The sequence below is a fragment of the Coccomyxa subellipsoidea genome (assembly GCF_000258705.1).
Source record: "Coccomyxa subellipsoidea C-169, whole genome shotgun sequence".
Taxonomy (NCBI): Eukaryota; Viridiplantae; Chlorophyta; class Trebouxiophyceae; family Coccomyxaceae; genus Coccomyxa; species Coccomyxa subellipsoidea.
In genome coordinates, this window is record NW_005178042.1 from 2,541,544 (window position 1) to 2,948,965 (window position 407,422).

A 407,422-nucleotide genomic window follows, 5' to 3' on the forward strand; every position below is an offset into this window, starting at 1 on the left:
CTCAAGGTCTGTTGTACTAGCACAGAACCCAGCATTCATCGAAAGTGTCCTACCTCCTCTTGTTCCAGTCCTTCGGACAAGGCCTGCACTTCACTGTGATTCTAGATCTTCTGGGTTTTAATAGACTGGCACAGCTCTCCCCCAGCTTGTCTATAGGGGATATGGAACTGGCAATTTTTCTGCAAAGGCGATCTTATTGAAAGGCTATGATAGCTCCTGCTCCCAGAATTGAAGCAGTGATGCTGCTGCTCCTAGTGCAGCTGCCTCCAACTCCTTTGTCATTTTTTCAGCCTCCTTTTCTGCGCCTGTCTTTGTACAAGGTTTAAACTCCACCGTCACTGTGAACCTTTTGGGCTCAGAAGTATTGCTTTTTGTGGACTCAGTCAATCTTGAGCCAAATCGATTTAATCCAAATGCGATGATTCCCACTGACACAAGTTTTGAAGCTGCTGCAAGCAGTGCAGCACCGTCCACCTTCTTCGTCATTAATTCAAGCCTCAACCTGTGTCTCATTAATTCAAGCCTCAACAAGTCCTCCTATAAGAATTTGCTTCGCCATATTCCGTATCATAAGCGTGGGGTGATTGATATTGACAAATATGATATCAACATCACGTGTGGGTTGACCCGGTGCAATTCAGGCACAGGCTCTAATGGACAACCTCTATTACGATCGCGATATCAAATAGCTGCCTCCCTACAATGCGAGACGACACCGTCTTATTGTTGGCCGCCTCAATCCTTTCGGGTGGGATGCTTCTTGGGATATGGGGCCTGTGCTCACAGCTAATTAGCGCTATTAAACAAGTGGGACGACGCATTCTGGGACCCAAATAATTACATTCTCAGAGAAGTAACCATTGAAACTAACAGAGGCAAGAAACCCTGGCAAGTACGGTGCAGTTTCACCAAACTGAAGGCATAATTCGATATCGATCATGGCATAATTCGTTCGTTTCATTCTTCTAGTACAGTACACGTTCTTTCGATGTTTGATGGCTGACAGGCACATCCACATGACGAGCAAATGTTGGAGACAATTATAAAGGAGGCCCTGCTCCTATGATCAGGTCTCAAGTATGTGGCGCCATCACTTGCACTTATCTGGCCATGGCCGGGGGTTACAGTAGGGGGGTATACCCCTGGGTATACTATACCCAGAGTAGTACCCTGTACGTAAAAACTACTCACGAATTCCTGATTTTTTGGCCACAAAGTAGCTTGTCCATTGCCACTCAGCTTCAGAGCCTGTGTTTATTGTCATATACAGTGTAAATACAATCTGTGTTCCTAAGCATGCCATCGTTGTGGCCAGGAACTTTTCCAGTGCATTTAACTTTACAGCCTTGGAAAGTATGCTGCTGTTGTTGACGTACTTCTTTGCACATGATAACATGCCAAGCGCTTGGCTAGCCTTTGCTTGGAATCCTGGGTTTTGTTGTTGGCAAAGCATACCACACTTTTTGGTCCAATTTCAAGACAACCAATTCAATTTCTGTCAAGGGTGCCGTCTGAGGGGTCATCAAGGTAGTCTGACATTGTCAGAAGCAGAACTCAGTCAGCATCTTGAGAGCGTCCAAGGTCCTTACTAAGCAACGCAACATTTCTTTCTGCCATTTCTTCATAAGCGCATGAACTCAATGCTGCATCAGGCTGGGCTGCTGATGGACATCCTGAGGGCGGCCAGTGCCTGGGAGTCCAGGCTGGGCTTGCCCCGCTGCGCTGCGCGGCTGAGCTGGCTGCGCGCAGCATCTTCCTCCCTGCCATCCGCGTGCACCAGCCGCACGAGGCCATCGGCGCTCAATATCTCCTTCAGGCCGCTGGGGTGGTGCGTCTCCGTCTGGCCCGAGGGAAAGTAAAAGACCTCCACGCCGTCTGAGTGTGTGGCATGCCAGGTGTCCACCTCAGCATAGAAGTACTCCACAGTGCCTGCACGGCAACCCAGCCAGAATCACAACCTGGCACACATTCTGTGCATTATCTACACTATTTGGTCCTCCTGACCTTCCTGAAATGACAAGAGGCTCAGGACCTCTTCTGGACCTTTGTGAAGATGCCCACAACTGATGCGTGACCTCTCCACAGATCCCAAGCTTTCACCCTTTCAAAGTTCTGTGGCCAGATCTCACACAGGGTCGATATCGGAATTTGAGCCTGTTTCATCACAGGAGAGGAATGTGAAGAGCGCTCACTGTCGGGGAAGGTGCGTTTGACGTCTCCGTTGGTGAACATGACAATGCTGCGGCCGTCCGGGAAGTGCTCCTTGAGCGTCCCGTTGGCAAAGATCAGCGCTCGGCGGCCGTCGCCGAAGACCCGCTCCACTTTGCCGTCCGGGTGCCTCGTCTCCTGCATTTGTACAACAACCATCAGACAGCAGTGGTGCAGTGGTGACATGGCAGTCACGCCTCAGTGCAGATGACTGTAACGAAATGCATGCATTAGACATCGGCATGAATGGTCTTGCGGAAAAACCACCTGCACAGGGACGCTCCCATGAGCAAGCAGCCCCGGAGCAGCCAAGCCAAGGCCACTCGCCGTCCTTTGTGCGCCCCCTGCCACGCTGGCGAGCTTGGGCTCCAGCGATCTCGAGGGCAGAGCAACCTGCAGTTTGGCCTGCTGTGGCCCAAACGCAGCAGAGCTACTTGGTGGCAAAGTAGAGATGATTAGGTGGTGGAGGGGTCGCAATTCTGTGCTCACTGAAGCCTGCTCTGGCTGGCTGAAGCCCTGATGAGCATTGGCTCCCCTTTGCGGCCGAGAGGCGGCACCTGGCGGGTTCTTGTATGCTGACGCATCATACGCTGCGCTCCTCCGAGTGGCAGCTTCGCTGCATTCACCTGCCTCAGTCTCTGAGCGGACACTGCTGGCACGGCTCAGGCTGACATCAGCGGCCAGATGTGGCTTCTCACGGAGGTTGAGGCGCGCCAGATCAGGCGTTGCCGGCCGGCTGGTCCGCGCGGCGGCCGCGCCGTCGAATCTGCTGCTGCCAAAGAAGGAGTTGCCGGAGGCGCGCATGGATGCGCGCAGGGGAGAGTAGACGGCCTCGCTGCCGATGTCATCCAGGAAGGGGGACAGCACTGCGTGATGGAACGCCGGTGCAGAAGCGGCGCTGCACTCCACTCGTAGCTGCACCGCGGCCCCACCCCGGTCGGCCGCGGCCGGGCCCGCTTCTCTCCTAAAGTCCCACCTGCGCACAGCGCACACCAGCCCTTATACCCTGCTCATAATGATTGCTGGCTTCAGGACCTCATCTTTGTAGCAAGGCGCCTGCGCAAAGGCGTTGGGGACAGGTCTACTGCAGTCCCTGCAGCATCGGGAATGTACACCTCCACAGGGATTCCAAAGGAGAGCAATCTGTCTTCACTTTTTAAAGGGGGGTCTTCAGTGAGGGCGGGGTGCACGCACCGGTCGAAGCGCGGCACCGGCGGAAGAGGCTTGGCCGGCGGCCGCTGAGGCCTGGTCAGGATGGCTGCCAGGTCAGTGCTGCTGCCAGCCGAGCTGCCATCGGGTTGCCCAACTACGACTGCGGCAGGGGCAATTTGCGAGGCCGACTCCGAAAGACTCCTTTCTGGAGGCCGCAGCTGCGAGGCCTCTGCTCTGTGTTCTGCGCTATTTGCTGGCTCGGGCGCGAGCGGAGCAGCTGCTGCTTGGTGCGGCTCCTCGGCTTGAGCATGGCTGCCAGACATGAGGACAGCGCCTGTCTCTTGTGCAGATGGCCGCTGCGCAATCGCCACAGGCGCCTGCTTCTGCTGCTGCTCATTCTGCTGCTGCTGCTGCTGCGGCGGCGGCATGTTAAGTGGCTCCTCTGATGGGGCAGGGGGGTCTGACAGTGCCTCTGCATCCTGGGCCAGCGAGACAGCAAGAGGGGATATGCTGGGCAGCAAGGCTGCGCTGGCTTTCTTGCTGGCAGCCTCTTGCCGCGCCCAGGACTTGAGCCTCTGCTCCTCATACCAGCGCACCTCTTCGCGCAGCTCCGTATTTTTCTCCTACAAAAGCACAAAACAAAGCTGCATTATCAACCAGAGACCCCGATGATTGACAAACATGCGTATATGTCATTTAAAGCCATGGTCTGCACATGGGGTTACTAACTCTGCGGCATGCCTGGCACACCTGCAGCTCGACAATCTGGCGCCGCAGCCGCTCAACGATGAGTTTGTGGCGCGCATCCTTGGCTCTCGCAGTGCGCCTTTCCTCTGCCAACGTTGCCTCCAGCGCCTCCATCTGTGAGTGAATTCCAGACTTCAGCAAATTGAGATTCTCCGGCTACCAAACGATTGAGGGACCCTTGCCATAAAATTGCCACAAAGCTTGCAGAGTGAAGCTTAGCAGCCTCCCATATGGACGGCTTTTTCATCTAGTCTGCTGAGGAGCACCTCAGCGCGGTCCTTCTTGGTCGGCAGCTTGAGCACGGCGCGGCTCTGCTTGTTGAGCACCATGCGCTCCCGCTGCAGCTTCTTCCTCTGCTCGTCCCTCTCCTTCTCCCATGCAGCGGTCTCCTCAGCCTATATCAGAACACCAACAATACATCAGAACTGCGGGTGACATGCAGAGCCACAGGATCTCTGCGCATTTAAGAGCATCACAGGTAGTGAATCCAGAATCTTCCCAAATTTCCCTCTTTGTCTGATTATTCCGCAAATGAGACAGGCTCACCCGCTTGCGTTGGAACTCCTGTTTGTCTTTCTCCAACTGCGCTGCAGCCTGCTCCACCTGTACTTTCAGCTTTAGGATGTGTCCTCGCTGTGAGTGACCCTGCCTGTCTCCAAGCATGCTTTGCTGCGCGTAACCACCTGCTGACGCACATGCTCGCATCAGACATGCATACCGGTATTATGGGGTAGATGACTCAAGAGCAAAGCCGATGACACATCAGCGTCACTTACCACTGTGCACAAGGGCTCTGCTGCCTGCAGCATCCTCCACTTGGAACCCAAAGAGCAGCTGCTGAACAAAGGGTGACAATGCGTTGCTCGACAGCACAACTCCATCCTGGCGCACAAGCATCCAGCAATTAGTGCTGATGTATAGATACCCAGCAGCAGGTCATTCCCAGCTTTTAGCCTTTAGCATGCTGCATGCCACACAGACCATGGCATCCGAAGCGTACTGTGATAGCCAATGCATGTGTCATCAGGTAATCACCTTGACTGATGAGACTGGCACAGCCAGCAGGTCGGCTCCTGAGCCCCTCTCCTTGTCAGGGAGGATGGGAGCATCCTCATCCCAGTCCACTCCAGCCCCAAACTCCTCAGCATCCACCTCGCTCTGTGACAGCCCCTGACTGGGCGGCCCCCTGCTGCTCCCTGCTGCCTCAACTGCCCAGCTTGCTGCCTGTCGCACAGCACCAGATGCCGGGAGGGCCTCTGCGGCAGAGCCGCGCACCCTGCTGTGCGCGGCTGGTTGGGGAGCTGCTGGGGCTGGTGATGAGCCTGCAGCAGGTGGGCCAGGCCTGCGCATGCTGGACCGCGCTGTTTGCTGCCGGCCAGCTGCTGGCCTGGCCGCTTGGTCTGCAAGTCCAGCTGCTAGTGTCGCCCTGCCGGGGGCCTTCTTAGCCCCACTGCCCACATCTGTGGGTCCGTTGCCAGCCTGCCCAGCTGCTGACCGTCCAGCCAGGCCGCTCCTTGCAGCCCCCGAGCTTGGCTTTGTCCTGCTAGAGGCTGGCGATCTCTTTGCTTCCCCATCGAGCAGCGATTTGGACGGTGTGACACTGGCTTGGGACGAAGTCGCGCTCGCTGCTCTGTGTCTGACGTCAGGTTCCCGTTGCCTTGCTGGTTTGGCTGGTGTGCAAGTGAGTTTCTTGCCTCTCTGTCCAGGCTCAGGGGTCTCTGTAAAGTCTAGCACAAACCCGCCCTTGGGTACGTATCGCTTCTCTGAGGTGGAAGCCTCCTGACGCCTCTTGAGGCCGCTACCACTGCGCAGGAAGGGCTTTCTATGCACTGCGGTGGAGTCTGGTGTGCTGTCTGCTAGTGTGCTTGTCTCCTTCTTAGTGCTCATCTGCTGCTTCTTCTCAAAATGCTGCTGGAATGGGCTTCGAGCTCGGCTGTTGTTGGCAAGGTAAGCAATGTTCTCTGACATCACTACGTGGCTGTTGAATCTGAGGATCTGCGTATGGCACGAGCTTTGCCAGGTAAGATGTGTCTCCAGCACTCGCAGCAGCTGTCTGTCTCAGGGAAAGCAGAGCTTCCTGAAAGTTTCTATAAAGAAGGTGGCAAGTGCATCAAGCCAAGCACGTTCTTGCGATCGGAATATTATCCTTTTCACCAAAGTACGTATGAAGGTGCATCTTTACGCCTATCGTCAAGCACTTGTCGGCATCATCTTATAAGATAGATTTTCTGCACAATTCCGGAGGTACGGTACCGATCGCTGCCAGTAGCACTGACACTTTGTAACCTGCTTCACTCGAATGGATTGGAGATGTGTTGCGTTTGATGGGAAGGACAATTTGGAGACATCCGTCATACGTTACGCGCCAAGGGAAGGGCAGGCCATAACATTGCCCAAAACCACTTACAAGCTGTTTATCACACCATAAAGGCGTCTAAAACCTCTTAATTTTTCTTCTCTGCTTATCTTGAATGTTCAAGTTCATCAACTACCACTCTCCATTCAATACTGCTGTCACTGAGACGTATCCCTTGTATTACTAGTACTGCAGCCGCACCTCAAAACCACTGTGACAGGCCTGCCAGCTTCCAGTCGGAGCACTTCTCACATATATTATTCCTCAAGAATCTCTCGATAAGACAAGACGCTCTGTCTCCCAGCAAAAAGGATCTTCCAAGGCTGCAGCCATGGACCCCTCACTCCTGCCACACTAGGCCACGCTGCTGCATCTACTGAGTCCCTGACCTTCGGCCTGCAGCTGACTGCCGCAGGCCTCGTTTCGCAAACTGGCGAGCTCAAGCGTTGGCGCCAGACACAATCTCAATGATCTGGCTGGTGATCATGGCCTGGCGCTTGCGGTTGTACTGCAGCGTCAGCTTCTTCTTCAGTTCCTTGGCGTTGTCGGACGCCGAGTTCATGGCGTTCATACGCGCGGCCAGCTCTGACGCCAGCGCCTCCTGTGCGCACATCAGTCCACAGCAATCTTAGCATGCACCCCATCCGACCAGCAAATGCCAGCATGAAGGTCTCCCTTCCTATGCTTTCTGCAGGCCCAGTTGAAAATCAAATGCTCCAGCTCACCACGCGAGGCAGCTGCACCTCGGTAGGGAAAGTGGTGGGATACTGCCAGAAAAACGCCAGCAGAGGTTCCTCAGTTTCAGATGTTATTATGCAGGCCTGTTTTGACCTACAACGTTCCAGCTCACAGCAGATTGCTGCTCAAGGCAATAGAATCCAAGCAAAGTGTGGTGGGGAATGGGTAGCAATTGATGCTGAGGGAGTGCCAACCTGGAGAGAGCGGAGGAGGGTGGAGTTGAGGTAGAGGGGCAGCAGGGCATCGATGATCTGTACGGGGTCCTGCTCGAAGATGAGCCCGGCGTCAAAGTCGGAGGTGTCCATGGTCACCTTCTCGCGCTCCAGTGTCAGCTTGCCCTCCTTGGTCGTCAGCGTGAACAACTCGTCCTCGGCAGCATCCACGCAGCGGCCCTCAATGTCGCAGATCTCACCCTGCCACACCAGTGCGGCCCATCAGACCCTAGGTCCAGTGCCATCCAGGCCTCATGGGCACAACTGGAGGTGTTGAAGTCCGTGCAGTCTTTCTCAGCAGCTCACTAGCAGTGGAGACATACTATGGTTTAGCATTCATGCAGGCTAAGCTCTGCAGTCAGATAATGCTACCTGTGCTGCTCACTTACTGATGCCACATGCCATGGGCTAGAAACCCCGCCAAGGCATGGACAGCATTATTGGAGTTGTTGGGGTGCTTTGTTTCTGTGTTATCAAGGGAAAGAAAAATTTTAGGATGAGAACGGATGTGTGATGGTCGCGCACCTGGGGGGTGAGGGGGAGGAGGGTCTGCACGACGGGGTCGGAGGAGATGAGGGACACAAACTTTGTGTATATCATCTCCACCTTGTCCACCTCCTCGCTCACAAAGTCTGCGTACAGCTCGTCCGCGATGGCCTGTGCCTCCTTCGTGGTGGGGGTTGCGCCCAGACCGTAGTTGGCTGCGCAGCAAAAGTAATCCATGATGCGCACAGCTGAGGTGGGGTACAGGATATTGCCCAAAAAGCTGTCAATGCCCTCCAGGCACATAGCTTGGTGCTGCCACTGCATGAGGAACTCACCGATGATGTTGAAGCGGTCTGCGCGGCGCTTGAAGTACTTCTCGCCCTTCTTGCCGACAGTCACCAGCTTCACATCCACGCCCATCTGTCTCAACTCCGCGTTCCTCTTCTCTGCCTGTGCAATCAAGCATGGACGTTTATCCGACGCTCTGCAACCTCCATGTTGCAGCACACCGGGCAAGGGTCAAGCCAAGCCAGGACCATTGAGATGGGGCACTGCTGCCCACCTTCTTAATGACAAAGTTGTTGTAACCGCCACAGAGACCACGGTCGCCAGTCACGATGACGAGGAGAACAGTCTTCACTGGTCTAATGTTGACCAAAGGTGAGTCCACATCCTCCACTCTGAGTCTCTGGTTCACACCGTACAACACCTGCACGCAAATTTTTGATAATTAATTGTAGTTATATCCATCAGCCGCATATATAGAGCTCAGTAGCTACGATGATCAATTTGCAAAAATATTCAGCTGAATGTGCTTTTCAGATAAGATGCCAGTCAAGCTCCGCTGGCTGTGCTTAGCACTGAACACCAAGCATGCAGCGCTGGTGAGAATGATTGCTGTCCTATGGGAGCCATTGCTTGCATGAAATGCATCCCTACCTTCACCAAGTTCTCTGCGAAGGGGCGCCCATTCACCACAGCATCCTGTGCTCGCCTAACCTTGGCAGCAGCCACGAGCTTCATGGCATCCGTGATCTTCATGGTGTTTTTGACCGAATTAATACGGTCGCGGGTGTCCTTCAGCCCAGCACACACCTGCACAGATCATCCTTCCTCAGCCACCAAAAAGCTGAGGAGTGTAAAGGAATGGGGGGGCCAATCGAGTTGTGCATCTGAGCGCTCCCAGGCCAACTGAGCATCCCATCCCACCTGCAGAGCTCCTCTCTGCTGCAAAGGGGCTGCACGCCTGGGTGCAACAAAGCTAGCGTCCCCCTGGATTGCCTTGGAGCGGACGCTCCCATTGATTTGTCCGCAACCCATGGCAGCAGAAAAGGACGCCATTGCTGCAGATGACTGTATGCCCCACAACCGTGATTCGTCCTGAATGCGAGCTCAGTGCCGCAAAAGATATTGATGGCCAGGAACTGGTGCGGTGCCCTTAAGTACTGACCATGTGGAAAGGGATCAGATTCCTGATGTTCTATACCCCTAAATGGAGGGGTCCTGACCTAAGCCTTTTGGTGCTACCAGCCATGCTGCATCTTGCATCGAAGAAGAGGATATGTACTGTGTAGCATTGAAGTCAATGTTCGCAATGGTTTAAATAACGCTCGATGCATTTGCCGAGGCGCTGCCTGCGCTAGTGATCTGGGAACCCATCACAAGTGATCTCGCTACTGCCCTGGAACAGAGTCCATATTATCTGGTGAGTCTATCCAGACGTGTTGTGAACAAGGATTGGCAGCGGCATTGGTGCTGGGGCGAATGGATTAGAGCGGTGTCAAGTTCGGTTTGGAGCATGCTGGAGTCCACTCTCCTGAACAAGGCACACTGTTCCAGTGCATGTCAGCTCAGTAGCCGGCACTTGCTAAGGAGTAGAGGGCGCACGCAGTGCATGCAGACATCATGTGCAATAAGCCAGGAGGATCGGCAACACATGCGGCATGCTCTGGAGCTAGCTGCAAGGGGCCTAGGGAAGACACACCCGAACCCTGCTGTAGGATGCGTGATCCTCAAAGACGGTAAGGTGAGGGCCTCTGCAGGTCTATGAAATCACCTCAAGGACGCTTGGGAATGGGTCAATGCCAGCGTCAGGGGCCACATGCCTGATATTTCTTTCGCCACTGATGGACAGGTGATTGGTGAGGGCTTCCACCCCCAGGCAGGCGAGCCGCACGCCGAGGTGTATGCGTTGCGAGCTGCCGGGCAAGCTGCGGCAGGAGCCACGGCGTACGTGACCCTGGAGCCATGCAACCATTTTGGTCGGACTCCTCCGTGCAGCAGCGCCCTCGTTGCCGCCGGTGTCAAGCGGGTGAGCCTGCTGCCTGCAGGGTGTGACTGAGCTGATGTTGACGATGTTGTTGTAACCGCAAATTGTTGCTTGGTCTACAATGCATGAAGGCGTGACATGCATGCAGCGGCAGCAGATGCATGCAGGCATGACAGCATGCTCAAGCTGCAGTGCATGTTGCAGGTTGTCATTGGGGTGGGAGACCCGAATCCTCTTGTGGGTGGCGCTGGGATCAAGACGCTGCAGGCGGCAGGAATTGAGGCTGAGCTGGTGGGCGGAGCAGAAGAGGAGAATGCTTACAGCTTGAATCTGGACTTCATGGAGCAGATGAAGGCGCAGGGGACAGTAGGCAAATGAAGGACCCGATCCGACCTTGCAAGTAGTTTGACCCTTGCAAGCAGTCTGACGTTCAACCCAAATGGGTTTCCATGTGACAGCGGTAACGTGCGTACGATGGTGACACGCCCATCATTTGAGGTGTTGCATTCGAAAGGTTAGCATGTGCTTTACAAAATAAAATGAGAGAACTCGAAGTTGAGTGCCTTATGTTGTAGTAAGTGGTGGATATATATTACATCTACGCTTGGCGTTTTGTCCCATGATGGGCGGTATCACGATAATCTGATTGTTGACTGAGCTGGCTCACATATGTACGTACAGCAAAACTAAGAAACAAGCATCAGAATTTGAGCGTCTGATGCTGTACGAAAAGAACAATGAAAGCCGAAATTTAGATGCACAGTGATTTGACTAGCAGAAACACAAAAATGGACAGGCCGTGACATGCCTTTCAGCGGCCTGAAAGTTTCAGAACTCTCAGTCTCCGTGCGACTTTGGAGTCCTCAGCATGTGATCCATTGCAGTAAGAAGGATTGCTAATGCCAACTGCGACAGCACTTGACACGAACCCCCCACGAGGAGAACTCATTCCACCATCTTAATCTTGCTCATCACTCCATCATTATTCCTTATTTGAGCGAGTGCAGGCATTACATTCTGCCCCGCAAGCTGGCACCCATCGTGGTGGCCCGATGCGGTCTCCACCAATCTCCCTTGCTACTAGAATCCCCAGGCAGAGAGAGGCCTTCTGATGCCTGCCCCTCCCCACTCTGTCCAGCCAAATGCTCTTCCAGCTCGCTGCTGCAGGGTGCACCGTCCAGTAATGGCCCATCGGCTATGGCAACGGCGGGTAAGTGCGCATGCGGCTGTGGCTCACACCGGGTCTGGCCGTTTGCTGCTCATATGAGATCACTCCTGGTCAGCCTGGTGGCGCTCATCGGTGATGTCCTCGAGGTCCACGAACGCGCGCTGCTCGGGCGAGAGGCCGGCCTGCTCCTTCCAGTACTCCAGCTGCTTCCTGACCTTGAGCATCTCCTTGTTCGCCTCGTTCTTGGTCACCTCGTTCTTGATCGTGCGCACACGCGTCGCGTACGCCAGCGAGTTCTGCAGCACAAAAACACATCCCATCAGAATCTCTCACATGCTACAAGATATGCTGCATATCAGGCTGCATCGAAATACACACATGGCTGCTCACACCTGTTACATGCAAGGGATTTGCATGCATATCCAGTTGCCGGTCTAGACGTGCCAGCCAAGATTGTGCTGCAGGAGCAGCATCAGATGGAGAAAGGACACAGTTGCATTGATGCTGCACATTTTCCTGGCATGCAGTAATTTGGTGACCTAGGAAGAGCACCATATCACAGCATGAAATGTGGAAAGCTATCAACTGTAGCAGCATGGGCGCGTGCCTGGGTCTCGTCGAGGTTGGTGTCGGTGGGGGACACATTGACGAACATAAGGGTCTTGGCGGAGCCGCCCAGGGAGTCGCTCATGAGCATGGTGAGCTTGTGGTTGCGGTAGGGGATGTGCGGCTGCTCCGTGGCCAGCGCGCTGATCACGTCGCCCAGCGCGCTCAGGCTCTTGTTGATCGCCTGCGCCTCCTTCAGCTGCTCGCCTGTGGACCCGCTCTTCTTCACCCTGCAACCACGTGGTTCCACGCGTCAGGTCCTGAGAAACACTCCGTTGTAATGCCAAGCCAGGGGAAGCAATCAAAACAGGCATCCAGCAATGCCACAATCTTGGCAGAGGTGCATCATTTGCTTGCGTGCCAAAAGATAACAGATATTCAGAATGCCACAGGGATTCTGACAGATAAATTCCTATTTATATAGGTCAGCATGGCACATCTGAGGTAATAGCTGTGTTTTAGTGATCCAGCAGCAGTGATTTCAGTTTGTCAATTTGGTATGCTCTGTGTCAAGGCAGGGAGTGGGGTGTGGCGCACCTCTCAGAGCCGGCCAGGTCGACGAAGGACAGCTTGCCCTTGGTCACATTCTGGGTCTGCAAGTTGGTGGCCTCGATGATCACTGACATGACCAGGTGCGAGCGCGATGACTCGCGGTTCATCTGCACAAAATCATGTCGATTTAAGCCTGTCAGTTATACTTGTTATAGGGCAGGGCTGGCTGGAAGAGGAGTTCCTAAGCCCTTCTTCTACCGCCACTTGCTGTCAACGAGCCAGTCATGGGCTGCCCCACCCAGAGGACATTTGTAACTTATCATTAGGAAGCGAAACCAAGTCAAATGCTGCTGCCTCAAGAGCAATGAAAGGGAAGGGGGGGGGGGAGATTAGCGCCTGGGTAGATGACACGTGGCGGCGCTGCTGCCCCTTCTCGATGGTGGCCAGGAGCTCCTTGGCAGAGGTGACCTCAATCATGGTGGCGCCCGGCACGCTCACCATGCCCTTGGTGTCCTTCTTGATCTCCAGCTTGGGCGCGCGCACCGCGGCCGACCCAAAGCCCCCTGACTGGCCGCGCGTTGGTGCTGGCTGCTGCGCTCACACAAGCCCACAAAGAGATCAGATGCCAGGTTCTTCAATATTTTTTATTCCAGACTGCCAACCTGACTTGCTCGAAGCAGTGAAGTGCTCTGGACAGGTTCAGGACAAATGCAAGTGTTGCAGCTGCCATTGCACAAGGCATGCAGCATGCCTTGAGAAGCAGAGACAAGCAAGTGATGATGGGAGCCAGCTCCCGGGGTGGCTATTGGAGGTAGTTGCAGTGCAGCGTGAGGAGTACTGACCTTGGGGACGGGCAGCAGCAGGTCGGCGAGGTCGTCCTGGTAGAGCTCGAGCATGTAGCAGGAGACGCTGAAGGTGTACTTGCCGCTGTCTCGGTCCAGGATGTTGAACAGCTCGTGGATGCCGCGTGGGGTCAGGCCCGGCATGTCGGCCGTGCCATAGATGGTGTGCGTCTTGCCGGAGCCGGTCTGGCCGTACGCGAAGATGCACACGTTGTAGCCGTCTACTGCCGACTGCACCAGGTGCCGCGTGTCCTCAAACACCTGCGCAGGAGAGGGCACCCTTGTCAGAAACCAAATGCTGGCACCATAAGATTGATACAAGAGGCACGGTGCTGCTGTGTCTAATGTTTGTATTTATGCGCATTGGGAGGAAGATCGCATTCATTCCACACTGCTTGTGCGGCATTGAAGTGAATGCATGCATTCCAGACTGCCAGTGCTGCGAAGTGCATCAGCAGGGATAGATTCACTCTTTGTTGCTTGCACGGATGATCTGTCTGCCGGGGTGCAGGCGCGGACCTTCTCCTGCGAGGCGACGGGCTCGAAGACGGCGTCGAACTGGTACTCGCGCTTCTTCTCCTTCCAGATGTGGTCCAGGGTGAGCTCGTCGGGGATGTTGAGTGCCACCTTCTGGCCGCGCTCCTTCTCAAAGCTCAGCATCGGCCGCACGCGCGCGTACACGCGGATTTTGCCCTTCATGTCCTCCATCATGTTGAAGAACTTCTTCCGCATGATGCTCTCCTCCTGCGCACCGCATGCCAGCAGTTGAGCCCAGAGAAGCCCAAGGCATGCACACCAGGGACGTATGTCCACCCTCTGCTTCTGCTTGTGGTAGTACCTGTAATCGTGGTCTACAGACTTCCGTAGAGGATCTGCAAGTGCCTGAGGAACCAGACACATGTGGCTTCTGGAGAACTGGCGTTCCTCAGCACTTTCTGGAGGGTCCATGCATGTTATTCACAGGCCTGTAACTTGAAAGTTCAGGGATATGAAAGCGGGCGAGATGCATGGCCTGAGGGCTGCATACATACCTTATAGAGGGTCTCGAGCTCGTCTAGGCGCTTGGCCTGGTTCTCGATGACGGTGGCCTGCGCGCGCTCCCGCCTCTCCACATCCTCCTTCATCTCCCTCAGCTCATCCAGCTCATTTGAGGCTTGCTCCACCTGCCATGCAGAAGCTACGTCAACTATCTGCAGCTATCGTATGAGACTACACATTGGGATGAGATTAACTTGAGCATGGAATCCTGTGACATCATAGATTCCAGATCTGCAAGCCTTGCATGTGCAAATCTTTGGACGAAAGGTTGATTCAAGCATGGAGCCCAAGACTTGCTCTCAGAAGAAAAGGGCAGCCGCACAGAGGCTAGACAGAGGAGCCTCGCAGAAGGACCAATGCTGCACATAATGCAAGCATGCAACACAGTGTTTCGCTCTGTGAAACCAAAACAAGGTGCCAAGTTCAAAGAGAGCTTTGCAGGATGGCCGGGCGCGCACCTCTTCGAGGGCGGCCTCCTTCTCGGAGAGCAGCGCCTGGGTGTTGCCCAGCTCCTCAATGAGGTCGTTGACCTTGGCATCCTTGGCGCTGAGCTGCTCCACGACGCTGTTGCGCGCGCTCTCCAGCTCGGCCGTCAGCTGCGCGATCTCCGCCGCGCGAGCCGCCTCCAGCCGCTGCATCTTCTTCTCCAGCAGCTCCACCTCCTTCTGCGCCTCCCTGTCAGCGGGAGATGTGAGGTGTCAGACAACGCCAGACATCTGTGGGAGAACCCACACAGCAGGGGAGGTGGGGCACCAGACCCCAGACAGGCAGTGTATGTTGATGTTGAAAGTGCACAAGTGCATGGCATGCGAATGTCATGAGGCGTCATACCCCAGACAGGAGGAGTAGGATAAATCGGCGCAGGGCACAAACGCAGTGCATGGCATGTCACTGTCATGAGTCTAGCAGGGAAATGAGTGTGAGGTGGGACTCACTGCAGTGAGGCCTCAGCGGCCAGCTGGGCATCTGTTGTGGTAGCAAGCTGGGCTTGGAGGGCATCCACCTGCATGCACATGTCTGGTAAGTGCCCCAGCATCTGATTAGCAGCAGCAGGCTGACTCCAAGAGAGGTCATTCGGGGCTTGAAAATGTCACATCGAAGCGAGACGAAGGGGAATGTGGCGTCATGACAGGTGATCTTGCCTTGTCCTCAAGCTCGCGCAGCTGCTGCGCCTCTGCCGCGGCCTTCATGGCCACGGAGGCGGCCGCCACCTCCTCCTGCGTCCTCACCTCCACATCCGCCACCGCCGCAGACACCGCCGCCTCCACAGCCTGCAGGTAGGCAGAGTACCTCTGAGCAGTCTTCTCCACATCAGACACAAGTAGAAAAATCCCTCAAGCCAGCTTTTGAGCAAAGAAACTGATGCATCATACGCAAACATATCACCAAGCCAGGCTTGTGTGCACAGCCCTGTCTTTCATATCAGCCTATTTCCTTCACGTGCAACAGGAGCCTCAACATCAGCTTGATTTGGAGTCCCGTCTGGGGTGGCAGGGTCCGACCTAGAGGGCAAAAACCTCTGCACTCCTGACAGGGGTATAGATAGAGATTAAAGCGGGAAGTAGGGACAGGGAGGCGCACCCGGGTCTTGTCGGCCTCGGCCTTGTCGAGGTTCTGCTTGGTGGCCGCCAGGTCAGCGCGCAGAAGCTCCACCTCGCGCGTGGTCGCCTCCACGCGCTCAGACGCCAGTCGCTGTGCCGCGCGCTCCGCGTCCAGCCGCTCCCGGGCCTCCTCCAACTCCTCCAGCACCCGTGCCTTGTCCGAGGAGTGCCCGTTCTCCGCCTTCCTCATCTCCTCAATCCTGCACCAAGGGATGTAAATCTTGTCACGTGTGTTCCTCTGGACCCTGGAGACCTTTGATGATCACTGATTGTTGCGCAGCATTATATGGCATGCAAAAGCAGGGATGCTTGAAGACTTGGTCATGGGCGCACTCAGTTGCTTTAGCTATCAAAGACAAAATATGAGATCAAAGAGGATGAGATGGGCAGAAGTTGAACATGCTACAGAGCAGGACATGCCATCACAGTCAGAGGATGCAGCAATCAAGCAGCATTGCGCTACCAGTTTGGGACATGAGAGCACCAGGGATATGGGTGACAGGGCAATGTCTATGATGGCAATTATGAGCAATGTGGATGTTGGGACAGGGCAATGTGGGCACTTACGTCTTCTTTGCCTCATCCAGCTGCTTCTGTAGAGCGCCCACGTGCTGCTCATACTTTGCGCCGAAGTGTGCGGGCGGCAGGTCTGCCTCAGCGCCGCCGGTGCTTTGCACCTTCCCATCCGCTCCCGCCATTGCCTTGGCCTGCAGACAGTACCCCACAGCAGATTAGTAGACAGCCAGATCAATTGTAGGCCAGGCCAGGGGAACCATGATATTGCCAGCATTGCTTCCTCTATTTCAGTTTCATATGCAAATTCAGTATTAGCATAGGCCTGTGGAGGTATGGAAATGTGCACGTGCCTTAGAGTACCGCTTCATCATGATGTCATTGATGTGCGTCTGCAGCGCCATGCAGATGTCCTCGCCCTGGCGCGTGTCAAACTGGAAGATGTGCAGCACTCCCGCTACGCGCATTTTGAAGAAGACTGCCTGACTGGATGAGCCAAACTGCAGCACAACAGCATTCCAAGGTCTCAGCAGAATAGCTGAAGCAAACTAGTAAATTGCATAACAGTCATGATACATTTCTGCGAACATTTGGGATGAAAGAGAGGGAAAGAAGGCATAGGCAGGAAGTTACCTGCATGATGTCACGGAGCTCGGCACTGTGGAGGTACTCCTTCGGCACTGGCCTGAAGAAGTGCACACCCCTCTGCAGGGCAAGAGCTTTGTCAGGGTCGATTGCGCAGAAGGCAAGACATGACTGATCAATGCAGGGCAAGCTTCTTCAGCATGATGTAGAAATGGGACCAGTACGCTGAGCAGTGGTATACCTTGTTGATGCCAAGAATGAGCTTGGCAGGCAAGAGGCCAATGGGGTCCTCTATCCTCTTGACTGAGAAGAAGATGGAGTTTCCTGCAGACGAAGTGACCCAGCATGTTCAGACTTTGTTGTACGAGAGTCGGGCCACTTACACTTCTGGCACTACAGTGAGGCATGAGCTGGCTGAGTACAAACAGGAGAGGAAGGGAGATCACCATAGGGCAGAGAGCGCAGGATGCGCAGGAATTGCAGCCTGGCATCCTCCTTGGAGAATTTCTCCAGCGCCTTATAGCGCCCCGCGACATCATGCTTCCACTCCTCACGTGGGCGCGTCATCAAGACCTGCATGCACATCAACACAATGCCCATAAAATCCCCTAAAATGAGGCGAGACAGCAATGCACTCTCCCCCTCCAGGTCGTGAGTTTATGAGTGTAGGTTGTAAAGGAATTTATTTCCTTGAAGTGCTTGCTCAGGTGCTGTTAATGTTGGGGCTGGCAAAGCACCTGTTTGTGCACAAACCGCTCTATGGCGGTCTCCAGGGCGTCGGGGTTGTCCAGCATGGCAGGGCCGCACTCCGCCTGCATCTGGAGCGCGCACATCTGTGCCGCATCCTCCCTTACCACCGGGTAGTTGCCTGCCAGGTAGTCATGCTGGGCCTGCGCACATGCAGACCCCATTCCTCAGCCTCCTTCCCACAGACAAGTGAGCAGCAGTCGATGAATGCATATTGCGCAATCTCTTACTTCATGCATGCACCAATATATGTGTTGCTGAACGTACCTAGATCTCTATGACCTGGAGAACGTCTAGTAATAATAATAAGAATGCATGCATGCACAAATACCATTTGCATGTGCGCGCCTGGACATAGGACAGCGTGATGAACTGGGGCTCTGTGATGGTCTCGTCAGTCTCGCGGAACATGCGCTTCTTGAACAGGATCTTGGACTGGTAGTCGCGCGTCTTGACAGACTTGAAGTCTGCCATGATGTCCGCGATGTACTTGTTGTCGTCCATGATGTAGTGTTCATCAGCCAACGGAGCACCCAGCTCAACCGGCTTCACCACCTGTCACAACAATGTTACTCTGTCAGAGTTGTCTGACATTTCTTGATAAGGCACCTAGCCTTTCAACAACTTCGCCAGAAGTCAGCATCCGTCATTTTCCTGCATGCATGCATGGTCAAGTTCTCATGCATGCATGGCTTGCTGTGCCCAATGACACCTGCGATATTTGCAAGCGAAGGGAGGCTGGCACACCTTTCTGCACTCGTACAGGGTGAAGGTCTGGTAGTTCTGCAGCTTGATGACACCGGCCAGGAACTCAACAGCCTCCAGCACTGTGGTGGTGGCGTCATACTCCAGCTCCTCAAAGGTCTCATCAAGGAAGAAGACAATCGCTGTCTGCTTGCGGTCCCCCAGCAGCGCCTCAATCTCCTCCACACTTGGCAGCTGCACTCAGACAGCTTTGCACAATCAGCACATGCTCATCTGTGCCCCCCCCCCCCCCGTACAGATGTCCTTCACTTCAGGGAATGGATCCAGAGCTGCACTTTGTAGGCATGGGCTTCATCTAGCTCCAGCAGAATTTTGTTGTCACGTGCAAGCTGTCTTGGGGTGCATTCCTTCATGGATTAGGTGCAGCTGAGAAGGGGTGAGAAACGCGTCATTTTGTTGGACGCACGCGGATGCACTCACCGTGCGGCGTGTGCCGGCCTTGGCAGAGCGCTTCAGGCCACCCCAGGCGCGGCGTGCCAGTTTCTGCGCCTCCTCATCTCCGTCCGCCTCGCCATGCGCGACCGTGTGCACGTACTCGCTGACCAGGCCCACAAACTCCTTGGAGGGCGGCATTGTGGAGGCCACCAGGAAGAAAAGCTCCCAGGCCTGAATAATTGCATGCCAAGAGATTAGCAGCAGGCCTGTCTTCTTACACACGCAATTCACATGCAAAGCCATGTCCATGTATGTAATGACTCACAGACTCAGATGACGACAGTCAAGTCCCACAAAACTGGTCAGCCTTCAAGGTGTTGGTCGATGGTGGCACGGTGGACAAGATGTGTCCAGCAGCGTGGTGAGATGGAGAAGGGGTGCACCTTCACATTGGAGGGAGTGGTGTTGCCGCGCGACTGCTTGAGCAGCTGCATGTAGAGCTCGTCCTTGAGCTCTGGGCGCTTGATTCCCTGGTGCAGCAGCTTCTGCACCAGCTCTGCGCGCGCGGTGCCGCTCAGCACCTCCCCTCCGTTCTCTGCCATGTACTTTTGGACGCCGGCAAACATCTTCACTGCCCGGCTCGCGTTGTCCGCGCTGAGCTTCAGCAGGGAGGTGGGGATGCAGTCCTGCATGCACCATTGTCATAAGCCAGGAGGAATCATGTCATGCATTTTTTGCCCATGCCCTGCCTGCCGAATGCCTTTGCATTCAGGAGCATTGTCCATGGCATGTAGTGCAAACAAATATGGGGCAAATGCCGGGCGAGTGCCACACCGGCTGGTAGATGAGCATGTCATCCAGGGAAAGGCTAGGCTGTGTAGAAGGGGTGGGCGGGTCGCTCTTGGCAGGGGAGTCTTTGTTGGGAGTCTTTGGCGAGGACTTCCTGCCACTGAAGAGCCGGCCAAACTTGCCGCCCTTTCCACTGGCTGCTCGATTGAAGGAGTCAAGCTGCGCAACATTACTGTGTGTCAGGTAAATGGTTCAGGAAGTGCTCCCTTTGTCCTTCACTGAATAACATACAAAGGCTGTACAGCAAACTTGAAAGGAAGAGATCCCACATTGCTTGTGAAATCAGAATTGAGGCATTGTTCACCTGAAAATTGTTTGTATGACCAGCCAATGCTTCCAAATGCGGAGTGCAGGGTGTGGATGAGTCTCCAGGCGACATAGCCTGCGACAGCATCTCAAATGTAAGGACGGATATCCAAATGTGCTTAAGACTTCGATTACAATCATCAGACAGAAATCTTTGGTCGAATATCTGAATCCTACCTGGCTGTGAGTTGGAGTTCCAGGTTCGCTGCCATAATCCTCCTCCTGCACCAGCATCTCAATATATGTTTCTGCTTTTTTAAGCTGCAACACACACAGAACACATTCTCAAGAAATAAGCTCTTGACATGCACACTTTGCCTTGTAGGCGACCACGTGAATGTCTGTACTTCCTCCTGTCTCCTCTAATCTAAAGATCCTGGACTGTAGGGGTTGCACCATTGTACGAGACCATACGAAAAGGTGTCCTTCACAAGTCTCATACTGTTTCAAAGCATTGCATGCATAATCTGACAAAATTCCACAAAAGGAATGCTTTCTGCTGAAGACCACCTGACAGAAGAGAACCTTTCCCTTATTTTAACAGATTCTCGCCTGTCCCTTACGAAAAGGCGTCTGCCTTGGGCATGGTGGTAGACATACCAACGCAACGTCGAGTTGGAGTCCTCGTGCACCCATAGTCGCTGGCTTGCCCTTCCGGCCAACTAAAGGTAAGGTAGCTTCCCCCTCGCCCTCCGTGTACCGACTCCGGGGCCTCTTAGTACAATGTGATCAGCCCCTGAATACACGAAATTATAGATCCTTGGTGTGTTGCTGCCCTATTCACGTTACTGCAGCACTGGCGACACAGCTTGTCGCAAAGTATAGATCTCCATGAATCAGTTTTTGTCTGCACTGGGCTTGACAGAACTTCAACAAGCATTAATCAGCATGATCTAATTACTCCATGCTCAGGCCTTCTTTTTGATCACCATTTTCCAGGCATGCAATAACTATGATTTTTTCAGTGCACCCACCAGAAGTAGGGGATGACTGGCTTTCGACTGACCTCTCAGGAAATTGTTGGATCCAGTCAGGCACTCGACTGCCTCACTGAGGACTTGACATTCTGCAGAGCATGGACACGGGCAATTTACGCTGCCAGGTTATTGCTAGCATGTCAGAACTGAACGCCAGCATACGCGCCACTATGACTTCAAAGTCCCCGGGCTGCAATTCCATAACGCCCTGCAGGTCTTTCCCTCGTTCTAGAAGCACGAAACCTGCAGGGAAACCGTTCGCCTCAAGAAGATCTCATCCCAGAATCGATCCCAGGCCAGTGTGTTAATCCTGCTGTGTCCATTCTCCAGATTACCGCGAGTGGCTGGCGTGACGATCTCGGGCTCATCGTATCACAAGGAAACCCTCGCCTGGCATCTAACCATCCCTTGGCACACCGGAACAGCTTCAAGTTGCCCAATTGGAGTCCTCTGCGGCGCGAGTTGGTCAGCGGATCTTGCATAGGAAGGCTGGAATGACGGGCAGCTAACCCCAGTCTCGGTGCGAAGAGTGTCTAGTCAGGCACCAACGAGAAATTTTCGTCAAAAGTTGTTGAAATCCAAACGAGACTGCCAGACATCTTTGCATCATTTATCAATAATGGACTACCTTCCCACTAGACGACCTGTCCCAATGCTCTTCGCATTGATCGTCAGCTTGCATACCTGCATTTTCAGGTGTACTGGGGTTGTTGATGGCCCAGCACAAGATGACACCAGACTCCATAGATCTGGAGAGGATTCCATTGCAAGGCTTGCGACGGTTGGAGGAGGGTACTCACGGGACCACTGTTGCCTTCCTCGGGGAATCAGCCCCCACAGTGAGCACCAGCGGCCGCGATGTGCCCAGCATTAACTGGGGAGAGAAACGAATGTCACCTGGAGACTTGGAGGTGATCCACTCCGCTATTTTCACCTTCACCTCTGCAAGACTGTCTGTTTGCTCGCAGCGGAGCCCTTAAGGCCCGATTGGTTGCAGGGGCTGAAGAAGCAAGTAGAATCGCAAGGGCCTTGGGAGATGGCCAGTGGGCTGCTGACTCGCATGTTCCAACAAAACCTACTGGATGACTTCTACAGGCGGCAGAACGACATCATTGACTCGCTCATGGAGGTCAGTTGCATGCATCGCTACATGCCCATGCATCACCTCTTAAGAGCATTCTCTGGCAAGTCTAATTTGATGCGGCACACCAGCTTCCCATGCATGCTGCACCTCTGGGAAATACTTGGAGGGCTTGTGGAGAAATGCAGGAGTGTGTGTGTGTGTGTGTGTTTTGATGAATGTCATCACTGCAGGTGGATACGTTGCACTCGGGAGAGTACGATGGGGATGCAATTGATGAGGCGGATGAACGCAGGAATCGACGCGCGATGTCGCTCTCCTTTGCATCAAACATGTAGGGCCCCCCCGGCTACAGCATCTCAAACTTCCAGTACATCAACCATGTGATGCACCTTTTGGCAACTTGGAAAACGTCCAATGCACCGTGGACACAACCTTGTTACCTGTCAAGTGGTGTTGCAAGACTGTGCTGGGACCGATTCTTTTTGTGTTGCTGTGCAGAGTGTTGCTGTTGGTGCGAGTGGGCATCGCTGCAATCAGTGGCTCACTGTCCATCATTGTCACCACCCTGGATGCGGTCCTTGATGTCATCTCAGGTTTCATCATCTGGTCGACATCCATCGCCAAAAGGCGGAAGAACAAATATAAGTTCCCCATTGGGCAGGTGCTGCCCTTGGTCTGGCACACACACCTGCACTGCTTTTCTCATGTGTGCTTGTTGGACAGTTCTAGGACATGGCATGCAGATAGCCATTCGCAGCAGGGCCAGAGGATTGGGCTGTCTGGTCTGCAGGCCCGTATGGAGCCTCTGGGGATCATTGTCTTCTCATGCATCATGGGGACAGCTGGGTTCTCAGTCATCTTGGAAGCCATCCGGCAGCTGGCGGCTCACACCCGCACAGAGCTGCCTCACGTGGGCTGGGTTGTGGGTGAGCGTTATTCAGTCTGACGATATCATACTGTTGGTGGACTTGCCATCGCACCTGTGCAAGTGTGCCTGCTGCTGGAACCCCCCGGGAGGGGTATGTGTGACTGAAAAGCTTGTACTGGTCCTGTCTCAGGTGGCACTGTTGGCGTGATCATCATGAAGCTGGGCATGTACATTATCTGCCGGAAGAGCTCGGACTCTTCTGTGCAAGCCTTTGCGCTGGACCACATCAATGATGTTCTGGTGAATTCTGTCGGCCTTGCCGGTGAGACACATACTCTCCCTCGCCCTCAATTTCATTCTCAGCATATGTAACCCCAGCATCATGTCATGCCTGCACTGCCCTGCTGGGCCACTCAGATGCATGAACCCTTCAGTCTAGAAATTGGCGCAATCCTTGTGGAGCCTTTTGTTTTCGAATTCCATTAGATTTTGAATTAGGACATACCTGGCGCCCAGGTGCGCTGTTGGGGGACAAGGTGGCGGCCTGGATGGATCCGTTGGTGGCGATGCTGCTATCGGTCTGGCTCATCTATGCTTGGGGCGGCCAGGCCTACCTGAACGTGATGAACCTGGTGGGCCTGTCGGCCTCGCCCCAGTTCCTGCAAAAGCTCACCTATCTCTGCTGGAACCACGACCCGCGCATCCTCCAGATCGACACCGTCAGGTGCGCTGTGCTGCGGCCGCTAATTGTCACTGCTGCCATGCTGACATCCCGCCGCAGCCTTGGATGTCACCATGGATTTCCAGTCTCATCCAAGAGTTGATTCTTCTGGTCAAGCCACCGCAATTGCTAGCATGTAGCAACCGCTTTTGTTGGTATGCGAAGCACAGGGACATGCATGGTGACACACCCAGATTGGGCAATAGTCATGCAGCTGGATAGTGTGCCTAGTGCGGAGGAAAACATTGAAGTCAAAGCGTCTTGCCTTTGATGAACAACATGTAGTTACTGGAAGGCTCAATCCACAACCCTTCATCTCTGTTCCAATCATTTTTCAAGATCAGATCGGTGTTGATGTGGCAAAGTGGTGGTGTGCAGGTCGTATTCGTTTGGCGACTCCTGGTTTGCCGAGGTGGACATAGTGCTCCCAGCAGAGATGACCGTGGCAGAGTCGCATGATATTGCCGAAGAGCTGCAGATCAAACTTGAGCGCCTGCCGGACATTGCCCGTGCCTTTGTGCACATCGATTTTGAGACCACGCACGTGCCCGAGCACAAAATGGCCTGATGGTTTTGCTTTTTCATTTCGAGAGGTCCCGAGTGGCTCTTTGTTTCCAATATCATCATGTGTCAATGTAGTAATAGCAACGTGCTTGAGACTTGTGTTTAATTGGAGGGGATTTCAGGCACTGCCCAGCACTGCTGATGGCATCGAAAGCCATCTTGGAGATATTGGTGTATTCTAGCCTTCAAGGCAAGTTACCGGCAAGTTGTACCTCATGGATATCCTATGTAGCTACAATAATGGCTGCGCAGCCTTCGGTGCCTATGCGGTGCAGTAGGAAAGCAAGAATCTGAAGTTGTCATAAAATACAAGTGGATGATCCGGATGCATGATGTAGCCCCAGCAGCACGATTATCATGCTGACGGCGCGGCGCTGAAATGCACTGCCAGTGCTTTTTTATTGAGGTCACTTGGTACGTTTTTCCTTATAAGTGAACCTCAATCAAAGAGCAAAAATTCCGCCAAAAGGATATCTGTCTGCCTCATTGAATAATTAGGGGAGCTGCAAACAGAGACATTCCTTCTGCCTCCCTCTTGACTTATCAGCAAGGTGCACTTTCTTCAAAAAGCAATTCGCACGGTTTTCAGTGTGCGGCTGGGAGGCGTGCCAGGTAGGTGCCACGTGGAGATATTTTTTTCCATATCCAGATATCTGCTAGCCAGACCGGATTACAAGGAACCAGAAACTTCCCGAGATGTCGCCGCTGAGCTTCAGCGAGATCCCGCTCGTCGTGCTGGAGAAGGTGGTCTGCCTGCTCAACGGCGAAGACAGAGGGCGCGTCCGGCTTGTGTCGAAAGCCTTCCAGAAAGCCTGTGATGGCACGACGAGATTCCTGAGCGTGAAACGCAGCCAATGGAGCGGCTTCCCAGACCTGACACGCTTGGATAAATGCACGGTGGTCCTCTTCCTGGATGACCTGGCCACGCTGCCCAGCTTCAGGTTGAACCGGTTCGAGCAGCCAACGAACGGGAGCTTCCTGCTGGTCTGCGGGGAATGGTGGTGGAAGCGGGCGGATCTGCGGCAATGGATGGGGCAACAAAAGGAGGGGAAAGTGTTCAAGGTGGGCTTGATGCTGTGCATAATGGAGCAGGCCCAGAGCGATTTCGACCTGTGCTCCATGATTGAGGAGGTCCTGGATGAAGAAGCCCCGGTCCTCAGCTACCTGGGCGTGTGGTCCCAGCTGGTGAGCTTTCAGATTTTACGCGAACAGTGATACAATGCGTATACGCCACAATCGTGATGTTTGTTGTCTTGCCAATAACAGCCCAGAAAGCCGCACCCTCCTGATCACCTGTTGTAAGCTGCCATCGAAAAAAAGAGCGCACAGCCCAGCATCGTGCTCGATGCATGCCAGAGTCAAGTTTAGCTGTTGCCTGGTGCAGCTCGACAGCGTCCCCCTGAGCGACGGCCTGAGCTGGACCCGCCGCATCCCCAAGCTGGACGGCCTGGAGGGCCTGTACTTGGAGTTCATCAACCTGGACATGACAGCGCTGCGGAGCATGCAGCACTTGCGCGAGCTGCGCCTCTATTTTGACGAGTGGGACACCTCCAATTTCGCTGCCTTCGCTGGCATGCCACAGCTGCATACGCTCTTCCTGGAGCCCGCCCGCAATGACATCATCAAGCCCAGCATGCTCCTGGGCCTGGGCCAGGATATCAGGCATGTCAGAGCTTCCTGTAGCTCAACAGCATTGCAAGCTCCTGCATCAGTATCCATAATGCAAGCTTTTGCCTGGCCTTTGGCACCAGACTGTGCAAGCAGACTGTGCATTTTTGTATCCACTGGACACTCCATGCCGGCTTGGCCTGCTAAACATGAAACTGGGGTGCGAAAACCGGCCTAGCTGGGTCATTGGACACTTTGATGCCATGCAGCCTCTGCTCTCAGCACGAAACTGCGTCTGTTGCTGGCAGGTGCCTGAAGGTGCTGGGGCGCACGTCGAGCAAGGCCATCAGCGAGCATCCCTTGTGGGCCGATTTCATGCCGCAGCTCTTCAACAAGCTCAGCAGCCTGCAGAGCTTTGAGGCTTCAGCGAATGCAGCGGACCTGGTTGCAGCAGTGCTCATCATCCTGGCCAACAACCCATCTCCCCAGGATGTGGTTGTTGTGTCAACCTGGGTTGTGTGCCACTACAAGGGGCTCTGGGTGGCTCTGGACAGGGACACCAGCGCCTTCAGAGGAGTCTTTCGCAGCGTTGCTGCTGCCACACTGGCTGCCCCACTGCTGGTGACCCCAGGAAGCTTTGTGCTGCTGTTCTAGCTTAAGCCAAGAGAGACATCCCAAGTGCATTAAAGCTTGCCCTTTTGGCGTGCATTACAGCTCTGCGCTGCTAGCATGCAGATATTCGAGAGAGAGATTCGAATGTAATGGAATTCTTGTGGTTTGAACTTGTGTGGTTGGGGGACCTGTGTTCCTGCATTATCACAGCGGACTATAAAAGTCCTCATCTTTTCTTATTCTTTCCAATTCTTGGTGAAAAGTTGAAGCTGGCAGGATTGCGGTGTGAAGCTGGCAAGATTGGGTGAGGCAGGGCGGGATTTATGGCTCAGTTTGGTTGCTTTGCTTTGGCCGATTTTGGAATGTGGCTGGCAACAGTACACCAGAGTGGGAAGTCTGACCTACAGAGACCACTCGACACCGTATGGGTGTGCACATGATGTCTTGCGTACTGTGAGCAACAAGGGTGCCTGTACTAGCTGGCTGAAGTTGCATTTAAATTATGTACGGGTCAATGCCTGTGCTTTCTTTGACATGCTGCCGTTCTGGCGCTTGCAGTGCTGGTTTTCTGCATTACCTCCTGCATAACACTGCAAATGCTATTGATGTGCTGACTGTGCTTGCTGTAACCGCGCTATCAGCATCCCTATGGCTATGTAGGGAATTTATTGGACATGTTGTAATATGCACATGACTCCTTAAAATGAATTCTACAGCAAAAAGCATGGCATCACGACGGCATGAGACACGATGATTGTGCTCACTTTACAGGACAAGATTGTGTTGATTGCCTGGCACCCGCTTGATTGCTATTAGATTTGCAATGGAAAGGAAAGTGAAAATGCATTTCCGCTTAGTGTTCACGCTATGAGGCACCTGTGCAGAGATACAAACAAGCAGGAAGCCAGCCATACCATGCAAAGCAAATCTGATGTTTGCATTGCTTCCTGGAGCTTTCATAGCAGACAAAACATGGGCAGGGGTGATCTTTGTTAAGCTTCCACTTCCTGAACGCATACACACAGCACTTCCATGCGATATACATGGCAGCATCTCGCCAAGTTGCAACCCACCAACTTGCAATGCATAGCCTGCAGCTAGCTTGGGAGTGGCAGCAGACAGAAAAGACACATGCAAGACAACACACCGCCCAAAGCGCAGCAATCACTTGTTCCGGGCCTTCTTATTGCCGCCCTTCTTCCACATGCCGCCCTGGCCGCCGCTCTTGAAGTCGGCCTCCTGGCCCTCCAGGAAGGCAAAATTTGCGCGCAGCTTCGTGCGGCGTTCCTTCTTCTCGGCCGCCGCGTCCGCATCGCGCGCGGCCCCCAGGAAGACGGCGTCCTTGCGCAGCTCGCGCATTGCTCCCCGCTTCTCCTTCTGCACCTGCCGCCGCAGCTTCTTCTGCTCCGCACGCTCCCTGCTCAACGCACCCACTCGGTCCTGTCAGACTCTGGCGGAATTTCTCATCATTATCTCCCGTTCTCCAGATTCTAAAGGACTAGACACCAAGCAACGCCGTGTCATTGCCTTCGACCATTCTCTATCCTTGCACTGGCAGCATTGGGAGACGCAGCAGTTAGCATTAGCCCATCCTGCAGCGCTGGAGAATGCTTTTGACAGTTGCTGGCATGCAGTTCTGGAATAGCTGGTCTCAGGAAGCGGTACAGAGCAAAAAGTCAGATCTCATGGAAAGATTTGATCAAAGGCACTCAGTGGGGCCAAGCAATTGAGGGACAGTGAGGCAGGGCCGCGCCTGTCGGGGTCGTAGTTCTTGCCGGTCACAAAGTCCTCCTCGAAGCGCGGATTGAACAGCTTCACCTCCGCGTTCTTCACGGCACCCTTGCGCACCAGCGGCCGCCTGCTCGCCAGCGCTTCTGCCCTGGCACGCCTGACTACCTCCAAAACCTCGGCCCTCTGCTCCTCAAGCGCCTGCAGTGCAGCACCATCGCTCTATTACTGTAGATTCCAATAGAACAACCTCCACAAGCTGGGAACCGTGTTGGGTCGAGTGCAGGGAACTGCAAGAATGCAGTCTTTCATGATTTTGCCATGCCTAGCACTGGGTCGAGGAAGCAAGAGTACAGCACAGACACAATATCAGGATGATGCAGCTCGGTGAGGAAATGCAGCAAGCAAGAGATAGCAAGCACTGCACCTTGGGCAGCCCTTCAGCGCTGCACAGGTCCTCCAGGGCGCTCTGCGCAGGGGCGAGCATCTCCGGCAGAGCCGAGGCGCCGGTGAACAACTCTGCCGCGCGCCGGACGACGCCGATGGCCGCTGCCAGCGCGCTCGCCTTGAACTCCGGGCTGCTGAAGTACGCATCATCCGCCGGCTTAGTCAGCACCGCGGACAGCTCCAGGGGCTGGATCTCATTTGCAGCGCTCCATTTACGAGGGCCCAGGGCGAGCCACCTCGCGGAGGGGTCCGAGGCAGAGAAGGCTGCAGCCGGAGGCTCTGAGCTGGCCTTGCCCGGGGCTGCTGCGCTGCGCAGCAGCTGCACCGCAAAGTTGAGGGGCTCTGGGACGTAGCGACTGGCGGGTGCGGCCATGTGCAGCGCCAGAGAGCTCAAGAAGAGACCTGTCCACATTCACCACCAACCCAGCGTTCAGCCTCATCCCTCAGGCATTAGGAACTGCATTTTTTACCGAGGCGCCGGCAGCGGCCAGCGTTGTGGTGCCCCACAAGACTAGTGCGGGTGAAGGCACAAAGCATGAGGAGCCAGGGAAAGAGAGATGCTCCCATGATGGCACAGGGAGGAGGGGTGCTCGCTGACCTTGGGGAATGTCCGAGGCTCGTGAAAGCGGGCAGAGGGCGAGGTGCGCGGACACCAGCAGGGCTGCGGGCGTGGCCACCGGGTGGCGCCTGTCGCTGACTGGGAACAGCGTCGCCCACAGCTTCAGCAGCAGCAGCGCACGGGCGCCCGGCCATGCACTCCCGCCCTCGGCAAAGGTGTCCTGCCATCACATCACTCATAATTCAGATTCAAATTTAGAAATGATCCAGCATAAAACTGCATGAGCACCGTGCTGCTGCTGACATCACATGCTCAACTCATCAAGCCAATCCTGTGGCAATGTTGGGGGGGGCACGTGAAGGGCCTTACATCTGCAATATGCCATAGCAAAGCCATTCGGACTCCACAAGTGTGACCACTGTGAGTGACCCTGAAATATTAACAGCCTTGACGCATCACACACCTCTCTCCTCCCATAAAGGGCCAATCAGCAGGAGATTGTGCTCACCGGGTTGGTCAGGGCCGCAGCAAGGCGCTGCTGCAGTCGCGCAAGGCGAGCACGCGCGACAGTGGCAGCATAGAAGGGGACGTCGGAGGTGAGCTCCAGCAGGTGCACAGTCAGCACGTCCAGGTGGGCCATGGGCAGCGGCACTGCGCCCGCCAGCATGGCAAAGTGCTGCACCAGGATCCCATAGAACACCTTGTGCAGCATAACAGACTGTTGATTGGGATCCAACGGGTCCTGCCAGCTAAGGATCCTGCCGTTTTAGGTACCAGTGGAGTGACACCTGCCTGACATGACTCTACAAGACCCAGACAAACTGCCAGCTGAGACACCAGCAAGGCGAGATGATGGGGAGCCATCATAAGTGTAAACACTCAGTGGCAATTGCTGGAAGAGCAGGATGCATGCGAAGTCACCTGCATCTTCTTCCTGTTGCCGGACGCGAGAGCGACGGCGCTGCAGACGCGGATGCGCTGGACGGCCAGGCCCAGCTCGTCTGCCGGCCGGCCACCCACCAGCGCCGCAAACTCCTCGTAGCTGCTTGGCGCCTCCAGCGTGAAAGGCAGCTCCCCGGCAGCTGCCCCCCTTGATGTGCTCGCCGTCAGCCCAGATGCTACGCGGCCGCCGGCCTCCTCCAGTCCACCTCTGCCCTGCTCCAAAGCTCCCGCAGCAGGGACCCCATCGTCCTCCTGCCCCTCGCCGTCTGATTCATCTCCCTCTGCCTCCTCTTCTAACTCCTCCTCTGACTCATCCTCATCGCTGGCTTCTTCAGAAGCGGCAACATCAGCTTCTCCATCTTGCTCCAAGTCACTCTCCTCGCCAGTCCCAGCATCCTCTGAGCCTGAATCCTCCTCATCTTCTTCCTCACTCTCTTCTTCTACGATGCAATGGAAGCGCCAATTAATGTCCATGCTGCTCATGCACACATGCTGCAGAGCATCAGGGATCGGCAGTGCTCGGGTCCTCCAGGCTGATGGCACACAAGAGTACAAATGGTGAAGTCGTATTGGGGTCATTAGGTGTTGTAAGGTCCATTTGAAATGGAAGGTACCAAAATGTGATTCTGTATCTTGACAGAGGAATCACCTGCTTCGGAAGCCTTGATGCCATATTTCTCCAACAGGGCAGCGGACTCTGCCTTAAAGCGTTGCTGCAGCTCGTCGCCGCCACTTGCCCGCTGCTTCCTCCTGGCATCCAGCCTGGACAGCTCTTCCTCCTCTTCTTCGTCTTCCTCCTCTGATCCCTCATCACTGAACTCAAATTCATCGTCCAGCGCATCGCCTGCAACCATAGAAAACAGCAGTTATAGTGTGTCAGTGTCATCCCTCAGGCTGGATAACAAGGACAAACAAGCAGCCTCAGCACCCCTGACTGCCCAAATGAAGCTGCAACCGCCACACACCAAGTAGCCCATGAGTCATATTTGGGTTTAATTCAGCAGCGCTGAGACTCTGCCGCCCACCTGACGGGCCGTGCTGCTCCCGCTGCAGCCCCTTCTGGCGCTTCTGCCGCCGGGCCTTGTAGCCGCCGGCCGGGACCACGTCGCCGCCATCATCGTCCAGAGCATCGCCGGTTTCGTCAGCACCCGCGCGCATGCGCTTCAGCCGCCGCGTCTCCAGCGCCTCCAGCCGCTGCCGCTCCAGCTCCGCCAGCTCCTCTGCTGTCTTTGTGCGCTCGCTCACCTGCCAGCCGTCAACGCATCGTCTCAGCGATCAGATATCTTGACATCTTCTGTGCAGCGCTCTTTCAGCGTCCTGTACCGCACCTGTTGTCTTGCTAGAGCTAACGAGCAGAAAATTTCGTCAACTGTGGGCAGATATTAAGCAGCATCATCTCTGCAGCAATCGGGGGAATGTTGTCTGACACCACAGCTACAGTCTGATTGGTGTTGTAACAGAAATGTGGCACTCAAAAGCAGGATGCAGATCCAGAATCTTGTGGGAATCACACCCCATGCAAAAATGAAAGGCGTAAGGCGAACCTGGCCCTTGGCTTCGAAGATGAGTTCGCGGCGGAAGCGGTCGAACTCGGCGTCGTCGCCCTCCGGTGGCGCGACGTTTTTGTCGGCTACCTTCTTCATATGGCGCGCCCCCTTGGGCTTCACCAGCCTGGCCAGGCCCCCCGCGTCCAGCAGGCTGGTAAAATTGGTGTCCAGAGCCTCAGTCGCTTCCAGATCCTCGTCCCTCTGCTGGGACTTGGCTGCCTTGAACGCCTTGCTCTTTGCCATGACCTCCTCCATGACCTGCCCATAACATCCTTTGCATTTTTGCACTGCACCCAAGTATGATCACACTCCAGCTTTATCAGAATTGCATCGCCAAAGCATTGCGTGAGGAAAAGCATAAAGACATATTGAACATGGTATGTGGGATCTCTTGGCTGCCGCCAAAGGACCCTGGAACCGCATGAAGTTGATGTATTCACTGATATTGAATATGGCGTTTCTGCAGATGTGCTCACCTCCCTCTTGGTTCTGCGTCGCTCTGGCGCCTCTTCGTCCCCTGCCTCAGCCCCTGTGGTCTCCCGTGACTGCTGCTTTGGCACAAAACCACCTCCAAAATGGATGTCGCGCACCACTGCGTCGTCCAAGTTCCCTTCCCCCCCATCTTCTTCCTCATAATCATCGCGTAGCGCCCCTACCTGTTCGAGCATTGGGATTCTTTGAGGTCACCAAGCACAATCGCAATGACCATGCATGAAAGGCTCAAAGAGGTAGCATCGGCAAGGGCAGCCTAGATTGCGACGTACCTTGAGATCTTCATCAGCAAGTGCCCGCCCCATGTGCGTGAGCTCATCTTCCTCATCATGGTCTGGCAGGGAAAATTTGTCGCCTGCAATGCACGACAACATGCCTTATGACGGGCAGATATTCAGCTTGACTCTCCCCAATTCCTGTGGACCATTGACCCCGTGGCATGGGCTCTGCTTGAGCAGCAATTACCTGAGAGCTCTTTCATGCGTTGCTTTTGGAAACGGGCGAGAGCCTTCTCTTCCTCTGTGAGGGTGCTGTCATCCTCTGCAAGGCAAGCCAATCCAAATGAGCCAGTGCAGACAGATCATCCAGGACAGCAAGTCTGCAGAAGACTTGGACTTGCACTGAGAGAAATGCACAAGCCGACAAAGAAGCCTTCAGAGCCTCACCTCCAAAGCGCCTGTCCACAAATGCATTGGACTTCCGAAGCTCCTTGTACTCAACAAGCAGGGTCTTGTTCCTCTGCAAATCGACACAGTATGCGTCAATACGTGATTTGATCTTTAATGGAGAGTACGTTGTGCTAAAGCAATAAGACAGGCTGCTGGACGGTCAAAACATGATATACATACCTTGTCGACTGCATCAGAACGACTTTTCCCATGTTTTCGTTCGCCTTTCTGCTTCTTCCCGAGCACATTGAACTTTTTCCTGTTGTAAATGTGCTCGAAGAGGTTTGGCTTCTCCTCCTGCTTTCTACCGGGTTGCTTGGGCTTCACTGTCTTTTTGCCCATGTCGTGGATAAGGTGAACAAATGACAGCTCTGGAATTTCAGGCCTTGAATATATCAAGGAACTTTAGTTTCAATATATCACATGCAATTTTTGAGCATAAACAAGCTATTGAGATCACACAGATCAAATTTTGAGAGGCCTGTCTGTTTCAAATTAAATATACTCCAAGAGGAATTGACCGATCAACGATTCTATATTTCAAATCTCTGATTTCCCAATCAGGATGATGGGAACTAGGAACCATCACAAAGCGGCTTTCGCCTCCGACAGGTCTCGAATTGCCTGTTCGAGGCGTTCCTGTCGCTTGGGCAGCAGCTACCTTCCTGCCATCTGTCGCCATAATTCCATTCCTAATCTCAATTCTTCCTCCTCAGAAATTCAGTTACAATAGCAGCATCGTGTTCTCTTGAATCCTTGAGGTGACATGCACGCGAGAAAATGAGGAAAGGCAAGGTTTGCTATTTATCAACACGATGTATAGTGATCCGGGACACAAGAGGAGAGGGACAGCAGTAGCCAAGGGACGAGGCTGGGGTGGTGTTGTTTGGAAGATCACTGTGTCTATCGTACTTCTTTTTGCATTGATTGCCGTAGTAAGCCGACGCAAGCCTGCCGCTCCTACAATAGTGTACCGAACAGTTGAAGCAGCGCAGCAGACTGTGAAGAACTGCACCACCCCGGGCACAAATGTCACTTGCAACTGTCCACCGGCAGCTCCCAATATCGATGAAGGAGTTCCTTCAGATGGCGTGCTCCGCCTCGCCAACAAAGTCACCTCTACAACAGTGGACAACATCTTGGACGCTGCCAGCTCGAAGGATCCTGCGGGACAGACAGTGAGGGTGAGCAATATTTCACATAATTGGATTCCTAGTTTTCCCTATGAGCCAAGGATGCTGCTTTAAAATTGTAATGCCATCAGGCACCGATCAGATCAAGCAGTGCAAAAAGGACCAACTTGAGAAGGATCTCAGGCCTCACCAATGTTGTTCAGGTGAATGAGGACACGTTGGAGGACACTCTGCTGTTTGTGGGGATTCTATCAGGGAGGGGTTACCGCCACAGGCGACTGGCCGTGCGGGAGGCATGGGCCAATCAATGCCAGGTGCCGGGGGTGTCGGTGTGCCGGTTCATGCTGTCGGAGGACGAAGTGACACCTCAAGTGTCCAAGGAGGTGGAGCAGCACGGGGACATCGTGCTCGTGCGCGAGAAGACGAATTACAAGTCGATCCTGCTGAAGACCTTCTTCGTGCTGGAGTACGCCATCAAGCACTACGACGTGCGCTTCATCCTGAAGACGGACGATGACGCGTACGTGCACGTGGAGGCGCTGGTGCACCAGCTGCGGCTGCTGTGCATGAGCCCGGACTGCAGGAATGAGCGGCTGTACATGGGGAGGATGTGCACGGAGAGCGAGGTGCTGCTGCAGCCGGGGCACAAGTGGAACAACATAGTGTTTTACAACCACACCGGCCTGAAGACGTACCCCAACTATATGATGGGCGGGGGCTACATTCTCAGCGGCGACGTGGCCAAGATGCTGCTGGACATGAACAGCAAGATGCGGCTCAAGTTCACGCCCATCGAGGATGCCACGCTGGGCTTCTGGCTGATGAGCATGGACCTCCGCCATGTTGACCACCCAAAGTGAGTCACCTTCTCATTTGCCTAGCGAAGAGATCATGATGCTGCCCACCTCAACTTCAAAAGGTGTCCTTTGGCTAATCCTCATTGCGTGCACCCTTTCTGCCCCCTTTGTATGGGGCATGTGACAATACTGGATTTGCCTCCAATGAAATTGTCCAAAACCTGATGCTGTCTATTATCCATGCCATGCGCAGGATGTACACATATGCGGTGCCCTGCTGTTTCAAGGCGCCTGTGAGGAAGGAGGGGCAGCGGATAGTCACGCGATTCCAGCTGCAGGATGACATTGAGCAGCAGATCTGCTCAAATGATCCCTGGATCATTCTGCACAAGATAGACTCACCCACAAAGATGCGCTACATCGGCAGCAAGGTCAACAGCTGCAACAAGACGGTAGACAGCATGTCTGTTGCGCCCAGCATTGCCCACTGGGTCAAGCGGAAAGGTTCGTTGCTGTCCCTTGTTCCGCTTTGTGAAATGAAAATGCCTGTTCATGAGGCCCACAGATCAGCGGTACCACAGAATATTGACCAAGCACTGTGCTCTGTATCCTGAGAGTGGCCATCACACACATGGCTTGGATTAACTCGCAAGTTGCAAAGTGCATCCACCAATATCGCATTCGATAGCTCTGTTCTGACAGTATTTTTTTTGTATTGCAGAGGTCCCTGATGATGATGATGCAACTCCAACAGAAGTCATCCTACAGAGGCGGAGATAGTATCTGGGTTGGGCTGTCAAGACTTTCTTAAAGGATTAGATGTTGGGTGAGATCTAGTCTGAGCCCAGATGAGAGGCCAGGGATATCTTTTGCTATACACTGCTTTAATTGTGAGAGGGCGGGTGATCGCGGCAATTCATGACCAGGCCATCTTGAATGATGCCACTGCGGCATTGATTTTGGGATGCGATTGCCAGAACAGTAGTCTTGCAGGCCAATATTAGGATGTTTTCTTGTGTGTCCGACAAGGGGCCTCCTGATCCATGCACCTGTCCAACCCCTCAACTTGTCTCCAAGAGTCCGAAGAATTTAGCTGAACTAAACTGCAGAGTGCACGTGCACCTGGGAAGAACCATAGATGAGAGCTGGTGCATTAGATATTCTTGTACAAATGTAATCTTTTGACATAGCAGCTCAGCTGGACAACTGGTGTTCACTGAAAAGCTGGCAGCTTTAAGCAGGTTTGAGCAGCACGTGCGCTGAAAAAAATGCACTTGTTGAACAAACTTTGATCTTGATCTTGAAGATTGCCAATGGGTTTAAATTTTAGCTTTTGGCTTTACTTTTCTGGTAGAGCTCGCAGATTGCTAGCAGCGCCACTCAATTGGAGGTAAACCACAGGAATATCTATTTGGCTCCAATCAGACAAACGTAAAATAATGGAAGACTCTTCCAGGAAGAGCTGGTGGATTGCCTGGGTACCAGCCCAGGTTGCATGCATTACAGGTCGAGAGTCTGGATAATCTCACACTGTCGACAAAACGTCCGAGACATCCATAAGAGGAAGAGGGGCGCGCATAACTTTGTCTTGTTGCCTTGTCCTTTGCACGATCGACTGGATGCACTGAAAATGATCCGATCGCCGTGATGTCGCTACCAATCTGCTGCATAGCAATGAAGCTCATCCCTGTGATGCGACAGCAGCCAGTTCGACGACTGCCATGAGGCAATGAAGCCAAACAAAGACTTTAGATTATCATAAGGTCATTGATAGACCGCCTGAAAACAACGCCCATAAAATTGTGGGTTCTTCAGATCAGCAAGGGGCGATGCAGGCCAATCAGGCTCCACGATCTCATTTAATACACGACAGCGTTGCTCGTGACAGCGTTGTCAGCGAAGTGAGTGGATCAATATCAGGATGCGATGCCATAGATCCGGACGCATACTCTGAAGATGACGACACAGGGCCCCTGGGCTTGCAATGCCTGCCAACACTCAGCCGCAGAGTGAGCCGTGCTTACTCTGCTTGGCCACAATGCACGCTTGCATCCCTCCCTTGCGCAGCATAATATCAATGAGCACTTCATCTCAGGTTCCTCATGCACAACACCGAATTGTCTACATGCTCTGCTGCTGACTCAGCGGCTTGCAGCCTCCACCTCATTGACTTTTCATTTGCCTTGCGCAGACGCACAAAGCCTTGGTGCTATTGCTGACTTTCCTCTGCTACACATCTTTCCATGCGTCGCGCAAGCCAATGAGTGTGGTGAAGAGCGTCCTCACCGGGGCAGCAGGCTCTGACAGCGCCAGCCTCGACAGCTACCTTGCTGCCGATGGCTGGCCCTGGCTCCATGAAGGCACGCTTGTCTGCCACTTCCCTTCTCTACATCTTCCTCATACACACATTGCCGGACAGAGTTGTGCCTTGGAGACAACAAAAAATTCATTGATCCTGCACTATTAACACCAGGAAAGCCATGTTAATCGGATCATGCATGGCCTGCAGGATGGTGGATGGATGTGAAGCACCACCATCATCATAAGCATCACCACCATGAAAAGAAGCACCACCATCATTCGCCACCCCCGCCCTCGCCTCCACCGCCTTCTCCACCCCCGCCGCCCTCGCCTTCGCCACCCCTGCCACCAAGGCCCTCACCCTCGCCGCCGCCCCCCAGCCCTCCTCCTCCAGAGCCGCCCAGTCCCAGTCCTAGTCCAAGGCCACACCCGCCTGAGCCTGAGCCTCCCGCGCCAGAGCCGCCGCACCGGCGACCCGGCTGGGTGAGCAAAATTTGGGCAATGGTTGCTTGATGTCAACTCATGGCTGGCAAACTACCTGACATCATTGGGATTTTTCTAGCTGGGTCTAACCCATCATTCGTTCGCGCTCATGAAATGTACAAGCGCAAAGCCACATGGGACTTGCTCTGGATGTTCACCACTAGCAAGGAGTCTTCACAGACTTGTGAAATGTGACGAAATGGCTTGCCATTTCGCGGCAGGAGCCGTTCAACGAGGAGGGAGGCAAGCTGCTGCTGGGCAAGCTTGACCTGGCGTTTCTGGGAGCCTACGCTGCGGGCATGTTTGGGGCAGGCCACCTGGGCGACAGGATCCACCTCAGGAAATTCCTGACCTTCGGCATGCTGGCCAGCGGGGCCATGGTCTGCTCTGTGGGCCTGGCCTACTTCCTGGACATCCACTCCTTCTGGTACTTTGTTGTGGTGCAGATCACTGGAGGTGAGGAATTGCTCCTTTGACTTTCAGGGTACTTCTTTCTAAAAGTCAGAGCTGGTCATCTCCACTGGGCCCCTGTCAAGGTGTCAAGGTACCAGCAATGCATTCAGCCCCACAGAAGTGTCTCTGCTCTACATGCCGAGGTCCTTCTGCAAGCAGGGCAGAGGCATTCTCATGACGTTTGATGGTTTGGGATGGAAAGAATGTGTGTCAACTTTTTAGTGTGATCATGTGGGGGCTGATACATTTCAGAACAAGTACCAACCTTGTTGCTCAAGAACCAGACTTAGGTGTTCTTACTGATCAGCCACCCCTGTCATGCTGCAGGGTTCCTGCAGGCGACGGGCTGGCCGAGCGTGGTCGCGGTGATGGGCAACTGGTACGGCAAGGGCAAACGGGGGGCAGTAATGGGGGCTTGGAATGCGCACACCAGCGTGGGCAACATCCTGGGCTCCGTCGTGGCTGCAGCGTGCCTGTCGTGGGGCTGGGGATGGGCCTTCATCATGCCCGGCGTGGCGCTGATTGCCATGGGCCTGATCATCTGGCTCTTCCTCGTGGTGGAGCCCGAGGAGGCCGGCCTCTTCAAGATGCGCGACAGCATCCTGGTGCGGCTTCCTCCTCTTTCTCGCTGACTGGTGTATTAATCACGCCCTGCAGCATGCATGATTTCGGACCTTTGGACTCACACATGCTGACGCCTGCACGCATGCCGGCTGCAGCCGACACAGGCATTGTCAAGATCATGAAAGTGTCCCAAGTCACATGGAATGAGTATGTCCGGAAGGCAGATGCAGACGGAGACAGAACAGGAGCACAGCTGGTGTCCTTCAATAAGCTATCAATTTTAATTGTGGAAGTTAGAAGCATTCTGGATGTGAAAGGTGGTAGGATCAGATGCAATTAGAGGTGCAGGCGTGAAGGCGTGAGTGAAGAATTACACAAGTGTCTGGCGTGCAGGGCTCGGAGCTGAGCACGCCGGCGACGTCTGTGACATCGCTGTCGGAGGACACGCTGCGCTACCTGGACACCCACCAGCACCTGCTGCCCGGCCTCAAGCGCGCCCCCGCCCCTGGCACCCGCACACGCGTCGCCTCCCTGCGCCGCTCGGTGCGCCTCCCCTGCTCATTTCCCCTGCTCTTGTTACACCACACGAGGTGTCACATTTAATATCCTCCCGCTGCTATTTGAATCACTATGGCAAGCATACACGTCCTCTGTGAGGGCTTAGCCGCCAAGATTGCGGGCGCGCAGACTGGATTTCTTTGGAGGTCCTGGTGTGGGCACGTCTCAAGGGATGGGATTGCTCCCTTCGCTTGAGATGCGTGGACACTTGAGGAGGTAACAGGGCTCAGAGAAGGCAACCCTCCGGGGATTCTGAGCAGTGGTTGCCGTTGCATTGCGCAGGGGTCGGACCCAGCGCTGCGGTCGCGGTCTGCATCGCCGTCGCCGCTGTCGGACGACGCCGCGCGCTACATGGATGTGCACCACGCGCGCCAGATGTTCAGCCGCTCCCCCACCAACATCAGGTGCAGCCCCTTTGCTCTATCTGCATTCCGGCCAATGGTGGGCAGTGCAGCTCTGGCGGCAACTCACCACACAATAAAACATCAGCAGCCCATTGTACTGCACACCTTCAGGGAGATGCTGAGTGCTTTGTACTTGACCCCAGGCCCCTCCCGCGCTCTTGTCCCTTTGCTCATCACCTGGCAACATTGCATCTTGTGATGGCGATTGATGTGTGCGTTTGTGCGCTTTCTCGGGTGTCTCTTCCATCTAGCTAATCTGAAGTTCTGCATGGGGCGCGTGTGTGCAGTGACTCGGGCGCCCGCTACTCATCCTCTCCGCTTGGCGGCGGAACGCACTGGGACGCTCTTGCAGCGCGCGGTATCGGCCAGCCGGGACTGAAGCCCGTCGAGCACGAGCCGCCTGCCCCCGGCTTCTACTCCAACTCACCCTCCAGGCAAGCATATAAATGATGGCTTCAACATTGCAGGGTATCCACCGACAGTGCCACGGTAGCTGTCCTGAAAGCTCGACTGCGGTGATGTCTTGAGGGTGAGGAAAGCATGAGCACAGAGATGTCATGAGCTCTCTTTCTGGGATCATGCATTGCCACCTTCTTAATTGAGAGAAGCACAAGGGGATTAGCCGGCACACTTAAGGCATTCACAGCTCGGATGTGTGCAGCTCAGCGCCTGGTGTGCGAGTCTTAGTTTGCAATATGGCGGAGCAGGTCTGAGCGAGATATCTCCCTTCCTCTCCTGGAGACCCTAAACCCAAAACCCTTACAGAGCTGTTGAGCCACGCAGATTTAGTCTGACTAATCTGTGGTATAATGCAGCACGCTGGACACAGGATTGGCTCCAGAGCCTGGCGCGCTACCGCAACCGCCGCCCACACTCCTGCCGCAGCAAAGCCAACCGCCGCTCAACCCTGCAGGTCTGCCCTTAACATCCCATTGAAGGCCTCTCATCAGTCACAAAGATCTGCAACCCAGGACCTGCATGAGACTCATTGCCAACATGGCACTTCTTGGCGCTGCCCATTGGCCATGCTTCTCATGTAGACCAACACTACAGATGTTGATGACATGTCTTTGGTGCACAATTGCTACGCAAGTAAATGCTACTGGCACCGGTCAGTGGTTGTGCTATTTGCGTAATGATATAATTTACGTGACAATGTCTCATTTCGTATACTTGAAGGGGCAGTCTATGCTGTGCAGGCAGCGTTCAGAGGCAGGGCTGGTCGTGGAATTGGCGGGCCAAGGAGCGCCGCGCGCGCACCAAGCGACAGCTCGTGGGCGTCTCCAGTCAGCTCTGCATCGTGGAGGTCCCCCGTGCCCTGCTGCCACCGCAAGCTGAGCGGGTGAGTCACTATCCCCTCACATTCCACACAATAACTCCAAGCGAGACATTGTCTTGCCTTTTACCTGCTCACCTCGACCCTGTAGCGGCCTCATATCACGATATTCCTGTGATATTCCTGAAGAAGCAAGGTGGCCTCATGCACATCTACATGACTTTGGCCCCCAGCTGTGCATGGGATTGATTGACGGTGTGGTGGTGCAGGCCAAGGGGGTGTCCATGTGGGCGGCGCTGAGGATTCCGGGGGTGGTGTCCTTTGCGTTGACGCTGTTTTTCAGCAAGCTGGTGGCCTACACCTTCCTCTACTGGCTGCCCTTCTACCTCAACAGCGTCGACATCGGCGGCCGCCGCCTGACGCCCAAGGTGGGCTGTGCAGCTCTCACCAGCTTTAGAAATCCTTACATACTTCACAGATGGAGCAATGAAAATTTCACGCCTGTTTTGTCACCCTGTTCCTGTGCGGCTGTCTCATCTTCCTGCTGAATGTATTGCAAGTGCTCAGGTGTGAAGGCTTGATCTCTTTACAAAGCGTGCTGCCCGTGGAAATTTTGCACGAATCTCCCTGTACAAGAGACAGATTGCCTGTCAATCTTCTCACACTTTTGGCGGGTTCGCAGGCTGCGGGAGTGCTGTCTATTCTGTTTGACGTGGGCGGCGTAGCCGGAGGCGCCATCGCCGGAGCGCTGTCCGACAGCACCGGCGCGCCCGCATGCGTGTCGACGGCGTTTGTGTTCGGCTCAGTGCCCTCCATGTGGCTGTACCGCACCTTTGGCGGCTCCTGCCTGTCCTGGAACGTGTGCCTCATGCTGGCGGCTGGGCTGTTTGTCAATGGCCCCTACGCGCTAATCACCACCGCTGTATCTGCCGACCTCGGATCCCACGCATCCGTTGCCGGTGCAACAGCCTTACAGTGATTGTGCACTTCAGTCCTGGAATCTTTCTGGATGTCTGGGCACCCAATCTTAGTGCAGATAGCTTTCCCAGTTTTTGCTGCCTCTTTTGTAAGTGTCACCTGCCCCTGTCCACAAAGAAATACATTTGCCCCGCTTCATTCCCTGACCCTGGACACCTGCTCAGAATGCGCCCCTTCTGGCGGGCCTGCCTGGCTTGCTTTATGGTTCTGGCCACTGTTCCGCTTCATGCCAAATCATATTTTTGCTGTGTACAGAGCACCACCCTCTCGTCAGCAGAGGAAGAGCCACAAAGGTAAGGGCTGACCTCCACATAAAACGGGTTGCAGCATATTCCTCAAGTACCCTTATCAATATGTCTGTGCGGCTGTGTATAGGTAACTCCAAAGCACTGGCGACGGTGACGTCGATCATAGACGGCATGGGCTCCTGCGGCGCGGCGCTAGGCCCGCTGCTGACGGGGTACCTGAGCCAGCGGGCGGGCGGCTTTGACAATGTCTTCCTCATGCTCTACATCGCCTCCCTCGCCGCCGCGCTCCTGCTGCTGCGCCTGGTCTTGCGGGAGGTACGCCCCTGGCCCCCGGTTTATCAATGCTGACAGAGGCATGTCACAGCACACCACTAGGTGTGCCTTCCCAGACCAGCCTCCTCAGCTCGGAACTGCAAGTTGTCAGATAGCCAGATTGAGCAGTGGGCAGCAGTTTTTGCAGCAGTGTTCGGCAGCAATTCTGGTTTGAGTCAACGGGGAGAGAGCATGGAGCTGCAGAAACAGCTCAATCTCTGTCATGGATATGTATCTTTATGGTCTCCCCAAACACAAGGGATATTGAAATCGTGAGAGCAAGTCATTGAATTGGAGATTGCATGCGCTTGGTGATGCCAGTAGGTCACGATTGCGCAATACTGGAGTCAAAGAGAGGGTCCCGGACTGCAGCAATTCCCCCAGGGCAATTTAGAGATTGTACGGCTGCCTGGTGCAGGTGGCAGAGGCTCGTGACAAGCGCAGGCGGCGCAAGAACAGGGCGGCCATGTATTCTATGGCAGACCCAGAGATGCTGGAACGCCTGCTCACGGATGACGCGTTGCTGCACCACAGCAGGCCTGGCATGCCGTCCTGGCCAGACCAGCTGCACTGATCTGTTGCAGGCCCATCCCCTCCTTTGCATGCCAAACTGCGCGCATGCAGGATCGGACAGCTTACCGCAAGATCCGGCAATGAATTGGGACACCAGTTCGCGGTGAGCTACTGCAGGGTTGCTTGAGAGCGCTCAAAGTTTCGTAATTGCTTTCAAGATGTGCTGAATTGTCAGTGAGTGCCTGTGAGTTTGGGATGCTGATGTCAGGTATTGCTGAGGTTGAGTGAGTATTTGACTAAACGTGCATGTTCAAGATCTCTAGAGCAGTGTCTGAGCATACCCGTCAAGTTTATGCTTGTGTGCAATGTACATCATGTACCTGAACAACCATAATTCTGGATGCATCAGGCTCGGGCCGTCTGCACTGAGGTGTTTGCAGGACTTCTGACAAACCCATTTGATTGATAAGACAGTAGATAGGGATAAAGAATTTTTATTGATGCCACTTTATAGCACTGACTTCATTTTGCAATTTCAAAGATTGTAATGATGCTGCTTGGAAAATCTTATCATGCGTCAGAGCTCATTAATGCCAGCTGCATTAGTCAAAGCAATTGCGCAAGCTGACATCATGTTGTCTGCACAACATTATTGTGTATACTTGCAATTGAGTGCAACACATGACCGGTGCTGAGCGCTCAATATTCCAGAGGATCCTTTACAGCTTCTATATGCAGTGCACAGTACAATATTGATTTATATTCTATCGGCTTCAGAAGTCCTGATCAGTGAAGGAATTCCGCTCTGATCAGTCAGTGCCGCTACGGCATTATTCTATTTCTGGTTACTGTGATGCACACCCATTAATAGAAGGTATTGTTCCAGTCAGTCTGGTGACCGGTCAGAAGCCGTAAGAATACACAATCAGACATTGAGACTAGCTGGCATTTCTCTTTAAGGAATGTCCCAGTTGACTCCAGTACAGGAGCCTTTGTCCCCACCCCACCACAGCCACAAGTCCTCTGTGACATGCAACGCTGCCAATGCCAGAGTTCCTCGACCCCAAACAATGGTCACGCTCATGCCCCCAAGTGAATTCCATGAAAAAAGATTTCTACTCTCGAGTAGGAATCTTTCAGCAGCCCCAGATGGTGAACTCCGCAGAGGCCCCTCACTAGGCATGCACACTGGTATGCTCCAGCGCCCGAGCCCTCACTCATCCTTTTTCCTGGCCGCCTCGATCGCCACCAGCTCGGTGCGAGGGTTGACAAAGTTGCGGCCCACAAATTTGAGGACCTCGTCGATGACCACAACAGGGGAAGCGAACAGGAGCACGAGGGCCCACTCGTTGAGAGAGAGGGGCACGATGGAGAAGACCGAGGCGAGCACTGGCACGTAGAGGATGAGGAAGTGCAGGGCAAAGGAGAGCGCCATGGCCACCAGCAGCCAGGGGTTGCACCACGGCGGCATCTGCAGCAGCGAGTTGTCCTGCGCACACCCCACTTGCCGTTAGAAAACCCATTAGTCAATCGGCTGATGTTGCATGCAGCGCCTATGCAGAGGGCCACACTGAGCTGACAATTGCCACCGGCCGCGCATGCAACCAGCTGCAGCAATCCGGTGGCTGACAAGGGAGCAAAAGGACACCCCTACAATCAGTCATCTTTATGGTTGGTGACAAAGGAGAAAAAGGACACCACCGACTGCGTTACATGCACGCAATCACAGCAACGGCCCAATGATTGGTGAAACAACTGTTCCAGGTGTAAGTGTGAGCAGTGGAGGGAGTGGCGTGCCTCTGAGAGGGCATTGAGGGCGTTGAACATTTCGATGGCGACCAGGACGGAGAGCGACAGCGTGCTCGCCTTGGCCTTGCCCTCGCGGAAGTAGTCGCACGGCTCTGCAAAGTTCACCACGCGCCCGCCCGCCAGGTACGGCGTCGCCTGCACCAGCCGACACGCTCACACCACACCCCTTTCATACTGATAAAATCGTCCAAATTTGGCACCTTCATTTCGGAGCACTTTCTCACTCAGCTGGAAGTGTGGCCCGCTGCTGACTGCAGGCCAGACATGGCCTTCTGTGGAGGTGGGCAGGGTGCTGATATGCTGGTCTGGATAAACGATGTAAGACAAGCAGCATGGCATCTTCGAACAATTCAAAAACACAACGTGGCATCTTTAAATATTGCAGAAACAAGAAGCTTGGCATCTTCAGATAATTGAGGACCTGTCAGGGAGCGGGCAGCAGGAGCACCTTGAAGTCTGGCCAGGTGTGGCAGGACTCCCAGTTGCGCAGCTGGTGCCAGGTGACGGTGGAGTGGCCGTCGCCGCTCAGGTCGATGCCCAGGAAGCTGTCGTACATGTACCAGGCGCAGAAGACGCCCACCGTGGCAAAGCCAACATAGGCGCCCACCAGCATCCACCTGCCACAGCAGCCACCACATGAGCACACCCAATGCGCTGCTCTCTATTTTCGTCATGCTGACCCTACCCATTAAGCATGAGGTCCGTCCAACCCAGATCGCATGGTTACGAGAGAGCATCCCATCTGCACCACTTTGCCACACAACTTGATTTGAAAAAGCAGGCCAGGTCAGGAATGAGACGGGTCCACTTGCATTGGTAATGCGTCAGCCCCTTTGCGCTACCAGCAATGAGTTTCCGGCTTTGTGCCTGTGTTGCCATGTCATGCAGAAACAAGCGTCACCTGAAGAAGAGCCAGGGGGTGACGAGCTCCTCGGTGGCCTTGCGCGGCGGCTTCTGCATGATGTCCACGTCCGGCGGGTTGAAGCCGAGCGCGGTGGCGGGCGGGCCGTCGGTCACCAGGTTGACCCACAGCAGCTGCACGGGGATGAGGTTCTCGGGCAGGCCCAGCGCGGCCGTCAGGAAGATGGAGGCCACCTCGCCGATGTTGGAGGATATCATGTAGCGGATGAAGGCCTTCATGTTGTTGTATATCGCGCGCCCCTCCTCCACCGCAGCCACCTGCGCGGCAAGAGATTGCCCGTGTCAGACATTCTGTGCTTCTGTAGGCAATTTCACAAATTTGCCTCTGTGGCTCCCAAAGCTGTTATAACCAAGCCTGCAGGAAAGCTGATGCGGTGGCCTTAGCAAAAGTTAGAGCCGAGCTTGTCTCTATCAGCCCCCATGCATGTCATATCAGCCACCGCTCATCAGCCTCGCCCGCCCTCAGAGGACAACTCTACCAAACCGTCTCAATGCCTGCCATTGAGCCGGTTTTGAAAGCTGTGCCAGCCAACGGCAGAGGAGGCGAGCACAGCCAGTGGGAGACAAAGAGAGCAGAGAGAGGGGGCGGCGCACGATGGTGGAGAAGTTGTCGTCGGCGAGGACCATGTCGGAGGCCTCCTTGGCGACCTCGGTGCCCGCGATGCCCATGGCGACGCCGATATCGGCCAGCTTGAGCGCGGGGGCGTCGTTGACGCCGTCCCCAGTCATGGCCACCACCTGGCCCATCTCCCTCAGCAGCCGCACTATGTCCTGCTTGTGCCGCGGCTCCGCCCGGCTGAAACACCGCCCGCCCTCGCCCTGCACCATGCGAGGTTACACCCTCAGCTGACGAACTCACCGTGATATGCCAAAATCGACGTAGCCAATCCACGGTAGGCAAGTCAGTAAGCCAAGGCCTTGCACTTCTTGCGAATTTTGTCCTGGACACTTCACGGCAGATCTTCTGCGCATCCCACCGCCTGCAGACCTCCCCGGTTTCTAGACAAGGAATGTGGTGCATGCACTTCGCTTGCAAGGGTAGCCTGCCACAAGGAGCGGAAAGGGATAGATAGCAAAGAGAGGGGGTTGGGGCTCACGTCGAGGATGGCGCGTCGCTGGTCGAGGGGCAGCTCCACAAACTGCCTGCCGGTGAGGGACTTGTCGTCCAGGTTGCCCTCCACCCCAAACACGCCGATCTTGCGGCAGATCGCCTCCGCCGTCAGCTTGTTGTCGCCCGTGATCACCACCACCTGCCAAGGCGCAGGGAACTCAGCAGTCAGCAACGCCCAAGACTTTGTTCAAAAGCATGCGCATGGTTCTAGAGCAGCTCGCAACACTATTGGAGAACAGGGGGGACCTGCACATAACTCCTCAACGCTGTTCAAGGCAGTGCAGATAATTCCTGTGGCCAAACACCCCATCCAAGACTGTAAGGACAAGAACAAAATCCCAGATGGGCGCACCCTGATGCCCGCGCGCATGCAGTCCTCTATGGCGCCCTTGACCTCGGGCCTGGGCGGGTCTATGAGGCCGGCCACTCCCAGCCAGGTCAGGCCCGACTCCAGCCCAGCGTAGTTCGCCGGATCCAGCAGCTGGCTGTGCGCCTGCACCACACAGCGCACCGACACCTATTCAGACCTACATCACATTGCTGCACTACCGCACAATCCCAAAAAGAAAATCACATTCCTGCACCATTGCAGAAGCACAAAGCAGTTCACACTGCTGCACCACTGCAGAAGCACGACAAGAATTATGCTGCTGCACCATTGCAGAAGCACAGAGAATTCACTCCTATACGAGCGCAGAGGCATGGAGAAATTGACGGGTGCAGAGCTGCTTGAGACACACAAGTAGCCACGGCGTGGGCACAGCTTCCCAGTTAACAAGCACACATCTCTTAACAAGATAAGCCAGCTTCCCAGCGGAAAAAGCAGAGCAACCAGGGCAGGCGGGAGGGGGGGCTGACCGGGTGGCTGGTTTCGCCGTCGTAGGAGGAGAAGTCGCCCAGGTCGGTCTTCTGCGCAAAGGCGAGGCAACGCAGGGCGCGCGCGGCCATCGCATCCACGGCCGCCATTATCTCCCTCTTGGCCGCCTCTGTCAGCGCCACCACGCTCCCATCCTCCAACAGCACCTATGACAAATAGCCCCCAGCATCAGCAATCCAGGTCTGATAACCACGTTTTCTATTGTTACATGCGTTCCCTGTCAGAGCCGAGATCCACAAGCACGCCAGTGATACATGTATATTGTACAGAATTTGTTCTAATTGATCTAATTTCTAATTACACTTGCTAATATCCTAATATGCAGTCCTGCAGTGGCCTCCTGCAAAGCACGCGATGCGGAGCACAGAAAGCACAACGCACAGAAAGCACAGCGCAGTGTGTGGCGCTCCTGCGTGGGAGGATCTCCAATACAGTATGCTATAAAACTCATGTTGGTGACAGGGAGCAGGGAAGGGGAAAGCAGGTGCTGCACCTGCGTGCTCCTCTCCAGGAGGCTCTCTGCGGCGCCCTTGACCAGGAGCACGTTGCCGCCGGAGGCGCGCAGGGTGCGCCGCGTCTGCACGCCGGAGCTGGCAGGCGTCGCGCTAGGGGGAGCGCAGATCACGCTCATGGATTTCCTATTCCTGTCAAATTCCAGCGTCGCCAGCTTCCTCCACCTGCAGCACCAGCCACTGACAGTCAATATCAATTTCGGAAAACGTGCATGGCTCAAACATGGCATTAAACCAACATTGGACCCACAGCTTACAAGATGTGCCACACCTCTAGCTTCAGGAGAGAGTCATCAGACATGCCAATATGTCGGAACAGCTGCAATAGAAGCCTGTCAGGCAACTGCCACTGGCCGACAAGCATTTTGACACCCAAATTGGGGCAAAGATTGTGGCCCATATCAGAGAGTGGATGGGGAGAGGGGAACTCACTTGATATTGTACCAGCGTTGCACACCGTCGGCGTTGGCATCCGGGTCGGAGCGCCGAGCGGCGGCGATGGCCGCGGACTGCTGCGCGTGTGGAATGCCGAGCTTCTCCGCCAGAACCACCAGCGCCGCCTCTGTGGGCGCGCCCGCCGCCTTGAATACTCCCTCCTTGCACTCCAGCCGCGCCTCGTTGCACACCGCACACACCTCTGCTATCGCCTGCCGGGCACACGACAGGGGGTACTTATAGCGTGCATGGCCAGGCCAGGAAAACAACCACAGACCGAACTGAGGTTTGAGGTGAACATTGGACAGAGAGGACACATATTCAATACTGATTACCGTGAGGGTGATATTGTATCAAATGAACAGCGCCAAGGGACAGTCCACTGTTAAACTGTGTGGCGTTATGAGAAAGGATCCTCTGAGAATGAGAATTGCACAAGGGCTTCCCAGCGCTGGGTGAGGAAGGACCAGCTTGGAGACGTTGAGCTTAGGGAATGTCCTCAGGGGGTGTCAGCACGCACCTCTAGATTGCGATCTAGGGACTTCACTCCTACCACTCCTCCTGCGCCGGGATTGAAGGAGGTTCCCTCCACCGTTATATGCCGCATTTCCGACTCGGAAGATCCTGGTGCAGGCATGCCCAGTCAGCACAGATAGCCTGCCTTGCTCGCCTCATAACGGTGATACACAAATGTTCTCTCCTCCGCTCTCCAGAGGGCTTGCGTCACATAGGGCTTGTAGGCAGGGACTTGAGTCCTGTAATATCTGTAAAATGTTGTGAACCAGCTCCTAATAGTCTTCATCAGGGGGTGCCCCCGCCATCATGTCGACAAAAATCGAATGCCAAGGCGCACTGCACGGCAGTAGTAAGAGACCACTGCCAGCATCACCAAGAGAGGCAACAATGCCATTTGGATAGACTGTGCATTTCAGTGCAGTGTGAATTCAGGAGGAGGATGACTTTACACCTGTTGCAATGAGCTGCACTACGGACATCTGGTTGGTGGTCAGAGTGCCCGTCTTGTCTGAACAGATCACAGTTGTGCACCCAAGCGTCTCCACCGATGGCAGCTTCCTGCAAAGCACACCAGACCTCAGCATGCTCCCATGCCCTTGCGCCAGCGACTGCAAACCGTTGAAGGCATCAAAAGGTTCCGGACAGGCGCGTCGCAAAAAGGTACCGAAATGGGGTCAACGCAGCTACAAGAAAGCACATTTCCCTGGTTGCATGCTGGCACGGCAATTACAGCAAGGAAGTACACAAGGCGGAAGGGGCTCAGAAAGCGTCGAATTGGTAGTTCTTCAGAGGGAGACCTCAGAGATAGAACAATGTTTTCTCATCACTGCCCAACAGGTTCATGACAGGCGCATGGCGACGAACTATTGGGGTCAATGCGTTTGCAAAAAAGCACAATTCCCTGGTTGCAGTCTCGCGCGGCACTCCAAGCAAGGAAGTATACTGGCAGAGGGACGGGGCTCAGAAAGCGTCGAATTGGTAGTTCTTCAGAGGGAGACCTCAGAGATAGAACAATGTTTTCTCATCACCGCCCAGCCCCCCCCGGCCTCCAAGCTCAGTTGAGTAGCACACCTCACGATGGCGTTGCGCTTGGCCATTTTTCGCGTGCCCAGAGCGAGGCAGGTGGTGATGACTGCCGGGAGGCCCTCAGGGATGGCGGCCACGGCGAGCGCGACGGCGATCTTGAAGTAGTAGATGCAGTTGTTGAGGGAGAACTTGACGGTGCTGGGGTCGGGGATCCAGGAGGAGCCCTTGAGGGTGTCCCAGGACAGGAAGTGGTGGTAATTGATCACCCACACCAGCACGCAGATGGCAAAGATGACCTGCGCGCAGCGACGGATGCTGATCAGCACCCAGAAGCACACTTGCACATGCAGCAGCAACGCCATGCATTGCAGGGCCTGCCGCACTGGAGGCTTGCGGATGGTCTCTTAAAGTCAGCAAATGACCCTTGCAATTCATGCTGTCAGGGATGTTCAAGGAACCTGGCATGGGCGTTAGAAACATATTCAGATTTCTGATGAAGTGCCGGCTGTAAAAGCAGCAATGGCTTGCTCTCAAGTTGACAGCTGCACCTGCGCCAGGCGCTCCCCAAATATGTCCAGCTTCTTCTTGAGGGGCGTGTCCTCCTCCTCCGCAGCCGCATCCGTGATCTGCTGCTGGATCGCCCCCACCTCCGTCGACATCCCAATCGCATTCACGATCCCCCGGCATGTCCCGTTCGCCACCGCCGTCCCCGCAAACAGCATGCACTCCTGCAGGACATTTACACTACATCAGTCCCTGCCGCGCCTGCTCATTAGCGTAAACGTACCTGTCTCAGCTAAAGGCAAGGATGCACATGCACGCCTGGAGACCAAACTTAAATAGTGTGTTGAACCCATTTCAATCGTGTGATGAGATGTATAGTCTGAAGCAATGTGAAGGGCCCGCTGAAGACAGAGACTACTAGTGAGGTATCTGACCTTGGCCTGGAGCTCGCAGCCCTCCTCTGAGACGGCGCCCACCGCCTTGAGCACGGCAACAGACTCCCCGGTCAGCGAGGCCTGCTCGGCGCGCAGCGTGGCCGTCTTCAGCGCGATCACGCGGATGTCTGCCGGCACGCGATCCCCCACATGCAGCTCCACCACATCCCCGGGCACCAGCTCTCTGGATGGCAGCTCCGACACCTGCCCGCACATGATCACACTCAAACCGCTATGTTTGACATGCTATAGCTCCCGAGCACATTTGTGCCACTGCAGCACAGCTGCATGGCTGCTCATGACTCAGATCTCCCTTTACCAGGCTAAAACTTGTCCCAAATATCCTCCTAGCAGAAGGAAACATTCTCGCTATCCACTAAGCTGAGATCAAAATTGTAGGTTTCATTGAGCAATTCTACTATCGATTGCTGCGCTGCCAAAGTCAAGTGCAGGCAGATGGAGCAGGGATTACCAGTTGGCCATCACGCAGAACTGTGGCGGTCTCAGACAGGGAATCCTTCAGGGCATCCAATGCGGCCTCTGCATTCGACTCCTGCCAAACGCCGACGATGGCATTCAGGATCAGGATCAGGAGTATCACTGCAGGCTCTATGAAGGCCCTGATCCCCTCCTCACCGCTGCCCTCTTCGAAGAGGGCCAGCAAGAATGAGACTACCGCCGCCAGTAGGAGCACCTGCATAATAGCGAGTCTCTCAAATGAGGCCTCACGCCGTGTTCCAGGCATGCAGAAGCACTTTGACACATCTGGAATAATAAACGTCTCAGTGGTTATGCCGCAGGGCTGCTCACACCTTGACGAGCATGTCGTCAAATTGTTCAAGCACAAGCTTCCACAGAGGCTTGCCGGCCGGCTTTTCCAGCTCATTCGAACCGAATTTGGCCCTCTGCTGCTCCACTTGTTTGGTCGTGAGGCCCCCATCAACATCCACACCATAGTGTGCCGCGGTCTCCTCCGGGCTCCGAACCCACGCTGGGTACTGCCCAACGATCTCCCTGGCCATCTCACGAGCTCTGCCGGATTGCGAGCCTCATTTGTAATGAGATCTCTCCGTGCCCAAAGCTGCAAGGCTTGCCCTAAGCAAACACCCTCCAGAAATTCCACCCTGAAGGAGTTGTATTTCCTATTCAGGCTACTGATGTTGAAGCCGTGGAAAGCGCAAAAAACGCCGCTGAACTGCTCCCGAAGGCTATCGTGTCGCGCACTTTGTCGAGGCTTTCTCTTTACTTTGGATAACATAAAGCGAAAGCAGAAGAGGGAAGAGGTCCAGCAGCAGCAGTTTCCGTGGAACTCAGCGCTGAATATCGCTGACAGTGACGGTGGCTACCAGCTTTAAAGCCGGCGCCCCCACAACCGCCTGCCCGCGGTGGTCAACCAGCCCCCAAACGTCCCAAGCCAGGTGAGGGCGCGCGAGAAGGGTGAGGGGAACTTGTCGTGTGCACATACCATCGTGGAGGGACCCTTGTTTCGATTGCAAGGCCATCCGGAGCCCGTGCAGGGCAGAGACGGGAAAGCCCTCGCTTAACAGCTGGCCTGTTCCCGCAGACATCGTGGACTCATGGACTACTGCCAGATCGAGGACCCCACCATTCGGGACTACTGCGAATGGCAAAGAAGGTGCGCACAGGCTGGCGTGACATACTTCCAAATTTTCTCGGGGGCAGGAAGAGGTCCTTTCTTGGGCGCTTACGAACAGCAGAGTCATTGATGATCGACTCCGGCTACCCGAACCTCACATCGATCCGCTGCCAAATCGAGCATGATGCCTCTCGTTGGCATCCTAGGTATCTTTGCCGGGAACCTAGGCGTTTCTGTGAGGCAACAACCGTTTTGAGGGTGCTGACGGGCGGGCCGAGTCACATGGCTGACTCGCCGAGGTGTGGGCGCAGCTCGTGGTGCATGGACGAGATCCTGGCCATGGACGAGACCTTCAGCGAGGAAGAGGTGACGCTGATGGGCAGGTATCAGCCGTACAACGACGTCGAAGATGCTCACGAAGACCAGAATAACAAGGAGGCCCTCCTGGAGGAGGCCTTGTCCAGCATAGGGATGCGGCAACTGCTCCCCCAGATCTCCATCAGCCACTCCACCGACATATCTGAGGAGCTTCGGACGCTGCACTATCCATCCCTGGGCCACGAGTGCCACATGCCATATTTCAACTCCAGCGCCTCGGTCTTCGTGCCCGTCTCCAACGCGCAGCCTGCACAGGTGCCTGCCCCTTCCTAGTGTCCCATTCAACACTTTGCACTGGCACCGCTTGCCTCCAAAACCGAGATCTGTCATACCTTCCCTAGCACAGTATGCAGTGCAGAAGTGGGTGACCTGCCCTGGAAATCCAACCCCTAGGTTGTGTTGCTCCTGGACCGAACCATCTTCAAGACACTGCCTTGTACGCTGCATGCATTGCATATGAAGTCCAAGGCTGCCCTATCTCACTGCTTGGTCAGCGCACTGCATTGTCCACCTTCCATCCTGTCGCTTTATTTTGTTTCCAGCCAGATTTTAGGGCAGATCCGATGCCGCAATCTGATCTTCACACCCAGCCCCATTCTGTGTTGCTTGAATATGATCGTGCCGGTGCCTGCGCAGGTGACGGTCAAGTCAGAGGCGATCCTGGTCAAGGGCGGGAATGCGGAGGCGCTGCACCCCTCGCACAGCCTGGTGTCCAGCATGGGCAGCTGGCACTCGTCTACAGAGGCGTGCGTGCCTGATCTCAGCCCGCGCGAGCCCCTTATGGGGACCGCCCGCAGCCGCAGCGTCCCCGACTACTTCCGCTCCGGCTTCGCGCCCGACCCCGACTGCCCCGACTCCCAGGCACGCCCTCCCCGCTGACTCACGGCCACCAGCTGGGTCCTTTGTGGGCTCATTGAAAGCCAGCGCTGCTGTGCGTAGGAAAGCATTAGAGCATTCACGCCAGGCAGTTGGCACTGGTGGAGAAGCACATTTCACCAGTCTTGTGCTTAAAGGCAGTTAATCAAAGAAGTACACCTGTTGTCCGGTTTTGCAGGATGCAAGCGGATAGGCAAAAGACGGTGCTGCATTTTCACCCCTCGGAAGTATGCTCAAGAGGCATGGCTGATGATGCAGTACCATAAGGGCTAGCTGGCACGACTGACAGCAAGTGCGGGGTTGCAGGTGCAGGCTGCGGTCCTGTGCAACACGCGCCAGCTGCGCCCGCGCATGCACGTGAAGGCAGAGGACGACTTTGCATCCAGCGACGAGGAGAAGAGGACGATCACAAGCTATGAGTCCCTTGATGACATGCCCAGGATCGTGCCTGGTAAGATACCCTGCTTGTGGCGCCATGAACATGTGACGCGCGCTTTTCACTGCATGTAGGACTAGGTTTGTGAGTGTATCACGTGAGGTTTTAGATAATTCAATGACCTGTGGAGCAGCTCATCTTGTCTGATCTTGTGGCGGTCCAGGAATTGACCTGTACCCGCTAGTGTGATTGGGATGGAAATCGGCAGATACCCAAGGTCGGCAGAGATTGACCGACACGTTCTTGCTGCGCAGATGGCATGTGCTCCCTGAACAGGAGCGAGTGCCTGCAGCGCTACAGGGACAAGAAACAGCGTCGCCACTTCACCCACAAGGTGCACCCTCATACCCTCCTGTCCCACTGCCACCCGGTTCCCATGCCTTCCATGTTGCTCAGTGCGGAAGGCCACGTGGCTTCAGCCAATTCGCTGGTCAGCAAGGGACTACTTGTCAGCATGCCCCCGTGACCTGACATGTGGGAGTGTGTCTCTGGCGCGCAGGTCCGGTACACTGCCCGCAAGCTGAACGCTGACAGGCGCCCGCACATCAAGGGCCGCTTTGTCAAGGCTTGTGACCTGGCTGCGGCAGCCGGGGAGGTGTGAGGCGGGAGGGTGAGCAAGAGAGTGGGTTCAACCAAGACGAGCAGCGATCAGAAAGGCAAATCTGAGGCCACTCTGTGGAGCTCTGGATGATGCAGTGCTCTGTGAAGAGAGGAGGCATAGATCAGATGACGGCCAATGATCTTATTCTTTTGGGGACGTAAACAATTATCGGGCCCTGCATTCGTGCCACCGCAGGAATTCTTTTTCTGAGTCTTTATGCAGGGCGCTTTCAAAGCTGGGCGTGCAAATTGGGCGCAATGTTGCACCCAGCTTTGATATTTTGAGGTTTTACAACTGACTCTGATGTTTAGAGGTCCTACAACTTACTCGTCCTTGGAGAGGGTCAGTTTATTGCGACGTGAGAAGAAAATTTTGGAGCACCGGGAGAGAAATACGGTAGTTCTTAGCATTGCAATTGGGCTGCACTGCCCTCCATTCTGATTATGTACTATAATTCTTATTGTGTGCCGGTGTTGTGGTCCTGAGCTGTTATTCTGCTAGAGGCGCTGACGTCCTGGGGAAATGTGTTAAAAAGCGCACTGAAAGTTCCTGATGAGAGTGTCGTGCTTGGCCCACTGTTCCTCCACAAGCTGTGTGGAAGCACATCTGCCCTTGACGGCCGGAGTGGTCACCTGTGGTGCATTAGGTCTATTGGGAAGTGTCCTATTGGCAAGTTTGCTAGCATTGATTCCTTCATGATGTCCGTGCTACAGTCTGGAGATTTTGTGGTTTGTGCATGTGCTGGAGGGAGGCAAGATGTCTGGGGATTTCTGAGGCACTGCCAGAATTCTTTTATAGCACCCGAAGTGTGTCCAGGATTCTTTGTTGGGTGATATCCTATTTTTGTGGGTTCTTTCGCTACACTGATCAAGAGAGCAAGCTGTCGAGTACTGTGATCGATCTGACCAGTCGGAGTGCAGGCTGTAACATCATCTGCACACCCGATTCAAGCTCTGTAGAAATGCCTTTTCCGGACAGAGATGGGTAAAGAGGTTAGATCCCCCATATCTATGCATGGCAAATCATCATGCTCGTGCACTATAATGTGATGCATTATGGCGTCATGACAGTGCACGCTGCAGCACCCACTTGGATATGATCTGGCCGCTGAGCATTGCAAGTACTTACAACATCGTGATCAGTGCGTATATGGACAACAGCTCAACACCATCAAATCCCCCAGTGCACACTTGCATATTTTCTAGAGGAGCTTCACCTTCAGACACATCAAAGAGTGCTCTCATATTCACGTCATCACAAAATAAAACAAAAAACAGGGAGCATGGCTGGGCCAATAAAACATGTCAGTCAATAAAAATTGGTCAGTGTGGAACACGTCCAAGAGAAGACCACCAATTTGGCGCTGTCATGCGCAAACTCGAAGGCATCGTGCTAACACGCTTTTGCCTTTTCTAGCAATAATTGCAGGAGCAGTTGCTTGTGTTGAGGCGCGCAGTTGGTGAAACAGCCGCCATCCAATTGAAAAGTAAAGAACATGCCGCGGCCGTTAAGAGTGCCTTGGCAACTTTTTGATGCCCCAAGGGGATCCATCAGCATTTATAGTGATGTCAGGGCAGCCAGTCACAAAGGATGACTGCCTTGACACCTGCTGGCTTCCTGCAAAGGTTATGAAGGCCTATTCGTGGGCAACCAACGCACCACTCATTAGAGCAAGAGTCCACAAAGGCACCTGTTCTTCACCAAATCGCAATGTTCACTCAGGACAATATAACTCCCGCCTGCACATGCGGCTTGCATATGGGAAGCTTTTGGCCATCGAAGTGGCCTCAGATTCTTGCTTCTTGCGATATCCACACCGACCCTTGATGTGCCAGCGCTCAATAGCCACCGTAGTCTTTTGCCCAGCACACGCATTCTTCTCTGACAACAAGCATCACAAATGCATTACTAAATTTGAAATTGTCTCTGCCAATCGCATCGATCATCGGGCCGAAACAGGCATTGTTCGGGCAGCTTATATGGCTGCGCAAGCAGCCCCTTTGCACATCGTTGCAAAACAGATGCGCTGCCTTCTGCCTTCCCTGAGAGCCGCAGGCACCCCAGAGCAGTCTACCATAATCTGGCTACCTGAATTGTCAATAAGGATTCCTGCTTCATGCAGACAAGCCAGGTAAATCAGAACAATTTTACTTCGAGAGGGACCGGGCCTGCAAGCACCTGTCATCCAGTCACACATCTGACCCCCCAATCATATAACAATATTGCAGCAGGAACAATGCAAAGTCAAAGCTGCCCTATGCACACAAGCCTCCTGCGTACTGGGACAGACGCCAGCACAGAATAGAGAATCCCAAGCACAGGACCCTTATCACGGCCGCTCCTAGTCCCTGGCAATTCCACAGGACAGGACGGCCAAAAGACACAGCAGCTGCTTTCACCACCATCCAATAAAACTAGAATTCAGCCTAAGCACCAGCCCCACATCACAGCAGCGCCTTCCTACGGCGTTGCATGGCCCCCGGTGAGCCAATTTAAGCGTTCACTTCACACGTGCAGCCCTGATTCAGTCCACCTTCTTCCTGGCAATGCTGCGGTGGCGCGCCAGAGCAGCAGCCTGCTCCATGTGCAGCAGGACCAATGAGGGCAGGACACCGCCCAGAACAGTCTGGGCCACCACCTTCGCAAGTGCCAGCTGAACAGACGTGCGGCCGAGCGCGCAGCCCACGGCATCCGCGGCCGCCAGCACCGTGATACACGTGGCCTGCAGAGGGAGATGAACCCTGGCCGGCACCTGGAGAGACAGAGACACAACCCCTGAATTACTGATGGGCGCCCACACAAACCCACAGACTGGGCTGTGCGCCTGAATACATGCCCAATAGATATTATTGTAGACACAATCATTATTCCATCACTTGTGCCTTTGATGGAATACTGCTTCTCCTTTTCCAGGAGAAGCTGTTGAGCAAGAAGCGAGCAGGAGCCGATAAGTGCGCCCCCTGTTGGGTAAGCCAGAAGCAAGTGCAACGTCAGGATATTTATCTTCACCAAGTAGAGCTTAAATGGGCTGCAAAGCTCACCTGGCCGCTGAAGGAGAGGATGGCGAGCAGGAAGGCCCCAGAATCCATGCAGAGGCCAGCGCATGACAGGGGCTCACTGGGCACAGGCCATGCCATGTTAACAGCAAAGACCAATGTGCGCACAAGCCGCAAACCTGAAAATGCCCCACAGCATCCTGAGTAGCTGACAACCTGACAATTTCACCTCATAAACCCCTCATTACGCAACAACAATCTTGGACGGACTGCCATTCATGCTTTCAGAGGTAAGGAGGGACGAGCGGAAAGTAGCAGCACCTGCCAACAGCGAATTGCGGTGCTTGGCATAAGTCAAGACGCCTCCCATCTGCATGGCAGCCAACGCCACTGCAACCAATGTGGCAACAGGGATGGCCTGCTCAAACGTCCAGCTCCTGCTGGCAACACAAACAACAGTCAATTTTTCAACGCTCACAGACCTGCTCGACATTTAAAACAAGACATACCCAAAGGCATGCCTTGCAACCCAAAAACATCCTACAATGACAGAAAAAAAAATGCTATAGATTTGACACATATCAGCTGTCTGTGGCAGGATTCAAGGTGCAGTGCAGATCTGTTCGCAATGAGTAAAACGCTGCAAAGTGAGCAGTTTGTACCTGGACATGAGCACCAGCAGCGGTGTGAGAGTCAGTAGAAGCGTCGCAAAGTCCATGAACAGGCGAGGCACCACCGGCGCGTCCAGCACACAATGTGCAGCCGCTGCCACCCGCGCTTCCTTGCCCGCCGACGCCTTACAGCAGATGCTCTCACCCTCCATGCTGCCGTCCCAGCATGGCCTGCAGCTCTGGCTTGCAGCAGGTCTATCACTCCGTGCCACAGAGACAGCAGCCGGCTGGCAGGTGCTCCTCTGGGGAGGCAGGGTGCTCGGCCCAGCGCGTGACTTGGCATGCGCGGTTGCCGGTGGGGCGGCAATGCGCGTGGCGGCCGGGGCAGCCGCGGGCGCGCTGCCGCCATTTCTGTCGGTGGCGCGGGCTACTAATGCTTGCGTCACCTCCCTGGGCATGCCTGGGGATACCAGCGGCTGGCGCAGCTCGTGCAGCGAGTCTGCAATGTGCGCGGGCAGGATCCGCCGCAGCAGGTCGTCCACAGCCTGCACGCACAACTCCCTCACATGGCGACACCTTACAATGACACCACTGCCAGAACGCTGCCACAGCGCATCCTCTCATCACAAGCAGTTGATAGCCGACATCCTACCAGGATCACTTGATAATTGCCAACAGGTCCCATGCAGAAGGAAGATTCACGCACCACAAGATCCCTCCTGAGGCGCTGAAGCCCGATCACAGGCGCAAGCACAGCAGCAAAAGCCACCAGCTCATCCACAAGACTGCAGATACCACAATTAATGTGCATCAAAAGCCATATCCCGTATTGTGAGTCACATTCCTCAGCCTGCCGTGCATGAAACGACTGCCATGCAGGACGAGAGTGCAAGGGAGAATGCAGTGACTGTCCTCACCCGCTGAAGGCGTCTGGCTGGACAGAGGCAATGTTAAGCGTCCCCAGCACTTTGTCGGAGACTTTCAGCGGCAGGTATATGCAAGACCCAGCCCCGCACATGTGCTGCAGGTGCTGCCAGTCCAGCCTCCTCAGACCACTGCCCCAGAACAACCCCACACGTCAGATCATGCTCTTCCTGCCCGATCTTACTGAGCTCCCTCGTTACAGATCTAAGAATCTGCAACATGCAAATGACCTAGGAGCTGTACAATTTCGCAAAGACATGCATAAACGGGCGCGCTACCTTCGGCCATTCTTGGAAGTGAGCACAGGCTGCTTCAGGGTGACCGCGACGCCTGACCCTGTGTTCTGCACCGGAAAGGTGCCCAGGTGCCCATGCCTCCTGCCCTTAGCGGAGTGGACCTCAAAATAGTGCAGCTGCGCTTCATTCTCTGAGAGGAGAGAAAAGCTGCACAAAGAAAGACGCAGACGCGCTCAGAACAATTACACAAACATTAAGCCCCTTCAATCAAGAGGTTACACTCTATCAAGAAAACTTCTGCAGCAAGAGTGGGGTCACTTCAGCTGGGCACCCGAGTGGACCATGGCGTGACACTAGGGCAATGCCTCACCTGATGTGACAAGTACCAGGCACCAGGTCCTTGCAAGTGCAGGCAGCGGTGCGGTAGAGTTCGCTGTCCGTGGAACACTGTCCCAGGGACAAGACAAGCTTCGCCACACGCTCCAGCTTGCCCTGACAGGATCCCAAATGAAGTCAGTACATGCAAGCTTGAGGAGATCTGCTGGAACACATCTACCCTATTTGTGAGTCATGTGAGATACAGGCATGTGCTGAGCACTTCTTTCGACTGCTGAAAATTTGCAGTTGAAAGAAACGACGAGTAGCAATTGAGTGCCAACGTGCAGCAACACCCCGTTATATTATGCAACGAAAGATCTGGCATTGAGATCCCAAATGAACATTAGCGTACCTATGGCTCTCAACAGGCTTGGTGCAACATAGAAGTGTTGCCTCTCCTTTCAGTTGGACTGATTTGCGCCCCGGCCCTAGGTCGTATGATGTGACTGTCTGATGATCAATCACGTCAGGATGCCAAAAATAGAATCTCGCAGCAAATCAAGATGTTATGAGGATACCCTAGCTGTAGATTCTCCCAGGAAAACATAGAAGACTCCGCTTTACGATCTGACTGCCCTAGCCGGCACGCTTGACCCACACAGCAAGCGGAGGGAAGTGCATGCGTAGGTGCATCGAGGCACGTCTAATTGAGAATTTACAAATATGGGAGAAAGGGGCTCACTGCTTGACGCGTAATGAGAGCTGATGAGAACACGCAAGACGAGGGTGGACTTTTGGGTGTATTCACTGGGGCTTGGAATTTCATTGCTGGCCTTCTACAAGGGCAGAGTCCGCCAGTAAAACCTCCTCGAGACAGCGCAAGCCAGTTGAGATCAGCCCAAGCCGCTACTGAGTCGCTAGCAGGTGACATTTACAACGCAAAAAGTGCATTTCATAGTGTACTCAGTACAGGCTGCTGCACCTCGCAATGACTGCGGCAGTGTACACATGTGCATATCCAACATTTTGAGTATTCGTAGCGGCGTGAGAGCATGGTACTGGGCCATGCAAGAGGCAGGCAGGAGCTCTTAACTAGATGCATATGCCCCCCTCCGCATTCAACGTCCATCAGCCTGCGTGCGGCGGCTAGCTATTGACCATGGCTCATCCGGCACCGGTTGGATCAGTGCCGGCCGGGGCGCTGCTGCTGCTCGGCGGCTGCGATGAGCAGGGCGGAGGTGGCGAGGCTGGCGGCGCGCGCGGCGGCGGCCTCGAGCCAGGCTGGCAGGCGCGAGAAGGCGCCCTTGCTCAGCTCCACCAGCTCGCGCATGGCCCAGAAGTCCGGCGACTCGAGCAGGTACCGCCGCGGCCCCGCCCCCGCCAACAGCCGCTTCGCCTGCACCACTCCACATCACAATTATGCTCAAACCACATCCCACGTCCGTGCCGTCTGACGCATTGTGCATACAGTTACCACAGGTACACTCCGGAACCGTGCCTGCATCTGACCGCATTGACCTTGGGCATGCCCTGCTCGTCTGAACTCCCTCAAGCAGGAACCTCGACTAGAGCTTTGTGAATGCAACCTAGAAGGATACTGAAAACAGGCTCACAACACGAGGCGGGGTCAGAAGGCTGAGCTGCCAGTCACGCGGGTCAAAGCAGGTGCTGGGGGGACAGCAGCGCTCTGCGCACCTTGTCTGCACCCTCGGGCCCCGACGCGCGTGCAGCGGCCAGCGCCTTGCAGGCCCTCGTGCGTAGGTCTTGTGCGCGCGCCAGCATCGGCACACGGGCATACAGCCCTGCCACAGCACAATCTGCTCGTGCCTTTTGCTGCTCGTCATCCTCTTGTCTCCTTTCTCCTCACATCGGGGATTGTTCTCTACCAGGCTCGACACCCAAACAACGAAAGGCATGAGTTCGTAGGAACCCCCCACCAGCAAAGAAGCTTCACCGGCTGAGGGAAGTTCAGGAGTGTAACTGGACGGGTGAAGAAAATGCCAAGCAGGCGAAAGGGAATGAAAATATAATCACCGGGGTTGACAGCGCCGATGCAGAGCAGGGGCCGGTCGGCGATGGAGGCGAGGTAGTCGGCGGCCATGGTCGAGACCGGGCGCGGGTGGAAGTCCCAGTGGTGGAGCACCAGCGCTGGCAGCTCCGCGAGGTCCCCCCTGTGGCACTCGTGGCAGTACAGCCGCGCATTGTACTCGCACCGCCGCGGCCCCTGCACCCATGCATCAAGTATTTGTGCAGGACTCTTTCTCCAGCAATTCCGGGGAAATAACATAAGCAAGACAAGTAACACCTTGATGTAGTCATTTATTTACTTCCCCTGGCCACTTATGTCCCCACTGACTGAGCCAGGGCTGTCTTTGCATCCCTGCTTTGTATTTCTTGTAACAGATGGCCCCTCGTAAAGGTCATCTGGCATCTGAAGTTCAGAGGATACCACAATTGGGTCTTGACCCCAGGCACACTAAAGCATGCAGACCACACATAAAGATGCTCCTGGGATGTAGCATGAAGGGCTGGGTGCTGGCGCACCGTTGCGGCGGAGCGGCCCCCAAGGAAGCTGGACTGCTTCACGGGCGGCGGCAGCGGCGCGCGGCAGGCGGCGCACTGGCCGCGCTGCATGCGGATGAGGTCGGCTTCCGCCAGCTTCTGCGGCTCCTCCGTCAGCAGCCGCACCAGGCTGCCATACCTGTAGGCGCATGCAATGGCATTATTTCATACCAGAAGATCCCATGCGATGACAACCTTGCAAGCGGAAAAATTCATGGAGGACTTCCTGCTATCACCAGACCTCCTGTCCCGAGCGGGAGCACCCTACAAACATGTGTCCTTGTTAAGCTGGCCATGTCTCTGGGGCTGACAACGGCATTGGACAAGCAAGGGCACACCTATTGCCGGCCTCCGCCGAAGAGGAAGCAGAGGATGCGTGCTCGCTGCCGGCCCTTGCCAGCTGCGCGGCAGCTGCACCGGCGTCCTGGCCGCGCCCCGGCAAGGCGCGCGCAAGCGTCCCCGGCGGCTGCGAGGGGGGGTCCCAGTGGGGGTCTGCCGGGGCCAGGAACGCCAGCAGCGGCGGCGCCTCGCTCAGCGGCGGCCCAGCCGCCACAACCGACACCAGGCACCTGTCCAGCATTGCCTGCCGCGCCGCCACCACCTCTGGCGCTAACCTGCGCTTGAAAACAACACATTCCTGAGATCCTCTCAACCACAAGCTCTCAAATTCAGGCTCTTGGTCATTGTCTTTCTGAAATTATTCACGTGCGTATCAATCTTGGGTCTGGACGGACAGGATCAGTTTCATGTCCATCTGCTTTGAAATGGGAGTCAACACAATAGAATTTATTGGCAAGCAATTGAAGTGACATTCCTACAAGCAGCGCATGAAGTCAGGCAACAGGTGTCCATGCCAGGTCACGTGTCAGAAGGCATGACAGGTGCACAGCGGCCGGCGCACCGGTGGCGGCCGGTGACGGAGCGGGCTTTGCTGACGTCGGCCCAGCACTGGGGCAGGCTGTTGGGGCCCACGAGCGCTGTCAGCGCGGACCGCAGCGCAATGAAGTCCTTGAAGCGGTGGTGCACCGTCCACGCCTCGCCCTCATCCGACGGCGTCACCTCCACGCTGTACCGCGTGTACTCCGCCGTTCCCTCCGCCACTGTCGCCGCCCCCACCACCCGCGCCTGATCAGGCCCTCAAACCTCAAGACCCCCTTGTTATTGAGCGAAAGGGTAGATCGAAGTCCCTCAATTGCATTAAAGCGTTCTCTCTCTCTCTCACTAACCCTGTCTTGAAAGCCTTGCCTTGATAGCACAAAAGCCAGGCTGCCTGGAGGAATGCAGCTGTAGTGGAACCAAATTAACAGCGGAGCGCAGTGGCTGGCATGCAGCGCTCATGTGCAATGCACATTGGTATGTACGATTTGCATGAACAGAACAAAGGGAGCTTTGGTGGGACGCGCCTCGGCGATGCGCCAGGAGGGCGGGAGGGGTTCAAGGTCAGGGGGCCGCGGGGGGTGGTGGGGGTCGTCGAAGGAAAAGTGCGAGCTGCCGGCGCGCGGCGGAGACCCCAGCGGCGAGCGGAAGCCGCCCAGCCCGCCCAAGTCCAGCATCAGGATCTCATTCATGTCCTGCATGTGAATCTGCCATTAGGTAATCTGCCCTTAGGTAATCTGCCCTTGCAAAGACCTCTGCGCTCCTTGTTGAGGAACTCAGAGCAGGCAGATCATCAGGTGCCCATTCAATCAAGCACAGCCTTCAGACTGGATCCGATTCCTCCCCAACCGCACTGACTGCTCCTACTGCAATGCAAAAAAGCCTCCAAGGGAGAGGCAGGGCAGGGCTGCGGACCTCCAGAAGGTTGGCGTCTGTCTGGGAGCCATGCTCGCGAGGGGACAGCTGGTCTGCGATGTCCTCCCCTTGCAACTCCGGCATGTCCATCTGCTGGCCGTCCAGAATGTTGTGCAGCCCCTGGCTCGCCAGAAATTCCCTTATCTCCGCCTGCTGCTGCTCGGTGGGCTGCCTCCCTGGCGTCTGCTCTGCCGTGCCGGCTGCGCCAGCAACGCCCCTCACACCGGTGTGTGGTGTGAGGTGGGCCGGGTCTTGCAGCGGTTCTGAGTGCGCCACCTCTGCTGGTTTCTGAGTGTCCTCTGGCTGGCTGTGAGGCGGAGACACGTCCTGCTCAGGTTGCAGAGAGGGTTTGTCCGCTGCAGTGCTTGCACTGGAGGCTCCTCCCCTGGTTCCCTCCGCTGGCTGGGCCTCCCCGCCGTGTGGCTCTGGAGGGGGATTTGGCTGAGGCAATGGCGGCTGCCGCCCTGCCCCTGAGTCTTCAGCAGCCTCACCTCCTACTTTGCTAGGCCCTGCTTGCCCAAACGCCAGTTGTGCAAGGTCGGCTTTCGGCAGTGGTGCAGGGCTGTCATCCGCGCTGCTGTGTTCTGCTGGCCAGGCCTCTTCTGCACCGCTGCTGGGAGCCTCCACAGGCTGTGCATCACCTTCTGGGGTGCTCAGCAGCGAAGTGAGATCGCTGTAGCTGAGCTCTGCTGAGGGCTCCTGCCGGGCCAGTGCAGGCTGTGCTGCAGCGGGGAGCTCATGTGATGGGATTGCTGCTGTGTGATCCTCTGGGTTCTGCTCTGCTGCTGAAGCAATGGCTTCATCCTCGCTGGGCTGATCTTCCAAGATTTTGTGCACGGATGCATGGTGTACAGGGTCTGCTGTCAGCTGCTGCTCATACTCCCCATGAGCATGCGCCGTCTCAACGAGGTCTTCAGGAGGCGTCTCCGGCTTCAGTGCATTTGGAGCCTCAACAGAGGTGCTTGGTGAAGCATCTGCATCGCTATCCTGAGCATCTCTGTCATGTGGATGGGTTTCTTCCTGTGCAGCAATTTCACTCTCCAGAACAGCTTCCACAGCCTCTGCAGCCTCCTGCTCTGTCACATTGGAAGCCTGCAGGACAATGAGAAATGCCTCAGCTTCGACCTCAGCACAGGTAACGAGCAAAGAGCGTGTGGAGGTATGAAGCCCATCAAAAAGGTTCCTGTGCTTGAAAAATAGAAATACCTGCAGCTGCTCTCCCCTTGCAGCTATGCTGAAGCTTCGTGGCAGCTGCTCATTCTTGTCCAGGTGGAAGCTGCGGCGCGGTGCCGGCTCCTCGGAATCCAGAAGCCGGTAGAAGTCTCCCTGTACAACAGGGAGCTGTGAGCTAGACAGAATTGACAAAGTGCTGAGCAGCCAACAGCAATCCAAGTGCAAGCAAGCACATCACTTTTGCTATCAACCCGCGAAGACATATCTCACCTCTTGCGATCTAGCACCCAGCATGGTGGATGTCGATCCAGCCGTCGATAGTGCGCTCACGTCTTCCTGCTGCCTCCACGGCTCCGCAGCCGGCGGCGTCTGCGGTTCGCTGGCGTCCGACGTCGTCACCCGCCTCCTGGCCAGCCTGCTCCTCACTCTCTCGCTGGCCGCCGCAGCCGCTTCGGAGGCCTTCCTGCGCTCCTCTGCTGAGTTGTAGGAGGCCACCTCTTGCGCGGCCAGCAAGGGGCTGCCGGCGGCGGCTGGGCCGGCATCACGAGATGTTGATGGGGCCTCGGCAATGGTGTTTCCTCGAGACTGGGGCTTCAGCGGCTGCCACGGCGGGGGGTCCTTGCCGGGGTCGCCGGCGAATTGCAGCGGCTCTCCGCCCAGCTGCGGCGCAAACATGCTGTCCTCTGGCGTCGACAGCAGGTCGTCCAGGAACGCAGCAAGATCCGGACGAGGCTCCTCCAACGCCCCTGCCTCCCCTGTGCCATTCAACGAAACCCCCGGCTCCCCCGGATAATCCCGCGAGTGCAAGCCAGCCAGATCTGGCGCCAGAGCTGCTTCAGAAGACAGGCCCGCCTGCTGCAGCAAGTGCGCCAGGAGGTCTGACTCTGCGGCCCGGTCCTCGGGCGAGGCCTGCATGTTCACGCCAGCCAGGTGGCGCGCTCGCAGCGCCTGGAATGCTGCGGTGGTTGTGGGGGAGAGGGGCTCCGCTGAGATGTCTGCGGAGGACATGGGGGACAGCAGCAGCGCTCCCAGGGAGGACGGCAGCAGCTCGGAGGCGGCCGGAGACCGGTCGGCCGCTGCGGCGGCGGCGGCTGCCGCGCTCGGCCGGGGCTCTTGGAGTGCCTCGTCGATCGTCACAGCGCGCGTGCGCTTTCGCATCTGGCCACAACACCCCGTTCAAGTATTTGATGACTTTGAATGATGTAATGATGAATAATGACAATGATGATTCTGATGATCAAGGAATGTGAGTGCCTCCCCAAAAAATGAATTCTTTATGCCGCTCTGGCGACCAGGTGGCACATAATGATCCCTGATTTTCACACGTGGCAGGGGAGATAATAATCTTGGAGAATGTACACAAATTTCCCTCTGCTGGACAGGGGCGATTGTGTATGCAAGACTTCTTGGGAGAAACCATTCACCTTTGGAGAGGAGGTCATGGGAGGCAATGCTGGTCCCTTGACGCTTGGGCTGGCTGCAGCAGTGGAGTAGCGGCCTGGGAGGAAGTTGGTCACGCCGGCCAAGAATCCCACAGGTCCTAGACGCATACACAGCAGTGAGATAAATGTTTCGTGTTAAAGACCAATGGGTGAATCCAAACTACACATTCTCATGGTTGATGAAGGAAGAACTCACCACTCGTGGGCTGTTTTACCGAGTCTGTCTCGACAGGCAGGAGTACTTTGACAGCATCCAGGCCCATCAGCACGCCCAGCAACTGCCCAGCAGCTTCCTCCTGCCTCAGCACAGCGCTCCTGCATGCATGGCGCCCAATCATGAATGCCCACGCCACTGCATCCTTCCTGGCCTGCCCAATGGAACTGAAAGGCAGACAAGCAACAGTCTAAAATCATGTCAAACTGGGAGAACTATGCAACGCAGGTGGGGATAAGGAGAAGGTGGTCACCTGGAGTACCAGGCCTGCAGCAGGGTCGGTGTGCTGCAAAGAGCGCGCAGCCGCGAGCCGAGGGCGCGCTCATTGAGGCTGCTGCGGATCCACATCTGCAGCGCCGCCTCGCTGCCATGCCCTCCTGCCAGCGCTTCCACACCCTCCAGGCCCCAGCCCTTGCCCTCCTCCACTGTGGCCAGCCTCTGGGCCTCCTGTGCCAACCCCAACATAAAATAGGTCATGGAAATGTCAAGGGGTTTGCCATGTTGTGTGCACCCCTGGGCATGTAGATGAAACTCCCATATGCAGCCCCAGCTTGCCGTTTTGCCAAAGCAACATGTGTTTATACAGCCTGAGAGCATATATCCAGTGTTATATTAGATTGCTGAATGAGCAGTTCACAAGGCATGCTACCTGCAGCATGTCCATGGGACCAGTTCGGCGGCCAGGCAGGTACTGCGTCCATTTGTCTCTGGGAGTCGCCGGCCTGAGGCCGTGCTTGAGCAGAGCCTCCACGCCAGAGCACACCCTCTGCAGATCCGTATCCCCAGGGCCCATGATGTCTGCTGCTGGCCCCACACCAGCCTGCTCCAATGCACCACACTCCCCTCAGACACTCTGCCATTCAGAAGATCTCATGCATTTCCACCAATCACCTGTACGAGACATCCTACAGCAGAATTTGTATACACATGCGACTTCCCTGGAGGGAAATCTGCCATGCAACAGCTCCTATGCTGCCTAAATCAGTCTTAATAAAGCAGAAGTTGTATACATATGCGGCATCCTTGAGGCTGCAAAGAAGAGGCGGTAGGATAGGGGCATGCCTGCAGCACAGCTGTGGCAGCAGTCCTCAGGCGCAGTACAAGCTCCTCTGCGGCAGCCGCCTCCTCTTCCTCCTGCTTGGAGGGTGTAGGCAGCGCTCTGGGGCTCCTTGAGCCCTGTGGCTTTGCAGAAGCCCTGCTGCTAGTGCTGGCCTCGGGGCCCCGGTTGCTCGAGGCAGCATGCGCTTCCTTGGAACCCGCCTGTGGTACAGGCAATTTACTATGATGCCCAGCAGACAACGAATTATTATCTGTCCTGTGGGTCGCACATATCTGAGATGTAGGAGGGTGCATGGGGTGCACACCTGTTGGCCAGGCCTCACTGCCGAGTCTGCCGCGTGGCTGACAAAGCCGTACAGAGAGCCAAATGCGCCTGCAACCGCCCACGCCGGGTTCTGACGCTGTCCCGCCAAGGCGGTGTCACTAGTGGTACTGGTCGCTTGGGGATCTGCGCCTGCGAGGCTCTGTGCAGCTGGAATCTCAGGATCCGTTGTCTCTGCGGCCACTTCCCTCAATGGCAATATGCTGCCCGGGTCAGTGACTGGCGTTTGGCTGCCGCCCTTCGATGAGCGGAACAAGCCTGAGAATGCTCCCAGGCGGCCATGTGGGGCGGATCCTGGCGCTGAAGGAATTGGGACTGCAGCTGCTGTGCTTGCATCCCCTAGGATGCGCAGTGTCACCCTGCATGGCTGAATGATTGCTTCGTGCTCTGCTCCAGCCTCCGAAGCAGAAATCTGCACTACCACGAGCTTTGCAGGAGCATCTTCCTGCACTGCTGCATCCGATGCCAGAGATGATGTAATCGCCCGGTCAGCACCCTCTTTGTCCTGGGCTGCCTCTGCTGCACTCTCCTCTTGGCTTGAAGGAGCAGCAGTGGGAATTGGTGGCCCCTGCCTCGTCCACTTCGGACCCTTCAAGAGACCAGCCAGGGACTGCATCCCAGACAGGGCTGCCGCCGATGCTTGGCTCTGCATGACCTGATCAAACTGCTGTGCAAGCCTGGACTGCCTGCTGGGCTGCTGAAGGCCCTTGCCAGCTTGGTCACTTCCCCGGGTATCCAGGTGAAGAGTCACAAAAGCACCGCCCCCATCTGAAGCTTCCTGAATCTCCAATCGCACAGCTACTGAGTCTGGCTGGCTGACATGCTGGCGAGCTGCATTTGCTGCCTCTGGCGCACTCATACTGACGCTAATGTGCCCAGCATCGCCCATGGGGTGTCTTCTGCCTGGTGCATGTGCCTTCATAGGACCTTCCGTTTCCGCCATGTTTGCATCTGCTCCATGTGGGGCTGAGCTGGCTGCCTGTCCCATGGGCAGGCGTGACCATTGTGCCTCCCACAACTGGCCCAATCTCGCGCTCGCTGGCTGTGCCGTGTCAGTGTCTGACCCTGATGCACTTTCCTGGTCCTGCCGAGCTGGGGAGGGCTGCTTAGGGGGTGCCACATGAGGTGCAGCATCTCTGGCCTCTATTGTGGCAGCATCTGTACCAGAAGCTGCGCTGCCCGCTGATGCTTTGCTGCTTGCTATGGCTGCTTGCAGCTCCGCAAAAGTGACTGTCCCCTGCAAGGCGGAGGCAAGTACAGTACATGAGATTCTCGTGACAAGAAGCATGAGGATATCAGGAGTAAGCATGCATGAAGTATTGCTTTCGATACCTTGAGGGGCAAGACTGCAGCTTCGAACTCTGCCGTTGCTTCCTTGCTCCGCATGGGCGCAGAATTGAGGTACGCAGTGTACACTTGCGGCTGTGAGCGGACTTTGCTCACAAGGAAGCCCAAACTCCCATCCTGTGCTCCCTGGGTACAGGCACTTTGCCTGGTCAGCCTCATCACAGTAGGACAATGACGAGCCTACAGATCAACATGTCAGCAGGTCTCTGCAAGCAGAGACGGTGTGAATACCTGCTGGATCCAGAGCCTTGATACAGCTTCCAAGCCAACAGCTTCCTGGGACCTGACTGCGTCCACGCCCGGGCTCATGAGAACAGGAAAGGCGCGTTCCATCGCCAACACCACGCTCCATAGTCCAGTCGATGGGATTGCACGATTCCCTACTAGTCCCGCCTGTGTGGCATGCCCACCCTTGTCCTATATGAAAGTTTACGATAACGACAAGAATGTTACAGATCAAGTTGTTGCTTGATGCCTTAATCTATACAATGTGTCGGGGACTTTTGAATTGTCTCGGAATTCAGTCCTAGAATGTTGCTAGTGCAAATTGGGCAGATGTAAAGTACATGATGCAGGAGTTTGAGGTGAATGGACAACCATGTCTTACCTGTGTCAATTCGAGGACAGCATTCGCAAGTGCCTGACCACAGTGGAGGTCAATCTGCCCGTTTTCTGTCTGATTGTCCAGGCATTGTTGCACAGCAGTCGTTAGATCTGGTGGCCTATCCTCTGTCATATTTGAGCTGCAACAACATGCGTCGACTTTAACCAATCTAAAGGGTCTAAGAATGCTCCAAACAGGGTCTGTGCTACCCCATTTCTGTGATGTGAGTCTTGGGCCCTACCAACTCCCCAAGTTCTCGGAACCCTAGGGATTTCAAAAGCGACAATCCACAGCCAAAATCAGTTGAAGGTCTTTAATGCCCACAAAACCAAGTAGTGGACTATCATTTGAAATTTTACAAGGAGTAATGTCCTAGGCAGAACACCCCAAACGGTGGCTGCTTCTGTCTGTGGTGATTAAGAACCTGCAGAGTGTCTGCTCCTGTTGACATCAAGTTTTTAGATACCAGGTACGAGCCATCTCATCTCTCGTGAATGCCGATGAAGGATAGATGACTGCAAGCGTCGTTTAATGCGGATATCTGGCACTGAAGGCATTACAATGGGGACGTGAACATTTGGTGTCTCAACGGACATTTAACATCAACTTTAAGATGCTCTTCAGATTGTCCTGCCATGCGTGAGAGCCCCAATGAAAAGGGGTGAAACAAAAATATGTTCCTCAATCAAATCAGCAAGAGCACCATGTACTATACACATAAATAATTAGCTGCATTGTCACCTTCACAGGGGGGCGTCCCAGCAAGCATTTTGTCGGAGACCGCTGCAAAGACGTCAAGAAAAGATGCAAGGAAGTCCTACAACGTTCCTGCCAAGGACATTGTTCAGCGAGGACGACGCAGATTCTGGGGCAGAAACAGATGCGCACACAGAAGGAGGCTGGGATGCAGCCAGTGAGGCCATGAGGAAAGCACAGCGGTCACCGCAGTACCCATCAGAAAACAGCTTGAGCTCTGATGATGAGGATGGGCCATTGCACTGGTCAGGTTTCCACGCACAGATTGAGGCCCTCCTCAAAACAGTGCAGAAGCAACCTCCACGTGATGGTGTCGACACTGCACAGACCTATCACAGCCAATTTTCCATGGACGATGGAGACTTCAGCGGCAGCCTTGGCACCAACTCTCAGGCAGGCACAGCTTCAGACGATGGAGAATCCAGTGGTGCCGCTTCGGACAGTTCAGCAGATGAGCTGCTAGCATACATGACAGGCAATACAGCAACCCGCGCAGCAGCAGCAGCAGAACATGCGGCACAGCAGAAGGCGCACTCCGAGGTGTACGGACACCCACTGCCATCGTGGCTGTTTGAGCTGGCCACCACTGTGGATGCCACCAGCGCATCAGGCAGTCAGGAGGCAACAATTGCATCAGGTCCACATGCCAGCACCACACAGCACCCTATGCCCGCATGGGTGCAGGAGGGAACTCCAGGCAGGCTTCAGCCAAAGTCAACACCAGCGGGTGCCAGGAAGGCGCTTCCAGAGTGGCTCACATCTCCAGCGCGGCCAGCGCAGCCTCACATGGACGTCAGCGCCGGCAGCTTCAGTGACGTGGCGCAGCTGCCGGAAGCTGTCGCGCACACACCCTTCAAGTCTCTCATTGAGGAGATCGAGGCCAACCTGGCGGCAGGCTTTGCCAGCCAGGCGTCAACCTCGTTCTTGTACAACGACGAAGCCGCCAGCCAGCCCGGCAACGAGAGCCTGCACTGGTTCACCAACGAGCTGGCCAGGGCCGCAGCCGAGGCGCAGGAGGAGATCCCGCTGGGCGGCCCAGCCAGCAGCGTGGATGGGTTGGCAGGAGACAGTGCGGGGCAGGTGTCAACTGAGGAGGACGGCTGCAGGACGCCTTACCGGCAGCTGCCGGTCTTCCAGGAGGAGCTGGCTGAGCTGGACCCCCTTGCGCACACCACAGAGGCCCTGGAGAGCTTCCCGGCAAATAATGCAGAGCTGGACTGCAGAAGCATCGCAGCCAGCCCGGCAGTGCCATGCGTGGATGCAAAGTTGGCAGTGGACGGCAGCCCAGCAAAGCAGTCGGAGGCAGGCGAGGCATCACCTCTGCCCCAGCAAGGGAGCGGCAGCCCCCTTCCCAGCTACAGAATCCTGCGCCCCTCTGTCAGCCCTCGCTCCTCTGGACAGCTGCCACAGCCGCCGGGCTGGGGCTTTCTGTGGGGTGAGCCTGCCAGCCAGGAAAAGGGCGGCGCAGAGTCAAGTGAGGCAGACAGCTCATCTGATGACGATGTGCCCTCAGAAGCCGTCCACATGCTCAGCGGCAGGCGGGTCCTGGGGGAGCTGAACAGCAACAGCCCCCTGGAGCGCAGCTTCGCAGCAGAAGCCCACAAGCCTTCTCCCCGGATGCAGGTCCGCATTGCACCGCACAAAACTGCTGATACAGTACATCGCAATGCTTACCCTCCTGCTGATGTATCCTCCTTGCAAACCCTGATCCAATCAGACTTTGGGCCAAGCGCTTCAGGCACTGATAAGCCTGCGTATCATGGTGATTTACTCTCGCAGGTGTTTGAGGATGACGCCGTGTTGATCAAGGGAGCCGCCGCCGCGCCGAGGCCAGATGAGGATCGGCTGACAGCGGTGTACGCGCAGATCGATGCGCTGTCTCGGGACCTGCGCGGCACCCACGACGAGCTGGAGCAGCTGCGCCACGCCGAAGCTCAGCTCAAAGTGATTCCCCTGTTTGCATGCATGCATTGGCTGAGCCTCTTGCCCTTCATGTCGTTCCTTGCAAAAATTTCCTCCAAATGCAAGTGCAAATATCTTCTGGCGATTCCTTTGGCTGCTGCTGTCTGTCAGGGCTGGGCTGTACAGACACAGTGTCCAGCTCTATGGCTGCTTCCCCTGCTTCGATGGGACGTTTGGGCAGTACAATTCTGAATTTGGGATGAGTATGTTCTGTGGCATGCAGGGGATCTATGAAGGCATGGCCCAGCAGCAAAGTTCTCCTGGCGTCACGGCCGCCCAGGGTAGCATGAGCCCCATGCTCGGGACAGAGTGGGCAGCACACATCAGCCCCCAGTGCGCCCTCCCATCTTGACTCCTTTAACACATGCACTCCTGTATCACTATGTATCTGTGCTCCTCTTGCTTGATTCCATGCAGAGTTTATGCTTGTTCAGGTGGGGCCTTTTAAAAGGACCCACTTACCTCTGGACCCTTTATAAAGGCCCCACTCACCTCTGGACCCTGCAATCCAGATGAGCTCTATCTTCTGTAGCCTGTCATCAAGACAGGGATGCAAAAACGCATTTTAAAAAAGGAGAGTGCGTGCGATTGCAGGCAAATGGTGGAGCTGGAGGCAGCCAAGCGCGTGCTGGCGCAGCGGCTGGACACGCTCAGTGCTGAGCTGGCAGACAAGGACGCTCGCCTGGCGCACATCACCGCCCAGCTGCACCACGCCAGAGAACAGCTGGCCGCCAAGCAGAGGTGGACACCCTCTTGCTGCACAATTTGCGTGCATTTCCCCCGCCAAGTGTTCACATTTGCGTGCTGCAATGCTTAACTTATCTTATATTGACCCTGTAAATTGATCACCATCACCAGACGCTGTGCCCAGATCCCTTGTGTCAGATAGTATCACAGTATCAGTTCAATATGCTCTGCAAGATGCTGCCCTGAGTTGCGGGTATTTCAGTAATGGTGCCCAGGCCTGTGTAGCACTAAAAACATGTTGCGTGCTGCGCTTTGAACACAGTGCATGGTGTGGCAGGGAGGCGGATGTGCTGCTGGGGGAGACGCTGGGGCTGCAGGACGTCCTAACGGAGGCCGGCGCAGAGGCCGCGGCCACGGCGGCTCAGCTGGCTGCCCTAGGAGTGCAGCTGGAGCGCTCCCAGGCCCGTGTGCAGGAGGTGTGCAAATTTGCTCCAAAGAATCTGGGTTTGCATAGTGTGGAACTATCACGCAATCCACTGGACGCTAAGGCACCAGGTTGATCTTTACATGGCCCTATATGGCTGTTCATGGCCGCCAAAGCTCTGCTGCAGCACCTCCTTTCCTGCACCAGTGGCTGCTCAGATTATAGTAGCTGATGTGCTCTGGGTCAACCTGTGGGGGATATTTTACCTGTGATTAAACATTTGTTATTAATTCACGTTGTGTGGGTGGGCAGGTGGAGGCTCAGTTGGCAGAGCGAGAGGCGGAGCTGGCGCAGTGCCGCGGGCAGCTGCTGCGCACGGAGGAGCTGCTGGAGAAGGCGCGACAGGCAGCCGCCAAGCAGCTTCTTGCCGACGCCGCGAAGCCGGCAGCTGCACTGCCGCAGACCGGCTCGCCTGCTGGCAAACACGCTGCTGAGAAGGACTTCTCACTCGCAGCAGGGTGCGGTCCCCGCCTTGCTCCCGTGCATCCGCTCTGCCAACAGGGAATGCTCCACAGCTGCTACCCTCACCTGAACTGCCCTGCCTCGAAAAATTTACAGCACCCGGCGTTTGCATGCACATCCTGCAGACATCCTTTTTTTTATTGCTCAGTGAAAGGCTGCTGCATCCGGCAGACTTGCTCTGTACTTCATGGCTGACTAAGGGGCTGTTGTGACAATCTTCAGGGATGTGGCTGGGACCGGAGCAGGTCGGGCGAGGCCATCGTCCGCAGAGGAGCTCAGCCGCGCAATGGTGACACCGCCGCTGGCCGAGCGCCGAGCGGCCGACCGCGAAGGCTCCATCGGCCTCACGCCCCCCTTCACACCCTCGCTGGAACCCACACACAGGCAGGCCCCTGCCCCTTTCCCAACAAACCCCTCTTCTGTGCTATCAACAGCTCATTCCCCCGCCGCCCAAATGCATGAAAGCCGACCAAGCCCTCTAGCACTTCCACAGATTCCTTGGATATATGTAGACATGGATAGGCTTGTCTTTGCATTGCTGCTTTTTCCTACCCAGGTGTTCCCATGTTGAGGTCAAGCTGACACCTTGGGATCCAGCTGATCGCAGATACCCAAACAGAGGAATGAGCACATATGCGCCTTTGCAGGTCTGCGCTGGCGTTCCAGAATGGCAAGTCGCCTGCCTGGGCGGCTGGCACGCCCATGCTGAGGCCCGGGCAGCCCTTTGCCGCCCAGCGGCCCAGAGCCACTCCCGGAGGCCGCAGCGCTTGGGACATCCCCTCACCCTCCCCCATGGGTCCCTCCTCTGCTTCCAATGCCGCCCTCGCAAGCGTGCTCGCTGCCATCAGGTGAACAGGCATCCATGTACAGATGAACAATTATGTAAGGACATGCCGCTGTGCTCTGCCATGCTGTCACAGCCTGCATGCGATCTGTGCTGTAGATGAGAAATGAGAAAGTTTCTTGGAAACCCAGGGCTATAGCGATCAGGAGGGACAACATCCTTGGTTGTATCACAGGGCAAGGGAGTGCCGAAATGAGGGAGAGAAGGGCGTGCGCATGCTGCAGGCAAGCCTGCCTGATACACCGCTGGCAAGTGTGCTGCGCCGCATGAACAGCAGGAGCAGCATGGAGGGCGCAGCTGTGGTCTGAGAGTGGCCATTTACTGTAGCCCTCGCCAATCAATCGATCTACTGTTCCAGGTGTTTTAGGTGAAAATTCATTTGCGCATCAGAGGCGCCTAGGCAGGATCTTCTAGAGACATCTTCCTCTTGCAAGGACCTTTCCGCAGCCAGCACAGATGAGGAAAAACAAAGGAATTTCCGATGGAAGCGAAGCCAGTTGCACCGGTGGCACTTGATATCATTAAATACTCCTGACTTTGATCTATTACAATTACAGACAATACTTGCATGCACATGATCTTGAATGCATGTATACATGTGCAGTTTCTCTGTGCACATATTATACTCCCTGTCGAGGAAAGAAGCATTGTGTAGATGTCAATATTTACTGGTGAGGCATGCGAGCTTGCCAGGCGTGCTTAGATGTCAATCTTGAAGCCTGCCACTTGAAGCCTGCCACCGATAAATGTGACTTGACTTGCTTCACTGAATTGGCAACAGAGCGTCATCCCACTGCAATGACCCGTCAGTGGTATGTGTGCAGAGGCAAAACAGATTTTAAATTGTGCCATGCCTTTGAGGAGTTGCGTTGCTGGCAGGCCAGAGGCCCCGGATATAGAGGGGTACTCATCCGGGGCAGGGAGTGCATGCATGTATATGATGAATGAGTGATAGGCTGCAGACTAATGAAGGCCCCGCAGATGTGGCTGCAGACGCCCTGCGTGTATGCCCTATGGCCTCTGGCTTTGGGTTTGCCGACCTGTAATAATAATAATGCCTTTGAGGAGTAAGGTGTATCAAACCTCATGAGGGACCTGCTGATGATCTACAGAGGTTCCTTTGCACGCAAACAGTTGGTTCCTGGATGAGGCAAGGAGCACAATTGTGTCTTGCAAGAAATACTGTCTCAATCAAGAATGAGCAAGTGTACGCATACGGGAAGGATAGACTTGTAGCCAGCGGGGCCATGCGGCATGCTAGTAAATCACACTCGCAGGTCAATTGGATGCCACACAATGCCACCTCAGCGAAAAGGACTTCTCCTGTATATATGGCACCGTATGTAGCCAGCATTTGAGCGAACTCATCAGCAACTTCCTGGCATGTCGTTTTTCTAGCACCGAGGTGTGTGACGTAGTGCAGAACATACTTGTCACCGTACCGGAATCCGATGCATTTGTTGTGGACAATTTCCCGGAGTTGTTCGTCTCTTTCTCCTGTGAGGCTCGTTAGATTTCTCGAAGGTTGTATTGTCGTTGTACCGGAAGCAATGCGAAGAGGCCACTGTCCTTTCATTCGCAAACAAAATACATTCATGCACTGAGTAAACAGATTCTTTACATCAAATTCTGGAAAGACGTCAACAAACAGTGATCAAGTTCAGATTAAGTTGCTCCATATGTACCTGTCGAGATGGTTCTAGCGGTTGTCAGACGAATCACAGCCAAAACTGATGTTGCCAAAGGTATTGTGACGGCCAACATCGACCTCAAGGAGGTTGTCTGGCGAGGGGCTGTTCGGCTCATCAAGGACTTCTGGCACTTTATGTGTGACGTGCTCGAGGCAGTGCGGAGCAGCGCTTCTGTCAAGATATTCTCTTTCCAGAGCTGTTCTTGAACTGGTAGCAACAGTGTCGCCTTCTCTGCTCTTCACCAGCAACAGCGTTACATCCGAGCGCTCCGAGATCAGTCATCGATGACGTTGGATTTTGGTGAGTCAGAACCGGGGACTAACGTAAGGGCTGAGGTGTCTTGAGGCAAGGACAACTCCAGCTCGTTCTTTAGCATAAGGTCGCACTCGTTTCACAGAAGTTGTACGGCAGAACATTGTGAAGAGACAATGGTGAGAGGCATTGCTGCGCGGAAGCTCGTAGAAGCTGTGCGTACCGCCGCCAGCAGGAGTTTTGCCGCATCAGCTCCTGAAGCAGGTTCGGTTACGCTGTCCTTCTCAATTCAATAGAGAGGTTGCAAGCGTGCTTGCAACATTTTCATTTCGCTTTTGTGTGCTTTTATGCATCACGACGCCGTCGAGGACACAGAGAACTGTAGCTGGTTGCTCTGATGGTGGGTTTTCCTCTTGCGCAGTGTTGGAGACGCCGCAGTCCGAGATCGTACGCATTGCAAGCAGCGCTACAGTCCTAGTCAAGTTCCCGGAACGTACCTGGGGAGCATCAGCAGTCCTGCCACAGCACCTTTTACCAGCTCAAGCAGGTGAGGAAGCATCTTGAGCCCCTCTCTCAACGAAGCAGGCTATTTGACACATCTTAGGTCATTATGGCGCCACACAGGTGGCATGGTCTCAGTGCGGGCTGCTTTGTCTTTGTAGGGAATGCCGAGCGGGTATCTGTGGTGCGCCATGCCTTTGCATCTCACGACGCAGCGCACGAGCCCTTGGCGGATCTAGTGGCAGCGCTAGGAGAGGGCCGTGTCGCAGTGGCGCATGAAGCAAGCCAGTCGCAAAGGCGGCTGATTGTAGATGAGTATGCTCTGGCCCCGAGCGGACAATACCTCCTGCAGAAGACTGGCACAGACCTGCTCAGGTGAGCAGCTCTTAGCATTAACACCTTCTTGGGTTGTCTTTATTCTTTCTGACTTGTGATACCTTTAAATTGCACAATGGCTCTGAGCGTTGAATGGGGTGTGCAACAATATATGAGAACATGCGCATGACACAATGGCTGGCCGCTACCTGGCAACATGTGCATGGCACATGACATGGGGAATGCTGTCGCAGGTTTTTGAGCAGGGAGGGCATCCGAGCGGTGCATGTTCCAGACGTGGCAGCTGCGGCGCAGGGTGCTGTGAACAGCGCTCGAGCGGCGGCGCGAGGCGTGCGGCAGTCGACGAACGAGGTCCTCATGGTTGCGCCCACAGCGTTTGGCTTCAATGATCAGGTGGGGGCTTTACCTCAAAACATGAGCTTCTAGCGATTTGTTCGTGCATTATGACCGCTCCTAGAGATGTGTGTAAGGCTCGTGACTTGGCCTGTCTGGCATGGATGTGTGGAGCGTCTATGATTACAAAACTTGATAGGAAGAAGTTGATGGCTCTCGGGCCGATGAAAAATCAAACCGTAGTGGTATTGATGAGACGCTCCCACACCAGCACATTGCCTGCACATTTACTAATTTCAAGTGCCATGTTCTTCAAGGTTTTGTCTTGCTTTGATCAATGTCAACGTTGCCTTTTTATGTAGATGTGTGTCTGTCGCCACTGTGCAGGCAGCGGAGGACAACCACTTCATGCACAGCTCGACGAGCACCTCTTCAGGGAAGCCTGGCGGCTCCATGACTCACAAGGCCCTCGCGGAGTTTGCAGGCCTCCATTACGAGCTGACAGAGGTGTGGTGAATGCTGACCCTTCCTTCTGAGCTTTTCAGCTGCTCATTCCACTAATATGGGTTTCAGCTGTATTATTCAATATGATGATTACAGAACAGGCATTGGAAAGGTTGAGCTTTTGGTGTGGCGTGCTTGATGCTGCATGTCCCAGTCTTGACGCTGTTGTGGAAGCCGTCTGCTGCCCTGCGTATGCGATATGATGCCTGCCGTCTGCCTAGCAACAGGGTTGCAGCAATTGTAGGATGTTCCATTTGCTGGGTATTTCATGCTAAGCTGCAGCATGACGGAGGTTTGGCTGTGCAGGTGGCAGGGGTGCGGGTGTCGCTGTTCCAGCACAGCCTGGAGCATGGCACTCCCGACGCAGTCTTCCCCAACAACTGGTTCACCACGCACCCAGCCGGCGAGGCGGCAGGCGGCGTCAGAGAATCCACCCTCGCACTGTACCCCCTCAAGTGCCCCAACAGGTGCGCAGGACGCTGATCTGCTTCCTGCCGTCTTCATTGCACCTTCAAAATCCACCTCTGCGCAGAATGTAGAGCTACATCTTGGCACGGGTGGGCCATCCAAAAGATACAAGGGTGACTTGTTTGTGTCTGGCGCATCCTTTCATAATGTGCGCACATTGACAGCCTCCCTGAAGGGGTGGACAAGAATGCCCAGCAACTTGTGTATTCCTCTGGACCTCAAGGCTTCAGCCTCGCATCAGCGTGACCAAGCATCCAATTGTGGCCGCGCTGATGCCGGCTGTTGTTAGCTGAAACAAGTGACCTGTGCAGTGCTCTCAGGTTGAGTGGGACAGGATCCAAAGACGGCTCTTAGGCTGACAGGAGGGCTATGGGTTTGCGCGCAGGCAGATGGAGCGGCGGGGTGACATAGTTGAGGTGCTGCGGGCGCGCGGCTACGGCCGGCTGTGGGACATGAGCGCCGCGGAGAAGCAGGGCGCCTTCTTCGAGGGCACGGGCGTCCTCGTGCTGGACCGCGTCAATGGTGTTGCCTATGTCAACCTCAGCGAGCGCGCAGACGCCGACCTCGCCCGCCAATGGGTCGACCGCATGGGCTACAAGGTGCCGCTTGTTCCCTTGTGGATGCTCTTGAGCTGTTGGATTTGTCGCTTTTGGGAAGGGCTCCTTTGTGTGCAGAGTGGCGATCGCCAGATGCTTGAAGCTCAGGGATGTGATGTTGATCTCTTTGTACACAAAATTATTCTTTGACCCAAGCACAGGACATCATTGAGGCTTCATTGTCATCGTGAGCTTTGCTGGATGTTGAGGCAGAAAAGACAAGCCCCTAGAGAGAATTCAGATTTGTAAAGGCGGGATGTGTGGTGCTCTGTAGGAGCTGGTGACCTTTCGCACAGTGGATCCGGCTGGTGCAGACGTGTACCACACCAATGTGATGATGGCCATTGGCTCGGATGTGGCCGTGGTATGCGCACAGGCCGTCCCCGACGCGGCCGAGCGCGCGCACCTGCTCGAGCGCTTGAGGCGGCACCACACGGTTTGATGCCTGGCCACCTGCTCTGCCTCGGTTGTCTTGCTCAATGCTGTGCTCGTGGCGCATGCTCGTTGTCCGTATGGGGCTTTATTCCTCAGGGGTGCAGTGCGGTTACTTTGAGCTGTCCTTTTACCCAGCCTAATGTCACAGTTGAACACTGCTGTAAATCCGACTGCCAGGCGAGTCAAAGCCATAGCAGGTGTGTTGACTGCAACACTAGGCTGGGCAAGAAATGTCTGTCTACCTTCCCTTCCTTGCATGCTTCGGGCAACCACTTCTACTCATGCTCCATCACCAGGAACCAGAGGTTTTGGTGCCAGGGCAGTGTTTCTGATCTGGGGTTCCTGCCCATTCAGGTGGTGGAGATTACTAACGAGCAGATGGGCGCGATGTGCGGCAACATTCTGGAGCTGGAGGACGGCCGGGGCCTGCCGGTGCTGGCCATGTCCACACAGGCGCACAATGCATTCACGCCCGAGCAGCGCGCTGTGCTGCGGCGCCACGTGGCCGGGCTGCACCATGCGCCGCTGGACAACATCGAGTACATCGGCGGCGGCGGCGTGCGCTGCTCCCTCGCCGAGCTCTTCTGACCTTCAGGACGGCCGCACAATGGACATCCAGGACCGTGCTTGTGGCAGGGTGTTGGGCAGGGGGATCTGCATGTAAGACATTTGGTAAAAGTACATCCCCTGTCCCTGGCAGGGCAAGGGTTACTGTGTTTCTAGCCGAGGACTTCCCACTTTGCCCTATCAGGAGGAGCTCTACTGACTTTCTCCTCTCAGGAGGGGCCATCCCTGACCTGAGGGCTGGGCTCGTTGCAGAGTCAATTCTCAAGCGAAGGGTCATGCAAAAGTTGCGCTGCTTGCTTGCCAAGTCGTTCTAGTGTTCAAGAGGGGCAATAGTCGACATCAGCGTCATGTTTGTGGCGGGCTCCCAGCAGGTTTCAAGCACGGGATGCAAGAAGCCGCGTGAACAAGAACTGATACATCAAGAGGGCTTGTCCCATAAGCGCTTGGTCATATACCTGGCAGCCTCTGAGGCATCATGGATGATGGCCGTTGAACGAAAGGAATGTGGCAACCTTAGTAGGTCTACAGCACATGTGGTCTACAAGTCTAGAGAGCTGGGAATATATCTTGTAAACCTGGGACAGAGAAGTTATTGTCCAATGTGGCATTGTTTGTCTGTGGGTTGAACAGCAGCTGTGCGATTTGGAAGTAAAAAGAGAGAATGTGGATCAACTGAGATCTAGCAGCTGTATCGTCCAACAGGGAGTGAGTGCATGTGTCAGGGTACAGTATTGAGAGGGGGCAGTAGCAAAACAAAGCAATGCAATGTCGGTGCATGATAGAATTGCCTTTCAGGTCACATGGGGCAAATAATATGGTGTGTGGCTTTTTAAATTTTAATACTGCTTCTCTTTCTTTGTGGAGTTTTTTTGTGTGGGGGTTTTGTGGGGTTCGAGAGTACTGCATTGTTTTTGTTCTAGATTGCAGATTAGAAGTATTGTCATTTTGTGCCAAACGCATGGTCAGGACGGAGATGTGCACAGGTTGATTTTGGCCCGTAGGTCTCGATCTGGTTAAAGCAACAGATGTATAGAAGAAGCAACGCTGGGTTGCCAGCTAGCTACTGCTGAGCTTGATTTGTTTTTTCACAGAAACCTGTGCTTGAGGCTTTTCTGATCATGACCATGATGAGGATGATCAGCAAAGCAGTCACATTTGCTCGAACCACCAGTGCGCATATGCATGCAGGCATGGCCTCTCCTATAAATAGTATCATGTAAGTGAACCGGAGCGGCTGTAATACTGAAATGAGACAATTTTGGGATGCCGAGCAAGATTGTCCGTCATTCTCATCTTTCAAGGACAATTGACAGATAATTAGCTTCATGATCATGTATGTTGATCACATGCCTGATCGCTGCAGCTTGCGTTGGCAATGGCATGCATGAGCTCGGGCTGCAGATTTGCATGCATGCCGTGTTCATGACCGAGTTCTCTACTTCCACATGGTGCGCCCTAATCAAGACTCCACGTAGAAGACTTATGCACGTTGCAATCACAAATTTGAAACATCTCTTATATATTGGTCTGGAAGGATTTCCGAATAGAGACTTGAGCATTAAAATGTGGCAAGTGCACTGTCATATGATGTGCATGATATACATCCAGTGCACTCACACATCCATGTACAGTACTGTGCCGTTATTGCATTCTTGATGTCAACAGCACCAACATCCCTTCACTCAATTGCAACACGCCTCTCCTGTCTATCATCCCGAGAGTCGCAAAATTCTTAATCTACACGGTAAGCCTACATCGCGCAGATTCTCTGCATTGCTTGCAATGAGTCCTCAACATGCAGCAATAACCAAACCTCGCGTTTCCTATTCCCACAGAGTGCCGCAGATATGCAATAGGTACTATCAACCTAAAGTTAGAAATCGTAGGCAGCAAAAATAGAATGCTTGCACATTCTCAGACCTGTTGGCGCCCCCTAGTGCCTGTGTACAACGTAATGAATTCTTGGTGCCTTCTAGCAGAGAGAATATGTCTTGTTCATGCAGCGCCCAAAAAGATGCTTGTGCATTCTGCTAATCTGCCATTTGCAGGGTCGTGTCACTTAGCGTGTAAAAAGCGCATGCCCCCTTTGCGGCACCATACAATCAACTTGAGATGTGAATTTTTATTTCAAACTACCTGCAGGACAACTGTCATTCTGCCAAATTGCGGTACTTGAAGTACCCCAGGGTCTTTAAAGAGACCTCTCAGAGGGCGGAGTGGGCCTCTACATCAAAGCTGTGGGAGGAGGGGGCGCCCGTGAACAGCTTGGACTTGTCCGGGGAGGCCCTCTTGGGCACGTCCTGGCCGTCTGGGAAGCTGGTGTGCTGCGCTGCGCTGGCGCCTGCACCACCCTCACCATCCAGCTGCTCCTTCCTCCAGTTGCCGCCATGCCGCCTCTGCACAGCCACCAGATTCGTTCCCAATTTATCTCAACCCCAAGGGCCAGCATGCTCAAGGAAAGCCACCATTTTGAGACTAGTTTGATCAGCACCAAATTAATGTTCACTCGGTAGTTGCTCGGGCATGGGAGCGTGATGGGGTTGGCAAGATGGCATGCTCCAACCTTGCTCAAGAGAGGCTGGTGGACTTTTCAATGCCGCGAGCACGCGTAGGCTGATTAGCGGCAGTGGGAGAACACTTGCAAGGTACCAAGCGAACTTGCATGGCAGCATGGTATCTCCTGTGCATCTGACATGCACGGGTCAAGATGATTGAGGGGCTGCTTACCTTCCGAGTCACAAACACCGCCACTCCCGCCAAGATTGCAACCACCACCACAGCCGCCTGAAATAGAGACAACCACCCAGATTAGTATTTTAACTCTGCTGTAACAACTGCATATGACTTGAATTGCAGCAGCGAGTACTTTATGATCAGATTTGTGCAGTGCTGGAGACGATCGGTGTCAGGCTCGCACCACCACGATTCCAACGATGGCCGCAGGCGCCAGCTTGGGGCCGCTGTCAACGGACGCGCTGTTCACGCGCACGCTGCTCTGGTCCGCAGCCGTCCCCGTCACCACTGCACCCACACATCAGTCTTGCTGATACATAATCATTCAGTGCCTCAAGACATGGCCCAGACATGCGCACAGATCAGGGACTCCCCAACAAGAGGCTCTCTGCATGATTGCAGATTTCTACGGTTTCAAGGGTGCAAGAATATAGCAAGCTCTTCACGTTTTCTAATGTGCAGAGAGCTTCATCTAGCAGCAACATAGAAGTGAACCCCACCTGGCCGCTGGTCGGCGGGGTTGGGCACAACGGGGCCGCCCTGCGAGCCGGCCGCCGATCTCAGCGCGGGCTTGGGTGCCGCGGCGTTGCCTCCTCCGCCGCCGCCGCCAGATGCACTGACACCCTGGCTGCCGTCCGTGCTTTGCGTTGAGGAGAGGGTCTCTGTGTCGCGTGTGATGGCTGTCGGCGCCGATCGCGGCACGGCGACGCTCTGCTCAGGGGCGGAAGCTGTCGCGGAAGCTGCTGCGGAAGCCGGCGCGGAAGCTGGCGTCAGCCCTGCGAGGGCCGCCTTCTGCGCGGAGGGGCTCTTGCTGTAGTCGGGCATCGCGCCCGCCACTGCCGCGTACAGCAGCGCGATCTGCACAAGAAATGGTGCACCGAGGCTGATCAGCTGTATCTCTCTACCTTATCTTGGTCAGTTCATTGAGTAACTGCAAAGCTTGTGAGGATGATGCATTTGCCATGTAATCGGCAAGTCCGACACACATATTAGGGTGTCCAAGATGATCACGGATTGAGGAAAACTGCACACGTTGTTCTCGGTGAGGGCGGCGTCGTAGATGGAGAGCTGCGCGATTTTGCCATCGTAGGAGCGACCGGGGAAGTGGTCGGCGCGGTCGCAGAGCACGATGGGGCCGTCCGCGTAGATGGGCCGGCCGCCGTTTATCTGGAAGTAGTCCTGCGGCGCCGTCAGCGCCGCGCGGAAGATGCCGTCCACGTACAGCCGATAGCCCTGGCATTTGCATGTAATGATCAGTCATGAGATGACTCCTCCTGAACATGATGCTTCGCCAATGTGGCAGCTCAAAGTGGGTGCAGCGTAGGCAGCCCCCCTCCTGCTGAGATGGTACTGTTTAGCAAGTCTGGCATGGAAGGCTGTCACTGGGCATTGCAAAAACAATCACCCTTCGACACAATCTGTACCTCTTCCAAAAAATGTTTTCAGCTCAATGGATGTCAGGTGTTTGCATGCAGCAGAGGGTGAGCGGGTTTGCAGTCGAAGGTATGGCGCACCGGGGAGCCGTCCTGCATGGTGGTGACTGTGAGCATGTGCCAGGCGCCCAGCACGGGCGTGCGGATGGAGGTGCGTTCAGTGTTTGAGGCAAGCACGCCGTCTGCAGAACCCAGAAATCAACCTCAGTCATCCCATGCAACCCCTTTCCAGTGCATGCTGCTGCCCCTGCCCCTTGGCAGCCTTGCAAGACTGCACTCCTGTCAACAGTGGTGAGCTTGAGCAGAGGGATACAAGAGACAGCAGTACTTAGTACTTCCCTGGCTCGAGGGAGTCAAGGGTTGCAAGGCAAAAAGAAAAAGTTTGGCGGTCTCACCAGAGTCCACGAAGACTCGGGAGCTGTCGCCGTTGAAGCTGTCGGTGCTATCCTTGACGATGGCGCGCACTGTGTCATGCGCGGGGTGGTCCTCTGAGGGCAGGTACAGGTGCATCTGCAACAACACATTGCAAGGCCCTTTAGGCTCCACACAGACCACCCAACACACCACGAGCTGCTCATCAAGTGCCTCTCTATCCAGTAAACTGCAACTACACCGCTTCTCGTCTTAGTACCTGGTTGGGGTAGAAGATGTTGTCATCGGTGACGTTGCCGAGATCGCGCGAGCGAGTGGAGATGACGTACTGGAACATGGCACCCGCGCGGCTGCCCTGCTTCACCCACACGTTGAACGCAAATGGCCCTGTGGCGCCCCACTTCACCCCCTCGATCGCCATGCTCGACCCTGCGCCCCATATCCCCCCCCTTAGACTCCTATACAACCACCCAGGGGCACCCATGCAAGCGCTGCAGACATGTCTCTAGCAAAGCCGGTGGTGGCATGCACACAACATGCTCCTATCACGGCAGAGCCTTCAGTTTGTGCAGACAACTACACAATCTGGTGCCCATAAAGCTCCCCCGACACTCCTCAGCAACAACTCCATGCAACTGCTGGAGAGGTGCCGTTCAATGAGCTTGATGGCGGCATGCTAGCACTTTGACACTCTGCTCAGTCTGCAAACACTGCCTAATCTTCATTCGCTTACCCTCACAAGAAGCTCCAAACACTGAGCGCCCATGTACAAAGTGAAAACCCAGACAGAGCCCGGAAGAAGTGTGAAAAAGTGCAAAAAGGCGGAAAAAGTGTACAAAAGTGCGCGCACCGAGGGAGGCATTGCAGGAGGCGACAGAGCCGAAGAGGTCGTCCTCGACGAATCTGGTCTGCTTGGCGCGCACGGCGGAGGTGTTGTAGGCCCAGTACTGCGGCACTGGCCACGACATGACCGATCCATTGGTCAGGGGGAAGTACGCTGTTGGCACCGGCATGCTGCCCCCCACCGGCAGTGTCACACCGTCCGGGTTCGCGCACACCCCGATCTCGGTCCCTGCATTTAATTCACAGCCAGCTGGACTTCAGTACTGATCATATTGACTGCAGAACTGCCTTGTTCTGCATCAGAGCGTAATGCAGCTGCGGTTTGAGGTGCGACGCAGTGGCTATTTTGTGCCCAAGCATATTGCACAACATGGTGTTGCATGAGAGGAGAAGGTTTGAATGATCAATGGTTCCTTGCATGGCCCCAGAGGGTCACAAGCGCAATTGCAGGTCTGCGGCACATCGCGAGAGCAAGCCTCAGGAGTTCAACTTGTGGGGATTGGAATGCATGCTTGGGGCTTGTGAGAGGGTAGGGGGGTAACGCGCCTGCCAGGCTGGGCTGGGGGGTGACGGAATTGGCGTTGAAGCTGGCTTCGGCGTCCAGGTCAGCGCGCGACAGCGGCGCGCACACAAAACCCGGCCCGCAGTTTTTCTGACTGCCCGTGCCCGTACCGTTGACGCTGCACAGCACCACCTGCTGCTGCGCGTTGGCGCCGATCTGCCGCCACCACATCACACCAGCTCTCAGAATCCATGCAGCTCTCAGAAATGCAAGCAGCACCGCCGTCAGAACTCTGGCCCTCCTGTACAGAGGCCCCTCTTCCATGCTCCCATGTTATTGCCACAGGCAGTTTGACTTGCCAGCCTTCAAGCAGCTGTCTTCCTGGTGCGGCATCATTGCGGTCTCATTGGAACCAGGACCTCTCTCATAGTTTAAGAAATCTTCTATCTTTCTTGAGATCTTGCACAAAATGCATGCAGTGTGCTTTCCCTCTCTTGGAATTAATGAGGGTGCTCCGGCGGCGAATGCCGGAAAGCAAAGGGGAAGCGTGTTATTCGCGCAGAGGGGCGCGCACCGCGGTCTGGAGCTGGCCCATGCCGGCCCACTGGTCCATCCAGTTGATGAAGGAGGAGTAGTCGCTGGTGAGTGTGGGCGAGCACATGCTGAAGCGCCCGTCCACGTCCAGGCAGAAGGCAGACGAATCAGAGCTGGAATAGGGAACGCACTGCGTACGCGCCTCGCCCTTATAAAAGAATGGGAATTGGCACGGCCGCCCCGCGATCGTCAACTGCGTCGGCTGCGACGCCGCCGGTGCAGCCGCCTGCTCACGCGCACCAGTGTATCAGTCTTATTACATACATTGCTTCCCACCTACAATGCCTCTCTGCTGCACGTGTTCTGGGCAGGCTATCACTCAACTTTACAATGAGGCAGATACCATTTATTTCCTGTGAAGCCCATGCGAGACATTCCGCCTCTAGAGGAAGACACCCCAAGCACTGCTTGCGGCAGCTTGTTGGACCTGTAAGTAGCTTTCAGCAACGCCCCCAGGCAATGTGGTGATGATGAGCTCCGCATTGAGGTCTCATGGAACTCAAGACCGTTTGAGCTCCCAGGGTCCACAGGTGTATGGATGCTGGCACAAAAGGGGGTCGCACCGAGGGCATGAGAAGGTCCAGTGCGCTAATGGGGGCGGTTGCAAGGTCCTGGGGGTCTCCTGAGGGGGCAGGATCCAGGCGCACTCCCGGGGCAGCAAACACCTGTGGTCAAGGAAATACCGTAAGCACTATGGGTCTGGAAATGTTGGGCTTTGGTCTGGTCACTTGAACTTTGCACCTTCCTGAGATGGGCTCTGTGGGCGCGTGCTGGCTATGCACTAAAAAGCTGCAGGTAGCATGCTGTTGAAAGATTCCCGGTGTAGCACTGGTGTCAGCTGGCATCAAGTGATCTACCACATCATCAGAGCGGTAGGGGAAGCTGCTCTGTGACAGCAGGCGGACCTCCAAATTTCACATCAGACATCTGTGGGTTAATAACTTGCTGTGACCTAACATTATAGGTTAAATTGCCTGAGGTGGAGTGTGGCAATCTGTCGCACCTGCGGCACGGCGCCGATCGGCGCGGCGGCCGGGGCAGAGCCGGTGGCGGTTGCCGCCTGGGAGCGGAAGGTATTGAGGGTGTCCACGAGGACGGTGCGGTAGAGATCGCGGATCTGGGCGCCACTGAGTACGGTGGAGAAAAGCGACAGGTGCGAGACTGAGCCGGAGAAGGAGCGGCTGGGGTCGCCGTCCGCGCGGCCGCACAGGTAGATGGCGCCGTTCTGGGCATGCAGCACAGCAATTCTTTAGCTCAGGCAGCTAATTTCCATAGGAGAGGACCAGCAGGAATGTGCATAAGTGTTCACCCCTGAGTTGGGTTTCCAATACCATGCATATCACTGCTAGCGCATTGGTGTGCAGACATCAGGCCTGTGTTCATGCCTCCTTGGGCACCCAAGAGGATCCCCATCCACACCCCCAGCGCGATGACAATTGTCAGGTCACTTTGCAACAGGATATCAATACTCAAGCTCAGGGGAGTATGGGGATGCAAAAACTTGCAAAGCAGGAGGAGGTCAGGGCGTGCAGGCGTGAGGCAAGGGGCACACCTGCAGGAAGATGGGGCGGCCGCCATCCAGGAGCAGGTTGACGTTGTCCAGGGTGGCGTTGAGGGCCTTGGGGTCCGTGGAGGGCAGCGAGGCCGCCTCGTTGCCGTCGATGTACACCAAAAAGCCTGCGCCGCTGTCCTGCTGCGTTGTCACCGTCACCTGCGAGCGCATGCCGCCACATTCCGTCACATGCCTGCAACTGAGTTCTAAACCGCTTGCATGCAAACCCTCGTCTTGCGCTCACATGCCGTCAGATGCGTGCTCCCGCCCACCCAACCACTTGCATGCAACACCTCCTTCAACGACAAGCCCCTCTTTTGGTGCATGCTGCAAACCTCTCTTCGGCTCTCGTCCTCTTCCGGAAAAGTTGGGGTATTTTGACATCCAAGGCATGCTGACCTATGCCAAGGTGCCTGCCAGCGCCCTTTTGGAATACTGTAATGCGCTAGGCGCTCAATCGTGTTAGTGGGCCCGACGTTTTCTGGCGATCCGTTTTCTGGTGCTAGTGGTAAAGCGTTGCGGCACAGCCGGCTGGGCAGCGAACCATGTGCCAGGCGCCGTCGTCGACTGGGTTGGTGTTGAGCTGGTTGCGGGCGGTGTTGTCACCGTAGTGGCCGTCCGAGTCCAGGAAGGAGGAGGTGTCCAGGTTGGTGGAGTCCTTCACTATGGTGCGTACCAGGCCCGTCGCCGGATGGCCGTTCTCCGGCAGGTAGATGTGGATCTGCGCAATAGATAAACAAACCACCTCAGCACATGCAAACTAGGCTGCAGGAGAGCTTCGCCTGCCCCAGGCAAGCCCCATGCAGTCTGTCATTTTGTCTAATGGGGTCCTGGAGTATATACGATATCCCAAGGTGTCAGCGTGACATGCTGAACACTAAAATACAGGTAGGAAAAGGCAGGGGTGCAAAGATAAGCCTGGCTCCTGCAGTAGATGCTTAACCGGAGCTTCCTGCAGCGCAATTTTTTTTGACGGCAGTGGAGAAGATGGGCTGAATAGGTTTTTCTTCACTGCTGCGGGACATTAAAACAATCACAGAGCGCAGTGTAGCACAAGTTGAGGGGCTGAATGATCTCGTTACCTGGTTGGGGTGAAAGGTGTCCACACTGGCATAATTCTGGCGCGTGGCATAGCCGGAGTGCGAGAAGAAATACTGGAACAGGTCCCCGTCAGTGTCGGTGGCATTGGCCTTCATCCACAGATTGATGGAGAATGGGCCCATCGCCGCTGCCACACCACATGCAGCCTCAGTTATTCTGGCCTTGCAAGGTGCACGCTGTCCCCTTTGCGGGTGGAAGCAAGCCTATGCTTCACATGTTCCCGCTTTGCATGCTGAGTCATGCGGTTGCTGAAAGGGCAGGTATTGCGCGCCATAGTGCAGCATGTGGGCCAATGCATGTTGCTGCAGCGAGCACAAAGAGGTGGTAAGCAAGGTTTTGCCGTACCATAATCCACAGGGTCCAAGATGATTTTATCATCATTTGCTCTGCTGCACCTCAACACCGACCCGAAAACGTCATCTTTGACCCACCTGCAGCAGAAATTGCTCTTAGAATTCAGAGAGTAAGAGGAGCTTCTCAGCGCCAAGATGCAGACTTCTGATGATTACCTGACTTTCTTGCAAAACTACATACAAGATGTGTTCAGCTGACACATGAAATTTTATCTATGCATGATCATGACGGACTGTGGAGGTTGTACATTTATTTTTGACGCATATTGTTTTCCTCAATCAGAAATCTGGCACATTAGCAATTTTCCAGGGACACAACAGGGCTATTACTCAACAAATCCAAGCAAACGGTTCAAAGCTTGAGCGTTGTGGGCACGCACGGAATGCTGCCATTGAGTGTCCCCAGGTACGTTGGGTTGGGGAAAGATGAAACGTGATCGCCTGACCCCTCAGTCAATGGGAAGAAGGCCGCAGGCTGAGGGATGTTCTTTGTCAGGGATGGGGGAAACAGTTTGCCTTCCGATGAGATCGCATCTGCAAGACACAATGCACAAGATCTATACTGATCATTGACCCACATCATGATCATGCAACCTGAGCTGAACGCACAACGTAATTTGGCGCAAACGACATTACTCGCACACAGGGCTGCATGTCCCTGGAACATCTTGTCAGAGACTAGCAAAAGATCATAGTGATCAACATCGATGACTGCAGAAGAACACTTATGCCCCATTCATCACTTGGGCTTATGCTGGCAAGAGAGACAGGGGTTCGGGAGGCGTCCGAGACGTCACCTTGAGTAGCTGCAGATGCCCAGCAAGTGAGCCCTGCCAGGACGACAGCAAGGAGATGTTGAATCATCTTATTCCAAACAAATATGGCGCACCAGATCTCACGATCATCACCCACGCCCACGGCGAGATCGATAGCGGCAGCGGTTTTATCTTTCAAACCGACGAGTCAAATGTCCCAGTCTCCTCCGCGTTCCATAGACTGGACTGTTGCCGCCAAAGTCCACAGGCCACGCTGGCCTTCAGCAATCTAGGTATCGGTTAGATCTGCAGGGTGAGCTGTGGATCAAGCCCTTGTGAAGATTACAAGCTTTACCTCGATATCAAGCAAGGAGTTTGCAGGCTGTTGCATTTGCATGTATGCCATATGGTCACTGCATGCATGCACCGTGCGGAGCGCCCCGGCCGGGACGCTGGTTGCCGGTTGCTCTTACCATGACATGTGCACAATCTGTGATGTCACGCCGACGTCGGGAAAGCTTATTTTACAGGAAAGCTGCTTTGTCAAACATCCAGGAAGACTTCCTTCAAAACATTTCGAAATTGGAATTCCCTTGTTCAAGGACCGGTCTTTGAATAAATTTGTAGTGCCATGGCCATGAGCTCAGTGACCGTCGTTCATGTATGACAGTAAAGCGTGCAGAGCCCAACTGCAAGTTGCTTGAAGAACTTCCGATTCATCCAATGGGCTTCTGACCTAATGGTGTACAGACTGTACCATCTGTTCAGTGAGCTACCAATGCCCTGGTTTCCATTTGCGGGAATTACGACAGTCCACATGCATGCATGCTGGCATCTGCTCAGGCGGACTTTGCTGTGGGAGGCCAGGGGCCGCCTGCCATGACGGCTTCAACATCCTCCACCTGGCGAGGGACATTGGTCATGCTTCTGGCCCCATCGCCTGTCACAACCACATTGTCCTCCAGCCGCACACCGCCAAAGCCCTGGGCAGCACACCAGCACGACTCACCCATGCACTTCTGCGTCTTGCATTGGATGTCTGTCATAAGCGATGCATGTCTTCTCTACAAACGCTTGCCAAGTGATGGGAACAAACACTTTGCTACAATAGACAAGAGACCCAAACAGAGGACTGCAAAACAGACAGTTGTGCCACGAAGAGTTGGCGCACCAGCAGTGACTCGATGCGGTCGCGCACAAGGTATCGCGCAGACTTGGGATCGTCCAGGGCCGGCTTCAGCAGGAAGGGATTGAAGTAGCATCCGGGCTCCACTGTCAGCACCATACCCTCCTCTAGTATCCTGCCACGCCGCACATCCGCTTTAATACAACCATGACTTAGGGCAAGATCTGCCGCATGCCCGCATCCTCCCTCCAGTTGTCACAATCGCGATTGCAGGCACAACGAGACATTTAATTGAGTCCTGTCGCAGCAACCCTGAGTATCTGCCGCATCCCATCGGGAGATCAAATTACCATAATGATCTGTTAGGAAATCGGCAAGTGTAAAGACTTACCGGGCTGTGCGGAGGGAGCGCAGGCCCGGCTTGTCAATGCGCGGGGGTAGGCCAGGCAGGTACCCGCCCACATCATGCGTGTCGATGCCCAACAGATGGCCGAGCCCTGTGACGGGCAATTATTGCACATGTTGATCCTTGCCAAACTTGCCTTGCGAGGACATATATGGACAATATAAAGTCCTGGGTGTGGAATACAGTCACTCCTAACAAGCACCAAATGTGAATCGTTGGACATATGGTGTGACAGGAGGTCAGAAAAGGGGTTTCACCATGGGGCATGAAGAGGGCGCCAATGCGCTGATCCACCATCTCTTCCACATTCCCATCCACTATGCCCGCCAGCTTGAGACCCAGCAATATACACCTCTCTGCCACCAGCTGCAGATCCTGATGCATCAAGGCATTGCATCAATGAAGTACATGTACCTCCCGCCCAGCAAGTGCAAACGAATTCAGCAAGCGTTTATGGGCATACAGGTGGAGATGGGTCTCACCGGCCAGGAGACACCTGGCTGCATGCCAGCAATGACCGCTGTGTGCGCTGCCAGCACAGCCTCATAGATGTGCTGCAGGTGCACATCAATTATTTTCAGGTGCATATCAGATACTGTCAGGTGCAGATCAATTACTGTCATTGGTCGAAGATAAGGGAGAGCGGCAAAAGAGCTTTGGTGCTTCGACCATGGTATTTAGAAATTTCATGAGCAGATCTATGAACATATGGGCAGGAAACACACAGAATATAGCGGCTCAAAGAGGACAGGGGTATTTAGTGAGTCACCTTCTGATCAGCAGAAAAGCGGCCGCTGGCCGGGAAGGAACAGGTGATGTCAGAGTCATAGGCATAGTACTCGCAGCCCATGTCCATCAGCAGCATGTCCCCTTCTCCGATTTGCCTATCTGCCAATCACATTTCACATAAACTCAAAGTGATAAAATGACACTTCTGATATGCACTTGTGTGCTGATCAGGTTTCCAGGCATCTTTCCTCACCATTCGGGGCACCAGCGTGTCCGTAATGCAATATGGCACCATTTGGTCCAGATGCGCAGATTGGTGTGTATGGTGCGTGCCTGCAGCCGCCCTGTTGATAGTCACACATGCTGTTAGGACAGGAAATTGTGATAGCCAGCAGCCCAGAGGATGCCAGTGTGAGCTGAAAGAAAAGCACTCTGACCTCACCTCTGCATAGCAGAAATTCAAGAATGTGCTCTCAAGCTGGTACTCCATCATTCCAGGCTTGCACCGCCGCATAACCTGGCACAACACATAGCTGATTAGGGAAGGTTAAATTTGTTCCGAGCATCCTCTGAGACCTCGATGATAATCCAGGGAGCCATGTGTATTCAAGCAATCTAACCCGCAAAGATGATGTCAAGACAAAGCTGTATGGCTGTTACACACTTCTGATATAGCCTGCATCACAGGTTCTGAATCTAAAATTTGCAGTATCAGGAACTGGAGAAGGCTTGCCTCTACATGGGCTGCCGATGCCACATCATTAGCATACTGCATCACCTCCAGCTCCTCTTCTGTTTTTGTCTGCGAGCATCAGTTCAGGAATTGAGAGGCCGGCCCAGGACTTTGGACAAAGCCATTAGATCCTGAAGAGAATGTGCCCTCACCGCTCGGCAGTCTGCAAGGATGTTGAAGAGGACTGCCCGCTCCACCTTGAAGGCCTCCGAGCCGTCAAAGAATGCCTCTTCTGTTTTGGAACCACTGTGGAGACAGTCACATGTCAGTCTTGGGTGGGTTTGCTCACTTGACTAGAGATTTGCAAGGGAACATGCATGGCCTTGCATGGCCTTGGGCCTTATGCTCACGATGCAAGAACAGACAGAAGGGCGTACCTGTCTGAATTGACGCCGCTGAGCAGATGGAGCTGAGGGGCATTCAGTGCAGCCAGACGGTCTGACATTTCATCCGTGTAGAACACTGCATCTACACTGTAGTGCTTGCGATAGTAGTCTGGGCCCTTGATCTCACCCATCCACACCTGCAAGCGCTCCTATGTTGCTATGTGGCAGCCACTACTGGTGCATTCAAAGGGCGTGCTTGCATGCAACAAAGGAAGAGTGTGATACTGAGACAATAAGTGTGCCGTCACACCGCATATGAGTCGGGCAGGCGTGGCATGAATAGTATGGTTTTTCCATCTCTGATGTCCAGGGCTCCGTAGCAGTCCTCATTTTCAACGCCGAAGATGTAGTGAAAGTAGCTTTCCTGCCTGATGGTATTGCACAGTCTCTGAGTCAGCGAGCAGGCAGAGCTCCAGGACGACCAGGTGCGATAGCATGCACGACGTACCTGAATATGCCCTCCATGTCCGTGCTGTATATGTGGAAAGGTCCTCCACCCTGTCCAAGAGGGAGATCAAGTGTTCACACAAATATAAGGAAGAAGTGGACGTGGTGAGGATGCATACGTCCAAAATATTACGAATTTTCAATACCTTCAATATGATGACTCCTTGTTTATCCTTCTCAAAAGTCTTCCTGCAGCGATCTAAGACCTTGGACCGAATGCCACCAAGCAGATTTCCTCTACTGATCCTGCAAAATGATCCCATCTCAGGATCCTCAGCTTGCACGTGATGTTTTCAATAGACCTGATGTTGTAGGATCATTTGGCACTCTACCGACGAGGCAAAGAACACCCAACCACATCGGACGCACTTCATCGTCTTTGCGCCCATCCAGAAGGACCCCTCCATGTTCGCAGGTGCACTCATCAGTCTCATTTCAAGACGCTTTTGTCTGATGATTTCATCCCATCGGTTCTTTTTCAAGATTACTTGAGATCAACAGTCAAGCTAGATGCTTGCATGCATAGCATGGCATCTTTTCCGAATATAAATGTTGTCCCCTTTCAATTTCCCTTCCTTCTGCTAAACCCTATATAGGTTTAAGTGTAAGCATCGCGTCAACTCTTACTCACCTTGACTGCTCCTGCACAATCACGAGCGTACCTTTGCGACAATTTGGCAGGCTTCCTTGGATGATCGTGCTCTGTGTTATTCATAAACTAACTCAAATCGTTTCTTGAGTGAAGCACAGGTGGCAAGCCTGCCCCAAGGTTGTGACAGTTTTCCCATTGCCTAAAACGCACGGCGCAGCAAGTTGTCCATCCTCTGATCGAAGCATTTTCGCCTTCAAGCTTGGCTAGTACAAAGATCTTCCACTTCATGTCAATGTTGTGTTGACAAGTTTTCGACGGCCTGCCTCGAGTTGGCCGTTCCCAGCCTCGGAAAGGGACGACCCTCTTTCACAAGTGGCTGCAACGCCAAACATGTCACCATGTGGGCGTGCAGCTCTTCATTTGTGGAGACGGATTCGTCTGGAGTTTGTCGTCGAGGTCAGCCTCGATGCCTCGAAAAGTTTTGTGTGCCTAGGATTGGACGATTCTGAGTCACCCTAGACGCCCCTTGCCACTATGTTGAGCAGCACCTTCCCTTAAAGGTGTATTCGATCGTCTACTATGCAACAAGGATGGTTCAGGTTCAAGAGGGGCGCAAGCTAGACTTGCATGGAATGGTCGTAGTCAAAGCAGCTTATTACGTCAATGCCTGTTCATGCAAGACAGGTCGCTCATAGGGCATTTTTTCACCATCAGACACAATCATAACAATTTTAGTGTCATAATGGATGTACCGTACCAGTCCAAGGTGCCGATATGTCCTATTCTGTAGCTAGTCCCAGGACACATGCCTGCTCCATCTCCTGATAGAGGAATGAAGGGCCCCTCAACGTCTTGACAATATTAAAGTGGGTATACCTGATTTTTACCTATAGTTTCCCGATGTTGTGATTTGATTGATCTCACTGCTGCAGTTGCCCTTGCTGAGAGAGAGATGGAAGACGATCCTGCTGGGAGCGGTGTTCCAATATGTGCACGCCATGGCCACACAGCTGGCCCACCGGATGCACCGCCCCATGGCGCAGCCTCTGCATGATGTGGGCTTCGACCTCCTTCCGGTGCGTGCCTCTGACTGCCATAATGTCATTTTGTGTGGAACACGGGCAGCTGTGCTGAATCTGAGACAAAGGCCTTCGCTGTACTTGAGTAGCATATCGACTGCAGCGTGGACCTTTTTGTGACAGACAAGCTGAGTACACTGCTCTTGTGTCACAGGAGCTTGGGAAGTCGAACGAGTGGGTCAGCGAACTGATATTCACTTCACTTTTTGTCTCCTTTGTCCTGTGGACGTTCTCGCCGTTCGTCTTCCCGAAGAAACGCTTCTACACTGCAGTACTCTACAGCCGCATTCTCACCGCCCTAGTGGGTGAGTCTCTTGCTTGGTCATCAATTCACATGACACAATGCTTTTTCTACAACACAGTCCTTAAGAGTGCTTGCGCTGCTGTATCCCTTCTCTTGGCTGCCATGCTTTTGTGTCATTCAGAACTCTTGCTGATGATATTGTGTGTCGGGGCAGTTTGCCAGACACTGCGAATACTGTCCTTCACGGTGACGCAGCTGCCAGCGTCGAATTACCACTGCAGAGAGGGGCAGGTCACTGCCATCAGGGAGATGCCCGAGCACTGGTGGGGCCACGTGGCTGTGGACCTCCAGCGCCAGGTATGCTATTTTCTAGTCAGACCTTTTTCTTCCTGTTGCCCATGTAATCCTTGTAAATAGCTGTATTGTGGCATCTGTGGATTGCTGACACCTTCCTTATTTTCTGTGCAGGCAACACATGGGTGTGGCGACTTGATATTCTCATCGCACACCACCTTTGCGCTTGTGGGCGCCCTGACTTATACTGAATTCGGCACGCACAATGCCACAAAGGTGAGCGGCTCTGCTCTGGGCCCCACAAGGGAGCTTCTTGCAAGCCCCTTGCACCTCCTTCCTTCACATTAAATTGTTCTGCGCATGATGGCAGCTGGCAGCTATCCCACATGAGGAGCGGTCATTGCCATGTATGCATAGTCCGGCCCGGGATCTATATTGTCTCGGATTGCTCGAACTGCTCTGAGCATCATGCAGTCAGAGGTGCTTGGAAGGTTCTCAGGGATGGTGTTGCCGTGCGCAGGTGATCACATGGCTGGCTGTGGCGGTGCTGAGCGTGCTGATAGTGGCATCGCGCAAGCACTACAGCGTGGATGTGCTCATTGCCTGGTACGTGGTCCCGCTGGTGTTCTGGACTCTGAGCAGGCGATGGACCACCAAGCGCAACGTCACCGACGGCGTTCTCCTGGGAGAGGGCGCCTACCTTGTCAACAGCGAGTCTGCCGCTGAGCTGCAGGTGCGTACTCTGCGCACTCTGCCCCTGAAACTCACATCATGGATGTGTGACACACACATCTGGATCCTGTGACACAACGATGCATTGTCTTTTTGTCACACGCGTCCTGGGTATGTTCCTCACATGTACCCATGGTCAATACCCCTGAAGCAGACCTGATGATGCCTAACTGCAGATGCTTGCATCAGGAAGTCTATTTTATTTCCCTGGTGTTCACTGAAGGATAATTGGCTGGCCACGTAGGACATTGTGATAGAGGGGGATGCACAGCCGGGCAGCATGCTGGCAGAGGATGTGAAGGGCGGGCAGGGGATGAAGGGCCACGGCAGCCACAGCCCGCCCAACGGCAAGGTCGGCACGGTCATCGGCATCATCGCCAATGGCTTCACCGGCCTGCAGCACAGCGGCGCCAATGGGCACGCCGCAAACGGCGTGCACAACGGCTACGCGCCGCAGGGGTGCGCATCCTCATTCTCACCACTGTGTGCCAGCACACCCTGTAGAATAAGCACTGAAGTCCACGCCCACTTAGAAGCTGTTCACCATTAAAAAAAGCACAACAACAAGCCCCACTCTCCATTGCGATGTCTGGGTGGCCATCATTTGCACAGAGTTGTGCAACATGCAGATGAATGTGTGCAGAGCAATATTTGTCTACTGAGCTAGCGTTGCCGCAATTGAAACTGTGGTCCTGGTGCAGGCTGCTGGCGAACAAGCTGCAAGGGAAGGCGGGCAATGGGGCCGGGACGCCGCCCGGCACGCCCCCGAACGGCCGCAGCTCGAGCGTCGGCAGCGCCGCGGATGAGGGCGGCAGCGTGCGCAAGGGCTCCCCGCTGTCCTCCATGCGCACGCGCCTCACCGCCGCGGGGGATGCGCACTCCGGCAAGGAGTCCTACCAGCCCATGCTGAGGCAAGCTGCTCCCCTCCCAAGACCCAGTCTTGTCCCACTCTTGTTTTGCGCATCCTGCACCTGCCTGCCTGAGAGTGCGAAATGTCCAAGAAATCACTCAAGTAGCTTGCGACTGTCCCATATGGGATGCTCTACACCCCTGCTGAATTCATCCACTGCAAGGTTGTGCATGTGCAAGATGAAGCAATGAAGCGCTTGAGTTGTTGATCTTTGCGGAAGCGGACACTTGTCCTTTCGCGCACGAGAGGACACTTGACAGTGACTAGCGGGTGTGTGCAGGGATGAGGATGCAGAGTGGGGTACACGGGGAGCGCTGGACTCTCGATCGAGCAGCGTCGGCGCCAGTCAAAACGGACAGTCCTGCTCTGTGGCCTCCCCGCTGTGTAGGATCAGCTGACCTGTCTCTGGAGTGCAAGCTGAGTAGTCCAGGGCAGACTGGCATTGCATGCAAAGGTGGCCTTTGCCAATACCCTAAGAGAGTGCGCAGGGCATTGTTAGGCCGGTGAGTGCATACAGGGGAATGCAGTGGGAGGAATGGTTACAATAAGTAGTTGGTCAGTGCAAGAAGTGAACCGAAGCAGAATATCGAAACTCATACTAAGTATATAGCGTCGAGAATTGTCTGCGAACAGCACAAAGCTGTGGAATTTGGCGTTTCCCGTGCCTCAGACGCTCACCACTAAACTGCAGCCCTCTTGGCTCATTCTTGCTCCATTTTTGCCACAGAAAGCTGTGTCTGTCTCGTCAGTCATACTTGACATGCGTGCTAGTGTGCATGGGTGACCGCAGCATTTGAGCACTCATGTGGCAAGCGTCTTATTGAGGATGTTACTGGATTGACAAATGGTGGTCATGACCAGCTTTTCGTGACCAATGCGCGCATTTGGAGTAGAATTTATGGACATTAGGCTGATGATTGACTCATAGTGTCTCAGGGCTCCAGCATCTTCAGATGCCTTTGGGTTTTGTGTTATCTGGCAAGTGCTGTGCAGAAAAGTGTCGGCAGATGTTCAAGGCCTCGCAATCAGGGTAAAGGACTGGCTGTAAAGTATGTATTTGCAATCATCAAGGGTAGGCCCCTACTTATTGCCGTCCTGCATGGCAAAGGCTGGGAGGGGCATCAGTTAAAAGTGTTTTTAGAGGATGCCTATTTTCAGTCTTTTGCTACAGGAAGAAGATGGGGCGACCCGATTCTTGTATTTGAAGTATGCCGCAGCTGAATTGCCCACATGCTCTGCTATTTCAAGCATGTGCTGCAATGGAGTTTGAAGGTATTTAGTGGATATCAAGGAGGACACTTGCAAGTAGCAATTGCCAGTAGCTACTTAAGGGTACCTAAAATGGTCATCGTGATGTTTGTCAATTGCAGAAGTAGGTCTGTTAGTGACATGAAGACTGGGACTGGTGATGTGCAGAGTTCAATGTAATTTCACATGTTTCTGGTGACCGTTTTCCTGCATATTAAAGCATCACCCATTGATGATTTCACAAGTCCCAGGCATAGTTTCAGGCCTCTGTGTTGTGCCCCACTGCTGATCAAAATGCATGCATAAATAAAGCCGCCACACCGAGTATATATATAGGAAAGTTCTGGCAAAGGATATTCCATACTTTACATGCTTCCATCGCGATTCAATTGCAGCCACACATCAGCTAACATGCACATGCATGCTGAGTCGGCCGCAGTAGTGAGGTCTGCTCATCATCACAAGTACTTGTAACCCGATCGCAGAAAATCCGCAGCAGGAAAAGAATTTACCCTGCATGTCTTGCTTGCAAAATGCTAGTGTCTAAAGCATGTCGAGAATTTTCTGGATGAAGTGGTACCATACTTGGGCATTGGTCTAATTGAAGGTGGTCTTGCAGCCCAAGGCTTCTGTAGAAGCTCGTCAGGTCGGCTGAGAATCTGCTCAAGTCCCGGGAGTGGCAGTGCCAGCCTTGGAGGCCAGGATGATCCCAACTGCAACAACCACAAGCGAGTTCAGACAATATTTTCATACACAGCACGGCGAGAAAGCACCAGCAAAAACACTTGCATAGAGTAGCGCACAGCAGAACTACATTTGGTGGCTATCACAGCATTCATGACAAAGATATCTCAAGAGGATGCGAGGAGCGCCGCACCGATGAGGCCGTACAGGGCAAGAGCCTCTGCGAAAATGAGGATCAGGATCATTCCCACAAACAGCTTGGGCTGCTGCGCGTTTGCCCTGCACGAGAAATCCACACATGCACCCGTGATACCCAGATTCTCCAAAACACAGGAACCTCCACAGCACAGGAATCAAGCCATTTCGATTGTCACTGCAAAGACAGGTGTCCCCTGAACTTGACAAATGAGGAGGTGCAGCGATGGCTGCCACACCTGACACCAGCGTCACCAACAATGCCGATGGCCATGCCAGCTGCCAGGCCTGCCAGGCCACAGGAGAGGCCAGCTGCCAGGTGAGCATAGCCATCAAAGAGGTAGTACGGCTTGTCAGCGGTCTGGTTGACTGCACACACACAACACCGCTCAGACAATGCTGTCGAGCCTGGTCCATGCAGATAGACTCACGGATGTAAGGCTCCTCCTTAGAGAAGCACACAAAATATATCCAGGGTTTGTACTATGCTATTGAGGAAGCAATCCAGTGGAACCAGGAGAACACTTAGTCAGAACCACCTAGACCCAACAGCGCCGCTAGGAGCTTTGATGCAAGCTTAATTGTCTTGTAAAAATGACTAACCGTGTACAACGCATTGTTTAAGGCAAAAAGAGAAGCTTACTTCCGGTACTGATGATGACAGCAATAATGAGCCCGTAGATACCCAGAACACCAGCCATGACCACGGGAACGATGGACTTCATGACGAGCTCTGGTCGCATCACACCCATGGATGCGATGCCCACTCCGGACTTTGCTGTTCCATAAGCTGCTCCAAAACCTAAATCGCACACATTCAGGTTCAGTCAACCTAAACACAGACAGGACGGCTGAGCACGCGCAGTAATGGATGCTGGACCTTTGATTGCAGCCAATGAAATAGTGTACAAATCCACAATGGCATCAGACGGGCAGCAATGTCAATATGAAGACAGTTCTTGCAACGAAAACGGTGTCTGATCAAAGGCTCGGACTGGATGAGCGTCTGGTGATGGAGAATAGGACTCACATGCAAACACCAGAGCCGCGGCAGCTCCCATGAACCCGAAGAACGGGCCCACCGAGTCTCCAACCCACTGCTCACCATCTAACAAGTGCCTTGAGATGCCCTCCATAACGCTGAGGAGCTGCAAGCCAGCTGCTAAGCCCTAATTACTCTGTCCTGTTGACGCTACACCCAACTCAAGCAGGCATTCCTTGAGCTGTGTGCGGTCAAGCTGTGCCTGATCAAATAGTGTAGCCCTAGGCCACAATGAGATTATATAATACAATTCCCCTGATGTTAGAAATTTCGGGAGAATCATTTAACCTTTTCAGAAACCCTGTAACTTCTGTGAACTAAAGGAGAAAGGAGGTGGGTACGTATGCACTTTCTGGACTGCAAATGCCAGTGAGAAGGCGTACAAGGACTGTGGAACAAGGTCTCTTTCTATATACGCGGCAGCTGGCATCAATCGTGGACTCCGAGGCCTTTTACAGAAAAACGTCGACTCGTTCCGGAATCTAGGGTAGGGCATATGAGAGCATCTTGTACTGTGCATATCTTGAACAGCTGACTGGTGGCTTAGCAGAGGAGTAACACTGTCTTTTCCCTGTACTGCGTCCCGGTCGATATTGGAGGGCCTCGCCCAGTCAGCACTGCTTGCACCTACACTTGCTTTTGTAGGTCATTGTGTCGGGTGATCGTGACATCAAATATTATCGGAGAAGTTCACCACAATACTGACTTTTCTGCAGTGATGTACTGCCACTCTTTCTGCGATGGACCACTGAGGACGAAGAAGTTTTGATGAAGTCAGCACACAGTCGTTTGAGTTGGAGCTGAGCTTTAAGACGCTTTATTCCTGCGTATATGTGTCCTTAATGCAGAGTTCTGTTTGCATGTAGGCCGTAAGCCCAGGCAGCAGCTCAGGGCGTTTGAGGGCCAGGCAGTTACATGAATGCAGTGGCCCGGGTAGTGGCACTCCGCCAGCTCACAGCTCCGTCCCAAGCGCTCCTCAAGGCCTCTTTGGAGCAGCTGCAGCCCACGCCCTTGTCCAGCTACTTGACAGGGATCCCTTCAGCCAGTCAGCCAGCTTTTGCGCGCGCATATGTGGCCTCGGCGCAACCGCAGCCTCTAGAGGAGGATGACAGCGCCTCACAGCCAGCGCCACAGCCGGCCTCGCACTCAAACGAGCAGCCATTTGTGCCGCTCAACTTTGACGACCCCCGGATTGCATTCCGCACCAAGACCACCGGGGAGCTCTTGCTCGCACATGGCGTGTTCACGGCTTGCCAGGTGCGCACCCAATGGCATGTCTATAATGTTCATCTGCACATCTGATCAGCACCCTTGAGTAAGCCGGGCGATGTGACCTGCATCTGCTCATGTGAAGATATATCCTCGAAGACCCTTTAGAAATATAAGGATCGATCATGCATGGCCTGTGCAGGTAAAGCCGCTTGTGAACAATGCGGATGCGCTGTTGAAGCTGTCCAAGAGGGTGCTCGGCTCCACCCTCGTCAACGGCGTTGTCAAGCGCACCTTCTTCCGCCATTTCTGCGCCGGTGAGGCCTGCTTCGCTCCAACACTCCACTCACAATCATCCCCCTTCTGAATTTTATTTTAGGACAATTCTTCTTGTCATGCTGGCGCCGCGCTGTGGTATGTCTCAGTGGACCCTATCTTTGAGGCGTGAGCCAATGGACAAATCTTGTTATCTTCTTGCTTTCATTATCAGTGATTGTGAAGACGAGAATCTTGTTTGTCCAACCTAGAAGAGCACCTGAGAATTTGGGGCCAACATTGTTATGGCCTGCCCAAATCTAGCTGCTTAAATAGGGGCTGGGGGACCTCGCAATTCCACAGATGATGAAGAATACCACAGATGATGAAGAATAGAGACTAGAATTCCTTTGAGCAAGTGCCTACGTGCTGACCGCTCTATTCATAACGGTGGCGCAGGGGAGAGCCAGGAGGACATCCGGCCGCGTATGGCGGCGCTGTACGAGGCCGGCATCGGGGGGATACTCGACTACGCGGCCGAGGATGACGTGGACGCGGCGGCCGGCCCGGCATCGCGCGCGGAGCCGCACGACACGGTGGTGGCGCGCACGTACGACTACGACACCGAGGCGGCCTGCGACCGGCACACCTCCATCTTCCTGCGCTCCATCGCCGCAGCCGCCGACGGCCGCGGGCAGGGCTTTGCCGCCATCAAGGTACGTTCCCTCCTGATGAAGAATCAGTCAATTTTTGTGATCTTTTGTAAATTCCATCTCTGTGGTTGCAGCGCGCTGGTTGCCTCTCATTACTCAAGATTATCTTGTCTTCGCAAAGTTTGTGGGGATCTGCTCAGTTGTTGCCATAATCTTTCCATGCTATCCCGGTCCTTTCGGTCCAAGTCACAATATGCTAAGATCCTTTTCTATTCACGCAGCTATGGACGTTCCAGTTTGCTGTGTGCTTGCATTTGCCACTGCAGGCCCTAACCCAGTCTGACGCTAATGCATGGTTGCTTGGGTGCAGTTGACGGCGCTGGGCAATCCAAAGCTGCTGGAGCGGGTATCGGCGGGGCTGGTGGCCATTCGCAATCTGTTCAGCCAGTTTGACCTCAACCACGACAACGTTGTGTCCCATGAAGAATTTGAGTCGGTGCGCAACCTCACCCTCTTGATTTCAGCTGACTCCCAGCAAGCTGTCTGTGTACTCTGGAGTCCAAGATGTCTTTTGAGTTCCTTCTTGCTGAGGGATTGTGACGGCGGAATTTCAGGTGGTAATTCCTGATGTGCGTGTGCTGTCCTGGCAGGTGTATGCAGAATTGTTCAACGACGCGTCTCCGCAGCGCATGAATCAGCTGTTCAGGTACCTGGACAAGGATGACACCGGCGTTGTAGACTTCCTCTCCTGGTCCCGCCGCATCCGCCTCCAGGTCAGCTGCCACTCCCTTCAGACAGCATTCACTCTCTGCTTTGTGACTCCACAGTCAGCGCACCTGTCTATGAGCTGACCTCTGTTTCCAAGCCCTTCAAACAACATTTTCATCTCTACCTTGCAACTCCGCGTTCAGTGAACATTATCATGAGCTCACTAGCTGACCTCACAGCGAGCAATATTGCAGCTTCAACTGCTCTGCATTGCAGGTACCTGAGGTGGAAGACTGAAAAATAATCATCCAGGTGTTGCTTGACGTGCCTGGTCCTTAGGACTGGTTGTTGTCAGAGATATTGTAAATATAGAGGTGGAATGGGAAGTACTAGGTGGTATCTGTTCAAGGGTCTCACTTCAAGGGGCTGGCTGGTGCTGCAGGACATTCCCCAGATTATAAAGCATTGCAAGGCGCCGGGACCGCTGTCCTTCACGGCGCTGAGCGAGGAGGAGCTGCGGCTGCTGAACAACCTCATGGGCCGCCTCTACCAGCTGGCCGAGGCCGCCGCCGCAGTGCGTGCCCCACCCCTGAAATACACCCTCGCATGCCCGATTGACCCGTTCCTATGAATCCAGTACCTTCTTGACATGCATCTGTTGTGAGTGATTGTGTTGCGATCTCTTGCAGTCCAAGCATTTCAGAGGTCACAACACAAGCACTCACGACAGAGGCATGACCAAAGGGAAAGGGGGCTGCTAGAACCATTATTACACTGCTAGGACCCTTATTAGGCTCCTTAGCTCCTGTGGCTGATTATGCATAGGTTTCGGAGTCGAGACTGCCTTAAGAGGTGAAAATCGTGTTATCATATGGTAAAATGGAGTTTGTGGGGGCGTAGGCGGGTGTACGGCTGATGGTGGATGCTGAGCACAGCTACTTCCAGCCGGCCATCGACCATGCGGCCATGGAGCTGCAGCGCACCTTCAACAAGCACACCCCCACCATCTTCAACACCTACCAGTGCTACCTCAAGGCACGCGCCGATTTCTCTCCCTTCCCCTCATCCAATCCATGCTGGCAAGCGGCACCTGCTGTATCACTGGCTCTTGCAGAACAGTGCAGCGACTCTGATGTACAGGAGATGAGGGATGGTGTTGGGTGCTTGGAAGTATCAAAGCAGAGCAGTTGTTTTGGTATAACGCGTGCAGCCTGGTTTGTATGATTTGAGAGGTGAAGAAGTCTTTTTGGCCCATGCAGGACTCGCACGACCGCATAATGCTGGACATGGAGCGCGCACGGCAGGAGGGGTTCCTGTTTGGGGCCAAGCTGGTGCGCGGCGCATACCTTTACCTGGAGAGGGGCAGGGCAAAGGAGAAGGGCTACCCCTCCCCAGTTCATGGCAGCATAGAGGCCACACACGCCAACTATGACCAGTGAGCTCTTGCCCCTTGCTCCTGCTGCTTCACCAGGCTGTCAGCAACTCAGCAGCCCTGAGTCGTGGACGTTCGCACCTCACACTCTGTCCATTCCTGACCAAGCCACCATCCCCAGAATCTACCTTGCATTATTTGCGGGGAGAGACAGTCCCGTGAGGATATGGGAGTCAATGCACATGCCTCTGGTGCACCCCTGCCATGCAATTTTGAGGCGCCCATGACAGAACTGGCCACGGCAGTGCGGCTGTGAACTTTTCTTGTTTACTTCTATGATCTATAAGCCAATTATGGCAGCAGCCAAGCCAGCTTGCTTTGCCAGCCTGGTTTTTGACATCATCTTGAGCGTTCCCTCAAATGTATTGCTAAGGTTGAAGGGCGCTGCAGGATTGTGGAGGAGGCCTTGGGGTCGGTGGCGGCGGACGGTGCGGAGATCATGATAGCGTCGCACAATCAGGCGTCGGTGGAGCGCGCGGTGGCGCTGATGCACGAGCGCGGCCTGGACCACCGGGAAGCCGGCGTCTACTTTGGGCAGCTGCTGGGCATGGCCGACCCCCTCACCTTCGTGCTCGGCGCCAGCGGCTACCGGGTGGGTGCCTCTATAATTGTAGATTCCCTAATGATTCATATCATATAGTCAACTAGAACGTCAGGCTCACTTGGAAGCAGAGATTAAATCTTTATCACCTTGTTCCTCGTTTGCCCAGCACATTTGTCTAGCGGTCTGTCGGGGGCCACTCAAGCTCCTTTTGTATTGAGTCAGATGCCTGCACTTGACTGCAAGCTGTTTGCGCTTCTCTCGTGCTGGCTGGCGGAAACACGGCAGGCACCATGCCGCGATATGTACTTGGCAAAGACACCATGAATAATGTGCGGGACGGTGGAATGAGCACAAGCGGGGTGCTGGGGCGCAGGCGTACAAGTACGTGCCATTTGGGCCGGTGGATGAGGTGATACCATATCTGGTGAGGCGCGCGCAGGAGAACAGCACAGTTCTGGGCGGCGTGCAGAAGGAGAAGTCCATGGTCTCCGCAGAGCTGCGCCGGCGGATCTTCAGGCTCGGCCGCACCTGAGGCGTATCCTGCGGGCGCAGGCGTCCGATGTATGTGTCTGCGCACCAGAAAATGGTGTGCCACTGATGCACCAAGTCAAATGCAAATTTCTTATGCAATCTTCATGCGGTTGTTCTCGACTGCAGTCGTTATTGGCCGTCTGCTCATTGGCAAGATTGCCTTGATTTCAAGCCTCAAAAACCCCGAATCCCAAACACCCGTGCGGCACATGTCGTTGCCGATGCGATTTACAAATCTTGGGTGGTTACTGATAAAGGTCCTCTTTGTCTTCTGCGAAGTTATAGGATGATTGGACATAGGTAGCCATAGGTTGCGCTAAAATATGGGAATTGTTCTTCTCCCATGCACTGAGTCGTGGTCCTGAGATAATCCCGTGCATGTGTGACTTCTTCCTTTTGGAGGATGTGCACCCTGCATGCATGTGAGTAATCTCCACGATCTCATCATTTAGGGCTACGGCTGGAAGTTGGCAGACAGAGTCAATTTCATATCACATTTAAGCTCTTGTGGGAAGTGTGTTGATAGAGTATTTTTGGTGGGCCATGGGCTTATGCCGAACTTCCTGGCTGAGATGCTGGCCATGTCAATTTGTAGATTAACAGCAGAGCTATGAGGGTGTTAGCAAGGACATTTGAGCTTGTGTTGGCATTTGCAGCCCCTTTTTCTAGTGGTTGTGGTTGCTGATTTGAGCCCAGATGGCTGGGTGTGTAAGTGCCCTGCTGGCACTATGTAGCGTTCGCCATGGGCTGGAAGATGCACTCCAAATGATGTAATGGCTACTCAGATGTGGGTGTGGGACATGTGTACTAATATATTAGTTTACACCTATGCATTGCTGCAGTACTGTGTGCCTGACAAGGAAGAAAGACACCACAGAGATCACATTGTGGGCAACACGTGATCATGAGTTCTACAAGCCGTAGGGAAAGTAAATGCACTGGGCCTGTGTCGTGCCTGCCTTCATCCAATTCAGAAGCCTTTATGCCATTCAGTTTTATTATAACCAATGGCCATCATAGAGGGCTTGGGGTATGCCTCCAAGACACACGGCCACCTGAATGGCAAGCATGTTCACAAGATCTTTTAAGAGATCAAATCGATTTGATCAGTCCAATCTCCCTTCCTAGATGAATTTTCCGTTGCATGTGCACGTGTCATTTGCTCTTGCCTGAGAATTGGTAACATGCCAATACAGAAAGCTGATGCCCTGTCCCATGTCAATTTGGCAAGAGCTCTGACAAACCTATACTTATACAGGAGAAGGTAGTGATGCAAGCCGGAACTTTGCACAGACAGCAGTTCTATGCTCCTTGCATCTGTTTGATTAAGGAGCACATCTTCTTCACCGGATCCATCTTTCGGAAGGCATTAAACATTTGACGACAACAAGGTGATGCTGATCAAGCGAGAACACCAACGACTAGAGGTCGCCTTTATGCGCACCCCTAAACACGATTCAGCCAAATCGCAGGGCAAATGCCAAGAAGTGGCACCCTGCTCCTTCTAAGTGAAGCACTGCTGCTGAAACACCCCTGCTTCAGTCTTTCTTCTTTGGCGGCGGCATGAGGGACGACAGACTGCTGTTTGACGTACTATGCCGCAACGATCTTGACCTGCACACCGTAGACGTCCTCCTCAAATATCCAGAACATCATATTCAGCATCCAAGCAATCGCCCTCTGCTTTCCTAGCAGGCACATGTCAATACTGCCTGCGTCCCAGTTCTCACCCAGAGGGAGTAGAGCTGGCAGCGGCAGGTGCCTTGGCGGCAGCCGGGGAATCGGCCATGCCGGGGGCCGACGCGGATCCTCGGAGGGCAGCCGGCGCGCCGGCGTTGCCGCCGCTGTCGGAGCGCGCAAGGAGCGCCTCGGCAGCCTTGACTATGCCCTTGGGTACAGATAAGCCGGAGGGGAGGCCGCCTAAGGAGGGCTGGCTGGCCGCGCGCTTTAGCCGGTCCATCAGCGAATGCCGGCGGCTGCCGCCCGGGTCGGGACCCCCCGGCACGGCCCCCACAGCTGCGGCGGGTCCGCCACTGCCGGGGGACCCCCTCGGTGGCATTGGGGGCCTGGCTGCAGGACCTGGAGCACAGTGATGCCACTCGGGATCAGTGCAGTCTACTGATCCAACTGAGTCACCGTCAGCTTTGCCAGATGCAGGAGAGGACAGAGTCGAGCTTGGAAACAGAATGCCTTCCTTGCAGGGTTGGACGAGGCAGGCCAGTCGAGAGGCCTACCTGTCACTGTTTCGCCAGAAGCCTCAACACCACTCGTGCTGGCTTCTGAGTCAGGCAGGCTGTCCAATGCTTTTCGCCGCCGCAACCGCTCACTAAAGCCGGGGCCTGCTGCAGGAAGAATTCACGATGTCAACATTCGCCACCACATCTCTTTTCACACCTTTTCATTCTGACAGGCAGAACAGATTGAAGGCATGCAGACCTCACTCAAGGCAGGTCTATGATGCCACAAGTGCTTGTCTGTGATTAAGTGGCTCACCCTCTCGCGAGCCTGCATACTCTGACGTTCGCAGGAGCCCCGCTGTTGGAGAGTGCGGCGGTTCTCTGTCTCGCTGCCCCTCAAACTCGGTCATTTCAATCTCCACATCCGCTGATCGCCCCTGGTCCAAGACCCCGAGCCGTGCCAGGCGAACCATCCGCTCGAGCCCTGCCGAACTTGAGGAGCCTGCACATGTGCTTTGCTAGCCCTTCAGTTACATGCTTCCTTATCCCCATGCACTCACAAACTACAGCTCCTTGCTTTGTATGTCCTCCCGCCTTGAGCACTCTCCTCCAGCTCTAGATGAGCCAGCCATGCTCGCACCTGCAGTTTGTACTGATGGATGCAGATTTTAGAGGGGGAAAAACATGGGGGAGTGGGAGGTGGGTTTGTGGACCTGGTTTGAAGTCCTCTGGCTCTGAGCAGGTGTCCCCTGTGCCATAGTAGCGCTGCAGCTTGTCCAGCGCTGCGCTCTGCCTTGGCGGCGACCCCCCATGGCTGCCACCATAATGGATCCCGTTGGCTTGCTGATCACCCGGGATGCGGCCATACTGCGTCACTATCATTCCCGCCCATGTCTGGTACTCCACCCTGTGTGCAACCATTCAGCCCAGCAATGATTCGCCAGATCTTCTGAGAAATTCCTGTGGGCTGGGCGCCTACTGACAAGCGCAAAATCCATGGCATTCCATACATGAACAGCAATACCAGAAATAACAGCCTCACTACGCGAGGGCGTACCCAAGGGGTGGCATTGCTCGGGTTGGGATGAGCAGTGTATCTTTTGCATACATTGCTGAATCAGACAGAAGGCCATTTGATCTCTTTATGTCTGACACCTGCACAAGGACATTGCTTGTCCTCAACGTAGAACTCCAGCCTCTGCTGACAGCAGCTCGAATGGGTCAATGCAGAGTGCTTAGTCCAGCAAGTGTGAGTCTTGGCGTACCGAAACATGGTATCGAATAGCCAACCCAGCCAGAGTGTCCAATTTGGTGACCTGCCCAAGGTGCAATAAGTGGCATCACATTCAGGCATGCACTCACAAGGAGGTAGGATGTCGAACAGTAAAGTTATCCGTGATTACGCAATTCTGAACATGCAAAGCGTTTCTAAAATCGAGCTTCAAAGGAGTTGTCTGTTGATGGAAAGCGTTTACACACCTGGTGCGTCACATAAGGGGCTCGAATCTCGCTGCTAGTGTCTGCATTACTAGTCGAGGTAGAGGGGCGGTCGTCTGACATTGTCAAACCCGCCCCACACCCTGCCTGGCTGCAACAAGAACCCCTGCTTCCCTGTAGATGACACCTTCTAATTTCTGCTTCCTAGCAACTGCTGGATCCCAGCGTGGGCTTCAGGTACAATATATGTGACTAATAATTCTCAATATTCACTCTTTATTTAAGACTGTGCGCCCCATGCATGCAAGCAGCCCGAATCAACAAGCGTTTGAGTCAGTAGCTCCATTTTGTGCAAAATTGGCAACCCCAGCCGGTGAAAATCACAAATTCATCAACAAAGCAAGATTAAACCTGCAATTCGTGCTACCCCTTATTCTCAAGACTTTCCAATAATTGGATGGTTCATATATAATTTCAGCTTGGAACCTGAGGAAGAGCCTAGTCAGGCATGTGCATGCAATGGCTTGCCCAAGGCTTGCCAAGTTGGACTTGGCTTGGAAATTGAAGCATATCTGTAGAGTGCTTCTACATTAAGAAGCTGGGGATGGCAGAAATCAGGCTATGCTGGGATCGACTCAGAGAGCCTTGTGTCTGCTACGGCGCTCACATGGCGCTCCACAGATCGCAACAGGGAGTATTATATTCTTAGAACCACGCTCACTCACTAATATGATGAATATGGTAGCTGTGTGAGAGTGTAGAGTAGATCGTAGCATATGTCCGGGTGAGCATTTCATTTGGTCCAAGGTCCATAGAAGATACACCACGGAAAGCTGCCTTTGTTGAGCTCAATTTATAAATCAACGCACAAAATAGCCACTCGCTGACTGAGAGTAAACGTCAGGGAGTAAACACGCAGAAAGGGTATGTGTGCGAAAGAAATCAGGGACGCCTTCAGCAAATTCCCACTTGCAAAGCGCTTGTGGGATGTGGAGGCTCCCACAGTGAAAGGGTCCGCAGTGTCTGATCCTCGATATCCTAAGATGCTTCCGACAAGGACAGACCATGTAAAGGTTGTAGTGAAGGGTCAGCCAGCAAGCAAAGAGTGAGAGCTGTTAAAGCAAACCTGCTATGCCAGACGTGATCCCACCCACCATGCAAAATGAGTGCATGCATGCTTGTCACTTTCCACCTGAGAAGATTGTGCACAATTACATGGAGTCAAGACTGATTGCATCACACCACAACAAGCCAGCACAAAGCCATGACAGGAGCATCATTGCAGCACCAAAAGCCTCCTCAGTCTTCATCCTCTTCGTCCTCAAAATCATCATCCTCATCATCATCGTCGTACACACTGGCAGGTGCAGCAGGAGCAAAGCCCTTCTTCTGTGATGCCGACTGCTGCTTCTGCTTGTCCGCTTCCCTGCGCTTGCGCGCCCTTTCCCGCTCCTGCCATGCACCCACAACCGGAATCAGCTCCTCATCGGAGGATCACATGCATACCTTCTAAAGAGGCCCTGCACATTGCACTGCACATTGTCTATCCTGCTCAGATCTAATCACTTTGCCTCTAACACTTTTGCACCCATGCATTCAATCACGTAATGTACTAATCACGTGTATTCTGCCCAGGGTGTGAGGGGCATGCCCTACAGCATCCCTTCACGCTTTCTGAAGAGGCCTGAGGACTGCACTCACAAACGCAAACAGCACGCAACATGCCCCTTTCTGAACACTTCAATCTCTCATCTCTTAACCCGTCCATAACCAGAAAGTCAGCACTGCTTTGAGTTAGACCCAGAGACAATGCAAGACACACAAGGCACTGCAGCGCCAAGCAGGGACCACACCCTGCCTCAGAATTTAACATGCAGAGCGTGCTTCAAGCGCACGTCAGACCATGTACGGACCCGCACCTTTTCGCGCGCGATGCGCTCGCGCTCTTCCTGGACAAACTCCGGGTCGTAGGGACCGTAAGCGTCGCCCGTAACGCCGTCCTCCTCGAGCACTCTGTCCAGGACCAGCACCTTGAACGCGATCTGGGCCAGTAGCACCAGAGGGATGAGCCAGCGGCACTTCTTGTTGGGATCGTTGCGCCGCACAACCGCGGGGTCGTAGCGGTACGGTGCCCACTCCAAGCTCTTCTGGGTCACCTGCACATCGGGACCTCATGTGCTTACTTTGCATGCGCCTGACATAGCACACAGATGTTGCAAAAAGAGAATGGTAGTTAGGGCTCGGGATTCCAGGAGCGACCTCTTCTGTCCAAGTCCTTACTATCTGTGATACGGAGCGGGCATCAGCGCTGTTCGCTGGCCTATTTGTGGTGATCTAAAACTAGCCGCGCAGCTGGCACCGACTATAGCATGATTGCCCGGACGACATCTGCTTAATGCAATTTTGCATCCCCCCTGCAGGATCACTACCTACCTGCCAAAGCAGTTGCCAAATTAACAGTCCTAGGTGCTGGCTCAGCTGTAAGACAAGGCCACATTGCTGTGGAACTGTGAAGCTTGTGTGCTTGCATCCTCTGCGCAAAGTGTTCCTCAATTCACACAGAACATGCTTGTAAGGCTCCATCCTTCTTCGCATCATCCAGCCTTCCAAGCACCAAAAGCTCATGACAAGCTGCTAGGCAGATGGGCGGATGGGGAGTGGGCCCCCACCTGGCGCATGAGGTCGGGCAGCCAGGGGCGCTTGTTGCCGAGCAGCTTCTCGCCCTCGGGGCTGGTGGCCGCGCGCGACGAGTTCTCTATCAGCACCACCGGCAGCTCAGCTGACTTTGCCCCGCCGTGCTTGCGGATCGCGTCCCTCAGCGCCCCGGCTCGCCGATCCACGTACTCATCTGCCGGCACGCAAGTGTCGCAAGGTCATGGCAATGTCTATGACACCCTCAGAAAGTGCTGACAATTCAAAAAATTGGCCCTTACCCCTTGCATGTACTACCCCTTGAGGCAGCTGAGCCAGTGCCAGAAGTGTCTACAAATTCAGGCATCCAGAATGTGGTCCTACGCTATCATTAGTGCAGGCGACAAGCAGAGGCGACAAGCAGAAGATGTCGAGGAAGGTGCTCTGCTCGTGTGCAGGGAGCAAGGGTGGAGATGCGAAGGGGCCTCACCATATGTGAGGTCGTCTGGGAGGCTGGTGAGTCGCCCGTGTGTGAGGCCGATGAAGGTGTTGTCCCAGATGTTGTCACCCAGCGCCCGCGTGATGCCCTCGATGACCTGCAGCCCATTCACCCATCATCATCTTTGCCCAGTCACAGGAGCACTCACGTTGCCAGTCAGAATTGTGACACAGTGCTGGGATGAAAATGGATTGGCTGGGGCACCTGAACAGTGCTGGCATCCACCCTGAAGTCATCCAGGCGGTTCAGGAAGAGCACTGCGTCCACCGGCCGCCCCTTCACCTCATATACAATCCCTGACAGCGCCTGCTTGAGCATAATCAGTCCAGCTCAGCACACATGCATACAAACAGCATGGTGGACAGTAGGCACAGACTTCACTACGGCTTGAAAATTTTCATGCGCAGAGTCCTTGACAGTGAAAACGCACCGCGCCGTTGATTGCATCGCCTTCGAGCACTCCAGGGGTGTCGATGATGCTGAGGGTGAAGCCGGCAGCCACACGCGAGAAGCACTGCGCCTTGGCTGTGTCTGACTGCAGGGCTGTCACGTTGGCCACCCTTTCTGCAAAGATGGAGTTTGCTGTGGAGCTCTTCCCCACGCCAGACGCCCCTGTGCAGGTACATGGCATGTTTGAGACATTCACAGAAGTAGCGAATTCGATCAAGGCACAGCAACGTGCACTCACATGCACCAGCACTTTGCCAGACCCCCAAACAAAAGCAGTAAGCTGGGATGCTTGCCTATCAGCAGGACTGTCAGCTTGTTCTTCTTTTCATCCCTCAGCTCTCCCAGGAGCTCCAAAAAGGTAGTCTGCGTTGTGCCCTGCATCAATTGTGTGACACAATTAAGAAGGAACCCCAGGGATGGCTTTGCAGAGCGTTCATCATGTGGGAATGGATAGCAGGATTCTTACAGGAAGTTGGCGCAAGCCAGTCCACTCCCTTGGAACATCTTGTGGGGGCGGCCGCCTCGCTCCTGCTCCACTTGGGGCACCTGTCAGAAATGGTCACACAGATTGGGGTGATGTGCGAAACACAAGATATTGTCGGTGCTGAGTGCACATTGGGGTGCTCTCAACACATGGCCACTGTTCAAAGGTACTGCCTTGAGTAAGCAAAAGCTGCGATGCTGCAAGAATGAAGAGAACATACCTTGGCCTCCACGCCCAGCCAAAAGGGGTTCCAGGCCTCTTATGAAACCAGCATTTTGAAGGACTTCCAGCTGGTCCATCTCCTCCATATCGTCTGCAGGCCAGGAGAGATGTAGTGACTTTCAAGCGTATGAGTGACTTTTCAGCTCATCAAAATAATCGACCTCGATCTGGTAAATCAATGTACTCAGAGTATGCAGACAACGAAGCACTGCTACAAGCAGTCAGAACAGCACAGCCTGAAAGATCCACCAGTCGAAGGATTTCTTCAGTACTAGGATCGACAAGTTACACCGAAGGCCCCAGAAATTGCTGACCTTCCTCAACATCCCCATCGTCCTGTTCTTCAACATCGTATTCATCTTCGTCGTCTTCCTCATCGTACTCCTCGTCTTCCACGTACTCTTCTTCCTGAATTGTCATGGTGAGGGCAGCCGCCTGGGTGCAGGCTTTTGCACAAAGTTCCTTCACACGCTTCCGCCCCTTAAACGATAATTTGTCAATAAAGTTGCAGCAGATCTGGACAAACAGACAATAATAGCAGATTCCAGGCGGCTTTGCTGTCCAAAATGACCGGATAGCCCCTGATCTCCTAATTTGGTGACGTGCATGCATCTCAGATGTCTGAATGCCATGCTGGCTGTCACTTTCAGATGATGTTGACATGAAAAGAAAGCTGTATTTTGACCTTGCATGTCGCCCATAGTCATAATGTCACAATATTACTGTGTGAGCATTGCTCGGCGGGCTCCCGGGACCATGATATATCAATATTGCTGCGGTCACAGGAATTTTGAAATTTGGTTAAATCTGCAAAGTTGCATAAGCAGGTGCAGCCGGCTGCAGCCGGCCCTAGGGCCTGGGTACTGAGTAGCTACCTCAGGTCACCTATTGTATATTACAGGTGGCAGTTAGCGGGGCCGCGACCAGGGAACCTGCAGCTGCAAGGGAGCCTGCTATGGACTTACTAAGTGTAGTAGTACAAAGTGTAGTACAAAGTTCTGGAGTCACAAAGGCCATGAGCCCAAGAAAGCTTAAGCAGAATTATTTTGTGCATGCGTCAATCCCTCAGGGCAGCCCACGTTTGTGAGCCCCTGAGCACTTTTGCAAGTTGTTCTGAGAAGGCCAGAGGTGGATTAGAGTAGGGATTGACGAAATTCACCTTACAATCTTTGCCGTATAGCGGGACAGCACAGCTTGAGTTCATTCTTCAATCTCAAGCAGGGCCCCAAGTTTTGGTCATCAACAACAGAGCAAGCAAGATCATCCATAGCCGACTTAGTCTGTAGGCAGAACAAATAAAATTCCTGAAATAATTCGACAGGAGACACCCATGGGTGAATTCAATGGCCATGAGACACCAGGTGACATTCCAGCTGAGTCCAGCGTGAAGCTGAATGGGGTCGCCTACATCATTGCCTATCAAAGCCACCTCGACCTTTCAGAAAAATGCAAATAGACAGATCTGCGATTTCATGCGCAACGGAGCTGACAGGTTTTCTGGTGATAGTACTCGAGCGCTTCGGTGCGCGCATGGCATGCCTTCAGGCACAGCTGCTCAGCACCTGCTTCTGCTGCCGCCACTGCCGCAGCTGATGGCAGTCACAGTGGCAGCTGTGCAACACACACCAGCAAAGCTCAGCTGTCGAGAAGTGTCCCATCACACGTAAGCCCCTCTTGAATCCGCCCAATCTACAGGAGCACCTGAGAAGATAGGGCCAAAAAGATATGGCCTGCTCAAATCCAAATCAAGCTGCAAAATGAGGGGAGCTCGAAACAGTAGCAAATTCACAGATAATGTCGATTAGAGACTAGGAATTCTTTGAGGAAGCACCCACGTGCGGACCGCTCTAGTTCTGTGACTGTGATCATGCCATCCACCATGGGTCACTTGAGAGAAAGCTACAAACATCAAGGCAGAGCAAGCGCCACAAAATAGAGGGAAGTGCTGCCATGCAGGTGAGCGCCATCCAGGAAGATCAGAGAAAGAGGAATGCAGACATCAAGGCAGTTCGAGCGCCAGAAGACAGGAGGAAGGGCTGCCTCGCAAGTGAACACTGTGCAGCAGGCATGTAATCTTCATAAAGGAATGAAGAGCAGTAGAAAGGTGTGTAGCGCATCTGCTCACCTGCGTTAAGGGAGTCATCGGTGAAGCCGTATGAAGGGCTGATCGCTGTGTTGTAGATGAAGCGCGTGTTCAGGCAGTTGGCGCCAAAGAAGGCATTGGCATCATTGCAGCACCTGCAGGTCACACTCGGCATCAGAGGATCCATCGCATACAATGGCTTTATAAACACTCTCTTCCAAGCCTTAAAAACTCTCAAGAACAGCTGTCGGAAGGCCGTTTGGCACTTGTGACTGCACCTGCAAGTCTGTGGGCATGACAAGGCGAGGTATGAGGAGGCAGTCCTCTAAAAAAGTTTTCTGATGGCCCATGCAGGGATTGGATAGCTGACTCACGCGGTTGAAGGGGTGCCATATTGCCCAGAGTTGATGTTGTTGCGGATGCTGCCGCAGTCCAGAGTGTTGATGGCACTGGTCTGAGCCTTGACCGAGCTGATGAACGCAGAGCAGGTATTACGGATCGAGAGCCCCGATGAGATGCAATCCGCATCTGCACGCACACCCCTAATTCAGAAACCTCAAGATACATCAAACACTTGAATGATTCCTGCAGGCTACAAACTGCTGGTCAATTATCTCAAGAGGACAGGTTCCATACCTGCTGGTCTGAAAGCTGCAAGCAGCAGGCAGGCAAGGACTGCAGAGATGGCAAATTTGGTGGCAGCCATCGAGGTATACGTAGGAAACAGGAGCCGAACTTGAGCAGCCTGCGCAGCCAGACAGTGCATGACAGCCCTGTCAAAGCTCCCTGCTGGCGTCTGTGCGATTTCCCACCTGAATCTTCAGGATCGTACATATGTATAAGCAAAATTTTCTGCTCAATGATGTGTTTCTCAGCCCTCCACGGCGACTGATTTCCCAATCGCGACTCTAGCGATCCTGCCCCGGCCAGAGGCACACTTGAAAGCATAAGCGACCGCTTCAGAGCAGGATTGTCCTTGCGGGGCTCGAATTATCAAACCAAGTCTAAATATAAAACAAAGGGGTCCTTGAAATAAGAAGGGACTAGAGACAATGCCGTTCCGTGATCACTCGTGGACCCTTTGCCTTGCCAAAGCTATGTCCCTCCAGTTCCCCTCAATCTTAGTCTGTACCTATCCAAAAAATTTATATTAGCTATTCTACCCCCCGTCAACCATCGAGTCGGTTTCCTCGTGCATCGAGGGCACGTTGTAGGGATCCCGGAACTGCCCTCATCAGAGCCGCTCTTTCTGGCTCTAAGTAAGAACAACCTCGCCTGCGGCGATCTCTGGCCTTACAGACGGATTGAACTCTTTTTCAATAATGATCGCCCAGGGCGAGTAGCAGATCAACTCCAGCTTGTTCCCTAGTGACAGCTCCGCACGTCCGCACGTCTCTGTCAGCTGGCTTTCAACGCTTCTCGAGCACTCTGCCTATGTACTATGGTGCGTCCAAACTCACCTGGGGATCTCCTTGGTGATGCAGCGCTGTGTGGAATTGATTTTCAGTTTGAAGCGAAGAGCTGGCTCATATTCGAACGAAGCTTTCTGTCAGACAGTATACACATTTCCGACGAGGCGGACCTCCTGCCCATTCTTTGGTTTGGATGCTTTCTTCTCGTCTGCATCAGTACTAACGCTAATTTCTGGAGAGTGGATGGCTTCTTGAGTATCAGTATCATCCACTACTGATTCGCGATTTGATCATCCATTGCCTCAGCCTGAAGCGGCGCAAATAAGTTTGGCTGTGAAGTTTTTGTCCAAGAATCTTTAGGATTGCATTTGATGACGGCTTTCAGTGCATCCGTACATGCTTAGGATTGATGACCAATATCCCCTAAATTAATGCGAGGCAGCCAATCACGAAATTGACGTGGAGGCAGCTAGGAGGTTGCAAGTAGCCAAATGGCAGCGGACGCAGGATATGCACGCCCCAGCACGGCCCTCGAGGGCGATGTAATTAGGACATCAGAGGCCTCTGCCGACAGAACGAGGAGATCGACAGTCGCAGACAGCCCTGAAACATCCAGGCAGTGTGCAGACTGCTCTCCAACGTTCAGCAACCGGACCTATGAAGCGACTAAAGTGTATAACACTGAGATTCTGGAGAGCGGAAGGCTACTAGCAGCCGGAGGTGTGGCTGGGGCAGTATCTAAAACATGCACAGCGCCACTAGCCAGGCTCACTATCTTATACCAGGCAAGACGGCTGCCCTTACACTCTGTCCCGCTCCTGGCCTGCGTCTGCCTTTCTGTTGCCATAGCAGACCCTCGGCAGCTTGTCTCTCTGGTGAGCGTGCACCTTGCATGCTTTGCGAGGGCATCCACTGACATGTGGCAGCCAATGTCTATGTGCAGGTGAATGGCCTGGATGCTGTAGTTGGGACGTCAGGGCGCATAGGCCTGATGCAAGCCTTCCGGCAAGTGATCCAGCGAGAGGGAGTGATGGCGCTTTGGAAGGGCAACGGAGTGACTATTGTGCACCGGCTGCCCTACTCTGCAGTGAACTTCTGGGCGTACGAGCGCGCCACGCAGATGTGGCTGCAGCACTATCCTCAGCCTGCCGGCGCGCAGCAGGTGCCCCGAACGCTCCATCCTCACAGTTATGCATGTGGGACACCCAGACTGTGAGGCACTCTGCCTCATGCTGGACTTGGATCCACTGACGGCGCTGCTGGCTGCATGCAGGGGGCAGGCACGGCGGACATGCTGAGGAGGTTGGCGTCTGGCGGAGCAGCAGGCATCTGCGCCTGCACACTGGTGCGCTCTACTGTCTGTGTCCAGTGCTTGTTTGCCCTGCTCCCGAGCTCACGGTAAGACACTGCTCAAGCAATGCACCAGGAAGCTGGAAGGTGATCTGAGGGCGGGGTGTGGTGCCCCACAGGCATATCCGCTGGATCTGGTGCGGACGCGGCTGTCGGCGCAGACAAAGACGCAGTACTACACGGGCATAGTGCATGCGATGAGGACGATTGTGAGGGACGAGGGTGCCAGGGGGCTGTACCGGGGCTTGGGGGCCACGCTGCTGCAAGTGACCCCCAGCCTGGCCATCAACTACACAGCCTACGGCACCCTGCGCTCCCACTGGCTCCAGTCGCATGGTAACAGCTCGCACACGGTGAGTGCTGCGCCGCCTCCAAACGCCAGAGTCCTCTGTAGCCGCGGCCTGCGCTGCTCAACATTTCGTTGCTGAAAGGCAGCTGCCTTTGCGCATGCTGTGACTTGACGTTGTACCAGCGTTTAGAGAAGGTGCCGCGAAAGGGGACAACCCAGCCAGCCTGAAGTCAACCCTGTTGCGCATCTGTTCCTGTCCTCTTCCGTCCCTAAACGTTAAGGAACAGTCAGAGAGTCCTCGACCTGAGGACAGCTGAGAGGCATCATTCAGCTGCGGCTGCGAGAGCATGTTGGAGCGTATGGAGAGGACTGTATTGGGGATCCAGCTTGTGCCAGGGCAGTGTCTGACGGCAGCGCTAAAAACGCAGGTTACCATGAGCCTGCTGTGTGGCGGGGCGGCGGGGCTGATATCATCGACGGCGACATTTCCCCTGGACCTGATCCGGCGGCGCATGCAGCTGGAGGGGCAGGCCGGCACGCGCAGGTACAAGGGCTACGCTGACGTGGCCAGGTCTGTCATGGCCAACGGCGGCCTGCGCGGCTTCTATGCCGGCATCCTTCCTGAGTACTTCAAGGTGGGTCATGCACCCACAATCCTCTAATGGCATGTACCGGTGTACCATGGTCAGCATTGTGCGAATCGGCAAGGATTGGATGCGGCCATGAATGGCACAACGCTAATGGTGACGGGTAGACAATGGCCAGCATGGTGCAAACGCGCTTCCAAGGTGGATGATGCACCAATGCAATACACCCATGCCTGTTGCTTACAGAGGTCACCTTGACACAATAGACGGGTGCTTCACTGGCTCCTTCCTTTTTACAGGGCTCAAGAGACAGGACTAGACAACAACTAATCTGACATATACTGTCCGAGCTTGCTCTGTTCTATGTGTGCCTTCCATTGACTCCTGCATCCGGTTGCTTGTGCAGGTCGTTCCTGGCGTTGCCATTGGCTACTGCACATATGAGTTCATGCGAAATTCTTTGGGAGTGCAGACCAACCCCGGCGCAGAGAGATGAACAAATTTTGGCGCCAGGAGATATATGCAACGAATGTCCTATCAAACACCTGCTTGGCTTTCTGGCCCAGTTGACGGATACATAAGGTAGATGTATAAGTAGATAAAAGATTTCTATGCTTGGAAGCCTCATGTTGTAGGCATTGTTGCCACTTCACATAAATTCAGAGGGCTTCTAAGGGGACTCCAGAAATCCCTGACAAAGAGAACCAACTGACAAAGAGAACCAAAGGCTCAAACTTGATTGGTGACTCTGAGTTAATTTATTGCTTTGGATTTTGAACCTTGCTGTGTTTTGAGGATCCTCAGGGTCACTTGGACATGTGTGTGGACGTTTCTTTCTAGATCTAAAAAGCGAGTAATGCTTCTGATACATTTTGTGACGCACTGTGTGGTGCCACCCACTGCTATTGCAATTGACCTGCATGATATATGTGCTGAGTGATGTGGCAAAGGAATCAAGTGTCACGAATGACAGCAATGAGATTGTTACAATTGATCCTTCCCTGGCCCTGTATCATTCCAGAACAGTTGCGGTCATGACCAAGCCTGGACAAGGCGGCATCTCATTTGCGACATCTAACGCTGCAGCTGCTGTATCACTAATTTAAATCTATCATGACAAAATCAATTGAGCTGCTAGCACTTATCCAAGCCTTAGAGTTTCAGTGAGCATTTTGATACATCCATTTGGTTATGTTGCCTATTTCAGTACATCATGCATTTCATTCCAAGATGCTTCAGGATATCCTGTGGGCAGGGATGGTATCTGCCATGCCAGGTGATTCCATATCCCAGGGAGGGATGGCACCTTCCTTGGTAGAATAGCCGGCCTTGACTGGCTCTCTGCCGGGGCTCTTGTGCGGATGCAGCGGCTTCGTCTTTGCTCCCATGAAGGTCTTACAGTACAGTGCCACAAACACAACCGCCGTCCCAACCCTGGTTACAGCAATACGACGTGTCAACAGTAAGGTACCTTTTTGAATATGCTCTTCCAGTCAAAGATACTTCCTTCAGGACTTCCTACAACAATTTCCTAAGAGAAAGGATTGTGAAGCTTGCACAGTAAATGCAGGAGATGAATCGCACCATTGGCCTGTAGACAGGGGGTTGCCAAATACAGCGCTGGACACCAGGATAGACAAAAACTGCCGGGTGGTCATGACAGCAGCAAAGAGCAAGGCCCCAAACTTCTTGATGGTGTGCAGAATGAACAGCTGCCCTGCTCAACAAACACCCAAGCTCTCGGAGGCACTTTGTAGGGCCCTTCATTCATGACATCGATTCTGCATTGCAGAGCAGAGGGAAGGGAGCAGATGATAACTCACCCACAGTGGCTGACAAGGAAAGGACAAAAATGGAAGAAAGCGCCTCTGGGTGCCTTGCGATGAAGGCAAGGGCAGGCAGCAGCTGCCCTGAAGACACCAGGCCTGCAATCCAGACATACATGCATGGATCGCAATCACGGGGCAAGGATGTCCTTTCTGGAGCATATAGGTGTTCTTAGTGGGCATGGGGCACCCACCGCACAGGCTAACCAGCGAGGAGAACAGATTGACGTAGAGCATCTGGTTGTAGGTGCTCATGTTGTAGCCCTTGAACAGCTTGTCCTGGAAAGTGGACGTGAAGCCATCAAAGCCCAGATAGCCCAGCATGAGCACTGACCCCCACAGAACCGCGTCCGATTTCGCATGCTGCCTCTTTGAGGACACAGGACCAGTCAGAAAGAACAGCATCAGCCCAGTAGTGATTGCCACTGCCAGTACGTAGTCCCTCTTCTTATACCTGCATACAGCACATTCCTCACGATGCAAGCATGTAAATATAGCCAGCATGCAACAATTAGGGAAGATGCGACTGCTTGCATGGCACTGCTGTATTTGGATAGCGGTGCCCACCTCTTATGCAACATGATGCTGCCCCATGCCATCACAGGGATCATCTTGGCGCACTTGCCCAGTGTTTGCAAGGGGAAGGTCACATACTTCAGGGCCTCATACTGGCATGTGGTGGCCAATACATTAGACAGCGAGACGACTGCGTAATTATAGCTCGGGGCCACTGGCTTCATGGTCTCCCCCATCCGCTGCAGTTAGGGGTGCCACATAAGTCTCCCTTGCATTTTGAGCACTTTTTAAGTACGACACTGGCAGAGCAGGTTCGTGCAGCGTGCGCACAGAGCGGCCAATTGGCAGTTACACACCAGTAAGCAGCCGACTGCCAACGTGCACGTCACCAGGCGGTTGCAGAGAACAAGGAACAATGAGAATTTAAAAATGTCTTCATCTTCCCCAAATGGCCTCGTCATAATGCGTTCCTGTGTGAGGGGTAAGTCTCAAGGCAGTGTTCATCAATATGCATGAGGCATGAGATCTGATACTTAAAAGGGATGCTGTTCATCCTGATCATCAAATGCACTCGCCTGGAGCACACTGTAGACCATCAGGCTGAGGACGATGCCTGCTGCGTGCGCAGCAATTTCCATCCTTCCACTGCCAGCAGCATGCAGCGAATTCCATGCCTGGCTCATCTCATCAATCAAGGGTATGCATACAGCCCGCAGGCGTCCAAAAAAGACGCAGTGCTTGTTCAATCTCTATGATGGATGCAAGTATAACAAATAATATTCTGGGGGCTGATAAAGGGGATGCACGAATGGAAGAAATACTTCTCAAGTCCTCAGATATGCCAACAGAGTATCCGAACAAATCAGGAACGAAAGATGGGCTTCAGAAGCGCAAGTCAAGTCAAAGATGATCCACGTGGCTGATGACCTGGCAATGCAACTCGAGGAGAATTGATCTCGATCCCTGCGCTGATCGGAGCCAATCTGTCCGATGGTGTGGTATTTGAACCTTGTCGGATGGAAATTATTGAGGCTTTGGCATGATGTGTGTCGATAAAGAGGCCAGATGACATCATCTTGTTGACTCGACATGACAATCAGAACAAGCTACGGAGCACAGGCAGGATTTTATAAGTGCAAAAGACCTCCTTTTGGCCAGGGATTTCTCAGGTATTCGAAATGCACGGTTTTGAGTGCTGCCTTGAATGGCAATGGCCTCAACCCTCAAGTCTCAGAACGAGTGAGAGTCACAAACGCCCCGATCATCGTGAAGACAAAGCAATTTATCGGCGGTCGAACGGATGTGTTGTCCCTAGCCCAAGGTAGGCATCCAGCATGGCCCAAATCTGACAAATTTCTAGAGCGACCGGTTTGAGGTCACTGGTGAGAGAACATGAAAGTGAATTTAATGCACTACTGTGGTGCTTTTTGCAGGAGTTGTACATTGGACTCCTCCTGACAGCGCTCTTGATCTGGCCAGTGATCTTGTGAGAGACAGGAGCATCAGCGCATATGGCCCATGCGCTGGCCTGCCTGCGCTCGTAGATGCCCTTAAAGAAAAGCTTGCAGCAGAGAACGACTTGCCGGAGGTGTGGTTTTGCGCTCATTGTTGTAGCATTCCCTCCTGCCGTCCTTGGAGGATGGTCAGACCTCATATCAAGAGCCTATCATCCTGAGGCAGCTCATGTGTCATGCAGCATGAAGTCATGGTGACAGCTGGCGCCAATCAGGCCTTTACAAACATCGTCTTGACACTGCTGGACCCCGGCGACCGCATTGTCCTGTTTGTACCGTACTACTTCAACCATCTCATGGCCGTGCAAATGACCGGCGGCGCTGCCGACGTTGTGCATGGGCAATGTGACCCCCAGACGTGGCACCCAGACCTGGACTGGCTAGAACAGGAGCTGTCCCAGCCGGATCCGCCTAAGATGGTCGTTCTTGTCAACCCTTGCAACCCAACAGGTGAGTAATTTGCTGGCCAGGAATGCGCATCCTTCTCAGGCACACAGGCTGCCGGTTGGGGGCTTGACAAGAGAGCTGAATGCGCTTGCGATATAGTGCCCTGCATGCCACACTCCCCATGCTGAGGTATTGCTTAACGCAGGTGACTGACATTAAAAGTGTGCGGGCTGCAGGCGTGCTGTTGAGCAGGGGAGAGGTGGAGCGAGCAGCTCAGCTATGTCAAGATGCTGGTACTTGGCTGATCATGGATAACACGTATGAGCATTTTGTGTATGACGGGCGCCAGCACCATTGTGTTGCAGCCCCGCACATCATCCACATCTTCTCCTTCTCAAAGGTACACCGCCGGCATTTGCTTGAATGGAGCCTTGCAGAGCATGTGCTTCCCTCAAACCTGGTTATAAAACTCTAAGGAGGAACTTGACTATATGTATGCTGTGGTGCAGGCCTTTGGCATGATGGGGTGGCGGATGGGATACATAGCATACATGGACATGCATGGGCTAGCAGACCAGCTGCTGAAAGTGCAGGACACCATTCCCATCTGCCCCTCTCAGCTGAGTCAGTATGTCGCACTCGGAGCAGTTGAGGCGGGGCGGCCCTGGGTGTCTACCCAAATTGAAACTATCATTGCCAACAAGTAGGGACATCCTGATCAAGCCTCTGCCGCTCGCCGTACAGTCTTCACAAATCAGCTTCTGTGGGTTCTCAGGATTTTGCCAAGGTGACACAAGTCTGCTGAGCGTGCTATATGTGCTGTGTTAGGGACATGCTCATCAGTGCTCTGTTGCCTCTGGGCGAGCTTGGCAATGGCATTGCGGGAGGAGAAGGAGCCATCTATCTCTGGGCACGACTGCCAAAAGGTGCAGAACATCTCACCCTTGTACTTGTGCTCGCTGGATGCTATTTGAGGACACCTTGCATTTTATGCACCTGCTCACACGGTATAATTGCACTGTCTTTGGCCGAGGTTGGCCGTGCTGTTTGTTATTACAGCACAGCGGTTGCAGCAATGAAGAGGACATCCATACGTGAATGTAACAATCCTAAGGAGACATTTACTATTGTGCAGGCTGCGAGGATGATGAGGCGGTGGTGGAGTGGCTGGTGCGCGAGCATGCTGTCTGCATAATCCCGGGGTCCTCCTGCGGCGCGCCGGGCTACGTGCGCATCGCCTTTGCCAACCTGGAGCAGGAGGTGTGCCGGGAAGCTGCAGCGCGGCTGCGGCGGGGGCTGGAGCAGCTATGTTTGCAGGGGATGTCAGCTGTCCTGCAGGCGCCCCTTGCCGGCATCGCCAGCCTTCCCGCTGATGCGATCGCCACAGCGAGCTAGTAGAGCGGTGTGGCACGGACTGTTTTCGTGGAAAGCTAACAACGAGGAAAATTGTGCTGCGGTCGAAAGGATTGCTTATAAAAGAGCAGATACTAACGCCAGAAGGAAACGCCTGAGTCGTTTGGCCTTCATTAGCGTCATCTTGAGCCTGAAGCTGCAGTGATGGTGGTCAAGTAAGACTGGTGCCATTGCGCCAGGAATGGTCCTGCCTGCCAAAATGAGCAGGTGAGTAAATATCTCAATATAGCAATTTCATGCATGGTCAGGTGCTCATCTTGTTGCCAGACCGCCCCACTTGCTGATGGCATGTACTGTGCATTGCAATCCTATTGCAGCCTCTCATCAAACAGATTTATATCAACAGCGGTCTAAGAAACGCAATTAAGCTTGCCCAGACATGTGCTTGCTCGAGAATCTGCGTGGAGTGTATTTGTGCTCTGCAATGACCGAACCTGACGTAGAGTCCAAATCTGTGACTGACTTGTGTAACAGGCTTCCTGAATCCTTGTGCAATGCATGCATTTTCTGTTGCATCATGCAATGCAACTTGCAGCGCGAATCCGCCGGATTGCCCCTGAACTTGCCATTCAGTGGTGACATGTGCACAAGCAATGCATGCCATGATGATTGCAATGTGAACGTTATGTCACTCTTGCCTGCCACAGTGTCACCGTGACACCATCGGCTGCACAGTCCTTACCGCCTCCCTGCAGCTGCAGCTGCATGCATGTACATGTGCGCAGAGCGTGCACATGCCTGCTAATGCACCTTTGATCTAGCATCCTTTGAGCCAGAATCTCGCACGTCAAGGTGCATGATCAAGTTCTCGCAATAAGTAATATACTGTGGGGTAGAAAGCCCTCATGGCAGTTGGAAGAGCACCTGCATAGTGCCGGGAGCCAGACTTGGCCCTGAGCTACTAATGGCATGCCTATGATTTTCAGAGATTGATTGCAATTTTGTCGCGAGGCACAGCTCCTGTCATTCCTTTCTGTGTGCAGCGATTGCACCTGTGAACATCTCGCAAGGTGTGTAGCTTTCAAGCACCCATAAAGATACCTGCGTCCTTGAAATGTTGAAGTAGACACTGGAGATACAGATTCGTGTCCCTGTGGCAATCTGACATGCATCGAGCGCTTCTTACACTGCACAGCAGACGCTCTTTACAGCCTTCGGTGCTAGCAGCGGCCAGACATGCACTCGTCAGAGGTCCAAGAGTCGATGGGTCATCACTCTTGTCAACCGTCAGCGAGCCTCGGACTGAACCCATCGGGGCAATACTGCGAGTGAACGGCAGCTTTATATCCTGTTGTGGAGACAGCTACAGGTCACAGGTGACCACGCTGACCTTTTCATCCAGGTCCATCCCGCTGTGTCAGATGCCCTGTCAGCACAGGCACTCTACGATATAATCTTTGCTGTCTGCGGCTCGTATTGTCTAGAGGCCCTTCTTGCGATCAATAGGGATCTTAATGACCATGCTGTGATTTTTCTGTGTGCAAATCGTAGAATGGTCACACCCAAACTCTCCTGTGCTAGAGAAGTCTAGTGGCACACGTCTAGCAGTCCGGCACCATGCTCAGACCTCAATAAACATCGTTTCAATCATTAAATTGAGCATAATGGTGCATGTACTCAAGATCTGACCAAATCCAGCCCTATCTTCAATTTCCAAGGATATCAAGTAATCAAGATGTTGCTTTTATCAGTGTGCCTGTAAACACTCAGCTTGTTGTGTGTGCAGGGAAGAATACCACACAGGTTTTTTCATTCTACTCCAGCATTGAGCGGCGCAGTGGACGTGCTTCTCGCACAGACGGGGGAAGGTATAAAAGAGTGTGAACTCATCCAGTGGTTTGTCAAGGTGCTGAAACCCACATCCAACTTACCTTGGAATTTCACAGTGACGCTGTGTGTCCATGGAGTGCCAAGGACCTGAGTTTCCCAGTGACTGTAACATTCTCCTCGCCAACAAGGCCAGCTATCTCATCTGTCACTTCATAATGTGAGACTGCTGACCTTGTCGGGAGAAGCGTACGTTGTGATCGTGGGAAAATGAGGTCCTCTGCAGTCTTCTCCGGAAGAGGGAAAAATTCTTATTATTGCAAGTGCACCATTCACTGCGAAGCGGTAGGCTCCTGCATGCATTCTCTGCGGCTGCTGACGCATGTCTTTGTTCGCAGGAGGGGGACACAGTTGAAGAATTTGATCAGATCTGCGAGGTGCAGAGTGACAAGGCAGCTGTGGAAATCACAAGTCAGTATGCTGGCGTCATCAGACAGCTGCACCACACACCTGGCAGCATGGTGCAGGTACAAGCCCAGGCATAAATGATGTCAACCTCACTCCTAAAATAAGAATTGTCTCTGCTGAAAGTTCCCAAACTGCCGTATAGTTTGCGCCAGATAGCAGGCCCCTTAGATGTAGAACAACATTCAATGCTGGCGAACTGCAGGTTGGGGAGGCGCTTCTGAGCATAGAGATGGAGGATGAGGTGGGCGCAGCAGAGAGCACTAGCAGCACGCTTGAAAGTGTTGCCGATCAGCCACCGACTGCTTCCACCACAGCTGCTGTTGCCAGCAGTTCCACGGACGCACAGGTGAGCGTGTCGAATTGCATTGCAGTGCCACTCTTCCTTGATTTCTCCCTATGACCTTCTGGCCAGCCGTATGTGCCCTGCTACACAATCATCTGGTGACGCAAGTAACAGAAGCATGAGACCTTGAGCAAGCTTTGTCACGTTGACTGTCATGATCGCTTGCAGGCAACCTTGGCATCGCCAGCGGTCAGACGAGTAGCTCGGGAGCACGGCATCAATCTGGCATCTATACCTGGTTCAGGGCCTGATGGTCGCATCACCAAAGGTGTGGCCTACGCCACAGAAGCAACCACGACACATGGAGCCATGTCAAGTCTGTCAATCTTGCCTCTATTGGTGCCTGGGAAGTCACAGCAGGGTTGGAACCTTTGTTGCTGCCTGGTGGTGCAGGAGATGTGCTGCAAGCTGCTCAGGGGCAGGAGGGCCCATCCAGTGGCCCTTCATCACCTCCTGAAAGCATACTGGCGCGTGCTACTGAGCCCTCAGTCCAGATTTTGACCCCGGGCGCTGCAGAGCAACCCACCAAGAGCTCAGAACATGGAAGCAAGGCTCAGCCCCAGGAGCCTATTGTCATACCCCTCAGGCACATCTCACTTCACTGCGCTGAGAGGGTTGTCATCATCACTCACTACTTTCTTTTTCTTTTTTGCAAAAGGTGCCAATCTAGGTGTTATGGGGGTGTGTGCAGGGGGTATCGGAGGGCCATGGTGCGGAGCATGACAGCGGCTGGTGCCGTGCCGCACTTTCACTATTGCGACGAAATTTCTGTGGGAGCCTTGCTGCGGCTGCGGACGTCTTTGCTAAGCGACCCTGCGCTCAAAGGCCTGAAGCTCACCTTCCTCCCCTTCATGCTCAAGGTAAGCATGCTTCTCCAACTCTTTATCGCTACTTCCCTTCCCAGTTGTTCTTGCGTTGAAAACCCTTGCAGTCTGGTGCACAGGGGGTTCTATATCTACCCCCCTGTTGTGCATGTTTCTCTGCGGGTGACTCATGCAGGGCATGCTGTGTGCTGGTGCTAGGCTGTGTCTGTGGCGATGCGGCAGTGGCCGGACATCAACGGCAGCCTGAGCGCTGACGGCACCTCCCTGCTGCAGCATCACTCACATAACCTCGGCGTTGCTATGGCCACACCTTCTGGCCTGGTGGTGAGCTTCAGAACGGCCCTTGCTATGTCTTTCTGCCCAGAAGCTGCAGTCCAATGTCCACGATTGCAAGCACGGAAATCCTTGCGGGTTGGATTTTGCGTAATCAAATGCACATGTGGCATAGTATTGTAGTTATTGTTATACGCTTGTTCAAACCCACACAGCTTGGTGCGCTGTAGAAATCTTCTCACTGGTATCCTTCCTGGTCTTGGCACTTTCGTCATCAATTGCCCACAAGTGAAGACACTTTTTCACTTGGGCGAGCAGGTGCCCAACATCAAGGGGGTGGAGAGCAGGAGCATAGTGGGCATCGCGCAGGAGCTGGCGCGACTGCAGGGGCTGGCGCAGGCTGGTCGGCTGGGCCAGGAGGACCTGTCCGGGGGAACCCTCACAGTCTCAAACATCGGCGCCATCGGGGGCACCTACGCCACGCCGCTGGTCAATGTCCCAGAGGTCGCCATCGTCGCCCTGGGCAAGTGAGCACCTGATTTTCTTCCGCCCACAAGCTTGTGTTCTTCTGAGGGTCATACCCTGAGTCTCTACCTGTTGCTAACTTCGGAAGGCAAAATGACTGAGTGGCCAGTGATGAAGAGCTTATCTTAAGTATGTATACAAAGAGTGAAGCCGCATAAAAGTTTCATTAAGTTCAAATCACAGGCCATGCAAATGTGGGTTCAGTTGGCAGGGTCATAAAAGCTGTGTTGGCAGGGTGCGAGATGTGGCCCAACAGGGCAAGTACGGCGAGCTGGAGATGGTTCCAATGCTGGCGGCCAGCTGGGGCGCAGATCACAGAGTCATCGATGGGGCCACCCTGGCGCGATTTTCAAACTCCTGGAAGGCGTTTGTTGAGGAGCCAGAACGCCTGCTGCTTCACCTCCACTGATATTCTCTGCCAACGGCGCTGGCTATAGCTTCAGCGCATGCGCAGACTTGTGCATTGTAATGATGTACGATAAGAAGTGTGATGTATGGGATTCAAAGTGGGTGTACACACCTTGTACACTTGCATAATTCTCTTACATGCTATGTTTCTAGTGTACACGTATGGTTGCAGAATTGCGCAAGAGGACTGCTGGACCTAGCAATGATATTCTACAGATGATTGTGGATAGTATGGGTTGAAAAATGTCTGTAAAAAGAGCTATAGTCTACAATGTGTGACCTTCACTTGGCCAGAGTGAGCTTCAGCAGCTGTCACTGCTGGCTTATTAGACATCCACTCTGCTCAAGAGCCCTCTCCTGCCACACGCAGTGCTGCAAGCGCCTGCAGCCTGTTGCGCTGTTCAAGCAGTACTTCCAAAATAAGCTTCAGGCGAGCAGATGTTGTCCGCGCCTCCAGTACTGCCTGCATAGCACAACACACTTTGCCTGTGAAGTGCACAACACCCAAATCCAAAAGTTGAACCTCACCCATTCGCTTTATGTTTCTTGACCAACGTGGCTGATTGCCAGTGAGCCCACCAAATCGGGTATCTATGCACGGAAAGTTAAAGTAGAGATTCTCTAGGAATCTGACTGGAATTTCGAGATGACAGGCTGACAGGCAGAAATGATGCACAGCACACAGATGTACCTGGCGGCCCTCTGCATGATCAAAGCTTTCCTGCAGAACAGTCGCCAGGCTGTACGCAAGCCGCTGCGCTCGTCTCAGCGGTGGATACAACTCATCTGCATGTAGCTGCTGCCCGGCTGCCTCCAAACCCTCGGCACCCTCTGAGCTGCTACTTTCTGCATGCGCATCGCGATCCAGCACTCCGCCAGCGCTGCTGGTGCTCCCAGCTTCCTCTGTGCTGGAAGCTTCTCTGGCAGGGGAAGCTGCTAGCGGGCTTCCTCCCGCAGGCTGGTCCTGAGACAGGCTTCTGGGGCGCAGCTGCAGGATGGGTGGAGGCAGCAGCACCTCTCTGACCACCCTCTTGGCCCTGGCTGCCAACACTACAATGCTGTCCAAAGTCTGCCAGATCAGACGCTCCAGCACCAATACATCCTCTAGTTCTGGTGATGGCTTTGCCGCTGTGGCTGCATGAGACCTCTGCGCCGCCTCAACCGCAGCCTTTGTTGGCTCCGACACGCCCTGCAAGCAACAGGATACAATTGGATACAAGATAAACACAGGACAAGCCCAGAGAGTGATTGATGTGCACACTAAGCGGCACCAAAAGATTAACCGTTGTCAAGACTTTGCTCAAAATGTCAGAGAAGGACTCACTCTTGAGCGTAGGCCTCTCTCACTGGTGGTGTTCATTCTCCTGGGCGCGTCGCTCAGCAAGGGGACATCCCCAGCATTGCCAGTCTGTCCTCCAAATTTTCTGTGGGCCAGGAGCTCCGCAGCCAAAGAAGCAACTTCTGCCGCTCTGTCTGCATAATCCCTCAACAGGTTGTTGACCTCCCGGTGCGCATTGTGACCTGCAAGACCCATACAAAATCATCTGACAGCCCTGCATGACATCTACGACCCCCTGCTTTGCCTACTGACGCTGCATGTGCACTCAGTACCAGGTGTACTTGCAGGTCTACTGCTGCACAGCTCTCCTCGCCTACCTTCTCGTTCAACTCTGGGATGACTAACGGATTGTGCAGCACTGATGACACCCAAGACCCGCAAGGCAATTTGTAAATATTACAAATCTCATTATTGCTGCTGAGGGAGCATCATATCAAAAACTCATTTTCGTGAGGAGGCAGTCACCCTCACACTGGTGTGTCAGTGACACAAATGCGTCCTGGCCGACCGATGGCCCACCCTTCTCCACAGTGAGGCCCTGCAGGGAGGCGAGCACGCTGCGCCAGAGTAGCTTGGGCGGCGCAAACATGCCCTCCTTGCTGCGCGTTCCCTCCCCTGGCTCTGCATTGCTCAGATCCTCGTCCACCACCAGGGCTCGCACCGGCGACAGCTCATACTCATGCCATACCTGCCCGTCCATGCCGGCACATGTCAGCACAGTGGATCACTTTTATCACGTTACGGTGAGCTGCATCGCTCCATGCTGTGCTAGACAATTGGTGAATGTATTGGATGCGCAAGGGATGCCGTGCACCTGAGACCAGCCAATGGCAGCAGCCATGGCCGCAGCATCCACAGTCTGCATGGCAGCAGACATGTCTATGTCTCCACTGCTCATGCATGCGTCCACGGCGTGCATGGCAGCAGTCCTCTGGCCGGCGACCTCTTCCTCATCAGGCCACACCTCCACATCAGCTCGCGAGTACGGCACAGCCTGTTGTGCCTTTACTACCTGCCCAGCATGCAACCAATGATGAGCTAATGGGCACCAAGAAAGGTCAGCTCAGTCAGGAAAAAAGACCTAAAAAATCAGAGATCTTTTGCCTGCTATGAGTTTTGACTCATTGTCCAGAAGTTTATGCTCAAGACAGACTTGATGAATGAAAGGCTCAACTCTCCGGTGTGCTGGCAAGGCAATGGGCAGGGTAGCTACACTCAATGAAAGGTGTGACAGCTTACCCTGATTCTGCAAACGCCCACTGCGAGCACCAGCAGTCGGCCATCCTTCATCCAGAGGAAGCTCAGTATTTCCATGAGCGAGCCCGTGAGAGGAGCTTTGCTTCCCGGTGCCAGCACGTACTCTGGGCTGCCCAGATTTGTTGAGCCACCGGGCAGGTAGATGTGCCCGAATCGCCATGGCCTTGGCCCAGCGAGAAGCTGTTTGAACATGTGGGTGTAGTGAGGGACATGCACATGCAGCACTGCCTGCATCACCATTCAGCAAAATGATCAGCCACAATCAGTCCATGCTAAGTCATTTATCGGCAGTGTTAATGCACACTGCTGCCACAAAATGGCAATGCTGGGGATGGCACCTGTGCACCAGGAAGCGCTGCTGACTGTATTCTCCACAGGGGCAGGTTGGGAATGATTTGCGAAGCGCCAATCGGCTCAGCGTCATCCATGTCTGCAACCGTTTTTCAATCTCAAGCCAAGATAGAGCAGGGCTGTCTCTTTGGTAAACTAATCAGCAAAAAGATGGGAAAGTAATTTACCAGGCTCAGCTGTGTCTGACAGCTTCAAAAGAAATTCCAGCTGCTTCCTTTGCTGCCAGAGGACGTTATCTTCATTGGATCCATCAAATGCCTTGCAGACAGTGCTGCAACACCATGAGGGACTCCTTTGGCTTTGTCCCTTCAAAGCAAGGGCATGGACCTGATGTGGCTTGAGCCCCATTCTGACAGTCGACCAGTCTAGGATTGCTATAGATGCAGTAGGTACACATTTCACTGACATCAGAGGCTTACGCTGACCACAGCCTGTAAATAAGTCTGAGATACACTTGGACATTGGAGGTGAAGCCATGAGGTCACAAGTGAGACTGTGAAGTGCTGCACATGACAAATAAGACTATCGACTTTCTATAATGAATACAGAATAGAGGACATAAGCGGTCGAATTGCTTGCAAAGAGGGCCCTGGTCGGGTGTCCAAGATTTGTTGGGCCATGAGTCATCCACGTCATGGAGCATGACAGGGGAACGTGGTGCTCGGGTTTCATCGGTGTTTAAAACAGGAAAGACAATTCCTTTTGGAGTATCGCAGATGGTTAGAGGAGGCAATGTTAAAGGACAAGAGCAATTTACTCCAACTGGGAAATACTGATCCTTGACCAGATCGCTTCCTTCTGAACTCCATATCAGGCTGTTAGGACTGCAGCATATATCATATACCAGCAGAGTATATTATTATTTTCACATCGAAGCTCAGAAACCAATCGCGGTTTGATCTTGTGCAAAAAACAGTCATGGCATTGGCAGGACGATGTGGTACCTCGGCATGGAAACATGCATTTAGGTCTGCAATGAGATGCACAGCCAGCTTCTCTACTGCCCCACCGACAGCCCAGAGCAATGGCCGAACTGCTCTTGTTCAGGGTGCCTCCAGAGGCTTGGGACTGGAATTTGTGCGTCAGCTCTTGGACCGTCCAGGGCAACGGCAAGATGCCCATAACCTTCAAACTTATTGTTCTATTATGAATACCGCACGACGTGTGCAGCAGCAATTCCCCCCCAATGTCCTCAAGGGCCATGCATGCCAGAGCGTAAATGGTTCAACATGAGCATCACTGTCTTAACGGCACATCCCATAAATAGACTGCCATTTCCTGCTTTACAGGGTCATAGCAGCATGCAGGAACCCCGACCAGGCAACGCAGCTTGCAGAGCTGCAAGCCAGCAGCTCTGGTCGCCTGGATCTTGTGCAGCTGGACTGTACCAACGAGGCATCAATTGCCAGGGCGGCAGCCCAGGTGTCAGCCAAGCACAAGCACCTAGATCTCCTGCTGAACGTGGCTGGCATCCTCCACATCCCAGGGAAAATGTCTCCAGGTGCTGATCTTACCTTCCTGTGCTTCCTGAAGCAGGGTGGCTACCTGATTAACCACCATACGTGTTTGTGTCATCGTCACAACACCACCTACAGGGCGATCATTAAGGATGCGGGCACACTGACACAGTTCGCCTTGTTTGCGCAGAGACTGCGCTGTCACGAGTCACTGCCTCAAATCTGCTAGAAAATTTCCAGATCAATGCTTTAGGCCCCACCCTGGTGTCAAAGGTGCGCCATACCTTTGACTCAGTGCTTAAGAGGTGCAATTTTGGACAGATTTCTCTACGGCTCCCTTTGCAATACTGTATGGCATTGCAAGTGAAGACCACATTGCTGTTGATGTCACTCTGCAGGAGTTTGCACCACTTCTTAGCAAAGCCACTCAGGCCAGTGGAGCTTCCAGGCACGACCCCTCAGAGCAGAAATTGCTTTCGCACTGCATAAGATATGTTAAATGGAGATTGAATGCCCAATGATTGTTGCTGAAAAACTTTCTGTGATTTACAGAGAAAGACCTGCTGTCATTGCAAACCTCAGTGCGCGCGTCGGAAGCATAGGGGACAACAGTTTGGGGGGCTGGTATTCGTACAGGTGAAGCCTGCTCTTTACCATGCATTTACCTGAAAGCTGCTGCCTGTGACTCAAGTCACAATGCCGCGGAGGATCAAGTCACTTGCGCTTTCCCTGCAGAGCGAGCAAGAGCGCTCAGAACCAGCTGTCGAAATGCATGTCGGTGGAGTTTGCACGGCGCAAGCAGAACGTGGCTGTGGTGATGCTGCACCCAGGCACTGTAGACACAGATCTGTCAATGCCATTCCAGAAGGTGAACCTCGCCATCCCTTGTGTTGGCACTTCATTGGAGTCTCTTGCATCGCATGACATTGTCCCCATACCACATACCATGGCAACCAGTGGCTGTGATCAAGGAAGATTACTCGAGGTCTCATGGCAAGTACTGATCGTTTCCATTTGGTGCGCAGAATGTGAAGCCAGAAAAGCTCTTCACCAGAGAGCGGGCTGTGAAGCAGCTGCTTGACATTGTGGACAAGGTTACGATGGACGACAATGGCCGATTTATAGCATGGGATGGACAAGAAATCCCTTTCTAAGGATACATTTGAAATGTCAGAATTCTGCAAGGGGCCTGAAAACCATCCCCTTGAAGGTCGGACGCTTGTCTTTTATTCGTTCAAGACTTCAATACTGTCAATACAATGTTCTGCCAATATTGCTGATAATGATGTCAACTTTCGATGTGAAGTGCCTTGTTGACAAGGGTGAATTGATGAATAAGTCCTCAAAGGATATCACTTGACAAGGAGCTCAGTGCGCCAGTATTGTATAGTGTCATGCTGCCTTGGCTTCCGGACTTTGGAAGCCTTGCGGAAATTTGTTCTCTGCCATTCTTGCAGAAGACACGCTCTGCCAGACAAGGACGCCATTCAAGACTGCTTGCACAACGGCGCCTGCAAGGTTGATGAGATCCTGCAAGCATGCACATGCAAATGAAATGGATGCCACGAAGTACACCACAAACCAATCTCAAGAGGCTCCTGTCATCTGTTGGTGATATTTGCAGCATTCTTGGCCCGGTGCCATTCTATCGGGCCTCTTCATTGTGGCATTTTAATCTTACCTGTGTCAGGATCAGGGTTGTGAATATCCTTGCGAGGTTGCCAGCAAAGTTAAGGCCGCTGGTGACTGGCGACAGCTCTCCAGAATTGCCTCTCCGGATATTGAGCATGATCTGAGGTATTCTCCCTCCCAAGGATATTATGAGGATTGTGGACGCCTGCAACACTGTATGACATGAACAGAACTGGTCAGCCCAAGCCAGGGGTTGTGCATGGGTGAATGAGCAGTAAGGAACACCAGTGTGCTGTGCATGGGCTGTGATAAAGCTTTTATCAAACTTGCCTGCAAGTGCCTGTCTGCTCACTGCTCCAGACATGAGCGCCCAACAGCCAGCACCAATAACAATGCCAGATAAGACCGTCTGTTTCCATAAGCCTGCCCTGCGACGCAGTAGTGGGTTTCTCAGCACGGATGCTGTTCTCAGAGGTGAATCTATTGAAACAGGGAGGACGTATGCCCAACATCTGGCTCAAGCTACCTGTATCTAGCCATCAAAAAAATGAGGACGACGTCCTGAATCCAGCAGGCCGCTGTGTCTCCATATGTGCTAAAAGCATAACCTGTACCAAGCTTTAATATCAGATGATTCAAGCCCCATGATGCATGTAACACCTGTTCAATTTTACTCTGATAAGATGCCTGGGGTGAGAGGGCACACCGTGATCAACATTATATGCTACTGTGATGCTGTATGCCACAAGCTCTGCATACTGAGCTGCCAATGATATTCCTTCCACACTGCAAGATTTGCAGTCTTTAAACCGTTCCCATGTCAGCATAATTGTGAACAAAACTCGGTACAAAGCGCACAGGCACGCACCTCTTATTCCTCAAGATGCGCACAATTTGCGGCACGCTCCTTGTGAATGATCCAGCCACAACGCAGTATCCCTGTTGGAATTGCACTAGACATGGGCTTGGGAAAGAACCCATGCGCCTAGCCTGTTGGCGAACTGATGATATCATGCAGCTGGTGACGTGTGCAAAGATATGGACTCACCAGCAGCCTTGCCAGAAACTGGGTTGCTGTGGGCTGTGTAGCTGCAAGACTGGCCCTGATCAGTGTTGCTCCTCGCCTCCCCTTGCCTGCAGACAACTGCTGCATGCACATAGCTATGATCCACGGCATCAAGACCAACCAAGACTGGCTGAAATTGGCAAAACCGTGAATTTCGACATCAGTTCCTCACCCTCTTTCTCTGTGTAAGGTATTGACTTCTACTATTATTGGGCCATTGGTACATCCGATGCCGAACGGCATTCCGAAGATTGAAGGCTCCAGAGCACCTGCCATATCAGCGCTTGAATGTAAAGATTAATATTCCTCATCAATTTGAGGCGAACATGATCCCAAATGCTTTTTCAATATTGGCAGATCTCGCGTGGGTATGCATGCGAGTGCTTTGCTGCTCACCGTAGTTGCGATACATCAAGCACTGCTGTAAATAATCTCGATGGAATGTGCTTGGATTGATGTCCAGACTGTTTTCGGAATGATCTCTTCAAACCAGTAAATTTGTGAGTGCGCAACATCTTACACACACAATGTGTATTTCACTTTGCACTACTTGATGCTTCTGAGAATCGCAAGCCGTTCAATTCGAACCTGGAGACGTGCTTTTGGTACAGGTGCATACTTGTGAAGGATCAACAGATGCTTCACAGCTGCATCACCGTTATTATCCCAGCCCTTACTGCATGCTTTACAATGCATGCCCTAGAAATCAAGCTCTGAGCGCAGAGCAACACCTGCCCTCAAGTTGTCACGAGCACGAGTACAAATGAGACTTGGTGAGACCATCAAGCCACCACCAGCATTGAACTGCAGCGAAGCCTCCAGCATGAGAGGACCAGCGCTCCCGGGCATGGGGCTCTGTCTGCAGCTTGATGCGCCCCTGCGCAGCCCAAATGGGTGAGAATTTGGAACCTAACATGCATATTCACCGGACGGTGCCTTGTGACAGTACACACACAAGCCGCTGTGTACTTGAAAGACTGATGGTACCAGTCAGCAAGACAGCTGAGGTGCCCACCTTCCAAGAGATAATCCCCAGCCGTCACCGTCAGGTGAGGGAATGGAAGATGCAGTCAGACCCCAGTCCCGCTGCACAAAACTCCTTGCGCCACTCAGGGCCAGCCAGCCGCTCAGAGCAAATTCATCATACTTCGACCTCCAGGCTCCTTCAAACATCACACAGGCTCAATCAAGCATTTGCCACATGACCACTGCATGTATTTCCAGTAAAGATGACCAGACAATCCATTTGGATATGAGAGTTCCTTTATGAAGCACCTGTTATGCCAAGGCTGTTGGCAGCCTGTGGATGCCCTTCCTGTCCGCTGCTGCTGCTGTTCTCTGGCACCTGGGAATCTGTGGCTCTTGATCCGTCGACTCTGGTTGCTTCTCTGCGAGTTGGCGGTGCAGGCGGGCTCATGTGTCTGGCAGCCACCAAGCCCAGCGCAAGCTGCTGTGTCGGAGCACAATCAAGCTGCAGCATTGAGGTGCTTGTCGGCTCTGCATCAAAGTCATCTGCAGAACACCAAACAACAATGTAAAGCCACATGAAAGCTAATGACATTCCACAAAGCAACAGAGCTTCCAGCCCTGTTGCCAAATTTTGTCATGAAGAAAGAGGAGAACTGCCTCACCCAGAAACCCTCTGTAAAAGGGGCTAGAAAATATTGAATACAACAGCAGCACACGTACCTGTGCGTCTGAGATGGCCAGCAGAGAATGTGAACCCATCTCCCTTGTAGCTGCAGCCGACACCCTCACCAGAAGCTTTCTGGTGGATGGTGCACCCACGCCGCATGAGGGTAGTGACACCTCGGTCTGCATTTCAAGAAATGTGATCTTCAGAGGGTTCAAACCTTTAGCTCTGACCATTTCATCACTGGTGCCACCCCACATGCGCTGTCTCTTGCACGAATGTTTTATTAATGCTGTGCTCTTCAATTGGAGCGGCACTGGGCCGCACCTGCCTGGGGGTTCAGGGTTGCTGCCACATCATCCCCTCTGCCGTTGACCACTGCAAAGAGCACTTTGAGACGCTCTGACAGCGCCCATCGACACAACACCTGCACCCAACACTGAACTATCAAGCGGCATGGATTCTAGGCACAAGCTCCTCTGGCTACTTAAACTGGGCGTTTCGAGAGTTGGAGAGATGTCAGACGAGGGACGAATACGTGTTTGTATCTGCTCAATGCTTTCTGCCAGATTGGGTGGGTGCCAGGTGGTTGTCAAGAATGCTTGCCTTGTGAAGGATGGGGTCCACTGCTTCGCCATCTTTGGGTGGCGAGGTGAAGCGGAGCTGCGCACTGAGCGAGTTCCTGCTGTCTTGCGACACAGTGGACAGGCTGATGTGCATTGCAGGTGGCTGGTAGTGGTCGTCGTCAAACGCTGACTCCCCACTTCCGGTCTGCATCATTCCATCGCGCCAAGTGAAGATGGGGATGGCAGCTTGCATTGAGCCAGCAAAGCCTTACTATGCGGTAGCACTTTTAGAATCCAAATGTCGATGTTAATAGAACCATTCATGTTGGCCATCCACGTAACATCCCTGAAGTTGACATTGAGACTGAGTTGTACCAAAGCCAGCTAGAGTTTGTTCTACAGCCTTCACTTGGTTGGCAAGGCTCACCTCCAGGGAGACATACTCCCGTCCATACACCAGCTGCCCGGACACCTGGACTTGCGAGCGGCCTGAGGTGCCTGCAGCTGCTCTGTTGCGCCTGGCAGAGCCACCCAACACTGAGGCCCCAGCTGCTGCTCCCGTGCCAGATGCATCGCTGTCCTGCTCAACAGCGTCCAGCCGTTCGCTGATGCGCAGGAGCTGCTCGAAGGCATCCCTCTGCAAGCGCTTCAGCGCGCATACGTCTTCCCTGTCACAAGCCAAAGAAATGCCCAATCTGGTCACCACACTGTAAAGGATTACGAGCACGACACAGAGCCTTGCAGAAGGCCAGAAAATAGCCCTGCAATCATGCCTAGGTGATATTTGGCACAGCAAAAATTGAAGTCAGGACCACACTCAGGATCCTTCAAGGTGATATACAGTAGTCTAGACCTCACCTAAGCTCTGCCCGGGTAACCCCTGCATTGCCGCCTCTGCTGAAGGGGCTGGCAAGCCATATCCGCAGCCTTTCCAGAGCGCCTGGAGTGCTCTGCTGGAGTTGCTGCGGCTCTGCAGGAGCATGATCTGGGTATTCTTCATCTGGCCATGACTCATGCGCAGAGTCCTCGAACAGCTGCTTTGCAAGCTCATGAATGTCATGTATGCGGCCGTCATTCTCGCTTGCTGCTGCTTCTTCCACTGCCTCTGATTGAGTCTCCACAATTATACCGGACAATTGCCAGGCAAAAAGGAAGGAGACCAGCAACCAGAACTTTGGCCGATTCACTTGATCTATCAGTACACGCATTTCAAACAATATCCATCGCAAGAAAGGTCCTGAGCTCCTCTGGTCATCATGACCACCTCCACCACCATTCCCAGACCCTCCATTCCCTCCACCGCCACCACCGGTGTTGCTGCCAGAGAATCCACCGTTACCACTCCCTGCTGTGCTGGAGTCTTTTACAGATGCAGCTGGTGCATCAAGGCCATCGGAGGTGGAAAAGAATTCTGATGGTTGACCAGTCCCGTTCTGACCCAGTGCGCTGAGGCTGCTCTGCTTGCGACCTTGGAGCGCCTGTTCAAAGCAGCGATGTTTGAGACAAAATGCTCTCACATTTTGCAGCGGGATGTTCTGAGCTTGTCTAACACAGCTTGGAACTGCTATTCCTGTCAAAGTGATGGATCGGTTAAAATTTGGTGGATACATTCGATATCACTGTGGAATTTCTATCAACATCTCTTATGAGATAAGCAACGCCTCTTGACAAAGAGACAACAATTCATCTGCAGCCGATTTGGACTCTCATCGAGGTGAGTTGCATGCCGGGTCAGCTTCCACATGTTGCGAAGCTGCCAATCATGATAAGAAGGCAGGGAAGAAAATAGCTGGCATTTTCACGCCAAAGTGGCGTAATCTAGAAAATAATCCGGGAAAAGTGGCAGATTCAGGCGATGCTTCGCATCGCCATTACATCGCTGCACATCTCCAGAGAGCCCATTATGGGCGCTGACCATGTGAGCTTCGTAATTGCACATCAAAGACATGACTTCCTGGGTGGAAGCATGCTGTGTTGTACACCGATCCAAGAAAATTACACAATCACAGGACGTGGCCAAGTATGATGCCATCACAGCTTCACCACGAGATTGATATGATGAAGCCGGCATAGCACAAGTACACTGGCCATACTGGTGCCAGCAGCTATCTGATAGGAAAGCCTCCACTGGTAAATTCTGTGTTAAACTCAAGAGTGCTCCATTGATGGTAAATCTATCCATGCGCAAAGCTGAGCAGTCCCACTGCGATCACCAGAAAGAGGTCCTTCTTCCTCTATTTGTTTACTGTGCTGTTGACGTCAGTAAAGCACTGCAAGATTGTCAGCTTCTTTCTCTACATCCGTTGGCTGCAATTAGCAGGAAGTATGATGGACAATTCAACGTCCATCTTCAAGCAGCTACAGCTGTAGCCTCCTCCATGTCCTTCTCAAACTGCTCTCTGAGTAGCTGGCGGGGAGGAAACTCTAGCTTGCGCTGTGTCTTCCTGCTGCCGGGCTGCACTCTTTGGCCCTCAGGAATCACGTAAGTCGACGTCGGGATCACACTGACCTGCTCCATAGAAAGTAGCATGTCAGTCAACTGAGCAGGTCTGCCAAACACATCCACGAATGCATGGCAATCTGAAGCACAATAGTGCGATCAAATCTGTGAACACATGCACACAAGAGCGCACCCTCTTGATGTACTTCGTCTTCTTGAAGATGACGATGCCGGAGTCCAGAGCGAACAGGGTGTGGTCCTTGCCAAGCCCTACTCCAGGTCCAGGGTGGAACTGCAGCAGAGCATCATTTGTCAGACATGTCACGCACACAAACGGTAGCTGTACGACCATACACTCAACGACCGGCTTGTCAAGGAGATATACCTTTGTGCCCAGCTGCCTCACGATGATGCCACCCGCCTTCACCGGCTGTCCTCCATAAACCTTCACCCCCCTCATCTGAGGGTTAGAGTCCCTGTCCACATGAGAGAAAGAGTCTGAGAGAAGAATAAGTCCCTCATCTAATGACCTGCTGGCTCCAGTAGAGCTTACTTATTGCCTGAATACAAACAGAGCCCTTCTTTCCACAATAAAAGAATCCATCTTCGAGGTGCACCGATTAAACTTCTACATCTGCGCACACACCTTCCATTCTTTGTGCTTCCACCTCCCTTTTTGTGTGCAGCCTCAATGTTGGGGCATCCTACACTTCTCTGCAGGGGTGGGCATCTGTGAGTGCTCTGAAGCTGACTAGGTTTCCCAGCGAGAAGGCTGCAGCTGGATGTCAGCGACAACCCGGTAAATGCTGTCGCCAGCATCTTGATCTGTCCTTGCAAAATGTCCTCGAGATCTTCAAGTTTCAGAGAACGCAAAAGCAACACGCCACCACAAAATGGATGAGGCCCAGTCGGCGGCGTTGGGCGGAAAGCCATGCTGAAGCGGCGTTCCTGGGCTGCGTTCGTGCTCGGTACATTCATAATTCATCTGTCCTATTTGATTGTGATTCGTATGAAGCACTACTAGTTTGAAATAGAGGTATCATTAAAACGTTGATTGCAACAGGATCAGCATTCGCTTTTCAGTAGACTGAGTAATTCTAATGATGATGAAGAGCAGAAAATTTAGAAAAAAGGTGACAGATGATGCAGCACAAGGAGAGGATGATCAAGCTTCGATTCCAATTCAACCTGCAGTTGCTGCCAGCAAGCGACAGCGCGAAAAGGTCAAAGTGAAGAAGCAATCTGGTACTGGGAAAATATTGCTGAGCTTTGGAGATGATGAGGAGGCACATGGACCCATACTTGAGAAAAAGACAGGAAAACTCAAGGCATCGGGAGTGCAAACCACGACAACTGCGATCGCCGGATCAAAAACCACGCAGATTTCTGGACCAGGTGCTCAAGCTTGACGAGCATTTCTAAAGGCATCGCTCACCATACATGTCGAACGTGCCGTTTGTGCTGGTGACATACTGAAAGTGAATCGATGTGTCACAGGTGAATACAGTGCAGAGCGCCTCAAGGAGCTACAGAAGAACACCGTGCAGTTACCAGCTTCCAAGAAGCCTGACAAGCCATCATCTGAGTCCATTTTCAAGCTCTCTGGCAGCTTCAAGTCTGCAACTGCTCCGAAAGATGACCGTTTTGAGACAACCACGCATGTGGTAAACATGCACCCTGCACAGAGGCTGCACTGGTTCAGAAATGACTTTCACAGGAAGGGATGCAAAGTGCCTGGATGATGAATACTTTCTTCATTGGATGCAGATTCCACACAATGATGAGGAGGAGCAGGACATGCCGCCACCGCCTCCTCGTCCTAAGTCTGCGGCAAATGGCACAGGCAGCCACATCTTGCAGCAGCCTTGCGCTGCAGCCCCTGACGATGACGACGATGATGTGTTTATTCCAGATGCTGACACAATCAGGTGCGTTGTGCCCAGCGGGACAGAATTCCAACAGGCAAAACAAATTGCGTCCTTTAAACTCGCTGGTGGTCTAACAAATTGGGAGAATTGCTAAACTTTGCCGAATATGTTGCTCCGTGCAGGAAAGCCAAGGAAAAGAGGGAACGGTTGCGGTCTGCACATCTGGCGCCAGACTACCTCCCCTTGGGTGGCACCAACGCTTTGATGTCCAAGGATGGCAAGGAGCAAGTTGGTATGCGCGGTGCGTATATCCCCAATTTGCTGCAGGCATGTTGAAGTTCACGAGAATGGAGGTTCTGAGACCTTGTTGGGCATCGCCTTGTGTCACTCAATATCTACTGGCCTGCGGCGGCAGGAGGCAGTGATAGTGAGGAGGAGGCAGAGGAGCAGATGCGTATCAGCTTCTTGGGCGATGTCAAGAAGGGTGGAAGGGCGAGCAAGGGGGTACTGGCAGGTGTAGCAGATGAGGTGTGCCCATACTTCTCACTTAAGCATTATCTTACATTTTACCCTTTTCAAATAAGACTAGGACAATCTGCTCTGTTATGGCGATGTGCTGCTGCAAGAGTCGAGGTGGATGCTACCTTCTGTCAGCGATAATAGCAACGCTGTTGCTTTGTTTCCAGGTGCATCAAGGGGATGAGGAGGATGAAGAGGACTGGGCAAGGGAGCAGCTGCGGAAGGGCGTGGGTCTGTCGGCCGATCAGAGGCCCAGCACATCGGGCCGTGGGGCCATGAATGGGCGCGCACTGGGGGAAACCCCGGCTGCTACAGCGCTGGCGGCTCGGCCGCAGAGCGAGGCGGTCGCATCGGCTGGGGAGGAGGTCCTGAAGGCCCTACGCCAGGGCCTTGCACGGCTGCAGGCAGGGCCCTTCAACATTCAGTCAACTTGATTACCCATGCATGCGATGGGGAGCATCACAGAGAACGTTACAATCAACCGCTGTGTGCTAGTGTCATGAGCGAGACTGTGTTATCTGCGCGGTGCAGGCGACACAAACTGGGACAGAGAAGCAGCTTGCGCGCACAGCGGTCAGCCTGCAGAACAGCATGGCGGCCGTGGCCAGCCTGGAGAAGGATCTCAGCGCAGCCGGGGAGAAGTTCACCTTCCTGCAGGACATGCGGGCATACATCGCCGACCTGTGCGACATGCTGCAGGTGTGCCCCTCCACCTTCTCCTCATTGCAGCCAAGATGCTTCGCCACCGATGGCACTCAATGAATGATGAGTGCTGCACAATGGATAACTACACAGTAAGACTTACAGTGCATGTGAAGCCAATCACTCATCATCTGTCGTTGCCTTCTTGCAATGCAGATTTCTTATGAAGCGTTGCGCTTGCTCAACAAGGCAGCAGGATAACATGGACACGTGGGTGATCATCAAGGCCTTGTGTATTGCCTTCTGCCGCAATGAGTTGTATCCGATGCCAGAACTGCTGTGGTTTTCTGTGGCTCCGAGCGCTGTTGGGGTGTGCTGCAGCAAAAGGCAGCGCTGGTGGAAGTGCTGGAGGACCGGCTGCTGGAGGCGAGGGAGCACCGCGCGGTGTCTGCGGCTGAGCGCAGCGCGGCGGATGAGGAGGAAGAGGAAGGCCCCGCCTCCGCCGCCGTCTCTGCCGCCATGGGCGTCCTCGGCCGCGGCGGCACGCCCATCGGCACGCCCTGAGCCTCCATCTTGCAGAATTTTGCATTGTACCTGTTTGGTTCTGGCATTTTCAGGAGATGCTAGCCTGAGTCGGACATCTTTGGAGATCACTGCGTTGTAGTGACTGCTCCTGAGATACACAGACTCATGCTAGCCTCTGGAGCATGCTGGACTGTTCCCATGTTTGAGAAGGCTAAACATCTGCTTTGAACAGTGGATCTGTCGTGATCACCACATGGGGCATCAAAGCAGGAATTTACTGGTGTGTGTCACAGCGGCGGGGGCCGCGGCTGAGTCAGCGGCCGGGCAGGCCGAGGAGGAGCTGGCGGGCAGGTCGGGGCCAGCTGAGCTGGACGAGTTCGGGCGCGATGTCAACCTTATGAAGCACAAGGAGGCCGAGGCGCGCACACAGCGGCGTCGCGAGCGAGCTCAGCGAGAGCTCGATCGCTTCAGCCGCGAGCAGGTGCGGCTGCCAGGCTCTGTGGAACCCACCATCGCCGCTCAATTTCTTGAACTTGTTCCACTTTTCAGCGTGGCCATGCAGAATAGATTCACCCTGTGCTCCCTTGAAGGAGTGTTTGGGTAGGTTTCTGGTCCTCTCACTCTCACTAAACAATCGCTCAAAATGTTTGCAGTTGTTCCATTGGAAGGCATCGCATGGCCATACTTTAGGATGTTGAGCATGCCTGCTGCATGCAGAAGAGGCCACGGTCAGAGGTAAACTTCCAGGGGTGCGCAGCGGAACGGTTGGCCGAGGTGTGGGTGTGTCGAGCAGGGCGGGGTGGAGCCGAGGTGGGGCGAGGATACGACAGATGAGAGCGAGGGTGAGGTGGCGCACTACAACGGGCGCAGGCGGGAGATAGTGGACAGCGCCGTTACAGTGTTCAACGATGCTGCCGAAGAGTTCGCCTCCCTGCCTGCCTTGAAGGCGCGGCTGGAAGCCTGGAAGACCAGCCACAGCAGTGAGCACCCCGCCCTCCCTTCTGCTTGCTGATCAAAATGTTCAACACAAATATGTGGACCAGCAGGAGAGCCGTGCTAGGAAGGGATTCCTTTGATGCGTACAAGCCCTGCAGAAGTCTGTCCTCTGCCATCCTTCCTGACAGATTGGGTGTCAGACTCCCGTGACTTGCAAGATTCCCTCAATGTGTGGTCAATGATGCTTGCAGGCACGTACAGGGACGCATACATGTCCCTGAGCGCAGCGGCGGTCTTTGCGCCCTTTGTGCGAGCGGAGCTGCTGCAGTGGGACCCCCTGTACGCAGGCCCTGCTGGTGTGCAACTATTCCACATTTCACCGAAGTACTAATAGATGATTGACCAATGAAATTGTTGTTTCAAACATTAAGATACGGGTTGGATCTGGCTGAACGTTCGACTGAACACTGCCATTGTGGAGGAGTTTGGGTGGTGGGGATTCGACTTGGGCGCTGTCGTGTCGCGCAGGCTTTGACGGGCAGCAGTGGTACGGGCAGTTGTTCGATTACGGCATGGCGGCCTCCGCGGGGCCGGGGGATACGGACGAGGAGCTGGTGCCCAAGCTGGTGCGTGAGCTTGTGCTGCCGCTGGCGCATCACGCTCTGCGCTCTGTGTGGAACCCGGCCAGCCGCCGCCAGACGAAGGCTGCTGCCGCGCTGCTTGCCGACCTGCTCGTCTATGTGCCACCCGACGACCCCAAGATGCAGGTGCTGCAGCCAGCCTCTGCGTGCTTGAATCGTCGTCATTAAAATTTTCGGTGTACCGGTTCAGCATCATAAGTGTACGTGTTCAACATCAGAAGTCTTGCATTGTGGCCACTATGCAGTAGCGCAGATGCTGCTTGTGATACCATCATCTTGAATGTTAGGCATCACTTGCAATGCTGAAGCAAAGTGCGTCTCAATCGATGTGTTCTGAGATGTGGAATCTCATTTTGGTGCCAGGATTGCCTGGCGGAGGTTCGGTCGCAGCTGGAGGAGGCGGTGCAGAGGCTGCGGCTGCCCAAGTGGCCGCGCGCAGCTGCCAGCACATGGCGGCCGGCCTCCGTGCTGCTGGCTCGCCGCTTTGGCAAGGCGCTGCGGCTGCTGCGCGCTGTCGCGGCCTTTGAGGGCACCCTCGCTCGCGGCCCCCTCTGCGCGCTCGCCTTTGAGCGCCTGCTGCCTCAGGTACAACTGCGCCACATGTGCGCCAGCACCTGTTCACTTCTTCCTGGTTGGCTTTTTTCAACATCATGCATCTTGACATGCACCTGCAGAGTTGTGCAAGGTGTTCATTGCCCCTTGGAATGGGCCGGCCTCTCCACAAGAGGGAACTGCTGATATTACCAAGAATTGATGAGCTGAACAGGGGCGTGTGTGCTGCAGGTGCTGCCATATCTGCAGACGACGGCGTCTGATCTGCCGGTGGCGCTGGACAGAGCCGAGCGGCTGGCGGCTGCGCTGCCGGCCTCGTGGTTTGAAGCCGGGGCGCCCAAAAGCGCGCAGGGGCTCCTGGACTTCCTGGGCGGCCTCGCTCGTCACCTGGAGTCCCAGCGCACGGACAAGAGGAACGCGCCTCACGCGCAGCGCCTGGTGCAGATGCTCACCAAACTCGGTGACACCGCCCGCGCTGGCCGCCTCGCAGCGGCGTACGGGCCGTGAGCGGGCTGCCAGACAATTAGCTGTATTCTCTGTGAGAATATGTGCACTTCAGATCTTTGTTTAAGCTCATCTTGGCCCTCACCTTGAGGGCTTGAGCTCACTCTTGATCAAGGCATTCGCGGGCTGATTCCGATGAGCCAGTCAGCTCAGCCGGTAGAGTGCACCCTAGCTTTGGCCCCTTGCATGTTGGCAAGGATGGGCCTGAAACAGCAGGACTTGTAAGGAACGGAGTGGGCTTTGATAGGTTTGGGCATAAATTATGAAATAAGGAAGGAAGGAAGGAAGGAAGATTACATCACTCCAGCCGCCTAGGGCTGATTGGATGAACTGGCAGCATCCAAATAATCAAAACAATCCATCACAAAATGTGCAACACCAACAATGTCCAACTGCCACATGAATTGCTGCATCGTCACAATGGCTGCACCAAACAGCCCAGGATATCTGTCCCGAACAGATTGCAAGGCAGGGCACTCAAACACAAGGTGGCGCTCATCCCCAATAACCTGCTGGGCACAACGCATGCACAAACGCTGGGGCCGGGGAATCCTTGCCCAGCGGCCCGAGACATTGGGCAGACTATGACAACCCATCCTGAACTTCAACAGTATACGCAAGCAACGGGCACTCAAAGGCTGCTGTAAGAGCTGGCAAGGGTGGCGCACACAAGCTGGCCTAGCAAACCATCAAACCATCAATAATGGTGGCAATTTGGGAAATTTGCATAATGTCAACATTTTAAGGGACGCCGCCGTACGCGCTGGCAACAATTTCGGGGCTTGAACTTCAAGCCAACAGCTCGTCCTCCTCCAGTTCTCCTCCACCTGTTCATTCACGGAATCCAGAAGCCAGAATCACTCAGGTCCATCACCCCAATCTTTGTATTGCTGCTGAAGACAAGACATCTGCTTCTCGACACAGCAACAGAAGCACGGGAGAGCCTCGCAGGCTGCCCAAAGAGTGCGGACCAGGTGTGTTAACCATGTCTACCTGAACAGGCGCAAAACATGAACTTTGACCGAATGAAAGGCTCTCAGAGCTCTCGGCACGGTTTCTTCAAACGCTTGACAGTGCCTGACTCACCGGCATTGCACTCCGTCAGGGTTGCTCTTTCGAGCCAAAAAGAGACTGATGGTCACCTGGGGCCTCAATTAAACCCTGCCATGTTCTCATGCAGTGCAGTTATCAAGTATGGAGACGTCTGCATGCCGTCCTTCCTCAATTATAGCACCAGCCCCAGCGACCACAACCACATCAGGTTCAGAGTTTGACAAAGCAGAGCCTGAGCGGTGCCGAAGCAAAACTTTCGAAGTTGCACATGAGCACGACAAAGAGAATGGTAAGCTGTGTTTGGTGCTCAAACAGTTGCAATACTCTGCTTTGTATCTAGGTCAAACTCCTTGCAAGTAACAATGGGAAAGCAACACGTGCAGTGTTCCACGCATTTAAGAACGAAAATGCTCTATGCAGATCAATTCACGCATTGGATCCTAACATCCCTTGTGCTGTGTCTCCCTGCAGTGCCCCCTTCACACCAGAGCTTGGGGAGGCTAGGAGCTGCAGCAAGCAAGGGATCGCTGGCAGCTAGTGGCAAGCGCAAGAGGATCCCACTGCAGGACGTCACCAAACTGTATGCCAGCGACAGAAACTTCCACCAGAGCGTGCGTATGTTCAGATGAGACCAATCTGGGGCTGTACAAGTAGAGTCAATCCATGCAGAACTGCGGAGTGTTTACATGTGCTGTTGCATCCCAGATGCTACAGCAGTCGGAATAGGCGAGTCCTGTGCAGCAACCTATCCCTTGTGTCCTAGATGCAGCTGTTGAATGCAGTGCAGTCGCTTCTTGTTGGCCACACGTTGTGATCACATACGGAAAGTATCATGACGCTTCATTGAGAACATTTAAAGAAAATGATGATGCTGTATGGAATGATTAACTTGGTAATTTGCAAGAGTGGCTTGGAGCCAAATGTTGTCCTGCATGTGTTACCAGCAGAAGCTGAAGCTTGCACCAATCAAGATGTCACAGAGGTTTAAAAGTACACCATTTAAAGACACAAGACAGGCAGGTGGATGCATTAATATTATAGCTGTAGTGTCAGTACTGCACTACCTGCATCCCTTGAGCCTGTGCTTTAAAGACAAACCTAGAACAATATACCGATCAGTCATGACAAGAGGTTGCCGCTCTACATTTGATTGGAAAGTAGACATGGCTGATGTATGCCTGGGCAGCAGGGCCCTGGCTCACACCCAATCCAACATCTCAAACCAGAGGCTCCAGGAACGTACATACTCCACTACAATTCCATTCCATCGCCCCACATCCCAGATCCACCTTGACACTCTGCAGCACGAGGCCTGCGCCGTCTGCTCAGGAAAACCGTTAGGTCAAACCACGCCATTGCAATATTAATATTGCAATGGCACCCAGTTGGCCCGTCACCATTGCGGTGGTGCAATATTGCACCACCGCAATGTTTACCATTGCAATGGGCGCCCAGTTGGCCCGTCACCAGCTGCCGCTGGCTCCGGCGCCGCCGCTGCTGGACCCCCCTCCAAAGTCGGTGGATGCCCCGAAGGCACCGCTGGCCGCATGAGCATGGCGTGCGTCGCTGCTGAGCTGCTCTGCGCGCACTTCCACCCAGTCCAGCGTCGATCCGCTGCGCACCTGCGCCGCCCACGCCGCAGCGATGTCCGCTGTGATGATGTACGGGTACAGCCTGCATCCGCACAAACCTAAACTCTGCTTAGCTGTATGTAAGCAGCATGCAGTAAGCCTTTCTTACTGGACATCATGTCGTGCTAGGACATAGCCCAAAGTCGACTTGAAGGGTTCAAGGTGGTGGATAGCCCTTAGTACACAAGGTGCGGAACACCATGTGCAGAATGGTCTGTTTATGTAGGTGCAAACACTACATGCTTCGAGCAGTAGCAGCAGCAAACTGAGGTTGGTACACAGCCACTGGCAGAACGGCGTGTGCTAGCGTCAGGAATGGGGCAATCTGTGCACCTCTGCAGGCTGCCCAGGCGGAAGAGCAGCTCGTTCTCCACAGAGTTGGTGTCCCAGACGCTCCTCTGGCTTTGCTGCTCTGCCGCTGGCTGCTCGCCGCCAGTCAGCGGCGTGCGGCACATCGGGCAGGTGTTGTGATCCTTCAGCCACCTGCACCGTGAGTCATGAGCGTGAGTAGGACACGATCATTCCAGCCAATCGTTAGGCTGCTTACCTTTTGAAATGATGCTAGTCAACATAATTGTCTCGCTAGAAACATGGAAGACATGGGAAGGAGCGCACTTTGATATACAGGTCTCACAAAGAGTGTGGCCGCATGGCAGCACCAGAGGCTTGCAGGATGCTGCTCCTGACGTCCCAGACCTGCAATCCCAAGCGATTGAAAAGATTCGAAAAAGCTGCGAAAAAATAAGCAAGCAAGAAAGGCACAAATAGGGTCCTACCTGTCCACGCTAGCTTCAAGAAGCTTCCTGCTCAGGTCGGCATCCGAGCCACAGCTGTCCTCACTCTCATCGGCTGCCTTCAGGTCAGTTCTTCCCTGCGCAATGCGAAAGCCCCAAATCTCAGAACCTAGCTCATGCATCTCTTCACTTAGAACAGAGCCTGCCAGCACCCAATTCACGTCCCCGGGAAAATGCTAACTCGCAGCATGAGAAGCCCCCACCTTCATGGCACTGAGAGGCGGCGCAGAGGGGGCGACAGCGGCCGCCTCCCTGCGCTCAGAGGAGCCGTCAAAGTCCTCCAGGCAGACGGGGCAGGAGGCGGCCGGGAACTGGTGCGTGGCGGCGGCTATGGCCTGCTCGCGCTTGAGCTTCTCAAGCAGCCGCTGGCACTCGGTCTTCTGCCTGTTGCGCCTGTGGCTCTGCCTGCAACCACACAACACCGCATACCTGTCAGTAACTCCATGTCCATGTGCCTAGAAACCCCACACATCTTGAGGGCCCAACAGCGGGTCAGTCCAGCAAATGGGCAGGATGCATCTGCCTCCCTTGTGAATGGGGAGACTTGGGGCGCAGGCGAATGCAAGGCAAGACCAAGGGTGCATTCACAGGGGGTGGATCGCTGGGCTCACAGGCAGCTGGTGACGAGGACGCTGAGGAAGAGGCCAAAGAAGAGGATGGAGGTTATGTAGCCCCAGATATTGCTGCCGCTCCCGCCGCCGCCGGCCAGCGCTATGCCGATGTCCACCACTGCGCCCTCCACTGCCTGCCCATACCGGCCGCTCTGCAGCAGCGGGCGCATGGACTTGATCACCTCCTGGATGCGCTTTTCATCCAGCGCGCCCCTGGACCCCGCCCCGGCATAAATCGCCACCTGGACAACCACAGCACTTGAAGTTATTGTTCTTATGAGCACATACTTTTCCTGCCAAAAGGCAAGGTACGTCAAAGGCTGCCACTATCCTACAGCTTGCTGGAGCCACCAGATCCAAGCAAGACCCAATCACCCATGGGCACGGTGCTCAGCTCCACTTGGCTTTACCAGCAGGGCGGGCCTTGGCTGTACAAGGAGGGGTGATGGCGGGTGATGCAATGGCATAAGTGTGATGGAGGCTGCAAGGAAAGCAGCAGATGGTACCTTGCGGGGTTCCTGTGACACGAACAGGACCACTCCATCATTGCAGGCCGCATCGCCAACGCCCCACGCATCCATCAGCTTCTGTGCAAATGCCTCAGCTGCCGCACCCTCATCTTCGCCCCGCTTCACCTCCATCTTCTTTGCAAGAGCTACAGCCACCTGTCAAAAGAGGACCGCACTCAGGTATTGCTTGGAAAGCAGGCTAGGAAGCCAAGCGGAAGCTGGCAGAAGCTAAACAGACATTGTCTTCGTGTCGGCGAAGCACTTGGCAAGGGAACTTTGTTTTAAGGCAAGGACGAAATATGCACATATGATCGCTTTGAAAAACAGAAGCCAGGTATCAAGAAGTCAGGTCAAGGTTGTCGAGCTATCCAGAATGCTTGCCTGATATCCCTCGTTTAGCCTCTGCCCTCCTCCACAGTTCTTCGCTGGCACATACGGGTCATTGGCATCTGCTATATCTTTCAGGATGCCTTCGATGACATCTGCGCTCTTCTTCGTGAGAATCTTGTCTGGATCGCAAGCCCAGCTTTTGGCTACTCGGGAGCGCCCACACCTCGCGGGGTCAACCTGAGGATTTGGATATGTGCTGGGGTCCCAGGAAGATGATGCCGCACGTACTGAAGTGCACAAACAGAGCAACAGAATGAGACTGAAACTCGTCCGGCGCCTGATCAGAAGCTGGCCTGACGGCTTCATTGCTCTTCCAACAAGAACTTGGCTAGATTCACAAGCACATGTCTGATTTCTCAAAGGCGCTAGAATGCAATCCTCAGTTAATTGATGGGAAGTTTTGATGATGCCTAGAAAAAGTGCATCGACTGACTCGGAAAGTAGTAAAGCCGCTACTAAAATGACGTCAGCTGCAGCAGGGGTCATCAAATTATAGACGGATATCGGCCGAGTTCAAGTATCTTCTTCACCAGTTGTCTCAAATCGCCATTGGTGTGCTAAAATCAAAATGACAGGCCAAGCAGAAGTCTTGTCGCCTTCAAACAAGAAGCACAAGCCGCTCGCACCTTACTTGGATTTGTTTGCGGCTGAAAGTCCACTTCAGGAATCTCGTCGGCAGTGGGTTCCTCCCAGGCCTCGCGTCTTACGGGGTGCGCGTATAGAATAACACAAGAAGGCAGTTCACGACCACCTAATTGACTTTGGGAATGTGGATCCATGATCCCTCATGCAAAGGACGCATCAGTAGCGACTGCCCTGTGACGGCCAGGACCCGCCACACCCGCCCAAACCAGTGCTTGTGTAGGTTACACAGAACAGAAGTGTCTACTGTCCTGAAACAATCGCAGTGACTGCAGCTGTGCTACCCTCAGGGCCGTTTCAGATCAAGGAGAGCCCTAGTGGAGTACCGGATAAAGGTCCCTCGTCAGCTGTCCACAACGCTTTCAAGCACCTGAAAGGTGATTTTCGAGTGATTTGTGGCTGCATGAACGGCCCCCTACAGAGGACCGTAGCTTTTGAAAGTCGAGCGCTGCAGTTACACAAGGCTCTTCTTGATGGCCATTCTCTCACGCAAGTCTTCACTTCGGACCCATGCCACCCAGCCATGCGCCCTAAGTCAGATCAGACTGCTTGCAGGCAGCTCAGCGGTCCAGCTTGTTGCCAGTGCGGCAAATAGAGCTTCTCATAATGGAGACACCAATGGCGCAACGAATGGAGCAGAGACCAAGGGGGCCACCAATGGGCGTGCAAAAGACTTGGACAGCCTCCGCATTGGCATCGTGCTTTCCGGAGGCCAAGCGGCAGGTATTCTGAAGATCTATCACAAACCTGGCACTTCGTGTTTGCTTCACAGGAGCCCATTAGGCGACTCAAGTCAATGTTCTTGCAGGTGGTCACAATGTGATTGGGGGCCTGCTGGACTACCTGTCGGAGCGCCACCCTGGCAGCCAGCTCATCGGATTCAAGGATGGCCCTGGCGGCATCCTCAAGAAGTCGCGCATGGACATCACCGAGGACATCATGGCAAGTGCCCTGCAGACCTCGACGAGCATCCTCACGCGACATGCCTACATCTTGGACACTCCATGCACACGTTCTGCAGCACATGCAAAAGACTCCTGTTGATGCAGTGCAGAACATATAACAGTGCAGTCTTTAAACATATTCTCATAACTGCATTGAACGACGACTAATGTGGCACGTGTGCTGTGCAGGCGGAGTTCCGCAACACAGGTGGTTTCCATCTGATTGGCAGCGGCCGCGACAAGATCGAGAGCAAGGAGCATCTTGCGGTGGCCGCACAGGTTGTGAAGGACCTTGATGTGGATGGCCTGATTGTCTGCGGTGGCGATGACTCGAACACCAATGCAGCCGTTCTGGCCGAGGAGTTTGCATCCAGGGGTGAGCCGGCCGCTGCTGCGACTGTTTTGAGCCCCTGGCTTGACTGTTGCGCCAGCTGCTATCAATGGCTGGTGTCCTGGGATTGAAAAGGAGTCAGGCATGATGAAAATATATGTGCTGCTGTGGCAGGGTTGAAGACCTGCGTCATTGGCGTGCCCAAGACCATCGATGGGGATTTGAAGAACAGCCAGGTCGCCACATCCTTCGGCTTCGACACCGCCTGCAAGGTGTGGAGCCCTCACCATTGCACACAAACAGCTGGACACGCTATACACTGGGCAGGGATGATGTGCCATGGGCCCTCGTGTGGTGAGGTGTGAGCGGGTGAGGGGCGCTGTGCAGGTCTACGCTGAGCAGATTGGCAATTTGATGATGGATGCGCTGTCGGCGAAGAAGTACTACCACTTTGTGCGGCTGATGGGCCGTGCGGCGAGCCACATAACGCTGGAGTGCGCGCTGCAGACCCACCCCCAGGCCGCCATCATCTGCGAGGAGGTGCACCAGCAGAACAAAACGCTGGCAGACATCGTGGACGAGGTGAGCCGTCCTCTTTGCGCATGGATTGTATATCAGTTGCCATTTACTCCTGCACGATGCAAATTCTGCAGAAGGTTTTTGCAATATCTGGTTGTCTCCCAGAGGACAGACACTGATGACATTGTTGCCTTTGTGTGGTCGCAGATTGCAGACATTGTGGCTGGCCGAGCGGAGGAAGGAAAGAACTACGGCATCGTCCTGATCCCTGAGGGCCTCATTGAGCACGTACCACAGGTGCGAACAACGCGGGCTGTATGACCTACAATATCCTATGTACCACATTGCACAACTGCTTGCACACGGGACCCATGCATACCTCATCGACAGACTATGCTTGCATGTGAAACAGCTACTGGGACTCACACCTAATTCATGCAGCAGATGAGAGCAAGTATGTGGAGTGCAGATCGGCGCTCTGATCTCAGAACTGAACGAGCTGTTGGCGGATGTCACAACGGACGTGCAGATCCATGACGCCGTGATGACTCGCCTGTCCCCTGCCAACCTGGCGGTCTTTGAGTTCCTGCCCGCATCCACACGCCAGCAGCTTCTGCTGGACCGCGACCCCCATGGTAATGTGCAGGTGGGGCAACTATACCTGAACCTCAGAATGCTCATTCCTGCATTGAGGTTGGGAGGATCACACCCCGAGGAACCGCCATTTCACCTAGCCAATGTCATGGAATCTAATGGATATGACAATTATTTTGCTTCACCTGCCATGGCAATGGGCGATGGATAGGCTACTATCATTATCAACTTTTGATGCTCTTAATGTCTCATCTTTGGGAGAGCTTCGATTGAAAAGTCGCCAGGATGTCTGAAGATGGAGAAAAGGCTGTGTAAGAATGCATGCTGACATGGCCTGCCCGTGCCAGGTGTCGCGCATCGAAACGGAGCAGCTGCTGCTGCAGCTGGTGGATGTGGAGCTTGAGAAGCGCAGGAAGGAGGGCAAATTTGCCGGCAAATTTGCCGGCATCACGCACTACTTTGGCTACGAGGGCCGCTGCTCCTTCCCCACCAACTTTGACGCCGCGTACGGCCCTGAATCACCCTGGCACTGCCCTTGCATCACTGCCTCTGTGTAGATCTCCTTGGTGCACATGGCCTCTGTACCTTCGTGACAATACTCTGCAAATCTGTATCGTATACAGTTGCAATCATTTGCTTGTTTTATCGAGCCACAAGTATTGAGTTTCTCAGTATTTTCCACCTGCATGTACATGATGGTGACGTTGGCCTGACGATGCTGGGTGCGTGCAGGTACTGTTCGACTCTGGGCTACGTGGCTGGTGCACTCGTGGCAGGGGGAAAGACCGGCCTCATGGCCACAGCCAGCAGCCTGGACAAGCCCTGCGCTGACTGGACCGTCGGCGGATACCCGCTCATCGACATGATGTGCATCGAGCGGCGGCGCGGCAAGTGAGTGTCCCTCGAGCCATCCCCATCATCAACCCCCTCCACCAGGGGTCACGAGGACTACTGACCATGGAATCCTCATGCCTTAATCTCATGTTTCGTCACCAGACATGACCTTGCCATTGGCAGGTGCCTCCCTATGGATCAGAGGCAGGAGCTGCCTCCACAGCCAGCTTGTTGAGATTGACATAATTGTGGGCGACTGCGTGCACCTGTCACCTGATGCCTTGTGTGACCCACCCGCAGGGACAAACCGGTCATTAAGAAGGCGCTGGTTGAGCTGGAGGGGCCTGTCTTCAAGGCATTCCAGCAGATGCGCAGGAAATGGGCTCAGGGAGACTGCTTCAGGTGGGCACCTTTGCCCCTTCACGGGTGTCCTGCAAGAATTTTTTGGGCCATCCGACCATCTGGCATTCAGTGGACACCTCAGTACACCCCTTGGTATTTTGTGCACAGTGCACAAGTCTTTCATGTGAGCATACTCTTCTGTGGATGCCTGCAGGAGCCCGGGACCCATTCAATTCAGTGGGCCTAACGCGGATGCTGCCAACTTCACTCTTGCGCTGGAATTGGGCACTACCAAGCAAATCAATATTGCTTGAAGGTCCATATATACCAGCCTTGTACAGAATTGAGAGGAGAGAGATTGATCAATGGCTCAGGAACGAGAGAGGGTAGCTTTTATGGCGAGAGCGTGGCGCAGCTGAGTGGATTCTTTGTCAATTGAGAGAGAGCTTTTGTTCATTTGGGTCAGCAGGCACTGATGTGCCCAGTGCCGCAACGCAGCACTTGTGAAGGAGCGAACAAATGAATGGTAATTGGTGAACCATACCGCTTGGCCTCCAATGGAGGCTTGCTCGGTGCTTTGCAGATTGAGTGAGATAGGTACCCTTGGAAAGATCTCTGCCATGATCTGTCTAGCAGATTGTGAATGCTTTACACCAAGCGGCCTACTGTGAGGCTGTGCCCTGTAGTTTGAATTTGAGTGTGCTCTTTGCAAATGTTAGACAAATTGTCTGCTGAGCATCCTACATCATGTATAGGATCTGCCTGTCAACTAGAGGATATTTCCTCGCAAGTGTCTATTTTACATGAAGCATCCTGGAAGAGAGCCCTGCTAGCGACTCTAATACATTACCATCAATCTTGAAATGGACCGACGAAGAATTCTTTACAGAATTCACCGTCCCACATATGCTGGTTCCGCAAAGCAACCAGGATGGTGCTTTTGTGCAGCATGTCGGCTCCCAGAAGCTGTCAGCCCTATAGAGAGAAGTCTTGCTATTGTATTTCTTGCTCAGTCCTCCTTTTCATCTTTTTCCTTGTATGCTGAGACAACATACACTACCAACACCTGCATGAAGAGAAAAGTTAGTATTGGTATCCTATTGTGCCTTCTCAATCACAGATTCAGATACGAGTTTGCCGCATGCAATGTACTTAATCAATGTCACAAGGTACTTCAATGATTCAGGTGCTCACCACATTCACTGCCAGAACAGCCAGTATGGCTCCCACAACCTGTCTGAGTTGCGCGGACACCGTACCAAATATCAAGGCAATCAAAGCTGCAAACAAACATCAGAGGCTTTATAAAGGGCACTACAAGTCAATGCACATCGTAAAGAGCGTCTGGGAGATGAGGCAGGGGGCATCGGATAGGGCACTTGTGCACAGATGTAAAGGAGTCAAAGGAGATGAGCACTCACGATCACAGTAACCATACAGTGCAGCGTAGAGTACACAAAGGGGGATGACAGCAATAGCTATCGAAAAGTAGGCAAGTTTCTCAATCACTCCATTCTGGACTTCGACCATCATGTGAAACCAAGATCATGGAGAAGTCATAAGCACAATGACCTGTTAGCGTTTTGCCTGGACAAAAGACATGAGTATTCTAAAGTTCATGATGAAACTGGAGTGGAAATGATCGATGGGTCACTGGCTCCCTGTTCAGAGGAAGCTGGGTCCACGTGGGCTGATCTTGAATGGATAAAGCTTGCCTGTGAGCATGACTTCCATGAAATTTCGTGACTTTGACCAAATTGTGATCTTGCAAGAGTTCGATCTTTCCGTGTAAACATCCTCAAATCTGCGTAATTTCCCTTGTTATTTGAAGGGCTGCCTTCCAGCAAATGGCTGCGTTCCTGCAAAGGAGTGCGCAGTTGTGCAGCACATCGAACCCCCTGCAGTCAGGAACGACTAGAAGACAAAGAAATATTACCGGTGTCAGAGTTTTCGCAGCGCAGGAAGCTTTCTGCAAAGACAAAGTGAACACCGTCAAGGAAGTGGTCAAAGTTGAAGGAACAGCCACGGTATCCTTCTTGGGGGCTGGTGGTCAGGAGATCACCATCGATTGTCCAAAGGTTCGTGCAAGCCCACCTTGGTTGGTGTGTCGGCCTGATTCAACGTGCAAGACCTGAACCCTCGTACAAGACAAGAACCAAACCAGAAAAGACTCTTGTGCTTCAGGATACATACATCTTGGAGGCTGGGCTCAACAACGACGTTGAGTTGCCGTACACCTGCAGAGGAGGCATTTGTGGGTGCGCACAAAAAATCCCACATGCCATGCATGCTTTCTGCTCAGGACAACTTGAGTCAGGCCTGTGTTATGACACAATCTGAGTGCAGGGCTTGTGTGGGGAGAGTGGCGGAAGGCGAGGTGGACCAGACTGATGTGAGTTGGCGCCCCACACCTGATCGAGCTGTTATCGCTCACTTACCAATATTTGGCGCTCGGGATCCCATTGTTTGGTTTGTTCCTGCATAAGAGAGATCCTGACAATCGTGCCGTGTCATGCAGATCGATGACCTGAGTTTCACTCTTGATGAGGAGGAGATTGCAAAGGTGGGCATGTCAACGAACTTCTCAAGAAGAGAGCTGTCCTCAAGTGGAAATCTGGTCGGGATTGTCTGAGAAATGGCCAGCAGAGCAAGGTTGAGGTGGTGTGTGCAGGGGATGGCGCTGCTTTGCATGGCGCGGCCGGTCAGTGATGTGGTTCGCATAGAGACACAGAGCGACTGGGGCTACAGCTTGGGAGTGGGGGAATGGAAAGGCGCCACAGGCCACATTGCTGGCAAGAACGTGGACCCTTTGACTCCCTGGAAGAAAGAAGAAGTTTGATCGCTGCACCCTGTACACTATCATAATGATAGAGCCGATTTATGGAAAATGCGTAATGCTCTCATCTTGTGAAAAATGGCTTACTGCAAGTGGCCTTGCTGTGCTAGCTCAATGCGTGGCCGGAGCACTAGAAATATGGTAGCAGGTAACCTTGTAGGCATGTCACTCAGTAATCCTTAACGTCCACATCCTTCACATGAAATAGCCATAAAATTAATATGACCAATCGAAATTTTGACCCCTCTGCAGTGTGTATCCGCGCAACGAATGGACACCTGTCAAGCTGCTTGATAAGGGCCTAAGCATTGCCCTGACAAGCTTGTGTGATACACCACTTAATTCTCAAAGCTTGCAATACGGATATTAGTGAGACAGATAGTCACAAGAGCCTACGATACCACTTTTTTGTCAACATAAATTGCTGCCTGCCTTGATATCCCTAGTTGACATATGTACAGTGAGTCTGGAATTCGGTAGTACCTCAGCTGATGACCACCAGACCAAGAGTGCTCAGTATAATGGTTCAATACACTCCCTTTATTTATCTCTCTGCTCTTTCAAATTATTGATACAAATGACATGCAGCACCGAAGCAAGCTGGTGATCGTGCCACCATGCCTTGCAGGGCAAATGCGCAGCCCAAGAATATCATATTCTTGACGGTGATCTGACCTGGAGTCAACTCGCAAGACCCCCTGTCACAATGTCTCGAGGGCCTCTGCAGCATCAAGGCCATCCACATCCTCTCCCAAAGACGTGTTTCCCCGGCCCATTGGGAAGAGGTAGTCATTCCACTCCTGTCAGCCAAACTCAACGATATCAGGCAACTAACAAGGTAAGGAAACGAAGTTGCTAACTGCACGACAGACACACTGCAGAAAAGATTGCAAAAATGGCGTTCCAGCCTCTTGGCTCCCTTAGGTGCAGGTAGCAGGATCACCTTTGGAGGGGTGGTCAGCTCAGCTTCTATGCCCAGTAGCACTCCGAGTTGGTATGGGGAGGGCTCCTGCATTGCACGCAACAAGAATGAATATGCATAGCCCAACCTTGCATGGCCGAACAGAAGCACGCACCATGCCGCAGAGCAGCCTGAGATAAACCTCTGCACAGTGTGCTTTGAAGGCTGCAGGTGTGCATGTCATGCGGAGTGCGCGCCTTGGGTTTGTTCTTCAGCTTCCAGCCGAGCTGCTTCAGGCTCTTGCTGCCCTTCTTGCTGTTGCATTTGGTGCAGGCGGTCACCAGGTTCTCCCACACCCACTTGCCGCCCTTTGACAGCGGCACCACGTGATCAATTGTCAGGCCGGTCGTGGACCCACAGTACCTGCACCAGCACATGACCCCTGTCATTAGATGCCAAGCTCAAGGAAGTCCACCATGGCTGCAGACAATGATTGTGTCCATGGCATTTCTGCCGTAATAGATGTCCCACTTTGCTGCACATGTTCTTGGCAGGAGGTCACTCATTTGGAAAGCAGCTTGTCACATCACATCAAATCACATCATGCAGGTTTGGGCAGCCTGCCGGGATACTAGGCAAGTAATTTCTTATATTCCCCTTGCTGCCAATAATCCAAGGGTTGGGGAGGGGGAGGGAAACGCACTGGCACATGCCCATGTCGCGCATGACGATGTTGCGGCGCGACAGCGACAGGCGGCCGGCCTTGAACTCGCGCTTGGACACGTACATGCGCACGCGCAGCACCGCAGGAATAAAGAATTGCGCTGAGGACGAGCGCACGCACGTGTCGTAGTACTCCAACACATCCACCTGGGCAGACATGCACTCCCGTTGTTTCAAAGACATGCATGCTGCGCGGCCGGCTGGCATCTTCAGATTCAAGCCTCCAATACTGCATGCAATGCTTTGTTTGCATCCAGCCTTTCCCAGGATTTCAACACCAAACAGCCCTTCCTACATATCTCATATAAAGCATTTGACATTGGTATGTGCACCTGAGGTGGTTGAACATGTGTCGAGGATACAGAGGCGCTTGATGGATACATGATGAGAGACTCGCCTTGTCAAAGAGGTCAAGGCAGATGGCGCGCTGCCAATTGATGACATCTATGGGACGGTAACTAGAGTCCAGGACGAGCGCCCTGCATCTTCTGAATGATGGCACAATGTGGCTGTAGAGATTCTGCTGCTGTTGTTGTGTCTCAGTGGCGGGCACGGTGGTGCTGCTCTGATTGGTGCTTGCCAGGGAAACATCCATGGTGGCCGGCCCTGTGAAAGCCAAGGCCTTCATTGCAGGTGGTGCCCACGTACTCAGCGGCCTGCAAGTGAGAGGCACAATGTCAGCTGTGTGATTATTGCTGCCAGACAATGAATTACTCTGTGAAACTCTGGGAGCTAAGAGGGATGAGGTCCTGCGTAAAGGCCTGCGAAACGTTAGAGATGTGGCCATCAACATCACAAGAACATTTCACAGCTAGATGAGGTCGCACAGGGATGATGCCATGAACATCCTGTGCCAACACTCTCTCTCAGAGTGAACCAACCGGTGCAGTAATTTGAAAATTACTTCTGCGAAGGAATCGGACTTCGGTCAAAGAGTGAATATTCCCTTTCTACTAACAATGAAGAGTGCCCGCCTCCTGGTGTGCTGCTGAGAGGGCAATCAGAGATGATGCAGCGTGGAACCACGAGGGGCCATCAGCACCCCACTTCAAGTCTCATTCGACCGGTGGGAAAGGTGACATCTGGAAAGATCAACACTTTAACCCCGTCCATATGCATTGCATGTTGCATTGGGCCGCATGGGATCCGAATGATGGTTATGGTTGTTCTCAATCATCCCAGCAAATCCTAGAATAGGAGTCCCTGGCTAGGGTCACCTGCTGCATAGAAGGGACACCGATGCTCCCTGCTTCTGAAAATGTAGGCAGGTTTGCTTAGATGTGGAGTATAGCTGAGACATCCTCATGCGATCGTTGATCATATCCCTTCAGGGACGCTCGCACACTAGCAGCGACAAGGAATATGTGTGATGCCCTGAGATGTACTAAAGTAGGACTCTACATGTTGTGGCAATCTGTTGGATGGCCTGATGCGTGTCTTGTGAATGCTGAAGTTCAGACGCAACAACAAAGAGCACCTTAGAACTTACGTTCACAAGGAATGTGGGATTTTTTTGGAAGGGTTTTTGGCGCTAGTGTGTGTGTCAGATACGCATGCATGACGAGGCGAACACAGATCATTGGACTTTCTACATTCAAGGCAATTCCGCATGAGATGAGGCGCCTTCGTACGGTCTTTGGTTGCTTTTGTTTCTATCTCACTTCCATCTAGCAGTCGCGTGCGTGCCAGCATTCTGTTTGGTATGGGTGAGGAGGAGATCACGGTTTCAATGCCTGGCACGGCTGTGAAGATGACAGCAATATTAAACCGGGGTGCAGAAGATTCTCGATTTGGTATTATTATATCTCACGGTGCAGGAGGAGATTCTCGATCCGGGCACTTACCGCAGATTACGGAGGCTTTCACAGGAGCTGGTTTCTGGTGCATGAGATTCGATTACAAGCCTCCCAACTTGAAAAATAGAGTGGCACGCTTCGAGGTGAAACTTTATAGTTCCTTCAACCTGACATGTTTGCACCACTTGCCTCAAAATCACCTTGCTCACGAGATATCGTTGTGTCCAAAAGGCTCTGCTGAACCATGCCAAGGAGCAGCAGGCTACCGGCGAATATCCGGTGAAAAAATGGATCATGGCTGGTCACTCCATGGCAAGTTTTCGTAAATTTTAAGGTCAACAAATTGCAAAAGCTTTTGTCCAGCTTCGATAGTGCGAGTCCTAACGAGGATAAATTATGTGGAATTTTACACATTAGAGAAAGGTCAGCAGAAGATGCTCTCTACCAAATATTTCTGTGGCAATGGCAGGGAGGTCGTGTTGCCAGTGCTGTAGCTCACCAAAATCCATATGACGCACTTGGGTGCATCTTTTTCTCCTACCCTTTGCATCCACCCAACAAGACGGTAAGGAGCAAATACCATTTTTGCCAGTACAAGACTCTTCTATAGACCACCCTTGACTGTCAGGACTCCCCAATTTGTCAGAGAAACCAATTCTCTTTCAGCGCTGTGGTTGCAGGATCAGCTGCGAGAGGATCCCTTGACATCTCTGACCGCCCCAATTCTGTTTGTGCGCGGCACCAATGATAACTTCTGCAATACCAAAGAGTTTGAGAGCGTGAAGGCGCGCATGACATCCTCAGATGTACAGGTGTGCCCTTCTGCTAGCATATGCACTGACGCCTGCAACAATCATCCAATATTTGACTGCTCACTCAGCAGTGCTCAGTGGAATCTAGCAATTACGGCTGTCCAAGGAAGAAGCTGTGCATCACAGGTGCATACTGTTGAAACTGGTGATCACTCGCTGAAGGCACGCGGAGGGAAGCAGGCAGCGGCCGCAGCAGTGGATGCAGCAATACAGGCAGCTGTGGCTTTTGCTCAGACGCTGGCAGATGCAGATGCAGATCAGCAGGCAGAAGGGCCCTCAGTGCAAGAAGCAAAGAAGAGAAAGGACGTGGGTGAGAAGACAGACGAGACGGACACTGTCACTCACACACGAAAGCGGCAGAGGAAGACCAGGCCCCGGCACTAGGACTTGATGAAATTTTGCTTGATGAAGAGTGCAGCAACAATGAGAGCTGTTGTTCCAGGAATATGGAGAACAAGGTATGCAGACATCAAAGCAGAGCGAGCAAAATCAATCTTGGTGCATTGTAAGAAGTGTTGCCGTGCAGCAGGGCATGAAAGTCTTTTTGCAGCCTACGTTTGCAGCTTTCGTACACATCGTGCATAATGTGCATTGGTGCCAAATATCCAGAAAGCTTTCCCCTTTACATCCGATACATATGAATCATGTTTCCAGAAGGATGGCACTCTCTCAAATCATTGGATGTCGAAGTAAACGAACCCCTCTGCTCTGCGCCACTGTTGGCCAAGAGTTCGTAGAGTCTCCAGTAAGGACCCCTCCCACAGATCAAGCACCGGGCATCCTAGCATGCCCGCGCCTACGCTGTGTAATAATACACAATTCTCAATGTTGTTGGTACAGAGACGGAAGCTGACACTCACCATCGACCTCGCATTTAATGAATAAAAAGCAATCAGACAGTTTCCAAATATTTAGCGGAACACATCCCTAGCTAATAGATGGATACAATGCACCATACAAATATGCTTTGCCTGCACCGGCTAGACCCAAATGCTCTGCGCAAATGCTCTGCAAGTACTTAATGAGGCACTGCAAAGGATGCGTTTTGTGGTGCTGACAGCGATGCGCGGCGAACTCTTTGCAGCCCCCAAAAACGACAACGAATGCACATTGCAGCCGCGCGACCGCGCTCATTGCCGCCTGTCGTTGAGACCAATGCCGAGCTTGGTGGCGAGTGCCATGCGCGCAGCCTCCAGCCTGACGTGGCTCAAGGCCTGGGCCGGGGCGAGGGACGCGGGGGAGCAGTCCGGAACATGGACCACGTTGTTGGTGTTCCCCTCCGAGTCGCACTCGGCAGGCAGCGCCATGTCGACCACCCACATGCCGTCCACAATGAACTTGTAGCGGTACGGACCCGGCTCCAAGCCCTGGGTGACCAAACATGCAGCCGTCAGCAACCAACACTCACCTTAGCACACCCCATCTCCATCCATGCTCCCTGAGATGGCTGCACTGAGGCATTCGCCTTTTTCTCTCTGAGGTCTGTGCGAAAGTGTCAACATGTTGTACTGCAACGAGTCCCTCTGCGACAACAATGGTTGGCATTCATGCGCATGTGACGGGACTATGACCAACATGCTGCTGCCAGGCAGAGGCATTGGCGGGGTAAGGGCGCACCGCGATCTCGATGGAGGAGCCGGCCTGGTTGGGGCACTGGCGCAGGGGCGTGCGCACATGCCAGCCACCCACAACGTCCCCCGCCACCTCCATGCTGTAGCCGCCATACGGCCACGTCAGCCGCACGCGCTGCCGCCGCTCACACAACCGGTCCAGCAGCAGCTTGGATGCTGCCGCCACCGTGCTCGCGTCCGGCGCGCACCCCAGCGCCTTCTGCGCCTCCTGCAAGCCACTACCCATCTCAGTCACAGTCAATATGTTGGGGTGCGGCTGATCCAGGTTTGTCAAGCCTAACCCCTTATATATTAAATATTTTAATGTTGGTAGGTATCCCTGTTTTGGTGGCAGGCGACAGGATAAAAGCTCATGGATGCCAGGGTCAGAAGGTGTGAAATTGCCTGATTAGTGGTCCCCAACTTGTTGAAAGGGGTACGCCACCTGCTTTCACTTGCAGGGCAGTAAAATGCAATGGGGAAGATAGTGCAGGGGCATGGGCAGACCTGGATGGCTGTCTCCAGGTCCAGGCGGCCATACCAGTGCAGCCAAGCTGTCAGGACAGTCGACAGCTTCGTCTGTGCAGCGGTCTGCGCGGTGTGCACCAGTATGCAGCAGAGCTCCAATGCACTGCAGTCCATGCCAGCGCCACCTCTCCTGTGGCACCAGAATTGCAACTTCTTTCAGCTTCCTTCGCGCAAGCACCAGACAGCTGATTCCACTGTGGACCCGCCAAGCTTGCCTTCACAAACACATCTGGTATGATGACCAGATCTTCGCAGCCAGTCCATCTGCTCCAGATGACACACACCTGACTACAAGGCGTTGCAACGCGGCTGCTGAGCGCGCCAGGGCCAATGGTTCAGCAGCAGCAGCAGCTGCCCCATCGATGGCCCCCGACGAGCTGAGATCTGCGTCCAAGTAGGAGGAGTCCAGATCCAAATCCAGCAGGCGAGTCAGCCCACACGCACTGGCCACCGTCTCAAAATCCTTCGTTCCTGCAACAGCACAGCAGCCCTTTGTGAGCATTCATGCTGCAGTTGTCCAGACATTGCAATATATTTCTAATACGTACAGGTGTAGGACCCATAGTCAAGAGCTCATCTGTCTACAAGGCAGGCTCTGCGTGTAAGTGTCGCACCTAGCTGCCCAGGTGCCATGACGAGCCAAGGGAGCACACAGAAGGCCTGTGTGGACTGCAGCTGCCTCTGCAGCGCGGCACTAGACTGCATCGCGCTCTGCAAGCTCATGTGCCCATGGAAGAATGCTGGCAGGGGCACGATATTGGACGAGGCCTCATTCGTCAGCTGGCTCGATGCAATCGACCATCTGTACACCATCACAATCTGTCAGAACGTGAATGTTGTGCCAGCACACGACCACCTGCTGCAAAAACACCAGCACCATCTTAGGTACTCAAAAAGTGCTATTAAAGCACAAGAATTGGTGCGTACAAGAACAGGCATCATTTATTACCTGCTGTCGGGCATCCTCCGGTACGTCTTGAGGGACTGGCCCTCAAACTCGAGAGCCCAGCGCCGCTGGTATGCAGGCGACAGCGGAATGGGCGGCAGCTCGCTTGCCTCGTCTATGAGATTCCTCAGCAGTGCGGCCTGCTCGCTGTGGTTCCTGGGCCTTGCCACCATCCTCTCCTCTCTCACCTGCTGCAGCATGCGCACCAACTCACGATCTAGCCTTCCTGCCTCTTTTCCTCTCTCTGATACTCCTGAGGCTGCCGCGCACAATTGCGTGCACGCCCACTTCGAAGAGGCCTCCCAATCGTATTACCAGGTCATTGGTAGAGCTCCTGATTACCATGTCCCAATCATGTTCAGCATACCAAACGGCCAAGTCTTCGAGATAGCAGTCAGAGGAGACTGGCACAGGGCGCGCACCTGTCCTGGCCGCCTGAAAGCAATGTACAGACTGCGTCCGGCGTGCCACCCTCCAGCAGCAGTTGAATCCGGCGCAGCAGTCGTGGCTGCGCCCACTCTCGACCCCATGCATGGCACTGAACGCACTTGCCGCCTCAACTCCCACACGCTTGGCCTCTCAAATAAGAACCTCACCTGGCGCAGTATCGAAAGTCAATCCAGGCATTCATGAAATTGGGAGCCCCCAATAAGTAACTATGCAGTAAGCAACCGGTAAAGAACAAGGCAGCCGCAAGGATCAATCCCCCTATGGCTGTGCTGTACATTTGAGGATTTGTGAGGGAGTGGGATCAGATAAACACACCCGCTCTTTGGGCCTTGAGTGCGTTGTGAGATGGCTCTGGAGTGCGGCAGCTCCTCCATCAAAGGCTGAGCTCACCATCCTGAGCCGGTCCCCCACCCTGATCTGGGAGAAGGCCGCTGGGCTGTCCTCGATGATGTCATTCACCGTAAACTGCACGGCACAGGAGGACACTGAATGAAGGAGGACATTAATTGGTGGCTGCTGCAGTGACTAGCTGTCTCAACAACACAGACAGGGATGACACGTGCCAAAAGACTGAGAACACAAGGGGCACCGACACACACGGGGCGGCGTAAGGGAGAGGGAGCAGGCCGCACCTCCCCAGTCTCAGGATCCGGCGCAAAGGTCAAGCCCAGCCCAGTGAAAGGGGCCTTGTGGAAATCCACTGTGTATCGCGTCCTCTGCGATGCATGGCTGACGGTTCTCCTGTCCACTCCAGCCCTGCAGGAAAGACCTTCGTCAACATTGAGCAGAAGCACCCGTACGAACACATCTATATGTCATCACTTCAACAATCTGGTGAATACTAGTAAAGCAGGAACGGCGGGGGATCTTGCCTTCCCAAAATGAATTGAGATACAGGGCACAATCCCAAAAGTAACGTAATGTCAAGATCAGGGCACGGCACCGGCAAAAAGGTGCTGGCACCTCTTCTAAGTCCGACGATACTAGACTCTTTCAAAAGGCATGGAGTGGGATCTCAAAGGACAGAAGCAGAAGCACAGGGGTAGGCTAGAGAACAATCAATGTGACAATTAAGCCCTTACCAGGACAATGTCAAGGAATCTGTCTGCTGGCTGCTGCAAAATAATTTTTGTCTCCTTTGCAGACGCCGTGGGCGCAGGCTGGCGCCAAAGCCTCCTCTGAGGAGCTCCACTCCCTGCTTAAATTCGAGGGCTGCCAACCCCACCATCTTGCTCCAGCTTGGGCAAAGGCAACGATTCACATGCCCAAATCGGTCGCAGAAAGGGCCATAGAAGACTGGTTCTGCAATCAGAGGCCCTGACTTGGAAACCTCGTTGGGTGCCGGGTGATTATCGGGGTCCGTGAGCGACAGGTGTCTCAAGTCTTGGCGGCCCCCTCGCACCCTGACGCGCCGCAGTACCTGAACAATGAGTTATGTCGAATCCAACGCCACAATCTCCGTTGCAAGAAGCAGCTTTCGGCAGCGCAGGCTTTCTGGCCCCTTGCGTTGACCCGCTAAAGAGGCGCGCGAAGCCAAATCTGGACCCGAAATATCTCCACATGGATCTCCTTGGACAAGCATGCCATCTTTGCATCACTGGCAGTGATGTCTGCCTTAACAGCTTCATCTGGCTTTCACTGCAGGCTTCCTGCTAGTGCTTCTGCTGGCCTTCTCCCAGGCAGGCTATCCTCAGCAAGTGCAAGTGCATGGCGGGGCCCTTAATTGTGTTACTTAACCCTCAATCTTGCTAGATATATCATCACGTCTCATGAGATCACATCCTTGACTAAAGATTGCTGTCGACATTCAGGGACACTCACGGGGCAGTGCACTGCAAAAAATATCGCACGTTACAGTGTGCATCTGATGCACTGCATCGATGAACATGCACCATATAGCATAAGCAGTACTCATCCTTGCTTAGGCAGGATGTTGACATCAATAGAGTGCCAGTGGCATTAACGCCCAATATTGTGTGGGCATGGACACAATCAAGCGATCACTGCACGACACTGCGTCTTGTTTGAGAAGTGGCGCCGTCAACGTTATGCAATCGCATCAGTCACGCAGCAACTCTTCATCTGGCGGTTATCCACTCCATGCAGACGGAATGCAGCAGGACACTGGTCTTCTCACCCAAAACAGACAGCAGAAGTCTGCCACGTCGTGTACCGCATCACATTCCTCATGTGCATATTTAGCTCACAGCGGACACAGCTGGCGCTCTACAGAGAGATGGATAATAAAGACTGCCAGGCAACAACCTCACATCCCAACGGCTCACAAACTGCGCTCTCAACTCCAAAAACTGATTCCATTTCATATTTGACGCTCCAAGGAAGTTGCGCAACATGGATAGTCTTGACATTCTTGTAGATCTCACACCTTAATGCAGCAGTATGTACTGCTGCACAGAAGCACTGATTGTGCAATCAGTGCCGCCGCGGCCTAAAAGATCACCCCTCGTTTGCCACCAACCTGTTGGGTGCTCAGACACACCTAAAATGGCATGAACCAAATCGGGACAACAGGGACAGCATTCCCTTGGGCAGATGTCTGGCCGGCAGGGCTCACCAATTTGGGCCCTGGGATTATGTAGTGTTAGGCTCCTCGTGCCAAAACTCCCGAATGAAAAGAATCGCAAAGCAATCCTCTGATGTGCTTGTGCTCGTGTCTGACCAAATGCAGATGTTTCTCACGGCCCAGTAGAGGTAGTAATGAGACAGCACAATACACCAAATACTCTTTCCTTGCCACACGTCCCCTCAGGACAACCATGTCAGCGTGTTCTTCTCTCACTTCTTACAAAGGGGCCCTGTCCTTTAGCAGGTCATTGCCGGCTTCACCAGGGCTGGGCACGTCAGGCGGCGCGGACCATCAATTCCAGGCGGCTGCTGATGTGTTCATTGTTGATGCACGCCGCTCACGCCACACAGAGTCTTGTGTACAGACTTGTTCACTCCTGCAGACAGTCAAGGTCCTCACGCGTCACACCCCACCCCTCTCAAGACAGCAATGCTTCCAAGCAGTGCAGACACAGCAGTAAAAGTGCCCTGATCTGTAACAGGATTGCCCAATCGACTTCCGTGTAGGCACTCCCTACTATGAAGTGGGATCCCCACATCAAATATAACCCTCGAGACAAGAGAAAGAAGTGTAGAGCGCTCACCCGCAAAAACATATTCAGCAGGTCATCCATATTGCCCTCGCTTTTGACATTGGGCAGACTGGGCTGCCCAAGGCAGCCGTTCTGGGGGCTGCCGGGCGGCAGATGCTGCATCGGCTGCTGCTGCTGCAGGGGCGCCGAAGAGGGCATCTGATGGCAGTAAAGCAGGTTGCTGTCGATGTCAGACATCTCAAATCCCTGCGCACAGCAGATATCAGGGTCGCAGTCAGTGTAAGTTCTGTGGTGCGTCCAGAAAAGCCAGGCTACAGCACATGATGCTGTGAGCCATGCTGGTAGTTAGTCAAATTTCCGCAGATGCTTTGAAACCCCAGGATGCTTCATAGATTGCTGGCCCCTAGAACACGCTGCGATCCTGTTTAAGATTGAACCCAGGGGTACTTAAGAGGTCACATTCCTCTCAAAGGGGGCTGGCTCACCTGCCGGGTTGATTGGCTCACATGGGGTTGATGCTGGTGCGGCAGCATGCCAGACATGCTCCGACCATTCTGCAAGCCCTGCTGGTATTTTGCCGGGCCTCCAAACGCGTCCTGCCCATCCATAAAAGGCAGACCTGCAGACATACAGACCCACACGTAATGCGGAAGACATCAACCCCAGATATATTGTCAAGGTCCCCCACGGACACATCTCCACTCTGGCAGAGCAGCGAGATCCTAGCAGCAATTGTGCAGGTGTTTCAAATATAGATCCTAATATATCACGGCTGGCTGAATCACAGCAAAACACTGCCATGTGCCTCGCACCGTCGCCAAATCCCATGGGCGCCTTTTTGACTGCAAGGTGACCATTCAAATCGAGGCCCTGGGAAACAGCCCGCCTTGAGAAGATAGTGTCATCACTCAGACAGGTGCAGGACGCACCCTGCTGGATGGGCATGCTGAAGGTGCCATTGGGGGCCAACCCTGCCGGCGCCGATGCACCGAGAGAGGTGAGGCCCGCGCTGGTGCCGGGGAGCATGCCGGAGGGCATGCTCATTGATGCTGTGCGCCAAGGCTGGGGCTGCTGCTGCGCCTGCGGCTGCTGCGCGCCCAGAGGCAGCGCAGTTGCGTGCTGCGCCTGCACAGGCGGCTGGTGCTGATGCATGCCTCCCATGAAGTCTGCGCGCCCGTTCATGGCCACCCCCGGCATCATGCCCACGCCCGGCATCATCCCCGGCGGCACCAGTCCCCCCAAGCCCATCTGCAGCCACCAGCAGCCGCAAATTAGGATCTCAATTCATGAGCACGCTGCCAGCTTGGTGAGAACAAGTCTAGGCAATTCTTTGTCTGATCACAGTTTACAGTGCACAGTAGACACTTGGCAAACCAGCCCCCTCTTTTGCCAGGCCCCGTTCCTGACGTTTAGATGCCAAGATCAGCATGGGAACAACTGGTTGCGTGCGCGTTGAGCTGCCAGCTGGCAGAAAAGATTCTAGACGGCCAGAGCTTCCTACTGAGTCGTGAGACGGCCACAGGCGGAAGAATAAACTACCTGCTGCATCTGCATCTGGTGCATGAGCTCCCTGGGAGGGCCAGCCGAGGCCAGGTGGGCCATGCCGGGGGCCATGAGGCCCGGCTGCATGCCGGGCGCCATGGGCATCACACCATGTGCCCCCATCAGGGCCTGGAACGCCGCGTCACCCCCGCCCTTGCCGCCCTTGCCGCGCGCCCCACCCGAGGGGTGCACACCTGACACCCTCTTCAGGTACAGCCGGTATTTCTGCGCAGCCACAAGCCCACCGTATCAATGAACTCCGCCCCACTCCACTGCACTGGCGATTCGTCTCCCTCCTTCTGGGTTGGCCTTCTATCAGTCAAAAATCATAAAAGCAGCGCCTGGGCAATGTTGACATGAGCTCAGCAAAAAGAGGAGAAAAGATGGACAGGTGTGGTACCTGCAAGTGGCTGGCAACATTCTCCCTCGTCAACCCATCCACATTCATCAGATCCAATATCCGTTTTGGAACCGCCTCTGCAAGGAAAACCACAGCCAGCGATGAAGCCCGGAGACACTATGCTGCCCTCATTGCTAGGGAAACTCACACAGGAGCCACAAGACATCACAGCAACAGCTGGGGAGCTTCGGGACGTACTGTCAATGCCCAATTGGTTCACTGCTTGCACAAATTGTTGGTGCATCTCCACCGACCACACCACACGAGCTTTCTTGGCTGACACCCCATCATCGCTGTCCCGCCGCTGCATGTCCCACCAAAGCACTTGTCAGAAGCAGGCACAAAGTGTGCTTGCGATGAACAACATGCAGCCGCAGCAAAATTCATGCTGGAGCATGAGATCATGAAGGACCCCATGATCTGCATCAGAAGGAACCCAAGATCACCTCTTTCCGCTTTTTGTCGCGGGGCTTCCCATCATCCGTCCCCTCCTCATCTGAGATATCTCGTGAGTCCCTCGCCTGTGACACTCAAGCGACTAAGCAACACTTCATCAGGGAGTCACCAGCAGGACCAAATGTCTGCAACCCTGTGTACTGTGAAGCGGAAAGACAGTCGACATTCATAAAAGAACAGAGACAACTACATGGAGGGACCTGCCTGGTCCCGTTTTCTCCTCACAACATGCTGCCAGACGTTCCGCAGCTCCTCAACACGTACAGGTTTGATGAGAAAGTCAACTGCTCCATGTGTTACTCCCCGCAGAACAACATTTGTCTCGCCATTGGAGGACATCACTGCAACATAGAAATGTATTTTCAAACACAGCTTCCAGGATGGACAGGTGCACACATGCAGACTGGCTCATAAAACGAAACATAGGGAAGAGTCGGAGGGGGAAACTTACTGATGACAGGCAGGTCCAATTCCAAGCCGATGTGCTCTAAAAGCTTGAAGCCGTCCATATCTGACCCAACAGAAGGTACTCATCAGTTGATGCAATTCTGCACAGGAGACGCAATAGAGATAAAGTGGAGCAAGATCATGTCCACGCACCTGGCATGTAGACATCTGATAGCACCAGATCAAAATGCACCGATCTGTCTCGCAACTTCTCCAGCGCGGCCTTCCCATTGGGGCAAGTCGTCACTGCAAAAACATACGGACGAAAACCTGTCAGGGCTTTATGGTCTTGAACAGGTCCTACATTGCCAAAACGTACTGCCCAGAGGTGCGTCGACCCATCAACAATGAGTCTGTCGCAGAGGCAGACAAGCAACGGTTCCGATCTTCGCTCAACAAGGTAACGTGGCCAGACCTTGATAGTTGCAGCGGCGCAGCATGTGCTCCACCACTTTAAGGCACAGCGGGTCATCGTCCACGACTAGCACTTTCAGACCCGCGGGAAACATTTCCCACGAGTCTGACCGGGCGAGGTCCTCCCCGGACATCTCGCCGGAATGGGGAAAACCTCTACGACCGCTGCTGAGCGGAGAAGCCGTGTTATTTGCTGAACTATGCACACTCACTGAGGCAGCTCTGGCCTTGAGACCCATCCGGAGTATCCACTCTCATTGCTGCATGCATGTGGGCTGCCCCTCTTCGCTTCACCAATAAACATCTGGCTCTGAACAAACTCCTGCATCCTGCGCCAGAGCTAGGAGCACGTTTGCCTGGCTGCGATCAGGGAAACAACATGGCGTGTGCTCCTCATAGAATGACTTGTGAAGCCAGGGATCAGCTCTCTCTGAAAAGACTGCGTGCTCTCTCTGCTTAGCTGGAACAACTATAACAGATAACTAAGACTCTTTGACGGCCAGACGCCACCACTCAACGCTTGATACTGACAGATTGTCTTGGATAATTCCAGTCACGCATAATTGGGCTTCCAGGGCGTGTTTCAACGTTGCAGGTTCGTGGCAGAGGCACAGGGGTGGACGACCAAGAGCTTTCGCTCTCCATGACTGTATTAGGGTTCAGGGGTTTTTGCGAAGTATACACCAAAGCCAGGGATTTGACAGGTTCTGATATCTGTACCATCAAGATCAAGAAAGGTGAGTGGGTGGAAATCGGGGAGGGATGCGTGCGGGGATAGTCACTTGAATTCTGCCGGCTGCCGGCTGCGCAGCTGCCATATGGCCACTGGCAGTGCCACTTGCAGTGGCTGTCTGTTCTGATTAATCTTGGGGAAAGAAGACAGACAGCCACTGCCGGGGTTCGGATCTGATTGGACCCGGAAGGGCAGGCCTGGGGCCCGCATGGTGATGTACAGTACTTTGACAGTAGTTTCAAGTTGGACGTTTGACTGCATGCATGCATCGGCTGCGCATGCGCAGTGCCAGTGGGTCCCTGAGGCTGTGCTGGACACTGGCAGGCAATGACTCATTTGCAATTTGAAATGGGATTTCAAATTTTCACGGGTCACACGCGCCCTCAGATTGCCACAGCATCAAAATTCCCTTTCACAATGAATATGCACTCACTTGAGCTCAATCCTTGAGGCTCGGCCAAATCTCTTGGAATGAAAGTGGCAAGGCAACTCAAGTTAGGAAGTTGCAGTACTCAGTGCTGAAATTACCAATCCCGGATGCTCATGTTCTGGGCCTGCATGTTCATGTGATCACCATAATCACGATAATAACCTCTCTGTCAACTTCTCCCTCGATCCTCTTCATTTCTTTGTCCAACACCTAATTTACCCACAGCTCTGTTCATGCCCGCGGCTGAAACATATCAGCAGAAACACCCGTGCCAGCCCCAATTGGGAGGCTCGGATGCTTCTGAATCACTTGCCCAATCGATTGAAAAGGATAGTAAAAAAAGAAGGACACATATATTCAAGTTCTGTTCAGGTGGTGTCACAGAAGGGCAGGGTGCAGTACAGCAAAGCAAAAAATTGTCATTTGCAGATCTGTTGTCTTGAACAGCAGTGCACACACAAAGCCAAGTGCAGCTCTCCTCTTGCCGCAAATGGTCAACTCCCTATTGGTACATGCCCAGGGTATCAATGCCTGGCTACTCAGACTCAAATTTGGTGCGCAGTACATGATCCGCCACCTCTTCATCAATCATAAGATGGGTACATACATACACTATAGGCACGGCAACTTTTTTCTCACTTACTGATACAGCCAATGTACAGAAATTATCTGACTGCAAGAGCTGATATCACCTCAACTACCACCGAGAAGCAGGGAACCTGCCTTGGCCATAAAGCCTGTCTCAATACATGTGCCACTGCCGCGACATCTTCTCAACAATGCCACCGCCAGACGAAATGGCAGACCTGTTTCCGCAAAATTGCACCGATTGAGCATAGCTGTCATAATCAACAATCACATTCAGTTGGACAGAAGTGAAACGCTGCTTATGAGGTGCTAGGCCGCAACTCTTAAGCGCACCTGAGGTACTCATATTCCGGAGGGATGCCATACAGCAATGGGATTGCAACGGTCATCTTCAACACTTCATGGACGCCGCTGCACAGCCCAGAACAAAGTCAATATCAATAGCCACCATCTTTTTCCAGGTCAGCAGTAGCTTGAATCCAGAACTTATATGACAGCATAATAAATTCGAAGGTTATGTGCATGAACGCTCATCGGTGGCAGTCTGCTCATGCAGCAGTCTGTGTCATGGGTGGGACCACATGCCTTTTGGTTTCAACATGGTGCAGCATGACGGAGCCGCCTCTGCGCAGCACGGCATCTTCCACCACCTCGGAAAGGCTATTCACCGATCTGCAGAAGCCCAGCAAATGGAGGCGGCGCTTGGGGTCTGCACCATTCGTGGCCTGCCGGTACACATCACACTTCAGACAGTGCTGTGACCGATCAAGGACCTCGATCTGAGCAACAGAATTAAGGTTGTCTTGCAAGCTGGCCACATGATGGCCCAACTAGTGCTTTGCAGCATGCAAGGAAGGCATATGAGGGCTCCAGCCTGGCGTGCCAACTGGCGATGCAGACAAGCAAACAAGATTGAACGCTGCTCACCGCTATCCGGAAGGATGCTCCCACACAAAGTCCCTGCTCCTGCTCCGTTGGAAGGGGCTCCATTGTCAGCATCCTTCGAGGGACCTGCAGATTAACGCTCCTCATACGCATACTGCCAGTACAAGGTTTTCTCACGATGATCGCGATGCCACACCATCACAAGACTCCACTTAAAACAAATAAGGGTTGGTCTCCTGCCCCTTACATGCCAGGATGGTCTGCTGGGCAGCTGCACGAACCCTGTCGCTGTCAAAAATGTGATAACCTGCTGCAGTAGGCAAGAACATTGCAGTACAGTCAGTTCATTCCATCAAAGATGCAGTAGGAAGTCGTTGAGCATTCACTGACAGGACAGCAAGTTCAAAATTGTACCTCCTCGCTCTGATTTGTACTTGAACTCAAGTCATCTTCCCCAAAAAACAAGTTCGCTCTCAACTGCGGGGACAGAGGAAAGTTTGAGACATTAGTACCCATCTGGTTTAAAGAAAATAACCTCGTGTTTAGTAAGGAGCACACTACCAAGGAAGGAGCACAGCTCAAACAACTGCTTCATCCCATCCTTGTCATCCTAATGTTCTTTTTGGCCTGACCTTCGTTGTTGAACGAAGACATCTGCGATGGTGTGACAGATGTCTATCATTTGATTGAGAAGGAAGATTCTTTGTGCATCGCCAGGAAGCAGCCATTGAATGGTACTTCTGTCAAGGGATTTCCGAAGTGTTGAGGAAATGAATGTGCGCTCCAAGACTTCAGATGAAGTAGGAACGGTCACTCTGGTGCACAATCATAAAGCTTGCCTCCGACAGTTTGAACTGGCGTGTGAGCACTACACTAATTCAGCAATTTGTAGGGCCACAAAGAATGGAGGGAAAGGTGACGTTACGTGGCCCGTTACGAGCTATTTTTAGCACTTTAAGTATGCCCCTGAACCAAGGGATTGAATGGTTGAAGACACTGCTGCATGGATCATCGAGTTTCAGGTATCCACACCTTGATGCCAAGAGCTCACCACATTGCATTAGCAAATTTGCGAGAGCTCCGAGCTGCTCCGAGCAGCGGCTGCTCACTGAGTGGCACTGGGTCAGTGTTGTTAACACTGACTCAGAGCCAAGCGATATTGGATGTATGCAACAGATTACACTTCACGTTTGTGTCAGGCATTCTTTATCCCTTGACATTGTGAATCCAAAGAACATAAAGGTAGTCTGATTCATATGATGTCAAAAACCCATGCGTGGAGGGGAGGGCGTCCACCCCCGCTCGAGCAAGCCTTGCAAGGTAGCCAGCAATATAACAAGGCATGAGATCACATTGATTGTCTTGTTTGCATCCAGTCGTCAATCTAGATTCTGCACCCGCATAGTAGGACACCCGCACACTGCAAATCTCTCACTCTTTGGCAGTGGCTTGAAGAGTTTGCATGCATGGAATTGGTGGATGGGCCACCAAAGCTTGCTTGTCTTTGCTTGCACCTCTCAGCCACGATCTTTCGGCATTGCCGCGCTTTCTTCAATGGAGAATCTCCATTGGAGATCCTTGCGCTGGTCATTTCCCTGCAAGATCGAAGCCATAGTTGGTATGGCTGCCAAGGGATTACTGATCAATTTACTGATTGACTAATATCATCACTGATATCATCGATGGCATGACACCGTGATGGGCAAGAAGAACCAGAATCCACGATCCTGTCCAAGGCACTGCGTGCCGGGCTCGAAGGCCTAGGACCACTCCTCACACAATTCCTGAGCACATGCTTGCATGGCGCAATCCTGTGCAGCATGACATTTGGCAAGCCAGCATGCTGCGGAACCTCACCAATATTGGTGCCAGTACCCAGCTCTGCTTGAGACACCTCCACGCCGTATGCAAGTCTGCATGAACAGCGATTTCTCAAGCGCTTAAGAGTCAGCATATTGCAGGCTGCATCTGTGGCTGGAGACCACTGCATTTGCACATTGTCTGGCCAGTGACCAGATAGTGAGTACTGAGATGGTCGTTGGGTGTGATGCAGTAAGGAAAAGTGGCAAGAGAGCTGGGGGACAGCTGCAGGCGTTTACCTGCTGGTACCACTTGCTGGCTGCACGCCAGGCACAGGCGTACTGATCTTCTCCACAGGCACAGCAGCAGAGTGCGTTTCAGGGACGATGTTTGTGCCTCCGTGCAGGGCCTGGTCGGCCTTCACGTCCAGCAAATCGTCGCCCTTGTTCTCAACCTTCTGATCACCAGCCTGTGAGCCACAGCCATGCTTCTATCAGATATATCACCCCTCCGAATTCGCCAGTGTCCGAGGTGATTTTGGAGATCGTCTCGGAGTCTTTGCAAGCATCCATCGCACGAGCCTTCCCCGACTTCAGGCGACGATCGAGGTGGCAAACGAGGTAGGACTCCCAAAGCGAGTTCATCACTCCGTACCTGCCCCGTGGCTGGCAGCTTGTCGGCCTCTGTTCCAACCTTGTCTGTCATGGTGACGTTGATGAGCAACACACTTTGGCAGCCTCACTCCAAATCTGAGGGACGCGGCTCAATACGAAGTGCAGTCTTTCCTGAAGATCACAGAGTCGAAGATGGACACCGAAAAGGCATGCATGCTGCGTCAGGTACATGGAAGCTATTTGGTAATTGGACAGGTGTCGTCTGCCCTCCCTTCGTCCTAAAAGGACAGACTTGAAAGAGGAAGAAATTTCATGCATGTACATTAACATGGAGCAATAAAACCAGCTGTGACTCAGTGAAGCTTTAAAGAGGCCTTTCATGAGCAATCTACCGGCCAGTACCGGCCCAGGGAGCTTGCATGCATGCAATGCTAGCAGGCAGCAACTTCAAATTGTACTGATACTGGTTCTCAACATATTTGGAATAGTCTGCAATACCAACATGCTTATGCACTCAGGACTAGATTAAGAGTCGCTCGAGAAATTGAAGGTCACAATTAGGGTCCCAGGTCCTAGATCCTAGTAGACCTGTTATCAGTTCCCTGACTACCAAAATCAGAGGGCCTACCTCAGGCTGGCCTGGGAAGCCAATTGTGGCAACAGCCTTCCGCAAGCACGGCAACAGGACACGACACAGCCAGACAAATCAAACGCAGAGACAAATCAACCAGTCAGGTTGGGGCTGTCCAGCATGGCAAGAGGACAGGACACAGCGAGACGAATTAATGCACAGACAAGTCAGCCGGTCAGGTAGGGGCTGTCCAGGACGGCAAAGCCGGCAGCGACGCCGCCCTCATCTGAAGTGGCCGCCTTGGTCCGCACCAGGTGCCCCGCCTCCCTGTTGAGGATCACTCTGTCCCCCCTCCGGACAAAGGTCCCATAGATGCCCAGCTCTGATAGCGTGTCCACCTCTATCACCTGGCCCTCCCTCACCAGCGTCGACCTGCTCAATCCCACACCACCTCTTGCTCATTCCTCTACCTTTTTAAGCTTTTTAAAGGTTGGCACACCATGTGGTGCACACCACAGGCACCAGCAAGATAAAAAGCTTGCTTGATTAGCTGGCACAAGGCAGTAGGAATACTTACAAAAGGGTGCTACTCAGGGGCCGTGTCAAAAGAGAGAGCTTGGAAGCTGACTAGGCTTCTTGTTACTGCATGTGATGGCCATGAGAGACACCCTCTGCATCAGCACATGACACCAACAGGCTAACAGGAATGCAATGCAATGCTATGCACGCACTCCGCTGCAGGAAGTGTGAAGTGAATTTATCGTGGGAGTCCAATTGTGGGCAGACTCAGAAATAAATTGGAGCTTTCAGAGGCACGCCTGTTGATGGGCGGCCGAATGCGCTGCATGAGGATGTAGGCGGCCAGACCGGTGCGCTGCTGCAGCCTCTGCACGATCTGGGCCCCATAGAGATTGTTGCCGCCGCCCTCGCGCTGCGGCTTGAGCACGTAGTCATCTGGGCTGGCCTCTGCGCGCGCCAGCACCTCCGCTGTGGCCGCCTCTTCCACATCATCCAGGCTCCACAGGCCTTTTGCGCAGCCACAGTATTGCTGTCAGAGCAGCGGTGTTGAGAGAATTGCCTTGCAAGGCAAGACCTAACTCTGCTCAACGGCGTTTTGGGCGACATATGAATGGCATCCTGGGGTTGCAGTCGCAATGCAGGGCCTCTATTTAGCAATATAAAGTATGCTTGGCTGCACACTATGATATAGGGCCCTGCTTCTGAAGTCACAAATTCAGTACCCAGGGCAGGGTCGTTTATGCATGCGTTGTAATGCTGCCTTCCCATGCCCCACAGCCGAACATCTGCTGTGTCGTGCGCTTCATTTGCCCGGACCCTGAACCTCCAAAAGGCAATCGTTGGGTTATTCATTGGTGTGTATATTCAATCTGAAGGGCTTGAGGCAAGCAGGCGCACCGGCAAAGCAGGCGCGGATGAGGGCAGCTTCCTCGGGGCCGTCCACAAAGCGCTCCACAACGCCCGGCCCTGCCAGATCCTGCTGCACCTTCTTGGCACCTGCCAGCTGGTACGGCACCGACGGGCACTGCGCCGCCCGGCTGCTCTCCAGCATCTCCCTGCACCCAGCACCAAAGTGACTGTTTGAGTCCCTGTGTTCAGATGACGGGAGGTAAGTTTTTACCTGTCATGTCTCTCAAGATTCAATAAGCTGTAGTGCCACTTTGCCTGTCTTTCACACGTCCCTGCTATGCATGCTGTCATTGGGTGCCCCACCTAGATGTCACCTGATTGACAATGAACAGAGGGCGAATACACAAAGAGGGACATCCACAATCTAGGTTGATGCCCCTTGCGCCGCCAAAATGAAACCCCCCTTCCAAGTGCCATTTGAAATAGCAGTGCTGTGCTTCATTCTGGCATGTACCGGTGTTAAGGTGGCGGCGGACACAGCTTTTCACTCTGTACCAAGACTAACTGTGTCTGAAGCCTAGGACAAGAATGCAAGGGAGTGCGGAGTCACACCTGGCCTTCCATTCTAAATCTGTGGGGTAGTCATCGGGTGAGTAACCAGCCCTGAAGTATGCCACAGCCACTTCCGCGTCATCCACCCTGAGCTGGCCGTTTGCATCAAGCGCTCCTCGCTCAGCTATTTGTGCCAGTGTCAAGCGAACAGTACGAATCTTGTGTCGCTCCCAGATCGCCTGCTGCAGCCACTGCACAGCCATAGCCAGCTTCCAGTCAGCGGTGACACGTGCGACTGATGGCTGCTCACAAGTGCTGGACGTGCCAGGAATCTGTCTGGGGCCTCCTGGGGTGCAATGAAAAGCATGCACATCTGTACAAATCTGGCCAACACTTGCACTTAGTGCAACGCATGTGCTTGCCCAAGTGAGAAGACAGCTGTCAAACGTGAATTTGAATATGGACTGTGCACCTGCTGGTCATAGCTGTTGCGCTCGTTGGGCTGCACAACAAAGAGAACCACAGATTCCTCCGCGCCATATTCACTCACGGCAGCACCGATGGCGTCCGCGATCTCTTCCGTCGCATGGTTCTCAGGAAGTCTGCCCAGGTCCACCCCGGGCTGCGCAGAGCGCTCTAATATGTGCCGGTGCATACGGCTGACCAGCGTGCTCAGGCACCCAAAGGACGATGCAATGGTGTTCAGCTCCACCTGGGCAGCACAGCCACAGCATCCTTAGGACCACAGGCATAGCTTGGCTGTAGAATCTATGAATGCCCACAATTCCAAGGCTCCGGTGGGAATGTGGCCCAATCAAGCATTTCAAGATTCAGCACAGACCAAAGTCCAGGACGTACATCCAATTGAGTCTCTGCCTAATCTTGAGCAGATGAGTTCCTGGCTTGAAAATGCTAACAAGCAATTTTTGCAAGGACCCAGCCCTGTGTCATGGGGGAGTACAGGTGCTGCTGGCAAGGACAGACCTGCAGGAGGGTGCTGGATGGCTCATCCAGCATGTAGTCAGAACGGTTGATGGCCAGGACTAGTTCATCAGCTGCGCGGGCATTCCTGATACCTTCTGTATGCCTGTACACCTCCAGCAGCTTTGCCTGCGCATGCATGAGCAAAGATTCATGGCCGCTCCAGATTAGGTGCACCCTTCTTCTGCAGACAGGAGGCTGTGCGTCCATGCATGGCAAGATCAGCAGGAATTCACGCACCGTGAAGTCATCAAACTCTGCTGCAGGCTGCAGGGTTCGCTGCAGGTAATCTCCATCGCGGCTGACGCGGTCAATGAGCTTGTTAAAGACCTGCATGGCTGCGCGGGCCTTCTGGAAGCTGTCCCTCGGGAAGGGGACTGGCACGACTGAGATGGGTGCGTGCGTGAGGGCGTAGGGGCGTTGCTCGTCCCCCAGACCCACGAGCTGTGCATAAAGCCACAAGTCAAGTTGTTTCAGCATCGGTAGCTGACTATGTACTATGTACTAGCGACAAATACCTGCCTTGAAGCCAAATGAAGGCACTGCTGCTAATGCGGCAAAGATATAGCAATTCAAAATTATGTAGAGCATCTAACAATTTATTGGATGTAAGCCTTATTTCATAAGGCCGACCCGCACCAGTCCATGGAGACTAGCCCAGATGATGGCGTCATCAGCAAGGGCTTGTGACGATGCTAATCCCTGGCCCTCTGATCTCCTCATCTCATCTACTGCTGCTTCTGAATCTGAGTGCTTTGCCTGGGACATCACTCTCAAATGACGTAAGGTGTTGGCACCTCTGAGGGATCTGCAAGTCACACAGCGACTGTGTTGACGATTGGAGGCAGGGCTCAAATGGGCCTCTAATCGGAGCTGTTTGATCATCTCACCACCTTCCCTACACCTCCATTCGTGCGATTGCTTCTGATCTAAGAGAATTCCTCCGATGCCGCACGTGCGACTGCTCGGCGGAGGATGGTGGCCTAACTTGGCGGGTTTCCCGTTCAAACTCGTTCTCGCCAAGTGGGACAAATTCGGCACGGTCAACCCTGAGGTGCATTCTTGGAATTCACTTCGAAAAGTGTCGTGTGATTCTTCCGTTCCGTGCAAATATTCCATGTATGCGAGTTGCGGACTCCACCTGCAAAACAAGCGTTCAGGGTCTCCAAGAGCCCTTCCACTTGTTGGGGCAGGAGCTAGCCCTGGGGGATGCTGACCAACGCCATCAAGATTGGCAAAGCTGCAGTGGGATTGCCCGTCACAATGGAATTTCCGGAAGATTACATGCAGTTCAGGGGGCCGGAATCTGCCCAACCAGCTGAACAATCTTTGCAGGTGACCATGGATGGATGTTCAACAAAATAACAAGCCTGTTTTGCATTGGCTTCAGCTCACTAAAAGGTCTGTGTTAACTCAAATCTTCTAAGAACTCAGTTGCTCTGTACAGGCAATCTTAAGGCAACGGGATGCTGAACTTGAAGAACGGGGGAGGCTGCTGTACAGAACAAAGGTACATGGCATGTCTACTGCAAGACAACATTCCGCTGATACCAATCTAGCACATCTTGTATGCACTCTCAATCTGCATTGAAGCTCGACTTAGTCTACAGAAGTCTTCTATTGTCTCCGCCCAGTTGAGAGCAACCTGGTGCAACAGGCAGCCATCGAGCAGCTGCAGCAGGAGCTGGCAGCCAGCAGGGAGGAGCAGGAGCTCATCAAAGCAGAGGCACGGCAGGTGAGCACACCCAACCTGCGCACAGAGCCCTGCAGTACCCTTCCATGCTTTTCTCCTTCCCTTGGGAGGCATGGCTTGGCGATGCTGACAAGTGGGGTGTTAACTCAGGCATACGAGGACCAGGTGGCCCTGGTGCGAATGGCGCAGTCCCAGGTGGAGGCATGCGAGGATGAGCTGGCAGCGCGCAATGCAGAAATCGATGCCCTGCAGGTGCGCGCAGCTGCCCTCGAACAAGCCCCTGGTGCAACAGCAACTAGTGACACAAAGGCCGCGCTGTGCTGGCATTGTTTGCAGGTCACACTGGCACTGGTGACAGAGGCGTTACCTGTTGCATTGTCCATCGGTCCAAAGCAACTGGTAACACAAACTCCGCAATGTGCTGCCAATATAATAGATCACACTGGCACTTGTGACAGAGGTTTTGTTGATCACTGCATAACAGGAAAGGATAGCGCAGCTGGAAGACGCCAGGGACGGCGCTGAGGCAAGGGCGGCCGCAGCGGTGCAGGAGGGCCGCCAGAAGCTGGCGGAGGTGCAATCAGAGACCGGCGCCGCACGCGCAGAGGCCACCATTGCGGCCGCGCGCATGCGGCAGGAGTGCGAGGAAACCATCGTCGCCGCCCGGGCTGCGGCCGACGCTCAGGCCGCACGCGCGGCCGACAACGCACAGTCAGCCGCCGCCGAGTGCCGGCGGGAGGCCGAGGCAGCGGCCGCCGCCGCCCATGCCGACTGCATGCAGGCGCGGCGTGAGGCGGAGGCCGCCCGGGCCGAGACGGCCGCGGCGCGGTCGGCCGACGCGGCGGCCATCGCCACGCTGCAGGCTCGGCTGGAAGAGCGGGGGGCCGAGCTGGCCGGCGCGCAGGCTCTGGCAGAGCAGGCAGCTGCGCGGGCCGAGGCGGCTGCGCAGGTGGCGTCCTGTGTCTGCTATACCACTGCTTTGCATTGTGGGAACAGCATGCAAAGCGTCAATGTGTGAGTGCCCATAGCATAAAAGGTGTCTGAGAGTTCTGCTGGTGTCTTCAGGAGCGGGAAAGGAACAAAGAGCAGGTGGCGGAGCTGAGCGCCAAAATTGTTCAACTCCAGGAGCAGACCAGCCGATCTGAGCAGGCGCGGCAGGCCAGCACCAGTGCTTCCGCTGCCGCAGGTGCTCCCCTGTCCAAGCTGTGTTTCATTCAACCTTGTCTTGTACTCGTGCAAAGAGCAGAGCATGCACTAAAACTGAAGAAAGGCAGATGTGAGAAGAAAAAGTGGTGCATTGCAGCTGCGGCCGAGGCCCTGGAGCGAGGCAACCTGGCGAGGGACTATGAGAAGCGGCTGCAGCGCATGGAGCAGGAATGCGCTCACCGGATCAGGGCTGCCGAGCGCAAGATGGCCAAAGGGTGAGCGCTCCAATACCCGACATGATTCTGTACAAGCATAGTGCAAGAGGTCCGTGTTACTACAGGTTGACAGCTATTGCCAATATGCCATTTTATCCAAATCCCTCTGAGATCCTCAGATCCTCAGGTTGTTTGCTTTGTCTTGTATTCCATATATCAAGTTTGCATGGCATCCATTGTAGCATAATGGAGCACCGTAGGCTGACTGCAGGCGGTTGACAATATGCTAACAAATGGCACATTGCAGGTTGGAGGAGGCGCACCAAGAGGCGGCGAGGCAGGCGGGCGAGGTGGCGGGTGAGTGGCGGCTGCGGCTGGCGCAAGCTGAGGAGGCCCACCGTGGTCTGCAGGCTGACCTGGCCGCCCAGCTGGACACCCTGCAGCAACAGCTTCATGCCCAGCAGTGAGCTCACCCTGTCATTGTTGAATATGGACTCTGGTGTATACGAGAGCATTAGGACGGCACCCCTGATACATGCTGGACCGACGCTTGCCCCAGGCACCGGAGCGCTGTGATGCGCAGCTATGAGCTCACACCGCCCAAAACCCATTGTATCGAAACCACTCAGACACCTGGGAATGATAAATTGCTGGGACAACATCGTTTGGGGAATGTTGCACGCGAAATTCTTCGGCACTCATTGACACAGGCGCTGCTTGGAGAGTGGTACAAAGAATAGTCTTCAAGAACAGTCCTAAGCTACAGCTGCTGTGCCCCACAATTGCTCATCAGAGCCGATGGGTTGCGATGAGGGCATTGCTCGTCGGAGTGTGTGTGAGTCACACACTAGAGTGACGGTGGAATGTTTGGCGGCTGCAGGGGGTGGGAGGCGCGGCTGGGGGAGGCGGGCAGCAAGTGGGCTGCGGAGAAGGAGGCGGCTGAGCGGCGGTGGGAGGACGCGCGCGCGACGGCCGGCGCGGCGTGGCAGGCGGCGCTCGACCGCGCGCAGGCATACGGCGCAGAGCAGCTCGCGGCCGCGCAGCGCCGCTGGGACCAGGCACGGCACCTCTCTCTCTCTGGGCCACCTTCTTTTATCAAACTCTAAGAGCTGTCTGTGGTGGCGGGATAGTCGAGGCCCACCGCAACACAATGCATAGCTTTTTCTGTCCCAGATTGATTGCTTCAAGGCTTGAAGTTCCTGGAACAGTGCACCTCGGGAAATCAACCTTCTGCGAGAAACACTTACTATGAGTTGTAAGGCTTCTTTAAGACTCAGAATCCTAGAAATCAGGATACAGTACTTGGGGCTGTCGTAAGCAAATCGCTTTGAGTCTAACAGGCTGGAAGAGTGAATGGCGGGCCAAGGGGAGTAGAACTCCATACTTGCACTTATACTATTCTCCTCTATCTTGTTGCCCCATACTATTCTACTCCCTTGGTAAGGCTCAGGGTGAAATGTTCTGTAACCCAGGAGCGGGCGAGCTTGGAGGCGCAGGCGGCGAAGGCGCTGGCGCAGGCGGAGCTGGATGCTGGCAGGAAGGAGGCGCGATGGAGGGAACGCTGCACGGTTGCCGAGGCTGGTGCCAACGAGACGCGCGCCGACATGGAGAGGCGGCTGGCGGCCCTCGCGCACAAGCTGGCCGCCGCCGCCAAGAAGGACGAGAAGCGCAAGCGCGCCAAAGGTGCTGTCATGTTATTTAGGTTGATCGAGACCCCCTGGTGCACACCAGCATGAAGGGAGAATATGGGGAGGCCGTGGCGGTGCTGTATGGTTGTCCAAGGAAATGGGTTGGTGAGGAGCGCTCAAGAGCCCTTTAAAACATGTCAGGGAATCATTGACGTGCACCTGTCAACTGCACAGACCAGCTCAGTTGATGTCCTGCCAAGATTTGCATGCGTGAAGGGATGTTTATCGACTTACTGACATGCGCTGGCCGCGCTGCAGGCGAGGCGGCGGCCGCGGTGGCGCAGGCGCGCAGGGCGGAGGCGGCTGCGTTGGCGCGGGCTGGGGAGTTGGAGTGCGCGCTGCGGGAGGCGGCCGCCATGTTCAAGGCCGAGCTGGCTGTCAAGGCCGCCGAGATGGACGCCCTGCATGCCGAGCTCGGGTGACACTTCCCAACACCCTCAGGGGGACGCTGCAATGGATCTGCCGGATTTAGAATGTTATGAAGGGTTTGCTGGGTGCAGACATGTATTCCTCTGGACCCTAATGCCTCAGATGACCTCAGACATGAAGTGGCTCTGAGGTGCATCATGCTCTGATGCAGCCCTGCTCTTGACATGGACAATGCACGGGAGTCAAATGTTTGAGTTTTGCAAGTCTAACATCTGTTGCAGGAAGGTATGCACCAAACAGCCGGCACTGCTGCTGCTGTTCTGCTGGCCACACTTCTGAAAGTAGGAGATGGACAATAATTGAGCCTTGTGCGGCCCGTGCAGGAGGCTGAAGGAGCAGCAGGCACGCACGCTGCAGGGAGTCAGCCAGAGGACCTGCTCCTGCTGCTCCAAGGCTGCAGGGCCCCTGGAGGCCGTGCCCAAGCCCCTGCGCAGCCCAGTCAAGATGTGGATCTCGGCCGCCGTCGATGACAGCGAGGTGACTAACCCCATGCACCCTGCCGACCCCGAACTTGTGCGCTGTTCACTGGAATTCATGCTTGAAATTTCTGCGCCTCAGTATTGCCTCTCCAGCTCCATCCTGCTGGAGAGGTCTCCCTTCACCTACTTACCTTACCTCCTCCAAGATGTGAAGGGCTCATCAGATGTGGTCCCACCTAGAGGGATGTCACAACCCATATCTGGGCAGCAAGGCACTTTCCTGCAGGAAAGACAGCAGAAAAGGGCAGAAAGCAATATCCTTGCAGACATGTGGCGAGCGCAATACTGATGCTGTCTGCAGACGGAAGAGGTGGAGATTTATGGGCGGGACAGGAGCCCTGCGCACAGGAGGGCGGCGGCTGATGGGGCTGCTGGGATGGACAGCCCCTGGATAGAGCGCGAGCTGCAGACGCTGCGAGCCATGTGCGAGAGCAACCGGCGGGACCAGGATCAGGAGCAGGTAGGTAAAATTCACAGGACCCTGAGGCCAGTCTGACCTCTAGTTGCGGCATCCTATCAAATGCACAAATCTGACCTGGCTCAGTCTCAGCGGCACGCAGGCTGGTTCAGTGATTGACCACTGGGTTCCCTAGCACAGACGTGGTGCCGGCTGAACAGTGTGTTGTAATCCACCTTTTGTACCAGATCAGGAATTCAAGGGGCTGAGATCAAGAGGGTGTGGTTTGCAGGATCGGAGCAGGAAGCATTGGGGGCCGACAAATCAGAAGCGTTTGCCGGTTCACCGCCAGCCAACCATCACATGAGCAGCTTGCATCACACGTACTGCACCAGACAGAATTGAACCTTGGCACTCAGCATTGAAATTCCTCTGTTGAAAACTTTGAAAAGGGAAGCTGACAGAAGGCATTGCGTTGAGGTTTGACAAAATGTGTAGAAGTGTCTTGACTGAGCTTTCTTACAACCATCTGTACACCAAAAAACTTCCATACAGGGCTACTACATGTTTATTCTCCCTTCAGGAAAAACGGAGTCTGAAAGCAATTGGCAGTGCATCAATGTATGCCTCAGCTTGTAAGTTCCAACCCTCAAAATGGTGTCACCCAGCATCAAACAATGTCATCTGAATATGCCAGGCATGCAATTGGTTGACCCTGTAGAGTGGGGACTTGTGTTGATCCCTCGCCACATCACAAAGCCCCAGAAGCGCATGCATGCAAAATAACTCTGCAAGTTTGCACAAATAACTCGAGCACAGCTGGAAATGAACAGCAAAATAAATCGAATACAATGCTGATTTGAAAGCCCAGGTCTCCTCAGAAGGTGGAATGCAACACCACTTCCTCAAAATATTCATTCTCGCTCTATCCAGAATTATCCACCATCTGCCTCTGCATAGCACTACTGCCCTGACCTTCCTCTCACACTCGATCTGAATAGTAAAGTATTCTTCAAAATTTTAAAATCTTCCGCTCAGTTGCCAACCTTGCTGAGTGCGTCCTTGATCACATCAGATGCTGCCCTGGGCGCGTCCTTCTTCAGGTTGCTCAAGCCCTCTCCAGCACGGCCTGCCCATGCACAAATCCTCAGACTAAATTTCAAATCAAATTTCATTCATCCTCAAGGCTAAGAGAGAGTCCACACATAAAAGGCAGTGCAAGCACCCAAGAATGGACAAAGGGCTGAGGAAATGACCATCACTTTCAGTGGCAAAAACTCAGTGGCACAAACTCTCCTTGATGCGACAACCAGCCTTCTAAACGACAACGCACATAGGGTTTGTGTGATGGCAAGCAGCACGTTCAAAGCAGCACATTTCGTCAACTCAGGTCATGCAGATAAGTGCAACATCTGGGAATGGCCCCACCTGGTGTGGCAGTGTCGAACTTGTTGTTGGCGCCTGGCAGCTGTGCGAGCTCTTTCTTGCCGACCTCATTGGGTCCCAGGTTCTTGTTGTCCGGCGACACAGACAAGTCATAGATGGGCATGTTGCCAAAGGGCAGCAAAGCCCTGAGCTTGTCGAAGAGCGAGGATGCCTTGAGAGCCTGTGAGTGCAATCAAGCTGTCTATCAGACACTCCACTTTGTAAATTTGTAGCCTTTAGTATCAAGGTGATTTTGTTGCGGGGATTGCATGCATAGCAGGCATGTGGAAAAGGCAAGCCTGGCTTGGACCACAGTCATTTTGCTCCTCTGCATTGTGCTCTTTTGCTGTCCGCAGGAGGTCATTTAAGGCTGGACGTGTGAAGGGATGCATTGGCGCATTTGCAGAAGGCTAATATATTAATTCTCGACAAGGGGAACTTGGCTGCACCTTGCCCTTGACCTCTGCGGGATTCACAGCGCCCACATCGCCGCTGCCTGGGCCGCTCTTGCCAAAGGTACCTCCAGAACGGCCTGTGCAAATGCACAGTTCTCAGGGGACCTACAAAATGCATTGAGGAGAGACAAAGTACCTTGTGACAGGGGTCCAATGGAGCTCCAGGACAAATGTACTGGCAGGCCCTCCCTCTTTTGTTCCAAATTCAGCAGACTCTACCAACGGGAGAAGTGTTCCCATTTGCACTGGCAAAGACAAAGTCGTCCCCAGACAATGTCACAGCAACCTATTTCACAACACCGCTGCAGGCAATAACGGACTTTCTGTGAGGCAAGCCTGCCCCGTTAGTTTTACTGCATAGTTCAGTCGTCTCAGGGAATCTCACCTGGGGCGGCGGTGTCAAAAGGGTTGTTCGCATCGAGTGAGATGTCGCCGATGGATTCCTTTGTGACCTCGTTGGGACCGAAGTCCGCGTTCTGGTTCTCCTGGGGAGGAGTCTGGTAGTCCTCAGCCTCTGCCAGCTCAAACACTGGGAGTGTCTGGAACGGCAGCGCAGCCTTGATCTTGTCAAAGACAGAGGAAGCCCCCAGGGCCTGCAGGAGCGCACAGAAGAGGTCAGCGACATGCTCTGCTGTTTGGGGTTCAAATTTTTATGTGTACACAGCTTTCAGCCCAGGGCCTTCCAGCATCATAAGAAAGAGAGAGCAATTTTGGGATTCATGCAAAAGCTCCTATGTTCCACGACAATGTGTAATTCCCAGTGATAGCAGTGGCTCACCTTCTCCTTCACCTTTGACTCATCCACAGCGCCGGTGTCACCGCTGCCGGGGCCATTCTCGCCAAAGGTCTGACCCGAGCGCCCTGGTAATGACATCACCATGATGTCAGCAACAGCTTGCATCTGCACTGCTTAAGCTGGCCCTGATGGCCCGCATATAGCACTTGCCTTACCTAATGCTGGCCTGTTCATCTATCTGTGCATTTGCTGTTGTTTGAAGCTTTTAATTAGGATTTGGGCAGGCCATATCCTGGTGCCCCACTTCTAAGAAGCACCTCTTCAGTGTTGGGCGGAATATTTGTATTTCAGTATGCACCAAGAACACTCAATAACCAGCCTCCAGTACACCGAGGAGAAGTGCTGCAGCTCACCTGGAGCGGCGGTGTCAAAGGGGTTGTTTGCATCAAGCGAGATGTCGCCGATGGATTCCTTTGTGACCTCGTTGGGACCGAGGTCCGCGTTCTGGTTCTCCTGGGGAGGAGTCTGGTAGTCCTCAGCCTCTGCCAGCTCGAAGACCGACAGTGTCTGGAATGGAAGGGCGGACTTGATTTTGTCCACAACATTGGATCCCTGCATCAATCTTTAAATTGAATAGGAAATAGAAATATCTCAAGTAAAAAATGCCTCGACACAGAAAGTAAGTGTAAGCATGCTACCAACAACGACTGCAAGTAACATGGTCTTGTTGGGACAGCATTGCGACTGTCTAGTCCAAATAATGTGGAAACTTCGGGCACAGATTTGAGTCATACCTTCTCCTTCACCTTAGAAGGGTCCACGGCGCCCGGCTCATTCTTGCCAACACTGGCGCCTCCAAAGAGGCCACCGCTGCGCCCTGCAAATGGCAATCAGGGATGAGTCACTATTCACTGCGGCCTGCTGCTGCTGCTGCTACTGCTCCTGCTGCAAGGACAGCAAAATTCTGCAAATAGCTTTGCATTTCAGCGCACCTGGAGCAGCCTGGTCGAAGGCATTGTCCGCTCCCACAGATGTGTCCTTGATGGTCTGCTTGCTGACCTCGTTGGGGCCAAAGTTGGCGTTGTCATCAATCTGAGGTGGCAGGTCAGCCATGGCAGCACCTGTAGACCAATATGCTTATTGATCAGCAGTGGGCGTTTGAGAGTTTGCTGCCCTCCCCTTGAACAAGTGTACAGATTTCAGATGCATGCATGCTGGAATCCCTCCTTTTTTGGACATACAGAAAGCAAGAAGGCACCTGACAGGGCCAGCTGCGCGGCAGCAAGAGACACAGCAAACTTCGCTCCAGCGTTCAGGGCTTTCTGCGCATTTCCACAGGAGTGTTGTCAGTGGCAAGTGACAAAGACTGCAGCACTGTATAAGGTCTAGCAATTCGTTCAACGAGTACAGTCAGTATACACATAATTGGTCAATGCAACCATAGCTTGAACAGCATGCACACATCACCACGTTGTGCTCTAGATGTGAGCTAATTTGCGCTAAAGTTGAGGCTAATATGTTGCGAAGCCAACCAGTCACAAAGGGTGGGCCTCACCTGGACACCGTTTCCAGCGTTGTCCTGCAACAATAAACAATCGCGCGTCAATATTCTGCGATTGTGGTAAAATTGTCTCACCGGTTTCGAAGACCTGTACTCCTGAAAGATAAAAAGTGGCATGCCGCAGAACAGGTGGTTCTCCCTGCAACCTCAAAATGAAGCTGACGGGGATCAGAAGGTACCAATTAGGTATCTAAATATAAGTCAACATTGTACTGTGCATGTCGATCGCTGCAAGGCTCACCCATTGTTTCACAAGGAGGTGCTTTTTGCATATTCATCACCCTATCTTCCGTCAGCACCTCTCGTGTCTTGATCCCCAGCATCACAGCACTCATCGCAATGCACACAGGTCGATGGGAGGAGAAAATTTTAAGTCTCACCTGCTTGGGCAGCGCAGAAACGATTGTGGGCCTGCTCTTCCGAGGAGTGCCGCGCACCGCGCCAATCCGCCTGCCTGCTGTAAATGCCGCTGTGCTCGTTGATGCCATTTGAGTAGACGCCATTGTGTATTGCTTGCTTGGATCAGTAAAGGATGATTTTATAGAATGATATTGAAAGTGAGAGGAAGAAGGAGACCGAGGAATCGAAGCTGGTCGTTCCGGCAGCTGATGGGAATCTGGGTGGCCAATGGAAGCATGTTTCCAGTTTTGGCACTTGTGGGGGTCCAGTCAACCTCCAGTCACTCAAAAACTTCCATCATCTGGAATCTCACCCGCCAGAGCCACGAGCAATCGACCACATCTCCTGTTCTTGTATAGCCCACAGACCTGCAACCACCCCTTCCCAGCGACAGCCTAGGATGGCAATCTCAAGATTCTTCAAGGACGTCCTGATCGACGACCAGGACAGGTCATGGACAACCCTCGCAAAGGTACCTCCCGCTCAAGCCCTGCTTCCCCCTTGTCTGGTACTTTTGCTTCGCACATCATATGCAAGTGCTGGCGTTCCAAAGCCACGAGCGATGTGACATTTGTTGCCAATCGGATCACTAAAGTGGATGCTCCCATCCCATGGGGTCCGGGTGCCCCATCTAACAGTCGCTGTTCATCCCAGGCGGTCGTCGCTGAGTATGCCGTCACGACCATGTTCCTTTTCTTCACCATCGGCACCGTGTCATCCAACTGGTACGCAACCTGATTGAGTCATTGGGGCAGCGTGTTCTCCCTCGTTGCGTCTTGTCCTTGTTGACGCTGGCATCCCTGTCTTGGGCGCTTTTGAAAGCTTCGAAAAAGTTTAAACGTCCTACGCGGCGCATCGGGTCATCGCATTTTCTTGCTGTGCAGCCACACGCTTGACAATGCAAGCCGCTCGGGGGCCGACAAGAGCCTCGATTCAGGTACAGGCAACCACCGACAGACGGATGCGCATGCACAAAGACATTGCTTATGGCGTTGGTGAATGATGAGAGCAAGATGCACGCTTTGTGAAAGCCTCGCAGAAGGATAAGGGTTTTATATTGCTGCCATGCATGTCCGAGTCACAACTTTTCTTTCCCCAAGACCGATCCCATCTGACATCAAGGTCCTGGGTGATGTTGCAGCGGGCTTCGGCACTTGCTTCCTAGGGACGAGCAACGTGCTCAACATTGCAATCGCTTTCGGCTTCAGCATCTTCGTCTTGGTGTACTGCGCCGCCTCGTTTTCTGGTACGTCTTCCGTACCTTCTTGCAATGTTGAAACTAAGAGATCTAACCAACGCCTATGCTCTTTCTTGCACAGCCTGCGCTTTGCATGCCCTGCCGTACAGCTAGGGCTCTCGAGGTCCCCACAGTCGAGCCACGACAAGGCGAACGATGAAGTTCATAGTTGACAAGTACGTCTGCTGCACTATCGCAGGAGGCCACATCAACCCTGCCGTGACCTTCGGCATGTTCGTTGCCAGGTGTGTGTCAAAAACACCTTGCTCCCTCGAATTCTCCTTGTCACCGACAAAATAACGAGCAGCACAGTTCTGTCTAGCGGACACTTCTACCTTAGGTGCAGCAGTCTAATAAATTCCTCAAGACGGTCCCTCTTCCATGCTGCAGGAAGATCTCCGTGCTGAGGGCGGTCCTGTACATGGTTGCCCAGTGCTTAGGCGCGTGCACAGGAGCCGGCCTTGTCAGGGCGGTGCGCATCAACCCTGCTCCTCGCTGCACCCCCCATATAGCACCCGTCCAGCATTTGGATTCAGACAAGTGCTTCCTGAGCCGGTGGATCTTTATATCAGCACAAAGGTCACTTGCAAGGCAGCCCTTCTTCTTGGCTCTGCCGCTCGCCCTGCCTTGATGTCTGCACCTTTCATGTGCATCAGCAGCTGCATCTGTCTGACCCTGTTCAAGCTTTGCTGTATTCAACATTTTGACTCGCAAAGAGGGCTGAAGGGCGAGGTAGTGTAGTCAGGAATTTGACGGAGTCCGCCCAAAACATTCGTAAGAGCCATCTGATTCTGCAGACAAGGCTTCGAGGCTTGAGAAGGTAGTGGCAGTACACTGAGGCCTCGCATGTGCAGATCGACGACGACGGCTGGCGCGCAGCGGGCGGGGGCGCCAACGCGTTGAGCCCCGGCTTTGGTGAAGCGGCGGGGTGGGGCCTGGAGACCATCCTGACGATGGCCCTCGTCTTTACCGTCTTCGCAGCCACCGACTCGGAGCGCGCCACCGACACCGCCCATCTGCCGGTGTGCACTCGATCCTCAATTTTCCTGCTCTACAACAGGGATTTTTGAAAGATCTGCACAATTGCTTTAGTGAACACGCCGTCTGTGTCCGGTCATTAGAACTGGCCGCCATCAAGGAATCTTCACCGCTCTACATTGTGGCAGCCCACTGCTCTGCTGTAGTCACTCAGCCACGAGTAGCGCATGCCTGTTGCAGCTCAATATTGTCCCGTTTTGAGCAGCTCTTGTGCCTGCAGCCTGAAATAGGACACTGAGAATGTAGGCGTGCAGAAATGATGCCTGAGCGGAATGTGCATGCTGCAGGTTTTGGCGCCCTTTGCAATCGGCATGGTGGTCTTCCTGTGCCACCTGGTCGCCATCCCCCTCGACGGCTGCAGGTGCACCCACCGAGTGTCTCCTGCAAATTCATGTGTCACCCTGTCTGAGTCTTAGCCATACTTGAGAGATTAGCTGCGCTGTCGGAGAATATAGATTAGGAGAAGAGATATGCAAGACATGTAAGGCAGTGCTAGCGCCAAGTAGGGAGAAGAGCCTTGTTGTGATACAATAAGATGAAGGCATTGATAAGGGGTGTGAGATTGCTGTGATGCACGAGCAGAAAGGAAAAAAATCCTGATGCAGGGCTGTGAATTGCCATAGCAATTGTGTGTTGTAAGCGAGCAGTGGCTGAGCTGTTGTTGTGTGTGATGCATATTAGCATCAACCCAGCGCGGTCCTTTGGAGCGGCCGCGGTCTCTGGCAGCTGGGACAACCAGTGGGTCTTCTGGGTGGGCCCCCTGTCGGGCGCTGTCCTCGCAGCCGCCATCTACGAGCTCATCTTCCGCACCAAGGCCCACAAGGTGACACCATGACACATCCTTGGGCTACGCAACATGCGTGTACTTCGCGCAAGTCTTGCGCCCGAGAGTCTGTTACTGCTCTCAGACCAGCTGCACATGCAACGGTCCCTCAGCACACCCACATGACTGCAGATGCTTGATTTATGACAGTGTCAGACATGAGGGCACACTTAGCTTGTGATGCACTGCTAACGGGTCCCCACATGCATGCAGGATATGCATGCAGGGAAGACATGCAAGCAGGAACACATTCATAGTCTTTGATTTATTTGCTTGCTGAGATCTGATGTGCTGGTGTGACTGCAGGCGGTGGCACACCCCTCAGAGTTTGATGTGGAGCGTGGAGTGAAGCTGCCGGAAGTCAGCGCGCAACTGCCAGCCTTTAGTGGAGTGGAGGGTCTCCGTGAGACCAGGAATGGCCAAGGCTCCACTTGAGCCCATGATGGGCGACAAGCAAACTAGATCCCAACAGGCAGGGGATCTTAACAAGCAGGATCTCAAGAGGCAGGCAACCGCAGGGTTTTGATTTATTCAAGAGAGCCATATTGGGCCCAGAATCATAGTATTTGCTGGTGTCACCAGTTTTCTTCCTCCCTTAGGAGCAAGAAGAGGAGCTAATGACTACGATGATGGCTGTGCCATGACAGTGACAAGGTGACGTGCAGTAAAATACATGGACAGATGGCGTGCTGACCGTCAGGAAGGTTGTAGCAATTTTTATATTTTGCAATTTCTTGGTCAGGCTCCACCTTGGTCTGTGCATCATGAATTTGGTCGCTGGCGTTGACGACACTGAGCAGTTGCAGTTGAAAAAATTGAGTTTATTGACACTTTTTCTATTCGTTTGCTGGCTGCGACACTGATGAGGGCATGGTCCTTATCTCCTTGGGAGATGAGATGATGAGCATTGTCAAATAGCCGCCTGGCTAAGCTGATGGTGAGCAAATGGAAGAGGGTAGGTTGCTAGATACTTTTAGCGCCTGAAAGGTCCAGCTTTTTAGTCCTAAGCATTTGACTCATATGAAGTTTAGACCAAGCCCAATGTGATTGATGTGGCAGCTCTAAGACTACCGCCGTTTTTAATGAAACTTTTGTATCTTTTGAGGTGATGGCTTGTGGAAAGATTGTGTTGAAATGTGAGGTGATCTGGGATCTGAGCGTCCAGAGGAATCCGTTTGTGTCTCTGTATCGCTTTCAAGTGATTCAAGAGCGTGATGAGCAGAACATGTGCGGCACAGTTTGTGCTAGCTCGATCCATTCAAGTGCAGGGGAAGAAATATTCAAAATGCGCTCCTTCAGTTGGGGCTATGTTGAAGCTGGGTGTGGCCAGGCAGCGGTGTGGCTTGTTTCTGCAAGGTGTTTGTATAACTTGACAAGGCTGATATTATTGAGGAACGACCGATCACGACTTTGATGGCCAATAGAGCAGATTTACTTCATGGAGATCTGGGTGAGCAAGGCGAGTTTAGCCAGCAGTGGTGGTGGCATGCCCGCCTGCGCAGGGCATTCATTCCAGCATTGTATTGTAATTACCATGCTATCTGAAAGTCTTGACCTTCTTGATGTGCACACGCTCTCTCACCATATGCATGCGCATGCCGGATGACCCTACCTTTTCAGATAACTCCATTCTCTCTGCTGTAGCGTAAGTTGCACATGATAAGAAAGATCTCACGAAGCCTTCAAATTGAAGCAAACAATTCCAAGAGGCCCATGACATGGCAAGGTGACGTCAGGGTGGACATCTGCTGTCGCCTCCTCTTTATCATTCGATCCTACCTCCGTGCCCCGCACCCGCGCGACCTCCCCACGCCTGCCACAGCCTCCACTGCCCGTGCTGCCCCCGCGGCGGTCCTTTCGGGTCCGCCGAACACCCACGACCTTCCCTTTTGATGACGGGGGCTAGCCTTGAGGTGATGTCCTCTGCGCGGCCCCCCAGCTGCGCCCGTACGCACAGGGGTCCCCCCCGGGGTCTCCTGTTTTGCGTTCCTTCTTTCTTTCTTTCTTCCTTTCTTTTGAGGGACTGTTGAACAGAAAATTTGTTTGAGATGACCCAGCCTGAAAGGCTATTCTGTTGCCGTTTGTGCGAGACTTGATCCTGTAGATCACACAGATGTCTGTTTTTAACTTGTCTTACGATATCTGGGACAAGATCTTCCTGGAAGTCTTTCCTGGCAACGCTAACGGAAAGATAAAAGATGTGCTGAACGTTTACAAGGTGCCACCTTCAGAATACGATCAGATCCGAAATTCCAAGGGACTGCTGACCTTGCCTTTCATCGATTACATCAGACACATTAATTGTAGATGCTCTTTCTAAAAACAAGGATCGTGTCTTGTAGGTGTCCAAGCACATAAAAGTTGCCGTTGAGAATGCTCACGAGTTCTGGCGGGGGTGCTGCTGTTTTGTTGGCTTCCAAACGCTGTATGATGTTGATGGACAGTTTGTGTGGGAGCCAGAACATCCACCTGAAGGCAGTTGGTGGTTATATTTCAGCTTGCGGATGCGAGAGAGATACATGCTCAGGCAAATTTCTCTCTGCCCTTACTTGACCGGCTTTGCAGCCAGCAAATGATCAAGATACTCCTCCCATCTTTAGCTTCTATTTGGTGTACAGGACACTTCTGGGGAAGTACATTCCCTTCCTCGATCTTTGGAGCAGCAGATCCTTCCAGTGTGGACTGGAGGCCTCTGAACTAGGAGAAATTGAGGAGCAACACAAAATCCGATTGCCACGGCAGGTGATCTGCTTCACATCAAAATGCAGCAGGCTGGTGTATTACATGGCTGTGATGTTTTTTTTTTTTTTTGATATGAATCAACATACACTGCAGATTTGGGAGCTGTATCGATGGAGGAATGGCCAGAACATCAATTATAGGAGGGCACAATTTGCCAATGGAACCCGGCTGCTCAGTTGCGATCCTGCGCTCACCCCAGTCAGAGTTTGTTGACCTGCACAGATGGACTCAGACAATGACAATGCCTGACATCATCTTGTGGGAGAGTGATCTGTAAGCACTATTTGTTGTTGCACCAGGTCTCCAGGAAATGTTGCAAGGCTATGCGGAAGCGTTGAAAGTCCAGAGGCAAACAATGAACAAGGACAAATTTGACGAGGACGACGCATGCTTTCCCCTGACAGAGGACCTTCCAGGAAAGCAATACTGGTTTGATCAGAAGGGCGTCATCTACCTGAAACATGGTACAGTCTCTGCCCTCCATGTGGTGGCTTAAATGTGAAAGAGTTATCTGACTCCTAAATAGGTGTACACAAAAGTGATCTGGTAGATGTCACAGGACGGTCCCAAGCGTATGGTCGGGAATGAAAGTACTGGACGCTTCTCCGTTACAAGACATCTACTGTTAGAGGACACTAGATGTGCTTGCTCTGAACTCTTGAGTAGTGCCAGCATGAGATCAGGCTTGACTTGAAAAGTATTTTTGCAGGGTGGAACTGCATGCGTGTGGCTGACAATCTGGCAGGCTTCCTGCAGCACTTGCTCAGGTCTGCCACTGCCGAGCCCGATGATGCACTGAGACAGCACATGGCTCTAGCGCTGCTTGCCTCAGCGTTCTGCAATGCTAGATGTGAACTGGCACGTGCAAATGAGTGAACAAGCGCAAGCATGTCACATGCCGACGGCTGTGCAGGTAGTACTGCAGCAGCATGCTGAAGCGCACAAAGTCTGGGCTGCTAGCACAGACGACATTTGTGCAAGTCTGTAGGAGCTGTCACTAGGAGATTCCAGATCCCCTGCGATGCTGTGACAGCGCAAGTGCCACAATGTGAGATGATAGTCTCTTGACAAGCTTCCAGATTCAATCCAGTGATGCGGTGATTTAGGGACGGAGAAACACTGTGGCACACAATGATGACAATGTGTTAAATTTTTCTTATGAATGAATTTCTTGCGCACTGCTGCCTGGTCCGACTCGGAGGTGCAAGAGTGTTGAGGCTTACCGAGAGCCTTCCAAGTTCTTGTACGATTGCATCTTACAAACTTCTAAGACGAACTAATCTTTATGCTGGTGTAACACTGCTGCTCATGCACATGTACAGAGCCTTCACTGAGCCTAGCAGCTGTCAGATCCATAGCACTTGAATGAGCATACGTTGCCAGTCTCACTCAAATTACGTATCTGAAGGGCCTGCAACTCCCACAGATTGGCCATCCGCGTGGCTGGGCAATTGGCATGAAGGCTGAACTCCTGGCCAGCCACGGCTAGCAAAGACTGCACATCTAGCATTGCAATGCAATTCAAGTGATTTTGACTGAATGGCAACTTGCAACCTTGAAGGTGCGCCAGATCTGGACCCAGGTCTAGCCTGCCGAGCATTCTGTGATAATTACACTGACATGTCTCATCTCTGCTCCACATGCATGTGCATATTGGAGCGCAATTATTGCCCAATCATGACCATGTATGGCCGAATTGACCTGTCCCCACGTGCAGTCCCCAATCAATTGCACTACAACGCAGGTTGACAGATACTGCAACGTGCCATCTGAAACAATCACAACCCCCGCGGCTTGCTCACTCACCAATCCGTGACGAGACCATTCAATATGTAAGGGTCAGCTTTGACAAACTCCTCAATCTCCTGCGGGTGATCCAGAGCCGAATGTCATGGTTTTTGTTTGCATGATTTCATCACGGGTGACCCAATTGTGCGGCGCTCCTAAGGATTGCAAGCCCCATGAAGTTGCTGTGGAGCTTGCTGCACCCTTGTGCGCACCTCAGTTGTAGAATTCTTCCATACAAATAGAGCACTGTCCACTGGCTCAGCTAATGCCCCACCCAGCACTATGCGGCCCTGAGCTGCCTGCAGGCAGCAGAGTGTTGCATGAGAGGAATGTTTGCAAAGAGGTCAAACTTCTCTCCTGTCAATATACCGCTGACCACAAGCAACTGCCAAAAAAAGTACCTTCTCGCCTGCCTTGGAGAGGTGTGCTTCTCGGAAAGGAGTCCTCTTTTCCAGGATGTCTGGCACGTACTTGTATTGCAAGACGTGGAACGAAGGTGCAGCGCTGGCCTGTGTGGTCTGCAGAGCAAACATCCACCCTCACATTGCACCACCTACCATGATAATTACCTTTAAACGCCAGATCCTAGCGAATATTTCTCAGCTTTAAAGAATAATAAATTCACAGTATACGATGTGACCGCCTTCCCAATTCTGGCAACTGATCAACTGCCAATGCCCCACCATCTGCCTGCGGGAGATGCTGGCTGTGCGCCCGATCCTCGCCAAAAAAAGTCTGCACGACATCAAGCGATGCAACAGGATGGGCAAGAAAGCACTCCCGACCTTTGAATTTCTGCATCGATCGCAATTCCAAGAATCCGTCACCAATGGAATGCTCTTTTCGCATCAGTTCGATGGCGTTGCTTGCCAGTTAGCGTAGAGCTGACTTTGGCACTTCGATTGCAGAAGCATTTACCTCGCAACGGCTTTGGAGGACTCGGAAGCCTGCGGCATATTCGCAGCCGTCACTGGTGAGTGGCTCGCCTGTCTCGTCCGTTGCACACCTTGGCATATAACGCCCGGCAGACATCCGCAAAATTGGGCGCGCGGGAGCCCGTCAGGTTGGGAAGTCTTTGCAGGAGCCTTTGTGGGCGAGCTTTTCCCTCGTAGAGCTGCTTCCTTGTGATCGTGAGGACTGTCATTTGCCCTTTCGGCGCATAGTTTAAATCAGCTGCTGTCGCCTTTGGAGTGGGACGTGGAGCCTCGGGGGAGCTCTCAATCACGATCCTGAGGCAGAGCCCGGCGGGTTTCCTGCCGATCGTTGTGGACTTGTTTGGTTAACGGCACCGTTGGGACCGTGCTCTTGGCGTTGTGCCAGGGCAGACCACGGTGGAGAGGCAGTGTTGACTCTCTCAACTACTGCTTGCAAAGTGGATGGTATCTTTTGCGGTTTGGCGCGGAAGAATCCTTTAACGCAGTAATCATGTGATATTTGGAGTCTATGTTAAGCTGTCGCCCACTTCTCGGGTGACTTTTGTTTGAGTATCTTGAGTATAAGGCGTTAAGAAGGCAAGGGCCAATTGGCTGCCCAGTCGCCATGTATGTCTTGGTGCATGCTACGATCACATTTTTGCAGCAAGGGTGGCAGTGTCTTACTAATTGCAAAGCATTGCTCAATACCTGGTATCTTCAGTTCTGCCCTTTGGTGGAAGTGGAATGCGCGTGCTTTGTGGACGCCGTCTCGGCCTCACCCAGCAGATGAGGTGAATTGCTGGTCTGTGCTCACGTGTCCCATTGCCTTGGTTGCAGGGGAGAAGGAGCAAGGCGCACAGCATTCAGCAGCGGTTGCAGCCAGCAGTGCGGCATACGTGGAGCAGAGGCAGAGAGGCTGCGGCTCAGAGACAGCATTCTGAGGACTGCCACAATTGGATCTCTGAACTTTTATGAAGCGCAAGCGACTCACCAGACTGGACACGTGATAATTAGAGAGGCACTGGTCGAATGCTGGTGCACGGCGAAAGAGTGATATCACAGCAGCACCAGGGGCAGCCTCAGCCTCCTGCACAGGTATGTAGCTAGCACTCATGCTTTTAATTTAACCCTTCATGTTGGGGAATAATGCCATTGACTGGGCAAGGAGGTCTTTACATATAACAGACTGGGCAGTGGGTTCTGGATCGAATTGTGTTCTGGTGCATCCACGCAATTCATGTTTCAACATGAAGGATATGGCTGTAGGCGCAGATGCATGGCGGAGAGCTGTCCGGGATGAATGGAATGAGTAACGGTGACGGCATGATGCAGAGCGAAGTTGAGTCACGCAAGCTGGTGATTCTGGGGCTGCCCTGGGACACCACAGAGGCTTCCTTGGAACAGCATTTCTCGCAGTTCGGTCCGCTTCAGGTAATCATGTCTGTGGCATCGGTCTCCTCTCAGCATGTCTGTCTGTCTGTCTTGCCTCCATATAGTCCATGGCAAGAAGATAAATTCTTCATAATGGTTCCTCCTGGATGTGCAGGAAGTGGTGATCATGAAGGACCGTACCACAGGGAAGTCCAGGGGATTTGGCTTTGTCACCTTCTTTCGGGCAATGGATGCATCCTGCGCAGCGAGCCAGGAGCATGTGGTTGATGGCAGGCGGTGTGAGGTAAATTATCTTCGCATTCATTCCCCGTAGCGCCATCAAATTTTTGTACTTTCGCTGTTAGAAGTGATCTTTGCAAAATGCTGTGACTGAGGGATCTATATGCAAACTCTCATTTATCGATGTGTGTTGCAGGCCAAGTATGCCTTGCCGCGGGGAGGCGGCCCGGCGCCAAGGACAACCAGAATATTCGTTGCAAGGATACCGTTGTCTGTCAACGATGCGCAGTTCCGGCAGTACTTTGAGCAGTACGGCTCTGTGCAGGTAAGATCCTGCGTAGACTCGACTAGCGATGTTGAAAATTCGAGTGAGTACTCACTTTTACTGTCTTGACATGCATGTCTGCATAAAGAGGAACCATTATTCTTCTGTATAGTCCATTTGACTCATCTGTTAACCTGCAGGATGCGTACATGCCCAAGGATGCCACAAAGCAGTCGCACCGAGGCATTGGCTTCGTCACATTTGCCAATGCAGACTCCGTGGAGGCAGTGATGTCCTCGCCCCACAGCATGAATGGGCAGGAGCTGGCCATTGACAGGGCAACTCCCAAGGACAAGGTGCGCCCAATGCTGGGTCTTTGCATCCACCTCTGCTCACCCCACCGCATCGTCAATAGTTCAAAATGCGCCTTTATCAAAGGCAAAGGAATGTTTCCCATGAGTATCTGCATGACTTGACAACCACTCCTAGCTCTTGCAGATGATCTGATACATGCATTTTCCTAACAGCAGGTGGGCCCGCTGCAGCTGAACGGCAACCCGCGGATGCGGGAGATCCAGCAGCTGGCGGCAGCCGCGGCGGCCGCCGCGTACCCGGCCGCAGCCTTTGCCTCGCTGGGCGTGGTGCCCTCGGGCGGCTTCCCCGCAGACCTGTCGGTCAACCACGGCCTGGCCGCGTCCAACTACCCGCAATTCGGCGCGCCCACCACGAGCATGTCCTACAGCGCCGCGGTCAACGGCGGCTTTGGCCCGGCCGGCCGCGGCACCGGCAGCGACGGCCAGCCCTCCGACTCGGCCGGGAACGATTTCAACCCGTATCAGGCCGTGGCGAACGGCAACGGCAGGACGACCGCGTACAGCAGCGGCGGCGGCAGCAGCAGCGTGGTGGCGGCGTTTGAGGGTGCCAACGGTGGGCAGGCGGCCAACAGCGGTGGGTCCGGCTCCGGGGAGCTCTTCCAGCCCATGCGCGGCGACGGCGTCCAGCGCAGCAGCATGGACGAAGATGTGTCCGGCGGCGGCCAGGAGCTCACCAGCAGCCAGCTGCAGGTCCGCTCACTGTCCTCTGCGTGTCTACAACCGCGTTTTTCTTAGTGTCTATGTGTGCCTATTGCCTTGGGCATTGTGCCTGTCCTCTTGGAGTGTCAGATTGACTTTGTAGCAGTCCAATTATGCCTTCACTTTAGTGTCCCGTGGTTTATGGCATGGAGTTGTCCAATTGACGTTTGTACATCATTGACTGATGCATTATTTTCCTTGCGGTGCAGGATCTGCGTGGTCTGGTGCAAAGCGGCGACCACACGGCGCAAGCACTGCAGGGGCTGACGTTTGGGGGCAACAGTGACGGCATCGGCATCGGGCTGGGCATGCTGCAGCAGCAGGCGCACGCCAGCAACCAGCAGATGCCCTTCCAGTTCAACAAGCAGGTGGGCGACCCCCTGGTGAGTCACTGAGGACAGCTGTCACATAACCAGGATGGAAAACTCATGAGGCATTCTTCCAGTACTTGGATAATGGCGCTGTCATGAAGCAGTCATTTCGTTGTATTTTGAGTTGCGAGCAAGGGTCAAGGAGCTCATAGAAACCATCTGTTAGCAGTTATGATTCCTGCAGATCATACAGGCAGCCTATGGAAGTTTGCAAGCAAGCTTGCGTCATCTGATGGGATTTGTGGGTCATGCAGCAGATGGGCGGCGCCAGCATGGCGATGGACATGGATGCGCAGGTTCGCGCGCAGGCCATTCTGCGCTCCCTGGCTGCTCCGCAGGGGCGTGGCGCGGCCGGCAACGGGGCGCTCAGCGACGCGCAGCTGGCGGGCCTGCTGGCCGGCAACGTCGATGCCGCGCAGCTGGTCAACTCCATCGTCAACGGCGCCGTGCTGCCCGGCATCCCCGCCCCGCCGCCCGCTGGCCTGCCTCGCCAGATGAATAGGTGCGGCGGCACCCAGCTATAGACAGTTTAAAACCAGTAGTGTGAAAGCTGCTGGGAGAATCCAGCTTGATTGCGGTCACAGACTGCGTGTGCCAACCCGTTTTATTTCTGCACATGCCAGGGTACTTGCCAGTTGTCGGTTTGTGATGGCTTAGTGGGCGATGTGAGGTTGGTGGGGTTCTCTTAGCTCTGGCATATGCGTGTGGTTGCTCAGTGCTGAGTTACTGCTGTGCAGGCTGGTTGGCGGCCGCATGCAGGGCGCTGGTGCGCAGTTTGGGGGAGGCGGCGTCATGGGCAAGGCCTCCATCGACACGCGCTCTGGGCCCCGCATCTTTGTGGGCAAGCTGAACAAGGAGACAACAGAGAATGACGTGAAGGTGAGGAATCTTTCTAAGTTGCTTGAGTACCTCCATCTTTGAAGAGGTCACTAGTACCCCTTTGCTATTGCCTTTGTGATCTCGGGGCTTGTTTGTGACAGGACTGACTCTGTGCGTGCAGGAGTACTTCACCAGGTTCGGTTATGTGATGGATGTGTATCTGCCGCGCGACAAGGTCAACCGCTCGGAGCACCGCGGCTTTGGCTTTGTGACCTTTGAGACGGATGGTGCAGTGCTGCGCATCCACGCCCACGGCCAGCACCAGATCAAGTGCGCACCCGGTCAAAGCGGACTCTCTTGCCTGATATTCTGGAATGCATCCTCCCCTAAATTTAGGACCTGTCCCCCTTGATCATATGCCAGGGCTTGCACAGGGCTCTGCACCAGGTCGAGAATGGCCTTGTCAACTGCTGCATGCTAATGTGTCCTGACCCACCCCACCCTTCACTGTCCCTACGAAGGTTTTCTGCTGTATTCCTGCTATATATCTGCCATAGGCTCTTGTGCTGCGACAAATGTTGCTGCGACACACATGATCCTCATGGATTTTAATGCTTCTAGTAATGATATCTATTCATGCCATTGCTCAATTCTCGACCCGTGCATGACGTGGGCCTGACAGCGCGTGAGTGGTTGCTTCAGGGGGTCAGTGGTGGCGATAGACAGCGCGGTGCCGCGGCGCGAGGAGGGAACGCGCACGGACGATGACGTGTCCACCTCCAGCATGGTGAGCCTGAGCCGTGGCCTGCCCTCTGTCCCCTCCATCCACACTATGCACAGCCCCAGCCGCCTGCCCTCCCATGCCCCCGTGGGCCACTCCGCCGCCAGCTCAGCGTTTGCCGACGCCCACGAATCACCCACTGTGTCCTTTGAGGTACCGCCTAGCACGCATGCCCCTTCCCGCCCCTTTGGCGGCCGGGGTCCACACCTGCTCTGCCTCTGTTCTGTCGCCGTTTTCTGTGGACTCTACGTTTTGTTCTGATGTCACCATTTTCAGTGGACTCTATGTTCTGTTCTGATTCAGTCTCAGCTTCAGCTGCCGCACGCTTGACCATGCTTCGAGAGGCTTCACCAGGGCGGTACTGACCCTGTTTGCATCATGCTTGATCTAATATTAGAACTAGACTCGGAAAGATCTAGAGGGTAGAGAGGCCCACTACTGGCACAAAGTATGTGGGCTGCTCATTTCCAACTGACAAGTCAATGTGCTTGTGGTGCAGCAAGTGATGGACCTGGGTGGTGATGATCTGAGTCTGGGCCCTGCACGCAACCACCCTCAGGAGCGCATGCGCCATGGCTACAAGCCTTACTGAGCCCCTCTCAACCTGCAGTTGCACTCTGTGTGTAGCTGGCAATGCCAGCACCAAGACACGGCTGAGGTCATCTGACGGCCATCTGCGTGGGCACAAGCCCGCTGGCAACTGCACGAGAGGTTGGGAGAGCAGAGGGCAACCTCGTGAAGCACTAGGATGTTCTCCCCAGGATTCCAACAGGGATGCCAGCAGGGGATCAAGACTCCATGCGGGCTTTCTGCTGTACCACTATGCTTGGGTGTTTGAGGGACGACATCGGGGGCGAGGTACTGCGACTGGCAAGCTGTGAGTTCTGGGCAGTGAGATGCAAGCAAGACTGGACGAGTGGGGAGAGGCGAGATCACATGGAAGTGGCACACCAGGGCAACAAGTGCCCAAGTCTCAAGGCAGGCGACTAGCGCCGCATATTTTATGGGGGACAAGTATGCACTGCTGCGTTGGATGAGCAGAAGTGTGCTGCGCATGGGTTAGTGCATTGGGAAGCCTCTCAAGCCAATGCGAGGGCCAAATGGTGCCCCGAGAAAAGTGCCCCAAGTCAGCTGGCCACAGCTGTTGTGAGGAACTGCACCTGATGGCAGCTCCCAAGTGTGGGGCCGTTTGCTGGTCCTTTCAGGGCCGCTGTGCAGTTGTGAAGTGCTCCTTTTTGAAGCAGCAGGCAAACTCCCATCAAGCGGAAAATGTCCAAAGAGGAATTTGTACAATAGATTTGCTGCATCTCTTCGTGGTATTTGCAGCGCCAGCTGTAGTCGCTGGTGTTTGGGCCTCTGTCCATGCATGGAAGTGGCTCTGGTGTATATATGATGCTGCACTTCTGCGCAGCTCATGCAGCCTTATCATTTATATCCTTCTTCAGCTTCGGCGAGGAGTTCAGGAACGTGAATGTTCAAGTGTTAGGCATTAGGGTGGGGTGTCTCGTGGTAATTTGTGTATCAAGCTATTGAGTGGAGTCATGAGGCCAGACTGGCATTGAAGCGTTATTCCTAGAGGATATTAAATGCATGCCGAAGAGTGGTTTGTGGGGAATTTGAGTAGCAAATAAGGTCAGGATTTTTCGACGGAACTGCCTGCAGTGCACGTTCTCGCTTTGACAGTGCAGGAAGTTCAGGGAGGGGAGAAAGATATGTTGTCGCCGCTTTTTTCACGCAAGAGCCATTGTACATTTTTTGCTGAATGTTGACATTCTCTGTTAAGAGCAGCATGCAGCGCCTTTGTGGCCTTTTGGTGTGTCAGACTCGCGTCATTTGATTGTGTGCGTACCCAAGATTAGAGCAGGTATTGTTCATTGCTAGGTGTGCTTCCAGGTGTCTGTCTAGTGGACTGCCTCAAGAGCAGCCTGTTACCATCAAGAGAAAGCCCTGGTTCAACAAGAGAGGCGTGACCTGGGGGTTGATTGCTGCGGCGCTGTAGGGGTTGCTTTACATAGCGTGGCCTCAAGTCAGCTATGTGAGGTCTGGCCAATAAGGTACTGTGCAGCATGACTGCCTTAGTCAGCACGGCAGGGTTTCACCAATGCGCCCTGCCTTGCCCATGTGGAGGCTGCAGACTGCCAGATTTTCCAGCTGCAAAGGGTGCAAGTATGTGCCCCACTTTTGCAAAGCCCCAATTGCTAGGAGTCTGTCACTGCGAGTGTGCATACGTTGCAAATTGTTTGATAGCCCGCAGGTTCAAGCGCATGGTCAAGGCAGGCAGGGGCATGATGTGTTGATGGGAGAGCGATTATGAGTGGGTGTGTGGATATCCGTAACTTCTATTCAGCATGTGACTTTCAAAGAGTGTGTGCGTACATTGCTAGGTTCAAGGTGAAGCCGAAATTCTTTGGTCTGAGCACTCTGTGCGCTGAAGCACTTGTGATCCTTTTCTAGAGGTAGGTCGGCATTGCGTGTCGGCAGAGCGTGGTGTCAGACAGGCAGCCACGCTGTACATTTGTTAGACGCTAGGTTGCTTAGGGACTATGAGTGTATGTAGCATATTCAGGTGAAGAGGTGGCTGTTATTGAGTGGTTTGAATGCATTCCATTGTATGTAACAATAGCTTCCTTTCTCATCAGTTCTTTACCATCATTGCCGAATTAGAGCCTGAATTGACTTGCCTCGGCTGGCATCACCAACTGGCACCAAAACAAGCTTGAGCGCAGTCGCATTTGCCACAAGCTTGCAAGATACTGCATTACAATAACCCCGCAAACGAAGGACAGTGTCATGGAAAAAATTGAAGCAGGTAGCTGGCGTTCGCACAACATATGCTAGCAAGCAAATGGAATCTCGCAAACCTGCCTAGATCTGTCTATCACAACCAAGCATTGCAACATGTCATCAGCAGCGCTGGAGCCACAGAGCCCAGAAAGAATAGGGGAGGAAAAAACAAATGCCTGGTACATCTACAAAACTACCCGGCCACCCAACTAAAGCACCTTTCATCTATCATGTCAGCAAGCAGAGCAGCGTCCTAGATCATCTCCTTGGGGCCGCAACACAGGATCCAAGGGCCATCAACCTCTCAAAGAAGCACTTTGACTATGTTCTACATTCAGCAATGATGGTTGACGCATCAGCTAAAATGCATGGCCTTGAGCACCTCGTAGCTGGCCAGAACTATAGCGCACGCCGGAGCCGCACGGACCGCGCGAGGCCCCACTCCGGTGAACAGTGCTCGCGTGCCCCCCTCCCTCTGCACCTGCCTCAGCGTCGCCCAGATCGGCATTGTCTTCCCCTCTGCAAGCTGCACCAGAAACACAGAACCACTCAGCCACCCAAATTCTGCAGTCTTGAGCAGCCCAGACAATGTTCCCATCTTCAGGGTCACTGAAATCTCAGTGCTTGCCATCCACCCTGCTGCGTCTTATCTGCCAGCATGTGTTCAGCTGCATGCACAAGCCCCCACCCTGGCCCGCCTTCTTATTGTGCTTGCTGCAGGCCTAAGCCCAATGATAGTGAAGGCATGGTGCAACAGATAAGACACCTGTGTCCGCGTCTTGACGACATCTAGAGGCGTTGTGACGGCAGCGGCCAGCCCGCCACCGACAGTGCCGGCCACGAAATTGGCGGCGACGATCTGCGAGTGGCTGGCGCGCGAACTCTGCGGGAGCAGGGCGTGCCTGATGGGCTCCAGGCTGCTCCAGTAGATGGCCGAAAAGGGAACATCCCTGGCCAGCGTGGCCCCTGCACATGCACACAGCCCCTTCCCTCACTCTAAATTCCTGCATTGCCATCTTCACAATGTGCAATTTACATCAAGACAACTTGCAGAACCTGTTATGATGGAGCCTGAACAGCGGCACCCCCAAAAGACCTTGCCAACACCTGGCCAGAGGCATTTGCTATGGTTGCGAGTGACATCAAGGGGCAAAGAGACTGTGGTGTTACCTACTCCTCTCCACATTGAGCTAATGCGGCCGAACGCGCCCCTTTGAGTGCTAATGGGCAGGTGCGACCACATGTTCCCCGGCCGCGGCTTTGCACCTTTCTGACCACTGCCTGGTGCCTCTAATGGATGCAGATACGCCTGTAAGCCACACGCAGACAGCCTCTTAACCATCTCAACGCCCTGCAACACTTACGACAAGACATTCAGGAGTCAATTTGGGGGAAAGTAAATGAAGCACATTTTTTGGAGTTTTTGAAAGGACTGCCAAAAAACCCACCTGCATCCTGGTGCGCACTAGTTCCAAGGGTGACGTGCACAGAACAGCCACCGTCCGAGCGAGAGAGCCCGCCATGAGGGGGGCATAGAAGCCAGAGGAAGGCGCCAACCGCTCCAACAAGTAGTCATACAGGGGCAGATACACTCCCACCTGCAGCATTCATTCCCAACTCACCCCATGACATCATCATTTCTCCAGCTAAAATGAGCTCACAATGAGCTCATACAAGACAATGCATGCTCAGATAACAAATACTACTGGGGACAGCTGAAGCCATTGAGGTCCACCAAAGCTTCTTTCTTCCTCTCTAACCCGCTTGATAAGGTATTTATAATGGACTTATGGGTGCTCACTGTGGGGATTGCCATGAGCAGGGCCACATCGGTGCCTCGCCACAGCGCGAGAGCGCCCTCCCGGCGCACAATCTTCCTCATCCCATCCAGCGTCCCCGAGTAGATGCCACACTCTGGGTTGCCCAAGTGGGCACACGCCGGTGGGCAACCCGCCAGTGCCATGTTTCTGCAACAAAAAGTGTGCACAGAGGTCTGAAAACAAGTCTGAGAAGAAATTGCTGACTCCTCGCACAAGCATTTGCATGCTGGAGGAGCCATGTCCCTGCAGTGCAACAGCTGGTGCAACGGATGTGATCCACTTGTGCATGTGAGCAGCTGGCAACAGATGTGAGATGAGACGGCTGGGGTCCGAGCAGACTCACCCTACTACTGCAGTGTTCATCCGTGCCACATGAGTTTCAATGACCTGCTGCGCTTGCATCCGTGTCTGCAGGGCATCACGAATTTCAGTATCAAGGTGGGAGTGAGATTTCCAAATGAGTCCCTCTGCTTCGATGGGCATCACAAGTGCACGAGCAGGTGCTGATGAAGTCAATGTCCACCTTGACAACATCCAGAGGGTTGACAACGAGCGCTGATATGATGGATGCCCCTCCTGCTGCCATACACTTGTCCTGCAGCCTCAGAGAGGACTGCTGCCCAAGTGACATGGTGCCACTCGGCGCCCTGTGATCGTGTTATCAAAGCTTCAACGGCACCTCTGCTGCATTGCTGTAAACGAGCTTCTGATCCCCACTGTTGCCTTCCAATAACACAGCACAAGTCCCTCTCAGGAATCAAAGCTAGTAAGTGCTCAGCCCCTCAGACGCAGTGTCCTAATTTGCTGCTGCTTCTGGAATAACAGCACAAAATGTAGCTTGGATCGCAGATCCTGAGGAATTAGAGTAACATTTCGGCTACGGACGTGGCTACCGGATGTGTTTCACAAAGATAAAGTGCTTTTCTTCGCTTTCAGACAGCTTCTATAGATCCAAATGTGCTATTCCACCCTTACTATCTCGATTTTTACTTGGGAGAGGAATTAAAGTGAATAATGAAGGCGGAGAAATGACAATGCTTGAGGCTGACACGCACCGGAAGCTGTCTGGGGGCATTTTCGAGCGGCGTTCCTGGCCTGTAGCCCAGAGAGCGTTACATCCGTGTTACAACCTCGAAGCATTGGATGCCGGAATCTATCCGACTTAATTCACTGGAAAAGGGCATAGAAAACATAAGCGGAGACTAAGATGCCTTTCGACCTAATTGTAAGTGCTGCAGAAGACGTTCACTGAAGGGAGCATTGTGCACAGACTCATCTGGTGTTCTGAGACTCTTTGTGCATGTTCGCAGAGTGGTAAATTCATTCCGGAGAAGTCCAACATCTGGAGAGATTGTGTGGATGGTTTCTATGACTGGGTGAAGCAGCACATCGAGGAGGTGAGTGTCTTCTAAAAAGAAATGCTTGCCATCATCAGACTCCCCTAATAATTCTTGCTGAAGAGCGTAATTAATAAAATGCTGTCAATGTCCTCAGGGTGCCCCCTTAAATGAATCAGACCATTGTGGAGACCCTCCTCTCCTCTTGGCTGCCGGAAATGGTGATCTTCACAAGCCTAATTCCACATCAATCAATGATCAAAGCGTTCAAGCAATTAAGTCAATTGCCACTGGTCGAGCTGAATCACGCGGTCATTTTCATTCAGGTCACAAGGCATGTGTGCAGCTTCTGCTGGATGAGGGCGCTGACATTGAGCAGCGCAATGTGGTACACAATTTGCTTCACCCCTGTTGTCCAAGGCATCCAACTAGCTGTCTATACATGCTGAAGTGCTAAGCAGCTCTGATGCTTCATTCTTGCGGACTTAGTTCTGAGCACGATCTGAAGTGTCATCGGGCCTCAGCATGCTAACGGGTGCAGATGATGGAGACACCACTGATCCGTGCATCCCACAATGGCCACTTCCAGATGGTGAAGTTCCTTGTCGAGCAACACGCTGATGTGAATGCTATCGACTTGGTGAGTGCCCACAGATGAAATGCAATTGCCCTGATTTACCGCAGTCTGTGAAAGAAAATGAAGTTCTCAAGTACCTATGTTGCATCAAATGAAGCCCTCCAGTAATTGAAGGATTGCTAAGGCACTAAGGGCCAACATCGGCATGCAGAATGTCTGGAGCCCACTAAAAATGCAAAAAGAAGATTTGGATGGATTCTCAGAGTTTTGCTGTGCTGCAAATTGGCAGGGCGACAACACAGCGCTGCACTGGGCAGCCATGCGCGGCCATGTGGAGATTGTGAAGCTGTTGCTGCAGAGCGGAGCAGACCGTTCCATCCGCAACAAGCAGGACAAGCTGCCCGTGGACCTGTGCCAGCCATGCTGGAGCAATGCTTACCGCTACACACAGGAAGTGCTGGCATCCTGATTGCTGCCCACTTCTGTACAGCGCAATCAAGGACAGAGTCCCCATACTGTCAGCATGCTTGGGTAAATGCAGTGTGGGAATTGGTCATCCTGATACAATGATCGAGCTTCAAATGCGGCTTTTATCTAGTCTTTCAATAACGCTGTTGTATCATATGCGCGGCGTAGACCATTTAGTCAGCATGGCCAGCAGACCTTACACAGTGACCTTTACATTTTTGAGGGTCTGAGGAACAGCTGACAACTTGGACTGTCCTCTGATAGTCCATAACTCCAGAATGGCTTTGTAAACACTAATGAAGGAGTATTCCTTCAGCATACCATACACTTCAGTTGGACAACTTATTTCCCTTATTATGGGACGTCCAAAAGCAGTGTGATCCTTCCGACCAGAAGACTGCCAATTACAAGTACAAGATGACCTCACGTACAGAAGATTGCACTCTCGTTCATATGTAAGAGCTGCACAGAGAAACACACACGCAGCGGGCCCTACATAAATGCAAATGAATTGAGGCAGTCTGGATGATGGATCTACAGAAGCAGACAAGTTACAGACAGCAAACACCACGTATGCTGGGACTTCCAGTTGTTTCACAATGCCACTGGGGTTGACAAGAATGCACAAGGCTGCACGCGCCAAGGGCAGCACACATCTACAAATCAAAGATGTTTTGAATGGACATACACAAGCTACTGCATGCGCATCAGAAGCGACTGCAGAAGCTCGAATCAAAGCTCTTATTGTATGAACATCACAGGTTTCGCGTGAGCATTCTCTGGACAATAGACAAACTGTGGGGTTTTCAAATGGGAGCCAGATGGCCTCAAACGAAGCCTGTTGTTCCAGTCATTGCTGTTAGAGACTTCAAGCCTTTGTGGAATAGCCAGCCTTCTGGGAGTCACTGAGTGTCTTCCAAGCTGACCCCAGCTCGCGCATGACGTCTGCTGCGCTGGGTTTGGGCTGTTCCTTTGATACCCTGCAAAGACACCCTTCATGACACACTTGCCAACTTGGCAGTTTTGTAACGCTTGCTCAACAATATCATTGGCAATGACTGGCATGCAGCATGTGCTAACCCCCGCAATGCCCTACAGTCGTCCTCACCTGTGGAAATTTTCCTTCACGTACAGTGCAAAGTTGTTTATTGTAGGAGCTTTCTGCCTCTTGGCCCTGGCTGGCGCAATCTTCTTCAGCTCAGCAGCCAACCTGCAGAGCACGATTGCACACCCACTTGTCAGATCACAACCTTTAATGCCATCCCCAGATACAGCAGTTCCTTTGGATAAAAAGAAGCAAGCAATTTTCAAGGGACTGTAGCAGAGCCAACAAATTATTTATTCAGTCTGGATGGGCCAGGCTGTACAAACCTGTCCTTCTCCTCTGCTGGCACCCTTTTCCACTCAGCTGCCAAGACCCTTGAGCGGTCAGCAATGGTCTTCACCTCCGGATGCTTTGCTAGAATCTCTGTGCTAGACTGCCGCACGAAGAGCTGATATGTGTTCCTGGGCAGGGATGATGAAGGTTTGCTGGAGCCAACCACGATCTGCGCAGCATACCTGCACCAAAACCATCGCCTTGATAAGCAAGTGGGCACACATGCACGACCTCCGCGGTTGCCAAAAGCTCAGAAGCCCGTTTGCTGAAGGTTCATCGAGACCTACGTCGCCTTCTCGGCATCTGATAGCTTCTTCCAGGCACCTGCAAGGATCCTGGAACGCTCTGGCAGAGATGTTGGGCCAAGCTTCGCAAGTATGGCCGGACCGGACTGCTTCTGAAACAGCTGATACGCATTTCTGGGTCCCTTCTTCTTCGGCTCCTCGTCTGTTGCCTCAGCTTTGGCATTGATCTGCACAGTAATCCCGAGACTCAAGAAGGCCAAAATGCCTCACCCGCACTGAAGGACCACTTTTGCAACACAATGTGAGAACTGTATTTGTAGTCGTAGAGTGTCAAATCGGCAGCACCTTGATCTTCGCAGTTCCCCTCCCCTTAGTAGAAGCTGCAAAGAATCGCTGTCCGTCCACACCAATGCTGGGCAAGCTTGCTTGTCTATGCAGGAGAATAGGAGCTCCACGCATGCTGTCAGTCCAAGATAGTAATAATCTGTTCGTGAAGAGAGCCATCTTTCGCGCCATGAACGTTTTGTGTCGAGGGATCTAAAACTGCAGGGTCACGTAGCAAAGCTCATTCATGTAAATGTGATACTACCTGAGATCACTCGTGGAAAGTCGCTGCGATTGAGCACCCGTGCTGCAAAAATGGGCTTTTCTTCGCCGCGACAAGAGTTTAACAATTTAGATCGTCGGGTTGCCTAAACTGGTACGTGTGTTGCATGCATTTCCAAGGCAGCTCTCAGGCAGATGAAGCATTCCAAACTTCACCTATCCGACTCCTGCATCATCGTAATAGCTTGTACCATCAATTGCACATCGCCGCTGAGCTCAATCACATTTGTGCCGTCGGAAGATCCACAGACTCGATTAAAATTGGAGGACGTGCATCAACAATATGAGCCAGTCAGAAAGGGATGCCGGAGAGGCTAGTACATCCGCTGCAAAGTTGCACGTGGAAAATGCCAACAGGAGTGTCTGGCTGCTCAAGGTGCACGCCTTCGTCATTGCCTGTCTGCTGGACTGTGTTTTAGAAACAGCAAGTGTGCACATGTCAACGTTGATCTAACCAATTGAGAAGATTTTGTTCAGGTTCCAAATTTTGTAGCCAAGAAATGGAGGGCAGAATGTGAGCGAGCTGCAAAAACAGATGGTGAGCAATGCGTGGAGTTAGGCAAGGTCAGGATTACCAATAGCTCGACAGAGGTATGTCATACTCCAAAAAAGCAAGCAAATTGATACCTCTGAGTTCAGAATACAGAGTATCTTGTGTCAAGCACATATTTCGAGAGCCCTGTGTGACTGCAGCAGGCCCCAGGGATCTCTTTAGACCTGGACGCGTCTGGATTGAGCAACATGCCACAGGCGTTCGACTTGACAGAACAGACCGACAATTTTGCGCCCACCCTAGTCTTTGCAGACTTGCAGGGTCGATTGAGTACGTCCCAGGCCCGCATGGTGCTCTCATGAATCTGCAACAAACGAGAAGTGTATACTGATACCTCGTGGATATGCAGGTGCTGAAGGGCGTGTGAAGAGGAAGTTTGACTTGGTGATGAAGTCTTCTGGCGACCTGGTATGAATGTCCTGCTCTCTGTAACCTCAGCCTAGTCGCAAGTACAAGCTCCCACGGATGCACGATGCACTAGTGATGTTTCAGAATCACCAGACTGCTTGGGCCCTCTGATTCTGGGATGTCATTTGTCATGCCAGATGTCATGATTCTGGGGTGCGTGCAGGATGCGCTAGATCCAGCCTACCGTCAAATAAACAGGGATCGCAGTGCAAAGGCAGCCGCCAAGACGCGCACCATGCAGGTCCTGTCAGAGGCGCCCGACACCCAGATGCGACCAGGGGCCGTGCAGCGGGTCTCCTTTGGGAACAAGGTAAGGGGCAGCATCAGCATGCTGTATTTCATGCTGCTGGCCAGCCACAGAAATGATCAGAGTCCTTTACTGCATCCTTGTCTGGCTGATTGTCTGCTTCCTTGCACCAAGGATAGTTGCAGGAGCAACGCATGCAAGGTGTGGCTGATAAATTTGTAGTCTGACAGTGGCAAGTTTGCGCTGCAGGAGTCAACCAGGAAGAGATTTGAGAAGGGTCAGTTTGAGAGGCGTGCACGCATGGAGAAGGACGACCTGGAAAATCTGCTGTTCCGACTCTTTGAAAGACAGGTGTGCAGCCACCTTGCAATTGCTTGATTCCAGCAGGGTTAATCAAGTCTCTGCTGTCAAGGAGCTTGCAGGGTTCCTTGTGTTGTTTGTGAGATGTACAATGTCTCATGCGCGTGATGATGGTTCTTGCAGAGCCGATGGAACTTCATCCAATTGCAAAAGGAGACCGATCAGCCTGCAGTCTGGCTGAAAGAGGTTCTGGGAGAGGTGGCTGTGCTGAACAAGAGGGGCCCAAATGCCAACTTGTGGGAGCTGAAGAAGGAGTATCGCGCTGCTGGCGGCAGCCATGATGTACACATGGCGGACCCATGATTGAGCCTGGCTGGCACAGTAACGCTTGAACGCAATTTGAAATCTTTGAAGGCAAGCAATACCTCACAGCCCACGCCCCATGAGAGCCTGTGAGCTGTGTTGTGGCAGCACAGAGCAAGACAGTTGTGTAGTACTCGTCATTTGTGAAGACCACCCTGACTGGGATGCTTTGTGCGGATGTATGCGTGAAATGAAGAGAAAATGGTATGCTGACATCAATGCATACTTGAAAATGTTTTCGATGAGAAGCTTGGAGTGCAAAAAGAGCTGTGGTGCACATTCAATTTCTTAAATGCGCGATTGCCGGAGCAATGCTGCATGCAATCTACAAGACACGCACAACCTGTACACATACGCACAAAATAGCGGACCAGTGAGTACTCACAAGAGAAAAGAATCGTTTTCTTTCCAATGTTGGAGAAAAATTAATTTCTTACACCTGAAAAGTATCTGGGAAATAAATTTCAAGTCTGTAAGCCTGGACCCTATAGCTATATATACTGACCTATTCGTATGGTCCCTTGGCAAAGTCAAAAATTCCTGAACGCCTCAAGCATTTGAAGCAAGCTCCACCACACATGCACTCCAACTGCTCAACATCCTTGCTGAGCATGGCGTGAACTGGCTCAACATGTCGCCAAGCAACAACCTCACTTGTACCACGCGATATTTTCTTTACAGCAAAAGCCGCCAACAGCTCTTCAATGCAGAAATGGACCATCGGCACAACTGAGCGAACTGTTCCTTCCACTATGAGAGTGTTCATCTGAACTGTCAGCGCAGACACATCTCTGACTAAAAGCTCGTCAATGTTGCGCGCTTTGATCTTGAGCCGGTGCAGCCGGAGCGAGCTTTCTATCCTCAGGGACAGATCAAGACACTGGATGTCCAGGAGACGCAGAGTTGGCATTGGGCCACTGATCACAATGGAGATCCTGTCGTCAATCCCGTTCCCATTGCTGTAAATCTCCAGGCAGGTCAGAAATGGGCAAGGCACACTCAGGATGGCAGGTGGCTGAGTCATCCATTCCATGCATATGCCAGTGCACACCTGACTGTACTTCTCCCAGCGCTGCATTATGGTCTCATACCTGCCTTCCATTATGAGCCAACACCCCTCTGGCGCCCCCAATAACTCCTCTGGTGCAGCCTCATTGAAGTGTGCCGCTTTCAAGTTCCTGCAGCCCCTCAAATCCAGGGCAGGTATGACCGTTTCTGTCGTCTCAAAAAACCCACAAATGCTAATGGTTTCCAGGCTCTCAAGATTTCCTATTGCTAAGCAAGCCTGCGATCTTATCTCATCCTGGGCATAAAGCACAAGGTGGCGCAAGTGGGAGAACGTAGGGAGTGAGGAAATGGTCCCAGTATGTAGGACCAGCTTTTGCACAGCACAGGCCTTTGAAAGAATCGTTTCTAGCCAGACCATGTCCTCGTCTCCTGTGTCTGCAGTCTCGAGACCTCTTATGCACAGTTCAACAATTCCAGGGTAGAACAAATTTCTCTGACCTCGCTCCAGTACCTGACTCAACTCAGAGCTCCCCAAGTCCAAATGTCCCACGTCCAGATCTATACTGACGGCCTCTTGCCAGACCTTCGTGCACCATCGCAATGCCGCCATGCTTTCAGGTAGGAGACAAATCTGACGCAGCTGGACTTGAGAGAAGCTCCGACAGCAACCTCTTGCTCTTGCCCACTCTGTGTTTGATAAGTGCCCAGCAATACACTGCAGCAGCTCTCCTGGCAGATTTTGTAACATGTTGCAACCACCTGCGCTGCAGAGAGTGATAAGTGCGTCTGGACAAACGACAGACGTGTCTGACCCCATGGAAGAATACAGGACAAATAAAATTGACACTGCGCTGGGAAGGAGCAAGGGCGAGCACGCCACCTGTTTCTGACAGAAATTGAAGTCACACCTTCAAGGGTGCTCCTCCTCAAGCAAGACTTAGGCGAAATGTGGGATTGTTGTCCTCAAGGTTTTGGTAACACGGTGGGTACGCTTAACAATCCGACGGGAAAATCTTGTATGAGAAATTCTCTTGCCTTCCACTCATCTCCTGTTCCTCAGATCTGCTCCTTTCCACCAATCCGTAGAGTGTTTCTCAGACACCGTGTCTTCATGTGAACAGCTTCCGAGCCTGAGGAAGCTAGGGTTCCGTAAGCTGACCTTGACCCCTGACCTTGCTGACCTTGCCCACGTTGGAGCTATAGGTGATTGCGGCACTCATGCAGATGAAGCTTCTAAGACAGCATGCTGGTGCCAGCACCTGCAAAGCAAGTCTGGCCTGCCATGGTGGTAAGGCCGCAGAAGGCCAGGCCTGAGCAGACTCAAGAGGTAAATTGGCTGCCACCGTGGCCGCCACAGCGCGACGCTAGCTATTATCTGATCAGCTTCATGAAGGGCTGAAGGTATAACAACTAGGCCTGTACTTAATTCAATCCCACAAGTTGTGTGACAGACATTTTGTTGAGCGTAATATACTTTTTAAAAAGTGACAACGGTTGTAATTCCTAGGGCATCATGATTACATGACAGACATCAACGTTACACCATGTTGACTCAGAGGCCTCAGAGGCTTTAAATGGTACACCAGAATGTCATTGGTAGATTTAATCTTGCAATTACGTCATGATCACGAGCACTGTCATAGGCAATGTAGCTTGGCCACAGCTGCTGAGCAAAACTGCAATATGCACCACGTGGTGTGCACAGGATTTCCTACAGCTACTTTACGACTGTTTAGCTACCTTGATGTCTAGAGTAGTACACTTACCCCGTTAGCTATCGTAATGTGACTCATATCTATGATTTGAATATACCTGCATCCATGAGACAATCTATGCATGCTCCCCCACCATCGATCAGGCACCTGCACCTAGGATACAGGTCATGCTTGCTGGACTCACTGCAAAAGTACTCGACATCCAGCCATCTTGCATTCTCCTTGGACCTGACCTGAGCTGACTTTGCATCAAGGGCAGCCTTCAGCTGGCTCAGGACAGCGTCACGAGCCATAACCAGCGCGGACCCTGTTGAATTGGTCTTGATGCTCAACCTGAGGCTGGTCATGTCCTTGGTCATCTTGGAGATGTCACTTATAAAGAGCTCATCCAGCATCTCTACATGGATGCTCAAATGGCGCAGCTGAACTGAGGCTTCTATTCTCAGCGCCACATCAAAGCAGTGGACTTTCAACACACGCAAGTTTGGCACTGAATTGCCGATGAGAATGGAGGCAGTGAAGAGGCCGATATGGCCGATGCTAGTCAACTCCATCTGGGTCAGCATTGGACAAGGGAGGTTGAAGATGGCACGTGGCAGGTGCAGATCATTAACGCGTATGCCAGTGCACATCTGACTGTAGCTTTCCCAGCGCGGCATGGCCACTTCAAAGTCACACTCCACCATGAGCCGGCACCCATCTGGCACCCCTACCAGAGTTTCTGGGACGGCATCTCTAAAGTAGGCAGCCCTCAAGTTCCTGCAGCCCCTCAAATCCAACGCTGGTGTGTGGATGGGCAGAAGGGAGGGAGGACTGGTGATGCTGATGGTTTCCAAGCTCTTCAAAGCCTCAATGGACAAGCATGCCTGCTCTGACATCCCATTACTCACATGGATTGCCAGGTGTCGCAGCTGGGACCCAACAGGGAGCGAGTTAATGCGGCCCCCACATGGTGCACTGAGGACCAAGGCTTGTAATCTGGCGGCCCTTGTCAGGATACTGTTGAGCCATGGTAAAGGTTCATCTCCTGTCTCGCCGGTGTACAGGCCTCCTATGCAGAGTTCAGTCAGCTTCTCAGGCGATATGCATCTGGCACCTTCTTCCAGCACCTGGACGGCCAGCACATGCTTAAGAATCTCTCTTGTTGTGTTTTTGAAAGTTTCTGCCAGTCAATCCACAATGAACGCTACAGCAAGGATGCATGAATAATTTTTGATCATGGCTTAGATCAAGAAACAGGTGATTGCTTGTACATAGTATCACATGTAGCAAGGTACTTCCCTTGTGTGAACACTGCAAGTGCTCTCCCTTCTTTGGAGCGCTCACCTGGGACATCTCAGAGCTCGCTTGATCCAACTGCTTTAGGGAGAGTTCTATGCTCTCTGCTTCCTGCCAGAGTCTTGTGCACCAGCGGAGGCTGGCAATGTTTGGTAGAGAGACAGATATACTGCGTAGCTGGACTTGCAAGAAGCTCTGGCAGGTACCTCTCACGCTTGCCCATTCTGCATTTGACATATGCCCAGCGATGCACCGCAACAGCTCTGCTGGCAGCTCTTCTAACATGCTGCCACCACCTGCGCGGCAAAGGGAGATCAGTCCTACTGCAAGCAACGGCAGAGACCTGTTACTGACGAATGAGAGGCACTCGGCACCGGGATGCAAAGGACTGCGTCAGAAAGAAACAAATTGACTGTCAATACGTCCGTTAGATACCACACCTGATTTTCCGCTGCCTGCAAGCGACAGAGAAGGCGATCTCCTGTCGTGACTCTGAACGGAGAAGGCCAACGCGCAAGCCTCGTTTCAAACTTCAAGCGTCCTCCTTGTAGAAGAGCACTTCGGTTCTAATCTCTAAAACCTGTGCTCGAGAGGATACCAAGGCTGTGATTTCCTTCCTCGGAAAACATTACGATGTCTTCCTTGGACGCTGCAGAGTCTACCTTGGACAGCTTCCGCCTGTCGGGGTAGCTGGGGTCTAGGAGCATGCATTCCGACATGAATCACGTCCTAATCACGAGCTGATTTGCTTGTTAGGCTCTATATATTGAATAGGTACAACATATTAAAATTTCTATGCAATTTCATCTAAGACCATCCATACTCGCTGCGGAACACTTTATCACCAAGGCAAAAAGCTCCACGATCTGTTCAGTACGTGCCTCATCCCTCCTTTCTGGCTCCGCATCAATGCGTGATACGCACCTTCCGAACACGTAGTTCATTCATTTCATCTAAGAGTCACCAGGATCACGTTGTTGGTAAGTACAAACGTATGCATCGCTCTCCAGGTCGCCGCGATGGAAGGAAAAACAATATTAATCACTGGGGCAACTGATGGTATCGGGCAGCATACAGCCATCCAGCTAGCAAAAATGGGAGCTTCTGTGTTGGTCCATGGAAGGTCAGCAAGCACGCATGCATGCAAGGCGATAGGACTAGGGGTTGCGGGGATCCTGACCAGTTGTCCTTGGAATGGCAATACAGGAATCAGCACAAAGCAGACGCAGCAGCACAAAGGATTTCCAAGACAGCTGGGCCTCGGGCCAAGGTGCACGCATATGCAGCAGATATGACATCACTCAGGCAAGTGAGGGACCTAGCACAGCGTGTACGGGCAGATCATCCATCCATCGATATCCTTATCAATAACGCAGGCAAGAACCCTGTCTCCCCTCCACTATTCATCTCCTGGCAATTAAAAGAGAGACAAGAGCAGTGACTACGAGTATGGCCTCTGCAGGTATTTTCCCAGAAAAGAAGGTCTTGACGGAGGATGGCTATGAGCAGACCTGGGGTGTCAATGTCTTGGCGCCCTTCTTGCTGACATCTCTCCTCATAGACTCTGTCAAGGAGCGCATCGTGAATGTGAGTTCAATCTCAGCCGGCAGCCGCATCGACTTTGACAACCTCAATCAGGTAAAGGAGCATGTCTCGTCAACTCCTCCTCTCACAATTCAGCATGGTAGCATGCGAGCGCTCGGATCTGCGGTGTCCTAGAAAAGATGTATGTGGCTGAGAAACCCACCATTTGCCTATTCAGGAGAAGGGCTTCAGTGCGCACAATGCATACTCCCTGTCCAAGCTGGCAATGATGATGTTCAACACCGAGCTGGCTGCGCGCGTGTCTCCGCCACCCACAGCCAACTGCTTGGACCCTGGCACAGTAAACACCAAGATGCTGATCCAAGGTGCGCTGCTCCCGACACCTGGGCTTTAATTCCACGAACGCAACTTCTTTTCTTAGATCTTGAGAATTTGCCAGGCTGAGCTCTTGTGATAGCTGGTTGAGTACTGTGCTCTGATGTGTGGTGTGCCAACAGGTTGGGGCCCATGTGGCATCGACATTGAGGATGCAAACCACGAGCTGTACCTGGCAACCAGTCCTGATCTGGCAAATACCACTGGGAAATACTTTGTGAGCGACAGGGCACGCAGCATGCCCAGCATTGTGCAGGATGCCAAGGCCCGGCAGCGTCTCTGGAGTATTCTTGAAGAGCAGACTGGATTGACCTTCCCTGCCTGAAAGATAGGGAACGTTACAGGGGGGAAAACGTATGTGGATACTGTGTCGGTGGCTTGTGCCATTCTGTGCTGTCTGGTTGTTCATTGTACAACAGTGTCGAAACACTTCATTCTTGCTGACAAATGTGACACTTTGCTCTGCTCAGATCAGAGACACATGCACTTATACACACTAATTGAGACTTAGATTGATGCATGACTCATTGGAGGTCCACCCAGCGGGGTGCAGTTGGCCATACAGCAGGATGTGACACATGCAAAGCGCTAGTGTCTCAACTAGCGCTACTTGAGAAGCCTTCACTGAAAGATCATCTGTCACAGATCATCTGTCACGGTGATAGCAAATGTTCTATTGATGTTTATAAGATGATCCTATGCTAGTATACACCAGAGGATGGCAGATCATCCTTCAACTTGATCACCCATCATCATGCATGCTGCCACTGTGACAGGCCGTTCCCATGGCGCCCTTGACGCCAGAGGCCTCCCTGAGCCTCTGAGGGCGGCCGGCGCATGAATTTGGCCGATGGGCGTGCTTTGTTGATCACCCCATGTTCCGTGGAACATTTCTTGGTGTTAATAGTGCTCCATAAACTCGCCTGGAACTACCATGGGAATGAAGTCATGCATTCATCCCTCCACAGAAATACCCAACATGTGGGCCTAATTAAGGCAGTTTCCTCAAACAAGGAAGCTCGTAAACAGGAGAAGCTGGGAAGAGTTCTGGGAACTATTTAGGGTACTAGTGGGCCAAGTAAAGACGCACAAATGTATCTAATGCAATTCATTGTACTTTAAGACAATCTTATATATTATATTTGTATGCAGTTGCCAACTTTGACGCACTATCTCTTCCAATTCCCGATCGGTGCGTAGCCATTGAAGTGGTACTCATCATTATCCTACATGTAGATCACTTTTTATTCTGCTGTTTGAATTTGGACTAACTTTCTCCTCTAAAATTCTGCCATGATCGAGGGAATACATGGCAGCATCTCATGCTCAAGAGACACAGCAGAAGAGCTCAATTTCACGATACAAACGTCTGGTGCTGATCAGCGCGGCAATATCAGTGGTAACGTGGATCTTGGTGCCCCACTCCTGGCCTGGAGAACGGCATGCATACAGAGTGCATACAGAAGCATGGCTGGGGACATGCGGCATCTCCTTGCGCCATGGGAGGCGTGCACAGGTAGCCATGCCCTTTCATACGCAGGCAACACAGTGAGATCGAGGCTGAGAGGATGGTTGGGAAGCTTTATCCTGAGGTACAAATCTTTTCTTGAAGCATAATGTACTATAGAGCAAGGTTGTCTGTCATGCAGATGGAAGACCGGGCCGTCTGTGTAGAGCAGTGGCTTGACAGAGCTCGCACCAGCTCGGGGTTCTATGCTGTCTATGATGGCCACAATGGCAATCTGGCAGCCCAGACCCTCAGCACGCGCCTGCATGAAGCAGTCTTTGATTTTCTGGCAGACCTGCCAAGGTGAGTCCTGGAGATTATATCATAGCACTTGTTTCTGCAGACATACCTTCCATGCATGCGCGCTGTTGCAAGCCTTGTGTATGGGTGGTCACGGTTGCAGGTGGCGGTGTATCAGTCACACAAAGCTGCAAGAGGTGTTGCGCGCTGCATTGTTGGCCGTCAATGAGGAATTCCTGTGTCTCGCCAATCTTTCCGATGATGCGTCTGGCAGCACTGCTGTGGCTGCCTTGCGGGTTGGCCGCCAGTACATTGTTGGTCATGTGGGCGACTCTCGTGCGATGCTCTGTCGGCACAACACTACTACTGGCAACCACACTTTGGGTGAGGTCAAAGTTAGAGCATTGTTGTAACCTATAGAGTTGCAGAATTCAATTACTGTCAATGCACTGCTTGCCTACTCAGAATCTCAAATCCACAATGGCGCCTTTCAGGCAGCACAGCAGAATCCCTTACAAGGGATCACACCCCTGCTCAGAAAGATGAGAGCGCTCGCATCCTGGCTGCTGGGGGCACTGTGACTGTGAAGGGCCCAGGTGCTGCCTGCCCCCTCGACCAAAATGTTTGTCTGCGCCCAGAATGCTACCATGTGAGAGGAGCTTGGCACGATGTAGCTGGCCAGAATTCTTGGGTGCTGCGATGAGATGTCTGAGATGTCTTAAGATATTTGACTGCACCTTGTTTAGGAGATGGGGGCAGATTGCAGGGCGAGCTGGCGGTGTCCAGATCAGTGGGGGATCTGCAGTATAGGCCATTTGGGCTGACAGCAGAGCCGGAGTTCAGCAAGTGGCATGAGGCTGGCCCAGGAGATAAGTGGCTCATCCTGGCATCAGACGGCGTCTTTGAGAGCCTGACCGAGGACCAGATCTGTGACATTGCTGCTGCCACACTGGCGGGTCAGCTTCCAATCTTCCTGAGGCTCCATATCTTTCCACCCTTTTAATGACATGTGCTATATGGACGGCCCCAACTTTTGAGCTCTCCTGCAAAAAGTGAATCATCCTGAATGCGGCCACGTTGCTGCTGCATGCAGGGGAGCAGCATGCATTGACACTTTCAGGCCCGCGCAAGGCTATTCCACTGCCTCCTGTGGTCGCCCCTCCAGTGGTCCCTTCACATGCAGAGCACCCAGTGGCACAGGCACACCACGCATCCGACCAGGGAGTCTGCCTGTGCCAGTCAGACGCATGCCGGGAAGCTCAATCACATGGCTCCTGCGCAGCAGCCCCGGCTGAATATAGCATTATTGAGGACGTGAGCGCGGCAGAGCCTCTCATGAAGCTGCCAGGACTGGTGGCCCGGCCGCTCACGCTGCAGCAGGCTGTAGCTGAAGCAATCACAGAGGCCGCATATAAGCAGGGGTCCAATGACAATCTGGCAGCTGTCGTGATTGATCTTGTGGGACCGCAGCGCTATGCTGTAGAACCTTCAGCTCAGAATGGGAGCAACCCTCCCAATGACAAGAGAGTGACTGGGGATGGCATAGCCCTGGAGCAGGGGCTAGGCGATGCAGCCGATGCAATGATTCCTGTTCCTCGGCGCAGCACAATCGCGGCAACATCCTCCTTGATGGATGTGAAGGGTGCGCCTGGGCCTCTGTTGAGACTTTTATTTATACATGCGCCATGTTAATTATCATTGGTGGGTGAGCCCTGTGTTGCTTACACATCATCATACCTGCCAAATCAGGGTGAAAGCATCAACGCATCATGGAAGAATCTTATTACCACCAGTCATCTATCTATTCATGCGGTTGCGCAGGCGTGCCACAGCACTACGAGCTTAAGGAGCTCCTGGCACTCGTGCCCAGGTACCGAACTCCCAGCGACGACGCTGCAGCGTCTGTTGCGCGTCCCAGTCTGAGCAGTGGCAGTGACCAGCACGGCTTGGCTACAGGACAGCAGACAATTCCCCTGGTGAGTGCCCTGACATCACGCATGGTCCTACAGACTGGGGACAACATGGGTACTATTATTACTACGAATATTCATATTACAGCTCTTCCTGCCAGAGGAAAGGTGCGTCTGCAAACAAGCTGCATGTAAAGGCTGCCACAATCCTACCCCTTGTTGGACTTGCCAGATCCAAGCAAGACCCAATCAACCGTGGGCACGGTACTCAGTATCTGTACCGGCCCCCGCCAGCCGGGGCCAGAGGTTAGTAAGCAGCAATATTATCAATCTGCTGCCATGCAGGCCGGCAGTGATGAGGCGTCATGTGGCCCTGGGGATAAAGAAGCAGCGACCCAGATCCGATGGGCGCTGCACACCGGGCAGCTGCAGCTTGCGCCGGCTGCCGCAGAGCTGGTGCAGGGCCTCGCATCGCTGCCACTGCAGCCAGCGGGGTCAGAACAAAGTGCAGAGATGGGCTGGGCACTGGCAGAGGATGAGAGGCCAAACCAGGGCAGCGGTATGGGCGCCACACATGACTACATGCTGGAGCCCCAAAGATTTGCGCAGGGCGGCTTTGGAGAGGTCTGGAGGGCTGAGCTGCGCACCGACCACAAAGGTGAAGCTGCCTGTTGCATGCTCTGTCCTGAAGCCTTAACTTTGTTTTCTGAACACGTGCGCGCATTTCTGCGTCATTTTGTTTGCTGCGAGACACAAGAATACAGTATGTGGCATCGTCAGCCTCTGAAATGTCATTTCCAACTGTGCAGGGGCGGGCATATGTGATGAGGGTGGTGCATTTGTGCTGAAGCACATCCTGGTGGACAAGGGGAGCGAGGCACACCTCAGTGGCTTGAGGGAAGCCTACTTTGGCCAGCTGCTGCAAGGCCCCCAGCATGTGCAGTCCGTGCAGGGCGCGGACAATGGCCGTGATCACATCACCCGCTATGTCGAGGTTCTGATGGTACGTGCCATCCTCATTTCTGGGAGTTTTTTTACGCCATATATTCACTGTGATGATTGTGGTACTCTGTGAAGGCCGGTTGTTAAGCTTGCAAACTTTATGTGGTGTAGGATGATGCGGATTTGTGGCTGGTCTTCTGTGACGAGGGAATCTCCTTGCACTCCCTGATCTATAGCAGCAGGCAGCCCAACATAGGGGAAGGTGCGCGCAGAAATCTGCCATTTATGCAAGGCAATTCTTCCCTTTGGATTTGCATTTGTATTTTTAGTAGTGAATTTTTTGTGAGGCAAAGTGGCACGCGTGATGACATCAATACCCACTGCTTGGAAAGGTGGGCCAAAGCTGCTGGAGCCCAGCAAGTGGTGGTGGGCCATGCGGACAGAGCCCCACGGAGAATCCATGCTGAGGGACATCCTGAGGCAGACACTGCTGGCTCTAGAGACCCTGCATGCTGCCAATGTCACCCACAGGTGCGTCTTGTGGTCCATCCTGTGTCTTGGCATGCATGTTGGCACTCTTGCACATGGTTTCTCGGAGTGCACTTAGCATCTGGGAAGCATGTCATGCACAGGGGACTCGGGGTTATTATGCCTAAAAATAATAGAAATCCGGCCCCTGTCCATCATGGGGCGAGGGAGGTGCCCATGTTGAGGGTGTGGGGTTTTAATTGCAGGGACGTGAAGCCAGAGAACCTGCTCCTGCAGCCTGGCAGGGAAGGGAGGGAGCCCAGCGTGCACCTGCGCCTGATAGATTTTGGCAGCGCCATTGATGCACACAGCGTGCGGCAGCTGTACGGGGCGCAGGGACCCTCCATCAATGAGCAGACCCAGGAATACGCGCCGCCAGAGGCGCTTCTGGGAAGGTGTGTGCATTTACTAATTACTGACTTCCCTTGCTTGTGGTGTTTATTGCTTTATATGAATGTGTGGGTAGCACACAGCGGACACGTGCGCTGCACAGGTACTGGTCTGGGCAGCCTGTGCTCAAGCGCACGTGGCCGTATGACATGTGGAGCCTGGCAGTCTCCTGGCTGGAGCTAGTTCTTGGCACACGCCATGTGTTCCAGGCAAGCTTTCTTACCCAATAGTCTGGTGCAAGAGCGGGTCCTTCTCAGCATCCTATCTTTCTGTGAGCACCTCTTCAATGTGCACATTGTTTCACTTCACACCAGGAATTTTGCACGAACAGGTTGATGCCAGAACGCGAGCGAGGCTGTACCAGAAAGTCAACCTGGATGCTATGTCTGATGTAGGTACCATTGCTCCTGGTAGCTACTTCATGATTTGGATATTTATTTTTGGACCCCTGTGCTTATCATCTTCGTCACCCCGCTGACTGTAGCAATAATTGCAGGAAGAAAAAAAACTGGCCTTCTGGCTTCGGGGACTGATGGAGCTTTGCATCTACCCTCCACGTCCAACCACACAGGCATCACCAGGTACAACTATCCATGCCAGACAAAACACTGCTCAGGATTTACCATCCACCGCATTGCAACGTTGGGGCAGTGGCGCAGCCTGCAGCCTGATACTTTGCCGGCTGATGCAGGCGGTGGAAAGAGCCTGCCACTGCCTTGGAGTTGCACAGACCAGGCACTGTTGGACGTGGTAAAGCAGCGAGACCCTTCAGGCAAAGGATTGCCAAGTGTTCAGGCACTGCGCCTCCTAATGTCTCTCCTGCACTGGAACCCTGCTTCCCGTCCCACTCCTCAGCAGGCATGTGCCTCCTCTTTTATCTCATACACTTTCGCACTATCTTGCATCTAGACTTTTGTGATTCAGGGTTCAAGACGCTGCAAACTCTGACTGCTGTTGTCTCTTGTGCAGGCACTCAGGCATGCTTTCTTCACCATGCCGCTCATCCAACAGGACGTGGGCGTGCCCACATGCAGCGATGATCGCTTGCAGCCTGGTTGGTGTTGAAGGGTATCTTTCTACCTCGAGCCTTGGCATCGAGAGCTTGACTTCCATGGTCAAGGTCTTTGATTGTGTGGGCGTTGGTTCACTCGGCAAGTTTTACATCATGTACTGTAAGTTGGATGGTGGATGGAGATACAGTCTAATGAAGGATCTTGATGTAAAGAGATGGACTTATGATCTCGGGGCATCTTCTTGGCAAAAATGCTTCAATGATCTTCTTACGCATATGCATTGCGCAACTTGAAGCATCATCATGGTGACTGGGATCCCTGGACGACACCGGGCGATTGAGAAGATCCGGTTGTATAATGAACCCCTTTTGTTCTCAAGAGACCTTACTCAGGTGATATAAATTCGCCGCTGAGACATCCGTACACACAAACAAAACACCCAGCTCAAGTTATCTCAGGCTAAACCAACTGATTGTTGATATTAACAGTACTGCAATGCTCTCTTGTCTTTGCGGCGCAATTCTGCAAACAAACAGTCACTCATGCTCTTCTTATGAGGCTGCCTTGAAGGCGCTAAGGTAACTCCATCTGAGTTTCTCCGCCAGCAGAATACTATCTGGCAGAAGAATGGTCACCAAAGAATTTATGCCTGCATGGCCAGTCTCTCATTGGGAGCGCTGCTGTCTCCGCAGCTTGATCCTCCACAGCTACCATTGCTTGATGCTGCCCCTGCTGAGTACGGCAGGAAGGCGGGCCGGGAGCGGAGGCCGAGCGTCTCGAACATTTGCAGGTCCTCGTTGCGCTCATTGTTGGGCGTGGTGAGCAGCTTGTCTCCATCGAAGATGCTATTGGCACCCGCCATGAAGCAAAATGCCTGTTGACATGAGCAGCCCAAAATGTCAACAGACGATTTGGGTGGGAAAAAACCAAAAAGCAAAGGCTGGTCGCGATGGGGATCGAACCCATGACCTGCTGCGTGTAAGGCAGACGTGATAACCACTACACCACGCAACCAGAGACGACTGACGAATGGTAATTTTCGATTTTCCGGAGGATAATACGCAATGCGGCACAATTCCTTTTCCGTGCATTCGGAATCGAAGTCGATAGGTGAAGCGGTGAACGTATGAAGGCATGAAGTGAATGTCTAGAATTTGCAGAGGACATGACGCCTAGGATTTCCATGCTCAACGACCGCAGGCCGAACACTGACTCCGATCGAGAAGTACAGACTCTGCGAGAAGACCAACCTGATCGCTGAGTGAGAAGTTGAGCCGTCCAGCACTGAGACGCACAACGCTGCGGGGCATTACAATCCGCGCAGTAGCTATGCAGCGGACGACCTCCATTGCAGAGGGTGGTGGCTGGTCCTGCATCGGGAAACAGCCAGAGAGCTTCAGGTGGACGGATCCTGATCCTAAGTGTATCTTTCCCAGCAACACCTTGCCCTTGTACCGATCAAAGATACCAGCAACCCAAGTTCAGGTCACAAGCCCGAATGGTATTTGCTGCTGGCAAGGCACAGGAGAGGAAGTGGGGCACAGATGAGCATGCCTGAAGGGGAGTGCCCTTGACGGCAACGAGGGCATTGATGGGTACAGATTCTGGGTGCTCTGGCAGCGTGGCCAGCTGGTGAAGCAGGCCCACGCGGTCCATGTTGCCCTCCCCCATGCCGATGATGCCCCCCGCACACACTGAGATGCCCGCATCCCGCACATTCGCCAGAGTCTCAAGCCGGTCCTGCACACAGCATCTGCCTTCTTCAGACATGCAGAACCTCCTGTATTTCTCTAGATGCAATGACTGAGCCTACCATCAACTGGGAATCTCCTCTGACAGCACAAGATGGACAAGTCCAACGGTATCCTTGGAGGCATCATATGAGCGCACTTGGCTTGGAAAAAGTGCTCACCTCGTATTTCCGGGAGCTGGTGATCTTGCTGTAGTACTCGGGGCTGGTATCCAGGTTGTGATTGTAGGCAGTGAGGCCGGCCTCTCGCAGCTGCTTCGCCTGCTCGGCCGTCAGCATGCCCAGCGTGGTGCACACCTGCATGCCATAGGGACTACATCATGAGGACTACATCATGGCATTCATACATAAATTTAAAATTGCGAGGCAGTCCTGCCTTTCTACATGGAGCTGAAACTGCCTTGTACTGCCCTTAGTCCCTCTGGGATCACATTCACCTGGTTCAAGAAAGCTAGACTAGCTACACCTGCTGGACAGAGGTCGAGCAACGGGACAACATTGCGTGACAACAGTTTCTGGCGTGTGAATAAATTTCTATTGTCATCCCTGCCTCTGCATGGTAAGTTAAAGCAAGGCACCTCCATGCCGAGGCCCCGGATCCGTGACACCATCTCAAGGACGCGCTCCCATTGGCCCTTGCCCACCTGTGAGGGGCCCCGCCATGCAGCACCCATGCAGAATCGGGTACTGCCAGATTCCCTCGCCCGCAGAGCAGCCTGTCACAAGCGGCCGTGACACATGATCAACGTACCTAATAATGAATGAAAATGATGGATGCATGATGCTAAAGAGCACTGGCAGGGGTCAGGCCTGTTGACAAGTTCCAGACAGAGGACTGAAGCACAAGAGTTCCACTGGGCAAGTGCATGATGCATGCCTGGTAAGTCTCTTCCAGGTCCATTAGCTTCTCTGCTTTGAGGCCTGTTTCCTTCCTCCAAGAGCTGCTCTGCGAGCAATAGGTGCAGGTCTCTGGACAGCCACCTGTCTTTATGCTGAGCAAAGTGCACCGTTGCACCTGTGACCCAACATCGAAATTTGTCAAAACGTCTTCGATGGTGCTGGTATCATTGCAATCTAATACAAGACAATGCAAACGTACCATTTGTGGGTCATTGTAGAGACGGTGAACCGAAGCTGCTTTGTAAACCAGCTCTAGCAGTGGTGTGCTATACACCTCGTTGACTTCCTCACGCCTGCAAGGAGGCAAGAACGCTCTCACATGGAAATTGGTAAGATTGAAAATACTAAATCCAGCGACCTTGTTCGAGAATTGGCCATGATCAGAGCTCAAAGTTCCAGTGCAAGTTAAGACTGAGGATAGGGATCTCACGTCCAATCTGTGCGAATGGCGCCCAGCTCGTGAGTGCGGTTTGAAACTTCCAGATTTTCATTATCTAACGGAAGGGGCTCTGCCTGCTGGCATGCATGTCCTGATACAATGCTTCTGCACTGCAGGGATGTTGCAATGCCTGCTCCATCGCAAAGTGTGCTTCTGATGCACGCGATTCGCGCGATGCGCAGCATCTTGATTCAAAGTGGGGCTCTTGCAACTAGGCAAGACAACAGATCACCGATCGTAAGTCGAGACATAATCTGAAGAGCTGACTCGAGGGCTGACTTTTGAGTAGTTTGACGCCCCTACTTGGTCATGGAAAATTTACGTTTCTTACTGGCAGGCAGATCCACACGCTTTTGATAGTGTTCACATCCTTCAATTGGAAGAATCTCACGACATATACCCCTCAGACCGATGGATAGTCTTCCGGTGTTTGATCTGTTGATGCCCCAGCACATGACCAGTGGTGCTACCTGAATTCTGAAAGTATCGAAGCAAATACTTAGCATTAATTTGCTGGCCTATTTGGTTAGATTACATTGATCAAGCATCAGGCTTCAAGAGAGCAAGTTGTCCCTGGGTAGGGTATGGCAGGAGGTGGATAAAAATTCTTCAGTGCTCTTTGTCCTTCGATGCTATCTTTGTATGGAGAAGGATTTCTGCAAGCAATTGTCCAAGTCAGCATTGTTTACTATGCTGCTTCTATAGCACTGCACTGGATAGGACCTTGGCTGTTGCCGGTCAAGAGCATCCAGGTGCAGCAGAGACAACAGGGCCAAGTGACTCGGGAAGCCCTCTATAGTCTTGGTAAGCTTGTAATCCCAATGGCTTGGCACTGCTGACATGAGATTTGACCTGATGCTGATGCCCATGGATCTCTCTGCAGGGCCAATAGCAGTGAAGGCAGCCGTGCTGACGGTGGTGGAAAAGCTTCATGCAGCGGGCGTCAGCAAGCTTTATAGTGGCTCTATTGACAGCTTTTCCAAGGTCTGATCTGCTGGGACGCTTTCACACACTTTGATCTAGACAATATCTGCACAAGTGACACGACCCTGAATGCTCACGGTCTTGCATGCGCAGGTCCTGTACGTTCTAGTGACAATCATAGTCCTCGATTACCTGCATGACGCGTGGTTCTATTGGACACACCGGGCGCTGCACAGCCGCTTCCTGTACAAACATGTGCACCACCTCCATCACAAGTGAGGCTCCCTGTAGCGCTGAAATTTCTTGAGGATGCATGTCTGATTGACTTTCTGAGAAAGGAAGGCAGAGATTGTTGTTATCTGACCGCCTGGGACGAAGCATGCAGCAGTGAACCTATTATGAGCATGTTTCTGGCAAGAGAGGCCATTGAGATTTGCTGCAATCTGAGTGCCCGACGCATGCATGCAGGTCTGTTGCGCCCACGGCATTCACAGGCTACAGCTTCCATGTGGTGGAGGCAGCCATTGTATTTGCAAATGAGGTCCTCGTCTGCTTCTTGTTCCCCATCCACATTGGAGTCCATCGCATATACCACCTCTTCACCACAGTCATCCATAATGGTGCAATCTTCACCTCCTCTTCAGCGCTGCTCCTTTGAAATATTAGTGTTTTCTGGCCTCCATCAGTCTTGATTCCCAGAAGAAGAACTTGAGGTCTGATGGACATGTGTGAGGTTGCAGGAGGCCATGCAGGCTATGAGATTGCGCCATTCATTCCTTCCATGGAGTCACTGATATTTGGAGTGCTGAGCTGGGTACAACCAGCATGGAATCTGCGCGGGGGCTTGAACACCGTGCGGCATCATGACATGCACCATAGATTTCCAACTAGGCACTTCTCGCTCTACTTCACGCATTGGGACCGCTGGTGTGGCACAGAGCATGTGGACTACAGAACTGCGGTAAGTGTCCATTATGTTCTGTTCTGGAATCGGCTTGCTTGGGGAGGTAGTGCACATGATTCTAGTGTCTGTACTCTGCCGCTCTCCTGGCATTGTGCTCTGATGGTCATACTCCAAGGGGTGGGTGTCTGCAAGTTTTGTCACTGCTGATTGCTGATGTCTGAGGTATATGAAGATTGCTGCCGATCAATTTTCTTCCTCTTTGCAGGTGCAGAGCATGTTCAAACAAGCAATGACTCCCCAACCGCACAGGACAGGGCTACGCAGCATAAATTTAGATGGAACTGAAGAGGACTTGCCATATGGATGGCCACCAAAATACCCATCCAGCTATTTGGCTCCGAAGTACCCAATGCGGACATGTGTCTCACACACTTAGCACTGTAGATTCGTAGTGCCTCAGATTCGTACTTCTTGTAAGCCAGCATGCAATTGCGCAATTGTGTAAACAACATTGTCACCTGAAGCGAAAGTGGATATGTGCATGCCCATTGGGACCTGAGAGCAGTTACATTTTAGTCACTCCAAGTGACTGGGAGTCCCGGGATATTTTAAATAATTGCTTTGGTGGCAATAATTGAGTTCAACATGGATATCCAATTCCGCTAAATGTCCATAGCTAAATGTACGGTCCAATTGAATATATATGAGGGTTCACGCATGCTACAGTACAGGATCAAATTACTATACACCCCACTTCACCATGATGGGCTAAAATATAGTCTGACTGTTCAAGGACCTTATCCTGCATATTGCAAGTGCCTGGTTTCTGTCATGACACACAGGCATAACCAGAACGTATTCAACTAAGGGCAGACATTCAGTGAATATAATCATACGACAACATAAACACTTACAAAGTTGCGGCACATGTGTTTTGCATCGTGCCTCAAAGGGTGACCTCATCGCTCAGCCAGTCAGGGTGCCCAATCTCTGTTGGCAGCCCTCATGAGTCCAAGGATATGGCGGGAATACATCACCCCTGTCTTGAAAAACCACCTCATCAGCGACACCTTGTAGGAATACTAGCCAGTCTCCATCCAGCTCCAAAGGATTGGCTGTAAGGCCCAAGGACCTGCAGCCTGCGATCAGGAAGAGACATTCTCCGGATACCATCGATTGAGGGAACTATTTGCATGCATGCGCGCAGCTCAAGCGTCACAGTCACTCCGCTGTGGTCACCCACCTGTAATGGTGTTTGCCACGATGCAGGCCTCCAGATATGTTCCAAAGGGACTGGGGTGTATGCCGTCTTTTGCATACATGGCAAAAAAGGTGTCCTTCCCTGCGCACCAAAACAATAAATTCAGGAAAGATGCGTCACTCTCCCATGCGCTCATGCCATGAAAGGTAGTTTTTCCTGCATTGCTTACTTGGACAACTGGTATGTTCGTCAGGGCAGGATGGTTCATACCTGCTGGCAGCTTTACAGCATTTCTTCCGTGCTGCAGTGTATGAATGTGCTGCCAAGCAAGTCCTGCTGGGGCGATGGACGATGAAATGTTGTGCTCCTCATGTATCCTTGCTGCCAGTGACAGATAGCCATTTGCTAGTCTTTCCTGCTTGGCAGACAAACCAGTCTCAGTTCCCCCTGCCAGATCACTGGACTGCTGCCTGATGGATTGACAAAGACAACTTTCATTCATGAGGAAATTGGACATCTGACGAGGAGTCAAGCAGAAGATATCACCTGCATGGCATGGTAGTCTGGAAAGATTGCTGGGTGTGCCCGCCTGTCGCCTTCCAAGTAGCCCCAAGTCATCAGCAGCACAGTGTGTGCATTGCGCTCCTTGGCAAATTGCACCAGCCCCGACAGCGCCTCGTAGCTTTCCAGTGTGTCCTTCCCTCCCAGTGCAGGCGCTTGACTTTGCTCCTGCAAGCACACATGCCGCCACGTCATTGTGCGGCCTTTTAAAGTCATTGCAGCACATTTGCTTGGGTGTTGTGATGGCACACAATGTCTATGGTGCTGACTAAAATGTGAAGGGTGCTTGCCTGGAATATGATGTAATCCCAAGGCTTGGTGCCGCCTGGTCCCAGCAGCTTGTAAAGGGAACTTGAGGGGTCCTTTGTGTCCGCCAGGTGCTGCGGCCATGTGTAGCCACCTGTATCCCATTTTTCTGCTCACTTTACTAATACTGAGCGATGTATACTTGATGATTTATGTGAAGGGGTGTATCATCTACGTCCCCATGGTCCCCTCACACACAATAACTAATGAGAAAGATGAGTTTCGTGCCTGGAGCGTATCTTCTGGCATAGACCTTTGCTCCCAAGTGCTCCTCCAGCAATTTGGCCACCACCTGCAATGCAAGACGGCTCAAGATATGAGATACGGCTGTTGAGACCAGAAGGCGATCCAGTTGACCAGCAGGTCTTGCTGTTTGCCCCTTGCAATTGAGAGAACATCATTCCAGGGGCACTGTGCACTGCTTGTGTAACTACTCGGCTGCTGCAGGAAGACAAATGACTGCACCTTTTCTGCTCCACCGTTGTAGTGTATAAAGCTGTTGCCCACAAATAGTATCCTCATGACAGCACCCTTGTCCGTGGGCTGATCAGTGCCCTCTGCAAGTGTCCAGTACTCAACCCTTTTGGCCACCAAGTGGCTGCGTAAGAGGAACACGAAAGCTAATAAGACTGGAGCGCAAAAAATGACCTTTGTAACCCACGTAGTAGGCATCAGCCACAAGTGTGATCCTCTTCGTTATGACATGTCATGGCTCCATTTTTTCGGCTGGACTTTCGGAGGTAACTAAGTCTTCAACGTGTTGCTCGTACGTGAAAAGGACAGATTCTGATGGTCTTCTCTTGGTTTGCTTAGCAGTAAAAACAAAGAAATATCATTACAGCACTATCAAGCACCAGGAAATTTCTAATATGCACAGGCACGTTCAGATCTCGAAAGACCAGGCTGTGATCTTGGTATATACCAGGGACTTCTGTGGCCGGGACATTCAGCTAAGGTGTGGGATAATGACTTTGCAATATCTATGAACATTTGATGTGTGCGGATGTGCGGACTGGCTTCAAACATTTGATCGCTTTCCTCCGAAACGAGCTTTCGGAAGCTCCTTAAGGGTGAATCCACTGAGGTAAGCTGATTAACCTCGATTGGCGCGCCAAGACTCCTGGCCCGAAAGCAGCCTACATTTGCACAATCGTAGGGCATAAAACCTTCTCTTTCACAGTAGGGATCGTTTAAAGTGTAATCAGTTGTGCTATTTGGGCGAGTCTTTTCAAATTTCTGCACTGCTTACTTAGGATGTGCTGACTATGGTGGATTGACCGTTATCAGTATCTTCGATCCGATGCGATCTTCACTGGGTGTCGAGATGCATTGTCTGAAAGGCATTAAAATGGGGGGAAGAAAGTTCCTGCCGATTACTGTTACGTGTGGTTCAAAACCGGTTTTGGGACGTCCAGGCACTTTCTCCGCACCTCCTGCAGTCAGAGTAGACCTCAGTGAGCACAGAAGGGGTGTAGGCATCACTCTAGTTAATAATGAGGGCCTAGTGTTCGCTGCAAGGTGAGCAAAGACCACAAATTTTGCACCTCTGGCAAGTTTCACAACATCCCTAGTTCAATCCATTGTCAGTGTCCTGATGGTCCTTTGATCCTGTAAGGAGGCCTTGCGCTAATCGAGTTGGAGGTCAGGCTTTGCATTAGCAGTGATTTGATTGCTGCAGGCGAGTGGACGACAAATTTGGGACTTGGCAGATGCCCCAGGTGAGCACTCTTACATAGACTCGTTGCCATTCAAGATCAAGTGTAGATCTGGAACATTCTGATGCCCTTCAGCCCTCGTGAGCTTTCCTGCCTGTGCAAGCAGGGAGGAATTGATGGCGGTGGCCTGGAGAACCCCATGAGCGCTGCTGTCAGGGAGCTGAAGGAGGAGACAGGGATCAGTAGCGCGCGCATCGTCGCCATTGTGAGCTTTTTCTGCCTTAATGGCCTCTTTTTTGCCTAAGAAACTGCACGCAATCGTGCACAGGCTATCTGTTCGCCGATTTGACAAGCTGTTCTGTGGCTCAGCTGGACGAGTGGCTGGACTATGACTTTCCCACAGACATCAGGTCAGGCATGACGGGCTCGTGGGTGAGGTATCGCGGCCAGACACAGAAATGGTGCGTGATAGATTCTGGGAGGACGTGCTGCAGTAGACTGTGTTGGAGTCCTATGCGTGATTCAACCTCTAAGGCTTTCTTATTCCGACACAAAGAGCAGAGAAACCAGGCTGCTGGAGACCTTCAAAGCAAAAAAGGATGCTTTGCAGGTGTCTGATGTACTTCTACGGAGATGAGTCAGAGATTGACTTGGAAAAGTTTGGCGAGAGGGAGTTCTCGGAATGGAAGTGGATGCCTTTGGAAGAACTACCTCTTGAGGTGATTTGACACCCAACACCCAATGTCGACGTGTGTTTCCTTTATGGGCCAAACCTGCACAATCGAGAGCGTGATTGTAATCATTTCTGCTTGTAAGCGTCACTTCCAGGAACCATGAAAAACTTGAATTTCGAATTTATTGTTCATGCAGGTGGTGGACTTCAAGAGGCAGGTGTACAAGAAGGTGGCAGAGCGGTTTGGGCCCATCATCAAGAGGAGGAGAGGGCAGGAACAGCTGAGTTGGTGGGGTGGCAAATAATTTACTGTACAATATATTCATCCATCATTTTTCAGCATTGCAAACCCTCCGCATACTGGGGCGGCCCCAGTGTCACTGGCGCAGCTTAGGATTGGTCATGAAAACTGCCATTTTTGCCTAGCCTGTGTGAATGCAGATCACTTTTTAGAGTCTCAAGTTCATTCTTCTTCTACATATTTTCGTACTGCTGAAAAATGCGGACTGTGCGTGGTCGCTCCTTGTATTTGTCTTCTGAGGCAGATGAATACACAGGGATGTTGTCAGCAAAATATTACTGTTGCAGCATTGTGCTAGATCTAGAACATTGTACAGACGAGGAGACCCCAACAACTTGGTCAAGGCTTACGAAGAATTAGGCTCAGAATACTGATTTGCTGGTTCTGAACTTCTTTCAGTAATTTTCCAAATTCTTCGGCTGCAGGATCTTTGTAATTTTGCAAGTCTTGAGCAATTTGCAGCACTGTTTAGTCATCATTGATATGTATCAGTATACTATAATTATCTCCGTAAGCCTATATTCTTCCATCTGTTCAAGCTTCTGCTGCTACTGAGTGCGGGCCTCCACTTGCATCAGCAGCATTGGGCCCGCCAGAGGCAAGGACTGCAGAGTCAGCGCTGTCACTGCTGGCATAGACATCTATGGCACGGATGAGTGTCTCCAGCAGCTGCCTTGACTGGCTGGGGTGCGTGGTGGGTGTGACCATGAGATACACCACGTTCCCCAATGGCCGTGCATACACCCCATGCCGCCTGAGCCACATGACTACAGACTTGGCCTCGTGAGAGCCGTAGCCAGCAGCCTGGCCTGCCTGCGGCTGGATCTCAGCTGCCACTACCGTGCCTGCACCACACATGTTGCACTATAATGACTGGCAGGCTTTAATGACTGTGGTTCACGTTGGCACACATGCTCCTCCTGGGACCTGTGCACTTTCTCCTCACAAGGGGTTACAGAGAGGTAACTGCAGGGGAATTAATTCCACCATTCCCCAAATCACGTCCTGATGGCCGAGGCCTTCCTGGGTAGCACATGCGCAAGATGGACAAGGAAGGACATGCGCAAGTGCAGGAGGAAGGAGATGAGATGCGCACCAAGAGCCACCACTCGCGCCACTCGTTCATGCATGGACAGCTCCTTCAGCAGCTGCTCATCCCACAGCTCCACCAGGCGACCACATGGCTCAGAACACGCCGGGCTGTTCCGACACCTGTTCATGCACGCTCTCTGTCAAGTGCCTCTCTGCATAAAGGTGGCTGCTGCCTTTCACATTCCTGGTCAAAACATCTAGTCCTTCCCCAGGACAAATCCAAGATTTGGATGCCAGACACTAGACTGCACTGTGACCCTACCTGCCCGCCTTGTCTGGGGTGCAGAGTGCGGGGTTGCACTCGGCATCAGTGTACAGCTTCAGGGCTTCGACGGCGACAGCGCATCCGATGGGATACCCCGAGTAGCTGTGCCCATGCAGCAGGGCATCAATTTTGTTGGGGCCCAGGAAGGCTTCAAACACTCGCTTGCTCGCCAGAGTTGCCGCGAGTGGCACCATCCCCCCTGCAAGCAGTTGGTCAGAGCACCGCTCCCAAAACAACAACAATAGCTGAGGCAACCTGGCATTGTGCAGAAGAGTGCTTAACAGCCCCGTGAGAACATGCAAGAGCTTGCAATGACCGCACAACATGTGGCAAAGTGTGAAATTGGACCCAATATTCCGTCCAGAGAAGCCAGAGATTTTCAAAGATGGACTGCAAAGGGCCGACCTGTGAGGAGCTTGGCGTAGCAGGAGATGTCGGGCATGACACCCAGGCGGGTCCAAGCGGCGGCGGTGCCGAGGCGCCAGAGGCCGGCGAAGATCTCGTCGAAGATGAGCAGCATGCCACGATCGCGACAGCGCCGGGCCAGCACCGACTGGAACAGCGGGTCGACCATCTGCATGCAGTTGGCGCCCTGCACCAGCGGCTCCACTATGCACGCCGTCAGCCGCGCCCCCGGGCCGCGCTCGGCCTCGTACCTGACAATGCAGCATTGCCTAGACTCTCACGTCTTCCATCACCTAAACATTGCATGAGATTGCGAGGCAGCCCTTTCCGGGGCCGCGCTCGGCCTCGAAGCTGGCTTGGCACCAGGTGGAAATGTCTTGGTGGCTCTTCTCTTCCCTAATGATGCTGCCGCCTTAATCCCTCCTGGGCCTCTTCCTGGGGGCTAGAGAGGGGGTTGCATTGCAAGGCAATGCACGGGCAGATGCCTTGCAGCATTGCTCAGACTCTCACGTCTTCGATCACTGCAAAAACACTGCAAAATTGTAAAGCAGCCCCTTTCTCCTTAAAATGGCGCTCGCACTGCCTTGTTCGCTTTGGCATGTTAAACAGTCCAGCGTTCTACAGGGGGGCATGATTTTTCCATGCCGATTATGCGAGAAACAGCTGAGGCTCGTCATTTGGGCAAGATGCCAGGGGATTCTTCAGCATGCAGAGCAGCAACAGCATGCCATTGTTTTGTCCAGATTTCTCCTGGTGGCTGAGGAGTGATGATTGAAAGGGTAATCACCTGTCAAGCTCCCCATCAATCAAATGCTCATAGTGGGTCGCCAAGTCACCGTCATCAGACCACCTCTTGCGGTCAAAGAGGTCCTCCAGGGAGTCAAACTCGCGGCTGAGGCCGGGTGCCTCCCCCAAGGAATGCACTTCACCGGAGGTGTGCTCGTCATAATTCACCCGCCACTTACCCCGAACCAGCGCTGCTCTCGCTGGGCACAGAAAGAGGCCCCTCCCCTTGTACCTGTGCAAATGTGCATCACCCTAAGGCCTCTACTACACAAAGTTGCTGCATTGTATCCAGAGTGCCACACAGTGGGAGAAGAAGCATCAAAGTTCATAATCCAGTAGCGGGTGGCATTGGGATCTGTACCAGGGTGTTTGGCGAGGGCCGTTATAGACAGAAGGGGCAACAGCATCCATGCAGCCGAGGGTGTCTCCATGATAACCATCCGTCAAGCCGACCACTTCCAGTGAGCATTCCTCGCTCCCCGGGTTATCGTGCATGTACGCTCGGAACGCCATCTTCAGGGCAATCTCCACAGCAGACGACCTGGAATGGGAATGGCACAGTTTCCTCAGCGCATGCATGGCTGCAGCCTATCACATCATGTCACCAAGCAAATGCTTCCCTTCTTTCCAGATCATTGTCGTACAATCATGTTTCAGCCTCCTTATTGACAGTATGGTTGGACGGGAGCCCAGGGCCTAGAGGTGTTCTACAGCAAAGTTCCCACAGGTTAGCGGCACAGCTGGAGAGGGGAGGCGCACCCATCGGCAGAAAAGAACACGCGATCAGCCCAGCCGTGGCCTACGCCGCCAAGGAGGGCCTCTGCGCACGCCACGGCCGGCTCATGCGCGTTCTCCGGGTGCATCACGTGCCCATAGCGCGCTGCTGCGTACGCCAGTGCCTGTGTCAGCCGCGGCTGCAGCTCCTTGTTCACGCCCTGAAAGACCCCAAAGCAGGTATACATAGGTCTGCTACGGCTGGCATTATACAGCTTGATTTGCTTCCTGACGAGATCCTTACCCAATTTGTCAGAACCCTCCCTAAATTTTGCAGCTCCTCCGGACCCAGTTGTTCCATCCACGTGGACGGCTTCAATGCAATGCCTCTTGGTGTGTCGGCGTACGTTGCTAACTGCGAAAATCCAGCAGGCATATCCACCTTCACTCTCCTATGACCGCTTGATGCGTGCGCAAGGCAATGGTGACAAGTCAGCGCTTACTGACCTGGGTCCACCAGCTGGCGCAGCCGTCGTAGCGCGCCTCAATGGAGCTTGCGCCGCTGCCGTCACTTGACAGGACGTGAAAGTGCTCGCCGCTGCGCGCATCGATGGTCTGCACGTCCTGGGACCGCACCAGTCCGTGCTGCGTGGTGGGCCACCATATTGCGGCCTCTGCCTTTGGACCAAGCTCCAGCAATCGAGCCACTGCACACACATCACACCCAATCAGGTCTCGAGATCATGCAACTCGGGGACATGCATTTCGACGCGCATTTCGACAGCATGCATGAACTGCGCACACCAAGGCTGAATGGTGTGAAGGATTGCAGACGTACCCCTGTTGTCGTGGTGCTGCTGCAAGAGTCCCCGGAGCTCGCTCATTGGCTGCCGGGTTTTATGAAGCCACTCTTGCAATGCTTCATCGATGCCATCCTCCCTTCTCCTGTGCACCATTTGCAGCAGACCGCTTGGATCTCAAACATCCGCAAGTTGACTTTATGTTTTTGTGTGTGTGTGTGGGTGCTGTGACTGTACAAACAAAAGCTTAAGGGAGCCCATGCATGACAGAGGATGGCGAGCTGGAGTGACCCACGATGGCTCAGGTGGTTGGCTGCAGGGGGGCAGGCCAATGACCGGCACCCTGCCCCCAAAGTGCTCCCTGAGGTATTTCCAGTTGGCCAATCCGCTGTCCATCAAAACGATGGCTGCGAGATCGTATCCCCGCAGCAGCAGACACTCCTGTGCCGCAATGGTAGTGGAAATGCCTCCCAGACGACCGTCCCCCACCAAAACCCCCGGCAGCCGCAAGGGTCTCCAAACATCACACTGCAGTGCAGCACAGCCACATGCATTATTGATTGTCACGTTCAACGAGACATGCGAGGCCTGTTGAGGTTATCAAGCCGAGAATAGCTGGCTATTGGGACAGTCTGTGACTTTCTAACATCTCAGAGCAAGCATGGCCATTTCTTATGTTACACGTGCCAAGAGCATGCGGGTGTGAGCACCTGCAATCGCCCTGAAGGAGAGGGGCTGGCGGGACCTCCAGCAGTCTCCAAGAGAGCCATTGCTGGTCGGTTGCAGCGGCCCTGATAGTCCAGCAGCTCCTTATAGACTGCTCCTCTTAATTGATCATCGCTGATGTGCCTGCCTGCACTACCATAAAAGCTGGCTGTCATCCTTGCTTTGCACCTGGTCACCTGAAGTCAAGCTAAGGGAATAGAATATCCAAGCTGTGGATCAGCCTCAGAGGCATCTCTAAAGAATCTCTCGCCTTCAGCAGCAGCTGCCAGGTGAGGGCTGGCAGGCATCTTCCAGGCATGCAACAGGCGTGCCTCCACGCTGCTGCTCTGGCCGTTGCTCGATGCGGCGCTTGCATGGACTCCTGAGATCTCGGCTGCATGCCTGCCATATGACACGGACGCGCCGCTGACAGAGGCCTGCGAAATGGGCATCTCATATATCACATCAGACCGAGCGGGAGGCATGAGCAAGCATTTGGATCTCTGAGTAAAACCAATGAAGGTATGTGCAAAGGCGCACCACAAGCGCTGTATCGCTGTCTTCAGGGAAGCCTGTCTGTACAGGCTTTAGATACAGCAACGGCTCCTGCACACAGCATTACTTGAGCCAAGCAAATTGACTACTGTCCAGCCAGCTGCCGGTCACTGATCTATCATTACAGCACTCACCTGGGCATCACTCGAAGATTTGGCTAGTCCTGCGCTCACAAGAGTCTTTCCAACCCCTGTATTTGAGCCCCATACTGTGTACGTTGGCAATGCCAAGCTCAACCCATGGGCTCCTGGTGTACTGTCAAGCGACGCTTCGCTTGAAGCATCGAAAGTACTAACACAACTAGAAAATGCTGCACATTCTGATTTCAGCAAGCCTCGGCGGTACAAGAAGGCGCATCCTCGGCTCAACGCTTGAGTTTGAATGGGCATGGTGTACTTTTATACCATTTCAAGAGAATTCAGGCGTGATGCAGATCTGAGAAATAGAATGCAGTCAGATCATCATCTGACTCACAGAGAGATTCGCAATTTACTGCACAAAATCTTCTCCGAGCAATCGCCATTCCACGTGCGTTTCAGAGTCATGGAACTCAGTTTCGTAATGACGACCTTCTCCGATCCTAACCATCACTAGACAATTGCACATTTAATGAAAGCTATCAAATAAAGTAGAAAGATTGAAAAATTGTATTGGTGTAGTTGGAACGTTAATATTTTGAAAGTCAGATCTGTGCATCTAGTCGGTGATCTGCAACATTAAAAGAAGTCCTCGAGGGCTTGTAGTCGAAGAGTGATCTTGAAATAACTTTTCTTTATCAAATGTCCTCGAGCGCAACCTCCACAGAGCTCTGGGAAGCATGGTTGATCTCATCTCTCGGCCATTTGAGGCAGGCAGACCTCTTGAGGACCCTCAGACCCATGCTGCCCACCCTTTCAGCAGTCGAGGTACAAGTAGAACAATGTCTTCAGTCATTTGCTGGTGATAGCAGTCGAAGTGCTGCAAAATCCTCAGACTGTACAAGAGGGGTACACCAAGCTTGCTTCAAATATTGGCAGGTTCTTGTTCCTGGGGATGTGCTGGCACCATGGATAGAAGATGGAGGCGGACACGCCTGTCAGGACGTCATCCAGCATGGTGGAGCTCTGAAACTGTTCAGCACAAACGACTATCTGGGCTTGTCCACCCATGTGGCTCTGCGACGCGCAGCAGCGGATGCTGCCATGCTGTATGGGCTGGGTGTGACACAGAATCCACTCCATCTTCTGCAAATTAGAGGCTCACAGTACGCTCCTCTCTACATGCATGCATTACCTGCTGTGATCAATCACTGAATCCGTGATCTGCTTGTCCGCTTCAGGGCCGAGGTCATCAGCACTGGTTGGGGGCTACACGCTTCTGCATCAGGAGCTTGAGAGGCGGCTGGCTGCTCTGAAAGGCACAGAAGAGTGTCTGCTGTTCCCCACGGGCTTTGCTGCGAATCTGGCGATTGTGTCTGCTCTGGGCAGCGGCGAGGATGCGGCGATCTTCTCAGATGAGCTCAATCATGCATCCATTGTGGACGGCGCTCGCTTGGCCTCCAGAAATAAGGTGTCTACATTGTAGAGGACCTAGAGCCTGCGTTCTGAGCATTTAGTTGTCATGCAATATCAAAATAAAGAAAATTGAATTGCAGAGCTCATCCACTGATGCCTCTATGTCTGGCAGGGGCGGTTGCACATTTACCGGCACAACGACATGAGACATTTAGAGGAACTCTTGAGCGCGTGCCCCTCCCACCACCGGAAGCTGGTGGTAGCAGACAGCCTCTTCAGCATGGACGGTGGGCAGTAGGAGCCTCTACCAGCAGAAATTCTCCTACACGCACCTAGTGTTTGCAGCTTCATCAAACACTTGCAGGTGCTGACCTGCAGTGCTGTTGCAAAAACAGGTGACTTCGCAGATTTCCAGGGGCTAACTAGTCTGCGAAGAAAGCACGGCTTCCTGTTGGCTGTGGACGAGGCCCATGCAACTCTTGTCTGCGGCTCGAGGTGCGCTCCCACAGTCTTCCCAACCCTCTGCCAGCAATCTGTTCATTGTATCTTGGAGCTTTGAATCCTTGGAAAGAAAGTAGGAACTGTGGTGCTGGCGTCCAGGGGTGGCGGTGCAGCGGAGGCCTTTGGGGTGGCCGGGGAGGTCGATGTGCACATTGGCACGCTTAGTAAGGCGGTTGGAGCTCATGGGGGATTCGTGGCCTGCCGAGCCGAGCTGAAGACCCTGCTACTTAACAAGGGCCGCCCTTATGTGTTTTCTACCGCTCTCCCCGCCCCTGTGGTGGCAGCTGCCATCGCTGCACTGCAGGTCAACGAACAGGTGAACATCTGACCCTCCCCTTGAAGATCCGCCATTTTTGTCGGTGTTGCAGCCGTGCATGCCATTCTGTGAGGTTGCCAGGTAGCACTACAAGGTGCCCTACAGCAAATGATGTAGTGGGGCATGTGCAGGAGCCTGACAGGCGGGAGCATCTTTGGAGGCTGGTGAGGCAACTTGGAGAGGGGTTGGGGGTGGATGCATGCAGCCCCATCGTGCCCCTCATAGTTGGCAGCGAAGCCGCTGCCGTGGCCGCCTCGGCCGCGCTGCTGGAGAAGGGCTTCTATGTGCCAGCCATCCGGCCGCCCACAGTTGCTCCTGGCACTTCCAGGTCAGAGCTTCAGACTTTCCAATAACCTGTGTGTCACCATGCTTTCATGCTGGCCAACGTACCTTTATGATGTGTTTGCGTTTAACAGTGTCTGACTTTTTAACCGCAGGCTGCGCATCAGCCTCTCAGCAGCACACACAACCGAGGACGTGGATGCTTTGCTTGTGGCCCTCAAGGAGTGCGGAATTCTTTCTGCAGCAGGATCGCCTTTGGCTGCTGCTGGCAGTATTGTAGAGCAGGATGTCGTGTACTTGGCTAAGCTCTGAGGAAATAATGTTGATAGGGGATCCTTTCGGGACAATATTCTGCATGGTAGGAGCATTAAACATCCATGCAAGATGCCAACTTTGGCAACAGCAACGTGGAGCTGTAAGATAAGCAATCTGCAAGGCCTGAATACTTCTAAAATCTGCAAATTTTGTGAAGATTAAGCAAGAAGAGTAGTTTCAAGGGCTTCGTTGGGGATATATGCAGCACCTTGTGCACGGTGGGGCCATGCTTTTGGACACATCCGTCACGAGTCTCAGTAGCTTTCGTCCTACATTCAGCCAGCAAGTCACATCTTTGCATTGCTGCTGGCATCCCAACTCTCGGATACAAACGCACAGGAATTCTAGTATCGTTCGGATCGAAGGACGTCTCAAAAGGCATGCAGTGGGGACCGAGGAACATAAGCAGCTCAGCTCAAGAATAGGCAGGAAATTTCTAGTATGCACTTCCGCATCAAATGGGAGTCCTTCAGGTAGCGCTCTACCTGGCCTTGTCATTTGGGCCATTTCTAGTCCCAGTAGTGAAGGCATGATTGGAGAGACAAGCACCCTTGTAAACCAGCCAATCTTGATGTGTGCGAGCTTTCTCACAGAATGTAGATCCCCCCACCACACTGGAGCTTTCCTAGATGGGGCATCTTGGGCATCAAGGGCAGAGTTCTGATTGTGAGCATGCCTTGCAGCAGAGGCAGATACCAGAGGAGGTGACAGGAAGCGGGTGATCATCCTTGGAGGCACTGGTCGTGTGGGCTCCTCCACAGCATCTGCTTTGCTGCGCAGCGATCCACGCCTGGACATAGCCCTGGCCAGCCGCAGCAGGCGCACTTATGAAGCTGCTGTGAAGAAGCGCCCCGAGCTGGCCAACACACGGGTAGGACTTCACAGCCACCTCATTTGCGCTGCATACCACAGAAACTACGTCACCTGGGCAGTGCAGGCTGCTTGCCCGACGACAGATTGACACCCAACCATGCATGTGCTAACAAGATGTCCCTTCCTTGGCATTGGGTCTGTGCATTGTTGGCGGAGGGGGTGTGCCATGATCTGTCACATAAGCTGTGCCTGGACAAGGAGGCTTCCATGCAATGGCCGGACAGACCAAGATTGAAAGGTTTCAGGAGAATTTGTTATCCTGATTGTTACTGCAATGAAGTTTGAACGGAATCCCAACGGTTTCTGCAGTTTGTGTCGGTGGACATTGAGGATGCAGCCTCGCTGGAGGCTGCGCTGCGAGGGGCGGATCTGGTGGTGCACACGGCGGGGCCATTCCAGCGCAAGATGACCTGCGATGTGTTGGAAGCAGCCATCGCCGCTCGTACACCTTACATGGACATCTGCGATGACGCCGATTACTCGCAGCGGGCCAGGGGTTACCATGAACGCGCTCAGGCCGCTGGCGTCCCCGCCATTACCACAGCAGGTCAGCATGGGCGCACCTGTTCTGGTGTGGATGGGAATGGTCATCCATGGCCTGCCCAGCTGTGCGGTTAAGAGGCATGCTTTGCACGAGCAAGCTCCGCCATGATAGATGCGCATCTCGCAGGCGCCCAGTGTAAGAGGGTACCTCGGGAGTTACAACTTGTGTGATTGAGCAGGGTGGGAAAGGGGGGAATTGATTTGATGGTGGAGGCTGGGTGCAGGTATTTATCCGGGAGTGTCCAATGTGATGGCAGCGCACATGATCTCCATCGCACGGCGAGAGTACACAGCAGACTGGAGCTACGCCACTGCACAAAGTGGCAGTGCCCAGAATGGCAGGCTTTCCAGCCCTGCAGGCAGCTCGAGCAGCAGCAGCAGCAGCAGCAGCGAAGCTGCCCAAGAGCTGCAAGCTGTGACGCTGCGCTCTGGCGTGGCCACAATGGAGCCAAATGAAGGTGTGGACCCTGTTGCACCCGCAATTGGTTATGTCCCTAAGAGAGTTGAAGATGAGAACTGCATGCAGGATACTCATAGTCACCCAGCTCTGTTTCTGTTTGTTTGAACATGCTGACAGGAGGTGATGGTATGGGGTGCAGGCAAGCCAGGAGCGACAATCAGTTACACAGAGAGCAACTCTATTGAGCCAGTGGAGCCGAGGAGAGTTCTGTATTCGTACTACACAGCAGGCAGCGGCGGAGTGGGGCCCACAATCCTCGAGACGAGCCTGCTCCTAGCTGGAGAGCCTGTCGTCGTCTACGCAAACGGGGAGAAGGTCCGATCATCATGCTCTGGCAGCAATCCAGCAATCCGGACTGTCAGCATGTTAGACCTGATTAAGTTCAAGGTTTACCTGCCAGGTGTTCTTTGTTTCAGCTGCGGAAAGGGTCAATTGGCATGCTTCTTTCAGAGAGCATGCACGATGCGCCTGTGGCAGTTTGCATTGTATAGTGTGCAAGCTTGTTGCTGCATAATTCAATTATGAGAAAGCCCTTCCTCTATATCTTGTGGCGCTCGCTCTGACTTTCCATTTGCAGGGTCCCTTTCTGTATTATGTATTAAGTATTAATACGATGATCATCTCGTTATAAATTTCTGGGTGTGGGGGTGAGTACAGTTGGTGGTGCCGCCGCTGAGCAGCCCGCGCTACGTGGACTTTGGGCCGCCCATCCGGGGGGTGACGACCTACCTGTACAACCTGCCCGAGGTGGCGTCCACGCATGAGTGCATGCGCGTCCCCACCGTCTCCGCGCGCTTTGCCACGGCGCCCGTCTTCTGGAACTGGGCCATGCTTGCCGTCGCCCGCCTCGCGCCCAAGGGCTTCCTTGAAGACCGCGCTAAGTGCGCCCCTCTGCCTCCTCATGTGTTTGGCGGCTCAAACTTATCATGAAAGCCGTGTGGCATCGACAGCTGCACCTCCCAGAAGAACGTGACAAGTGAACCTTTGCCCTCCCCACGCTCTGGGGGCTCCTGGTGGTCCCTAAATTGGCCGGCAAAGGCAAGAATACTTTGTTGAGGCTGTGAGAAATTGTGGATGCGCTTGCATCTCAATCTCTCCCAAGAGCATCATGGCGTCAGCCTGATGCAAGACCGACAATTTAAGCTGGGACAATCATTGGCCACACGATTGCCTATGGTTCCTCTGTCGATCTTCCGTCTGCTGACAACCACTGTGTGGGAGTCCTCAAAGGATCAAGTAGGCAGCCTGGTACGCAGGTCAAAGTGGCTTGCAACGCTGGCGGACCCTTGGGTGCGGCTGGTGGATCCATTCATAGGGGAGGCAGTGGGCATGCGGGTGGATGTGGACTTGGAAGATGGCACAACCGCTTCCGGCATCTTCGTGCACAAGCTTCTGTCCGACAGCGTGGGGTACGCCCTTGAGAAAGCTTGCAGGCATTGGTCTCGACCAAAGACTGTAGTACTTTGATTGGTATCTCTGAAACTAGGTTCTTCCAAATAGCGTGGTAATCAGAGCACAGATGGCAGGAACGTTGGCGTCTTTAAATGGGCCCTGGAAGTGTATTGATGAGGTGATCTTGTTGTGATGCAGAATCAGCACAGCAGCATTTGCACAGGCCATTCTAGCGGGTCAGACGCAGCCTGGTGTGTGGTTTCCAGAAGAGCGAGGCGCGGTCTCAGATCGCAGGAAGCTGTTGCAGGATGCTGCAGAGGGGACTGTCCGCTTTGAGCTCAACAGGCCTCCTTGGGCGCTGGAGTCCAACCCAATCCGAGTGGGGATGGGCATGTACTGGTAGATATGTGATTTGGAATAAAGCCAAACAATTAACCAATGAGAAGACCTTTTCTGCCAGTGAGACATGCAGGAAGTACTGGATGGTGACTCAAAATGATGGTTGTAGATGACGGCCGTTCAAGCTGCTCTTGACTGTACGCATAATTGTTTAAGAACAAGCGGCTTCTAGAAGATTGAAGGGAGCCGCTGTGGATATGTGTCCATGTTCCCAAATTTTATGTTCATCGGCCGCAGTGGCACCATAGACAGGCTTTTAGACTACAGCATGCAAGGCCCCTCAATCTGACCGTGATGTCACTGTGATCCATGCACATGCAGCATCATTCAGCCCAAAAACCTGAAGACTCTGCCTCGCTGTGAATCTTTAGACATCAAGGGTCTGGCAAGATACATTGACCATGGTGACAAAGGTGTCTTATGTCGATGAAGCTCAGCAACCTGTGCAAGACTCTTTTGGAAGTTCATATCACATATACACGATGTGTCCGCTCACACCCTTGCTTCAAGTCATGCTGCAGCCGCTACAAGTCAACACACGGCGGGCAGCTCAGGTGCGCTCTGCACGGGGAGCAGCAAACTCCACGCGCAGGATGAGGTTGTCGTAACCATGGCCATCCAGCTTCTGCACGGCGCGCGCGGCGTCCTCCCGGTGCACAAAGTTGACGAAGGCAAAGCCGCGGCTCTCGCCGGTCTCGCGGTCATACGCGATGTAGATGCGGGAAATGGGGCCAAAGGGGCTGAACAGCTCCTGCACGCAAAAACGATGCTGGTGGGTCAGAAAATAGTTCGGCAGGCGGGGAGTCGCAGCATTGTTGGACCAATACATTATAAGCTCTCCTTATGAGCAGAATGCTTGCAAAGTGCGCAGCCGCTCTGCCACCCAACACTAGGCTGGACAACTTAAGTCCATCTTGACATAGCGGCTGCAGCGCATGCCAACCACACACACACCGGCATGCTGTAATTCGCTTGCTTTAGGCAAGTAAGGGCTACAGCGCACAAAGAGAAGGGAAGAGCGGAGTAGCTCACCCTGAGATCGTCCTCGCGCGTGTCCTCTGACAGGTTTGTGACGCGCACAGAGTTTTCCTCGCGCCGCCGCATGCTGTCGCCGTCCGCCATAGTGGCACCCGCGCGCCTGCTGGGAGGCACGTAGCCCCCGGGCTTGCTGCCTGCCTGTGGCAAACCGCCAGCCTCCGACTGCATGCCACAGCCAGCGTTCAGATGCCAGCAATGCCCCCAAACCAAGCTGATGAGAATGACCTCAGACAGTCCTAAAAAATGGCAGAGCACGGGTCCTCAAAACAGAATTCTGTTAAATAACGGCAGTGCAAAGAGCTATGATTGTCAAATGGCATGTTGTCCTCTTGTCCTCGAGCAGCAAGGGTAAGAATATGTGCAACATCTTAGAGCTGAGAGCAGGAACATACGTCCTCATCAGGCGGCCTCTCTGGGGCAGCGATCTGGCCTCGGGCCAGCGCCAGCTGCCTCTCCATTCTCCTCCGGTACAGCATGTCCCTCAAACTGCAGCACAGCACAATTCCTCAGATGATGGAAGGATGAATATTTTGCCCACCAAGAATGCATGCACCAGCAACAAGTGACAAATGGGACGGTTGAGCAGAAATGGATCAACCAAGGGGCCTGCTGGGCGGGACGATGATCAGGAGCTTGCACCTGCCCACAACAGCGCTCTTGTCTGAGCCTTGGAGAGCTGACTTGAGGTCCTCCTTCTCTGCCCTCTTCTCCTCGGTCGTTTGCCTTGCCTTCTGCACCCTCTCAAAGGGGATGTCCTCAGCCTGCTGCACTGTCACACTGTCTCCAGCCTGCTCCTTGGTTGCCTCCCCAAAGCGTTTCAAGCGACTCCTCCGCTCTGCCGCTACCTGCAAACAGCCTCACCAATTTCAAATAAGAACTGTCTGTTGATTGGCAAGGCTGTCAATGAAACCCTGTGAATTCTGAGAACTCATCAACTCTCAACAGCTGATTTTTGTCAGGCTTGATGCCTGCACACTAAGTAACAGACAAGGAGAGGACTTCGTTGTTGAGTAAAATCCATTTCATAAGGATACCACATCCCCATGATATCAGCTCACCTCATAGATCTTCCTCTCCACTCGCGACACCCTGGTCTTTGTCACCACCTTTACGGTCTCGCCCTTGTCATTTTTCTTGTAGGTTGTGATAGTCTTGATTCCTTGCTTGTCTGGGCCAACCACTGTGTTGGTGGGCAACGAATCGTCCTCATCAAGAGTATCTCCCCATCTGATTTTCATCGCTGTCATTTTGCTGATCTTCTTCAAAATATATTTACTGATCCGTGATGAATCAACAAGTACCAATGCTTTGCCTGAATGATTAATCCACACCTTTCCTCAGAAAGAGGGAAGGCCAGAGAAGCAGACGGCGCTTTGCAGGAACGCCGCTTGTGCTCTGCAAAGTTCCATGCTGCAGGCACGTGCGAATGATCTTTTAATTGCAAAGCCTTCCCCAGTCGATCCTGCGCACCAGTGGGCAATACAGGCCAACTCAGCAAGAGATCTCTAAAGAGTTCATACCAAAACCCATGGCAACGATGACGGGAGCGTCGTGCATATCAGGCAGTGCTCACTGCCGGATTGCCCCTGTGCAGGCGTCCTATGTATCTGTCCGGATGCGACCTTCGCAAGCTTTCAGGACAAAGGCACCCATGCTTGAAAGGTGAGTGATATCCATTCCTCTGTGCTTTAAATGCTGGCAATCACATCCTGCACGAAATTGCAACTGCCTGCATGCCACAGAAGCTTGGATCTGCTTTTCAGATCATCCTTGATGCAGAATTGTCTGGTGTAGGTCTGGACGACGAGCTGTCCTGGAAGTGCAAAATTTCAAGTTCATGAAAGAGCTGGGGCTGAAAAAGCCTGCATTCCTTCCAGACTTTGGCAAGGTGCCCCCAAACAGCCCCTGCAGGATGTGATCCATCCATCGCGTCTTTGCAGTCTGATCCCACATGTGCCTCGAAGAACTTTTAGAAGGCACTGCTGCAGCGTTTGAGCAGGACATGCAATAACGCAGGACAAGAGGAAGGCTCTCCTGGACCGCTTCTACTCCAATTTTGACGTGCAGGTGAACATGCAGATTCTCGACTCCATATTTCTGTATCTGTCTATGTGCTCAAGCTGTATCTATTTCACTCTAAAGGTGGAATTTCTTATATGCAGACCTACGACGAGCTCCTGGCAGATGATTTTGAGATTGTGGAGGCTGGCGAGAGCCGAAAGTCATACAGCAAGAGCGGTGTGTTGCGTCTTCTTCACCCGTGTGAAGAACACCTCTCCTAAAATCCTGCTGAAGATGTTCAACAGTTGTGTATTTGCATGCATGCAATGAGATAACAAGCAATGATCCTGGTCTGTCGCAGAATGGATCACACTGGTGCTGGATCACACCATCCCAGCCATCCCAGACTTTGCATGGGGCCATGCAACAGGTACCCAGGCCCTTTTACATACCTTTTCACTGTGAAACACTTGTTAGCATATATTGAATTGGCCTGCCAGTCACCTTCAATTGTGGTGTGCTCGCTCCTCAAGAGCATTTTATGGGGAAGGCGATAAGCTACCGTGGCTGCAGATGGCGCAAAGGATGACGATGGATACAGCATTGTCATTGTACAGGCAACTGGCCACCACACAGGGACACCCTTCACTCTGGGTGGCACTCTCCCGCCGGTGTGGCCACATCCCTCATATATTTGCTGAGTGTGAGCCACCAAAATATTGCTGATGAGACGGCATGCTTTGCTCGATATTCATAGAAGCAATAATGCGAGCCCAACAGACCGGCTTCGTGGCTCTGTGCAGGTTGAGGCCAGCGGCAAACGCTTTGTTCTTGCGGAGGAAAAGGTCCGCGTGAAGGTGGGATCCTCTTGCTGTTGGTACTTAAAGCACTTTATTCTGTTAGCGCTTGCTGGGACGGCCTTAAGTGCATTTCTGTGATGGGGACGACAGGTGGAGGATGGACAGATCAAGCGGATGGAAGTGCTGCCGGTCAAGGGAGCAGGACCGCTTGCCCTGTACAAGGCCCTTGGTGGCAAGGCCTGATCCAAGGGTGCTGGTGACTTGCAGGGTTCCTACAGCTCTTTAATCAAGATCGCGCCCACTTATCTGTGCTTTTCTGTTTGGCTTTGAAATTAGAGAATTAGATGTGTGTCATGCTGGCCGTTATGGTGGGGTATCCCACCTGCAGTGCTACCATGCAGTATTTGTTCCGTCAAGGTATTCAACCCGTCTGGGTCCCAGGCAAGGTGTTGTTGGTTGCAATGCTTGAATGTGCAGCTGAAGACTGCGCAGTGAGTTCCAGCACTAGTGGGAACAAGATCAATGATCGTGATAATTATTATCCGGACTGTGTTTTTCATGTATACAGCTTTGTTTGCTATTGCCATATGCCTATACTCTAATGGACTTCATGGTAATCTTTCGGTTCAAGTTGAGGCCTGCAAGCTTGTCAGAATATACGCGGGCTGGCTGGCCCACCGTGGGTGCCACCAGTGGTGACCAGGCTGCCAGCCAGTGGCCCAGCAGCCGCTGGCAGCGCGGCAGTGTAATCTCATCATGCGGCCACTGGCACCTTTCATGGAAGACCATTTTGTGAAATAGCCTACTCACAATAATGACAATGAGAATTCCTGTGTAGGATGCCCAGTGCGCAGTTAAGCATGCTTCTTCTGGGAACGCCGAGGTGTTTAATGGGAAGCTGCAGGAATCTGGAAGATACGCCACGTCAATGCTCGAAACACAATAATTTTCCCTCAATTTGCTCCATTCCTCACATTCATCCTTGAAGAGCGAAAATAGAATACCTCGTATCATGCTCGTTGTGAGAGATCTTTGATCGGTTGAGAACAGCCTGAATATAGGAGAAATGTCTGAACCTTCTGCTGACGATCTGCTGAATAAACTAGGAGGTGTTACTGCTGTTGACACTTCCGAAGTTGAAAAGAATCTCTGGAGTGAGGTAGGGCCCTGAATTGGCTCTTATGTATGAGGGGTCCAAAATTGGGCACTTGAGATCTGCCATTTTAATATTATGGTGTTCACCTTCGTCTATTTCAATGTTGCTTCGAACAAATTCGCGATGTGCTGTATTATGTCTTGCAGGTCGAGGCAGCAACAGGGACATCCTCCAAAGGTGTTCCGCTGCTGCCTTGCTTGTGGTGTACAGAATACGAGAATTAAGGCAGGACAAAAAGCTCGACATTCTAAGTGGTACATGAGCTGTTCATTGCTTGAGTTCGCCATGCTGTTGCAGATGCCACCAAGCAAGAGAGGCTGGAAGGGAGTCTCCGAGCTGTTGCTCGTGAGATAACTGCAGTCGAGGCAGCCCTCAGTAGCCTGGATGCAGACGCAGAGGAGCAGCAGGCTGAAGAGGCCAATGATGGAGACGTCCTTGGGGTCAGGACAAATGAAGAAGGTGCAGCAATGCAGGACAGACCAGAGGATACTCCAGACTTGAAGCTCCAGCGGGCGGGACTCAACCAGCGACTCTATGACTTGCAAGCAACACAGCATCGTCTGCAGGTTTGCTTGCCTGCTTAACATCCAGCGAGAAAACTACAGCTGGTTGGCGCCGCTCTCAATTTGCTAAGCTGATTATTGCTTTCAGAGCCTGCGGCTCTCAGGTTGAGTGGGATGAAATATGCAGGAGGCATTGGAAGCGACACTGTCCTCTGCTGAGGACACCACTGCAGTGGCACCTGAAGAAGTCAGGGCCGCTGACGGGCCCGGGGCAGTGTTGCAAGAGGACAACACTCTTGATGAGGAGCTGGATGCAGCCAGCGGCAACCCCCTTGTGGAGACAGAGCGGGACAGGCTCATACGCTTGGTATGCTTCTTCTCGTGGACAGCTACGGAGCAAATTGGCAGGATGTCTAGCCTTGGCCGCCCAGTATCTACAGGGCACGCTCTGAGATGCAGAGGGTGTACTGTGCAGGGTGTCCTGACTCCCTTTGACCGCCTGGATGGGTTTGAGAGGAGGGTGCAGCCCCAGAGTGCTGCAGCACGCTCTGCCGGTCAAGCTTCCACATCTGGTGACTCCGTTCTCCTCAACTTTCCTTTCAAACAGGAAAGCTTTCCCTGACAGGCTTGTGCTATTGGCGCCTGCGCGTTAATTGACAACGGGCACAAAATGCCGAGTTGGATGTGGGTTGTGAGTACGGTGTGACCCGCTGCTAGGGAGGGCAAATGGCCGTACAGTGGAAGACCCCTTCCAGAGGCTTGCATCGCAGCTGACAAACATAGAGGCCACCAAGCACCGCTCCAAATTAGTGGACCCCAGCGAGCTACCGCCGCGCGAGCGCAAGGCGACCAAAGTGGGCGAGCTGTTTTGGCGCCAGGCCGCCTCCGGCAAGGACGTTGCGCCCAAGAAACGGCGGCGGCAAACGCTCACCCGCGAATGCCGGCGCCGGCCGAAAGTGTTTGGGGCCGGCAAAAGGTGCGCCTCACGCAAGTTTGTCTCCATTTTTGTTTACTTGTACCATGACCACCTGCGTGTGGAATCAGCAATCTTGCAGGAGTCTTGCTAGCTTCCAGTCCATCTAACCTGCCGTGCAGTACGCAGAATGTGTTGCACTACATCCAGAGGGTACTAGTCCATTCGCAGTGGTGTACTTGCAAATCCAGCGCAATCATGTAGTGGTGATGACTAACTTGCACCTGGTTCTCGCAGGAAGCGGATAAGGCGTGCTGGGGAGAGGGCGGATGGGGCCAGCGAGCTGGAGGAGGATGAGGGCGGAGCGAGCACGCCACTGCCCAGCAGCAGCCGCCGGCGCCTGTCGCGCTCTGACGCCAGCGGCAGCGAGTTTGAAGCCTCGAGCAACGACGAAGACGCCGGCTCACAGGAGGAGGTTTCCGAGGACGAGAGCCAAGGCATGGAGTACTCAGGCACGTCCTGCCATCACTCTGCTCATATGGGCGTGCTATATTTTTTGCTGAAGATGTGCTCGCTGCCTCATGTCACCTCGATGCTCGAGTCCCCACAGTGCAGGTGTCTGTCTGGTGTTCGAGTCCCATCAGAGAGCAGGTGGCTATGTGGAGGCATTTGGAGCAGTCATCCTGAGTGTGGATTGAAGCGGTGCTTGTTGTGTGGCAGGGATCGAGGATGGCAGCTCTGGGGCAGACGAGGATGTGCTGGGCGAGTGGGACGACGCAGAGGATGACATGTACAAGGCCCGGCTGGAGCTGTGGCAGGCGCGGCGCGGCGCTCTCCGCGCGGCCGACATCGCGCCCGGCCAGGCTCCCGGGGCGGCCGCGCCGGCGGCCGGCGGAGGGAACGCTGCGAACGGCGGTGCAACGTCGGGTGGCGCTGATGTGGCGGACCAGGAGGACGTCATGGCTGATGTGGCCTTCGATGGGGGCTTCAATGTCCCTGGCGACATCTACCACCGCCTCTTTGACTACCAGAAGACAGGCAAGACTTGCTGTCCCACCAGAATGAGTTGATGCACCTGGCATTTGCTAGACAGTCCTTATATGCAAATCTGGTCGTGCTGAGCTCTTCGTCAAGTGAGCCTTTTGCTGTATATTACTAAATGCTCTTAGTGGTAAGTGACCTTTGTGGTTGCCGTTTGTGGTTGCAAGGGATCTGCATGTTAGCCAAATTTGGTAAGAGGCCTCGCCCTGTGAAACGCTCAATACAAGCAAATCTTGACCTAAAACTGCCTTGTGTATTTTTCATAAAACGTGCAAGTACTGCATGGCTCGTAAAGCACACGCAGCGGTTTGTGGCTCACTTGGGGACTTTTCCAACTTGTTGCAAATCCTGTAAGGGGATTTTGCGTGTCATGCGCAGGCGTGAAGTGGCTGTGGGAGCTGCACACGCAGCGCGCGGGGGGCATCATTGGGGACGAGATGGGCCTGGGCAAGACGGTGCAGCTGGCGGTGTTTTTGGCGGGCCTGCACCACAGCGGCCGCTTCCGGCCCTCCATCATCGTGTGCCCTGCCACCGTGTTGCGCCAGTGGCTGCGTGAGCTGCGCCTGTGGTACCCGCCCTTCCGCGTCATAGTCCTGCATGAGTCCCAGCGCTCCGGCAACGCCCCCCGGCCCTCCCGCCAGTGCGCATCCCTCTCCCTTGTTCAACACCGGGCATACTGTTTCCAATGCGAACTTTGCCTTTATTCCGCTCTGCTTACAATGCTCGCATTTCCACCCTTCTGCTTGAAATTAGACGCATGCTGTGACCCTCGTTCTGCATATCACAGGAGGAGGTGAACAAACTCCACTCCTCCCTCCATTGGTCATTTGTCTTCCAGTGAGCATAGCTACAGGAGGAAGGAGAAGTGTATAGGGAGGCCAAGAAAATTATGGAGGTGTGGCATGTGATTTGCGCAGGAAGCTGGTGCAGCTGGTGAAGAACAGTCAGGCCGGCATCCTTCTGACGTCGTACGACCAGCTGCGGCTGCAGCGCTCAGAGCTGCTGGCCGTCAACTGGGGCTACGCCATTCTGGACGAAGGCCACAAGATCCGCAACCCAGACGCCGAGGTGTTCTTCCCCTTTACGCCCAAATGCGTAGCCTCGCATCCACCTGGTCATATCATTGCTTGTCATGACTAAGTGCTGCCGTCTTGTGATATGGGCGCTGATTTTTCATGGGAGAGCACTAGCACAAATTTGTTTCTGCACTTGTGCAGCCTCCTGTGAATGATACCATGCAACAAAAACAGACAGAGACAGATGAGTTTGAGAGCGGCCATTTGGCGCACATTACCATGCAACATGAATGACAAATGAGTGTGAGAGCGGCCTGGTGGGTGCAGATAACACTGGTGGCAAAGCAGCTGGCGACGGTGCACCGCATCATCATGTCGGGGTCGCCGATCCAGAATCACCTGACGGAGCTGTGGAGCCTGTTCGACTTTGTGTTCCCCGGCAAGCTGGGTACGCTGCCGGTCTTCCGCGCGCAGTTTGCACTGCCCATCCAGATTGGCGGCTACGCCAATGCCTCCGCCATGCAGGCGCGCACCGCATGACCTCGCCTGCTCAGTTGTGCACATGAGATGTTTTTCATTTGTGACATTTTGCGGGAAATTATCGCAATATAAACACAGTTTCCATGGAATGGAATGGGATTGCTTTGGCTGCAATTTGTCAGGGTATAAGCCAGTGTCCATAATGGGTACTGATCTCACCTCCTGACAAGTTTCATTATGGTGACTGTGGAAAGTGAAGTTTTGTGGTGCAATAGGTGTCGACGGCGTTCAAGTGCGCGGTGGTGCTGCGGGACTTGATCGCGCCATACCTGCTGCGGCGGCGCAAGGCTGATGTGGCGCAGCAGCTGCCCAAGAAGACGGAGCAGGTGCTGTTTTGCTCGCTGACCACCGACCAGCGCGACCTCTACCGCTCCTACCTCGCCTCCGACGAAGTCCAGGACATCCTCAATGTGCGCTCCCAACCCCTTGCCCTCTCAGCCGACCAGTGGACCGTATTCAGGAATGGCATATGCCAGGGTAGAGCAGTGTCTCAATGGTAGCGCAAGGGACTGTGACGGTCTCTCCGTGCGCCGTCCTGCGCAGGCATCATCTCAATTCACTTCCCTCTTGAATCACTGGTTTCTGAACGGCGGCGCAGATTTGTCAAGCCTGCTCTCTTAGCTGACATCGTAAACTTTAAACGGCTCCCTTCTTGCATACTGCAAATATGAAGGCTGGCGCATGTTCTTGAGTTTATATGAGGTACGCAATAAGTCAAGAAATGGCAGGGCTGAGGCGGTCTTGATGCATGGCACAGGACCGGCGCAATGCTCTGGCAGGCATCGACATCCTGCGCAAGATCTGCAACCACCCAGACCTGCTGCAGCGGCGCCAGTGGGAGAGTACTGAGAAGTATGGGGACCCCGTCCGCTCCGGCAAACTCGTTGTTGCCCTCAAGGTGCTCCCCACTGTCCTGCTTGCATTCCTCTTGCTGGATCCCACCGGGAATGACTCGTTAATCGAACAATCTGGATGTGGTTAGCTCTAACTCACCTTTGGCTCACCAACATGCATGAGTTGAGTGGCGCTTTTGCTGTCAGAGGACGGGTACTCGGAAAGGACTTCTGCTTGCCTTCCTCTTGTTGCTTGTATGTCATGAGCTTAGCTCACCTTGAGCTCACCAACATGCATGGATTGAGTGGTGTCTTGCTTTAGAGGACGGGTACTTACAGGACTTTTGTGAAGGCGAAATCGTATCTTATCAGCAGAGCAAGGGACCACCATTCGTCAAATTGCGTGCTCTTTTCAAGAAGTGTCCTTTGTCATCTCCATGGTGGCTTGTGCATGCCTTTATAGGCATGCATATCAGAATGAGCGCTGAGGGGTGGGGGTGTGCGAGGGGCAGGTGCTGCAGCACTGGAAGCAGCAGGGCCACAAGGCGCTGTTCTTCACGCAGACGCAGCAGATGCTGGACATCGTCGAGCGCGCTGTGCAGGCCGCAGGCTTCAGGTGCGCTGGCTGCCTGCTGCAGTTTTCTGAAGCGTTTTTGAGCGGATGGGGCATCCATGCCTCATTTCCAGTCTGGAGGGACGCTGCTGTAGGTATCCAAAGCTTGCGTGAGCACCTCGGGCAAATTTGCCTGAGTGCCAGCAGAACCCAGTTCAGAGGGGTGCCGGGGTTACTCCGCACCAATAGCTCTTCCTGGCATGCTGGAATGAATGACGCAGTGAAGGAATTTGGGCCTGTTTGCGTCCGGCAGGTATCACAGGATGGATGGCTCCACAGCGGTGGGGGCGCGTGCTCGGCTGGTGGACGATTTCAACGGCAACGAGCAGGTCTTTGTGTTCCTGCTGACCACCAAGGTCGGCGGCCTCGGCATCAACCTCACCGGCGCCGACAGGTGCCCTCCTACCCTCCCTTTAAACCCCTTGCACACCACTCATCTTGCAATCATCTCTCCCTTGTGCTTACATGGGCCCACTGTTTATTCATATGCATGCATATAATCGTCAGTCAGACACGCCCAAGACGGCCAGGATGGGCACCACTCGATGGTGTCCCTGCTGTAGAGCAAAGTGCGGGTAATGCTGAGGCACTTCATGCTTTAGAGGTCAGAGGCCTCCTGCAGAGCACTTCCTATGTCTGCAGCAACTGGCATTCGAAAGTATTGCCAGCATGGGATGCAATGGTAGCTGTGCTTGCCGGGGGTGCTGCTGGGAACCTGACTGTGTCTGTCTAGGAGTCTTCTGGCATGCATCGGGAGTCTTGGCGGCATGTGCAGCCCATTGATTTCGTGCATTCTGTGTTACATATGTGCTGTGAGTGTGACAGTGTCTCTCCTGTGCAGGGTGCTGCTGTATGACCCAGACTGGAACCCGAGCACGGACATGCAGGCGCGGGAGCGGGCGTGGCGCATCGGGCAGAAGCGCGAGGTGACCATCTACCGCCTGATCACCAGCGGCACCATCGAGGAGAAGGTCTACCACCGCCAGATCTACAAACAGTTCCTCACCGAAAAGGCGCGGCCCCTGCCTCTGCCTTTCTTTTCCAGCTTCAATAGAGCCCATTCTCTCATTTCCAGAGGGCGCTGTGCCCTGTGGCCAATGTTCCACAGCACAGTCTATGCTGCCCTGTCCTACGCTGCATTTCAAGATCCATGTGCCAAAGGCATCATGGTATTGTTACTGCACGGTGGTCACTGTAAGGCCGCGCCTCCTTTACTTCTGTCGCACGCTCTACTCTGCATCGCTACTTTTAGTTGACAGGAGTCTAATTGGGGAGGATGGCCATGTGCAGGTGCTGCAGGACCCAAAGCAGAAGCGCTTCTTCAAGAGCAAGGACATCCACGACCTCTTCACGCTGGGCGACCAGTACGCGGGCGCCTCTGAGACCGCCCACATCTTCTCCTCCCTCCACGGCGGCCTCGAAGTGCCCCTCGACCCCGATTCGGTCGCCGTCCCCGCTGAGGCAGCCGGCCCTGCAGGTATTCAACCCACATCCATGCTCCTCACTGTTGAATGCCGCGCTGCAAAGGCACAAACCTTTGCAGCGTTCCATCCATACAGTCATCTCTCTTGCAATTTGCTGCGCCATCTACCACCCTCAATCATACAGTCTTGTCTGCTGCAGACTGTTGCGCCATCCTCCCTTCCTCCTGATTGCACCTGCCTCATCTCGGAATTGTTGTGCCATGACTAGTCACGATGCCACAGACACCACTTGCACAGTAAAGTGGCTCTTAAGGGAAAAAGTGCTCATTCACAAAGTCATACACACTCCTCGGGGATGCTTGAGAGACTCTGGTTGCGCAGGGAATGGAGCAGGTCCGTCAGAGGCGGCACCGGCCAGCAGCAGCGGGGAGGAGGAGGAAGCGCGCGAGGCGGGGCCGTCCAACAGCGGCTCTACCAGGCGCAGGCGCAGACGGAGCGATGCTTCTGCGGGCGCCCCAAGCCACGCTGAACTTGCCACTGTGACTGGCGCACTCGCAACCTCCCAAGAACCTCCAGGTATGGACCCTGTTTTGGGAGTGCTTTCACAAAGCTCACATCGGCGCAGCTCGCCTGTTGCACACGAGCAGCTGCGATGGCAGGGGGTATCGCACCTTCTTGGCAGATCAGGGATTACGTTCCGTGCATCACCATCTGGCTCGTGTGCTGCTCAAGGAAAATCAAGAACGAAAGAAAAACGAAATAAAACAAAGAGAGGAATATGCGCGTGTGGCAGGCGAGGTGGATGACGCGAAGATACTGAGGGATTTGTTCGAGGGGACGGGAGTGATGAGCGCGCTGGACCACTCCAAGATCGAGGGCGCCAACAACCCCGAGGCTCTCAACATCGATGCACAGGCCGCCCGCATCGCCCGCCGCGCCGCTGCCGCGCTGCGCCAGTCACGCGCCGCCTGCGTGGTGCCTATCTACCTTTGGCCCATCCCAGACAGCTTCTAACATCTGCTTTGTGCAAAGCATCAAGTGCAGTGGGACACAGCTGTGATCACAGCTGCGCCAACGAGTACCTGAATATAGGGTATTTTCAGGTGCTATGCTGAGTGCAAAATCTGGATGAAGTGCCGCCCCAGATAGGCTGAGAATGTTCGTCATGGTGTCTCCTGCAGACTGCGCCGGTCAACCAGCCGACGTGGACAGGCAGGTCCGGCGGCAGCGGGGCGCCGCGCTTCGGGGCGACGTCCAACCAGCGGCTGGCGCGCGGCGCCTTGTCCGAGCCCGGCAGCTCGGAGGCGGCCCCGGCCGACGCTGGTGCCGGCGAGGTGCGTCGGGGCACCGCCGGGCTCGCCCGATTTGGCGGCGGCCAGGCCGGCACCACGGGCGGGCTCGCGCCGAGCAGCTCCGTGCTTCTGGCGCGGCTGCGCGAGCGGCAGGCGGCCGTCAGTGCAGCCGCCTCGTCCGCCGCGCGCAACGACCCTGAGGTCCGCTCAACAGCTATTTGCCAAATGACAATGATGCAAACGCCTGTTTTGACCACCCTCCTTGGAAGTGGACACCTTTCAGCAGATATGTGATGAGGCCGTGGTGGGTCCGTTTCCAGCTAGAACAGAAGCCCGAAGCGATGCACATGCTTTGTCACCCGCCTTCATCTTCCGGCAGTGACAGGCGTAATTTTGTGCGCTGGCATGCAAATAACAATTTGGGATATGAGCTGTGTGCTTTGCAGGTTGAGGAGGCGCACGAGCTGAGTCAGCGCATTGTGGCGTACCTGGAGGAGGCAGGCGGCCAGGCGGACAGCCATGCGGTCATTCAGCATTTCGCGCCGAGCCTGCCTGCAGCCAAAGCCCCGCTCTTCCGGCAGCTCCTGCAGCAGGTGGCCAGCCTGCGGCGCAATCCGTCTGCTGGCAAGATATGGGTGCTGCGTCCTGATTTTGTGACGGATCGGTGACTGTGTGTGCAGATTGAATGTGCACATGCATCAGAATCTCCTTGAATGCACCAGCAAAACCATGACTTGTTCTGTAACATCAGCGCCAACATCTGGTATCAAGATCTCTCAGTGTATCTTCTGACTTCTGATATTTTGTGGCATGTCTGCTGACCACGCCTTATTTTAAAGGAGCAATATAAAGAGTGGGTTAGGTTGCGACATGGAGGCTGTGCGAGGGTGCCATCATTAGACAATGTTGGACTTGATTTATGTCGGCAGACTGCCAGTGGCAGGGTGCATAATATTGCATGTGTACCATGGCCAATTCTGGATCGGCCTATGACTGGAGCAGCCCTGCTGCCCCTCCTGATTTCAATGACAGACTTGACATGTCTGCTTCACAACCCATCCAGACAGGGCAGATCTAGAGCTTGCTTGACTGCAAGATGTTGCTGATTCTCTTTCTGATCAAGAGTTACAATGGCATCACACAGTGCATGATCATTATCATACAATTGGCAAGACAGGGGAGCATTGCTGCACGCAGCAAGTTCTTATGGCAACACTTCGCAGCCTCTCAGGAATTAGCACAGGTATAGAGTAACTTACAGCACATCCAGCACATACCATCCGCAATGCGCACCTCATAAGATAATTGTGTCGCCTGATACTTTGACCGCACAGCTGACAAGCTCTGACATGCTGTCTGCCAAACGCTGTACTTTCGTGTTGGCTAAGACTAAAAAATTCTGGAGCAGTCAATAAGCCTTCACAAGCACCACTGAAACAAGAATTGCTACTGGTTTACATTGCACCCAGGAAGACGTTTTGCTCAAATGAAAACTCTGCCCGCACTGCCTGCACTCTGTCCAACTGCAGAGGCTACACTTGGTGCTGCCGGGGCAAATGCTGCCTGCCTGCCCATTTGGCCATGGGCACTTCAGGCGATGCTGAGGCCAAGCACTCGCTGGGGAGTACAGCCCCCCTTCTCTCTGAGAGCTTAAACTGAGGCAGTCTCCTTCTTCAGCAGCTGCTCTACCAGGCTCTCACGCAGCTTTGGGACCATGCGGTGCAGCAGCGCTGCAAACTGTCCAGGCTGGCACGATGCCACCTGCGCATAGTTACACGCTGCTCTGAGCCCATAAATGCACTGCAACATATAGGCCTCACAGAATCAAGCCCACACCATGCATGCCCTTCAAGAAGGCTTCATAGAACTTCCAAGCCCACGTAATGCACTAGAACTAGGCTCAAGAGATGGCCTGTGTCAAACCGAAATAGTGCAGGCAAAAGATGCAGGTCGGGAGTGTTCTAAGGGTGTATCAACAGGGTGGGGGCTGGTGCGCACCATGTCCTCGTAGTGCTCCAGGGAGTAGAGGACGCATCGGCGGGCCAGCTGGGGGGCGTTGTAGTTCTCGGACAGGTCGTGCACGGAGGCGAGGTTGTCGGTGCACAGGCCGGTGCTGATGGCGGCCTCGCACAGGCGCTTGAGCCCCTCCAGCATGTACTGGTCTGCCGCCTTCAGCAGCTCCTCTGCTATGTCCGGCGTCACTTCCACGCTGCCTGTGTGTCCAGGAAAGGCACACGTCACCACTCCTCCTTGACAGCTAACTCAATATATAACAATAATGTATAAAATACCGGCAGACTCTAGATTTGCAAATTCTGCTCCCAGCTTCACTTCAAATACTCCAACATGCCCCACATTATCTCTGACCATGGGAGTTCATTATTCGTGCAATTCACAGCGCATGCGTAAACTACTGGTGACCGGAGCAACGCAGGAGCACCAGAACACACGATTGAGAGGGCAGAGTGCGCACCGGTGTAGATGCAGCGCATCATGGACTCAAAGACGGTGAAGCGGATGTTGGGGATTGGGATGGTGGAGGCCTCCTTCTCCTTGTAGTGCCCATCAAACATGGCGCGGAAGGTGTCCGACGAGGCCAGCAGCGCAATGCGGTGCGCGTGGAACTTGCGGCCCTCCACCATGAAGGTCACGTCCGACAGCGTGGCGTTGTTCACGTACTGCTCCCCCAGGTACACCTGCGGTGTCGGCGGCGCCGGCGCGCAGTCGATTGGGGCCGTCGCGTTCGCCTTCTTCGCCAGCTCAAACAGCGCCCCTGTTCACCAGTGTATTCGCAAGAGTGAGAACACACGCGTTGATGCCGGTGCTGCATTGTGACACCAGCAGAATTTCAGCACTGATGCCGCTGTGGCGCCAGGATCAGCTTGCACAGCCCAAACTTCCGCATCAGAATATACATCTTGAGCTGTTGGCCCAAAATTGTCGATCCCACATCATGTCAAGTGCGTTTTCACATCCACAAAGACCATCAAGCTCTCGGCGCAAGGTGACTCAAAAGCTTGGATGCATGCAAAGGGATGAGAGTGCAGTGGGAGGGAACCTGCGGCCTCGCGGAGGGTGGTGGGGTCGCGGGTGGGGTCGGTGAGGATGGAGATGAGGATGTCGAGGCCCTTGCGGTCGATGAAGATGGTCTTGAGGTCGGCCTCGCGGCCCAGGCGCGCCAGAGCGGTCGTGGTGCGGTGCTGCATCACGCGGTCTGCCGTGTTCATGCTGTACATGATCTGGTTCAGCACCTTGCCCTGGATCTTGTCCTCCAGCCGCTTCAGCGTCTTCTGCACGCAGTCCTTCGACGGCTGCACAAGCACACCACCAGGCCAGCATCAGGGGCATGTTGGATTGATCTTGCTGCTCGCACAGAAGCACTGACAAGCACACCATCGCATGTCAGAAGCTGCTCAAGTCTGGCATGGTAACCTTCCTAAAGGATATTGATTGCAAAGCCTAACATTGTTGGTCGATAGTACTAGTGGTGGCAGGTGGATCTTTGCATTAGTATGCTGATTTGGAGGAAGGCCAAGGGGAGACTAATGGGCAGTTGCAGCACCTGCACAAGGAGCTCGCAGTCCTGGAGGCACTGCACGCCGCCTTCCCGCACTATAGCGGCTATGTTGTCCTCGTTGTCCGCCAGGCCGTACAGGGCAAAGGCTGCGTTGTGCTGCAGGTTGCCGTTGCGCGAGGCCATCAGCTCCAGCAGAGGAGGCAGACCACCGGCCTGACACACACATGGATGTCAGCATAAGGCTTGAACGACATGCAGGCTCATCAAATATATACAACCATCTCTTCCTCTGCTGCTTGACGTGACATGACTGGGAGAGTCTCTGGGACAGACTCTCACCTGCACGACGCCGGCCTGGTTGTCTGAGTTCTGCGCTAGTCGGCCCAGTGCAAAGGCGGCCATCTCCTTGAGCTGCACATCGCTGGAGCCCAGCATCTCTATGAGGGGCGGCACGGCCCCCCGCTGCACTATCTTTGCCTTGTAGTCCGGTTCTGTCGTGGCAAACTGGCCCAGCAACAGAGCTGACTCCCTCTGACTCTCCGTGCAAGACGATGACAGCAGCCCAATCACTGGCTGCAGAGCCCCCTCCTCCAGCACCTGCATAAGCACAGATAATGAGCAAGGTCTGCACACGTGACATGACAGGGTGAGAAGAAGATGCAGAACTTCTAAGAAGGCCAAAACAAAACATATAATATTCATCACAGTATTTTGCTGTGCGCACAGCCAACAATGTGGGAATGCTCATTGTGGGCAACGAGCACACACCGTGCGCTTGATGTGAATGGAAGAGTGCACAAGGTTGCCGATGACGCCCACAGCCTCATAGTGGATCCCCGCATCCTGGGCTCGCAGCATGTGGATGAGAGTGGGCAGCGCTCCACACTCCACGATCTGGTTCTTGTTGTCCTCATTCTTGAACGCCAGAGTGCGCAGAGCACCAGCTGCTGCCCTTTGCACCTGCAGCACCGCCACGCATTCGCATCCACAAACTTGTCCTGATGCAGGAAAGTGATTTGTGTATGCTGGCACTATGTCACACACCCACAGTCTCGGAAGCAGCCTGTCATATCTACAAGTGCCTGAGCCACACCTTGGGATCATAGGACTCCAGCAGAGCCACCAGGGGAGGGATGCCGCCCTCTGTCCGCACGCGGCTCTTGATGCTGACATTCTCATGCGCCAGGTTTGTGATGGCGTCCGCTGCTCGCCGCACCACTGAAGCCCCGGGGTTGGGCGGACCCATGAAGGGCACATACCGTTTCAGGAGTGCCACCAGCCCTGGCAATGCCTCCTGCACAGCATCGGACAAGGGACCATCAGAAAATGCCACATCTCAAGATTTGAAATCAAATTCAAATTAAAGCACAACATGTGTCAAAAAAAAAGTCTGCTGAATTGAGAGAACGCAACCGCAGACACACCCCTCACCTGATCTGCTATGGCATGCTGATGCTCTTGCTTAATTGCAAGCAATCCCAAGATGAAGCAAGCCTCCTTCTCCACTTCCTCCCCACTGCCAGGCCCACAGCAATATTTAAAATAAGAGCAATTCCTGAAGACCTCGACAGCTCACACACAAATATCAGCTTCAAAAATGTTGGTGCCATTCAGGGAATATACCTGGCTACTAATGGGTCTTGCTCCGGCCCGGGGAAATGTGTGAGAAGTGGCACCACTGCCTCCACAGCTCCTCCAGCCACCACTTGATCCACATTGCCCTCTGCATTCCAATACACCTTGTTGCGATTTTATGGAATGTCATGCAATAATTCATCAGGTGTGATATATTGAAGACCATTTATGTCAGCCGTCACTGCAAAATAGAGATGGGGCGTGCCGTGCACCATTGGCTTCAGACACTATGCCTGATGGCAACACAGGACCGAGACGCTGCTGAGACTCCCTCGGACTGAGATTCCCTCGGTAGACAGCAAGAGACACAGAAGATGGACAACTAACCTCACCCCTAGCCTCTTCCTGTCCCCTTCCAAGCTGTTACACACATTTTCCAATACCATCCTATACTCAACCATGTACGATGGTGGGTGCCATAGTCTAGCCATCTGTGCGCAACAAGTAAGATTAGATACGCAGAGGCAACTTTGGCCGCCTGCAAGAACCCAAACTGGTCAGATTCCAGATTGCTTACCTGTCTTTGAAAGCTCAGCCAGCCCGTGCGCGGCTCGTCGCAAGGTCAACCGGTCCACATTATCAGGTAGTCTGGAGGTAAAGCTCTTTATGATTTCCACCAGTCGGCACACCTGCATTGAATTAAGGGTCCGATTGGTTCAAGCCAAAGTCAGATTTCAAAACGCCAGCAGGGGTATAATTAGGGGCGGCCAGCGCTTCCCCACCTGGCAGAGGATTGATTCAGCATCCCCGGAAGGAGACACTTCCGTGTTGCAGCCTCCTGGTGGGGTGAGTGCGTCCGCCAGTTTGCGTTTGTGGCCCTTTCTTTCGCCGGTATCCGACCCGTTGCTCATCGCCCAGAGAAACCCAGGAAGAGCAGGCCAGAGAACCTGCCCTACAGGTCACCTGGGAAGGGACTCAGGAGCCACTCTGCGGGTTTGCGTCCCAGGTGAAGCCCTGCAGTGGTCAGGCAAATCTCGATTCACACCAGACTTAACCCTGGGCAGGACCGAGCAACTGCCGCCTCCTCCCTCACAAACATGCAGCGGTCAAGCTCTGAATATAAGTGGCACAGTGCAATCGAGGTGCGTCTCAGTGTGCTCCAAGATCTGACTCTCTCCTTGAGGTGGGGTTTATATTGATGGAGGTGACTAAGCGGTAACGAAATCCTCACGCGGCTCCGAAAGCCCGTCTCGGAGAAGCTTGGGATATTACAAGCTTATCAAGCATGTTCATAGAAACCTATTTAAAGTGTCATCCATCATGCTAGATACATCACACGTTGACGCTGGGAACTTTATGATCACATTGTTTTAGATTGATTCCACGGGATCTGCAGATGCATCGTTTGACGGGGTTGTTCAATCGTATTACCAGAGCTGCAAAGACAAGGACGATGAGCGTAGCATCGACATTGGAGGATATAAGAAGCAAAGAGCACGACATTGACAAATACTTGTACCTGCGAAATCTGCAGAGGTGTGCTGCAGAAAACCTCGGAATTGTTTTCCTGGATGCAATCGCGATGAAGTGATCCGTCATTTAAAGTGTTTGTCCACACCTTGAATTGGAGATCATCCTGCACTCGTGTCAGCGGTGATCTTGTGTTTCTGATGCTGCAGACAACGAGAACCAGAATTTTACAGTTTGCTCGTGCAACACACAGAGGAGATCCTTCCATATGTCTACACGCCAACGGTGGGAGAGGCGTGTCAGCGCTACCATCACCTTCCACTGGTGCCACGAGGCTTGTACCTAGATGCAGGCAGCAAAGACGATTTCCTTGCGCTCATGCGTGCCTGGCCACAGCAAGAAGTCAGGCATGCACACTTTGAGGACCACATGCAGATCCAAACCTGGTTTTCATTGCATTGGACAAAGAGTACGTAAGCATTTGTACTTTCAGCACCCCGAAAGAATGTATGCGTACAGGGTGGTGGTGGTGACTGATGGGGAGAGGATTTTGGGGCTGGGGGACTTGGGCACCGGGGGCATGGGCATAGCTGAGGGGAAGATCCTGCTGTACACTGCCGCAGCTGGGGTGGATCCTCGAGTGTGCCTGCCGGTGTTCCTGGATGTGGGCACCAACAATGAGAGCCTGCTTAAGGATCCCTTGTACAAGGTACTCTGCACGATTATTGTGAGGTCTTTTTGCTGCATCTGCTGCAAGGAAGTCATGTTTCAGGTAGACGGTGTGAAATTCAGAATTTGCCACTGCAATTAATTCCCCTGAATGCTGATTTTATAAGCTTGTATGGCTGCCTGCAGGGCATCAGAAAGCCACGCTTGAGAGGCGGCGCATACCACGAAGTTGTGGCAAATTTTATGGCAGCATTGAGGCAGTGGCAGCCGCATGTGCTTGTCCAGTTTGAGGACTTTGCCAACCACAATGCCTTCGAGCTGCTCAATGAGTATCGAGCAAACGCCTGTGTCTTCAACGATGACATTCAGGGCACAGCCTGCATTACACTGGCAGGTAAAGTAACCAAACTTCTTACCGTTCTTGCAGTCTCCCTTGTATTGGGTCTGCCAGTAGATCCCCTGTCCTCAATGGGGAGATGGCTGGCTTGCTACTGGAGCAGCAAGTGAAGGCTGTCACATCCTGTCTTGCTTGGCAAGGAGCCCTACCTTGATTTGATTTGCAATGCATCTGATAGGGATTTTGCAGCGTTTAATCGCATGAGCATGGTGCTCTCACAGGGCTACTATCCGCACTGCGAGCAACTGGGAAGTCCCTTACTGAGCAGCGCATCCTGTTCTATGGCGCTGGAGAGGCCGGCACAGGCATTGCAGAGCTGATCGCCATTGCACTTGAGCGACGACATGGACTCACAAGAGAAGAGGTATGTGAATCTCTGCTCCGACATGCATGCATCTCAGCCCAATAAACAATCATTCATGGGTGTCAATCAGGGCATCAGCTGCTGCACTTGTTGAAATAACCTCAATTGCGCTCACCATTTGGTGTGTTGCATCAATGCAGGCGCGGCAGCATTGTTTGTTCATGGACTCCAAGGGGCTTGTATGTGCATCGCGCACCGATCTGCAGCCGCACAAGCTGCCCTTTGCGCATGATCATCCATTCCAAAGGGGCCTCCTTGACGCAGTCAACACCTTCCGTCCCACTGCACTGATTGGCGTTTCGGCTGTGAAAAACGCCTTCACGCCAGATGTCGTTCAGGTGTGGCACCACATGCACAAAAGACTCTTGAAAGATTTACCAGCCTGACATATTGTTGCCATCATGGTAAGAACGGTGCCTTGAAAGGACGGTGCCATAGAAGTCTTTAAGTCACGCTCAAAAACTAGCATATTGTCATGACCATATTGGGACTATTGTGTGATTTGCTAATTGCCAGGCAATGTCCAGCATCAACGAGCGGCCCATCATATTCCCACTGTCTAACCCGACATCCAAAGCGGAGTGCACCTTTGAGGAGGCGTTCAAGGGCAGCGCAGGGTCAGTTTTGTTTGCTAGCGGCAGCCCCTTTCCTCCAATCAACACCGACGGAGTCACCCAGCATGCTGCACAGGTGTACTGTTTGCAGCTGCTCTTCCATAATGCACAATAACAGCCGTAAATGAGAGCACATCAAATCCTGCCCATTGAGCCGTTCTTCCTACGTCTTCCTTGTATCTTTGCTGCTGGACATTAGCAGCTGCTGTTTTGCTCACAGAAAATAACCCGGAGAGGTAGTCATGTTAGCTCTGACGTATAGGCAACTGAAAGTCCTGGTGGTGCTCAGGCCAACAATGCGTATGTCTTTCCCGCCATCGGCTTTGCTGCTGTGCTCACTCGAGCATCCACCATCTCCGATGAGGTCTTTCTTGCTGCTGCCGAGATGCTCTCCCACATGACAACCCTGGAGGTTAGCCCATGCACCCTCTGCTTACAATTCTGTACATCTGTCTAGAAAGGCGCTCAAAAGAGTGACAACAACTGTGGGACGGTCCCTTAATTCAAGGCATGGAGTTGCTTGGTCACTCTTTTTACATGCCTGTTATGATGCTTTGTTATTATTATTATTAGACACGTCTTCCAGTCCTTAAGGACTAGGTACATCGATGCTTTGTGCAGGAGCTTAGTAGAGGGATTATATTTCCTCGCTTCTCCGCTATCCAGACGGTCTCAGCGTCGCTCACTGCGGCTGTCGCCGAGCAGATGGTCAGGGCAGGGGAAGGAAGCCTGCCAGATGACTTTGATGCTGTGGTAGAAGGGCCGCCTCGGCCGGCTGGCCAGTCTGCATGGGAAGCATATGTGCGGTCAAAGATGTTCAAAGTTCCTCTGCAGTCTAAATTATGAGGCAAGCGTGTGGAAAATACGCGCTGCGGCGGCCAGTGCTGCCCGCTGCTTTTGCATGCGGAGCGGCATGTATCTTGTACTCACAATCTTGAATCCAAGAGAGAATGCAACAGAGGGAGCGCCAATGACGTGAGCAAGTACTTTTCTATGTACTCTGAGGCATTCTTCGACGTCTTGCCATCATTGCAATTTGTGTATGATTTTTTCAATTCTTTTTGGATCGCAGGGGTTTGTTGCACGGCATGCCTTGTGCCAGTGAGACCGTCTCAATTGTTTTGAAGGACTTGTGCAATGTATTTTAGCAGGATCTTCGAGCTCTAGGTGGCCTTGGGGTGTCTTCACAATGAAACTTATGTATGTGCCAAAAGGCACCAGGAAGTTGTGTAGGGTGTGCATGCAAAACAATGCATGCATGCCCATCCCTCTCATTTTGACTTGAGACAAACATTACATCTTTGCCAGCCAACCAGGCTGATTTGATGATCTGCAAATCTGCAGCTGCTCTGGCAACTAATTCTTGGATCACATGTGTGTAAGCGACGCACATTCACCGACTCTCTGGAAGGGATTGCCCTCACAAAATAGTTCCAAAGCAGAATTGCCAAGTTCCCTCATCAGACATCATTTTGAGCTTCTTGTCTGCATCTCCTAATGACATGTTCACAACATTATCATCTTTTTTGCTTCACCCTCCATCATTGTTTTAGCCGGAGGGCAACAAGCCTGGACATGTCTTGACATGCCAAAATCAGGGCAGAAAGTGGGAATGGGCAGCAAAGAGAGGACAATGCACATGCTGATGCCGTTTAAAGCTGACAATGCTATGAGGACTGGCGTGTATGTCCGCAATTGCTCACTGCACACTGGAGTCCAGTGTGGAGTCCACACAAGGGCAAAATTGCTGTTTCGCATGTCATGCGTGCTCTCTGAAGCATGTCCCGTATAAGTTGGCAATGTCCCAAACAACCATGCGGCAGATCAAAAATTCACTTGCCAGCCGAAATCGACTGCTGTCTGACCTCTGGGCTGGGATTTGCGGGCAGCTCTACTGTCCCCGCTGCAGGCGGCGTCGCACTCTTGACACTAGAGATTCCCGCTCCCAGCGTCGGAGGCGCTCCGGTTGTCTCGGCAGCGGGCGCAGCCGCAGCAATTGGCGGCGTTGCGGCCTGAGTACCGGTCAGCGCTGATGCGATGGTGCTGCTGGGGAGGACCCCTGCTGCGGGCGGTGGGGCACTCGGCGGCGGTGCGGTGGGCGGCGGTGGGGGACTCTTTGGGGGCTCCACTAGTGCAGGCTGCTGGCTTGCTGGTGCTGCATCCGGTGCCAGCCCTGCCAACCGTGACACTCCAACTTTTGAATCATCTCAGGTATAGGATGAGCTTGCATGATGCGCTTGGATGATGGATGAGAGCACGGCACCAAAGTCAGCAGTCTCAGCTGGAGGTTGTGGGGGGATGATGGCATTGCAGAGATGCGTCATAGCAGAGGACAGGGCTATCTTGCCGCAAAAGTAAGAGCAGCTTTTGCATTGCTTTTAAGAAGCTTCACAGGCACATCACTGTCCAATCAAGTGTTTCATGAGGGAGGTGAATGAGATGTAGAGGGAGTTGCGTCTGACCTGCCAGGGTGCCAGGCAGCGTTGACATGCTGGACACATTGTTGCCAGCGCCGGCTGAGTACTTGGGAATGACCTTGCTGTTTGGCGCCGGAGCCAGCATGACGTCCGGATTGTTCTGGACGAAGGTGCAAGCATAGTTGTACCTGCACAGCAGCATGCTTACATCAAGAGCCGTCCTAACTGCATGTCACGCAGAGCACTATTGCAAAATCATGCGCTGGACTTCTTGGGGTTCTGTAGCTCGCCTGCCTAACAGCTGCCATGTCGGCTTGGCGGGCCAATCAAAGCTTGCTTTGCTTGACAGGTGGCAGGACCTGAGAACAAGGGATTCCATTGCCACATCCTCTTCATGGCTGATCATTACATCCTTCATTTTTCAGTGTATTCTGCAGCGGTATTTCTGAGCGTGGGCGCGCCTCTGCTTGGAGTAGTAGTTGTAATAGGCAGCGGTGACCTGGGGGCACTGCCAGGGCTGCAGCGTGCACGGAGCGGCGGGGGGCGACGGTGGCGAGGGAGGGGCCTGGGTGGGCCCCCCAGGCCCACCGGGGGATCCCGACGTCGGCGGCACCTGCATGCATGCCCACCGATGACTCACCAGCACTTCACCGTAACATGCCCATTACTCATCATGACGCATGCAGGGGAACAAATGCACAGCGCATCAGAAAGCGGGGGAACTTTCTGCTCAGTATCGAGTACTGGAGCAGGGCTGCTCCTCAATGTGTCCCAGAAACCTTGTGGAGAATGTCTGGAGGCCAGTAGAAAGAGCGCGTACCGGGCAGCTGACTGCGTACTCGGAGGGGCACCCCTTGAGGAAGCAATTCTGGTCGTCAGGGCTGTACACGACCGCGCTGCAGCCGGGTGCGGATTCGCAGGCAATCAGGCACTGTGTCAGGCTCAGAATGGGAGCGCTGTTGCCCACACCGTCCTGCACACACATCGGCATATTCATGATCTTGAGTTCTCTCACACCGTGCCATGGTCAGACTGTGGTATGTTTTGTCACTCAGGAGAGCAGATGCCAGGCATGCTGATTCACAGCCTGCCTAGCATCAGAGCAGACGCTTGCCAAGCGGGAACTTGTGTGTGCAAAGAACAATCAGAGTCCATCGGAGGGGTTTCCGTGCCGTTGTTTCACACCAAAGTGGGGCAGTGCTGTCACCTGCTTGCCATTCTTGAAGGCGTTCTTCTGGATGGAGCCGGTGGGGTCGTACACAAAGCCGGGTGCAATCTGGGGGTACTTGATATCGCAGATGAGCGGCCCCTGGGTTGCTTCTGTGGAGTAGGCGCTCTCCAGCTGGGCCACTGCCGGCGTTGCATCGCACTTGGTACCGTCCCCTGTGCACACAGTGAAATGTGCATGCTCCTCAATGTTCATGCACATTGGGCATTTGTCAGTGGACCGCAACACACTTAGTAGCATCCCCTGCAGACAACCAGCAATTGCATGCTGACCCATTATCGGTGCACATCCGGCATTTGCAGTACAGCGCAATGATGCCTAATATCTGCAGAGCTGACATCCGGTGTTTTATTGATCGTCCGAGGAGCTCAGCTGACAGGATGAATTTACTGTGACTCGAGAGGGCAGTGTCTTTTGCACTAGGGGCTTGGTAACACCATTAGTACATGTTGTTCCTGCCAAGAAGGCGAGTATGTCTGCAGACAACCTGCAGGTAACAGCTGGCACTTATCCAACTCCTTGTTGGGCTAGGTACTGACCTGTGAACCCCCTCCAGCACTGGCAGGTGAACCCGCCATCAGTGTTGATGCAGGTGCTGTTGCCTGCACAGTCATGGGTCCCACGCACGCATTCATTGATGTCAACGTTGCACTGTGGGCCTTCGTATCTGCACCACATCCACCAGTCAATGGCACTGCAATCCTAGTCCCTCTTACCTTCTTACTTCTGAAAGCTCTGCATGTTGTCTGCATGCATGAAGGGTTGCTGACATGTGCATGGAAGATCTTAGTCACAATTCCCTGTAGGGAGGTTTTGGTGTGCAATTCCAAATTTGTCATGCTGACATCATGTCAGTGACATGTGCATGCAGGATCCCAGGGCTCACATTCTTTGACAACTTTTCCATCGGAATTTACAATGTAAACTGAGGGTTGGATCGCACCCAGTGCCAGGAAGGCCTTGGACAAGAGTTGAGGCACAACCAGTGCCAGGAACAGGCGGCGCAGTTTTGGGCTTGCAGCCATCAGGCGAGGGAGCGGATTTGCTGTTCAGGAACGCCACGTTCTGCTTGATGAGCTTGAAGGTGGCGTCTGACTCGTAGATACCATAGAGACCCTGGCCTCCCCCCTCGCTTGTCGGCCCCTGTTGACCCTCGGCAAACCATTCCCAGAAGCCCACTCCCTGCCAGAGAGAATCGAGGATATTTGTATATTCTTTGTCTTGTATGTACATGTGATCACTTTATTGTACAAGTCCACCAGCGACCAGATGCCTAGCTTGAAGCTACGTCAGCCTTCTCGTGACTCTCCAGTTCCGCTCTAACAGGTCCAACGATCACTCGTTTGTAATCCTATGTGTTCAATCCCACTGTGGAGCTACTGTGCAGGGGGGCCTATATCTCACTTTTGAATGTGAGATACAAATCCCCCTGTGCTGTGTGTGCCAATCAAAAGGTCTGGCAAGCGTGTGAAGCACCCTGCAAGTGATGTTTTTGGTTGAGCTTGGGTTATGATATGGCCGGAAGCAATGGGAGAGTGGGACTTGTTGTGAGCTCATCACCTTCAGTGAGGAGCCGGGAAGATCGATGTTGTTCTCACACTCATCGTAGACAATGCCAAAGTACTTGTCTCGCTGCTCCATTGTAGCATTCACAGTGCTGTTCAACCACTTGCCAAACTCCTCCAAGATGAGCTGCACACATAGACATGAATGGCCACTTTTATTCAGCGCCGAAAGAGAATTTTCTGACAGACATGCCTGTGATATGCAACTTGAAGCTTTGATCCTGAGCGCACCGGTTTCTTCAGGGTGGCCCATGCAACTTGAACATGAGTTCGAATCCACCAGCGTTGGAAGTCCTCATCCACATCCTGCAGCAGGACCATAACAGCTCAGCAAATTACTGATGACTTGCGAAGACGTGGGCCAGTGTTATTACTGTCAAAATGACTGCCCTTGTGTGCACCATGACACCCGGCAGCTGCATGCTGTGCTAAAACACCACATAACTGTCACTTCCAAAACTCCTGATTACAGAATGACACTCAGCAGCCGTGAGTCAACACCATGTACCTGCCAGTTGTCAATCCAGGAGTGGATGGTGGCAAAGTCAATGGAGGGCGAGGCGTGGTCAGCAATGAAATCCTGTCCCTCCTCGGAAGGCCAGGTTGCGCCATCTGCACCGAAAAAGTCTCAGTGTTTGATTGCAAAATTGTTCAAGTTTTTCATTATGAAGTCTGAGATTTTCACGGTGGCATGCGAATGAAGAATGTGTGCAGGCAGCTGGACGGCATTTACATCCAATTCTACCATATATTTTGCCATATACTCGGCCCATATATTCTGCCAAATACAGCAAAACTAGCTAAAATCAAAAAGTTGCAAAATGTGACTCCTACTCTCAGCTCCAGGGTTTGTGGAGAGCCGGCGGGTGGACGTGGAATAGAACCCTTCTTCTCCAAGGGTGAGGAGGTGGTTGGGATCCAGGCTCTTCACATAGGGAGCCATCTCCTCCACCCATTTCTGCACACCACAGCTTTTCGACTTTGTTTTTGACTTTGAATCACAAAAGAAAGTTCTCTTGCTGGACACAAACGGCTTGCATGGCATGCTGCTACTGTACAATACTGCGCACGCATGCATAATGCACGCACGCATAATGAGTTGAGGCAATTTTGCATGCTGAATCCAGACTATACAGAATCATCACTAGACATTCTAGTGATCTGCCTTTGAGCAATTCAGGCGTTTGCTCAGAAAAACTATCTGTGAGAGTGTCTCACTGAGAGAGGATTGGAATTGGGCAGGGTCCGTACCGCAATGGTGTTATTGGCACACTTCTGGCAGCGCGCTTCATTCAACAAGTCCCATGCAAAGATGGTGGGATCATTTCCATAGCTTCGCCCATTGATCGTGTTCACGCGATTGATGACAGTCTTCACATAGTCCTTGTACCTGCACCAACATTCTCACATGTTTAGTCTACTGTGTTGCCCAAGACCTCATCTGACAGCTGTCAATACAGTCAGATCCCGACTGAGCATTTTAAAAGTTGAACTTTTGAGTTCTCAAAGTGCATGCACTCAGGGACGCGCCAGCCCATGATGACGGGGTCAGTGTAGAAATCTTTATGGGTCTTTGTGGAGTCGCCTGTCCACTTAACATACTCATCCACACCCCCAGTGCTCTGCCAGTTGTCCACAAATGCCAGGAGGACCTGCCACATCACACTTTTCTTCAGACAGGGATTCGGATGTTCTCCTGGCGTTGATTTGACAACTTTCCTGCCAAGAACGAGCTGTTTTGCGGCTCAATCCTGTACACTTGAGGCCTGTCTGGTCCGCATGCTAGACAATTGTCTTGCGAATTATAAATGCATGCAGGCTGCATCAAGTGCCCACCTTGACATTGCGCTGGCGCGCCTCATCCAGCGCAAAGTCAAGCCCCCTGAACATGGCTTCATTGTAGACCCCCGGAGATGTCTGCAGGGCGTAGTTTTGGGTGACCCCATGGCTCCATGCGCGCATGACTGTGAACCCGGCCGCCACAGCCGCGTCCATCTGCTCCCTTATGAGCTGATGCATGCGCACACAAATGCATCAGCACCCTGAAGACATTTTTGGGTGTTTCTTGCACAGCAGAGGTGTAATGAGTGATCAGCCGTGTTGTTGATGTCAAGAGAATGTGGAGCTTGGATGTGTTGCTTGTAAGGAGAGGCACTCAAACCTGAGGGCCAGTCTTGCCGGGTGGCAGGCTTGCTCCTAGCAGCTGTGGTGCTCCTGCACCAGACTCTATGACTTCCCATCTGCAGCAGAACCAACAACTGTGAGAAGCACCTTCACACTCCCTGGCATCCATATGGAGTGTGCAAGGAAAGATCAGGAAGATCAGGAAGATCAGATGTCGGGATGGTGGGTGTTTGATTGAAAGGGGTTGCATACTGGTTCCAGATTGCTGGGTAAAAAGTTTTGCAGCCGATTTCAAAATTGCCGTCCTTGTTGATTGTGGCGAAGTAGTCCCCAACAGGAACAACCTGGGCACACACAGGTTAGAGTCCAAGGCGGCTCTTCAAACCTGGCATTGGCTGTCCATCGGCAAGAATCGGACTGATCAGACGATCGACAGAGAAAGAGTAGTTTGATGATTTCACCGTGCTCACGGCGGGCGCTGCTGCCCCAGATTGAATTAAGCAGAAGAGCACTGTGCACAGGGTGCCGGCGTTCCGACAGGCCACCCCTCTCTTCCCACTCCCCATCATGTCTTGCGTCACATCAATTACAAGACGAAAGGAGTTTCTCTTGGACTGAATATCAAAACCCAGCCTCAAAATTATTTCCTAGTGGAAAACGTTGTCAAAGTCTGTTCTGAACCTCATCTCAATGTTCGCTGTACCAGTCTGGGAATGCCAGATCACCGCGCACCTCGGCACATGCAGCATTGCATCAACGCATCGACGTCACGTCCAAGAAACTTTCCCCACAATGTTGACACGTGCATCTCTGCTCCTGTTTCGATCACACCATGCTTAAATCTTCCAGAGGTGCATGTCCTCATCAAATGAGTCTTGATCAGCAAGATCACTCGTTTTGTCTGGCCCAGCGGGTGACAATTTTGAACATGTTCCAGTAGGTTCGAGCTCTGCTGCTTTGCTTTATAGCTACCACTGGCACCGTGCCATGTGACATGGCCAGCAGACGACTGTGAGCTTCATATTTGAGTCTGGCATTCTTCACACCGTGTGACATTGGCAGCGCCCTACATCTGCAGGAATTTATCAGGGGGCCCTCTCTGCCCTGCACATTTTCACATGTGCCAGTGGTATTGATGTCTATAATGTTGTGGACTCACTGAGTGTTAATGGCACTAAATTAACTTACACCGACACAGCGCACTCAACCAAGCAGCCATTGTATGAGATTGCAATAACGGATGCACAAAGCGCATGATGCCTTCTGCAAAGTTGACAACGTCTGCAAGACATGTTCAATTCGACAGAGGGCATGGATCATGGCCATAATGGTGCCGCAAGTGTTCAACAGCACAGGCTGTATGCTCCACATTCTGAGCGATGACGACGGATCCTGGCAAGGCTTGCTGCAGGGCCTGCAGTGCAGGTGATTGCCAGTATCTGCTTGACTGCAATAGCCTTCCCTCATCTGCACTTCTCTAGATGTCCCTTCTTGTACGTGTCCTCCTGCGCGCTGGCGTTGCTGCCTGGGCGCCCGCGTCATCCCCATCATCCTATGCACAACAATGTGGTTGAATCAGTGGCGTTTGCAGTCCTTATAAATCACCCCAAGACTTTCTCAGCACTCCACCGTGTCCACCTGAGATTTAATCTCAACGTCGGCCGCGGCGCCAGCACTTGGCTCAAGGATAGGCACAGAATCTGCAACAATACTCTGCCGTGCAGGACAGATCCATGCATGCATTGGTCTCCCAGTAGGAGCTATCTGGTGATCAATAATTGCCTGATGCAAAGCCTATCTACGGAATGTCAAAGCCTGTTGGCTTACCTCATCCTCAATTTTAGGGACTGTGGCCTTCCTAACAGGGACCTCCTGCTTTGGAACCCCGAATCCCCACACGAATGTCATCACCGTCCTCACCAGGAAGACGACCCTGTTCAGCCCAGGGACATACACACGATCAGTCACCCTGCTTTGCACTCTTTTCAAGCCTATGCCATGCTTGCACAAATCAGAGAGCAGATTCCTGTTATTTCTGAGCAAGCAGGCGCTCTTGTTGTCAAGCAGACAAAGGAAAATCATTTCCTGACCACATACCAGAATACAAGCACGCAGGAGACGATCTGCTTCGTCTGACTGGATTTAATAGTGTCGCCATATTCCGCAAACAACCACACACCCCCGCTGGCCGCTGCGACTGCTGCAAAAGTCCAGGTCAGCTTCTGATTGTAGTCCATGCTGACAGGTCAAATTCTGCCAGCGCTTGCTAGGAAGCTCACTCTCCAATATACCCAATTTTTAAATCTATCAGTGGGCAAAATAAATGCGTTTCTGAGCTGCTGTTCGCAATCCTTTTAGAGTGGGATCTAGATCACCCAGTGATCTCTCTGAATAAATGACAGCGTGCTCGCCCCCAATTTGTGTGATAAATATCAACTGTTCATGAGGTACCACTTAATTGTCGATAGTTCTTGTGGCCTTCTCGTCCAGCCTCTTGCTTCTCAAGAAGGGGCACGTGACCTCACATGGTCGACCACGTGCTTCAAATCTCTTCAATTCCTGGTGATGCCGGCAATTGTGAGGATTCAATGCTCCCGAAGCAAGCACATAATAATGTGCAATCGTGCAGACCTTCATATGGATGCACCAGTTCATTGATTAGGATCAGATATAGGAATAGTAGAGCAGCTTCCAAGCGATGTGAATCTGTTAGTTCAGCACTGCCCCTGTGTCCAATACCGACTGGTCAGCAGATAGCATACGTCAGCAAGCCAGACGTTGCTTTCCTATATCGTGAGGTGTACGAAAAGCAGACATACCTTCAGCACGGGGTGACGATCTCGCCAGGCAACACTGTTCTTGATGTGGGTGCAAACATCGGGATCTTTGCTGCATATGCAGCCAAAAAGGTGGGAAAAAAGGGTCTTGTGATTGCTGTGGAGCCAGTCCCCCCAACATGGGAGGTCCTCCAGTACAATATGGACGTCTTGCAAGGTCCAGGTGAGTATGAAAGCTCAAAGCTCCCAGCCCCCAACCTGTCTCTAAACTGGCGAAGAGCAAGAAACCTGATGCTTGTGCTGCCTGTAGGCGACGGCCAGGTTTTGCTCATCAACAAAGGGGTTGGTGATGGGTCAAGGGAGGCCTTGGACTTCACATTCTATCCCGCTGCAGCCGGTGAGACTTTTGCATCTCAATAGCCGGTCAGAAGGAGCAAGTCATCTGATTGTGCATGTCATGATCTGTTGTGTGCGCCTCCGCAGGCTGGAGTACCATGTATCCAGATGCCTCTGAGGTATCGGATGCAATGCACATATTCCTGGAGCGTTCATTGCCTAGTCTTGAGGGCATGGACCTCTCACTGGTCAACAGAATAGGCAGCCTAGCTGCTCGCAGCGCACCCAAATGGCTTGTCGATCCTCTATCTCGCCTGGCCGTCAAGCGGATGCTGGCACAGAAGAAGGAGTACCGCTGCCAACTGACAACTGTGTCAGATATCATCCGAACACAGGTTAAAGCATCAAGTTTTGTTGATGTTATTTGCTGCATGCAGACGGGCAGGCTTGGTTCATTAATGACCTCGATCACTGTGCAGCAATTGTTGTCTGGCATCCTTAAATAGAAACTGTGATGCTTGCAGGGTCTCGAGGTCGTAAATCTCCTTAAAGTGGATGTGGAGCGAGCAGAGCTGGATGTGCTCAGGGGCATTGCAGATGGGGATTGGCCAAAAATACGCCAACTAGTGATGGAGGTGCATGATGTGAATGGGGCTCTGGGCGCTGTCAGAGAGCTGCTCATTGCCAAGGGAAGCTTCGCAACATGTGTCGTTGAGCAGGACACCCAACTGGAGGGCTCCACACTGTACAACCTCTATGCCACACAGCAGAGAACTCAGGCGGGGTAGCACCTCTGATTGTGGCCTTAAAGGCTTCTTAAGAGGTGTTTTTATTCGAGATTTGCAGGACAGAGAGATCCTGCTTCGCTACACATATTCACCTAACTGTCACCGATGTAGAAACATGGCCACCACTACTTTTTACAACACATTTATGCTGGGCAGGTGAAAAAAATGTTCTGCATCCAAATACTCAACATATTGTCTAGTGAAGCACAACATGCCAGCATTGGAGTAGGTCTAAAAAATGCGTTGATGACCAGAAGAGCTGCAAGAAACATGGCTATCCCATGCAACATGCAGCATTCTCAAGTAGGTGCCTAGAAAATGCATTCCATCTCTTGAAAGCCTGAAACTTGTTATTGTACATCGGACTGGACAAAATCCTGCACTGCATTCCAAATACGGGTTAATCAAAACGTCGTGCCTGTCTAACGAATCCTTGCGGTCTTACGTCAGTAGAAATCTAAGTTTATACAATTCCCCTCTGGGATCACATATGCCTTAGGCTGCTCCGGCAGGAGCGCCCAGAGCCTTCTGTGGCTTGTAGGATCCATTATTTGCGCCATTCTGGTGGCCTCCGTTCTGCGAATCCCCGCGGTATCCCAAGAGGTGCAGAGTCTTGATCTGATCGCGCACATGCTGCGGCACCTGCAGAAGAAGCACCAGACAGTGAGGCATTGTCTTAAATGTCTGCCTACATGTCAGGCAAACAACAAGATCAACCGATGCTACAGCGCAAAGGCAATTGTGCAGCCTTTGGGAGCCATTCCCAGCTACAATTGCGAGGATTGAAAGTTTAAAGAAGAATCACAGGACAAGGGAGGGTGAGAGGTAAGCTGACCAGGGACTCCCACTCGTCAGTGCCACAGCGGATGGACTCAGTGACGCGCTTGGACACATCGCCCACAGACAGCAGCTCTGCCGAGTAGTCCTCAATGGGAATGATGGTGCCCCTCTCATAAATGTAGTCATACAATTTCTGCACCTCCGGCTCCACCTGGCAAGAGAAAAGATACACACTCTCAGCCTACATACCGGGTCCATCATGGAGCACCTAGACAGACAGCTGGGTGCTCCTATGTCACAGCTTAGTTGGGCTGCAAAGATTGACAACATCAAAGATGCTGCAAGCCAACATTCCCATGTCCTATGGCTGCTACCAGTGATGCCAACTCAGCCGGCGGCATTCAGCGGGCACAGCGCGCGGATCCTGCATGCTGCACATATTGGCTTTGCATTTATATTGTGTCAGAGAGGGACACACCTTGACATTCTTTGCTGTGATGACCTCGCCAGTCTTGGTGTCCAGCGTGGGGTAGACGTAGATCTTCAGGTCGAACTTGAGCAGGCGGCCAAAACCCTCCAGGATGCCTCCATCCAAGTCATTATAGTGCTTCAGCTTGAACAGCTCCTGTGATAGCACAAGCCATGAGGGTTAGGCACGCTGACAATACCGCAGTCTGGCTATTCAGGATCTTCCTGCTCGGGCATCTAAAGGACCAACCGTGCCTCCAATTGCTGCGATGCACAGCCAACCGCATCACAAAGCTGTCTTGACATAAATTGCAGCCAGATTTTGCCTTGCATTTGTGAGCCAGGAGTTTGTGCATGCACACCCTCCAAGACATGTTCGAGTCAGGGCCATATGAAAGTCGATAGGGTCTTGCTTGGATCTGGCGAGTCCAACAAGGGTAGGGATTTTGGCATGCAGCTTGTCTGCATGTGCATCTTGCCTCCGGCAGGAATGGCATGCAATGATAACAATGATAGGGTTCGACACACATTTTTGAAAAAGGGCAAGAAACTTACAAAAATTTTTAATTTTCAAAAAAATTAAGAAGTTGAATAAAATTTTAGATGTTTGTATGAATTTAGATAAAAATGCGCACAATGAGGGAGGGGAGGCCGATGGCGATGACGATGGACTCGCGGGAGAAGGTGGCCAGGTAAGTGGCGAGCTTGAAGTAGCGGCGGTAGTTGGACAGCAGCACACTGTAACCCATCGTGGACAGCGCCTCAATGCGCTGTATGAACGCGTCCTCCTGAATGCCGTGGTCCGTTGTCCAGTCCAGCAGATCCCCGCCCTGCACGCCATGTGCTCTGTATTGTCCATCATGTTGCACAAAGGCTGAAGCTGTCTTGAACATGAAACCCATAAGTGGGCATGGAAGTGCTCTAGGCAGGCTCTTTACTTTTGCACCTTTGTATAGATGGAATTACCCATAGCTTGGGTCCATAATGGAGTTGGTTCTGCGTGTGCAGCAGATCTGTATGTACACAGCCAGTGCAAAACCAGAACAGATGTTGCAATCAACTTGATGAGTGCAAAGGAGAGCAGGGGGCCTGAGGGGTGCACACCTCCATCATGTCACGTGTGGTGAGCTCCAGGAGCACGAGGGTGTCCTCCCTGTACACGCACTCGTCATACGTATCGCTGGCCAAGTTGGTGTCTGTCGACGTGCCCGTCTTCGACGGGACCTCGCAAAAGAACTGCGCTGCTGCCCCTGCACAAACCACCCATACTCCATGCCTTCACGTCCTGGTTGCTCAGGGGTATCACTCTGAGCTCTCCAGCAGCAGCAGATTCAAGAAATCTCGGGCAATCTCCTTTACTCCCAGTCTTGAAAGGGTTTGCTTCACTGCGGTGCATGCTTGTCTCTCTGGCTCCAGTAGTGAGCAGCACTGGCTCGGAAGCCTGACTTTTTGCGCAAGCATCCTTTGACTTGAGCTGTGGCTCAAGCTTGAGGGCCACAAAAGGGCGTTCCTGTTGATAGTGAGTAGTGATCAGGTGCTCTCGCACCTTGCAGCATGTCGTTGTGGAGCAGTGTGTAGGGCCGGAAGCGGCCACGGACCACCAGCACGTTCTTCTTGTAGAGCGTCTCCTGGGGAATCTGCAGTTCGCCTGAAGAACACAGCATGCACATGTCACGTACTCGCCTCTCAAATTGCAGCGATGCTCGCAGACACAGAGGGCAAGTCACAACAGCAAACTTTGGATCCTGCTAGAATTTGCTCACCTGAAGGGTCAAAGAGGGCGGCATCGCACAAGCCCTTCTGCACCAGCCTCAGCGCTGCCACGCGGTTGTCAACGTGCTTGAATGATGGTCCCTGGAAGGAGATCAAGTCCACCTGCAGGGGCACAAACCACAGTGTCAACACATAGGTCAAGGAATCCTCTTGTTGCAGCTGCATCTTGCTCTCGGTCCACCCTTGTGGCAAGGCAGAGGCCACCGGCTCCCATCATGAACAAGCTTCCATCATTGTATTCATTTCACTTATACAGCCGCAATCATCCACTCAGTCAAAGTTGAATCAGAGTCATTTTCCCAGCCGAGTGGCTTAAAATGGGAGAGGTAAGCCACGATTCCGATAGGAAGGCCCCAATGATTCTATTGATAACACGAAGGCTTGCAGAGTGGATGGCCGGCCGACCTCAATACGCGTGCGGCTGAGTTCGCTGAGGAGGGATGAGATGATGGCGCCGGTGTTGCCGCCCATGTAGAAGGCGGCGTGGATGAGGTTGATGCCCAGCACTCCCACCGCCTCCTGCTGCAGCTGCGCAGACTTGTCCAGCATGCGGATGTGGATCACCACGCTGTTGGGCTCCGACCTGCACCACACAAAAGAATTGAGTAAAGTGAGATAACCTGAACTGAGCTGAACTGAACTCATAGGAACTGATTATCTGAACTGAACTGAGCCCAAAAGCACTCAAGTGAACTGAATTGAACTCAACTGAAGTGAGATGAGGTAAGCTGAACTGACTGCAGTGAAATGAAAAGGAGGGAATGTATCTTAAATTACTGTCATGTCTAGGTTTCGAAAATGAGCTTGTGAGTTGCAAAGGACCATATGCTGATGGCCAGCAGGACAGGCAGGAGGCAGTGCATACAGTGTTTGCAGTATTTCACTTTCAAATGTAGATGATAGGTTAAAGGTTCTGTAGGCTAGTACTCACATAGGCGCGGTCTGGTATTTGATGCCGAGCCAGCCGTGGCACTCGTTGTCCCGATTGAAGGCCTTGGTGGTGAGCGTGTCAGCAAACGCGAAGAAGTTTGTGTTGTCGCCGCGCTGATTGCGCAGAGTCAGCTTGCACTGCAGAAACTCATAGTCCAGCATGGCCTCCACTCGCTCACGAGTGACATACCTGCAGCATGGAATTTTACGGGCTCGATGCATGGGCATGCATGCACGCATGCAGATAGGTGCGATGTAAGGCAGTTCTTGTTGTTTCAGTGGGTGTTACTAGTGGGCCTACCTCCTGGCTGCGCCGTACATTGAATCGGAGATGGTCATGTCATACCTGCACAAGAGATGCGAAAATCGGTGCGGAGCAACCGTGCCATCATTTGCATAAGCATCAAAGTAGTAAGCAGATTGCCATTAAGAAGTAAGAAGTGTACTGGGTACGAGTGTGTGCACTCACGCTGACACCGATTTCGCAATGGTGCCCGCTGCTCCACCCACCCTGAACAACCACCTCGCCACCTCCTGACCTGCTCCAATCTCAGCAAAAGACCCATACCTGCATGTAAGCTCCGTTTAGTGTGTCCTGGCTTTCAATGCATGTGGAAGACTTGCAAAGCATGGGGATCAGACGCTAGGGCACACCACTTGGGGTCCAGGTTGATCTGCAAGGCCTGCAATCCACCATCAAAGTCAGGTGATATCACACACTTGTCCAACTAGGGGACAAGGAAGATTGAGCATGACATCTCCCACAAAGAGCACCAACACAACGTCTGACATCATACCTTTTTGGCGGCCTGCGAGAACTGTCTTTCGCTCGGACCCTCCTGCAACATTGGAAGTAGGGTCAGGACTTTCTTAAGAGCTACCATATGACTGCAATGACTCCCTCTCATACGTGCATAGGGACCCACCTCTGCTTTGACTTCAAAGATACCCAGACGTGATCGTCTGTCGTCTGAAGGTTTTCTGAACAGTCTCGAATTGCAATGCTTTTGCATCAAAGACCTCGTGGTCTTGAAAGGTACGGGCATGCCGCCTGTCAAAAGGTTCACAGGGCTTTTGGAGAACCTGCTTCCTCCGATCATCCGATCGCCCCTTCCACATAAATGTTCACTACTGATCTGAAGAGTGCTTGTCCTGCCCGAACAAATCATGGTGCCCGAGACTATCTCAGTCGATTGTTTTGCTCGCAGATTATAAAGACAGCTATGGCGGACCACCACGCTTGCAGGTCGACGATCGCATCAGAAGTTATTAAATTTCCCCAATCTCTAAAGTCCTTGCGCGAGGAGAGAGTCAACTTGAAGACTTCAAGAAAGTGCTCATGTGAGGTCCAGCTGGCTGCAGGCTGGCCGATGACATCATTGCCATGTTGGACAGGAAAATTTCCTTAAAACTGAAAGCAGGATCCAGAAAAATTCATTAGCGGTGCAAAATCATCCTGTGAGTGAAGAAATGCGCATGCTTAACGACAATTGTGTCGACTAAGCTCGGATGTGACAGGCAACAGCAACATCTCCATAAAGCAAGATGGGCAGAAGACCCAATTACGACAATAGAGGTCGACAATTTTTCTTGTGAAGATTCCATTTTTCATTTCTGCTGATGTTCTGTGCTTTACCGACTGGTGCTTGTCTCTGAAGAAGTGTCTGGTTTGTGCAGGCTTTCAGCAGAATATTAGTAGGAACACAGATCGGGTGAGAAAGACAGATTAATTACTGGCATTCTGTCTACTCTCATTGCCCAGTGCAGTACAATCCTGAAAGAGAATCTGTCCTGCCTACTCTCTGGCCTGAGAGCCTGTGTCAGGAGCGCTCTCTGAAGGTATGCAAGGTCATGGCAGGGCGTATTCGGACGATTGCAGCAGCAGCAGCAACCAGCCAATCAAGGAGGAGGCTGGGGATCTGGTCAGAGGAACAGCAATGCCCCACCTCAGCGCCAAGGTATGTTTCAGAAGTCCTGCTGATGAAAAATGTGCATGTGTCCGTTGTGATGAGGCACACTGACACCCTTGGGCCATGGTTTATAGGCCAACAGAGGGACAACAATCGTTTTGGAGCATTCAACCATCCTGCAGAGGATCAGGAACCGCAGAATAATCGGGGGTGAGTCATGGGGCTGGATTAGCTGTTTTGGCTGCGAGAATACTTGCGATTTTCTGTTCGACGCGCTTGGAGGCTTGGTTACCCCTGATTGGTGGTCATGTTGGTCTGATGCAGGAGCCAGAGGGGTGGAAGACAGCAGCCACAGCAGCAGCAGAATGTGGATTGGAGATCGGTGGTGAGGGATGACCTGAAGAATGAGAGGCCACCATGGCCTTTCTCCTGTTATGCCCACGAGCGCAGTAAGCAGAATGACTTGACTGGGGATTACTCATACGAGGAGGTGGGGTGTCTATTTTGCTGAGTGCGCTCAGACTCCTGTAAAAACCACATCTTTGTGATAACTTTAGATCTGAGAGATGTGCCAGCTGTGTTTCCTGTGGGCGAGCCAGGCAAGGTAATGATCAATATGGCGTATGCTGAGCAGGTCAGGTGGGCAGAGATGCAGGCCGTGAGGGCTGGCCGCTCGGCTGCTTCGGTGGTGGCTGACTTCAATGTGGCCAGAAAAGCGCTTGATCAGCAATGGCAGGTCAGAACCAAACCCCTACTTGGCCGCATAGCACCAGAGATTACTCTCACCTGTTGCACACCATAGGAAGCACATATCAGGATTAAGTGCATTGGGACATCCCAGAGATTACTCCAGCTTGTTGTACTTTATGGGAAGCGTATATCAGAATTATGTGCATTGGTACAATCAGCAACATGGTCTGGTCAATGCACCTGCATAGTAACATTTCCCGTGTCTGCATGGCAGGCTGTATCCAGGGCCAGCAGGCCTCCATCCATGGGGGGCCCTGCAATAGACCCACCAGCAAATTCGTTCTCGGCCCCCCAGCCTTTCCAGCCAGCTACTCCATTTGGGCAGGTGGTCAGAGCATTTGGGTCCCACCCTGCAGCTGCACCGACCACCCCCTCGCCTGCCTTTGGCACGCCCTTCCAACTGTCCCCGGCAGAATCCATGCCATCAGCCGGACCCTTTGCCGGTAATTTCTCCCACCCACGGAGTGATGCTTGGCCATAATTAGGAAATTTGACTGTTCAAGGCACATGTTCCTTCTGTCTTCTTTTGTCAAACTTGTGGAATACTGGATTTCTTGGTAGAAGTTTTTGGTATGCTGACATGGAGGAAGGTCCTGTGCAGGAACGCCAGCTGGCATTTCGAATGCTTTTGGCTCTGTTGGTGCTTTTGGCACGCCAGCACAGGCCAGCCCATTCCATTCGCAAGCCCAGCCACAGGCCATGAGCGCAGCAGGGTTTGGCCAGCAACAGACGCAGCAGCCAGTGACGTTTCAGCAGGCGATTGGATCCAGTCCTCTGTCCAATGCAGGCACGCTTGTCCTTGACCCCAAAGCACGATAATTACCATCCTCTGTCAATGTGATTTTGGCTTATGAGTTGGCTGATGAATATTGTGATGTATGTTGTTGTGCAAATGGCTTCTTGCACTTACCCTTGGTGTGAAGTTGGTATATTCTGTGAGTGCAGGTCAGGGTTCTGCGGCGGCTCACATGCCTCCAGTGAGTCATCCCGCCCTAAGCAACATTCCAGAGGATAGTCCCCTGAGGCCATGGCTTGCCACAGCTTTTGAGCGTGGGCACATACCCGAGACGCCACCTCCGCGTGAAGTTTGTTAATACCAAAGCCAAGACCGTGCCACATCAGAGCTTGCAGTCTTCCTGACATGTGGTTTTGCTCGATGCGAATGCCGGCAGCAGCTGTAGAGGTATAAGTGCAGGAGTTGTTCAAAATTCAACTTGAATGCATACATCTTTCAATATCTGAAGAAGATGAGACTCACGTGCACGAACAGCTGCAGTGCGCCTCATGACAACCTGTACTCAATATTTAAAGCGCCTGCACAGCACCCTCTGAGCTGTCGCCTGCTTCGAGCTATTCTAGCATGAGCATGTAAACATTGCGCATAGCGCCTGTGTAACGCATTTTTGCCATGTTATGAGGACCTGCCTGCATTTGGGATTCTCGCTTCAGTCATTGCTCGGCGCCGGCACAATGGACTTTCACTTGCGGCTGCCGCGCGGCGTGGCCCACGCGGCGGCGGCGGCATGCATCATGCATGCACGCATGCATGATGCCGCTGTGGGCTGGTTTGGGCTTGTCATGGCTCACCGGTTGGACAGTGGTGTCACCAGGGATGACAAGATGGCATATCAGATTGGCAAGGTTGCATGGTTGCATGCAGCGGCCACCCCTGGGATGTACCCCTTCTATTTCACGGCAGTGAACTACCGCAACCGCGAAGTCATGATGCATCACTGAAATAATGTATAGTCCCACCTAGTGCTAGCAATCAAAGCTGGTTTTCCGCGATTGAAAGTCACTGTTATAGTGGTATGATTGCTGCAAAGCCTCCTGATTGTGGAGGCTTTTTTGGTTCAGACTGCTACAGTCTTGTATAACTCCGAATTGACCTTATAATATCGAGTGAGAAAGAACTAGAGGCTGGGAAGTTGAACATTGGAATTGAGATGGGGTCTGTATGCTACCTATGGATCAGACTGGGAGGCACAATATGGTCAGAATAGTCAGTTCACATACAGCCCCATCAACTTGATGGAAGAAGGAGGCAGGCCTGCTCAGGAGGTACAATCTTGTCAAGAAAGACAAAGACATCTATGAGACGTATCGGGCTTGACTGATTCTTTCTGTCCCATATGAGAAGGAGCTATCTTTGTTTACCTTGGAGTTTGTGTGTTCTTCTCATGTAGGCTGGAGACAGGCGTGTCACCGACCTCGACCTCGAGGCGAACGTTAAAGAAGAAAAACTGAAGGTGCATCAATAATCACATCGCACAGCTCTTCTTACACAAGACAACACTATGCTGTTTCAGGCCAGAGGTGCCTTTGCCTTCTATAAGTAAGGTGTCTCTGACAGAGGATGTCCTGCATGCTTGCAGAATTCGAAAGGGCTGAGGCTCTGGGTGCTGATTTATCAATCCATCGGCGTGGTCTATGGAGGCCTTGGTACCTCTCCTCTCTATGTGTACCCCAACGTTTTCAGCTCCACGCCATCACCCGATGATGTCCTGGGGACAATGTCCCTCATCTTCTGGACTCTCACCATCGTGGTCATCTTCAAATACGTTTCACTGGTGCTGCACGCAAATGACAACGGCGAAGGTCCGCAGTCATTGCCTGGAAATAGTACTCTCCAATCCTTGACTGCACTTTGATGTGCAGCAGCTCCTCTTTACCCCTTAGTTGGAACACATTTGCCTATCTGCAAACTTGTGACATCGTCTTTGTCTGTGACTCTGCAGGTGGCACAATTGCGATGTACTCGCTGCTCTGCCGCCATGCGCGGATCAGCGCCTTCAATCAGGTTCCTGAAGGGGAGGATGCAGTTGGGGCAGATGGCATATTGGCTGAGCAACAGTGCGCACAGCCGAAGAGGGCACGGTGGCTGGAGCGGAGCAAGCCATTGCAGAAGGCTCTACTAGGCATTGTGCTGCTGGGCACGGCCTTCATGTTCTGCGACGGCATCCTCTCTCCAGCCGCTTCTGGTGTGCTCTTCCTGCTGAGCTGACTCTGAAGCACATCGACAGGAATTGCTCATCACCCTTGCATATCATGATCCTTGCATGTGCATCTATCGCTTGTCTGCACAAAATGTAATCATTTTCACTAATCTCCTCTGTGGGTGCAGTGGTTTCTGCTATGGCGGGGGTCCAGGTCATCAACCCACACATGAGCAATGGTGAGTCGAGATCTGCCACTGCAAACTGGGTCATGTACTACCATTATCTCAAAGGTTTTGACTCAATAAAATCAACATTTTGAGAGACTGTTGGTCAACAAAATGCCTGACTGATTGCAGAGGCGATTGCGGGCATCAGCTGCGCGATCCTGCTTGCTCTGTTCTCCATTCAGCGCTTTGGGACGGCCAAGCTGGGAATGGCCTTCTCTCCAGTGCTCCTCTTGTGGTTTCTGGCCAATGCTGCCCTCGGCGTTTACAACATCGCACGGTAATGCCTCGCTTGGTGACATCAGCTGACTTTTGTACCGCATTTAAATTTATCCACTCTTCCGTACATCTGCGGTACAGACCTGCTGGTCTACTGGCCTTGCCTGTCACGTTGTATACTCAGTTTGACAAAGCGCCTTTTTTGGTAATATGCAGGTACATGCCAGATGTGTTTAAGGCTGTCTCCCCGCACTACGCATTCAGATATTTCCTGAGCAGCGGCCGGGCGTCCTGGGTGTCTCTGACCGGCATTGTCCTCTGCATCAGCGGCAGTGAAGCCACCTACGCTGACATGGGCCATTTCTCCCACCGGGCCATCACTGTGCGCTACCTCCTAAGCCTTTTTCACCACATATCATCATCTTTTGATGTAAATATTCCCCGGCATCAGCGGTACCGATTTCAGTAGCGCGCGGGAGTGAGCATGTGTGTTCCGCGCACAGATTGGGACGCTAGGCCTGGTGTACCCCAGCCTGCTCTTGATTTATTTCGGTGAGACGGCGTACCTGGCAAACTTCCCAGAGTCCTACGCGCAGTCGTACTTCAAGTCCATTCCGGAGCCCCTCTTCTGGCCGTTCTTCATCATAGCCATGGCCAGTGCGCTTGTGGGCAGCCAGTCCCTCATCACCTCTGCCTTCTCGGTCGTCCGCCAGTCTGCAGTCCTCTCATGCTTTCCCTCTGTCAGGGTGAGCGCTCAGCACCATCCCTGCAGCTATTCCAGCGGTTGCCTGGCATCCCTGCTCACACATTTGTACTGTCGTATACATCATTGTACTCAGCTAAGATGCCCCACCGAGGAACCTTCTGAAGGACTATTCACAACCTCATTATTTCATCTGCTTTCCGTTGTAGCAAAAGGATCTTAAGGCTGGATTGGGGCTGTGCAGGTGGTGCACACTGGCAAAAAGGTGGAAGGGCAGATCTACATCCCAGAAGTGAACTGGGTCCTCTGTATTCTGGGCATAGCCCTCGTTGCTGGCTTTCGAGACACCACAGCCATCGGCAACGCCTTTGGTAAGCAATTAATCATAGAGAGCCCCTACCGGTAAATAGTTTAACCCCTGCAGATGCTTGCCTTGCAAATGTGCACGCATGCCTAAATTTGTATTGTAAATTGAACCCTGTGCCTTGTGCAGGTCTCGTGGTAGTAATGGTGATGGTCATCATCACCATCCTCATAACAGTGGTCATGCTGGTGGTTTGGGACTGGCACCCCATTCCTGTGTTTGCAATCTTTGCCTTCCTTATCGGCATGGAGGGCGTCTACCTCTCGGCGGTGCTCTACAAGGTGCCTTTGTCCTACTCCCTTCCTTCATTCCTTCTTTTACCTGCAGTGAACACAGAGTATGAGGGGTACTTAGTGAGAAGGGCGTTACATGCAACCTGCTCTTGCTTAACTTCTCAATCAGCAGTAGCTCTTCAGACAGAGCTAGCTGGGTCAAAAGGTGAGTGCTGCAGACATTTGATCAATCACACATTCCTGTCAGCAAGACTTACAGCTACATTTGGAGTCACTTGCAAGGAAGTTGCCCACCTATGGACTGAAAGATGTTGATGGGGCCCTTTTCCTGGGCATGTGAGCAGGTGCCGCAGGGGGGCTGGTTCCCCCTGGTGGTGGCGGTGGTGGTCCTGTGCATCGCTGCAACATGGCACTGGGGGTCTCTCTTGCGCCTGCGCCACAGCCGCGCGAGATCCCATGACCTCGTTGAGGAGCTTCTGCGCGAGTCAGAAACCCCCGACACCAACAGCACGTAAGGCTTGCCTTCATATCTCTAAAGTGCCACAAACTGCTTTTCTCTCATAGATGAAGTACTAAAAAGGAGTGCTGACATGGAGACAATCATGCAATCCTGTTCCTGTTGTACTCTCCTGTTATGAAGACAACACAGAGGCATAGAGGACACAACACCAGTGAAAACAGCATGACAAACGCGTGATGATGCTCGGCTCGGCCATAGACTGATGCAACACGGCATGCTTAACTGGATGAGCAGGGAGCTTGGAGCTCCACACGAGATGGTGCATGTTTAGGCTGACATCTGGTGGGTTGCAGGAGGGGCAAGCGGCTGGTGCTAGCGAGGGGCAATGTCTCGTCTCCAATGGCGTTGGATGTCTCGCTGCACTCGGGAAACTCCATCAGCCGCATTCCAGGCATTGCAGTGTATCTGGGCGAGCACGCGTTCGGACTGCCCTCCGGCTTTGTGCATGTCCTGGAGACCGTGGGCGTCGTGCACCACACCGTCGTCTTCCTGACTGTGCAGCAGGTGTGCCTCCCTCGTTCAAAGGGTCCAGAATCAAGCATTGCTTGTGATAAGCTTCCAACTCCAACTGTTGAAGCTGTCTTGAACATGAAACCCATAAATGGGTATGGAAGGGCTCTGGGCAGGCTGCTTACTTTTGCACCTTTGCATAGGGCTGCATGCATATTCTTGATAAAGAAGCCAGGCTCATTGTCTGTGCAGATGCATAATGCATCACATCGACAACATCATGTTGCGGCTGTTCTTGGTTTGTATCTTCATTTGCCACTTCCTGTTCAGACATGGACGTTCCTTATCCTGTGAGAGGGTTCACAGGATAAAGGATGGATGGAGCCAGCTGTCATGTAGGGTCAGTGTGGTGTTGCGTTTGTAGCTTCGTACATCTTTCTCTCGAGGCCGTCTTCTCGACATATATTAAGGAGTGAGGGCGGGCTGTGATTGGTGCAGGTGCCGCTGCCAACTGTGTCACAGGAGCAGCGATTCGAGGTGAGGCAGCTTGACATGCCGGGCTTCTACCGCGTGCTCTGCCGCACCGGCTACACGGATACACTTGTGCGCGACGCTGCCTTCCTGGACGGCCTCCTGCAGTCCATAGTGGAGGAGGCGCGCTACAAGGCCATGGCCGCCAAGTGAGCGCTCTCTCCTGCTCCTTTCCTGCATCATAACAAGCACAGTAGTCCTGCAATCCTTGGAAAGCCGTCATTCCTTGCTCCTTGAAGTGAGGACCGTCCTGCCAGAATGGTTCTTACTGTCATGGTTGAACAGACATATGCGCAGCCTTAGGATAGTGAACTTATCATCATTCCCGTTGCACTGACAAAGTCTCCATGTGGGAGAGTCTATCAAGGCTACAAGCACGTTGCGTATAAAGCGCCCAGTATGATTGGGGCGTGGCGCAGGTGGTCTGCGGCTGAGATCCACTCCGGGTCGCCGAGCAGAGGCTTTAGCCTGGATGGAGGCTACATCAGCTCAGCAGCGCTGCGCCGCAAGTCTGGGACCTGCCGCTCCATGCGCCACATCATCGTGCCCCCTGTCGAGCATCCAGAGGCGTCCCCTTCAGGGGCCGCCAGTCCGCCCTCCCCCGCTGCTCAGGGCCAGCCGGCTAGTGAGCGGTCCGCAGGATCCCAATTAGTACAGCAGCCACGGTCAGAAGGCTGCTCTGGTGCGGCCCGCAAAGCAGACAGCGCGATTGAGCTTTCTGAGATCTCCATGCAGTCAGCTGATGGGCAGCCGGAGCAGACAGGCTGCAGCAGCGCTTCAGCAGCAGAAGGGATCAGCTGTCCCGGGTCCAGCAATGGGCCGGGCGACTCCATACGGCCGAGCGCGATGGCCCGAGACGCAGAATCGTCCGGAGATGAAGCTGCGCCATTGTCGAGGATGGCTCCAGAAGATGAGAGCGGCCGCGCAGGAACGTCAGGGGTTGAGTATGCGCCGGACAGGCGCGGACCGGCGGCGCAGCTCTCGTTCAGGGGGGCCGGGGCGGCGCTTGGTGGCGACAGCGAGGCGGCCGCCATCCTGGCCTCGAGGACTCATGGCCTCACCTTTGTGATGGCGCGATTCGTACTCCGAGCCGCGCCCAAGTCGCACTGGCTGCGAAGGCTGCTGATTGAGAACCTGTATGGCGCCCTGCGCAACCTCAGCTATGATGTGAATGAGTCGTGGTGCGCCGTGCACGAGCGCGTGCTCGATGTCAGGATCACCTACCATGTGTAGATGATACGTACATTGGTAATGAGGGTAGTGAGGGAAGAGAGAGGAGACGTGAGAGTGAGAAGAGCAGGTTTTGGTAGCTTAGCAGCATTGAACACTGGAGCACTGTCAGCTCATAAGCTGCAGGCCCGCCACTTAGCGAGTAGGCCAGGGAATATTTGTGTTGCACTTGCAAATGCATTTGGTAAAGATGTAACGTCACGTTGATGCTTGAATCTCCTTAGCACTTGGAACCCATTCTATATAAGCTCGTCTCTCCTTCCTCTTCGATGACGTCATCCTAAGGGTGTGGGTTCTGGGGACCTTCCCCATCTCCTTCATCTTCCTCCAAAGAGGAGTCTTCATTCTTAACTGATGATGCATGCTTCGCCGAAGAAAATTGGCCTCGATTGGGCTTCACGGTCACTGAAATTTTCACACTGTAACTGTAACGCCATGTGAACATGCCAATTCGCTTATGATGTTCCTTCCTGAGCTCTCAACGAGCATGCGGATGGAATTCTAAATCTACATTCGAGCTTTCCGACACATCTATCACTAGAAAGGGGATTATCCCACGCCGAAACACGGCAGCAATCTTCTGGCAGCAACTAGTGATCTGGGTTGATCTGTTAAGGATTGGGGCAACACAAGTGACCCTGCTATATTAGATTCAGTGCACATGTGCCAGTGATGGGTGATGCGCAGCAATATGATGAGGACAAGCCCCTGTTGGCTGGAACCTTGCAGCAAATATCGAGAGCGCAAGATGACCCGGAGGCAGGCAGTCATGTGGCGCATGCAGCACCTTACAGCAGTGCTACAAATGGAGCTCTGGCACCAGGTAGCAATGGTGACCATCACGAAGATGTCATGAAAGAAGCATGCAGTACCAGCAGGGCTCACATGGCGCTCTACGGATCTCATTTCCTGTCAACCTGGGGCCAGGTGGGCATCACTCGCCAGTTACCGTGCATCGCATTTGTACACGTTTACAAGCTTTGAAGCTTTCAATCTAGCGATGATGCTGGCATGAGCATGTGAAGGCTAGAGAGGTCTAAAGAGGCACCGCATATATTCAAGTTGAAAATTATTCTGGTGGGTCGCAGCGTATGTGGGAGTTTGCAATCGGCCTGATCCTGCTGGAGCTGCGCCCCGGCTCCCTGGCACTGGTGTCAGCCTTTGGTCTCGTGGACAGCGGCGCGCAAGTCATTGCTGGGCCCCACATCGGCGCCTACATTGACCGGTCAGACTCTCACATGAAGCTTTCCTATATCGTGTGGGGGCTCGCATCATTTGGTATATGCGCATCAGTTTTTAGAGTTTGACATGAACTTGTCCTTGTTCCACCCTAAGCAGCTTCTTGCATGGTTACACATTTAGCTGGTCTTGGGTCTGGCCTGGCCTTTGCTTCTTCCTCTTCCACACAGCTTTCCATATGAAAATGCGCCTTGCTTTTTCAATGAGGTTGCCTGTTGAAACAGCTGGGGCTTGCAAAGTGAACCTGGCTGGGCCTGTGCTATGGCAGGACGCCGCGTCTGGCAGCAGCATGCAACATGTACATCCTGCAGAACTGCGGTGTGGCGCTGTCAGCGAGCAGCGCACTGGCCGCCTCACTCGTCGGGAGCAACGCGGCTCTGTTCTGGCCGTGCGCTGTCCTGACCATAGCCCTGGGCTCTGCCAGCAGCGTGGGCTGCCAGGGCAGCGCTCTGTCTGTTGAGAGGGAGTGGACCAAGGCCCTCTGCCCAGGAGACTCTACTGCGCTAACCATCCTCAATGCAGGTGCTGCTTCCAATGCATCATTTTGCTGGTAGCATCTCTGGTAGCTGGAACAAGCATGACGTCTGTGTTGTTCCGGGACGAAGATGCATGCATGATTGACTGCGCATGCATGATGCAGCGTCATTTTGTCGACAGAATTGCAAACCGCCGCCCTTGCAAATCCCGCAGAATCAACTGTATGCATGCATGCATGCTCATGTGGGACACGAGTTGGCATAATCATTGTGCAATGTGTCTGGTCTCAGGCTGCGAAAATTAGCGCACAGGGGTGTGCTTTGGAGGCTTCTCAAAGCAAATTAACTTTTGCAGGGATGAGGCGCATTGATCTGACCTGCCTGATAGCGTCCCCAATCATGGCAGGCCTGCTGCTGACTTATGGCAACCTGCAAGTAGCCATTCTCGCCGTTATGGTAATGCTTCAGCCCTGTGAAATTGACACCTTCTTATTGCAGGATAAATTCTTACAGAACCTGTTGCTGTCACATGTGCATAAGTGCCAAGCCTTCTGCTTAAGCTGTACTGCACTGATGTTGCAGGCTTGGAATATGTTTGCCTGGCTGCCAGAGTGTTGGTTCCTCAGAATGGCCCAGCAATTATCCCCGGCACTCAGGTGTGCCAAGAAATTTTCTATCTTATTGCTAAAATTTCTCTATTTGTGTCTCAAGCCTTGTTTGGACTCGTTACTGTGTTGCTGCATGCTCAAGCTTGAGCCATTTGTTGGTTGCAGGGAGCAGGAGCTTGTTGAATCATCAAGCATGGCGGCTGGTGGGAGCATTGAGAAACTGATTAAGAAGAGCACCACTGGCTGGAGGACATATGCGCGGCAGGAAGTCTTCCTAGCTGCAGTTGCTCTGGCCCTGCTGTACTTGACAGTCATGTCATTTGTGAGCCCCCTCCTCCACTCCACTTCGCACATCAAGATGCCATTTCTCCTGCTCCTTTCATCTCTGTCACGCGTGTATGCAGGACTTGCTAAGCAGAGTGGCGATGACACTGGGCAAGTATGGCCAGATGATGCAAAATGACATGATAATGACGTGAGACATGATGTGGTGATGTGGCCAGGGTCTGCTGATGACTGCATACATGAAGTGGCGAGGCCTGCCAGAGACAGTGCTGAGTCTCTACAGGGGTGCTGGGGCTGTCAGCGGCATTGCATCAACCTTTGTCTTCCCGATGCTCAAGGAAAGGATTGGTGCGCGTCTCTCCATGCTCTTTTAGAGGTCCCCTATTCAGAGAGGACCTTTGTGAGGTTACAAATGCATGTGATTCATGCAGCGCAAGGGACCATGATTTTCACAACGCATGCCATTTTAAAGAAAATGGAATGCTGACATGAAAGCAGAGCGAGCGGAAAAAGTAAGGGGAAGGGCTGCCTCGCAGTGTGAATAACATATGTGAAGCAAACAAGACACCTCCCGCCCAGGAGCATGGTTGACCTCATTGCATACATGCAGTTAAGTGTGGCTAGGTGATTTTGTACACCTGTCCTTTGTCAGCAGCTTATGCAGCTTGCATGCTTACCAATCATACCCTGTCAATCAGAGCGGATGCTGGCAAACCCAGGATGTCTTACAAGCACTGCAGGTACACATCAGCTAAGATGTGTCTTTTTATGTTGTTCAAGGGCTGGAGCGAGCTGGAGCGTTGGGGATCTGTTGCCAGCTGGTCAGTCTGTTGGCAGCGCTGGCAGTGAGTGCAGCTCTGCAGTCGAAGGCTGCTACGCATGCACTGGCACTAGGATTGGTGGCATCGCGATTTGGGCTGTGGACGTTCGACCTGTGTGTCTCTCAGCTGCTGCAGGAGCGCGTGGATTCGCTGGAGCTAGGTGGGCCCCCTCAAAACATGCATGGCCTGTGGAAATATTGCAGCTGTATGTAAGGTGAGTACTGTGCCCGCAGTTGACTGGGTCTTGCATGGATCTGGCGAGTCCATTAGGGGTGGCATCTGTGGCAGCCTTGACCTGCACCTTGCCTCTAGCAGGAACAGCATGCGTAACAATAATAATCTGCATGCAGTGAGGGCTGAGCACTCCACCTCTGTCTGGTGTGCCAGCCCTTTCTTATGTGACTTGAGGGTGTTTTTACTCTGCTTTTGGAGTTAGAACTGTGCTCCTGAGCAGGGACACTTTCTGCTGCGCAGGAGTTGTGAATGGGGTGCAGAGCAGCCTGCAGAGCTTGCTGCAGAGCTTCAGCTACCTGATGGGGCTCTTTGTGTGGCAGCCACAAAGGTTTGAGTGGCTCATGGCAGGGTCGGTTGGGGTGGTAGCCGTAGCAACAGCGCTATTCTGCTGGTTCCTTGCAACCCAGGTTGATTTTGCAGCTGCCTCTTCCATTACTAATAATGCACACGGGAGCCTCCAGCCGATGGCCTCAAACACTGAGCAGAGATAAACTCCCAGGTCAGCTTGATGACTGGACGACTGGAGATGACTAATATTCATTATGGAAATGTATTGGACAGTGCCTTTGCAATTCACTTTGACATCTCGGATATATATGGATGGCCAATGAGGCATCATGCTGCCTTTCCTGACAAGATCCCAAGTTAGGGAAAGAGAAACGCAGACATCAAGGTGATCCGAACGCAAATGCATGTAATAAAAGAAAACTATTACATCTGTCAGATTCTGCAGACGGCAGCTACTGACATACACGTATAGACATGTGAGCCTACCCCTCCAAGTTCCATTTGCAAACAGCAACAGTCTCTTTTACATTCAAAGCCACAGCTTTGCAATCTATAGATATCCATGTTGCCTTGAGCAGGGGCCTTAACCCACCGAGTGGCCAACAGGCGCTCTGCATGTAAGCACATGCACCATACCCCAACGACTCAGCACAATTCTTGACCCCATCCAAGAATCGCCTGCTTTAGTACAGCTGTCCTATTCATCGCATTGACATGAATATAAATATTGGAAATACCTTTGCTCAGCAGATGCAGGCAAATTCAATACCTACGAGGGCTGACGCCGACAGTGATCAAATGAAGAAATAATAAAAGTAGGGTCCCAAAGTGGCCTTCAAATGCAGACTTCATGCCGGGACAAATTTCAGGGGTAGAAACTCCCATGTCAGTGTTGGTTAGCTCTAATACACCACTTGAAATGGCACGGCCTGGGAAGCCACATAGGGGGCCTTCACGGCGGCATGCAACCTTTACTTGTCATACTTCACACCTCATCATAAATTTGTGTAAAGGCACTTGAAGGAAAATAGACTTGCGCATTTTAGTTTTTTAGTCATTGTGTTGCCAGTGGCAGCTGGGCTCAGGCTTCCACAGCATCCATCTTCTTCACTCTAGCTGACAGGGTCGCCAGCTCAGACTCCAGGCTGGCGATCTGCACATGCGCACACCACAACTATTTTCAGGGACGCGGTGTGTATCTATTGAGCACGTGTTATATGGTGCACCTGCACCCGAAGATCTTATGGAGGTCTCATCATGCACCATGTGCCACACAGCTGATGTCATTCTGCTCCATGCTTATGATTGCCGCAATAAAGTATTCACTCCCCGATGCATGCAACTGGCTCTTGGGCAGGTCACAGTACTGCTTAAGTGGCTGGGTGGCCCGTAGACTCAGCCAGGACTGTCCTCGGCTTTGCATGTACTGTGATAGCCCTATGGTGCTCCACTTAGGATATTTCTGGGGCCTTAGGGCCCAAGGACAAATGCAACTGAAGATGAGCCGCACGTTGGCATTTGCTAGATTAGATCTAGTTTTTTATCCTTCATTGATCTGTTTCCTGCTATTTCGAGTTCCCCGGCCCTTGTTTCTGCAGTTCTATTTGGTCTCGGGGAGGCCATATCCTGGCGCCCTGTCACTGGCAAGCACCTCCCCAGTATTGGGCGGACTAACCACAGCAAGAACGAGGGATTGAAGTTTTAGTAAGATGAAAGGGCTTGCCTTGTTGTTGAGGGAGCCGCCCTTGCCGTTCTCCACGGCCTTGTAGGCGTTGCCGTTCTTGGCGGATGACTCATAGTCGCCATAAGCATCCTCCAGGCCCGGGTAGGCCGAGCCGCCGTGGTGACTCGCGTCGGGGCCATCCTGCAGGGGGCGTTCCCACACTCAGCACCACCAAAATACCTTCTTCTCAACACTACATCAGGTCCGTATTACCAAACAAGTTTCCTAAAGTTTTGATGTCACGCTGGGCACTGACTCTGATAATTAGCTCAAATTTGGCTGGAAGTAATGTGATGTGACTGACTGGCGGATACTACAGGGGGTGCGAGGATGCTGCTCTTCAGAGCATCGTTCTGTGTGCACTTGTCTTTGGGCGTTGCGCCCAGGCTCTCAATATGACGGCCCAGCACCCGACATGCTGTTGAGCATCAAAAAAACTTGAAAGAACTGCCGCACTGGAGGGAGACAAATCTCAGAGCTCGAGGCAGAGTATGCTGCCAAGGCTGCTGCCTTTTCTTGGGGATTCAGAGACCTTCAGAGTTTCACACCTAACAAGCTGGAAGCAGACAACAGGTTAGGGGGCGTACCTCCTCGTCCTGGGGGCTCAGGCGCAGCAGGCCGGCGAGCTTGAGGATGTAGAAGAAGGGGACCATCATGCCCAGGGTCCAGCCAGCAATAAGCAGGACCCATATCAGGTTGGCCGCCAGCACAGTGCCATTGTCTCCCATGAAGCATCCCCAGTGGCGCTGGCTGCCGTCCGGCAGGAGACCTGCGCTCAAAGTTAGAACAAATAAGTAGATAAACAGGGGATGTGATATTTCACGCTCTATGCCCACTCACATTGGGATACAAGTCTGGCCAACGGAGACATGTAGAGCAACATGAACAGTAAGTTTCCCTGTCAACCCAGGACAGCACATGTTTTGTCATTCTTAGCATGGACGCAAACACGGCTGAGACTGATTTTGAAATAGGATACCGCGAACCAGCGGTGCGAGTGACATGCATGGCAGGAGCGAGGTGACATAAGGGATGAGAGCTCACCATAGAGCTCGGTCACCAGGTCCTTCTCAGCGAAGAGGGCGTAGAAGATTACACCAGCAGCACCACCGACGCCGTGAACCTGCAAGGGCAATAAGCTGCTCAGAAGGGGTGCAGACAAAAACGTGTGCAGAAGGGGCACAGCTGCCCCTTCCCTCACATGGCCTAGCGGTTATTATTATTTTTTATACTCACCCAAAATCCTGAATATAGGCTAAGCAGAAGGCATCACACATCTGAAGTTTTGCTCTAGATACGCGCAATACAAGTGTCTCTGCATCCGCAGCCGTGCAGGTGTGGAAGTTGGGGCAGAGCGCAAAGTTGCCTGGATCATGCTTGCTGCGTCTGTGTATCGGCAATGGATGAGAAATATGTTCATTGTCACGGAGTGTGAGCGCCAAGCAGGGAAGAAGGGCTGCCACCCGAGTTCATGCAATGTGACAAACAAGAAAACACCGGCCCAGGAGCACCATTGATCATAGTGCCTGCAAGCAGTCCAAGTGGACCCTTTGGAACTCGCAAGGCGCACCACTGCACCTTGCTCCTGGCAGGAAAAGCATGTAATACTAATAACAGTAGTAAAAACATGGTGATAGTGATTCGCACCACAAAGGCGTCAACTGGGTCGTCAATCTTCATGACGTGGAGCGTGAAGAGGGAGGAAGGCAGGTACATGAGACCGCCAACTATGCCACCGACGGCTGAGGCCCAGGGAGCGAACGTTGCACAGCCGCTGGTGATCACAATCGTCCCCATCAGGGACCCGTTGCCGGCTGAGAACAAGTCCCTGCACCACAGCCACATCAGTCATTGGACAATGACTTTGTGAGGACCAGTAATATCTCTGGATCCTGGATTGCAGCTCAATCCCATATCCTGCGGCATGCAAGACAGGGACACACAGGACAAGCCTCGCTTTCCTTTGCATAGCAGCCACGCGTTGAGTTGTCAGACATAGTACATGATCAAATGTACTGTGTCAGGCCTCTTCTGGTGCAGGTGTGGGCAAGGCTGAATCTGAAGCCGTGCCCACACACAGACCCAAAATACCGCCAAAAAATTATGCATGCATCCAAAATGCCATGCACTTGAAACTCATTGCAAGAAACTGCAGGTAGGTGTGTTGCAGACTGGCGGCAGTTGTCAGCCGACTCACCAGACGGCGTGGCCGGTGGTGTACTTGGAGTATGCCAGGTAGACAAGTACAGAGGTGATTCCACCGAAGCAGAGGCCCATTGTGGTGCTGATTGTGCAGCGAGCCACCACCTGATCACATCCAGTTCTTACATCAGTCACACAGAGCGCGCAGAATTTTGTGCGATCACAGCAGTAGCCTCGAATGAGGCTCCAGAGCACGCAACATTGCCGAGATTTACAGCAGTAGCGTCAAATGAGAGTGGTACACACATAAACCTTGCATCAAATTTAATACATTACTAGATCTCTTTTCTTCATTGATCCTTGAGGTTGTTCTCACTCTTAATCCCCAAGCCAGAAAGCCTACGTTTCTATTTGATCTGGGCAGGGTACAACCCAATGGACCCCCGCAGCGTTGGGCTATGTAGTACTGAGCGGACTAATGAGATGTCCAGTGGCAGGGGGGATAGGTGATGTGATCTCACCCCGCTAAAGCTGGTGCCATCCACAGCGATGATCTGAGCCATGGTGCCAGAGTTGAAGCAGAAGAAGCCCAGCGCCAGCAGCAGGTATCCTGTTGCAGAAGAACACACCAGATTCAACTTCAAACTCAAATCATGGTCCATCCTGTAACGCGCTGAGCAGCGTTTTCTCTGCATTCTTCTCTTGAGAGTACTAGCGCTCAGCTCAAGTGCATTGCTGCATGGCTTATCTCCACCACAACTGAGATCGACAGGCAGGTGAATGCTTGCAGATGACTCACATGCAGCAGCACATCCAAGGAACGGGCACATCCTATACACCCTAGATAGATCCCATGCGATAGACAAGGACATGCAGGAGATCAGCTGGTCCGCACCCAGCTTGGAAGGCTGGAAACGCGCATAGCACTAACAGAACAACTACTTTCTACCAGAGCAAAAGCTTATAATCAACAAGGATGTGGGTCTAGGTGCGCACCGATGGTGTAGTAGACAGCGTTGTGGCCGTGGATGGGCTGCGGCTTTCCAGTGGTCGGGTTGAAGCGGCCAAGGCGCGGGCCGGCAACCCACGCGCCTGCCAGCCCGGCAACGCCCCCCATCATGTGCACAGCACCTGTCGGGCACACATGCATCCTTCAGCACTGCACGATACAATCACACAAGCACACCACAGTTAGACATCCCTGTGCATGCATCCCTCAGCGCCAAAATGACCCTTGCAGAGCTTTTTATCTTCCTCTCACTTACAAAGATGCTTGCAAATTCTTGCTGCACCTCCATGTGCACAGCACTCATTGCACACCCCCATACATGCATCCTGAGCATCCTGATCACCACTGCACCCATTTCAACACTTTGATAGGGTGCGCAAGCAAATCCTAAGTGCCCTCATCGCCACCGCCCTTTTTCCCATTTGGCAGATAATTGTTGCACCTCCACCACTTGAAAGCATGCAGCTGTGGCTGGTCTGGAGGTAAAGTCGAACTTCAAAGTTTGTGGGCCGAACTCCTGGCACACCTAAGCCCTCCCATACTTGCACCCTCTCTGCAAAATTTTATTCCTTCTGGCTGGGACCAGCATATGACAATCACAAGAACAAATTCCTCCAAGAGTCAGCCTGGCAGGGCCTGAATCCTGTGCACGATGGCTTTTGTCAGAGAGCGCGCAGGAAGATGAGTCACCTGAGCCGACGGTATCATAGACGCCGGAGCCTAAGAGGAGGGGGCCGAGGCTGGCCAGCCTGGTGGGGGATGCAAAGCCAGAGGCAGTCCAGCACCAGTGGGACAGCACTGCACAGCACACAGAATCAAATCAGCGCTTCAGCAGTCGCCTGTACCTGTCTTTAATTAAAATTCGTAAATACAAGTGGATTTTTTCACGTGTTCTAGTCCTAAGGACCAGGTACGTCAAGCAACATCTGTATTATTGCTTTCCACTCTTCTCGGATGCAGTACCTACTTTTACCAATATGTACCATGGGGCTTCTAGCTTTCAGATTTTTCGTGTGCCATAGAGTTTAGTTCCCCTCAGTTCTAGAAAAACTGACTCGGAAGCCAGGACAAGTGCATGTACAGCAAGGCTCAATGCATGGCAACACCGGGCTGTTGGACATCTTGAAAGCTCTTTTTGAAGGCAGGCGGATGACACCAGTTCTGTGTGTTTCTGTGAGATCAGTGTTTGGGGACGAAGATAGCAGCCACGGAAACAATCTTGATTTGCTGTGCGCAGGCATTGCGAGGATTACTCACCGGGGTAGACCCAGGCGCAGATGAAGAAGGCGTAGAAGGCGTAGGCTATGAACTGGATTCGCTCTGCAATGGCTCCGGACACAATCGTGGCTGTGGAAATGGCAAACTGCACACCACAGACACATGCCAGCCGTCAGCGCACTCGTGATCAACGCATGTGTGACATTGCAACGATTCTGACATGGAACAAGGGATCTTTCAAGGTTTAACCAAACTTGCAAGAGCAGCATTGATGCACAAGAGCCGATTGGATAGGGTCTCCTTCAAGGACGGTCGAAGTTGCAAGAGCTGCAGTGATGAGCAAGGGCAGATCGAGCAAGGTCTCTTTGGAGATTTGGCAACGTTGCAAGAGCGGCACTGGTGCACAAGGACACATGCAGCATAGTATCTGTCAAGATGGCAGGTTGCATGCAAGTGCACGAGGGGCACTCGCAAGCACAAGGGAGGAAAACTGCCATAGCAGGGAGGGGAACACTTACCACATACTGGAAGTAGAATGTGTGAAAGGAGGTTGAGGGAGTGCCGGCCATGGCAAACTGCTCTGTGCCGATGAATGGGTTGCCCACACTCGAGCACACAGCGTCAGCATCGCACTCCTGCTTGTCTCCATAAGCAAAGGCCCATCCCAGCAGGTAGTAAGCAACGCCCCCAAACATCACATCCATCACGTTCTTGATGCACACCGACTTGGCGCTCTTGGCGCGCACCGAGCCGGCAGTGAGCTGCAAGCCGGACACAGAAACCTTGTCAGAGAAGAGTCCAAACACGAAGGACGTAGCGGGTGTTTGCTGGCCACACATTCTTGAAACAGGTCATGTTATTCAGAGGGTTGCAGAAATAGGAGGAAGAAAGGTGTCTCACCATGGCAAAGCCAAGCTGCATGATGAAGACGAAGTATCCATCAGCTGCACAGCACACCAGAGTGAGTTTCAGCAGATGTGAGCCAAGCTGGACATCTGGAATGGTGGTCAAGCTGCATATTGCCGACGGGGTCATGGTTGGGAGGACTCACTCAGCACGAAAGCAGCGTTGATGTTGGGAATCCAGCCGAAAGTCTCGTCCTGGATGCTCTTTGTGACGGTCGTGGTGAACTCCTCGGATGTCAAGAAATCTGTCGCGTTGAACGCCATGATGACGAATGACCTTTGCAAGCAAACCAAACGGAATATCAAGCGATTTTGTCCAATTCCAGTGAGATCACTCAATGCCTGGGCTAATAGCGCTGCGTGGGCGTGGTGTGATCGCCCTGATGCCGCCCTGACCCAACTCGGGTAAGTTGTGCCACTGCACGCGTACATTCAGCAAACTGACAGCTGATCAGCCTCCTTGATAAGGATTTACAGCACATTGCATCACTAGATGATAGGATTAGCCTGCAAGTTCCAGCCTAAGTTGACGCACATGGTAGGGCTTTCTGCACCGATGCTGAGCAAGTTTTTACTCAACGAGCCACTGTAACACCTACCAGAAATACTGGATATATCTTTGCTTGCCACTATCAACAAGCAATAAGTGATAGCCTGTCGAGTGCCGAGCTTGAGCAAACCTGGCTGAAGAGGCCGCCGCAACCTGTCGCTAGGTCAGAGTCACAACTTGACGCTTGTGCCGCCGAAAGTCTCGTACAAACCACGTCACACAACTGCAAGGTGCGACCCAATGAATTGAAGGATAGCAGGATGGGTTGCGCAGGAAGGAACACTTTGACGGTTCATGTGATAATCATGTGGGCCACATGGGCCAGTGGCACATACGTCAATGGCAAGGGTATGCAGGAAGGGTTCACCCTTTGATGGGATCACTAACAGGGGATCTGATCATCAACAGCTGGGGACTTCACCCCTCGTGCTTTTGCGAGGTAGACAAACATGCATTTTGGTACAATATTGTGTGACCATACATTGCTGTGACCGCCCACCAACATGATCACAGCCTGACAGCTGCATGGCATCGATGAAGAAGTTCTAAGATCTCTAGAGAATCAGGCCTGTCATATTTGTGGCTGTTACGACATCTCGAAACAGCCACAGATGATCTTGTTGAACGTTGAACGCACTGCGCACCATGCCATGATGGCATGGATGCAATTTCGAAGCCCTCTGAGTGCATCTGCGGCTAAGATCTGAACGCACAACCGTGCGACACTGGCACCCGGTGGGCCACTGGCATACTTTATTGTCAATCTGTCTGGGAGAAACACTAGAAAACACTCCACTGTGTGGGAAGCACTTTCCACTAAGAGGCCATGTCCTCTGCTGCGTCATCCTGGTCCCACCAGGACACCACTCCAAGCCCATCCTCATCGATTGCGCCGACAACCTGCGCAGCACAAGTGCTTCTTCACGCCACACATTCTTACCTCCTCTTTCAATCTTGTCCTCCCAAACTCGCCAAGCACTGTGGGTTTGGGACGGAGCCCGCGTTCTTCTCTATTAAGTGTGCCAGGTGCATAAAAATCCAAAAATGGCGGCTGCTGAATTTGCTTCACACGTCCTTCGCAGTCCCCACACGCTCGAGTCTTCCCTGAAGACCCTGTCTAAGAGGCCTCCATACAGCTGCTCCTAGGCCAAGGGTGTCCTGCGCTTCCAGGTACATTGCAAAACAGCCCTTTCTGATTCATCTGGCGCTCGCACTGCCTTTCATTTCTGCATCACTTTTTTCCAATGACCCCAAGCAGAGAGTGACAAGACTGACCTGCATGGGTGCGAATGGGTTGGCGGCGGTGCCGAGCATGTCGCCGCCGGGCTCGGAAGCGCTGCGCAGCTGCAGCGCGTTTGGCGCCTGCCGGAACTTGACGCCCTTCACTCGCAGCCGGATTGCGTCCTCCATCTCCAGCCACATCGGCTGATCCTCAAACTTCCAAAACCACAGCCCCTCCGCCTGCATTGGGCATTTGTCAATATTTGACATTGGGCATGCATATATACTTGACCATGTGCACTAACGGGTGAGACTGTCAAAGATTTCAATGCCCCAGCCCCCTCAGACCGTCCATGGCGCAGATCATCCAGAGTGGGGGGCACCCAGGGAGCTCTGACCTGACATCTATAAATGTGCTTAGTGTTTATCTTGCATGCAGCATTAGTAGATCACTGATTCCTGCATCGTCTGCAAGCCTTGCATGGACTGATTGTCTCACGCACTTGCACTGAGCATGTTGATGTCAATGGGGGAATGGTGCTAAGCTGATGGATGTGATTGGAAAGCAAAGGATGTTGTGGGCAGGAAAGAACCTCATCAAAGAATGATGGCGCTGGGAGAGCATGCTCCGGAACGAAGATATCCTCGAAGAAATCCAGGCTCAGGTGCAACCCAGTCCTGAGATCACAATGTATCACACAGGAGTTAGAAACCTGCACGTCAAGGGTCTAGCAGCTTTCCAAATCGCTGGCCCAATGACTCTGGTGCAGCTATTGCTCAAGCACAGGACTGTGCAGAGGTTCTGCGGGCGCACTTGTCACATTTGGTGAGTCGGCCGACCAGGACTTCGCCTATGAATGGCCGGAACACCACCAATCTGAATTTCACAGTGTAGTGGGCTGCCCCCTCACTGGCGTATATTGACCCCCCTTGAATGTCAAGGATGTCGTAAATCGTGACCACCAGGCCAAGGTCACTCACGACCTGCACACACAAAATTTCGTCTCGCGGATAATTGATCAGACAAGCAGAATACTTTGGATGCAGGTAGGCAGCATGGCGCAGATGGAAGTTGCAAGAATCCATGCCAACCTTGTCCAGATACAACTGTTCGATCACGGCTGTTACAGCGTCAACAGTGGGTCGACCTAGATCGGCTGGCTCTATTCGGACTTTATCTTCAAGTTCAGACAGGATGAACATGTATCATCAAGAAAATCAAGTACCTTCAGCCAATCAATGTCCAGTGCAGCAACCCCCAACAAATCTGTAATGAAGTAATTTAGTACAAATGCAGATTTTATGAGCTCTGCAGCATCGCTTCCATTCGGCTGTCACAAACTCTCCAGTTACTTACCAGGAACGCCTCCGAACACGGTGTCCACCGCTTCCCGATGACTTCTTCTCCTCAACACCAGTTCTCAGTTGATATCTTCTTTGATCGGAAGGATTATCTATTATTTAAAGAAGTGGTGAACATCATCACTTTATTTCGCAATATTGCATTTTCCGGATAAGTGAAAGACTGCCGCGATCGTCAGCGGTTGCCCAATGAATTCAAGACTGTAATATTGCAGGGTGCACTGCCATTCTTCCATATGGAAGTTCCAAAAATAATACCATTGCCACGCGAATGGCAACTATTGCCCGGAACCTATGAGCTCCCACAGAGTATTAACGTAGGCTTCAAAGGCGAAGGAGCTGAGGACGTGGCCCTCTATTTATCAGGTGGGCTAGTTATCTTGGAAACCTCCATAGTGTAATTTTGGTTCCTACATGCAGAGATCAGTCGTGCCTGGCACCATTACGACGTCCCATGCTTGGCTTGTAAGCTCGACCTGATTACGACCAGATCAAGCTGTGGGGCACCGCTACTTGCAGTTTATAACACGTCCATCACCTTTTGTTGCAACTAAATAATACATTGAAGCGCCTCACCCACTGACAAAGTTCGACGACACATCCCAGAATACTTGGATGCGATCGTGGCATCAGTGGAGTTGAAGCAAGTGGACAACCCAGACAGCAGCCTCCCAGATCTGCCCATCCTCCTGTCCGTGGAGAGCGAAGGGGTGACATCCCTGGAAGGCTTGCCACATGTTGAAGAGGCCTACAACCTACAGATCACAGACATGGGAATTGCGATCAGGGCTTCTGCTGCTCACGGCCTCTTCAATGGGGTCATAAGCCTCCTGCAGCTGCTGCCACCCTGCGCACCCATGAACGATGACATCAGACTGGAGTGCATGGAGGCACGCCTCTCCTCTGACAGCTTCGAGCCCCAACATGCGTTTTAAAACTTTCCACTTTAGCCTGCGCCGTCACATGTGGCTGACCTGGCACTCGATGGTGGCAGGTGGTTGACGCACCGAGGTTCGATTGGCGAGGCGTGCTGCTGGACGTGGGCAGACACTTCTTCCCAGTCCCCTTCATTCTGAAGATCTTGGACGTCTGCGCTCTCTACAAAATGAATCGCTTCCACTGGCACTTGACAGAGGATCAGGTGAACCCTCGTCCCAGATGTGGCATCCAAATTTTGGTATATCCATATGCAAATATGTAAGGTTGGGCAACAATGATTTTGTAGATTGGGTTTGCAACGTGCAAGCGTAGAGACTTCATCCTTGATAAGAATGTTTCATGAATGCTGGCTGCAGGGGTGGAGATTAGAGATAAAAATGTACCCAAAGCTGACAGAGTTTGGTGCATGGAGAGGGAAGGATGAGGCAAACATGTACGGTGGCTTCTACACACAGGAAGAGGTGCGCAGCACCGGAAATTCACCTGTTCCCCGCAACCTTTACCATCAAGTGATTTGCTGGAAAAGCCCTGCTTTCTGTAATGTCACTTTTGCTAAAAAGTGTATGGACTGGTGGATTCTAGGTGAGGGAAGTGGTGGCTTATGCGACGCGGCGATTCATCACAGTTGTGCCAGAGATCGAGCTGCCAGGCCACTGTGGCGCTGCCCTCGCTTGCTACCCACATCTGGCCTGTGAGCACTTCTCCTCTTTCCTTACTTCATCTAGCATGGATTGTGCTTCAAGATGACATAAGGACATGAGGGCTTGCACCACATGAAGTGCAGATCAAGTGCTGTGAAGGTGCTCAGGCAGGGTGTGTCCCGCAGGTACTGGTGACGTCGCAGCAGTGCCGAGGCAATGGGGTGTGCATGAAGACGTGTACTGTGCGGTGTGTTCCTTCTATTATTATCCTCTACATACATATCCTAACCGTCATTTTGAGGATTGGGCAATGGTCTAACAGCAGTGTTACTGATGTGTTGCTTGCCAGGGGAAGGAGAGCACATTCACCTTCCTGGAGGATGTCCTCAACGAGGTTCTGGAACTGTTCCCCAGCGAGTTCATCCACATAGGCGGCGACGAGGTGGGTAGTTTTTTCAATTTTTAATTCCCAGTGTCAATCTTGGAACACCCAATCCACCTGTTATTTGCAGCTCTTGCTGTGCCCTTGTGGGGTGACAGCCATGTCTTTGCATCCCTGTCTTCCATGTCATGCTTGTCCTCCAGGTGTCCTTCATGTGTTCTTGTTGGAATTCCGTGGTTGCGACTATTGTCGACATGCTGAATTGTGGGACGCAGTGCCCCAAAACAAGGTGGCGGGCATGCGAGGCGTGCCAGAGGCAGCTGCGCGAGGCGGACCTAGAGGACGAGTACGCGCTGCAGTCCTGGTTCGTGGGCCGCATCAACAAGTTCCTGCGTTCCAAGGGGCGCCAGCTCATCGGCTGGGATGAAATCCTGGAGGGGGGGCTCTCCCCGGGCGCCATCGTCATGTCTTGGCGGGTGCGCGCTATGCATGCAAGTGATCCCTACTCACACCTCTTTACAGCCCCTCTGTGCATTGCCGGGGGACTGCCGGCAGTGGCATGTCCTGGTGGGTGTGTCATGGTCCCTGAATGTCTCTTATGATGATCCCTTTTGAATTGCCGGGGAGCTGCTTTTGCCATGTCACGACGTCTTGGTGGGCGCGCGATGCACCTCAGCGCTCCCTGACCACCTCTTTTGGTGATCAGCCCGTTTTGTACGGCTTTGGAGCTGCTTTTTTCATCGTGTGGTACGCCAAGCGCCCTACGCTCTTGTGTCAGCCCCCTTTTGACCTGCTGCGGGGCTGTTTTAAGAGAGGCGTAGCTGCATGGTCTGCCGAGTCCCTGCCTGTGTTACCGTGATGCCAGGCTGTGTCATGTCGCTACATGTGGGGAGTCCATCAAGCCAGTATGCAAGATGAGTCTGTGCTGCGACAGGGAGTGAGTGGGGGCGTGAAGGCAGCCAAGGCTGGCCATGAGGTCATCATGTCCCCAACCAGCCACTGCTACTTTGACTACCGACAGTCGCTCAAGTATGGCCGCACATCACACACATTATTCCCTCTAAACAATAAAGTCACACGAGTTGGACACGCCATCCTTGCCTGCACGCGCAGCTAACAATTGAAATACCTTTAGTTCTTGCAGATGGACTTCTGTGTGTGTCTGATGCCTGTTTTAAGTGGAGCTGGTTTGCAGGTATGACGAGCCTGGTGCCTGGTATGCAATGCTGCCGCTGGAGATGGTCTACTCCTTTGACCCGGTGCCCCCGCCGCCGCCGGAGCAGGAGCTCATACAGGAGCACACGCACGACTTCGAGGACGCTGATGCGTCTGCCTCAGACAGGTGCTTTCACAGCCTGTTTCACTGCTCTCTTTTCAGCAAATGAGGTATCTTACAATCTAGTATTTAAGCAGGTATCTTCATGTCAACAGAAAATTGGGCAAGCTCGCCAAGGCCTGCCAGGTGCCACGACTGATGGGCGCACTCGCGAAGAGCTTGGAGGAACACAGGCAAACCATGCCTTCACTATTAAGATGCTTGAAGCACTGTGATCACGATGCTTCAGCTGTTGTGTGTGCAGGAACGGCATTGAGGAGGGGCCTGCAGATGGGCCGAGCTCGCGGGAAGAGGATGAGGATAAATTTGTGGGTCCGGTGCCTCCGCCGCCCGCCACACCGCCCCAGGACTCCGACTCCCTTGACATCGATGTGGGCCTGGACAGTGCCTCCACCGGCATCCAACCCATGTCTGTCAGCGGGCCAGGTAAGTTTGCCTCTCCAACCTGCTCCTGCAGCTCTCTATATACATGAATCGCTTGATCATGGCAGGGATACATCATGCAGGGTGCATTGTACCCTCCTCATCAACAGAAGGATACCAAAAACCAACTTGCATCCCCATTGTTGAAGGATCCTTCTGCTATGACCCTGGAAGGTTCTCTGAAGACGCTCCAGGGGTTTGTGCGGAGGGCCTCACTCTGATCCGGTCGTGGGCTAGAAACCATGACGAAGTCATGCATTGCAGTGAAAGAGGTGCTGGGTCCGAGTGCTGGGTGTTGGGTGCGCAGGGAGCCCGGTCAGGGCATGCGAGGATGATGAGGAAGCAGACATTGAGGAGGACAATGCCCTGGAGGAAGGCAGTGTGGCGCACTTGAACAGCAGAAGAGGTCCGGCACCCTACTTTCTACATGAGGAATCAATTCATTTGATTTCATGTATTTTGATTGGCCACCTGTGCCAGTAGTAATGCTACTTGTTCGTCCTGACTCTCCGGGAATTTATTTTTCATTACACGGTTGTTCCAGCACTCAGGGCTAGGTCTGTTGCAGCAACCTCTCAATAATCCAAGGCAATGCACCAACATCGACTTTTTCCTTCTGATGCGCACAGATGGCGCGATTGGGGAGTGCCCTGAGGAGTATCTGGCGGCCATGGATGAGAACGGCGGCATCGAGGATGCTGGCCGGCAGGGCAGCGCCCCCGTGCTGGTGGGCCTCCCTGTGCGCCCGCAGTGCCCCTGGACGCTTGATCCTGAGTATGCTGTCAACATCAAGGGCGGCCAGGTGTGACCTTTGAACGCTCCCACTGACCCCGTGAATTGGCTGCCTTACCCTCTGGGCGCTGCAATTTGAATTTTCTAGACGAGAATCCCAGTTCCTGCACCATTGCTTCTGCTGCCATTGGAGTCCTGTTTGTTGCACACACTGCATTGAAGCCGCGAAGCTGCCCCCTCTCCCTGGATGCCACTTGCTTTGTCTTTTATGTTTTACATCCTCCCCTGGCGTCACATTGATCTAGAAAACTACAAAGCTCATTGCAGCTCCTTCCAGGAAGCCCATTTCCAACATCATCCACATCCTTGAAAGTGTTGCACGCCTGAGGCAGCACTGCACGTGCAGGCAAACGTGTGGACGGAGTACATCTCCGACGAGGCAACGGTGGAGTACATGCTGCTGCCGCGGCTGACGGCGCTGGCCGAGGCCGTCTGGTCGCCCCCAGAGTCACGCGACTGGGGCAGCTACCTGCACCGGCTCAAGGCGCACCTGCCGCTCCTGGACGCGCGCTCCTTCAACTACCGCCCGCTCGGCTGATCAGCGCTGTGCAGGCTCCTCCATTTGAGCAGCCGTACCTCTTGATTCGCTGTTCGCTTGGCTGATGCTGCACCGGGGTGCTTCTCCATTTGAGCAGCCGCACCCCTTCATTTACTGCCCACTCGGCCGATGCTGCACCGTGCATGATGGTAGATCATGGACCTGGTGCACTGATTTGGCACAGTGAAAAATCGAGCTGTTTGAACAGCAGACGCACCCCTTGAGCTACTGCCCGCTTGGCTGATGCTGCACTGGGTAGCTTGCGCTGTTGAGCTGGCGGCACGCTGCTTGGCTTGAAGTGGGAGAGAGGGAGAGCAGCCGGCTAGCTGCATGGCTTGGACTGGGAGAGAGGCGCAGCAGTGACACTCAAGAATGTGTTGGACGGGTAGCCATAGCCAAGGAGTAAGCCTTGCTGCAGCCTTTGCATTCTGCATTTTTGTGACCTGGCTTCTGCAACAGGTAGACACAACATTTCTTGCACTGATCAGACTTTTCTAGGTGGACAGATGCCGTCAGTGGGGCATCGAATCAGCCATTAATCCCATATTTATATTTTGGGGCAGCCCGGTTTCAAGGCAAGGGGCTCAAAGAGTTGCCTTGCAACAGGGTCACAGAAGAAAGAAAGCTACTTCAAGCAATTGGCAGTCTCGACCTAGAGAGTTGTGATGCCAATGCTATTGCTTAAGAGCTTGAAGCCTAGTGGGGTGGAGCATTTGGAGTGAGGCTGTCTAGTATTGCAGAGCTCATATTGTAGATTCTTATTGATGGAAGCCATGCGTGGCAAAGAATTCATTATCATCACCAGAGACTACTTTTGGTAGTCAGCATCCAAGAGCATTGTTAGGCTCATGTGTTGCATGTGCTGTGCAACATCAGGCAGTAGCTTTGCTTGCTCCGACTGGTATGATGCGCATCTGATTGGAGTTGAGGTCTTGGGCAGAGTGCAGTTCCCATATTATCTGAGAGTGCTCTGCACAGACCACTGATCTAGACCTCAACGAGAGTCAGACTGACATGTATACACCGGTATCGTGACAGCTGCCAGTTGACAGTGTCACAGGTTATTCATGCGCCATTACTCAATGTACTCTACAATGTACTCTACTCGCCAATATTGAGACAGCTGTGGCAACCATTCACTAGTTTTACTTTTCAGTTGCGCCAAGTCGGCATGCGCTGCACATGCAGAAACTGCACACGCCTTACATGGACCTTTGGCAAGGACAGTATCTCACAGTCGATTGGCAGTGCCATATAGCAGTGCCACATCTCACAATCGATTGGCAATGCCAGGCATGCTCACTGCGCAGTGAGCATGCATGCAGCTGCTGATTTCAACCAGAGTCCTCATGGCATGAGACCTTTCCATGCAATTCTCAATTTCCAGCAATATCCACAGGATAAAGCCTCTGGGTCTCAAACATGAAAGATGCACGATATCAATGGATCTTCATTTATGATTTCTCAAGACATCTGCTAGCTTCCTCTAGCTTCCGCGTATTTCCAAATTCCACTTCGATTCGCGGCTGGTATACGACGTAATACGGCCGCAAGACATGTGTATATATATCATATTATTTGCATCGCATTAAACGTTGCGAAAGTGATGATGAAAATATCACATACACACGAACTCGTGGAGTGAGCACTGGGAGAGGTGTAAGACGCTGATCTGAGGTTTTGAGAGCAGACTCTCCAATGCCTGCGGCATCTGAAAAATCCGAGTCGCATGGGATGTCTTCGAGCTCTCCTTTTCAAAGGGGGACCGAGCAGGACGCAGAGCTTGGAGTCCCTCTGCTGGAAGATGAGCACTATGATGAGACGTCCTGGCCCAGCTTCCCAGACATCTGGCAGGTGGAGAGCTGCCTCGATTCACGTTCACACACCCTTTCCATTTCTAACATCTTCAACAGAAGTTAGCTGAAAATATGGAACAGGAAGGTTCATTCACAGTAGGAACACTCCTTTTACTGTTTGCAGGAAATACTCAAGCAGAGCAAGCTGGCGCTACCATTGGGCGTCAACCTGATAGTCAACTACTCAATCACCACCATATCCCTGACCTTCAACTCCCACCTGGGCACGCAAGCCGTGGCGGCTGCCTCACTCGCGAGTGCCACCTACTGGATGTTTGGCAAGCTCCTTGTCCAGAGCTTGTGCGGCGCGCTAGACACTCGAGCCTCTCAGGTGCACAGCAGCAGCCCATCTTGCCACCTCAGCTATGCAAGTGCTTCCTAGCCCACAGCAGTGCCATCTTCCTCCTGCTTATGCATCCTGTACTGTCCCAAACAGGTGTCCCCAAAAGGTGCCTTACCCCAGATGGAGTAAGTGTCTCTACGCTACTGAACAAGGATCCAATCAGCCATTGATGAGTCAAGCATGTGCATGCATGCAGGCGTATGGGTCCGGCGCGTACGATGCCATCGGGGTGATATTTCAGCGCTGCGTGCTGTTCATGCTCGCACACTGCATCCCCATCACGTTCGTGCAGCTGGCGGTCCCAGAGTTGCTGAAGCTGGCAGGCGAGGACGCAGAGCTGTGCAGACTGGCCTCTGCCTATGCACTCCGCCTGCTGCCCAGCCTCTACCTGGAAGCCCTCAGCAGGTGGCTTGCTAATCCCAGACCAGGCTTGCAGCAGCAGATAATGTTTCACTCGGCCCCTTGGCTCATGGCTGCTGCCACTGGGGCATGTTACCAACACCACACTAGCAAAAACCTGCAGATAACTTCCTCCAGCGCTGCTTTGCGCTGCCCATTTTGCGCATACTCTGCCGGAATACCATGGCAGCTCACGGTGCAATACCTGGGAGAACGGATGTCCTACAGATTGCCTGCATGCTCTCTGCTTGGAGCTTGCAGAAGTACACCTTGCTAAAAGGTGCAGGAGGTTGTCCTGCGGCCAGTCAGCGCAGCTGAACAATATATCGGCGACAGTAAGCCTCGTTGATAAGGACATTTGCGATGTGCTCTGCAGGCCGCTGAACAGGGTGCTCATAGCGCAGCGCATAGCAGCGCCACAGATGGCCATATCCATGGTGGTGGCGGGCGTGCATGTGTTTGCCAACATCTTCTTCATCCACACCCTGGGCTTTGGTTTCCTTGGAGCGGCGTACGCCATCTGCCTGGCCTCGTTGAATAACACGCTGCTGACTGCGGGTTACATCATCGTGGCCGGCATGCAGGACCGCGTATGGGGCCAGCCCACCTGGGATGCCTTCAAGGTGCAGTCACCCACTTCATCAATTAGTCACCCACACTGCATGACACATGGCAAGGCGGGGACGTTCTGCTGAGCATGAGTGTGCGGCTGGTTTCAGCCCGCCTCAGCCAACTTGATCCTGTTCTTTGTGTGGGAGGGGCTAAAATTTGTTGCGAGAAATTCTGCTCTTCATTTCTGACCCTTTCACGGATATGATGTGCTCTCCAAAAGGGGCCTGATCTGGGAGGACCACTTAGCGTGGAAAGCGATGTGAGCATACCGCAGGCTGCCCGCTGCAATACAGCCAACGTCTTCTTTGTCCCTTGTATTGAGAACAAGCTTGCATGTGTGTGGGGCGCAGCGGTTGGGGGATTTTGTCATCATGCGCATGAAAGGCCTGTGACAAGCTGTGCTTGAGTGTGATCTACAATTTCTGAATCTTTCAGGATTGTGTTGGTCGCTCGCATTCTGCCATGGAAAGTCTGGCCTCTCTAAATCTTGTAAGCGCATTGATTGACAGCCTGTAGACTGCCTGTCCTCCGCTGTCAGCCAATAACGAAGGGTGTGGGGTGCAGCGTTGGGGGGAGTTTGCGCGGTTGGCGTACAGCTCGTGCTTCATGAAGGTGGCGGAGTCCTGGGCGTTTGGCATGATCGTGCTCCTGGCAGGGCTTATGCCCGACCCAGACCGCTCTGTTGCGTCAGCATCCATTACCTTCAACGCCTACGGCATCACATACATGGTGTTCTTAGCGCAGAGCATTGCCGTCAGCACCAGGTGCTTGCTGCCTGCCTTGTGCGCTCCCCTTACAAGCTGATCATTCGTGCTCGCCGAGATCCCAACAAGGCAATCAACTGCCTCGGGAGCAAAAGGCCCAATTAGGTACTGCAGAGAGAGTGACAGATGGGATACTGAGAATTGCTTGTCTTTTCAGCCTGGCAATGGTGCCAGTTGATGACTTTGTAGGAGCAGCCGTTGCTTCTCAAAGATATGTAGCATACATTTGAGCATCCCCATTCTCGCAGTTGGCACTGCAACGCAGAGACCAATGAGCAAGGCCACTGGCAGTGACATCAGGGGAGAGGCTGCCTCCCATCCCAATTGCTGGAGGACAGCATTCAAAGCAGGACACTGCAAACTGGAGGGATATGCATTCTGCCAAGCTGCCAAACGCTGCAGCAAAATGCTTGAATTTATTTCCCCTTGACTGTGCTGCTGTGCAGGGTAGGAAACGAGCTGGGCGCGGGCCGGCCGAGGGCAGCGCGCACGGCGGCGGCGGCGGGAGTGACTGTGACGCCGCTGCTGTGGGCCGTGATTGCGGTGATTTTAGCGGAGCCGCACCTGCAGCGGTTGGTGCTGCTGCTGTATCTGGACGGCAGCGACCCCGTGCTGTGGCGCTCCCTCTCCCGCCTGCTGCTCATTGTGGCTGTTGTGGAGCTGTTTGATGGGCTGCAGACCACATTGGGCGGCGTCGTGCAGGTATGCCATTTTTGTCTTCCCTCTTTTTGACTTTGTTACCCTGTTCCCTGTTGTGAAGAGGCGGCACATTCATGCCGCTTTGTCTGTAGGGCAAATGGACCTGTGTCTGTCTAACTTGCGCAGTAATCATGATGCCCATTTTTTGCACCAAGGATTAGTATGAGGCTTTCCTGTGTTTGGAACTGCGAGCATTGTGCGGGGATGAACGTGTCATTGAGGAAGTGTTGGTGAGTAACAGGGGAGTGGGAAGCAGCAGAGGGGGGCGTTGATAAACGTGGTGGCGTTTTATATTTTTGCGCTGCCCTTAGCGGCGTTCTTGGGATTCTACTGTCAGTGGGATGTGACAGGACTATTTGCGGGGATGGGCATGGGTCCCTTTGTGCAAAGCATATTGTATGGCTTGCTGGTGCTGCGATTGGACTGGAAGAAGGAGTCCAACAAGGCGGCTGAGCTGGCAGGCAGGGAGGAGGCTGAGGTGTTGATCAGGCGGCTGTCAGAGTCGATGTCTGCCGCTGAGAGGCTGCTGACAAATGGGTCGCTGGATAACATGCAAGTTGGCTGCGTGAATGTCGCTGCAGCACGTGTGCTGCAGTCGAGTCCCGGGGAATGGCGGGAGTCCTCATCAGAGCAGGGCCAGTCATGAGTTATTTTTTTTGGTTTCACTCATTTTCATTCCCACAACACTGTGCCAAGTCCATATGGGAAGTCAATTTTCAATGCTGGATTTAGACTTGTACAACATATTGCTAGGCGCCCTCAGCAAAGCCTTCTGGAATGCATGGTTACCTGCAGTGACAATTGATGCAGTAAGGGAGGCCTGCAAGCATTGCAATGTGTGTGGCAACGCCAGTATTTTGGTATGAGTTGGATATAAGAAACCCCTGGAAGCCCAGAATTGCTTGTATGCATTCCAATTTCAGAAGCCAAACTTTGCTCACCAAATGAATACTGCGGAAGACACTTGACAATTTTTATTACTTGCATTTCCTATTGTTCAAGACATTCAGGTGTTGGCAATCATACGACCGATTAATAGATGAATAGACGAGGCCATGGCCATGTAAGCTATTTCAGACGAGCAGGAAGCTTTTTCAAGCGCTCTTTTAGGACAATTGCAGCGCTCTCCTCCGCAGTCTCCAGCCTCCACTTGTGCTCCACCTGCACCCATCAACTCATTTCATATCTCACAAATCTGCCCTGCCAATTTGTCCCCCTCTAGGCATCGCCCTCGACATCATAGCCATCCCAGCGCCAACCTAGCACCGATGCCACAGCAAGCCAGGATGGGGTCTCTGGGCATGCAACAGCTTACTTCTTTCCATTTCCTTTTGTTAGTGTAAGTTTGTTACTGTATTTGTCAGTCTATTGACCAAAGCCACCACAAATTGCGTACTCAAATGCCTGCACAGCACGGCTCGTGGACCGATTTGGACTTGTCTCTGCCTCAGAGAGCAGAGCATCCCAGTACACCTCTTAATCTGAGTCTTTTGCGCAACACAGCAAGAACACAGCATGGCTCATGAACCCAGCTGGGACTATTGTCCTGGCTTCGGAAAGCAAAGCAGCTGGCCGTCTTGCATTGCTGTAACAAATCATTCTGCAACCTTGCCAGGGTTTGAGGGGTATGATGTGGGTGGCGGGGGGCCTTCGCACCCCCCCGCACCTAGTCACAGCTGGGCTCCGGGGTACTTAATTCGTGCCTTCTGTCAGAATTACTGGGATTGCTTCCAAGATGCAGGGAGAGAAACGCACAACGTCAAAGGCTGCTTATCTCTGAATTAATGACTCACAATGTGAGGCTGCAAGTGCTGCACAGTGTCCAGGGCAAAAACTCTGAGCTAATGACACAGATACTAAAGCTGCAGTTGCTGCACAGTGCAGGGCAGCTACGCACTATGTAGGGGGCAATCAATTGACATACTGGGGCTGCAGGTTCTGCCAAGATGCAGGGGAGAGCAGCGCACCATATCGAGGGCGGCGCGCTCCGTCTCGAGGGCCTTGGTGGGGTCGCCGCCGGTCATGGCCGCCATGGGGTTGGCGCCGCCGCCCATGCCCATCTGCTGACGGTACATCTGCGTCTCGTCGATGGTGTTCTCGCGAAAGAACAGCATGAACACTCCGCGCAGTCCAAACAGCAGCAGGATGTAGTACGACAGCGACGTGAAGTAAGTCACGTCCAGGGAGGGCAGATCCACCCCTCGCTGCATGCACACCCGGACACCAGGTCAGATAATAGTGACAGCATAGTAAAATGCTTACTTTGGCGAGTAAATTTGACCCTAGGTTTGTAAGGGGTGGGGTGTGTGGAGTTTTCACCTGCAGCATGAGCCGGAAGGATGGGCTCAGAGGGAAGGGGATCTTCCCCAGGATGAAGCCAGAGAAGAAGTAGCTGACAAATGTGCCCATGGCAATCTGTGCAGCACACCAAAACAAGTCATGTAACTTGCACAATTGCACAACATAGTGGACAACACTGTAGTAAGCAAGAATCAGTGGTAGACGGATAGGTCAGTGGCGTGGACCGGGCACTTGCCTGAGGTATGATGCCAACCAAGTTCTGCTTCATCATGCCCGACATCATGTCTGGATTGGTCATCATCTGCTCCTGGGCTGACTTCTGCTCTGACTTCTGGCTGAATACTCCAGTTTCCTGCAAATCGCCGCACAGGACTGTGAGCCTTCCTGGCATATACAGAGGAACCGCACAGAGGTGAAATGGCACAGGATAAAGCAGATACTGAGCACCAAGAGTTCATTCAGGAGGCGTGGAAGGTGGAGCCGCTGAACAGAGGCTTGAGAATTCAGACCTTGGCCGCAAAGTACTTTACTCGCTGCTTGAAAGCGCCTTCTGGCAGGAAGGCATATCCCTGCCGGAGAAGCTGGGATCGCGCCAACGCCTGCTTCTCTTTGACCTCCTTCAGATCCACCTTTTGTTGAGAGGAGCCCCCCATCAGAGCCTGCATAAGCAGCACAAGTGTTTGACCTGACAGCTGGGAGCAAATAATTGCAGGGTATGATCATTTGTATGGTTTTATTCGGGAGCTACCTGGGTCGCATATTGCCTGATGAGCATCATCAGGAATATGGAGATAGTAAGAGGCACTAGCACCCAATCTCGCACATCCCGATCGAGTAGGATATCTTGTGCACCCATGATGCTGACGTCTTAGGGATCCGCTTCACAAATTACTATTGACACATAGACCTTGAAGGAGGATCGCTTGGGAACCTCTGGCAGTTGCAATGTTGCGAGAATTGCTTTAAGAGGTTAATCCGAGATGGTAGACTCCTTTACCAATTGAAAGGGCATGCGCAGAGGAGACGCTTTATAAGAACAATTTGCACGAAAGTAGGGGTAGTGGTGTGAAGTCTAAAATCAACAGAGGCAATGCACTTGTCTTGGCGACGCACGTGACACTGAATTAATCGCACGTGATCAATTGGGAAGATGTGGGACGAATATTGCCTGACTTTGAGGCTCAAGCGTGGTAGACTAAGCAGCAGATGTCATATGATAGCTGTCATAAATATTACACTCCACCAAGATGGCGTGAGGCAGTTGCACGCCCAATCCTGAGATTTCACGATGACGCTTTCAAGCTTTAGCACGATCAACACATTGAATGCTTTCACGTGGGAAAGTTCTCCATGAACTGTCTTAACTCTACAAAGAGGTCGCGCTTTGAGTTCATAGGCTTAGCTCTACACTTTTATGTTTACTAGTAGAACCCAACTAGTAAACATCCGTTCAGTTCAATCGTCTCTTGTTCCTGATGTTGTGATAGACTCAATACAGCATACTGATCAGGTAGTGTTGTGCCAATAATAGCTTTATACACCACCGTCATGCCTGTGCTGCTGATGATTCAACCCCAAACATCTTGGGAGTGTGCCAATTCAGATTTCTTTCTGCATCTCCGAACTCCACATTAACTTGAATAAGCGTCCTCTGCCTCCTTTTCTGCTTGGGTCGACCGCAAGCGCAGCCGTATGGGGCCTTTTGCAGTGGAAGGCTCCACGACCTGCCCTTTCTGAGTTATTTCCAGCAGACCCCTGGCTACCAGCCGCGCAGCGGCATCCCTAGTGGGCTGCATCAGCGGCCGCCAATCTGACGGCCTCACTCTGCGCGGCACCTCGCTGCCCACACAAGGATCATCAGCTGTCTTCCTTGCCACAGTGGTTCATGCTAATTGGGTGTGCCCCAACAGCAGCCTTGGATAGCAAATAGATGAGCAGATCCAGCATGTTCAGCATGACAGCAATGGCAGATTCAGGTCAAGAGGGAAAGATTTTTGCAGGTCTTGCGGTCCCCTGTGTCCACCACAGATACTTGTGCTCACCAGCGTCGCTCACCTTGGTCAGCAAGTAGATCCAGGTCTCCGGCCTTGCAGGATCTCCAAAATGCCCTCCTCCAGCTTCTGTGCAAGTACTGAAAAGTCATCTGGTTCATCCTCATCCTGTGCAGCCTCCTGGTCTGCCTCTTTGCGAGGCTCAGCAGGTTCACCAACCTGCGGACCTGCTTTCTCCAAGACACTTTTCCTTTTCGCGCCCATGAGCGCTGCAGTTGATAAGCACACAGCCTCGATAAGTCTCACAGATGATGAAGACAAAATACTCTGATGAATTTTGGAAGCAGTCCTGGCCTCCTTGCAGTCCTATTCAGGCCCCTGCTCCACACCTCAATGACGATGCACCACGCTGGACACAGACATTCCAATATCGATCCGCTCAATTCAATACTTGCTCAACATGTTGTCATAGTGCTTGCATAGTATTGGCCAAAGATGTCGTTCTTGACACCAAAGCACTTTCAGGACGCATCGAGAATACTTCGAGGCGTTGCTCTGGTAGCAGCAAGGGCTGCTGCGGACAGGTGTGTCGATCCAGTCATCACATCGATAACTGAAATTTTCTCTTGACGGGATTTCTTGTGAGATCGCTTATTTATCTGACGGTTCTGCAGATGTGATGGCATGTCGACAATGCTGTCTGTCACATGATTTCTGGACGAAGATCTGCAGAATGTTGTGTATAAGTACATCCTTGATGCAGAAGTTTTGATATAGTGAATTGCGTCCCTGGCAACCTTGATTGGTATATTGCAAAGCTGACCCTCCTCTGGTGCACTATGCAGCAAACTATGGAAGCAGGCCGGGAAGACAGACCACAGTAAGTCTTTGCAAAATGCGTTGGAGCAGGCCAGCAAGCAGAGTGCACAGCTCGCAGAGTCCCTGCAAGAAGCTGCACAGAGGGGCGGCAATCCCCCAGATGCTGTAGCGCGCGGCCTGCAGGAGAGCAGGCAGACTGCGCAGGCCATGGCAGAGCAGCTGCAGGGGCAATTGCAAGGTGTGCACAAGGCAACTGGATGCCGCATTGACCCCGTGTAGTCTGCCACTGAATATTAAAAACATGCTCTCTTGAAGCTCTGCAAATTCTTTAGTCAATGGCCTTGATCGCTTCATACAGGTGTCCTCAAGGACGGGGAGCGGTTATTTAATGATACTGTCCGTGGCACAGGGCCTCTGCAGGAGCGCTTGCAGCAGGTGCATGCTTGCTCCTCTCGTGAGCCTCAAATAGTGAGGCTGTCTAGTTTTAAGACATGAAATGGTACCGGTGCCACTTTAAAAAAGCATTGGTAGCAGCAAAAAATGTCTTGGTGTGGCGTCCATGCACCGCAGGTGGACAGCTGGATGCAGCAAGGCAGTGAGGCGGTTGCCAGCACAGCTGATGCCGCAGTGCAGAGCACCCAGGAGACTGTCTCGGCAGCTGCCTCTGCAGTGCCGTCCTCGGGCACTCCACACAGGGCTCTGGTGTTTGCCAGCAAGGGAGGCAGAGCAGTGGTGGAGCCTCCCTCAGAAACCAGCCTGCTACCCGAAACTGCTCTTGTACCAGATAGATCACTAAATCTCTCAGCACCACCTGCTACTGCTGTGCCTGCAGCAGTAGACAGCCCGATTAGCAGCTCCCCAGAAAGCCTGGCACCTCCAATAGAGGTAACGCAACATTCTCGAGGCAAAGACATGCACACCTGCACGCCTGCATGCGAAGTTCACTGTATCGCAAAAGAATTCCATGGTCAAGCTCATCTGCTGTGTCTCGATTAAATTTGCAGACGCTAGCTCAGATGAATTTGGAGTCTACCACTGGCCGGCTTTTTGAGGGCGGCAGTGCCTCACTTCTGGCGGAAAACCCAGGAGCGCAGGAGCGCATCCTCTCATCGGCGGACGCAGAAGCGAGCACAGTCCGCGCAGAGGAGCAGCTGGGCGCCATCAGGGCGCAGGGGCAGATGCTGGGCGCCAGAAAGGTGGGCTGCTCCCCCCCTGGCATCCCCAATGGCAACACCATAGACGCTGCAGTGCTGTCTGGTTCTGCTCAACTGTCTGGGACCATTGTGCACGAGTAGCCCTCTCATGACTTATTCATCTGGTACGCCACACACGCCTGGTAGCAGGTATTTTCTGTCTCAAAAGGACTTGAGAATAAAGGGTGGCATCGAGAAACAGCTGCAACAAAGAAGCTTGTGCCATCCCCACAGAGGTCCAAGTGCATGGAGAGCTTGAACATGCACCTGCTGCGGCGCAGGAGGACTCGGTGGCGAAGCAGAAGGCGGAGGTGCGGCGAAAGCTGCGCGAGCGGCGCGTGCCTAGCAGCCCCATCGGCCGTGCCATGGGATTCGCGCAGCTGGGCGCCAGCCTCGTCTACGGCACTGTCTCCGACTCCGTCTCTCAGTACTTCCGCGGCAGCCCCCCTGAGACCGCCGACAGACCCAGCAACAGGTGCCGATTTTGCACCCCTTATCGTTAAATTTATTTATTTCTCTGGCGGGTACTCACCAGATGACCTCTGGGTTGCAGCCGGGATGTGCAAAATACAAGCCTGGGTCGGGGAAAGGAGCACTGCAGACATCTGAGTGCTTCAAGTGCAATGGGATTCTTAGCGCCATCACGGGGCTTGCAGTTGAACAGCTTCAGGATTGTTCATGCCCAACAAGGTCTCTGCAAACATACACCTATAAATGTAAAGGATGTGACTGGCCATGGTGGACCAGGAAGGCAAGAGATGTCTCTTTACACAGGGCAGCAGGACACAAGCACATGCCTGTCGCAGAGTCCGTCTCTGCAATGACATGACTCAGGTGATTGTCTTTATTATTGGGGAGAGAGTTTAAATGGGGAGCAGGTATTTGACGGAGGCGAATGCGGAGCGGCTGGCGGACGCGCTGTGCCGCATGCGAGGCGCGGCGCTCAAGCTGGGCCAGATGCTGTCCATCCAGGACGAGAACGTGCTGCCGCCCGCGGTGCAAATCTGAACCAAACGCTGCAGTTGTAAAATTCTGCTGCCATGTGCTTGTGCATGTCATATTGCATACCGCCATTCAGGACTGACACGTGCACTTTACTGCCTCTAGCGCATTTACTGCCATGCAGAGGTGCAGGCAGAGCAAATCCTTGCAGGAAGCTCTTTGGTGCTCGTTCTCTCGGTAGAGGATAACATGAGGCGGGCAGGCCTTACGTACAATACGGTGTCAAGCATTGACGAGTGAAGCTGCATGCGCGCAGCTGTCGGCGGCGTTGGAGAGGGTGCGGGCAGGTGCGGACGTCATGCCCCGGAAGCAGCTGGAGAAGGTGATAGTGGCCGAGCTGGGCCCAGAGTGGCGCGCTAAGCTGGCCGACTTTGACTTTGAGCCCCTCGCTGCCGCCTCCATCGGCCAGGTCAGAGCCCAGCCTGTGCCTGGCAGAGGATCTTACACCTTGCTGGATTTCTATTCTTGCAGGCTGGACACTGGCTATTGCATACGTTTGGTTCAAAAGCGTGCTTGATTGCCTTTTTGGCGCCTATGGTTTTGTGCATACAACTTGTTGATGTGAAAACCAGTGAACACGATACCAGGAAGAGCTGCGCTGGAGAGAGGCAGTAGGCTGACCTAGCATTATACAGTAGATAGGAAATCTGCTTTTCGGGCAAAGCTGCAAATCCCGTTTTCAGTCAATACCTGAATGGTGAAGTCATGCAAAATCTCTGATGTCTGGAAGGTTGTCTTCAGGTGCACCGGGGGACGCTGCATGACGGGCGCCAGGTGGCGATGAAGATCCAGTACCCAGGGGTCGCGCGCAGCATCGAGAGCGACGTGGACAACCTCCTGCGCCTCATCTCGTACGCCAACGTGCTCCCCAAGGGTCTCTACGTCGAGGCCGCCGCCAAGGTCCGCCGCTGCCTGCCCCAACCGCAATCGGCAACATGTTGACTGTATCTCTCGGCTCTCCTGTGCCTAGGGAGGCATCATGTGGGCTCATCTGCATGCAGGCAATTGTGCGCCGGCCAGCATGCAAGGCCACAGGCTCTTCCAATGCACACACCTGCACAATGCTGAGACAGCCCAGAGGCAAATAGATCGTGTGCCCCCACAGGATGCTTGGATGCATGGACTGGTCAATCAAACCACTTGGTGTGACTCAGCACCAGGCTGTGATGGCCGCAAAGAAGCAGGTCATTGCACCAAAGCATGCAATCACAATAAGAGCTAGCAGCCAAGGCTGTGAAGTGGTCGTTCTTGCAAGCGCAGGTGGCCAAGCGGGAGCTGGCGCTGGAGTGTGACTACTCGTATGAAGCGCGCTGCCAGGAGCAGTTCAGGCAGCTGGTGGCGGCGGATGAGGGCTTCCACATCCACGTCAACGTACCGCAAGTCATCGCCGAGCTTTGCACGCCCCGCCTGCTCACCACCGAGCTTGTGCCTGGCGCCCACATTGACAAGGTGCATTTTCTCTGCTGGGCCATCTTTTTGTTATCTCAATTTAAATCAATATGGAAACCCTCCGGGGCACATCCATTTGAATCGGTGTGAAAATAAAAGCAGCCTGGTGAGCCCAACCGCACTTTGTACCCGTGGTGGTGTTTCCTTGCTTGCAGCAGAAGTCACTTTAAGCTCTCTCCTTAACTCACAGCCGCCCTTGCCAGCCCCTACACGCACCAGCCTGCATCCCTCTTTTGTATACTTCTCAAATGCGGGCAGAACAGCATGAATTTCTCGTAGACAGGTCTTTCGCCGTAAACGTATACGTGACTAAGTGATGCACAGATGAAAATTGGTGTGACATATGCATGTGGGGGTGCGCCAGGTGGCGCTGATGTCACAGGAGGTGAGGGATGCGGTGGGCACGCTGCTGCTGCAGCTGACGCTGAAGGAGCTGTTTGAGTGGCGCTTCATGCAGACGGATCCCAACTGGGGCAACTTCCTCTACGACGCCCCCTCCGGCGTACTCCACCTCATTGACTTTGGTGACCTCCCCTGCACCTCTCACAAACTCTGCTAGAGTCCGCCGAGGAGTCCGAGTAGTGAGCTCCCCTGCACCTTTCACAAAGACTGGTAGGCTTTGATGAGCAATCTCCCTGGTAGACTCTCCAGCGAGATGTAACAATTATCATTTTACGCTGATCCTGGCACACTCAAGGTGCGTCTGCAGACAAGCTGCAATTAAAGATAGTCACAGACAATGCCCTGTCAAGCAGACGAGATGGAAGCTCTTGGCCATGCATTGCACACAGAAATTCTGGCGTGCTTTTGAGAACGTTGTTGGTGCCTGTGCAGGTGCCGCGCGGGAGTTTCCTCAGGCGTTTGTAGACGACTATCTGCGCATGGTGAAAGCCTGCGCTGAGCAGGACAGGACCGAGGTCATCCTGCGGTCCACGCGCATGGGCTTCCTCACCGGTAACGCCACACGCTCCATTCTCCTCACACCCTACTCTGCCCCGTTTACTCTAGCGCCTCACATCCCTTATCACTTGCCTAGCTTGCATGCCTGCCTCCATGTAGCCAGACATTGCAGATTGCAAAGATGAATGGTCTACTGCCCATGCCACTCTTGCCCTCTGCTCTAGCACCCCCCTTCCAGCATGTCCTCCAGCATTTCTCACCTTGCCCAAATACCGGTATCCAGCAGCCTGCCTCTGGGCTTCGTCACCAAGCCGGCCATTTTTCTGCATGCATGCAGGCGACGAGTCTGCTGTGATGCTGGACGCGCATGCAGAGGCGGGGTATGTAGTGGGCACGCCCTTTGCGACAGAGGGCAAGTATGACTTTGCGCAGCACGGCGCGCTGACGCGGCGGGTGTCTGATTTGGGCGCGGTGATGCTGCGCCACCGGCTGACGGCTCCGCCGGAGGAGGCATACTCGCTGCACCGGAAGCTGAGCGGCGCCTACTTGGCCTGCATCAAGCTGCGCGCGCGCGTTCCCTGCCGCCAGCTCTTCTACGAGTCCTACAACAAGCATGTGTTCGGCACTGAGGCCCCCCCCGTGCCGCAGCAGCAGGCCGCCTGATTTAGAAGGGCCTATAGCATCTCTCCGCACTAGTGACAGGTCCTCATGTTTGCTTTTCGCTCGTGGATGGTCCTGGTCTAGCTAAATGCTGCTCAGGAGACGTGCCTGGCATATTTGCACCTACTGCCTTGTTGGTCTTTTCTCGAACTTGCAGCTGCCTATACCATCACCTATAGGCGATGTATGCCATTCTGTGTCCCTGAACTCATGACGAGCCTAGAGTACCGCTGATTATATACTCAGCATGCAATGCATGCCTTTTGTTGTCTTAAGAGCTTGTTGCGTTCAGTATTCAATTGGAAGGTCCTTAACGGATGTAGCTCACTGCAAGTAGCCATGCGTGTAGCTAGCCATAGCCACAGAGGTGATATAGATATTCACCGCGCTAGTTCAGATAAATTCAAATTGTAGCAAGCATAATATTTACATTGAGCACATTCCATCACACTCAACATTGAGGTGTAGTAATGGAGCACAGCCATAGATACACTCTTCACTGAGGCATCATTCATATAGTAAGTCTGCACCAGCCACTGAAATCCCTGATTTTAAGCTCATTTCAATTGATCTCTCTCTCATACTTGGCATCTTAGGCGAATAGTAATGCAAGCCAGCATGCTGACCCCTAAGCTTGCTCTGCCTATGCCTATGGATCTGCTAGGACAACCACGAGTACTCGTACTAGAGTCCTAAGGAGCACCGGTGCTGACGGGCGAACGGCAGCCAAGCCTTACTCAGGGGCCACCGTTACCAATCCCACACCTCCTAAGGGTCTTCTAGTTGACATGGTGCTGACGGGCGAACGGCAGCCAAGCCTTACTCAGGAGCCACCGTTACCAGTCCCACACCCCTAATATACCCTAGCCATACCAAACACTACCGGACAAGACCATGATGCTGATCAGCGAACGCCAGCCATGCCTTACTCAGGGGCCAGCGTTACTGATCCCACACCATTAGGGACAGAGGACAAGACTTGACCACTGTGACTCTCACCATTCTGGTCGCATCAGCTCACCTAGAAAGCCAGCATGCTGGTGTGGCTGGGCAGAAAGCATCACGTGGCTGTTTCAATTCACACTAGCAGAATCCAGTCTTCTGCGGCTGATCAACATCTCATTGCAGACTCTCATTCGTGCTCCATGTGCTCAATGACTGTACAAAGCATTGTCATACGTGTACTTGCAAGGATCCAGTCCTGCGAGACACACGGTCAGTGCACATGAAGTAAAGATTAGCAAAAGCAGCTGTCACATAAATGCAGGTCTGTAGCACATGTGAAAGGCAGTGACGGTAAATAATGCTCTGCTATACGGTACTTCCCTGAAATTTTGAAGTCCACTATCTCTGGATCTGGAAGCACTCACAGCAGGATTTTGTGGGCCAGGCAGGTCACAATTTCATGGGTGACACGTGGCAACACAAAACATGCTTGCTGACAGATCAAGATCACTACATCATGTAGCAAGCATAATATTTACCGCCAAAGCCTCAACTGCTCAGCAGGACATTACTTTTATCATAGTATTTTGACAGCAGACTTATGTGTCTCTCGAAGTCAAGCCTGTCCTTGAAGTCTGTCTCACCAGAGGTCACCACAACAGTGCCGTTGGGCTTGACAGCTTTGACGATGTATGGTCCACGCGCCTTGGCTCTCAGTGGTCCAGGAGTTGTGTCAAGCTCCAGCACCAAATCTCCAGGTTGGAGCTGCTGACGTTTACCTATTTTCTGTGCATGCCTCAGATGCCAGTCTAGAGCGTTACGCCGAAATTGACTCTCAATCTCAAGCAGGGCATGCTTGTCAAGATCATTCAGAAGAACTTGCAGATCAGCAATGTAAGTAGCGGCATCAACACTGTCAGGCTCAGCACAGTCAAATGCAGCAATCTTAGTAATATTTCCAACAGGCAAGGGCAGGCCAGGGCGGAATCCCATAAGCATTTCATGAGGGGACACACCAATGGCAGAATGCACTCTGTTCATATAAGACATTCGCACATAAGGCAGAGACTTCAACCAGGACATTGTGTGATTGTTCACATGCTTAGTCAAAATCTGTTTGAAGGACTTCACCAGCCTTTCAACGGCGCCATTGGCCGATGGGTGCCGGACAGCAGTGGTGATGTGATTAATCCCCAGACGCGCCAACATGTGGGAGAAGTCCGTAGCAAACTCCAGCCCATTATCTGTAGTCACATTAGCTGGCACACCATATCGGCACACCCAGTTGCTATAGAAAGCGTTAGCAATGTGGGCAGGCTCCTTAGAATACACAACAGCAAACTCTGCCACCTTGGTGAAGTAATCAACCATCAGTACGACCCATGCTTTCAGATCAGCTTTCCTCTTGGCCCTGACACCCAGCTCATCAAAACTTGGAGTCTTAAACGGGCCAGCCAAGTCAACATGCACATGCTGTAAGGGTCCATAAATGGCAGGTTGCTGCAGGTCAGGCAGATCAAGATGCACAAGCTTGCTTCTTTGGCAGCTGTCACAGCACTTGACATACAACTTTATATCATGTTTGATGCCATTCCAGTGAAAGTGCTGATGCAAAACTGTCAAGGTCTGCTCAACACCGGCATGTCCAAGCACTTCATGAAACAGGCGAATAACATCCCAGCGATACTGTATTGGGGGGCAATTGAGCCACCTGTAACCGTGGTTTCTCACCTTCTTGTAAACCACAAGCCAGTCTTGGAAGCGCTGGTGCAGCCGCGTGTTCACAGCTTTCTCAAGCAGGCTCCGCCGCTCAGTGGCATCAATGGGCAAATCTGCATCCTCTCTCCCCCCCCACAAATAAGCAAGTAGTGCATCATTGAGATGCGGATCAAGGGGAGAATTATACTGCAAGGGCGTGCCATCACCCACAAGCTCTTGCACCGATGCCTCAAAATGGACATCACAGGCAGGACATAAAAATGAGCCGGAAGGTGCCACTGTTTGAGGAGGCACCAGGCAGCGCAAATGCATGCAGCGCTCACAGCCATCACAAATCACCATGTTATCCCAGCCTTCTGCATCATGACATATAGCACAGGGCACATTGTCTAGCTCACTTTGAGACTGAGCTTGAGAAGGCCAGACAGATGCAACAGAGGCATGGCTGAACAAGCGTGACAGGCAATCTGCAACAACATTTTCTGAACCTTTCTTGTGCACAACAGTGAAGCTAAATTCCTGTAGCTTCAAAGCCCAGCGCTCTAGCTTCGCATTGTGAAAGCGAGCTGTGTTGAGCCAAACTAGGGCTTGATGATCAGTAATGCAGACAAAGTGATAGCCATGGAGATAACGTCTGAACTTTCCAACACCCCAGGTCAAAGCACAGCATTCACCTTCAGTTGGGGCATACTTGGCCTTAGCGGGTGTGAGAACCCTGCTGGCGTAGGCAATGGGACGGTCACTGCCATCCCCATCCGGCTGGCTGAGGACAGCGCTCATGGCGCTGGTGGACCAGTCCGTTGTCAGGTGGAATGGCCACCGCAGCTGAGTAGAGCCGCGCTCATCCTTCACTGTGCTCCAGTCTGGCAGGCGCAAAACCGCCGGAGAGGTGAGGGCGTGCTTGAGGGCCTTCAATGCCTGTTCACACTCTTGAGTCCACAGGAAAAATACACGTTTCTTTGTGAGAGCATGCAAAGGCCTCACAATCGCCGCAAAATTGTCAATGAACCGACAATAGTACGCAGACATGCCCACAACAGACTTAACTTCTTTGCTGTTGGTGGGCCGTGGCATACTCACAATACAGGCAATCTTGTCAGGATCAGGTGCAACTCCTTGCTCAGACACAATGTATCCAAGGCATTTGACAGAAGGAGCAGCAAAGACACACTTAGGCAACTTGAGTTTCAGACCTGCCATGCGCATGCGCTGGAAGACCTCACGCAGGTGGCTCAAGTGCTCTGTCCATGTGGCAGAGTATACAAAGACATCATCAATGTAAGGATAGCAGCAGTTGCACCCAGCCAGCACATGATCCATAAGGCGCTGAAATGTGCTGGATGCATTCACAAGACCAAAGGGCATTCGCACCCACTCAAAATTACCATAAGGGGTGCAGAACCCTGTCTTGTGCACATCTGCTTCTGCTACAGGGACTTGCCAAAAGGCAGAGACAACATCGAGTGAAGTGAAATATTTACTGCCAGCCATCTTGTCTATGCAAGTATTTATCAAGGGCAGAGGATAAGGATCCCTCAAAGTCACCTTGTTCAGGGCTCTGAAGTCTATGCAGAGGCGAAGCGACTGATCCTTCTTTTTGACGAGCACAACAGGGCTCATCCACGCGCTGGTGGAAGGGCGTATGCACCCTTGCTCCAGTAAGGAGTCCAGCTGTCCACGCAAAAACTCCTGCTCATATCTGCTGAGCTGATAGGGTGCCTGCGTTATGGGCTCAGCAAGACCTGTGTCTATGGAATGACAGATACCCGTGCTCTGGGAGACAAATCCCAAATTGGCACTATCATCACTGAAAATATCAGAATACTCATTGAGCAAATCCTGCAGATCAGCTGTCTGCTGAGCTGTCAGTCCTGCATCAGACATGGATGAGACAGCCAAGGAAAGAAGATTGGGAGTTTGAGTGCCCTGACAGTCAGGAACTTCAGCATTTCCAGCAAAATGCACATTTTCCCAGTCAGGCATGCGACAGAAGGCATTCACTGACAAGGCATCATGACGATCAATTGCTTTGTGCACAGAGGGAATGCGGCTTGCACATGGCTGATGGGTTAGAAAATCTTGTAATACATTACTGACCCTCTGATCAGGTTGCTCACTCCAAATGCACTCAGCATGCAAAGACATGTAACAATTCTTAGATTGTTGTTCTCACCGGTGGACAGCGCTGCTGCCGTGATATGTGAGCAGCAGCGTTGCCGCTCAGCCGAGAGATGAAGGGCCCTTCACAGCCAACCGCACTGTGCGGCCCGTGAAGAACATCCTGACGCGCTGGTAGGACGGCAGGCGCTTGTTGCTTGCCGACTTCGCGCATCCGAGCTCCAGCTGGTTCCTGTAATACAGTGGCTTCACAGCATAGCGCGCCATGAAGTCACTGCCAAGCAGGTAGTCGTACCCGACATCAGGGACAACAAACAGGTGGCTGGAGTACAAAGCATCACCAATCTGGAACTCAGCACCCATGACGATCTCTGTCACCACAGAGCCACTCTTGTTGAACATGTCCAGACGCATGGGTTCCTGCAGCTTCACCAGCTTAGCGCCTGCACCCTTGAGCAGGTCATGGTCGCGGTTGTACGCGGACTGGGAAATGCAGCTGATGCTAGCACCTGTGTCCACGTACATGTCGCGCGTCATGCTCCCCTTGCGCCCTGCATTGAACTTGCCATGCACGAAAGGCATGCTGACAGTGTATAGCTCAATCACAGGACTGATGGCATTCACAGCCTGCACAGCGGGGGTGACAGCAGCGCCAATGATGGCACCAGCACACTGCAGTGGTGCAGGATTCTCAATGGGGCGCGCAACATCACAGTATGAGGGCAGAATCTCATCCACAGTGACATTGTGCACAGCAGTGGAGGATGCCTGTGTGTCAGCTGACACCACTGCCTCGCCAGCTGCAGTCAGGTAGTCATGCAAGGGCTGGCATGCACTGCGGCAGGCAGGGTCACTGACCATGTCGACAAAAGATCTCAGTGGCATGCACACATTTGCAGAGGATAGGGCGTCTCTGCCTGTGCGCAGGTTTGTCATACCAAAGCGGGAGCGGAAGCGCTCAGTGGAGGACTGCTCTGAGGACCGCACTTCGGCCTCTGGCATGCGCGGTCGCTGCCGCAGGTTGCTGGCATTGACTGTCGCTGTGGAAGCAGGAAGCTGTACATGCTCCTTCCCTGCATTCCCACTCAAAGAAAGGTTATTGGCAGAGGGGCCAGGGCCCGTGCCCTGGCCACCCTGTGGGTAGCTCTCACGGAAGCCACCTCCTCTGCCACCACTACCGCGGCCGCGGCCACGGCGGCCACCCTGGCCACCGCCACGGCCCCTGTTCTGGCGCACACTGACAGAAGACATGGCATCGTCATGGTCATCAGATGCATCAAAGGCGTTAGCACTCTGAGATGCCTGAGAACGCAAATGCATGTGATGCTGCAGATTGTGCAAGCTTGTTTCTCGCCAGAGGCACGCCAGTTCCTCACCACGGAGCTGCGGCTCATCCTGGGCCCAAACAGTAACACACTCTCCATTTCTGACCTGGAGAATGTGGCTGAGGCCTGGGATGAGCACTCTCGTGCCATTCTCCACCAAATCAGTCTCAAGCTTCAATGCCGATTTATAGGGAATTTATTTTTTGCAATTGCGATAGGCTCAGAGTTCAGTCTCGAGTCCACATCTCTGGATCTGGAAGCACTCACAGCAGGATTTTGTGGGCCAGGCAGGTCACAATTTCATGGGTGACACGTGGCAACACAAAACATGCTTGCTGACAGATCAAGATCACTACAAAATGGCCTTCAATTATTCTTTAGATTCTGTAATTGATAGTGATCTTCTCACAAAGCATCCAAATATTATGAGATTTCATGATAACATTTACCCCTATGATAGTCTGAGCTCATAGAGCGTGATCATGCTCCTGGACAGAGTGTACCTTCCAAAAATACCCTTCAAGCAAGGTTAGCGCTGTGCATGAAATATCGTGAGAACTCGCAGAGATACATGCTGTCAAAGGAGCACAAATCCAACCAGTCTCGAGCAGACAACACAGCATGTCAATGAGAGTTGCAGAACACATGGCTACCATGCAGTGAGGGACCATTCTTGCATCAGGCATTATTGGTGACAACGCTGTGGAGGGCAAAGGCCAGGAAGAGCAGCCCCCCTGCAACAGCTACAGTGCGCTGGCTGATCCTCATGGCCAGCAGCTGGCCTCCAACCACTGCTGTGCCCGTGCACAGCATGTGACCCACAACCGCTCCAATGGTCACCCCTACAGGGTTGTACACCGCCGCCAACGAGACCGTGGCTATCTGTGACCGATCTCCCCACTCTGCACCAGGCAGTTATCCAGCTGTCAGCTTTGTTCAATGGCGCCACCAAACGCTAATTCCAAACAAATCAAGCCTTCTGTATTAGCACGCGAAGTGGTAAGCATGTTGAATGCCGGAGGTCGTCAGGTCATGGGCATGCAGAAAAGAACGACATGGATATGCGCACTTGGGTTCCTTCCACATTGCCACGAGCGGGGCCACTTGGATGATGCACCCAAAGCAGATGAGCAGCCAGATTTGTAATAAAAATGATTGAGAGAGAGAGATGTATGGGTGGAGTGCGGACCTGCCAGGAAGGTGAGCACGAAAGCTTCCAGGAACACGGGCGTGCAGAACTTTGTGAGAAACTGGCGAGCGTAGCTGCGCGAGTGCTCGGCTTCTGCCACCTTATGCTCCACCTCCTCAACCTCCTCCTGCACAGAGCTATCTGGTAATCTATTTTGTCTGTTCATTCTGAGCAGAGCGCTCTGGTAATATTTCTTGTCCATTCATTTGGGCAACTGTGGAGCCACATCAGCACCGGCAATGTGGATGCATCGTGCGCCAAAACTCTATGACAGCCTGGAATAGCAGGCTAAATTGGAAAACATCCGATCCTTGCTATATCTCAGGAAGTTGCTGTCTTGTAGAGCTCTGGTGGGGCATGCCTGGTTGGATTCCTGGGGCTTGGAGTGCCAGGCTATGTAGAGCAGCCGCAGCCCAAAAAAGGTGTACAGCACAGACGCTGCATGTTGCGTGGCCTTGCGCGAAATAAGGTTCGGCAGCACGTAGCCCAGGGCAGTCGAAATCACCTGCATTGTAGCAGTAACCAGCTCAGGCAAAAACAGAGCATGTACCGCCAATATGACAGATATGCATTTCCGGCCAAGCGATAGGGGGCTGCAGTGAGTGTGGCAGCGGTGACCGCAGATTTGGCAGGGCATGGTGGTATAGTCAGAGGTGACTGAGCGCACCGTCATCACGCCCAGTGCTGCCATGGCCCCTGCAAAAACTGTGAGGCGGGGGTGCCTCATGGCCATGATGGCTGCAATGATGAACGTCTCATCTCCCAATTCCGTCACAAGGATCTGTGCATGTGCGCATGAGTCAGCAGTCAGGCGCATCCCAATGTTTTCACGAATCGAAGGATGACCCAAGATAATGAACGGTGGCATGGAGAGCACCCAATAAGACAAGAAGGAGATCTAAAAAATTTGACACATGCTGACTCAAAGACTAGATAAATCATTCTCGTAGTCGAGTAGGAGATGCACCATGAAGAAGCTCTTGGCCAGAGCTGGGAAGAGGCCGCCCTCTGCATCCTGCCCATCGGACTGTGACACGCTCTGCAGAGCACAACGACTAGATGCTGAAGTGCGCGCAGAGATGACTAGGGGAACAAGATGAGTATCACATCATCTCAGTCTCGCTTGTAGACCCTACACCATGGCCGTTGCTACCTCTGACACAAAGGCAAGAAGGCGCGCTTTACCTGCCACAACCAGCTCAACCAGCCCTGCACACAAAGAATCTGGTCACTCGTAGTGCCTGGCAATGTGTGACAGGCATATCTAAGGCCTGATGCCCAATTTATTGAGACATTTCACCACACCAGGGAGCCTCTTTGGCCACCTTCTGCTCACCTCTTCCACAACGCCTGCCTTAGAACTGCCGTCACTTGGTAGGTTCCTTCCAAGCACGCATCTCAACATACTGCAGAATGCAAGTGACACTGCTGCTCTGCATATAAACGTCTTTTCCATCACCCTGCCGATGGTGGACACCAAAAGCGGTGAATCTGCCCAGATTTGGAGCCAGGGATCCCTTGCTGGATCAACGATGATATGTAGCGTGTCGAAGGTATTGGCATCAGAATCAGGGCCTCACATCTGCCGAGCAAAGCAAACTATTGAACCGATGGCATCTCAGTCACGTATTGCTTCAAACTGCAGAATGGGCCACCAATGCGCGCAAAGGTGCTCTGATTCAGTAGTCGCACAGCTTCCTCAGATTGACCACGATGCGTCCCAAACTTCTCGATTGCAGGGATGTCTTTCCTCCATTCAAACGGTGACTCATATGTTCTTACTAATGGATGCATGCACTTCCAAGTGCCTCTTGCTCTGGGTGCGGTGTCGAAGCAACACACCTGCATTGACTGGATATCTAGATGATGAGCACTCCTTGGGATCCCATACTGGCATTGGCATGAGTTACTATGCATACTATGTAGGCCTTTCCGGCCAGCGCCCGCCGCTGGCAGCTGGAGCCGGGCTGCCATTATGGCATGATGCACTCAACAATGGAAGTATTCAGCTGGTAAAAATCAACAACGTCTTACTTTCAAAGCTGCTGCGGCAAACATTGTCCTACGCATGTCCATGAAAAACTGTAATGTACTATTAATAATTTATTATGCGCATATTATGCGCATGCGTCATCCAGTCAAGACCAGATCTGGCGACCACCTCAATTTGTGGGCTGTGTGCATGATTGCACACGTGTGTCCCAGTGACATTGATGGCAGGTCAGCATCCAGATTACATGCCAGTGTCCATCCTAATGGCATCTAATGCAACTGTTCAATAGCAATGCTTTATAGCAACCCCTAGAGGCATAGCATTTGGATTGAACCTACGAGCTTGCTCTATAACCTATTCTCCCTACAAGCGATCACAGTGCACTCCTGACACATACGTTGCAATTCCTAAAGAAGAGAGAGGCGCATAAATACAGCCTGCCGTTCTTTCGCTAGTCTCAGAGAGGCTGCTGCTAGTGAAGATCTGCTTCATATTAGTCGTACACTGTACAATCCGACTGATCCCATTCGTTGAGATGATGTGTCGCAATTCATCGTCAAAGCAGCAATTTTTTTGGAAGCTAATGGCCTCCCCAGGGCAGCACCCCGAGGCGGCTCGAGAGGCTTCTCCTAAAATCGCAATCTCACATAGCAGTCCTGATCAACTCACTCACCATCTCAGTGCTCACGCATCCCCACTTCCTATGACACAAAGCTGCAGCCTCGCTGATCACCCAGCAGGCTACCAGCTGCAGAGAGGCAGCAACGTGGCCATCTATGCTGTGATGCAGCGCTGGTGCACAGCGACAACAGGCACCGTGCTGCAGGCCCCGCTGAGATCCAGGTCAAAGATGCAGTCATCGCAGGAGTGCCTCCGTGCTTTCAGTAGCGCGCACTCCAGCAACATTCTGTCATGCTCTTCTGCTGCCAGCCGCATGGAGTGCACCAGGGACACCATGTGCAGCTCATCGTCCCCCTGTCGAACATAGCAAACAATTCTCAGCGATCACATCACAGGTACCCGGCCTTGATCAGCCATGCCCACAAGCTTGTCACTACCAACATTCTTGACGCCATGTCTACTGCGACCCACTCAATTTTATGGGCCTAAGAAAGTTAGACTACCAAGGCAAATGCAATACTAGGCAGCCGATCAAGGATCTCATGCCCCTATGACAAAGTCAAACTTGCCAATCATGGTCAACGGCTGCTCAACAGCTCACCTGCTTTGCGTGACACTCCAGGCCCCGCAGCTGCAAAACAGCGATCGTCTCAAACTCTGATGTCACAGTGGTAGCGTCCGCATTGCGCGTAAGCGCCGAAGGGCCGCTTTCAGCAGGGTCATCGGACGACGCCCGGCTGGTTGCCGCCACTTCGGCTGGGGGCGACAAGCGCAGCATGCACAGTGCGTCGGCGTCCAGCGAAAGGTCTTCGTGGATCTGGCCTTGTACTGGGAGCGACCTGTGAGACCTGATCCACCAGACCTTCAAGGATCAGCATCTGCTCTGCCAACCTCAGGTAACAGCCTGGCACCGGTGGTGCAGCGCCAAGGATGTTGAACCGGCTCGAAGCCCAATGCACGTCCATGAAACCTTAAAAGAAGTCATTCTAAAATACATGATCGCGAAAGCGAGCCTCGTGGTGAACGGCTACCGGCGTTTCAAGTACCAGCAAATCATGACACGGTAGGAGGGAAAAGCGGCATCAACCGGTCGAGCCCCACCTGCACATCTCTGGAATGCTAATCGGATCCGAGCTCCTGCTCAGAGAAGAAGAGTGCGAGGCACGGCCGCTGCTGCAGTGTTCCTCTCGGGAAATTCCCACAATCTTCTGGCCGTTGGTGCAGGTGCTCTGCTCGCAAGGAGCCACCTTGGTGGCAATTCTCAGGCGGGGCAGCTGCTTGCTGTTCTGGGCTTTAAGAAGCTTGGCAAGAGGCGACTCTGGCAGCCGGGTCTGCGGAGAGCACGAAACGGAAGCTGCGCCACGCTCCTCGCTGAAACCAACTATCTGTACCGGCGCTGGCGCGCACGGTAACGCTTGGCTTTGCTGAGATTGGGAGTCAGGCATGGTCGACGGTCGGGTGGGGCACTCGTGTGATGGAGCAAGACAGTCGATCTTTTTTTGGAGGGATTAAAAGGCTTGGAGAGGCATTTAAGCATCGTGACGATCGTCGCAGTCGTCACGGATATTATGCGAAGATCGGTAATTAGGAGATTTGTAAGCGAAACGCAGGGTCCGAATTCAAAGGTTCACCTTAACTCCCCGATCTTAACGGATCCTAACTTCCTCACCGCCAGGAAAAGCGCATGCAAAATCCACGAGATACTTACACCCATGAGATCCAGCAAATCAGAGGCTAAAAATGCACTGACTGCATTGTTTGTTAGATCATCGATTTCTGCAGTATTTTTAGACCTCTGATTCGCTACCAAAAGGTAACATAGCAGGTTGCATCAGGATGCTGGCATGTGGCACTGCCCTGTCTGGCAGACTTCCCACCTTGGGATGACAAATGATTATATTCAAGAGGACCTCCTCCTTATGAGACAACAGCGACACTTGCGGCAGATGGCCGCGCAATATCCGCATGGATGTGATTGGTCAATCACTGCCATACTGATCGTGGAGGACCGTCCAATGTGACATGTTGCCTAAATATAGCAGAAACTCTGAAATATTGTGTTGATTATGGTGCTGTCTTTGGCCTTTGGCCACAGGCAGTGCCAGTCTGCGGCAATGGTGAAAGACTCAGATCCCTGCGGTGCTCTGGCAGGTATTCAAGATTGAAACCATGGCAGATTGTAAGTGCCATGGCCACTCAGGCTGGAGCATGCACCGCCCTCAGCGCATGCATAATTATATTGAACATCACAGTGATGTGCAGACTAGTCTTGACTCACAAAAGCAAGATTTTCTTTATAAGCTCAGTGCTGCAGAGTTGTCCTTCAGTTGGATTCAGGGACGAGCTGTCTGACTAAGCACTGCGGCTGTTGCCCCTTTTGGTATGGTGTAAAAAGGTACATCCTGTTAAATGGTACTATGTAGCTGCACTAGCTGTAAACTGATAGCCAAAACTTATGAAAGCTGCTCATTTTCTGAGATTTCTGCCTCCGGCGCCATTTCGGGTACTGGTGCTGGCACGTCTTCCTCCACAACAACAGCCACCAGCACTGTGATGTCATCGATCTTCCCTCCCTGTCAAATCACACCACATTTTATTAGAGCGCATCTGGGAAATCCACCTGCCTGCCTTTCTGACGTTTGCGCTAAGCTCACGAGAAAATACACAACAGATTCGAAAAAGCAGCCTTTGCTGGCTGCAGCAAGGTTCAACCTCACAGCACCTTCAATTGCATCCCTTGGACGAATTATTGCCCAAAGTTGCGCCGGCCCTTCGGCACTTTGAGCACCATTGAATGTGTGCATCATGCACGCAGGTGGTTGGTAACCACTCCGCATGCTGGTGCCAGCACAATGCAGAAAAGACACAGAGCTGCATACCCTGAGAGTCCCCAGCTTGAACTGGCCGTCCTCAAACGAGGCAGTGGTGATCTTCTCCCACCAAGGCAGGTCATACCCCTGCCGCATGGCCTCCTCTGTGTAGGGCGACCTGTATGTGTTGTCACTGGCGTGCTGCCTCGCCAGCGCTGCGATTGCTCCCGCAGCCTGCACCCACACAAACCGCCATCATATATGCATTCCTCTGGACCTGAGGCCTCAGATGACATCTTAATGGGGCACACACGGGCTTGCAAGGCAGGACTGCTTTAGTAACCAGTGCTGGCTCGGGTCTGTGGGGCACTCAGTCCTACACTGATGCCTGGATCCGTTCCTCAACACATACACAACAAACTACTTAACAAGCTGTGACTCTCTCAATCTTCTGCAGCATTGGTGAAGCCACTGACAACATACCTGATCCACGGCTTCGGCGCGGTCAGGGAGAAGCTGCAGCAGGTCGATGTCGTAGCAGTTGTCCCAGAGGCCGTCGCTGCCAGCCAGCAGCACATCGCCCGGCTGCACCGCCAGCTCAAACACGGCCGCGTCCTCCGCCGTATCGGTGGATTCGGAGTAGTCCGGGCACGCGCCGAACTGCAGCGGGCAGTCAAAAAAGTGCTGCAGCACGGGGGACTTGAACACCACCTCCCCGTCTCGCACGAGCATGAACCCGCTATCTCCCTGCGCATGCAGACGCGCTCACATCAGCCAGCATCCAGTTACATACTCCAGCTACAAGCTCCTCACCGGACAGTGAAAAGAAATACTAGATACCTCTATTGTCCCGCCTTGAGCTGGTGTCCGGCACAAAAATGATAGACAGGTCGCAATCGGCACCATATAATGTTTTCCTAAGCATATGAAGGGTAGCAAGGTAAGTACAAGCTCAGCACATGCATGGTCACCAGAAGTGATATCCTGGTTGCATGCAAACATGGCAATAAGTGGCTGGGGAGAATCACCAGGTTGGCAGCCTCTATGGTCCGGTGCGGTCTGTTGAGCCGCAGCACACATGCTGTGCTGGAGCCGGGCAGCCTGGTTCCGGCATGCGCCGCTGCTAGGGCCCCTCTGGCTGTCAGGATGTCGGCCACCTGACACAATTAAAGCACCCATTTGTATTTGAGTGAGCACCCACCTTCAGATATAAAGCAACAGGTGAGATCCTGTTTTTTTACGCGGTGAAATAGAATCTATATTTTGGCAGCCATTGACCGCACCTTGTCAGCATGGGCACCTTGTCCTTTGGCAGGAAAATCGTGTGCAAATAATAAAAGGTGCGCACCTGATCTGAGCCTACTGTCCTGACTTCCTCGGAGTCCTCTCCGGTGGTGGAGGATGCGTCGGATGCGCTGGCGTCCAGCGGCACAGAGCCGGCTTCCACCTCGCCCGGCGTCACCGGGTGGATGTCCTTGCCCTCCAAGTAGTGGCAGGCGATCCGCATGAAGGTCCGCGAGTACTCTGCGCACCAAGACAGCCTTTAGCTTCAATATTCCTCCAAGAGCACTGCAATCGTCACGCAATGGTTTCAGGTGCACTGCTGTGTTGCTTGCATGTCTGCTTGACAAAAGTCAAGTGCTGGTCACGGTAGGTTCGCTGCTGGTCCACCCTTGCTGCACGTGCTCAGGCAAGTTATGAAGTTTACACAATACTGTGTTTTGAATTAAACCTTTTGATAATAAAGAAGGGGAGTTAAAAGAGCAGGCAGGCACCTGCAGGGTTGATGCCGCTCTCCTGCCAGCCGCCCACTCCATCCGCCACTCCCAAAGCTCCACCCCCAGAGTTGCTTGTGAAGAATGCATCCTCGCCACCATACGATGCCTGCCACAAGGATGCAGATGTTGGAAAATCCAATACACACAACATAGGCTGACAACGTCTTGTTCTGGGTGGGAATGGATTTGCACCCCACCTTGTCTGGGTGAGGAATCACTTTGGATCCAATTTCAAGCCTCAGCTGCGTTGTTGCAGCTGGAGTCTCTGCTTGTACCTCCAACGCCTCTGCAACATCCGCAGAAACTGCTGCACAGGGCCTCACAATCGTTCAATCTCAATGTTGAAGAAGCTGTGCTGACATGCATGAGATTACGTCTGTGGGGGGCCCCAAAGCGAGGCCTAGTAAGGATTTTTGTGTTTCTAATGGAAGCCCTACCAGCGATGGATCGGTTCCGCGATTGTCTCGGACGCCTCAGGTTCTGTACATTGTGCTGCTGTTGAATTTTGTCGAACCGCAATTTCTTTGTGGACGACCTCGTTCCAGAAAGGAAGGGTACCAATGTATGGGAGTTCCAGTGCAGAGCAGGACCTGATGGGGCTATCATTGCCGTATTCAGCAGCAGAAGACCTATTTACTTTGATGAAACTAGAAGGGGCAGATTGTTGGGATCGATCTGAAAACCACATGTGTCATTTCGAGCAAGCCCATTTGAAGCGATTTGACCTTTTCAAGCTGAGTAGTCCCCAGTAATGTGACAATTATCTGTCTTATTAACAGGGGACTTTTCGGGCTAGAGCGCTACTTTATGTCCTCAAGACTATTCGATTTGCTTGCGTTCCTGGTCGAGATCCACCTCGCCTCTAGGGTTGGTTATTAGTGAAATAGCAAATTTGCGATCGAGGGATTTGGCAGTTGCAGAAGGGGGTTTCGTGTGAAAAACTTCCTGCTGTGCACTTTTCTCTTCCTTCAAATCTTCTTCAGAAAGTCCATAGCTCATGAATGGATTTTGTTCTTCTTCAATTTCACTAGGTGCCTGCATTCCAAATTTCTCTCTCGGATCGTTCTGACTTACTCTGACCTTGGATGTTCAACGCTATGAGACCATGATCGGAGATGGTGAAAGTCAAGATTGAACTGAGGTAGGAAATCTGCCTGATAAAGGAGAATTTGTATCGCCCTGCAGACTGTCACTAAGCGTACTGTGGAATTTGCAGTGGAGGCCTAGAAATACTCTTTGGCAATACCAGAGCGCACGATCTGGAGATCCACGAGATCAATGAAAAGGTGAGCTCCATGAATGTGTTCTGAGGTTGCTAGTGAATAGCTATCCGCAGCTGGATACTGCTTCTGTCCAGTCTGAAGTTCATGACCTTGCAGGTGACGGTGGGAGACGTGATAGTGAAAGCCCGGGATAATCTGCTCACTGACCGGCCAGAACTGTTCATGAAAGACAACAGTGTGTGAGTGCCCTACTCCTGTATGCGGTCGCGCGTACACCGTGGTTGCTTCAAGCTTGCAATCCCATGAATTTGACAGGGCGCATGTGGCACTGCAGCCGTCCTGGGATCTTGGTGCTGATCAACGACACTGACTGGGAGCTAACCGGCACATTGCAAACTCTGGTGGAAGACGGGGACACTGTGACCTTCATTTCCACATTGCATGGCGGGTGAGGCAGGCTCATGAGCAAAGCATGAAAGTCACCTTTTACAGAAGGGCCAGAGGATCTCTTGCAGCGCCGAGGTTGGTGGCAAATGGGGCCAGAGCATGAAGGCCGGCTGATGCATGCGTTGCACTGACTTCCATTCGGCCAGGCATTGAGATTTACAGCTGTGATCCGACTCGTAATCTACAGCTACTGCAGTATTTTGCAGAACAAGACATGGACAGTCTTGAGTGAGAACCTTAGCCCTGCGAGGCAGCGCTGCACCATACTCGCAGAGACGGTAGTACTCTTGTAGAAGTGGGCGAGTGATGGGTAGTCTTTTGCTCATTGTGCTATTTGGGACTCGTTAGATGCACTCAACTATACTGTGAATATTGACATATCTACAGAGGCATCCAATGCAATATGAGTCAACATGACGCATGACCACTGGTGCCGCAGTATTCTTTGTGAATTTTTGGTCAAATCATTGCCCAAATTTTGTTGTTGTTATTGTTGTGGCAAGGTAGTATTTGAGTCGTGCGCGGGCCAGCACTGTTGAGCATGAACCTCAGGGAACCTCAGGCAGGCCGCATCAAGTGTTTCACTTTTCAAAACATCAGTCCTCTGCCATCCGTGCAATCAATGAGGTGTCTTTACGCGCGGGCGCCCCCGGGCCTGGCGGGCAGGGCCTCCGATGAGTCATGAGCCTCAGGCTCACTGGCAGCCTCAGGCTCAGGCTGTACTACAAAGGTGTGCAGTAGCGGCCCTGTATCGGCGGCGGTGCCCACTGTGGCACACCCTGTCCATTTGGCGTGTGGTCTCATGGGATTATTCATAAATGATGATGATTGTCAGCCCTGTCCTGGTGCCAGCTGTGCTGGAAGCAGTACCCCAGCCATGGAACGCCACAAGACGAAGGTGTTGCCACGGGGCACATGCCTCTGCATGCATTCTGCTCTTCGTTCGCAAATCCTGCACAGCTTCTTCTTCACTGTACTAACATCCTCTCGGTGGGGTTGTCTCGTTCATCCACCCGGATTCGTCGCTGTCGGGACAGGGACATCTTCGGTTTGTAAGTCAACTTACTAGGAGAAGCTGGCAGATGCAGACACTGGCGAAGACATGGAGCTCACAAAGATATAGAAAGCTTACAGGATTCGGTGTTGTGGAAAGTTCCCAAAGACAAGAGGGGGGAATCGACGACGGTTCGCCTGACAACACTACAGGAACAGTAGAGGTGAGGAGAAGTTCGAGGTAGCCACCTTGGGGAAACCTGCTAGGACTGATGCGGCCCAACAAAACCAAATCTTTCGCTTTTAATTCCGCTGCCACACCCCCGTGACAAAGTCAGCAGGCCCATGTGAAGCTAGCCTGCTGGTCATCGCAAACTGCTTTTTGGCAAGAAACGTTGGACAACTTCTAAGGACCTTGCTGGGGGCAAGATACGTTCAGCTTGTCATAGATTGACGAATTACCATCCTTCGGAGTACTTCAGTGACGTTTGTTCATTTTATTTCGGTATGACGCCCCTGGCAGTCCAGTACTGTTAATCCTTCAACGGAATCTACTCATAAGGCAGAGTCAACATGCATTCGCATGCATCTTCGTACCCGCCAGACTCAACTTTATGTTTTCTTACCGACAACGGAAAGCATACTGAATCTTAGCTGAAGGCGAAGCCTCGGGTCACTGTGGTGTAATTCTCGTCTGCTTGCTCGTGCGAGTCTAATCCAGATTGTACCAATGCATGATGGCCTACTGAGGATTTATAGCCAACCTGTATCGCAGGCAAGCACTCGTGAGCCAGCAAGCTCTGCTGATGAAGCAGCTGTGACCAGCGCAGCGCAGTCCGGGGCTGAAACTCCCATGCAGTCTCCAAAACCCGCAGGAATGAAAATGGCCACACCTCCACCAAAGGTGCCCTTGCTGCGGCTGCAGCCACCTCAGGGTGCCGGGAAGGGAAGTCCTTTGCAGCGAGTCTCAGGGTCAGACAGCAACGAACATGCCATGGAGTCTGCAGTGGGTCCCTCTGTGGAGATGACGCCAGCTCAGCAGCCTGTCACATCTCGGCCTACCTCCAGTCACAGCTCCATGTCAGCAGAAGATGCAGGCATGGCTTTTGCGCATCTGCCTCTCACCGCTGGTGTATATTACAACGAGAATGTGGACTAAAAATAGCTTGGGAAGGTCCGTTGTTAGGAGTGCTGCTAATGTGGGCGGGTTTTGGTGCAGATATCTTTCAGCGGCTTGCAGATGCAGAGCAGCACATTCTGGAACTGCGCTCAAGGATCATAGGTCTGACAGCCCTGAATGCAGAGCTCACCCAGAAGCTGACACATGAGGTGACGGAGACAACGGCGCTGAAAGCACTGGACGCAAGGAATGACGAGCTGCAGGCCCAGCTCACTGCAGCCAACAAGGAGATCACTGGCCTGCAGGTGGGCCATGGACCAGGTTGCAAGGAGTGAATAGAATCCTAATAGAATCTGTCTTTGAATCCAATCAAATAAGAGAGATGCAAGAATGCCGTTGCATTTGCGCATATCAAGGCTAACAGATTTGAAAATTGGAAATTTACATTCATTGATGCTGCTTCCCGCTGAATGCATGTTACAAGAGATTGTAGCATGCAGTCAAGCTGACGGTGACATAATATTTGGTACAGGCTGATCTGGCGCTGGCAGAGAAGCTGGAGAAGAGGATGATGACTAAGGTGGCCACAGCCGAGAAGGTTCGAGAGGAGACAGAGATCAGCCTGCTGAATAGCGGCCCCATTGGCCGCGCGCAAGTGGAGCGAGTGGCCGCTCTCAATGCGCGCATCGAGGAACTTGAGGCCCAGCTGTCCGGCAGGCGCCCGGTGGGCGTCATTTCAGTGTGTCAAAGTGGCATGCATGCATGCACAAGCAGGAAATTGGGTGTTTGAGCCTCGTTGCTGTGGTCTATGTTGGATGCGCTGCATTTTTGAAATTGCAGTGTGTCAAAGTGGCATGCGTTCACAAGCCAGAGATTGGTGTTTGGCTGTACCGTAGTATGTGTTAAGCGCACCGCATTTTGAGATTGGGGACATGATGTGGGCAGGCACAGAAGCTCGGCACGCCACCTCCGCGCACACCTAAGATTGTGGCGGCAGACAAAGGCAGAGATGGCAGCGATCTGATTGGCAGCAGGGAGGACATGCAGCAGCAGATAAGGGCTTTGACAGAGGAGCTCAGCAGCCTCAGAGCAAACCTCATCGCAGCAGAGGAGAGGGTCTCAATCCAGACAGAAGCAGCCCAGGTGAGGGCGCTGTATGTGCATGCATGCAGTCCTTATACTCAATGCTGAGCCGATCGAACTAGGTATATATTTGGAGATGGCTTTAATGTTCATTCATGCCTTCAATTGAATTGGTCTATTTTGCTGGCCTCCTCTGATGAGTGTTTCTGTGTGACAATCTGTGCTGCGGGCAGGCTGCCAAGCAGAGTCTGGCAGAGGAGTCAGGGAAGAGGAGCGCTCTCCAAGAACAAGTGACTGCCCTGAACATCCGCCTGGAAGAAGCAAATGCAAATACTTCGCAGCAGGAGCCTGTGCCGAACAATGCAGCTGCAAAGGTGAGCACTTTCTCTGTCAAACGAGCATTTCTGCTAAATTATCGCAATCGTCAGAGCAGTTGATCGCTTTTTGTATGCCAGACAAAGGGAGATGTCTGCCTACTTGCAGGGTGGCGAGGAGGTCGCGCAGCTGATAGCTGAGAACAAGAGGCTGACATCGCTCCTGGCTGAGGCGGAGAGGGCAGTCGAGGAGGCTGCTCACCTTCAGGACGTGCTGGAAGCGGAGAGGGAGAGCCATGCTCTGCAGGTGCACCCCCTCAACAACGAGTGTTCAGACCTGTACAACCACCAATATGATACAACATATTCGATCGTGTATATTCTGCCCCTGTCTGCCAGCATCGATTCAGGGAGGATTTGGACGTTGCAAAATGACACCATTCTACTAGAGGATCCTCTATGCCCTTCAGTGTCTGCCGCTATCGACCCAACAAGACCTCAAATATTGCACAATCAAGCCATTCTCTACATCAACCCCTGTACTTTGAACATGTGTACCGGCTTCAGCTCAAGAAGAAACTTAATTTTGTGGGCAGGACGGCATCTTGGAGGATACACTGGCCAGGCAGAGGCGGGCGGAGCAGACAGCGGCGATGGCGCAGGAGCAGCTGGAGCAGGAGCGATCGGCCGCGGCCGCCGCGCGTGAGCGCTCGAGAAACGCCACGGCAGGCGGCCTGGCCGACCGCGAGGAAAAAGCCGCAGTCAAGGCGCAGCTCGCTGAGCTGCAGGCAGAAGTCGCCTCCCTGCGTGCCGCTGCCAAGGTGACCCGTTTCATTTCTGTGCATGCTCAGCGTGAACATGGTCATCAAGACTGTGGAAGAAACCCCTGCCAGAACCTATTTCACAAGGTATTCTTCTCGGGTTGTGGGGTTACATGGCTGGTACAACAGTCGAATGTTCGCACATGACTCTGTGCTTAATTTTCCAAAGGTGATACTGGCGAGGATGCCGTCTTATTGGTGCATGAGTGGTACATTGATAAAACTCTCATCTGTCCCCATGGTGCCGAGCAGAACGCGGGCCAGGAGTCAGAGCAGCGTGCATCGGAGCTGGCAGGGCTGCGGCTGCAGCACTCGTCGCTGGGCAGCACGCATGAGGCCACCCTGAAGGAGCTGGATGTCGTGCACAGCAGCCATTCAAACGCAGCCAAGCGTGCGGAGGAAGCCCTTGCTGAGCTGGCCCTTGTGCGGGATACGCAGCAAGCCCTCACAAAGCAGGTGCTGTTGCTCCCAAAGTGTCCCCTATCTTGTGAGACTGATGCAGCACCTCACCAGCAAGCAAGAAAGAATGCCTCCATCCTCTTTTCCAGTTTGTGTGCTCATCTTCTTTACAAGTTTCTTATCTTGCTTGTTTCTGTAAGCCACACCACAGGTATGCCACCTTTTGCCCGAGCCAAGCCCCGTCTTCTGCACAACTTTCCTGTGCATTTTGGGATAAGATGCCATGCTTAATATGCACGCTGTCATAGAGGCCTACAAGTGGGCAGGCCCTGACGCAGTTACCTGTCCTGTGCCTGTTCAGGCGCAGCAGCTGGCGTCGGTGCATGCGCAGCAGGCGGCGCAGGCGCGGGCGGAGCTGGAGGAGGTACGCCGCGCGGCAGCCGACAGCATCCGCTCCAGCTCCGTCTCCACCGAGCAGCTGCGCGAGCTGCAGGACCTGCGAGATCGCGTGGCTGATGCTGATCAGGAGAGGGCCCGCTGGGCTGCCGGCACTGCTGCCGGATCAGGTATGCGGTTTTACAGCACACACAGATCCTACTTTGGTGTATAGCGAATTGGCTCCAGCTGGCACTCATGCCGCATCAGTGTTGCGGCAGCAGAAGGTGTGCTTGCCTAAGGGTCTCCCAGCAGGTCCACTTCGGGTGTGATCAGTCTGTTGTCTCCAGCTGGCATGTCTGCCAACTTACGTCTGTGTTTTTAGGGAGGTCTGCATGTCTTTTTCTTGAAAGAGCACAGATCAGAGTTGCCCTATTTTGGATGCTGTCATCAACCCAAGGCGCTCCTGGCACACAAGGCATGTGTGAGATGCACGGCCTGCTCCTGCAAATCACTGGCAGGGTTGCAGGTTGAGGGGCGATGCACGCTGTTCAGTGCGTTGGGCGCTGTGCCGCAGGTGATGGCACGGAGCTGGAGAAGCTGCGCCTGCAGCTGAGGCATGTGGAGGGCGAATTGGCGGCAGCTGGCAGCACATCGGCCGGCTTTGACGTGGATCTTGCGAGCGTCGACGATGTGATTGCTCTGAAGACTCAGGTTGCCAACCTGATGGCTGAGATAGAAAGCGAGCGACACGCTGCCAGAGAAGTCGGTATGCATCTCTGCTTGATCAAATGATCTACTTCTCCCTGCTTCCCTCTTGCTTACGATCTGCATTCTCATGTCATGATCTATTGACACCTTTGTCGGAGCAACAAAAGCCTATCAGATCACCGGTCAATCTTGCATGCAAGCTTGTGTAGTTGTTGGCGCAACTGCCGCAACAAGAGAATGCGTTTGATTGTGGGGTGCCTCTGCAGCGGCGCTGGCAGCAGCCAAGGCAGAGGAGGTGGAGGAGCTGTCAGAGCAGCTGGCGCTGGCGCGTGAGATGCTGGGCAAGCAGGGGGTGCCGGTCTTCACAGCCCCCACGAGCCCTTCCTCCCAGAGCAGCGATGGCGGCTCGCGGCCGAACTCCCCACCTGACATTGGAACCTCCCAGCACAACCCGGGTCCTCACCGGCTGCCTCCCCGCTTCCATGGCCCCCAGGTGAGCTTGCCTAGCCTCCCTTCTGGCTGCATTGCCATTTGGTCCCATGTTGCTCGCATGTGGGCAGTATGAGGCGAGGAAGTCCTGAGAAAAGTGGTGAGGCGGAGATTCATTGGGGGTGAAATGTTGAATTTGACAGGTAGAGCAGCTGCCTCGGCGCAGCCCACGCATGGTCATCACCCCGAGGCAGATCGAGGACCGCTCTGAAGAAATCCAGAGCCTCAAGACAGAGCTGGCCGGTCTGCGAGACGAGGTTCGTGAACTCACACCCGCCCACCTTCATCTCTGGTGTCCCCTTTCTGTTGCACATGTTTTAGGCTGGCTATCGCTCGTTTGTATCTCTGACGTACATAGAAGCAATGCGAAGAGTTTTGCCAGTCATGTACAAGGTACTGATATTGGATGGGATGACATTGGCGTGCAGCTGCGCACGGTGCGGGGCCAGCTGGCGAGCGCGGTGTCGGCATCGGCGGCGGCGGAGGGGCGCGTCCGCCAGCTCAGCAGCCAGGTCAGCGTGCGGGACGCCGCGCTGGCCAAGATGCGCGAGGAGCACGACGCCGTCGTCAGCAGCCTCAAGCAGGTGATCTCTTGTGATTTGCCCTCTTGTTATTTGACCTGGTCTACATCACCACCTGTTCCACTGCTACAAGTTGTTTTGTGGACGCGGGCTCTCTAAATTGAGCAGTAAGTAGGCGTGAAGACTGTTCAATTCTGCCTGATCGATTTGCTTGTTAGCCTCATACACATCTTAATCACATTTTGTGCATGACAGCCAGCATCTTGAGCATGCATGCACAAACAACTTGTTTACGACGTTCCCAGGACCAGTCACATTCTTACTTTGCATGAAGGAGTGGGAACAAATCATGAAAATTGCTGAGTTGCTCAGCATTTCCCTTGCAGGTGACGGCTGAGGCGGCGCAGCTGCGGCGCAACAGCGTGGACCAGGAGGTGCCGGGGCAGGAGCTGGCGGCGCTGCAGGCCAAGTACGGCGCCGTGGCCGCCAAGCACGAGGAAGCCCTGGGGAAGTTGGCCGCTCTGCAGGCCGCCAAAGAGGCCGCCGAGTCTGTCAAGGCCTCTGCGCTCGCCGAGGCCGCCTCCCACCAGCAGACCGCTCGCTCCCATGCCATCAGGTGCGCGCGCTCTGTTTCCTCTCTTCGCACGGAGGCAGACCACCATGGTTTGCAGGTGGCAGGCTTTGATCACCGTGATAAGGTGCTGATACCTTGCAGCGTTTGAGGCTTCAATGGATTCCGGTCACTTGAAGAAGAAGCTCATGCTTGCTTGAAATTGTCATCCCCCAATGTCCAACAGCTCAGACTTCTGGTGAAGGACTGTGCCTGAGGCATGGAAGCCCTGAACAAGGACCACGCGTGCTGAATGCCAGATTGAGATAATTTTCTCCGACCTTATGTCAAGTGCTTACAAAAAAGCGTGTGGTCACCCGCAGGAGCGAGGAGAAGCAGGCGGAGATAGAGGAGCTGCGGGCCGAGGTGCGTAGGGGGGAGGCTCGGCTGCGCACGCTGCACCGCGACATGAAGGCGCAGCAGGACAAGGCCGAGCTGCACTCCAAATTCTCCACCCAGTACCTGACCGAGCTCGAAGACCTGCGCTCCAAGCACGCCGCCCTCCAGGTGCCTCCCCGCTTTTGGAAAAGAAACCAAAACGAAATTGTCAACCAGATGTTGTGTGAGAGGGTGTTTGGCTGAATCGGCATTGCATTGCTTTGCAAGCCTGGGCAGATGCTGTCTGATGCATATGCTGCAATCTGGTCGCATCTGTCTCAGCCATGTGCATTGACTGCCAGGATGCGCGGCTGTAATGATTGTGGTTTGGCCTATACTGACTATTAAGCGGGCTGGTGGATTCGTACGCAGGCACAAATGGCTCAGATGACAGCGCACAGCAATGGGAACATTGCTTAGAACCCCGAGGCTGCCAGCGCCCCTGTCAACTGGGCTGGCCAGCGTGAAGGCCGCTGATTGGAACAGAATGTAGTCAGAAATGCAGCAGTGAAATTTTTAGTGGGTTTCCTTCAAAGAACCTTGTAGTGGCATACAAAACGCATGCAAACTGAACTTGCCTCACGTGTTTTGGCATTTGAACTAAGATGAAGATGGTGGCTTGCACATGCATGTGAGATTGTGAGCAAATAGCATCTGCAATAGCGTAGTGTCTTTCAAGTACGGATACGTATGCGTATACGCATTCAAGAACCCCTAATCCCCAGAATTTATGAACTCGACTTGAAATTTTGTATACAAAGGGATGCGTGGATTTGCCAAATGGCATGGAATAGCATGACTTGGGTAATGTAATCTTGACCACAGTGTGGCGCGGATGAATTAGTGAGTATTGCTGTTAATGCGAGATGCACATACGATCAATGTGAGTTTGCGGCAGGGATGTGTTTTGAGCCTGCCTGTGTACAAGGAGCTTCATCTGTAATTACATGTAAGATGTGCTGTTTTGTAATGTTAAATGGGAAGCATGGGCCCAGTTTCAATGGGGTGACATTTTCTTTGATAGCATACAAGCAGCGACACTACCAGAGCACCTAGCAGAGCCACTCATCAGTGATCATCACCAGTTAATACAATTGTCATTGTAATGCAGATCTGTTGCAGTGTTCACTGGTGTTTACTTTGGCATCGGTATTGACTTGACACTGGCAAACAAAGAAGAAATCTTTCTTGTGTCCCTTGCGCCTACTGTCTTTGACATGAGGGCGATCTGCTCTGGAGTGACTGTGCGCTCCGGATAATTCACCTACAAAAGAAACAGCAACAGATGGTCACCCGCTGCCTTGCTCATAGAGAACAATCATGCTGTGCGTGGCGCAAAAGTCCCCATCTACCCGACACATCAATGCAGCAAGCAATGCTTTCAAAACAATTATATCGGGATTCAAATAGCATCATAATATTCTTGACAGCGGCGCCAGCAACACAGCATGATGGCATTATCTTGCACATGAGGGAGGAAGAACTCAAATTCAGTCACCAAAGTGCTGCAAAACAGGCTCACCTGCAGCATTGCGGTGTACTCCGTTGCTGTGAAGCGCGTCGGCCGCTCGGCAGCCGCGCGCAGCAGCGCGTCGGCCGGCACGGTGAGCAGGCCATAGTACGCGCGCGCCTTCTCGAACGCGCGCGCCGACTCCGGCCGGAACGCGCCGCCGGTCGCGCCCAGCGAGCTCAGCGCCGGCTGCAGCACTGCCAGCAGCCGGGACATGCGCGCAACCCCGTGCTGGTTTATGCCCTGCACAATAGTCACCGCACAGTGTCCTTCAGCTCCTCACCTTGCATATTTCCTTGGGTACCTAGCATCTCCTCTCATGTCCCTCTCTTACTCCCAAACGTCCTCCTCATATGCGACAGTCTTGCATTCTCAGCCAAAATGACCAGTCAAGTCATGCAGTCATAACCAATCATTTGCCATGTTAGCCATGCAAGGATGGTTTCCGAGCAGTCTTTAAGACTGGCGGGATAAAACGAATGCTTCGAAGACAGTGACAGGACTTAAAGTAGCGGGAAATTGTTGGTGTACTGAGATCTGATGTTGCAGTAGCATGCTTCAAAGAAGAGAAAAGGACCAAGAAGGAGCGGGGATCCTCACCCCAAGCTCGGGCAGCAGCCACATGATGGTGCGGGCGGCGGCAAAGCCAAGGGAGCCGAAGAGGTAGCCGCGCTTCTTCAGCGGAAGGCACGGCGCCAGATCCTCCTCTGCTCGCGACAGCGCCCTGATCAGCGCCCCAGCGCACTCGTCCACCTGCGTTACAAAGATGCTCTCTGTCAGGCCTCGCGGATGAGCTTGAAAGAAGTGCCAGGTCGCCAATGCAATAATTGAACAACACCGACTGGGGTCCATAATTGGGCTTCCATGGCACATTCTCACTGGAAAGGAGATGTTGAGCCTGTGAGGCACTGCCATGTGTGCATTGGCACCCATCACAGCTGGCAATCAATATTTTCTAGGGGAAACCTTTAGAAATAGAAATTGAGCAAGTAGCGGTCGAGAGGAGGCTTGTTCGGTGGTGTGCAGGGCAGGGGAGAAAGGGCGCACCTTGACATCGGACAGCAGTTATGATAGGGAGAAGCCTTTTGGGGTGAATATTGGGCAATGCAGCACTTGGGAGGAGATTGAGCCTGGGGTGCAGGGCAGGGAAAGAAAAGAAGGAAATAAAACCCTAAAACATAAAAGAAAATAACGAAGAAGAAATGAAAAGAAAATCCCCTGAAGCCTAAAGGGTGCACCTCGACGGCGTCCTCCTCCTTGCAGGCCCAACAGTTGCCAGGCAGCTCCTGGAGGTGGTGCATCACCATCAGCATCAGATCCAGCCGCAGCGCACGCAGCGCATGGCCCGCCAGTGCCCGGTACCTGGCCAGCCCAGAAAAATCTGAGTGTGTTTTGAATTCTGAACAGCTTCTCAGTCGGTCCCCTGGACCAGGCCCAAGCTGTGCTTTGGTGAACACCAGAGAAGGCGTGAAATGGCATCCAAATAATTGCAATCTCCCGGGAACAACCCCAGCTTGCGCTCAGGACCACAGCGGACATGCTTCGAAGACAAGGCACTGCCAGAGCACAATAAGCAGGATAAATACAATCAACCGTACCTAGAATACGCATCATGCTCAGCAATCAGCTTGTGCCCAGTTTGGATGAAAACATGCTTTGTTTCCCCTCGTTTCGAGGTGTGGAAAGGTACGTGAGCACTTTGCTGCCACGTCCTGCTGGCGCATGTTCGAAATCCTATGCGAGGGGAACCCTTTGCCGAGCAATGACGGCGCGGCCGCACCGGTCCATGAGGTGCGCCATGCCGACAGTGAGCGCGCCGCCGGGCTGGCCGTCCCGCGCGGCGCCCTTGACGGGAGACACCGAGCGCGGCCGCTCACCGCCGCCGCTGACGTCGACAGCGCCGCTGCGCGCGATGACATCAGCGAGGTAGTCAGCGCTGTCCGCCAGGGCCGCCAGGCCTGTGACCTTGTCGGTGGAGCCGAGCAGCGCGTCCGCCCTCACGGGCCGCTCCTGTGACCGGCACTTTGCTGTCAGAGGACAACCACTCTGAAAAGACTCCTTTGAGAGTGATAGCTTATGTGACTGGCAGTGCAAGGGGACCATAACTGTCAATAGCAAGCCATTCTAAATCGTCTTCCTGTGTCAGTCGGCCGCCATGAGTCTGGCAACAGTGACACCCATTGCTTGGCATTTGAAATGCTTGCAAGTGGGAGGGAGGCGCAAGACTGTCAGGTGGTGACAGGTGATGAATTACAGGGTGCAAAGGAAATGCTGAGCTGGAGGTACTGGGACTGCACCTGGGCTATCCTGTTGAGGACCTCGATCTCGGCCGCCTCACCGCCGGTGCCGAAACCGGCATTGAGCACGGAAGCCACCCAGGAATCGATGCCGTCGCTCGCGCCGTTCTTGCTCACAAAGAACGCCACCGGCTTCCCAGCCTGCTCCGGCAATAGAACCACAAATCATGCACACCATTGTCGGTTTTGACGGAAGCAGAACACAAGTCGGGCTTTGTCCAGGCAGCGCCATGCATTCCATTTTGCAGAACCAAGCTTCATATGCACTCATACAGCAGTACATCTGGGGGCCACGCCGCGAAGCTGAAGTGGCCTGTCAGCAGGAGGCTCAGTATTAAAGATACAGTACATGCGGTTGGCACCGCACCTGGGAGGCGCAGAGCTCTTTGGCCATGAGGGCGGCCAGCTGCGGGTTGTCGGCCAGGCTTCGGCAGGTGCAACGGCCCATCAGCCCAAACAGCCGCGACTGGAACGCGTCGAGCACCTGCCCCAGCACATTCTCCACCACGCCTGCATGCATGTGTTCTCGCATGCGTCATTGCATGCATGCGCTGGCGCTGTGCACATGGGAAAAGTGCCGCGAAAGAGTGGCTGCCCATGTGCCCTGAGGGCACTGCCCTTCGTACATACGCCATGAGGCAGGCTTGGACAAAGGCAACAAGGTGCACGGAGCAGCAAATGCCTTAGCCCCTGCCCCTGTCCATTGCAGCTACAGGAAGTGGACCTAACGGCGCGCTTGAGAGGGCAAAGCTTTTTTGTGACAACCACCTTTATGCGATCCTCCGATGAGAAGCACCTTCGTTTGGTCCTCCCTTACTTAGTAGGAGCCAGCAGGCCGGGCATCTTTTCCTGTGATGACAAGCATTTAGATTAGGAGTAAGCAGGCTGCGCGGGGGTGCGCACCGGTGAGGTGGGTGGCGAAGATGGGCATCTGAGAGGCCCAGCCGAGCAGCTCCTCAACCATGCCCTCCGTCGTACGCGCGGCCGGCAGCACCGGGCGGCTCTCTCCCTCCGTCACATAAACACTGCGCGTGCGCGCCCGCGCCCTGAACGCCTCCGCGTGCTGCAGCAGCTCCGTGCAACGGCCCCTGCATTATTTCGCAAGCATTTCCGTGAGCACGATCGCACAATGGCGAGAAAGCAGGACGCTGCCTCGAGCTGCTGAGTGGACGCTGCCCAGGTTGCCCAGAGCGGGCAGGATCTGGGCCACGTGCAGATATTTCTCGCCTCAGGCAAACGCAAACTCAAACGCGAACCCGTCCTGTGGCCCAGCACTACAATTGATGGTCAATTTGGGTTGGTGTGTGTGCGAAGATGAAGGCATAGAGTCGTCGAATGACTGGTGACATTACCCGATGCTGAGGAGCGTCCTGCAAAAGCATTCGCTGGCCGGTGGTGACCCACTACAATGCCGCAGAGAGCACTGTAGAAGAAAGCCTTTTGGGCATCAAATCTGTGTTGTGGCATCTCAGAGCAGCGGATCCGGCAAAAGAAAACCCCGAGCTAGAAGGCCAGGTGAAATTGCACTAAATCGACTCTGACACCTCTCTTTTTGGTTGTCAATTTCTATGCAAGACAAATGTCAAAACAATGAGTCGGGAAATTTTCTTAATTTTTGTTTCGTAACAGGAGTCTTTGAGGTCGAGAAAATCAACCCTCCTCCACAGTCCTTGGGCATACACCAGTTGCCGGTGGACACCCACAATGGAGACCAGATAACAGTGGAAGACGAGGTAGGTCCCATCACTGCGATCACTGTACTTAATACCATGCTAACGCCACAACAATCTTGGGTGCATGCCCTTAGGCCAAAGGGGCAGATGCTGACAGGAAAGCTTGTGCAGGACTTTGTGGTCACTGGATTGGTGCTAAAGTACAAGCTGGTGGGCGGGAGGTATCAGAGGGATCACAACAGACTGGAGGTTCAGCAGACCAGCAGATACTTTGTCAATTTGTACTATGACAGCCTACTGGAGAAGTCGGCATGAACAAATTCTTTTACTAGTCTCTTTTCTGTGACTAGTGTTGAAGGGCATGCTCAAGCAAAAAGCTGCCTGAAATTATATTGAAGTCCCCGATAAGCACTGTAAAAGGGGAGTAGAGGCGGAAAGAGAATTCAAGCATGTGCAGCAGAGAAGAGCGGAAGGTCAAAAGGTGCATGCCCACCTGAAATTCACGTAGACCTCTGGCAGGAACTCCTCGGAGATGAAGGTTTCCAGGAAGCTCCTGAGCACCTTGGCCGCCTGCTCCCTCTCCTTGGAGCCTGGCGTGCCCGGCTGGTCGCTGTCCCCCTCAGCCGTCTCCAATGCCCTTTTTCCCCCGTCTACAAACTGCACAGCGCCACAGCACTATCGAAAGGAAATTCTTTTGGCTAGTGAATAATGAAATCTGCTGTCCCACTCCACTGTTGGTGTGCACTACTGGCCAAATACCTGCAGAACTTACCTTTTCACAAAGAAGCACAACTGTCTGTATTCACAGCAGAGCAAATGCACTAGAGTCTTGCATGCTGGGCAGCCTCAGATGAAAGAATATTATGAGAGCTTCAAAATAAAACAGAAATGTGAGACAGGTGCCGAGGCAGCAGTGGAAAGGCAAACCTGCACGACGGGGCGGTAGAGGGCGGGGGCGAGGTAAGTGCCGCCAGTCTGGCCTCCGAGCGCCTGCTGCGCCATCGTCTCCGTCGGCCGCATGGGCGCCATGCTCTGCATCCTGTCCAACACCTGCTGCGGCGCCATCCCCGACACCTGCGCGCCGGCAGCATGACTCAGTCATTACTCATTGCATCTCCTCCACAAGACCTCCACAGACTGGGCACTTCCATGGTCCTTTCTTTGGAGAGGGAGGGACTGTGTAGGCGCACAAGGCAGCGGGATGATTGCATGCATAGGACCTTGACACGAAGAGCACACAGATAATCAATACCTGGACGTCAAATGAGAAGGTGTGTGCGCCGGACGCTGTAGGGAGGGAGCTGCTACCGTCTGCAGTGCCCCTGAGCCATCCAGCACCTGCAAATAGCTCCGGCCATCAGGCTCACAGCCGACACAGAACATTCCGTGAAATCGAAGTGCAGTGCAATGCATGCAAAGAAGTTGATAGTGCTTAGGCCCTTGTGAACTCACTGGACTGGTAGGCTTGGCTGATTGTGGTTGTCTGCAGCTGGGGAGCGCGCAACAGCTCCTGCAGAAGCCTTCTGCACTCCGCCTGCATTCCAAAATGTCCCTTGTCACCCACATCAAAGCCCAGTGTTGCACAGCCAACAATCACCCTTCCCCCTACTTTGAACTCTTACACTCTGTGCCATGGCAAAGCCCCTGCCACGACAGCACACAGCTGCGTGGCAGGTGTCCCTTGTGCGGTGCTTTCCAAGGATTCCAAACGGTCATTCTGAGCATTCCAACAGGTGCAGAACTTTCATTTGGAGCTCAAGGGTCTCGCAACACTACTGCAAATCGCAAGGAGAGCCGCGAGATACAGTACATTGATATCATGCATGCCTCCTTACTCATCGCAAGATGCCACCGGCCTGTCTAGAGCACGAGTTCCGGGAGGAGCAAGCCTGCACTTGGTATTTGCTGCTATCCTCAGGTGCAGATCCGATCATGATGACACATCATGCATGCCTTCTTACTCATCAAGTGACGCTAATACCCTTTCCAGATTAGGAACATTGGGTGGAGGCGCGCCTGCAGGCAGTCCCAGGCGGCGTCGGCCTCGTGGCGTACATAGCTGTGGGTGACGATTTTGGGCGGCAGCTGCGAGGCGACGTCTTCGGTGCTGCGCGCGGCGAGTAGCAGCTCCAGGCCGGCCGACGACGCCGACGGCCGCGCCCCGTTCAGGAGCTTCAGCACCTCTATCAGGTTGCGCAGCATCTGCCGCACCCCCACACTTCCGATGAGTCATCAGAGACATTTGATGCCTGTATGCGTGCCACACGCGTTCGAATAGGAACAGAACAATATATGCCACTGAACCCGACTCATGGCAATCTTGCACGCAGTGCGAACTGCATGCGACAGGGCCCTGCTGTGCTGCCAATACTGTCTGGAAATTTTGACCAGGCAATCTCTCTAAAATTCTGTTGTATAGATCGCAGTGGGTCTGAGAGGCAAGATATTCAAAATGCAGACTGTAGAGTGGAGCGCACCTGCAGGCAGTGGTCGAAGACGGCCTCCACAGCCAGCTGCGCGGCGCGGTCTGCGGCCGCATGCGCGCCTGCCCCCGCGGCCCCCTTGTCGATCTGCGACTGCTGCAGCGCCCGCAGAATCACATTGCGCACCTGCAACCCCATCACTCTCCCCTAGGCCTCTCATCCCTTTCAAAAAAATCAGTATAATATATATGGATCATAACACCTTTCTCTCTCTTGTCATTTACACTATTGTAGTCAGGATCTCCCTCTCCGCCATGATACGACTCTAATGAATGCATGGATGACATGTCACGGATGAAAAGAGCAAGGGTGCTGGCAAATGAGGCTCAGGCATGCATGCGCATGCATGCAGAGCACCTGTGTGGGCATGTGACGCCGAAGGGTGAGCTGAGCCTCAGCAATGCCTCCCAGCTTAACCAGGCAGTCCACAAGCTTGGCCATGGGCAGCGGCGGCAGCGGCTTGCTCTCCGCCAGCTTCAGCGCTGCAGTCCTGGACAGCAGCGAGGAGCTCCTGCAAAGGGCACAATCCCCCTTTTGTGCCCTTTTCATCCTCCTTGACATCTTCTCCGACCTTATCCTAATCAATGGGCTTGACTTGTTACACTGCAGATGTCACCCGTCATCCATGGCAAGCAGCACAGCATGCCAACTTCTTGCAAGGCGAGAAATGTAATCTCCATGCCTGTTGCTGATCAAATCTATGTGGGCATGATTGGGTGCAAATCTTTGCCTGCAGTCGGTGGCAAGCCAAACGAAATCCTTGCAAGGGGTATCAAGAAAGCATTTCGTGCATTCTGTGGCTCAAGAGAAGAAAGAGTGATAAGCGGCTGTGGGCGTACCGGTCAAGGCCAGACTTTGAGCTAATTGTGCCAGAGGTCAGGTTGCTGCCGCTGATGGACTGCAGCAGAACCTCCCTGCCTCTGGGAGTGGCCGCGGCATCCACCTTGCTCTTGCTCTGACTCGACAGCAGCGCCAGCAGCGAGTCACCTGCTCAGTCAGCGCACCCGCCCATCAGATTCTGCACATCACATTTGGTCATATACAGAGACTTCTGCTCTCTGGCGACCATCCGCAACCAGGAATGAAACGCCATGATTGTCTTGAAGAAGGCACACGCATAAAATCATGCTTTGTATATTGAATGATGTAAGGAAGTATGGCCAGCATGCAAAGGGGGCTTTGGACACTGTTCCTCACTGCGTATGAGGGAGTTGGAAATGCATTCAGGACGATGACAATGCTTTCCAGGCGTGTCTCGCCTATTCTAGGTGCTCATGAACACAGCACGAGGAGTTTTGCACATGGGTTTTGCATGGGAATCAAGTGGCCATGGTCACAATGGGGAATTTGCATTCTCACTGCGCATGATGGAGCTGGACATGCTGGTTTCATCCTCCTCGCCGTCTGGGTCGTCCGAGGTCCCTGAGACGCCTTTTGGATTGCTCACGGACACAAACACACGGTCCTCTAGTTCGTGCACCAGCAGCTTGTGCAGGCTGTTGCGCCGCAGCGCCATGTCCCGTTTTATATCCTTCAGCGCCCCCACCTGAGAGATCAACACATACCGCATGAGACAACAGCCAGACTCTGTCAAAGCACAAGGGACTGGCGCGCACAGACCCGATTTAAAATAAATAGTTAGGGGAACAGGGGATTCGTGTCACAGGGGCTCACATTGTCCAATTCGCGACGGGCCAATTTGTTGCAAGCCTCCAATAGCACATCCACTGCTGCCTCCCAGTCCTGCAGTCGTAAGAAACCTTGCTTGCATCACAGTACTTTGAATAACTATCAATCAGGTACATGTCTAGACAAATCACTCCGTACATCAAACAAATAAAAGAAATACTACACGCATGATCACAAGCTTGTCACTGCGTGGTTGACAAGTGAAGTGCACCGGAAGTGGAGAACCAGAAACACTAAGTGTTACTGTACACAGAGATATAGGGCATGCCTTGGCCTCTTCCAGCTTCTGCACGCGCTGTGGGGCATCGCTGATGGAGTTGACGTCCCCCAAGAGGCGCACTGTGTCACTGAGTGTGATGCCTCGCCGCCACTGCTGCTGCAGGCTACGCGACTGCGCCCCGAGCCGCCTCCTGGCCTCTTCCAGGCACACCTTCAACTTTTCCACCTGGAGCAACCACCAGCAGTATCATCATCTGTCAAATTTCTCCCAGAGGCTATATGTTTCAGAAATGTGCCAGCTAAAGCTTACAAGATAGTGTCGACTTGTCCCATGGCTTGCTTTTCATCAGACAGAGTCTCGTGCTCTGACTGTCACCTGCTCCTTGGACTCAGAAAAGAGGTGCAGGATGCGCGAGTAGTTGTGGATGGCCTTATTGAAGCCATTGTGGTAGGCTTGCACGACATCATCCACCAGATCCTCAACTCGTTCCCGCTGTGCCCGAAGCTGCAGTCAAACCAGTGTCTCAAATCCCAAAGTACGCGTGATGTTGTCAAGATGGCATTCGACTTGTCACGCATAAAGGCTGATCTGTCGTTTACATGCCTCTGTGCTTGAGCAAAGGTCCTCACCTCCTCGACTTTGGCCTCTGCATTCACGCTGCTCACAATGTTCAACACCAGCCTCAACGAGTCAAACCGTGGATCCTTGAACTCTGGTGCAACCTTGTACATTTCGTCATCGATGGCGTCCCAGTCCATGCGGACCGGTTGGCCAAAGGGTGCCCTCCCAGGTGACAACATCTTGATCTTTGCAGTTTCAATGATAGATCAGCATGGCTAAAGTTTCAAGGGGGTCCGAATGATGTGACACATGCCACAAATTAAGCTGTTGCTAGCAGACATGGACCTTCCCCTTCAATATATATCCGTCCTTTCTTCAGGCTCAACAGGATGTTTGACCCAACCATAAGTATTTTTAGGAAGAATGGTTGTCGAACACAAATGCGTCGTAGGTGCTCCAATTCTATCAAGAAATAACTAGGTCTAAGTGCCTGCAGAGCTACCCTTCTTGGATAAAGCGGTAAGGATGCCGAACGATTCCCAACTTTTATCGCGACACTTCCGACGCCTCTCGTCCAGGAACTTCACATTATTCCACTACTGTGGCAGATATAACACCCTTCTGTGAGGTACTTGAGGCGTCTTGGCCAAACCCAGGCCTGAAAGAAACGAAGGAAGGACGGCATGTCGGCACGTGATGAGTTATGATCTGCCCACCTTTCAAATCGCACTGCACCAGATCTTTGTCCGATCCAAGAGAAGCACATAGAATAGGCGTTGCCTTGATCTTGTCAAGGAGGCTGAAAGAGGTAAATTTTAAGATCTTACTGAGTTCTGAGATATTCGAATTGCAGAGGACAGGCCGAAGGGCTTGTCAACTTTATAACCTGCATAATCAATTTTCATTCTGATCCATTCCCGGTCTGATTATTTTGATTTAAAATGCACGATGTGAACGTGACAGTGATATGTCTCAGTGTGCTTCACAGGCTGCGGGAAAAAATATTTGCTGGAGGTCGCACTGAATGATCAAAAGGCTTGCCATTTATCAATATCAGCCTCTAGCGAAGCATCGATGGTCTAAAAAGGCAGAACGACAGCAGGACCTCAAGACTTTGGCGGTGGATCAACGTAAAGCGTTCTCGAGGATGAGCATTTGTAGGGAAGCGAGTTGTGATACCGCCTTCCAGAGCCCAATCCGCGAGGATTCACTGATAATGGGTGTCAGCGATGAGGGAGACGGTGCAGTAGATGCAGCATGGAATGAAGCAGTCATAAAGCCCCTACCATCCACTCCAACATCTGCTGAACGAGAGCCAGGACAGCATGTTCCTACTCACCAGGACAGCAGCGATAACTTTTTCAACCAAGGGAGGGCCTTCGAAAACGTGGAACCAGTCTCAGAGGACAGCGAAGGCTGGGAAAGTGAGGATGACTGTGGAAGCGTCCTGAGCAGCATTGCGTCCTTTGACCTGGACAAAGCTTTGGGAGAGCTTGAGCTGGATCAGCAGGCGTCTTCCAAGGCTGACAAGCCGTCCTCTGCGAAAAGCAAGTCACCCAGCATCTACTACAGCCCTGCGACTACCTTCGAGTCTTCACCGCCCGATACCTCAAGCCCCAGGATTGCGCAGCCAATTGATGTACCAGGTATGGCCAGGCCAAGGGAATTTCCCTGAGGCAATACACCTTTGGCAGAATCCCATGCGCTGCTGCTACAAAGCCAAGTGAGTGGCACTTGCTGTGTGTGTTTGCATGTGCTTACTAAATCCCTTTATCTGCACTTCCAGGTGTCTCAGACAGCCTTGAGTGCCTCGAGACATTGGCGAGCGATGGAGCTGACATTGGCATGTTGCCTCCGAGGATGCAGCACCCCGTTGTTTCCCAAGCAAGTCCCACAGATAGCGCCGCACAAAAAAGCCCTGACGGCTTGGCTGGCCATCAAACTCTGCTGGAGCGGTTAAACAGCCAGGTAGATCTCCACTAGCAGATTGTAAATCAACCCTCTTTTCTTTGAACACACAAATGTGGGTATCAGCTGATTGAATACATACGAAGGTTCCAGAGAACTTTACAGGTCTGTGTGTCCATTGTAGGGGAATCATATGGGCCACAGGGCCAGTGTTCAGAGTGCGCCAGTCAGCCCGGCTGCTTCCACTTCGGCCTCCAGTGGAGCAGCAGACTCTCCTGTGATCGGATGGACCAGTGGCCGCCATGTTCCACAGGTTAGCTGATCACCTCTTGTGCCTGCATACTTCCTTGCTTTTGAGCACTGTTAAAAGATCTCCCGACAACGCTTGTCCCACTTATTTTGCATGAGAGCATCAGTATCTCTTGCAGGCAATAAATCTCTATGTCTCACGTGCTAAATGGGTACGGTGGCTTGTGCAGGAGCAGGGTCTTTACAGCGTGGGCCGAGCAGGCAGAGCGCGGCTGCCGGTGTCGGTGCGGCCAAGGCAGCTGCGGCTGGGAGGCAGCTCAGAGGACGGGGGCACCTCCGGTAGTCAGCTGGCAGATCTGTACGGCTCCGCCTCTGGGGTGGCCTCCTGGCGGCCAGACACACGCCGCCTGGTGCTCAGCGACAGCGAGGCAGAGGAGTCGGCAGCCGCTGACATCAGCAAGACACCAGAGATGACTCCCGCGGTGCTGCGCTCTGCCGCGCAAGCCGATCAGGCAGCCGCCGGCAGTAGATCGGCGAGCAGCTCGGCGGAGTCAACGCCCCTGCAACTCATGCGCAGCATCCTTCGCGGCTCGGTCAGCCGGCGCCCCACGCGCCTCTCGGACGGCTTTGAGGATGAGTCAGCGCACGGTGCAACTCAGCCCGTGGCTGACGGCACGGATGACTCATCGGGTGACTCACCCCCGCTGACCGTCACGCGCACCCTCGCGTGCCGCCGCACCGTGCGCTTCCGCCTCAGCAGCCGCTTTGAGGGCCCCGACTCAGACTCGGGCAGCGATGCCGGCCACAGCGGAGGCTTCGGCAGCGCAGTGCAGCCAGCTGCGCCACTTGCAGGAGGGCAGGCAAGCGCGCAGAGCCCGGTGCAGGCGGGAGACGACCCGTATGTGTTTTCAAGTGGGGACGAATTGGTTGCCGCAGGCCGCAGCGGCATGCGCGCACGGCGCGCCTTGAGTGACGACAGCAGCAGCGCCATCGTCATCTCGGACAGTGACGCCGACAGCACGGCCGGCGGCGGGAGTACGCGCAACAACGAGTGAGCTGCAGAACGTTATTGCCATCAATGGTGTCAGAAGCATTCATCTTTGAAGCCGTGCTGATCTTCCTGTGCAATATCCATAGCATCAGGAATGTAACGAATTGTATTGCGAGAAAAATAAATGGTGCCAGAGCACTCCCAGTGCATGCTCCTGTGCTAACCATGACTGTCATGCATGCAGGTCTTCAGACGCGGCGGCGAGCGGCCAGGAGAACCTTTGCACGCCCAATTCCGACGCGTGGCCCTCCCACAGCTTTGCGACGCCTGCGCGGCGGCCGCTCGGTGAAGTGGACGACAATCAAAACGCGCAAGTTACCGATTTTTCTGCCACGCCGCGGCCGCCTGCGGGTCAGTGGGCTCCAGTGGGCAGCCAGACGCTGCCCGTGCTGCGCACAGGGCTGCCCACCGGGCAACAGGAGCTGCCTGTGACGCCCAAGACGGCGCCGCGCGCATTCGTGCCGTCGACGCCGACCAAGTCCGGCCGGCCGGCAGTCACGCCGATGTCTGTGGCCGCCTTCCGCCGCCGGCGGAGCGCCCTCGCCCGCTCCATGTTCCAAGAGTGCGCCTTTTACCATCGTGCTGAGGATTGCGGCTGCCAGAAAGCATTCATTTTCTGTGCTTTGCATTAGAAACCTCTATGCAATTAATTTCGTGAGGGTTGGGAGTAAAGAGTACAAATATGGCATGCATGTATTGGTTTGTGTGAGGATCTGCTGATGTCCTGCAGTCCAGGTTTGGAATGAGATCACTAAAAGCAAGAGGGCTACAGAAGCATAGAGATCTATTTAATGCTTGGGGCTTGCAGGTTTAACGCTTCAGTGTTTGGTAACCGGCTGCCAGAGGATCTGGAGATCTCCTGGAACGCCCACCTGAGGACCACAGCAGGCACCACGCACTACAAGCGAGAGCCGCCCACTACCCTGACAGATCCCCCCAGGTGACCCTTTATGACTCCCTTTCCTGGTGCAAAGAACACAGCTGTGGCACGATTTTGCTCCAGCGAAGATGACAGAAGTGCCAGTGCCACGTGCTGCAGGCCTTGAATGATCTACTGTCTCCAAGCAGATGTCACAAGCAAGTAGTGCAGATTGTCTGTCCACAGAGGCCTCCCCCTTGACCAACACAGGCCGCCAATGGGCGGCCTGGTTTTGAAAATAGAGAAATACTACTAACTCAGCAATCAAAATCCTATCACAGACTCTGGAATTCAGAGCAGAATAGGCCACCAAATTATGTGAGTGCGCGCAGGCACACATCCAGAGTGTCCCTTCGCTTATGCCTTCCATTACACCTGACAAGGATTGAACACTCACTCAGTGAGCAAAATGCCATCAAAGTACTGAGTACAATTCACTGGCGTGCGAAACTGCACGCAGGCACACAGCACGAGTGGAGCTGAGCAGCAAGGTGCTGGACAGCCGGGAGCGGCTGCGCGCGACGCTGCTGCACGAGCTGTGCCACGTGGCCGCCTGGGTGCTGCCGCCGCACGCCGCAAAACCGCCGCACGGGCCCGTCTTCAAGCGCTGGGCGGCCGCCGCGGCGGCCGCGCACCCGGACGTCCCCGTCACCACCTGCCACTCCTACAACATCCACGTCCCCTTCCAGTGGCAGTGCGAAAACCCCGAGTGCGCCCCTGGACCTTGCAATCTGGTTCTTGGCTGCACAACATCTGATTTATCGCACCCTAAGGTGCCTGCTTGACCTGCTAAACATGAAAGCACCTGGTAGAGAAGGCATGGAGGCAAAAACAGGCCTGGCTTGGTCATGGGGCCACTGGGTCTTTTTAGTATTGAGAGACAGGACATGGCCACAATTACCAACATGCCGTGCTTGCAGCTTCCCTCGCACAGTGCGCATTGCCGGGTAACAAGGTATCTGCAGCTGATTGTCGGGTGGCACTGCCCACTCTGCGTTGCTCAGTGGCATTGATCTGGTGACCTTCAATGCTGGCATTGATTCTTGTCATCTGGAAGCTGATGTGGCGGGCATGTGCGCGCAGGTGCGCGCAGGTGTACAAGCGCCACTCCAAGTCGATCAACGCGGCGAGGCAGGCGTGCGGGCTCTGCCGCAGCCGGCTGGCCTTCCTGGGCAAGTTCCGGCCGGACGGCACCCCCGCCAAAGCGCGCGCCCCGAGCGCCTTCTCGGCATTCGTGCGTGACAACTTTGCCGACGTGCGCTCGGCCTGCCCCCCCGGCACGCCCCAGCAGGGGGGGTCATGAGCGCGCTGTCGGCCAGATGGCGCCAGCACAAGGCCTCGGCCGAGGGCGGCCCCCCCGGCAATGACTCATCGGCCGCCGTCCGGTCCCTCGACAGCGCGCTTGCTGGCATGAGGCTCTGATTGGTGCCAGCACAGCACTGGATTCGTTGCTCGATGATCTGGAGTGGATTAGGATCAGCTTGCTGAAGCCTTGGAGTTGCAGAGTTAGTAAATGCAACACCATGCATTGCCTGTGCTGTGCGGCAAAGTGTCCGCATGAAGCGGACAAAAACACTCCACCTTGCCGTTCACTGACATGGTTTAGGGGTCGATCATTGTCTAGACACAACGCAGTTGCAACCCACTGTATCACAGTGCATTCACCCGCAATCAAGCTTAAGCTTTGTTGTGTTTGTCAGGAGGTTGGTATCAAACTCATCAGGGTGGTTTTTAGGATTCTGTGTACATTTAGAGTCTACATTGGCGGTGCAAGGCACGGATTATAGATAGGATGTCATTTTGGCAGATTATGTTGCTGTCAAGAAGGTCATGGAATGAAATTGAAGAACTGATTCACCTGGTCCATATTGTCGTTCCAGCAAGCGACTTGACAAATCTGAGGGTAAGTAATTGTGATTACACAGTTGAATCTTGCAGTCCTGGATTTTGCCCCCAACTTAATCGCAACAGAAGAGTCTCATGCATGCACCCATACTGGCAACCGGCCTGAAAATCCAGCAGGCATACATCACAGGTGCACATGCACAGACTATGGATCCTTACTCCAGACTTGACTAAGAAAATCGGTCAACAAAGAGTCCAGCGGTACCAGATGAAAAGAATAAGACTAATCGTACTTGACAACATACTTTGGAACTTCCCCCCCACCCCCGGGGAGAAAGCAAAGAAATCACAATGAATGACTGCCTGAATATATATAGCTGCTATATAGCAGGCTTACTATCATCTCCTAAATGTCCCTGGCAAGACCCCAATAAGCAATCCCACCCCAGAATTTCACCTAGTGCTTGATTCAGGGAGCTACTCTCGCGCATCATGACACACGGGTATTCTAATATCGTTAGTAAATTAAGGCAAGCAGTTCTGTTCAATCTGGTCTGCCATAATATCCCGAAGTGCTCTCACTCTTCTTCTGTTCTGACAGAACGGATGCACTTCAGCTGAAGTGCTCTTCCAAGAGAGCTGGCTTGAAGGTTCTTGTGTTTTCTGCTGCACATTCAGCATGTCTTCCCAGTGCAGAAGACCAGGAAGGTCTTTGCCTTCCAGAGCTTGCGCCCAAGCCACCCCTTCCCCTTTGGGCAGCGCGCCATTCTGAGCTGCAGCAGGTACCTATGGAACTCCACCTGCCATCAAGAAAGATATACAATCACCTTACTAGCCGTGTTCACACTGCATGGCAAATCTGTTCTATCCCTGTAAGCTACAGTATAGACTTGAAAGTGCAGCAACAGAATGGCAAACGCTTTCAAACTTGAAAGCCTGGTTATGTGGCAGGAAGCTCGAGCTGAGCTCACCATCAGGGCATGGCGCTTGACTTGAGTGAAGTTGCGCCGATTGAACTCATGCTGCTCTGCTATCTTGGCCGCCATCTCAGCCTCTCCTGGGAGCTCAGTGATCCCCTGCACACACTCAGAATTTGTTTTACACACCTGCACAGGGCACATGCACGGCAGCAGACACTGAGCGGTATCCCAGGCAGAACAAGTGCGGAAGCCCCTGCCAGTGATTTTGCTGGTCAAGAAACTGGGCGGAGAATCATGCACGGCCATAGATCTCAGCACAGACATGTAGAGCTTCAACAGAAGGCCCCGCGAATGTTCTTGGTGGCAAAAGTTAAGTTGGAAAATCATGCCTGTATGAGGTCTGCAACCCATGGCATCTGGCCTTCCACGCATGGGATCATGGGCCCGTGCGCTTGAACAAAGCCCAGGAAGAAGATGCCTGGTGCGCGCGGGTGAGCCACGTTCAGCAGCAGCTGCGGCTTGTCTCCCTTCAGGACCTCCACTTTTGGCGGCAGGAAAGGGCAGGACACATTGTACCCTGCAGCCACGTTTTTGAGCACTTTACTCATCTATTGTGTTCTCTCTTGTGCGAATGGAAGACGGGCAGTGATCAATCCCGACCTATTCATGCTGTCAAGGGCTTTCATTCAGTAGCCACAAGTGAGCTGGCCATGGTATGAAGCCTTCAAACCAAGGCTCACGGCTCAAGTTGTCTGTGTGGGCCCTAAGACAAATCCGAGCATATCTCCGCATGCCTGCTTTGCATGTTTTGGAATATATTTCCTAGAAGTAATCTGAAACCTCAGGCTTCTGAGCACAAAACACGAGGGACATAAGGCAAGGGCAAAGCAATCACCTGTTGCGCACACGATGATATCAATATCTTCCTTTGTGCCGTCTGTGAAGTGCACCGTGCGATCCTCGATCCGCTCAATGCCTGGCCGCACGGTGACCTTCCCGTCTTTGATGAGCTGCAGGATGTCCCCTGTACCTGGGCTGACTGTGGGGTGCACCTGTCATCCCCAGCACTCGCTTGACATCTTTCTGCAGATTGCTGGAGCATGCATGCTGCATTGCAAAGATAGCTACTGCTGGGCATGGAGATTTGGTGCACGCTGTCATCTGTGAAATTCACCAGAATCTAATGGGCATGCAGAAGCATGTGGACATCGAAGTGAGACCCAGGGTTGATTAATCTCATGGCTCTGACTGCAGCTCAAATAAAAAACTCAAGAACTTAAAGGAACTCCGCCTGGTTCTGGATTGTTCACAACACTGGGACAGTGCGGTGATCAGGCGCGCCGGCAGATTCATTTTGGATTGTTCACGTCACTGTGATCATGCTTGAAGGCAGCAGAGCGCACCCGCAGCAGGCCGAAGTCGGGCGGGGGAAATTTGAAGCTGGTCTGGGAGCCGCGCGAGATGTGAATCAGACATGTGACGCCCTTTTCCATCAGCCGCCGCGGCGCGGTGACGCCGAGCCAGGCCGGCAGGATGGAATCCGAGGGCGCGCCAAAAATATAGCGGGGCACAACATGCACACGCCGCCGGCAGGACAGGAACACCGCTGCAGCCCCGCACTGAGAAGCCTCGCTCGCTATGTCCATGCCTGCATGGGAACACACGAAATAACTTCGCGCTGCTCCTGTAGTGCATGTATCACCCGTTTCAGTACAGGCATGCATGAGGTCGTCCTTCCTGTGATGCCTGAGAGACCCAAGCTTAATCATCCTGACATGGACAAGATGCATGGTGAGATGCATAGAGTAATTCGCGGCTGCAGGGATTGAGTGGGCATGCATGCAAGCTCACCTGAGTTGCCAGCGCCGATGACCATGACTCGTTTGCCCTCCATGACTTTGGGGGTCCTGTACTCGTGGGAGTGCATTAGGGTGCCTGTGAAGCTGCCCGGCAGTTCGGGCCACGCAGCATGCCAGTGATGGCCGTTAGCAACAAGAACAGAAGTGTACAGTCTGGCAAGTGTGTGGCCTGTGGCTTTGTCCTGCACCATGCATGACCCATCCTCTTACTTGATGTTGTATTTTTGAAGTACAGCATGATAACCTCAGTCTTGAATGTGCAGATGCTTGCAAAGGGTTGATTGACAGGAGCCAGACCTCTGCAAAAACTCTGAAGCTGCCATCCGGGAGTTGCTCAACTTTTTTTACCTCTGTTCTGAATGTGATATGGCTCCGAAAGCCAAAGTGATCTGCGTAGGACTCCAGGTATTCCAGAATCTGCATGCACACAATTTTACAAGCTTGGTTGCTTGAGTTCTCAATCTCCAGTAACATTTTTTGGAATGCAATAAGAAAGGCGCTGTTAAGATCATGTGGATCTAGGCTGTCACCTCTTTCCGCGTGGGGTATGTCGGGTAGTGCTTGGGCATGGGAAAGTCATGAAAGCTAGTCATCTGTTTGGACGTGTTGATGCGAAGGGATTCATAGGAAGCTGACAACCCACTGTCGCTGTTGAGGACCCAAAGGCCGCCCACCTGTCACAGATCAAATCCTCAGTTGTTGCTCTCTGGACTGTACTGATAAGTTGAGCAGTGGTGTCCAGAACGTCTTGTCCAAAATGTCATTATTACCTGGGAGCTGGCCTCGAAACAATCGAAGGGGATGTTGCGTTCGTGCAGGACCTTGCAGGCAATCAGACCAGATTTTCCAGCTCCGATGACGCACGCGCGCTGTTTGAGAGCATCATTCCCCGCCTGCAAGGGTGTACCATTCTGTCTTGACAAGGGGTTCTAACACACAATCCTATATTGTAAGATGTGTGGAGGACAGAATCAAGGAGGCTCCAATGCGCAGCAATCTTGGCAGCTCCATGTTAGGCAAATTTTGCGTTCAATCTTATAAGCCAGCGAGATGAGGCTGCTTGGAACGCATTACAAATGCCCTGTGTCTGGCCACATGCAGTGCAAGGTCCAGCAGGTGCAGATGCGCAAGATGTGTGTGCTATACATTGGCACTTAATTACTGATTATCGTTTCTGGTATTTTATGTAGCAACTGCGTTACTAAAATATTGCTGCTTGCTTGCACATACCCTTGTCGTAATCTCGATGGTTATCTTGTGGTCTTTGCTTGGAAGCTTGGTATCACTGCACGAAGGTGTGGGACCATTACGACGCTCCTCGTCGCTCATTGTACACTATGTAGGATGACGACAAATGTTTGTTTATTCGACCGCGACCCAGTGCGAGATGCAATAACTCCAGTCCCACCGAAAGATGTTTGCACCCACAATTACTTGCGACTCAATGAACGCTTTTCTGTACGTCAGGCTTGTGAGGAATAGCCCAAAAGCGCAGGAGAAGGATGGATAATTTGTCACTGACAAATCGGAACTTTGAACAGGCCAAGGCCTCTCGATATTTCCTTCCCTTGGCAAGCAAGCCAACATGCGAAGAGAACTCAAGACATGAAGCGACGCGACTGTAAGTTGGGGGGGGGGCATCCGGGAATGAATTTTTTGCAGGCGTGCTGAACAATTATGCTGCCAGTTCCGCCAGCAATAGTGCAGTAATGCGCATGCGCAGCTGAAGTTCAGCTGCTGAACCAGTGACTGCGGCACCTGCGCAGGGCTGGGGCAGGCCCCGCGCGTTTGTAGGTCTCCAGCTTCCTCCCAAAGCTTGCACGCCACAGCTTTGGGAGGAAGCTGGAGACCTACAGGCAACTGAACTTCATTGGTGGTGATGAAGCCACCAATCTGCATGCATGCTGGCCTGTGGAGGAAACTGCAGTGCAGCTTCCAAGCATCTTTCCTGATTCGGTCAAAGTGTCAGAATGTCCAATAATAAAGTGCTGTGGAATGTCACTACCCTTCAGAAATACTTCTATTAAGAAATGGAGACAAGGCTGTGGAATATTATAGGCAGTTGACATTCGTCTAGAGCACACTTGCATCGGAGAGTATGACAATGGATGGTAGAGTGGACGACACCGTAAGGAAAAGGAGAACAACATCTAGGCAAGCTAGTAGAGAACTGCTGCATCCAGCGCTGGAAGACTTGGATCCCTCCACTAAGTTTCTGTACACACCGCACACTATCACTGGACTTCTGATCGGTAAGTCTGGCCTGAGGGAAACTATAAATGCAGTATTTATTTTTAATAATTTATTTTAAATGCAACACTACTGGTTGCAGTAGCAAGCATTGAGTAGTCGTGTGACGCCTTCTCTGCAGCATTCAATATTCGCTTGTGCAGCTCCATTTTGACAGTGTCCTGGTGGGATCCTGCAGGAGTTGTAGTGCTGATATACTTCAGCAGAGCGTTCAACCCTCCAGATACATCCCCAGATCCACTGCAAGCGGAGCGAGTGGCGTATTTCAACATCAAGCATGGCATCACTGCTGGCTGCCTGGTGTTCTTGGGTGACGTCAATCCCATGACACTTTATCAACGCACACCTGCTTGCACCCTTGGGAACTTGTCAGTCAGTTTCCTGCTCTCACAGTTGAATCGTTTTACTGACTGTCAGCACATCTACTGACGTCTATTGACAGCTGAATGCTGTGCACCAGGTTACTCCCTCATGCAGGGCCCCACTACAAGCATGGTGCGGCCGCACCCAGCACTCTGGCGAATCATCCATGGGATGATCGTCATCTACCTGCTGGCGCTGTCCTTCCTCCTCTTCCAGGATGTGGGCAATGCCCGGCATCTGCTGAAGGTCAGCAGAGCTGCCCTCGTTGCTCTCCTGCAGAGATCTGTTATGCTGCCTTGTCTATCAAGCAGGGGCTCTGCACTTCACTGCACAGCCAAGTGTTTCCCTTGTCTCTTGATGCATTCTCTTGTGCTGAGCTGTCATTTCTGTGCAGCGTCTCCGCTAGCATGAAGGGCTTGGGTTGTCTGAGCGCAATTTGTGTGCTCTGTCACAGCATCTGTATCCGGAGCTGGGAGTAGATCTTGCAGAGCGCGCGTACGGGGGGGACTGCAGGCTGTACATCGAGGGGCAGGGGATAAACTGGCCGGTCATCAAGGCCACGCTCTTTGATGAGTTTGTGGTGGCCCACACCGTGGGTTGGTGGTGCAAGGTGGGTGCAGCCTCCAATGCTGTGAGCACCAGGCTGTGTCCTCTGATAGTGCCCCCATACTATGTGTTTTGTCCATGCTTGTGATTGTGAAGGTCTGAAGAGAATGGTGTCATGATTGACAGGCGCTGGTGATCCGGGACTGGGCGCTGCTGTGGGTGCTGTCAATTGGGTTTGAGCTGATGGAGCTCACCTTCCAGCACATGCTGCCCAACTTCAACGAGTGCTGGTGGGACAGCTGGATCCTGGACGTGGCTGTCTGCAACTTGCTGGGTATCATCCTCTTCTACAGTGTGACATCATGTGTGCCTATGCATTCCCTTACTGTGCCTCAAACACCCACTTGAAGGTCATTCATGACAGCCCATCATCATTACTGCTGCACACACTGCCCCAACAGGGGCACACAGGACATTGCACTCCTGGCACCTGCTATGGACATGGCTGACATCAACGTGACACACTCATGGAGACCGAGCCAGGTCATTTGACAGTCATTTGCATCCTCGCCTGCATGTCTGCCTGCCTGCTTCTGGATGGCAGCTTTCCTGCTAGTCTCCTTCTTCTGCCTGCATGTTTGGCAAGTTGATCAGTTGCTCATGCTTCATGCAGGGATATATGCTGGGATGAAGACAGTGCGGTGGTTTGGGTCGCGTACATACGACTGGTCGGGGCTGAGCCAGCAGAAGACGGTGATGGACAAGGCGAAGCGCTCGCTGCTGCAGTTCTCGCCGCACTCCTGGGACGACTTTGACTGGCACCTGACCTCCTCGCCCCTGCGCTGCATCCAGTGCCTCTTCCCTGTAGCCCTCATCCTCCTCATGGAGGTGACACCTGATTCTCTCTGCACATGCCTGTCTGGAGTTTCTCATTCACTCCTCTGCACTTCCTTGCACCTCCAAAACAAAATGTAAGACCTGACAGCCACGAAAAATGCTGCCTGAAGCCCATGAGAGATCTACTCCATCTCTGAAGATGTACGCTGTTCTCTCTGTTTGCTCTGCCAGCCATTAATGCTTTCTGGGCAAATCTCACACTTTGTGGGGTTTGTAGGTGAACGCATTCTTCCTGAAGTATGTGCTGTGGATCCCGCCGCTGAACCCGCTGAACACCTACCGCCTGATCCTGCTCTTTCTGGGCGCGCTGCCGGCGACAAAGGAGTACTACGAGTTCATAGACAGCGAGGAGTCGGACATCTTCAACAAGCTGGGCCCCTTTGCTTGGCTGGCCACGGCCGTCGCCCTGGCGGAGACCCTGCTCTGCATCAAGTTTGGCGCTGGAATGTTCCCCGAGCCCCGGCCCCGGCGGGTGCTGTGGGCTTGGGGATGTAGTGGCGCCCTCTTTGTGTCATTCATGGCTGTGTGGGCTGTGAGGATCCGGCAGAGGGAACAGCGGAGAAAGGCCAAGTTGACCTAGCGCTGCGCTGTACAAAGTGGATTTTTGTTTGTGTGTAGTCAGGATCTTGGACAAGTGTGAACAGGAAACTGCGTTGGTATGGCAGCCTGATGCGAAGAAGTGCGACTGAGCCATACATCTGCTGCAAGATTGCAGACAGTTTTGGGATATGTGGATATTGGTTCCTTGACCTATCTATAGAAATGCGAGTGATCACGACAATCATCGAGTTGTGTCATGACAATCTTGGTCCAGAGATGACGCTCTAGAATTGTACTCCTTGGAACCATCAGATGCAGCAAGACACTCACCGATTGACTACAAAATAGTAACAACCAACCACCAGTCTGTGCACGCTTCAACCTTAAGCTAGCAATCATGCCACTGGCACATGCATGTGCTCAACAAATCTCAACTTGAAATTGCAATGGAAGGCTTTCCGCCCATCCAGGCACCCGGGGTGCGGCACACTGTGTAGACTTGGCTTGCAATTTATTGTGCACGTGCACATGCATGCATACACACTGGGACTTTTTTTCGGATTGATTTTCGGGTACATTCGGCGATGCGGCCGCTCCTGAGACACCCGCGTCATCGCTGTCAAAATCCGTCCCGAAGTTTTGAGCGGTTTGCTAGGGATGGCCCCTCAGCATTGGTGTAAAGAGGGGGTGTAGAGCTGGAGGCTGCAAGGGTGCATTTGCGAGTTGACAAGGCTGCAAGCCCGTACATATCGGCCCCGGGTTCCGGCTGCAGAGTCATAGCCTACTCATAGGGCATACACAGGTCCGTCTGCACTGCACTGCAGACGGACCTGTGTATGCCCTATGGCCCTCTGGGCTCTGGGTTCGCCACATATACAGATTATTATTATGCCATAAGCAGTGCTTATTATCATTGTTATTATGCACACATTGTGTGACAAAGGCAGATGATGGGCAGACTTGAAGAAAATGAAGAAGATTACACATCTGAAATTTCCAGCCGTCCAGCCTTGAAGGAAGGAAGGAAGGAAAATACGCATCAACTCCAGCCGCAACGGCTGATTGGATGTACTGACAGCATGCCACTAATCCTTCCTGATTTGGCAGCGCTCTAGGGTTAGGGTTTAAGGCAACGCATATGGAGCACCTCTGTCATGGCTGGAACGCCACTTGCCGACCAGCACCTCAGCGCACAAGCGGGAATGAGCATCTTTGCCGGCCTCAGACCTCCTTTGCACGAACGGCGGCACGAGCTACGCACCAGCATTGTCAAGGTGCTTTGATCGCCCACATTCTGTCTATTTATTATCAAGCTCACATTACAAAATTGCCGCTGCACGAGTTTTTCGGTGAGAGCCAAACCATCTTGTAAGACGCCCCTGATCGTTTAGTTCTTTGGAGTGTCTTGCAGATGGGCGACATTGAGACTTTCCTCTTCACTTCTGAGTCCGTCAACGAGGGTCACCCTGACAAGCTCGCCGATCAGGTATTGTCAAAGTTCCAGTTCACGTTGTGACAATTGTGAGTAGGAACGTGCCATGTCCAATACTTTGCTATGACAATTTTAAATCCCTGATCTGAGGTTGTACGAACTTATCTGCAGGTGTCAGATGCCGTACTGGATGCCTGCCTCGAGCAGGACCCCTATGCCAAGGTGTGCAGGACGTTTTCCCTCCCTAGAGATTTGATCTTCTGATAAGAAAGCTGCCTGAAGAAAGCGCGGCTGCACGTTGATTCCATGTAGACAATTAGTGGATGTTAATTGATTTTGATTCGTCGTGCCCGATCTTGGTGCTGGTGCAGAAGTCGAGTGCCGATTTACCTCTGACGGTTCAAAGGAGATGTCGCGCTCAGTGCTTGTGTTGTACCGTCGCAGGTGGCTTGCGAGACTGCCACCAAGACCAACATGGTCATGATCTTCGGTGAGATCACCACCAGCGCCAAGGTGGACTACGAGAAGGTTGTCAGGGACACCTGCCGAGAGGTTGGCTTCACCTCCGACGATGTGGGCCTGGACGCCGACAAGTGCAAGGTGCGCCTAGGCTTTCCCAATCACTTGACCAATGACCAAGCCCTCGCAGGGGTCTGCGGATGACTCGCTGCGATATTCTACCCGATATTCGTCGTTGCAATGTGTGTGATGCTTGTCTTGTCCCAGAGCAGTGCTTCCGTTGGGTCCAAATCCTTCTCAAGTCGCAGTCTTGCCTGCACACCTTATCTACTCCTGTGGCATTGTCCCAGGTGCTGGTCCACATTGAGGAGCAGTCACCAGACATTGGTCAGGGTGTGCATGGTCTGGGCACCAAGACCCTGGAGGAGATCGGTGCGGGAGACCAGGGCCACATGTTCGGCTACGCCACCGACGAGACCCCCGAGCTCATGCCCCTCACCCATGTCCTCGCCACCCAGCTGGGCTTCCGCCTGACCGAGGTGAGCCCTGTCCCCAGATTTCCTTTTGATGATCCATTTTGATGGTTGGACCTGCTTGACAAGGTCATTTCTCAGCAGTACAATTGGCCCCCTATTGCTCCACAGTCGCAAGTCTGTGGTACTGCTTGAATATATGACAACAATTTCCTTGCACCATTCACATATTGGCCTGCTCAGATCGCTTAGTATCCAGGAAATCTCCGTTGTGTTGCGCAATGCGTTGCCATGTCTCAAATGCTTCAATGCGCCTCCGGTCCGCACCACACAATTGTGCTCTCATTGCAATGCACCCTCCCCTGACATGGGATGCTGTCTGTGCACCAACCAATTGTCTCCTAATTTGCAATGTCCTGTCCCCTTGACATTGCGTTGCGCGCTTGCAGGTGCGCAAGAACGGCACAGTCGGCTGGCTGCGGCCGGACGGCAAGACGCAGGTGACGGTGGAGTACAAGAAGGAGGGCGGCGCGCTGACGCCCATCCGCGTGCACACCATCCTCATCTCCACCCAGCACTCCCCCGACGTCACCAACGACAAGATCCATGCTGACCTCATGGAGCATGTCATCAAGCCCGTCGTGCCAGAGAAGTACCTCGACGACAAGACCATCTTCCACCTCAACCCCTCCGGTGCGCCCCCTCTTTCTGTCCTACCATGCCAAATTGCTGGTCTTCGGTTTTGAGGTCCCTTGTTCTCTGTCCTACCATGCGCAATGAATTGTTCTCCCTGTAAGGTACCTTCCTCGACGATCGGAAGACTTGAAGGAACAACAGGTTCCTGCTTCACAAGCCCAAGTTGTTTTTAAATGGCTTGAAGCACACACTGCAGTAGTCGCCCATGCAGCAATACAGCGCATGCTGGTCAGAGGGAACTCCAAGCCAACAATACAGCCAAAGAGCTCGCCATGCGATGCCTGTATTAAGAAATGGATGCACACAGGCCGATTCGTGATTGGCGGGCCCCACGGCGACGCCGGTCTGACCGGGCGCAAGATCATCATCGACACGTACGGCGGCTGGGGCGCCCACGGAGGCGGTGCCTTCTCCGGCAAGGACCCCACCAAGGTCGACCGTTCCGGCGCCTACATCGCCCGCCAGGCCGCCAAGTCCATCGTCGGCTCTGGCCTCGCCCGCCGCGCCCTCGTCCAGGTTCACACCCTGCCCCCAGCCTCTTCCCTTTAACTCCCTCCTGCATCTTTGAGCCAGGTCATTTGTTGTCACTTGCACCCTTGTTTGCATGTCTGCTTTCCAGCTCGTACAGGCGCTGATGTCAGCGGTTACTATTGATCCCCTTTCTGCTGCACATGTTCTAGGCAGGCTATCACTCGTTTGTATCTTTCTGCCTGACTGCCAATCCCTTCCCTTTCTTTGAACCTTTGCTGCACAATCTGACTGGATGCATGCAAGGCTGCATATGCAAGCTTTACTGTCCATTCATTCAACAAGCAAGCATTGCAGTAAAGTGCATCCTGTGCAGATCAATGCAGTCTTGTGCAGGTCATGGTGTGGGATTGGCAGAGCCAGCAGTTTTTGAGGTGAATATTTACTGATGTTGACGGGTGTCTGGTGCTGTGCCAGGTGTCGTACGCCATTGGAGTGGCCCAGCCGCTCTCCGTGCACGTGGACACCTACGGCACCGGCACCATCGGCGACAAGGAGATCCTTGAAGCCGTCCTCAAGAACTTCGACTTCCGCCCAGGTGCCGCCCCCTACACCTCCCCTTTTTTGTGCACATGCCCTGGCTCTTGAACATCACCTGCTAGCTCAGCTCTTTAGCTGTTTGATTTTGATTGGGTGCTGACATACAAATCTGTGCGTCAACACCTGGGTAGCGCGCCCTTTTGACCTCGCCCTAGCGTTGCATCATGAAACTGAAAATACAGCCCGTTACTTGTAGTGGCATGGAGTTGCCCTCGCTTTGTATCTGAAACTGACAAAATACTGAAGCTCGTTAATTTTAGGGGCATCAAGTGGGTTGCTGATTTGGTTGTGTTGCATGTGCGTAGGCATGATTGCCCGCAACCTGGACCTGAACCGCGCTCGCTACAAGAGGACGGCCGCCTACGGCCACTTTGGCCGTGAGCCCACCTCCGACTTCACCTGGGAGAAGATTATCGACCTCAAGGCCAAGGTCTGAGCGCTGCATCACAGCCAAGCCCGCCCAGAGCGTTGTGGCGAAGGAGTAGCCCGACGGCACATGTTATAAGAGGCCGCTTGCTGCTCTCTGATGCTGCTAGGGGCTGCACAGTTGCAACGCAGTTTTGGGCCCACATTTGATTATTGTCATGTGTGGTTCAGCAGGCACAGCCAGCCAAGTTCTGAGCAATGGTGTGTCACCACGTTAACGCTGTAATATACTTGTCGTGATCGCATTCTAGGATGGACTCTAGTTAAAGACACGTGCTTGCTACAATCTGGGATGAGCACCCGGGTGGTGTCCATCCCACGTTGTAGCGGCCCATAAAAGGGTTGAACACTATGAATGCTGAACATGGGACATAGCTCTTCGCAATCTAAGAACCTCAATGGAATCAGGACTGTAAATTGATCACTGCAACCGTTGCAGCAACGTGAGGTTGAAGCAGTCTGCAGTTTGAAATGAAAAATCCTTTTGACCTGCAGTCTATACCTCAATGAAGAAGCAGCTAAGCACACTTCCTGTCAAAGTAATTCTAGAACAGTGAGTGACTCTCGCAGGTCTCTTCGGTCATAAGTTTAGGGACTCGTCATTTTGACTCTGATTCTCCCAGTATTGCAGCCGCTCCCTGAATGACTGCCACATCTGACCATCTCTGTCCAGGATTCTGTCCTGCACCGGTAGTGCTGGCATCAGCGCCTCCAGATCTCTCACTGCTCTCTCCACAGCGCGCACACCATGCTGCACATAAAAAATCTCATCAGCATGCATATCCACCAAGATATTTACTGCTTCTTTGAAACCTTTCCTGATGTCAACAGCAAGCTGCAAGTCAAGGCTGCCAAGTGTCCCACCTTGATGGACTTGCCAGATCCGAGCAAGACACGGCGCTCAGCATGTATTGTTTATTGCCTCCGGCCAACTTATTATCTTCAACAAATGGCAGGGTGTTCCAACAGACGCTGTGATAATGATGTCACCATCAGCACTGTTGTTCCTACCTTGTTCCTCAGGATCTGCGGCCTCCTCCTCACAAGCTCCTGGATGTTGAGACGCGGCGCGGCTGCCTTCAGGGCCATCAGGCGCACTGCAAGCTCTGTGTCTGACATGAGCAGGATGCCGGGCTCCCGGCTGCATGCAGGGAGCAACTTGCTCATTTACAGCCCCTTCTCTTCTTGCAAAGCGGATGTGGAAGCGGCAGAAGAGAAATCATGTATATTCGTGCTGCTGTGGAGTCGGCCAGCAAATGTGCATCTACAGCACGATAGCACCGAACCCACCTGACCATCTCTAGAAGAGCCGGTGGCTCCACACCAAGCACCGTGAGAAGGCCTTCAGACCTCTCGTTCAATGCATCTTCGTTCTCGTATTGCAGTGCAATTCCCTTCTCCTTCTCATTCCGTGCGGCTGTGCTTGCTCTATTCACCCAGTACTGCCTTGAGTCAAGCGCGCTCTTCCTTGTGATCCCAAGCGCCCTGCATGTCTTGGGACCGATGACTAGGCATGCTTATGCTTGCAGTCCACTATAGAAAATATTGGAGTATAGCACCGGACGAATAAGGAGACTTCTCATGTAGCGTACCAGTCCTCAAAGTGGAGCTTTGGCGCGTCACGTAGACCCCGAGGCCTCCACGCAGAGCTCTGGCAGCGTAATGCTAATCTTCTTTGTTTTCTAGATGGCAGATGGCTTTGTTCAAGACTATAATATGGACCTGTCACACATGTCCTCATCACTTGTCGACAGCATCAGCGTTCCCTTGCATACGCTAGCATTGGAGTCGTGCAGTCAGAGTGGCTGTGTGATATTTGATGATGCTGTGTGGCCAAACAATACTCGCATCAGATGAGAAGGCAGATTTCCGAGAGTCATCGGTGCTTGTGTTCTGCCTTTCCGACATGACGAAGCAAATGAGCTTGGAACAGCTTGCCTACCCACCAGATCGATCTTCCCGATCTGATGGGCTTTACTTTCTTGTCTTCAGCGCTGGAGAAGTTTTAAATCTGCAGCCACAATTGGGCATTTTCCTGACTGATGCTCAGGACAGCTGCTGGGTTGTCAGTCCACTTCAGACGACTGGACGGAATTTCCTTGTCCACAGGTGACACTTACGTGCCTGAAATATTAGTGTATTCAATGCTTGACCTCTGTTCATATACTCGGCATCTGACTCAAGAACAGCTGAGCATCCACCATCAGAGCGCCCTTCAATTCAAGTGGTGCTTCATTCAATTTGCCTTGGCGACATTCTTGTGGTCAAGCGTCCATCGTTTGCTTGAAGGTGTCAGAAGGACTTCTTTACCAGGCAGACAGCAGCTGGTAGTCAAGGGTGCCAGCCTTGCGACTTTGAAAAAACCATCAACAGAGACTGATATCATCGGTATCACTGCTGCCAAGTCAGGTGTGCGACGGATTTGTTGTATGGTGCAAGAATCGCAGCTCACGATGAACAAAAAATCCATCATAAAGGAGCTCTGGGGTGCAGGCGACTGTATTCTTCCTCAGCGCCCACCAGTGATCATTGGCATCGACCCAGACTCCAATGGAGCTCTAGCAGTCGTACATGTAAATGCCTACCCGCACCCAGGCGCTCAAGTCATAGAGGATGTAGTGGTGCAGCTGCATGACAATCCCTGTGAGGTCCTGCAGGCAACCAAACAGCGCAAGAGGAGGTATATATCCACGGCCAATCTGCTTTTAATAATGTTACATGACACCAGAACCACCAAAAGTTCAGAGGTGGAGCTAGCAGGACTGCCCATTGCTTTGCCGACAGAGTAATCATGAAGAGTCAATGTTCACACAACGGTAATTGCATATGTTGCAGGCAGGCCGACAGCACAGCGATAGCCAGCATTGTGAGGCAGCTAGCAGAGGAGCGCAGCAATGCGAGCGGGCCGCCTCCAAGGGTGGTCCTGGAGATGCCACAGCCCAATCGTCTGAATGGCAAGTGGAGCTGGTACGCCTGCGGCCACTCCTATGGAGTTTGGCACGGCGCACTCGCATCGCAAGGGTTCAAGGTGCGCGGCACTTCCGTAAATGCTGCTGATGGCTGGCATGCTTCCGCATACTGCTTTTAGATTAATAACCTCCTTGGCTCGCCTTGTTGTGCTAGTGGAGCCCCAGCAGCACATGCTTGGTTACCTTCCACCAGTGAGGCACGCATCATCGCTCTGGTGTAAATTGCAGGTCGAGACAGTAACGAGTCGGGCATGGAAGATAGACTTGCAGCTGAACGGCAAGGGGAAGGAGGGCAGCCGGCTGCTGGCCATTCGCCTGTTTCCCAGCGCAGCAGAACTCTTAAAGTGCGCTCCTTGCCCTCTGCATATTCCTGTTGGTCATGCCGCAGGTTCATACTCCACACATCCCCAGCTGGTCACGCTTTGTTCGGAATTTTTCTTTGGAAAAATGCTGCTTCAATTGGATTATGCCCTGTGTAGGCGGAAGAAGGACCACGGGCGCGCAGAGGCAATGCTGATTGCAGCGTGGGCGCTGGGGCTGCGCATTCAGGCAGACAGCGGCGATGTCATTGTTGCACCTCCGGTTGAACCACAGGAAGCCAGCCTGGACGACCTGCTGTCCGAGGAGGATGTCGGCGAGAGTGAAGGCATTGAAAGCTGATGTTTTGCTTAGATCCACTATTGGATTGCTTGAGGACACACATGTGGAATCATAATTGAACTTCAGATGGGAACAGAGAGTGGAGTGATAAATCTTGTTTTGTGTAATTAATTATTAACACCGCCAGCAGGACTCTTCACAGGTTTGCTGAAAGATAGTTCACCTGTTGCGATTCTTAATTAAGATTAGTCTCTCCATAAAAGGCTTCATTCCTTGCAAGACGCTACACGCCATTTGGCTTGTCTCAGTTATGGCTCATATCCATGCACCAAAGATACGGCATCGGATCATCTGTCACTCTGAAGAAGCCACCAACCATCACATCAGACTTTGCCGGAGAACTTCAGATTCCTCTCGTAATCCTGGCGCAGCTCTGTCATGGCAGTGCGGCGCGTGCCCCCTCCAGTCCTGTGCAGGACTGCAAACACATGCTGCACCTGCAGCACCATTCACATCTGAGATTCCCCATTCTCATAAAGAGTGATTCCAGACCAACCAGAGCTCCAAACGAGCAGATTACTTGAAGAAGATCCAAACAAAGTAGAGCTAGTTGCATACGCCCTGCAGCAGGTGGGAAACTCCGCTGGCAAAGCAATGGGACATCCCATGCTAGGACCCTCACCTGAGCTGCGCTGCAAGCGCCGTAGAGGGCGCATGCGCCGGGGCGCAGCGCGGCCGCCGCCGCGCCCGGCCATGGCCCGGAGCCCGGCCGGCTATCGGCCCAGTTGTCCTCTGACGCGCCTTGCGGCGTGGCCGGCGCCGCTGCCAGCGTGATGTAGTCTGCCAGTAGATGGTGGCAGTACATCCCCAGCATCTCCTGCAGATCAACCCCTTGTTGGAAACAGCTCTCAAAACAAGCAGGATAGCTTGAAGGATATCCTGAGCTGTTCACTCCCCAGAGTTGGTCTTGACTCTAGGAATAAGCTCTGTAGAAACGGATGGTAACCTGCCTAGACATGCAACAAGGGCAAATTGGCAGTGAATCTACCGTCAGCACTGGAAGCTAGCAAGCAACAAAGCCAGCATGGTAGAACCAGATGACAGACATAGGTGCGTAGCAGAAAAAGTGTACAACAGAGAAGGTGCAGGTCACCTTGCGCTCGGCAATGGCCTCATAGACGCTGGCGAGGTCCTCGGCGCACTGCTTTGCCATGTCAGCGCTGCCAGCAGCGCGCCAGCTCAGCAGCTCGGTCAGCAGCCCACGCGCGGCGGCCGCCGCCAACGCCATGCACCGCCGCACCTCGTTCGTGCGGTGGCGGACGGCTGCCACGAGGAGGTGGCAGCTCCCCGCAAACATGCCAGCCGCGCGAGAGGCGCTCCTGCACGCGACAATCCCTGCTTGTTATCTGTCCACCGTCATCACTGTAATCCGGTGGAGCATCGAAAGATGACTGACCAGCAACGCACCGGCAAGCTTGCCCGAAGCCAGTAACCTGTGGGCTGCAAGATTCTTGCATGAGCATTGCTTTGAAAAGACTGATGATTAGACGAGTGATGGAGTGCTTGCCTGGACGTCTTTGTCTGTGAAGCGGTGGTCGGTGGAAAGAGCAGTGCAGGGACCTGTAGAACTTGGCCCACCACATAGCCCGGCAGCTCGATGGCTGTGTCCCGTGCCACGATGGACTCCAGACAGCGCAGCGCCGTGCACACCAATGCTGGCGCCACATCTGCATTCCATGCACAGCAGACTCTCTCAGTGCTCGCAGGCATCAAATGCAACTTCACACTGCCACACACAGGTCATGCAGGCAGACACGGCAGCAGCAGCTTTGAGTGCAGGGAGGTATAAGCACGAGTCACAGTAGCAAGCAAAGATTTAGAGAGGCCGCACCAGAGTTTGTAGGAGCCGCCTGTATGCAGGACAAGACGGCAGCTGCCAGGTCCTCAGAGCTCTGCGACAAGACCCGCAGCGCTGCTGTCGAGTGCACAGACTCCATCGCCACCAGCAGTACCTACAAGGACATGCACACCACATCTATATTGTGTTCCAGTAGTAAGCACTCATTGCAACCCCTTTAAAGACCAAGGGCAACCATCAAATAATTGCCCTGGTTGCATGGCAGTATTTACAAGCCACACAAGAGGAAGGGGACCCATTGTCATGCTCATTGATGACTGTTTGTGAACCAGAAGCATGGGAAATAAAGGCGCACCTCTAGGACAGGCAGGGCTGCATCTATGCCCCTTTCCTGGTCAAGCAGCATATCACGGATGCTCTGGTAAAAGTGCTCCTGCTCCGACAGGCTGGATGCATGCACTATCTCTCGTACCTGCAGCGCGCACAAGAATTTACCCTCACCAACTGCATGAGTTGGTGCTGCGAGCCCAACTTTCTTCGGCGCATATTTTGACGCTTAATTCAAATGTCTCCATTAACATGAAGAGAGTGCGGAACGCACAGACACCAGGAGGGCCTCTCTGAGGGTGCTCCGCCCTCGAGCAGAAGGGCTGTCGCTGTCTGCGTCGGCCAAAGTCGGAACGCTCATCAGGAGACCCATATTCAGCCGCCGCTTGGGCCCCGGCACCTGCATAGAATTCATGCCTTTCACAATCTATGGAAAGCCATGCTTGAACATGAACTTCCAGCCATGACCCTTGCGCGTGCCTGAGTTAGTGAGAAAAGTTACATGCATTGGCTTGGGATTTCAGCAGAAAGGGGCAGCACCGGTGGCAGGAGCAGCAAGTGGCGCAGCAGATGGGTGTGCAGCGCCAGCATGCGCGCGATGATGTCACTGGGCATGATGTCATCGGGCAGGCTCTGACGGGCAGCATGCAGAGCCCTGCCAGCCGCTGTCAGGTATGCCACCACATCCAAAGCCACCTCGAGCGGTAGTGCACTTGTAGAATTATCCCTGCCAGAATCTTCCTCCTGCACAGCATGCAAACCAAGGCATTGTGCACAAGGAAGACTACTTCCACCCAAACGGACACTTGTGATAGCAGCTGGACGTCCCGTACCAGCATCAGGCGGCTCTGCTGCTTATATCATGAACGGAAAAAGGAAGGGCAGTCTACCTGGTCCTGCAGATGCCATGGGGCGAGCAGGAATCTGGAGGCCAGCTGCAAGTGGCGTCTGAGATTATGAACAAGGGCAGGCTGTGAGCGTTTATCTGCTGCCTCTACCGGTCCCTCAGCCTGAGCAACAGAACTGTCTCTGCTGCTACTTGCACCACGGCTGTGTGCATCCAGAAGCAATGCAGCCGCAGCCAGGAGGCTGGCCACTGCTGCGGCATCCTCTAGTTGCTGCCAGTCGTCTTGGACGCTGGCATTTGCTGGCTGCTCCACATAATCGGGCATGCCTGCCAAGCTAGGTATTCCTGCAGTAGTAAACATCAGTGAGCTGCTGGCTATTATAATCACACCCTATTTTTCGGTACTCATGACCTGCCAAGCTGGATCAGATGGAGGACAAGCACCAAAGCGTTTGTAGTAAATTTACTACAAAGGCACTGGAGGATACCTCCAAGTAAATGCTTGTTGGCCGCTTCCAAGCCATGCACGCAGAGAACCTCAAGGCTCTCCAGCAGTTCACGCAGTTCTGCTGCTTCCAGGGGCGCTCTCACATGCACTGCTGGACCTGCATGCATCTCTTTGCATCAAATAACCTCTCTATTGCCATATTTTTGGTGCCACACTGATCATGACTATCGTGCAGCCTTGCTCTCTAAAGCAATGAAAGATTAACACGTTGGAAACATAGCAGCACTCACCGGCAACGATATTGCTGGCAGCCCGGCGTTTTGTTTCTGACCGACCACCTGCCACGGAGGCTACCACAGATGCAGCAAGCGTTTTGATCTGCAGCGCTATCTGCGGCTTCACAATTCCTGATACTTCATCCTCAGACTTTGCTGTCATATCAGCTGCCAAGCTCTCCAAAATCTTCTCAACCCGACTGACGGTCTCCAGAGCTGTGGATCTCTCAGCTGGAACCTCTCCTGCAGGTGCGCTGATTCCTGCAGGCTCCAGGTCTCCCCCGCTCAAGCTATGCGTGACAACGCTGCCCATGATGGCGGCAGAGCTCCGCAGCATGCTGCGCGCTGAGCTGTCCTGCCAGCTGGCACCATCTGTCCCAACCACGCATGCAGCAATCGCAAACGGCCAGTCCAGCCGCGCTTTGTCGAGCCGGCCGAGCAATTGCAGCACATGCCGGCTCCCGCTGCACGCCGCGGCCGCCACAAAGGCATGCGCAGCCTGCAGCGCCGCGCAGCAATCTTCCCTGCCAAGCAGCCCGGCGTCGTTGCCTGCACTGGCATCCGCGCTCGACTCGGCCACGGGAGTGCTGCTGTAGAGGAGTGTGAGGAGCGCTGCCTGGACGAGCAGGGCGAGGTCCACGAGCTGCGAAGACGCGCAGCCTCTGGCTGCAAACCACTGCGGCGGCATGGCCGCCAGTCGACTGAAGAGCCGCGCCGCCTGCTGCAGAGCTGTGGCCGCCTCGCTGCCAACATTCACCACCCCAGCCGCTACAGGAGAGGCATGCCCTCCGTGACTGGTGTGTGCCTGTAACACCTCCAGCAGGGCCTCACAGCCGAAGGCACCTCCTGAGTCTCCATCACTCTGCGCGGGGGCTGCGTCAACCAGGATGCCAATGCTGCGGATCAAGCTCTTTAGCTTGTCCACTTCTTGGCTGCCCTGCCGCGCCTGTGCGCCCTTCCCCTTCTTTTTTGGCCGGCCGGCCGCTGCGGGCGCAGTCTGCTCCATGTCATTGCCAAGCAGGGGAGCGCAGGCAGCGGCAAGGGAAGCGTGAAGGATAGAGGCTGCAGCGTGGACCCATTCAGTGTCCAGATCAGCCTCCTCTAGGAGCCCTCTGGGGTCCGCTGGATGTCCGCTGGCCTGATTAGCCTCATTCAGGTCACTCGCAATTGATGGCTGATCAATTTTGCTTGGCTGTGTGGCTGCGGGGGACATTAGCAGCAGCAGCCGCAGCAGGCAGGCACGCTGCGTACTTGAGGCATGCTGCAGGAGCAGCCCTGCTGACAGCAGCACCTGCCCAAGCACACCACTCTGCCCTGGAGGATGCGCGTCTGTGCCAGCATCATCGGTGTGCTGCTGTTCTCTGTCAGCATCCTTCTCAGCAGAGGCAGCCGTTCCCACGAGGCTGTCGGCCAGTGCTCTGAGCTCGGCAGCCGTGGCTGCTTCCAATTCGCTGGCATCCGGCAGTGGGCCGCAGCTGGGTTCAGCCGGGGCCGCAGATTTGGCAATTGCTGCCGGTGCCACCTGCTGGATAGGGCAGGAAAATCGCAGGTGCAGCAGCCGTTCCTGCAGCACATCAATGCGCTGCAGCATGCACGTCACCAGCGCCTCTTGCAGCTGATCCCCATCGCCACCTGCATAGGGCCCACAGCCTCATCAGGGCAACCGCACCAGGTCGTGCTGCTCGTTTATTTTTCTGCAAGCAAATCAAAGGGACACTGATGGCTGCAAAGAGGCCGTCATGCTCAGACTCAAGGTTGCAGAGGACCAAAATGCTAGAGATTGGGTACCTGGGCCTGCACACTCCGACAAGGAGAGAAGTGTGGGTAAGGCCAGCTTGGACTCCTGCATCCCAGCAGCGGAGGCCACGCGTAGGGCGTCAAAGTAGCCCAGCGTTGGAAGTCTGTCCCTTTCGAGCTGGGCTGCATGCGCTTCCAGTACAGTCGCCTGCCCAGACAGGGCCGATATCTGGGGCTGCAGCGCCGCGCAAGCCGCATGAGCCCCTATTGCCAGCGCATACAGCTGTAGCAGAGCGGCCAGCCGCGGCCGGCTGACGGCTGGGCCACCGGTGCCGGTCACCTGGAAAGCACATTCTCACATTATTATCCAGCTCTTTACAGGTCCAACACATGCAAGGTTGGAGGCTAACACACACATGCTAAAAAACACGCACATCTTCCACTTGTTGTGAGAAGGCGCAAAACACGTGCAAATGGTGCAGGCCGCGAATCTGTACGACATTGGACTGCCGGTAGATCTTGGCATGGAATGCAATGGGACAGAGTGGGGCTAACCCACCATGCGCAGCTCAGAGGTGAGGGGCGGAGCAAGGGAGCGTGAGATGAGGAGCTCGAGGGCAGAGGCAACGGCGGGGGCCGTGGTGAGGTCGATGCGCAGTCCCGCCAGGCAGCCGCGCAGCAGCACCGCCAGCGCGGGGGCGATGCCTCCCTCAGCCGCCAGCAGCCGCTTCATGCCGGCCGCCGCAAACGCCACGATCTTCGGCTTCTGGCCGGGAGGCGCCTCGTAGATCGTCTGCACGCCGCCAGGACACAGTCAATTGCTTGTGCTTCAAATTCCGCCAAGACAGCTCATTTTGGTAAGCTGCACACTCGCGCAAATGAGCGCGCTTGAAGGAGGGACACGAGACCTTTTGAAGACATGGTTATCCCCAAGGAGGGTGCGATTGATGTACTCGCAAGCTACGTGCATGTCCAGGACAGATTATTGGCTCGGCGAGTCACGAGACAGTGAAATGAGGGGCCAAGGACTCACCTGGTGCAGGGCGGCCTTGAAGGCGGTGCTGTCGATGACGCGGGTGGCGGCCGGCGCGCATGCGCTGGAGCCAAGCGCGGCCGCCAGGGAGTGCAGCAGGAGCTCCACCTGGCGCAGCTCCCCATACGCTCGCACCAGCCGCCCTGCCACCTCCGCCGCCTTCGCCACATCTCTGGCGCCTGCATTGCCCAACAGAACTCCCCTTATTGCGTGGCATGTGGCCTCACGTACATGAGTGCTTGTAGAGCATGTCAAGGGCATTCAAGGCTATTAGAGTCTGCACCTTTTCACCTCGGGCCTACACGGCAATGCTCATGCACAGGAACGTAAATAGGCACGGCTGCATGTACACAGAATCATTGCCTATCCTGCCAGAGAGATTAGGTGGTATGAGTGTGTTCGAAAAGAGGAACAAAGGTGAGTTTCGCACCGGTATGAGTGGCCTGGGATGCGGATGCCCAAAGCACCTCCCACAGGGTCTCCAGCCTGGCATGCAGCGCGCGGTGCTCCACATCCATTATCGCCCCCAGAACTCCAGTGGCTGCCACAGCTCTTTGAGTGAGAATCTCACTGGCGGGCGCCCGCTCTTTGCCTAAGTCGCTCTGATCTGCTGCTTGGAATGGCATTAGCACAGCAGTGCCCAAACGGCCCAGCAGCTCCTTATGGGACCCCGTCACATCTTCCGTCGCCCTGTACACCCCTAAAACAGTGCACATCACCGCGTTGGCAGCTTTGATGGATGCACAAGACAGTCCATTCTATAGTGCTCATTCCTCCTCACCACCAAAACAAGAGCGCAATAAAGTGCCTCAAATGCAAGTGAAGCTGACAGCAAGCAAGGATGCCAACCTGCAGACTTCAGGATGCCTACAAGCATTCCTGCTCCCTCGGCCAACACCGGCCATGCTGCCTCCTCTGATCTGTGTGTGAATTGCATGCCATCCACCAACTTCCTCTTCTGTGCTGCTTTCTTTGCCTGCTCAGGTGGCCTTCTCTTCTTGGCAGGCTTGCTGCTGAGCCCCTCCTGCTGCTCCTCGTTGCCATCGGCCTCAGAGCTCTGCACATAATCGCAGCGCATGTGATCAGCCACGGTGCAATTTGGACCCTTGTCCACAAGGAGCTAGAGTGAAGCTTGTGCCAGACGCATGGAGCACCTGATGTGTCGTGAGGCTGTACAGGGATGTGGAGCAAGGAGGTGCCGCCTACCTGTGTAGCAGACTCAAGGCCCGCCAAAACAGGCTCCAGCAGGAGCACAAAGAAGTCAAAGTCTGCCGAGGCAGCAATGCCCCCCTTTTGCGCGCCGTCTCGCACATCTGCGGCCGCTGCCCTCGCGTAGCGCTTGAGGGCAGCCTTGAACCTGACTAGCAGCCAGGGCAGGCCAGCCAGCAGGACTGTCAGCTTCTCTGCGTCCGCACTCCTCACTTCGCGCGACAGCACCTGCAGTACACACATGCAGCCCCTAATGATGCGGTACCTTCCAGTCAGACCTACATGCTTCAGGCCTTCTACTTAGTTATTGTAGTCTTGCACACTATGCAGATGGTGCATGACATGCACAGGCAGCAAAACAAATTAGGGAAAGTGGGAATGCAGACCTCATAGCAGTGCGAGCGCCAAGAAGTGAGGAGAAAGGGCTGCCTCGCAGTACAAATGCAATGCATGCAGCAGGTGAGCAGCAGCATCAAAGGCTACCTTGAAGAGCAGGGATAGGTAGGTGGGGGCCTGAGAGTGGCCCTTATCCCCTTCTGGCATGTCATCATCACCGCTCTGCTCCATGACTTCCAACTCCTTTGTACTGTCTGGGCCTTTGCCACCCGTGTAACTGCTGGCTATCGCTGCAAGGCCCTCTACATGGGCCCTGTGGAAGATCACTGCATCCAGCAGCTGGCGGCTCGCTGTCACCAGCCTCTTCTGGCTGTGTGAGCCCTCAGACCCTGCACGCATGCAAGTGCTCCTCTTTTGCACAATCACCCACAATCTGGCGCAAGCCAACAGGTGACACATCAGCGTCTGTTTGCCCTCTCAGACCAACACCCCAACAATGACCCTGACTGACCTCAACATGTCAATGAAACAATGCACACATACATGTAGTGCATGGTGCAGTTGATAGTGCCTGCAGTGCAGCTCGGTATCCTGCGCTTCCCAGTATCCATTCAGTAAAATATCTGTACTGTGAACAGCAGGTTGGCAATCTAATAAGGCCTAGCCATTGCTTCGAAGGGCTTTTGAGAAGATGCAATTTTACACGTCCTTGACAATTTGCACAACATCAGACGGCAGGACGAGGCTGACTCACCTGGTTGCCCACAGGAGGTTTGCAGGGGGACGAGCAGCCGCTCCACAACAGAGACATACACCTTACGCTGGTTGGGGTGTGACAGGGCCACCGAGCGCAGCATAGCCAAGCTCTGCGCGCACACCTCAGCCCAAGGATCCTGCCCTGCCGCCGATGCTGCATGGTTCCTCATGGCCGCTTGAGCCTCCACCGCTGCCTCTGCAAACGCGACACTGCGCGAGAGACAATTTCAGTATTTTTCCACGGGATGCCCTGTCCTTCTGCCCTCCTGTACTCCAGGAGACCGTAAGGCACCTGCTTGACCTGAAGGTGGTGGTGAGATTTCATTATCAGAGGATGACATCAATCGCTTTATCATAGTAAGATGGATGGAGTCTCATGACCATCAACTGACCCCTACTGCAAGTCTGAGAGTATTACTAATCCTGGGTGGCGGCAATGATGCAGAAAACTGAGCACACCTGTGCTCCAGGCTGGGGCTGAAGTGCAGGCGGTCCTTGGCAGCCAGCAGCCGGAGGGCGTCCAGCAGGGCGTCCGCCAGGTCAGCGCTGATGTCAGCGCCCAGCGTGCGAAGCGCGCCCCCCGCGGCCGAGCGGCAGGCGTGCGCGGCCGCGCTTACTAATGCCGGATTGGCCGCCGCCGCCGGGCCCACCTCGCGCATTCGCAGCAGCGCTGCCAGCAGGGCCCACAGCCGCGCAGCAATTTGTGTTGGGGTCGCCTCAGGTGATAAAATGCTGTCTGCAGCTTTTCCTTGCCCCCCTGCATTGCATGGTGTCCAGGTAAACATTGTGAAGCATGTCGCTGTACTGTTTGGTCAAGACAGTTTGCTGCAGCAATCATGCTGATCCCCTGACTCACGGTGCTTCCTGGCTACACTAGCAGACTCATAAAGTACCTGATTGACCGATCCACGCCTGCGTCTAGAGCTGCAGCAATGACAACCTAATAATGCTGGTGAGAAGTTCTGACTGAGTGGGTTGGTCTCACGATTTTGGATTTGTACCTTTTCCTGAGCTTTGCTGGACAGATGCGCTCTTCAGGAGTGTGGACACTGCCCAATCCAGCAGCCCCTTGAGATAGTGCCTGCGTACGCGCTGTGGCGTGGTCTCCAGGTCTGCCCTTATGTCCTCCAAGTCATGCTCCTGTGTTGACAGCATCCGGCTGTCAATGCGGCTGGCATTGAGTGGGTGTCAGTGTGTGAGGTGCAGTGCCCTGATGAGACGCAATCAACATGACGAATCTGGTCAATAGCAATCCTTTGAATTCACCTGTGAAGCCTTGACGGGGTAACCGCCTCCTGACGACACGGCCATAGCCACCTGCAGCCGATGACCCAAAGCGACCCTCCTGTTGGGCCACAGGAAACGCCTTAAACGCAAGGTTCTTGCTTCAATGGCATACGCTTGTAATTCTGATTGCTTACAGAGACCTGAAGATAATGCAACTGATGGCATGGCTCCACCTGTGCAATGGCAGCTCTTGGGCATGAAGTTGTCTGAGGGCAGATGCTGCGTCTCGGATCTCCATGCCGCCACCTTATATTGTCCCAGATGATAATTTGTGTCGTATGCTGCTCGCAAGGCTTAGCATCGCACACCCCCCAGGCAACAATTCGTTCCGGAAGTCAAACACACCCCAGTACCAGACGGGATAAATCTTGATGCTGTATCAATCTGAAGACCTATCACACAATCCAGTAATGCCAACTAAACGCCAACAGGCTGGACCTCCAATCTGTGTAGATCTGATGAGGAGCAATGCGCCCAACTCCTGAGATCTGCCTCAGTTCGGCAGGGAACGCCTCTTTTGATCGGCACCTGGTTGGCCGTTCCGAAAATTGAAGAAAGTCAGACACGGGACAGCTTTGGAAAGTCTTTCCATCTCTGATCAAGCAAATAAATTGATCAGTACGTCGTTGTACTGCCAAATTTGTTCCTCCTAATCCTTATCTACCAGAATCGGAGGAATTGAGCGAAGACCATGCATGTTGCCGAAGGTGCACGGGTTTTAGGGCTTATTAAGTATCTTCAATAGCGAGCATTTCATGGATTGCACCCGCACGATTCATTCCATCGCGTCTGATCTTGAGGCTAACGCATGGTCGAGCACAGGAACAGCAGCTTAACAGCTGACTTGCACTTGCAGCCGATCTAGCGCTCAATAAGAAGAACGAATGCTTGACGACGAAGTGAAATAAGGAGGAGAGTCAATACAAAATATATGGCTCGAGTGCGTCAGCTCATTCTGGGGTTATCGAGTGTGCTGATCATCTCACTTGTAGCAGCTGCTGCTTGGGCAGCAAGAAAACCTAGCCCTTCCAATGCACCCATCGTGGTGAACACATGGGCATTCACAAAGGCGACGGAGAAGGCTTGGGACGTCCTGACCACTTCACAGTCTGGCAGTGCTGCACTGGACAGTGTGGAACATGTGGGTTTCCCACTTTTAATTACTGTTCTTTGAATGTGGCACATGTGTTACCTGCCCGTTGAATTTGTTGTGATCAATGTCACCTTGGCATCATTCTGGAGCATCCTTTCATCTCCGGAAAGTCTTGAAACACTCAATCGAACGTTCCTGCAGGGCTGTGGGGAATGTGAGCGCCTCCAGTGCGATCTCACAGTGGGCTATGGGGGATCTCCCGATGAGGAGGGCGAGACCACCTTGGATGCTTTGATCATGGACGGGGTAATAGCACCATCCCCCAATTCTCCATTGCTTTTCCTTCACTCCATGTTAGCCCGAATCCCTTTTTCACTCTGGTAAAAGCAAGCCCACTGAAGGAGCAAAGTGGCTGTGCAACAGACAGCCATGGACACGGGATCTGTGACAGACTTGAGGTACATCAACAATGCGATCAGCACAGCCAAAAAGGTGATGCTGTACAGCACACACTCGAGCTTGGGTGGACTGCAGGCCACAACCTTTGCAATGGACATGGGAGCCACCCTTAGCAACCTCAGCACCAAGGCCTCCAGTGACATGTACTATGACTGGTGGGTCCCACTTCTGCTCACTTGCAGTCATGGCAAAGCAACTGCTTACAAACTTGTCCTGCAACTTTGCCTGGCTGTGCAAGCAAGAAAATTTGAAGGTTGCTATGAAAGACTGGAGGGGTCTTTGTTGGTGATGTGCAGGAAGGGCAAAAACTGCCAACCTAATTTCCGGAAGAATGTGCACCCGGATCCCTCGAAAAGCTGCGGTCCATACAAGCCTCTCACACAAGATGTTCTGGCTGCTGGGACAGCTTCACGAGAAGCCAGCAAAATCAATGAGAGCTTGCTCATGAAGGTTTCTCGGGACTCCAGGGAGCTGGCAGAGCAAGTCAAAACCGGTGAGCAGCATATGGCTTCCACCGGTATTTTTAGACACCCACAATCTTTAATCAAGCCAGCTGATTGCATGGCTTGCGTTGAGGGCCAAATAAGGTGTTGAGCATGGGCTTTATTGAATCTGAAAATGAATTGGATGCAGGGACAGCTTCCAGGCAGGAGAGCAGGGTCACCCGGAACAATCACGACACCATTTCAATGATAGCTTTGGACTCGGATGGCAACATCGCTGCAGGCTCCTCCACGAATGGGGCAAACCACAAGGTATCCCAACTAATGCCTTGTTGGGTTTACGGATCCCCAACACCAGGCGCACCTCTGCTGGTCATCACCTATCTAGAGAACAGTGTGGCCTCTGCATCAAAGTTAAGAGATTTTTTGCCAAGCGGCGGTGTGCTGCCTAACAGATTCCTGGGCGCATGAGTGATAGCGCAGTTGCGGGCGCGGGAGCATACGCAGACAGCCGGGTCGGCGGCTGCGGCAGCACTGGGGACGGAGACGTTCACCTGCGCTTCCTTCCCTGCTACCAGGTCCTTCCATATCCAAATCCCCACAGCACTGTCCAGCGATCCAATCTCTCTGATTTTTGGTTGTTTTCAAGCCAGCAACGTGGCTGCATGCGACCATTGCATGCATGAAATTCACATGGAGGCCCATAGCAGCAATGAAGCACAGCTTTGGAACTTTTGCAGCCTGGTAATGTAACGAAAAAGGGAGCAATTGCCATAGAGGCCTTACTCTCCTATATGACCCCTCTTATGGCCTCCATGCACACGCTACAGCTAAGCTTCTGATGTTCTTTTGGCAATCCCATTAGATGTTGTGCAGGCAGTGGAGAGCATGCGGCAGGGGCTCTCGCCAAAAAAGGCGGCAGAGGACGCGATTCGGCGAATCGCCGAGGTGTACCCGGGCTACGTCGGCGCTTTAGTCACGCTTAGTAACGCCGGGGAGCACGGCGCGGCCGCCCACGGGTGGACATTTGAGTACTCGGTGCGCGACACATCCATGACAGATGTCAAGGTCTTCAAGGTCACCCCCCTTGATACGCCCCTTCCATTGCGCAGCAGAGCAGGTACTCGCTGGTTTTGGGGCATGTGACTGAGATTACAGGAGGGAGCATTCAATGGCATGCAAGTTGCAATAGAACATGCAACTTGCAGTAGTATTCATATGGAAAAGCGTTTGGGCGCACCGTTTTGGTAGATGGACCGGCGCTTGCAATTTTGGGACACTTGAATTTGCTGGACTGTTCCTTCTGCCGCCATCGAAACAAGCATGGGGAGCACGTTGTTTGCCCGCAGCTTTTTGGTACGACTCTTGATCCGGCCATCAAGCGCATGTATCAGCATACATTGCAAGCTGAATAGCTTAGAATTTCTTCCTGGACTCGGGATGTGTCAGCCATTGACTGCCTGCATATCAGTGGTCAGCTGATATTTAGGTGGTGCATATTTGTATCCGGCTGGCGGGGGGCGGTACAAATACTGAGCACCGTGCCCACGGTTGATTGGGTCTTGCTTGGATCTGGCGAGTCCAACAAAGGGTAGGAATTCGGCAGCCTTTACATGCGGCTTGTCTGCAGACGCACCTTGCCTTCGGCAGGAAAAGCGTGTAATAGTAATAATAATATTTGTATCTGGCATGCCTTCCGGCTTGCAAGGTGTGGCACAATTTCTTTGTCATGCTGTGTGGAGAGGGATGACTCTGTGCTGGAAGTTATGAAGTCCTGTGACAAGGTGTGGATCCTAAGGGTCTGTCAAGGTAGAACAGTAGTTCAGACAGTGGTGTAGCAGGGAAGGACGTGTGTCATTAGAATAGTATATACTTGTGTGCTGTGGCAGTGTACTGGGGCAGAAGTCCAAAGTATTATATCAGATATAATTTCGGGGAGGTGCAGCTCCTGCTGCATTTGGGGAAAGATCAGTAGAGGCTGCACAGGATCCAGACTGGTTGAAGACTGCTTCATTGTTATTTCTTGGACACAGGTGCACTAGACAGTGTGCCTAGTGCTAGTCTCTCAATTGAAAGGGGATAATCACCTCAGAATTGTTTTTTTGCAATTCCCGGAATGGCAAGCTAGAATAAGTCACCTTGCTAGCTGTAGCCTACCGAGCGTCTTGATGTTGCTGAGTAATAAGTCCGTAGGTAGTACTTATTCACTAGAGCCTGCCATCATGATGATGCCACTTGAGGTTGAGATTTGAAGCTCAAAGATTTGAGACTTGCATTGGGCTGTGTAAGCCAAAATTAAAGGGGATTAAGCAAAGTCCACTTTCAGTGGACTGGCAGGTGCATGATTACAAGAAGATGGCCCGGCCAAGCGTTCAATTCCAGTTGTTGTGATCATGAGTGCAGCTGCGATAATGGTATTGTGACTAACAGCGACAGCATCATCATGATCGCCATATTGCCGCAAGATGCATGCGGCATGGCAACAAGACGATAGTGATCGCATGCATCCGGACCCGGAGCTCCGAGCTTGAGGGTGGCTGGCGGCACGGGGAGTTCTCCAAGGGTTACTCCCCTGCCGGCGCCGGTCCTGCCCATCGTGATGCAGTAACTAGGAAATTCTCCTAGGTCACTCCCCATGCTACTATTGTCCCTTCGTTCCTCCGTTGCATTGCCCAGAGCGCGTATCCCACACGCCGCCTTGTCACAATTTAGCTCATCCTTCAGCTAATCCAGCCAGCGAGGTCCAATGTTTTGAACGGGCCGTGTAGCATCCGTTTCCGGTGATCATGGCACAATAGAGCAGCCCTGATAACATTTATTTCTTATTTGAGGTAGATTGGCCGCACGACTACTAGCTAGGCTCTTGTTATGGCTTTACCTGTAACTTCTCTGTATGGGTCCTTGACTGGCATCCTGTATATCGCGCTGACGTTCGGTGTCGTATTTAAGAGGCGCGAACTCAAGATCCCTTACGGAGATGGGGGCCAACGCATGCTCGTTAAGAGGATATCGGTAGGCGATCATCGCCTGGCGGGATGTCTGGGCCTCCATCGAAAGCACTTGATTAAATGCGCAGGATTTTATTATTTTTGGGACAAAAGATTGACTTCTTGTACGGAAAGAGCTACAGAGTTGGCGTTGCCTGATATCAAACAATCATTGAACAAAGGGTTTCCTTGGATTGCGATGTTGCGATATACCGTTTGTGGACGCAGGCACACAACAATGCGAGCCAATACATCCCCTTGTCTCTCATCTTGCTGGCTTTGATAGAAGCAGGAGGCTTCGCACACACTGCTTGGATGCATGGGCTAGGTGCTCACCTTCCTGACTTGCATCACCTTGCATTTCATCCCTGCTAGTTGACCTTCCTGCCACCATCATGCTTACTTGTGCTGGTTGCTGCAGGCCTGGCGTTGCTCATTGGCCGCAGCTCCCACGCCTATGCCATAGCTCTCGATGGGACCCCACACAAGTTCAGACTCTATGGAATGCTCGCCACCCTCAACGGAATCCTTCTCTCCTGCTGTACTCTTTTGGGCCACGGTCTTGGCCTGTACTGATGGCTGCAGTGCAACCACTGTCAATGGTGAGCTCTTAGTGGAATACAGCAGTGTCACTTGCGGGTACCATGTGAGGTCACACTGCAGGCTGTTGGCTGCTATGCCGGCATGGCCACATGGATACAATCATGTCCTGTATGAACTTGAAAATGCACAACATTGTGCCATATGGCATGTTGCATGAACAGATTGCAATTGCAAGCACAGCTGTGGCCTCCTTGGACACAGAAATCTGATTTAGAAGTTTACTACTGCAAATGTGATTGTGACTGGCATCCTTGCAATTGCTTTTCAAATCCATTCAATTGCAGTTGGAGCCCAATTGCACTGCTATGCTGCTGTCAAGTATGAAGCTATATTCATTGCCAGCCTGGGCGCAGCGCACCCTGATTCAGGCTGGAAGAAGGGAAGAATTTCTCAAAGGGAAGAATTTTATATTCTGCTAGTGAGGACCGTCCTCAGTGTCACTAGTATTTAATATATACTTATGATGACTGCACTTTCAGATGTCTAGTATTTGCAGCCTGTGGGCTCAGCATCCACATGTCAGTTTTGGTTGAACCGTTAGGCTAAAGATTTAGCAGTCTATCGAATGCATTGCATGCCGCCACAGCGGCGATCAAGTCCGATCATCATTTGATTTGATTCTGCTCGAGTTGAAGTCCAAGCTGGTGCACAGATACTGAGTGCCACTGAGGTCAACACCATGACTCCAGGTTGCCTCGATGAGCGATCACTTCCACAAATGCACTCCATGTGCATGCAGAGTCTCAGACGGTCTGCAATCATCATGATATCAGATCAGGCTGCAGCTGATGCATAATGCTAGCGCTTGTCACAGCCTTACTGTGAAGTTCAGGGGGCTTTAGCGTAACGCATCAGGATGTGTAGAACATGAATGCCGAATTGGGTGGCGCAGATCGATCCGATCCGGGAGTCCCCGCATTTGCAATAACTCCTGCAGGTCCCAATACACCCAGCGCATGCAGGCCAATGCTGGAGGTCGTCGCCAGGGTGGAGGGAGCTTGATGAACTTCACGGATCGTCGGTCACTCACCTGTCCTGACTCGATGGCAACGTTGCCCCATCGGATGGAAGCTTCTAGGCAGCTTCCCCACGCGCCTCAATCTCGATCCCCTCTTCTCATCTCAGATCCTGCATGTGGAGCAAAGTCTCATGCACTGACCTCTCGAACAGTGAATCTGGGAACTTTTCTCGAAATATCAAGGAGGCTGCCCTGTGATAAGTGTG

The 407,422-nt window shown here is 53.3% G+C and overlaps 98 protein-coding genes and 1 non-coding gene across 99 annotated transcripts; 50 read left to right on the top strand and 49 right to left on the bottom strand.

Moving 5' to 3' along the window:
- Nucleotides 1-1,648: 1,648 nt before the first annotated feature.
- Nucleotides 1,649-6,075, bottom strand: COCSUDRAFT_55530 (hypothetical protein; the record flags this gene model as incomplete). The annotated part of the gene is made up of 9 exons (XM_005652018.1): nucleotides 1,649-1,929; nucleotides 2,193-2,346; nucleotides 2,476-3,184; nucleotides 3,403-3,983; nucleotides 4,111-4,221; nucleotides 4,374-4,502; nucleotides 4,654-4,790; nucleotides 4,884-4,989; nucleotides 5,143-6,075. The coding sequence occupies 9 exons, from the start codon at nucleotides 6,073-6,075 to the stop codon at nucleotides 1,649-1,651; spliced, it is 3,141 nt and encodes a 1,046-aa protein (XP_005652075.1).
- Nucleotides 6,076-6,498: 423 nt separating this feature from the next.
- COCSUDRAFT_52193 (ATP synthase gamma-subunit) lies at nucleotides 6,499-9,272 on the bottom strand. Its single transcript, XM_005652019.1, has 7 exons — nucleotides 9,109-9,272; nucleotides 8,839-8,994; nucleotides 8,462-8,608; nucleotides 8,235-8,349; nucleotides 7,939-8,114; nucleotides 7,396-7,614; nucleotides 6,499-7,064 (listed from the first exon to the last, which is right to left on the bottom strand). Exons 1-7 carry the CDS (start codon nucleotides 9,238-9,240, stop codon nucleotides 6,903-6,905), a joined length of 1,107 nt encoding a protein of 368 aa, XP_005652076.1. The 5' UTR covers nucleotides 9,241-9,272; the 3' UTR covers nucleotides 6,499-6,902.
- A 521-nt stretch (nucleotides 9,273-9,793) lies between these two features.
- Nucleotides 9,794-10,546, top strand: COCSUDRAFT_11631 (hypothetical protein; the record flags this gene model as incomplete). The annotated part of the gene is made up of 3 exons (XM_005652020.1): nucleotides 9,794-9,925; nucleotides 10,034-10,210; nucleotides 10,373-10,546. 3 exons carry the CDS (start codon nucleotides 9,794-9,796, stop codon nucleotides 10,544-10,546), a joined length of 483 nt encoding a protein of 160 aa, XP_005652077.1.
- A 197-nt stretch (nucleotides 10,547-10,743) lies between these two features.
- COCSUDRAFT_52195 (kinesin-domain-containing protein) lies at nucleotides 10,744-21,150 on the bottom strand. The gene is made up of 26 exons (XM_005652021.1): nucleotides 21,030-21,150; nucleotides 20,656-20,791; nucleotides 20,233-20,277; nucleotides 20,054-20,131; nucleotides 19,735-19,908; nucleotides 19,344-19,586; nucleotides 18,946-19,131; nucleotides 18,508-18,699; nucleotides 18,109-18,315; nucleotides 17,751-17,903; nucleotides 17,460-17,586; nucleotides 17,255-17,337; nucleotides 17,062-17,133; nucleotides 16,782-16,928; nucleotides 16,483-16,622; nucleotides 15,896-16,115; nucleotides 15,445-15,585; nucleotides 15,328-15,350; nucleotides 14,773-14,989; nucleotides 14,308-14,439; nucleotides 13,796-14,020; nucleotides 13,277-13,537; nucleotides 12,831-13,025; nucleotides 12,480-12,601; nucleotides 11,944-12,172; nucleotides 10,744-11,632 (listed from the first exon to the last, which is right to left on the bottom strand). The coding sequence occupies exons 2-26, from the start codon at nucleotides 20,689-20,691 to the stop codon at nucleotides 11,438-11,440; spliced, it is 3,843 nt and encodes a 1,280-aa protein (XP_005652078.1). The 5' UTR covers nucleotides 20,692-20,791; nucleotides 21,030-21,150; the 3' UTR covers nucleotides 10,744-11,437.
- Nucleotides 21,151-22,068: 918 nt separating this feature from the next.
- Nucleotides 22,069-24,273, top strand: COCSUDRAFT_39175 (cation efflux protein; the record flags this gene model as incomplete). Its single annotated transcript, XM_005652022.1, has 7 exons — nucleotides 22,069-22,161; nucleotides 22,347-22,447; nucleotides 22,615-22,777; nucleotides 22,907-23,042; nucleotides 23,175-23,306; nucleotides 23,501-23,708; nucleotides 24,084-24,273. The coding sequence occupies 7 exons, from the start codon at nucleotides 22,069-22,071 to the stop codon at nucleotides 24,271-24,273; spliced, it is 1,023 nt and encodes a 340-aa protein (XP_005652079.1).
- A 692-nt stretch (nucleotides 24,274-24,965) lies between these two features.
- COCSUDRAFT_55535 (hypothetical protein) lies at nucleotides 24,966-26,531 on the top strand (the record flags this gene model as incomplete). The annotated part of the gene is made up of 3 exons (XM_005652023.1): nucleotides 24,966-25,454; nucleotides 25,654-25,935; nucleotides 26,196-26,531. 3 exons carry the CDS (start codon nucleotides 24,966-24,968, stop codon nucleotides 26,529-26,531), a joined length of 1,107 nt encoding a protein of 368 aa, XP_005652080.1.
- Nucleotides 26,532-27,653: 1,122 nt separating this feature from the next.
- On the bottom strand, nucleotides 27,654-33,214 carry COCSUDRAFT_45905 (Nop14-like protein; the record flags this gene model as incomplete). Its single annotated transcript, XM_005652024.1, has 14 exons — nucleotides 27,654-27,906; nucleotides 28,225-28,418; nucleotides 28,645-29,066; nucleotides 29,263-29,443; nucleotides 29,732-29,923; nucleotides 30,145-30,605; nucleotides 30,815-31,009; nucleotides 31,191-31,410; nucleotides 31,710-31,970; nucleotides 32,189-32,368; nucleotides 32,477-32,559; nucleotides 32,670-32,744; nucleotides 32,870-32,942; nucleotides 33,053-33,214. 14 exons carry the CDS (start codon nucleotides 33,212-33,214, stop codon nucleotides 27,654-27,656), a joined length of 2,952 nt encoding a protein of 983 aa, XP_005652081.1.
- Nucleotides 33,215-34,690: 1,476 nt separating this feature from the next.
- Nucleotides 34,691-35,993, top strand: COCSUDRAFT_52196 (hypothetical protein). Its single transcript, XM_005652025.1, has 3 exons — nucleotides 34,691-34,861; nucleotides 35,056-35,306; nucleotides 35,524-35,993. The coding sequence occupies exons 1-3, from the start codon at nucleotides 34,710-34,712 to the stop codon at nucleotides 35,580-35,582; spliced, it is 462 nt and encodes a 153-aa protein (XP_005652082.1). The 5' UTR covers nucleotides 34,691-34,709; the 3' UTR covers nucleotides 35,583-35,993.
- A 1,003-nt stretch (nucleotides 35,994-36,996) lies between these two features.
- On the top strand, nucleotides 36,997-42,415 carry COCSUDRAFT_11131 (glycerol-3-phosphate permease-like protein; the record flags this gene model as incomplete). The annotated part of the gene is made up of 7 exons (XM_005652026.1): nucleotides 36,997-37,170; nucleotides 37,811-38,042; nucleotides 38,367-38,644; nucleotides 40,812-40,907; nucleotides 41,111-41,269; nucleotides 41,524-41,800; nucleotides 42,195-42,415. Coding segments are annotated over 7 exons (1,437 nt in total), but the record flags the coding sequence as incomplete, so codon positions are not given.
- A 1,184-nt stretch (nucleotides 42,416-43,599) lies between these two features.
- On the bottom strand, nucleotides 43,600-52,059 carry COCSUDRAFT_26789 (endoplasmic reticulum-type calcium-transporting ATPase; the record flags this gene model as incomplete). The annotated part of the gene is made up of 17 exons (XM_005652027.1): nucleotides 43,600-44,381; nucleotides 44,612-44,836; nucleotides 45,150-45,318; nucleotides 45,603-45,880; nucleotides 46,217-46,441; nucleotides 46,720-46,872; nucleotides 47,086-47,226; nucleotides 47,592-47,756; nucleotides 48,104-48,302; nucleotides 48,567-48,769; nucleotides 49,078-49,181; nucleotides 49,525-49,631; nucleotides 50,145-50,395; nucleotides 50,648-50,827; nucleotides 51,038-51,241; nucleotides 51,510-51,731; nucleotides 51,850-52,059. 17 exons carry the CDS (start codon nucleotides 52,057-52,059, stop codon nucleotides 44,106-44,108), a joined length of 3,312 nt encoding a protein of 1,103 aa, XP_005652084.1. The 3' UTR covers nucleotides 43,600-44,105.
- A 555-nt stretch (nucleotides 52,060-52,614) lies between these two features.
- COCSUDRAFT_55540 (hypothetical protein) lies at nucleotides 52,615-53,891 on the top strand (the record flags this gene model as incomplete). Its single annotated transcript, XM_005652028.1, has 3 exons — nucleotides 52,615-52,673; nucleotides 52,946-53,267; nucleotides 53,649-53,891. 3 exons carry the CDS (start codon nucleotides 52,615-52,617, stop codon nucleotides 53,889-53,891), a joined length of 624 nt encoding a protein of 207 aa, XP_005652085.1.
- Nucleotides 53,892-54,067: 176 nt separating this feature from the next.
- Nucleotides 54,068-54,925, top strand: COCSUDRAFT_55541 (hypothetical protein; the record flags this gene model as incomplete). The annotated part of the gene is made up of 4 exons (XM_005652029.1): nucleotides 54,068-54,091; nucleotides 54,195-54,339; nucleotides 54,579-54,658; nucleotides 54,824-54,925. The coding sequence occupies 4 exons, from the start codon at nucleotides 54,068-54,070 to the stop codon at nucleotides 54,923-54,925; spliced, it is 351 nt and encodes a 116-aa protein (XP_005652086.1).
- A 1,109-nt stretch (nucleotides 54,926-56,034) lies between these two features.
- Nucleotides 56,035-57,462, top strand: COCSUDRAFT_32037 (hypothetical protein). The gene has a single exon (XM_005652030.1). It carries the CDS (start codon nucleotides 56,075-56,077, stop codon nucleotides 56,339-56,341), a length of 267 nt encoding a protein of 88 aa, XP_005652087.1. The 5' UTR covers nucleotides 56,035-56,074; the 3' UTR covers nucleotides 56,342-57,462.
- COCSUDRAFT_45907 (hypothetical protein) lies at nucleotides 57,450-60,036 on the bottom strand (the record flags this gene model as incomplete). The annotated part of the gene is made up of 8 exons (XM_005652031.1): nucleotides 57,450-57,677; nucleotides 57,967-58,100; nucleotides 58,243-58,358; nucleotides 58,584-59,077; nucleotides 59,239-59,317; nucleotides 59,450-59,587; nucleotides 59,735-59,899; nucleotides 60,011-60,036. 8 exons carry the CDS (start codon nucleotides 60,034-60,036, stop codon nucleotides 57,450-57,452), a joined length of 1,380 nt encoding a protein of 459 aa, XP_005652088.1.
- Nucleotides 60,037-61,193: 1,157 nt separating this feature from the next.
- COCSUDRAFT_55543 (hypothetical protein) lies at nucleotides 61,194-70,253 on the bottom strand (the record flags this gene model as incomplete). Its single annotated transcript, XM_005652032.1, has 18 exons — nucleotides 61,194-61,406; nucleotides 61,706-61,812; nucleotides 62,045-62,234; nucleotides 62,555-62,711; nucleotides 62,911-63,186; nucleotides 63,474-63,697; nucleotides 63,934-64,143; nucleotides 64,364-65,455; nucleotides 65,570-65,689; nucleotides 65,807-66,694; nucleotides 66,961-67,076; nucleotides 67,175-67,293; nucleotides 67,446-67,639; nucleotides 67,842-68,012; nucleotides 68,294-68,452; nucleotides 68,557-69,810; nucleotides 69,906-70,046; nucleotides 70,152-70,253. The coding sequence occupies 18 exons, from the start codon at nucleotides 70,251-70,253 to the stop codon at nucleotides 61,194-61,196; spliced, it is 5,733 nt and encodes a 1,910-aa protein (XP_005652089.1).
- A 1,075-nt stretch (nucleotides 70,254-71,328) lies between these two features.
- Nucleotides 71,329-76,027, top strand: COCSUDRAFT_55544 (hypothetical protein; the record flags this gene model as incomplete). The annotated part of the gene is made up of 9 exons (XM_005652033.1): nucleotides 71,329-72,903; nucleotides 73,060-73,224; nucleotides 73,466-73,575; nucleotides 73,837-73,983; nucleotides 74,267-74,405; nucleotides 74,666-74,871; nucleotides 75,098-75,296; nucleotides 75,542-75,723; nucleotides 75,895-76,027. 9 exons carry the CDS (start codon nucleotides 71,329-71,331, stop codon nucleotides 76,025-76,027), a joined length of 2,856 nt encoding a protein of 951 aa, XP_005652090.1.
- Nucleotides 76,028-77,412: 1,385 nt separating this feature from the next.
- Nucleotides 77,413-81,423, top strand: COCSUDRAFT_34863 (hypothetical protein; the record flags this gene model as incomplete). The annotated part of the gene is made up of 7 exons (XM_005652034.1): nucleotides 77,413-77,565; nucleotides 78,839-78,892; nucleotides 79,220-79,339; nucleotides 79,643-79,803; nucleotides 80,190-80,403; nucleotides 80,675-80,836; nucleotides 81,190-81,423. 7 exons carry the CDS (start codon nucleotides 77,413-77,415, stop codon nucleotides 81,421-81,423), a joined length of 1,098 nt encoding a protein of 365 aa, XP_005652091.1.
- A 1,518-nt stretch (nucleotides 81,424-82,941) lies between these two features.
- On the bottom strand, nucleotides 82,942-87,347 carry COCSUDRAFT_64284 (hypothetical protein). The gene is made up of 10 exons (XM_005652035.1): nucleotides 87,330-87,347; nucleotides 86,791-87,012; nucleotides 86,200-86,369; nucleotides 85,964-86,078; nucleotides 85,650-85,750; nucleotides 85,168-85,368; nucleotides 84,636-84,993; nucleotides 84,320-84,423; nucleotides 84,130-84,186; nucleotides 82,942-83,798 (listed from the first exon to the last, which is right to left on the bottom strand). Exons 2-10 carry the CDS (start codon nucleotides 86,951-86,953, stop codon nucleotides 83,607-83,609), a joined length of 1,461 nt encoding a protein of 486 aa, XP_005652092.1. The 5' UTR covers nucleotides 86,954-87,012; nucleotides 87,330-87,347; the 3' UTR covers nucleotides 82,942-83,606.
- A 5,132-nt stretch (nucleotides 87,348-92,479) lies between these two features.
- On the bottom strand, nucleotides 92,480-95,925 carry COCSUDRAFT_26791 (Xaa-Pro dipeptidase (X-Pro dipeptidase); the record flags this gene model as incomplete). The annotated part of the gene is made up of 15 exons (XM_005652036.1): nucleotides 95,837-95,925; nucleotides 95,614-95,713; nucleotides 95,469-95,518; nucleotides 95,271-95,388; nucleotides 95,012-95,157; nucleotides 94,787-94,880; nucleotides 94,635-94,703; nucleotides 94,344-94,418; nucleotides 94,155-94,245; nucleotides 93,942-94,060; nucleotides 93,655-93,726; nucleotides 93,430-93,547; nucleotides 93,158-93,263; nucleotides 92,812-92,941; nucleotides 92,480-92,623 (listed from the first exon to the last, which is right to left on the bottom strand). The coding sequence occupies exons 1-15, from the start codon at nucleotides 95,899-95,901 to the stop codon at nucleotides 92,480-92,482; spliced, it is 1,497 nt and encodes a 498-aa protein (XP_005652093.1). The 5' UTR covers nucleotides 95,902-95,925.
- A 524-nt stretch (nucleotides 95,926-96,449) lies between these two features.
- COCSUDRAFT_11455 (hypothetical protein) lies at nucleotides 96,450-98,481 on the top strand (the record flags this gene model as incomplete). Its single annotated transcript, XM_005652037.1, has 6 exons — nucleotides 96,450-96,515; nucleotides 96,992-97,135; nucleotides 97,293-97,443; nucleotides 97,597-97,739; nucleotides 97,851-97,952; nucleotides 98,197-98,481. The coding sequence occupies 6 exons, from the start codon at nucleotides 96,450-96,452 to the stop codon at nucleotides 98,479-98,481; spliced, it is 891 nt and encodes a 296-aa protein (XP_005652094.1).
- Nucleotides 98,482-100,911: 2,430 nt separating this feature from the next.
- On the bottom strand, nucleotides 100,912-102,673 carry COCSUDRAFT_32039 (V-type ATPase). The gene is made up of 5 exons (XM_005652038.1): nucleotides 102,476-102,673; nucleotides 102,089-102,247; nucleotides 101,685-101,814; nucleotides 101,444-101,529; nucleotides 100,912-101,279 (listed from the first exon to the last, which is right to left on the bottom strand). Exons 1-5 carry the CDS (start codon nucleotides 102,579-102,581, stop codon nucleotides 101,230-101,232), a joined length of 531 nt encoding a protein of 176 aa, XP_005652095.1. The 5' UTR covers nucleotides 102,582-102,673; the 3' UTR covers nucleotides 100,912-101,229.
- Nucleotides 102,674-103,907: 1,234 nt separating this feature from the next.
- On the top strand, nucleotides 103,908-107,820 carry COCSUDRAFT_11422 (FAD-linked oxidoreductase; the record flags this gene model as incomplete). The annotated part of the gene is made up of 10 exons (XM_005652039.1): nucleotides 103,908-104,013; nucleotides 104,411-104,667; nucleotides 104,975-105,145; nucleotides 105,291-105,377; nucleotides 105,755-105,886; nucleotides 106,213-106,334; nucleotides 106,495-106,507; nucleotides 106,572-106,747; nucleotides 107,135-107,336; nucleotides 107,662-107,820. Coding segments are annotated over 10 exons (1,425 nt in total), but the record flags the coding sequence as incomplete, so codon positions are not given.
- Nucleotides 107,821-109,545: 1,725 nt separating this feature from the next.
- Nucleotides 109,546-111,556, bottom strand: COCSUDRAFT_39189 (hypothetical protein; the record flags this gene model as incomplete). Its single annotated transcript, XM_005652040.1, has 7 exons — nucleotides 109,546-109,898; nucleotides 110,054-110,158; nucleotides 110,313-110,498; nucleotides 110,710-110,903; nucleotides 111,054-111,151; nucleotides 111,262-111,312; nucleotides 111,476-111,556. 7 exons carry the CDS (start codon nucleotides 111,554-111,556, stop codon nucleotides 109,546-109,548), a joined length of 1,068 nt encoding a protein of 355 aa, XP_005652097.1.
- Nucleotides 111,557-112,732: 1,176 nt separating this feature from the next.
- On the bottom strand, nucleotides 112,733-119,301 carry COCSUDRAFT_45911 (hypothetical protein; the record flags this gene model as incomplete). The annotated part of the gene is made up of 12 exons (XM_005652041.1): nucleotides 119,263-119,301; nucleotides 118,439-118,547; nucleotides 118,177-118,330; nucleotides 117,845-117,957; nucleotides 116,034-116,165; nucleotides 115,718-115,810; nucleotides 114,994-115,175; nucleotides 114,768-114,869; nucleotides 114,555-114,660; nucleotides 114,103-114,281; nucleotides 113,353-113,589; nucleotides 112,733-112,885 (listed from the first exon to the last, which is right to left on the bottom strand). Exons 2-12 carry the CDS (start codon nucleotides 118,506-118,508, stop codon nucleotides 112,733-112,735), a joined length of 1,521 nt encoding a protein of 506 aa, XP_005652098.1. The 5' UTR covers nucleotides 118,509-118,547; nucleotides 119,263-119,301.
- Nucleotides 119,302-119,921: 620 nt separating this feature from the next.
- On the top strand, nucleotides 119,922-121,903 carry COCSUDRAFT_5855 (MC family transporter: aspartate/glutamate; the record flags this gene model as incomplete). Its single annotated transcript, XM_005652042.1, has 6 exons — nucleotides 119,922-120,023; nucleotides 120,158-120,376; nucleotides 120,488-120,559; nucleotides 120,684-120,917; nucleotides 121,282-121,488; nucleotides 121,847-121,903. Coding segments are annotated over 6 exons (891 nt in total), but the record flags the coding sequence as incomplete, so codon positions are not given.
- A 1,045-nt stretch (nucleotides 121,904-122,948) lies between these two features.
- COCSUDRAFT_34871 (DMT family transporter: UDP-galactose/UDP-glucose) lies at nucleotides 122,949-124,420 on the bottom strand (the record flags this gene model as incomplete). The annotated part of the gene is made up of 6 exons (XM_005652043.1): nucleotides 122,949-123,157; nucleotides 123,264-123,365; nucleotides 123,461-123,720; nucleotides 123,834-124,000; nucleotides 124,139-124,252; nucleotides 124,358-124,420. 6 exons carry the CDS (start codon nucleotides 124,418-124,420, stop codon nucleotides 122,949-122,951), a joined length of 915 nt encoding a protein of 304 aa, XP_005652100.1.
- COCSUDRAFT_34872 (PLP-dependent transferase) lies at nucleotides 124,392-127,078 on the top strand (the record flags this gene model as incomplete). Its single annotated transcript, XM_005652044.1, has 8 exons — nucleotides 124,392-124,479; nucleotides 125,011-125,103; nucleotides 125,216-125,370; nucleotides 125,479-125,746; nucleotides 125,920-126,083; nucleotides 126,193-126,386; nucleotides 126,512-126,609; nucleotides 126,819-127,078. 8 exons carry the CDS (start codon nucleotides 124,392-124,394, stop codon nucleotides 127,076-127,078), a joined length of 1,320 nt encoding a protein of 439 aa, XP_005652101.1.
- Nucleotides 127,079-128,700: 1,622 nt separating this feature from the next.
- On the top strand, nucleotides 128,701-131,705 carry COCSUDRAFT_55557 (hypothetical protein; the record flags this gene model as incomplete). Its single annotated transcript, XM_005652045.1, has 8 exons — nucleotides 128,701-128,709; nucleotides 129,262-129,390; nucleotides 129,534-129,677; nucleotides 129,843-129,985; nucleotides 130,366-130,534; nucleotides 130,697-130,822; nucleotides 131,090-131,298; nucleotides 131,531-131,705. 8 exons carry the CDS (start codon nucleotides 128,701-128,703, stop codon nucleotides 131,703-131,705), a joined length of 1,104 nt encoding a protein of 367 aa, XP_005652102.1.
- A 342-nt stretch (nucleotides 131,706-132,047) lies between these two features.
- On the bottom strand, nucleotides 132,048-134,728 carry COCSUDRAFT_39194 (hypothetical protein; the record flags this gene model as incomplete). The annotated part of the gene is made up of 8 exons (XM_005652046.1): nucleotides 132,048-132,167; nucleotides 132,396-132,425; nucleotides 132,720-132,893; nucleotides 133,029-133,225; nucleotides 133,563-133,731; nucleotides 133,858-134,055; nucleotides 134,283-134,528; nucleotides 134,639-134,728. 8 exons carry the CDS (start codon nucleotides 134,726-134,728, stop codon nucleotides 132,048-132,050), a joined length of 1,224 nt encoding a protein of 407 aa, XP_005652103.1.
- Nucleotides 134,729-135,626: 898 nt separating this feature from the next.
- COCSUDRAFT_11369 (NAD(P)-binding protein) lies at nucleotides 135,627-137,262 on the top strand (the record flags this gene model as incomplete). Its single annotated transcript, XM_005652047.1, has 6 exons — nucleotides 135,627-135,747; nucleotides 135,919-136,152; nucleotides 136,299-136,381; nucleotides 136,614-136,744; nucleotides 136,844-136,976; nucleotides 137,134-137,262. 6 exons carry the CDS (start codon nucleotides 135,627-135,629, stop codon nucleotides 137,260-137,262), a joined length of 831 nt encoding a protein of 276 aa, XP_005652104.1.
- A 2,222-nt stretch (nucleotides 137,263-139,484) lies between these two features.
- Nucleotides 139,485-140,549, top strand: COCSUDRAFT_32042 (hypothetical protein). The gene is made up of 4 exons (XM_005652048.1): nucleotides 139,485-139,683; nucleotides 139,822-139,969; nucleotides 140,082-140,318; nucleotides 140,496-140,549. Exons 3-4 carry the CDS (start codon nucleotides 140,087-140,089, stop codon nucleotides 140,543-140,545), a joined length of 282 nt encoding a protein of 93 aa, XP_005652105.1. The 5' UTR covers nucleotides 139,485-139,683; nucleotides 139,822-139,969; nucleotides 140,082-140,086; the 3' UTR covers nucleotides 140,546-140,549.
- A 2,432-nt stretch (nucleotides 140,550-142,981) lies between these two features.
- On the bottom strand, nucleotides 142,982-144,294 carry COCSUDRAFT_21462 (hypothetical protein). Its single transcript, XM_005652049.1, has 4 exons — nucleotides 144,092-144,294; nucleotides 143,831-143,921; nucleotides 143,639-143,737; nucleotides 142,982-143,514 (listed from the first exon to the last, which is right to left on the bottom strand). Exons 1-4 carry the CDS (start codon nucleotides 144,262-144,264, stop codon nucleotides 143,356-143,358), a joined length of 522 nt encoding a protein of 173 aa, XP_005652106.1. The 5' UTR covers nucleotides 144,265-144,294; the 3' UTR covers nucleotides 142,982-143,355.
- Nucleotides 144,295-144,585: 291 nt separating this feature from the next.
- On the top strand, nucleotides 144,586-149,635 carry COCSUDRAFT_39196 (GCFC-domain-containing protein; the record flags this gene model as incomplete). Its single annotated transcript, XM_005652050.1, has 15 exons — nucleotides 144,586-144,668; nucleotides 144,713-144,840; nucleotides 144,943-145,109; nucleotides 145,213-145,373; nucleotides 145,496-145,614; nucleotides 145,729-145,841; nucleotides 146,000-146,197; nucleotides 146,364-146,531; nucleotides 146,856-146,999; nucleotides 147,232-147,480; nucleotides 147,793-147,979; nucleotides 148,187-148,291; nucleotides 148,464-148,702; nucleotides 148,940-149,161; nucleotides 149,360-149,635. The coding sequence occupies 15 exons, from the start codon at nucleotides 144,586-144,588 to the stop codon at nucleotides 149,633-149,635; spliced, it is 2,559 nt and encodes an 852-aa protein (XP_005652107.1).
- An 877-nt stretch (nucleotides 149,636-150,512) lies between these two features.
- On the top strand, nucleotides 150,513-151,598 carry COCSUDRAFT_52206 (hypothetical protein). The gene is made up of 3 exons (XM_005652051.1): nucleotides 150,513-150,606; nucleotides 150,813-150,974; nucleotides 151,157-151,598. Exons 2-3 carry the CDS (start codon nucleotides 150,827-150,829, stop codon nucleotides 151,312-151,314), a joined length of 306 nt encoding a protein of 101 aa, XP_005652108.1. The 5' UTR covers nucleotides 150,513-150,606; nucleotides 150,813-150,826; the 3' UTR covers nucleotides 151,315-151,598.
- Nucleotides 151,599-153,317: 1,719 nt separating this feature from the next.
- On the top strand, nucleotides 153,318-159,140 carry COCSUDRAFT_34877 (pyrophosphate-fructose 6-phosphate 1-phosphotransferase beta-subunit; the record flags this gene model as incomplete). The annotated part of the gene is made up of 12 exons (XM_005652052.1): nucleotides 153,318-153,424; nucleotides 155,945-155,985; nucleotides 156,071-156,204; nucleotides 156,396-156,582; nucleotides 156,712-156,809; nucleotides 156,925-157,119; nucleotides 157,264-157,353; nucleotides 157,526-157,702; nucleotides 157,998-158,155; nucleotides 158,383-158,541; nucleotides 158,785-158,886; nucleotides 159,041-159,140. 12 exons carry the CDS (start codon nucleotides 153,318-153,320, stop codon nucleotides 159,138-159,140), a joined length of 1,548 nt encoding a protein of 515 aa, XP_005652109.1.
- A 321-nt stretch (nucleotides 159,141-159,461) lies between these two features.
- Nucleotides 159,462-160,454, bottom strand: COCSUDRAFT_52207 (hypothetical protein). The gene is made up of 3 exons (XM_005652053.1): nucleotides 160,248-160,454; nucleotides 160,021-160,106; nucleotides 159,462-159,892 (listed from the first exon to the last, which is right to left on the bottom strand). The coding sequence occupies exons 1-3, from the start codon at nucleotides 160,357-160,359 to the stop codon at nucleotides 159,836-159,838; spliced, it is 255 nt and encodes an 84-aa protein (XP_005652110.1). The 5' UTR covers nucleotides 160,360-160,454; the 3' UTR covers nucleotides 159,462-159,835.
- Nucleotides 160,455-160,850: 396 nt separating this feature from the next.
- On the top strand, nucleotides 160,851-161,638 carry COCSUDRAFT_8444 (ferredoxin; the record flags this gene model as incomplete). The annotated part of the gene is made up of 5 exons (XM_005652054.1): nucleotides 160,851-160,904; nucleotides 161,011-161,084; nucleotides 161,173-161,218; nucleotides 161,345-161,389; nucleotides 161,498-161,638. Coding segments are annotated over 5 exons (360 nt in total), but the record flags the coding sequence as incomplete, so codon positions are not given.
- A 190-nt stretch (nucleotides 161,639-161,828) lies between these two features.
- COCSUDRAFT_64292 (hypothetical protein) lies at nucleotides 161,829-164,774 on the bottom strand. Its single transcript, XM_005652055.1, has 6 exons — nucleotides 164,504-164,774; nucleotides 163,684-163,942; nucleotides 163,267-163,433; nucleotides 162,905-162,986; nucleotides 162,606-162,671; nucleotides 161,829-162,462 (listed from the first exon to the last, which is right to left on the bottom strand). The coding sequence occupies exons 1-6, from the start codon at nucleotides 164,605-164,607 to the stop codon at nucleotides 162,364-162,366; spliced, it is 777 nt and encodes a 258-aa protein (XP_005652112.1). The 5' UTR covers nucleotides 164,608-164,774; the 3' UTR covers nucleotides 161,829-162,363.
- Nucleotides 163,880-166,278, top strand: COCSUDRAFT_83459 (hypothetical protein; the record flags this gene model as incomplete). The annotated part of the gene is made up of 3 exons (XM_005652326.1): nucleotides 163,880-163,948; nucleotides 165,763-165,894; nucleotides 166,021-166,278. The coding sequence occupies 3 exons, from the start codon at nucleotides 163,880-163,882 to the stop codon at nucleotides 166,276-166,278; spliced, it is 459 nt and encodes a 152-aa protein (XP_005652383.1).
- A 746-nt stretch (nucleotides 166,279-167,024) lies between these two features.
- On the bottom strand, nucleotides 167,025-169,151 carry COCSUDRAFT_83460 (hypothetical protein; the record flags this gene model as incomplete). Its single annotated transcript, XM_005652327.1, has 6 exons — nucleotides 167,025-167,261; nucleotides 167,512-167,751; nucleotides 168,012-168,095; nucleotides 168,325-168,416; nucleotides 168,647-168,750; nucleotides 168,982-169,151. 6 exons carry the CDS (start codon nucleotides 169,149-169,151, stop codon nucleotides 167,025-167,027), a joined length of 927 nt encoding a protein of 308 aa, XP_005652384.1.
- Nucleotides 169,152-171,996: 2,845 nt separating this feature from the next.
- Nucleotides 171,997-173,494, bottom strand: COCSUDRAFT_32046 (hypothetical protein; the record flags this gene model as incomplete). The annotated part of the gene is made up of 4 exons (XM_005652056.1): nucleotides 171,997-172,391; nucleotides 172,599-172,793; nucleotides 173,033-173,166; nucleotides 173,477-173,494. Coding segments are annotated over 4 exons (353 nt in total), but the record flags the coding sequence as incomplete, so codon positions are not given.
- A 914-nt stretch (nucleotides 173,495-174,408) lies between these two features.
- On the bottom strand, nucleotides 174,409-176,045 carry COCSUDRAFT_11147 (CheY-like protein; the record flags this gene model as incomplete). Its single annotated transcript, XM_005652057.1, has 7 exons — nucleotides 174,409-174,566; nucleotides 174,688-174,813; nucleotides 174,926-175,018; nucleotides 175,146-175,286; nucleotides 175,397-175,456; nucleotides 175,546-175,638; nucleotides 175,808-176,045. 7 exons carry the CDS (start codon nucleotides 176,043-176,045, stop codon nucleotides 174,409-174,411), a joined length of 909 nt encoding a protein of 302 aa, XP_005652114.1.
- An 832-nt stretch (nucleotides 176,046-176,877) lies between these two features.
- Nucleotides 176,878-179,175, bottom strand: COCSUDRAFT_52208 (hypothetical protein). The gene is made up of 7 exons (XM_005652058.1): nucleotides 179,075-179,175; nucleotides 178,857-178,919; nucleotides 178,690-178,749; nucleotides 178,485-178,568; nucleotides 178,143-178,282; nucleotides 177,891-177,968; nucleotides 176,878-177,775 (listed from the first exon to the last, which is right to left on the bottom strand). Exons 1-7 carry the CDS (start codon nucleotides 179,168-179,170, stop codon nucleotides 177,712-177,714), a joined length of 585 nt encoding a protein of 194 aa, XP_005652115.1. The 5' UTR covers nucleotides 179,171-179,175; the 3' UTR covers nucleotides 176,878-177,711.
- A 1,362-nt stretch (nucleotides 179,176-180,537) lies between these two features.
- Nucleotides 180,538-180,947, bottom strand: COCSUDRAFT_55570 (hypothetical protein; the record flags this gene model as incomplete). Its single annotated transcript, XM_005652059.1, has 2 exons — nucleotides 180,538-180,711; nucleotides 180,897-180,947. 2 exons carry the CDS (start codon nucleotides 180,945-180,947, stop codon nucleotides 180,538-180,540), a joined length of 225 nt encoding a protein of 74 aa, XP_005652116.1.
- A 259-nt stretch (nucleotides 180,948-181,206) lies between these two features.
- COCSUDRAFT_52209 (glutathione synthetase) lies at nucleotides 181,207-185,206 on the bottom strand. The gene is made up of 8 exons (XM_005652060.1): nucleotides 184,968-185,206; nucleotides 184,569-184,772; nucleotides 184,332-184,457; nucleotides 183,820-184,059; nucleotides 183,408-183,598; nucleotides 182,844-183,001; nucleotides 182,246-182,453; nucleotides 181,207-181,859 (listed from the first exon to the last, which is right to left on the bottom strand). The coding sequence occupies exons 1-8, from the start codon at nucleotides 185,094-185,096 to the stop codon at nucleotides 181,655-181,657; spliced, it is 1,461 nt and encodes a 486-aa protein (XP_005652117.1). The 5' UTR covers nucleotides 185,097-185,206; the 3' UTR covers nucleotides 181,207-181,654.
- A 68-nt stretch (nucleotides 185,207-185,274) lies between these two features.
- Nucleotides 185,275-190,742, top strand: COCSUDRAFT_39202 (hypothetical protein; the record flags this gene model as incomplete). Its single annotated transcript, XM_005652061.1, has 13 exons — nucleotides 185,275-185,382; nucleotides 185,986-186,063; nucleotides 186,172-186,273; nucleotides 186,506-186,970; nucleotides 187,087-187,207; nucleotides 187,325-187,442; nucleotides 187,690-187,845; nucleotides 188,263-188,331; nucleotides 188,833-189,065; nucleotides 189,329-189,488; nucleotides 189,823-190,012; nucleotides 190,280-190,438; nucleotides 190,668-190,742. The coding sequence occupies 13 exons, from the start codon at nucleotides 185,275-185,277 to the stop codon at nucleotides 190,740-190,742; spliced, it is 2,034 nt and encodes a 677-aa protein (XP_005652118.1).
- Nucleotides 190,743-191,409: 667 nt separating this feature from the next.
- COCSUDRAFT_39203 (hypothetical protein) lies at nucleotides 191,410-195,055 on the bottom strand (the record flags this gene model as incomplete). Its single annotated transcript, XM_005652062.1, has 11 exons — nucleotides 191,410-191,504; nucleotides 191,804-191,981; nucleotides 192,250-192,332; nucleotides 192,641-192,848; nucleotides 193,034-193,116; nucleotides 193,405-193,603; nucleotides 193,786-193,868; nucleotides 193,984-194,112; nucleotides 194,250-194,313; nucleotides 194,547-194,570; nucleotides 194,933-195,055. The coding sequence occupies 11 exons, from the start codon at nucleotides 195,053-195,055 to the stop codon at nucleotides 191,410-191,412; spliced, it is 1,269 nt and encodes a 422-aa protein (XP_005652119.1).
- A 296-nt stretch (nucleotides 195,056-195,351) lies between these two features.
- Nucleotides 195,352-198,484, top strand: COCSUDRAFT_55575 (plasma membrane intrinsic protein; the record flags this gene model as incomplete). The annotated part of the gene is made up of 10 exons (XM_005652063.1): nucleotides 195,352-195,423; nucleotides 195,606-195,676; nucleotides 195,836-195,888; nucleotides 196,093-196,197; nucleotides 196,388-196,433; nucleotides 196,579-196,660; nucleotides 197,043-197,210; nucleotides 197,514-197,587; nucleotides 197,908-198,049; nucleotides 198,356-198,484. The coding sequence occupies 10 exons, from the start codon at nucleotides 195,352-195,354 to the stop codon at nucleotides 198,482-198,484; spliced, it is 942 nt and encodes a 313-aa protein (XP_005652120.1).
- A 3,605-nt stretch (nucleotides 198,485-202,089) lies between these two features.
- Nucleotides 202,090-203,357, bottom strand: COCSUDRAFT_32049 (hypothetical protein). Its single transcript, XM_005652064.1, has 5 exons — nucleotides 203,263-203,357; nucleotides 202,981-203,097; nucleotides 202,792-202,878; nucleotides 202,598-202,656; nucleotides 202,090-202,492 (listed from the first exon to the last, which is right to left on the bottom strand). The coding sequence occupies exons 1-5, from the start codon at nucleotides 203,263-203,265 to the stop codon at nucleotides 202,456-202,458; spliced, it is 303 nt and encodes a 100-aa protein (XP_005652121.1). The 5' UTR covers nucleotides 203,266-203,357; the 3' UTR covers nucleotides 202,090-202,455.
- Nucleotides 203,358-203,514: 157 nt separating this feature from the next.
- COCSUDRAFT_26804 (RNA-binding domain-containing protein) lies at nucleotides 203,515-209,337 on the top strand. Its single transcript, XM_005652065.1, has 11 exons — nucleotides 203,515-203,552; nucleotides 204,331-204,588; nucleotides 204,766-204,924; nucleotides 205,040-205,168; nucleotides 205,301-205,429; nucleotides 205,570-205,725; nucleotides 206,170-206,364; nucleotides 207,615-207,692; nucleotides 207,814-207,962; nucleotides 208,335-208,419; nucleotides 208,913-209,337. Exons 2-11 carry the CDS (start codon nucleotides 204,523-204,525, stop codon nucleotides 209,003-209,005), a joined length of 1,239 nt encoding a protein of 412 aa, XP_005652122.1. The 5' UTR covers nucleotides 203,515-203,552; nucleotides 204,331-204,522; the 3' UTR covers nucleotides 209,006-209,337.
- Nucleotides 209,338-211,552: 2,215 nt separating this feature from the next.
- COCSUDRAFT_11561 (mitochondrial carrier) lies at nucleotides 211,553-213,648 on the bottom strand (the record flags this gene model as incomplete). Its single annotated transcript, XM_005652066.1, has 5 exons — nucleotides 211,553-211,723; nucleotides 211,964-212,187; nucleotides 212,558-212,795; nucleotides 212,999-213,202; nucleotides 213,541-213,648. 5 exons carry the CDS (start codon nucleotides 213,646-213,648, stop codon nucleotides 211,553-211,555), a joined length of 945 nt encoding a protein of 314 aa, XP_005652123.1.
- Nucleotides 213,649-214,224: 576 nt separating this feature from the next.
- COCSUDRAFT_34884 (ankyrin) lies at nucleotides 214,225-215,400 on the top strand (the record flags this gene model as incomplete). The annotated part of the gene is made up of 6 exons (XM_005652067.1): nucleotides 214,225-214,242; nucleotides 214,328-214,414; nucleotides 214,512-214,575; nucleotides 214,681-214,739; nucleotides 214,944-214,994; nucleotides 215,221-215,400. The coding sequence occupies 6 exons, from the start codon at nucleotides 214,225-214,227 to the stop codon at nucleotides 215,398-215,400; spliced, it is 459 nt and encodes a 152-aa protein (XP_005652124.1).
- A 197-nt stretch (nucleotides 215,401-215,597) lies between these two features.
- Nucleotides 215,598-217,481, bottom strand: COCSUDRAFT_64298 (hypothetical protein; the record flags this gene model as incomplete). The annotated part of the gene is made up of 5 exons (XM_005652068.1): nucleotides 215,598-216,379; nucleotides 216,508-216,609; nucleotides 216,771-216,959; nucleotides 217,065-217,249; nucleotides 217,368-217,481. 5 exons carry the CDS (start codon nucleotides 217,479-217,481, stop codon nucleotides 216,268-216,270), a joined length of 702 nt encoding a protein of 233 aa, XP_005652125.1. The 3' UTR covers nucleotides 215,598-216,267.
- An 888-nt stretch (nucleotides 217,482-218,369) lies between these two features.
- COCSUDRAFT_45920 (winged helix DNA-binding domain-containing protein) lies at nucleotides 218,370-219,777 on the top strand (the record flags this gene model as incomplete). Its single annotated transcript, XM_005652069.1, has 5 exons — nucleotides 218,370-218,451; nucleotides 218,531-218,589; nucleotides 218,753-218,899; nucleotides 219,086-219,187; nucleotides 219,320-219,777. 5 exons carry the CDS (start codon nucleotides 218,370-218,372, stop codon nucleotides 219,497-219,499), a joined length of 570 nt encoding a protein of 189 aa, XP_005652126.1. The 3' UTR covers nucleotides 219,500-219,777.
- Nucleotides 219,778-219,915: 138 nt separating this feature from the next.
- COCSUDRAFT_32051 (hypothetical protein) lies at nucleotides 219,916-220,694 on the bottom strand. The gene has a single exon (XM_005652070.1). The coding sequence runs from the start codon at nucleotides 220,530-220,532 to the stop codon at nucleotides 220,005-220,007; it is 528 nt and encodes a 175-aa protein (XP_005652127.1). The 5' UTR covers nucleotides 220,533-220,694; the 3' UTR covers nucleotides 219,916-220,004.
- A 4,000-nt stretch (nucleotides 220,695-224,694) lies between these two features.
- COCSUDRAFT_45921 (kinase-like protein) lies at nucleotides 224,695-232,173 on the top strand (the record flags this gene model as incomplete). The annotated part of the gene is made up of 19 exons (XM_005652071.1): nucleotides 224,695-224,770; nucleotides 224,963-225,138; nucleotides 225,263-225,410; nucleotides 225,543-225,637; nucleotides 227,070-227,230; nucleotides 227,927-228,123; nucleotides 228,261-228,481; nucleotides 228,725-228,809; nucleotides 228,989-229,143; nucleotides 229,423-229,735; nucleotides 229,887-230,080; nucleotides 230,191-230,281; nucleotides 230,412-230,550; nucleotides 230,754-230,942; nucleotides 231,041-231,146; nucleotides 231,269-231,328; nucleotides 231,434-231,518; nucleotides 231,629-231,795; nucleotides 231,907-232,173. 19 exons carry the CDS (start codon nucleotides 224,695-224,697, stop codon nucleotides 232,000-232,002), a joined length of 2,754 nt encoding a protein of 917 aa, XP_005652128.1. The 3' UTR covers nucleotides 232,003-232,173.
- Nucleotides 232,174-232,206: 33 nt separating this feature from the next.
- Nucleotides 232,207-235,283, bottom strand: COCSUDRAFT_45922 (biotin synthase). The gene is made up of 8 exons (XM_005652072.1): nucleotides 235,031-235,283; nucleotides 234,800-234,893; nucleotides 234,578-234,715; nucleotides 234,279-234,416; nucleotides 233,863-233,997; nucleotides 233,493-233,690; nucleotides 233,201-233,320; nucleotides 232,207-232,824 (listed from the first exon to the last, which is right to left on the bottom strand). Exons 1-8 carry the CDS (start codon nucleotides 235,222-235,224, stop codon nucleotides 232,594-232,596), a joined length of 1,248 nt encoding a protein of 415 aa, XP_005652129.1. The 5' UTR covers nucleotides 235,225-235,283; the 3' UTR covers nucleotides 232,207-232,593.
- On the bottom strand, nucleotides 232,892-232,964 carry COCSUDRAFT_t11. The gene has a single exon. It is a non-coding gene; the product is annotated as a tRNA-Val (tRNA).
- Nucleotides 235,284-235,665: 382 nt separating the features above from the next.
- COCSUDRAFT_11014 (hypothetical protein) lies at nucleotides 235,666-237,074 on the top strand (the record flags this gene model as incomplete). The annotated part of the gene is made up of 5 exons (XM_005652073.1): nucleotides 235,666-235,843; nucleotides 235,923-236,023; nucleotides 236,117-236,238; nucleotides 236,432-236,583; nucleotides 236,704-237,074. Coding segments are annotated over 5 exons (924 nt in total), but the record flags the coding sequence as incomplete, so codon positions are not given.
- A 344-nt stretch (nucleotides 237,075-237,418) lies between these two features.
- On the bottom strand, nucleotides 237,419-239,671 carry COCSUDRAFT_52214 (hypothetical protein). The gene is made up of 8 exons (XM_005652074.1): nucleotides 239,584-239,671; nucleotides 239,401-239,492; nucleotides 239,164-239,227; nucleotides 238,920-239,029; nucleotides 238,615-238,797; nucleotides 238,339-238,483; nucleotides 238,111-238,209; nucleotides 237,419-238,006 (listed from the first exon to the last, which is right to left on the bottom strand). Exons 2-8 carry the CDS (start codon nucleotides 239,455-239,457, stop codon nucleotides 237,834-237,836), a joined length of 831 nt encoding a protein of 276 aa, XP_005652131.1. The 5' UTR covers nucleotides 239,458-239,492; nucleotides 239,584-239,671; the 3' UTR covers nucleotides 237,419-237,833.
- Nucleotides 239,644-241,568, top strand: COCSUDRAFT_39213 (hypothetical protein; the record flags this gene model as incomplete). Its single annotated transcript, XM_005652075.1, has 6 exons — nucleotides 239,644-239,675; nucleotides 240,614-240,653; nucleotides 240,757-240,855; nucleotides 240,960-241,051; nucleotides 241,201-241,309; nucleotides 241,461-241,568. The coding sequence occupies 6 exons, from the start codon at nucleotides 239,644-239,646 to the stop codon at nucleotides 241,566-241,568; spliced, it is 480 nt and encodes a 159-aa protein (XP_005652132.1).
- Nucleotides 241,569-242,206: 638 nt separating this feature from the next.
- On the bottom strand, nucleotides 242,207-246,396 carry COCSUDRAFT_810 (PLP-dependent transferase; the record flags this gene model as incomplete). Its single annotated transcript, XM_005652076.1, has 11 exons — nucleotides 242,207-242,409; nucleotides 242,661-242,776; nucleotides 242,958-243,120; nucleotides 243,327-243,577; nucleotides 244,114-244,344; nucleotides 244,474-244,653; nucleotides 244,872-245,047; nucleotides 245,334-245,533; nucleotides 245,665-245,761; nucleotides 245,918-246,154; nucleotides 246,337-246,396. Coding segments are annotated over 11 exons (1,914 nt in total), but the record flags the coding sequence as incomplete, so codon positions are not given.
- A 1,307-nt stretch (nucleotides 246,397-247,703) lies between these two features.
- On the top strand, nucleotides 247,704-249,790 carry COCSUDRAFT_34890 (PLP-dependent transferase; the record flags this gene model as incomplete). The annotated part of the gene is made up of 8 exons (XM_005652077.1): nucleotides 247,704-247,791; nucleotides 247,988-248,083; nucleotides 248,205-248,434; nucleotides 248,552-248,666; nucleotides 248,775-248,874; nucleotides 248,980-249,196; nucleotides 249,328-249,524; nucleotides 249,634-249,790. The coding sequence occupies 8 exons, from the start codon at nucleotides 247,704-247,706 to the stop codon at nucleotides 249,788-249,790; spliced, it is 1,200 nt and encodes a 399-aa protein (XP_005652134.1).
- A 444-nt stretch (nucleotides 249,791-250,234) lies between these two features.
- COCSUDRAFT_34891 (saccharopine dehydrogenase-like protein) lies at nucleotides 250,235-253,464 on the top strand (the record flags this gene model as incomplete). Its single annotated transcript, XM_005652078.1, has 8 exons — nucleotides 250,235-250,266; nucleotides 250,505-250,664; nucleotides 250,976-251,213; nucleotides 251,434-251,522; nucleotides 251,841-251,984; nucleotides 252,327-252,550; nucleotides 252,926-253,078; nucleotides 253,260-253,464. 8 exons carry the CDS (start codon nucleotides 250,235-250,237, stop codon nucleotides 253,462-253,464), a joined length of 1,245 nt encoding a protein of 414 aa, XP_005652135.1.
- Nucleotides 253,465-253,670: 206 nt separating this feature from the next.
- On the bottom strand, nucleotides 253,671-255,821 carry COCSUDRAFT_21475 (translation initiation factor 3, RNA-binding subunit). Its single transcript, XM_005652079.1, has 5 exons — nucleotides 255,557-255,821; nucleotides 255,138-255,343; nucleotides 254,891-254,984; nucleotides 254,493-254,660; nucleotides 253,671-254,211 (listed from the first exon to the last, which is right to left on the bottom strand). The coding sequence occupies exons 1-5, from the start codon at nucleotides 255,743-255,745 to the stop codon at nucleotides 254,011-254,013; spliced, it is 858 nt and encodes a 285-aa protein (XP_005652136.1). The 5' UTR covers nucleotides 255,746-255,821; the 3' UTR covers nucleotides 253,671-254,010.
- Nucleotides 255,822-255,972: 151 nt separating this feature from the next.
- COCSUDRAFT_52217 (hypothetical protein) lies at nucleotides 255,973-258,063 on the top strand. Its single transcript, XM_005652080.1, has 8 exons — nucleotides 255,973-256,160; nucleotides 256,293-256,386; nucleotides 256,515-256,565; nucleotides 256,661-256,736; nucleotides 256,861-256,929; nucleotides 257,073-257,170; nucleotides 257,303-257,356; nucleotides 257,450-258,063. Exons 1-8 carry the CDS (start codon nucleotides 256,027-256,029, stop codon nucleotides 257,540-257,542), a joined length of 669 nt encoding a protein of 222 aa, XP_005652137.1. The 5' UTR covers nucleotides 255,973-256,026; the 3' UTR covers nucleotides 257,543-258,063.
- Nucleotides 258,064-261,349: 3,286 nt separating this feature from the next.
- COCSUDRAFT_34894 (hypothetical protein) lies at nucleotides 261,350-267,298 on the top strand (the record flags this gene model as incomplete). Its single annotated transcript, XM_005652081.1, has 12 exons — nucleotides 261,350-261,552; nucleotides 261,830-261,980; nucleotides 262,256-262,453; nucleotides 262,684-262,878; nucleotides 263,226-263,366; nucleotides 263,814-263,917; nucleotides 264,168-264,308; nucleotides 264,756-264,927; nucleotides 265,205-265,391; nucleotides 266,132-266,313; nucleotides 266,520-266,831; nucleotides 267,077-267,298. The coding sequence occupies 12 exons, from the start codon at nucleotides 261,350-261,352 to the stop codon at nucleotides 267,296-267,298; spliced, it is 2,208 nt and encodes a 735-aa protein (XP_005652138.1).
- A 446-nt stretch (nucleotides 267,299-267,744) lies between these two features.
- Nucleotides 267,745-272,864, bottom strand: COCSUDRAFT_21479 (armadillo/beta-catenin repeat family protein). Its single transcript, XM_005652082.1, has 12 exons — nucleotides 272,505-272,864; nucleotides 272,300-272,411; nucleotides 271,771-271,870; nucleotides 271,579-271,663; nucleotides 271,241-271,441; nucleotides 270,916-271,107; nucleotides 270,487-270,744; nucleotides 270,193-270,360; nucleotides 269,689-269,941; nucleotides 269,104-269,403; nucleotides 268,629-268,843; nucleotides 267,745-268,391 (listed from the first exon to the last, which is right to left on the bottom strand). Exons 1-12 carry the CDS (start codon nucleotides 272,631-272,633, stop codon nucleotides 268,281-268,283), a joined length of 2,124 nt encoding a protein of 707 aa, XP_005652139.1. The 5' UTR covers nucleotides 272,634-272,864; the 3' UTR covers nucleotides 267,745-268,280.
- A 311-nt stretch (nucleotides 272,865-273,175) lies between these two features.
- On the top strand, nucleotides 273,176-276,082 carry COCSUDRAFT_34895 (cytosolic NADP malic enzyme; the record flags this gene model as incomplete). The annotated part of the gene is made up of 10 exons (XM_005652083.1): nucleotides 273,176-273,258; nucleotides 273,402-273,638; nucleotides 273,712-273,901; nucleotides 274,048-274,255; nucleotides 274,480-274,622; nucleotides 274,763-274,960; nucleotides 275,139-275,312; nucleotides 275,526-275,648; nucleotides 275,858-275,963; nucleotides 275,994-276,082. 10 exons carry the CDS (start codon nucleotides 273,176-273,178, stop codon nucleotides 276,080-276,082), a joined length of 1,551 nt encoding a protein of 516 aa, XP_005652140.1.
- A 432-nt stretch (nucleotides 276,083-276,514) lies between these two features.
- On the bottom strand, nucleotides 276,515-282,465 carry COCSUDRAFT_64306 (glycoside hydrolase; the record flags this gene model as incomplete). The annotated part of the gene is made up of 14 exons (XM_005652084.1): nucleotides 276,515-277,409; nucleotides 277,699-277,841; nucleotides 278,163-278,266; nucleotides 278,474-278,626; nucleotides 278,861-279,036; nucleotides 279,421-279,483; nucleotides 279,865-280,063; nucleotides 280,442-280,573; nucleotides 280,678-280,752; nucleotides 280,955-281,058; nucleotides 281,281-281,404; nucleotides 281,698-281,836; nucleotides 281,965-282,098; nucleotides 282,283-282,465. The coding sequence occupies 14 exons, from the start codon at nucleotides 282,463-282,465 to the stop codon at nucleotides 277,069-277,071; spliced, it is 2,070 nt and encodes a 689-aa protein (XP_005652141.1). The 3' UTR covers nucleotides 276,515-277,068.
- Nucleotides 282,466-284,047: 1,582 nt separating this feature from the next.
- On the bottom strand, nucleotides 284,048-284,807 carry COCSUDRAFT_55594 (hypothetical protein; the record flags this gene model as incomplete). Its single annotated transcript, XM_005652085.1, has 3 exons — nucleotides 284,048-284,122; nucleotides 284,398-284,503; nucleotides 284,668-284,807. The coding sequence occupies 3 exons, from the start codon at nucleotides 284,805-284,807 to the stop codon at nucleotides 284,048-284,050; spliced, it is 321 nt and encodes a 106-aa protein (XP_005652142.1).
- Nucleotides 284,808-285,548: 741 nt separating this feature from the next.
- On the top strand, nucleotides 285,549-286,471 carry COCSUDRAFT_55595 (hypothetical protein; the record flags this gene model as incomplete). Its single annotated transcript, XM_005652086.1, has 4 exons — nucleotides 285,549-285,570; nucleotides 285,658-285,744; nucleotides 285,831-286,078; nucleotides 286,208-286,471. The coding sequence occupies 4 exons, from the start codon at nucleotides 285,549-285,551 to the stop codon at nucleotides 286,469-286,471; spliced, it is 621 nt and encodes a 206-aa protein (XP_005652143.1).
- Nucleotides 286,472-286,588: 117 nt separating this feature from the next.
- Nucleotides 286,589-291,702, bottom strand: COCSUDRAFT_45928 (hypothetical protein). The gene is made up of 14 exons (XM_005652087.1): nucleotides 291,349-291,702; nucleotides 291,220-291,261; nucleotides 291,077-291,105; nucleotides 290,892-290,990; nucleotides 290,724-290,768; nucleotides 290,424-290,612; nucleotides 289,898-290,075; nucleotides 289,483-289,594; nucleotides 289,266-289,367; nucleotides 288,824-288,969; nucleotides 288,355-288,549; nucleotides 287,730-287,876; nucleotides 287,307-287,462; nucleotides 286,589-287,113 (listed from the first exon to the last, which is right to left on the bottom strand). The coding sequence occupies exons 1-14, from the start codon at nucleotides 291,589-291,591 to the stop codon at nucleotides 286,967-286,969; spliced, it is 1,830 nt and encodes a 609-aa protein (XP_005652144.1). The 5' UTR covers nucleotides 291,592-291,702; the 3' UTR covers nucleotides 286,589-286,966.
- Nucleotides 291,703-295,481: 3,779 nt separating this feature from the next.
- On the top strand, nucleotides 295,482-299,418 carry COCSUDRAFT_11395 (potassium transporter; the record flags this gene model as incomplete). Its single annotated transcript, XM_005652088.1, has 11 exons — nucleotides 295,482-295,680; nucleotides 295,821-296,063; nucleotides 296,207-296,257; nucleotides 296,378-296,525; nucleotides 296,681-296,846; nucleotides 296,968-297,210; nucleotides 297,412-297,538; nucleotides 297,661-297,812; nucleotides 298,109-298,275; nucleotides 298,665-298,788; nucleotides 299,233-299,418. Coding segments are annotated over 11 exons (1,806 nt in total), but the record flags the coding sequence as incomplete, so codon positions are not given.
- A 1,962-nt stretch (nucleotides 299,419-301,380) lies between these two features.
- COCSUDRAFT_55598 (hypothetical protein) lies at nucleotides 301,381-304,649 on the top strand (the record flags this gene model as incomplete). The annotated part of the gene is made up of 9 exons (XM_005652089.1): nucleotides 301,381-301,422; nucleotides 301,584-301,720; nucleotides 302,003-302,256; nucleotides 302,566-302,666; nucleotides 302,793-302,866; nucleotides 302,984-303,140; nucleotides 303,322-303,451; nucleotides 303,884-304,084; nucleotides 304,399-304,649. 9 exons carry the CDS (start codon nucleotides 301,381-301,383, stop codon nucleotides 304,647-304,649), a joined length of 1,347 nt encoding a protein of 448 aa, XP_005652146.1.
- Nucleotides 304,650-304,852: 203 nt separating this feature from the next.
- COCSUDRAFT_52218 (Rh-like protein/ammonium transporter) lies at nucleotides 304,853-312,283 on the bottom strand. The gene is made up of 14 exons (XM_005652090.1): nucleotides 312,124-312,283; nucleotides 311,590-311,720; nucleotides 311,439-311,482; nucleotides 311,057-311,299; nucleotides 310,578-310,683; nucleotides 310,011-310,118; nucleotides 309,308-309,442; nucleotides 308,833-308,921; nucleotides 308,367-308,476; nucleotides 307,817-307,997; nucleotides 307,214-307,292; nucleotides 306,757-306,938; nucleotides 306,170-306,310; nucleotides 304,853-305,599 (listed from the first exon to the last, which is right to left on the bottom strand). The coding sequence occupies exons 2-14, from the start codon at nucleotides 311,705-311,707 to the stop codon at nucleotides 305,528-305,530; spliced, it is 1,608 nt and encodes a 535-aa protein (XP_005652147.1). The 5' UTR covers nucleotides 311,708-311,720; nucleotides 312,124-312,283; the 3' UTR covers nucleotides 304,853-305,527.
- Nucleotides 312,284-312,809: 526 nt separating this feature from the next.
- COCSUDRAFT_34898 (DNA-directed RNA polymerase II, 19 kDa polypeptide) lies at nucleotides 312,810-314,417 on the bottom strand (the record flags this gene model as incomplete). The annotated part of the gene is made up of 5 exons (XM_005652091.1): nucleotides 312,810-312,893; nucleotides 313,269-313,454; nucleotides 313,808-313,892; nucleotides 314,029-314,198; nucleotides 314,307-314,417. The coding sequence occupies 5 exons, from the start codon at nucleotides 314,415-314,417 to the stop codon at nucleotides 312,810-312,812; spliced, it is 636 nt and encodes a 211-aa protein (XP_005652148.1).
- Nucleotides 314,418-315,681: 1,264 nt separating this feature from the next.
- On the top strand, nucleotides 315,682-319,627 carry COCSUDRAFT_39226 (glycoside hydrolase; the record flags this gene model as incomplete). The annotated part of the gene is made up of 12 exons (XM_005652092.1): nucleotides 315,682-315,717; nucleotides 315,872-315,976; nucleotides 316,098-316,206; nucleotides 316,342-316,403; nucleotides 316,506-316,598; nucleotides 316,814-317,014; nucleotides 317,473-317,567; nucleotides 317,734-317,880; nucleotides 318,119-318,300; nucleotides 318,605-318,703; nucleotides 318,927-319,099; nucleotides 319,436-319,627. 12 exons carry the CDS (start codon nucleotides 315,682-315,684, stop codon nucleotides 319,625-319,627), a joined length of 1,494 nt encoding a protein of 497 aa, XP_005652149.1.
- Nucleotides 319,628-321,361: 1,734 nt separating this feature from the next.
- Nucleotides 321,362-324,946, top strand: COCSUDRAFT_55602 (MATE efflux family protein; the record flags this gene model as incomplete). Its single annotated transcript, XM_005652093.1, has 7 exons — nucleotides 321,362-321,481; nucleotides 321,608-321,814; nucleotides 322,023-322,231; nucleotides 322,602-322,848; nucleotides 323,402-323,601; nucleotides 324,048-324,303; nucleotides 324,542-324,946. The coding sequence occupies 7 exons, from the start codon at nucleotides 321,362-321,364 to the stop codon at nucleotides 324,944-324,946; spliced, it is 1,644 nt and encodes a 547-aa protein (XP_005652150.1).
- Nucleotides 324,947-325,368: 422 nt separating this feature from the next.
- On the bottom strand, nucleotides 325,369-327,457 carry COCSUDRAFT_11051 (DUF850-domain-containing protein; the record flags this gene model as incomplete). The annotated part of the gene is made up of 6 exons (XM_005652094.1): nucleotides 325,369-325,461; nucleotides 326,268-326,504; nucleotides 326,620-326,745; nucleotides 326,855-326,953; nucleotides 327,111-327,260; nucleotides 327,350-327,457. The coding sequence occupies 6 exons, from the start codon at nucleotides 327,455-327,457 to the stop codon at nucleotides 325,369-325,371; spliced, it is 813 nt and encodes a 270-aa protein (XP_005652151.1).
- Nucleotides 327,458-330,918: 3,461 nt separating this feature from the next.
- COCSUDRAFT_11140 (ubiquinone biosynthesis protein) lies at nucleotides 330,919-334,618 on the top strand (the record flags this gene model as incomplete). Its single annotated transcript, XM_005652095.1, has 8 exons — nucleotides 330,919-331,079; nucleotides 331,480-331,600; nucleotides 331,863-332,015; nucleotides 332,348-332,506; nucleotides 332,867-333,055; nucleotides 333,420-333,579; nucleotides 333,890-334,009; nucleotides 334,293-334,618. Coding segments are annotated over 8 exons (1,389 nt in total), but the record flags the coding sequence as incomplete, so codon positions are not given.
- A 3,004-nt stretch (nucleotides 334,619-337,622) lies between these two features.
- COCSUDRAFT_55605 (hypothetical protein) lies at nucleotides 337,623-338,899 on the bottom strand (the record flags this gene model as incomplete). The annotated part of the gene is made up of 3 exons (XM_005652096.1): nucleotides 337,623-337,635; nucleotides 337,971-338,197; nucleotides 338,825-338,899. 3 exons carry the CDS (start codon nucleotides 338,897-338,899, stop codon nucleotides 337,623-337,625), a joined length of 315 nt encoding a protein of 104 aa, XP_005652153.1.
- Nucleotides 338,900-339,499: 600 nt separating this feature from the next.
- COCSUDRAFT_39230 (hypothetical protein) lies at nucleotides 339,500-340,665 on the bottom strand (the record flags this gene model as incomplete). Its single annotated transcript, XM_005652097.1, has 2 exons — nucleotides 339,500-340,024; nucleotides 340,558-340,665. The coding sequence occupies 2 exons, from the start codon at nucleotides 340,663-340,665 to the stop codon at nucleotides 339,500-339,502; spliced, it is 633 nt and encodes a 210-aa protein (XP_005652154.1).
- Nucleotides 340,666-341,463: 798 nt separating this feature from the next.
- Nucleotides 341,464-342,698, bottom strand: COCSUDRAFT_6198 (UPF0016-domain-containing protein; the record flags this gene model as incomplete). The annotated part of the gene is made up of 4 exons (XM_005652098.1): nucleotides 341,464-341,624; nucleotides 341,912-341,985; nucleotides 342,214-342,416; nucleotides 342,579-342,698. Coding segments are annotated over 4 exons (558 nt in total), but the record flags the coding sequence as incomplete, so codon positions are not given.
- Nucleotides 342,699-344,678: 1,980 nt separating this feature from the next.
- Nucleotides 344,679-349,719, bottom strand: COCSUDRAFT_39232 (hypothetical protein; the record flags this gene model as incomplete). The annotated part of the gene is made up of 11 exons (XM_005652099.1): nucleotides 344,679-344,879; nucleotides 345,127-345,373; nucleotides 345,627-345,856; nucleotides 347,033-347,098; nucleotides 347,405-347,569; nucleotides 347,819-348,082; nucleotides 348,364-348,492; nucleotides 348,684-348,859; nucleotides 349,111-349,219; nucleotides 349,311-349,420; nucleotides 349,704-349,719. 11 exons carry the CDS (start codon nucleotides 349,717-349,719, stop codon nucleotides 344,679-344,681), a joined length of 1,713 nt encoding a protein of 570 aa, XP_005652156.1.
- Nucleotides 349,720-350,123: 404 nt separating this feature from the next.
- Nucleotides 350,124-351,166, top strand: COCSUDRAFT_52219 (ubiquitin-related modifier). The gene is made up of 4 exons (XM_005652100.1): nucleotides 350,124-350,254; nucleotides 350,330-350,399; nucleotides 350,493-350,575; nucleotides 350,671-351,166. The coding sequence occupies exons 1-4, from the start codon at nucleotides 350,229-350,231 to the stop codon at nucleotides 350,786-350,788; spliced, it is 297 nt and encodes a 98-aa protein (XP_005652157.1). The 5' UTR covers nucleotides 350,124-350,228; the 3' UTR covers nucleotides 350,789-351,166.
- Nucleotides 351,167-352,653: 1,487 nt separating this feature from the next.
- Nucleotides 352,654-358,914, top strand: COCSUDRAFT_55608 (hypothetical protein; the record flags this gene model as incomplete). The annotated part of the gene is made up of 16 exons (XM_005652101.1): nucleotides 352,654-352,711; nucleotides 352,996-353,201; nucleotides 353,429-353,620; nucleotides 353,842-354,039; nucleotides 354,213-354,353; nucleotides 354,463-354,600; nucleotides 354,890-355,114; nucleotides 355,367-355,570; nucleotides 355,875-356,079; nucleotides 356,466-356,657; nucleotides 356,866-357,092; nucleotides 357,232-357,345; nucleotides 357,517-357,672; nucleotides 357,996-358,225; nucleotides 358,543-358,726; nucleotides 358,900-358,914. The coding sequence occupies 16 exons, from the start codon at nucleotides 352,654-352,656 to the stop codon at nucleotides 358,912-358,914; spliced, it is 2,685 nt and encodes an 894-aa protein (XP_005652158.1).
- Nucleotides 358,915-359,013: 99 nt separating this feature from the next.
- On the bottom strand, nucleotides 359,014-360,959 carry COCSUDRAFT_83461 (hypothetical protein; the record flags this gene model as incomplete). The annotated part of the gene is made up of 4 exons (XM_005652328.1): nucleotides 359,014-359,046; nucleotides 360,120-360,350; nucleotides 360,708-360,880; nucleotides 360,950-360,959. The coding sequence occupies 4 exons, from the start codon at nucleotides 360,957-360,959 to the stop codon at nucleotides 359,014-359,016; spliced, it is 447 nt and encodes a 148-aa protein (XP_005652385.1).
- A 2,726-nt stretch (nucleotides 360,960-363,685) lies between these two features.
- COCSUDRAFT_52220 (hypothetical protein) lies at nucleotides 363,686-364,511 on the top strand. Its single transcript, XM_005652102.1, has 3 exons — nucleotides 363,686-363,919; nucleotides 364,034-364,137; nucleotides 364,249-364,511. Exons 1-3 carry the CDS (start codon nucleotides 363,760-363,762, stop codon nucleotides 364,390-364,392), a joined length of 408 nt encoding a protein of 135 aa, XP_005652159.1. The 5' UTR covers nucleotides 363,686-363,759; the 3' UTR covers nucleotides 364,393-364,511.
- A 1,540-nt stretch (nucleotides 364,512-366,051) lies between these two features.
- Nucleotides 366,052-369,269, bottom strand: COCSUDRAFT_83462 (hypothetical protein; the record flags this gene model as incomplete). Its single annotated transcript, XM_005652329.1, has 9 exons — nucleotides 366,052-366,279; nucleotides 366,555-366,686; nucleotides 366,918-367,071; nucleotides 367,400-367,547; nucleotides 367,920-368,106; nucleotides 368,235-368,303; nucleotides 368,542-368,694; nucleotides 368,845-368,973; nucleotides 369,099-369,269. 9 exons carry the CDS (start codon nucleotides 369,267-369,269, stop codon nucleotides 366,052-366,054), a joined length of 1,371 nt encoding a protein of 456 aa, XP_005652386.1.
- A 3,472-nt stretch (nucleotides 369,270-372,741) lies between these two features.
- COCSUDRAFT_52221 (hypothetical protein) lies at nucleotides 372,742-375,009 on the top strand (the record flags this gene model as incomplete). Its single annotated transcript, XM_005652103.1, has 4 exons — nucleotides 372,742-372,800; nucleotides 373,047-373,178; nucleotides 373,618-373,866; nucleotides 374,241-375,009. The coding sequence occupies 4 exons, from the start codon at nucleotides 372,742-372,744 to the stop codon at nucleotides 374,458-374,460; spliced, it is 660 nt and encodes a 219-aa protein (XP_005652160.1). The 3' UTR covers nucleotides 374,461-375,009.
- Nucleotides 375,010-375,676: 667 nt separating this feature from the next.
- COCSUDRAFT_39236 (flavin-containing monooxygenase) lies at nucleotides 375,677-379,110 on the bottom strand (the record flags this gene model as incomplete). Its single annotated transcript, XM_005652104.1, has 10 exons — nucleotides 375,677-375,802; nucleotides 375,974-376,108; nucleotides 376,330-376,499; nucleotides 376,818-376,974; nucleotides 377,326-377,570; nucleotides 377,774-377,963; nucleotides 378,130-378,198; nucleotides 378,312-378,455; nucleotides 378,552-378,674; nucleotides 379,012-379,110. The coding sequence occupies 10 exons, from the start codon at nucleotides 379,108-379,110 to the stop codon at nucleotides 375,677-375,679; spliced, it is 1,458 nt and encodes a 485-aa protein (XP_005652161.1).
- On the top strand, nucleotides 379,028-382,417 carry COCSUDRAFT_34906 (PSS-domain-containing protein; the record flags this gene model as incomplete). Its single annotated transcript, XM_005652105.1, has 8 exons — nucleotides 379,028-379,076; nucleotides 379,965-380,033; nucleotides 380,210-380,341; nucleotides 380,492-380,640; nucleotides 380,849-381,004; nucleotides 381,127-381,274; nucleotides 381,614-381,828; nucleotides 382,055-382,417. The coding sequence occupies 8 exons, from the start codon at nucleotides 379,028-379,030 to the stop codon at nucleotides 382,415-382,417; spliced, it is 1,281 nt and encodes a 426-aa protein (XP_005652162.1).
- Nucleotides 382,418-383,788: 1,371 nt separating this feature from the next.
- COCSUDRAFT_26819 (methionine adenosyltransferase) lies at nucleotides 383,789-387,179 on the top strand (the record flags this gene model as incomplete). The annotated part of the gene is made up of 8 exons (XM_005652106.1): nucleotides 383,789-383,863; nucleotides 383,981-384,031; nucleotides 384,254-384,409; nucleotides 384,619-384,807; nucleotides 385,191-385,434; nucleotides 385,745-385,953; nucleotides 386,383-386,503; nucleotides 386,811-387,179. 8 exons carry the CDS (start codon nucleotides 383,789-383,791, stop codon nucleotides 386,939-386,941), a joined length of 1,176 nt encoding a protein of 391 aa, XP_005652163.1. The 3' UTR covers nucleotides 386,942-387,179.
- Nucleotides 387,180-387,511: 332 nt separating this feature from the next.
- On the bottom strand, nucleotides 387,512-388,704 carry COCSUDRAFT_55614 (hypothetical protein; the record flags this gene model as incomplete). Its single annotated transcript, XM_005652107.1, has 4 exons — nucleotides 387,512-387,682; nucleotides 387,943-388,072; nucleotides 388,222-388,416; nucleotides 388,676-388,704. The coding sequence occupies 4 exons, from the start codon at nucleotides 388,702-388,704 to the stop codon at nucleotides 387,512-387,514; spliced, it is 525 nt and encodes a 174-aa protein (XP_005652164.1).
- Nucleotides 388,705-389,769: 1,065 nt separating this feature from the next.
- COCSUDRAFT_52223 (hypothetical protein) lies at nucleotides 389,770-390,682 on the top strand. The gene is made up of 3 exons (XM_005652108.1): nucleotides 389,770-389,959; nucleotides 390,129-390,244; nucleotides 390,380-390,682. Exons 1-3 carry the CDS (start codon nucleotides 389,861-389,863, stop codon nucleotides 390,558-390,560), a joined length of 396 nt encoding a protein of 131 aa, XP_005652165.1. The 5' UTR covers nucleotides 389,770-389,860; the 3' UTR covers nucleotides 390,561-390,682.
- A 201-nt stretch (nucleotides 390,683-390,883) lies between these two features.
- Nucleotides 390,884-400,481, bottom strand: COCSUDRAFT_39238 (hypothetical protein; the record flags this gene model as incomplete). Its single annotated transcript, XM_005652109.1, has 21 exons — nucleotides 390,884-390,997; nucleotides 391,183-391,377; nucleotides 391,654-391,879; nucleotides 391,968-391,993; nucleotides 392,121-392,227; nucleotides 392,392-392,512; nucleotides 392,714-392,830; nucleotides 392,960-393,085; nucleotides 393,226-393,429; nucleotides 393,684-393,877; nucleotides 394,271-395,887; nucleotides 396,044-396,332; nucleotides 396,552-396,785; nucleotides 397,026-397,204; nucleotides 397,456-397,725; nucleotides 397,875-398,082; nucleotides 398,232-398,462; nucleotides 398,718-398,959; nucleotides 399,325-399,536; nucleotides 399,786-400,083; nucleotides 400,328-400,481. 21 exons carry the CDS (start codon nucleotides 400,479-400,481, stop codon nucleotides 390,884-390,886), a joined length of 5,364 nt encoding a protein of 1,787 aa, XP_005652166.1.
- Nucleotides 400,482-401,407: 926 nt separating this feature from the next.
- COCSUDRAFT_26821 (hypothetical protein) lies at nucleotides 401,408-403,754 on the top strand (the record flags this gene model as incomplete). Its single annotated transcript, XM_005652110.1, has 7 exons — nucleotides 401,408-401,754; nucleotides 401,908-402,012; nucleotides 402,130-402,320; nucleotides 402,462-402,658; nucleotides 402,799-402,920; nucleotides 403,064-403,186; nucleotides 403,485-403,754. Exons 1-7 carry the CDS (start codon nucleotides 401,545-401,547, stop codon nucleotides 403,752-403,754), a joined length of 1,218 nt encoding a protein of 405 aa, XP_005652167.1. The 5' UTR covers nucleotides 401,408-401,544.
- Nucleotides 403,755-405,379: 1,625 nt separating this feature from the next.
- Nucleotides 405,380-406,666, top strand: COCSUDRAFT_52224 (hypothetical protein). The gene is made up of 3 exons (XM_005652111.1): nucleotides 405,380-405,620; nucleotides 405,824-405,923; nucleotides 406,017-406,666. The coding sequence occupies exons 1-3, from the start codon at nucleotides 405,477-405,479 to the stop codon at nucleotides 406,169-406,171; spliced, it is 399 nt and encodes a 132-aa protein (XP_005652168.1). The 5' UTR covers nucleotides 405,380-405,476; the 3' UTR covers nucleotides 406,172-406,666.
- The last annotated feature ends 756 nt before the right edge of the window (nucleotides 406,667-407,422 follow it).

Excerpts from the sequence above, each read along its gene's own strand:
- COCSUDRAFT_52220 (XM_005652102.1), top strand. The coding sequence starts at position 363,760 with ATGCTGAGGAGCGTCCTGCAAAAGCATTCGCTGGCCGGTGGTGACCCA. Across the intron at positions 363,920-364,033 it reads ACCCCGAGCTAGAAGGCCAG|GAGTCTTTGAGGTCGAGAAA; the intron begins GTGAAATTGCAC and ends GTTTCGTAACAG. Across the intron at positions 364,138-364,248 it reads AGATAACAGTGGAAGACGAG|GACTTTGTGGTCACTGGATT; the intron begins GTAGGTCCCATC and ends AAGCTTGTGCAG.
- COCSUDRAFT_52217 (XM_005652080.1), top strand. The coding sequence starts at position 256,027 with ATGGCAACGATGACGGGAGCGTCGTGCATATCAGGCAGTGCTCACTGC. Across the intron at positions 256,387-256,514 it reads TCCTTCCAGACTTTGGCAAG|GACAAGAGGAAGGCTCTCCT; the intron begins GTGCCCCCAAAC and ends GCAATAACGCAG. Across the intron at positions 257,171-257,302 it reads TGGGTGGCACTCTCCCGCCG|GTTGAGGCCAGCGGCAAACG; the intron begins GTGTGGCCACAT and ends GGCTCTGTGCAG.
- COCSUDRAFT_52214 (XM_005652074.1), bottom strand. The coding sequence starts at position 239,457 with ATGAGGATACTATTTGTGGGCAACAGCTTTATACACTACAACGGTGGA. Across the intron at positions 239,228-239,400 it reads ACAACGGTGGAGCAGAAAAG|GTGGTGGCCAAATTGCTGGA; the intron begins GTGCAGTCATTT and ends CTTGCATTGCAG. Across the intron at positions 238,484-238,614 it reads CAGACTACCATGCCATGCAG|GAAAGACTAGCAAATGGCTA; the intron begins GTGATATCTTCT and ends TCTGCCAAGCAG.
- COCSUDRAFT_21475 (XM_005652079.1), bottom strand. The coding sequence starts at position 255,745 with ATGACAGCGATGAAAATCAGATGGGGAGATACTCTTGATGAGGACGAT. Across the intron at positions 254,661-254,890 it reads AGAGGCCGCCTGATGAGGAC|TCGGAGGCTGGCGGTTTGCC; the intron begins GTATGTTCCTGC and ends TGTGGCATGCAG. Across the intron at positions 254,212-254,492 it reads CGCGCGAGGACGATCTCAGG|GAGCTGTTCAGCCCCTTTGG; the intron begins GTGAGCTACTCC and ends TTTTGCGTGCAG.
- COCSUDRAFT_52209 (XM_005652060.1), bottom strand. The coding sequence starts at position 185,096 with ATGTCCCAGGCAAAGCACTCAGATTCAGAAGCAGCAGTAGATGAGATG. Across the intron at positions 183,002-183,407 it reads GATTTAGAATGGAAGGCCAG|GGAGATGCTGGAGAGCAGCC; the intron begins GTGTGACTCCGC and ends TGCTGGGTGCAG. Across the intron at positions 181,860-182,245 it reads ATTCGGCCGCCCATCAACAG|GTCGACGCTGGTGAGGGAGG; the intron begins GCGTGCCTCTGA and ends GGGATTGAGCAG.
- COCSUDRAFT_32051 (XM_005652070.1), bottom strand. The coding sequence starts at position 220,532 with ATGGAATGGATGACTCAGCCACCTGCCATCCTGAGTGTGCCTTGCCCA.
- COCSUDRAFT_52224 (XM_005652111.1), top strand. The coding sequence starts at position 405,477 with ATGGCTTTACCTGTAACTTCTCTGTATGGGTCCTTGACTGGCATCCTG. Across the intron at positions 405,621-405,823 it reads TGCTCGTTAAGAGGATATCG|GCACACAACAATGCGAGCCA; the intron begins GTAGGCGATCAT and ends TTGTGGACGCAG. Across the intron at positions 405,924-406,016 it reads TGCTTGGATGCATGGGCTAG|GCCTGGCGTTGCTCATTGGC; the intron begins GTGCTCACCTTC and ends TGGTTGCTGCAG.
- COCSUDRAFT_52223 (XM_005652108.1), top strand. The coding sequence starts at position 389,861 with ATGCCACAGCCCAATCGTCTGAATGGCAAGTGGAGCTGGTACGCCTGC. Across the intron at positions 389,960-390,128 it reads TCGCATCGCAAGGGTTCAAG|GTCGAGACAGTAACGAGTCG; the intron begins GTGCGCGGCACT and ends TGTAAATTGCAG. Across the intron at positions 390,245-390,379 it reads AGCGCAGCAGAACTCTTAAA|GCGGAAGAAGGACCACGGGC; the intron begins GTGCGCTCCTTG and ends TGCCCTGTGTAG.
- COCSUDRAFT_32039 (XM_005652038.1), bottom strand. The coding sequence starts at position 102,581 with ATGGAGGGCATCTCAAGGCACTTGTTAGATGGTGAGCAGTGGGTTGGA. Across the intron at positions 101,815-102,088 it reads TGTCATCATCAGTACCGGAA|TCAACCAGACCGCTGACAAG; the intron begins GTAAGCTTCTCT and ends GTGTGTGTGCAG. Across the intron at positions 101,280-101,443 it reads TGCCCTGTACGGCCTCATCG|TTGGGATCATCCTGGCCTCC; the intron begins GTGCGGCGCTCC and ends TGGTTGTTGCAG.
- COCSUDRAFT_52193 (XM_005652019.1), bottom strand. The coding sequence starts at position 9,240 with ATGGCGTCCTTTTCTGCTGCCATGGGTTGCGGACAAATCAATGGGAGC. Across the intron at positions 8,609-8,838 it reads TCGCAGAGAACTTGGTGAAG|GTGTTGTACGGTGTGAACCA; the intron begins GTAGGGATGCAT and ends ATTTGCGTGCAG. Across the intron at positions 7,615-7,938 it reads TCCTCCCCCTCACCCCCCAG|GGTGAGATCTGCGACATTGA; the intron begins GTGCGCGACCAT and ends CTGGTGTGGCAG.
- COCSUDRAFT_45928 (XM_005652087.1), bottom strand. The coding sequence starts at position 291,591 with ATGATTTGTTCGGGCAGGACAAGCACTCTTCAGATCAGTAGTGAACAT. Across the intron at positions 290,613-290,723 it reads ATGTACGGCGCAGCCAGGAG|GTATGTCACTCGTGAGCGAG; the intron begins GTAGGCCCACTA and ends TCCATGCTGCAG. Across the intron at positions 288,550-288,823 it reads CCACACGTGACATGATGGAG|GGCGGGGATCTGCTGGACTG; the intron begins GTGTGCACCCCT and ends CATGGCGTGCAG.
- COCSUDRAFT_52196 (XM_005652025.1), top strand. The coding sequence starts at position 34,710 with ATGATGGGCGGGGGCTACATTCTCAGCGGCGACGTGGCCAAGATGCTG. Across the intron at positions 34,862-35,055 it reads CGCCATGTTGACCACCCAAA|GATGTACACATATGCGGTGC; the intron begins GTGAGTCACCTT and ends TGCCATGCGCAG. Across the intron at positions 35,307-35,523 it reads CCACTGGGTCAAGCGGAAAG|AGGTCCCTGATGATGATGAT; the intron begins GTTCGTTGCTGT and ends TTTGTATTGCAG.
- COCSUDRAFT_52206 (XM_005652051.1), top strand. The coding sequence starts at position 150,827 with ATGGAGACGTCTGCATGCCGTCCTTCCTCAATTATAGCACCAGCCCCA. Across the intron at positions 150,975-151,156 it reads TGAGCACGACAAAGAGAATG|TGCCCCCTTCACACCAGAGC; the intron begins GTAAGCTGTGTT and ends GTCTCCCTGCAG.
- COCSUDRAFT_32037 (XM_005652030.1), top strand. The coding sequence starts at position 56,075 with ATGGACAACAGCTCAACACCATCAAATCCCCCAGTGCACACTTGCATA.
- COCSUDRAFT_32049 (XM_005652064.1), bottom strand. Across the intron at positions 202,879-202,980 it reads TCTCCAAGGCAGGCGAGAAG|GCAGCTCAGGGCCGCATAGT; the intron begins GTACTTTTTTTG and ends TGCTGCCTGCAG. Across the intron at positions 202,657-202,791 it reads GGAAGAATTCTACAACTGAG|GAGATTGAGGAGTTTGTCAA; the intron begins GTGCGCACAAGG and ends GATCACCCGCAG.
- COCSUDRAFT_52219 (XM_005652100.1), top strand. The coding sequence starts at position 350,229 with ATGGTGAAAGTCAAGATTGAACTGAG. Across the intron at positions 350,255-350,329 it reads AAAGTCAAGATTGAACTGAG|TGGAGGCCTAGAAATACTCT; the intron begins GTAGGAAATCTG and ends TGGAATTTGCAG. Across the intron at positions 350,576-350,670 it reads TTCATGAAAGACAACAGTGT|CCGTCCTGGGATCTTGGTGC; the intron begins GTGAGTGCCCTA and ends GTGGCACTGCAG.
- COCSUDRAFT_64284 (XM_005652035.1), bottom strand. The coding sequence starts at position 86,953 with ATGCCGGTGCCAACAGCGTACTTCCCCCTGACCAATGGATCGGTCATG. Across the intron at positions 86,370-86,790 it reads CTCCTGCAATGCCTCCCTCG|GGTCGAGCATGGCGATCGAG; the intron begins GTGCGCGCACTT and ends TATGGGGCGCAG. Across the intron at positions 86,079-86,199 it reads ACATCTTCTACCCCAACCAG|ATGCACCTGTACCTGCCCTC; the intron begins GTACTAAGACGA and ends GTGTTGTTGCAG.
- COCSUDRAFT_21462 (XM_005652049.1), bottom strand. The coding sequence starts at position 144,264 with ATGCTGGCGACAGCATTTACCGGGTTGTCGCTGACATCCAGCTGCAGC. Across the intron at positions 143,922-144,091 it reads GGAAGCACAAAGAATGGAAG|GGACTCTAACCCTCAGATGA; the intron begins GTGTGTGCGCAG and ends TCATGTGGACAG. Across the intron at positions 143,738-143,830 it reads TGAGGCAGCTGGGCACAAAG|TTCCACCCTGGACCTGGAGT; the intron begins GTATATCTCCTT and ends GCTCTGCTGCAG.
- COCSUDRAFT_52208 (XM_005652058.1), bottom strand. The coding sequence starts at position 179,170 with ATGGCTGCTTCCTGGCGATGCACAAAGAATCTTCCTTCTCAATCAAAT. Across the intron at positions 177,969-178,142 it reads CACCATGTTGAAACCAAAAG|CGGCGTCCATGAAGTGTTGA; the intron begins GCATGTGGTCCC and ends TGGGCTGTGCAG. Across the intron at positions 177,776-177,890 it reads CCGGAATATGAGTACCTCAG|GTCTGCCATTTCGTCTGGCG; the intron begins GTGCGCTTAAGA and ends TTGCGGAAACAG.
- COCSUDRAFT_64292 (XM_005652055.1), bottom strand. The coding sequence starts at position 164,607 with ATGATCAACGATCGCATGAGGATGTCTCAGCTATACTCCACATCTAAG. Across the intron at positions 162,672-162,904 it reads AGTGGGTGTGGGAGAACCTG|GAGCCCTCCCCATACCAACT; the intron begins GTGACCGCCTGC and ends CGTGCAATGCAG. Across the intron at positions 162,463-162,605 it reads AGCTGACCACCCCTCCAAAG|GAGTGGAATGACTACCTCTT; the intron begins GTGATCCTGCTA and ends TTTGGCTGACAG.
- COCSUDRAFT_26804 (XM_005652065.1), top strand. The coding sequence starts at position 204,523 with ATGCTGGTGCACGGCGAAAGAGTGATATCACAGCAGCACCAGGGGCAG. Across the intron at positions 205,726-206,169 it reads GGGCAACTCCCAAGGACAAG|CCCTCCGACTCGGCCGGGAA; the intron begins GTGCGCCCAATG and ends AGCGACGGCCAG. Across the intron at positions 207,963-208,334 it reads CACGGCCAGCACCAGATCAA|GGGGTCAGTGGTGGCGATAG; the intron begins GTGCGCACCCGG and ends TGGTTGCTTCAG.
- COCSUDRAFT_52218 (XM_005652090.1), bottom strand. The coding sequence starts at position 311,707 with ATGGCGTTCAACGCGACAGATTTCTTGACATCCGAGGAGTTCACCACG. Across the intron at positions 311,483-311,589 it reads CAACGCTGCTTTCGTGCTGA|CTGATGGATACTTCGTCTTC; the intron begins GTGAGTCCTCCC and ends TGTGCTGTGCAG. Across the intron at positions 310,119-310,577 it reads CTGCGCCTGGGTCTACCCCG|TGCTGTCCCACTGGTGCTGG; the intron begins GTGAGTAATCCT and ends TGTGCTGTGCAG.
- COCSUDRAFT_52195 (XM_005652021.1), bottom strand. The coding sequence starts at position 20,691 with ATGGGTGCACGAGGACTCCAACTCGACGTTGCGTTG. Across the intron at positions 20,278-20,655 it reads TCCAACTCGACGTTGCGTTG|GAGGAGGATTATGGCAGCGA; the intron begins GTATGTCTACCA and ends ATGCTGGTGCAG. Across the intron at positions 12,173-12,479 it reads GACCTGGCCGGCTCTGAGAG|GGTGAAGAAGAGCGGGTCCA; the intron begins GTGCGCCACACC and ends ACGTGGTTGCAG.
- COCSUDRAFT_45922 (XM_005652072.1), bottom strand. The coding sequence starts at position 235,224 with ATGCTGCGCATCGCGCGAATCGCGTGCATCAGAAGCACACTTTGCGAT. Across the intron at positions 234,894-235,030 it reads GCCATTCGCACAGATTGGAC|GCGTGAGGAAGTCAACGAGG; the intron begins GTGAGATCCCTA and ends GCCTCCTTGCAG. Across the intron at positions 232,825-233,200 it reads ACTTCTCACTCAGCGATCAG|GCATTTTGCTTCATGGCGGG; the intron begins GTTGGTCTTCTC and ends TCATGTCAACAG.
- COCSUDRAFT_52207 (XM_005652053.1), bottom strand. The coding sequence starts at position 160,359 with ATGATGGTCGAAGTCCAGAATGGAGTGATTGAGAAACTTGCCTACTTT. Across the intron at positions 160,107-160,247 it reads ACTGTATGGTTACTGTGATC|CTTTGATTGCCTTGATATTT; the intron begins GTGAGTGCTCAT and ends GTTTGTTTGCAG. Across the intron at positions 159,893-160,020 it reads CTGTTCTGGCAGTGAATGTG|GTGTTGGTAGTGTATGTTGT; the intron begins GTGAGCACCTGA and ends CTCTTCATGCAG.
- COCSUDRAFT_32042 (XM_005652048.1), top strand. The coding sequence starts at position 140,087 with ATGCCAAGGCTGTTGGCAGCCTGTGGATGCCCTTCCTGTCCGCTGCTG. Across the intron at positions 140,319-140,495 it reads CGGCTCTGCATCAAAGTCAT|CTGTGCGTCTGAGATGGCCA; the intron begins CTGCAGAACACC and ends CAGCACACGTAC.
- COCSUDRAFT_21479 (XM_005652082.1), bottom strand. The coding sequence starts at position 272,633 with ATGAGCAACGGGTCGGATACCGGCGAAAGAAAGGGCCACAAACGCAAA. Across the intron at positions 270,745-270,915 it reads CCATTCACATCAAGCGCACG|GTGCTGGAGGAGGGGGCTCT; the intron begins GTGTGTGCTCGT and ends GTGCTTATGCAG. Across the intron at positions 269,942-270,192 it reads ACTGCGAGCTCCTTGTGCAG|CCGTCGAAGGACTGCGTGCA; the intron begins GTGCTGCAACTG and ends GTGCTTGTGCAG.